This window comes from Esox lucius, chromosome 8, assembly GCF_011004845.1.
Source record: "Esox lucius isolate fEsoLuc1 chromosome 8, fEsoLuc1.pri, whole genome shotgun sequence".
Classification (NCBI taxonomy): domain Eukaryota; kingdom Metazoa; phylum Chordata; class Actinopteri; order Esociformes; family Esocidae; genus Esox; species Esox lucius.
In genome coordinates, this window is record NC_047576.1 from 2,182,986 (window position 1) to 2,759,701 (window position 576,716).

The 576,716-nt window shown below is 43.5% G+C and overlaps 8 protein-coding genes and 1 long non-coding RNA gene across 43 annotated transcripts; 3 read left to right on the forward strand and 6 right to left on the reverse strand.

The window, feature by feature from the left end:
- Positions 1-144,043: 144,043 nt before the first annotated feature.
- LOC109616033 lies at positions 144,044-146,676 on the reverse strand. Its single transcript, XR_002197067.3, has 3 exons — positions 145,233-146,676; positions 144,834-144,952; positions 144,044-144,329 (listed from the first exon to the last, which is right to left on the reverse strand). It is a non-coding gene; the product is annotated as an uncharacterized LOC109616033 (long non-coding RNA).
- A 47,009-nt stretch (positions 146,677-193,685) lies between these two features.
- On the forward strand, positions 193,686-431,523 carry ptprsa (protein tyrosine phosphatase receptor type Sa). Of its 23 annotated transcripts, none has more exons than XM_034293796.1 (39): positions 193,686-193,964; positions 232,154-232,234; positions 292,220-292,390; positions 310,004-310,149; positions 312,598-312,739; positions 329,872-330,060; positions 332,016-332,024; positions 337,953-337,970; positions 345,435-345,545; positions 347,943-347,954; positions 356,313-356,582; positions 356,942-357,523; positions 357,777-357,913; positions 358,731-358,875; positions 366,110-366,430; positions 367,386-367,579; positions 370,641-370,667; positions 372,172-372,289; positions 379,991-380,584; positions 381,568-381,662; positions 382,133-382,383; positions 382,827-382,914; positions 384,201-384,413; positions 384,948-385,114; positions 385,998-386,012; positions 386,320-386,435; positions 390,071-390,118; positions 393,964-394,061; positions 396,770-396,893; positions 401,862-402,037; positions 405,964-406,089; positions 411,443-411,597; positions 413,175-413,460; positions 418,851-419,029; positions 419,158-419,284; positions 420,073-420,198; positions 423,351-423,505; positions 426,623-426,758; positions 427,464-431,523. In XM_034293796.1, exons 3-39 carry the CDS (start codon positions 292,309-292,311, stop codon positions 427,530-427,532), a joined length of 5,847 nt encoding a protein of 1,948 aa, XP_034149687.1. In that variant the 5' UTR covers positions 193,686-193,964; positions 232,154-232,234; positions 292,220-292,308; the 3' UTR covers positions 427,533-431,523. The 23 variants fall into 23 exon arrangements, with proteins under 23 accessions (XP_034149687.1, XP_028977509.2, XP_028977510.2 ...); XM_029121676.2 differs by lacking the exon at positions 193,686-193,964 and adding an exon at positions 194,190-194,288; XM_029121677.2 differs by lacking the exon at positions 193,686-193,964 and having other exon boundaries at positions 232,144-232,234.
- A 45,448-nt stretch (positions 431,524-476,971) lies between these two features.
- Positions 476,972-487,941, forward strand: tbxa2r (thromboxane A2 receptor). Of its 3 annotated transcripts, XM_010897555.3 has the most exons (4): positions 476,972-477,128; positions 479,144-480,025; positions 486,207-486,340; positions 487,339-487,521. In XM_010897555.3, the coding sequence occupies exons 2-4, from the start codon at positions 479,237-479,239 to the stop codon at positions 487,430-487,432; spliced, it is 1,017 nt and encodes a 338-aa protein (XP_010895857.2). In that variant the 5' UTR covers positions 476,972-477,128; positions 479,144-479,236; the 3' UTR covers positions 487,433-487,521. The 3 variants fall into 3 exon arrangements, with proteins under 3 accessions (XP_010895857.2, XP_010895856.2, XP_010895858.2); XM_010897554.5 differs by lacking the exon at positions 486,207-486,340 and having other exon boundaries at positions 487,339-487,941; XM_010897556.5 differs by lacking the exon at positions 486,207-486,340 and having other exon boundaries at positions 479,144-479,890; positions 487,339-487,941.
- Positions 487,942-492,800: 4,859 nt separating this feature from the next.
- Positions 492,801-508,053, reverse strand: gipc3 (GIPC PDZ domain containing family, member 3). Its single transcript, XM_010897552.2, has 6 exons — positions 507,732-508,053; positions 505,317-505,502; positions 503,440-503,620; positions 496,884-496,993; positions 496,127-496,208; positions 492,801-492,957 (listed from the first exon to the last, which is right to left on the reverse strand). Exons 1-6 carry the CDS (start codon positions 508,038-508,040, stop codon positions 492,806-492,808), a joined length of 1,020 nt encoding a protein of 339 aa, XP_010895854.2. The 5' UTR covers positions 508,041-508,053; the 3' UTR covers positions 492,801-492,805.
- An 11,452-nt stretch (positions 508,054-519,505) lies between these two features.
- Positions 519,506-529,572, forward strand: si:zfos-943e10.1 (GRAM domain-containing protein 2B). Its single transcript, XM_010897551.4, has 12 exons — positions 519,506-519,687; positions 523,288-523,440; positions 523,705-523,765; positions 523,900-523,972; positions 524,294-524,397; positions 524,565-524,663; positions 524,793-524,933; positions 525,038-525,131; positions 525,720-525,794; positions 526,011-526,110; positions 527,091-527,198; positions 527,293-529,572. The coding sequence occupies exons 1-12, from the start codon at positions 519,617-519,619 to the stop codon at positions 527,312-527,314; spliced, it is 1,101 nt and encodes a 366-aa protein (XP_010895853.1). The 5' UTR covers positions 519,506-519,616; the 3' UTR covers positions 527,315-529,572.
- Positions 529,573-530,273: 701 nt separating this feature from the next.
- Positions 530,274-536,293, reverse strand: lim2.2 (lens intrinsic membrane protein 2.2). Of its 2 annotated transcripts, none has more exons than XM_010897550.4 (5): positions 536,185-536,293; positions 533,299-533,517; positions 532,672-532,812; positions 532,217-532,351; positions 530,274-530,374 (listed from the first exon to the last, which is right to left on the reverse strand). In XM_010897550.4, the coding sequence occupies exons 2-5, from the start codon at positions 533,474-533,476 to the stop codon at positions 530,304-530,306; spliced, it is 525 nt and encodes a 174-aa protein (XP_010895852.1). In that variant the 5' UTR covers positions 533,477-533,517; positions 536,185-536,293; the 3' UTR covers positions 530,274-530,303. The 2 variants fall into 2 exon arrangements, with proteins under 2 accessions (XP_010895852.1, XP_019904505.1); XM_020048946.2 differs by lacking the exon at positions 536,185-536,293 and adding an exon at positions 535,734-535,753.
- Positions 536,294-537,844: 1,551 nt separating this feature from the next.
- Positions 537,845-541,485, reverse strand: asb3 (ankyrin repeat and SOCS box containing 3). Of its 7 annotated transcripts, none has more exons than XM_034293588.1 (5): positions 541,382-541,485; positions 540,795-541,063; positions 540,405-540,575; positions 539,068-540,270; positions 537,845-538,407 (listed from the first exon to the last, which is right to left on the reverse strand). In XM_034293588.1, the coding sequence occupies exons 2-5, from the start codon at positions 540,991-540,993 to the stop codon at positions 538,190-538,192; spliced, it is 1,791 nt and encodes a 596-aa protein (XP_034149479.1). In that variant the 5' UTR covers positions 540,994-541,063; positions 541,382-541,485; the 3' UTR covers positions 537,845-538,189. The 7 variants fall into 7 exon arrangements, with proteins under 7 accessions (XP_034149479.1, XP_019904301.2, XP_034149480.1 ...); XM_020048742.3 differs by having other exon boundaries at positions 539,068-539,925; positions 540,025-540,270; positions 540,795-541,461; XM_034293592.1 differs by lacking the exon at positions 537,845-538,407 and adding exons at positions 538,675-538,746; positions 538,892-538,953 and having other exon boundaries at positions 540,795-541,463.
- Positions 541,486-541,966: 481 nt separating this feature from the next.
- ftsj3 (FtsJ RNA 2'-O-methyltransferase 3) lies at positions 541,967-552,361 on the reverse strand. The gene is made up of 21 exons (XM_010897547.4): positions 552,172-552,361; positions 551,555-551,660; positions 551,344-551,390; positions 550,972-551,051; positions 550,673-550,772; positions 549,607-549,801; positions 549,264-549,379; positions 549,064-549,168; positions 548,815-548,915; positions 548,591-548,677; positions 548,001-548,171; positions 546,620-546,755; positions 546,216-546,412; positions 545,796-545,922; positions 545,527-545,611; positions 545,014-545,155; positions 544,733-544,833; positions 544,457-544,559; positions 544,143-544,326; positions 543,536-543,630; positions 541,967-542,612 (listed from the first exon to the last, which is right to left on the reverse strand). The coding sequence occupies exons 1-21, from the start codon at positions 552,236-552,238 to the stop codon at positions 542,327-542,329; spliced, it is 2,631 nt and encodes an 876-aa protein (XP_010895849.2). The 5' UTR covers positions 552,239-552,361; the 3' UTR covers positions 541,967-542,326.
- Positions 552,362-552,649: 288 nt separating this feature from the next.
- plaat1 (phospholipase A and acyltransferase 1) lies at positions 552,650-567,552 on the reverse strand. Of its 4 annotated transcripts, none has more exons than XM_029121801.2 (5): positions 567,476-567,552; positions 555,793-555,842; positions 555,046-555,184; positions 553,357-553,625; positions 552,650-552,993 (listed from the first exon to the last, which is right to left on the reverse strand). In XM_029121801.2, exons 2-5 carry the CDS (start codon positions 555,817-555,819, stop codon positions 552,892-552,894), a joined length of 537 nt encoding a protein of 178 aa, XP_028977634.1. In that variant the 5' UTR covers positions 555,820-555,842; positions 567,476-567,552; the 3' UTR covers positions 552,650-552,891. The 4 variants fall into 4 exon arrangements, with proteins under 4 accessions (XP_028977634.1, XP_019904504.1, XP_010895848.1 ...); XM_020048945.2 differs by lacking the exon at positions 567,476-567,552 and adding an exon at positions 562,614-563,126; XM_010897546.3 differs by lacking the exon at positions 567,476-567,552 and adding an exon at positions 556,771-556,889 and having other exon boundaries at positions 555,046-555,136.
- Positions 567,553-576,716: the final 9,164 nt, after the last annotated feature.

Below are 576,716 nucleotides of genomic sequence, written 5' to 3' on the forward strand. Positions count from 1 at the left end.
GGATCTGCTTCTAAAGTCACACACACACACACAGTATCTCACAAAAGTGAGTACACCCCTCACATTTTTGCTAATATTTGCTAATATCTTTTCATGTGACAACACTGAAGAAATTACACTTTGCTACAATGTAAAGTAGTGAGTGTACAGCTTGTATAACAGTGTAAATATGCTGTCCGCTCAAAATAACTCGACACACAGCCATTAATGTCTAAACCGCTGGCAACATAAGTGAGTACACCCCTAAGTGAAAATGTCAAAATTGGGCCTATTTAGTCATTTTCCCTCCCCGGAGTCATGTGACTCGTTACAAGGTCTTAGGTGTGAATGGGGAGCAGGTGTGTTAAATTTAGTGTTATCACTCTCACACTCCCTCTTACTTGTCATTGGAAGTTCAACATTGCACATTTAATGGCAAAGAACTCCCTGAGGATCTGAAAAAAATTATTGTTGCTCTATATAACGTTGGCCTAGGCTATAAGAAGATTGCCAAGACCCTGAAACTGAGCTGAAGCACGGTGACCAAGACCATACAGCGGTTTAACAGGACAGGTTCCACTCAGAACAGGCATCACCATGGTCGACCAAAGAAGTTTAGTGCACGTACTCAGTGTCATATCCAGAGATTGTCTTTTGGAAATAGATGTATGAGTGCTGCCAGCATTGCTGCAGAGGTTGAAGGGGTGGGGGGTCAGCCTGTCAGTGCTCAGACCATACGCCACACACTGCATCTAATTGGTCTGCATGACTGTCGTCCCAGAAGGAACACTCTTCTAAAGATGATGCACAAGAAAGCCTGCAAACAGTTTCCTGAAGACAAGCAGACTAAGGACATGGATTACTGGAACCATGTCCTGCGGTCTGATGAGACCAAGATAAACTTATTTGGTTCAGATTGGTGTCAAGCGTGTGTGGCGACAACCAGGTGAGGAGTAAGTGTGTCTTGCCTACAGTCAAGCATGGTGGTGGGAGTGTCATGGTCTGGGGCTGCATGAGTGCAGCCGGCAATGGGGAGCTACAGTTCAGTGAGGGAACCATGTGACATACTGAAGCAGAGACTGGGCCGCAGGGCAGTATTCCAACATGATAACGTCCCCAAACACCCCTCCAAGACGACCACTGCCTTGCTAAATAAGCTGAGGGTAAAGGTGATGGACTGGCCACTAAGGTCTCTTCCTGTTTTAAACATAGGAGGGCATGAGGTCCTGGCCCACATCTGCAGAGTACATGACCCGTTGCTGTCCCTGTCCAGAGTCCTCCTGGTTGTGTTGCAGATCGAGACGATGCCTGACGATTTCAGCTGTCACTGTGCTGACACCTCCCCCTCCCCTGTGTTGTCCCTGTCCTTGTCCATCAGGTCATGCTTCCAACCTGGACTAGGTTTAAAGACTCTAGACTCAGCACACACGTATTTATTAATTATTGTAATTGTAATCTTAATATGTTCACCTGGCACAGCCAGAAGAGGACTGGTCACCCCTCTGAGCCTGGGTCATCTCTAGGTTTCTTCCTACATTTTGGCATTCTTAGGGAGTTTTTCCTAGCCACTGAAATTCAACACTACTGTTGTTTGCATGTGATTGATTGATATCTCCAGACCTAAACCCTATTGAGCATATGTGGGGTATCCTCAAACTGAGGGTGGAGGAGTGCAAGGTCTCTAACATCCATCAGCTCTGTGATGTCACCAGGTAGGTGTAGAAGAGGACTCCAGTGGCAACCTGTGAAGCTCTGGTGAACTCCATGCACAAGAGGGTTATGGCAGTGCTGGAAAATAATGGTGGCCACACAAAATATTGACACTTTGGGCCCAATTTGGACATTTTCACTTGGGGGTGTACTCACTTTTGTTGCCAGCGGTTTAGACATTAATGGCTGTGTGTTGTGTTATTTTGAGTGGACAGCAAATGTACACTGTTATACAAGCTGTACACTCACTACTTTACATTGTAGAAAAGTGTAATTTCTTCAGTGTCACATGATTAGATATAATCAAATGTGAGGGGTGTACTTACTTTTATGAGATACTGTATATTATACACACACACACACACAGCTCCGTTAACAATTAAGAGACCACTGCAAATTGAACGCTTCTGTTCCTCACTCAAAACTTTTTGGTGCAGTGGTCTCTTAGAGAGCTGTGGGAAAAATTCTCTCAATCTCTATCCAAACACACACTCACACCTCAAACATTTTTAAAAAACACATGACCATCACAGTATAACATCAAGTCAATGTAATGTCAGGGACATCAATCTGTCCAGTTAAGAGGCATAAGTGATTGTGAATCAAAATCACCTGTATTGGTGCAAATTAAAGTGGAGAGGCAATAACAAGTCAAACCCCAAAAATGTAATGGTTTTGCAGGTGGTGGCCACAGACAATTGCTCTCTCCTTATCCTTCCTGACTGATTATTTTAGTTTTGTGTTTTGCTAGTGTCCTTGTCACTACTGGTAGCATGAGGTGGTACCTACAGCCCATTCAGGTTGCACAGGCAGTCCAGCTCCTCCAGGATGGCAAATCCATACATGCCGTCACAAGAAGGTTTGCTGTGTCTCCCAGTTCAGTCTCAAGAGCATGGAAGAGATACCAGGAGACGGGCCGTTACACAAGGAGAGCTGGACAGGGCCATAGAAGGGCATCAACCCAGCATATATACAGTATAAGTCGAAAAGGAAGGTTATGAGTGAGGAACAGAAGGGTTAAAATTAAGAGACCACTGCAAATTGAACGCTTCTGTTCCTCACTCAACTTTTTTGGAAAGGAAAGAAAACAGTGCAGTGGTCTCTTAATTTTTTCCAGAGCTGTATATACTTACATATAGCAATGGCAAAGCAAATAACTTTTAATGTCAGGAACTGCATAGAAGTTCAACACAATCCAATGTTGTCATCTTCATTGAAGTGGATTATTTTTCATGAAAAAAACAGGTAACTGCCAAAGTAAAAGAAACACATGAGTTAATGAAAGATTCATAGTATCATGAAAAGCATTTGCTTCCACATAGGTGTGGATGTAGCATAAAACACTTGGCATTTTTTCAGACTACCATATCTATAAGGAACGGTCTCATTGACTTTGAAAGGTTAGGCATTGAATATTGCCTGGAAGAATATTTTGGAAGAATGGTGATGAATCAATTCAACAGACTTCTGGACACTCGTACAATCTATGCCAAAGCAAATCTAAAGCTGTTCTGGCAGCTTATGGTGGTTAAACACTCAATGAGCACACAAATGTAGGTACCTCCGTTAGTTTGTTAGATATCCATCTGTGCACAGTAGTCATTTAATATGAAGAATAGTCCTTTGCACTTAGCCCAAGAAACAACAACGCACAGTCACTGAAATATTCATGCTTCCAATGGGAACAATTCGGTGAGCACATTCTGCACACCAACGCCCGTCACAGGGCCTGGAATCATGAGTTGGAAACAACAAATTTGAAGACACGCTTCAAAAGATAAATAATGCAGGAATACCGGTCTGCGTTCAGTGGCCCGTTGATGCCTTGGGTACGGAAAGTCTGGAGTTAAAATCTTCCGCCTGGTTTCACGCGTGTGGGCGTTGTTTGTCAAGTGCGCACAGATACACACACAAGCGACCATCTGTGCGCCTGTTACTGCGATGACATCTTTCACAACACTGCAATATCCTCTATCCGGGAGACTGTGTTCAGGGCCGGTGTTCAGGACAGCCTTCAAAATAAAGCTTGTTGGGCAGCCTTTACCCTATTGTACAGTAGAAGTCGAGGGCGTCTTTAGAATAATATTACAACCTGGAAGACGTTTCCAATTGGTTATTTCTATCATCACGCATTCGAGAAATGGGCCTAATCATAGAGCAGTGTTGTCTATGGACTGACTGCCTTCATGAAAAACGCATGTTTCATTCTCAGGGCGTTGCCTCATTGTGGACGCTGTATTCACAGGGTTAAAGTATTGACCGTTTTCAACAAACATCCTTAACACAACTGAAACCTTGCCTCGTCTCTGCAGCCGAGACAACAGCCCTAACTAACGGTCAGCCCTCTAGATGTTATCATCACAGGAACTCCAGAGAGCCCCACAGATCCAGTCGATGACAACAGAGCGCGTAGATCTGCCTCGTTTTATTTATTTATTTAATGGTGGAAAAGGTGAGGCTGGTGCCCTGGCGTCAGTTACCATGGTGATTTACGCTGACGTGTTCCGGCTGTGTCCTCAACTCGCACAGACTACCCGTTGATGGCTGTAACTTTGCCACGGAAATTTCGAAAAATCAATTGGTTGGATTACGTCTCGCTCTATAGCTCCGGGACGATGGATAACACCAGACGTGTCAGTTTTATTGCCTGCAAATGTTATTAAATCTATTATTGCTAGATTCTGTACTCCAAAATTCTGATGAGACCTTGCCTGCTAACTTTTGCCCAGGCCCCTGCACTGGAGAGCACAGAGTAATTACTCCGTCTCAGATTCTCATATAACTAAGCAAGTTTGGTAATAAAACAGGTAATGCTTTTGTCATTTGAGGCTGACAGAGCAGCAGGTTTTTTATTTAGTGTAAATATTGTTCATTTTCCCCAGTTGGATGATGGATGGACGGTAGTGCGCGACCAGACACTGTAGCGTGTGGCGAGTTTTGGATATGGACCAGGATTTTTGATATCTCATGATTTAGTCTGTCACTTCATGCAACCCGAGGAGCATGACAGTGAAATGAATCCAACACGTCATGTATTTGAACGTCAATTGTCATATAGTTACACTTGCTCCGCTTCCCAAATCTACTGAATTCCCTCTGTAGTGGACAGGATAGGGGATAGGGTGGGGTTTGGGAAAACGTCTGTCTCTGGAGCCGGGGGCTCAATATACAGGAAACTTCATGTCATACAGCTACGTATCGTTTGGTTCAATGCCGACTGTAGCTACGTATCGTTTGGTTCAATGCCGACTGTGGCTACTAAAATAGCATTTTTGTAGCTAAGCAGAAGGTTTCATCAACGGTGACAATTCATTTCACCGTAGCACAACTATTTAATGTACCAATTTGTGTCATAAAAACACAAGCTCTCCTGAACACAAATTAGAATCTACTTCCTTTGTATTGGGCTGTCTGTAAAACCCCATGTTCCAGAATACACAGCAAACATAAATACCATCAGTTTAAAGAACCCACCAAGTGGAGAGGAAGGTGAGAGGTGAAACACTTTGACGAATTTTACATTTGTCAATATATTTACTTATCGGAACATCACTTAAAGGCATCCAATGGCCCTATCAATCAAGGACAACCACAACTACACTGCTCAAATTCTTTTACGGAAAACATAAATCACACATTAGTTCACGATGAACAAAATACATTAAAGATCAAAATCTTTACTGTACATGTGTAATTCGTTGAGAACAAAATTATGTAACAACGGCCAATGGAAAAGCTGGCCTCAAACTCACACCAAAAGTCAAAGTAAACAATTGAAATCACAGGCTGTTCCAACTTGCGTGAATTTCAACACGGCAACTCACAACGTGACTCAGCAGTGCATGGCCCTCATGTGCCTGTATGCACTCCTGACAACGTCTGAGATGCTCCTGATGAGACGGCAGATGGTGTCCAGGGGGATCTCCTCCCAGACCTGGATCAAGGCATCAGTGAGCTCCTGGACAGTCTGTGGCGCAACTTAACGGCGTCGGATGCACTGATACATATAACTGAAATAAAACGGTAAAAATACGTTGTTATGCCATGAAATGAAATTGCTTTGGCAGACTTGCTAGCAATTACTCAATTCCTGTGACTATTCCAGCAAGTTAGTAGATACTAGTAAAGCATATTACTGGCTAATAAGCTGTTAAAACGGCCAGTGACAAAAGCTAACATAGACACTATTTGTGGTGGAGGCAAACTTAGTAAGAAACGTTAGTTTAACCTGTTAAAACAGCCTGTGGCAAAATATATGTGTTCATAGACACAAGAGGCTATACTGACACCCGTTGAATTTAGATCTCTGTGGTATAGTGCTTAATGACACAGCCTTTCACGTGGGCGACCCGTGTTCGAATCTCAAGAGGGCAATACTTTCTATCGCGGGCCGGCTGAACTAGGCTTGCCTGGTTTTTTGAGCAGTGTACATTACTTGTAGCACAATCGGTACAGCATGGAGTCTCAGCAAAATGAAACAAAATGTGACTACATTAATTTGAGAATTCGCTAATAATCTACGCTCTTCTTGGCTAATTGTGTGAAACATATCACTGGCCTAGATGTCTTTCAGACATGATGCACACCAACTACAGACCAACCCAAAGTGAGGTGCCCCTTTAAGATACCTACAGACCAACCCAGAGTGAAGTGCCCCTTTAAGATACCTACAGGCCAACCCAGAGTGAAGTGCCCCTTTAAGATACCTACAGGCCAACCCAGAGTGAAGTGCCCCTTTAAGATACCTACAGGCCAACCCAGAGTGAAGTGCCCCTTTAAGATACCTACAGGCCAACCCAGAGTGAAGTGCCCCTTTAAGATACCTACAGGCCAACCCAGAGTGAAGTGCCCCTTTAAGATACCTACAGGCCAACCCAGAGTGAAGTGCCCTTTTAAGAAAATTAGGTCCACACTGCCTAGTCATATATTACATATCAAGTTATTTTCCTCAATAAAGTAGGTATTGGCATACTCATTGGTAGTAGAATAGTAGTTTTTTTTGCACCTAGCTGTTTGTCGTGGCTTGGATGATATGGTTTGACGTTGAGGATACTGGCTATCGCATAGCTTCAGTCCCAGACAGCTGTATTTCAAGCACCAGAACATTACTGTACAGAAAAGTGCTGCTCCTTTGAGATCTCAGTCTGCAGGGACAAACAGAACACCTAACAATTAAAAGTGTTATGTGAATTATGTCTTTGTACCTGGGAGACGGTCCAGCTTCTCCCTGAATGTGTGTTGGCAGCAGTCCATCGCTTTGATCCTGGTACATCTCGTTACAGAGACAGAGACTAGATACCTCAGAATCTGCGTTTGTTAAGGATGTGTCATTGCCGTAGGAATGTGAGCAGCATTACTGACGACGACGAGGCCCCTTTCCAAGACATTCCCCACTCCATCCCTCTCTTCCTCCCCAACACCAACTCTTTCTCTCCCCATCCATCTAATCTCTCACCGCTCGTCTCTCCTCACTCACCTCCTTTGCATTCTTCTCAAAATGTAAGTGAAACGGAGCACGGAGGCCTGTCTAAAGGCCGACCCCAGAGGAATACATTATCCCTGGTTCCCTCGTTGGAACCCCCGGGATTAGTGAGCGAAGTCGCCCTTCCTTCTCAAATCCAAAGCGTAAATAAACAGGCTGGAGGATGTTCATATTCTGCTTCAAAATGACAGCATTTTCCATACATAGTGTGCCGTGTTTTACCAGAACCAATAGGGCCACACAAACAGGGTGAAATCATGGAAAATGACGTGATATTTTGGTATGCCGCCCTTACATTGTCTCATTCACCTCCCCAGAGAGAGGAGTCATAAGACGTTATTTAGAGTTAACGTATGACTGTCTCCTAAAACCAGGTCCCTCGCCGCTTGATATAGGTCATGTGACAAAGAACAGTCTCTGACCCCATGGAAAGGGAAGGATAGAAAAGAAAAACTGTTTTATTTGCTACTTTAGGACTCAGGGGTGATTAAATACTTTTTTCTTCCCCTATAAGTCCATGAAATTTGAATAAACTGATAGATTTTACTGCCTGACTGAACCAACGAATCAGAGTTAACAAGGTAACACTCTCAGAGAGGAAATCACAACTTTGTTTGACATTCTAAAGGGTGTGTGGTCAGACTGGACAACACACCATGCTTGGAACCCAGAATAACACAATTTAATCTAGAGATTATAACAGCCCTGTTTCCAAAGGTCTGGACGCTGCGAGAAATAACTGAATATAATGATGTGCAAATCATTTATCCCTATATTAAATTGAAAAATAGTACAAAGACAACATATCAAATGTTGAAACTGAGAAATTGTCTTTTGATGCCAGCAACACATTTCAAAAAAGTTTGGACAGGGGAATGTTTACCACTGTGTTGCATCTCCTCTTCTTTTAACAATACTCTGTATGCATTTGGGAACTGAGGAGACCAATTGTTGCAGTTTTAAAAGTGAAATGTATTCCCATTCTTGCTTGATTTCAGCTGCTCAACAGTTTGAGGTCTCCTTTGTGGTATATTTCGTTTCATAATGGGCCAAATGTTTTCAATGTGTGACAGGTCTGGGCTGCAGGCAGGCCAGTTTAGCACTCTTTTACTACGGAGCCATGCTGTTGTAATATGTGCAGAATGTGGTTTGGCATTGTCTTGCTAAAAAAGCAAGGCCTTCGCTGAAAAAGACATTATGTGAATAGGTTGCTCCAAAAACCTGTATATATTGTTAGAGCGTGATTCAAATCTGGCGTTGAAGGATAAAGTATAACCCATAGAGACAAATGCTATTTTGTGAAGTCTTTAATAAGTATAATAAATGCAATCTTCATGTACATGGGTCCACTACACCACACAGGATCAGCAGAGAACTAGATATTGTTGACAAACATTTTCTTATATACATTCTGACAGTGGTAGTTCCTGCTCACTGCAGGCCTATCAGAATGGGGCTAAACGCGGTTATTTTCCACTGCTTGCAATATAGTTTCAGTTTAAGCACCAGCTAAAGTAAGGCATATGTTATGGGTACAATAGTACACTCAATAGTAAAAGGTACACCAACACTCAATAGTAAAAAGAATATTCCCAAAATATTGATCAGCATTAATTGTGCCTTCACAGATGTGAAAGTCACCCATGCCATGTGAATTAATGCACCCCCATACCATCATGGATGCTGGCTTTAGAACAGTGCGCTGATAAGCCAGATGGTCCCTGTCCTCTTTAGTTTGGTGGATGCATCATCCTCTATTGCCAAAAATAATTTCAAATGTTGATGTGTTAAACCTCGGGACAGTTTTCCACTTTGCCTCAATCCATTTTAAATGAGCTAGGGCCAAAAGAACACGGCTGCGGTTCTGGATCTTGTTTTTATCTGGTTTCTTCTTCGGACTGTAGAGTTTAAACTTGCATTTGTGGATGTAGCAACATATTGTGTTAAAAGACAATGGTTCTCGGACACCTCTACAGAATCGTGTCTGGTTGTAATGTAGGGCCCGAAGATCACGGCAATCCAATATTGGTTTTCGGCCATGTCCTTTGCATACAGATTTCTCTCCTGATTCTCTGAACCTTTTAATAATATTATTTACTCTAGATTGAGATCCCCAAACAATTTGCAATTTTACATTGAGAAACGTTATTCTCAAAGTGCTGCACTATTTCCCTGCGCAGTTTTCACAGAGTGGTGAACCCCTCCCCATCTTTACTTCTGACAGACCCATCATCTCTGGTATGCCCTTTTTATACCCTACCATGTTACTGACCTGTTGCCAATTGACCTAATTAGTTGTGTGATATTCCACCAGGTTCTCTTTTGTATAACACTAAAACTTCTCCAGTCCATATATGTCAAAGTTCACAGTATCAAATACCCAGGTTTTGCCAAGAGACCCAGCATGGAGGCATTTCTGTATTTCCAAAAACCACGTTTCATTAGTAATGTATTCCATATTGGAAACTGACATTTCCCCATCTGAAACAGCGGAGGGCCAAGATGATGTGAAATTAGTGCGTGGGTCAACATAGATGCATTGCTGGATGAATTAGTAGTGTAAATGCAAATCTACAAGTGTAATCAAAGAACTTTGAATGTACGCATTTGGAGCTCATTTGTGAGCACAGAAAACTCAGAGAAACACAATGACTCAAAACATTATTCATACTGAAAATTGGGAACATTATCATTTTTGTGAGTAGGTGCTAACGGCAGCAATACAATGGTCCAGCCTGGAGTTGCCACTGGTTGTATGCCAAGTCAGAGTTGACAATGAAAGAAAACGAAGTACATTAAACCAACTACGGCAAAAATTAAAGAGAAGAAAATTATTTGGGTATTAATAGTAGATTTTGATAGTATCGTTTTTTTACAGGCCGCTAGCAAGGGGATTTCCATGCATGCAATATCTGAAGTATCAGAACACTGTAGTGATTACTTCTCAAATAAGTCAATTACATGTTGTCTACTACTGACGAAAAGACCACCACAAATTTACAATGTGAGTCATGATAAGGACTATGAGAATGGTCTAATTATTCACACAGATTTACCAAACATGGCAACACAAAACAGGGCAATATTTAATACTTAAACCATCTTCTTTTTTCAGAACGGTAATCTAGGTGGTAGGCAGAGAACATTCACATGGCCTAAAATGCCCTAAACCCAAAGTCTAGGTAGAAAGACAGAGAGCAAGGGAGAGAGACAAAGAGAGGGAGAGAGACAAAGAGAGGGAGGGAGACAAAGAGAGGGAGGGAGACAAAGAGAGGGTGGGAGACAAAGAGGGAGGGAGACAAAGAGAGGGAGGGAGACAAAGAGAGGGAGAGAGACAAAGAGAGGGAGGGAGACAAAGAGAGGGAGGGAGACAAAGAGAGGGAGAGAGACAAAGAGAGGGAGGGAGACAAAGAGAGGGAGGGAGACAAAGAGAGGGAGGGAGACAAAGAGAGGGAGGGAGACAAAGAGAGGGAGAGAGACAAAGAGAGGGAGAGAGACAAAGAGAGGGAGAGAGACAAAGAGAGGGAGGGAGACAAAGAGAGGGAGGGAGACAAAGAGAGGGAGAGAAAGGGGAGAGAGAGGGAGAAGCCAAGAAAGTGAGTGAACTGTCCTGCTTTTACAGTACAACCAACTGATCTGGCAGAATTAAAACCTGGTTGTCTGATCAATCGTATGACGTTCCTAACAGATAATATACCTATGCCTGTGATGTCTCACAGCACTGCTTTTCAGGCGTGATTGAATTGGGGACAGACAGTTGCTGTGCCAACATAAAATAAATCTTTGGATACAGTGTTGATGAGTCACGGGGTTCACACCCCCCTCTGCAATACCAGTTCTGCCAGACACACACTAAAAAAAGAAACGGGTTAACAATATGTTTCGTGCCTCAGTCAATGACCACGTTGATTTCACCTGGCTAATGTTTCCAGTTCAAAGAAAAGGAGAGAATAATGCATTTTAAAGACACAGATCTGTAATTCATTATCAATAAAGAATTATCTGAAGGTGGCAATATTGGCCGTTACACAGGGAAGATTGTGCTAGTTAGCAGCACGGCTCTGTTCTGAAGGACCAAGTTTGAGTGCACTGTATTAAGTTTTGCTCCTCTTTTTGATACTTGCTTTGTTGAGAGGGGAATCCGCAAGTAAGCACTGTGTTCCAAAGGAAAAGTTGTCTATTTGACAAATTAATAAATGTCAACTATCAGGCTGTTTGGTCCAGTGGATCTAGCTGCTGACCAGGGCAAACTTAAGTCCATATGGGTACTGCCCACTGTAATACAGCTGACCAGGGCAAACTTAAGTCCATATGTGTACTGCCCACTGTAATACAGCTGACCAGGGCAAACTTATGTCCACATGGGTACTGCCCACTACCTCCTGCTGTCCTTGGAACTATCGTCTCCCCTCTTTCAGTATATTCAATAAACTTTATAAAAATCTAAAAACAAAACGTTAAAGTCTGAGAAAGTGCATGGGCCATTGCGGCAGGTTGTGATTTTCTCGTTCAGAAAGAGCAAGTGGAAAATCCTCATAGAAAGACACTTTGGTTCGGGGACCACTAAGTGCACCTTTCATGAAGCCAGTGTAGCCGGGAGCAAATTCCTTTTCATTACCCAGAGAGGTCAGGACTGCCTCCTCATTAGTGGGCTCAGCTGGCTCCCGATACACCGAGCACAATAAGACCCTATACAGTCAACATGTGAACTCCCCTTTCACATGTTCGCAGTAGGCGTGTTGAATTATGAGAAGCTTTAAAACGTCACGGAATGGCTCGCGTTATTAGCACTGTCACTTCCCCCTTTATGATCCACAGCAGCAATCAAACAATGGAGTCTGCCCACAGAACCAGAACAACCCAGAAGTTAAAAGCTCCTACCTCAGCTCAACATGTGTACCTAGAAAATGTATTTGATTGAAGAAAGCATTTGTTCTGATTAACCCGTATATTGAAAAGGTTTTTATGATCATCATTATCATATTATCAGGGCCTATTATCCAGGCAGGATGTGTTAACTAATTATTCAGCAAAAATATTCAGCTTTCCTTTATATCAGTAGAGAAGATGTTGGGTGCTACCCATTCCTGGAGTCCAAATTGTGTATTTATGGATTTTGCAGACCCACACCTTTTCCTTTTACTATAATGTCACTGAGAATGTTAAACCAATCTAAAAACTCACCTAAGCCGTATGTCGGCACGATGTAATTTGAAAGGGTTGCACATTAATATATGATTTGGAGCAGAAGCTCTGTGCAACTCCCTGTCTCACTGTACATTGCACATTTCACCGAACAGATTTAGATTAGAGGTCAATATCAGTTGACATATAATTACAAAGAGTCAGTCCTAGACCTTTCTAATGGGATTGAGTGACAGCGTTCTAGGAGTAGTGATTTCATCAGTCCTTTAACAAGTCAGTTGACATGTCTAATGTTTTAGAAATGGGTAAGCGAAGGTTTGTGACAGCTGGATAAATTAAAATGTGGACACATGATGATGTCCCATAACTAGAAAACTGCAGACATTCCGTGCCACTACTGATTTTAATGTTTGTACATTCAAGTTGTCTCTGTCAAACAGTCAGCCCCCCCCCCCCCCCAATTTCCATCTGTTCAAAGTGAAATATGTTTGGCAACAGGAGAACTGCCCTTAGCAACGGAAGACAATATATCTTCAACATATCAGCTGTCCAACACTCCTCATGTAATATTTATACCGCAGACGTGACACTGGCCATGTCGAGAACGGTTACTTCAATCAGGTTGACTACGGCAAAGCCCTGGCTGCCTTGTGATTGACAGTGCAAAAGCGTGTGCCAAATGGCACACTATTCCCTAAACAGTGCCCTACTTTCCCCTGGAGCTCCCCAGGAAAGCACTGCACTTTGTGTGGGAGGGTCCCTTTTCAGACACATCCGAGGTGTGCGGCCACCCCCTGAATGCAGTCTCTCATTTACATGTCGCTGTGCAATCACAGCTGACCCGGTCACATCTGGCTCGCCTGTTCAAGTGATTAATCATGTGTGGCGATGATGTCCACGCCGGCCAGGATACAAAGGCCCAGCTGCACCTCTCTGTGTACGTGGTAATTATTCAAGCATTTAGCCAATACCTGTGTCTTTATCTCCGGAGCTGTCGACAATAATGTGATAATAGTATTTGCTCTTTAGCAGATGCTTTCATTCGAAGTGACAGTTATTCCCATCAGGGACCGGTACAAAAAAGCACTAATGTATGCAGAGGATATCAAAAGTCTACAAACCCCTACTGAAAATGAAGCTTTGGTTGATGTAAAGTCTGAACTAAAGATGAATCAGGCACAATCTTTTTTCACCTTTCTTAAGATCGTGTAACCCACAACATGACTGAAAAACATACAGACGACCGCCACCCCCCGAAAAAAAAAATAAAGGTGAGTTTTTTCGTTTAAGATCATCATGCTGGCTCTACATGTTCTACCTGTTCAACATTTTCTACCTGCTTCAGTACTAAAGTCATAGACCTGGTAGCAGACTAGGGACATCATGAAAAACAATAACTCAATCCAGTTTAATCCAAAATGTAAAAAACAGATTCTAATCTCAATTTCTCACACTTCCAGTGAAACCGACTGTGCCGGAATATAACGGCACACGCCACAAACTTGTCATCCCTCTGCCAGAACAGAAAAGGTCACTGTCATCATCGCAAGCGCAGCACTTCAACAACCCCCTCAACAATCCATGCGAGTTCACAGACAAGAGGTGTGCAGTGTTTAAAAGATGACATTACTCAGTGGTCCTCTAGGGGAGATAAACAACCTGTCATTAGGCCAGCTAACATTTCATTCATAATTCAGACCAGTTTTCTTCCACAAATTGCAGGGTTAGGCCTTCGTTGCTAAAAAATTCCATGCTAGCGGCTAGCTGCTAATGCATCCCTTTACTTGTACATACTTTGAGGATAACTGTCTGTGTTAGAGAGTGAAATATTATACTGTAGCTCCCTTCCAACTCGGCTTTGCTCCTTTAGCGTAATTAGATGAGCGCCAGAGGGTAGAGTTGTTGCAAGGGGCAGGACACAGGCACTGGGAGGACAGAGGACTTTAACAACACACAGGGAAATTGATCAGGAACACGTGAGGGAGATGACAACAAACAGGTGTCCGCACTCCAAATGACAGAGAGTTGGATCTCACTGCCATGGCAGACCGAAATCTTCAGAATTCAATTGGCTTAACTTACCTTTAAAATAGGGTATTTTTTAGGTTTATTATCAATACAGGTTTCTGACCCAACTTGGGAGTTTTCCTTGCCACTGCGCATCAATATTAGTTGGAGTTTGCTTGCTGGAGTTTTAGGCTGGGCTATTAGCCTCACATCCTATGCATTGCGCACCACAAGGGGCTTTATTAAATAAAGTTTTGGTCATCATTTAATTTTAAGGAATAACAACACAGAGAGGCTCTAAATGGAGGCAGGACTTTGGTAGAAACTGCCAGTGTGTACTGGCAAAAAAAACTACCACCAAAGAAAGATGTATGCCCGAGTTCCCAGCTTCTAATTCAGCAGATTACATTATCTGAGCTGGGAAGCTGAGGTCCTAGTCGAGAAAAAAGAATGTATGTGCGTGTCTCTCGTCAAGAAAGTCATCCCAACAAGAAGCACTAACACCTTTAATGGCAAAATGTTGGACAGATACAATTATGCCAGGTCACTATACTGTAATGGTCTTCTCAAAACGGTCTGAGAAAACGTTAGCATGGTTACCTTGTAGCTGACTTCATGGGACACCCAGTCGTGTAGCAAAAGTACTTTGTTCTTAAGTATGATGAAGTCAACACAGATTATGAATGCACTACAGTAGCCTGTTGGCTGAATAGAGGGGTAGAACACATGAGTATGTAAGCATATAACTGCAACCATAGCAATATGCAGTGATGATTTTCTTGGGATAACACGGAGCACAATGTTGCTAATGCCTGATACTGGTAGACTGGATGCAGTATAGCCTAATGTTAGCTTGCTCACTATAAAAGGGCTGCTGGGTCAGCCACTGAATGAATTAGTCAATGTTAGCTTCGGTATCTGAAGACAACACCAACTTTTGTCTAAATCATTTTGATGACATGAAGGCAATGTTGCTTTCTACTTAATATTTTTGTACTTCAGTATTGTCATTGTATTTCCAAGCAGTAATGTCATTTAAACTGAACAGTAATTAAATCCCATTTAAAGTAATTAGCCCCATACATGCGACCAAGTGACAGCGGTGCTATCCATGAATGAGACAAGCTTTCTCAAGCAAAATCACAGGGTATCCTTTATTACTGTTACCGCGTGCAGATTTCATACTGGGGACAGAACAGCAGGAAAATCAGTCAATGCTTTGCTGGTTCCAGGCGGAAACCAGTTAACGTAACTATTTTTATGTGTGATGGCTAACAGTGGATGTCGCCTGTTCCGGGACTAATTTGCCTACTAAAACGCGCTGCGTATCAGCTATGGGTGTTTGGTTTTCCGCGGGGAGGGAAACCAACCAAAAACAAATATCTCACTCATGGACAAAATAAAAACACACGTTATAATGAGCACTATGCTCAGGGGCGTCAGACTGGGGGTAAAACCGATACTGATTACCAGGGCCCAAGGGGAGAGAGGGCCCTTGAAAAGTCTGGAATATATTTTATTTCACCTGAATATTTTCATTTCCTAATTACATTTCATAATGCATGTCAGATTAAATGTAAAGTGTGTTGGCTGAATAACTTGGTTGATTGACTGACTACATTTTGTATACAAGAAAGACTATATGTAGGGTCTCACCCACCCCTTGCTAATGCACCAAAATGGTTTAGTCCACCTTCACGCATTTTGTTTAGTTCAGTTGAGCATCTGCTGGAGACGTGGAGTGCAAACTTCTAGTATAGAAATGTCTTTCTCAAAGAAAGCCAAATCAGGCTGCCAGAAAAGAAAGGAAAGACAGGATAAGGAGAGAAAACTAAATGAGGGAAAGCAATTGCTGACTGACTTATTTTCAAAGAAAGGTGAGCACAAACTAGAAAAACAACATGGTGCTAAACTACTTGAATATTTCTGCGACCGTTGGTGCTAAAAACAGACTGAGAAAACCCATATGATGACATATACAAGCTGCAGCTACAGAGCATTTTTTTGACAAATCTGTATTGCACTGAGGATGTTCTGCACCCTACCTGTCACTGTTGCTGGTGGTGAACGGGCTTTAAGCAAACTGAAATTAGTTAAAAACTACTTGAGGTCATCAATGTGCCAGGATAGGCTCAACAGTCTTGCTCTATTCTCCATTGAAAGCCAATTGGCAAAAAAAAATTACTTTCAGGACCTCATCAATTACTTTGCCAGCAAAAAGCCACGCCAGTGGGCATTTACTGGGGAATAAACTTCAGTACAAGCTATACATTTGAGGAAGCCATAGCATGTACGCAATAGCATTTGTTTCGTTTTGCCTTTTTTCTTCAGATAAAAATGACTAGTGAGATGTTTTGTTTGTCTTTTATTATGAATGTAGCTTTTTCTTAATGTACAAAACTAAAATGGCATGTTTTAAGATTTCATTTATGCCTTGAAGTAATAAAGCATAATACAAATAATGTTCTCAAGTAAAAATAATTTAAGTAAAGTGACTGTAGACCAGAGTATGTTAAGAAAGTCTGAAATGATGACTTAAGCACATATGGCATTAATATTAGGCTACCTTCAGTGGCATTTACTGGAGGGAGAACTCCAAAGTCATGTATAAGCTCTGTTTCTTTTGTCTTGTTCATTCTGCAAATAAAATATGAATGAGTCAAGTATTGTTTGGTTATCTTTTATTATGCAGTAAGCAGTTTGTTCATGTAGGGATTAGAAAACTAAAATATAATAAATATAATAATATTGTAATATCATTTAGCTTAAATTTAGTAACCACAGTAAAGTAGATTAGAGAATGTTGGGAAAGGTTTGAAATGTGTGTAGAGAAATTATCAGACTACTCTAAGCAGTACAGTTAATAGTTATTACCCTATAAACATCTAGGCCGACAGATTCATGTGTACATAGGCCTGATTATTATTATTATTTAAAAAACATTGGGTGGGGGGCCCATCAGGACTGTCTATGCATAGGGCCCAGGATCTTGTGCTACGCCCCTGACTATGCTAGCAGGCAACGTATTTCTGTGGTGCTGCCATATAAAACAACTCTGCTAAATAAACACAGTGCTAACTAATAAAACTGACCTGAGACAACTACAATCTCTGGCTCCATCCTCCCAGCATTATTGCGCTTGTCCCCCGCTATAATTTGCTTTTCACATTGAGCAAAATTCTTTCACGTGCCGTCGCAGTACTACAACGGACAAACAAGGAAGACCGTCTCTTGTTCATGAAAGACTCTACTTCCATTGGATAAACGTCTCGCGTTAGCCGGAATCATTTGCATAATATTGACCGTTGCGCAGCTTCTTGACGCACCGGGATGCTTTGGGCAACCGTCAACAACGCCTTGACGCTATTATAGAAAATAATTGTATCCGTCCGAGGCAGCGGGCGCACCGGAACAGTGGACGTTCACCGTAACACGCTCACCTCAGCATATCAAATACTCTGAAGACCTGTGCATTGCAGCAGGTCTTCAGTGTATTTGGAGTAATTTGCAAAAATGCAGAAATAGACCATGTGTACAGTATAGTACTACTTTTTAAATATATGTAAGTTACAATCAGATTGCTATTTTATGTCATGAAACTTGAAAATAATGTTTGGTTTGATTATGTTTAAGCACTGAATTTTTTTTCCAAAGAATAAGTAAATTCGTAGAAAAAAAAGACAATAGACTTTTTTTGTTGTGATATCGAAACGGGTATCAAGAATCATGTAATTTCTTTGGTACTGTATTAAAGTAGAACATTCAGGTATTGTGACTTCCAGAATAGAAACAATACTGAAGGACACAAGCATGTTTACAAGTTGCCAAAACAACAACAGAACAACGTAAGATCACTTGAAGCAGAAACGTAATGGGACAAGCTGACTCCAAGCGTTCTGTACTGTACATATAATAAGTATATCGTCTCAGAGAGAGAATGCACACCAGACACACCCAGTACAAATGTCTACCAGGAGGTCAGGGAAAAGACAGACCATTGGCCAAAACCACATCACATTCTCTATTTTAAACAGTTGCACTGGACATTCGGTTTACCTCATCAGTTGAGGGTGATTTGCCCCTGAAACCAAAGCTGAATTGTGGTATCAGTCCGTGTACCTAGTTGTTCCAAGGCCAAACCATAATGCATAATGAGGCTAGTTGTGTCAGGTAGATTGGCTAAGACAGGGCCATCTCCTGGGCCCTGTCATGTGGTGAGCTGGCCAAACGGACCCCTCCAACCCACACCACCCCCCCGCCGCCGCCGCCACCACATGGACGCCCAGGCGCCCGTCTCAGCTCACAAAGCTTTTCAATTATTTCCTGTCTGGTGCTTGCAGCCGAGTCCATCGCCGTCCGTTCCTCCTCTTCTACTCCAACCATGTAGAGCCCCGCATGCAGCCCGCCAGAGGGGACCTCCTCAGGGAGGGTCTGTCACGAACCTGTCCCATTGACAGACATGTTAATCTGGCCCTGCAGACTCAGCGCCCGGGGGGGGGCATTGCGCCCTGGGATATGCGACTACTAGTGACAGAAGGTTCTCACTGGTTGATTGAGACCAGTTCAAGCATGGCTGCAACATACTGTATCCTAGATTATTATTGACTACAGTAACATTAGGTAAATATGATTAAACTAATATATATATGTAGGTTAGCACTGAGTAGATTCACATTACAGAGTAAAAATATATTAACATGATGCATAAATGGAAAGATTAATAGAAGAAAATAAATGTTCCCTCTATATAGGTGCCAACGCCACATCTTAATTTGATCACGTTGTTGTTGAAGGAATTCACCTTGTCGTGCATTCAGAGTTTATAACACCCTGTTTGTAGTTTAGTTTAAAAAAAAAAATCTGACCAGCGTGCAAAACAAATCACGTCTTCAATTTGATCGATGAATAACGAAGCTGTCATGACAATGATTTAATTTAAATAAAATGTACATAATTAGTAAATGCAATTTTGTTCTTTGACTTGCGATGAGAATGTTTAGCGCTCACAAAGCATACAGTAAAGGTACGCAGTTGTTGACTCGGGCCTATTAATTTTAGGCAAACACCGTTCATACATACATTTTCATTAGTCCAATGTGCGATTTGAAATTTCGGCACTTATTTAGTCAAGCGCCGTGGGTAAGTGAGTATTCGGCTATAATACACATATAACTTGATGATTAGTTAGTTTTTAACAGGGGTAATGTTAACTAAATTGTCATCAATTGAATAAATTAACAGCTCAACTGCTTATTGTACTGATTGGATTTGGATTTATATTATACTTGAAATTGCTACGATTATCAAGCTATAGCTGATGCTAGCTAGCTCAAATTTACTAACTACATTTTGCAACCAAAAGTAAATGACCCAGGGGAGATGACCAAGGGAGTCTTGAAGAAAATGCACGCCAAGCAATTTTCTTACTTATATGGCACACTGAGTATCTTCTGTGGCTTATACATCAGCTAATTTGATGCGCGCATAGACGTGGTTTCTAATTTTAAGCGCTATGACGCCGTTAAGGTTTTGACGCTCGCAGCCTGTCTGTACTCTTTCATTCGTTCCCATGTATTCTATCGGCAGTGTATACACACTAGTACACAAGTCGTCTGATTTGGACTTAACAGAACAAGTGACTATCTATAATCCTATGTATTCAAATCAGTTATAAGAATCTTGAATATGACCGATGTTTAATTGTTTTCAGGCTGGTTCAAAGCAACAGCTAATGTGAGCTATTCCATCTATAAGAAAACGTAATATTTTCAAATTGAAAGCTTATTTAACATGTCGAATAGTGTCATTGTAAAAATGTTGGCTGTCTTGGGAAGTAGCATGCTCACAACGTAGCGACAGCCAGTCCAAGCTAACATGAATTTCCCCACATTCTCCCGCCGCCAACTGCTTCAGTGTACTGTATGCAGCTGGGAAAACGCAGCTATTGTTGAGAAAACGGACAGGCCAGGTGATTGATATTTTTTCATTATTAGGAGGTGACATGCTTATGGTATATAAGGTATATTTACAGTAATATATTGAAAACAGAGGCAAAAGTAAGGCCTCTTCTCAGAGACAACAATCAGACATGTCAATTCAGGCCAGGAACGCAGGAACCTCAAGGCCCCACCCCATAGCAGACACAGATAAGCCTACACTTCACACAGTCACAGGTGCATCAGATATAAGAGAGGGAAACAAAGAGAGAACCAAATGGGAAAACAAGATACATAATGACTGAAATCTGATCCATTCAGATACAGTCTTATGGATGCTGCTGTCGAGCCAAAAAGCCTCACCTGAAATGGAGTGCTATGTTATGGATGCGCAAACTTTGCACCACATCATCAAAACCCCACACTTTCAAAATTCACAGCTGACTGAATAATGATAGTGATTTTATTTACACATACAAACAACACATTTGGTATTCAGGCCAAAATGGCAGTTCATTTTTTTTTTATTGTTGCTCACTAAAGTCCTGTGTGTTTATTTTTTCAACCATAAGTTGATGAAATACGGACTAAGAAATTGGCTGGTAGGACAAAGAATGAACACAGAAACATGTACAGTCATACATCCACTCTGCCATATTCAGCCCACTGAAAGACAGAGATGGAAGACCTATCTTTCACCTGAACAGATGGCAGGTAATATGAGGTCAGTCATCCTACATGCAAATTACCTAACTTTTATTAGTAATTCGCACTGCATTTTTAATTTGTCTGTTGAAAGGAGTATAAAATGCCCTCTGTGTTTTTTGTGCATCACTGAAAACCTGAACGTCAAGGGCAACAAAATAGACGATCACCAAACTATTAGAATTCCACTTGTATACTTTTGTATTATTCAATGGCAGAAGCACATGAGCTTAGTCAACAGGTCTCCAACTGTTTCTTAGAGCCCAAACACACATTTATTTCGATCTCGATATCAATGCTGAACGAGGCGGGCCTTTAAGGTCTCCGACGGTTCTGCTGGGACCATGACCATGTCCCTCCTCCGTGCCCGTGGGTCAAAGAGCACCCACACAATCCTGGCCCGTGCCTCTATTACCCATCAGCCACCAGCCGCTCCGCAGCAACAGCCAGGTATGATTCTTAAAGCTCCCTCTGACCCGAGGTGAGAAAATGTCTCTATTTGTCTGTGGCATATTACACACTGTAAAGAAGCATTTTGTTTGCTTTCCAACACATAATTCCCTCTATCTGTCCAACCCCCCCCCCCCCCCCCAATACACACACACTCCCCATCTTCCGTTTAGCCGTATTATAACTTAAACACCTATTCCATGTTATGTACTTGAGTCCACTAAGAACGTTAGAGATGATATCTCAAGTGCACCACCAAGCTCGCTTCTAAACACACGCCTGTCACTGCAACCTTTAAACCGTGATTTAATGGAAAGAGGAATGGCCGGGGAGTCCTTTGTTGCGGGGAGATTTGACTGCTTGTCACCACCTTTCTGCCTTTGACAGTTTTTTACTCTGATAAACAAAGATAAACAAGTCTTTTGAGCGAGATCTGTGCCTAATATGAAATAAATGTAGGCTATAATGTACATGTGTGAACATCTAAATTGTCGCCCGTAACATTCCACAGATAATGCCAACAACCTGCAGTTACTGAGGTCCAAACACAAAAGGGTCCATTATGAGAACTTTAGACGCCTAATCGGGGACATCAAGGTTCAGAGGACCTGGCAGTGCCACTATTCGACATGTTAAATGACATTTCAAATTGAAAAATGTTATGTTTTGTTATAGGTGGAATAGCAATTTGACGGTGGTCAAATTCAATATGCTTAGAAATGAACTGAATACTTAGGCTATTATTACAGTCACTTGCTGTTCTGTTAAGATGACATTTCTGTACATGAAAATAACTCCAAGTATGTAATTAACTGAACAAGGAATCTAGCCAGCTATCCATTTATTTTCTAGGCTTTGTTTGCGCTAAACCTTGTCATCGCAAGTTAAAGAACTGAATTGTATTTACGTACATTTTATTTAAATTAAATAGTTGTCATGACAACTACTTTGTTAATCGAGCAAATGGAAGAAGGGATATGATCTGTTTTGCACGCTGCTCGGACAGTAGTCTCACCTGTTGAACTCCCCTCTCCTTTACCTGGTTGTTACACCTTGACTAGAGTCGTTTAATGTGCAAGTGTTGCAGAATAAATCACACATTGCATGTTATCCAATAACATTGTATAAACCGGCGAAGGGTTGTATAAAACGCGAAGGGTTGATTGTGGTCGTATTTGAGACGCGCTGTACGTCCCAACTTTTCCCTCTACTCATAGGATTCACGAGCCCTCTCACCCTCGCGGATAACTGAAAGATCAACGAAATTACTGCAAGATGAGTTACAGAAAAAACGTATTCCTTAAATTATCTTTTTCATCTGTGCATTTGTGGTATTGCTGTATGTTCAAACATTTTACAAAGATCAAACAAGATCAAGTACAAAAAGCAAAACAACTCGATGTTTGTTGCCAGGCCGGATTAGTAAACAAAAATGTACCCGGTAAATATAAGTTGAAATCACAAGTGTGCTTTCAAATGAAAAGAGTTGGTTCAAATCGAATCAGGATAGTGTTGGGTGAATGCCATAAGCCAGGCCATGCATATGTTAGGTCAATGTATAAATCTATGCTCAGAAGAATGTCTCACAGGGACGTGTATAAATAACTGTGAGCTTAGCTGAACATGTTTATAGGCAACCTTGCATCTGCCCCTCCCTCGTTTCTCTATACCTCCATCTCCCTCCCTCTCTCGCTTCATTTCGCTCCCTCTCTTCTCTGGCTCTAAACTTCCCTCTTTCTTTCTCCTCTCCCTCTCTTTGTAGTCATCTAGAGCAGGAGATCAAAGGTAGGATCCGGGAAGCTCCCAGGCCTGAATTAGATTCATGCTTCCTTGAAAGAACAGACAAATTGGTAGGACAAAATCTGAAGGTCGAATTCGGCCCTTTGCCGTCTCCCTCCTTCTAAAAAATGGCAGACTCTGTTCTTCATATCAGATCTCTCTTTCTCCCCTCCACTTTCTTCCTGTACACTCTCATCTCCCTATCTCAGCTCCTCTCCATCAGTCAGAGTGGGTGAAGGTGAGAAATGCCAGGATGGATGCACGTTTGCTGCTTTGCTTGGTACAGCCCTTGGAGCTCGACGTGACGTGTAATCTGATGACAGTCACCACAGACGATGCTCACTTTCAGGAAATAAAAGTTATTTGAATTGAAGTATTCACGCCCTTCAGACTTACCATACATCATGAAGGTGGGCAACATGCTCTACAGAAGCAGCTAATGTGTGCGTACTGAACAAATGTAATTCAATCACTGATAACTCTTCCACAGACAACAGATTCCAATCGATTTTCTCATCCAATGGGGTCTTTAGTGTGTTTATCGTAAGTCAGCCCTGTGAATGTGCTGTAGCTGTATTTAGAATTTTGTGGACAGGATCAGCATATTAGTGATGAATGAAAAAAGAAAGGCATCTAGAAATGAATGTCTCTTTTTCAACCCCAGTCAGTGTTTAATGTGCTCGGCTCTTGAATAATATTTTGTGTTGGGAAAGTAGCAGAAAAAAGTTAAAGTCATTTGATTAATGCATCCATAAAATGCTTTGTGCTAATGAAATATGGGGTGTTTTGATAAATTTAGAAAATGGACACATTGTCATTGAACCCCAGTAATGTTTGTTGATTAGTGTAATTAGAATATGGATATGTCCATAATAATACCTGGTCTATTGACAATACCATCACATATTCTATCGTAAAGTTCAAACTGCTTGTTCTGTGCTCTGCTCCATGATGATGTAGTAAGCCTACATGCCTTTTATGCTTTAAAATATCCCCAGCATTAACTGCTCAGCCGAGACAGTGTTGCACAGGAAGCCGAGACAGTGTCCCACAGGAAGCCTAGACAGTGTCCCACAGGAAGCCGAGACAGTGTCGCACAGGAAGCCGAGACAGTGTCCCACAGGAAGCCGAGACAGTGTCCCACAGGAAGCCGAGACAGTGTCCCACAGGAAGCCGAGACAGTGTCGCACAGGAAGCCGAGACAGTGTCCCACAGGAAGCCGAGACAGTGTTGCACAGGAAGCCGAGACAGTGTCCCACAGGATGCCGAGACAGTGTCCCACAGGATGCCGAGACAGTGTCCCACAGGAAGCCGAGACAGTGTCCCACAGGATGCCGAGACAGTGTCCCACAGGAAGCCGAGACAGTGTCCCACAGGAAGGAAGTGAAGGTTACAAAAACAGTTAGTCAATTCAGGTACAGAATCGTAGTAGATGGAAAGTGTGTCCAGAATGGACCCTCTGTAGTTCATTATAGCACCATGTGGGGAAGAGGGTGTCATCTGGAATGCAGTACAGAGTACCATCGAGAGATGATCGGCTGGTGTGACAGCGGACCTACTGAGATCACAGAATGAATATGAGAGTGGACCATCAGATCTCAGGTTTTTTTTGATCATACTGAGTAAAGCTTACTGCTAAACCCCTCTGCCAGTTGCTATGAGGACCAGCGTCATCTCGTTCCAGGGAGGGGTTAGGGAGGTCACCATGTCCGCTGGGCATTGCACTGCGTTTCACTGAGTTCACGTCCATGTTACAGATGACTTGGCCCCTTAAACCAGGCCTAGAATGTCGGAGTTTTTGTTGCAAAAGGGTGTGAATGTTTTTGTCAGTAACGCCTCAAAACACGTTAACCCAATCAAATTCATTGCTTGGGAGGGGCTTATACAGGTGCTCATGAGAATAATGCCTTCAGTGCAACAGCAGGTAGCTAAGTGATGGCAGCAAAATATCTAAATGAAACCCCATCGAAATCTGTGGACGTATGTTGTGTTTGTGGTGAATTATATCAGTTTTTGAGAAACAAACATAACCGTTTCCTAGGTAAATTGGCATTATTGCGACCGGACTACACACGTGGGTTAGAAGATATCATAGGACCGGTAATGCTGAATGATGGGTTTTCTAAAGCGGTGTGTGGCTTCTGTCGCAATCTTCTGCTATAATTTAAAAGTGTGGACGAAATAATTAGTGCTTTTGTGAGGGGAAAAGTCTCCTTCTAAACTAAACGATAAGAGGTGGCGAGATTTTCACCTAACACATCCTCCGCCTCGTTTTGACCTGCGTGTGTTGTTGTGATTCTTTTTGCGTTCAGGACACAAACCTGATCCTCGACTACTGAAATCAGAGGAGTAACCACCAGTATCAGTGACCTGTCTGTTTTCAATTTCAGTAAATCGCAGACTGTCGGCCATGCTTGATAAATTAAACTTTCACTATAGCCTGTAGGAATGCACGTGAAAATATCTTTTTTCAGAACAGCATTTAAGCAGAGAAATTGTAATGGCTTAATTGACACGAACCTATGAATCCGGCAATTCTTCTGAAACTGAATTGTGTTTTCCCCCTATCTTTGTTTCTTTTTCTGATATGTTGCAACCTAGGTAGCAACTAAAAACTTTCAGGAAATGTGCTCCATCCAGTTTGAAGAAATAGTGAAACCATGCTATGCCCGCCTTCAACAACCCTGTGAGTGGAGGTTTATTTGAAAACTGACATTCAATAGAAATCTTGCCACTGTGATCAGCAGTTTCCAGACCTCAAGGAGGCCAGACAAGATTGGAGGTGTGGCCTCATGAGACTACAGATGACGGGGTTGGCTTGGAACACCAGTCCCACTAGTAGACGCTACTGGAGACCCCCACACCATACCAACACATACTGGTGACACACACACCATACCAACACATACTGGAGACACACACACCATACCAACACATACTGGAGACACACACACCATACCAACACATAGTGGAGACACACACACCATACCAACACATACTGGAGACACACACACCATACCAACACATAGTGGAGACACACACACCATACCAACACATACTGGAGACACACACACCATACCAACACATACTGGAGACACACACACCATACCAACACATACTGGAGACACACACACCATACCAACACATACTGGAGACACACACACCATACCAAAGCATACATTACACTCGGCCGCACATCAAATCAACGCACATTTAAAAAAATATATTAATTACATGTATTTGTATTTAAAAAAAATTTTGTGGGGGGGCTGGTGGCAGGTTAGACAAAAAGACCAACTCACACACCACAACAACGCACACACACACCCCGTCCTCACATCCTCAAGACGAAACCTGTCAGCTCCTCATTTAATCTGGTCGACAAACACAATTTAATAACTCTCTCAGCCCCTTAACTTTCCTATTGCCTTTGACTTAATGTTTTCCCATTAATGCAAATTGTTTGAAAGCAATTAAAAATTGGCTCCACACAATGAGTAGAAACCATTGGCACGGGTCACACCAAGTCCCCGCAATTACCGAGCGTTTTTGTACTGAGAGAAAAGAGGCACTAACTTTAGCGTCCAACCTGTGACCCCGGGAACCTGGGATCCACGGTGGTCGGCATTAAAGCCGTCCTTCTTCTGCGTTCCCGCGGAACTCACTGTGATCCATCTTTGTGTTATTGTAATTAACAGCTGGGGAGGTGCATGAAAATATGTGCGGTGGGGGCAGCCATTATGCATTTTTGACAGTTTCATTACACATCCTTTCTGTGGGCACGTTGAGATTCGTTATCGGTAAAGGGGGTTTGGGGGGAGGTGTGCTGGCTTTCGAGCGTCTAATGAAAGAAGCTGAGGTACCGCTTGTGTTTGGCTGAGGTCGCTGTTTTTGTTGACACACCGGTGGATTGCATTTGTGGAGATCATCCCATCTAGATGATGGATGAGGAATGGTCACTTGGTGGGTATAGGGTCCAGACGGACCACCCAGTCCATTGACGGTCGTGCTTAGTGAAGTGATCATTCCCGCTTCAACCTTCACACGAGCAGTCATTCACAACCTGTGGTTTCATACGTGCCTAAATTACTAAGCTGCTGGTGCTTTTTCCCTTTTGTCACATTGAGGACATTCTGGAGCCAAATCAGCACATGAATATGAAAAGGGGAAATTTGAAAGGTAATTCTCTGTGGAAGGAAAAGCCTGTGTTAATACATAGGTTGATTGTACTTTCATCCGAGATTACAAAACGTGTTCCTGATGGCTTTAATGAGACAGAGTTGACGGGGCAGAGATGAACCCTGGAGAGACCAGTTGTTATGGAAGTGTGTGCAGAGGTACACCGATCCATCATGACCACCTGCCTAATATTGTGTAGGTCTCCCTTTTGCCACCAAAACAGTCCTGACTCATCGAGGCATGGACTCCACTAGACCTCTGAAGGTGTGCTGTGGTATCTGACACCAAGACGTTAGCAGCAGATCATTTAGGTTCTGTAAGTTGCGAGGTGGGGCCTCCATTGATTGGACCTGTTTGTCCAGCACATCCCACAGATGCTTGATTGGATTGAGATCTGGGGAATTCGGAGACCAAGTCAACACCTTGAACTCGTTGTTGTGTTCCTTAAATAATTCCTGAACCCTTTTTGCTTTGTGGCAGGGCGCATTATCCTGCTGAAAGAGGCCAATGCCATCAGGGAATACCGTTGCCATGAAAGGGTGCACATGGTCTGCAACAATGCTTAGGTAGGTGGTACGTGTCAAAGTAACATCCACATGAATGGCAGGACCCAAGGGTTCCCAGCAGAACATTGCCCAAAGCATCACACTGCCTCTGTCGGCTTGCCTTCTTCCCATAGTGCATCCTGGTGCCATGTGTTCTCCATTTAAGTGATGCACACACACCCACCATCCATGTGATGTAAAAGGAAACGTGATTCATCAGACCAGGCCACCTTCTTCCATTGCTCCGTGGTCCAGTTCTGATGCCCACGTGCCCATTGTAGGCACTTTCGACAGGGGTCAGCATGGGCACCCTGACTGGTCTGCAGTTATGCAGCCCCATACGCAACAAACTGCAATGCACTGTGTGTTCTGACACCTTTCTGTCAGTACCAGCATTAACCTTTTCAGCAATTTGCGCTACAGTAGCTCGTCTGTTGGATCGGACCACCTGGGCCAGCCTTCACTCCCCACGTGCATCAATGAGCATTGGCCACCCATGACCCTGTCGCCAGTTTAGCACTTTTCCTTCCTTGGACCATTTTTGATAGGTACCGACCAATGCAGACCGGGAACACCCCACAAGAGATGCTCTGACCCAGTCGTCTAGCGATCACAATTTGGTCCTTGTCAAAGTCGTTCAGGTCCTTACACTTTCCCATTTTTACTGCTTCTAACATCAACTTTGAAGACAGAATGTTCACTTGCTGCCTATTACAGTGGGGAGAACAAGTATTTGATAGACTGCTGACTTTGCACATCTTCTTACTTACAAAGCATGTAGAGGTCTGTAATTTCTGTCATAGGTACATTTCAACTGGAATCTAATGATTTTTTAATTATTAATTTGCATTTTATTGCATGACATAAGTATTTGATCACCTACCAACCAGTAAGAATTCAATCTCTCACAGACCTGTTAGTTTTTCTTTAAGTATTAACTGCACCTGTTTGAACTCGTTACCTGTATAAAAGACACCTGTCCACATACTCAATCAAACAGACTCCAACCTCTCCACAATGGCCAAGACCAGAGAGCTGTGTAAGGACATCAGAGATAAAATTGTAGACCTGCACAAGGCTGGGATGGGCTACAGGACAATAGGCAAGCAGCTTGGTGAGAAGGCTACAGGAAGAAGTTCAAAATGACGGTTAATCTCCCTCGGTCTGGGGCTTCATGCAAGATCTCACATCAATGATCATGAGGAAGGTGAGGGATCAACCCAGAACTACACGTCAGGACCTGGTCAATGACCTGAATAGAGCTGGGACCACAGTCTCAAAGAAAACCATTAGTAACACACTACGCATTCATGGATTAAAATCTAAGCGAAACCTGAAGGATCTGGAGAAGGTCTGTATGGAGGAGTGGGCCAAAATTCCTGCTGCAGTGTGTGCAAACCTGGTCAAGAACTACAGGAAACGTATGATCTCTGTAATTGCAAACAAAGGTTTCTGTACCAAACATTAAGTTCTGCTTTTCTGAGGTATCAAATACTTATGTCATGCAATAAAATGCTAATTCATTACTTAAAAATCATACAATGTTATTTTCTGAATTTCTGTGTATCCCATCCACTGACAGGTGCCATGATAATGAGATTATCAGTTTTATGCACTTCTCCTGTCAGTGGTCATAATGTTATGGCTGACCGGTGTATATCACTACTGTTAGGAGGACCGGGGCAGTGTCACTGATCCCATACATGGATTCAAACAGTTCCATTGATTAAATACAGCTCTTGACAGAATGGATGCTGCTCTGTTTAAATCTGAAACACATTGTCCTCAGGCTACTCTACCGCAAGTCCACATTTACTAATGGCCAAAAATGATTTTGGAACTTTGGCATGAATGCCAAAGGTGTGTGTGTGTGTGAATTCCAGCAGAACCCCCCCCCCCCACACACACACACACACACACACACCCACACAATGAGACTGTAGTCCAATTGTTTCTCCAAGCTGCCAGTAGCTGATTGAAGGAGATCCAAATCGTAGAATTTTGGCTGATGAGACCTTATTATCCACGCTTGTTTTACAGAGGTCTTTACTACGCTCTCAGGAAGAAATATTGCAATGGGGTTATTTGTCGGACCCTGTGAGAGAACCCTTTTGAGTTCCATTTAGAACTGTGTTGGATTCCATGTAAAGTAATTCCATTTAGTTCAAGAAGGAAACCTGAGACCGAAATGGGGTTCTTCAAAGGGCTGTTTTGTCCCCCACAAGAATTGCCTAACAACCCTTTGAGAACCCTTTTTTCTGAGTGTGCATGTGGAGCCCTGGAGACGATATGTGACACACTGGAGTAAAAACTCAGATCCGCTCAGTGTGGCATTGTGCTAGCTGAGGTGACTGAGTTCACTCAGGTTTCATCTGCATTTACTGGGATCTTTTCACAGAACTCCTTTCAAACATATTAGTTTTAAACCGTGCAAAAGCATACATATATGCACTGATGGAACAAAACTAAAGTCATTCTCTTTTCCTTTCACTCAACCTGTGGGCGTAAGAAGCTAGAAAGTAAGAGCTTGAGTTCATGTTGGAGTGCTGGTTTGATTCTCTGTAAATTTCAGATCCATCTTCTCCTGTTTTCCAAGGGAAATTGAGTAGAAACATGCATTCTCTATGAGTATCTCATAACCTCTACTAACAGCAAATATTATAAATCTACCACATGCTGTACATCTGACTGACCCATACCACACAGACTCACAGAAATGTCAGTCTTCTAAACTGCAATATCATTAATTTGTTTGCTGAGAACGACAATAAAAACGTAAAGGAAATGCTGAATACTGTTTTAATACGAGCAATTGCAATTCTGTTTCTACATACAAGTCTAGGCCTTTGTGTCACACATCCATTACTCTGGTCACTGATGCTGACGCTGTGATAGAAACGTGATTGGTGGATTTCTAATTATGGTCAGATGATTACGTGAACCACCGCGTGTCGACATAAAGATCCCTCCCACCGCCTCTGTGTTCCGAGGCTTCTGCAGGTGCGAGAGTGATTAGATGAAACGTCACTGTGATTGGAGACAATTATCTCTGATTACCCCTCCCTGTACAGGCTTCATGACTAACACAAACTTTCTCCAAATTGCTAACAATTAGAATGATTGTCTGTCTGAGATAAATGGTTCATTATCCCCATCCTGTTGTTTGACGCTATTGGTCCAGCAGACGTAAACTATTAGGGTATAATGAAATGGGTAGTGTATTATGAACAGAGCAATGCCAGTCTTCTTTGATGCGAATTACCAATTCAATAACAATTCAATTACCAAGCACTGATATCTTTTGCTTAGATTCTCCCAAAAGGTACTAGGCCCATAAAGGTCCATACTGAGAATGGGAAGGTCCGAAAACACGGCGACCATTTTGGAGAAATGTACTTATTGTCGTGAACCAATGTAACGGTAACAAAGCGATTCATCACTGTCATTGCATCAGTTCAGCTATTATTTAAATATATATGGGTCATCATAATAAAGCCAGAGCCAAACTTTACATAATTAATCATTTCACAACATCTTCGTCCTTTGTATATTCTAAATTGTGGTTGATTCATTAGGCATATAAGTGAATTCCCATGGTGAATATATACAATAACTATATTTGAGTATGTTGTTTAAGAATCACATTTGAGGCTCCTGTGCACATTCTCCCTGATGCTAGAGCTGGATTGAGAAGAGCCAAACAGGGGAGAACACTTTCCTTTCACGGCATCGGCTGCCGTCATTCACACCAGACGGGGATATTTCTGCCCTTGCGGATGAAGCTGCTGGCGTGCCTGTTTTGCTGCGTTGTAAAAGACCTGCGTGAAAGGAGACGGTTGGGTATTGATCTCTCCTGGCCCCATCTCAGCATCACAGCAACACAGTATGGGGCCTCCCAGAACAGAGCTCTACTAGTCTCGCCTTGTAAACACACAGACATCCACAACAAAAACAACATGTAGCTGGATTTTCTCAATTGTTCCCCTTTTCCTTAAGGGAGCAACAATCACAAATGATTGATTTCTTTCTGCTTTACGCCTTAGTGGTTCATCTAGTCCCTTTTGAACCCAGGTAGAAGGCACAAGTGATGTTTATTAGGTGAATCTCTTATAGTGAAGCTCTTACATTAACAGCTGAATCGGTTTATAGCTCAGATTCTGCACCCAGATTTAGTCTTGGTCCGGGAACATCCATGGTAAATCTCCAGTGTTAGTGCTTGATGTTCCAGGACAATGTGTAACCAATCAATAATAATCAATAATCAATAATGATGAGATAAAATCCACCTCCCCGGTATGAGTTGTTTTATTGACAAAGTCGAAACAGAAACTACTTTTGTTCTTATAGTTTCATTGTTTTTCCAAAACCTACTTCCATGAGAATCTCTACATAGGGCTTCACACGTTAATGAGCATTGCAATAATTGCCTACAGGAATTAAAATATATGTGGAGTGTGGGTTCATCAGCTACTGACCTCCACCAGGTGGGGTTGCACTGTGCACGTAGATTCCTCCCCTTGGAGCACGCGCAAGGTGTGGTGTTCCAGACCAGAGGGAGAGTGAGCATGTTTAGCTGTGGAAAAGCCTGGCTTCACTCTCTACACACATTAAAACAGCTCACGCGTAGAGCTTCAATTGTCCGAGAGAAAATATTTGTCTAGACAACCGGATGAAGAACTTCAACCTCTGTGCTTATGACGTGAGTCCACAGAATAGGCCCTTAACTCTCTCTCGACCTTGAGAGAAAACTCCTCCCAAGACTCAGCGGTCTGTCATAAAGACGTTTTTTTTTCAGAACCACCTTCGGGAATTGTCTCGGATTCTATGGCAACAGCCAAAGAAAGTCACTGGTGATTTGATCTTAAAAATAACTACTCAAATGAATATGCCCGGGTAGAAACATCAGCTTGTAAAGCATTAATCATCAAATAGTGTTCAGTAACATGTGGTGTGTGCAGAGCATGACAAAAACAATGTTCAGTAACATGTAGTGTGTGCAGAGCATGACAAAAATAATGTGTTGTATTGCTTCTGTGTATTAATACGGTTGTCTAAGCCTTTAATGCACTGAATTCAGCAGTAGCACCAAACTCTTAAAATTTACATTTCACCTTTTTTTGTCTTTGTATCCATAAGGCATATCTGAAAAGGGTTATGTTTTGCCTTTTAGATCATAATGAATAGGATTTAAAAGGAGATCTTAAACCAGGAGTGTGATTATTTGTGGAAATAGTCTCTGATTTTAGAGCAGTGGTGGATATATTAGCACCCTAGTCCCTGCCGTCTCTACCCCACCATGCTGCCCTGCTGGCTCCTGGCCACGTCCATACCACTTAATGTCATTGCAAAGGAACGCCATAGTTTATGATCACCAGGACAGGGAACACTGGGGAAAAAAACATCAAATTAATCCACTAAAAGCCTTTTAGCTATATTGGCCTCCCACCGTGATCTGGTGCAGAGACTGCTTCCCATCATTTAATTCTAGCAGAAATGTAATTTAGTCCAAGAGCTATTCATTTTGTGAATGAATCATGTGCTACACCCCCCCCCCCAAACTCTCAGTGCACTGACTCCCATATCTGTACCCATTTCAACTTTTCTTCCCTTCTCATTCTGCACTAAAATATTTGGCACGGTATATGGCATGAAGTTGCCTGCTAAGCTTAGCCGTCGCCACCCTACCCGTGCATGAATTTTGTCGTTAGCCGTATTCTGCTGAGTCACTCTGCTATTTTGGCTAAGTGCATGGGCACTTCGCGGGGAGGACAGTCCCACCTTGTCTTTGAATTACCCAGCTTCAGCAGGGCATTACTCATGTCTCGTATGCAGATGAGAGGATGCAGGAAGAGGGACATAGGGATGTCCTCGCAGGCGAAGCGAAGTACGCGTTATTAATTATTCCGTATAGACGAAACTTTGCTGGCTAAAACCTCCAGTGAATACATTATAGTAAGCCTGAATTAAGACAATTTAAGTTATTGTGCGACTGTTTCTGGTGGATTTCCGAAAAACGCATCCATGCATGCGTTTTGGGTCAGGATAGACAAACACAATTGCTGGCTACAACATACAGTAGTTACGTTATAGTGAGCCTAAAATTGTAAACGGTTATATTGCGCATGTTTCTGGAATGGAAATGTTAATCTTCAGTCTCGCTAACAATGGCTCAATTCTTGTGATTATTCCTAAGAAGTTAGTAGATACCAGTAAGCCTATTACTGCCTAATAAGCTGTTCAAACGGCCAGTGGCAAAAGCTAACAGTTCATAGACGCTGTTTGTGGTGGAGGTAAACATAATAAGAAACTTTTGTCATTTTATCACAATGTGCAATAGTGTTTAGCGACTGGTGAAATGCATAATGCCGTGGCATTGTGGTAAAAGACAGTGCCTCTCATGTGGAAGACTCAAGTTCGAATCTATTGTGAACAACGACATTTATTTATTTTATTTCCACGATTCTCTCGTCGTTTCACTTGATCAAAAAGTTATTTATCATTGCCTTTATTGATAGTTATTGTATCAGTGTCATTCACGAATGAAAGAAAAAAGTATGTTGTTATGCCATGAAAGAAAAACATGTTCTTATGCCATGAAATGAAATAGCTTTGGCAGACTCGCTAGCAATTGCTCAATTCCTATGACTAATCCAATAAGTTAGTAGATACTGGTAAAGCATATTTCTGGCTAATAAGCTATTAAAACGGCCAATGGCAAAAGCTAACAGTTCATAGACACTATTTGTAGTGTAGGTAAACTTTGTAAGTTTAACTTTGTAAGTTTTAACTGAATCAGTATCATTCACGAATAGCCAATTAGCTGTGGCAAAAGAGGATTTGTTCAGGATAGACACGAGGCTATACTGTGTCTATCTTAAACTCTACCCTTTAAATGTAGAGTTCTGTGGTGTAGTGGTTACCCGGGTTCGAATCTCAAGAGGGTAATACTTTCTATTGCGGGCTGAACTAGGCTTGCCTGGTGTCTTGTTACATCAGCAGTTGTCACCAATTGCTTTTATAGATACCTGAAATAAAAAATGTAAATGCTGTTAAAGAGAGGACCATCAGGACAATGTAAGTGTCTTTAGCATTGGCAAAATAAGTGGAACATGTTCAACAATCATCAGTAGGCCTCCCACTCTCAAATATTCCACCACTTGGTCCTGTGCGTATACACTCTCACTCAAAAATGTCTTATTAAAAACTCTGAGACTTTGCAGAGAAATTATCCCACACATCGTTAACAGACAGTTTTGTGCGTACACACGTTTGATACATGAGCTATCCCACCAGTGACTTTGACTGCAGAAACAACTTCCACAGAGGTGTGAAACAACTTCCCTTGCCTCGTTGTTGCCGACTTTAAATCCAGACAGTGTTAGCCTGCATTCAAGAAAGGATAAATATATATATATATATATATATATATATATATTCCTTGTGAACATTACCTGTTAGTGCTAAAACTGACAGACAGTAGTTTGCATTATTTTAAGAGATTTGACCTTTCGCTGCCCTGCCCGGCAAGTAAATTTCCACTTCAAACGGTTCTCGTCGCTGCCTCAAGGAACCAAGCACTATTCCTGAGCCGTTGCCCACAACCCAAGCTCCAGCCCCGCTGATCAAAGCACCTCTTCAGCAGCCAGCCTCGGCAGGGGAGCCCCCTGCTTTGATTCTGGCCTATTCTCTCACAGCAAGGTGCTCGCCGCGCGCCATAAAAGATGCCGTTCCCACGCTAACCTCGGGCCACCTCAAAGCGTTTGGAGTGGCGTGACACAGTCTCTCAGGGCTGGCACAAGCCAATCAAAACCACCTTTTTACGATCTGAACATAACAACACCACCATACGTTTATTGACTCTCTTCAGTTCAGTCTATCAGAATAGTATTGTGACTCCGGTGTTAAAGAATCCAGTTTTTAACAAATATCTCATGTCAACAATTTTTTTTACCTACTTGGAAACTGACAAGTATACATGACTTCAAGGACCGTGGCCAGTCTTCTTCGGAGGACAACCGGGTTGATCTCTGGTGAGCCTTGATGAAACGTGATGGTGGGCCAGACAGAAGACACTACCAGTCAGAATGTGCAGTCCCCATGACTCTCCAGATGGGTTATGTAATACCAGATCTATTAATCCATGTATGTCAAGATGCTCAGAGAGCCTTTTACCCAGAGTGCCGATCGAGCCCAAAGAGCCACTCTAACTATGCCTGAAAATGCCCTAATGGCCACTGCTAATGTTAGTGTATAAACATGGCATATCTATATCGTGCTATTTGTGTAACAGAGTGAGGCTTGGCAATAACACCACATTACTTGTCATTTCCCAAACGCTCTTCAGCTCAAGAGGAAGCCCCCTTCTCTTTGATCCCACTCCCACATTTAGGTCTAACCTTTGTATTCCATGGGTGTTTCAATTTGCCGGCTTTACGTTGAGGCCAGACCCTCCTGTTGACGGCTGAAGCGAGAGAACAGCGAGCCAGATTACATCGGGACACGGGGAGGTTCTCCAGCCAGTTCACCTCTCAGGATTGCATTACAAACAGCAAGCCAGGAAATGCATTAAAGCCTTTTATATTTCATAGATACACACGTCTGTCTCTGTGGTAAGTGAGACCAGCCGAGGCGGTCGGCACTCCTCAGCCCAGACAAGAGGACTGGGTCTGGCACTCTTCCGGTTCATGGACAGCCAGCGGTGAAGGAGGGGCCGGCGTCCCCATGCGTATTGACCCATGGTGTCACGGTGCCACTGGAGCAGAGTGCCACGAGGCAGGAGGTGCCGTTAAGGCCTAGCAACCTGCTGTAAAACAGATGCCCTCTTAACAAATGATTCACGGGGGGATTTTGATGGCCCCTGTCATATCATCTGTTGTCATGAAATAATGTCACACACACACACAGATGTCTAAAATTGCCTCTTTTGTTAGTGAGGAGCGGTCATTTGTTGTGAGATTTCCTTGGTCCTCACAAGTATATGAGACACACGCGTGCACACACACACACACACACTCTGAGTAGTTTACAAGTGTTACAGACACCGGACTGACTTTAACAGCATGGAAACAAACAACAGCTCTACAAAGGTCATGTGTTGCTCATCTTAAGGAAGTGCAAGAAACCTTAAAGTTCTGGGCGTCGCTGAGAGAGAGAGAGTGTTTGTGTGTGTGTGGTGCTTATGGATTACGTGTTTGCATGTGTGTCGTGTGCGTGTGAAAATGTCTGGGTGACTTGGGCCCTGACCTAGCATGGTAAGCATAGACAGGTTGATCCTGGGATCGTGGCTTGTTTCTGTACATATTGCTTATTGATTTAGCTCGACGGCCACCAAGAGCCACTCTCTCCTTTCACACTCCTGCTGGCATTGTGAAGGTCACGCATTCGGCTCTCGCTGGCCCCTCACCCCCCCCCCACCTCCTCCTTGTTAGGAAGCCAGGCAGAGGTGCAATGGCTTCGGGCGACTTGGCCCCCATTTCCCTCCACGGTCTGTCACAGTGTGTTCCGGGCCGGGGTGAAAAAAGTGGCCACGTCACCAGCCTGCAGGCTCGTCGCTGTGACCACGGGAGTGCGTATGTGTGTTTCTGTGGGGAGGGGCGGTATGTAATGAAGTGCCCCTCATGACAGGGGTTAGTGAGGTGCGAGCTTTCAAAATGGCCGTCATCTTCCAGGGCGGTGGTGGTGGTGGTGGTGTTTGTGTCGTGGTCGTGTAGAAATTTGCACCTTGAGACCTGCAGTGTGCGAGCTGTCACTGCCAAGTGCAAAGTGGCCTGATGACATGGTGGCAGAGTTCAGCACAACACATACATGTGTGTTGTACAGTGAGAGTGTTTAGTAGATGCAGTCCCCTGCAAGCCACCTCCGTGGTTCTGAACGTTTCCTCGTGAATACATCCAAAGGCATTCTGATAAATAATCTCACTTGTCATACAAGAGTAAAGAAAATGGAGATTGTCCTCCCAGATGTTGGTGATTCCTCTGTCAGTGTCCCATCCTGCTATGCCCCCATCCAAACATACTTCTTTAATCATTAAGACAATGTAGTGGAATGCTACTCTGAGTCTAAATATAAACAAATTGTGTTTGGTGAGTATTTGTTCATCTTATTAATGCTCTCATCTATTTGAATATTCAAATTCTCCTCCAGTGTGTTTGTTTTAAAACAAAGGGTTTTTCTTCTTCAGAAAATTACTTTCGTTTTATATCAGAATAATGTATAATCATGTCTAGGTTCAGTCAAGTAATAAAAATGGTCTACCATCTAATTTTAAATAAGATTTACCATAGGCTTTTTAAATCGACACATTTTCCATTCTTTGATTGACAGTTCTTTTGAGACAAGTACAGTTTTTTCACAATGCTTTCAAACAGCTTTAAATACAAAATAATCATGTAAAAACAAACAACATTGTTCCATTGATCTGCAGTGCTTGTGTGGTGTAGTGCTTCTGCATGCTTTTTACATTCAAGCATTTTAAAGAAAATATATATTAATGTTTCTCCTGTGATTTGTTAATATGATTGCATATGATTGCATCGACACAGGTTCTTACCACCTGAAGATGAAGATTTTTACAACAATACCAACACCATTCCATCAGTTGGAATACTGGAGTTTTAAAAAAAGGCACAGTGTTTTGGTATGTGAGTAGATGAGCACTATAGAAATGCATAAAGCACTGAATTCTCCATCTCCCTCTCTCTTGGCCTGTCCTAGATTAGATCCAATTCCTTCAGACCAGTTAAAAGGCCTTCATCATGAGTACCTTGTCAAAGCTCATTTTTGTATGATTAAGACAGTGGGTGCGGGGCACCCTCCGTACCAGGTCTACAGTTCTATGCAGGCCTCACTCTATCGTCCAATTAATATTCATCAACTTACCTGAGACTCACATCCTCTTGCAGTGATTGACCGCTGCGCCCCGTCCCACTAACCATTAGGGAACCCAGTCAGTATCAGTGCAAGTAATCTTTCGTAAAATCCTGCCCAAAGGAACATGACTTTGCAAAGCCATGCTGGTCATGAAGCCCTTGGTTTGATAAAGCTTTTCCAAAGATAAAGAAAGAACAAGCTTATGTGAATCTTCTGCATTACCCAGTCACTGCTGCCCCTACTTAATTTGTATTGACACGGATTCAACAATACTTCAGCAGGGCAGTGTTGTATTACAGATGCAGCGGTGTGATAACAGCTTGAGGGTTTGTGTCTGGAGTATTGAAACAATTGCACTTAAATGTTCACTTCCCCTCAGAAACACGTCCTCTGGGGCAAGTCCTCGGAACAGGAAACTGATGATAAATGGCTTTAATCCACTGAATGTATAAACAACCAAACGTGCCATAAGCACCATTAGTTCTGATTTTGTGCACATACAGTGGGGAGAACAAGTATTTGATACACTGCCGATTTTGCAGGTTTTCCCACTTACAAAACATGTAGAGGTCTGTAATTTTTATCACAGATACACTTGAACTGTGAGAGACAGATTTTTTTAATAATTAATTAGCATTTTATTGCATGACATAAGTATTTGATCACCTACCAACCAGTAAGAATTCCGGCTCTCACAGACCTGTTAGTTTTTCTTTAAGAAGCCCTCCTGTTCTCCACTCATTACCTGTATTAACTGCACCTGTTTCAACTCGTTACCTGTATAAAAGACACCTGTCCACACACTCAATCAAACAGACTCCAACCCCTCCACAATGGCCAAGACCAGAGAGCTGTGTAAGGACATCAGGGATAACATTGTAGACCTGCACAACGCTGGGATGGGCTACAGGACAATAGGCAAGCAGCTTGGTGAGAAGGCAACAACTGTTGGTGCAATTATTAGAAAATGGAAGAAGTTCAAGATGACGGTCAATCTCCCTCGGTCTGGGGCTCCATGCAAGATCTCACCTCGTGGGGCATCAATGATCATGAGGAAGGTGAGGGATCAGCCCAGAACTACACAGCAGGACCTGGTCAATGACCTGAAGAGAACTGGGACCACAGTCTCAAAGAAAACCATTAGTAACACATTAGACCGTCATGGATTAAAATCCTGCAGTGCACGCAAGGTCCCCCTGCTCAAGCCAGCGCATGTCCAGGCCCATCTGAAGTTTGCCAATGACCATCTAGATGATCCAGAGGAGGAATGGGAGAAGGTCATGTGGTCTGATGAGACAAAAATAGAGCTTTTTGGTCTAAACTCCACTCGCCATGTTTGGAGGAAGAAGAAGGATGAGTACAACCCCAAGAACACCATCCCAACCGTGAAGCATGGAGGTGGAAACATCATTCTTTGGGGATGCTTTTCTGCAAAGGGGACAGGACGACTGCACCGTATTGAGGGGAGGATGGATGGGGCCATGTATCGCGTTGTGAGGCCTTTCCTCAGTAAGAGCATTGAAAATGGGTCGTTGTGATGGCAATTTTATTGATCAGAACTCTTTAATGAGGAAGTACAGAGAAGAAATTCTCTACAGTCATGGCTGGGTCTTCCAGCATGACAACGACCCAAAACACACAGCCAGGGCAACTAAGGAGTGGCTCTGTAAGAAGCATCTCAAGGTCCTGGAGTGGCCTAGCCAGTCTCCAAACCTGAACCCAACAGAAAATCTTTGGAGGGAGCTGAAAGTCCGTATTGCCCAGCGATAAAAATTACAGACTTCTACATGCTTTGTAAGTGGGAAAACCTGCAAAATCGGCAGTGTATAAAATACTTGTTCTCCCCACTGTATATAACACCATGGCCGCAATGCTTTGCTCCCGGTAGATCCCAGCGTTAAAAAAACCCAGCTGCATAAAAAGATAATAAGCTTCTCACTTCCTGTCATACCTCAGTCACCATGGAACTGACTTCCGTATCAACTGCTTCCCTGCCGGTTGGCTTTGGACGGCGGTCCGGAGAAGACAACGATGGAGGTGTTCCCTGCAGGTGATGTAATGGGTTCCTCTTTGGCATCTCTTAGCCTCCTGTGACAAGGTTAAACTAAAGAACATTCCCCCCCTGTATGTGGAAAATTCCTGCCTGTACGTCGCCCCTCGGCCAAATGAGAGATGACTGCCCTGCTCATGTCTCCGAAGAATTAGTGTGCAAAGCCTGTATGCCGTCTCAAAATCCATGAGTCATTTACTTTGCTTTTCTGCCCCGCGTTGTCTCCTCCATGCTTCCCTCTCTCTCTCCGTGTCCCTCCATCTCACTGCCCTTCTCTCTTTCTCCCCAACAGACTGAGAATCATTGCAGGAAAATAAAAACCTTGCAATAACCTGCTTGTCTCATGCTTTTACATCACAAGAACCTGGCATTTTAACAGGGGTGTGTAGACTTTTTATATCCACTGTAAATGTATCTCTTTGATTGCTGCCAGGTGAGGTTTTAATTGGTGATATGATGCGCACAAATATGGGCCACTTATGCCATTATTCCTCATCTGTCCATTTGATATGTTATGTTCTCTTATAGCCTATTTCTAATACAGAGGTGGTAATAAAGCAGGAAGGTGTCTGGGGGGTCCGGGGGGGGGGGGCTGAGTGTCCACCAGGTTGTCAAAGATCACACGTTGGGCTGTCATGACCATGGGGCTTTTCCGTGGTTGTGCTAAGAGCCATGTGCAAAAAAGTGGAGAAAAGCATAGCAGATGGAACGATGCTGAGCTTTGATCTAGCTTCTGAAGAAAAAAAAACTCCCAGAGTTTTCGAGTAGAGAGGCGCAGTCTGAGTGGCTGAAGGGACACGGGTTTCCTCTGTGCTGCCTGAGAGACTTGCTCATTTTAAAAAAAAAGATGAAAAAAAAGAAAAAAGAAAGACGGCCAAAAGAAAACTGTTCGGTTTCCAGGGATTTTGAAACTCATTGAAAGTCGCAGAGAAGTACAAAGCCGGAGAAAACTCAACAGGGAGGGATAGACCGGTGGAGGTTTCAAGACCTTGGAAGCTCTGCAGTCGGCGATGCACTGAAACCCTCAAGGTGATTTCCTGTTGTGAATCAGATACAAATGAATCCACATTGTTGAATAAATCCAACTGATCCCAGTCAGAGGCGTAGAAGCTGGAATGACATTGGAGGGGACAGCATTTGCTAGGGGGTGCAGTAACATGCTCCCCCCTTGCCATACCTCTGGGAACATGGCCTTTAAATGCTCACATCTATTGACTTCTAAGAAAAGGATACAGACATCTCATCTTGCAAACTGGCAAATTGACAAGGTTTAGGAGGCCTCCCAGGGAGGCACTTAGACTGTTACAATCCAAACAGTTTTTGGGCCTTGGTTAGTCCTATCTTGGATATCATAATTTGATCCAACCAATATGTTGATGATGCAGTTCACAAGGGCCTCCTATGTATTCACCAACACCTCGACAACCAAAAGATTTAAGCAAAATAAGGCTTTCAGTGGACTTGTAGCTCTCGCTGTTCAACACCAACATCCAACACAACCAGGCAACCTCAAAGTGTCCACTTCTGTCTGCCACTGACTTCCGGACCAGTGTCTGCTAGGTCAACTGGCTGAACGCCTGCGGTGGGCAAGGTAGCCCTCCCAGCTCCAGACTTTTAGTCCGGCCGACCATCATCTTCTAGAACTTCAGGTTGGAGTTGATCTCTGTGATCACCATGAAGGCTTACCAGCGAATGTAGCATTTTTGGAGAAAAAAATCCCCCCAAAAAATAACATTCTGTGATCCCTCTTTACACACCAAGTCCACCCTCACCTCAACCAGGATGGTTTGGTTTGGATCTGAGCTGCAGGGGGGGAACTGCAACACGTTGTTAGTCCCACAGACAGGGCCACTGGCTCCCACCTGCACTTCCACTGAGGTCTGGAATGACTTCAGGGGGCACAGGGAGGATCATCACCAATACCTTCCAGCGGGCACTGTGCGCAAATAAAGAAAAAAAGTCCTGCTACCCAAACAATAAATGTTCTTGTACTGTGGTCCTCAGCAACCGTCAGGTGTATGCTCACCACATCAAGCCGCCTCTGAAACGGGTAAACGATGTCCTTGCTTCTAGATTGACTATACTGACAGCGGGAATGTATACCTCAGCTGTAAATCCATGTGTCTAGTGAATTCACCACTTATTTGACATTATCTTATATGCTCACAAGCCAGTGTATTTAATTGCATGTTGGTCACATCTACATCTAGTGTTTTCAGTCCTCATACATTCTCTCCCACCAGCACCACCATTACACTGACGGTCCATGTAATCACAGTATTTTATTTCCCCATATTTCGTAAGTACGGTGAACTGGGTTGAAGCTGACAGGTTTATTCAGAACGTCTCATTAGATGGTATCAGAAGGCCTGCTGTTTCTGCCTCATGCCGCACACGAGGACTGAACACTGAACATGTTTTTCCCACATTCAATCTGGTGGCACTGACATGCAAATTCTATAATTACATGCAAATGCACAGTGGACCAGCTCCTTCTGCCGTAGACTTCAATCCCAAGGTAAACATTGCCCCAAGCACAGTCCACTAACCCCCCCGCCCCGCCCCAACCACCTCCTCCCAACAACGCTGTAGACGTCTCGAGAGTTGTGGTTCACTTGAGCTTTAAATTAGCTCATTAGACGCCTAATTGGACAAATTAAAGCTCCGATCAGTGAAGCGTCTGCTCACATAGGTTCTGTAGGTGTCTTTAAATCATCTGTCGCTTCAGACGCTAAAAGGAGGACACATTTGCTCAGCGAAGCGAATAATTGCTTCAATTGAGTATCAGGGAGCTGTGGTAAGGGGAACAAAAGGCCCACGCACCCTGCTAACAGAGTAGCAGTGAGTCCATCTCTGGCTGTCTGAGAGTCAAAGCGGCCCTGACCATTTCAGTTGAGCTCCAAGACCACAACGATTCTACTGACAACTACAAAAGGGGACTGTCTGGATCTTTTCAGACCACGCGGCCAGACTAACCCTATTTAAATTATAACCCACCCGTCACCGATGGTCCATCGAAAACGAGAACCAAGGGGGCCGTCCTCAGCTCTCGACCAATAAACATGCTCCCTAACCAACGGAAGAATCATAGCCCTGCTGCAGTAAGAAACCCAGATGGATGAGGAGGGTCCATTAAAGGGGATCTCAGGAGAGGGAATGATAGAGAGAGCGGGGAATTTAGGGGGTTGGCGATATGTGAATAATTAAAAGCCAATCAGGTGGTTATTGCCTATGTTGGCAGAGTCGCCGCTGACTCAGGCTGAGGGGGGATGTACCCGTCTCCAGTGACAGACAGCACAACTTCCCAGTTAGGTGAAGTAAGTCCATGGGATGTACCCGTCTCCAGTGACAGACAGCACAACTTCCCAGTTAGGTGAAGTAAGTCCATGGGATGTACCCGTCTCCAGTGACAGACAGCACAACTTCCCAGTTAGGTGAAGTAAGTCCATGGGATGTACCCGTCTCCAGTGACAGACAGCACAACTTCCCAGTTAGGTGAAGTAAGTCCATGGGATGTACTCGTCTCCAGTGACAGACAGCACAACTTCCCAGTTAGGTGAAGTAAGTCTATGGGATGTACCCGTCTCCAGTGACAGACAGCACAACTTCCCAGTTAGGTGAAGTAAGTCCATGGGATGTACTCGTCTCCAGTGACAGACAGCACAACCTCCCAGTTAGGTGAAGTAAGTCTATGGGATGTACCCGTCTCCAGTGACAGACAGCACAACTTCCCAGTTAGGTGAAGTAAGTCCATGGGATGTACCCGTCTCCAGTGAAAGACAGCACAACTTCCCAGTTAGGTGAAGTAAGTCCATGGGATGTACCCGTCTCCAGTGACAGACAGCACAACTTCCCAGTTAGGTGAAGTAAGTCCATGGGATGTACTCGTCTCCAGTGACAGACAGCACAGGACCTCACGCCACTTTAGAGAGTTAGCGTATCGATCCACAGACTAAAGTGCTTGGTTACCTGTGACACGACCCGTTACGCACATAATTGTGTGTCTTTGTTTGGCGCCCCGCATGCCCTCTTTTTCACTGCGCTGGTCAGAAAATGGATCCGTCATCTGGGTCTGGGACAAATGTGACACACCGGGCGTGTGTTTTCATTGTCTGCCTCTGAGACCGCAGGCTGCCATATGGGGAACACAGCCCAGTCTTCAGAACCAGCAGCTCATTTGTTTGGGGAATGAATGTTCTCGTCCCGAGGTTTGCACCCTCTCAGATGGAGAGCCCGGCCAACTCCGCCCTTTCCTTGGCAGTGAGTGGGGGTACCGCTAAGCTTTGTGTGAGTGATGTCACCCGGCGTGGCAACTGGTGCTGGGTATGTCCAGGTTTTCAGCCTGGTTCAGACCACTCAGACTGTCCACATGCTGGAGTTGCCCCCTGATGTAGACCCTGGGCTTGGCATCTGGTTGGCATTCTGCCCCTTCAGACAATCTGCCTAAGCTCTCCCTCTCAGTGACTCACACAAACACAAAGTTTGACTGTTTTTGTGAGGTGTTTGGGACCAAAATGTCATAAAGAGCGGGTACTGCAGTGGGTTCAGTGTTTTTCTGAACCCCTGGGTTACTAGAAACGCTGTGTGGGTCAATAGTCCCCTCTGTTGATTTCCCAAAATCTTGTCAACAAGTAACCAGAAAATGGAGCAGATATCATATACCAACCTGTCTTTAGAAACAAAATCCTTTATTTGTCTCAATTCACACACACACACACACACACACACACACACACACAGATATACTCAGACATTACCTACACACACCATCACAGACACACACACACACACACACATACATTCATTGTGACAACCTAGAGCAGGCAGATATGGACACAAAATCCATATTGAGATGAAATCGCCTGACTTAATGTGATAACGTTAAATTGAACAAGGCAGATAAGCAAACATATTTAGTTTCACCAGTATAGACTACATATCGTAATGAACAGCAAAATGCCTCCACACAACCCCTCCAGCTCGAACACACACATTTCTCCTATTTCTCATGTCTAACTTTATCTCTGTCTCCCCTCCTGTCCCACCACTCTGTCTGGTTCTGTGTGTCTCTCTGGTTCTGTATGCCTCTATGGTTCTGACTGTTTCTCTGGTTCTGTCTGTTTGTTTGGTTCTGTCTGTCTCGCTGGTTCTGACTGTTTCTCTGGTTCTGTCTGTTTGTTTGGTTCTGTCTGTCTGGCTGGTTCAGACTGCCTCTCTGGTTCTGTCTCTCTCTCTGGTTCTGTCTGTCTCTCTGGTTCAGACTGCCTCTGGTTCTGTCTGTCTCTCTGGTTCGGACTGCCTCTGGTTGTGTCTGTCCCTCTGGTTCTGTCTGTCTCTCTGTTTCAGACTGCCTCTGGTTGTGTCTGTCCCTCTGGTTCTGTCTGTCTCTCTGGTTCGGACTGCCTCTGGTTGTGTCTGTCCCTCTGGTTGTGTCTGTCTCTCTGGTTCTGTCTGTCTCTCTGGTTCTGTCTGTCTCTCTGGTTCAGACTGCCTCTGGTTGTGTCTGTCCCTCTGGTTCTGTCTGTCTCTCTGGTTCAGACTGCCTCTGGTTGTGTCTGTCCCTCTGGTTCTGTCTGTCTCTCTGGTTCTGTCTGTCTCTCTGGTTCAGACTGCCTCTGGTTGTGTCTGTCCCTCTGGTTCTGTCTGTCTCTCTGGTTCAGACTGCCTCTGGTTGTGTCTGTCTGTCTGTCTCCATCCGTTTCTATGCCTCTCCTTCTACTCCGTCTGGCTCTCATGGCTGGCAGATGGAACAGGGCAGCGTGACATCCCTGTCTCAAGTGGACGGACACCATTAATCCCTGAGACAGTGGAGACCCACTGCCAGAGGGAGATAAGGTATCGCCAGGCACACACAGCTCTACTTGACCTGTCGCCCCCCCCACTGGAACCCGAAACACACACCACACAATTCATGTGACCCCATGTCTAAGGTTGTATAAATAGGAGCGAAACCACGGTAGCCCACAGGATGTCTGACATTCAAATGAGAGGCCGTCGTTTTCATTTGAATATCTAGTGGATGTTACATCATGTTGTGTTAATTTGAACACAGAGGCCAGGCTTCATGACGCTGCACGTGTCACCTGGGCTCGAAGAACTGAACCTTTGTTTATTCAAATTGTTGGTCGAAGGATGATGTCTGTAGCAGTAACACGTTCTTTGCATTCTGTTTTACCCTTGTATCTTGAGAGGAAAATTGAGTTTGACAGTGCTGGAATATAAGAACGTGTGCAATGACAAACGTTGGTTCCAGCTTGCCTGTGAGGGTTATTGGCGAGGGTGCTGTTTTGTAAAACAACAACGTAATCCGGCGAAGAACTGATTCATATGAGCCACAATGGATCATAAGGACTATGACACTCCAGTATTACAGATTCTCCCTCAGTTGCCTGAGGCTCAGCCGCCACATCAGGAGGAGTTCAGGAGGAGCTGAATACAGGGTAAGAGTGTATTCAAGGGAGCTGAATACAGGGTAAGAGTGGATTCAAGGGAGCTGAATACAGGGTAAGAGTGGATTCAAGGGAGCTGAATACAGGGTAAGAGTGTATTCAAGGGAGCTGAATACAGGGTAAGAGTTTATTCAAGGGAGCTGAATACAGGGTAAGAGTGTATTCAAGGGAGCTGAATACAGGGTAAGAGTGGATTCAGGGGAGCTGAATACAGGGTAAGAGTGGATTCAAGGGAGCTGAATACAGGGTAAGAGTGTATTCAAGGGAGCTGAATACAGGGTAAGAGTGTATTCAGGGGAGCCAAGACCATGTGAGGACAGCAGCCCAGTCCATGTTGTGTGTTTGTATAAGTGTCTCTACACTACAGGGAGTCTATTTAGGACCCAAGTAATTTTTCCGATGTTGCAACAGCGCCACTTCAGTCATGTTATCACTCCCCAAATGACCCACTGGCCACTTCAAAACAACTCTCTCCTCTCTGTGACTCCTCGGCGGAGAGGTCATACGTGTTGGTTCTTTGGCTGTTTGAAGAAGGCTTTTGGTCTCGACTGTTGTGTTTTTCCTTGTAATTGCCTGTGCGGGTCTCTGTTAGTTTAGACAGTGAACTGTACAGTGATACCAGCAGTCGCCCATCTGGGACCCAGTCTACTGGCTATAAATCAGACCCTGTGTGCCACAGACAGGCTATCAAACACACACACACACACACACACACACACACACACACAGCATGTACACATACATCCACACATGTACATACACACTCACACAGACACACTCATGTACACACAAACACGTGTTTGTCATTGCTGGCTATAATGCAGTGTTATAAACAGTGTCAGCTACTCTAAAGCTTTATGAAACTACATCCATTTCAGTGTCTGTCATCTAATTTGAGTCATTATTGTACCAAATGTGTCAAATGAGGCGTCTATTGTGTGTTCTGTCTCTGTATGTTGTCTGCCACTAGCAGCATCTTCACGCCAAGAACAATTCTATGTTAATGCACTCAGCTTATGAAGGGCATTGCTGTTATCTCCCAACAGCAGTGGCGGACACTTATTAAATCCGTCATTGGATTGCGTCATGCGTATTGATCTGCCCAGGCTGGTGATCGTAAAGTATATCAGTGAAAGGGGACTGAAAGGGGAGGGGGGAAAGAGGCTGAGAGTGAAAGGGAGACACATCTGTCGGAAGAACCTTCTTTGTGTTAGAGACACTGGAGGGTGAGTCAGGAGAGAGTGTCAGTTCTTCTACGGCATTGGCTTTTGTCACAGACTCGCACAATGTTAAAGTATTTATATCTTAAAGGGGCATGTTGAGCACTAGTTTGAGCACTAGTTTGAGCACTAGGACCTGTGTCATCAAGTTCACTTCTCTTCTTCAACTCTGAGGTTTAGACAAAGGCCTGCTCTACCACATGACCAGCCTGTCCTCCAAATAAGGACTGTGGAACTAAACTTACCCACGTATTTTGGAAAACATAAAATCTGAGTCATATAATTATCACAACTGACTTGAAGTAGATAAGGAATAATTTGGTGTTGGTAAAAATAGGGAAACTGTCTCACAAGCTCCCGAAAGTCCCACAAAGACACATTCAGTTCTCAGACGTACAGAGCCAGCTGTATGTTCTACTGTATGTATGTGTGAAACGTGAACACTGAGTTCACTCAAAGGTTATTCATGTTTTCTCAGAAAATGAGAAGGCACCATGCAAAAAGGATGTGTGTGAAATATATTTAAAGGTAAAACAGGAAGTGTCTTTACCAAACATATATGACAAATATATTAAGAATTGTGATGGGTGCATTTCAAAAATGCATACAAAATGTTTGGCATACAATGTTTTGGCATTGCTTCCCCAGAAATATGGTTCACATGTATTTTTTTGTTTTTCCATGCAAGGTAGGTAGGTCTTGGCATGTCGGCGGCCCTGGCTGGTGGTGCTAATTGGTGCAATAGCAAATCATAAATTAGAGCCTTTTTCATGGAGTGCATTAGTCAGGCCAATCGACAGCTTTGGCCTTTCACACTGCAATCACACAACAGGCACAGCCAAGCCAAAAGAGTTCAGCTTCACTAGAGCTGTTGAAGAGGGCAGTGTAAAAGACTTCAACAGGACCACTCTGTATCTTGGTCCACTTCTTCGAACATGCATTTTTCTTGTTTACGCTAATCCTGTACGTAAATAGTTTCTATGTAAATGCTAAATAATGGGTAGAAATGTGAATGTCCCTGAATGCTCATAGGTCCTCTTTCAGTTGCTATTACAGCCGTTACCACATTGGATGTGGCTACATTAATCATAACAATTTTACAGCCAGTTTGCTAGACAATGCAAAGAATGCACATTAAATAAAGTGTCTGCCCCAAGCTTCAAACCAGATATTTATTTACATACAGTTGTGCTCAAAAGTTGGGTGCATACCATTGGAGAATTGGTAATATATGTACCATTTTTAAAGAAAACATGAGTGAGCAGGCAGAACGCATTTCTTTAATTTCTTATGGGATTCAAATTTAACTGTAGGTTGTAACAGAATGGCACTCTCATAAAAAAAACATGGCAACAAAGAAAACATTTAACTGACCCCTGTTCAAAAGTCTGCATACCCTTAGTTCTTAGACAGTGTGCAGTATTTTGTAATAGTTGTCTATGAGACCCTGAATTCTTGCAGGTGGTATAGCTGCCCATTCGTCTTGGCAAAATGCCTCCAGGTCATGCAAATTCTTTAGTTGTCTTGCATGTTTGAGATCTCCCCAGAGTGTCTCGATGATATTAAGGTCAGAACACTGTGATGGCCACTCCAGTAACCCTGACCCTAACCCTAACCTTTTTCTGCTGTAACAACTGGAGGGTCAACTTGGTCTTGTGCTTTCCATCAATTTTCACAAGATTCCCCATGCCTTTAGAGCTCACCCCCCCAAAACATCAGTGAGCCACCACCATGCTTCATAAGTGGACATGGTATTCTTTTCAAAATAGGCTTTTTTAACCCCTCTCCAAACATAGCGCTTATGGTTTTGACCATAAAACTCTATTTTGGTCTTGTCACTCCAAATTACAGTGTGCCAGAAGCTGTGAGGCGTGTCAAGGTGTTGTCGAGCATATTGTAACCAGGCTTTTTTGTGACATTGGCGCAGCTCGACTATGCAGCTCATTTTTGCTTAAGTATTGTCGTATTGTGCTCTTTGAAACAACCACACCGTCTTTTTCCAGAGCAGCCTGTATTTCTCCTGTGTTACCTGTGGGTTTTTCTTTGTATCCTGAACAATTCTTCAGGCAGTTTTGGCTAAAATCTTTCTTGGTCTACCTGATCTTGGCTTGGTATCAAGAGATCCCTGAATTTTCCATTTCTTGATAAGTGATTGAACAGTACTGACTGGCATTTGCAAGGCTTTGTATATCGTTTTATATCCTTTTCCATATTTATAAAGTTCCATTACCTTGTTAAGCAGGTCTTTTGACAGTTCATTTTTGCTTTCCATGGCTCAGTATCTAGCCTGCTCAGTGCATTCACGTGAGAGCTAACAAACTCATTGACTATTTATACACAGACACTAATTGCAATTTGAAAAGCCACATGTGCGGGAAATTCATGTTTAATTGCCATTTTAACCTGTGTGTGTCACCTTGTCTGTCTGTAACAAGGCCAAACATTCAAGGGGGTGTAAACATTTGGGTGATTTCTGTTATCATTATGATTTAAAAAGGAGCCACACAACTATGTGATAATAAATGGCTTCATATGATCACTATCCTCAAATAACATTATTTTTTAGCATTAGCAGTAATATTTTCAAAATCAATGCCAAAATTTCCCAATTTCTGCCAGGGTATGCAAACTTATGAGCACAACTGTAAAGGAAAGGCACAAAAACAAGACTAACTGGGCCCTTTAAATCTGCCACTTAACCCAAAACATTAAATAGTAACCGGAGAAACAGCATCGCCCAACGTTTTGCTAGCAACCTCTAACATTGTTAGCCAGCATGGAGAGCTGTCATTCTCATCATCACTTCCAACACCCCCCTCTTCTTCTTCTGCAAATTATAATTCTAGTCATTATAGAATTACAATGTACAAAGAGTTATGTGTTGTTGGTGAGTCGACCAGTCAAGGTACAACAATCGATGATGCTGCCCCACCCGAGGCACCAAATGTGGCAGCCTCCTCTGCCCTACAGAGCCTCGATTCAGTGTTTCATGCATCTCTACGTTTTATTACAAATTCAAAGTCCCTTACTCACCACTGCATTCTTTATGATTTGGTGGGTTGGACATCACTGACCATCCGCAGACAACAGCACTGGTATAGGTATATCTATAAAGCGATGTTAGGTGAACTTCCAGCATACCTCTGTACCCTTCTCTGTCACAGCTCTGGTAGATATCAGCTACGCTCTTCCAAGTGGTTGCTTTTTAATGTACCTCGGGTTCTCCCCAGATCTGGCGAGAGCTGCATTTTCCTACTACGTGCCTTAGGCATGGAATAATCTGCAAAAAGATCTAAAATTAGACATATTCATATCCATTGTTGAATTTAAGGGCATCATAAAGAATGTGGTGATGGAGGGATGTGGTTGTTTTTCTTGAAAGGCCACTGTGTTTGAATAGACGGTTTTTTTATTAATTTTGTATTGTGAATTTATATACACTCACCTAAAGGATTATTAGGAACACCATACTAATACTGTGTTTGACCCCCTTTCGCCTTCAGAACTGCCTTAATTCTACGTGGCATTGATTCAACAAGGTGCTCAAAGCATTCTTTAGAAATGTTGGCCCATATTGATAGGATAGCATCTTGCAGTTGATGGAGATTTGTGGGATGCACATCCAGGGCACGAAGCTCCCGTTCCACCACATCCCAAAGAGGCTCTATTGGGTTGAGATCTGGTGACTGTGGGGGCAATTTCAGTACAGTGAACTCATTGTCATGTTCAAGAAACCAATTTGAAATGATTCGAACTTTGTGACATGATGCATTATCCTGCTGGAAGTAGCCATCAGAGGATAGGTACATGGTGGTCATTAAGGGATGGACATGGTCAGAAACAATACTCAGGTAGGCTGTGGCATTTAAACGATGCCCAATTGGCACTAAGGGGCCTAAAGTGTGCCAAGAAAACATCCCCCACAACATTACACCACCACCACCAGCCTGCACATTGGTAACAAGGCATGATGGATCCATGTTCTCATTCTGTTTACGCCAAATTCTGACCCTACCATCTGAATGTCTCAACAGAAATCGAGACTCATCAGACCAGGCAACATTCTTCCAGTCTTCAACTGTCCAATTTTGGTGAGCTCGTGCAAATTGTAGCCTCTTTTTCCTATTTGTAGTGGAGATGAGTGGTACCCTCAAGGTTGTGCGTGTTGTAGCTTCACAAATGCTTTTCTGCATACCTCGGTTGTAATGAGTGGTTATTTCAGTCAAAGTTGCTCTTCTATCAGCTTGAAACAGTTGGCCCATTCTCCTCTGACCTCTAGCATCAACAAGACATTTTTGCCCACAGGACTGCCGCATACTGGATGTTTTTCCCTTTTCACACCATTCTTTGTAAACCCTAGAAATGGTTGTGCGTGAAAATCCCAGTAATTGAGCAGATTCTGAAATACTCAGACCGGCCCGTCTGGCACCAATAACCATGCCATGCTCAAAATTGCTTAAATCACCTTTCTTTCCCATTCTGACATTCAGTTTGGAGTTCAGGAGATTGTCTTGACCAGGACCACACCCCTAAATGCATTGAAGCAACTGCCATGTGATTGGTTGATTTGTTAATTGCATTAATGAGAAATTGAACAGGTGTTCCAAATAATCCTTTAGGTGAGTGTATATGGCTGCTACTTTGGCCAGGTCTCTCCTATAAAAGAGATTTTTGATCTCAAAGGGACTTCTTGGTAAAATAAAATATCTGATGATGCCTGCGACCAACAAATGTGGTGAGTGCTCTTTTTCAAAACCTTCGTTGGAGAAAAACAAACTTCGATTCATTTTGCAACAAAAGAGATTGAGCCAGCTTGCACTTATGTCAACCAAGAACGAAATTCTTCGTGATCTGAATTTTAAGGACATAATCAAAGATATTCGGGAAAGACCAGGAGAAAACACTTCTAAAAGTAAGACAATCTTAATTAAATTATTATAAATGTAGACACAACCTGCAATGCTAGCTAGCAAACCAGCGTACTAGATTTAGGTAGCCAACAGTCAGCTAACATAGCTAGCTATCTAATATTGACACCAGAATCACCATCTCGGACACTTATCTCCATGCTGCATATTTCTGTTTGTGTCTTTGTTGGAAAAAAGCATGCAATCACACAGCTGAGGGAATACCATCACTGCTACTAAAAGGTTATTTATTTTTTCAAAATTTTCATCTATCTTTTACAGTACAAAAGGACCACAAAAGCAGACAATGGAACTTCAATTGTGGAACTAAAGTTATCTGTCCTTTAATTGAACAGAGAGCATTCACAACTATTTACGCAGAATCCAGTGATTGGTCAGTCCCCAGTGATGGGAGTTTCCCTGGATTCAATATGAGGGAGTGGAAATAATGTACAGCTCGACATCTAGGGATTTCCTTGCTATTGCAGACACGTCAGTCAGCTAATCAAAATGAGTTTAGACATTAGTAGCTATAGCTAATAATGTTGTTAATGAACTAGGCCTATATTTATTTATATTATATATTATTTATTTAACTAATGTTACATTGATTAGCCAATTGTGCAAATATCTAGCAAAAGAAATTGGCATGCCAAATTAATTGCATTAAACAATTTAAGTGGGTATAGAATAGTACATTTTAGCCAAATATTTCTCTAAATTGATTGATAGGGCAACAGACTAAGCAACACTTGAAAATTACAATGTAACTAGGTCAGGTAATTTGTGCACATGTCCAATCAGTTGTTAAATTGACAATTATTAACAAATTGCATCTGTCAATATTTGTCAGTAGTTTTTGTTACTAGTAAATGTTTTTTGTAAAAGTTCAGTCTCACCTGCCCGAAGTAGCTAAAAAGATTCTATCAACCCCGGTGTTCTGTCACAGTGTTGTGGAGACAGACGCAGGAAATACGGTAAAGGTTTTTATTTCCCAACTCAAAGCACGTCAAAATAACTGCCTGGGCAAGTCCAAAGTAAATTGAGGTGTAAAGCCTAAAACAGAACACGCGGATGAAGCTGGAATGATAATACACACACACACACACACCTTGTACACACACACATCTTGTACACACACACATCTTGTACTCTCTGCATGATGACATGGAAATAATAGCCACCACTGGGGAAACAGGGCATTACATATAGGCATATAAATCAGTGAGAATGGGAAACAGGTGTGGGCGACAACATGGGGACAGTCCGGGGTGAAGGTGATTAGCCAGAACAGTGGTGCCTAGAAGGCTGGTGACGTAGACCTCCAGGCTGGTGCAACGGAGGAGCGCCTGTGTGGGGGGATTCATGACATATACCCTATTTAAATGTTGCTGTTGGTCCGTCTCTCAGTCCCCTTGACATTTTTTGGGTTAAATAAAATGTATATTTTATAATCACTTATCTACACGCAATGTCAAAGTTACTGGCCAGATTTCCATCACCCGATGTCTGTGAAATACAACCAACAATATGAGTTAAGTAGATTTCCTTTAAACAAGTTGTAGTAAGTATATAAAACGGTGGCCTTTCTTTGCAGGAATAGTGTAGGTGTACTCCGACAAAACAGTTTTGTGGGTGTAAACAAGCTTCCTCTGTGAGGTCATCTAACTCTGGATAGCCTTAGCAGCTAACGAGACACCAGCTATTATCTAGCTTTGACAGTCTAGCTGATGTTATACAATGTGTGGTTCAGAATACCCATTTGTATAGCCCTAACAATATATATATATACATATATATACAGCTCTGGAAAGAATTAAGAGACCACTGCACCTTTTTCTTTCCTTTCCAAAAAAGTTGAAATGGAAAATTTTGAGTGAGGAACTGAAGCGTGTGGTGGTCTCTTAATTTTAACCCTCCTGTTCCTCACTCAAAACCTTCCTTTTTTCGACTTTTTTGGAATGGAAAGAAAAATGTGCAGTGGTCCCTTAATTTTTTCCAGAGCTGTAAATAAATCAGGGTTTATGTTAGCTGGCAAATTCTGGCTTTTTGCCGGTATCAGGTATAGTTGTCTGGCAGATGAAAATATCGACAGCCAAAATGTCTGGTGGGAAATATGCCAAATGAATAAATAAATAGATGAATAGCATATTAAATAGCCTTATATTGTGTGACCTATATGATCTGTTGCCAAGAAAAGAGCAAGCATCCACTCGCTCTTACAGTAGACATTACAGAATCGTCCTTCATGTGACTAAGTGTGGCGCGAGATTCAAAAGCCGCACATTCTGACAGCAATTCCAGCATACGATTTTGAAATGTTGAAGCAGACATCCCCAGGCCGAGGATGTCTGTAAGGTACAGCGCAGTAAGACCACAGAGAAGCCTAGCAATTTGAAATCGCCTTCTGCAAAACGTCTTTAAATACACAAAACACGTTCAAACGTTTCATATGCAGTGGGACAACATATACATTGTTCATTTACGTCAATATGATTTCTACTCCCTGATTATGGCCTGCCCAAATGATAAAATTCAACGATAGCTTAAAAAATAACATACATTTAGTGGACTTTAATAGGGATGAATATTGATAGCCTATTGCTATGCCTCACACATGGAATTAACTTTAAAGTGATAGTTTAAAGTGATGCGCCTCAAGGACCCGAGTAGGTCCTCCAGGCACATAGTAATTTCTTAAAACAGTCCATTATTTAGCTCTGTTTCAGTCAGTAATTAGTATTATTATCATTGTACAAATTCATGAATGGAAACTGTACGTAGCCCTATCGCAAAGCTCCATTGCAAGCGGACACCTACCCATAAAACACTCCAAACTAAAGATAAGTGGTGTTATTTAAGAACATGATGATGTTGTATTCCTCTAAATAACCCTCTAAAAGAATTTCACAATATAATTCTCATTTCAAATACTTTTAAGTACTTCCTGTGTTTACCGGTCCGTTTTGTTCACAATTGTATTTGTCTACGCGTTCGTTCGGGAAGAGTAAGTGTATACACAGTAAATGAAAGTTAGCATTCCCTAGCTAGAAAGCAAGTTACCTATTTTGTCTTTGATATTCACCTCAGACAGTCAAACTGTATTTGCTTGAGAGAGAGAGGAAAATATATATATATATATATATATATATATATATATATATATATATATATATATATATATATATATATATATATATATATATATGTGTGTGTGTGTGTCTGACTCTCAGGAAGAAGATTTTTCAGGGGATATAGCCTTACTTGATCTAACCATAATACAGAGATGATGAATTGAACGAATAGAAGCTTTGAGAGTAGCAAAAGGAGGGCGATGGTGAACACGTTAATCTCCAACCCTTGCCCAGAATATCCAGAGGCAATGTGTTCTGTGTGTATGATAACATAGCAATCAGAAGTATTATTTAAAATCTGTCTTGTCTCTATGGGTTGATCTGGGTAACTTGATGGAATTGCATTCACCTTTAGTCCTCTTCTAAGTGAACGTGGGTCATGATCCACTTTATTAAAATGTTTCTCGCAAAAACTATATGTCTCGTTGGCGAAGTTGCTACATTGAAACTCCCACAATACAACTCGGGAGAGGTAGAGGTATTGTCCCAATTGAAGAGTGGGTAGAATTTAATTAACTCAAGATCCATGAGCAGCCAGAAGTCAACATTGATACTTACAAAGTAAACAAAGTAAAAAGGAAGGTTTTGAGTGAGGAACAGAAGGGTTAAAATTAAGAGAACACTACAAATTGAACGATTCTGTTCCTCACTCAAAACTTTCCTTTTCAACTTTGTTGGAAAGGAAAGAAAAATGTGCAGTGGTCTCTTAATTTTTTCTGGAGCTGTACATGTGTAAACTAGCAGCAATTTTAAAAAGCTTGGCGAAGCAACCTATCTTCACATAGCTTGTTGAGGTTAAAGTTCATGCTCAAATCGATGGCTATAGAAAATAGTTCACTAGTGCCCATTTGCATACAGTCAATTCCACCGGCTGTTTCGTCAGTGTACAGTTAAAAGAAATCGATGATACCGTGACTGATTACTTAATATAGTTTGAAATATTTTGGAATAGTAGTTTCTGCTTGCACTGCAACTTTGCAATTGCGGTACGAAAGGTTTCCATTCATGAATTTAGAATATGCTAATAACGATTATTACAGACTTGGACAGAGATGAATATTGGATTATTTTATTTTTTTAAATGACTATGGACCTTCTGGAATATCTATTTGTGAACTTTGAGAAAAATATGAATTTTGGATGAACTATCCCTTTCAGGTCATGCAATGGAGTAATGAATATCAAGAACATATCGAACCTCAAAGACCAGTGTGATTTTCAGATGCAATTTTTTTTATTTCAAAGCAGCTATTAACAATTCCATTGAATATGGTAGCATCATTAATTAGGCTTTGTTGTACCCATACTTCCAGTCACTATAAAGATTCATGTGCAAAACACCCAGAAACTTTGTGGATGAGGCCTGAAATCCTTTTTAAAAAGTTGAATGTATCAACATTTTAATTTTAACCTGAATTACAACATGAAAAGAAGCATTTTCCAAATAAGACATTTTCTTAAACAAACCGGAAAATGGGATTCAGTTTGCTGTAAACCAGAAACTGAAAGACAAATTCATCTTTCAGCATCACAATAACCTACAACACAAGGCCATATCTGCATGAGTTGCTTGTCAAGATCACAATGAATGTTGGCCTAGTTAGAGTTTGAATTGTTTTGACAATCATTTGCAAGAAAACAAACTTGAAGAATGTTTTTCTTGTATTTTCTCATAACAAAAATGAAAATTCAATACTATATAATTCCACTTTGTAATGCAACAGCATTTGCAAAAGTCAAGGGGGTTCAATGCTTTCCAAAGTCACAGTATGTAACTTGATGTAATGATTTATAAAACTTGAATATGGACTGTTTATGAATGTAAGACAAACCTCCTATTGACTTTCATTGACATTTACAGCTGAGCTCTGCAGAAAGAATCTTGATATATACTTTACATATATTTTTAGAAATCCTTATACATCCTGATACATATTTAAGCACCTAATTAAGAGCATACTGCATGTTACAGTGATAGTTCAAGAACCAATTTATTAGACTAGCAAACTGGAGTTTTCCATGTACCAGACACAGTACATCCCTTTTCTCTGTGAGGGGAATATTGCTGAGCACATTCCCAAATCAACTGTCTGGACACTCATTAGCTGTGTTCTCCTATTTCATAAAAAGCTGGGTTACAAAGAGGGAATCTATTTAAAGTGATGCAGTGAGGAGCCCATTGCCAGTGATAGTGTGCTTTACACCTTAATCTTTGAGCGACTCAAGAAACGGGCAAAACACTGAGTGATTACAGGCACTTCCTCCACAGAGTAACGAGTAGGGGAAAGATATGACTGGAGCACCAAACGGCAAGGGACCGGAGATAATCACCCATTCGCCCAACATGGATGCTCGTAGACAGACACAATTAATGGACTTAACTGCAATTAGTAATGAAGAATCGTGTGATTCTAGTCACCAAAGAGTTTCAGTTTTTTGCTTTAGGATGTGAATGAGACTACTCTCATGAATCCAGCGGGCCTGAATAACATTAAGATATTATTTAACACATAGTTTTTTGTTGAAATAGCTGTTAACTCATGAGTTGCTAAGAATCAGCTGGGAGTAACAGTGTCACTAACAATTGTTTAATGTCATGGTTAGAAAAAAAAAAAGTGAAAAATGACATCCTATCCAGAAGCTATGCAAGGCCTTGCCTGATGCCTGCTGAGGTTAGCATTCATAGATCTACTGTACAACAAGCCCTGTGTTTACAAAAGGTTTAGCACATGGAGAGTCAAAGTATGTACGCCAAGGCCTCATTCAAATGGAACACAAGTGAATCCGATACTGTATGGCAAATAAATATAAAATATCAGTATTCCTCTGAATCGTTATTGATTAACTTATGAACAAAAAAATTACTATAGGAACAAACCACTGAAGAAACAAAATGCTATGCCAAAAAAATATTGAAGATCACTTGCTGTGGCTACCTGGCTAAGTTGAGCCAGTTTAGTCAAGTTCTGATCTTTTTTTTTTTTTTACTAATCGCAATTTGACCAATCAGAAAAGCCTGTTTAAATGCAGCCCCTGTGGCTTAATGTGTTGTCCTTCCACCATTTCTCTCACTTTCTCTCTTATCTTTTAATCTTTCTTTCACTAATATTGTTCACTCTCTTTTGTTCCTTTTTTCACTACCTCTGTCCATCTCTGAAATCTCCCTTACCTGCAGTATCAAATTACACGCTGAGTGGTTGATATAATGGAACAGCCTGTCAGGATGGTGGATAAAGGTACCATATGAATCAGCCTGTCAGGTTGGTTGTTACAACCATCATATGAATCAGCCTGTCAGGTTGGTTGATATAGGCAAACATTTGATGGCCCACAAATGATCTTGTCCCAGTATTTACCTATCAAAACACAAAAGCTATTATATTCTGCCAAAAAATGGGTTAGTCATATTTGCCTTCTGTATCGAAGCGACTATGTCCATTTAAAATAGCGATGTACCTATAAACCCACTTTTCCCATGTGTCTTCAAACCACATCAAACAGTAATGAATAAAACATGCTGGAGCAACAAGCCCTCCACCATGTATCTCTGCACAGACACTGGAAATCCCTGAGACACCTTGACTCTGATTTAAAACACCAGCAGGCTGGGACCTCTGGTCTACTTCTTCTCTGGTTGCCCTCCATCGCCCTGTGGCCCCTTCCCACTCGCTACAGTGGCCAGTGGAGGCAACTGGAGGTCTGCCTGAGTAGTGCTTCTTGGTCTTGTTTTTTATTTTTTTACTTTCTTCTCAGTGCTCCATATGCTCAAAAGTCATGCGACCTCAGGGTACAGGCTCTCCGTCCCAGGTCTCTCCCGGATCCTCCGAGCCTGCAGCAAGCAGCCTAATGGAATCAGACAGCGCCGCTGAGGCCATTAAGTAGTGGCTTCTACAGTAAGTGCCTGCCCCTCTGCCTGTCCCTCACTCTTGCTCTTCTTTCATCATGCACATCCTTCTGTTCAACCTGAAACAAGGGATCAGGGTGGTCAAAGAATAAAAAAGGAATTCTAATGGCCCTGATGGACAGATTTCCATGCAACTGAGATGTGCTATTTGGGATTTTTTTCAGCCATGGACTTCAGTACCGTCCACCAGAGACAGTTCAGAGAGAGTGTTGGACCGGAAAATGTTTGTCTCTGCAGATTTGCTGAACATTTCCTGTGCAGCCATTATACTCAGCAGCATTCTCATAGCAAACATTCCCGGCCAGCTCTTAAGGCAGACATATGAGGTACCGTGTCACATCTGTAATGCATCCGTATTGTTCTCTTCTCTTGGATCAGGCTTGCTAACCGACATGAGCACAGCTCGGCTCTGGGAACTCGTCCCAATCCCTCGTCTCCAGCTTGTCATCCCAGCCCATCCCGTCCCATTCGTTCTCGACTGCTTCCTCCCTCATCCCTCAAGTGCAGTGCAGCCAGCATCACGGCTCAGTGGCGCCGGTGTTCCAACAGGGCTGACTGCAAAGGAACCCCATTGATCAAAGTGCCGTGCCTCTGCCCGGGTCCCTCTGCCCGGGTCCCTCTGCCTGTAGCCAGGCCGCCCTGTCTCGCGTAGCACAAGGACAGAAAAACAAACATCTCTGCTTGCACTCTGCCTTCATGCTGGATATTATTTTTAGATCACCTGGGCCTTTGAAGAGGAGGAGGAGACGGGGGCGAGAGAGAGTGTTAAAAGCCCCGACTCCACCGACTGATTGGCTTTGTTTATTTTGCTGCTAGCGGCTCTTATGCCGGGCCTGCGCCATGGCTGCCTGTCTCCTCTGACTTCATGGTATGTCTTCATCTCTTTCTTCCCTCCAACTGTAGTCTATCTTTCCCTGTCTCTTTCCTGTGCTGAAATCCCATTGTGAGATCATGATGGGTTCTGGGCCCCCTTCGAAGGATTTGAACACTTAAAGGAATGTATCAACCACTGTCACTCTGTCAAGCCTTTAGAATCCCCATGTTCACTCACTGTAACCCGTTTGGATGGAACAGAAAACAAACCTTTAGTTAGGCTAGCAATATACACTCACCTAAAGGATTATTAGAAACACCTGTTCAATTTCTCATTAATGCAATTATCTAATCAACCGATCACATGGCAGTTGCTTCAGTGCATTTAGGGGTGTGGTCCTGGTCAAGGCAATCTCCTGAACTCCAAACTGAATGTCAGAATGGGAAAGAAAGGTGATTTAAGCAATTTTGAGCGTGGCATGGTTGTTGGTCTCAGATGGGCCAGTCTGAGTATTTCACAATCTGCTCAATCACTGGGATTTTCACGCGCAACCATTTCTAGGGTTTACAAAGAATGGTGTGAAAAGGGACAAACATCCAGTATACGGCAGTCCTGTGGGCGAAAATGCCTTGTTGATGCTAGAGGTCAGAGGAGAATGGGCCGACTGATTCAAGCTGATAGAAGAGAAACTCGTTACAACCGAGGTATGCAGCAAAGCATTTGTGAAGCCACAACACGCACAACCTTGAGGGGGATGGGCTACAACAGCAGAAGACCCCACCGGGTACCACTCATCTCCACTACAAATAGGAAAAAGAGGCTACAATTTGCACAACCTCACCAAAATTTGACAGTTGAATACTGGAAGAATGTTGCCTGGTCTGATGAGTCTCGATTTCTGTTGAGACATTCAGATGGTAGAGTCAGAATTTGGCATAAACAGAATGAGAACATGGATCCATCATGCCTTGTTACCACTGTGCAGGCTGGTGGTGGTGGTGTAATGGTGTGGGGGATGTTTTCTTGGCACACTTTAGGCCCTTTAGTGCCAATTGGGCATCGTTTAAATGCCACGACCTACCTGAGCATTGTTTCTGACCATGTCCATCCCTTTATGACCACCATGTACCCATCCTCTGATGGCTACTTCCAGCAGGATAATGCACCATGTCACAAAGCTCGAATCATTTCAAATTGGTTTCTTGAACATGACAATGAGTTCACTGTACTGAAATGGCCCCCACAGTCACCAGATCTCAACCCAATAGAGCATCTTTGGGATGTGGTGGAACGGGAGTTTCGTGCCCTGGATGTGCATCCCACAAATCTCTATCAACTGCAAGATGCTATCATATCAATATGGGCCAACATTTCTAAATAATACTTTGAGCACCTTGTTGAATCAATGCCATGTAGAATTAAGGCAGTTCTGAAGGCTAAAGGGGGTCAAACACAGTACTAGTATGGTGTTCCTAATAATCCTTTAGGTGAGTGTACATGGCCCTATAATTTTCCGTAGTGCGGAAAGCATGGAAGGAATCATGGAATATGATAATAAAAATGGAATCAACTCATTTTTACAATACAGATGATTAGGCCGAGAGAAATAATACCATGTTTGGGGGGGGCCACTTACGTCGTCTAACAACGTGGCTGTCGGTTTGAGAAACATGTTGCAGAGGCGATCTAAGACAGCCATGTCATCATAAAAATAAATTTGACCCTAACCGCTGATGTGCCCAAAAAACATTTACATTTTCGAAGAACCTTTTTATTGTCATTTTATTTTATTTTTTATGTATTGTGATGTCACGAGGGCATGGCGATTGAGGGGCGCTACATTCCCTCCAGCTGGCTGAGGCCCTACAAGTCAATGGGTTCCGGTAAAAGGACCACAATCCCCAGATGCAGCCAGACAGTACTGGCACACCTGACATACACCGATCAGCCATAACATTATGACCACCTGCCTAATATTGTGTAGGTCCCCCTTTTGCCACCAAAACAGTCCTGACCCATCGAGGCATGGACTCCACTAGACCTCTGAAGGTGTGCTGTGGTATCTGGCACCAAGATGTTAGCAGCAGATCCTTTAAGTCCTATAAGTTGCGAGGTGGGGCCTCCATGGATCGGACCTGTTTGTCCAGCACATCCTACAGATCCCTGACTGGATTGAGATCTGGGGAATTTTGAGGCCAAGTCAACACCTTGAACTCGTTGTGTTCCTCAAACCATTCCTGAACCATTTTTGCTTTGTGGCAGGGTGCATTATCCTGCTGAAAGAGGCCAATGCCATCAGGGAACACCGTTGCCATGAAAGGGTGCACATGGTCTGCACCAAAGCTTAGGTAGGTGGTACGTATCAAAGAAACATCCACATGAATGGCAGGACCCAAGGTTTCCCAGCAGAACATTGCCCAAAGCATCACACTGCCTCCACCGGCTTGCCACCTTCCCATGGTGCATCCTGGTGCCATGTGTTCCCCATTTAAGTGATGCACACACACCCGGCCACGTGATGAAAAAGGAAACGTGATTCATCAGACCAGGCCACCTTCTTCCCTTGCTCCATGGTCCAGTTCTGATCCCCACGTGCCCATTGTAGGCACTTTCGGCAGTGGACAGGGGTCAGCATGGGAGCAATGGCTGCTATGCAGCCCCATACGCAACAAACTGTGATGCACTGTGTGTTCAGACACCTTTCTATCAGTACCAGCATTAACTTTTTCAGCAGTTTGCGCTACAGTAGCTCATCTGTTGGATCGGACCACACAGGTCAGCCTTCGTTCCCCACGTGCATCAAAAAGCCTTGGGCGTCCATGACCCTGTCACCATTTCATCGCTTTCCATTCCTTGGACCACCTTTGATCGGTACTGACCACTGCAGACCAGAACACCCCACAAGGGCTGCTGATCTGTAGATGCTCTGACCCAGTCATCTAGCCATCACAATTTGGCCCGTCAAATTCGTTCAGATCCTTATGCTTGCCCTTTTTTCCTGCTTCTAACTCATCAACTTTTAGGACAGAATGTTCACTTGCTGCCTAATATATCCCACCCACTGACAGGTGCCATAATAACGAAATGATCAGTGTTATTCACTTCACCTGTCAGTGTTCATAATGTTATGGCTGATGGGTGTATCAGTGTTATTGACTTCACCTGTCAGTGGTCATAATGTTATGGCTGATGGGTGTGTCAGTGGTCATAATGTTATGGCTGATGTGTGTGTCAGTGGTCATAATGTTATGACTGATGGGTGTGTCAGTGGTCATAATGTTATGGCTGATGGGTGTGTCAGTGGTCATAATGTTATGGCTGGTGGGTGTGTCAGTGGTCATAATGTTATGGCTGACTCGTGTAAATAGGCTTATTAGAGCATGTTGGACGGTGTGTTTTGTTAGGAAGGTGACATGTCGGATTTTGTTTAACTGTTGTTTTTGTAGGGAGAAGTAAGCCTTTGATTTGTGTTATGCTTTGAGTTATCCTCGTTTGGTTTTGTTGAAATAAATAAATTGACTTTTTATTTTCAAAACGTTCCCTTTTCTATTCCCTCACCAGATGACTTAACTATGGGCTACGGCCCGTAACGTCACAATGTGTTTAATTTCCATTTCGTACGCACTTTTTTTGCTGTAAATCATAGCTCAGGAGAGCAATAGAGGTCTTGGTCTCAGTTGATTACTATATAAATAAAGGTAAAGAAAATAAAACATTTAAACTTTTCACACACTGTCAACCAGCCCCCTGGTCTACCTAGAACCAAATCTAGAACCCCACCCAATGGCCCACCCAGAGCCCCACCCAAAGTACCACCCAATGGGCCACCCAGAGCCCCACCCAATGGCCCACTCAGTGAAATGTATCATCTGAAATGAGATAAGAGCAGTGCTAATCAAGTCAGGGAGGATTTAGAGATAGCCTGGTACTGCATTAGAGTCAAGTCTTATCCCGTTCTCAAAGCGACATTCATTTATCCTGGTTAATATAACGTGTTACGATTTATCGTCCGACATCGTAAAACAATGTAAAACCATTGATTTAATGGGAATCTTCTAGTCCCTTTTTCAGAGAAATTCCACATAAGACCATCCACTTTATTGGAGTCATCATAGCGTTTGACAGACAAATGGTATTGTGATCTATGAACACTGGCATGGAAGCTTTAATGATTCAGTCATACTGTATATTCAGATGTAGGAGGTAGAATTAAATGGGAATGTTCTCACTTAACGCTGGTTTCAGGACACCAGTCATTAGAAAATTGCCCCCTATGATTGAGGTGATACAAGTTTTTAAAGAGGTGGAAAAATAATGAAATGTTCGCTTAATTTATGGATCGTGTTTGATGGATTCTGTGCCATTTCTTTTGTTCAGGGCAAAGATGTCGCCTATGTGGTCTCCTGGAGCTCATTCTTTAGATCAAATTATAATTAGTAGTTGAATTATATTTTATGATTTACACGTGCTCTTATCTCCTAAATGAATAGTTGGTATAGGCTGCTGCATTTCCTCCTCCAGTTTCCTGAGAGGTTTTCAGAGACAATTATTGTCCAATTACCTATTATTTTTGTTTTTTACAAAAATGTATGCATATGTCAGCTGAATCACCCAGTTATATTAAGAAAACTTAAATGTCATCTGGCATTTCAAATAGCACTAATTGTACAAAGGCCCTAAATGGCTATATTGTTATATATTCATAATCTTCAGCCAATGACTACATTCTTAGACCCTTCAGGTTTAATTGAAACATCCACTTAGTACAGCTGAACTTGGAGATGGCAGACCTTTTATTTAATATCATGCTGGGCTAAAAGCATAATTCTGCCTTCATGGTTGATGCTAAATCAAGTTTAAGGTACTTTTTGCCAGTCACGATTGCATTCATGAACACAGTTCACCCTTGGCTGAGATATGATTTAAAGAAAAACATTTTTTAATAAGAAATAAATCATCAGAAATCTACCAAAACAACCTGAAGCTACTAAATGTTTCCTTGTATTTCTCTACATTGCTGGTACATCAAAGACCACTATGCCCATAGACCTATAACTGTTTTACAAATGTCTACAAAATATAACTTATAATTAATAACATTTTAGTAATTTAACAGACACTTGTATCCAGATGGACTTAGAGCAGGTGTGATTGTCTAAAGACAGCTAAGTGGGGCAATATAGTTTACACAATGAAGCAAAGTTGGTGCAAGAAGAAATAAACTGGTCTTTCTTCAAGAGGAGGTAGTTCCATAATGTTGAGCCATGACAGAGAAGATCTGTTACAGTCATTCTGGATACGTTGCAGAATGAATGTCGAGGGGTGTTAACTTCCATGACAGAGAAGATCTGTGACAGGGCTGACAGTCATTCTTGATATGTTGCAGAATGAACGTCAAAGAGTGTTAACTTCCATGACAGAGTCATTGCCTCAATGTGTATCTGTAAATAAGGACAGGTTGTCGTTCCGGATCGGGCCATGTTTCATTTGGTTTTTATTTCATCTTGTATTTTTGTAAAGTTATGACTCAAAAGAGCTGGACACAGTTGCAGGAAAGGTCATTTAATAACAATGACCGTTGACAAGGTTCACATAAGTGGCATGCCACCGACAGAGATCAACAATAACCCTCAACTAAAAGAAGGCACCACACAGTATATATAGTTGGTGCAATAAGGAAAACACATCAATCAATCAATCAATAAAATGTATTTATAGAGCCCTTTTTACAACAGCAGTTGTCACAAAGTGCTTTACAGAGACACCCGGCCTTAAACCCCAAGGAGCAAACAACAGTAGTGTTGAATTTCAGTGGCTAGGAAAAACTCCCTAAGAAGGCCGAATTTTAGGAAGAAACCTAGAGAGGACCCAGGCTCAGAGGGGTGACCAGTCCTCTTCTGGCTGTGCCGGGTGGAGGAGACTGAGAAAAGTTAGAAAGTGCATTCCTCATATCCCTCAGCACAATAATATAGCAGCGTAACACCTTGGAACTGAGACAGGGGGGTCCGGCGACACTGTGGCCCTACCCGGGGGAGGCCCCGGACAGGGCCCAACAGGCAGGAAATCAATCCACCCACATTGCCAGGCATCAACCAAAGGGGCACCCACCAACCGCAACATACCAGGTGTGGGTGATTAGGGGATGATGCCTTGATGTCCATTGGGAAATAGGTGGTTACGGGCGCAAAGGACTGGTGGCGGCTGGTAAGCAGGCCATGAGGATAACTGGGGAGTGTTACATTTTTTGTTATATGAAGAGAGCTTTCAGTACGCTAAAACTCTGGACAACCACCCTAATGTAGTTTATTAGAAAAAAAATGAAATGACTAACATTTGACTAAAAGTCCTTTATATTTTTTCTAATGAATGTACTGATTAATATTTAGGCCTGCCTCTCATCTCTTTCTTTAACATGAGCACAATCAGATAACTATGTCCAATTACAGCAGCACTTCTGTGCAGAGCTATAGTAAACTGATGTAACAAAAAACGATTGAAACTACCAAAATGCTGCCAAAATAAACGCTGATTTAATTGAACTCCACCCGGGTGGATGGACAGAATATTGGACAGGGCTCCTAGTGATGTTGCATTCTAGTGACTCCTTGTGGCAGGTCGGGGGCCTGCAAAGTTAAATCATGGTAGTTAAGCTAGGGAATGCATTACCCTTAAGTCTGTGTGTATCAGCGAAAACACTTATTTGTTTTCTTAGTTTTATTCTTTTTTTTTTAAATAATTCTATTGATAAAAATTGTCTATTTCAGCTCCTGAGAATGAATCCGCAACTCAGCAATTCGATATTTATTGAGTGCCGTTGTCAGTTGTGCTTGTGATTTTAGCTAAACTTCCTCAACAGCTATGTGTTCTACTGTATGATAGTAAGTTAAGTAGGACAAAATAATCCTATACTTTCACGAACGCTGCATAATCTCTATTGATTTGATGATTCGATTTTCACCAGATATTGTTGTAGGCAGAATTTGCAGAACCAAGGCTGCAGGGTGGTCAGCCCAGCCAGGTTCTCATTTGGACCACAGGATCCACCCCCAGCAAGCCACGGTCAAATTTAAGCCCTGGACGAAGGAGAGATCTGACGGTTTTTAGTGTTGAAGTGAATAGATCTAGGAGGATGAAAAGGGAGAGAGTCGGCTCAGGCAGTGAAAAGAGCCTCTGTGACACAGAGAGCAGCCTTGCTACTCAGCATGACATTTTCCTCAAATCTACATTAACCATTTCTTAAACAGTCTGTTTGAAACAGATGTTTCAGGTTTCTTTTGCAAGTTTAAGATGTGTTTTATACAAGTTTAAGGTTTGCAATATGAGTACAGAATGAGCAGTGCGAGTAGAAGATTAGCCACCATGTAATTATGGTATCCGTTAACAAAATGTTAACTTTGAAATTTGAGATTTTCACCGGACAGTTCCACACACATGTATCTATTGGTACAGAGAACAGTGAGATGTTAACATGTGGTGTGGCTGAAAGGCTCAAAGAGCAGGCTGCTGTTAAAATAGGACCTGTCCATCATCTTACTGCCTAATTGATGGATCAGCTCGCAATATCGGCTCCCAGGCCTGCATTATAGCATTCAAATGAACTATTCATTAAAGATTCCATCAGCTGAAACTACATAAATTATACATAATGAAATCCAATTAACATTTTAGTCCCACAATTAAGTATATTACGGAGCTAGGTCGGTCCAAAAAGGGAGAACGACTAGGGTGAGGGCATCGCCTGAGAAGGCTAGCCACCTTTGGCGTCGGCAGCCTTTGTGAATGTTTACCGAGCAATTAGTGGCCACGTACCGTCTTTCAATCAAGCCAAATGCCAGCGTTGCTGGAGAATATTAAGTAGGAGGATCGCACATACAGGACTTCAGTGGTAAATGATACATCTGTCTCAAGCGACACTCCCAACGCCACGCTCAGTAGTTTGGCTACCGATATCCATGAGACTTTGAAGGTAAACGTGCGCACACATATAAGTCATGAACTCGTCAACTAATGCACAACCTTACAGCCTGACGTAACCTGACGAAGCATTTTGGGAGACTCTTCTAAGAGAGGTTCCTCCAACTTTCCCGTTCAGATCTAACCAAAGCCAGCTGTCCCTCGCTTTCCTCCGGTCTTCTGCGCATACAACTATCCCCTCGGAATGGTGTTGACAGAGAGTGAGAGGGAAGATTGAAGTGGGAGAGGGGAATAGAGAGGCATAGTTCGGGAAATGCTGTAGTTTTATTTTCTCTTGGTGTGAAAGGGAGCCAGCAGCTGTCTGGCGAATGTTCCACCTTGCTAGATAGACCCGCCTTATCTCTCTCATCGGGTTAGCTACATCTCTCCTGATTACATCTGCTAAAAGGTACCAGTTTATTTAGTGTCTACATCCACGGAGCAGCGATGGGACCAGATATGGATGTCAGGAGGCTGCAGCTTATCTTCCTCAGCGGCAGCCAGGGAAGGGGAGGGGGTTGAGGGGTCATTCGGGTCTCCACATGCCCACTCATAGCAGAATTAGACTTCCAGCAAAAGAAAATCTTAATTGTAGAAAGAACGGTTCTATTACCAGATCATCGGATTAAGGGGGAAAAGATATTAATTAACATGAAATATGATGAATCTGAATTATTCTGTCCCCGTCCTCATTGTGAGGGGTGATTCAATTACGACTGAAGAAACCTTAACAGTGCCCATTGGCTTCTACCCATTCTATATTAGTAGTTGAGGTTTCAAATAGGAGAAAAACTCATCTCATCGCAATTTCAGCGGCGTGATTTAATGAGCCAGTCCCTATCTTTTATGCTCCTGTTTGGGAGTCTATATAAATCCCAGATATTTAGCGAGACGGATATAATGGAATGTCTTTATTTTGATCTAATCAGTGTGTCCTTTGACTAAATTATGTCTAAATCAGTTAAGGATGCTGTGCCGTGTCTGATTGCCACAATCAAATCCGCAGATTGCTACGTGTGTGTTTGAGTTGACTACCACTTTCAGGCTCATTTGATTACGCGGCATTGGGGAGTGTGAGAGTTTGCAAAAAAGGTTGCGACATAAACGATGTGTGTCAGCACTAAATGAAGGACTATTATGTATCTGCTATATCTGAAGTTGATATCCGAAACTCTGTGTTTTGTGTCATTAGGAATGTATGGTTATGTGTGGAGTCACGTGTCTGTAATAAAGTAACATTCTCAAATGTTTATTAGTGTAAGTTGTGTTTTCCATTGGATATTTCATATACTTTGAATTACAGACTTCAAATTACTTTATTGATAACTGTTTTCATTGTAATGCAGTGGGACATTGTCTTTTTTGTTTTACATGCACTTGCTTTTCCTGTGTCGTTGAGAGTCTTACTGTTCACAGTGACTGTCACACTAAACAATCTGCAAGTATAAAGCATTACGGGGGGGGGCATGATAAGCCTGCGTTACGCTGGCGGCTAGCCTCCGAAGAGAGGACGTGTGCTCATCTGCTCTATCTGCTTGTGTTGCCATTTTCTTTCAACAGAGATGCTATTGTACCCCTTTTATTCTTGTACTGATTATGATTTATTTTAATATTGTGAAAATATTAGTTTACAGAATGATGGTCAACATTGGTAGTTTATAAATAAAATAGACTTTTGACTTTTGCATTATTGCTTGTGTAAAGGACCTTTGTGTAGACATGTACAGTAAACACATAGAAACAGCCGTCTATCGCCATTGCTTACCATAATATTTTCCCGAACTAATGGCCATTTTCCACTGCATGGTATCGGCTCAACTCGTCTATAGCCTCAACTTTAATGCTTCATGGGGGACAGTTCTTTACTGTGTTTAAACACTGTGTCCGTAGATGGCGCTACAGTGAATGTGAATTGCACATGTGTAAGGCAAGACAATCGCCATTTGAATCCCACGCTGTACTACCGTAACTAGAAGGATAATTCATTTTAGCGACTTGGTTCTTTCGTCAACTCTTGTTCAAAGTGTGTAAGGTATAAGCTATATGCTCTGAATTGGACAATACCACATGTGGATTATGACATTGTTTTACTACAATTTGATGAACAAACGAAAAGATCAAGGATCTTTTGGACATCAGACTGAAAATTGTTGAACGCAGAGTCACCTACATATATGAGTTCTATTCTATTATAAATAACTTGTGTTAAGTGTTGTTAGGTTACTGAGTAAGAACGTAATGACTGTTTTGTATTAAACAATGACTGTTTGCAATATTCAATTAACATTCAAATTCTTTAGTCAGTTACTGGTAGCTGAACGCAAGTTTTAAACCATTGGCGGGAAAAAGAGTTAGAGAAACTGAGCTTGAAAAAAAACATCGTTGGCCTGAGATTAAATACCTACAGTAACCCTTGTTTCTTCGTGTGCCCACAAGTATGGTTGCTTACTTTTTTTTGTTTCATCGTTTATCCTCAAGTTCGGATGTGTTGTGCTTCTTCGCATATCAACAGTTGAACAGGTATGGTAACATCGTTAGCTAACATGTCTAAATCGTGTTTCTTAGGGTATCAACAAGTTAGAATGTTATAATATGTGTTTACTCCTTGTAATTTTTATCAACTGATACGTAACGTTAGCTAAATCGTGTTTCTTTGTGTAACGTGTAGCGTTATCCACATCATGTGGATAACGTTTCTCTTGGCAGTAAATTTAGACTATCTAAACCTGCACTTGTTACAATTCCGTTACTGAGGCGTCTTTGTGTATCCACATTGTTCTTAACTAGCCTGTGTGTGTGTTATGCTGCCGGTTTTTTAAACCTCTTTTCTAAACATTGCTTTCAGGTGATGACGTTTTCTGTAGTTTTGTTCCTGGAGGAGGATGACTGTGTGGCAGCAGTTCCATGCCTATGGCTCAAAGGGGGACTTTGCTACTGGCCACCACACAGCATCACCAGCAGGAAGTCCTTCAGCCACGACAAGTTTGCCAGAGCTTTTTCACCACCTGAAGACAGCTGGGAGGCTGTCCCTTATAAGCTCAGCAAGCATGCAGGTGAATTTGATAACATAATAAGAGAGGACCAGAGAGGTACTCCACGCCACCATGTAGAGGATGGCTACATAGGTAAGTGTGGGTTCATCCACTTAATTCAGATGCTTAAGTTGTTATTAAAGCATGTTGCTTCTAATTTTGTCAGTTTCAATTTATTTTTAAGGGCAAGAAGGCAGAGGTAGGGGGAAGTTTTAGCTCTACACATGAAGGTAAGATTGAACATTTTGGTGGAAACTGCAATTTAACCAGATATTTAGGACTGAATAATTAACTGTCTTTACTTTCAGAACATGTGGAGAAGATCAAGCTGTTGACTGAAGAGAAGGTCGAGCTGAGGGCACAGCTGGCTCTACAATCAGGTAGAAACTATAGTTAAAAACAAGACCATAGTTAAAAACAAGACTATAGTTGCGCTAGCATGTTGTCTTCATGAAACATTTCATTTATCTTGAATGTCATGCAATTCTCAAAATCTTGTCAGACCATTTAAGTACAATATCTGATTACTGTATTACAGGAGCCATAAGGAAGAATCCTTCCAACTGGGATACCACTGATGAGGCTGTCCAGAACCAGGTCCCCAGGTACCAGAAAGGAGCAGCTGACCGTGTAGATGGGATAAGACGTTGCGGCGGTACAAGGGGCCTGCCGTGAATATGAATGACATCTCCAGCACAACCAATATTGCTGCTAAGCTGCAGTACTGTATTTCTTTTTTTTTTTTTACTGCTGTTATGTACAGTGTTATATATATATATATATATATATATATATATATATATATCTATATATATATATGATTGCATTATCCTCTTAATATATTTATAGCTTTGTGTGAATGTTCTTAATTCTGACTGTAGTTGTAGTGTTATGCCACCATTCATAAGCTTATTGCACTGATGTATCTATGATATTCAATAACTATTGATTGCTGCTAGGTCATACTTATGTATATTACTGCCATTCTAGCCCTTGTTTATTTTGTATTGTATTATGTTTATTATTTACGTTCACATTCAAATACTGTAATTTTACTATATCGGTTGCTGGACATGTTTTCTTGCACCTTTGTAAAGATTTTATTTAAATTCATTTGCACGTTTATTTTGTTTGCTTGCTGTATAATGCCTGCTTTTTTGTATGCATCTAGCACTATTTGAAATAAATTGTTTAGATTTTATTCAGTTTAGATTTTATTCAGTTTAGATTTTGTTCAGTTTAGATTATATTCAGTTTAGATTATATTCAGTTTAGATTATATTCAGTTTAGATTTTATTCAGTTTAGATTTTATTCAGTTTAGATTATTATTAAGGCGTGATGCACCCGCTAGGTTTAGTGCATGAAAGCGGCTAGCCGCCGTCGGGCGCTTTGCATAAACGCTCGGCGGCAGCAGCGGCAAAAAGCTAGTGGGCGGCCGGGGGGCCACTGGCATGTTGCGTGGTGGGTCTAGGCCTAAATGTTTTACTTCAAATGGCTACTATTATCAAGCAAGCTGATGCAAGTGGTGTGATTTGGTGTTAACTCTGTGGGTTGTTAGGAACACAGAGGTCTTTTTTCATCCGATGCTCACAAGCTTCAGATGGGCAGTTTGATTTTCAAGTGAGGGATAAAATAAGGGGGGGGGGGGGGGGTGTGATGCATATAGTGGAGTTCACAATTTGATGAAAGACTGATACATTCTATAACATGCGAGGGCAAACGTATTGGCTCGGGGGCCATATCGAGATTTTTAAATTAAACAGAGGGCCACATTTGTTGTGTGATTTGTTAATCATAAATTATTAACAGGCCAGAAAAGGGCAATAATTAATGCATTCATACAGTAGGTCCATTATAATGTCTAAATCATTTAAATACAGATTACAGCTCTGTGGTGTAGTGGTTAATGACACAGCCTTTCACGTGGGCGACCCGGTTTCAAATCTCGAGAGGGCAACACTTTCTATTTCGGGCCGAATGAACTAGTCTTGCATTGTTTCTTTGTTGCCATGTTTTGCTTTATGAATGTAACCATTCTATTATGACCTACAGTTGAATGTGAATCCCATAAGAAATAAAATACATGTGTTTATTTAGTACATGGTATTGTAAAAAAAAAGGTATGCAAACTTTTGAGCACAACTCTGTTTCCTTCTCTGACAGTGAAGAGCATGTACTGTACTTTTTTTGCAGCAAAACACTTGTCTCTCTGAAACCTAAGCATTTTGTAAAAATATTCAAACAAATAAGTCTATAACCAACTAACCCATTCCATGATTAGTTTGTGGGGGAAAACACACCAATCTTTTTCAGTTGTCAACATTTTGCTTTGAGTATTTTAATATAATCTTTCAACTATTTATTGTAAAAAAATAACATGTAACCACCCGATTCTTGCCTCTGTATTAAATAGAATATTTGCATGCCAAGTGTGTTTGTGTCTAGCTACCGGCAGCTGATTGATAGATATATAGTATTACTATTCCATCCTTCAGAGAGCGCAGCCTCTCGCTGATAAGTAGACAGCACCAGTCAACTGTGGGAAAGACAATGTCTAGATCCACTTATTTAGAGGCGTATTCTTTATTCCTAGTCCCATAGGGCATGGGGGGGCATTTAGGACACAGACACAACACTGTTTTTACTTCCACACTCAGAGCTCTGCCTCAGAGAGTTGACATGTCATAGGGATGGAGGGTGAGTGCTTCAATAAATTCCATGTACGAGTTCGCATCGGTTATTTCCACACACAAAAAGAGGATATGGGCTGAATGAGACACGAAAGCACTCCTCTCTTGTTAAAGGCTGGGGTCATTATTATGGATGCATGTAATGGTGAAACCCAGTGTAAACATGCCTACAATTTTACAGCACTGCTCCCACTCTGACACGGTGGATGATCAGTGACCATTGATATTCAATGAGCCCTGATGATGAATATAGGAGACGTGGCAGGATATAAGCCCCACCTCGGCCCTGGTCTCTTGACACAGAGTGTAATTAGCCTGAGGAACGTGTTTCAGAGTCTACACATTTTTTAAAATAGACAACCGAATTCCACCCTACAGCCTTTCAGCACACACACATACACACACACATATACACACGAACAAATGCAAGCACATGCACATTTTTGAAATATACAGAGAAACGGAATCAGGCTAGCCAGCCAGCTCCATATTCTGGCGGTCAGTGAAAAGCCATAGCTCTGTAACCTCCTCTTATATTGCAGTCATTCAGTGGATTGACAGTGTGTAGTCACTGGAGTGTTCATTTTACACATGCAATGTAATTTAGCAGAACAGCTACTTACTGTAGTGAGTGCAAACGTTTTCATACCGGCCCCCCCAGTGGGAATCAAACCCACAAGGCGGGTATTGTAAGCACAATTCTCCACCAACTGAGCTACATGGGGGCCATGTTCCATGGGGAGTTGATATAACTGCGTTGGACAAACGTAGCCTACAGTGTAATTGCCTAGAGTGTAATTGCGTAAAGCTCACACAGAAGACCACATGAAGACAGTGACATGATTTGAATTTATAGTGAATGGGATTATGCTAAGTATGCTACTGTTTGTCGAGTTTGCAAATTGTTAAGACGTTAACACAGACTATTACAAGCAGTTTCTTCCCTCACGGCACCAAGTCGCATTTTGGTTTCAGAGAACTGGGAGTACACTGCCAGAAAATGTTTGTGTTCTGCCTGCTACACCGTTGTAACAGTCTTTGTTCCTTAATTGATCCACAATTACGTTTTACATTCAATATCAGAGATCAAGCCTTTTTCAAATGACATGGCAATCTGTTTTTTTGGTCTTATAGCAGGTCTGATACAAGGCCAGACCTGAATTGACCCAATTTGTCCATCTTTGATTTTAGCCTGTGTTTCTGGCACTCCGTGTGGATTCAAGTAACATTCTGACATAAAGCAAACTCAGCAATCTATTACTCTGAACACCTGCATCTCGTCTACCCTCTATGGCTGTCTACCACAGTATCTGTCCCCGGAGCTGTGCGGCTCTGTGATGAACGGAAGTCTGGCCACTGGCTTGTTCCTGGGCGGTCCTGTCAAGAGGTAAATGGGAGACCAGGCGCCTGCTTGGGCACCAGCAGGGGAACTGTCTGACAGGCACATGCCACATGGTAGGATTGGGCACACAGGCGTGGTGCGTCCGTTCTCAACAAGAGTGAGACGAGTTCAGCCAACGCCTTCTCCCGCTTTCCCATATTCACACGACAGCCGTCACCCCCTTGTTATTTCCTCTCAAATCACAAGACCGTCTGTGTTCTCATTCCATCCTTCTGCTGCCTTGTATCTTTCTGTCTCTTTCACTCTCTCTTCATTTCTGTCTCTCGACCGTTGCTCTGCGGTTTGGTTGGCCACCATTTGTGTTTTTTGTTTTCCTGTTTGTGTTCCCGCTAAACCTTTTCAGCAGTAGTTGTGGAGTAGCAAAAACACTTGTGTTTTTTGTTCCTGCCAGGTAGTTAATTGCACTCACTGGGTGCTTTTCACTGTCCAAGTCTGAATAAGTCCTTTATTAGATGAAGAGGATGAGAACCAGGAGCATTTTCTGTTCCAGTATCAGGTTGAGTAGCTATTGACTATTTAACAATTTTCAATGTTATGGTTTTGAGGTTTATCATAGCCTACGGTTTGAATAATAATTTCAGGCTACTGATGTTTTGTAAAAATGTGTGTAAACCAAGCTTATATTTCGTTTTCTGATGGGACACGACAGCTAATGTAAAGCTTTTGACAAATTCAGAAGACAGTATATTATTTTTCTAGAATCAACTGCAATCAACATCTCAGGGCCAAACTAGAATAGAGACGCAACGGACAGACAAGCAAACAGCTTCAAGATTTTCTATTTCTTTCATATGGATTCACATAATGAAATCATCACAATGAGCATGATTACCATATTGTTTCAGATTGTGTAGCCTACCAAATTAAAAGAGCATAGGAGAGAGCTTTACTGCTGTGGTTTGTATATGCCTAGAAAATTAAAAGTAGAAACCACATTTTTGCTGACGTTTCCTAGCTGTTCATCCTAGATGTTACACTCTCGCAACAGCTGTGGTCCTGACCTTGTCTCTATAGACTAGGCCTTGTACTGTAATTACCACCATCTCCAACATAATGTCTGTTGTGTTTCATCAAGACAATGTGCGTTGTGACATTCTAACCATAACTGTTGCGTCCAATCACCAGGCAGATCACTAGGGATGTGTCATCATCATCTAGATTACGGAAATCTGGGAGCTAAATTATCTTCATCCAAGTGTCAAACATCTGATAACATAATAATCTGTGTCTCTGGAGATGTACACACCAGTCACATTGCTTGGACTGTCCTCAGTAGGCCCACACTTCATGGAAAACAACGCACTTCCCAGTTAATGTTAACATTCCTACAAAATCCCTACAGTACAACTTTCCTGGATTGTTTAACATATTCCAATGCACATTTTTCCTCATAAAAGATAACACCTTAAATGTTATATGAACGAAAGATTGCTTTATGTCTGACATTATATCCTGACTTATACTAAATCCTGATATGGCATCCACACTATAAGACGGCAAACCAACCCGATTTCATTTTGAAGGTTATTTGACCTTGATGTCAGACTTTCCTTCCATTCCTCCTACTCATCTGCCCTCCCTCCCCCATCCTCCCCCATCCTCGCCCAGCCACGGATGGAACTGGAGGGAGCCTTCTTTGATAGATGGCAAAGGCACTGAAGTCCCACAGCAATTAACTCTTCTCCTACAGAAGCTGCCTGTCAGAGTGATGGAATCTCCCCTTGCCCGGTCTGCCACGCTGTCCAGGAGGCTTCTACACAAATGCCTCATCTGTGTGTTTGTGTTTGCCTTTGACTCGCAGCAGGGACTCGGAGCGCCCCTGAAGACGCCATAAAATGCTCCTCGGAATTACACCCCCTTCCAATCGGTGAAACCGGGGAAACGTTTGACACGTTGCCATAGGGACATGGGGGGGGGGGGGGTGAAGGTGCTCTGCCTCAGCTTTACCAGTAGGGGGAGATGCACTGAGATGCACCGTTCAGGGCGCGCTGCCTTTTCCTTGTGCGAGGAGCGCTTGCCCCATCTGAAGAGTGTGACCCTGCAGTTTGAAGAACAATCACTGAGGGCAGATGCCCCTGACCATCCATGTCACCAACTCCACCGCCCTCCCCCCACCACCACCACCACCACCACCACCACCTTCCCTCCCCCACCTCGCGACAGAAGCACCAGGGCGTTGGCCAACCTCCCCTCACGCAGGAGGCATGAGAACCATTCGCAATTCCCGCAGCTTCTTTGCCTCTTGTATTAGTCGGGGCCCAGAGGAGAGGTAAGCCACTTAACCTGTCATCTTGAATTCGTGTGCACGCTGCCAGACAGGTGCCTGGCTATCCGGGATCCAGGGGAGGGCAAGGCACTCAGGCGGCACGGTTCAGTCGATACACAGGCTCAGCGGGAAGCCGCCACTGAGAGGCCGCGGCTGCACGCTGATGTACAGGACGATGGATGAGAAAGGATGTGCACAGTGGTAGGTTTGCGGCACGTCCCAATTGTCAGAAAGTCTCTCGTGAAATGACAACATCCCCGGGTTTTCACCTCGGTTCCCCCCAGACCACACAGTGGAGCCACTTGGTTAAAGATGCACTCCAGGGTTTCTGTGTGATTTTAAACGCAGTGGCAGTGGTGCTCATGAGGTAAAACGAGTCCTTGTTTTTCGGTTTACTACCTCAGCTGAACATCTTTATAATGTTATGAATTGCCAAAAATAGTATACGTATCATGTGTTTCTATTCATCAATTAATATGATGGGGAACAAATCCAATCTATAACATATCATGCCAATTTCGTGTGCTTAACATCCCAGGATGCACTTTTTAGTTTAAGTGGTGAAAGGATTTAGTAAAAGTCATTAACATTTAATGACAGACTGGCACAGGTTTTTGCCCCTAATGTAACTGAAGGGACATTATCGGGCCAGCTATTTAAAAATAATTAATTGTGTACCATCTGCTGCAGAATGGTCTGGTCAGTGAAGAAAACGTCAGTCACCCAAATACTCCTTGAACCTTGTCCAAATAGACGAAGGGGTCAAAATCGGATTCTTTTAGAGTCATTGTTCTCGAATCCTACTATTGATCCAAAGCCTCTTTTCAAGTTGCCCCCTCCCTCATGTTTCTGTCAAGCAATTGTTGGCTGTTGGCTATTGATGAGACAGAAAGAAGTCTTACCCTTTACAGCTTCAGTGCTCTCAGCGCCTGGTCTTCATATCGCTTACTCCCATCTCTGAAGTAACTAGACAGAGATGCTTACCACTGGGGTTTCAGGCACATCTAATAGAATGCACTCACTAGAGGAGAAAAAAATATATATAGGTATTTTCTAAGCTCATTCCTCTGTTTGTCTTGTTTTAAACTCTGACCTCGTCTCCAGTTGAAATGGCCCAAGTATGAATTCAGCTGAAGCTGTGAGATTGACTCAGTGCATATGGAGGAAGTGCCAGTGTCCCTTCTTTATGTGTTCGGCTCTCTTTGTATTCCAACCCCCCCCCCTCTCTCGTGTAGAACTTAACTTGACATATCTATTTATCGATTAGGACCACAGGGCCCAGTGGTTTGTAGGGCTCGGCGACTAAGTATCGACTAGCCCTCTCTCCACTCTTCCCCACCTCCAGCCTCGATCGCAACTCTGCAGACCTTCCTCCCTCCCATCCGTTTCCCAGGTTTATCTGCACAGAAGAGGAAGACGAAGATAAGGGCCCATCTGCTGTCCGATCGCCTGGGTAAACAAGGGGCTGCAACACTCAGCGTCCTCGTCTGCGCAGTAAAATCAATAGGGCTCAACGCATTCCACCTCTAGGATTCGGGAAGTCAAATGGCAAAAAAAATAATGTATATCCATTCACACTTTGACAACATCGCTTGTGTAATAGTGTTGGTTATTTTTCCACTTGTCACTACAGAAATGTGTAATTACTGTTCCTTTGTTGTTATTGTCTGGTTTAAGTCAGATGCCAACCGGGCACATTGTCGTTGGCCCTGCCTACCGATAGGGGGAGATTGTGAACATCTGAGTCTTCCCAGTTTTCCCAAGCGATTGCTATCCTCATACATTAACAAATGTTGCCCTGCACATTCTGTTCTGATTTCAGTTTCTATTGTCAGAATAAATAACAGATCAACAGGGACCACTTGGCATTGTGTACCCAAATGTTAAAGTCTCTGTGGTGAACCATTAATTCAAAAGATATATTTGAATTGTGCAATTAAGATGCAATCACACTATTCATGCAGTTTTTTTGATTTTGGTTGGAATATATCTAGGTGGAATACTGTCCATCTGGCTTTGCAAAAAAAAACAGGATCTGAAGAATTTTGTGAATGTTTGGCCATAATACCACATGCTAGTAGCTACCACTAGGAGACAAGTGGGACAAGTTTAGTTAGCTTGCTTTTTTTGCTGAAATATTATAATGGTTTGTAGCCTAAGTTAATAGCTAGCTAACTAATCAACCTTAGTGCCATTAATTAGGCTCAAACTGAGAGAGGAGTTACTTTTCTTGTTGACAGATTTGTCCTCGAACTATACCTGTGTGTTGTAGCAAGTTATCGACTCGTTCTGCATCATGCTGCTACAGTATGAACAAACACACTGAATCAGCTTTCTTGCATGTTGTTGGGTGCATTCATGGATATTGGATACAGAGAAGAGATTTAAAAGATCCTATAACAATCTCCCCTTCAAAGCATCCAAGTGACTCCAAGTTTTGAAACTGTAGTCTTTATTTTTTTCATTTGTTTTCATGCCATACATGTTTTACATACTGCTATGTAAATTTACGTCAGTCTCCAGATTAAATAAAGTGTATTGAGGACAAGCTGCCATGTGTAGTTATTTGCTACATATTGTCACAAACCTGTCTGGTCATAAAATGTGCATGAAATTACATTTCATTTGGTTGAATCATTTGTTAGTTGTTAGTTAATGTTTTAAGTTCTGCCAACAACTTGCTACATGGCCCTGTTTTTAGAGGATTGTGGGTAATTCAACATCTGTAGATTTTAAAATGAATTTCCGAGCCTGACGCCAAAATATAGTTTTATATTGATATTGAAAACATTTTTGTTTCTGATCATTATTTACAGTATTTCATTGGTTTCTGTGTTCTTTTGCCTCCAAAACGTGAGCGCACACCTGCCTTGCCTCACTGGAAAACAGTCTATGGGTAGCCAATCAGAGAACAGCAATTCATCACGACGAGGGGGTGGTATCCAGGACATCCTGTCAGCTAATCAGGGCAGTGTGTGTCAAACAAAATAATCATTTGATTACAACCTCATTCAAATGATAAAATGGCCACCTTTCTTTTCTCCTTTGTGAACATCCCTCCCTCAAGGCATAACAGGTGCCGAGGTCCCAACCGATTCAGGTTGTGAAATAACATAAACCTTTCAAAATGTTGGAATGCTCTCGTTACCCTCAGGTTTTAGGCATCATTTCATAGCTACATACCAAAAAACCTGGAAGTTGGTTGGCTGTACTTAATGTGGTTTTAACTGGCACACACGTTTGTCTCTGGTCCAGTCTCCTCCTCATTATCTCTCTCTACAAACTGCCTCTAAAGTTTCAGTTAATTTGCTAAAAATATCTCTCTTCTTCCACCTAATGCAGGCGTTTTGTCTTTTTAAAGTGAGCGCTTTACGCCTGAGCATAAAACGTTGACTAATTACAAAATGTAATTACGTTGTAAGCCGCTTTTTTATCCACGCAGTTCAGGTGCTTATTATGAATTAAGCCTCAAATTTATTGAAATAAAAAAATATCAGCCGTTTTTAATTCCAGCCAAACCGTAATTTCCTGCACAAAAATATGACAAACGAACGGATTTGATGTTTATCATTATCGATATTCACATTCAGAAAAGTTTGAGGAACAAGCCTGCAATGCATTTGAACATGGTCATACGAGTGTAATTCATAATGAGAAGGCACTGTGACCCGATCTCAGGTTAATTCCCTCCTTGGCGGTCAGCCATTGTGTACACATTATTATGAGGCCTATCAAATGTGTAGCATCCATGGTACATTCCGCTTTGCAGTCTAATGCCTCTATGCCACTATGCCTAGCACATTGACCACTCCCACTTCTGCTTTGTGTAGCACTATGCCTAGCACATTGACCACTCCCACTTCTGCTTTGTGCAGCACTATGCCTAGCACATTGACCACTCCCACTTTTGCATTTTGTAGCACTAAACCTAGCACATTGACCACTCCCACTTTTGCATTTTGACCACTCCCACTTCTACTTTGTTCAGCACTTCAGTCAGGCTGTCCTGATACACTGAATGGCTACCAGGTGAGGGAGGTCAAGGCTTATTATTTCATTTATTCAACAATGAAGTAGGTTTGTGTAAACCTTAAGTGAAGAAAAACTAATAAGTTGGGAATGCTACAGAATGCATTTTAATATATCTAATTTCAGATGGATGTTCTATAGAAATCCCCAGGAGTTGAACACTAAAAGTGAATCAATCTTTCCAGATTTCACTCGAGCTGATTTGAATATACAGTATTTATGCTAAATGAATACCAAAGGGCATTTTGCCTCAGAGTTCATGTTGAATTGTTGGAGGCTTTGCTACATAGTTACATTTTTGTTTTGTCATGATGTATGGCCGATTACAACTATTTACCATACTGAGTGTGTGGGCATACCTGATTTCAGTCCATAATGTTCAGAAGAAAATCGGACAAATGCAAAGCATTCTTTGAAATGTGTAGTCTCTCCACTTGCCTTTCCTGTTAACGATCTTCTCCAACGTAACACCAGTGTAATTAGGTTGTTGTGGCAGTGGGTCTATAATTTGCCTCCATGGTAATTATTTCTGGGGTTGTGCCACTATAGGGTTTCCTGTAACCACACAAACAGTTCTGCACATCAGCGTAGGGGACACACACATCCGTTACACACTCACACACACACACACATTCACACAGAGACAGTCACATACAGACACAGACAGAGACACACAAACAAAAACTGACACAAATTGACAGAGACAGACACACAGACACTTTCAAGAGCACTCCCCACGGTGCGTTTCTCCCTCTTCAAACGGATAGATGTGTTGCCCCCGAGGGAACCCCTCTGTGCTGTCGGAGGTTCTGTCTCTACCTCAGAAAGAGGCATCAGTGCTAGAAGGGATGGAGGGAACCAGAGAGGGATAGAAAGTGATAGAGAGAGAGAGAAAGAAATGGAGAGATAGAGAGAGATGAGTGACACAAGAGAACAAAGAAGCCTGTGGCAAAAAGACCCATAAACGCTCTATGTTTTTGGCAGGGCCATTCGACAGTGAAAAAGAAAGAGAAAGAGAGAGATAGAAAAGGCGGGAGAGAGACAAATAAAGAAAGGAAGGGGAACGGAGAGAGAGAAACAGACAGGTGGAGGGGCAGCAAGAGAGAAAGCAGGGAGAGAGAGACAGGTTGAAAGAAAAAGAGAGGCCTGCGAGGGAAGAGTCCCTTTTCCTTTTCATCCTCTCTGTGCTCTGTGAGATCCATACATTGGCGGTAGATGAAAAGGTAGTCTGGCATAGTGGAGGTCTGCAAAAGCCCCTAATGGAGGCTTTCAACATGTCAAGGGGGACTTTTGTGGTAGAATCTTTCAGACCGTGGGAGATGCCGGACCAAGCACCCTTAAAAACAATGTCACAGTCACATACACTGTATCTGATCCTTCAAAAGGATGTTCAATGAATGTACATTTTCCATTAAAAAATTATGATTTATCGAATAACTGCCTGTGAGGTTTAAAACCATTTTTCTCCTTTTTAACAGTGTATGTATGTGAAGAAGTCCTGTAACGGTGTGCAGTGCAGTGATACTTCTCAACTGGATACTTAGCCCCACAATAGTGTTGGGATAAACATACTTATTAAGCACAATTACCCTTTCAGACCACTTTAAGCAAATATGTTTGTGATGTTTGATGTCTTTAACAGTATAATGTACATGCTTGTTACATCAATGTAACTTTTTTAGTATAACCCAGATCAGATTTCCTAATTACTACTAATCAATTTAGAAGTTGCTGAAAACTGGTGTGTAAACATACAGATAACCACATTTTCATATATTTTATGAGCTTTTCTTTATTAGTACTCGTTCTTTAAATTGAAGAGATTCATGTTTTTAATTATTCCAATTGGACTCTTAATATCTCACCCGGCACAGCCAGAAGAGGACTGGTCACCCCTCTGAGCCTGGGTCCTCTCTAGGTTTCTTCCTAAAATTCGTCCTTCTTAGGGAGTTTTTCCTAGCCACTGAAATTCAACACTACTGTTGTTTGCTCCTTGGTGTTTAAGGCCGGGTGTTTCTCTAAAAGCATTTTGTGACAACTGCTGTTGTAAAAAGGGCTTTATAAATACATTTGATTGATTGATTGATTGATTGATTGATGTTTTTATTTGTTCGTATATTACCATTTTACGTAAATGTTTAATATATTCGGTCATCAACTGAAAATATGTATATTTATCATCAATACCGTTTATTTAAAAATTGTTTAGTTAAATGCTTTGCTCAAAAAAGGAATTTAATTACAAACATGATTCATTAATTAATACAAATTAAAGGTGAAAATGTGCATCATCAGTGAAACATCAGTGAAAAGTCGAGTACAACTGAAATCGTCTGTAGTATATGCATGCTTTTTAAAAACTAACTCTGGAGATGGGCTTATTAGGGCACATTTGGTACCCATTAAGCCCAGTCCAGAATTTTTTTATTCTAAGAAATAGCTTTACCTGACATGAAACAAAAATCTAAATAAATTCATAAAACATGTGCTGTACCTATTATAATTTTAGTGCATTCTTACCAGCATCTTGGACAAACATCCTTTTTATGTTCAGCCAGTTACTGGTTTATCACGTGACAATCATCACATACCAAAGGTCTTTATACCTGGGAGTTTAAATGGCGAGTCGAGTGTTTAGTGCATAGATCTGCTGAGTCATTTAAGAGGGGGCAATCAGCAGATTTTGTTAGAGCCTCAAGCGGAACCCAATTTGATTGCTTTGGTGCATCAAAGAAATGCAGCATTAAAGATTTGCAGTTTATCTAGTATTAGTCGTTATTTCAAAAACACATTTTCCATTTGAAAATGTTGTGTCCTAATGGAAAAGATATTTGACATTTGAAAAGTCCTGAATATGCACTTTTTTTAAATGAAAAGATGTGTAGATTTATCATTAGATTCATGTAGGTTTACAACTCAATCAAATGTGGGCACAGTTATAAAACAATGAGCTTTTCTACTTCACTCGAGTCCACTGGCCCTGTAACTACACAGTAAATTGTCCCTAACAGGTTCTGACACTATACTATAGATTGGGTTATGATGCTGAAACTATACATTCAATGGGGTTAGGGTTCTGACCCTATAGTGCACTATGCTGTGCATTGTGTTATGGTTCTGACACTATGCTGTGCATTGTGTTATGGTTCTGACACAATGTTGTGCATTGTGTTATGGTTCTGACACAATGTTGTGCATTGTGTTATGGTCCTGACACTATGCTGTGCATTGTGTTATGGTCCTGACACTATGCTGTGCATTGTGTTATGGTCCTGACACTATGCTGTGCATTGTGTTATGGTCCTGACACTATACTGTAAATTAGGCCTGAAGTGTCCTGACACTATACTCTACACTCACCTAAAGGATTTCTCATTAATGCAATTATCTAATCGCCCAATCACATGGCAGTTGCTTCAATGCATTTAGGGGTTTGGTCCTGGTCAAGACAATCTCCTGGACTGAATTTCAGAATGGGAAAGAAAGGTGATTTAAGCAATTTTGAGCGTGGCATGGTTGTTGGTGCCAGGCGGGCCAGTCTGAGTATTTCACAATCTGCTCAATTACTGGGATTTTCAAACACAACCATTTCTAGGGTTTATAAAGAATGGTGTGAAAAGGGAAAAACATCCAGTATGCGGCAGTCCTGTGGGCGAAAATGCCTTGTTGATGCTAGAGGTCAGAGGAGAATGGGCCGACTGATTCAAGCTGATAGAAGAGCAACTTTGACTGAAATAACCACTCGTTACAACCGAGGTATGCAGCAAAGCATTTGTGAAGCCACAACACGCACAACCTTGAGGCGGATGGGCTACAACAGCAGAAGACCCCACCGGGTACCACTCATCTACAAATAGGAAAAAGAGGCTACAATTTGCACAAGCTCACCAAAATTGGACAGTTGAAGACTGGAAGAATGTTGCCTGGTCTAATGAGTCTCGATTTCTGTTGAGACATTCAGATGGTAGAGTCAGAATTTGGCGTAAACAGAATGAGAACATGGATCCATCATGCCTTGTTACCACTGTACAGGCTGGTGGTGGTGGTGTAATGGTGTGGGGGATGTTTTATTGCACACTTTAGGCCCCTTAATGCCAATTGGGCATCGTTTAAATGCCACGGCCTACCTGAGCATTGTTTCTGACCATGTCCATTCCTTTATGACCACCATGTACCCCTCCTCTGATGGCTACTTCCAGCAGGACAATGCACCATGTCACAAAGCTCGAATCATTTCAAATTGGTTTCTTGAACATGACAATGAGTTCACTGTACTGAAATGGCCCCCACAGTCACCAGATCTCAACCCAATAGAGCATCTTTGGGATGTGGTGGAACGGGAGCTTCGTGCCCTGGATGTGCATCCCACGAATCTCCATCAACTGCAGGATGCTATCCTATCAATATGGGCCAATATTTCTAAAGAATGCTTTCAGCACCTTGTTGAATCAATGCCACGTAGAATTAAGGCAGTTCTGAAGGCGAAAGGGGGTCAAACACAGTATTAGTATGGTGTTCCTAATAATCCTTTAGGTGAGTGTACATTGGGTTAAAGGTTAAGGGGTTAGGGTTAGCATCCTAAAAGCATACTGTACTTAAAGGTTAGGGGGTTAGGGTTTGCATCCTAAAAGTATACTGTACTTAAAGGTTAGGGGGTTAGGGTTATTATCCTAAAAGTATACTGTACTTAAAGGTTAGGGGGTTAGGGTTAGCATCCTAAAAGTATACTGTACTTAAAGGTTAGGGGTTAGGGGTTAGCATCCTAAAAGTATACTGTACTTAAAGGTTAGGGGTTAGGGTTAGCATCCTAAAAGTATACTGTACTTAAAGGTTAGGGGTTAGGGGTTAGGGTTAGAATCCTAACTGTGAACTGTAAATAGGGTAGGGGTGGGCAGGGCTTATTTTGTCATCAATAACCAACGGCCAATCAGGGTTGGTGATGGAAAATCATCCGGGGGAGTGGTTTTATTGATTATTTAAATGTGTAGGACTAGTCACATAAGCCAACACATTAACACAACTCTTAATGCCCTTCTACTGTATCTTTATCAAATTATCATGTGAGAATTAACTCAATAAATATACAGTACGAGCTTTAACTCAATTAGCAACTCAATTAGCAATGACTTTCAACTTGGTTTGTTCTACTTTTCTGGAAACAGGGTTTAACATGTGTGTTTAAGGGGATTTCTGTTAAGTGGGGCTGTTATTTATGTACTGTAGATGTATTTCATCATACATCTTCCAACAGCATTTTTGCTATAAACATATTACAATTCGTTTTAGAAAAATACCATAAAAACGCACGTCAAAACATGAGCACCAAGGAATAACCTCATATTGAGGACGTATATACAGTGGATATATACAGTGGATATAAAAAGTCTACACACCCCTGTTAAAATGCCCGGATCCAGTGAAAGAATAAAAAAAAAAAAGAATGAGAAAGAATGAGACAAAGATAAATCATGTCTGAACTTTTTCCACCTTTAATGTGACCTATAATTGGAACAATTCAATTGAAGAAAAAAAAAATGATTTAAAAGCACTATGGAGCACTAGCACTAGGAGTCTATTAACATGGCACATCTTGACATGGCAATATTTGCCCACTCTTCTTTGCAAAAGCGCTCCAAATCTGTCAGATTGTGAGGACATCTCCTGTGCAAAGCCCTCTTCTGATCACCCCATAGATGTTCAATTGGATTCAGGTCTGGGCTCTGGCTGGGCCATTCGAAAACATCAATCTTCTTCTGGTGAAGCCATGCTTTTCTGGATTTGGATGTGTGCTTTGGGTCGTTGTCATGCTGAAAGGTGAACTTCCTCTTTATCTTCAGCTTTCTAATGGACGCCTGAAGATTTTGTGCTAAAATTGCCTGGTATTTGGAACTGTTCATAATTCGAACCATACATCAGGACCATAATATCCTAACCATACATCAGGACCATAACATCTTACCCATACATCAGGACAATAACATCCTAACCATACATCAACACCATAACATCCTAAACATACATCAGAACCATAACATTCTAACCATACATCTCTTTGCATGGTAGGATTATGGGTAGTGCAGTGGATTTAAATATACACCAATCAGCCATAACGTTATGACCTCCTGCCTAATTGTGTAGGTCACCCTTTTGCCAGCAAAATAGCCCTGACCCACTGAGGCATGAACTCCACTAGACCTCTGAAGGTGTGCTGTGGTATCGGGCACTAAGACAGTTGCAGCACATCCTTTAAGTCCTGTAAGTTGCGAGCTGGGGACTCCATGGATCGGACCTGTTTGTCCAGCATATCCCACAGATGCTCGATTGGATTGAGATCTGGGGAATTTTGAGGCCAAGACAACACCTGGAACATGTTGTTGTGTTACTCAAACCATTACTGGATCATTTTTGCTTTGTGGCAGGTCACATTATCCTGCTGAAAGAGGCCAATGCCATCAGGGAATACAGTTGCCATGAAAGGTTGCACATGGTCTGCAACAATGCTTAGGTAGGTAGTACGTATCAAAGTAACATCCACATGCATGGCAGGACCCAAGGTTTCCCAGCAGAACATTGCCCAAAGCTTCACACTGCCTCCACCGGCTTGCATTCTTCCCATAGTGCGTTTGAGCACAGAATGTTCACTTGCTGCCTAATATGTCCCACCCACTAAGAGGTGCCTTGATAACGAGAATATCAGTGTTATTCACTTCACCTGTCAGTGGTCATAATGTTATGGCTGATGGGTGTATCAGTGGTCATAATGTTATGGCTGATGGGTGTGTCAGTGGTCATGATGTTATGGCTGATGGGTGTGTCAGTGGTCGTAATGTTATGGCTGATGGGTGTGTCAGTGGTCATAATGTTGTGGCTGATGGGTGTGTCAGTGGTCATAATGTTATGGCTGATGGGTGTGTCAGTGGTCATAATGTTATGGCTGATGGGTGTGTCAGTGGTCATAATGTTATGGCTGATGGGTGTGTCAGTGGTCATAATGTTGTGGCTGATGGGTGTGTCAGTGGTCATAATGTTATGGCTGATGGGTGTGTCAGTGGTCATAATGTTATGGCTGATGGGTGTATCAGTGTTAGTCACTTCACCTGTCAGTGGTCATAATGTTATGGCTGATGGGTGTGTCAGTGGTCATAATGTTATGGCTGATGGGTGTGTCAGTGGTCATAATGTTATGGCTGATGGGTGTGTCAGTGGTCATAATGTTATGGCTGATGGGTGTGTCAATGGTCATAATGTTATGGCTGATGGGTGTATGCTCTACTAGACATTGAAGTGTTGACTGCTTAGGCTGTTAAATGGGAATTCTCCCACTCTTTTACTGGTCTCCTAACACCTATTAAGTATAAGTGGCCTTTAAAAACCATTATTGACAGTATGTCAGTTTTGAAGACTAAACAAAATGGGTTTATTTTATTTACAAATAGCAACAGTGTTTATTTTGGCAGCTCCAACAGGCCGACACAGATTTATGATGGGCAGCTAAGACTGTACCTTGTCGGAGTACCGGGACTGAATGGATGAGATCAAGGGTTGGGTACTTTTAACAGGCTATCATAGTATTAACAGTGAATGGAACCACTGAAGCATGCTTGCGTGACATTTATATGTGTTTAGACACAAACTGTCTGACAAACACACAGATTGTAATTTCCAGACAAACACACTCAACCGCAGCTGCAAGGAAGCGAAGTAAGAACACAGGCCAACCGAATAACATTTATTTTATGCCAATTCAGAAAATGGATGTGATTCATTGAGCTTTGCTGCCAAAACATGGGAATAATCACACAGTATTTTAGCTTTTTATGTTGCTTTGTAATAAGCTTTTTATGTTGCTTTTTATGTTGCTTTTGAACCAGTGGATAAAAAAAGCCAACTTCACGCCAAATTGCCTACATATTGGTTCAGTTTGAAACTCTGAAATTGGCGGGCCATTTTGGGTTGTTATACTACCGCATCGAGTCCAATGACTCTCGTTTTACATTCAGCACATTACTGATAAACCATAGCAATTGTTCATTCTGTTAGAGAGTCCTTCAAATTCAAATGTCAAATTAGAATATTTTGACATGTATCTGATATGCTTCTTTAAAATTGGTTTAATCCGTGACTCTGGAGTTACTGCCTTAATTCCTCTACATTCTCCTGTCTGTACAGAAAAGGTCAGGAAGACTCGTTTTCCATTTGGATGTACACTTTCAAAATTTAGCAAATCTCATTTATTTGGGATGTTGAATAATTAGAAGTAAGTTTGAACAGTTATGACAAAATGTAGTCTACTTACTTTTTCATTAATCTTCCTTTAACCAGAGACAGAGAAAGACCGCGATATAGAGTCTGTGAGAGTGACAGAACAATAGCAGACCAGGATGGAAAGAAATGCAGGAGTTAATGATGGAGAGAGAACAGACCGTCATGGAAAGAAATACTGGTTCTCTCAGCTGCATAGACTGAAGCAGTACTGTGTCTAGATTTATACAAAGTATGAACATGCAAATGTGCCTTCACACGTGTATTTCCATGTGTGTGCGTGTTAGTGTGTCTCAATTGTTGTATGGCTGTGTGTTGTATCACCTAACAATGGTAAATGCACTTAGTGTCTCTGGATAACAATGTTAAAACAAATGCCTAAAACAAATATGTGTGTATCTGCTTCTGTGTGTGTGTGTGTGTGTGTGTGTGTGAGGGTTACCAGCGTTTGTGTTTTTGCCCACAGCGACAGTGGCTGGGGGCCAGCAGGGGGAGGAGGCAGCTTCACCACATCCAGTCTGGAGAATCTTCAAAGCAAATAGAGAACAAACCCACAGAGACATACTACACACCCAGAGACATACTATACACCCAGAGACATAGTACACACCCAGAGACATAATACACACCCAGAGACATAATACACACCCAGAGACATAGTATACACCCAGAGACATAATACACACCCAGAGACATAGTACACACCCAGAGAGACATAGTACACCCCCAGAGACATACTTCATACCCAGAGAGACATAGTACACACCCAGAGACATAGTATACACCCAGAGACATAGTACACACCCAGAGACATAGTACACCCCCAGAGACATACTTCATACCCAGAGAGACATAGTACACACCCAGAGACATAGTATACACCCAGAGACATAGTACACACCCAGAGACATAATACACACCCAGAGACATACTACACACCCAGAGACATAGTACACACCCAGAGAGACATAGTACACACCCAGAGACATAGTATACACCCAGAGACATAATACACACCCAGAGACATAGTACACACCCAGAGAGACATAGTATACACCCAGAGACATAGTATACACCCAGAGAGACATAGTACACACCCAGAGAGACATAATATACACCCAGAGACATAGTATACACCCAGAGAGACATAGTATACACCCAGAGACATAGTACACACCCAGAGACATCCTACACACCCAGAGACTGAAAGACAGTGAACATATCCAGTGAGATAGGGTACATACCTAAAGAGACAGGGTACATACCCAGAGAGACAGAGTGACAGGGTACATACCCAGAGAGACAGGGTACATACCCAGAGAGACAGGGTACATACCCAGAGAGACAGAGAGACAGGGTACATACCCAGAGAGACAGGGTACATACCCAGAGCGACAGGGTACATACCCAGAGAGACAGAGAGACAGGGTACATACCCAGAGAGACAGGGTACATACCCAGAGAGACAGGGTACATACACAAAGAAACAGAGATCATACCTTAGCCCGTTTAGCCATGCAATTCCAGGCCGTGCTGCCAGAAGTGGCTGACTTGTCTCCTCCTACTTTGGCAAGTCCTTGAGGTGGTCAGGCCCCGCAAGCACATTTGTGGAAAAGGTTCTCCTCCAAGCATGTAGTTTGGTTTCTGGTTGAGGGAGCAGGGCGTTAAGAAAAAGACGAAGCCCAAACTTTAACGGAGTGAGCCTTGTTTCCACTTTGTGCTGTTTAAGTTGATCACACTGAGATGGTTCAAGATGAGTTGGCCTAGAGGGAGGGAGTTTCTCAATAATCCTGACCAGCTTATTCTTTTGGGTCTTAAGCTTATTCTTGAAAACCTGGGGGGGTACCTGCCATTGTCTCCAAAGATTGTCGGAAATGTATCTTCAGCTTGGTGAGAGCTTTTAGTCTTATCTAAGGTAGTACAGTCTTTGACAGCAAGCGCTGTTTTCCTTATCGTTACATTAAAGCCAGGCTACAATCCATCTTAAATGAGCTTGGACCCAGAGAAGGTGAATGCATTTCTGGATCTTGTTTATGTATGGTTTCTTCTTTGCACTGTAGTTTTAACTTGCATTTGTGGATCCAGCTAAGTACTGTGTCCTCAGACAATGGTTTTCGGCATTTTTACTGAGCCCATGCAGTGATTTCCACCACAGAATCGTTTTTGTTTTTAATGCCTGAGGGCCCGAAGATCAAAACCATTCAATATTGGTTTTAGGGCTTGTCCCTTGCATACAGAGATTTCTCCAGATTCTTAAAGGAATCTTTTCATGATAGTATGTACCATAGATGACAAGATCCCCAAAGTCTTTGCAATTTTACGATGAGAAACGTTATTCTTGAATTGTTGCACTATTTGCCTGCACAGTCTTTCACAGAGTGGTGAACCCCTCCCCATCTTTACCTCTGAAAGACTCATCCTCTCGGGGATACTCTTTTTATACCCTATCATTTTACTGACCGGTGCATATATTTTCAAGAAACAATAACATTTCTCAGTTTCAACATTTGATATGTTGTCTGTACTATTTTCTATTGATTATAATTGTATTTGCATTCAGTTTTTTTACATTCTACACAGCGTCCCAACTTTCTCAGTAATGGGGTTGTGCACAACAATGCGTTACTGTAACATTCCAAACGGACTAATGTTCCAAACTTGCCAAAACAAATGATATGTTATGAATACGATTTAAGTTTAGGTATCAAAGTACTGAGGTTAAGGTAAGGGTTAAGTTTAGAAAAGTAAAAATAGTATAGGTTACAGTTTAGGTTAGGCATTACTGTACTGGGGTTAGTTAAAATTTGAAAACAAACCTAATTAACTCTACATGAATTCAAAATTGCAACTGCTGGAGTGAAGGTTAGTGCTGTTTCCACTCCCAATAACAATGCCCTAAGCCAGAGGTGTTAAAACGGTTCCACGGAGGGCCGTGTGCCTGGGGGTTTTCGCTCTCACCCTGTACTTAATTGATTAATTAGGTCACTAATTGGTTAGTTTCTACCCTCACCTGGTTGTATATGTCTGAACTGGGAACCAATTTATAGGAAAAAATAAAACCTGCAGACACTCAGCCTAAGCAAACACTCTATTTAACTTCAAATGCTCTTAACACTGCCCCTAGTTTAACCCTAGCGTAACACATCTTATGCATATGAATCCTATCTGAACATTCTTTTTGTTCATATTATTTTCCATGACCTCAAATTACACAAGTTTAACAAGTCTGTAAAAATGCTACTATAACGTTTGTTTTTGCCTTGTCTGTACCTACCCGTTTTGACCTCTGGGGCAAATTCACAGAGTGGAGAGTTTCCAATTAACACCGACAATTCTGTGGAGTTGTACATCTCTAATTGTCTCATAATGGCGAGTGCTTATGTCAAAGGACTTTGGACTGAAAAAAGTTGGTTCCTCCAATGAACAGTTGACAGTGACACCCAGTCTTTGCCATGTTGATAACAAAGGGCTGAATATAACTGAAGTGTGTGTGTGTGTGTGTGTGTGTGCACTCTCCATAGCCCAACTCATTAGTTCGCAACTCAATGCTATTTTTTTTCATTAACTCGAAGAACAATTGGTGATAACCACAAGTGTGAATTGCATGAAAAGTAGCAGCACTCAGCGAACCAACGCCATGCAAAGTGTTTTAATTATGACCATTATTAATTAGCAAATTACTCACTGGCAAATTGAAATCCCAGGCTGAGTCCCAAATAGTTCCTTATTCTCTACCTAGTACACTACCATTGAGCCCTGGTCCCTGTAAGGGCACTATGTACAATATGGTGATACGCTGTACATTTTGATTGTGAGCGGAAACAGTGGAAATGGTTTGCCTCCATGGCTACTGCCCAAGGAAAGGGTTTCTTAATTGTTCTGAATATAGACTCTCTGAGAATACAGCTGTTGTGTCTCCTGCAACGTTCATGTTTCTCACTGGGTGATGTTGTTCTTTACTCAACTGGAAGATGTGGATAATCAGGGCACTGCAACTGGCAATATCTAAGTTCTACAGTTTCCTGTGTGTGTGTGTCTGTGTGTTTGTGGCTGTGGGTGGGTGGGTGTGTTTGTGTGTGTTTGTGTGTGTTTACCTGCGTGTATGTGTGGGTGTGTTTGTGTTTACCTGTGTGTGTGGGTGTGTTTGTGTTTACCTGTGTTTGTGTGTGTGTGTGTGTGTGTTGTGTTTACCTGCGTGTGTGTGTGTGTGTGTGTGTGTGGGTGTGTGTGTGTTTACCTGCGTGTGTGTGTGTGTGTGGGGGTGTATTTGTGTTTACCTGCGTGTGTGTGTGTGTGTGTGTGTGTTTACCTGCGTGTGTGTGTGGGTGTATTTGTGTTTACCTTTGTGTGTGTGTGTGTGTGTGTGTGTGTGTGTGTGTGTGGGGGTGTATTTGTGTTTACCTGCGTGTGTGTGTGTGTGTGGGTGTGTGTGTGTTTACCTGCGTGTGTGTGTGGGTGTATTTGTGTTTACCTGTGTGTGTGTGTGTGTGTGTGTGTGTGTGTGTTTACCTGCGTGTGTGTGGGTGTATTTGTGTTTACCTTTGTGTGTGTGTGTGTGTGTGTGTGTGTGTGTGTGTGTGGGGGTGTATTTGTGTTTACCTGCGTGTGTGTGTGTGTGTGTGGGTGTGTGTGTGTTTACCTGCGTGTGTGTGTGGGTGTATTTGTGTTTACCTGTGTGTGTGTGTGTGTGTGTGTGTGTGTGTGTGTGTGTGTGTGTGTGTGTGTGTGTGTGTGTGTGGGTGTCTGCCTTATCGTTGATCTCTCCCTACATATATTTTCTGGAAAAATATCTGACTCACAGCACGAAGCCGTATTGGTCAATTAATCAACCCCTACCCTTTCACCCTCATCCCTTCACTCCCTCTCTCTCCCCCCTCCACCCTCCCTCACCCTCATCCCTTCACTCCCTCTCTCTCCCCCCTCCACCCTCCCTCACCCTCATCCCTTCACTCCCTCTCTCTCCCCCCTCCACCCTCTCTCACCCTCATCCCTTCACTCCCTCTCTCTCCCCCCTCCACCCTCTCTCACCCTCATCCATTCACTCCCTCTCTCTCCCCCCTCCACCCTCCCTCACCCTCATCCATTCACTCCCTCTCTCTCCCCCCTCCACCCTCTCTCAGTCTCATCCCTTCACTCCCTCTCTCTCCCCCCTTCACTCCCCCTCTCACCCTCATCCCTTTACTTTCTCCCTCTCCCCCCTCCACCCTCTCTCAGTCTCATCCCTTCACTCCCTCTCTCACCATCATCCCTTCACTCCCTCTCTCACCCCCTTCACTCCCCCTCTCACCCTCATCCCTTTACTTTCTCCCTCTCCCCCCCTTTCCCATCCTCCTTTTCCCTTCCTACCTACCTCCAACCACCCTCCCACCTTCTCCCCACTAGCCTTTCCTCACCCCATCCCCTCCAACCACCCTCCCACCTTCTCCCCACTAGCCTTTCCTCACCCCATCCCCTCCAACCACCCTCCCACCTTCTCCCCACTTGCCTTTCCTCACCCCATCCCCTCCTTTTCACCCTCCCAGCTAGCCTGGGGTGGTGTTGATGTTGGCACCAGAACACATTAACACATCAAACTTTAACTGTATTAATGTGTGTGGCCATGGTTTCCTGCCAACAGGCTCCTGATCTCCCAGCCCCAGCCCCAGCCCACCCACCAGGTGCTCCATAATCTGGAAGAGGCTTTGGCCTGAGTCTGGAAGATGAAGCATAGGGGTCCGTCCCAGAACAACAAGAACTACCTCCTAAACAGCAACGGCTCCTTTTAAACCAACAAGAAGAGTCACTCCAATGGAAAGGAACCGCGTCAATTTAGAAATCCCCAACAGATAACAGAGACAACAGAGACCCAGCCAGTCTACATATAGTATTATTTAAATAAAGAATTACCATATGTCATCTAATTAATGCACCCTAACATTTTTACACATCATTTAAATTATATGTACGGGCAAAGTAATATCAGGTTAGCCACGGCCTCTTGGCTGCTATTTGAGTATCACTGATCTCACGAATGTCATCCCCATTCCTCTAAATGCAATATCCCTGAATCATCTCTGTCAAAATACATCGACTTGAGTTTGTTAGCTCGGATGTTGATTTATGTGTTCTTCAATAGGTCTGACAAAGGATATTCACTTTGAATTACAGCTGACATTGAATTACAGTGGATCTGGTGAATGTGAGCCTCTTAGAACACTGAGATCTGACAGGACGTCCACAATGGTTTCGGATTTTGTAAAATCACAAAAAAATCGATTTGTCTGAATTAATTTAGGTTATCCGTAACATTTTAAAATAGGCAGGAATTAGCAGGAATACATTTTGTGCTATACAGGTGTATTGGTGATGAAATCAGGAATCAGCCTGCTAGTGGTGGGTAATCTCATGGTTAATGGCAGGGCTCTGAATGTATCTGTTATTCCACAGGGAAAAATACCCAAACAGTACTGCAAATGACCACAACGCCTAGGGCCAAACCATTCATTTTATTCCCATAAAACAACTTACGCCACAGATTTGTTTCCTTGTTTATTAACGAATTTTATGATGCTAAATTCATGATTATGGTCATGCCTCATCAAAGCAACTCCCTGTGGGCTCGAGAGAGTTGATCGGGGCATACTACACATTATAGCCCCCCTAAGCACATCTTGCCAAAGCGTTCTGCTTCTTATTACATCGCTTGCTCAACCAGGAAGTTTCACCCAAAACCTACACTATTGGATTGGAGCTACTTTCTGACAAGCAACCATAATTTTGCTGACATTCGAGACATTACTGCATGACAAGGAAAGCCAACCCTGTCCGACATCTCTGCCATACTCTGGATGGTGTGGAGGAAAGTCAGAGGGTGGTCAGTATACTGCAATCAAGATTCAAACAGACCAGCTGTACTGTGGGGTATTGACTTAGACCAGCTGTACTGTGGGTTGGTAATTTAGACCAGCTGTACTGTGGGGTATTGATTTAGACCAGCTGTACTGTGGGTTAGTGATTTAGACCAGCTGTACTGTGGGGTATGGATTTAGACCAGCTGTACTGTGGGGTATTGATTTAGACCAGCTGTACTGTAGGTTAGTGATTTAGACCAGCTGTACTATGGGTTAGTGATTTAGACCAGCTGTACTGTGTGGTATTGATTTAGACCAGCTGTACTGTAGGTTAGTTATTTAGACCAGCTGTACTGTAGGTTAGTGATTTAGACCAGCTGTACTGTGGGATATTGACTTAGACCAGCTGTACTGTAGGTTAGTGATTTAGACCAGCTGTACTATGGGTTAGTGATTTAGACCAGCTGTACTGTGTGGTATTGATTTAGACCAGCTGTACTGTAGGTTAGTTATTTAGACCAGCTGTACTGTGGGTTAATGATTTAGACCAGCTGTACTGTGGGTTAGTGATTTAGACCAGCTGTACTGTAGGTTAGTGATTTAGACCAGCTGTACTGTGGGATATTGATTTAGACCAGCTGTACTGTGGGTTGGTAATTTAGACCAGCTGTACTGTGGGGTATTGATTTAGACCAGCTGTACTGTAGGTTAGTGATTTAGACCAGCTGTACTGTGGGGTATTGACTTAGACCAGCTGTACTGTAGGTTAGTGATTTAGACCAGCTGTACTATGGGTTGGTAATTTAGACCAGCTGTACTGTGGGGTATTGATTTAGACCAGCTGTACTGTAGGTTAGTGATTTAGACCAGCTGTACTGTGGGGTATTGATTTAGACCAGCTCTACTGTGGGGTATTGATTTAGACCAGCTGTACTGTAGGTTAGTTATTTAGACCAGCTGTACTGTGGGTTAGTGATTTAGACCAGCTGTACTGTGGGTTAGTTATTTAGACCAGCTGTACTGTGGGGTATTGACTTAGACCAACTATACTGACTGGACCCCTTGTCGATCCAGGTGTGTTATCCCTTTGACAGGAAGGTGGCGTCGGGCGGGTTGAACTCCTCATGGACCCGTACCTCCATTTGACTGAACCAGCTGCCAACAGCGTTGGTCCCTATCGGCTTCTCTGGATAAATATTCCTCCTCTCTGTTTCATGTTGCCCCTGGGATAGCGATCCTCTGTAATCTGGATCGGCTTCTGGGTTCATATTCCCTGTTATTCCCTCCACTCACTCATACCTGTGATTTGGCTGAAATGGATTGGATTCAATTAGTAGGGTGACAAATCTGATTATCACCACTCCTGTCACTACGCCCCCACCAAAAGAAATGTCCTTCCTTTCCTCCGTATTGGTCTGTTGTCATGAAACACCTCCTGGAGTAAAAACATTTGGACTTTCCTTTATTCAGCAGTCTGGGTTTAGCACTGAAGAGGGCATTCATTTAGAGTTTCCCCAACATACAAGCCCCCTTTGGGTCGTGATTTGTACCTTGGAGCGTGATTTGGGGCGCCAATATTTTAGGTGCTATATACAGTAGGTGTTCACATAGCACAGTTTAATTTACCTGGATGCAAAAATAAATCAGCAGTTCTTCGGTACAAAATATGAGTACAAGCACCCAGTGTCATTATTTCAGCTGACTTCATATGTTTCCTCGAATGTGCAATGCCTGGATTTATCTCGGCACGGCTCTAAGCTCTGAGTGTTTATTTCAGCTTAATGCTTTAGGAAGCTTCCACACAGTCAGGAACGTAGGTGCTTTTGTTGATTATCACACAGATTCCCTCTCCAGTGGCAACACAACGCTGAACAATCAACAGCCTCGATTTATCTCCTACCTCACAGGTAGTCTGACGGATAATGTGGCATCTAGGAGCATTGTGATAAGAACCAAAAGGTTAATAGATTGAGCCAATAAGGTGAGAACAAATTTGTTGTCTACCAATGAGCAAGATATGAAACCCTAATTGCTCTCACCCTATATGGGAGCCCTACAATTTGGGGGAGATGGGTTCAAAGTGTAACCAACATTTCCCTATATAGTCTGATCCTTCATTTAAGGTTAGATCCCTGCAGTGAAGGAAACATTCAGGAGTGGAAAGTCTTGAGAGACCGTCACCCTGACATCTCTCCATCGTAATACTTGCAAGCTATCTTGATCTACTGTCGCTCTGTCCTCTCCACTGTTCACATCAGAACCCATGATCTACGGTCTCTTTTCCTCTCCACTGTTCACATCAGAACCCATGATCTACGGTCTCTTTTCCTCTCCACTGTTCACATCAGAACCCATGATCTACGGTCTCTTTTCCTCTGTACTGTTCACATCAGAACCCATGATCTACGGTCTCTTTTCCTCTGTACTGTTCTCCTTAGAACCCCTCAAGCTATTGTGACTGTTTATCGTCCCCTTTGTCCTCTGGAATTCTGTGACACATAATTCAATGCGTGTGCGTGTGTGTGTGTGTGCGTGTGTTTGTGTGTGTGTGTGAGTGTGTGTGTGTGTGTGTGTGAGTGTGTGTGTGAGTGACTATACTTGGCTGATGTTGATGGGGGAGTGTTATTATTACCATTTATGCTGTGCTTGTCAGAAGCCCAGTTTTGCCGACAACGCCCAACTATTCCCCGCCTCTCTCTGCCATCCAGCGGCCGTCACCTCTTCTGGGCCTCTGACACCTCTCACCTGCCCCATGCTCTGCCTCCTTACCAGCTCCTCAATAATTCACAGTTGCTCTGAGTCTTTGGGAAAATGTTTTATTCATGCTCCCAAGGAATGTCCAACCCCACATGCATGCACACACACACACACATTTCAGTAATTTCCCTTAGCTAAGTGTTCAACTATAGGCCCATTTCTGGTTGTGATTTGCAGTTTGGCCAGCATGTCTTCACAGCTACCACTCCTCTGAGGAGATGGCCCCAAAGTCCAGGGAGCTTCTCTGCTTGCGGCTCTTTGATCAGGGGACAGGTGAGGCCGCGACACATTCCAGTTGCGATGCAATTAAAGCCAGCCCTGTGGGCGTCTTTCACCCCTGTGCACACAGGCAGATATCAGGTCGGAGTTGAGCACACCCCCCTTACAGTGGAACTAATTAGAGATCCCGTAGGACTGCTCTGTTGTCAGGATTAGTATCCCCCAAATGAATCAGGATGAACCCCAGGAGGAGGGGATTCAGAACGGCTTTGTGGACGGATGGTATTCCATGAGTGTGTTCCAAATGTCACCACATTCCCTACATAGTGCCTTACTTTTTACTGGAGCCCGTTCGGATCCCCATAGAACCCTGGTCAGGAGTGCTCTGAACAGAGAATAGGGTCCATGTGGAAGTGAGCTCCTCCGTGTGTCTTTTATCCCGTTTCTTTTCCGTCACACTTGATTCTAACGGGTGGTTAACACGTTGTCTAGAAAACAATGTATCTGTAGACAATTGGAATGTGACAGGTACAAACCTGCCTTCAGACCTACTCTGTCTGGTTCCATTCTAGGAAGCTATCGGCTGGGAACAGCCTGGAGGTCCAGAGGGCGGCTGGTATCATCATCCCAGATGCTCCTGCTGTCGCACCATTGACCCCAAATATGCCCTGACCCTGTCTTCCAAACCTGGGTGTCTGAGAGTGTGTGTGCGTGTGTGCAGTTAAACCCGAAAAGAACGAAAAACAATTTTAACCGAAAGTGTGCCGTTTTTGTGTCCCTTAATAAGCTTATGCTCTTTTCCTTTTTAAATCATATTTGCCCATGTTTGATGGGAAGAGTCTCTCATTGCAACACATTGCTCACATTTCCCAACATGGCAGCCAGTGAGTTGCAAAAGTACCCTGTAATGTACCGCAAGATGCAGAGCAATGGACACACGAGCACGTGCCTTCAAACACCACAAATGCCTAGGAAATGCAACCCCTTAGTCATACTGTTGCTAAGGCACATTCATTACCAGTCAGCGACATAGATCTGATGAATGATTAGGCTCGTCTGCCATTAGAAACCTAACGTAGCTTAATGAGACACCCTCATGTGGATTCCCACCTCGCCCTTAAGAGACATCTGTCTCCATTAGGTTAACAAACCAAAAGACACCAAGTGATCGACGCGCATCGCCCCATACATTCCCTTATCAGCATTATGACACTGCTCACATTTGACGTACAGTCCAGTAAGACGCTTACTTGTAAATGCAAACTAGAAAAAGGAGATTTAATAATAAAAAATAAATTACAAATAAATATTTGTAGTATCTGCACTTATCCCTCTAAGTATCTCACTTTCAAACTTTCCAAGCAGAGATCTCTAGGAAGAAACATTACATTTCCTCAGGTTATCTGGTTTGGCAGCTCTTTCTGAGAACAATACAGGGTAGGCTCCCAAAAACACAGACACACACTGTTGTCTCCTTATCTGTAATTAGATGAAATTACTCTGCCAGCGATTGAAGATGAAACGGTCTTCCCAGATGAGGGATAGCCATTGAAATTGTACATTAAAAGAGGATCAGACCGAAGATTATGTTACACAGCACTGGATTTCATTCACAGGAGGGCTCAGCTCAAATGTTGTCATCTTTTTTTTTCCATCAAAGAAGCTAAAGGTAGTAAGTCAAAAGCATACTGGGTCAGTTTGCAAGATAACTGCTAATTCATTGTTGATATGTACTCATTATGGTACAAGGCTGTTCCTTCTCCTTCTATCATATTTTGTACCTGCTGCTTAATGTTGTAGTCCTGATGAACCTGCTATTTCTTGTTGTAGAATTGCAATGTTATTTCGTGGCCGGCCACTTAACATTCAGATTATCAGAGAGCAGAAACCTTGTTGGGCACCAATTTCACATCAAGTCGAACTCTTTACATCTTCACATCTAGCTAAAGCAGTTAAGAATTGCTAAAGCTATCTAAACAGTTAGCTATACCAGGCAGCTGCTACATAAAAAAAGGATCCACTTTAATTTAATGATATTGATGCTAGCTATACAACTAATTTAGTTTTGGCCTGGTTATTGCTGGTTGATATCAACAACGGCTGACTTGAAATTCAAGATGTGCATATCGCTCATGGACTTATCTACCGGCCTACTCATAGCAACCTCCTTTTGATGAGGTCCACTTCCACTTAAGGTGTTCATCATTTAGTAGATTTTCTTATCAAGACCTGATACACAGGAAGATTGGGTTTAAGTGCCTTTCTCAATGGCACATAATCAGACTTCATTTTCCCCTTGTTAGCTATGTTTTAAAACAGCATCTACTGGTTACCCGCCCAGGGCACCTGATGAAAACGTACCCCTCTACAGTACCGTAGCAACTGAGACTGGCACAGGTAAGTAAATATACTAAACCTCTTCTCTATATAGTGTTCTACCATTGACAAAGGTCAATAGAGGGTGTGATTTAGGGCTCAGACACCTGTGTTAGTCACCTTAGTATCGGGCCACAAACCACATTGCATCATCTCAAACGACAACAGAAAACCTCTCTCACCACTGCAGCATTGGTAACAACACATTGAGACGGTGGACAAACAAAAAAACAAACGTGTGGCATTTTTCCAGCTGCGACACTTTTATGTTTTTCGTAAAAAGGAAAGGGAGGTGCATCTGCAAACTCTCGTGACATTGATCCTGTACAAGCAGGAAACAGTTGGCTGACAGGAGAACTGGGAATCCAATCAGCAGGCTCCGACAAGAGCCGATGGGCCACACAGTGTGCCTAGCACTCACAACAAAGAGGATTACTGCCCAACAGAGCCAAATGGGTCTGATTAGGGCCAATGACAAAGTGGATCCCCTATAAGTAGTTTCTGTCAAAATTATTTTATTTCAACAATGCACTCCCTCAGAGAAATAGATTTTGATTCTGGTTTTAATTGTGACGTGCATGAATTTAGTATTTTCCGGCATTAAATTAAATAATTTGTGGTTCATGTGAATTACAAGATTTAGTTCTTAGTTTATTAGGTACAAATCAAACACACTTTATGGTAGTCTAGAATTCTCCAATAGCTGTGTTTTAGATTAGACATATATTGACCATATACCACAAATCACTGGAGTGTATTTTTGCTATTATAAACCAATTACCAATGCTATTAGCAAGAAAAAAAAATCATCTGTAATTAGTCATAATAGCCATGTTGTGTCACGTGTTTGCCATATAGCACACCCCCTTGAACCTTATTGGTTTGTTATCAAATGTGTTGTTTGGATTGTGGATGGTGATTGGTTTATATAATGGTATAATAGTTACATTTGATGAATGCACATCCACGTTTCCGCAGTGCAGCTAAGGCAGTCATATAGTTTGCACAAGACAAAAGCTTTTAGGAACTATTTCCCCATTTATTGTCCTATCAGTTGGTTTGGTACATCAGTGGTTAATTTAAGTCTATATTGGTTTGCCTATACAGTATGTCCTCAGAAACAATTAATTGCGAGTGAATCCTCAATATCGTGGATATTTGTAAGTAAATGTGTGCGAATAAAGCTAAAAACAAACAAAACAACATCAAGTGTACTGTCATTTTTTGTCATGACCATTAACAATAGTAGCCAAGAGAAATAAAAAAAAAACTGTAAACAAAAAGTTCATTCAGGCTCTTTTCTTCATTTTTACCTGGTTAATTAGAATCCTGTTGATGAATAATGTTAAAAGTAGCAGAAATTAAAGGTTAACTCCGATACTGTTGCAGCTTACTGTCATGCATTTCTGGAGCTGAATGTCCAATTTCCTACACATTAAGTTGAAATAAATCATGTCATCTTGTATTTAGTGATATGTCCAAGATGAAATATATCTCCCGAACATATCACACTTGTGTTAGCTAAATTTGTTTAGTGAAATGTGTACCTTAACTCTTCACACATTAACATTTAGGTCACTGTGGACTGAAATTGATTAGCTTGTTCTGCTATAATCAATAGTGTATGCTAATAGATCATTCACGTCAATATTGTTACAACTTCAGTGGAACTGGGATATTTCAATTAGTAGTCTTATGGAAGATAAACAAAGAACTCGGGTAACTTGACCTTTGAATGAGGTCAATATTGTAGAATGCAGTGTTTAGATTTTGCCTGACATGACCACATCCTTATTGGCCAAAAAGCTCCACGTTTGACTGATTTGTCCACAGAATGTTCTTCCTGTATGGAGTTTTGACGAATTTTGACAGTTGCTTTCAGGTGCAATTTGGCAAACTTTAGTTAGCTTCTGAACAGCACAGATCCTGTTATCTCTGGCGAAAACCCTGCGTTCCACAGTATTGACCCCTTATCAAAGGTCAGGATTAGTGATGGAAGTGCGATGTGTTGCTAATATTTCGGACCAGGAAGACTTGCCGTCATAAATTGTTCACTGTATTAGAGTATTCTAAAGGGGAATGTCACATTATCCACCGTGAATTGAATCTGAAGCAAACTCAGGTCATGGAGTAAGACAATAGTAGAAAGTCTAGATCAGAATGCCTGAAAAGCCAAACATTTAACATTTTTGAAAAGCCATGCCAGACCTGAACTTAATTGAGCTGTTGTGGCAAGACCTGAAACAAGCAGTTCATGATCCAAGACATACAAATGAGATGAAGCAGTTCTGCACGGGAGAGAGGGCCAGAATTATTTCAGGGCAACGAGACTGCCCAATAACAGTGTTTTGTTTCAGCCATTGAGTATAACCAATCATTGAGTGTAGGGGGACGGTTTTCACTGATCTTTGTTCTTTAAATAAATGAAGTTGTAGACAAATTTTGTTGCATTTTCTACTGCACTGTATATCAATCAGCAGTTGAGAACCCGTTGGAGCCACTGTAAAATTTACGGATGGCTGGCAATACAAATAAGGCAATACAACTGTTTTCTCACAGGTTAACCCTGGCAAATAACCTCATTTCATTGGAACAGTTTGACTCTGAAAAGATCTGTGTGTGGTATTGAGGCCAAAGATATACCCAATTTGTTTCTTGTCACATATGACAAAAACAGTTTCACAAAACCAAAGATGTCTGTTTTGGGCTATGTATTTTGTGTTTTTGTGATAAAAATGTTCAAAGATATAAATCTTTAAACTTTCGATCAAAACATTGCAGTAACATATAGTAGCAACCGCATAGAAATCTGAGTAGTATTAGTTAAGATGATTACGAATTAAGCACAGTAACAAAATATTACGAGTAAGACCTCAAGACAAACGTCGTAGCGATGTGGCTTGAAGTACCAGACCGACAGCACTTGTTAGTGTTTTACATGCCGTGTCTACAGCCTTAGCTTTCTGTTGTTCTGAATATTCATCTAACATCAGTTCAAATACCTTTTACGTAACATCCTCGCCAGGACAGCACTATCAACTTACACGACACTCGACACGCGCAGGCATGTGTTTCCTCTTGACATCAGCGTAACCACACAACCCCCCCATAGACACCTCTTGTCAATTGTGCCTCCCTAACAGCTTATTCCATATTGATAAAGGAGGTTGGAAAAGGCTTCTCATGCCGGAGTCAAAAGCCAGTTAGCGAAGGCGTCAACAACAAGCCATCCACCCCCTCCTTGTGAATCAATTGCTTCGTTGTCTACAGGGAGTCATCATGGGAAATTGTGAGATTGAGAGGTGGTAGACAACCAGGGACTGGTCCCCAAAGGAGCCCTATTTCCTTTCAAGCGCACTGATGACGACTCTGCCTGGTAGTGAATGACGTAGGGGATAGGTTTCTGTTTAGGACGCGTCCCTGATCCCTGCAGCCTGGCATCAGCCTTAACTGTAAACCCACACACCTCCCCCGGCCGGAACAGACCGCGTGGAGCGCACTACATTTGCGCCTTACGTAACGCCATCCGGACTACTGGGTTCCGTGTCCGCCTGTCGTACGTGAGGCTGATCTGATGATACACAAATGGATGGGATGGTTAAATCCACACGAGAGAAAGCCCCATGAATATTCTACTGCACCGGGTAGGAAAAGGCATATCCTGCCCCGAGGACAAATGTATGCAGTGGTGGTGAAGTAGGTACAGCGGAGTGTGGTGTCTGTGTGTGTGTGTGTGTCTGTCTGTCTGTGTGTGGGTGCGTGTGTCTGTGTGTATGCTTCAAACTATGCGTGTGCATGTGTCTGTGTGTCTGTGTCTGTCTGTGTGGTTCAAACTATGTGTCTGTGTGTCTGTGTCTGGGTGTGTGTGTGTGTGTGTGGTTCAAACTATGTGTGTGCCTGTGTGTGTGTGTGTGTGTGTGTGTATGTCTGTGTGTGTGGTTCAAACTATGTGTGTACCTGTGTGTGTGTGTCTGTGTGTCTGTGTCTGTGTGGTTCAAAGTATGTGTGTGCCTGTGTGTGTGTGTCTGTGTGTCTGTGTCTGTGTGGTTCAAAGTATGTGTGTGTCTGTGTGTGTGTGTCTGTGTTTGTGCTTCCAACCAAGTGTGTGCCTGTGTGTATGTGTGTGTGAGTATGTTTAATTTGCATGCGTGTGTTTTATTTACTCAAACACGTACCAGTGGCACCACTGCCCGGAAGGAAGGAATTCATTTATTGGTAGACTCAGTGGAGAGGGCGGGGCTTACATCCCAACTCTGAAGTCACTCATTAAAGTTTTCATTTAATAGTGTTAAGGTAAGAGTAAGTCTTGGAGTTAAATTTGGGAGGGTAAGGCTGGGGTTAAGTTTAGAGTAAGGCTAGGGGTTAAGTATAGAGTAAGGCAAGGGGTTAAGTTTAGAGTAAGGCTAGGGGTTAAGTTTAGAGTAAGGCTAGGGTTTAAGGTTAGAGTAAGGCTAGGGTTTAAGGTTAGAGTAAGGCAAGGGGTTAAGTTTAGAGTAAGGCGAGGGTTTAAGGTTAGAGTAAGCCTAGGGGTTAAGGTTAGAGTAAGGCTAGGGGTTAAGGTTAGAGTAAGGCTAGGGGTTAAGTTTAGAGTAAGGCTAGGGGTTAAGTTTAGAGTAAGGCTAGGGGTTAAGGTTAGAGTAAGGCTATGGGTTAAGTTTAGAGTAAGGCTAGGGGTTAAGTTTAGAGTAAGGCTAGGGGTTAAGGTTAGAGTAAGGCTATGGGTTAAGGTTAGAGTAAGGCTAGGGGTTAAGTTTAGAGTAAGGCTAGGGGTTAAGGTTAGAGTAAGGCTATGGGTTAAGGTTAGAGTAAGGCTAGGGGTTAAGTTTAGAGTAAGGCAAGGGGTTAAGGTGAGTTAGGGTTTAGGGATAGGACGAGCACTCAAATTGTCCTTTCAGAGCTTTGAGCCTGTATTAAATGCAAGCTCCACCCTCTCCACTGAGTCAACCAATCACACACATTTCTGCTTTTGTAGCGGGTCAGCCTTCAATACATGTTTGATTAAATTAAACTTCTACATGCATGCATTTGCCTGTGAGTGTGTAAACCATTGCATTTGGGGACCGGAAATCAGAACACAGTAATACATGACAAATCCATTGCCTACAGGTAAAATTGGATTTCTGTGCTTTATTTAATGGTGACCGACTGTCCATACAGAAAATAAATTTACTTTGGAAACATAGTTTTTTGTATTTTTCATAGGCTCATGTTAGCTAGAGTAGGTTTACTGCTTGACGAGGATCTAATTTGGAGCAATTTCACAGGTAAAAATGGTGTCAACAGCTGATTTAGTTAGGTAGCCTTTAGCTAACATTTTAGGAAATGACAAAATGGTACGATTTGTCTTTGCATGCCACCATTAGGGTTGGACCTAGGAGAGGGGGTTAGGTTTAGGAGATGGGGTTAGGGCTAGGAGAGGGGGTTAGGTTTAGGAGATGGGTTAGGTTTAGGAGATGGGTTAGGTTTAGGAGAGGGGATTAGGGTTTGGAGAGGGGGTTAGGTTTAGGAGAAGGGGTTAGGTTTAGGAGAAGGGGTTAGGTTTAGGAGATGGGATTAGGTTTAGGAGATGGGATTAGGTTTAGGGCTAGGATAGGGGGTTGGGTTTAGGAGAGGGGATTAGGGTTCGGAGAGGGGGTTAGGTAAAGGGCTAGGAGATGGGGTTAGGGTTAGGAGATGGGGTTGGGTTTCAGGTCCCCACAAGGATAGAAAGACAAAGGTGTGTGTCCTTGTTCTTGCTGAGTCTGCCTCCTGTTTAAAACAGTGGTGATGGTTAGAGGGTAAGGAAGGACAAGGAGTAACATGGAGGGAACAAGGAGCAACATGGAATGACAAGGAGGGAACAAAGAGGGAACGAGGAGGGTCAAGGAAGGAACGAGAGAACAAAGATGGAACAAGGAGGGAATGAGGGAACAAAGAGGGAACGAGGAGGGAACAAAGAGAGACATGGAAGGACAAGGAGGGAACAAAGAGAGACATGGAAGGACCAGGAGGGAACAAAGAGAGACATGGAAGGACCAGGAGGGAACAAGCTGGGGGATGCTCGGTGGAACAGAAGGGATATCCCCAGGGCAACACATACCTGTCCATCATACAGCATCCTCTCAGAGCAGCTGTGGACTGCAGCCATTTTGAACCACCATCACTGGACACAGAGCCAGGTTTACGATGATGTCATCGGGGAGAGAGAAGAAGTGAGTGAGTGAGAGAGGCAGTGTGCATTGGAGCAACATAGGGGGAAAAGAAAAGGAGGTGCTGTTTTCTGGCCTCTCAGTGCAAACAGTTTGACAGGATCTAATTTAATGAACCCATAGGGATCCCTGAGTGACACACAAGTGCCCTGATCTCTGACCTGCTGTTTGGGTCTCTGAGCTACTGACACCACGCTGCCATGTAAAGGTCTCAGCTAAAAAACAAAGAATAGTAATGGAGCTTGATCATACATCTCTGTTTAGCTACTGTAGTTTTAGGTATGTTTCCGTTGTCTTTGTGTGACAAACTCTGTGAGGCAAGACACCTCGGACCAGGCTACAAAAAGGTTAATTATTTTTCTACTGCTTTTGGCGGTAGCAAATTAGGAACCTAATAAATGACCATCATTCAAGTTTTTTTTGGAAGGCTTCATCCTCTATGTACCTACATTAAACACAGACATTAAACACAGACAACAGAATCAAGAAACATGTTTGCAATCGCTCTCTTATCTTAATGACTAACCTCTTAAGGTGTTTACCTTATCTGACCTCAGCCCAGATCCGACAGTTAGTCCTCACATTCACCTCACTGAGCCAGAGACTGTGTCCACCCTGGGCCCGGCAAGTTTTTGCTGTTGTTTTTCCCCACTCATCCAAAAGCCCATTTGCATATGAGAAGGAGAAGAAGAGAAGACAGAGGGAAGGAGATGAAAGTAATAAAGATGGAGGAGCAGGCTGGGCCAGCGTAAAGCCGAGCGGCTAGATGAATAAGGGATGAATCGGGGGCCAAGCCAGCAGTAGCACTGGCGTGTCTTCCTTTCCCCTCGTCATGCGGCTGCTCTGCTCTGCCAGTAAACTCATTTCAAATTAATATATTTACACCACAGGGGACATCGTCACTTTACATCTCCTCTACTTGGATGCTAAGCAGACAGCCACCTCAGCCCACTGCTGCCGACCAGTGGCTCTCCCCCCTGTTCCTCTTTCTCTCTGCTTTTGTCCCCTCTCCCCCTCTGTTCCGCTTTGTCTCTATTTCCCTCCCCTCTCCCCCTCTGTTCCTCTTTCTCTCTGCTTTCGTCCCCTCTCCCCCCTGTTCCTCTTTCCATCTGCTACCCTCCCTTCTCCCGCTTTTATTCCCACTGGGTTGTGCCTACATGGAATAAAGTCCGCTAACATTCAAGCCCACTCCATGTCGAAAGCAACCCAATTCACGTACTGCACATTCCACATGTCCACACAGCCGTGTCCAAGCATGACAAAGCAGCTCTGCGTGAACACACTCCACGCTCCCGATGTGTCCACAAGGATTCCCCCACCCACCATAAATCCAAATTACATTGACAAAAGCAGCTTGAGGCAGGCTGTTTGAAGCGTGCCGTTGGATATAATGGGACAGAAAGATCTGGCAAGAGACTAAACCCAAATGAGACTCGTTATGTGGATTCAGGCCTTCCCTCACAGTTGGGTGCATTCGCTCACTGTCTACCTGAAAGCATCTCCAGTCTCCAAATCCACAGATGACACAACATGGATTACCAGGTGAATGCTTAACTCACTTCTTAGGGAAGTGTAGTGTTTGTTTCTTACACGAGGAAGGAGGATGCAGGTTTTCCCCATGTCTGAGGTTTTTGTCAGCCGGCAGGTTTTGCTGTATAATGTCTTTCATTTTGCTTAAAATGCTGATAGACTAATAAGTGTTTAAATTGTAATCACAGTAATTACAATACAGTGGTATATATCAGTATATACAAAAATGTATATATCGGGATAATTCTTCCTAAGGCACAATGCAAGTGTGAGTGGTATCATGGGGGCTAATATGTATGAATTAAAGAACCTGTATGACAGAAAATAATGCTGATTAATGGGATTTGAGAGAAAAATTATTCCACATTTATCAGCACACTTCCCAACAAGGTATACAAAAAATACAGGTGTTGAATACATTTTGTCTGGTTAAATAGTAACTTTCTGCAGATTCTAAAATGTATGTCATGTTTGGGGCTTAACAGGCACTTTATTCCCCCATCAATGTAATCTAAACAAACATTGAGTGTACTGACAGCAACAAGCTGTTAGTGTTAATTATTCTACATTATGGTTGTCAAACATGACTGCTTTTTGGAATATACAAGTATTGTAATTGGAGGGCGGTCTCAAATTACACCAGAAAGCAGAGATTTAAGAGTTAGCATGCAGTGTAAATACTTAGAATACATTCAATTATGTTAGAAGAGCATGGTGTTTTAAGAGCATGGTTTTGGTAGAGCATGGGGTTTGTAGAGCATTGAGTTGGTAGAGCATTGTGATTGTAGAGCATGGTGTTGGTAGAGCATGGTGTTGGAATGGCATGGTGTTCATAGAGCATGGTGTTGGAATGGCATGGTGTTCATAGAGCATGGTGTTGGTAGAGCATGGTGTTGGTAGAGCATGGTGTTGGAATGGCATGGTGTTCATAGAGCATGGTGTTCATAGAGCATGGTGTTGGAATAGTATGGTGTTGGTAGAGCATGATGTTAGTAGAGCCTGATGCTAGTAGAGCATGGTGTTGGATTAGCATGGTGTTCATAGAGCATGGTGTTGGTAGAGCATGGTGTTGGAATAGTATGGTGTTGGTAGAGCATGATGTTAGTAGAGCCTGATGCTAGTAGAGCATGGTGTTGGATTAGCATGGTGTTGGTAGTGCATTGTGTTGATAGAGCATGGTGTTGGTAGAGCATAGTATTGGTCAAGCATGATGTTGATAGTGCATTGTGTTGGTACAGCATGATGTTGTTAGAGCATGGAGTTGGTAGAGCATGGTGTTCATAGAGCATGGTGTTTGTAGAACACTGTGTTGGTACAGCATGATGTTGGTAGAGCATGTAGTTGGTAGAGCATGATGTTGGTAGAGCATGGAGTTGGTAGAGTATGGTGTTGGTAGAGTATGATGTTGGTAGAGCATGGAGTTGGTAGAGTATGGTGTTGGTAGAGCATGATGTTGGTAGAGCATGGAGCTGGTAGAGCATGATGAGAAACATTTAAAGAATGTAACATCATATGTATAGACTCAATATTATAAGTCTGTGTTTCTGTTATATTCTGTTATCAATATATTTTCCCGTAGCTGGCAATATGTTTGTGTTTTGGACTTCATGTGTTACAGCATTTCACTCCTCCATCATTGTCACAGGCATAATACCGTACGTGTATCCAGGAAAATGGTCTAAGGAAAGAGAAGTCATTAAGATGTTTTCTGTTAACTCTCATCTTAGACGCTGCTTTCTAAATAGGCTGACAAATTAGATTTGGTTCTCTCCTCTTTTCTTCTCTCTTGCTTTTTCTGTGCCTCTTTCTCACCTTTTCTGTCTTTGTGACCTTTGTTCACAGTTAACCAAAGGGAACAGGCAGAAAGAACGAGAGAAAAATAATGAAGGCACACAGAATATATGAATAAATTAATACTTCTACAGTATATTAGAATTGATTACATTCTGCTGTTAATGTTTTGGATCCAAAGGGTAAGCAGTGCAATTGGTCTTAACCTTTTGAACCTGCTCTTAGAGATCAGCATGCCTAGAGAACCAGGAAACGAGTTGGGATAAAAAGGGATAATTAATGTATACTGACTGGTCTTAGATAGGTCGGAGGTCATTAGAGGGGAAACATTCTTTACAAATACTTATGAAGTTGTCTCCTGTTTTTGTAAGGTGATTTTGGTGATCACATATTATCCACAGAAAACATTTGTCATATAAACCACTGCCTCCAGAAAGAATTGGAGGAGCCTAACTGGAGCTGTTGATGGCTCGCTACCATGGCAACCTGTTCAGCTGTGGACTGTTGTAGACCCAAGGAAAAGAAGGCAGAGGCGGTCAGAGCCTCCCCCAGCCCACCAACAAACCACAGGGTAGTGTCTCTTTGGTATTGGCCGGCATTTTGGTATTTGTGCCTGACTTCTCATCTGTAGTTTTGTCCCACTCAGACATGACAGACAAGGGCCAACCATTGCGAGGTGGAAGCGGAAGTGGGCCTCGCCCTCCGGCAGATGGACACATAGGAGAAGGCCGTCAGTGCTGGGCCCCATGTTGTGGTGCTTTTCATTAGCAAATAATTGAAGGTGGCCGAAAGAGAAGACCGCGCCATTTACTGGGCCATACCCACCTGGGACCGAGCTACCCACCCGGGACAGAGCAACCCACCCAGGACAGAGCTACCCTGGGACAGAGCAACCCACCCAGGACAGAGCTACCCACCCAGGGCAGAGCTACCCACCCGGGACAGAGCTACCCACCCAGGGCAGAGCTACCCACCCGGGACAGAGCTACTACCCAGGGCAGAGCTACCCACCTGGGACAGAGCTACCCACCCAGGGCAGAGCTACCCACCTGGGACAGAGCTACTCACCCAGGACAGAGCTACCCACCTGGGACAGAGCAACCCACCCAGGACAGAGCTACCCACCCAGGACAGAGCTACCCACCCAGGACAGAGCTACCCACCCGGGACAGAGCTACCCACCCAGGACAGAGCTACCCTGGGACAGAACTACCACCCGGGACAGAGCTACCACCCAGGACAGAGCTACCCTGGGACAGCCCTCTGTGGATTGTTGGCCGGAGTGCAGTGCATCGATGCTGGCCAACGCACTACAACACCTCTTCAAGCCCTTTGTTATTTTAGTAGAAACAACTGTATTTTAATGAACATGAAAATGATGCTGTTGATTAACATATAGAATAATAAATGGAGTTCGGTTGACTGAATCGACTGGAACTGAAATGCCAATAAAAAAGGACACATTTCTGGAAACCTGTGCACTTTTCCTCATCACAGTGATCAAAGACAATCCACTACTGTGGGGAATAAATGTATGGCATGATTAAAAGGAGGTGCTAATTTTCTTACTGCACCATCAACACAAACCCCCACCCAACTCTAACCCGTTCCCTCTTGGTTAACCTAGTTGCATTTCAAACATGAAACAAATCCTTAATGAGTCCTTCTCAGGCTTTTTAGGGTTTTGTGGGTCAGTTTTGGGTGGAATACACAGGTCATTCAGTGTTGGAGAAGCACAACTGAACATTACACTAACTAGAAAGAGGAATGTGGAAATTAAGACATCAAGCTTGTTTAATAATGCACTTCTCAGTATCCCAAATAAATGAATAAACACATGATATATTGTACAGTTTGAGACATACATATAGAAATTATTAGATTGCCAACTTAATCTTACAGTTCCCTTGAAGAGAATATTTTAACAAACAAAATTGTCCAGTTGGTTTTGGTGGTTTTAGAGTCGTCTTGGTGGTGGTGAAGTTGTCTTGGTGTTCGAAGGGTTGTCTTGGTGGTGGCAGAGCTGTCTTGGTGGTGGTAGAGTTGTCTTGATGGTTGTAGATTTGTCTTAGTGGTGGCAGAGCTGTCTTGGTGGTGGTAGAGTTGTATTGGTGGTGGTAGAGTTGTCTTGATGGTTGTAGATTTGTCTTGGTGGTGGCAGAGCTGTCTTGGTGGTGGTAGAGTTGTATTGGTGGTGGTAGAGTTGTCTTGATGGTTGTAGAGTTGTCTTGGTGGTGGCAGAGCTGTCTTGGTGGTGGTAGAGTTGTATTGGTGGTGGTAGAGTTGTCTTGATGGTTGTAGATTTGTCTTGGTGGTGGCAGAGCTGTCTTGGTGGTGGTAGAGTTGTATTCGTGGTGGTAGAGTTGTCTTGGTGTTGGTTGAGGTGTCTTGGTGTTGGTTGAGGTGTCTTGGTGTTGGTTGAGGTGTCTTGGTGGTTGTATAGTTGTTTTGTTGTTGGAAGGTTTGTCTTGGTGTTGGTAGGGTTGTCTTGTTGGTTGTAGATTTGTCTTGGTGGTGGTAGAGTTGTGTTGGTGTTGGAAGGTTTGTCTTGGTGGTTGTATAGTTGTTTTGTTGTTGGAAGGTTTGTCTTGGTGGTGGTAGAGTTGTCTTGTTGTTGGTGTTTCTTTTGAACCATTTTCCAGTTTTGTGGGATATATGAAGTGGGGGCTGTGTAAACCATAGGAGAAGCCAGGTGTTTAGCATCCCTCCTTTTCTCCCTCCCTAGCTCTCGTTTCGGTCTGTCTCTCCACACACACTGATCCCCCTTACAGAGTACAACTCTGCTCCGTCACACCAAGGGACAAGCCACTAGCTGCATCTGACAAAGGAATACTGACCCTTTGGTCACTAGTCAAAAGTGGTGTACTACAGTACCAGTCAAATGTTTAGACACACTTACCCATTCACTTTAATGTGTGTACAAACGTTGACTGCTACTGTATGAATAGGGTCAAAAGTAGTGTACATCAATTAGAATTAGGGTGCCATTGTAGACTGTGACTGTTAGTCATATACTCTCTCTCATGTTCCTCTCCTGCTCTTTCTTTTTCAGTCTCAACCTCTTTGCCTGTGTCTCCCTCTCACTCACTTTTCCCCCCATTTTAAGTCTGAATCTGTCAGCAGGTGGTTATTTCTTTCATTCTCCTATTTCCTCACTCCCTGTTTTTTCACCTCACACTATATTCCTCTCCCTCCACAGGATATCTGCTTGTGTGACTGTATCAGGTTGTGTGTGCGTGTGTGTGTTCTTCAACTCGATGTGTAGTGGACATTTGCATGGACCCCTGACTTTCCTACCCTGGACTATGTCCAGACCTCCGTCTCCCTGACAAAGCTCTCTGCCAGGGATGGCCTCCTCCACCCAGCCTGTTCTTCTCTGTTTGCCTCAGATTCTGCTTTCTGTAGTCTAGTAGGCAGTTGCCACAACACAGATCACCCAGTAGAACACTAACAGATGTGTTAAGCAATTCACACAGAGCCCAGAAAAAGGAAGAACTTCTCATATTGAAATCTATCTACCGTCGTATAGGCTGCCTCTCACCAACGGAGCCTCCACGCCCCTCATCTCACCCCCTCCCAATCTCACACGCCATAATAAAACATCCATATTAGCATAACAGACGCAGAGACAAATATTCCCCTCCGCCTCTACAGCCCCTCCTCTACATCGGCTCTCCAGAATACAATCATTTCCATTACAGTCAGTTGGGTGAAAATATGCAGCGAGACACAAACACGACATAAATGTTAATGATCCGCCGCGGCTCCATTCAATTACATTCCATGAAATATTCAATGGATTCCGGCTCTGATTTAGGTTGGCTCGGAGGGGATAGCGCTCCGCACGGACGAGGCGGGCAGGGGCATGCACATTAGCTGCTTGCACAGCTTCTCTTTTTTTCTTGACTCTTGTGTCGTAAAGGAACGCATTTCAATTGTCTGCCAATCTTTTGCTCACTGGGCTTGTGGCAGTATATGCGACATGGAAATGGATTTACCAGAGATTCCCATTAAAGTCAATGTTTTTTGGATGGGTGAACCAGCCACCACATTCAGCTTACCCAGCACTGTTACCAGGGAATTGCTGGGGGTCGAAGTGACTTTTCCCTGACTAGTAATTATATTTGTCCGACGTGCACTCAGTCACGCGCAGTGGTCACTGTGTGTGATATAGGGAGTGGAGGCAAACCCATTTCACAGACCGATCCACTTAAAGTGCTGACTGGTGATCCTGTGAAGAAACCAGATGAGCACACCAGCTCTGCACCTCAGTTGAAATGTAGTGCAACTGAACGCCCGGTGTCGTGTGTACATGACTCCCGGTGTATCGCGTGTCAGTGCAGCGTTGTGTCCCAGGGCTGTTTTCACAGGATCCCAGTGGAACCACACGGATGTCAGCATGCTGAGTGTTATTCACAACAGCGGCTGGTGCTGTTAAGTCCGGAGGACCGGTGCGGCAAACAATGGTCGGACACTATAGGGGCGGTTTCCTGGCGCCGCACATTTTCACTGTGACTAAACTTGGAATGGGATCCAACACATAGTACGGGCTGCTCATTGACATGTACACAACAGACTGCATGCGTGTATTTCCTACATGTGTCCAGTGAGTGTCAGGTTCAGAAACCCCTCGTGGAAGAGATGACTCCCTGACAACAGGCCCCTTTCACGTCGGCATTCGTTAGTGTGGAGAAAATTGTAATTGAAAAGAATCTATTGATTGGTCGATGTGTGCTTTCAGTGCGTTGGTTCAGCTGATTCATGTCAATGCTGAGGAATGCTGGCACAAAGCCAATGAAGAAGGAATCAGTCCTTTTACACACGTGGAAAAACAACAGCTGTATTCTAGGAGTCGGCCCTCAACGGCGGCTTTCCATTTTTGAGGCAGAAAGAGACCCAGGAGAACTACTCAGTAAAAACGCACAGCTGTATTATTTATCGACCCACGGTGCCACAAACATTATGCAGACTCTCCACACACATGAGGAAAATCTTTAGTCCGGTGTTAGCTATTGACTTACATGTGCAGTGCCATAACTACCAGAATAGTGAACAATATGCTCATCTTTAGGCTCAACATTCAGAATGTTAAAATATTTAATCAAGAGGTCTGTGTCCTTTGACCCAGCCAGACAATGTGACAGTGATTGGCTGTGTATTTGGGGTGGTGACAAATGGTAACAGAATTTATCAACATATGAAAGCTATTACAAACCATTCTAACAATCCCTTGTCCAACATTGTTATAGAGGTTACCTTGCAAGTTAGCTCAGGAAAAAGATGCAGATGACACATAACAAGGTGACAGTATAATGAAAAAATATACAGACATTGACTATGGGAATGAGAACCAGGTGTGTGTGAGGGGCATGACGAAGAAAGGACAAGTTCAGGTGTGAACAATGAAGGGAATTGGGCAGTTGCAGCTTGTAGAATAGTAGACCAGTACAGTCGACTAGTACAGTAGACAGGCTGGTAGACTGGTAATGCTAGTAGATGGGTAAACTCTACTTGAAACAGGTGGCCAAACGGGAAACAAAGGAGTACAGTTCGTGCGTAAGAACTGCAATACAACAAAAGCACGTAAAGTAACTTAGCTCAGCTTTGCTAAAAGTCAGCTGTGCTCCTTTACACAGTATTCCCAATGTACACCACTTCCATTCCAGTAATCAGTACATTTGTACATGTATATTGCTTTCCTCTGTCCTCTTTAATTTGATGCTGCATCTTGTTAGATAAAGATGTGTAGTTGGACTTGTCCAATGACTTTTTTTTATAGCCCTGTGGTATCACCATGATGACCGAGAATGAGTCACTATGTGGCTTGCTCTTTACCGCCATCTTGACAATACCTGATACAAACAATTGCATTTAAGAATACACAGACAACTGGTTGTTTATTTTTTATGTGATGAAATCCCTAGTATCTCATTGATGTAGTGCGCCCCACAGCCAAATAATTTCCATGCAATCTGAGAGCTGGGTGCCTTTCCCAATTCCCAGATCAGCTGCTGACAAAGTCGTAGGCAACAATATATTATTACAATATATTTTTTCTTTACATTAAAGAGTAAACACATTAACCATACTTTTTTGAGAATATTTAACATAATCCATAATGTACAAAAATGCAGTCCACAGTATGTAAATGATTCTTTCTTCATCCAGTCACAATGCCCCAGTGGGAGGCATTAATTCCTCTGCTGCTGTCAATGAAGACAATTTGCAGTGGCAGTCATAAATGCACAAGCCATAACACCTCATCCACCATAACACCTCATCCACCATAACACCTCATCCACCATGTTTTCATACATGTGTGGAGAGGAAATGCATCTTAGGCAGTTCCCTACTTCCTGTTTTCTTTCTGCTGAAGTCTTTTCTGGATGTAGTGGTTTGTACAGTTAGTGTTTTAAAGGTTCAATCAATGTGACAAAATTGTATTTTCTGTATATCCAAAACACATCAGACTCTAATGCTTGAATTATTATTGTCATAAGCACATTAACCTATCACACTAAACCTAGTGAGGTAGCTAATCTCACGTCATTGGCCCATACATTATGAGCACAGCGTATGTGTCTTAAGTTGCCATAATGCAATTATGGAAATCATTGTCTAGACAACAAAACCTTGGCATGCTTATCAAAGTCTTCAATAGATTTAGCTCAAGAAATCTTAAGCTCAGCAATTCAGTTTGGTTACAATAACATAATTATAAAAGTGAGTACTTTTATCACAGACCTATGCCACATATTATAATAATTCGACTAAGTCGATATTCATTTATAACCTAAGTCATAACCTAAGGTTATCTCTATATTTCCTATATTATAATACCTTTATCTCTGTATTTCAATGTAATGCTATTTCATTAATTATTTTACAGTTAAGCAATAAAGTCACAATTTATCTAACAGATTAATTCCTATTTATCCAACCAAGAGAGGTGACTCCAACACTGCTTAAAATTTACATCACTTTACCTCGGCCAAAACAATGAAAACAAAACACAGGAAAACACAAACATATTCATGTACACATCAATACAATATCAGCAGCTATGATTTGGTCTGATGTACTCTGTCATCATCGGTCTCGCGACATTTCTACAACATTTCTACAACATGATAAATGAGCATAGTTTAGCCTGTACGGCACAGAAAAACTAATTGGAATAATCATTCCAAACACAACAGTGCAATCCACACAATAACGTTCATGTAATTAAATTCCAATCATACTTCACAACTCTATAGGCTCTTATCACTGCATGAGATGGAGGGTATTCATCTAGAGATTGTCCTCACCAGGTGTCCTGCTCTCAGAGGCGAATCTTCCGGCGTTGCCTTGGAATAGTGATTAACATCACAGTGTGCCTATTGGCAACAGGCTTTCTCCAGACATATCTTTACATTCTAGCCGTCTCAGAGTTTGGTTGCTTTAATCCCACTATACCAACACATCCAGGCATAACTCCTGAAGGGTGTTGCTGATTTGTCAGACGGTTGGTTTGCTTCACTATTCATCATTATGGTTTGTTGTCCAATTGGGTGTTTTAAATGGTCTTTCAGGGCTCACCAAGGTTTTCCTTTTAATTATGTTCCAATCAGTTTATTCAATTTGGTCACATTTTATTTGTATTACTCAAATTATTACCTTGACTTTTATTGACGAAAAACAGACTATAAAAGCAAACCCAAAGCTTAGTGTCAAGACAAGAAAATTACAACTCTCATTCCTACACAGTACTGTATGTGGTTAACTTGCTAGCCTGATCAGCATTTTCGCGCATTTTCACACAGAAACACCACCCTTTGAGAATACAAGATATGGCCAATTTTATGTCCAACTAAAAAATATAACTCCGTTATTGCCAGATTTTTTTATTGATAGCAGTAACTTTGTTTACCATTTCATTACCAGTAAAATGTATTAAACATACAGTGGGGAGAACAAGTATTTGATACACTGCCAATTTTGCAGGTTTTCCCAGTTACAAAAATCCAGAAATTCACATTGTATGATTTTTTAACAATTAATTTGCATTTTATTGCATGACATAAGTATTTGATCACCTACCAACCAGTAAGAATTCCGGCTCTCACAGACCTGTTAGTTTTTCTTTAAGAAGCCCTCCTGTTCTCCACTCATTACCTGTATTAACTGCACCTGTTTGAACTCGATACCTGTATAAAAGACACCTGTCCATACACTCAATCAAACAGACTCCAACCTCTCTACAATGGCCAAGATCAGAGAGCTGTGTAAGGACATCAGGGATAACATTGTAGACCTGCACAAGGCTGGGATGGGCTACAGGACAATAGACAAGCAGCTTGGTGAGAAGGCAACAACTGTTCGCAATTATAAAGAAATTAAAGAAGTTCAAGATGACGGTCAATCTCCCTCGGTCTGGGGCTAGATGCAAGATCTAACCTCGTGTGGCATCAGTGATCATGGGTAAGGTGAGGGATCAGCCCAGAACTACATGGCAGGACCTGGTCAATGACCTCAAGAGAGCTGGGACCACAGTCTCAAAGAAAACGATTAGTAACACACTACGCCGTCATGGATTAAAATTCTGCAGCGCACGCAATGTCCAGGCCCGTCTGAAGTTTGCCATTGACCATCTGGATGAACCAGAGGAGGAATGGGAGAAGGTTATGTGGTCTGATGAGACAAAAATAGAGCTTTTTGGTCTAAACTCCACTCGCCGTGTTTGGAAGAAGAAGAAGGATGAGTACAACCTCAAGAACCCCATCCCAACCGTGAAGCATGGAGGTGGAAACATCATTCTTTGGGGATGCTTTTCTGCAAAAGGGACAGGACGACTGCACCATAATGAGGGGAGGATGGATGGGGCCATGTATCACGAGATCTTGGCCAACAACCTCCTTCCCTCAGTAAGAGCATTGAAGATGGGTCGTGGCTGGGTCTTCCAGCATGACAACGACCCGAAACACACAGCCAGGGCAACTAAGGAGTGGCTCCGTAATAAGCATCTCAAGGTCCTAGAGTGGCCTAGCCAGTCTCCAGACCTGAACCCAATAGAAAATCTTGAAGGATCTGGAGAAGGTCATTCACAGTTGAAGAGTACTGATGATAAAAATTACAGACTTCTACATGCTTTGTAAGTAGGAAAACCTGCAAAATCAGCAGTGTATCAAATACTTGTTCTCCCCACTGTACCTTTCCTTTGTAAATGGAGAAATTTCCTTGGAGGGTCGCACAGACCTCCACTTGCTAGCCAACGATAACCTGACTGTTGTTAGGTACCGGGATGAAATCCTCAGACCCATCGCCAGACCTTATGCTGCTGCAGTAAGCTCTGGGTTCCTCCTGGTCCAGGACAATGCACTTCCAGACTCACAAAACAGCTTTTTCCCTCAGGCCATAAGGCTCCTCAACCAACAACACTGATCTATGACCATACTGATCACACATTCCAAACGCTCTGTTGTCTTTCCATGTACATTCACTTTACATTAGAATATTATTTTGCACCATTCATAGGCATATTTCACTCATATTATATTCATAATATTCAATTACTTCTACCCATATTGTTCATATTCCCCATTCTACACTCTTTAATATTGCTGTTAGTTTACATTGTTATGTATATTATTGCTATATTTCTGCTTTATATATTTCTTAATTCTTACTAGGTTGATGTCGTGTGCCAAGTCACAAGAATTTCACTGTGCAGAATGACGCCGTTTTATTCGGTGCATTTGATAAATACATTTTGAACTTGAACTTGAACAATGCCTGGCCTCATGTGGCCAACGCCTGTAGACAGTTCCTGGATGACAAAGACATTGATGCCATTGAGTCGCCCTCACATTCCCCAGATCTGAATCCAATTGAGAACCTCTGGGATGTTATGTATGTTAAGTAGGGCCACAGACTGTCCAGGAGTTCACAGATGCCCTGATCCAGGTCTGGGAGGAGATCCCCAGGACACCATCCGCCCTTTCATCAGGACCATGCCCAGACATTGTATGGAGTGCATACAGGCACATGGTGGCCATCCACTCTACTGAGTCACATTATGAGTTGCTGTGATGAAATTCACGCAAGTTGGAACAGCCTGTGATTTCAATTGTTAGATTTTTGGTGTGAGTATGCATCCAGCCCTTAATTGGTTGGTGATTTTGGTTTCCATTGTTGTTACGTAATTTTTTTTAAATCAGATTCCCCTTGGTACAGTAAAGATTTTCATTTTTTATATATTTAGTTCATCAAGATGTGTGATTTAAGTGTTCCCTTAATTTTCTTGAGCAGTGTACATCCTTTTCAATTTCAGGTTTGCCCGGAATGAAGACATTTAAACCCTGCTTTTTCTGTTTGAGTGACAGTTATTATGGAGAACAAAAGATGTAGTGTCACCAAGAGACATGCCACTGGGTCACATGAATGTACAGTCTCCACCTCCATGACAGTACAGTCTCCACCTCCATGACAGTACAGCCTCCACCTCCATGACTGCAAACCTCCCCCTCCATGACTGTACAGCCTCCACCTCCATGACAGTACAACCTCCACCTCCATGACAGTACAGACTCCACCTCCATGACAGTACAACCTCCACCTCCATGACAGTACATCCTCCACCTCCATGACAGTACAGCCTCCACCTCCATGACAGTACAACCTCCACCTCCATGACAGTAAATCCTCCACCTCCATGACAGTACAGCCTCCATATATATTACTCATTTACCAGATGCTCTTATCAAGAGGAACTTACAGTCAGTGCATTCCTCTTCAAAAAGCCAGGTGGGACAATCAGACAACTCAGTAGTGGTGGAAAATACACCTTAGTACATTAAGTAGCTACCAGCAAAGTCAGCATGAGGAGTAAACAAATAGTATGAATTGCCAGCATTAGTTGTCATCAGTAAATTAGCATTTAAAGTGACTTTATAGGAGCAGGTGTCTCTTATCAAGGTAAATCAGAGACTCTAGTGATGCCTATTGCATTTAACAATGTATTATGGTTTATTACAGGTGACTATTTCAGTTCTCATCAATGTATTATGGTTTATTACAGATGATTAGTACAGTTCTCATCAATGCATTATGGTTAATTACAAGTGATTAGTTCAGTACTCATCGATGCATTATGGTTTAATACAGGTGATTAGTTCAGTTCTTATCAGTGCATAATGGTTAATTACTAGTGATTAGTTCAGTACTCATCAATGCATTTTGGTTTATTACAGGTGATTAGTTCAGTTCTTATCAATGCATTATGGTTTATTACAGGTTATTAGTTCAGTACTCAGCAATGCATTATGGTTAATAATTTCACGCCGGAAACACATTTGCTCCCAGTCGAGACCTCTAACCAACTCTATGGTTGGATAGGAGGGGGAAAGGATGCATCTCTAAAACAGAACACAGATCAGCCATCCGTTGGGCCTGTTCATTGATCAGAGCCATAATGGGTTTAGTGTTTAGGGTACAGACTGCCACACACACACACACACACACACACACACACACACACGGTAAGGGTCTGCATCCAACCGGCTCATCGCCTTCCATTCCTGCCTTGGGCGGGTAATTAATATAGAACAACACTATCGATTCCTCATTCAGCACAATTGCAGTTGCTCTTTGGGATGTCCGTTACACCTCACCCCAGAATGGATATCTCTCTCTCCTGGAAAAATCTGTGAGCAGTTTGGAAGAGTCTGAAATGGCCCTGCTCTTCTCCATTGACCGGCAACGAGCTGATGTGTAATTAATGCCCATTCTGGAATGCACTTGTACACTGTTAAAACAAGCTAATTTCAAATGCCAAAACTAGTGGCGACCAAGCTGCAACCAGTTTAAAGGAGACAAAACATTTTACTTTTACGTTTCAGTTATTTGCTGTGAATCTGTCTCTAAGAAGGTAGGGTTTCAGAGGATTTTGGTAAATCGGGTAGGGACACTGTTGTCCGAGCTTCAAGGGGAAGGTTTCACCATTGGTACATCGGGACAGAGAAGGGCTTTGACTGAGCCAAGCGGTTACCGGAGGTGGCAGAACAACGTGTTTGGGTTGGGATGTGGAGTCTGAATTTGACTAAAGTTTGGAAGGGTTCTTTACCCTAGCTGCTCCAAAGGCAAACACCATGGTCTTGTAGTGGATGACAACTTCCAATAGAAGCCGGTGGAGTATGCAGAGACCTCTAACCAACTCTATGGTTGGATAGGAGGGGGAAAGGATGCATCTCTAAAACAGAACACAGATCAGCCATCCGTTGGGCCTGTTCATTGATCAGAGCCATAATGGGTTTAGTGTTTAGGGTACAGGCTGCCACACACACACACACGGTAAGGGCCTGCATCCAACCGGCTCATCGCCTTCCATTCCATTCGCCTTCCATTTTGGACATTTTCACTTAGGGATGTACTCACTTTTGTTGCCAGCGGTTTAGACATTAATGGCTGTTTGTTATTTTGAGGGGACAGCAAATGTACACTGTTATACAAGTTGTACACTCACTACTTTAAATTGTAACAAAGTGTCATTCCTTCAGTGTTGTCACATGAAAAGTTATAATCAAATATTTACAAAAATGTGAGGGGTGTACTCACTTTCGTGAGATACTGTACAAGCCAGACATCACCTGGGTAAAGACCAAAATTCCTGAAAAAATTTGCTCTCAACAGAGGAGTCAAAGGCCGCAATGCTAGGCACCATGTTCGGTGAAAACAGAAAACAAGTGGGCAAAAATTCCACTGAGTTAATGTAGGACACTTACTGTATAGAGAGTTACATGAAACACCTACATCAAGTTATTTCAGCTGCAGGGGGCAACAGCTTTAATTGAAAAATGTGGAATACTAATGCATTTCTGTTGATATAAATGCATTGCATTTCTGAAATGCAATACTAAAAGCCTTGCATCTCTGTTGATTTTTGATGAATAAATGTTGGCAAAGTATAATTTCTAAGTGTAATTTCTTTAATTAGGTGTAATGATCTAATCAGAGAGGGAGGTTGTTTGTTCCAGAAGTGGAGTGTCTTTAGTTCCCAAAAGGGGCACAACAAAGACAGAGTCACAAAGCAGGCAAAAGGTCCTAATTGGAGAGTGAAAAGGAATTGCAGAGGTACAAAATACGCAAGGCTAATCGGCGAAGTCAAGAAAGATACAAAAACGAAAGTAAAATACCAGAAGATCTAATACCAGGATATTAGTTGCAAAATACAGGCTCAGTATCTTGGCTAAGTCAAACAAGGCCTGACAAGGGACTACAAAACCGAACTGAACTGAGAACAGGTGAACCGAAAACACAGGTGAAACTCATACTAATACAAGAGAAAGGCTATGTTCAAAAACAACACTAAAAACACGGTTACACAACGGAATTCAAAACAGTAAGAAAACAAAGGATCTAAGCATATAAAATCCCCCCAAAAAAACCATAAGAATGATGAACACAAAAAACAAGGACAAACCCAGATGTCAAATAAAGTATTTTTCAGTAGTGTTGAAGTGAAGATTACATATCCATGTGTCCAAACATGTGAAGAAAGACAACTTCCAGGGGGTATACTTATTTTTTTCACGTGACTGCATGTAGCACATGTAATGGAAGCTAGTAATTGAATTCTGTGGAGCTTTTGAAACAGCACTCTCCAGAGCCTCCTTGATTAGTACCTACATCACTACAATTACACCTGATTGTGCTTGGTATAACAGATCTGCCAGTGGTTGACAACATATAGGTACAGAATACACAACGTATATGCAATGTTGACACAAAGTGCATTCCATAAATATTGGGACAGCAAACACCATTGTAAAATAAATAAAATTGTATTCTATTTTATTCTACTTAGAATGTGAAGTAATAAATATACTTTAACTGTGAAAATGATGTGTTACCATGGAGGTTGACTGTTATATTGAATGCCAGGTGAACTATTAGCGGAAGAATAAACACAATTGAATTCCCCCACCACTCAGCCCCACCCCTTTTATTGATTAAGGGGCAGTTCATCATGACCCATTACACATCAGAGCATACACACCAACATGGTATTAATAATGTAGAAGAATGCACAAAAACATTCACACAACGTTGTAAAATAATAAACATCTGACTATACTGAATTACCTGCAACCCTTTAAAAAGAGTGACTTAGCAAAATAGGATGTGTAAGGAGATTAAACTTCCGAAATGAGTTTACCACTGTACGACCATAAACCATATAATCATAATGAGAGAAACCCCTAATCCTTTTTATGTTTTGATGCTGGCTTTCATATGCATTGAAACCCCTGATGCTGTTTTCACAACACTCAATATCCTAGAAGGTCAGTTACATTCATTGCACTGTCATGTTGTTAGAGGCCACCCATTTTTATAGCCAATTATTGTGTTTTGAGTCTTCACATCATATAATGTAGACAATTATGGTGTTTTGAATCTTCACATTTTTACAATGTGGCCAATTGCAATTGAGAATTCAACAATGCTGCGGGATAATCAAGCAATTATGGGCTGTATCCAGGCACTTAGTGTAAGAACAGCTATTAGCCGTGATGTATTGGCTATGTACCATAAACCCCCAAGTTGCATTAGTTACATTATAAAGTGTTTACCAACAAAATTATAATCATATTTATTTGTAATTTTTTTTTTATAGCAGACTTCAGGGTTTTAACCATTTGGATTATATTGCTTTATAAATTGTATTAAAGAGAAAGAAAATAAACTTAAGAAATCTTTTTGATTTTGGGAGTTCACTTGCAGAGTTTTTCGAAAGACAAGAACACTGCATGAAACTACGACACCGTAAACTGTACCAGCTCTGTGAATGAACATCTGCTGTTTCAGACAAACTAGACAGGAAGTGGACTATTTTAAAAACAGGGAGCTCTTTTTTTCACAACAGCACACTCTAGTTCCACTTCACTACGGAGTACAATCATTCAGCAGGTAGTCATCAATTGACGAGCTGAAAATAAAGAGATTCCTGTCCTTTTCTTCTTTCCTCCACGGACGATGATCGTCCGACTCCTTGACCTGCCATAAATCACTGTCAACGCCACTGGCCATGGCGTATAGGAAGATCCATGGCAGATGCAGCAATGCCACGTCAGCTTCTCTCCGGTAGCATTGTCCTGTAGCATTCTGTTCACTTCAGGGACACAACAAACATCCCCTTCATGATTAGAGGTCATTTCCGGCTAAAAACAGACTTCCTACTAACTGGTTACAGTTATCGGTGGTGTTTATGTTGGCGTAAATTGCCCCAGAGAAGGACAATTCTATTTTTGACAGTTTTTTGACAGTTTATGTGGCACAAGGGTAAAGCTATGCCAGTCTTTGCAGTCACAGCACATCTCTCTAGCCACATACTAACAAGAATCATAGAAAACACCGCTATAAATCCACTATTTTGTAAGAAGTATTAACCACCTTTGGCCGTTTACACTTTTTATTGTTACAACATTTTATTATTTTTTTTTTTTACCTCTGATCAACACAAAGAAGCCTATAATGTCAGTAAAAAATTACATCTACAAATTTTCTGAAATTTCTTTAGTATTTTGCTGTATCCATTTTGCCCTCCATCTTCAGAAGCTATCCAAGGCCTGACACAGAGAAGTATCCCCAAAACAGGATGCTGCCACCACCTTCACCTTAGGGATGGTGTTCTCAGGATGATGTGCATTGTTAAGCTAGTACCAAGCATAGGAAAAAACTATATTTTTCACCGTATACTCTTCTTCCAATTGGTCTTACTTATGCCATCTGGCAAACTCTTGCTGAAGGCCACTTTTGTGAAGCATCTTGGACTATTGTTCTAGTATTCAAAGTGCCTCCCAGCTCAGCCAAGGAAGACTGTGAATCCTTATGAGTGGCCATAGGCCTCTTGGTGGCCTCCGTGACTAGTGCCCTTCTAGTCCAAATTATGTTTTTGCGGACAGACTGTTCACTGTGCAATATTCAATGCCTTGTAAATGTTCTTATATCTATTTGGTGCTTTTGAAGAACCTTATTTCGGATATGCTTCGAATGTTCCTTCGTTTTCATGGGGTTTTTGCTTGAAAATGTACTAACCAACTCTGGGACCACCCAGAGACAGGTATTAACACCTTAACTGCACAGAGGCTTTATTTAAATAATGATGGGACTTCTAAACACAATGGGACTTCTAAACACAATTACAGTTGTCATTATGTGTGTCAGTAACTGGACTGGTCACCCCTCTGAGCCTGGGTCCTCTCTAGGTTTCTTCCTAAAATTCGACCTTCTTAGGGAGTTTTTCCTAGCTACTGAAATTCAACACTACTGTTGTTTGCTCCTTGGGGTTTAAGGCCGGGTGTCTCTGTAAAGCACTTTGTGACAACTGCTGTTGTAAAAAGCGCTTTATAAATAAATTTTGATTGATTTGATTGATTGATTGATTAAAGCTGGTGAAAACTCTGCTAGGATTTATTTTTGTTTTGTATTTGCAACAAATTTAGAACAGTTTGCAGATTTAATTTTTCACTTTGACACTAATGACTTTTGTGATCAGTGGCAAAAACGCCTGATTAAATCCATTCTGATTTCATGTTAATTGTTAAAAGGAGGTTGAATACTTTTGAGAGACACTGAGATCCAGGCTGAAGCACAAGGCCTCTGTCACGTGTCCAGAGGCTAATCTGACACCCAATCCAATGTCAACGAGGAGGTAGGCCAGCAAGCCGGCGCCGCTCACTGATGGCTAACAGCTCCCTCTGCCCTGGCCAGGGGCAGCCGAGGTGTGGGGGCACAGCAGGTAGCCATGCCGGAGGGCACCGCCAAGGTCCTGGCGTCAGGTCATATCATATTTACCCAGGACCTGACAGCACTCGCCCAGAATCCTGTGCAGCCGAGCAGAGCTGTTTACTCACCAGGACTCTGTGTCAGCAGCGATGTGGGCGGTTGAAGCTAATACAGGGATTAAAATGTATGATTGTATGATTCCCACTAGCAGGAAGATACTGCCTGTTGTGGCCAACAACACATTCACACAGTGAGAACAGGGACGTGTGTAATGATGTCACAACAAAACTAATTGGTCTGCATACGAATAGCTAAATCTATCCTTCTATGTTTGTATTTTGTGCATGGACGTAGAAGTGTCGCTTTAGACCACCTTCTTCCCAAAAACCATCCAAACCAGTCTTGTCTTGTCAGTCCTCCTTCAGTGGACCCAAGCAGTCTCAAAAGCGTATTCTTGCCAAGTTGAAACCTAAGTCAGACGGCCATGGAGGAAAATATACTTCTTGCATAATGGACGATAAACACAAAGGAAATATTTATATCCTCATAGCCGACATTACAAATTTGTTCTCCACTCAACCTGAAGTTTCCCAGAGGATGTTTACAGTCGTCTGTGGGATAGAAGACGAGTATCATAGTAGACAGACTCCCCACAGAAACCACTCTATTTCCCTGTAACTTACTAAATACCAATATGTGTCTCCATCTGATGGCTAGTGCTACCATATACTACACAATCTAATCATGTTCTCGCAAATGCAGAGAGAAAGGACAGGATACCAGAAAGGCGTCTTGTAAAGAAGGGAAACACGAGAATGTACTTTTAGAATGAAAGATAGAGGGTAGAAGTAAGTTTTGCTAGAATTTTCTGTGACACACAGGAAATTGTAAAACTGAAATTTGGTAATTTGAATGATTGATCTCAGTTGACCTTTGGAAATATTGGCTGTTTGCAAATCAGACTACTCTCTTCAGATCAGGTTCTCCCGCAGGAAATAGGAATACATTGGGTGAAACGGAGACACAACAGTAATGTATGATCAGATACAGTGGGGTGAACAAGTATTTGATACACTGCAGATTTTGCAGGTTTTCCCACTTACAAAGCATGTAGAGGTCTGTAATTTTCATAGGTATTCTTCAACTGTGAGTGACGGAATCTAAAACAAAAATACAGAAAATCACATTGTATGATTTTTAAGTAATTCATTAGCATTTTATTGCATGACATAAGTATTTGATATATCAGAAAAACAGAACTTAATATTTGGTACAGTAACCTTTGTTTGCAATTACAGAGATCATACGTTTCCTGTAGTTCTTGACCAGGTTTGCACACACTGCAGCAGGGATTTTGGCCCACTCCTCCATACAGACCTTCTCCAGATCCTTCAGGTTTTGGGGCTGTCGCTGGGCAATACGGACTTTCAGCTCCCTCCAAAGATTTTCTATTGGGTTCAAGTCTGGAGACTGGCTAGGCCACTCCAGGACCTTGAGATGCTTCTTAGGGAGCCACTCCTTAGTTGCCCTGGCTGTGTGTTTCGGGTCGTTGTCATGCTGGAAGACCCAGCCACGACCCATCTTCATTGCTCTTACTGAGGGAAGGAGGTTGTTGGCCAAGATCTCGCGATACATGGCCCCATCCATCCTCCCCTCAATACGGTGCAGTCGTCCTGTCCCCTTTGTTTTAGATTCCGTCTCTCACAGTTGAAGTGTACCTATAATAAAAATGACAGACCTCTACATGCTTTGTAAGTAGGAAAACCTGCAAAATCGGCAGTGTATCAAATACTTGTTATACCCACTGTACATTTAAACATTTTAAACGATCTATTCTCTTTGGAAACATTTTAGAATGGCTGTTTCTTTAAAGATTATGTTGGGGTGATCCAGTTGTCCAAGCCACTGGCTCCATAGTGGACATGGCGCTTTGAATCCGGCACACTGCTATTTGGTTGCAATCTCTTCCCTCTCTTTATACCAATCCTGACAGTTTCATTTAATAAAAGAAAATGTAAATACAAGGTGAGACGTTTCTCATGAGGGATATTGACACACAGGGAACATCGGAGCCATAATCCCAGACTTTTATTAAATATATAGGCTAGATGGCCAGATGTATCCACATGAGTACTGTACACAGTTTAACACCCAGGTCCCAATCCGTTCCTCTCCGTCCATGTTATCCTCTACCCCTCCGTCCCTTCAATCAATCCATATACCCTTTCACTTCTATGAGCCTCAACTGTTCATCTATCAGATCGTCCATCCTCCAATTCAGAAATCCATCCGTTCACGTCTTAAACTCTGCCCTTCCTCTTCTTTCGTCCATCTACTGTCAATATACCCTTCTATTTCATTCGTCCACACTCTATTCCTAACAGATCCATTACAGTGGTGTGACCGGTGGCTGTCTGGGCAATCACAGGTGTTTCTGTGAGGTAGAGACAGACTCCGGTTCAAGCCCTGACAGACGCAGGTTGAGGGAGGAAGGAAAGCTGCTGAACTACAGTAGCACAGTGGCTCTAGTTGCTCCAGCAACTCTCTCTCTCTTCCTCCAACACCCTCTCATCACGTCCTCTTCTCTCTGATAACACTCAAGTGGGCTTCTCCTATGCAGCCTTTCAGCCGGCACACAGTGGGCGGGATCAGATGTTTGTTTGCCCTCACTGCCGATGATGAACGCCTCGTTTCCTACTCATATGAAAGCAAAGTTAGTTTAGAATCATCCCGCAACATAATCGGGGGGGGGGGGGGGGGGGGGGGGGGGGTTTGATCGCCTGCCTGTGCAGTTATATTAACTACGCCTAATTACGACTAATATGTGAGGCAAAAGAGGATGGCTTAGACAGGCTGGAAATGTTAATGACATTATGATGGTTTTCGTCGTGTAATTACTTCACCTATTCCAGAATATGCCCATATATCTACACCCAAGTCCGTCAATAAACAACAGTCAATCCATTCTTGACTGTCAATCTGGGTCTATAAAACACAGGGAATTAGTAAAGAACATGCTCGTTAAACACCTGGAAGGAGCATTGATGTAGAATTGTATTGGAGCGTGAGGACTGCCACCCTTACTCTATATGTTCCCTATTGGTCCTGAGTAACTTCATGGCCCAAATCCCATTATAGCATGCAGCCCAATCTGCATGTGGAAGCAAATTAAAGTGTCCTTTGATCTCACTTGATGTATGACCCCTAAACCACTGTCATTGCTGCTCCGAGTAAGCTGCTCTTTATGACCTTGATAATGCCTTTGATCGGTAAGGAGCGGCTGGTATCCACACCTTAGGGAACATATAGCCAATAGGAATGTCCTGCTTATATCAACTGACAGAAAACTATGACCACCCTAGAAATAACAGAAACATTTTGCAGATTAGAGACAATGTAGGAAAACACTGCTAGACCATATCTTAAAAATTTACGTAAAAATTGTTACGTAGTTCATTCCGTCAATTCACTTTACACCCACAGAATCTTTCAAGGTGAAAGGGCTTTGCATAACTGCTCAATCGATTCCAGGCCTTGGTTAATGCAATTCAAGATATTACATAGGCTACACCAATCAAAACCAAGCTAGATATCTCCCCTTCACACATTTTACAAGTACCCCTGCCATGTTTAAGAAACATCTCAACGGGTTACTTTTGAAAACAAGTGAACGTAGGTGAACATATCATATAAGTGCAGGGATTCAACCTTGATGAAGCTCTGTCTTTTAAGCCCCACATTCTCCTGCTAACTAAGGAGACTAAACTCAAGTTTTATATGTTCTTAGGGAACAAGTCCTGTTTTTCACTGGAAGCTAGAAAAGATCTTGTTGCAGCCTTTTTTCCACATTTGTTGGATTGTGTTATTCTGCATATAAACACCTCAGTCTTGCCCACACATACTAGACAAATTATATCAAGTTCCTGTTTTTATTAACAAACACAGGTGCCCTTACCCATCACTGTACCTTATATCAGTTAGCAGGAAGGCCATCTTTAACTATGAGGCGACAGACAAACTGGTGTATTTTATCTTTAGGGCTGTATTAGGACAGCTGCCACAATTTATTTAGGCACTTCACGTTACAGTCATGGGCATTACCATCAAACTGTATTTTATATATTGCCCCAAATTCAAGAGTCTTGTAAGAGCACTTTTAGCTTTACTGCATGTTGTCTTGGAACACATTGCAGAAGGAAGTGAAATTCAATATAAAAAAAATATTGTTGGTTTTAAAGCCCAGATTGCAGGTATGCTGTTCCCTATTATTAGTTCTTTGTTTATTGCGGTGAATATTTTCCCCCTTGAGGCACAAATATATTGAGGACCAAGGGGTCAAAATGAAATAATGAAATAAATAAATAATTACATTATTTTAGGTGGCACATTAATTAGATCTTGCCCCTTTTTCACATTAATTGATCTTTTAAATGCCCCTTTTTAAAATAGTGCTATGTTTTATAATAATATTTCCCAATCTTTTTTTCATCGTTACATGTATTTCATAAAATGATGGTCTTTTCCATAATATCATGACATATTTCATAATATCATGGTGGATTTCATCATAGAATTCACACTATTTGCGAAATTTAGCATAGCCAACGCTAGCATCGCCCAGAGTGCTTCGCCTGTAGCATACTTGTGGGTTTGTCTTTGGGGAAACTAGCATCAAAACAGCAGGTAAGCTGTGTATTAAGGTTTGAGAATAGCACATTTTTATAAAGGAACGTCTGATTATTACAATGGTTAAAATTGGAATAGAAATGTATTTTAATAAATTTTTACATTTTATATATATCTACGCAATGCTGGCTAGCAAACCAGCTTGCTAGAATTAGGTAGCCACCAGTCAGCTAAAGTATCTAATATTGACACCAGAAGCACCAATTATCTCCGCCACCTGTCTCCACACTGCATTATCTTTTGTTTGCATTGCTGCAGGCAAATAGTGTGCAATCTTACAGCGCGGGGAATCCCATCACTGCTACTAAAAGTCATCCATCTTTTTAAAAAGGTCGGCAAAAGTTTAATTCTGTTTAAGTTATTTTAGTTGGAGAGCATTTCACAACCACCCACGCAAAATGCCATGATTGGCCAGTCCCCAGCGATAAGCGCAGGTGATTTGCATGAAGGTGGAAAATCTGAATTTTTTCTTCGCCTCTCACGGATCCCACACATCGCCTCACAAGCCACTCGCTCGCCACACTTCTTTTCATTGTGGGCGAACTAGCATTATAACACAAGGTAAGCAGGTAAGAGTATTACGGTTTGAGAATAGCACATTTGTAAGAAGGAACGTCGGATTATTACAATGGTTAAAATTGGAGTAGAAATGTATTTTAATACTTTTTACATGTCTCTACTCAATTCATATGCTTCGTTGATGTAATTCTTACAACCTGCAATGCTAGCTAGCTAACCAGCTTGTTACAATTAGGTAGCCACCAGTCAGCTAACGTATCTAATATTGACACCAGAAGCACAAATCTCATCCACCTGTCTCCATGCTGCATTATTTTTGTTTGCGTCTCTGTAGGAAAATTGTGTAGAATTGTATAGCTCCCTGCTATAACTTAACTGCTACTAAAACTTTTCAATTGTTTCATCCATCTTTTAAAAATGACCGCAAAATTAGTTCTGTTTATTCTTTTAATTGCACGGAGAGCATTTCACAACCACCTATACAATCCCGTGATTGGTCAGTCCACAGTAATAGGCGCGGGTGATTTGCATTAAGTTGGAAAATCTGAACTTTTTCTTCGCCTCTCACGGATCCCCCTCGCTCGCCACGCTTCCCTTCATTAAAACGAATTGAGCCATCGCTCCCATCCCGAATAGTGTGAATGTACCGTAATGTCAGCATGAGCAAAAAACACAGACTCACCTAGATGGTTACCATCATTCTGCCCAGAGCCTTTGCAAATCCCATAATAATCAGAATGTTTCTTAGGGGAAAGAAATGTGATCCCCTCAACAAAAGAATTGCTCAGTTGATCATATGGGTCTTGTTTGATTTAGTTAATTTACCCTTTTATCTGATTTTTTTCCATGTAACACACCTACTATCTGTATAATGTCTGTTAACTGTGTGAAAATAAAAATACAAGATGTTTGAGACAATGTCAGTAAGATTGTTACCCTTTATGTTCAAGACACTGTTAGCAGAGTTGGGGAAGGAAAAGAGAAGCACTCTTTCAAAGTAAGAGGCCTGCCGTAACTATAGACGCTGTGGCTTGACTTACGTGGAGAAACAAAATGCTGGTATAGCACATCAGTGTCTAAGCTTTATATTGCCAGCCAAAAGTCTGGCAAAAGGGATTGCGCTGGGATTTCAGGTCCCTTGGCAGGCACTGCTGTCAAGTGGTAGCTAAAAGTGTTCAACTTCACTGCTTCAGTGTGAAAGACATGTCTATATGTTGGTATTACGTCGGTCTTGGGGGTGTTTTTGTCTAGCAGGGACAGCAGGACCCCATGGCTTTTCAGGCAGTCGCCGGGCTTCACTTATCCAGCCTTAAAATAAAAGCATTGGGAAATTGAGAGAAATGGAGAAAGACAACAAGCTATTTTCCTGGAAGATTAAATTGTGGCCTTTTCTCCCCTCAGCTCGTCTATGTTGGGTTTGAGACGCCTGGATGTCATTCATTTGCATTTCTGGTGGTTTCAGGGCAGAGGCAGAAGGCCATTGCAGCCGTTTTAGGGTTGCTTTCTCAGCCACTAGGCCTCTGACAATCAATATGTATTTGTGCCAGAGATTTGATCACACTGGAGTTCTTAGTTCTTTACGAGTCTACCTGTAACATAGTGTTCTAACACAGAAAATGAGATTTCAAGGGAACACAGACACTACGTATTGAAAACACAAAGCCTTGATCTGATTATGAAAACCAATTAGTCACGTGAAAAACAACATTTCCCATTTTCCAAAATAACTCCCAAATGCCACTCTTGAGTCCAGCTGTGTCCCTTTGTTTTCTTGCAGACAGGACTTTAACTTGATGAATGTTTTGTTGCCAGACAAATTCTTAACAGAGCACAGCATATCTGTACAACCAGTTCATTTTTAGGCACCACTTTGGTAACAACTGGCCCAGATTTGCATTTGTGAAAATGGCCAGAGAAATAGCTAGAACATTGGGTGAGAAAGAGGCAGAACATCTGCTGAGAAAGAGCTAGAACATCAAACACTGGAGGATCGATGACCGATGGAATAGTACTGGTTGCCATTGGAAACAGCCTTGCGGAGCTGGGAGTGTTAGGATATTGTCCCTCATTAATCCTAATCCTTCAGAGGAATGTTGTACCCCCTCTATCTTTAAACACTCGCCTCCCGTCGCTCCCCTTACACGCAACAATCTCCCTCTGCCCATGAACCCATGCGAACATGTACACTTACACCCATGCGAGAACACACACACACCAAACACTATATAATCACAAATAGCCCAGGATCTGAACAGACTCCCAGTATAAATCATCAGTGTTAGCGCCGGGAATTTCCCCTGGGCTTCTTTTCGCTCATCAACAGTAAATTCCTGACTGATTGGAAAAGCCCTCCCTCACGCCGTACAGTACATATGCCCCGATCTCTCCCGTTAACAAAGGCACTGCAGCGCCAGGCGTGACTGTACGAAACCCCGGCTGCACCACAACTCATCTTCACCCGGATTAACGTTTAGGTTCAAGTCTCCCCGGTCTGCCTGATCAATGGGAGTCTTTTAAAGCTATTGAAAAGCTACCGGGGGTCTGCATTCGGGCCGCGCTCAATCTCACTGACGGCACGGCGTCTCGACACGCCCTCCTCTACACTCGGACACGTAGTTCGCCCCTGAGGCCGATTGTGCCCAGTGTGGACACCCACAGATCACCGGAACAGACCTGCGACTGATGGATGGATGTAATCTTGTGACTCTGTGTATCAGGCATCAGAGACATTAATGGGAGGGTGGAGTGGGCTTAAGGGGAGGGAGGAGGGGTCACATGAGGGCATTTGAGAAGGAAGGGAGTGTTAAGTTAAAATGCGTGAAAAACCAGGACAACGGCCCAGAGACTAGAGAATAGGCTCAGCATGACTGATTACTTTCCTTGTCAAATACTCCATCTTCACCTCCCCCTCTCTGTCCGTCTTCTCCCTCCTCGCCTTGTCCGCTGGACGGACTGCACCTCACCGTACCCCAGCCTGGTGCCCAGCCTCCCGGGCCACACCCCATGGAAACAACCAAGCCACACCCCATGGAAACAACCAAGCCACACCCCATGGAAACAACCAAGCCACACCCCAGGGAATCGACAAAGCCACGCCACAGGGAATTGGCATAGCCACCATCAACTCCAATCATATTTGACTGACTTCACCTACAAGGATAGATGAGTTAATCTATAACTCACTGTCAACCTTAATTACATCCAAGACCAGATGAGCGATGCATTGTGTATTTGTTTTTTCTGGGAGAGAAGTTATTTTGAGTGCCTCTGCAGTAAATAATATATTTTCAAATATAAGTCAAATGTTGCTTATTTATACCTCTGTACCAAAATCAAAAACGTGGAAAAGAGGGAACAATTGGAAATTGTTCAACATCCCAATTCACCTGAATTTCCATGTTGGATACATGTTAGGAAGAGGAAAAACTATAACCCAGCACTGACCATTTCCCTGTGATGAAGAGAGAGGATGGACAAGGATGAAGGATAGGGATACACAGCTGGCCTCTGCCTGAGACAGAACAGTTCACATCTGGCAACATATCCCCACGGCTGCTCCAGAAATCCCAGAAGCCCACAGCAGAGGACCATGGGAGTGACATCAGCCACCACTGTCTGTCCACACCAATGTTCATTCCGGTCAAAAATGGCTGCCCTCCCTTGTCTTAAGTTCCTGACTCACCTGACTTTAATGGCCAAAGATCTAGACAGACTATTTCAGTAGATGACAGTGATAGGCGGGAAACCTATCTGGTTCGATGCCAACTGTTTGCTATGGGGGGAAAAAATCTGCTGTCAAAATGCCCTTCTTCCTGACAATATACCCGTCTCTCTTTCGCTTTCTTTCTTCCTCATGACAAGACCTGCACATATTTCACAACAGGGCTGCTCTATAAAGTGTTGCACAACATAGTGGATGTCTATTAGGTATGATTATATATGGGGGGCTATACATAAAGACTGCTTTTTGGGATGAAAACATTATTTGACTTTGATGAGTTATTTCAGGAAGCACATCTTTGTTAACACCACAAGTTCTTTTCATAATTGCTGGGTGGGTGAGGAGGGTTCAAATAAGGACGAATCTACAAGAGAGTAACTGATGACAATCTTGATAAGAGAAGAACAATGAATTAATGGCAAACAACAATTAACTGAGCAAGAGGTGACTTGTGAGGAAATGCAGCTAATGTGACTGCAGTTAAGCGTTGGTTCCTGAAGAGAAGTTGGAGTGTGGTTACTGTGATTTGACGTGTAGTTTTAACTTAACTTCTAATGAATGTTGCACGGCTAAGGCCCCTTGTGGCTCATTTGGAAAGAAGACGCGGCCAACAAAGCCACATTAGTGAGTTAAATTTATGCTGGGGCAAACTACACAAAATGTAGGCACTTGCTGTTGCAATTTGCTTTAGAAAAACGATATAAACAACCCAGGCTTATTTCGGAGCAGCCTTTTTAAGTGGTCTTTCATTTTACTGTCTAACTGACATGAAGTCTCCTGATCAATCTTGCCAGTCCTTGGTTCTCTGATTGTTCATTTTAAAACTGTGAACAGAATTTCACATGAGTGAATTTCAATACTCATTCTCCTGTTTGTGTCACTCTGTGGACCGCAATCAGGATGAAGAAAAGAAAGAAAACCAAAGAATGGTTTGAGAAGGTCACCAACAGATTGTAGCAAAGCACAGACATTCTCAAGGCTTCAGGTCCATCTGCAGAGACCTTGATGTTCCTGTTTCCATTGTATGTGATGTTATTGGGATGTTTAAGAAACATGCCACTACAGCCAAGCTCCATGCACGTGACCGCAAGAGAAAACCTAATGGAAGATTAAGTCAAAAGATTGTTTGAATGTTAAAGAAAGCACTGCGATCAAATGCCCCAGTGAATCAAGCTGACCTTCAGACACAAGGTAAGACAGTTACAGCTTGAACGGTCTGTCTCAAACCCAGTTGTATAGTAGGAGAGCTACTGCTCAGAATGAGGGAGACATGAGAAAGCCTGTAATTTGCCAACATTTCTTTCCAGTTTTACCATTCTGGCTGCCAGGTGGCGACACACCTTTCTGCATAAATGTCCGGTCTGTACGCTAAGATGTTGGCCTGCTGCCTCATGCTCAACTGTGGCTGCTTTTATCTTGGAGGAAGTCCTGTCCCCTCCCAGACCTCCCTGTCACGGTGCCCCCCACCTCTAAGGCCGTCCCTGGACAACACAATCTTATGGCATTCTAGCAGTTGAGCCCTGTGGTACAGCAGGAATACCCAATGAACTGAGCAGTATAAAAGAGCACGATGCGTACAAAAGTTATCCCCAGCAGTAAAATGCAACGCTGCGTGATTGCCTGAATCCATACTGATGCTGCTGCATGTATATATAACACCTGGCAATAATCAAGCACCAACATGAAAGTGGCCTGTAACATTTTGTTGCTATGCTGAGATGACGGTCCTCATTTGTTCGTATAAAAACAAAATTGGATCTTCAGCTTCTTCACTGACTCAGCAAATCAGGGACAGAACAACTGGGTATTTCACCAGCCCTGAGATTAGAACCAAAAAACCTTTGTTTGCTGTCCTAACCCCTTTAGACCACTAGGTTACCCTGCCAGGCCAAACTTTTGCTACCTGGCGTTAGCATGCTGCCATTGCATTGCCTCTGTAACTCCAGCCTTCTCGTGTCCAAGAGCATGTGCAATAATTAAGTGCTTCAGATATGATCTATAGATAGCCATAAATCTTAGTGGCATCAGCCTCCATTTTCTCATTCTCTGGCCATAGGTTCACGTTGGTGTTTGCATGGTATTGTACAGCTTCTTTGTTACTCTATGTAGTGTACATTTCTTAGCTGAATGCATAATATACAGTGAGGAGGACAAGTATTTGATACACTGCGGATTTTGAAGGTTTTCCCACTTACAAAGCATGTAGAAGTCTATCATTTTCATCATAGGTACTTTTCAACTGTGAGTGACGGAATCTAAAACAAAAATCCCGAAAATCACATGGTATGATTTTTCAGTAATTCATTTGCATTTTATTGCATGACATAAGTATTTGATACATCAGAAAAGCAGAACTTAATATTTGGTACAGAAACCTTTGTTTGCAATTACAGAGATTGTACGTTTCCTGTAGTTCTTGACCAGGTTTGCAAACACTGCGGCAGGGATTTTGGCCCACTCCTCCATACAGACCTTATACAGATCCTTCAGGTTTCCGGGCTGTCGCTGGGCAATACGGACTTTCGGCTCCCTCCAAAGATTTTCTATTGGGTTCAGATCTGGAGACTGGCTAGGCCACTCCAGGACCTTGAGAAGCTTCTTACGGAGCCACTCCTTAGTTGCCCTGGCTGTGTGTTTTGGGTTGTTTTCATGCTGGAAGACCCAGCCACGACCCATCTTCAATGCTCTCGTGATACATGGCCCCATCCATCCTCCCCTCAATACGGTGCAGTCGTCCTGTCCCCTTTGCAGAAAAGCATCCCCAAAGAATGATGTTTCCACCTCCATGCTTCACGGTTGGGATGGTGTTCTTGGGGTTGTACTCATCCTTCTTCCTCCAAACAAGACAAGTGGAGTTTAGACCAAAAAGCTCTATTTATGTCTCATCAGACCACATGACTTTCTCCCATTCCTCCTCTGGATCATCCAGATGGTCATTGGCAAACTTCAGACGGGCCTGGACATGCGCTGGCTTGAGCAGGGGGACCTTGCGTGCGCTGCAGGATTTTAATCCATGATGGCGTAGTGTGTTACTAATGGTTTTCTTTGAGTCTGTGGTCCCAGCTCTCTTCAGGTCATTGACCAGGTCCTGCCGTGTAGTTCTGGGATGATCCCTCACCTTCCTCATGATCATTGATGCCCCATGAGGTGAGATCTTGCATGGAGCCCCAGACCGAGGGAGACTGACCGTCATCTTGAACTTCTTCCATTTTCTAATAATTGTGCCACCAGTTGTTGCCTTCTCACCAAGCTGCTTGCCTATTGTCCTGTAGCCCATCCCAGCCTTGTGCAGGTCTACAATTTAATCCCTGATGTCCTTACACAGCTCTCTGGTCTTGGCCATTGTGGAGGGGTTGGAGTCTGTTTGATTGAGTATGTGGACAACTTTTATACAGGTAACGAGTTGAAACAGGTGCAGTTAATACAGGTAATGAGTGGAGAACAGGAGGGCTTCTTAAAGAAAAACTCACAGGTCTGTGAGAGCCGGAATTCTTACTGGTTGGTAGGTGATCAAATACTTATGTCATGCAATAAAATGCAAATTAATTACAAACCCGAATCCTAAAAAAGTTGGGACACTGTACAAATTGTGAGTAAAAAAGGAATGGAATAATTTATAAATCTCATAAACTTATATTTAATTCACAATAGATTATAGATAACATATCGAATGTTGAAAGTGAGACTTTTTGTAATGTCATGCCATATATTGGCTCATTTTGGATTTCATGAGAGCTACACATTCCAAAAAGGTTGGGACAGGTAGCAATAAGAGGCCGGAAAAGTTAAATGTACAGACAAGGAACAGCTGGAGGACCAATTTGCTACTTATTATGTCAATTGGCAACATGATTGGGTATAAAAAGAGCTTTTCAGAGTGGCAGTGTCTCTCAGAAGTCAAGATGGGCAGAGGATCACCAATTCCCCCAATGCTGCGGCGAAAAATAGTGGAGCAATATCAGAAAGGAGTTTCTCAAAGAAAAATTTCAAAGAGTTTGAAGTAATCATCATCTACAGTGCATAATATCATCCAAAGATTCAGAGAATCTGGAACAATCTCTGTGCGTAAGGGTCAAGGCCGGAAAACCATACTGGATGCCTGTGATCTTCGGGCCCTCAGACGGCACTGCATCACATACAGGAATGATACTGTAATGGAAATCACAACATGGGTTCCGGAATACTTCCAGAAAACATTGTCGGTGAACACAATCCACCGTGCCATTCGCCGTTGCCGGCTACAACTCTATAGGTCAAAAAAGAAGCCGTATCTAAACAGGATCCAGAAGCGCAGGCGTTTTCTCTGGGCCAAGGATCATTTTAAATGGACTGTGGCAAAGTGGAAAAGTGTTATGTGGTCAGACGAATCAACATTTTTAAGTTAATTTTGAAATACTGGGATGCCATGTCATCCGGACTAAAGATGACAAGGACAACCCAAGTTGTTATCAGCACTCAGTTCAGAAGCCTGCATCTCTGATGGTATGGGGTTGCATGAGTGTGTGTGGCATGGGCAGCCTACACATCTGGAAAGGCACCATCAATGCTGACAGTTATATCAGTTCTAGAACAAGTTCTAGAACAACATATGCTCCCATCCAGACGTTGTCTCTTTCAGAGAAGACCTTGCATTTTCCAACATGACAATGCCAGACCACATACTGCATCAATTACAATGTCATGTCTGCATAGAAGAAGGATCCAGGTACTGAAATGGCCAGCCTGCAGTCCAGATCTTTCACCCATAGAAAACATTTGGCGCATCATAAAGAGGAAGGTGCGACAAAGAAGACCTAAGACATTTGAGCAACTAGAAGCCTGTATTAGACAAGAATGGGACAACATTCCTATTCATAAACTTGAGCAACTTGTCTCTTCAGTCCCCGGACGTTTGCAGTCTGTTATAAAAAGAAGAGGGGATGCCACACAGTGGTAAACATGGCCTTGTCTCAACTTTTTTGAGATGTGTTGATGCCATGAAATTTAAAATCCACTTATTTTTCCCTTAAAGTTAAACATTTTCGCTGTTTAAACATTTGATATGTCATCTATGTTGTATTCTGAATAAAATATTGAAATTTGAAACTTCCACATCATTGCACTCTGTTTTTATTCACAATTGTACAGTGTCCCAACTTTTTCTGAATCGGGTTTGTATTTAAAAATCATACAATGTGAGTTTCTGGATTTTTGTTTTAGATTCCATCTCTCACAGTCGAAGTGTACCTATGATATTACAGACCTCTACATGCTTTGTAAGTAGGAAAACCTGCAAAATCGGCAGTGTATCAAATACTTGTTCTCACCACTGTATGTAATCTCATTGGTCTTTTCTGACATATCTTTGTGATTGTATTGTATCCCTTTTAGAATTACAAACACATACAGACAAGAGAATAAAGAACCTATACAGGAATAATCTGTGAATGTGTGTGCTTGTGGGATGTGTTGTGGTGACAAAGTCCTATTTATGGGCCTCCACATTATATTGTAACCAGACAGTGCTTTGGTGGGCATACCTAAGTTACCAGGTCTTCAGCCTAAGTCATAAGTGGATGAGGCCCTTCACAGCTAACCACTTAGATGACTCAGCTAGCCTTTTTCACAACTATCCAGGCACATTTGTTTGGTTTGATAATTGTTTCATGGCATTAAAGATGTTTTATATTTTGCCATTCCACTTCAATCAACCTTTCGTCCTTTTAGCAAAACTGTTCTTTATTCAATTGTGTTTTACAACTGTTATGGATACAAATAAATTAGTCACATTCTTATACTGTGGATATATCTATTAAAATAAATAAACATCTGTTTATGACATTAGCCAAGTGTTGGCGGATTTCCCCGGTGGTTTCGGTTGTCACAGAGTTTTGGCTGCTGTGCCAGCCAGGATGGAGAGGAAAGTGGAGGAATGTTTACTGGGCATGAGTTCCCACTGGGAGGCTCAGCACAGATGGACCGTCAGGCACACTGAACGGCACTCAATGTTAGATGCACTTTTCAAGGTAGTCCTCAGGGAATCTGAAGCCTTTGGCAGACACTTTTTTCCTGTAAATTAGGACAAAAATAATAATATAAACTGCAGCAAGCTATAAACGTGAACCCAATGTCAATTTATGGTAAACGTTTACAATAACCCCTGCTTGCGTCGGGTGTATACAGTAGTTGTCAACAATGTTCAACCATCAATGGATCACAGTTACAGTTTTCTTCTGAACAATACAGTCAATTTTCCAAACAGGACGGATACTGAACTCAATGGCATTTTTCAAAGCAAAAATGTATTTGCAAAATGAAATTAAGGGTTGAAATTAAGAGGCCACTGCAAATTGAACGCTGTCTGTCTTGTATTTAATGTTTTGACGGTTGGCATTTTGCAATGGAAATGTGCCATTTTGGCCAAGAGCATTTTTAGTTTGGACCTGCATGTGTTTGAAAACGTGAATTCTGTTTCAACAGAAGTGCTCAAGCAATCGAGAAAAACTACAGCAGTATCTCACAAGTGAGTAATCTTTGCAGACTCTTAGTCAAAAAAAAAACTCAGACATTTACCTCTGGCCACAGACTTTCGGCTCCATCACGCAGGGAACTTTCCCTGGCCTGGCAGTGTGTCAATTAACCCCTCCATCCATGGCAAGCCCCAGCACCTACAGTACATCCACACAAGCAGCCTGACACCCCAATGCCACATTAGCAGCACGCATCTAACATTTGTTATACATGAAAGACACTTTCAATATAATGCAATATCTTGTAAATATGTCAGGGATGTTTTAAGTACACTAACAATGTATTTTCAACTGTGTTTCATAAGTGTCCTTCTGTATAAAATAAGCATGCCCAAATGAGTTAACTGAAGTATACATATTGTTGTTTACATAGTACTTAAGTGTTATTTTAAAAGTCTTTAGTGTACTAATGTACAACATAAGTGGTTCCAGAATGACATACGTTGTAATGACTACTCAGAAGAGGAGGTAAGAGATCAAGTGCAGAGCGCAGCAGGCTGATGTCGTGGTCAGCAGGCTGATGTCGTGGTCAGCAGGCTGATGTCGTGGTCAGCAGGCTTTATTGGCAAACAATCCAGATGAGCAGGCTGATGTCGTGGTCAGCAGGCTGATGTCGTGGTCAGCGGGCTTTATTGGCAAACAATCCAGATGAGCAGGCTGATGTCGTGGTCAGCAGGCAGACACGGATATACAGGATGAACAGGCTAAGGCACAGGTCGGGTTAAGGCTATAAACTGGTCAGTACACAAGGCTAATAATTGAGAAGAGAAGATCTGAGCCAGCTTAGTAATGTTGACAAAAACAAACAATATCTTACAAAGGAGCACTGAACAGAACTAAATAGTGGAGCCAATGAGAAACAAATGAGTGAACTGGTGACTAGAATTCAGGTGATTGTGATCTGAGAAGTGAGGTACGTTCAGGGGATTTGGAGAGTGAGGTGCGTTCAGGTGATTGGGAGAGTGAGGTGTATTTATGGGTTTGGGAGAGTGAGGTGCGTTCAGGTGATTGGGAGAGTGAGGTGTAGTTATGGGATTGGGAGAGTGAGGTGCGTTCAGGTGATTGGGAGAGTGAGGTGTATTTATGGGATTGGGAGAGTGAGGTGCGTTCAGGTGATTGGTAGGGTGAGGTGTATTTATGGGTTTGGGAGAGTGAGGTGCGTTCAGGTGATTGGGAGAGTGAGGTGTATTTATGGGATTGGGAGAGTGAGGTGCGTTCAGGTGATTGGGAGAGTGAGGTGTATTTATGGGATTGGGAGAGTGAGGTGCGTTCAGGTGATTGGTAGGGTGAGGTGTATTTATAGGATTGGGAGAGTGAAGTGCGTTTAGGTGAATAGGAGAATGAGGTGCATCCATGGGATTGAGAACGTGAGGTGTGTTCATGGGATTAGGAGTTAGGTTGAGGACTGGAGCTGGAGGCAGACCTTACACACGTTAGCAGAATTATGTAAATAAACATTTTAGTATTTAAAAAAAAAAAACTTGGGTACCTTTTAAAAAAAATGTTTCCACACTATTTAGAAAAACTGTAACAAAAATCTGGCCTCCCACAATTGCAGTTTATTTTCCCATGACTTCAAAGCATTGCTCTATATAGCTCCCCTGTTTCTTGTCTTTGCTCTGCTACACTGATTCCCACTCTGTGGCGGTGGAGCCGCTTTCTCTCTCAGGTTTTCGCTTGGCTTAATGTGGGCTCCCGTCTCTCCATCCACCATAGCTGTGTTACCCTGCTCTGCTGTCTCTGCAGGATCAAGATCGCTTGATTGACCATGAAAACATGGAAGTTGGGCTCTGGAGCCAATTAGACCTCTTTCACATCCTTCAAGGAGAGCTGTGTAGTGAAGTCTAACAGCATAGGAGGAGGACGAGAGACTTAATGTGTGTGTGTGTGTGTGTGTGTGTGTGTTTGCGCATGTTTTTTCTGCCTCTCTCGCACACAGTAATTTCCCATTAAATATTTTCCTTTTTTTTTTAAATGTATTTTAACATGTTAATGAAAGGACAAGGTTGCAAAAGACAAATGGATAGTTTTGCCTACACTGTGTCCTGTAATCAATGTCACCCAACACTAAGTCAGTGTTCATTTTAGCCATTTACAAGGATCTGGCTGCACACACAGGCCCACATTGTTTATGTACACACACCACACACACACTGTCTATTTACATACACACACCACACACACACTGTCTATTTACATACACACACCATACACACATCACACACAATGTCTATGTAAGTACACTTATCACACACACCATGTCTATTTACACAAACACAGTCTATGTACGTACACTTATCACACACAGACACACGTTGTTTATGTACATACACACACTGTCTATTTACATACACAAACGTCACACACACTGTCTATATACGTACACACATCACACACACACTGTCTATGTACATAAACACATCACACACATACTGTCTATGTACATAAACACATCACACACATACTGTCTATGTAAATAAACAAATCACACACACACTGTCTATATACATAAACACATCACACACACAAATTGTCTATATACATAAACACATCACACACACAAACTGTCTATATACATAAACACATCACACACACACACACACACACACACACACACTGTCTATATACATAAACACATCACACACACAAACTGTCTATGTACATACACACATCACACACACAAACTATCTATATACATAAACACATCACACACACACTGTCTATGTACATACACACATCACACACACACACACTGTCTATTTATATAAACTTATCACACACAGGCACACATTGTTTATATACATACACACACACTGTCTATGTATATACACACACACACTATGTACATACACACATCACACACACACTGTCTATTAACATACACACACACACACACTGTCTATTTACATACACACGTCACACACACACTGTCTATGTACATACACACATCACACACACACTGTCTATGTACATACACACACACCAACAAGACCCCCCAGTATTAATTCACAAACCACCATTCCATGTGGTCTAGGATCAGCTCTTCTGTCCTGCCGACGTTGAGGGGCAGATTGTTTCTGTGGCCCCACACTGACCCTGACCCCTATGGTTGGTCCTTGACCCTTGTGGCTGACCCGTGACCCCTGCAACCTTCACGTCCTCATTGGGGATAGTCATTAGGCTCGGTAATGTTGTTGGAGTCGTGTTCCGCCACTTGTGGGAGTACAAGGAGCACAGGGGGGACTTAACACACCCCTGAGGGGCCACCTGTTTTGCAGGTGGGCCCGATGGCTGTGATGTCACACTGAACACCTGGTGGGGGGGGGGGGGCACGTCTGGAAATGTTCCCAATTGAGAGATGCTCCGTCTGAGGGTCCTGGGCTCAGTCTGGTCCCATGGCCTGACAAACGACAACCTATTGAAGGGCTTTACTTCAGCTACAGAGACACCACAAGGTGTAGGTGGCTCTGGATTTGATTGTCTGCTAAATGTAAAAATTTAGAGGTCATGCTAATCCGCTCCAAATCTACTTTCTCAAAAAAGCCCAAACCCAACATTTCTACAAGTGAAAAGCCTCTGTCACTCTGGACAATTCCCACTCAACTAGTACTAGGACAGCATTCTTTCACCTCTGTGATATCTCCACGCTCTCACAGTAATTGTCACATTCCAGCCCTGAAACCCTCATCTTTGCCTCCGTCACATCCTGATTGAGATTCTGTAACACCCTCCTCACCGACACAGCCTTCCCCAACCTGGCAGTACTGACCTTTCTGACCTTCTCCAGTCTGTACTCCCTCTGTATCCGCTCTCCCTCAGCTGATCTTGTCATTCATGACTGTGGTGAAGTTTGGGAAGCACCATCATTCCAAACATTTATTTTGTAAATCATCTTGTTGGCACCCAACAGAAGTCACAGAAAAAACATGATGGATTGTGGAACCAGTTCTTTTCAGAAAATGTCTTTTATCCTCCCAAAATAAAAGTGCTTAATGACTAAGATTCAATATCGAAAACAAATTTAGGGAGAAATATTTTTTGTAATAGGGCTCAGAGCTAAGTGGACGTGGGGCGCAGTCTCCACAATGGTAAGTAATACATTGCTTCCATTAGAGACTGACTAGGCTTTATAGCCATCAGACAAGTTTGTCATGAACATGGTTGATGTTCAGGTGAGAAGATGTAAAGGCATCTGTGCCGTATCAGTATAATTCTACGGTTCTCCTCTTAATTGACTGCTTTCAGCCGCGCCAACGAGCGTGGGCTTTATTTTAAATCATGATATTGTCAGGAAGCAGCCGCCAGCTGTGCAGGATGTCTACAACGCAATCAGCCGTTTTGTGGAGGCCTTCAAAATCCTTACTGCTTCTGACGTTGTTACTCAAGAAAGCTAATAATATCCCTCAGTTGATATGAGCACATTGTTTTGTCTCATTTGCTTTGACCAACCCTTTCTGTTCACGCCTTCATAGTGCCTCATCCTATTTCGCAGATTTCTGGGGATGAACCCTATACAAAATTACCAGATATTATCAATTTATACACTATTTCTTTTTAATAGTAATGAAATTCTAATAAATTAACTTGGGAGAATTCTGAAGAAATTCTGTAAAGTAATCTGTAAAGTTTTCTTTTAATCGTGCTGCTTTTTCACACATTCCAACCGTTAATTTAAGGAATCTGACACCGCTGAATCTGTGTTTTTTTTAAACAACCTTGATGCAGCTTCTAGCTGGCATGTTAAAATGGTAGAACAATGGCTTTAGTATTCAAAATGGCAGAACAATAGCTTTAGTATTCAAAATGGCATTTTTCCAGGATTTCTCCAGTGACACATTATTGCCACTGATGAGGAGGACTGTCTGGTGTCCCTGATCACTGATCTCTGTTTTGAAATGACCCTCTCAACAATCATTTTCAAGTCGGCGCCACTCCAGTGAGAGCCGCCAGGAACCTCTCAGTCCCCACTAGGGTGGCACTTTCAATGGCTGTGTTTGAGCCTCTTTAATTTCCATGTTTGTAATCCTCAACATTTTAATCGTCTGCCATGTCGAATGCAAAACCACCCTGCAGTATTTTTCCTATTTTCTGTCCCCATTTATTTGTGTTTTTTTTTGGCTGTCATTTTTTGTCATTATTACTCAGTTAATAAAACCCTAAAAGGAATTATAGCACGACACTTGAGTCCTGGAGAGAGATAATAATTGGTGCTGTAAATTATTTTTTTATGGCCAGACTGTCTGAGAGTCTTTATAATTGTTTTGACAATTATTATTCTTAAATGGCAGTGCATTAACACATCCATTATGGTGGCAGGTTGAGCGTCTCTGACAGAGTACAGAAATAAAAGAGAGATTCTGAAGAGACAGGTCATTAAAATGATCTGCATTAAAAGAGGAAATTCAGGGTAATTAGCAAATCTGCTAATGCAGGATTAATGCTGGAATACTGGGACAACAAAGCAACAAGACTAGCGTCTAAAGCAACCGTTGCCGATAGCTACATGGCGTTTGTTATATGCTTAACCGTTGTTTCGCTAAATCGCTAACACCTTCTGCCTACGTCCTAGACACTCCAGTGTTTATACTTCCACCCTGGTACCCCTATCTCTTACCCATCAGGCCCTTGTGTACCAGTCTCTTTTCATCATCCACCGGTTGATTTCCTCTCGTCTGTTATCGCTATTATCATTCCCTCCTTTCATCTTTCAACTAGTTGCGGGAAGCCGGTCGCCTTCATCTCTGATGCGCACATCTGTGCTATTGTTTGGCATGACGCTTTCTCTGAGCTCGCGTCCTCTTTTTCACAATTTCATAGTCAATGGAAACTGGTTTTCTGTGTGGAGGGGTTGGTGCGTTTTGGACGGGATGACTGCCTGTTTACACGGCGACAGACAGAGCAAACCAAATACAGTTTCATCATTCACAAAGTGTTCCTAATATCTGGAAGATGCAGACGGTTGTCAGAACATCAGTGGCATCTGTCATTTCCTTGCTGCAAAAAAATAGTTGAAGAATTAGATATTATTACTTAAAATCAGCTTTTTGCTTTTATTTTAAAAGCCATTGTATTTTAATCTTTAATGAAAATTTCAAAATTAAGACAACATAATAAGCTACACCAAGAAGCAAGTGCTACATACATTTTCAAGTTCAGGTGTAAAAAAAAAGATTTGCTAAAATATTTAACCTTAAAATAAGACATCTTAAAATCCCCCTCATCAAAGCTGACTGCCTGAAAACATGCTTATTAGGCATCTATACTCAGAGCGTGCCAAGTCGGTTTATCTTGAAATACAAATGATTTTCATTCCTAGTACAAGAAAACAGATTTTTTGCTGTATAAACCTGACACCTGAACCTAGGGCTTTTTAAAGTGCTTCATCCAAAGAGCACAGGCTTGACTATACAGTAATAATAGAAAAAAGCATAGATATTTTCTAGCTTTGTGTCACAAAGGCCTTCCCGGTGATAAGTGTGCGTGGTGAAAATGCGTAATCACTATCATTCTTTCAGTCATCACTATCATTCTTTCAGTCATCACTATCATTCTTTCAGTCATCACTATCATTCATTCAGTCATCACTATCATTCTTTCAGTCATCACTATCATTCTTTCAGTCATCACTATCATTCTTTCAGTCATCACTATCATTCTTTCAGTCATCACTATCATTCTTTCAGTCATCACTATCATTCTTTCAGTCATCACTATCATTCTTTCAGCCATCACTATCATTCTTTCAGTCATCACTATCATTCTTTCAGTCATCACTATCATTCTTTCAGTCATCACTATCATTCTTTCAGTCATCACTATCATTCTTTCAGTCATCTTTATCATTCATTCAGTCATCACTAACATTCTTACAATCAAGCAATCAAATGTATTTATGAAGCCCTTTTTACAACAGCAGTTGTCACAAAGTGCTTTTACAGAGACACCCGGCCTAAAACCCCAAGGAGCAAACAACAGTAGTGTTGAATTTCAGTGGCTAGGAAAAACTCCCTAAGAAGGCCGAATTTTTGGTCAGAAGTATGACCAGATGGACAAGGACAGGGACAGCAACAGGCCCCCCAAACCAGGTACTCTGCAGGTGTGGACCAGGACCTCATGTCATCCTCCAACAACGAGTTATAGTGGAGAAGGAGAACTGACCCAATCCCCCAGCACAATAGTATTGCAGCATAAGACCTAGGAACTTACAGCCATCACTATCATTCTTTCAGTCATCACTAACATTCTTTCAGCCGTCCTAGTCCCCAGTAATGCAGTGATTAATAACTTTAGCTTGCACATTCGCTTTTTGCTTTTAATTCTGTCAAATCAATCAATCAAAGGCAAGTAAATACAATTCCTGGGCTACTTATGAAATTAGTAGGGTGCACACAACTTCTGGACGATTAGTAAATAAGTCAGATCCTTTAAACACTGTTTACTTGACAGAAGCAAAGTAAACACCATTTCCTTTCCGTTCCTTTCCTGAGAGCGTAGGCATCTGTGGAGTGGGTTATAATTGAGTCTAGCAGTGCATGAACTTTCTTCAGCTGCAGTCTGTCCGCATAAAGTTATTTCCGACTTCTGCAGACCTGGCTTTTCTTGACTCACTCGCATAGCTATATATTCCCGAAATGTTGAGAAATCTTGATGAAAGCAAAGAGTAATTATTAGCTTAATGCAGCCGACTCTGGGGGTGGCAGGGGATCCTTACATGGTTCAACGAACAGCACGGCTCTGCGATCGAATGGAAAACACTTGATGGCTTTCAAGGGCAATTATCTCAACCCTCAATCACACCCCCTGCTTTGAATGTAAAATATGGAACCCATAGAACTATGTGACTTCGCAGCCATTTCACACCAAACACACAGTATTATCACTCATGCACCTCAAGATTCTCTATATAGATGCCTTATCTCCATTTAAACCAATTTGATACAAACATTTCATTATGCTCCTACAAGAGGAAATGTGAATTTCTATTTGGGTTTCACAAATATTTATTTTTGCGCCAGATCAAGGAGGATATTTCAAAGTGGAAAGCTAGCCTTTCCCATTTAAAAACCCAAAATCGAAAAACTAAATTACCAGACATACCCTACCTGTTTTCCAGAATGGATTTCTTCCCAACTACCTAAGAGATCATCCCCTCACAAGTGATGAATGCATGTTTGCTTTGCATGTTAGGGCTGGGGGTGTGGATGCTGGGTGAATGCTATGATCCATAATGTAAGGAGGAAAGCAAATGGAGGTGATGGGGGGAAGGAGATCTGCCTTAAGTCAGCAGATACAAGATGGTGAAACACATGACATTGAAAATGACTGACAGGCGGTGACAGGTATATGGGATGTGGACGCTCTCCAGAAATACCCTGAAACAAAGGAAAGTGGCGGGGGACCGATGTTCCATGGTTGATGAAATTGGAAGAATCAGCCATTTTGAATTGCCCTAGTGATGATCAACTGACACCGGTGATTGAAAAAGCTGTTTCACCTTGAGAGATGAATTCCTTCAGATTACACAATGTTTTATCGCCCTAGAGCGCGAGCTACATGATGACTTATGTAAGCATATACCAGCCAATGTGACAGCCAGTGGCCGCGCGATCTGGGCTTCACTCAGCCTTGGAGCCCAGTGTCACAACAACACAAACACTAAGAAAAACAATCACAACTGACAATAAAAAGATAATTCATAAGAAATAAAAAAAATCTTTACCAAAAAGAAGAACATTTTACTATATTTGAGGGAATATTTGATTGAAATTAGTGAATTAATCTGCTAATGAAACAAAACAAATTACTTGATATTCAATGCATATTTTCTAAAACCAAACAGTATTATCTAATGCAACTTTAGTTTGTTAACTTATTTTAAGGATGTTTTTTTTTTTTACCGAACAGAAGAAAAATATACTTGATTAGACTTGGTATTTACTTTTTTGCAGTGTAGGCACTAAAACTCCCTGCTCCACTACTCCCTTTGTACTACTCTGACACTGCCTTGCAAAGTCTGATAATGTAAGTACTCAGTTGTTACAGGTAAGTGACTACCCAGGGGACCTCACTGCTGCTATCCCTGCATTTCAGTTGCAAATGCAGCTTGCACATTCAATTTGCCTCTCTGCACATCTAGAAGTGCCAACGTGCTTGCATTTTTAGTTTTGTTACATACACATGTCTACCTTGGGGACCTGCTATCTCAGCATCCCGGTTGCACATGCTACATTAATCCTTCAATTTGTACACCTTGTACTTGTTCAATGACAATAAAGTTGAATGTAATCTGAAAACATATAACACTGAATGGTGTTTAATGAGTGTGAAGCAAAATATTCAAAAGCAGTTTTACCCAGTTCTGAATAGGCCCGCAGTATCTGCAGCACAATCCAGTCTTTAGAACGGGTTTGGTAAATGCTGTTCTTCCAATTAACTTTTCTCTGACTTTCTTTGTCTCACAGATTATTACATACAAACATGTTATTTGCGTTTAGTACCAACCTATGGTCCATAAGTGATTTGGAAATCAGGCTGCAGGTGTGCAAGAGAGGAAGCCTAATGTATAATACTGAGTCATCAGGATGAAAATGAAATGCACAATTTCTTAAAGAGTTACATATTTCATTAACATATACAGTAGAGTGAACAATATAGGACCCAAAATTGATCCCTGAGGAACTCCTTTGTGGACTACAAATAGATTTAATTCCATCTGCTACAATATCCTGTGTTCTGAAACCAGAGGCAAGTGTCCTTGGCCAGGCGCAATGAAGACAGCTTTTTCAGTACGATTGAGTGATCTGTATGGAATGCCTTCGACAGGTCAACAAACAGAGCAACACAGATTCATTTCTCAGTACAAGGCACTAGCGTTTACTTAATGATGGTTTAAAGTCATGAGTACTATGTACATAGTCCAACACTATCTGTTGAGACAGTGTAAAGGCAGGGTTTTTATTATTTTCCAGAGTTTGGAAGGACATCCATTACAGGTAGATAGCATAGTTACACAGTAGTCTATGTTTGGTTTTCTATTCAGTTTTATATATAGGATTTGAAATGTCTGCAAGTCCAAGCTAGTTTTTCTAGCATTTGTCCACCCCATATTTCTTTCATGAACAGCATCTGACATTTCAGAATTTAATCAAGGATCTGTTATTGACTCATATCCTCATATGAGGGACATGCTTAACTGTTGTAGAGATAAAAACACCAGTGAAATACTGTAATGCTTGTTTAGTCTCTGGAATGGCTGAAATACAGTTAAGATCTTGAAATATATTTTCCTGGGACATTTGTCAATATATAATCAAGCAATGTAGACTTTGTATGCCCCTTTAAATGTGTTAGCATATGGCAGTTTTGATAGATTTTAGGTTAACTTTTAAAATGGACATGCTTGTTTAACTGTGATTTGCAAGACAAAGTTAGCTTGCTATCATCTGAGGGCTGTCTTTGTTCTCATTAAGTGTTATGTTATTGTGTTGTGTTAAAATGTATTTTTAGGATCCACTTACATCTGACTACTGCAATTCCATCCATGTTTGCTATCAACAAGCAAGAAAAAAATCCTATTATATTTTTTGTGGACATGTTCAATGCAGATTTTTTATTATAAGATTTAAAAACAATCCATTGTGATTCTGTGGGATCCTATAAGATTTTTCAAAGACAGTGATGATCATCTGTGGTTGCATAGTAATGGAGCAATCAGCCCCTAGTCTAACTGGACACCAGTTGTGGAACGGGTCTACTTTGGCCCTGACCAGCTAAAATGAGAGAATTCCACTAGAACCAGCTCGAATTGCCCGATTTGGATCCATTTTGAAGTGCTTTTACACAGGGTTGGCAAACATCAATAGATAACAATTAACCTTAATGTATTTTAACATCACTACAATTCCTGCACCAAACACTTTCAAGACATTAAACAAAAAGTCGTTTTTTTTAAGCAACAATTTGACCCATATTCATTATTTACAATTATTTTATCGTATGTTTAATTCTTATCTTGGTGTTACATGTTGGTTTTTATGTTTGGTTAATCTATGCCTGAACTGATGCCTAGTAAATCTGTCAGTAGCTTGCTGAAAGCGTGAGTCAGCAGATTTCCCCATGGAGCTAGGCTTTCTCTGATTTTAGGCCAAGGAAACAGGTAGATTAAGGTAAGATTAATCTGAGCTGTATAAAGGTTTAGCGGCCACACTAATTGTTCCCAGCAATTCCGTGACTCTGAAAGGTTATAACGAACTCAACATCTTGTAGAATTAACGAGGGCTAAGAAAAGACTTCGAGACAGTTTGAGGGAGGGTGGCTGAGATGCAGATTCTGTCTGGTCATTCATTTCAGATATTATGTTTTAACTATAACATAATGCAATCAATCATGCTTTTATTTGGAGCAAATGCTGCTGCACTTTTGCCTGCAATATCACTGGGAGAAGGGTAATTTAGGTTGTTTCACTATCTCTTTGATGATCATTCTAACTGCCAATTATAAAACAACGATTAGATCTAGAGGCCATTCAGACTGAGGTAAAGGCATGAACGCCCACCCTTCGCTTTGGCACACACCAGCATCGCCAAATGAGAGGCCTTTGGTTCCGCTACGGACGTGGGCGGCAGGATTCACAGAGAGGCTTTAGAAATCCTCTGAATTGCAATAGAAGAAAGTATTAACGTTTGAAAAGGGTATTTTTAGAGTGTGAAATGGCGAGCGGAGCCTCACTTCAGTGTTCTGACTGAAATAGTAGGGTCTGTTCATAGATAGTCCTCACAGACATGTACAGAAGAGCAACATTGGACGATTCCACAGTGTCTGTGAGAGATGTACGCAATACATGTGAAAGGTGCAGAATGCTCAATACCCTCGTGTTTCCAGCCAGCTGAATCAGCCCCAGTGTACTGGATGATCTATTGAAAAATCTTCTGAATCTGGATTTTCAATCTGTTCTGAAGTTTTTAAGTGCTCCTCTTGACCTAATGGTTAATATTAGCAGTTAGTTGTTGACAGGTTCCAAGAAGAGTATCGGTCTCTGTTAGCATTGGAAAAACAGTATGTACAAGCACTTCCAACTAAAAATAACTGTAATCATTATAGATATGTCCTTGTTTCTTTGGTTACTCCATTAGTAAACCTGTGGCGTAAGAAACTGGCAAGTTTTACCCTTGAAAAGAAAGATACAGTAGAACAATGTCAATGATATTCCATCTGATTCGTGACAAGAAATAGCTTAAATCCTTGGCTGGGGCAATAATGGCAAAAACATAATAAACAGGTATTGTATGGTAACATCCATGAAGAGGAAAAGACATGTTTAATTAGGAGACTAGATGAGCATGTATGGCATGAGGAGCCGTGGGGAACCATTTTCTGAATCTCCCCCGTGTCTCTGGGGGGGCCTCTGGGAGACTGGGCATTCGACAGCCAGCGTTAACACTATGGGACAAATGGAGCAGGAAGCAGCACTTAATGTAGAGGAATGGATTAGAGGAGCTGATTATGCCTTGAAGGTGAGACAGAGTGCAAAACAAAGTAAGGGAGAGAGGGGGGAGAGTAGAGAGAGGAGATTAACAGAGGAGAGTGAGAGAGCGGCGGTAGACAGACTTACTTCCTACTCCCAAGCGTGACCTTTTTTGTTATCTAAAACTGAACAGGAGGATGTTCTTAAGAAGTTGTATTTTAGTAGTAGTAGTATGGTGGGGTTTAGTAGTAGTAGTAGTATGGTGGGGTTTAGTTGTAGTAGTATGGTGGGGTTTAATAGTAGTATGGTGGGGTTTAGTTGTAGTAGTATGGTGGGGTTTAGTAGTGGTAGTATGGTGGGGTTTAGTAGTGGTAGTATGGTGGGGTTTAGTAGTGGTAGTATGGTGGGGTTTAGTAGTAGTGTTTAGTAGTAGTATGGTGGTGGTTTAGTAGTAGTATGGTGGGGTTTAGTACTAGTATGGTAGTGGTTTAGTAGTAGTATGGTAGTGGTTTAGTAGTAGTATGGTAGTGGTTTAATAGTAGTATGGTAGTGGTTTAATAGTAGTATGGTATTGGTTTAATAGTAGTATGGTAGTGGTTTAATAGTAGTGGTATGGTGTTGTAGAAGTAGTATAGCACTGTACTATTATAATGTGAAGTTGGTACTAGGTGGTGGGTTGAGAGTAGGTTTGGCAGCTAATACAGGTACTACCTGCTGACAGTGTGATTGTAGTGTTCTGGCTAGGTTGGCAGTTTTCCTCTTCCCCCAACAAATGCTTTTTTAGTTTAATCAAATGCATGTCATTCAAAATGTAAGCTTTAGTTTGCGATGCTTGATCGTGCTTGTTCACAGTAAAATTCTATAATCTAGATGTCTTGCTTCAAGGAGCTTGTTTAGAAACCTCAACACAATCTTAATAGCCATCCACGCAGTGACCGCGTTGTCATATATCAATCTCATTTGCCATGGATTAGGTTTTCAGTGCCTGAGGATGTACAATGATGAATACATTATATAACGCTATATTCCTGCCCTTTGAGTGACTGTCTGTACCCCTCGGGGTGACTCTCCGTCCTGGGCATGACATGATCCAAGCACCACCAGGGGAGGTATAGAAAGGACCATAAAGCAATCTGTCATCTGCATTCACGCCAAATAATACTCGGCTAGAATGAATTAGCAGCAGATCCGCCATAGCATCTTGACAGCCAATGACATGGCTTAATGGTGCCCCACAGGCATGATCCCAATACGTGAACGACTCCTCATACAGCCGCTGATACGGTGGGCTTCTGTCTTCTGTACAATAATGCGTGGATTTACACACCAGAAACCATTACAGCCACATTAACTGTCACTGTGACCTAGCGCAGAGGGATTTCCTGAAACTACAAGGGAGCCTAAATGAACATGCAGCTCATGAGTGGCACTGGCATCTGAGACGCCGCTGCTATATTGGAAACCGGTGTTCATATTGGCACAGCGACCACACCCGGATTCCCACCAGTCCCACTAGGACTGTGGAAGGTGTTTCTTGAACATCCGGGTTTGGCTAGAGATGGGTGGATGCCTTGACAATTTTCGGCCCACTTCCTGTTTCCTGGAGCAAGCAGGTGGGAAAAGCCAAACTGCTTGGTGGAATGGGCTTCAGATGTCCCGGTCTTCTAATCATCTGAGCAAAGTTCCCTCTAATTTGTCAGGTTACAAAGCAAATATCTGGACTCCTGAGCAGAATCTTTAAAGTATGTCACACAATCATTGTAAACATGGAGGCTGTAACCACTTATAGTTACAGTTTCAGACCTCTAACAGTTCCCTGGAAACAAAACCAATGTAGCAAATCCTATTTAATTTAGAAAAACTTTTGATTTAAATGATACGAAGTGCCCATACAGGAGCCCTTATGTGGTATTCAATGTAGGTCTAAATTAAATTAAAATGTTTTACATTAGAGCCTAACAGTCAATATTTTCTGTAAAACAACAGCCTAACACCTAGAAAACAAACCAGTATAAGGCATTATAACAACCAAGTACATAAAATAAAGCTTTATTTATATACCTCATAACTTCAGCCGATTTTTTTTAAATAAGATATATTTGAATAAACATTCCATTACAAAGAAAGCTATTCTTAGCAGAATAGATTTGAATACTAACCAGATGTTCAAATAGCTAAAACAGATCTGAGCTAACAAGGAGGATAACATTTAGATGGGCTACTTTTTCTTCCTGTGTCTTTTTGTTGGCTATAGTCTAGATCAACAGAATGCATTTTGGTTGATTAGAAATCTATAGGTTATTTATATTGAACCTAATGTCATCCACAGGTAGCATATCTCGAGTTTCAAACAGTCAAGTACCTATTGTTTTATATGCATTGAGACAGGGTTTGTTGCTTGTTAAACAACAGTCAGCTTGAAGCATTTGAGTGTTTTTCTACTGTTCCCTAGTTAGATTTCAGCTAATTGCTCTGGATAGTTGAATTTATTTTTTACAAAATTAAATAGTGCAAGAAAACGTGTCCAGCAACCGATAGTAAAATTACAGTATTTGAATGTCAAGTACAAAATAAACATGATACAATACAAAATAAACAAGGGCTAGAATGGCAGTTATATACATAAGTATGACCTAGCAGCAATCAATAGTTATTGAATCATAGATACATCAGTGCAATAAGCTTATGAATGGTGGCATAACACTACAAATACAGTCAGAATTAAGAACATTCACACAGAGCTATAAAAATATTAAGAGGATAATGCAATCATATATATATATATATATATATATATATATATATATATATATATATATATATATATATATATATATATATATATATATATATATATATATATATATAACACTGTACATAAATAAAAAGAAATACAGTACTGCAGCTTAGCAGCAATATTGGTTGTACTGGAGATGTCATTCATATTCACAGGCAGGTCCCTTGTACCGCTGCGACATCTCCCACCTGCACGGTCAGCTGCCCCTTTCTGGTACCTGGGGACCTGGTTCTGGACAGCCTCATCAGTGCATCCCGGTTGGAAAGATTCTTCCTTATGGCTCCTGTAATACAGTAATCAGATATTGTACTTATATGGTCTGACATGATTTTGAGAATTGCATGACATTCAAGACAAATTAAATGTTTCATGAAGACAACATGCTAGCGCAACTATAGTCTTGTTTTTACCAGATTTTAGAGCCAGCTGTGCCCTCAGCTTGACCTTCTTTCCAGTCAGATGTTTATCAGAAGCTAAAAAGCACAACAAAATGTCAATAGCTTAATAGTGAAATAAACAAAACTGCCATATACATGTAATTTCAGAAAGACTGTACAGTATTGCATTTCAGTAAAGGGCTCATGTGCAGACAAATGCAGTTTCATTAAGACAAGATGCTAGCATAACTATAGTCTTGTTTTTACCTGATTGTAGAGCCAGCTGTGCCCTCAGCTCAACCTTCTTTTCAGTCAGCTACTTGATCTTCTCCAAATGTTCTGAAAGTAAAGACAGACAGTTAATGATTCAGTCCTAAATATCTGGTTATTTTACAATCAGAACTCAAATCGCAGTGTCCACCAAAATGTTCATTCTTACCTTATGCAGAGCTAAAACATCCTCCTACCTCTGCCTTCTTGCCCTTAAAAATACATTGAAATTGCAAATAAAATTGGAAGCAACATGCTTTAATAACAAGTTAAGCATCTGGGTTAAGTGAATGAACCCACACTTACCTATGTAGCCATCCTCTACATGGTGGCGTGGAATACCTCTCTGGTGCCTTGGAGTACTGTACTTGCTCCATCCTAAAAATAAAAATAAAAGCTGGTGAACACGTAAATATGGTGAAACCAAGTAAACATTGCAGCAATTACGAGATCAACATGTAATTCACATGCCTGGCGTGGAACTGCTGCCACACAGTCATCGTCCTTCGGGAACAAAACTATAGAAAACGTCAACACCTGAAAGCAATGTTTAGAAAATAAGTTTAAAAAAACAGCAGCATAAGACACACACAGGCTAGTTAAGAACAATGTGGATACACAGACACCTCAGTAACGGAATTGCAACAGGTCCAGGTTGAGCTAGTCTATCTAAATTTACTGCCAAGAGTAACATTTTCCACATGATGTGGATAATGTTACACAAAGAAACACGGTTAAGCCAACGTTACATATCAGTTGATAAAAGTTACAAACTTTTGAACTTGCGTTCAGCTACCAGTAACTTGACTAAAGAATTTGAATGTTAATATAATATTGCAAACATCATCATCATCATCTTCCGGTTATCCAGGGCCGGGTCGCGAGGGCAGTAGTCTAAGCAGCGATGCCCAGACTTCCCTCTCCCTAGACACTTCCTCCAGCTCTTCCAGGGGGACACCAAGGTGTTCCCAGGCCAGCCGGGAGACATAGTCCCTCCAGCGTGTCCTAGGTCTTCCCCCGGGGTCTCCTCCCGGTGAGACGGGACAGGAAGGCATTCCAGAGGCATCCGAAACAGATGCCCAAGCCACCTCAGCTGACCCCTCTCGATGTTGAGGAGCAGCGGCTCTACTCTGAGCTCCTCCCGGGTGACCGAGCTTTTCACTCTATCTCTAAAGGATCGCCCAGCCACCCTGCGGAGAAAGCTCATTTCGGCCGCCTGTATCCGGGATCTTGTCCTTTCGGTCATGACCCAAAGCTCATGACCATAGGTGAGAGTAGGGACGTAGATTGACCGGTACATCGAGAGCTTCGCCAGCTCTTTCTTCACCACGACAGACAGATACATCGACCGCATTACTGCAGAAGCTGCACCGATCCATCTGTCAATCTCCCGTTCCATCCTTCCCTCACTCGTGAACAAGACCCCTAGATACTTAAACTCCTCCACTTGAGGCAGGCACTCTCCACCAACCTGAAGTGGGCAAGCCACCCTTTTCCGATTGAGGACCATGGCCTCAGATTTGGAGGTACTGATTCGCATCCCCACTGCTTTACACTTGGCTGCATGCTGAAGGTCCTGGTTTGAAGGGGCCAACACGACAACATCATCCGCAAAGAGCAGAGACGAAATCGTGTGGTCCCCAAACCTGACACCCTCCGGCCCCTGGCTGCGCCTAGAAATTCTGTCCATAAAAATTACGAACAGAACAGGCGACAAAGGGCAGCCCTGCCGGAGTCCAACACGCACGGGAACAAGTCTGACTTACTGCCGGCAATGCGGACCAAGCTCCTGCTTCGGTCGTACAGGGACCTGACAGCCCTTAGCAAAGGTCCCAGGACCCCATATTCCCGAAGCACCCTCCACAGTATGCCGCGAGGGACACAGTCGAAGGCCTTCTCCAAATCCACAAAACACATGTGGATTGGTTGGGCAAACTCCCATGAACCCTCCAACACCCCGTAGAGGGTATAGAGCTGGTCCAGTGTTCAACGGCCCGGACAAAAACCACACTGTTCCTCCTGAATCTACTATCGCCCGTATTCTCCTCTCCAGAACCCTGGCATAGACTTTCCCGGGGAGGCTGAGAAGTGTGATCCCCCTATAGTTGGAACACACCCTCCGGTCCCCCTTCTTAAAAAGAGGGACCACCACCCTGGTCTACCATCCCAGAGGCACTGTCCCTGAACGCCACGCAATGTTGCACAGGCGTGTCAACCAAGACAGCCCCACAAACTCTCCAGAGACTTGCCACCGAGGAGTTTCTTGACTACCTCTGTGACTTCAGCCCGGGTGAAGGACGAGTCCACCTCTGAGCCCTCATCCTCTGCTTCCTCAATGGAAGACGTGACGGCGAGATTGAGGAGATTCTCGAAGTACTCCTTCCACCGCCCGACGACATCCCCAGTTGAGGTCAACTGCTGCCCACCTCTACTGTAAACAGCGTTGGTAGGGCACTGTTTCCCTCTCCTGAGGCGCCGGACGGTTTGCCAGAATCTCTTTGAGGCCAGCCGATAGTCCTTCTCCATGGCCTCACCGAACTCTTCCCAGGCGCAAGTTTTTGCCTCCACAACCACCCGGGCTGCAGTCCGCTTGGCCTGCCAGTACCCGTCAGCTGCCTCAGGAGTCCCACAAGCCAACCAGGCCTGATAGGACTCCTTCTTCAGCTTGACGGCATCCTTAACTTCCGGTGTCCACCACCGGGTTCGGGGATTGCCGCCTCGACAGGCACCGGAGACCTTACGGCCACAGCTCTGAGCGGCTGCTTCGACAATGGCGGTGGAGAACATGGTCCACTCGGACTCAATATCTCCAGCCTCCCTCGGGATACAGTCGAAGCTCTGCCGGAGGTGGGAGTTAAAGATCTCTCTGACAGGAGACTCGGCCAGACGTTCCCAGCAGACCCTTACAGTACGCTTGGGCCTGCCGAGTCTGTCCAGCTTCCTCCCCCGCCATCGGATCCAACTCACCACCAGGTGGTGATCAGTTGACAGCTTTGCCCCTCTCTTCACCCGAGTGTCCAAGACATACAGCCGCAGGTCAGATGAAACGACAACAACGTCGCCCTTATGCTTGAACGTGGTGTTCGTTATGGACAAACTGTGACTAGCACAGAAGTCCAATAACTGAACACCGCTCGGGTTCAGATCAGGGGGGCCGTTCCTCCCAATCACACCCCTCCAGGTGTCACTATCGTTGCCCACGTGGGCGTTGAAGTCCCCCAGTTGGAGCACTTTCCAGAACCCCTCCCAGAGACTCCAAGAAGGTCGGGTACTCTGCACTGCCGTTCGGTCCGTAGGCACAAACAACAGTGAGAGACCTATCCCCGACCCGGGGTAAACTCCAACACATGGCGGCAGAGCTGGGGGGCTATAAGCAAACCCACACCAGCCCGCCACCTCTCACCATGGGCAACTCCAGAGTGGTGAAGAGTCCATCTTCTCTCAAGGAGTGTGGTTCCAGAGCCCAAGCCGTGCGTAGAGGTGATCCCGACTACCTCTAGTCGGAACCTCTCAACCTCACGCACGATCTCAGGCTCCTTCCCCGCCAGCGAGGTGACGTTCCACGTCCCTAGAGCTAGTTTCCGTGTCCAGGGATCGGGTTGTCTAGGCCCCACGTCGCTCCTTCGGGCTGAGCCTGGCCGGGCCCCATGGGGAAAGGCCCGGCCACCAGGCGCTCGTGTACGAGTCCCAACCCCGGGCCTGGCTCCAGGGTGGGTTTTCGGTCTGATGTCCGAAAAAACCTTGATTTTCGTTTGTTTCGGGAGTTCATCAAATTGTAGTAAAACAATGTGATAATCCACATGTTGTATTGTCCAATTCAGAGAATATAGCTTATACCTTACACTTTGAACAAGAGTTGACGAGAGAACCATGTCGCTAAAATTAATGTTCCTTCCAGCGTGGGATCCAAATGGCGACTGTCTTGCCCATAGCCTAATGGTCTTGCCTTACACATGTGCAATTCGCTATAGCGCCCTCTACGGACATGGCGGTGTTTAAACACAGTAAAGAACTGTCCCCCATGAAGCATTAAAGTCGAGGCTACATACGAGTTGAGCCGATACCATGCAGTGGAAAATGGCCATTAGTTCGGGAAAATATTATGGTAAGCAATGGCGAGAGACGGCTGTTTCTATGTGTTTACTGTACATGTCTACACAAAGGTCCTTTACCCAAACAATAGTGCAATAGTCAAACTCTATTTAATTATAAACTACCGATGTTGACCAAAATTCTGTACACTAAGATGTTACAATATCAAAATAAATCAGAATCAGAATAAAAGGGGTACAATAGCATCTCTGCTGGAAAAAATGGCAACACAAGCAGATACAGCAGACTAAAGCGCATGCCCTCTTTTCGGCGGTTAGCCGCCAGTGTAACGCAGTCTGGCCGCTGGTGGAAAGCCGCCTGAGATGCAAATTAGCTTATGCAAATTGAGATCAGAAGAAAAGCGGCAAAAGCTGGTGGCCTGCTAGCTGTACGACATAAACGCCGGCGGCGTGCCAGCGATTGCTCACTGGGCTCTTGTCCATTACCTAAACCTTGTATGCCAGATCGCTGCACTCAGGCACTTATTCACTCCACTGCTAGGCAATTTTCTGATGCCTTCATAGCGTCTCCATTTACTAGCCTTACAGAGACAACCTCTTCCTCTCTGGGTACAGAACAGCTAGTTACTCTCTTTAATACCACCGTTACAGACATTCTTGATATTGTTGCCCCACTCAAACTCAAGCAACCCAATGTCAATGCTCAACCCTGGCTTAACATCGAGACTTGTGCCCTTAGACAAGAGTGTAGGAAAGCAGAGATGGAATGGAAAAAAGATAAACTGCAAGTGTCCTATGAAAAACTGAGAGATTGCCTAGCGTCCTACCAACGTCTTGTCAAAGCATCTAAAGCAAAGCATTTTTCAGATATTATAGTTAAAAATGCACACAGCCCCAAAACCTTGTTTAGTCCAATAAACACTGCACTAAACCATGTTACTATCCTCCCTGATGTTACTTTTGAGTTTTTTTATCAACAAGGTTGACATTATTAGATCTCGTATATCACCTACTGATCATGACTGTTCGGATTTAATCCTTTGCCCTGCTTCTCTCAATTGTTTGGAGACTGTGGCACTCTCAACATTGATGGATATAGTCTCACACATGAAGCACCCCTTTTCCTCTACAGAGTTCCCTCATGTCTTTTGAAGGAGGTGTTAGATACTGTTGGTACAAGTCTTTTGTCTGTAATAAATAGCTCTTATAACTGGCACTGTTCAATCTGTTTTAAACATGCTGTGGTTCAGCCTCTTATAAAAAAAATGTTTTAGACCTTACAGATTTTAACAATTTTCGGCCCATTTCCAAATTATCATTTATGTCAAAAATACTGGAAAAGGTCGTTCTTTCTCAGATCTCTTCTTTTTTAAGTGAAAATATTGTGTTTGACAACGTTCAATCAGGTTTTAGAGTACACCATAGCGCAGAATCAGCACTTCTTAAGGCACTGAATGATTTGTTGCTATTGGGTGATAGTGGAAATTGTGCTGTTTTACTCTTACTGGACCTTAGTACGGCGTTCAATACTGTTGATCAAGTCATCCTCCTGGGTCGCCTCCAGATAGAGGTTGGTATCCAGGCTGTTGCTCTACAGTGGTTCAACTCTTATTTGAAAGATAGAACCTTTTCAGTTAAAACTGGAAATATTTCCTCCTCTTCGGCAGCAATAACATGCGGAGTACCTCAAAGTTCAATCCTGGGACCAGTTTTATTCTTTTTGTATATGCTCCCTTTGGGATCCATTCTCCATTGAAATAATATACCATATCACTGTTATGCTGATGATGCACAGCTGTACACACCGCTAAAACCAGGTGATACCAATTTCTTGAAGTCCCTTTTTGTCTGCCTTAAAGATGTTAAGTGCTGGAAGGCTAAACACTTTCTACAACTTAATGTAAGACAGAAGTTATACTATTTGGCACACCCAAATCAATTCTACTATCTAAATGAAAACTTTCAAAAAATATGGGGCCCTTCTCTACAAATGTGCACCCTCTTGCAAGAAATGTAATGTAGGTGTTATCTTCAGTTTAAATATTTGACAAACAAATTAATTCTGTTGTCAAAGGTAGGACTATTGCAAAAATAAAATCCTTCCTCTTTCTTAAGGACTAGGAGATTGTTACACATGCACTTACACTGAACAAAATTATAAATGCAGTACTTTTGTTTTTGCCCCCATTTATCATGAGCTGAACTCAAAGATCTAAGACTTTCTCTATGTACACGAAAGTTCTATTTCTCTCAAATATTGTTCACAAATCTGTCTAAATCTGTGTTAGTGAGCACTTCTCCTTTGGCCATCCACCTCACGTTTGGCATATCAAGATGCTGATCAGATAGCATGATTATTGCACAGGTGTGCCTTTGGCTGGCCACAATAAAAGGCCACTCTAAAATGCGCAAAAGTATTGCGTTTATGAATTTGTTCTGTGTATATCATCTTGAATTTACTATTGAAATTCTTTGTACTCTGGAATTTGTCACTCACGCTTGCAGCTTGTCTAGAATGCGGCTGCTAGATTGTTGACTGGTACCAGGAAGAGGCAGCATATCTCCCTAATTTTGGTCTGTCTTCACTGGTTACCAGTCAAACATAGAATTGATTTTAAGGTGCTGTTACTTGTTTTTAAGGCATTACATTGTATATTTCAGATCTCCTTACGCTGTATCACTCTTCCAGGCCCCTTAGGTCATCAAATAAGTTCCTTTTAACCATTCCACAGTCTCGGATGAAAACAAAAGGTGATCGTGCCTTTTCGGTTGTGGCACCTAGACTGTGGAATAAACTGCCCATTATTATCAGATCATTCCCCACCGCCAAGATATTTAAGTCTCGTCTTAAAACTTATTTTTGTCCTTTGGCATTCAAGTCAGTTTAGGGACATTTGTGCTTAACTGTCTTGATTGTTTCTTGTTTCTATTTATGTTTGTATGTTTTAAAATATTGCATTACTTTATACAGCACTTTGTTCAGCATTGGTTATTTTTAAATGTGCTTTATAAATAAATTGACTTGACATTTGACTTGGGATTCTAAAGGTAAGATTTTTTACTGTAATATGGCAGCCACAACAGGCGAGATCAAGGGGCTGTTGGCCATGCTCTAAGGTTAAGTATGCGTGCCACTCCATTTGTTAATAGCAGGTCTTAACTGGGCTGAAATAGCCCCTTCCTTCGAGAGCCTACTCTCTTCCACATATACACCAACCCAGCATTAAACTCATCACCGTCTTCCAATCTTTTTTGTTGCCATAACCAAAATTGTCCTAGCATTAAGCTTGTTAGGGGGATAAAACAGAATTTATAATTACAGCATTCCGGTCACAAAGCTATAGGTGTGCCCCCTTGAATGGAACACCATTTGTTTATCAATCGTCCCTTTCTCCGGCTGATAATGACTGTGAAAGGTCATGCCCTTCTGAAGTTTAAAGGTTAGGTTTGTTCTACTTAGTTCCCTCCACTGTGTTTATTCCTCTGGCAGCCTATTCACCTTGTAGCCATGCATTTCAGACCTTGCGGAAGGATCAACTCAGAGTAACCCGCTTCTACGTGTTCATCTTGGAAATACTCATTGTGATTCGCACCTGAAGTTGAAAACCCCACCTCTTTCATCTATTTCAAGCATAACTTGCTGTCACAGTTTTAATAACCGCCGATACACGTTCGTTCATTTTTCATGTCACAGTTCCCCCCCCCGCTCACCCAGAGAAAGAGCAGGAGCCCAAATGACCCGAGGCGAGACGGAATGTAAGCACAGCATGAGTAATGAAATAATGACTGAAACGCAAAAGGAAACAGTCTCTCCTTGTACCGGCACTGACAGGCGTTTGCGGAGCGTGGCTACAGAATCCTTTAGGACCCTGTCAGAGGACGGCGTGGGGTAACAAAGGTGTTGTAATTACCCCGAGCCACGCAGGCCGGAGTCAGACTTCTCACTCGCTCACCGCTGAAGCAAATGCAAAATGGCATCCACCGGCGCACTCTCTCCCTTGCCGACAAACGCTGACTGCATTTAATTTGGTGCCTCGGTGAGAGAGTTAGGGGCCCCTGTTCACTGTCTTGTTCACTAGCACTGTACACCGTTTCTTTAGGGCTTCGTCAAAAGCTATAAAGATTGCTGGGCGTCATAACGTCCTTCATGAACCAATGAATGTTAACGTGTGACTACAAATAATCGTCTCTGTGGATCTAGTGTCACCTCTCCAGCACAGGTGTTTCACAGTGGTGGGATTGAATCAGTGTTGAAACTGACTTGTCGGGAGACAAGTTTTATTCGCTGGTGTGTCAGAGGAGATAAAATCGGTGTGAGGCTGCTGTTTGGTTTTGTTGATGGCACGCAGTTATGTACGGTTACTGCCGAAAAGCTTACTTCATTCAGTTTCAGATTAGCATCTTTCAGGCAACCGTCAATGGTCGACGATAACGGAGAGCAAATGTATTGCAATGTCATGTGTAAGTAAACTGTAAGGTCTTCTTGAGTTTATTCATCAAGTTAAGCGAGATTATTAACAGCTACCAACACTCAGGGGCGCCTTGTTTTTCTTACAGCTATTGTTATTCCAAGCGTTTCTTTCCCAGAGATCTCCTTTAGGCCATTTCCTAAGCAAATCATTTGTAATCCTTTACAACATGACATTAGTTACAAACTTAATTAACCATTCCCATGCAGTCACACCTAAACAGCGAAGGATTATCATTCTGTGAGTGTCGTTGGAGCATTTCACCCAGCTGTATATCTTCCTAAAACATCTGTTTGACACGTTACAATGCTAAATAAAAGAACAGAGACGGCAGGCACAGAAAGGTTTTGACTAATACGTTGTCTGAAACAATATGCTGTTTGTTTAGCTTTGATGGTTGTTCAGAAAGCCCCTCTCACAGCTGCACTGCAGAGCGGGATCTTCTGGTGATTGTTACTACCTGTCTAGGAGCTTTCTTAAGCATAAAAGCTAACTTGAACCTGGCCACTGATTTTGAGAAGCGTGCCTGGGTACACCTTAAAAACCGGCAGTAATGTGGCGTGGGCACAGGTTGTTATTGTACGCTAATGCCTGCCTGTGCGGTTGTATACCTGTGACATTCACGTTATCATGCTAGCCAATCCATCTCTTTAGGGCAGTGATTCACAACCTTTTTCGGTTACTGTAGCACACACTGAATTTATTTCTTCTCGTACTCCTAAAGTACCCCTCATTTGCATTTTACTGGTGTACCTATTATAAGCCCTCTCAAATACCCGCCTAGTACCCCTGCTTGGGAGCCGCTGCTTTAAAGTGTATTCACAATTTGAAGATCATGGCTATAGAAGCTGTACATTAAATTGCAGTCTTGTGAACTTGCGTGATAAAGTTGAGTCAATAGTTGAAACAAAACACCTGTTGTGCTCAGAACAATCTTATTAGTAATTATTTATTTTCCTTGCCCATGGAATATTCCAGGCAACATGTAAATGATGAAAGGAATGGTGACAATTAGCTTTTTATGGATTAAGTCAACATATCTGTGTTGTTGTTGAACCAATTTCTGTGAATGTGCTTCCTCTTCTGTCAACCTTTTCTGTGAGATGCTTCTGTACTATTGTGCACTATACTGTTCTATTATATAATATTATATTCTACACTATACCAGAATGCTCTATTGTATACTATTCTATTCTACACTATATCAGGATGCTCTATTGTATACTATTCTATTCTACACTATACCAGAATGGACTATTGTATTTTATTCTACACTATACCATAATGCACTATTGTATACTATTCTATTCTACACTATACCAGAATGCTCTGTTTTATTATATACTACACTATGCCATAATGCTCTATTGCATACTATTTTACTGTATAGCATGTTATTCTCCACAATAATATTATATTATATACTGTACTATTCCATACTAAGTGGTTTTACATTTAAAGGGGAGGAAGTGATTGTACAGGTGAATAGAAAAAGATAACGCCCATTTCTTTAAGATTCAAAGAGTGGTAAAAGGAGGGTTGGCAACACCAGGTTTACTGCATCTGAAAGGCCCGTAAGGTAATTGTATGAGTTCATCGAAAGCTAGTGAAGTGTTAAATAGAGAACAGTGATGACCCAAAAACACTCACAGCAACCTTGTGTCTCCACCTAAGCCTAAAATTATATTCATGGATTACAATGGAAACCCACATACACAGTGAATGTATACTTCAGAGAGTGACGGGCCAACTGGTTGCTTTGCATTACAACTGGAAGCCTTTTTCAGGCGCCCATTTAAATCCACCATTTTGTTTTCCCTCTTCAAAGCATGAATAGGTTGGTTGTGACATTGAAAACAACAGGGAAGACTTCCCCATTATCTTTAACAATACCAGGACGTGAGATTTGTAGGAGAAATAAACCTACAGTACTCACCAATAGAACGTTCTATTTAGTTTAGTTTCTTTTTTGTTGTAAAGTGTGTCTTTCAAGAGAACAATTTCAAGGTTTGTCCCTACAGTTTTTGTCCATCGGGGTCCTACTCTAAACACATTTGTAAAATTGGTTTCCTCCAAGCTACCGCCACAAAACCATGGATACTTTACCTCTGTCAACCTCCGACCCGTCCAATTTTGGATCCCATTCCTTTGAAAACACATTGCCACCTTGCTTCACCTGTGCTCTGCTGAATGAGAGCAGGATGCTAATACAAGCTAGCTATGATAAGAGGCTTCATTGCCGGCACTGATATCAGAAAAAGAGGCAGAGAAAATCTGCCGACGTGTCAGATATGTCCGATTTTCAAAGGGGAAAGTAAAAATGTTCCTTCCAGGATTTTTTTCCCACTGTTCTGAATCTAGTTCCTATGTGGCATCACCTTCTTGGACGCTTTTTTTAACTGCTTGCCTTCTCCATGCCCTCAACTTCCAGAGGTCATGTCACTTGGTTTGTGGCACTTTAAGTAGATCATTTCAAGTAAATTTTTTCCCCCTTAGGTTCATACAAACTCTCAAAAACAGTGCAGAGCTAATGTCTGTGTTTTAGACAACAAGCACAAAGATCCACACGTCCTTTACTTTTTAAGGAAGCTGGTGTCAGCTAAACCACCCATCCTCTGTCCATCCTTGTGGAACAAAACAAGTTAGGGGAGCTCCACAATCTCTGCAACTCCAGCCCACAGTCCAGAAATCTCTGGAGAACACAGTCTCTTGATGTTGAATGTCTGTGTGCGCACAGGTTGAACTTGCCTAATTACCCTCTCTCTCTCTCTCTCTCTCTCTCTCTCTCTCTCTCTCTCTCTGTCTGTCTCTGTCCGTCTCTCTCTCTCTCTCTCTCTGTCTGTCTCTGTCTGTCTCTCTCTCTCCCAACCTGCTGCTGAAAGTCAAATCCCATTTCTTGTGATCAGTCCCAGCTCCATCCTCACATGCGAAGCAGTTCTCTCCCCCCGCCATCGATTACCTGAAGCATCTCAACACCACAGGGCTAGACTCTTTCGCAGAGAAGGAAGCCGTTGTTCCCCCTTAATCCATTGATTTCCTGTTCTCTGCAAATTAACTGTAAATGTTCTATATGAGGAGTCGGGGGAACAAGGAGATGCCGGGGGGTGGGGAGGAATTTAATGCACAGCACTTTTTAAGTACTGCAGCCGATGAGGAAAAAAATGGCCACCTTTCAATTTTGGTCTCAGAGTAAGACGATCGAATTGACCGCATCTGGGGAGGTGATGGATTTCTCTTCTCTTTGCAGTCGGGCTAACGGGCTTCCCTTCATGCTTTGCGTCTACTGCTCACCCCTCTGGTGGCGTTGAATAAATGTTATCTTTGGGCAAACCTTGGGGTCACGTTGACATGTTCTCATCTCTGAGAGGAGAGAGTATATATATATATATATATATGGACAGAGTAGCTGCTTTCTGGATAAACCTTCTGGATGACGATCAAGCGTTTTATTTAAACTAATTGCTGAATCACATGTTATATCATAGTTTTGTACTCAGTGTTTCAAAATTGCATTGTTATTGTTGTGGAGATATCATCAGTTTCTGCTATGGATATATTCTGGCAGATTATATACTCTGTGATGGGTTAAATCCAGCCCCACCCACTATTTCTTAGTACTTTTACTAAGACAGTTTAGTCCTTATGATGCAAGGCACCAGTGGACCTCTGTCGTCTGGTCAAGCAGATCTAGCTCTCTTCTGACACACGCATGCTGACCTCCAAGCCAGACATGCTTACACAGCTTGCTCTCTCTCACTCACACACACACACACACACACCTAGACACACACATAGGCTGAACCAGCCACCAATCACCTCCCGTGATTAGGATTCCGTGGTAAGCTCCGCTGCCACTTTCAATTGGCACAAACATGGCCGCCGGGTAATAAGCCATGTCTGCTAGATGAGCCAGAGGGGGGCAGGCACAGATCAGCCAACGTCAATGTCAGCAGAGGCATCTTGGGGTCATTTTAGTGTTTACACTTTTTGTTGTTACACCTTGTTTTTCTGCCCCAAAACTTTGGGATATCCAATTTGTGATTCTGGGCCCTTCTTGTCAACACAACTTGCTGCAGCCTTTGGACAGTCGATGCGTGTCCCTCAGAGCACATCCATTGCTGTTCTGGTTCTTTTCATGACTCTTACGCAACAAACAAATCTTTGGGCACCTCGGTTGAGGTCACATGCACCCAAAACACCACAGGAAGTTGCTAGAATACGACTGCAGTATTGAGGGGTCCTTCTAGTTGCTTTATCAATTCCAACAGACTTAAGTCTGAACCCTTTGACCGTTCATGGATTGGTCAAGCGAGATTTTCACACCAAGACTATTGTCACACCCAGACTATTGTCACACCCAGACTATTGTCACACCCAGACTATTGTTACACCAAGACTTTTGTCACACCCAGACTATTGTCACACCAAGACTTTTGTCACACCCAGACTATTGTCACACCCAGACTATTGTCACACCAAGACTATTGTCACACCCAGACTATTGTCACACCCAGACTATTGTCACACCCAGACTATTGTCACACCCAGACTATTATCACACCCAGACTATTGTCACACCCAGCCTATTTGCAGACGAGAGGTGAAAGTCCCTGAGGGTTGAATAGCTATGCCGGAGCAAGGACTGGTCAAGTCATTATGTAAGTTGCCCATTTGTTTTCAATGCATGTAGATGCTATGAACATATTTTATGTGAATGTCATAAATAAACTGTATGTGGATATTATGAATATTCTTTATGTGGTGCCATGTGTTTACATGAGAGAAGCAATCCCTAGTTACAGTAATTAATTAATCTTGAGGCCTTTAGACTACGAATGACATGGAAACCTCTAGAGACTGAAGAAAACAGAGGAAGATGGAAAGTAAGAGAGGGGAAGTAGAAAGATAGCAAGCAAGTTTATTTATATAGCACAATTCATACATATAAGCAATTCAATGTGCTTTATGAAGAAAAAATATATATAAAAATTCAATAGAATAAAAAACTGTCTAATTGCTACAATTCACTAATCACCGTCCAGGGAGACTATCCACCCCTGTATCTCAATCCTTGCACTCCAGCGCTAGGATGAACCCGTCAGTCCCTTCGTGAGATAATCTCTGCATCGATGTTTAACCCGGCTGTCTCCAGGGTGACATTTATGCCATGTGTGTACATGCATTTAATATTCATCCTCAATGAATTACAGTTCCTAGAAATGTTTACTGAACCACCCCGGTATCTGAATCCTCGAGCTCCAGCGCTTAGATGAACTCGTCAGTCCTTTTGTGAGATAATACCCTACATCGATGTCTAAACAGCAGCACAAGAACTTGTATTATCCATCATCAGCAGAATGATACATTTACATTTACAGAGGTTATTCCTCTGATAACACCAGAACCTGAATTACAGAATTTTTTTTTCATAGAATAAGAAAATAGAAATAGAATAAAAACAAAAAACTGATTTAATTCAATGTGCTTTAAAAGAAAAGGAGAAATATTAAAATACAATAAAACATCACAATAATAAAACAAAATTGGAGTTAAGTTTTAAGTGATTAGTCATAGGCGTGTGAAAAGAGAAGTGTTTTTAACATGGATATAAAATTTGACACATTTGGGACACTTCTAAGATCTTCTGGTAGTTTATACCAGTTGTGTGCAGCATAGCTGCTAAACGCAACTTCACCATGTTTAGTTTGGACTCTGGGCTCTACTAGCTGACCTGTGTTCATGGATCTAAGAGCCCTGCTCGGTTTATACTCTTCAAACATTGCAGAAACTTAGCAGAAATATATATATTCGGGCCCTAAACCATTTAGTGATTTATAGACCAAAAGCACCAATTCAAAAACTATTCTGTAACTGACTGGAAGCCAGTCAGCCAAAGAGACAATGAGAAAATTAAGATTGAGAGAGAGAGGGCTCTGTTCACAAACAAAAACAAAACCCACAGAGCCCCGGGAGAGTTAGACCCAATCACATCATGAGAAAACAAAGAGCTATTTGACATGCTGGAAATAATCCTTGAAAAAACTTACAAAATTGGAACGCTATCTTTTGCAAAACTGTCAATACACAGTAGCAGAAAACCTGACCACTTGGAGTGACCTGATGTTATTTACTTTTATTTATTTATTTCACCGGATTGAGAAACAATCCTTACTTGCAGTATTTGATCACCTACCAACCAGTAAGAATTCCGGCTCTCACCGACCTGTCAGTTTTTCTTTAAGAAGCCCTCCTGTTCTCCAATCATTACCTGTATTAACTGCACCTGTTTGAACTCATTACCTGGGCTACAAGACAATAGGCAAGCAGCTTGTTGAGAAGGCAACAACTGTTGGCGCAATTATTAGAAAATGGAAGAAGTTCAAGATGACGTCAATCTCCCTCGGTCTGGGGCTCCATGCAAGATCTCACCTCGTGGGGCATCAATGATCATGATGAAGGTGAGGGATCAGCTCAGAACTACACAACAGGACCTAGTCAATGACCTGAAGAGAGCTGGGACCAGTCTCAAAGAAAACCATTAGTAACACATTAAGTCGTCATGGATTAAAATCCTGCAGGGCACGCAAGATCCCCCTGCTCAAGCCAACGCATGTCCAGGCCCGTCTGAAGTTAGCCAATGACCATCTGGATGATCCAGAGGAGGAATGGGAGAAGGTCATGTGGTCTGATGAGACAAAAATAGAGCTTTTTGGTCTAAACTCCAATTGCCGTGTTTGGAGGAAGAAGAAGGATGAGTACAACCCCAAGAACACCATCCCAATCATGAAGTATGGAGGTGGAAACATCATTCTTTGTGGATGCTTTTATGCATAGGGGACAGGACGACTGCACCGTATTGAGGGGAGGATGGATGGGGCCATGTATCACGAGATCTTGGCCAACAACCTCCTTCCCTCAGTAAGAGCATTGAAGATGGGTCGTGGCTGGGTCTTCCAGCATGACAACGACCCGAAACACACAGCCAGGGCAACTAAGGAGTGGCTCTGTAAGAAGCATCTCAAGGTCCTGGAGTGGCCTAGCCAGTCTCCAGACCTGAACCCAATAGAAAATCTTTGGAGGGAGCTGAAAGTCCATATTGCCCAGCGACAGCCCTGAAACCTGAAGGATCTGGAGAAGGTCTGTATGGAGGAGTGGGCCAAAATCCCTGCTGCAGTGTGTGCAAACCTGGTCAATAACTACAGGAAACGTATGATCTCTGCAATTGCAAACAAAGGTTTCTGTAACAAATATTAAGTTCTGCTTTTCTGATGTATCAGATACTTATGTCATGCAATAAAATGCAAATGAATTACTGAAAAATCATACAATGTGATTTTCTGGATTTTTGTTTTAGATTACGTCTTTCACAGTTGAAGAGTACCTATAATAAAAATGACAGACTTCTACATGCTTTGTAAGTGGGAAAACATGCAAAATCGGCAGTGTATCAAATGCTTGTTCTCCCCACTGTATACACAGGGTGATAAATTACACAAAGTGTGGTGATACACAAATACAGGAAGATAAATTACACCATGTGTGGTGATTCCTTCATACTGAGAGAATTATTACTAAATATGTGGCGTTACTTATATACACATACAGTTAAGGTAGGGGTTCACCATATGAGGTGAATATATATACACATACAGTCCAAAGTTTATTCAGTCCAACTTTTCAGTCACAGGTATTTCTTTAGTCTTACTATTTTCCAAATTGCAGAATAATAGTGGAGACATCAAAACTATGAAATAACACATATGGAATCACGTAGCAACCAAAAAATAATAATACAGGGAGAAGATTCTATACTTTGTAATTCACATTTAAAGTTTATCTTTCTTATTTTCCACTTCAAATGAAATTACAATTAAAAAGCAGTAGAATTAAGAATTAGATATGGAAGACCTAGGAAGAGACAGAGATAGAAGGACAAAGAGACAGAAAGAGATAAACATGCATACAAAACAGGAGGGAAGATGGTGAAAGAACCTCAGATTAAGCTTCACAAATAAACATGTTGCCAATGAGAAACAACACATCGATCCTCCGGGAACTACAGCTGTGTATGTTTGCTGGTGTGTCAGTGTGTTGGCGTGTCTATGCGTAAAGGTTTAGTGTGTGAAAAAGGGTTAGGGTATGCGTGAGTTAGCGTTCCACTCTACACTCCCTGGGCTGTAGAGCTAATGCCTCACCTCATGAGATTCACTAAACAAAACAACAGACATGCAATTTCCAATTACACATTGACATTTAATCGACATGTTCGTGAGTAGGTTGGAATGCATCCCGAATACTTCCTGCCTTGGAGTAAATACTCAAATGTCTCCAGATATTATCGTCAACAAAGTCCTGGAGAGACTCTGACTTATATCAGCATGCTGCAGTCTCACTTTCCTTCAAGCTTCTAGGCAAAACACATGTGCACACACACACAAACACGCACACACAAACACACACTCACACTGTAGCAGTAGTTGTCTTTTTTTGCCACTGCTCCTGTCAGTTATCATCTCACCTGAGCCCTAACCTTTTGGCACAAGACAAACTGGGAACAGCTGCTAGCTACATCGCTAACTGACCTGTCTCATTGTGAAGCTAGCACTAAGCCTGACAAATGCTCTCTTCTTTTGGACTGATGTATTTATTTTTTCTGTCATAACGTCTATTGTATATACGCAGTTCAATTGTAAATGGTTTTACATCAACTGGAAGTGACAATCATGCCCAGATATTCAGCTCTAACGGTTGAGATGTTCCTATAGGTCTCTGGCTGAGTAAAGGGCCATGAAGGATCCGTCGCATTCACCAATCAATCAGAAGACAGGGCTTTGACAGGTGGGACATTATATAAGAGAAGCAGCAAGGCCTCAGATGCTCAGAGAGGAGGACAAGCCATGACAGGTACACACACAGCTGGGGCACGCATTGGACATCAGAGCTTAACCAGGCGAAGCTCGTGCAAACTCTGACAACCCATGAAAAGGTGATTTGTGTTAGGCGTCGTGGGGCTGCGAATTAACAATTAACCAACTGTTTCAAGGTTTTGTTTCATAGCAACTAGGGCGCTTATTAAGAGGCTCATCATCAAGTTCTATATTTGGCTCACTGTCCTCTAGGCAAGTCAGCCCAGTTTTCAACCACTGATCGGAATTAAACAAATAAAGGCCAGAGAGATGGAGAGGTATTAAAGGATGAATATGGATGCCATGAAACACTGCTGTGGTAATTTACTGGGGAGAATATCATCAGACCAAATTATTGGTGATATGGTGACCTGGTAGGTGATGCTTTGATCTAGTGACAAGGCTGGCCTTCTGTTGGAGGTTCTGTACCACACCAAGGACACGGTCTGATAAGATCACACCACTTTGGTGGGAGGAGCGGACCTACCTGGGTGATGAAGGAGGAAACAGGGTAACTAAAGGCTGAGGTGAAACTGGTTGACGATGCAATTGTGTGTTTTTTCCTCTCCTTTTGCCATTTGCCTTCTGGCTTTGTCAACCCAGGTGCCATTACAAAATGCTCTACTGTTGTTGTTATTCACTCTCTTAGAAGGATGCATCCCAGGCCCAGAACCCCATGCGCAGGGGTCCATGTCACAGCCTTGCAGTGCTGCAGCTGCGTTGTTGCAGTCCACCAACGGTACCGGGCGTCTAGCCGAGGGAGGGGCACATTTGGTGTCTGGTGCCTGGCAGACAGGGCTACACCAACTCGTCGGATTCGGCATCTGCGAGGTAAAAACCAAACAGTGCCAAACCATGTTTCAGTCCACAGAGAATCACAATATGTGGGAGACTCAACTGACTGGGTTTAAGTACTGCGGCAGCAGTTATCCCAGTCCAGGTGAAAGAGTCTGACACTGAACAGCACAGGTGAATCTCACGCTGACTAATATGACAACTTCAAACAGTGCCAAACCTAATCAGAAATCCCGAAATGTTGCCCACAACAGCTTCCAGACAAATTAGCTGACACCCAAGGGAAAACTTTTCCCATTTCATAACACAATGAATTAGATTAGATTCAACTTTATTGTCACTGAACAGTACAACAAAATGCAGTTTGCGTCTAACCAGAAGTGCAAATAGAGGGCAGGAAATGTACAAGTATTAAGTATATTTATATACAAATGGGTTTAATAGTTGTTTGGGTACAGATGGCAATTCTAAATGACATTCTGAATTTGCAATCAAGGCAAATTGAAGGAGTAGGCGTGTGCAACTGAAATGCAGAGATAGCAGCAATGACGTTCCCAAGGTAGACAAGTGTATGTAACAATTGAAAATGCAAGGACAGTGACAGTTCTAAATATGCAATGAAGGCAGGTTTACAATAATATGCATGTGCAAATGAAATACAGGAATAACAGCAATGACACGTACCTGTGGACAACTGAAAACCTTATCAGACTAGTAAGGCAGTGACATAGTCCAGTAAAACCAAGGGTGGGTGTGGTTAGTGTTGGGTTGCAGTGTTCAGCAGGGTTACAGTAGATAGAAAGAAACTCTTCCAGATGGGCCTTCTTCAGCCTCCTGAAGAAGTACAGGCGCTGCCGTGCCTTTTTGACCAGAGCTGAGGTGTTGAGGGATCAGGAGAAGTCCTCAGATATGTGGACACCCAGGAATTTGAAGCTGGACTCACGTCAGTGCCATTGATGCATTTAAATGTATTTCTATTTACATGCTTTGCTTAATCCAAAAACCATTCAGGGTCTTGTGCCACAGGTATAGAGTTGATGAAAGTTAATTTCATTATATTTGGATTAAATGCACCGTTCTGCCTTGTTAACATTATCATGATGTAAGACAGTCATGACCGAAAATATTGGTATCTTCAAATAATTGACATTGTCTCTAAAGAGTTTAAATTTAACCAAATGATTTCATATATTACCATTCTTTATTACACTGTTGATATTACATTAACTTAATTTTTGATTCAGAACCTAATATATAATTTTTAATCTGAAAAAAACTGAAATAGCACTGAGAAATCATTTGATGTCCTTCGCTCAATATTTTGTAGCACCGCCTTTGGCACATCCATGGCTTTAGGAAACATTTGATGGCAATTGAACCCAAACACACTTTAAGAAGCATCCAGGTATAGTCTTGTCCTTCAAGATCCACAACCTTTAATAGAGACCCAGCTTTCTGACACTGGGTTTGACAGCAGTGCAACCCCAAAACATCACTGTACCTCTGACATGGTTGACTGTGAGGAAGGTGTTATATCTGAACCTCCTTCATGGTTGACTGTGAGGAAGGTCTTATTTACTGAACCTCCTTCATGGTTAACTGTGAGGAAGGAGTTATATCTGAATCTCCTTCATGGTTGACTGTGAGGAAGGTGTTATATCTGAACCTCCTTCATGATTGACTGTAAGGAAGGTCTTATTTACTGAACCTCCTTCATGATTGACTGTGAGGAAGGTGTTATATCTGAACCTCCTTCATGGTTGACTGTGAGGAAGGTGTTATATCTGAACCTCCTTCATGGTTGACTGTGAGGAAGGTGTTATATCTGAACCTCCTTCATGGTTGACTGTGAGGAAGGTCTTATTTACTGAACCTCCTTCATGATTGACTGTGAGGAAGGTGTTATATCTGAACCTCCTTCATGGTTAACTGTGAACAAGGTCTTATTTACTGAACCTCCTTCATGGTTAACTGTGAGGAAGGAGTTATATCTGAATCTCCTTCATGGTTGACTGTGAGGAAGGTGTTATATCTGAACCTCCTTCATGATTGACTGTAAGGAAGGTCTTATTTACTGAACCTCCTTCATGATTGACTGTGAGGAAGGTGTTATATCTGAACCTCCTTCATGGTTGACTGTGAGGAAGGTGTTATATCTGAACCTCCTTCATGGTTGACTGTGAGGAAGGTGTTATATCTGAACCTCCTTCATGGTTGACTGTGAGGAAGGTGTTATATCTGAACCTCCTTCATGGTTGACTGTGAGGAAGGTCTTATTTACTGAACCTCCTTCATGATTGACTGTGAGGAAGGTGTTATATCTGAACCTCCTTCATGGTTGACTGTGAGGAAGATGTTATATCTGAACCTCCTTCATGATTGACTGTAAGGAAGGTCTTATTTACTGAACCTCCTTCATGGTTAACTGTGAGGAAGGAGTTATATCTGAATCTCCTTCATGGTTGACTGTGAGGAAGGTGTTATATCTGAACCTCCTTCATGATTGACTGTGAAGAAGGTGTTATTTACTGAACCTCCTTCATGGTTGACTGTGAAGAAGGTGTTATTTACTGAACCTCCTTCATGGTTACTGTGAGGAAGGAGTTATATCTGAATCTCCTTCATGGTTGACTGTAAGGAAGGTGTTATTTACTGAACCTCCTTCATGGTTACTGTGAAGAAGGTGTTATTTACTGAACCTCCTTCATGGTTGACTGTGTGGAAGGTGTTATTTACTGAATATCATCTGTGTCTGACTGTCTGGGTGTTCTTTTCATTGAAAGCTACTTTATGTTTTCTGTAAATATAGAGATGTGTGTGCTTAACCAAAAAGCTCTAATTTGGTCCCATCTGTTCACAGGAGATTGTCCCTGTAGGATTGTGTCATCTTCAGGTGTGTTTTGGCAAATTGCAGTTGGCCTTTCTTAAGTCTCTTTCTCTGCAGTGGTTCTCCTACCATAAAACCTCCTTTAATTTTTTTCTGTAATAAGCAAAGATTTAGTAAATGATTTAGAATTTTAGTTTTCTTTAACGGGAAACCAAAGAAAATGAAATGAACCATCTGTATCTGGTAACTGTACCAAGTTGGAAGAATGGTCACTTGCCACACTCCCACTCAAGAATCCTAGGTTGATTATTTAAATAAATATATACAAACAAGTTGAATTGGATTTTGCCTTTCTGTAGTTTTGTCAATTATGTGTGGTTTACAGTATCTCACAAAACGGAGTAAACCCCTCACATTTTTGCAAATATTTGATTATGTCTTTTCATGTGACAACACTGAAGGATTGACACTTGCTACAATGTAAAGTAGTGAGTGTACAGCTTGTATAACAGTGTAAATTTGATGTCCCCTTAAAATAACTCAACACACAGCCAATAATGTCTAAACCGCTGGCAACAAAAGTGAGTTTGTCACTAAATGAAAATGTCCAAATTGGGACCAATTAGCCATTTTCCCTCCCTGGTTTCATGTGACTCGTTAGTGTTAGTCCCTCATACTGGTCACTGGAAGTTCAACATGGCACCTCATGGCAAAGAACTCTCTAAGGATCTGAAAAAAAAACATGTTGTTCTACATAAAGTAGGCCTAGGCTATAAGAAGATAGCCAAGACCCTGAAACTGAGCTGCAGCATGGTGGCCAAGACCATACAGCGGTTTAACAGGACAGGGTCCACTCAGAACAGGCCTCGTCATGGTCGACCAAAGATGTTGAGTGCACGTGCTCAGCGTCATATCCAGAGGTTGTCTTTGGGAAATAGACGTATGAGTGCTGCCAACATTTACTGTGACATACTGAAGCAAAGCATGATCCCCTCCCTTTGGAGATTGGGCCGCAGGGCAGTATTCCAACATGATAACGACCCCAAACACACCTCCAAGACGACCACTGCCTTGCTAAAGAAGCTGAGGGTAAAGGTGATAGACTGGCATAAGCATATCTTCAGACCTAAACCCTATTGAGCATGTGTGGGGCATACTCAAATGGAAGGTGGAGGAGCGCAAGGTCTCTAACATCCACCAGTTCTGTGATGTCGTCATGGAGGAGTGGACACCAGTGACAACCTGTGAAGCTCTGGTGAACTTCATGCCCAAGAGGGTTAAGGCAGAGCTGGAAAATAATGGTGGCCACACAAAATATTGACACTTTTGGCCCAATTTGGATATTTTCACTTTTTCACTGGTGTACTCACTTTTGTTGCCAGCGGTTTAGACATTAATGGCTGTTTGTTGAGTTATTTTGAGGGGACAGCAAACTTACCGTTATACAAGCTGTACACTCACTACTTTAAATTGTGGCAACATGTCATTCCTTCAGTGTTGTCACATAAAAAGATATACTCAAATATTTACAAAAATGTGAGGGGTGTACTCACTTTTGTGAGATACTGTATATAAGGCTATTCATTTCTCTCTTCCCTCTTGCTCACCTGGCCATGTCCTCTTTTGAATTCTGTACTTTCAGTGTCACTTGTCTATTCAAGCATAACAATATAGTCATCTTTAGCCCCTTGGAGAATGCTTGACACCTTGATAAGATCATTTCCTAAAAATGGCTCACCATTCATATTACCAACGTCTGCTTTTGATTTTATTCAACCTCTTTCTTTCTGCTCCTTTTCTCTGCTAACTTCCCCTTTTCCCAGTCCCCTCGCACTCCCAAGGCAGTTCACATCATCTTCACTGGATGCTGTCTGTCGACTAATCCCACTGCAACACTGCTACATACCTCTGGTCACCACGTGAGCTTTTTCTCCTCCGAACCAGACTGTCTTTGCCAACTTCTGCCCTTTCCTCAATCCTCCATCTGTAGACTTTCTCCCATTCCTCAGTTCCCTCCTTAACTTCTCTCTGACCATTCGTTGCACCCCCCCTTCCCCTTTGACTTCACGATGGCCAGAGCCGCTCCACTCTCAAAGAGAACAACACACTACACCCCTCTGATGTCAAAAGCAACAGGCTGGGATCATTTCTGTCTTTCCTTTGAGTGCGCTCCACTGTTATTTAGCTCAGAACTAACTGATTAACCGGAACCAATCAGGTCTTCAAGACAGATTTGACCAACCAACCATTATTTGTTCTTAGGCCCTCTTCTCTCTTTACACCAAGTCACATAGCTCTGTCATATCCTCACATGGCCTCTCCTATTTCTTCTCTAAAAATGCCCCCCCCCCCCCTGACTACCATATTTTGACAACCATTTTGTGTGCAAAAATCACTCAAACTGCTCAAAGGCGTCAGTCTGTGTCATTTTGGAGGAGCAATGACCAAAAATCGAGCTGTCATTTTAGAGACTTGGCAAGCCACTTAAACAGAGTAAAATATACATCCGCTTCCTTTGTGTTGAAAGGCTATTACCAGCCAGCTGTTCTGACCAAGGTCAAACTCTGTTGAGGGTTTTAATAATAGACTGACTAACCTTTTCCCGGTCTCTATTTGCTGTGCTACCATCCCCATTGGCATGCTAACATTCTGTCCCGTGCTCTTTTCTGTCCTCCGGTGTTCAAAATGTCATTTGTGTTACCCAGTTTCTCCGATGCCCTTATGTCTCCGCATTTTCTTTCACTTCTCTTTTTGTTGTTCCATATTTGCCTTCATTTGACTCAACCGGGGATCAGCATCAGGCAACTGTTTCCTTACGGTTGTTGACTGAGTAGATATCACACGGATGTGTCCAAAAGCTTTGGCAACGATGACGAGCTTAGGCATAGTACATTTATCCCGATACATTGGGTCTGCAGGTACTGGCCTCTTAACTATCCTAGCGCCAAGAACCAAGAGACTGGAGGGGCAGCCTTCAGTCTCTATGGCCTCAGCCTGCCAGAGAACTTTGGGGGGGGGGTTGAAGTACTGAGGACATTTTTATTTGAAATCTTAATAAACATATGTTAAGCTTTTCTTTAGGGCACTTTCAATCTATTTGTCATTCGGCTGTTTTAGTTCATAATGTTTTTATTGTATTAATTTATTTACTTGTAATGTGTATTGAATTGCATTCATCTCTGAAATTTAAAACATGCTGAATTTGATTCAATCAATCAAATGTATTTTATGAAGCCCTTTTCACATCAGCAGTTATCAGCAGTTATAACGAAGTGCTTTGTCACATACAAAGCTTGAATCTATTAATTGAAACCTTGAAGTAATTTCACCTAAATTGGTCACTGAAGAAAAAGTTATTTAGCGGTAATTTAGCGTATGCACAACTCAGGAATAAGGATTGTCTGATCTGAGCTGAAATACTGCTTTGGTTTAATCCAGTTACAGCCAAGCAGGCGGAAGCTCTTTCAGAAATCTATTTTTCTGAGGGACTTTTTAGCACCTTCGCCCAACTGAAAAGTCATGTCAGACTGTTGCTATAGATATCACCCTCACAGAACCAGATTGGGAGGTGGAGAGAAGAAATAGAATGGGAGAAAAAGAGTTAGAGAGAGAAGAGAGGGGGTGGATCAGAGAACAGATGGAGAGAAAAAAGAGATCAGAAAATGATTCATGTAATGGAATGATGTCAAAAGAGAATCTTCGTCTATCAGATAGGCAGAGGGAGAAGAAAAAATATGATTGAGAACAAGCCTCCACCTGCCAGCCTATCAGAAGTGTTGTCGTGTCATGGACCAATCATCTTGATGAACTCTTCAACTTAATGAGCCCGGTGATTCTGGGCTCTGCCAATACAGGCAACGCTTTACCTCAGTCTGCTATGGGTCATTGGTCGCCTGCAACTACTCCCACATTTACACATTCAACATTAGATACTGTAGCGTGCAATTTCTGAGAGAAACCTCAGTTTTTTTGGTCTTTGAATAATACTTCTACTAAGGGAAATATCTGCTTCCTGATTCATTTAATACATGCAACAATGCTTTTCAGCAGCCAATATCAGACTTCTTGGCGGTTGCTCAGGTCCCATGACCGCTATGAGGTGGGGGGGGGCCTGAAATCAAATATTTCTTAGTGCCCCCAAAAGGTTTGCACCCACTGGCATTGTTGCCTACAGCGTCTAGGTCAGAGCTTCCAGAATGACCAAATACCAGTTTAAAAACGATGTAACCGAATGCGGCCAGCTCATGCGTCTTTGAGGGCCCAATTGAACACACCGAGACTACATTTACCTACAACACTCTAAATTTGTTTTGTGATAACCAGAACGTGATCTAGACAGCATTCTGTGCGCGTCTGCCATATTGACTCAGCGGCTTGCTCATTAATCCACATCTAATTGTCCAGCACGAGCGTGCGTGGTGAAAGACCCAACGCTCGCTGTTCCCCTTTGAAAACGGTAAATGATGCTTAAACTGCTGGATACAAAAACAACCATTATCATCACAGTGCAGCTGTCACATCTAATGTGATCTATCTGTGATCTCAGACAAAGAGAGACTGTCTGTGAACGCTTTCATATAACCTACTCTAGATCATTTGGCTACTTCTGTTAACCCAGTTATAGAAGGATTTTAGAATATTAAACAATTAGCTGCTTCTTCTGGAAAAATGGAAGCTTTAAATATCTCAGAGTGTAGATCTGTATGTCCCATGTGTGTTTCTTCCCATGTGCGAATGCTTTGTAGTTTTCATGACCCGTTTTATGTCAAATCATCAAACATTGTGTTTTCATGGCAAAGCCTTGAGAATTATGCTATTTCTCTGGAATGTAGTTCAAAATATGTTGGGTGTCATTTCATATACTGTCATTCACAGTCATATTATTATACAGTAATGCATCGTTTTTTTTCAGCATGATTCAATGTATTATTTTGGATGGTGTAAAAGATTACATTGTAAAAGCAAATTCCTCTGAAGCTGGGCTAGTCTTGCTGATTCTAGGCTAATTCTTCTGAAGCTGGGCTAGTCTTGGTGATTCTAGGCTAATTCCTCTGAAGCTGGGCTAGTCTTGGTGAGTCTAGGCTAATTCCTCTGAAGCTGGGCTAGTCTTGGAGTCTAGGCAAATTCCTCTGAAGCTGGGCTAGTCTTGGTGATTCTAGGCTAATTCCTCTGAAGCTGGGCTAGTCTTGGTGATTCTAGGCTAATTCCTCTGAAGCTGGGCTAGTCTTGGTGAGTCTAGGCTAATTCCTCTGAAGCTGGGCTAGTCTTGGAGTCTAGGCTAATTCCTCTGAAGCTGTGCTAGTCTTGGTGAGTCTAGGCTAATTCCTCTGAAGCTGGGCTAGTCTTGGTGAGTCTAGGCTAATTCCTCTGAAGCTGGGCTAGTCTTGGAGTCTAGGCTAATTCCTCTGAAGCTGGGCTAGTCTTGGTGAGTCTAGGCTAATTCCTCTGAAGCTGGGCTAGTCTTGGTGAGTCTAGGCTAATTCCTCTGAAGCTGGGCTAGTCTTGGTGAGTCTAGGCTAATTCCTCTGAAGCTAGGCTAGTCTTGGTGAGTCTAGGCTAGTGCGGTCCAATGTCCAAACGTCTTTGTGCCACTGGGAAAGGTACTTTTTATTTAGTATATCTACATGAAAACAAAGTAACTGAGTCACTCAATGCCACACACTATATCAAGGAGTTCTTGTAGTTTTCCATAGTACAATGTTATGTTTGTAACTTGATTGGGTTAATAGGTATGACAGTGGCTTCTATAAGGTATAAATGTTCTCAACAAAGGATTATGAAGCATTTAATATAGTACAGGCCTTTGCAAATGCTTTTAAATCAGGCAGGTCTGCAAAATGCTTCTATATCAGGCAGTTCTACATAAATGCCTCTACATCAAGCAAAACAATATAAATACTTTTATATAAGGCGGGGCTACACAAATGCTTGTAAATTAGGCCTGTCTAATCATGGTGAACTCAACAGAGGATTTGAATGTGATGCACAAGACCACAGAAACCAAATAACACTGACACTACACAGTGATGCCAAACAAATACCACTGAATGCAAAAACCAAAAAAATGCTGTGCAAAAAGACTTTAAAAAGTCCACTGAAGATTTCATAAAAACATACTCAACAACGCCAGTGTAATGACTAGTAATAGAAGGAATGAGAAATTTCCCTCAATGTTTTTCACCTCACTATACGTCATTACCTCACTATACATGTCATTACCTCACTATACATGTCATTACCTCACTATACATGTCATTATCTCACTATACATGTCATTATCTCACTATACATGTCATTACCTCACTATACATGTCATTACCTCACTATACATGTCATTACCTCACTATACATGTCATTACCTCACTATACATGTCATTCTCATTCCAGGATGTGTCCTGAATAGGTGCACAAAAGTGGAAAAATACACAGTTAGCTCCACCTCCTTCAAGAAGGAAAACTCCACATAAATCATGACGTCTATGATGTCACAGAGTTAAACATACCTAAGCACAGTTAAGTACAACACAGTGAAGAACAGTACAGAAACGTATTGTGAAGTATCGCAAAATACAGTGCAGTTTGCTGTGCAGTACTATCAAGTAATCAGATGTATTCTAAAAAGACCTAGGCTAGGAAAAACACCCTAGTAGGGTCAGAACCTAGGAAGACACCTAGAGAGGAGCTTGGGTGACCAGTCCTCTTCTGGTTGAGTCGGGTGAAGATTATAAGACTACATGACCTTTTGGTGCACATCAATGTTTTTGCCTGTTCAGATAACCAGTGGGTCAGATGACCGGTGAGTCTTTTGGCAGAATCCAGATCAGCTGCACAACCAGGTGGACAAGGAGAGGAATGACCAGGTGGACAAGGACAGGGACGACCAGGTGGACAAGGACAGGGGACGACCAGGTGGGCTGTAGACAGGGACAGTGTCTTTGGGCAGAGTCGGCTAGGAGTTGTCAGGCCAGGTTGTCATGGACATAGGACTCAGGTCATTTTAAGATTCAACAGGACACCAGAGACATTAAAGGGGGCGTCTGTCAGACTGACCCCTAGTCCCCTGGCACATAAACTAGGGACTGACAGGGGAGGGGACTACAAGCATAATCCTATTCTTAACCCTAGACCCCACTTATCAGATGAGCCTTCTGTAGGTTGAGAATAAATCTGCGTCTTCTACATTAATAACCAGGCCATTCCACAATAAGGGAGATCTATGGGACACATCATTGGATTGACTTTGTCCATACATCACCAGTCCATCCCCAACCACCGAACTCAGTAACGAATCATGTGATGAGCTCCATGTTAACAGAAGCATGGTATTTCAAGCAAAAGCTCTTGAAGGCTAGACGACGATTAGCAACCGACGATCACTGCCTGCACAGCCTTCCTGCCGACCCATCATGCCTGATCGCCCGAGTAGCAGTGCTCCCTCATTCGCTGAGGTGTGACAGATCATTCCTCCTCTCCGCTAATTAAAGTTCTCATCTGGCAGTGGCCCCGCCTTATTGACACTTGCTATTTCACACACACTGCTGGAAGTGTGAAGTAGAGGGTTGGGAGAGAAAGCGGGGTCAGGGCAAGGTCAGACCCCAGCAACTGAACAAAAGCAGATGAGTGGGCAGAGCTTGATGGCTCTAGCGCTTGGAGAGAGCAACAGCTGTTTTAGGGCTTATTCACATGAAGTTAAATTTTTTGAGACGTATGGAAAAAGCCTTGAGACGGTAGATTATTTCGTTGTTTAAACTTGCAGATATCAATAGCAGGAGACGCCACCTTCTGAGGTTGCGTGCGCCACATTTTTGATTGAGCCCCCCGGAGGTTTGCAAGTGTGAAGACAACTGTGTCTGTATCGAATTCCTGAGCAGTGCACACACATATTGCTCAATTTTCCCTTGATTGGCGTGATCAATTCTATGTGGCGTGTCTCAAACATGCCGGTGTTAATTCAAACGCTATGGAAATTTTTAGGAGAACTAAGGTAAGTATACAGTGAATATAAAAAGTCTACACACCCCTGTGAAAATGCCAGGTTTTTGTGATGTAAAAGAATGAAACGAAGATAATCATGCCAGAACTTTTAATGTGACCTATAATGTCAACAATTCAATTGAAAAACAAACTGAAATCTTCGAGGGGGAAAATGAAAAATAAAAACCTTACAATAACCTGGTTGCATAAGTGTGCACACCCTCTTATAACTGGGGATGTGGCTGTGTTCAGAATTACAACAATCACATTCAAACTCATGTTAAATAGAAGTCATTACACACCTGCCATAATTTAAAGTGACTGATTAATTACAAATAAAGTTCAGCTGTTGTATTAGGATTTTCCTGACATTTTCTTAGTTGAATCTCAGAGCAAAAGCCATGGCCCGCAGAGAGCTTTCAAAGCATCAGAAGGATCTCATTCTTGAAAGATATCAGTCAGGAGAAGGGTACAAAAGTATTTCCAAAGCATTAGATATAGCATGGAACACAGTGAAAACACTCATCAAAGGTGGAGAAAATATGGCATAAGAGACCTTACCAAGAACTGGACGTCCCTCCAAATTGATGAAAAGACGAGAAGAAAACTGGTCAGGGAGGCTTCCAAGGGGCCTACAGCAATGTTAAAGGAACTGCAGGAATTTCTGGCAAGTAGTGGCTGTGTGCTACATGTGACAACAATCTCCCAAATTCTTCATATGAATGGGCTATGGGGTAGGATGGTCCAAAAGTATGTGGGAAAATGTGTTATGGTCTGATGAAACCAAGGTTGAACCTTTTGGCCATAATTCTAATAGGTACGTTTGGCTATCCAAGCCAACAACTAGGCTATTTTGGCACAAAACCTTAATCTAACGATGAACTTCATCGTTAGAAAGCTGAAGATGAAGTTCACCTTTCAACATGACAACGACCCAAAGCACACATCCAAATCCACAAAAGCATGGCTTCACCAGAAGATTAACATTTTGGAATGGCCTAGCCAGAGCCCAGACCTGAATTCAATTGAACATCTGTGGGGTGATCTGAAGAGGGCTGTGCACAGGAGATGTCCTCGCAATCTGTCAGATTTGAAGCACTTTTGCAAACAAGAGTGGGCAAATATTGCCACGTCAAGATGTGCCATGTTAATAGACTCCTACCCAAAAAGACTGAGTGCTGTAATAAAATCAAAGGGTGCTTCAACAAAGCATTAGTTTAAGGGTGTGCACACTTATGCAACCAGGTTATTGTGAGTTTTGTATTTTTCCCCCTTAAAGACTTCAATTTGTTTTTCAATTGAATTGTTCACGTTATAGGTCACGTTATTGGTGGAGAAGTTCTGACAGGACTGATCTTTGTCTCATTCTTTTACATCACTAGAACCTGGCATTTTAACAGGGGTGTGTAGACTTTTTATATCCACTGTATTTAGGGTTTTATTCCCCCTGTTGTAATGTAAATAAGTCCTTAGAGGAGGCTCTATAACTTCAGTCTCTGAATGGAGAGTTTTGACTAAAGCAATGTGGATGAAGGGATAGGCACAGGATTGACATAGTCAGACTCTGTATCAAAGTGCACATCTCCGTCAGTGTTTCCAACTGTGTTTGAACCCGAGGATCTCTCTCTCTCTCTCCTATCTCTCTTTAATTTCTCTCATTTCTTTCTGGCTCCTCCCTCCCATCTCTATTTTTCCTTTTGTGTTCCTCTTCTCTTCTTATTTTTCTCACTACAGGAGAATCAGAGCCTCGGGCCCATGATGACTCAGGATTACCTGGCCTGACAACTCCAAACTGTCCCTGTAAGAAGGTCCACCTAGATTCTGCCTGACAACTCCTGCTGTCAGGGCCCAAGCTGGCCACACTGCTATTTTTGTCTCAACCTCTTAACACTCGGCCAGTGAAGACACACTGACATTTACAATTTCTTTAAAGGATCTGATATTGTGCATCACCAATAACCAATCTGATTTTATTCAATGCCTGCTTATGAAAAGCCAAATTATATTTACTTCTGAGGTGTAGGTATTTTTGATCTACTGGCCACCTGAACATTTGAATGTCTTGATGAGTGATTTGGCCTTAAAAAGCCATACTATTATTACCTCTGTAGTAAGACCGTACATTTTCATATTTAATATCGCTTGTGCCCACAGCCAAGCTCTAACCAAGTGAGACCACACCAAAACAACTTTAAAACAAGATAGCACGTGCTGATCGTGGTCAGTTTAACTGAAGCAAAAGGTTACTATAATACTCACTCCACACAAGCACAACTCCAAACCTTCTATAATTAACACACAGTATTATGACTAACCTGTTACGACCATTAGGCAACGATCACTGTGGCTACACTTCTTCACTGCCACTAATTCTACTATTTCACAAGCATAAACAATTCAAAGACACAGATTTACTTGATTTAGCTGAATATGGTTATATTGATAATTACATTCAGGCTGCAAGTATGAAAAGCTTTCGCAAACGCGGCTTCCTGGTTGAGGCCCTGGAAGTTGGCCCACTGAAAACGTGGTGTGCCTGCACCAGTGCCTGCGGTCGGTCGTGCCCATGTTTGGCTTCTATCATAACCTTATTTTGTATTTGTATTTTATATTGTGTTTTTCTAAGCTGTTAACAAGTCAGATGTCAGCTAGTGGGTTAATGTACTGCAACGGCTTTAGATGCATATATACCGCTTCTTAAATGTTCATGGGGGGGGGGGGGGGGGGGGGGGGTACGCCTGATGTCCACCAGATACGTCAAACTCGTTGTGTTGCGCTGGAAGTCATTCAATGTCAATGAAACAATCCGAAAAGGTACATTTCCAATGCGATGCTGCACTGCGGTGCGTTTGATGTAACGCATGTGTTCAATATTTTCAACTCTTGCGTGGTTTTACAGTTGCGGTGATCGGACGGAAGTTCAAGTTCCCAATGAAAAGAGTACATGACAACGAGTGGCACGTAGCATGTCCATAGCCAACGAGTGGCACATAGCATGTCCATAGCCAACTAATATAAAAGTGGCAGGTTTATTAACTGTTAGATTATTTACAGCATCAAATATACATTGTTCAAGCTAAATTTGATAATCTGCCAAATATAATAATTCAAGTGGCTTCAGTAGCCTTCCTAACAAACTTGAAACGAAGTAAGTAGATAGCTGTTGTTGTTAGCTAGCATTGTATGAAACTATTGTACAATGCGAACCATTCTGCTAACTTCATTGAATCACCAGCACCTATTCTCCACAATTATAGTATCTCATTCAACTGCGCAGATATAACTGTTGTAGCAATCCTGCTCCAGGTAGCAATATGCACTTTTGTCATAGGTTCGTTAGAGACTGAAAAAATAATCTCCCCCATGATTCCAACCGTATTGCCTTGCGAAAGCACATGTGCGTCAAGTACGAAAAAATATGCACAGGGCAACCAACAAAAATAACGTACCCTACATTTTGACGTATCTTGTGGACATCAGGCTTTAGAGTCCACGTGAATAATGACGGCATTGCGCTGCGTCACCGTAAAAGTTGAGAGGGAGATGTGTGCCATTAGATAATAGTGAACTTTAGAGAATAGCTCTGGAGAGTTGGACAAAATTCATGGAAGTTAAAAAATATGAACGCTATACTCCCGCCCCGCTCAAACTGTTAAATTAAATTTATCCTACAAGGACTAAGCACTTCTCATTTAAGCCCCATTGGTTGCATGATCATGACGGGAGGAAGTCAACGATGTTCTCCAGCGCATTGGTCTGTTTCATGCCACCTTTTCTTCCATCTAATCCCGGGAAAAGGAGGCAGTGGATGCTACTGGACAGGGACGCGAGCGCGGGGTGGGCAACGCCATGACCTCATCACGTCAAGTGAATGGAAAGGAAAGGGGAGGGTGAGAAAGGAGCGCATGGGAGGGAGGGCGAAGGAGGAGGCAGTTGCGAGTAGAGGTGGACGAAAAGGAGAAGCAGGGGGGCGCTATGACATCACCCTCCAGCCTTCCATACGCGGACAGCTGTGGTTTCTCCAAGCGCGGCTAAGGGAACAGTCCTGCGATACCACACGCGCCCGAGCAACCTGCGCTATCCGGGGGATTTTTAAACATTACTCACCGCTCGAACCTGAACCGCTTCTCTGGATCTGCCGCAGGACGCTCGCACAGGATTATTGTTTTATTTGTTTATTTTAAGAAGATGTGAGGGTTTATTGTGTACGCTCAAGAAAGAGAGGAACTCCATCACTGATTAAGGTATGAACAGTTTTCTGTTTTTGAACGGAGTTCTATCTGCATGCTTTGAGTTGCTTCTTTAAACTAGAAAACGTGTATTTCAACTGGTTATCCACTGTGGAATGTGCGACGGGCACTCTGCGCCCGATACTGCATGTGTGCACAGTCGTCTTGTGAATTCAGCTCAATATGAGGTGGATGCAGGCTTTTCCAGTGGTATCCAAAGAGCAGCTATAAAAGATACCGCAAGAAGCGTACCAGCGCTGCCGCGGAACTCGGATGCTGTCTTTACGAACTGCCTACTTGACGCACGGCGGGGTTAGGACTGACGGGGAAACCGCAAAGGTTAGTTAGGAGATGATTGTAGACCTAAAATGTGCGCCCAATGCCGTCCTGCCTATTCCTGTACAGAACAACAACAGCATACTGGGCGTAAAAAGTCTCCAAAATAGGTTGCTAAAAAAGTGTAGGGTGTAATTGCACCCGCATTTGTACGGTATTTGAATGTGTTGATATGATTGTTGTTACACTTTTATACACGTTTTGTTTTTTAAACCACATAAATAGCCGTTTGCAGTATCTCCACTGTGCTTTATTTAGCGCAACCATTTGTTACAGTAGCCTAAAGCCTGTATGCTTCAGAGGTAACTAGTTTGAATAACGCATTTTTGAATCATCTTCAATGAGGGGGTGAGGAAGGATGCTCAATGTAGCTGGTTCGTTTCTTGGGGGTGTAGGCTACATTAACGAAGCCAACCGCGAGATGCGTAGGCTATGCGTTGCATTCTAGCCCAATGATATTAATGTAGTCTTTTCCCTGGACGATATCACTGACACTTATACAATCGCGTTGGTTATAAATGGCACACTACCAACCTGATCCGTTTCCAGTGTTGAATGGTGGCCTATAAAACTGCAACTTGATTCATTGGTGGCGTGGATAGATACAGATGTTTAACATTTACCAACAGTTTGGTAACTGCAATCTGATTCTACCAAGGTTGCGCTGTTTAGTGGCGTAGGTCTTTGATTTTAACGTTTTGTTTTTCAAGTTGGGCTCCCATATTTATTGAGATTCAGGTCCAAGGTGCAGATGAAATGCTTTTTAATGCCATTATTCTTTTGCAACCGCCTTGACAACTGGACGGCGTTTTGCCTGTGGATTGACAGGTTGCTCTTGTGTTTTTGCTTTAATATGTGTTGCCTTTTGTGTAGCTTGCAGGCATACTCAAAGTACTTTCCTTGCCTTTTCTGGCGTCTTGCTTTGGCTTGCTGCTGTCTACCTTAGTCCCTATGGAGAATGTACATTTCCCACTGAATAGTTTATTTTTCTATTACTATTAGCTATCGAACAAAACACTGCAATTGACTTTAACGTGCGTTGACGGTATGTTCACTTGGGGAGGTAAAACGTCTTTATAGACTGATTGGTTAATAATGCAGATACGCATCACAAATAATCTTGTAAAATGTGTTTTACTACTGCCTCCAAGTAAAAAAGCTAATAGAATTTTAAAAAATCACACCGTGATAAACTGCAATGAGAGTATTTCCCAAAATGAACGATTTAAATTTTGTTCTTGAAAATGGAGAAGAGGACAACGAAATCTCCAATAGGACCCCATTTTAAACGGATCAAATTTAATTTAAACGTTAATGATTCATCATTATTTGATGTTGTATATTTTATTAAGTTTCGTAAGGGTGTGTGTCATACATAAGCTCGGGAGGAAAATAATACATGCTGGTGAGGAACGGTGCGTTGCCACGGCCAATGCTGTTAAAAGGAAATGGGTTTATTCATTTTTCTTAGTACCAGAGTGGTAATGTAGTTATAGCTTTTTCATGATGCCCAGTGTAGATGTAGTGATTGTATAAGTTAGTGAACTGTTATAAGCTGTTGTAACCAATGTAGATGTATTGATTATATAAGTTAGTGAACTGTTATAAGCTGTTGTAACCAATGAAACAAAATATTAAATGTCTGTAATATGAACCGAAACTGAAGGAGCAAGTAGGAGAATAGGAAACCCTGTTTAAGCAGTTGCCGGGGAGAGAAAGATTTAGTATGTCTGTTTTGTGAGAAACAGGTCACAGGTCAGAGACACACACACATAGTCTGACAGGCCAGACAGATACCAGGAGGAGACAAGAAGATACTTGCAGTTATCCTATAAGGAATAAAACTGGGATTGGGCCAATGGCACACACTTTGTAAGTTAACGCCTCTATCTTTTTGGGCGTAGTAGAAGTATAAAAATGATGTTTTGAATGTTGATCCTTAGACATTGTGCGGCGACACGTGTCTCCAGAAGCTTCTGTAATAAATGGACATATAACTACGGTAATTGCCCTGACTCCCTGTGTTTTATTCTCCTTTCCAACAAACCAACTCGGGGAAGTGTTATACTTCAACACCAGGAAAAGGCATACGGGTTAGCGATGTAATGTAATCAAATTGATATGAGTTTGCTCTGTATTACAAATCTCAATTACGCATGATACATTTGCGCCGACTCCTCTCTCCTGAAGCATCCGAAACGAGCAGGTGGTAGCTCCGAAGATTTTCACAGAGCGCGTGATACCACGCCCCTTGCTCCCACTCAGCTGCTCTGAAAATTATTTGTCTCAGTGGCAGTGGTCTCGGAGAGAATTCATCTACATTTCTCCCCGTACAACAACAATTAAGGCATCTAGCGTTTCAGAACATCAACCCAAATTAATAATTGTGTATCAACTGTTGGTGACGCAAGGCATGATTACTGAAAACCACAAAGCATCAACCAGTGTCAAAGAAACACCTATTACTAGATCACCCACATACTAGCCTTGAAGATATGGAGAAAATAAACATTTACTGGGAGGTTTACTTCTACGCCGATAAACCTTTCCAGTAAATGTTAGCGGGCTGTGCGTTGTAAGCGTTTTTAAAGGGGAAGTCATGTTGCAGGATGCCCCTTTCCATTTCCCCTGAAAACCGTTCAGGTTCTGGGGGATCCCCCGGATGTTGCCCAGCATAATCAATAACATCTCGGATGTCGGCCACGTTATTATCTAAGATAATACTACAGTGTACTATTTAAATAAGGCCTTGTTTCCTTTGTTGTTTTTCCCACCAGCTCTACCATTGGTCTCTATTACTCCCCTCTAGGCAAGAGTTAACTGCCACATAAGTATGGTACTTATCCTCCTTCTTTCGAAATTGCCTCCCCATTTTGTTATTCAAATCAGTGACTGATTTGTTTTGATCAGGTTGCAGTGTTGCCTGTGAGCTTGAAACAGAATAGTCATCTACTCCATCTTGTTCACTTTTTATTCAGGCCTGTCAGAGGACATCCCTGTTAGGGGGGGGGGCTTCCCCCAGAGCAATGGGCCTGGATGTGGTTAATGAAGCATCCCCTGATCAAATATGTGTTGTTCACACACAATCAAATACCTGTGTTGCCGTGCAAAACTAGCAGATCAGTTTCCATGGTTCCCTGTTTGATTTGGGACCTGTCGATAGTGCCAACAGGTTGTTGCAGTAACATCTTTTTTATTTTGAAATGATCAGTTTGTGTAGGACTCTTCGTCTTTTTAAACATTTGGTTATTTCGACTTAATTGTAGGAATACCATTTTACAAAAGGTAAGAAAAATCTTTTGGCATCCAGTTTTGCTATAGAAGCTCTTTCACCCACAGATGTCCTGGATTTGTATGAGCATGCACGTATGTGTAACTTCCGGGGTGGCATGGTTTTGTAGATATCATGCAAGACCTTCAATACATTTGTGGCATCAATGGTCGGACCACACACACACACACACACACACACACACACACACACAGGCTCACTGGTTGCAGTCCTCGTCCTGGGATGAGTCACGTTCTGGAGTCTCATTACTCTACAAACATACAGTACAGTACCATGGGTGCTGCCTCGTTAATGCAGTCGAAATGCAAATGGATGCAGCTGGCAAGGTTTTTAAAGCACCCTAAAGGCGTGGTGCATAGCGAGAAATATATATATATATATATATATATATATATATATATATATATATATATATATATATATATATATATATATAAATTGAGTGTTATGGAGAGCTTTGCCACACACACACACACACATTGGCGGCTATCTAATTATCAGGCGAGAGCTTGTTAGTTGTCACCTCCAGATAAACAGACTATTTTTTTATGTTTTCCGGCTGCCGGTGGAATTAGAAATTCTAAGTAGGAAAATGTCAATGTCTAAATACCCCCCCCCCCCCCCCCAGCTGTGCACAAACACATTTGCCCGACTCATTTGTTTTTCAAGAAATGTAAATAGTGCCAGTGAAGGAAAGGTTGACGTCCACAGACTGCAGATCCTGAGCCTCCCGTAACTCGCCATGAATGAGTAATTTAGTCAGGGTCAGATGTCAGAGATGTGTGAGAGAAACCCACTACTGATGATTCCAGTGCTCTGCTGTGGCCAAATAGTGGTGCATACGTTCCTCAAAATGGGTTTAAAAATAATTATATGCCCATTCCGATAGAAGAACCCCATTTGGTTCAAGGCGGAAGCCTTTTTAGGGCTGCACAATATATCGTTTCATCATCGACCTTGCGATGTACGCATCTGCAATAGTCACATCGCAGAACGTGCGATTTAGTAAGGTAAACATATATCAGTCTACAATATATATTTTTTCAAATGGAAAACTAGCATTTTATCTGTCTGCTATAACGTAGTTTACTCCAATTTATGTGTTATTGGATACACAGTTAATTATAATTATAATAATTATTTTAAACACAGAGTTCGTTGCTGCAAGTGGTTGACATGCAGGCTCTGCTTGCGCGTGATGAAATGATGAGCGAGGAACCGGCAAAAAAGGCCGAAATTGAGAATTTGGTTGCAAAAAGAAATGCATTGTCAATTATCTGGAAATATTTCGGCTACAGACAGGATGATGTTGACCAAAAACTGGTACTTTGTCGAGAGTGCCTTGCAGTTGTTGCCTCAACACGAGGCAACACACAAATGTGTTTGATCATATAAGGCGGCACCACACATCTTCGTATGAGTGCAAAGCATCTCAATGCCGTCCAAAGCAAAAACACCATACAAGAAAGGTTCCAAACGGCAGAGAAAAATCCCAGATTCAATTAAATTTCACGTCGCCAAAGACATGGTACCAAATAACACGGTTACCAAATAGGGTTATAAATGATCCGGTATGTAATGCCATCACGCAACTATTTTTCTCAAATTGCCATCCCATAGCTGTACGAGAAATGCAAGACACAAGTTGAGCTGTCACAAGTGGAATATTATACAGCAACAACAGACTTGTGGTCCAGCCAGACAACGGAGCCCTACATAAGTCTGACCATAGACTTTATTAATGAGGACTTCCACCTGAAAAGTTGTGGTTTGCAAACTGCATTTTTCCCAGAGGATGATACAAGTGAGAACATTGCAATAGGGATGAGAGATGCTTTAACTGATTGGGGCCTAGATGAGAGTAATTTAGTCTGTATAACAACAGACAATGCCATGAACATGGTGAAGGCTGCTGCCCTGAACAAGTGGACCAGATTGCAGTGCTTTGGCCACAGACTGCATCTTGCAGTTGGTAAGTTATGCCCAATTGCGCATTCTATTTTACTACTGTTGCTATTGCTATATATTACTGTTACAAACCTAGCAAACTGTTCTGACAAATAACAATTTTCAAAAATGTTCATAAATAGAGGTTAGAGGATGGGCCTGGGGAAGAATGAAGGATAGCCAAAGCTCTTTCTGAAGACATCCTCTGTTTTTTCATATCGCAATATACATCGGAGAAAAACAAAATGTCGCGTTGACATTTATTTCCAATATCATACAACCCTAGATCCATGTCAAACCCTCTGTAGAAAAAGAGTTTTACATGGAGGTCAAAAGGGTTAAACCGGGACCCGAAAATTATTATTTAAATGGTTCTACTGGAGAAAGCTTTAACATTGTCGAAAGTTTACAACCATTCCTATCAGACAGAATATGGTCCAGAACTGAATGAAATTCTATCCTGAAAAAGTCAGGGATTAGTGGAAAACTCATACGAACCGTACAGATCTATTATTATACCCATAGAGATATCCATAGAATGGGCATCTCCATTCAAGTCAAGGATAGCTAAATGGGTGGGCTGATGGCGTAGCAACGAGACAGGAATTGGAAGCGGAAGGTTGCCAGGGGTCAAAGGTTTCAAGCCCGTCATCTTCATTCCACATTCAGTGGTCCGGCCTCGTCCCTGAACCCGTTCCCAGGACGTTTATAACACGTGGTTCGCTAGATTGAGAGCGGGGGTTACACAGTAACTACGCTAAAGTTTCACTCCATCACTTTGGGTCATTTCGCTCTTCTGTGATACGTGGCACTTTTTTGGGTTTGATGTGTATGTGCTCCCTGTACCAGCGGGGCTGTGTGTCTGGACAAAGGTAGATGAGGACTGGGGAGCACTGTAGGCAGAAAGCCAGGGACGTCTCATCGGATCCGGGGGAGTGAACTCACTCTCCTTTTCCCTGTGTCTGCTGAACGAAACCCTTCGGGGCATCTCCTGTGTATGACCGAACGGGAAGGGGAAGAGGCGGAATCATCCGGGTTCAACTCTGTCTCAGAGTTGTCCTTCTGCAAGAGGGAGAGCTCTAGATGGGAGGTGTTTCGACATCGGAACGGGCTGTGCGCTCTCATGATTTATTTCCTAGCTTCCTGTCGTTTCGCGTGAAGTTCACACACTGCGATTGGTCAGAGGTTTAACTTGGAGAGACAAATGGCTTGATGCGCCACGCGACCGAGGTCTACTGGCGCATTTAGGGAGAGATGAGGAGGATCAGGCATGCTGGAGGTGCTGCGGTGAAGACGGGAGGAATTGTCAAGGGCTGATTTCCTTATTTTCTGTGACTAGGGTTAGATTGGAGGTTAGAGTTTGCCTTGTTCACACATCCATCCAGTAACAGAAATGACTTATATTACCGGTTTAAACATTATAATTAGTTACGAAGATTTATATCTGTACTTTAGTTTATGTTTGAGTCAGCCTGCTTGCCACTGGCCAAAGACTGTGAAGCATTTATGTGCGTCCATCCAGTATTTATCACCACAACTGGTAATTTCCACCTTCCTCCTTGGTTGTGAAGGCAGCGTCGATTATGGGTGACTTGTACTGTGTCTACCTAGGTTTGTGTTTAAATTCTACATTGATATAACACAGGATTCAGGCATGCACGAACCGCACCAATCTTGCTTACTTTGTGCCTACTCCTGAAGTTAAATCGACTCACTGGTGTTAAGTGTTAATAAGTATCATTAAGTATATTTAAGCGTATACTCAATATAGGTAAATTCTCAAAATGTTGTCATAGTAACGTTTGTTGCCTTAATAAAACAGTGTAATAACCGGTAATAATTATAGATAATTATAGATTTATAAATGTAGCTAAGAGAGGAAAATGACACTGCATGTCAAACACGCCAGTAAATAAATTTTTGAAAAACTAATTTGGCTTAATTTCAGTGTCGGTGAGAAAGTCTCACATGCACATTAATATTCTGTTTGCTTATACTTGGAAAATAGGCAAGTTGAAGATGATTGAGGACAAGCTTTAAACAAAGGAATTTATAAAGGATTTCCGTTTGTATGACTGAAAAAAAAAAGTGTGGCTCTTCTCTTACAATGAGCCATCATGCTTATAGACAATTATATGAGAGAATAAATCCTGCTTGCCCAAGGGGGAATATCTCTTAGACGTTCCCTATTGGAAGCACTGCCAGTACTGAACGCAAGTGACAAGACTGTACGCGTAGAACATAACACATATAATTGGCTGAACAATTAACAACAGTCACAGGAAATGTCAAGACGCTGTGACGCGTTCTATAGGGGCGCGTTCAGCATGCCTGATGACGGATGACAGACTGTGACTGATCCCACATCCTCTCAGCACGGGCACGTTCCTGCCGTCTTCAATCAGCTGCGTACAGACTCTCCCTGGCAGCGCGCCTTCCTTCCTGGAACACGGACAATTAAGAGCACTCTCATTGGCCCAGGCGCAGAGGAAGGAGTCCCTCCCGGGGACAGGCTGTTAGCGAGGCTCGCTGCGTATGTCCGTGTGTGGGCCGTAAGCCTTGAAGGTCACCGCAACGTTTCATGTCCTCCTCAGCTCCTGGTAACCTGGTTGCCGCGGACGATGCCTGTTTTGATCATGGGGTCACATGAGAACGACGCATGGATTTGTTAGTTGTTTACTCTCCTTGGTTTGAGCAACTGCCATTTGTTCACTGTCATTATTTATTTACCTGGAAAAATATCTATGAATGATTCATATTTTTGTATTCATCACCTTTATATTTTATTCAGGGGGTGCTACATTGATCCCTGTGTGTGTGTGTTGTTGGACGGGCAACCGAGGAAGAACCGAGGCAAGGGCTGGAGAATTAAGATGGGGGGTATCTCTGGCCTTGTACATTCCATCTGCAGGTATAATGAAATCTTCATATCCCTTGCATTGATCTCTCCAAGTATAATCCATTTAGACTCTGCAGTGTGCGTGGCCATGTGGACCTCATAAATTATTTAGCGCAGAGTGCTGTGCAAGCTTCCGCTGGGCCCGGGGAACCTGGGAGTGAGGGACAGGAAGAGGGAGAGAGAGAGCGAGAGAACGGATGACCTGGTCTTTGTAAGAGGCCTCTGCGATTATTGATCAATGTGGATATACAGTGTCCCATTGTACCTGACTGAAACATGCTCGGCCTTAATCTTTCCCTCCTCCCTCTCTGCTGTCCCACTGCCCTCCCCAGTGGCGAGCTGGCTACAAGAGCATCCACGCTCAAACCCCTGTCTGCCGCCGCGGATTGTTCAGTGTTGGTGCCCTCTGTTGTCCCAGTCTGTATATTCTCCTGTTACTGGCTCAAAGAAATCCTCATGAATCTAAATGGTTTTGTCTGCCGGATTCCTGTGCCGTTTATTTGACCCTAATTGTCCTGTTTGGCATTGGTCCATGCATGCGAACGAATGCAAAACCTGGATCCAGGGGGGGGATTTTGAGTATTGGAATTTCAGTGAATGTTTAAATTTTAGTTTTTGTTTATCAATGAGGATGAATAGACTTGTTTCAAACTAATTGGCAAAGGATAGGCCCAATCAACACAACTAAAGCTTCAGTACACTCACCTCATGCTTGTTTTATCAGCCATTTTGTTTGTGAGTTTGAGGCTTTTTCTCCCAGCCTAGAAATATTTCACAACAACCCAATCAGATGGGCTAAATTGCACGCCAGAGTAGCTATTAGAGCATTAAAGCCTATCAGTAGGACTGCGTTTAATTACAATTGAACAGTTTCCCACTTGCCTCCCAGTATTTATTGTTTCTCTAGTTCCATTGATTACAAGATTATAGTAATTGTTTTGTCTGCGCTTGATTACCGCACTTTACCTGGGTTTTCTCGAGCCAACAAGTTCAATGGCTACATTAAGAGCTAACATTAGCCCGGGCCCTGTTGACTTCGCCATGAAGAGGAATATTGCGATAAAAGAGAAATCATGCATGGAGCTGTGTTTCACGTGTTAACACATTTTTAAAGTAGGGTTCATGAGGAGGAGATGGGCGTCAAGTGTGATTAGGTTTGTTAACAGTGTGGATAGTTGGGTAGTGGGCAAAATATCACTTTCCAATCAGAATGTTTCCCATTCAATCAGAATAGTGCATTGTACGTTTATTTTGCAACTTCTTGTGATCATACAGCAGTGAACAATTCAAAATAGCTGCCTCTGATCTACAAATATATCAGTGGACCACTTGAGTGGCCTCAGATGAAGAGAAACACACCACAGATGTAGTATCCTCATTCGAGCCAGATTCAAAATGCAGGGAAATAACCCTGCAGTGACAGGAAACTTGCGTCATTATTTGGATTTTGAATGAATGGACAGTCATGGGACTTGACGAAACAGGGCAAATGAAGTCTGCCATTTTTTAGGGGAAATTAATAACATTTTAAATGTAGAAATCACTTCAGGTTTAGCCAATCTAATTGAGATCTGGCATCAGTAGAAGCCCAGTGTAGACGTGTGTCTGTCTGTCATTGGCTGCTGATGGTTGAGCGTTTAAACTAGAATGCTGGGAATGTTTTTGCTTCCAGGGGAGGGAGGATGGAGGGATGGTGGATTCCCAGGCGCAGGTTACGGAGGAGGAGCGGGAGGAGAAATTATTGTAAGCCGAGGAGTAAGGAGTAGCCAGAGGTACCGACATGTTTTTTGAGGCACAGGGAGCACGGCATGTTTGAGTCCTGTGGTATCTCCAATGTCGTTTCTCCACGTCCAACCTCTTGCTTCCACCTCATGCCTCCGTGTTGAAATTGTACGTCCTTTTCAGTGTAATAGTTTGTTTTATTTTGGTTAATTTGGTTTTGTTGCTTGCTTGCTTGTTCCATCGTTTTCAGTCATTTGCTTGTTGGTGAGCAATTCCCATTTTTTGACCAAAACAGTGACAGGATGTAGGTGGGTCGAATGCTCGGTAGGGGAATGAGTGCTACTTAAAGGTAATATATTTTGTCTGTCGCCTCATCGGGGCAAGGGAGGAAGTGACAAAGTGGCGGTTGTTTATGACCCCCCCAGCTAAGAGCTGCCGGGCAGCTTTCCAGCAGGAAATGGCTGCCACGTCTCTGTTTAATTGATGTCCTTGGAGGTGTGTGTCGCAGCGAGGTATTCCTGTTACCAAAGAGAAGTCTCAGAAGGCTTAAGAAGACAGAGAAAAAACACCCGACCCATTCCCTCTCTATCGCTACTGGTTTGGCATGTTGCAGATAAAACCTGTCCAAAATGAATCACTGGGACCTTTGACAAAGTGAAACGGCCTGTCAGTTGGTCAGTGGTGTCCTGTTCATCGTTTTGATTCATCTCAACAAGATAGGCTAGGTAGATATTGGAAATATGTTAGGCTTTTGGCTCGCTTGGCCAATACTATACAGACCCAGAGCCCTGGGAAAACTTAGCAAGGCGGAATGTTTAAATGTTTAAGGAGGAAACCTTATGCCGGGGTCCAGCTGCGCCCCACTGATGACTCAGCAGGTCCACAGAAGAGATGGAGGGAGGGAGAGTCAGTGGGGGGGGGGGGGGTTCAGCTCCTTCCACTACTCCCCAACCTCTGTTCACTTCTGTGGAGTAAGTCAGTGACTTTTTAATTGACAGGAGAAGAAAGGTCTCATTCTCCGCTTGAGAGACGTGATTGCTTGGCCTGTTTCATGTCATTTCAAGAGAATTCTTTCCTCTGTTTCTCATTTTCCTCATTCCCTCTTTTTGGTTTTCTCTTTCACGTTCTCTCCCTCTCTCACTGTATCGGTCTCTCCTCAGCTGGACAACTACATTCTGTTTCCCGCAGGCGCCTCTGCTTTCTCCCCCTCTTCTCTCTGTTTGTCTCTTTCCCTTCATCTGTTTGCATTTCCCTCTTGAGCTCTCTCCTGGCTTACCTTTGTGCTTGTCATCTCCCCTGTTCAACTTCAAGTACTGTAGAGTTTCATTTTTAAATAGGAAAATTAAGACAGATAGGCACTGAAATCCATTCGGTAAAATACATCCAATTTGCCGGTACTTTTGTTTAGCAATTTATAGCTGATAAAATGAAAGTTGAGTTAATACGGTTGAAGCAAAGGGGCTAGGACAAACTGGCAAGTAGGGACGCACCTTAGGAAGAAACATGGAGAGGTGCCAGGCTCCTGAGGGTTGACCTTCCTCTTCTGGACGTGCCAGCTAGACTTGAGAAAACTATATTACCACGTTGTTATGTAAAGTGTGTTCTTCATGCCTGACCAAGTTTTCACTTTGAGTGCCCCAGCTAGTTCCATCCAGGCTTTGGTACATTCACCTACAGGTACGAAGCTTTAACTGCAATCTTTGTGTTCATCTTTTGTTCGGCAGTTATCAGCTTCTTGTTCAGTATTTGCCTTGATAAAATCTGCTTTCATTGCTTTCTCTGATAGTACATTTTTTTATAATTGATTCACTTCACAGATACTTCACAGTTACTCTTAGACAAGCATTTGTTAGCTGAATTCATTGGGAAGATTACATAATCTTTTTGCTTCACTCCGGATTGGCATAAAGTATATTAGCATACTGATTTGCATGTCAAACCACCATCTATAAAATGAGTGAAATGATGAGAGTCTGGGAAGACTGATGAGAGTTTCCTTTTTTGTCGACACAAAATCGAGTCACTTGGTTTTTACACAGATTGTCTCACCAAAAGTAATCAAAATCAAAGAAGATGACATGTAACCAAGTTATCCTCTAATTAAAAGGCTGAACCATCTTGTTTTGGTCCCTCTGTAATTTTTTCATATTTTATTGTCAATTTTTGCTATGCAGGAAGGAAACACCATTAACTGATACTCTGGATGAAAGAGAGGCCTACTATTACATACATAAACTAAGGCACCTTTAATTAAAGTAAAAACTACAGGTATGTAGGACTATGCACCAGCTCCTAAATATCTGTATCTGCCTGCTTACTGTGGGGAACAGCCCAGCTGGCCCCAACCCCTGCTGGACATGCCCACAGCTGGCCACGTCCACAGCTGTAATCTGACTATTAAATGGATTGTATATGGTGATACTGTCTTATTTGTGGCCTACCGTAGCTGTGAATTCATACTTATTTTGTCTACCCCCTTTTTTTCTTATGACAAACTAGCACTTTTTTACTATGGACCATGCTGTTGTAATATGTGCAGAATGTGGTTTGGCATTGTCTTTTTGAAATAAGCAAGGCCTTCCCCTGAAAGACATTGTTTGGATGGCAGCATATGTTGCTCCAAATCCTGTATATATTGTTCAGAATTTATGGTGCCTTCACAGATGTGCAAGTCACCCATGCCATGTACACTAATGCACCCCCATACCATCACAAATGTTGGCTTTTCAACTGTGCACTGATAACATGCTGGATGGTGCCTTTCCTTTTTAGCCCCGAGGATGTGGCATCATTGATTCCCAAAAATAATTTCAATTTTGATTTGTTAGACGACAGGACAGTTTTCCACTTTGCCTTAATCCATCTTAAATGAGGTTGGGCCCAGAGAATGCTTGGTTTTTCTGGATCTTGTTTATATTTGCATGGTAGAGTTTTAACTTGCATTTGTGGATGCAGCGATGTATTGTGTTCACAGACAATGGTTTTTGGAGGTGTTCCTGAGCCCATCCACTACTGTGTATATATTTTTCTAGGAACAATAACATTTTTGAGTTTCAACATTTGATATGTTGTCTTTGTACTATTTTCTATTTAATATAGGATTTAAATGATTTGCAAATCTTTGCATTCTGTTTTTATTTCCATTTCACACAGTGTCCAAACTTTTTTGGAAACAGGATTGTATTTTACAACTTGACCCAGGAAGTCTATGGGACAAGAAAAACTGTAGTCCATTCACATCCATGCGTTAAATATCCACCTTGTCAGCGGGGAGATATAACCCTGCGCAATTGAAATGAAGTATGCATCATGAAAATACTGGCTGTTGTTGCACAGTTGTTGTTTTTTTTGTATAATAGATAATGATGTGTGCAACATTCTGAAAATCTCATAGATGCAAGGCTGAAATATAGACTGAATTCAGTACAGAAGCTGGTGAATGCATGTATAGGACATCACCATAAACTTTCAGAGACATACATCTTGCTTGCACAATTTAATTTCTTTGCTGATGGGACAAACTTGATTTGGAATCTTAGGCTTCTTAGGCTTCTTCATCACCTTGGAAACTTAGGCTTCTTCACCAATTTAATAAAAACATTTTTAAATAAATATTTTGGGATTTTGGTTATCCAACCAAATCCCAAAATATCTGTAGGATGGAACACATTCCACAATAGAACTGTTCAGGTTATTAATTTTGGGGTCATCCAGAAGTAGATTTTGTGACCTAGAGAAGGTATTTTGTACCAACAAGCCATAAGTGAATTTTTTAATATTTCATAATAGTCTGTAGGTGTACAGCTTGTGCAAGAAAGGTGCATACAGTACTGTGTCATCAGCATAGACATGATCGTTTAACTTTTTAACAGTGTTAAGGATATAATTTATGTATGGAGTGAAAATCATTGGCCCCAACATTGAACCCTGTGGAACTTCTTTGTGACTAACAAGACATTTGGATTCCACCCAACCACTTACCATAGTCTGGGTTCAGTTATTGAGGTAATTTTGAAACCAGATGCAAATATCCTTGGTCATGCCCAATTTAGACAACTTTTCAGTAAGTTTGAGTGGTCAACTGTTTTGAAAGCTTTCAACAGGTCAGCAAACAGAGCAACACAGCTCAACTTCCCATCCCAGGTTTTAACAATATCTGTACCTCTCTCTCTGTCCCTCCCTCCCTGAACCTCTGTCCCTCCCTCCCTGAACCTCTGTCCCTCCCTGAACCTCTGTCTCCCTTTCTGTCCCTCCCTGAACCTCTGTCTCCCTTTCTGTCCCTCCCTGTACCTCTGTCTCCCTTTCTGTCCCTCCCTGTACCTCTGTCTCCCTTTCTGTCCCTCCCTGTACCTCTGTCTCCCTTTCTGTCCCTCCCTGTACCTCTGTCTCCCTCTCTGCCCCTCCCTGTACCTCTGTCTCCCTCTCTCTCCCTCCCTGTACCTCTGTCTCCCTCTCTGCCCCTCCCTGTACCTCTGTCTCCCTCTTTGTCCCTCCCTCTCTGCCCCTCCCTGTACCTCTGTCTCCCTCTCTGCCCCTCCCTGTACCTTTGTCTCCCTCTCTCTCCCTCCCTGTACCTCTGTCTCCCTCTCTGCCCCTCCCTGTACCTCTGTCTCCCTCTCTGTCCCTCCCTGTCTCTCCCTCTCTCTCCCTCCCTGTACCTCTGCCTCCCTCTCTGCCCCTCCTCCATCTGTTTTTGCCTAATGACTGTTAATATAGAGAGCATTTTGAGGAGAGCTCCCCTCTCCCTCATGTTCTAGCTCTCTCTCTCTCTCTCTCTCTCTCTCTCTCTCATACACAGTGTGTGCAGATGGCCCTTCAGAATATCAGGAATGACATTTATCTTTAAATGACTTTTGGTTCTTCCGAAGACTTTCAATCCATTAGAGAATTAGCGATGTCCTGAGACGTGAGATGACGAGTAAAAGAACAAAAGAGAGAGCGAGTGAAGGGAAGAGAGCGCGGTTGTTAGAGAAAAAAAACGGGTGTCAGGGATAAAACTGAGGGATGATCTGGATGATAACGGATGATGACCTAGTGCGGTAACAACGTCCACTTGGAGAGAGAGGAGAAAACGATCAGTCACCCTCTTCTGGGTAGCCTTTGTGGACAAACAATTCAGGTTACCTCAGCAACCCCCCCTCCCCCAACCCAAGGTCAACGGGGACCTGGCGTTGCCGAGCGACGCGCCAGCTCTGGCCCGTCCCCTACAGTGAGATCTAGTACGTCTGACATCATTACCCTTGTTGTGACAGGTTTCATTTGTGCCCTCTGTAACCATACATCAGCCTGACTGATGGACAGCCCACTAGTGTCCACAGAGAGGACTAGTGTCCTAACACAGCACTCACCGCCCCAGCTCGGTTAGGAGAAACATTTTAGTCCGCATAAAAACTGTCGTTGCGTCCTTCTTTTCTACCTTCTTTTCTTCCTTCCTTTCTTGACAACTTGGCCTCTTTGTGCGTTGATAGGGTGGGGTATATGGGTGGAAGTATTATTTAAACCTTTTCTGATTGTCTCAGGATTGTGATGACTTGGAGTAGGGGGAGAAATATGCATTTTTTAAAATATTTTCCAACGGATTTCTGCAGAGGATCGCACTACCTCCACAGATGTGCATTTTCTATGAGGAAGTCTGGTGATTATACAGCCCCATCGGTGACATTTTATACTAGCTGTGTTCACTCAACGATCTTAAATCTAGAGGCACACTGTGGCAATTGTTGACCTTGAAACCAGTTGGTCTTCTCTCCGATCGATAACTCACCTCAAGCCACCCACGGCTAGCACCTAACGCTTAGCGTTTTGTCTTGTTGAATCGCTAGTTGCAAGTTGCTGGACAGCAGACAGAAAACCAGAGAAGGAATCACTGGTAAAAGTCAAGGAGAGCGAGAGGAAGATGGCATTTCTTGCGTGTGCGCAAAACTGATCGTCTGAACAGGGTTCTCCGCTGAGGAATAGTCAGTATGAAAGCGACAATCGCTAATCCAAATGTGGTGCTAATTGCTTGTGTCGGAGGGTAAACCAAGGGCCTGTGATCAATTCAGGGGGATTCCCATCACACTGTATAGACATCTACGTTGATAAATGACCAAAGACCAATATTTCATGGACAGTCCCTCCACTCCACTATTCCTAACTGGGCCACCATAACGACACTGCATAAGTGATCATCACTAACCAATAACACAACAAAAGTGATCATCGTTAACGAGTAACAACACAAAAGTGATCATCGTTAACCGGCAACAACACAAAGTGATCATCATTAACTGATGATTTATCTGGTCATACGTTCACATATTGAAAGAATACACATAATCAATAACCTTCCATTGTGGTGTCTTATCAATGGACGACTGCCCTCGACTCCGACCTGAGCTCCGACTCGACACGCAACAGCCCTCGACTCCACCTCCGCCCTGACAGTGCCTCTTAGCCGCCCGCTATACACTCCGTATTGATCTGCAGTGGTAAGAGTGTGTGGCGTCTAAGAAAGGCCCCATTGACTTCCTTTGTGTTGGTACCCAAATGAATCGGCTTAAAGGAGCAGCCAGCTCTCATACGGTCAATAAAATCCAATATGGTTGGACTGGGTCCATTATCCGCTGTCCGGCGGCTCAACCTTCCAATCAGACTGATGGACCGAGACCTAGTCACATGACCCAGGGGTGCTGCATTCATTGGCTGTGTGCGTTTGTGTCATTAATTGAAGTACTGCGTATTGGAGCAAGGCCAGAGGTCTGCTGGACTCTAATGATCTTTAAGAAAGTGTACGTTTGGAAGGTGTGCTTACAAATCTACAATTAATATTCTAATTAACAGCACATGAGTCAGTTTACTGTGAAAGGCTTTAATTTGAAAAACAAGGTGGTTTCCACGCCCCAAACTGGTGTAGATGTTACACATATTACAACACTGAGGAGAAAATAGATAAAACGGTTATAGATCCTGCAAAACACTGATGAAAGTCTGATTTCCAGAGAACATTTCAATATGACTCCTTGTCAAGTACTGTACTAAAACATTTCCTAAAACACTTTATGGCTGTTATATTGCCGGTTCCGGTCACCCCACCTTCTTAGCAAGACTCTAGGGCATGCATTTCAAATAAACTAAAAACACCTTAATTCGGTCTGTTCCACCTGCTAAGCATCTCGTCTTTATAACTAGCACAAAGGGACAGCTGCTTGTGGAAAGAACAAGCCTTGTTAGTCCTTTCAAAAAACCATTAAATATAATAGACTGAAGCGCCTTAATTGTGGATTGGCTATCTACTCTATAATGTCCTGAATACATGATAAAATTAAGTCTGACAAAATATAGACCTTCGGTATATTAAGGAACACAGTTGGAAACGATGAGGGGCATTATTTATAAATGGCACATTATACATACATTATTATTTTTACAGTCTTGTATAGTTGTTTGCACAGCAGAATTTGCAGTGCTGCAGTGGTGTTTCCATGGCATAATTTACAGTGTTGTCGGTTGTTTCCACAGCAGAAATTGCAGTGTTGTACAGTTGTTTCCACAGCAGAATTTGCAGTGTTGTACAGTTGTTTCCATGGAAGTTGGCTTCATGGCTGAAATCTGAAATAAAGTGTTGCTGCTGTTGTCTTAATTCAATACCCTCCTTGTGTTGAGGTTAACCAGGGTTGAAGTTAAGCTGGGCCATTTGTCTGTGCCACAGTATAAGCCTACACAGTTGATAGCCTGTGGTGTGTGTGTGTGTGTGTGTGTTCGAAAGCGAGTCTGACCGGGCTACAGCAGGACATAAATCATTCTGCTTTTCCCTCCGCTTCATGTTGTGTAAGTTGAAGCCTGATAGATGGCTGCTCTGTGAATCCAAGAGACCAGACTCTACGACAGCCAAGCCCCAGGGGAATCCCTCCCACCACCAATCAACACAGCAAACCTCCAATGTAAAGTTCAGGCTTAGGCCCATAGGCCTGTGGGTCTTTTTGGTGGATGGTCTTGTCACGTTTTAAAGGTTGCTTCTTGAGGATAGTGCGTGTCCAGCCATTGAGTAGAGCCCCCCCACCAAACACATCCTTAATGGATGTGGGCCGTCTCACGTGGGCCGTCTCACTTGGAGTGATAAATGGGTTAAAGGGTCAGATGTAACATTCCAGACGTGCCAGTGCTGTGTTGGTGTATAACCTGCGACTGATCCGAGACAGAGGAAGGTGTGTTAGTAACCACTGAGTCTTTAAGTCAGCCAAGGTTTAAAAAACCAATTAGTTTACATTTGTCTCTCATCTCGTTCATCTCTTCCCTTCCTGGTCTGGTTCATGTTAAGATAATACATTGCCATTATGGTCCCTCCTTCATCAGGCAATACACCAGAACGATGCAGAAAAACAGGCATGTACACCCCAAATATTCAGACCTGCCCCTCAATTTCAATTTGAAAAAAAATCTAAATGTTCTTCCCTTCTAAAAAGGGTTCTAAAACCATATTTCCCACAATACGGAATAGGAAGCCAGCTGAACTCTCCAGAAGGGAAGGAAAACTAGAGGTTTTTCAAATTGGAATTTAACCGACACGTCTCTTCACAGAAGCGTAAAGCCCGTCTCTGGAGGTCACGGTCTGTGTGGCGAGGTTACTGAACCCCCACACGGCTACACGCTGAGCGGCACATGACATCACGGCGTGCTCTCGCCAGCCAGAATGCTGGACAGTGGATGGATGTTCTCCTGGGCCACAGGGGCTTCGGCTCACCAATCACAGCGGGCGATACTGTGGCACTCGGCCTATTGAGACTCTGGTCTCTCCCTTCGCGTCTGGATCAGGAGGAGTAGCCGCTGCTTGTGACAGTCATGGGGATCCTGCCTAAATCTCCCCCACTCTCTACATAACTCTGTCTCTCCTTGCACCTCTCCCTCCTTTCCTCTTTGCATATCTCTCTCTATATCACCCTCTCTGTACATCTCTCTCTGCATCTTTCCCTCCCTCTCTTTTTGTGTCTCTCGTTCTCCCTCTCTCCGTATTCTTCAATAGGCAGCTCGTATAAAGGGAGTCAAGCAAGGGAAGGTGCCAGGGTTTGGTTTCTGGCTACACTGAGGCCCCAATTTGACCTTCTGTCAGATAATTCCCATAGATTTCGACTCCTTGTTGTCTGCCGATTAATAATTCAGAGACAGCATTAGCTCTCCTCCTGTTCTCAGAAGAGAGAGCGAGAGAGAGTGAAGTGTTTTTGTCTGTGCATATGTGTGCATCTCTCTGTATGTGTGTGTGTGTGTGTGTGTGTGTGTCTGTCTGTGTGTGTGTGAGTGAGTCAGAGTAGCATAGAGAGAAACACTTCTAGAGTGAAGGCACCCCCCCCTTCTCACCCTACATCTAGCTAATACTTGTCATTCCAGTAACCTTGGTGGTAAATTGCAGAGTGTTTCTTTCGGTTGCTGGTTGTGGTTGGCATAGAAATGGAAGGACCTCTGTACATTCAGATGAAGATGCTGATGCTGAGGTGGGTGACACGGCAGATGTCTGATGAAGTGCTGCACTTATGACTTCTTCCTAAGGACATTTACATCTTAGTTATTTAGCCCACATGCTTATCAAGAGAGACGTACATGAGCCATTACTGTTAAGAGCCTTGCTTAAAAGCACAATGACTGATGTTTTTACCTTGTCTGCTTGGGTATTTAAACCAGAAAACTTTGAATTACGCACAGGAGCAATTATTGTTAAGAGCTTTTTCTGGCCTAACACTGACTCTTGTCCACTAGGCTATCTTATACTGGCCCAGTGCTGGCTCTTGTCCACTAGGCTATCTTATACTGGCCCAGTGCTGGCTCTTGACCACTAGGCTATCTGATACTGGCCCAGTGCTGGCTCTTGACCACTAGGCTATCTGATACTGGCCCAGTGCTGTCTCTTAACCACTAGGCTATGACACGACTCAAGAGTGGAGCATTGGATGTTCCCCTAGAGACCAGAGCTCTGTACGGGCTTTGTCGATAGAGGTCAGAGGTCACAGCCCTTAGGCTAGGTATTATGCTACCGTATTGACCCTGCCTGTAATTTACTATGTACTACGGAGTCGAGAGGATGTGCTCCCTTTTGTGGAGGTAAAGGGGACCGCCTTGCGCCAATGAAACAAACTGACATGTTGATGTCTGCTGCCTGGGTCCAGTGTGTCCTGAGACTGAGTACCAAGGGCCCAGGGCCCGGCCCGCGGATGATGCATGGGTTGTCCTCCTGTCTAGCAGGGGTGTCGTTAGGCTTGGGTGTTCGGGGCTGTAGCCACGGCTCTTTTGTGAATAGTCCTGGATGTCTTTTTACAAAAAAAAAAAATAATATACATTATGATGTCATTGATTAAAATGACATTAAAATGACATGGATCTTCTGTGTGTCGTTCAAGCAGCAGATCTACCGTGCACTATTTGGCACGTGCACATTTTGCCAAGAGAGAGAGTGAGTGCAATGGTTACAGGGCTTGTCATTTTTGGCATGTGATCTTGTGGCTGTGGATGTCATTATTCTAAGGGCAGTATAAGAAGTGCAGGTGAAGAGTTGTTATCTGAATGACAGTGTATACGTGTAGCTAGCAGTAATAAGTGTAGCTAGCAGTAATAAGTGTAGCTAGCAGCTAGCATGTACACTTACATTTTCGTCATGGGGGGGCTCAGCCCCGAATTTATTGTGATCCTAGCAACACCTCTGCTGTCTGGTCTTTGTGATTATGCTAACAGCAGGTCACAAACACAACCTAGACACCTGAAAGGGAACTGAATTAGTTTCGTCCTCCATTTTGTTTTTTTGGTACCAATTTGTGATCCTGCAGTGTGTTCAGCCATCAGAGTTTCTTTTGGAAAAATTGTGTCAGATCCCTCCCGATTTCTTTCTGTTTGACAAAAGGTTGTTTGGTGGAATAGGTGCACCCCAGGTCTGAGCAAGGTGAATTCAACTAACAAGACAATTTTGTTAGTTATTAGAGATGAGTTCTTTGAAGTTTTTTTTTTTTTTTTTAAAGGCTCTCTGGGTGTGAAATTGCCTGTACTTTTCATTGATCTTTCCAATGTGTTTCTGTAGCTTTAACCAGATCTCCGTTCTAATTTGACTGAAATTACAGAATGCATGTTGGAACGGGGGGTCAATGCAATCTGTGATTTAGCACTGGCCTCCCTCAGTGGGCTTCACAATAAGATCACAGAGCACATCCTGTCAGACATTAATGAGTGAGCTCAAAGCAAACGTTAAGTGCCCTGCAGGACCACTTGTTCACGTGGCGATTCGGGATCTAAATGGCCAGGTTCTGTGCAATTCAGCCAATGGGATGAGGAGCATGGGACGTGACTCGTAGCCTGGGGGTTTGTATGGAATGGGGAGCGTGGGACGTGACTTGTAGCCTGGTGGTTAGTATGGAATGGGGAGCGTGGGACGTGACTTGTAGCCTGGTGGTTAGTATGGGATGGTGAGCGTGGGATGTGACTTGTAGCCTGGTGGTTAGAATGGGATGGGGAGCGTGGGACGTGACTTGTAGCCTGGTGGTTAGTATGGGATGGCAGGCTTGGGATGTGACTTGTAGCCTGGTGGTTAGTATGGGATGGCAGGTTTGGGACGTGACTTGTAGCCTGGTGGTTAGTATGGGATGGCGGGCGTGGGATGTGACTTGTAGCCTGTTGGTTAGTATGGGATGGGGAGCGTGGGACATGACTTGTAGCCTGGTGGTTAGTATGGGATTGGGAGCGTGGGACGTGACTTGTAGCCTGGTGGTTAGTATGGGATGGCGGGCGTGGGATGTGACTTGTAGTCTGCTTGTTAGTATAGCCAGGAACACCTGGTCCAAGGTCACCTCGCCCATCGATGACGTGATTAAAACACAGCACCCACGGGGTCACTGAGCGAGGTCTAACGCCTGGCGAGCACCTTCAGTGACTGGCTGACAGGAGATGCGTGGCCTTGTACCTCGTTATTAGCATTTCTGCCTTTTAGCGGAAGACGGCGTGTGCAGAACCATCTTATTAATGATATTGAGACGAACGGCACCGGTGTCGGCGTGCTGATTAACCTGCTGCGGAGGATTCTTTCACTTTTTTTTTTTTTTATCCGTTGCAGCATTTGATATATGGCACGTTTTAAAAGCATGGTCGAATGCAATCACAGGCTCTTTCATTGCGCAGGGGGCTAAGACCACTCAAGATTGCCTGCAGCCCCAAGGGGGGCCATCCTTCAGAAAATATTGACTGTCGGACAGTGAGTGCTTGTGTGGATAAGTCTGTGGTGTGTGTGTGGGGCGTGTGTGTGGTGAGGTTGGGGGGTGGCAGGGAAGGGTGTGGGGGAGAATATATGAAAGAGTGAGAGGTTGCCTCTGTGATGTGATGTGTGTGTGTATGTGTGGGGGGGGCGGGTTTATCACTGCTCATGAAAGATGTCCTTTGACGTGTGTTGCCAGTACAATGAAATCAAGAGTCACCCAGGGGGCAAAGGTTGCAGCCTTGTAAATATGGCGTACAGTAATTTTTTTTCCTATTTTCACTATTCCTGTTTCTGTTCTTGCTCTCGGACAAGGAGTGGCTCCGGCGGTGACATCTCACCTGCCATCTCGCAGTTTTATTGGACGTGTCTCCGTCTGTTGTCTCGGTCTGTTGTCTCCGTCCGTCACCCCTGGCTTTCCCTTTCACGTGCTTTTATCATGAGCACTAAATCACAGTTTTACGGCCCGGGTCTTCGTAGCCTTCGTTCCGGACACCTATTCTCTATTACGCCTTAGCCCTCTTCTCCGTTTGAGTTGTGGGAAAGCAAACCGCCATTTCTTTTATGGGAAGTTTGCCTCGGAACCATTAGGGACTGAGATAGCGGCGCGGCCTGGCAGTAACGTGACGGTTCTGAAAGCTTCCCCTCTGCTGTGGATTGGAGTGGAACGGCCCGGGCAACTTATCTCTGGATGACTGCTGTTTTCCCCTGTTGAGTGGTCCCTCCGGCAGACCTCTTCATTGCCTGTTACCACTTCCCCGGTGGGGGGGGGGGGGTTCCTGACTCCCACCCCCACCACAGAAGACCTTTCTTTTACCTTGCTGCCAGAGCACAGCTGTTGATCCCTGTGTGTATGTGAGTGTCTGTGTGTGCGTCCGTATGTGTGAGTGTGCGTGTGCATGTACGCACACATGCACACGCACACACTTATGTACAAGACTCTGAAGGCTCATAACAGCTCCTAATTGGTTGGAAACAAAGCAAGTGCTCTGTCCCTCCTGCTCTGGGGAAGCGAACTATAAAACCCACTGTGCACTTAAGGCAGCTGACTGGATTTCTGAAATGCGGTTTGCACGAGACATTTCATTGTTGACCAGTTTTATTGGAAAACATCCATGTATCTCAAATTTTCAGGCATTTATTAAGTAGGAATATCCCCCCTTGGCATGCGAAAGAGGTTTGCCCACAGCTTCATCTGTAATAAAGGGGAACCCTAACAATCGTCTCAAGATTCCTCCCAGCCATCGCTGCCACATCCATTTTCCTCTTCCCTTTGGGTGGTTGGGGGATGTCAGGCACAAGAAGCCTGGTGGTGACTTACAGGGCAGTGTTAAAACACAGTCCGGGAGCTTGTGAGGCTGTGAGCAGCGTCGGGGTGTGAAAGCATGCTGGCCGCGACCCCTCAGCCTCCCCTGGCTTTCACACACCGTGTCAGCAGTCCACTGTCGTCTCTTACATGGTCCCCATGGAGGCTGAGGTCCTGCCCTTCTAAACACTGTCTCTCCCTGCTAGTTAATACCCCCGGGACAGATAATAATGGTTTAATCCTCTTATCTGGGCCCTGTCGCTGCCCTTCACAGCTCCCCCTCCCAGCTCAGCGACTCCTCCCCTAAGGGTCACTCACTCCTGCGAGAGGACGCCTCCAGGACTATTTCGGCCCACTCACCGGGGAGGGACAGTAGCACAGCTAGCTAATGTAGCTAACATGCTTTAGCAACACAGATATGCCTCTTCATGCACCGCGTCTGTTCTTTTAGCATAGCCTGTCTCTACCACTGTATACATATCCCACATCTGCAAAAACAACCACTTATTTAAACCAGTATAAACATACATGTACCTGCCAACATAGTAGATTACCTGTACATAATAGCAACGACCACCACACAGATTTTCTACATTTAGGCGAGTAGATCCTTGGCACACTGCTCTCTTGCTCTGTCTCTCTGACTGGTTGAAGGTAGACTAACCCCATGTGTGATGACTGGTTTTAGACAGACTAACCCCATGTGTGATGACTGGTTTTAGACAGACTAACCCCGGTGTGATGACTGGTTTTAGACAGACTAACCCCATGTGTGATGACTGGTTGAAGGCAGACTAACCCCATGTGTGATGACTGGTTTTAGACAGACTAACCCCATGTGTGATGACTGGTTTTAGACAGACTAACCCCATGTGTGATGACTGGTTTTAGACAGACTAACCCCATGTGTGATGACTGGTTTTAGACAGACTAACCCCAGTGTGATGACTGGTTTTAGACAGAATAAACCCCATGTGTGATGACTGGTTTTAGACAGACTAACCCCATGTGTGATGACTGGTTTTAGACAGACTAATCCCAGTGTGATGACCAGTTGAAGACAGACAAACCCCGGTGGGATGACTGATTTTAGACAGACTCATCTCAGTGTCATGACTGGTTGAAGAGAGACTAACCCCATTGTGATGACTGATTTTAGACAGACTAATCTCAGTGTCATGACCGTTTGAAGACAGACTAATCCCAGTGTGATGAGTTGAAACAAGGCCTCTGTGTCTGTCTCTCTCTCCGAGGGATTAGTTCTGTACACATATTACCTGTCTCAGCTCCCCATCCAACCACAGGTGATGACTCGTTCAGTGGCAGCTGGGGGAGGGGTGGACACAACAGTGGAATGCAGCCGCAAGACCTGGATTTCTCTTCCGCACTGAGGCCTCCCTCCCTCCCGCTCTTTGAGGAAATCACTGATCTAGCAGTAAGATTAGAGGGAGCGATAGTGTAGAAACCACGTGGTCACCTCAAGAAAGAGGGGATGCTTTCCAAAGGTACTCCAGCCATGGTCCTGCTCATCACACACAAGGACTCGTCCACAGCCATTCACACAACAAGTCTGGTTAATGTCCAGTTCAGCGCCATCTTATGTCTGCATCCGACACCCAGAAGGAGAGGGGTGATTGGCTATTGGAGAAGTGGGATGGAACTTATTTGTCAGTGTTATTGGGCGGCACAACAAAACGATGTAACGCACAGCTTGACAGAAAAGCCAGTAACATGTAGTGGAACTATTTATTTTTCTTGAGGAGCCAGTGACATCAGGGCTATTTATTCAAACTCATGTCAAGGAGGGATTTTAAAGACAATAACGGACTTGACAACTTCAGATATGTTTCTGGGAGAAAAACTGGCTGATCTCACACTATAACCTTCTTCTGCGTTTACTCCTCAAAGTGCTTCCTCTCCTTTCAGTTAAGTTACGTTTAAGTGCATTCAGATTGAAAGCTGAGAGATGCACATCTTTAAATAGAATAGTAGGCGAGAGCGTGGAGAAAAGACACAAAGAAAGGGAGGGAAAAAAAACAAGTTGATCTTTGATGTCGGCGCATTTTACTCACAAGCCCTTCAGGCGAAGCCTTGATAAGATTCCTGGATCGATAAATCGCAAGGGATTTAGATGAGCATTTCTCTCCAGGGTTTATTCCTGCTGTTTTTCCTCTGTCGTGTTCCATGCCCCTGGAGTGTATCTCTGTTTGCTCTTCGGTTTGTTATACTCTGGTTGCATTCTCATTGTGCCTAGCGGCTTGCTCTTAACAACATGATGATTACTCTTATAGAAAAGCACCTCTCGGGGGTGGGAAGAGTTAGGTTGCGGTTGGAAAATAATGGCCCCTACGGGATTAAGTGACGGTGGTGAGGCAGTATAGGATTCTCCCTGGCTCCATCAACAAATCAATTTAGGGATGGAAAGACAAAAAGAGAGAAAAGAATGATTGGAGTCTGCCCTCAAGCTGAACACTGTGGTAAAAAAATCTGCAGGTGAGTCCAAGATCACTATCCAATCAATGAGTGTGTTACTGGAACACAGGCCATTGATGATTTACTATTACTGGCCTGTGTGGTTGTATCGCCTGGCTATTTGAAGATGAGTGAACAAACTGTAAGTAACTCTGGATAAGAGTGTCTAGTAAATGACTTAAATGTAAATAAAAAACCTTCCCTTGCTGTTGGAAGCCAGACTGTTCTCTGAAACATCTGTATATTTCTTCTCTCGCCAAATTCAGATTCACACTTTTATTTCGATCCCCTTTAGCTTTTTCCAATGAATAGTGGCCCTGGGCTCCACAAACTGGAATTATGTTTATATACACTCACCTAAAGGATTATTAGGAACACTTGTTCAATTTCTCATTAATGCAATTATCTAATCAACCAATCACATGGCAGTTGCTTCAATGCATTTAGGGGTTTGGTCCTGGTCAAGACAATCTCCTGGACTGAATTTCAGAATGGGAAAGAAAGGTGATTTAAGCAATTTTGAGCGTGGCATGGTTGTTGGTGCCAGGCGGGCCAGTCTGAGTATTTCACAATCTGCTCAATTACTGGGATTTTCAAACACAACCATTTCTAGGGTTTATAAAGAATGGTGTGAAAAGGGAAAAACATCCAGTATGCGGCAGTCCTGTGGGCGAAAATGCCTTGTTGATGCTAGAGGTCAGAGGAGAATGGGCCAACTGATTCAAGCTGATAGAAGAGCAACTTTGACTGAAATAACCACTCGTTACAACCGAGGTATGCAGCAAAGCATTTGTGAAGCCACAACACGCACAACCTTGAGGCGGATGGGCTACAACAGCAGAAGACCCCACCGGGTACCACTCATCTCCACTACAAATAGGAAAAAGAGGCTACAATTTGCACAAGCTCACCAAAATTGGACAGTTGAAGACTGGAAGAATGTTGCCTGGTCTGATGAGTCTCGATTTCTGTTGAGACATTCAGATGGTAGAGTCAGAATTTGGCATAAACAGAATGAGAACATTGATCCATCATGCCTTTTTACCACTGTGCAGGCTGGTGGTGGTGGTGTAATGGTGTGGGGGATGTTTTCTTGGCACACTGTAGGCCCCTTAGTGCCAATTGGGCATCGTTTAAATGCCACGGCCTACCTGAGCATTGTTTCTGACCATGTCCATCCCTTTATGACCACCATGTTCCCATCCTCTGATGGCTACTTCCAGCAGGATAATGCACCATGTCACAAAGCTCGAATCATTTCAAATTGGTTTCTTGAACATGACAATGAGTTCACTGTACTGAAATCGCCCCCACAGTCACCAGATCTCAACCCAATAGAGCATCTTTGGGATGTAGTGGAACGGAAGCTCCGTGCCCTGGATGTGCATCCCACAAATCTCCATCAACTGCAAGATGCTATCCTATCAATATGGGCCAACATTTCTAAAGAATGCTTTGAGCACCTTGTTGAATCAATGCCACATATAATTAAGGCAGTTCTGAAGGCGAAAGGGGGTCAAACACAGTATTAGTATGGTGTTCCTAATAATCCTTTAGGTGAGTGTATATGTATTTATTTCCAATCTTATTTGCAGTGTTTAGATGAACACGTCACACTTTATACCTGACAGATGGAGAAGTAATTTCTTGAATGTTTTATTTGTGTGTTTATTTCACCACAGATTAAGGCTGTATATCTCCTTTTCTCCGACCCAAATGAAATATCCTCTCTCTCGTTCACCATCCCTGTAGGCCATGTGGTCCCAGGGTGGCTTAAAGAGAGAGTTCAGTGTTACTATGCCAGATTTCATCCTCTATTATATGTCATCATAGGGCACGACGAAAGCTAATTTCTGTGAGTTTCAGGGCAATCGGCTCATGGCGCCTTTAAATCCCCACTGAGAGGCTGGGATTGCCCTTAATGGTGGCTCACGCCCTGATGGCCAGTAATGTAAGAGCACGTCGGCCTGTCCGCGGAGTGCGTGGGATCGGGCCGCCGTAGGCCGATCCTGGCAGGGTGTCGTGCAGCGTAAGCTGGGTCAGGATGCAACACATCATCGGTGAGTTTGCTGGATACGGGCTACAGGGTTGGTGCTGTGTGTAGGGCCCGTGGCAATCGGACTGGTGCAGGGTAGCGTGGAGTAAGCAATGAAACAGTGTAGTGTAGACGGACTGTCTGGGTGTATTTTGGGCCTGTCCACTTCGATTGGGGTTGAGACGTTGACTGTCTTCCCACAGGGGGTCCTAACTAGCATGACCGTTCTATTTAGGAACGTCTAACTGGAACTGTCGTTCTGGCTCAATATCTTTGACAAATGGTTGTGGTTACCATAGCGTTTCATCATGCTCCCCGCTCAGTTCTTTTCAACTTCCAAAGCGTATTCCTCTGATAATAGCGCCCACATCACGTTCACACTGGCATTGATTTCTTTCGCACCTTATTTTGATTCATCAGTCTCACAAATGTACCCATCTATTGTTTGGCAGCTACGGTCAACTACTCCTTGATGGGTTGAACGGCAATTCAGTGTTTCTCTGCAGAAATCCCGTTCCGTCTGGGGCTCAAACTTGAGGTGAACGGGGAACAGGTATTTCCGAGAGCCTCTCAGGCTTTTGGTTGTTGAGGAAATCCGTAAGGTTATGGGAACCGCCTCCTTGCTCCACATCTTCAAGCTCCTCGCCTGCTGGAGTGAGTTTAAGAGGCCACCGGCACCGCCTCTGGTGTTTCAGGTCTGGTTAATCTTTTGATTAGGTTAATCCAGCCGATGCTTTGCTAGAGAGAAACCCTGAGGCCTGCCTCAGAAAACCCTGTACCAGAGGAGTTCCACTGCAGTCTCTACAATAGTGAGGCGGGGGTTGTCGCCCTTCACTTACACACCCAGTCCTTCTCCTGCCCACACCGAGAGAGATGCATTCTGGGTGTTCTACTCAGACGCCGTCACAACAGGGCCAGTTAAATCAAGCTCACGGACAATCCATGTGGTGATTTTCTTTTCATCCAGGGCAAGGCGTAACCTGTGATGATGTAACTCGTCACCAGAGTTGGGATTAATTCCATTTCAGTCCAGTCATTGAAGTTAATCGACCGAATTAAAACGAAATTGACCCAAACATTTTCTAATCACTGTTTCTATTCACATTTACATCAGTTTACTTGGGCTTGTTTGAGTTCCAGACTATTTAACGCCTTCTTTTTTTGTGACTGCGAGAGCTGTAAAAAGGCTATGTCGTTGAGGGAGTGTGGGCAAACGTAAGAGACAGTTCTTTACCGTCATTAGTGATCGCTAGCAAGCAGTTTGTATCCATAGAAGTTAGCCGGTCTGTGTATGTTGGTCTTCAGATACGCTGTATCAACATTTCTGGAGATCTGTCAGAGGAATAGCGTGGAACATGACTTTGTGGCTGGAGAGGCTAGTGACGACAACCACCACACCAAAAACAATGTGATTTTCAGCAGCTATTCCCTGCAGAACACGCAGTATTCCTCGATGACCAGAAAGAAATTATTATCCGTTGTTCCTGTTTGGTTTGTTCCACTTTCTGACTTTTCCGACAATGTTTGAACTTTACTTTAAGTGCTGTTATGCCCTACCATTTGCCTATTACTAGTACTTTTACCCATTAGCATATTGGCCATGGGGTAGCATTTTATGGGAAATGTGTATTGTGGAACTGTGTACTTTTGGGTAATTAAAGATGGCTTTTTATGTTAATTGTGGTTATGTTGAAAATTATAACTGCCACTTGTTTCCTTTTCTCACAAGCCATATGACCACAAGGTCCCTTGGTGATTTAAATAAAACAGATCAAAGTGATCAAAGAAAGACCAGAATCTTTGAATTCAGCTCTCTGACTGAAGCCTTTTGGCTAATTGTAATGTATTGTGTATATCTGTGTTTATTAACTGGGTGCTTCGATTCCAGAATAATGACTGACTTATAGCCAGGGTATATGCAACTATATACCACATAATTGTGTTGGTAACTTGTTCATAATGGCATTAAGGCCTCTTGTTATAATTTTCCATATACCATGGCCAGGCGCTGTCCAGGCACTCCGCGATTAGTCGTGCCTAAGAACAGCTCTTACCATGGTTTCTTGGTATATTCCATATACCGCAGCTTTCCAACAGTCAGCATCCCGAATTATAAACGTAATGTACACAGTATACTTGTAAATGCTGTAAATATGGGTATTTTAGAACACAACCTACTGTATTGCTTGCGATTCAACATAATTTTCAAACGTCATTGTTCTCTCAGAGGGAATGTTTTTAAAGCTCCTCTCTCCTCACATAAGACAGGAACAGTTGTGTCCGGAGCCCCGGCCAATGAGCCAGCATTTCCAGAACACAACGAGGCGGAAAGGAGGAAGGTTTTAAAAATAAATCTGGCACCGACATCAATTGCGTCTGGAGTGAACTGTGCTGCGTGTTCCTCTTGTGGCTCCCCCATGGGTTTCTGGGTAGCAGGCGAGTCGGGTGACCATGCGTTGTTACTCAGAGGGACAGCATGACATGGTACTGATGGAACATCGCACCTCCGTCTCCTTCCGACCACACTGCCTCAAGTTACGCCGGGCCATCTCACTAAATGGGTTTTCAATTTTTAATTTGCTGCTCAGGAACGGAGATCACATCTTTTGAGGATAGCACAGCTGTAATTTATCTTAACTCCCCTGTGAAGATGGAGTTGCGTTGGAGAAACCAGGAAGTTCAGTGAAAGGTGCTTGCATTGTTTTGTTGTGGATCACCCCAGGGCTTCATGGGTACATATTTAGGGCAGAGGAGTGGGCCCTTGGCAAGAACCGGAAGAAAAGAATCCCTCATGTAACATCAAAGAAGTATGTTATGATTCCATGTTTTGTCCAATACCCAAGAAGCATCTTGTGTTGACCTACATACATTGAAAGATGTACTGGGAGTCTTATAAAGTTTTTACAAAAGGATGCACACTTGAAGTGGGAAGTATGGGCATCAGAATCCAATTCGCACACAGCATACTTACAGCGAGCTGTCTCAACTGAACAAACCCACTCTAAATCCCAGCTGCCTTCCCATCCCTGTAATCTCCAGTGAATACAGTGAAGGTCGCACTACTTACTGATAAATTTCCCCTTGATCGACAAACGTCCCTCCACTGTCCCCACGCAAATGTGCTGTCACTCCAATCACTCCTGTCCCATTTAGCACTGACGTGTGTGGGGGCTTCATCCATGGAGCCAGTGGTGGCACACTTGCCACGATCTGTCCTCTTTTATTAAGTTCGCCATCAAAGCCGCCACTTATCCACAGCAGAGAGTCTGGTTGGAGGCTGGTTGGGAGCTGGCTGGAGGCTGGTTGGGGGCTGGCTGGAGGCTGGTTGGTGGCTGGTTGGGGCTGGTTGGGGGCTGGCTGGAGGCTGGTTGGAAGCTGGTTGGGGGCTGGCTGGAGGCTGGTTGGGGGCTGGCTGGAGGCTGGTTGGGGGCTGGCTGGAGGCTGGTTGGGGGCTGGCTAGAGGCTGGTTGGGGGCTGGTTGGAGGCTGGTTGGGGGCTGGTTAGGGGCTAGTTGGGGGCTGGCTGGAGGCTGGTTGGGGGCTGGTTAGGAGCTGGTTGGAGGCTAGTTGGGGGCTGGCTGGAGGCTGGTTGGGGGCTGGCTGGAGGCTGGCTGGAGGCTGGGGGTGGTGGTGTGCTATCATGCCGCTCATCCTTAATGAGGGTGGATTAGAGGGGATGATCCGGGCTTTGCAGACCCCCGGTTCAGGGCTGGGGAGGTCAAAGCTCTGGGAAGGTTCGGAATTCCATACCACACAAATCCGGCAGCAGTAGATAATAGTAATAATAAACAAAATGACTCGCACTGATTATTTTTCCTCCGCGATTTGTTTATATCGCTCAATTATCCGCAGAGTCGTCACATGTGAGGGAAGGACAAAGGATGTTTGGAAACCCAATTCTCCACCAATTTGTTGTTACTCTTTGGTCTTTCAAAGAGGATTGTCAGGAATACAACTGACTGTCACTATCTATGAGCGTGCATTAAATACGGGTGACTTAGGTCCCAGTTTCCACCACAGGCCGTTTTTAAAGGCTTGTTTTTCGGGCCCTCCATCCTATTTGATGGGTTCTATAGCGTTTGCCAAACAGCTAATCTGGAGATTTATGGGGCAATGTAAAGATGTAACTGTGATATCTTGGGGCACTGTCAGTCTGCACTGTCAGTAGGACATCCTGGGTCTGCTTCAAAATGGCCTCTCTGATACTGTAGGGAGGAATCAGGGGAATGGAGAGAGAGATGGAGTGAGAGAGAGATTGGAGGGAGGGAGATGGAGAGATAGATGATGAAAATAGAGATAAATGGAAATGGATGGAGAGAAAGCCAAAAGCTGGACACGACCGTCTGAGCAGTCAAACACGTGTGTGTGTGTGTGTGTGTGTGTGTGTGTGTGTGAGAGAGAGAGGGAGAGAAAGGGAGATGATTTATAGTAATTAATCCTCCACTGTGTCCAGTCCTCCTAGCCGAGGGACACATCTGTGACCAAATACTGCTTCCAATCCAATGTCACCAGCCTCCTACTGAAGGGCATCAACAGATATTCTAACCCTTGCTAGCAGTCATGCTGTGGGCCCTGAAAGACTAGCCCGTACATACACAAAGCAATGTCCTGTGGAAATGTGGCCCATTCTTTGCCTGCTGAAATCCATCAGGGTTTGGGGCGGTTCACTTAAACAGATTGAAGAACATTGCTTATAGTAAAACATAATAATTAGAAACGGACGACACTGAAGGTCACATGAAATACACATAACAATCAGCCGGTAAAAATGTAAGTCATCTTTAATATAGGTACAAGCAAGGGATGAATTAAAGGAAAAACCTTTGTAATGAGGAGTTTATGCACTGCAACCATTCTGCTATAATACTATAATATCCCTCTCAGTGTAGTTCTATAATATCCCTCTCTATGTAGTTCTACTATAATATCCCTCTCAGTGTAGTTCTATAATATCCCTCTCTATGTAGTTCTACTATAATAAACCCTCTCTGTGTAGTTCCACTATAATAAACCCTCTCTGTGTAGTTCTACTATAATAAACCCTCTCTGTGTAGTTCTACTATAATAAACCCTCTCTGTGTAGTTCTACTATAATAAACCCTCTCTGTGTAGTTCCACTATAATAAACCCTCTCTGTGTAGTTCTACTATAATATCCCTCTCTGTGTAGTTCTACTGTAATAAACCCTCTCTGTGTAGTTCTACTATAATATCTCTCCCTGTGTAGTTCTACTGTAATAAACCCTCTCTGTGTAGTTCTACTGTAACATCCCTCCCTGTCTAGTTCTACTATAATAAACCCTCTGTGTAGTTCTACTATAATAAACCCTCTGTCTAGTTCTACTATAATAAACCCTCTGTGTAGTTCTACTATAATATCCCTCCCTGTGTAGTTCTACTATAATATCCCTCTCTGTGTAGTTCTACTGTAACATCCCTCCCTGTCTAGTTCTACTATAATAAACCCTCTGTCTAGTTCTACTATAATAAACCCTCTGTCTAGTTCTACTATAATAAACCCTCTGTGTAGTTCTACTATAATATCCCTCTCTGTGTAGTTCTATAATATCCCTCCCTGTGTAGTTCTACTATAATATCCCTCTCAGTGTAGTTCTACTATAATATCCCTCTCAGTGTAGTTCTACTATAATATCTGTCTCTGTGTAGTTCTACTATAATATCCCTCTCTGTGTATTTATACTATAACATCCCTCTACTATAATGTCTGTGTAGTTCTACTATAATGTCTGTGTGTAGTTCTACTATAATGTCTCTGTGTAGTTCTACTATAATGTCTGTGTAGTTCTACTATAATGTCTCTGTGTAGTTCTACTATAATGTCTCTGTGTAGTTCTACTATAATATCTCTGTGTAGTTCTACTATATGTCTCTGTAGTTCTACTATAATGTCTCTGTGTAGTTCTACTATAATGTCTCTGTGTAGTTCTACTATAATGTCTGTGTAGTTCTACTATAATGTCTGTGTAGTTCTACTATAATGTCTCTGTGTAGTTCTACTATAATGTCTGTGTAGTTCTACTATAATGTCTCTGTGTAGTTCTATAATGTCTGTGTAGTTCTACTATACTGTCTCTGTGTAGTTCTACTATAATGTCTCTGTGTAGTTCTACTATAATGTCTTTGTAGTTCTACTATAATGTCTCTGTGTAGTTCTACTATAATGTCTGTGTAGTTCTACTATAATGTCTCTCTGTAGTTCTACTATAATGTCTCTCTTTATTTTCCTGTTCTTGATGATACAGTCTTATCGCTTCCTGCATTGACATTCTCAGTCACCTGGGAAAGAGTTGCTCCTCTATTGTTCATTACATATCGCAGTAATGAACATGCATCACGGTCATCAAATGTGAGCTTTCAACCACAATTTCCAACCATATATACTCATGTCTGTCACATAGATCTACATTCAGACTGTTCCCATTAAAACACTAACCATTGGAGCGTTCTTTGTGACTGAAGATCCTGCCATCTGTGCCCCAATAATTAGCCCTCTTTTAAAGTCACTTATATCCTTTCCTGTTGCCATCTTGATCCAAAATCAAGTGGGACTGCTCAGCATTTTATAAATGCCACATAGCACAATAGGATGTTAATTGTTATCATGCAGTACACCTGTATGGAGTCTTTTAGTTTGTCACCCCTCTGTATATGGGTATATGAAAGTAGCCCAAACGAATCAACAGAGTAGCCAGGGTTTAGTCTAAACACACCCAATACTATCCAGGCAGCAATATAAAAATGACCAAAGACTATCCAGAAAGATATCTAAACATCACTAGAAACTAGCCAGGGAGAAATATCAATACGACTCTAGACTATCCAAATATTGGAAAGTCATACCAAATACAAACCAGAGAGAAGTCTAAACATGACTACAGGCTAAACAGGTAGAAATCTAAACATGACTAGAGACTTAACCGGGTAGAAATCTAAACATGACTACAGATTAACCAGGTAGAAGTTTAATCATGACTTGAGGCTAACCAGGAAAGAAATCTAGTCATGACTAAAAACTAACCATGCATTTGAATGGAGATGCATTCACTCACTGCTGTGATATGTTCTGGAGTCACTGCTAAATTACTTAAATGTAAATCAGGAAACAGGAAGAGAGACTGATCAGCGATGCAACAAGGCAACAGAAAAAAAAAAAGTATTAATATCAAACAAATACTGTCTACCTACGGTCTGTTTGGCCATTGAGATTTAATGAACAAAGAGTGGCAGGTGGCTGATGAGATTGCTGTATAACATTGGCATTAATTGTCCCATCATTAACATGAACATGTACATTCCTGTGTGTGAAGCTGTAGTGTAGTGAAGGGGAGGCTTTATAGAGGCAGGTGTTCAAATTGAAGCCCCCCCCCCCCCCCAAGAAGGAGTAATTATTATTCAGGTGTCAGCTAATATAATGGCCACTGTTGCACTTATTGGCAAAAAACAGGCCCCCTAATGAAACTTCAGTCAGAGTGGCTTCAGCTGAGTGGCTCGTCTGTCTGTGGGAGACATCAACCAGACCTTATTTGTGTGTGTGTGTCTGTGTGTGTTGTGTCTGTCTGTGTTGTGTGTGTCTGTGTGTCTGTAGTGGTGGTGGTCAGAGGATCTAGCTGGACGTGGTAAAGGCTGGGACAGAGGGTCTGACTAACAAACAACTTTGAAAACACTCCTATCTGATTAAAAAGTCCCAAATAAACATTTTGAAAACGTTTCACTTGGGCCCGGCTTAAATTTTACAGGATAATAAAGTGACTTCCTGTCAGCCAAAATATAGTATATAATTTCCCAGCCAAAGGGCCTGGGCAGATTCCTCAGCACTCCAAACACTCCATGCACCCGTTACCATTGAATTATCATCCACAATCGGAAGGAAACGTTGTTATTTCCCGTCTCGTTCTACCAAACACGATTATACCCAAGCCAAGTGACATTACTTTTTGTATTCATATGGTGCTCTTCCTATTTATTTTTCCGATAACGTCATTTCACCCAAATAGAGACTGAGATGGGATGTGTGAGTGAATTAGCTTCTGCCTAACCGGTAGACAGTGGAGCACTGCCAAGACCACAGATCCTCTGCCAGTCTGATATATTAGAGCCCCCCCACACATACCCATGACCCCGCCCCTACCCCCTAATACTCCTCAGCTTCCCCTCCCGCCTTCCTCACATACCCTTAACCCTCCCGGAAGTTGGTCAGAGGCGCGGTCTTCAGAGGCGCTGCGCGTCGCGTTCAAGGCGGATCGCGGAAAAACACGCTTGTGTAAAAGGCTCCGTGTGGCGGACCAAGAAATGCGATTTAATGACGTCGAAACAGGAGTGTTGTGTGTTAACAAAACCGTAAACATGTAAAAAATGTCATAGTCCTTGTTAGGAAAATGACCCAGACCCATTCTTTGTATAATGTACAATGCTGTCACAGGGCTGGATAAAGAATATGAGAACAGCCCGAGATGGAGGCTCATCCGCGTTCCATCACCTCCCAGTTCACCGTGCGCCATGATGCTCAGCCATCTGTCTGAACAGTGACTAAACTTCATGCCAATATGTTGCAGGGTCATAAAAAAAAAAAAACAGAGAGCACTTTCCACATGAGCAGAGACGTGTCCTCGCCCTCGCTTGATTCCAAAACATGTAAGCTGCCCTCAGTGCTAGCCGTTTCCACGCTGCTACGACGCGAGGATACAGCACGGCCTAATGTTTAGTTGTGGTGTTAGCCTGTGACTACGCTACGCTAATGCAATGCTAGATTCAGTGTGATTGATGAAGTGTTCAGCTGAGGGAGCGTTTTCTGCATGGGTGGGGGGGCTGTTTTGGGGGGGGGGGGCAGGCGGTAGTGCAACAGCATGTGTGTGGAGAATAAATGGCGTACATGAAACAAATTCCCTGTGCGCTACTCTTGGCAGTCGAGTGGCTGCGAAAGGGGGGGGGGAGCGCAGTGCAGCCCAGAATGCCATACCTCCGCCCCCCCGTCCCCCACACAAACACACACGTGTACACACACAGACACACAGGGAGAGATACTCTCTCACACACATAGCTCGCCCCCGACCTCCTCTTCTGTGCCCCGGCCTAAGCTCTCTATCGGGGTTTAGCCACAACCCCACTCAGCTGTTATGATTGGCCGGTCTGAAATTCAGCCGGCCCGTCAGGATGAGGAATCGTGTCGGGCCTGCCGGCTGGTTGTCGTGGTAACTGGGGGACCTGTCTGCGAGCTGAGAACACTGAGCAATGGAGAGGGAGGGGGGAGTTAAAGGGATGTTAAAGACAAATCAGGGATGAGAAGTCCTTCCTACAGACTGTTGCTAATAAAGCAACAGGAAAACATATCAAATGGTCTTCTAGAGGCATAATAATGCTCTTCTAGAGGCTGCCCCGGAACGCAAAGTTACCAGGCCGGTGTGTTGTCACCGTGACGTCTCGTAACAGCGATCACATGTCCTCTTAACGGTGAGGCACTCTGTCCTTTTATGAAGACAACCCTTGTCACGCTCACCAGCCGTGGCGCACAGAGCTAAAACACAGCCTTCCTAAGTAGTGTGCTGGTTGTTGAAGGAGTATTGAGTGGTCTGTCTGTGTGAGGCAGAAAACAGAGGCCATCTAGCTAAGCACACATGCAGATACACACTCAGATTCACAGTATATGCAGCTGTGTGCACACAGACACACACACACACACACACACACACACTTATACAAAAACACTCCAGCCAGGCCTCATTATGGATGTGGAAGTATGAAAGAAAAATCATTTTTAAGAAAGCCAAGTGGGATTTAATGCAGCTTCACCCTTCAGTAACATTCTCTTCCAATCAGCCGTACCTGGTCTCTAGACCTGCGATATGCAGCACGGTCACCAAAAGGCAGGAGAAGGGAGGAAATCATCTAGGCGCTAGGTTTCACCACTCAACGAGTCCGTTCATTTGGCAGTCCCTTTCATTAAAAATTCTCTTTCATTTCACCCTCTCTGCTTAAAGGTACACTCCAGACGGAAGAACACAAAGCTGCTAAAACAACTGAAGATATGAAACTAAAGGGCTTTTGAAGACAAGGAAACGGTAAGTTACTAAACTTTACACGGTCCCTGCTATCAACATCTTATTGGATAGAGGGAAGAAAGCCAGTACCCTAATTGTGTTTTAGCAAGAAGTGCTCTGGGACCCATACCAATCAGATGCATCGCACCTACAATTTTTGGGGAAAAGATTCTTCACTGCTAACATTGTTACAAAACCTCAGCTATTACGTTTATACATTCTGCTTAATACTGATACTGTTACTGCATGTGGTAGTCATTCTTGCAGTTGTTGAGTAGAAATATTACAAGTATTACTACGATAATATTAATGCCAGTAGTGTTAGTTGTATTCAGTAGTGTTGTAGTACAAGGACTAGCTTCGTCAGTGGCAACATTAACACAAATGGCAGCATTAGTGCTAGCACTCACTAACACTACTGGTGGCGTTAACACTAGTATAGACAATAGCACTAGTAGCAGCTTCAGGACTAGCATTAGTGGCATTAGTAGTAGCGTTCGCCCTGGTAGTAGCTTTAGCAGCTTTCGCGCTAGCAGTAGCATTAGTGGCATTAACGCTAGTAGCAGCTTTAGCACAAATAGTAGCTTTAGCAGCCTTAACGCTGGTAGCAGCTTTAGCACATGCAGTACAATAGCATTAGCAGCTTTCACACCAGTAGTAGCATTAGCACTTGTAGGAGCAGCATCTCCGCTAACCAACCTTCAACCCAGTTGCCTCCACACTAGCAGATGTGTGTGCTAGCAGTAAGACTTTACAGGGTCTCGCCACTTCTCCCCCGTCTGCTCCATCTGTATTGACAGCAGTGGCCAACAGAGGGAAAGCCATCATCTACCTGTCCGAGCATGTTAATGCTGACAAGCATTGTTTGCCCCGTGTAGCTCACTGCTCCCTGTTTTCATCTGCCTCGGTTGGAGGGCTACTAGTACAGGCGTTGTATCTTAATTTGCAGGAAACACTGACTCGTAGGAAATGCCGACTCGCAGTTAAGTCAAGATTTAGAGGCATTTGCCTCATTAGGACTGGACGTCTGGGACTATGGCCTCGGGACTTTTATGAACAGCCCCGGATCGCAAATTATTTTAATTAAATTTTTTACAAAAAAGTAATAATACAAAAAATGCCCCTGATCTGTTCATCTGTAATTCCGATCATGCATTAGATTCCCCAAAAAATATGATATAGTTGATTAAAAAACAAGTGTTTTGGGTTCTCTGTGTGCCATTCAAGCAGCAGATCAACTGTGGACTATTAGGAACGTGGGCATTTTGTGTTGGAACATCGAGAGCAAGGGTGTCCAAACCATTCCACGGAGGGCCGTGTGTCTGCAAGTTTTTGGTTTTTCCTATAAATTGGTTCCCAGTTCACACCTACACAACCAGGTGAGGGTAGAAACTAACCATTTAGTAACCTAATTAGTCAATCAAGTACAAGGAGAGAGCGAAAACCTGCAGACACACGGCCCTCCGTGGAATAGTTTGGACACCCCTGGTCGAGAGCATCGGTTACAGGCCGAGTCACTGTTGCCATCTGATTCCGGCGGTTATGGATGTTCGATAATTATTTTGAATCATCACTCTAAGAGCAGTATAAGAAGTGCACCTGAAGAGCAGGGCTGCACGATTAATCAAAATCATTTTCAAAATCGCTATTTGAACATGTGCAATTTCTAAACCGCAGAAAGCTGTGATTTTGGCTTTTTATCTTATTTTAACACTCAGTCAAAATATTTATTTTTACTGGTGTGCCATCTTGGCTATTATCATATTCATATTTGTATACAATTTATTAGGAGTTGATTTTAGAATCCATTTGCCTACTTATAAATAATACTTCATATTATCAGTCTAAATGTTGGAGTGTGGCAACTGAAGGGGCGGATCGTGCCAGTCAACACATATCTACAAGTGCTCTTACAACACATCTTCCCGTGCCTATTGCTATTATTAGACGATGAGGAATCAAACAATACAATACATTGTTCTGATCACGCCTCTCATTCATCCCATTTTATGGGACAGTGAGTTAAAGTGAGTATTCTTAAAATATCCCAATTCCGTGATGGCTCCATAACTAAACGGAAGTAATAGCCAGAACCCAATATAGTAACAACACACACGGGTCGGGGGAAACGATTTTAGCTGTGCGGGCACTCTGAACAGCGAATTCTAACCAATCAGAAACATTGAAGATGTGGCGTGGAGCGCACGGTGAAAGAACAGTGCGGAGTAGGGCTTGCTGTTAGGGAGAGGAAGAGGATCGATGAAGAAAATTAACCCAGTGGACAATGAGATAGAGACTAGGGATGATTTGGTGTGGAAAAATAATGAATCTGTTTTGGAATATTTTGGGTTGCAGAGAGATGTTACAAACCAATCTAGGCCGAACATTAGAAACCCGTAAGATGGTGGCTACGAATACGACTGCACGCAGCATCACAACAAGCTTCTTTTAGGGATTTCCATGAAATACACATGGCACAGAAATCTCACCTCAGCGGGTTTCTAATGTATTGTGATTCTAGCAACGCCTCTGTTTAGAGGGCCATCTGAAGTTTACAATTTTTACTTCAAAATGTCAGATTTGATTTTACCTAACAATAAATGTGTGAATATATGCCAAAAAAAATACTATTAATTGTAATATCCAAATAATTATAATTCTCTGTTGCCACATGCTACTTCTCTGTTGTCACAAGATTCGACATCTGGACATTAGTCAGCTATCTGTGTTTTTTAATTCAGACTCAGTGGCTTCGACTCCACTTCACCTGACTACTGCACATTAATAGTTTTTTACGCTGATAATAGTAATCCCAGTGTCACACTGACCACGTTCAAGGCTACAGGCGGATGTGTTAACAGGTTACAGAAGCGCCAGGGGAAAAAAAAGACCACCGAAAATGGATGTCCGTCCCCGTAAGCAAGTGTCATCACCAGTGCTTGTGTAGGGAGCCTTGAGCCAGACAGAAGGCTTCACGGCGCACGCTAAGCGGACCCTTCTCTGCAGGGCTGCCTTGAGGGGCACAAGCAGCAATATTAACAGCTGCATTCGGCATATTGAGGAATGTGGTACCAAGGTCCTCAATGACCCGCTTCATTTATCTGTGAAAGTGGAGAGCCGAGGAGTGCCACATCTGGCCCCTTGCGGAGCAGCAGGACCCCTCTGGTGGAGAGACGGGGATGGAGGGGTGTGTGTGTGTGTGTGTGTGTATATATATGTGTATATATGTATCTATATATATATACATACAGAGCTGGTAGTATGGGTTTGGGGGGTTTAACTGCTTAGTGCTTAGACCAGGCTTGGATGGGCAGTTCCTTAAGGTCTATTCACCCGAACAAGCTAGTACTACTATCTACCATTGGGTGGGCTGGACTATTGATATACACTACCTGTGTGGAGCAACAGTGCTTGTAAGGGCTCTGGCATGTTAGGAGCATAATTAAACAGCCCTATAATTCTTTACAGCTAGAAGCCCAGTGGTCGGCGGCACTGTCTTCCAGTGGGTGTTTGGCACTGTCTTCCAGTGGGTGTTGGGCACAGTCTTCCAGTGGGTGTTTGGCACTGTCTTCCAGTGGGTGTTGGGCACAGTCTTCCTGTGGGTGTTTGGCACTGTCTTCCAGTGGGTGTTGGGCACAGTCTTCCTGTGGGTGTTTGGCACTGTCTTCCAGTGGGTGTTGGGCACAGTCTTCCTGTGGGTGTTGGGCACAGTCTTCCTGTGGGTGTTGGGCACAGTCTTCCTGTGGGTGTTGGGCATTGTCTTCCAGTGGGTGTTGGGCACAGTCTTCCTGTGGGTGTTGGGCACAGTCTTCCTGTGGGTGTTGGGCACAGTCTTCCTGTGGGTGTTTGGCACTGTCTTCCTGTGGGTGTTGGGCACAGTCTTCCTGTGGGTGTTGGGCACAGTCTTCCAGTGGGTGTTTGGCACTGTCTTCCAGTGGGTGTTGGGCACAGTCTTCCTGTGGGTGTTGGGCACAGTCTTCCAGTGGGTGTTGGGCACAGTCTTCCAGTGGGTGTTGGGCACTGTCTTCCAGTGGGTGTTGGGCACAGTCTTCCTGTGGGTGTTGGGCACAGTCTTCCAGTGGGTGTTGGGCACAGTCTTCCTGTGGGTGTTGGGCACTGTCTTCCAGTGGGTGTTTGGCACTGTCTTCCAGTGGGTGTTGGGCACTGTCTTCCTGTGGGTGTTGGGCACAGTCTTCCTGTGGGTGTTGTGCACAGTCTTCCAGTGGGTGTTTGGCACTGTCTTCCAGTGGGTGTTGGGCACTGTCTTCCAGTGGGTGTTTGCATTGCGGCCATGTTGTGTCAGTCTGTTCAAGGGGCCCTCTGGCCACCCCGTGCGCTCTCGGCCGTGCACTCAGCTACCGTGTGCACGTTACTCCCCATGTACCTCGTAATGCATGTCATGGAAAAAATATTGAATCAGGCAATAAATTACCATTATTCAATTATGAATGCTCCAATTATTTACAGCTGTATTTAAAGAAATGCAAATTAACCTTGAGTCTCGAGGTAATGAATTTGATTACGCCGGCGTATATAATTTCACGGTATTTGGGAATCAAAAGGCGACTTTTCTTTTCAGATGTTTACCCCACTGGTAATGAAGACCCTGCCTAAGTAGTGTGGCGCATTTTAAAAAGAGGATCATTTCTGTTGTTCGGGAATATTTGTAATCATTACAAGGCAGAAGTTTGTTAGTTTGTCTGTTTTTAATGGCTTTGTGTGCCATTCTGGAAATCAGACAGTATTTACAACGGTTATTCTATTCTATCCAACCATTCATTTTGCTAATGAAAACCTTTTCAGGCAGCTGCCTATCTCACGTAAACACGTGTGAGCCGTAGATTTCACACCACCAAGCCACATTCTCAGGCCATACCAGGGTAGTTTCACACGTCTTTTCCCGACATTGACACAAGAGATCCGGTCGCCGTGATGGGGAGCCTGTTAGAGGTAGTTTTGAGATGCTATCGTCCAGCGATTTATTAATACAGCGGGACTAGCTATGCGCTGCCCCGGGGCCCAGCCTGCTAATCCAGGGACAGGCACAGTGAATGGCCTGTAGGCTTGGCCTTGCCAGCCTCACTTAGCCCTGGTTGAGAGCACAGTGCTGTGTGGGCTGAATCCATTCTCTCCCCGGCCCGAGCCGCGGTCTTAACCAGGCTCACTTGGAAGTTTGCTCTCTCAGGCGACCATTTTGTTTTCACGGAGGCCTTTCCGTTGGGTTGTCACTCGATGACCCAGACGCCAGTTCATAAACCTGGCCCATTGCTGAGATTTCCCTATCCCCAAAAAACATTGTTATGCCTTAACCCTAACTTTAACCCTAACTTTAACCCTAACTTTAACCCTAACTTTAAATTCAGTCGGAAAAAAAGAAAATTTTGCTTCCATATTTTTTTCATATCAATTCCATACCAACTTGTCTGTTTTCTCTATTTGAAACCCTTACGTAGGTTTTGCCACCCGTAATCAACTGCCTGTCCAGACAGGATACGACTGAATGAGGTTGCCCTGGAGCTAGGCGTTGGAGAGAGTCCTTATTAGAATGTGGATATCAGCATGTATGACAATGCTTGTATGTACACGCTTGAACCGTGAACACATTTACATTCAAACATGCCTCCTTCTCACATAGACTTGAGCCGGCACCCAAAAAGGTATGCACAGCCTTTGTCCACTTTAGTCGGCCAGTGGAAGTGTGACAGTAGAGTTCCCCAGAATGCCTCAGTCAGTGTCCACGGCGGGCAGCGCTATGTTTGCTCTGCTGAGGCAACAGACTGTATTTGCTGACCCTGTGACCCCCATGTGTAAACAGAGTGCTACAGCTCCTTGATACAACGTCTACACTGCACCAAATAAGGAAGACGCAGCCAGAGCCAGCCAGCTAAGGATCCAGTCAGAGCCAGCCAGCCAGAGCCAGCCAGCTAAGGAACCAGTCAGAGCCAGCCAGAGCCACCCAGCTAAGGATCCAGTCAGAGCCAGCCAGCTAAGGAACCAGTCAGAGCCAGCCAGAGCCACCCAGCTAAGGATCCAGTCAGAGCCAGCCAGCTAAGGATCCAGTCAGAGCCAGCCAGCTAAGGAGCTAGTCAGAGCCAGCCAGCTAAGGATCCAGTCAGAGCCAGCCAGCTAAGGAGCCAGTCAGAGCCAGCCAGCTAAGGATCCAGTCAGAGCCAGCCAGCTAAGGAGCCAGTCAGAGCCAGCCAGCTAAGGAGCCAGTCAGAACCCAGTCAGCTAAGGAGCCAGTCAGAACCCGCCAGCTAAGGAGCCAGTCAGAACCCAGTCAGCTAAGGAGCCAGTCAGAACCCAGTCAGCTAAGGAGCCAGTCAGAACCCGCCAGCTAAGGAGCAGGCAGAACCCAGCCAGCCAAGGAACCAGTCAGTCATCTCTCATGACACAGTTGTCCTCTCACAGAGGTGTGGGAAAGCTGACTATTCACGTTCTCTCTCTCTGTCTCGATCTCTCACTCCCTCTCTCTTTTTCTCCATCGTTCACTCCACCTCTGGATTTCTCTGTGGTATTCACACACTGGCAAGTGTCAGTTAGGTTCAACTGGAAAAGTGTGGAAGGGAGAGGTAGGGGAAGAGGGAGAGAGAGAGAGAGAGGGTGAGTCATTGAGACAGAAAAACAGAGCGGAATTGCTTATGGAAATGCACGAGGCTAATAGCTTCCTGTAATCTAGTAATGTGTCTTTTGTTTATTATCAAACAGTAATAATCCCTATATTCTTTCTTTATTCTATCTAGTATTGTGTCTGTTGTTTATTGTCAACCAATTATAATCCCTGGAGGGAAGGTCCCATTTCCTCCACAGACCAAAGCTCTTACTAGTTGTGGTGGGTTCTTTGAAGCCCCAGATCATGTATAATAGTACACCCATCTATCATGTACTCTCAATGCGGATCAATTACAGTGTGTGGGGTCGCCCTTGCTAACATGAAGGGGTCTGGGGTTCTAGACATCCGTCAGTCATACTATCTACATCGACATGGTGTGCCTGGCTTTAGACCCACGCTCAATATGACTCCTCAGTATTACTAACAAAGCTGCCTCAAATGAACATCTCCCCTCAGACACACATACATACACAAACACAACACGTGCAAACCCATCCGTTGCTTTTGTATCAAAGTAATGAATTCATAATCTCCAGCCAAGGCCTTCGTAGATCTATATCGCAGTGGAGATAAGTGAAGCATCGTTCCTCTCTAATAGCTATAAGTCTGTCTCTCTTCCTGCTAGTCTCCCTCTCTTTTTCACCTCTTCCTCTGTCGTTAATGCGTTTGTCTTTCTCTCGCTCTTTACCTATTCTCTTTTCCTCTCTCTCTTTGTAAACCAAATAGGGCTTGTGTTTGTGTGTGTGTGCGTGTGTGTGTGTGTGTGTGTGTGTGTGTGTGCGTGCGTGCAAGCAAGCACATGCTGCTTTATATTATGACAGAGAGCCAGACAGTTCTCAGCTTTCTGTGTTTGCGTCCATCTGCTGAGATGAAAGACGTGAATTTCTGTCAGAAAGATGAGAATATATTTGAGTGGTAAGTGTCGAGGAGAGGTTACCCTTAGGGGACGTCTGGCTGGAAATAAATGTGCTTTGTACAGGAGACCTTCTTCTCCCTGACCTACCTGACAATCACTCCATCAGAGTGGGAGGAAATAGCGTTCGAGGAGGAACTGAAAAGTTAACTAAATTTGCCAGTCGCCGCTGTTGCTCCCTCTGAACAGCTGTGTGTATTTGTTTTTAATTGTATTTTTTAAGGGAAAGGAGACTGTCTGCTGTTTCCTGCCATTTTGGTAAGTGCCTGTCCCTCCAGGGTAACTTGTGACTGATGGGGTATTTCTGTCAGAGGTGTTGGCGTTGGGGTGGTGGTGTGGGACCTGAGAAACTACAGTGTGCTGACTATTTGACATTTTGAAACACGACCTCATCTGATGTTGGAAAGCATATCCTGGATAGTTCCATAGTATAATCAATATAGTGCCAACTGCCCAGACCCAGATGTCTGCTGACTTTCCATCGAAAATGCACTTTAGTTCAGGACCAGGTTCCACACAGGAACCTGTTTAAAATGATAGTTATTGTGATATCATCTTCCCAGGTTGTGTGGAAGAAAGCCCCCGTCCGATGATTTAGTGCTGAGAAACAAACAGTTAAGTCATCCTCACTCTTAAACCACATGTCTTCCTTTTTCGTTAACGACTCCAGTGGCATGTCTCGCATGCAGTTACACGGCTTTTGTGAACGTTCAACAAAAACAATGGAGGGGGGGGGTGGGGATGGAAAGATAGAGGGTGAGAGAGAGATAAGAGAACCCAGTGTAGTAGTTTCATTACTCTGTTATGGATTGCACATGTCAAAGCTGTAAGTGCCCCTTTATCCTTCCGCGCACTAACCTGCATTTCCCTAGCCCCAGTTAAATGTACCATGTTAAACCCCACGCCACCAGTGGAAAAGCGGTGTGCGGCTCTCAAAGATTTATTGGCCTGATTAAATTAGGCAACGGTGAATAAAGAGGCCTGGGAGGGTGAAATCTACATAACATCACACCAAATGTTTGTTTTTTTCCCTCATAGGGTCCAAATTGATTAGACCGCCCTTTTCTTTTCCCCTCTGAGGGTATGTACACATCACACTGCGTTCAAAACAAAGGGCGGCGATTTGAGCAGTGGGGGAGGGGCATAAGGCTGCTCGTATTGGGTGTTTGTCATGGAGGGTAACATAGTAAAGGGTCATCAGGGGCCTGTCTTAAACCATTATGATCAGTGGCCCTTTAAAACCCCATCACAGAAATACACACTCAAATTGAAAGGGCCCCTTTTTGGTGCTCCTCCCAAACTGGCGTCCTAAACCAATCCATATTGTATTCTCTTGTCTAATCTATTGTTGGCAACAGCCTAAAGACTTATCAACAGTGGTGTAATATAATTAGATTTGAAGGTGTTTAACTGTAATATACTTGGACGGAGCCGAAATCTGTGTAAGGCCGCCAAAAGAAACGTGTGGCGAGGCTGCATTTGCCTCAGCACTTTTGAACCCTGTCTGATTTAGCCTGCAGTTAAATAAAACGTTTTTAGAATGATTTCGATTAATGTCACGATTAACAAACTTACGCCCAATTTCTCCATCTCTTCTCCTTAGAATGCTTCTGCAGGCGATGTGGCAACTGAATCTGTCAATGAGATTCACAGATTTGGCACTTTGCCACACAACAAACAAAAGGTTGCGTTTACGAGGTGGAGGCTATGTGAACACACCTGGCCTGCAAAACAAGGCTGATCAATGAATTCTGAAAGTATCCACCCGGACCTGGTGGATTTTTTAAGTATGCGCCCGTGCATGCTTTTTGGGGTAATATAGACCACAATCCCTTGCTAGTGTTACTGTTAAAATGTGGCAAAAGCCATACAGTTCATAGATGCTATTTGTGGTGGAAGTATAACAGCTTTAAAATGATCACAAGAACGGTGAGCAAAAATGCCAGAACCACACGGGGGGACATAGTGAATGACCTGCAGAGAGGTGGGACCAAAGTAACAAAGGCTACCATCAGTGACACACTACGACGCCAGGGACTCCAATCCTGCAGTGCCAGACGTGTCCCCCTGCTTAAGCCAATACATGTCCAGGTCCGTCTGAGGTTTGCTAGAGAGCTTTTGGATGGTCCAGAAGAGGATTGGGAGAATGTCATATGGTTAGATGAAACCAAAATATAACTTTTTGGTAAAAATTCGTCGTGTTTGGAGGAGAAAGAATGCTGAGTTGCATCCAAAGAACACCCAACCTACTGTGAAGCATGGGGTAGAAACATCATGCTTTGGGGCTGTTTTTCTGCAAAGGGACCAGGACGACTGATCGTGTAAAGGAAAGAATGAATGGGGCCATGTATCATGAGATTTTGAGTGAAAACCTCCTTCCATCAGCAAGGGCATTGAAGATGAAACGTGGGTCTCCAGAGTGGGTCTTTCAGCATGACAATGATCCCAAACACACCGCCCGGACAACAAAGGAGTAGCTTCGTAAGAAGCATTTCAAGGTCCTGGAGTGGCCAACCAGTCACCAGATCTCAACCCCATAGAAAATCTTTAGAGGGAGTTGAAAGTCTGTGTTGCCCAGTGACAGCCCCAAAACATCACTGCTCTAGAAGAGATCTGCATGGAGCAATGGGCCAAAATACCAGCAACTGTGTGTGAAAACCTTGTGAAGACTTACAGAAAACGTTTGACCTCTATCATTGCCAACAAAGGGTATATAACAAAGTATTGAGATTAACTTTTGTTATTGACCAGATACTTATTTTCCAGCATAATTGACCAATAAATTCATTGAAACTCCTACAATGAGATTTTCTGGGGGTTTTTCTCTTAATTTTGTCTCTCATAGTTGAAGTGTACCTATCATGAAAATTTCAGGCCTCTGTCATCTTTTTAAGTGGGAGAACTTGCGCAATTGGTGGGTGACAAAATATTTTTTGCCACACTGTATATAGTCAAACTTGTTGTAATGTTAATGGGCAACAAAATAATCTAATGTTGTCACATTTATGACGAGGTAGTATTTCCCAATCAATCCCATTACTGGCGTACTAGCTTACAATGTACTACACAGTACGTACTTCACCATCACCCACGAAATATGTACCTGTAGTACGCAGTATGTAGCATGCGATTTGAGATTCAGCCAACGTCTTGCCATGGAAAATGTAGCGATTGTAGGTGACATAGTTATACAGCTGTGTCATTGACTGTGAAACAGTGAGTAACTCACTGTAAAACACCAGTGATCTTGACACTCACACCAATAATACGGTCACTCCAATGACCATTACATTAGCTGATTCGCGTGTCACTATAACATCCAGGTGATGGCCAGTATTCCTTTACCCACCAAAATACCCATAACCTTATTTTATATATTATTTTTCTTAATTACAATCTGGCTCTAGTTAACGGGCTATGCAGCATGACTAGCTAATTTACTGGCTAGTTTGGTTACAGGGTGGGAGTGAGTTTGTGATGTCCTTTTAAAATCTGCTGCATCCCCAGGCTCCACTTTGCTCCGGCAGTCTTATTTCGTTCAGAAAGCACGATGACACATCTCTCCCGACAGTCACAAGCAAAAACTCTTACATGAATGTATCAGATCTCCAAACATTAGGCTACTGATTTGACAGCATGTATTACATGCAAGAGAGAAGATTCATATAGGCCATAGTGTCTTAGTGTTGGTCACATTGGGACTTTGTTGTTAAACCTACAGAACACTCAGTAGATTCTGTCAGATTTTGGTTTGTCTTCCTATTTTTGCTATCCACCCGAAATGATACAGAGGTTTTTCCATCAATTTGGAAATTGTATTCCTCCAGGGGGCCCCAACACAATATTAATAATGACAATGGTAACGGTAGCAAGGCCCCAAACAAAATTATCTCATGGTCCCAAAAAAATTATGAATTGTGTAAGCTAAACTATGAAAAATGCTAGTCTGTCATATTATGTCCCTCTGGCCAGGGTAATGAAAGTGTTAACATACATTTATGGTCCATTTTTTGTGAAAAAATATCAATGGGATCAGATTTGGCTTGTAGTGTTCAGGTTTACTACTGAAAAGTGACTTTTCAGGTTTACTTTTCCAATCATGTCGTTTTCTTTGAACAAGGAGATTTACACAGTTGCTGGAGTTTGATAAGGTATTCATACTATCCTTCCCAAGTTGTTGTTCTGTGACCTGATTTGAAAAAAATCCCATGGTAGCATATAAAATGTTTTTACAACAGATGAATCCAGGGAAAGTCCCTCGTTTTAACTAATTATGTTACCAGATCAGGAAAAACTACAGGCCCCACTGGTAAAAAAAATAAAAATAAAAAGGTTTAACTGTGTTTTATGTACTGACCGATTTGAATTACACTATTAAATCATCACATTTCATCAAAGCCTTTTAGGAAGCTGTCATTTATTTATAGGCTTTTTAAACATTATAGCCTTTGCATTTAAAATGGGTCTGATGGAGGACATTTGCACTTGGGAAATATATATATATATCTGACAGACATACACAAATATATATATATTTGACAATATAAAATAAATGAAACATTTTACACCAAGCAACATATGAACATATATAGCCTACACAAATCCGGCAATGCTAATAACAATTTTGCCAACATTTTTTTAATATTATGATTTTGAGAAACGCACTGTAGTTTCTGTAATGTTTCATTAAATGAATGGTTAAACAGTTGATGTTTTTAAAATTGAGAACAAAACCGCTGTTTTAGAATGGACAGACGTTACAGACGGCAGCCTACTGTCTTAGCTTATCGTAGCGTGAAAGAACACAGTTGGGTCTTTGAGAACAAAGGTAAGGACATTTGCTAATTTAAGCTCACCGTTTCTACGTTACACGGGTAACCCACCCTCCCCCCATTTCTCCGTTGGGTCGACCCGCTGGGTTTCAAATAACGTGCGACCCCAGCCTCCTCATCTGTTTCTACTCTGTAGCCCACTGTCATTCACAAGCGAGCGGTCACGTGAGCGCTGAGAGGAGGCAGTACTTCGTCTTTTTGTGTGTGTTGTGTGTGCGTGCGTGTGTGTGTGTTTGTGCGCGCGGGAGGGGGGTAAAACTCGACTAGGGGGGCACTCGGCAGTTGGCACCCGCTTTGCACCCCTAGTCAAAGAGGTGGATTTAGGAAGAAAATAATCCAAACCTGGGACGTGGAGATAAACCACAGCAACAAAAAGATAGGCATACGCATTTGAAAAATCACGGTTCGCGTTCAAACTTTTGTTCTTTTATGGCGATCGACAGCATGCGAATGATTTGAAAACGGAATATCGACTTGCAAAAACAAGAATGCAGCAGTGGTTTGCTCAGTGAAGTGACTACGTTTTTACCCAAATAACATTTCGGATTATTCTACACTTTTATTGCATGGATGCAACATAAGCCTCTTTGGAAGGGAAACAGCATTTTAAGGTGCCCCCACGTCTGCCCCCCATAAACTTATTTCTCGGAGGGGGGCAGTTTAAAAAAAGACATCTCACACCACCAAAGTAAGTGCCTTATGTTTAATTATTGACATTCAAGCGTTTTGCCGAAATTAGAACACATTCCAAAGTATTTCTTCGACACAACTATAAAATACATACGCTTGAAAAAATTTTCCCACGTAGGTTACCGTTACTTGCATATGCCTTTGTCTAACTTGACGAAACGAAAACGTTTTGCATGCCTATATCGCAAAATTAGAAAAAGGTTTATTATAACCGAAGTCTATTATTTTCAGCCAAAGTTTAAGGTATTCCTTTTTTAACGAAGCAATTACTTTCTCAGCCCTTTAATTCTCAAAGCAGTCAATTTGATACAGATAAAGGTAGACTGTTGCATTATGTTGCCAAGCCTATATAACGAGATAGAATTTGTAGAATGAAGTCGAATTCTTAAATCTACTATTTTTGGTCCAGAGCTTCTGTGTATGCTAGTTAGATGCGCTCTTTTTGTTGACCGTATCGAAACGCTTTTGCCCTAGGGATATGTGCTTTTCCACTGGTTTTTAAGGAGATTTATTTGCAATCACTGTTATAGTAGTAACTATTGATTCATGATTTGAGGAGATATCATTGGTCTTGAGAGATCTAGGGATATTTCATATCAGTAAATAGCTCGAAGAAATACTGAAGCTATGCCGTAGCTCTTGTTTTCGTTATTATATAACATCAGTTCAATAAAGCAGTGAGTAGGCGGTGAACTTCTGATGATGCATTCTGTGCTGGAAAGTTTTGGACACGGTTCAGTTGCCCACAGGCAGCGCTGAGTGATCCTGTTTTATGTAGGATGAATCGAATTTGAATCACAATTGGTTTTGATTTTGCATCTAAGCACCTTTAAAATCTTACCTGAGGCAACGTTATCTTCCTTTTGAATAAATTCGCAGTTAATTTACACCGGAATAGGGAAGACAATAATTCTGTGTGATGTAGGCCCGTAGGAATATAACGAAATATAATCTATCAATAGCCTAGCCCATGTTGAACAACAGCCCTACGTTAAAAACTGTATGCTTGGAATATATTGCCATAGAATACACTCTGTCACCTACCGTTTAGTCTAAGGCTCGAGATAATTGGTTCACGAAATACGTGTAGTGAGGTCTATCTTAACTGAAAACAACATGGCTTTGACTATTATTGTTTTCTCTCTTGTCAATAATCACTATATTGTATCAGATACTAAATATTACATCTTGGAGTTAAATAAACGCGTTGGTAATGATGAATTCCCCGCGTTTGTCAGGGGTCAGAAGAAACGTGTCCTTTGGAGGAATTTGGACAACACCGCCGTATACCAACGGGCTCACGTCAGCTATGTCCAGCATTCTTAATATAACTTTAATTGAACAATTTATCACCACTAATCACTGTCAGATGCTCGAAAAGCAAGCAAAGGAAATACAAGAGGAATGCTGCCAGCCCAGCAGGCTGAGGCCGTTAACTGTGAATGGAGGATGTCATTGGCTTTATGTCTGCCTTCAGATAAAACCACAAATCAATGCATTTATGACTGACAGCCTGTGAGGAGCTATAATGGAAATAAGTTAGTCAGTGATGAACACATTTAATCCTAAAACTCTTTTTAAGCTCTGTTTATAAAGTTTGATTTCCCTGAAGCAATTGAGTTTTTATTTCTCACTTGGAAGAATTTTTTTTTAATTGAAATGTGTCCGGATATGATTTTAGTACAACGGTCTTTGTAGGTGTCCTCCCAAGGGGTTTGAAATCCATTTCCTCACAATTATTGCTTTTCAAGCTGTTTTCTTATTTCCTTTCTTTTATCAGTATGGTGTATTTTTCTACTTTTTTGAAAATGATCAAAGCAGGCGATTCTTCGCTCAAGTCTTCAGAGTAAATAGTACATTATTTCACTTAAGGGGCTAGCATTTACTTAACATTTTTCACTTTCTGCTTCACAGTTTGAAGCATGTTTAGTTTGTTTAGTATGCCACTCCACTCAGTTGAATGAAGTTGAAAATTATTTTACTGACAATTTCATGTAGTACTAAGCCTAAGTGCTTTTCTATTTTGGTAAGTCATACCAGACAGTTTCACACTGATTGCATTTGAAACCAAATTAAATCTGTTTAGGTAATATCAGGGGTTATCCAATTAGCCGTGCAACTCAGACACCATGGTAACAGGCAACCTTAGCCAGAAGAATATTGTGTTATCAGAGAGGAGACAGAAAAGGATGGAGAGATGTTATCAGAGAGGAGAGAGGAAAGGATGGAGAGATGTTATCAGAGAGGAGAGAGGAAAGGATGGAGAGATGTTATCAGAGAGGAGAGAGGAATAGAGAAACAATTTTTTAGAGGTAGAGAGGTATTAAGAGATATTTTTAGAGACAAAGATATAGGCATTGAGATATGTTTTAGATAGAAAGAGAGGGATGGAGATGTTTTTAGATTAAGAGAGGGATAAAGTGAAGTTTATAAGAGAGAAAGAGAGGGATGGAGATGTTTTGGAGAGAAAGAGAGAGGGATGGAGAGATTAGTAGGCAGCAGCATCCGGCTTTCATCCACTAATTGTGCTCATTCGTCTTAATCTGTCCGCAGTGCTACATCGGTTTGCTCTTCACCTGCTGTTGAGTTTAGTTTGTTTGGGATGAAAGGAGGAGGGTTTCAACTGTGCCTTCTTTCTTTTGGTTCCTGGACTAATTGTAACTGTAGTCCCCCCGTTTCAAGAGCAAAGGGTGCCCCAAAACTTGCAGCACCCGCTTTAAGGGGTTTGGGGCCCGATACAAGGTAATCGGTAACAGTGACAGGCTTGATCCGTCTCGTTTGACGTTGTCGTCCATCTCACACTTGGCTGCACGCCTGAGTTCAGCCTGGAGGCTCAAGTCTCATGCCTCTCTCTGTTGTTTTCTTGTGACCCCGTTAGTGGACAGATGTAGCTGAAGCTCAGTCCCCGCTGTGAGTGCCCCTACTTTCTGGTGTCTTCCTGGTGTCTATAAATCCTTCCGCTGCCCCAGAAACGTGGGTTCGGGTTGAGACCTGGGTTTGCACCACTAATTTTCTCTCTTCATTTGGATGATGATGATGATGACACGATGATGATGCTTCGATGATTCCTAATTCACTTTGGGGAGGAGGCGAGGGGCATGACCTTGTTTGAAGCCCATTCTGACTAATCCCCACACAGCCCCCTGTCCTCCGTCTTTATGGTTATAGAGTTAATGTGAACTGGTGTTTCATGGAGAGGTTGTAATTAACACTCCGTCTGGGATAAGCCAGGCTGTTGGGCTTTTCTCTCTCGCTCATGTCCCTCTGATTCTGCCACTGGGCCTTTCTCCAGCTTGTTAAGTGTGATTACCAGCTGGCGTCCCCAGATTGATGGAGCCTTTCCCTTGGGGTGTCCTAAAAAAAAACAGGTTCTGTAGAAAAATGACACCCTATCCAGAATTATGACCCCTTGGAGGTTGTGGATAGCCACCAATGCCTCATTCATATAGCCATTTATTGTCCAGCGAGGGCCCACAGCGCATTCACTGACATGTCTCTCTGGGCCATTGGCTTGGAAGTCAAAGTTCTCCATTAGAAGTGCTTGGATGAATGTATACATGAAACGTGTAGATGATGTGAGATTTCCTTAGATATCTCAGTTACAACATGGGTTAATGTTGTATGGGACGGTATAACATTATTTATCCCTGTTTATTCTTAACCTGTGTTTTTTATACGACCTACAACTTAATGCAGCGGAATTCATGGAAAGAAGATTGTTTTTTGGAAACAGTGAAGAACTCTCTGCAGAATTTGGGTTTAATGGAAATCAGACATAGCCTAAATATGTGTTATTTAATATCATCTCTGGACGACTGTGTACTGTTATGTGCAAATGGTAATAGTTATAGGTACCCTAAATATTATTTATATTTAAAAGAAGAAGAAAGTTAATATGACAGACCTGTATGACAGTCATTTAGGTCACTTTTTAAATGTATTAAATAATAAAACTACTTTATTAATTGACTATTTAGGCTACCTCTAAGTTCTGTGATTGCACAAAGCCAAGCTCTGTTGCAGCAGCACTGTTGTCTAAAGATTGAGTAAATTGATAACTAAAAAGACTGAAATAACTGCACCATGTCTAACTTTAAATAAACACTGGCACAATGTCTAACTTTAAATACACCATAGCAATGTTTGAGGTTTCCTAGAATGCAGACAAGTGACCATACTTTGCATATAAATTACATACCATTCAGAGTAAATAGTGTTTAGCCCTTAGCATTTCAGAGCTATAAAAACTGTTAATGTTTGTGTGTGTACATTTGCTGGTAAGCACCAGTCAGGCATTCTTCAGAAGTGTCAGATGCCAAAAGGGCTTCAGGCTTAGGAGGGGAGCTTGCTAGCACTCTAGACAGAAGAGATTTAGGCATGAGAGTGAGGCTAGCTAGCGCTGTAGACATTAGCTAGCCTCACCAGTGCTCCTTAACAACTAGCAGGTCATAGTTAAATGAACAAGAGAATAACTGGTTCATTGTACATGTGCAAAATTAAAGTGACGGGCTCCATCATTTCCTGTCAACACATTCACAACAGAGAATTTGAAGCTAATACCTTCATCCTATCTCAGTGCACTGCAGAGCTGATCAGCTGTTAAGTTATAATGACCCAAAAAGTTTGCTGTACATTTTCAGGCATTCTGGCATGATCACATTTTCATGACATCCTGAACGCTGTAATGTCTTCAAGTAGAAGACATTAAATGTCTGTGACATGGCTTGGAGTGTCGCTTGCTAGGTACAAAGTGAGTCAAGTGTGCTATTTTTGTGGTCGCTATTTTGGTCTTTTGTGTCACCTACACCTATATATTGTGGATGGCCACAATTGCTGTATGTGTATGTGTGTGTGCGTGTGTTTGTGTGTGTGTGTCTATGCAGTCATCATCTACAGGGGATAAAATTACCTTTTTGGAAAGAAATTACCAGCCTCTTGGATTTTTACCAGCCAACATTTCCCACTAAAAATGACTGCATAAATTACAGAAAATGCATGAGCCTGCTTACGCACAGAACATTTGCATATTTTCAGAGGAATTCTTTCACAGTAAAAATGTTAATAATGAAAACCTGCCAACTGTCATTATACCTAGTGCCGTTAGAGTTCTTTTTGCCCCGATCCCAACACCTGTTGCTATGTTTGATCCGTTCTGTGCATGTGCTAAACAAAAACATCTGGTTAGATAGCACTCCTCTGCTCATTATAACAGATGGAGTTTAACTTTACACTGTTATGGGCTACTGCTGACAACCTTGTATTTGCTGATATCATTGGGCAGGAAATGAGAAAACACAAAAAACTTTTTAGCCTTCCTGTATCAAACACCAGCCTACCTACTGTGTCTCACATGCACATTCTTTATCACACACACACACACACACACACACACACTACTCTGTCTCTCTCCAGCACTGTCTCCCTTTCTCCCTCTCAGACACACACCCACAATCATTCTTCTATCAGACAATTTGAAAATAGCCTATGTACTCTTGTAAAGCATGCGTCTTTCAACTATGCAATGTTATGTACCCAAAACAAGCATGGTCTCGGGATGAGATTAGTCTGTCAAAATACAAGTCATTCATTGACATTGTGGTGTTTGTGTATGTTAATAGATTTAGCAAGATTCTTTTTTTTTTTCTACAATAAAAAAAGTTCCTGTATGCTCGTTGGCTACCCGCCAAAGTGTCTGGAAAAGTCCAATTTACCCGTTAGCAAAATGAACCCACATTTGGTGGGTGTTGAGTGTTAATTTCACTCCCTGTCGCTGATGTATCATACAGAGATGCTGTGTTTACCTGTGGTGAAAAGAGGTCCTTAATTTTGGTTTGCCAATGTAAATGGGTGGTGGGAGTTGTCTGTTGTGCGGTAAACTTGATCACTGTTCATTTGTGAGTGAAAATGGCATTTGAGTATAGCCAGCCATTGACCTCACCGCACATCACAGAGGGGATGTTTCATTTTGTGTCCATAGGAGCTGAACAAGCCCAGAGGGGAGAAGTGGCTGTGAGGAGAAACGGAGGGAGATGAGGGTTTTCATGTGCTAAAAGCTGTTAATCCTCTGGCTTTTGTGTCCGAACAGAAAGCCTGGGGTAAGATGGGTAGGCCCCGGCCCATTCTTTTGTCGTCGCTCTGCCCCAAACCGGCAGACATCTGTTAGAGGAAGCGGAGAATGGGGCTGGGGGGACTCTCAGCTGGTTGGGGGGGTGGGGGGGAGCGTTGTCACAGCAAAAAAGGGGGAGCGACCGATGGGAGTCGGCAGATAATTGATGGATACAAGTAATTGTGTGTAGTGCAAAAATGGAAACACGGGCCTCTGGGAAAGGGGTGGCTGAGGGTAAAAGATAGTGAGCGAGAGAGACAGAGAGAGAGAGACAGAGAGAGAGAGACAGAGAGAGAGAGAGAGAGAGAGAGAGAGAGAGACAGAAAGCGTAGGAAGTGGAGGGGCTACACTATCCCGGCTGTTGTGTTGCATCACTCAAGTCTCGTCAGGGTTAACCTGGACTAAGTACCTTCCTGTCAAGTCATTTGTTCATCTCAGTGCACTGGGCTTCTGGGGATATGTTTCTGGTTATGACAGATAGCATGGCTGTCCAGGAACCCCCTGGTGGGCCACTAACCCTCTGGTGGGCCACTAACAAGTCCAAATGGTGGTACCAGAAGGCACGCTGTCCTTCTGGTGTCTTCTCTGGCTTGAGTCCATACACATACAGATGACTTTCCATCACTTTAACGGCCAGCTCCGTGCCAAACCATTTATTTTGATCATTCCATATTCGCAACAAATCTCCAGTCGCAACAATGTATTTACGACGTGGTCAAACAATGACGTTTTTTGGCGTGAAAATCTGTGTGCATCTTCGGTTTCTCGAAAGGCTCGGTCTGGAGGCCCAAATTACATTGGACCAGAGGCATGTTTAAACGAGGGAGAGCGATCGAGGCAAGATGCATTTGGTATGCCTCTGCTTTCATTGCGCATTTGACGTGTCACGTGCATCACTCTAGAAAACAGGTACATCTTGCAAGGCAGGTCGAAGACAAAACCTCTGTTAAATTTTTTACAAGGATATCTTTTTTTTCCCCACACACACATATGTTGTGGAGTAAGCTTGGTTGTTTGGAGGTGACCTTTAGCATCGCAGGAGAGATGAAGGCAAAGGTGAATCTGATGCTACCTGTGTGTGCGCAGACACACACACAAATACACACAGACACAACCTATTCCTCTCTGGTCTCATCTCCCTTTCTCCTCACCCCTGAATGTTCAGCACTTGCACATATCCGCTGCTGTGGCTAGACGTAATTGGGGCGGGTAGAATGACAGGGCTAACAGATGAATCAACTCTTGTGTGTCGGTTAAGATAATCCTGATTAAAAAGTGATAGCCTCCGAAGTACGACAACCTAGCAATCAGAAAGTAACTGCGCTCTGGAGATTATTGGGACCAGAAGGAGGGGTTGATATATAGGCTTTGTATTATTCTTATTTTATTTATTATGTGACAAACATTAGGGCTTTTTTTTCTCTCATTCTCTCTGGCTTTATTTTTTTGTAATAGGGAGATTGTCTCCGACTGTAAACCGCTTTACACACAAAAAATAAAAATAAATACGAGGATTTGTGGCAGCTGAGTAGCTGATTGAGGCCCCCAGTCGTACTCCCTCTCCTTCCCAGTGTCAAGATTAGAGAAAACGACTAATGACACCTCCTCGTAATCCCTGGAATTCGTCGGCTTTTGAAGTTTCTGGAGCACCACCCGGGCGTTGTCTCAGCGCTGTCTGCGACCTTGTCTTTAGTCACCATTAAGCGACGGCTCGTTGAGGAAAGGAGGCCACTGGTTTTGTCTGCAGGGATGTGCCTCGCAGTGAACAGGGAGGAAACGTTTACAAGAAAACCGATGGGGCCGTTATCTCGTGCTGTCTATTTGCCGGCTGATTTGAGGTGATAGAGTCAACAAATAAAGGCCTCGCGCAGGGGGCACGGGTGGATTAGGGCCTGTGGGTGTGTCAGGAGAGGTAGAGGCCCTGCCGTACATGAAGGAGTACATAAGATAGTTTGTGAGGCAGGAAATGGAGTTTTAGACGTTCCATTAAACACGAACACAGCACAAGGGGTTGGAGACGTGACGTTTGGGTGGGACGTTCTATTAAACACGAACACAGCACAGGGGTTGGAGATGTGACGTTTGGGTGGGACACCCCTTTGCTACTGATGTTACCCATTCTGACTGAGCGACTGCCCCGGGGTCTCCCCGGGCCTCCCTTGCAGGGATGTGGGGAGGAAATGTGTCCCACCCGTGACATTAGTCACTGCAAACCCCTCAGTCTGAAGTTGCAACGGGGCAGAGAGAAAGACGTGGGACAGAAGGGGAAACAAAAGCAGGCCTGAATGGGGCAACAGCCGGATTATGGGACCTGCCCCGGGGAGATGAAGGACAGCAGGATGAAGACAGAGAGACAGAGAGAGTGACAGATAGCCAGCCAGACAGAGAGCCTGAAGGACGAGCAGACGGAAGGGACAGACGAGTGGCTAGCTGTCGTTAGCATTGAGATAAAGAGGTGGGCTAATGAATTTGAACCCTGTCTCTTTCTCCTCGGGTGCTCCATTAAACAACAAAGGGAGAGATGTAGATGGAGGGGAACCGTTTGGCTCCAGCTCCGCCAACCAAAGCCAAGCTCTCTGCTGACACGTCAGGGTGCTGCTAATCCCATTCTGCCCAAGATGGCCGCCCGCCGGTTCACTCATCACCAGCCATGGCTGAGCCCCTGCCAGGGGACATACTGGAGGGGCACTGCCAAACAACCCTCTGCCAATCAGATTATTAATCTGTCAGTCTGTTTGGTGGGTTGTGACCTGCGTGTCAAGGGGCGTGGTTTGTCAGGAAGAGAGGGCGGACATACTTAAACAAATATTCCTGTGATTTCCCACCGCCGCCGTCACTATTCTCCTTTGGCTGTGCATTAATGGAGATCTGCAGTCGTCAGTCGCTTTGTTTTGGTTTGCTATGCTGCCGTATAGCGAGTTAGCATGCTAGGTTTTTGTAGTGTGTCTCGGCCTGCTGTTTGTGCCCTGGCTATGTGGCCCTCAGGTAATTCGACCCGGTAACTAATAAAGCATGTCACAGCAGAGCATTGTTGGACCTTAAGTGATTGTCTTTGATTTTGTCAACAAGGCCCTTTATGCACTGCTACTGTGTCCGGAATAAAAACATGAGGGTTCATGAGCCAGTGCTAACTAGTGTTAGCATAATGACTGGGCATAAAAACTAAAATACAGATCGCTGGCCTTTACCTCTGCTCATTATCTGAGCATGTACGTGCTGTCTGGAGTTAAAACAGGGAAAGATCTTGAGCTAAGGTGTGTATTAAAGAGATTTATCCATCGTCTGAAAAATACGTACATACAGTTTGGGACTGGTTTGATTTTCACCTACAGTCCGAGAGATTATGAGATTATTTTTGACCTATTTAAGCTCTAGATGAATCATGAGCCATTAATACAGTTTGCACTTAGAAATAATTGTCAGCGATAGGTTCATTGTAGCTGTCCATCCATCCATCCATCTTCTCCCGCTTATCCGGGGCCGGGTCGCGGGGGCAGCAGTCTAAGCAGGGATGCCCAGACTTCCCTCTCCCCAGACACTTCCTCTAGCTCTTCCGGGGGGACACCGAGGCGTTCCCAGGCCAGCCGGGAGACATAGTCCCTCCAGCGTGTCCTAGGTCTTCCCCGGGGTCTCTTCCCGGTGGGACGGGACCGGAACACCTTCCCAGGAAGGCATTCCGGAGGCATCCGAAAAAGATGCCCAAGCCACCTCAGCTGACCCCTCTCGATGTGGAGGAGCAGCGGCTCTACTCTGAGCTCCTCCCGGGTGACCGAGCTTCTCACCCTATCTCTAAGGGATCGCCCGGCCACCCTGCGGAGAAAGCTCATTTCGGCCGCCTGTATCCGGGATCTTGTCCTTTCGGTCATGACCCAAAGCTCATGACCATAGGTGAGAGTAGGAACGTAGATTGACTGGTAAATCGAGAGCTTCGCCTTGCGGCTCAGCTCTTTCTTCACCACGACAGACCGATACATCGACTGCATTACTGCAGAAGCTGCACCGATCCGTCTGTCAATCTCCCGTTCCATCCTTCCCTCACTCGTGAACAAGACCCCTAGATACTTAAACTCCTCCACTTGAGGCAGGCACTCTCCACCAACCTGAAGTGGGCAAGCCACCCTTTTCCGACTGAGGACCATGGCCTCAGATTTGGAGGTACTGATTTTCATCCCCACCGCTTCACACTCGGCTGCAAACCGTCCCAGTGCATGCTGAAGGTCCTGGTTAGAAGGGGCCAACACGACAACATCATCTGCAAAGAGCAGAGACGAAATTGTGTGGTCCCCAAACCTGACACCCTCCGGCCCCTGGCTGCGCCTAGAAATTCTGTCCATAAAAATTACGAACAGAACCGGTGACAAAGGGCAGCCCTGCCGGAGTCCAACATGCACTGGGAACAAGTCTGACTTACTGCCGGCAATGCGGCAATTGTAGCTGTCACAAATGTAAACATTCTTTCATAATTAACATTTGCTGTGACTGTGACAATTTCCAAAATCGCCTCCTCGGTACGGCAAGATGAGCGTTGCCGAGTTTGCCACCATCCGTGTCTTTAACCAGATACAAACTGGAAGGATCCTTCAGGAAACCTACGGCCTCTTTTGAAGTCAGCTATTTTCTTCACTTCTAAGTGCGTCACTGACTTCAAAGAGGGAATTTCATGCAAAACCTATTGATTTTCTTGTTCTCCAGCATCCACAATCTGCAGCACATACATTCCAGACAGCACTCCTTCTAAAGACTTGGTATACTGTAGCTGCACTGGATTTGAGGGTAACTCAAGGTGGTGGGTGTGTGTGTGTGTTGTTTAGATGAAAAATGTAACTGAAGATGTGTGTTATCTTAGTGCAATCAGGCACACGTGGCAGTGAGCTGATATGCATGAGGACGGTCGGAATTCTGGCACGTACTGTAGCAGTTCACGAGGAGTCGGCTGGATTTGACCCCTGTGGTTCATGGGTAAGGTGGGGATTGGAGCGTGGCCTGTGTTCTAGTCCCACGGGCTTCTATAACAGTAAGTAGACAACATGGCACTGGAGAGCCGTGCCAAACACGCGTCCTGTCTTCTCACCAGATCCAACGGACATCAAATGCACTTGGTCAGGCCATATTTAGGCTGGAGGGAGAACTGTGCTGTAATGAACCTTAGAACCATGAATAGAAGCAATGTCAACACGATTAAGAATTGAAGAAGAAAATAGTCTTTGTAAAATATAAGTTTACTACCTGCTTACTCGTGTCCTGTGTGGTAAGATTAGAGCGATGAGAGAAGCACCTAGATTATAGCCTGGTTTTAAACATGCCCTGATGTTACGTGTTTGATTAGATTATAGCCTGGTTTTAAACATGCCCTGATGTGTTGTGTAGGAGTTTTCATAAATACGGGTATGCTGGCATGAAATATGTGTTTTGTCCTTTCAGTCCAACATTCCTCTGCCACCGCGTGTCTGTCTGTCTGCCCGTCTGCCTGCCTGCCTGTCTGTCTGCCCGTCTGGCTGCCTGCTCATCTGTCTGTCTTCACCCATACCTTTTCTTGCCTCCTCCACCCCACAGAGCATATTTTGTGCACCCAGCACATCTCTAGTTCCTTCTTTCCGTGTTTGGGCTACCCGCCCCCTTCGGCACATGACAAGGCTGACTGCGGGGTCACCGTGAGGGCAGCGTGAGGGCACCGTGGGGTCACCGTGAGGGCAGCGTGAGGGCACCGTGAGGGCAGCGTGAGGGCAGCGTGAGGGCACCGTGAGGGCACCGTGGGGTCAACGTGAGGGCAGCAGTAAGGTCCCCCTCACGGATTGATAGCAGGAGACCAGTGGTGTTAATGTATTTGACCTGAAGGGACGGGCTCCGTAGCTCTGAGCCTTACCCATCTGCATTGACACACTGTTTTGTGCATAGTCAGTCACATGCATCCTGCACCAGGACGTCACAGCACCGCTGAATGGACGTTTCACCGGCTCGCCACAAAAACCACAACACCTCTCTTTAGTGGAACCAGTCTGTTCTTTTTCCCTGTATCGTTGCCGGAGATTGTGAGGTATAATTACCTGGAGGGTATGATCTCACTCTCGTTTGGTGGCGGTCGTTAGCTGAAGTGATCACCTGCGCTTGACCTGTTCTTGCCTGGTCTACACTGAGCTGCCAGACGAGAAGGAGGGATAATGGAGGACGGAGAGAAGGAACTAGAGATGTGCTGTGCGCCGTTTTCGTTGGTCTCTCGCTTGGAGCAAAGGTTGGAGGGAGAGGAGGAGGGAGAGGAGGTGGTGGAGGAACCACAGAGAGTGCCAGCTTTGTCAAGGAGTAACGGATCCGGGGAAGAAGAAACAAAAAGAGCCCATTAGAACTAGAGAGATCAGTGGAGTGATTTCAAGGAGAGAGAGAGACAGAGGGAGAGAGCGAGAGCGAGAGAGAGAGAGACAGAGGGAGAGAGGGAGAGAGAGAGAGATAGAGGGAGAGAGGGAGAGAGAGAGAGACAAAGGGAGAGAATAGGTGGTGACAAATGGAGCGATTTAAAGAGAGCAGAGGGAGAGGGGGAGGGAGCGATACGGGAGGGAGAGAGGGGTGAGATAGAAGCGGAGTGAGGAGGAGAGTCAGACTGTGGAGGCCGACCTTGTCTTTGATGTGGTCCTATCAGATTGTAATTATGCTGCTCTTCGCTGGTGGGCCACAGTGCAAACAGCACCAGGATTACTAGCTGTCTTACATCACAGGGACACCTGAAGATCCCCCACGCAGGAACACCAAGGACCCGTTTCCTCCTTTTGGCCAGAACCATTTGAGCAACGAAAGCAATGTAATGTAAACCAGGGAGCCGGTAATCTCCTCCCGCAATGAATGACAAAGTCCACTATTTTACTCTCTTCTCAGATGTTATGCGTTCCGACTGCCTGCTGTGTGTTTCCGTGTGCGTGTGTGTGTCTGTGTGTGTGTGCGTGTGTGTGTCTGCATGTGAGACCGAGAGAGAGAGAGCGCATCTGTGTTGCTCTCCTACGCCTCTCATGGCACCTCGATTGCCTCTGCTTCTGCCTTTTGCGTTGGCGTGACCCCTATTCAACGGCCTCACCGATGGGATTTACTGCGAGTGTTCGGATAAGAATGACAGGTGCTCCACAGGGTCCTCTATGGGAAGGGTTATGTGGTGGGGGTGTGCTTCTCCTGTCTATTTTTGGTGTTGTATATTCCTTAGTGTGTCCAAATGAATGGCATCAGCATCCATTGATATTTAGGGATGTTCATAGATAATGGTGAATGCTGCCCTACTTTCTGAAGGGCTCCTTATTCAGAGATTCTTCTAGAACATCTACTGTTTTGGATTTTCACAAACTTCAATCTATAGGAGTGTCTTTTGGAAGAAGCACAATTAAAGTGTTGGCCTTAACTGGACAATTCCATAACTATGGCAACTTCAGTTAATCGAAATTTTCTTTAAAATACAGATGTCAAATGTAGGTCAACAACCCTTCCATGAAAGGACACTTCTATGGATTCATCCAACTGATTAACCGCCCATCCTCTCTCTTCAGTTGACAAAATGCCACACGTCAAACCTTTCAACGGGGAGAAGTTGGATGATGCTTCCACAGAGCCCACCTCTCTTGCTGTCAGACTGGTCCAATCACAGAGTGGTGGAGCACATGGGGCAGTCTAGTTTATCAGTCGAAACCCGAAACATCCCGTTACATGGCCACCAACTGTGACCATACCCTATCAGCTTTGTCCTTCATACGGCAACATACATTTCACACAAGACCAAGGTACTGGCAACCTGGGACACTCAGCTGACAGCTGTCAAAGAAAGCCAGGTCCTTTGGGGAAAAATATTTAATTTAGGTCAGCTCACATCAGGACAGTATATTGGATGTATGTTTCTCAGGGAAGTTAGTGTCTTTTTGTATGGCAAAAAACCGAAAGACGATGGCATGCTGGCAGTTTTCAGGAGCTGACCTTGTTAGGGTGTTTAGTGCATTTATTCTTCACCATCATCCTTCGCTCCACTTCGAGTGGCCGCTTGTCGAACTCCTGCAGTGTTCCACAGCATTCTATGTCGAGGTCATACGGAAACAGGGCCAGCTGGGGTTGCAAGTGTCTTGTGTGTGCTGGGGAATATGAGTACCACCACAGACAGGCGGTAAATCAATGAATCAGTGATGCTTCAACAACTTTCTGAAGGTTTTAGTGGTGCAGCGCTCGAGAGAACAACGTCAAGGTGCAGATGTTATTTACTTGTTCTGCCACAGCCCAGTAGAAACAGATTCATTGAGATTTAGGTTCCCTGTGATACATTTCTTTTTTAGGTTTTATTTTTAAGTGAATAGTAGCTTGTTTTTGTATTGAATAACTAGAACTGGGTTAGTTACTCCTGTCCACCTGACGAAGAGTCACTAGAACTGGGTTAGTTACTCCTGTCCACCCGACGAAAAGTCACTAGAACTGGGTTAGTTACTCCTGTCCACCCGACGAAGAGTCACTAGAACTGGGTTAGTTACTCCTGTCCACCTGACGAAGAGTCACTAGAACTGGGTTAGTTACTCCTATCCACCTGACCAAGAGTCACTAGAACTGGGTTAGTTACTCCTATCCACCTGACGAAGAGTCACTAGAACTGCCAAGGAGAAAGGAAATGAGTCTCCAGGCTTCTGATCGCTTGGGGTCAGGAGGTGGTATAAGACAGTTTGTCGTGTTTTTTTCCCCGCCACTCGTGTCCTCTAATGTGTCCAGAGGATGCATGCAGTGGGCGTGACGGCGTCGAATTTCAGATGGATTGTTTGGAGTTTTTGTCACCCGGAGTCATACTGTTTTTAATTTGCCTCCGCCCTGGAGCGCAAGCTTGCAAGAGCGAGCTGCGAATTTCCATGGCTGCTGCTGCGTAAACAAAATACATTTAGCATAATTGCACCTTTCGTGTAAGCCTCTCTTCAAGGGAAGGTATTGATTTCCTCTCTCCCTTCTTTGTCCTTTTGTTTTTCTTCATTTCAGCTCTTTATTTTCCTTCTGCATTCCAACACAGAGCTGTTCCTGCTGTTCCTCAGTTTCCTCCTGGACTGTTGGATGTCGCTCAAGTGGAAAATAGTAACATGAGAGAAATTCAATTACTGTAACCAAAATAACACTCACCTTAACAACATGAAACCGGCCCCCATCAATGGGTTTTCTTGTTCCCCTGAAAGTTAAAGTGTTTAAGAACTGCCTTTCACCTTTCAGAGGTGAGCAGTGTGTGCAGAGATCACAAAGCTGGGAAATGTATTTATGTACTGATATCTTAAGGCCTTGATTTCTTGATGTGGATTCCAACCCCTTCCTGTGTTCACAGAAATATGAGTACACATGCATCCTATAAAGAAAAACCACACACACACACACAAAATCAATCTCACATTCTCATCTGAAGCTTTCACATTCAGTAATTCATGGTCCACAACATCCTGTAAAATTGTTCAGGGCCTGGCTCACTCTATATCTATCATTCATTATGAATTATCCAACACCTAGTCTCTTTAATTAACAGCAGTCAAACAGTCCGGAACATTATCTGTGATTTTGATTAACGGCAGTCAAACAGTCCGGAACATTATCTGTGAATTTGTACAAACGAATGGAAACAGGCTCCACAGCCATTACACTCAAAATCTCATCAAATACTCTCTTGTTGCTCTCTTGTTTGATAATTCTGGCTCATTCTGCCTTGAATTTTTGTCCTTGTTATCTCATCGATGAATAATGGCGATAGCTGCCATTTTGCCCACTCCAAGTTGATTAACGATAACTAAATGGTTGAGGACGCCGGCATGGCTAAATTAAATCACTCTCCACTGTGGGGACATTTGGTCATTGGAATAACGAAGGTCGCGGAACCAGGGCACTCAGAAAACGTAGTAGTTCGTTAAGATTTGGCCATTATATTCAAACTCTGCACCAATGAGGTTCGAGCAAAGCAAATGAGGGCCGACTTCTAAGGTCGGTCAGTCAATCTGAGGCGTCCAGGGTCACGTTGGCTGGTTCTAATGACAGAAATATGATGGAATGCAATCATCTTCACCCCTGGGGGCGTGGCCGGTTCGAGTGGAGTGTCTCTGTGCTCGTCTGCTTTTTGATGTGGCTGCTCTCTCCTCACCTCAGATGTAAAGTGAGGTGGAACGGCTGTGGTTTCATGTAAATTGCCAGCTAGCCCTCATGCATTTTTCATCCAGCGAGAGAGAGAGGAAGAGAAAGGAAGAGAGAGAGAGAGAAGAAGAAAGAGAGATGGTGGAGGGAAAGAGGGGTTAAGGAGGGCTGGGCTACCGAACTGTATTGGTTTCATTTGAATGAATAACTGATATATGAGCAGTATACAACTATGCAAATTCATTAACAAAGTCTATTAAATTGTATCTAACGTGATTAACAGGAAGACAGGTGTGACGCAAGCCAGCTATTTGAATTATGGCACGAATTGAATCAAATGCAAATAGATTCCCTTCACATTCATGTAAAAGTGAATAATTGCGTTCAACAAGGCATATGGCTCACATTACAAGATAGTTCCAACATTACAAAGCGTCATTCTAGGCCTGATAAAAGACGGTGTGAGACAAAGAATGCGTGGCCCACCAGTCCCAGGGGAGAGACTGAGGCAGAAGGAGAGGGAAGTGAATGAAGAGAGAGATAGATATTATCTCGCCACAGCAAGAAGCAGGACAGGGACGTGATAGAACATAAAAGAAAATAGAACCAAGGAAAGAGAGGGAGACAGGCCCCGAGGAACCTTTTTGTTGTTTATTCGGTGTGGATGTGTTCACTCTTCTTCATCGTTTTTCAAACCCGGGTCAGTGGCCCAGCAGCTGTAACGCCTGAAAATCAGTTCAAAAGATATCTCAATAAATACAACACACAGCCTTGTTGCTAATCTCCAATCTCTATTTAAAGGTTTTACAAGACGTTCAGGAGGCTTTCTATTTTGTATCTACAAAATATCTTTAAAACGGTTTGAGCTGTTCGCTATATTGCCTTTATATTGAAGACGGGATCAGGATAACATTTTGCCAATTTTTTAATAATTCCTCCCCCACGACATCCACAGGCTATGTTGAACCGGTCAAAAGAGTCGCAGTTCATTGAAAACATTTCATACATATTATTTGAGTTATTCCTTGATGATCTCACCTGCATTGTTTTGCGTGTCTTTCACTACGAATCATATGCCTCAATCAATCTGACTGAAATGTAACCTGATTAGATTTTTTTATTGCATTTATTGACATTAGTAGCCTAAGGCCACATATTAAAATGCTATTTCATTACCTTTTTATTGCTAATACCCCCAGGTGTCCTAAAATATAGAATGAAATTGCTAGCTGCACCGTGTTAATACTGTTTTATTACACCACCCATTACTCTACTAGTGGTACCGTCATCTCAGAACACCACCCATTACTCCAGAACTGGTACCACCATTTCCAAACTACACCCATTACTTCAGAGGTGGTACCACCATCTCAGAACACCACCCATTACTCCAGAACTAGTACCACCATCTCAGAACACCACCCATTACTCCAGAACTAGTACCACCATCTCAGAACACCACCCATTACTCCAGAACTGGTACCACCATCTCAGAAAACACCCATTTCAACAGTAGTGCTTCAACCCTTCCAGTAGGTATACATGTTCATACCATTGAGGTATGTCCTGTATGTTTGTACCACCAAGCTAGCGATATAGCACCTCAGCCAACTATATCCTCCCCCACTCTATAAATAAAGCTAAACCAATAATAAACACACGCTCGTTGTTTGGCCTAGTGCTTGCTTTCCACTCTAGCGCGCGCGTGTGTGTGTGTGTGTGTGTGTGTGCGCGTGCATTGCTGTGTGTGTGTGTCAGTGAGCCAGACAGGAAGTACTTCAGGCCCTCTCGCCGTGTGGAGGAATGTGACGGGGGATGGGTTTGGGGAGCGAGAGTTAGTCTTCAGTCTTTTGACTTCCAAGGCTAATATAATAAAATTATAAAATATGGTACTTAATAGCTGTACTATATATGTATATGCACATAGTATTAATTAACTATACAATATAATTATATATGTATAGAATGTATTAACTATACAATATAATAATATATGTATACTATTTATTAACTATACAATATAATAATTTAACTACTGGACCACTTGTTTATGGAGCTAGATAAAACGTATACTTGTTTGGTTTCTCACATGTTTCACTTTTTTTCCCCTCTTTTTGTATATACGCACAGAAACCCTTTTTTCACACATTTTTCTTTCTTCTCCACCTCAGGTGCTTTATTTGGAGTCCTTAGTTTACTACATGAACCGGCAGGACATTTCCCATCGAAATCCATTCCCCTTAGGCACAGACATGTAACTACCACTGGGTAACCACTTGAAAAATTCCTAACATTTCAGGGAAGGTTCTAAGGCTATCCAGAGTGCATGTCTGATTAATTTATCCAAGATGTCACATAACTTTGTCTTTCATTGAGAAAACTCTTGAAAAAAATTGTTACCAGGGCTTTATTGATCCTGTACATTTTCTGGGCCTCCCTTGTATCAACTCAAGGCCTTTTGTAACAATCCTGTCCTCTAAAACTCAGTGCTGTGGTCTGGATTGTGTTTTCCGAGGCTTGTTGCTTTTCTATTTTAAGGGCCAAGCCTCGGGTGACAACAGTAAGGGAACACTAGTAGGAACAGGAGGAATTTGGGTTTTTCAAAACGCCTTAATTTATGTTTTTTTTGGTCAGGCACCCCTCAGTCTGCCTATTGTTTGGTCGTACACCCCTCTTTACTGCCTTGTTCCCGAAATAACCCCTAGGATAACTGAAGAGAAACAACACAGTCCCCTTTTCCAAGATGGCTGCCGGTCCTGCTTGAGGACCCGCAACCACCGCCTCGCTGTTCAGCTTCCCGCACAACGAGTGGTTCCCGGCAGCAATACGACCCGCCGACATCAAGAGCTCGGCATCAGTTGTGCTTAAAGGAGCAGAGGGTGCAAACACATAGCCGGCGTTAAACGAACGCCTATTGAACCGAGCCCGAGGTCCTCGGGTTTGTCACATTTTCTCCTGGGCCCACCTATGTCCGTTACATGTAACAGGTTGTAAGCTGGCCACAGTTTGCAGGTATTCATTTAGCTTTTTATCAATCAGCGGTGCCGCAAGCCACCAGGGAGATGCTATCTGCACTGGGCTGTCTCCGCTGAATGTGAAGTGGGCCACTTGAATTGCAAATGCATGTTAATGGCGCGGGGAGTGGTATCGCACACAAAGAGCCTATCGGGAGGCCAATACATACAGGGAAGTTCTCTTTTGAGTGGGGCTGTGTGTGTGTGTGTGTGTGTGTGTGTTCATGTGCGTGTTCATGTGCATGTCTGACTTGGGCAGATGTTTCGGTTGAGAGTGCATGCGTGTTGCATACGTGTGTGCGACATGATTACATTTACTCTACTCATGGGGGTGTACAGTCTGTTTTAATTCACTCTGTACATGGCGATGCACAGTCTGTTTTACTCTACCCTATACATGGGGGTGCAAAATCTTTTGTAGTTTGTCTTCGCGTGTGGTCCCCGACATCCGTGCCCCCCTTTCTCCGAAGATATACACTGATTACTGGGGCAGGCCCCTTTCAAGTGAGTAATAGCATAATGACTGGAGTTGGGGCCGTGGGCACTGCACCCATAGCAGTAAAGCAGGAAGTAAAAGCAGGATGTGTACGCATTGACGCGTGTAGTACTTTGATGGATCTAATACTGTATGCAATACTTTCCATCGAATGAGCCACCTTTAAACGTGAATGTTTTACATTACCATGGGAATCATTGCCACAACCAGTATCACGTAGTCTTAGTGAGTGATATTTTTACCAGTGGAATTATCACCATCAAGGTTTAGAGCCCGGTCTATTTATGTCTATGGCTCGCTCACCACTGCGGCCTAAGGTCATAGTTCATTCACATCAGTCCTTTTGGCCAAAAAAAAACTGGAAATGTCCCCAAAAAATCTCCCACAGTGCAGTGTCACTGAAACCCTACACAGGCTGTTAGGCTACGCTTTTGCGATCAAAAATGTCATCCAAATGGCAAATGTAATTGTCATCAAGGATGCCGCTGGTCAAAATACATAATAAAAATGTGTTTAGTTAAAACATGTCCTTTGCTCTGGGTATATATTTAGATTGACCAGGCCCTAGTCCAGGGGGCCAGGAACCTACGTGTCTTCACAGCTACACATATGCCGAGATGTTGCATGAAAAAAAAAACAACTGTAAAATTAAAATGGCAAATATTAAATGTTAATTACAATTGCTTGACTTGCCATGTTTATAATTTTTTATTATTTTGTATGTTTTTTTTCCTAATTATTTTCACCAGTTAAAATAAAATTGTAGAACATGATTGAAATTACATTTCAAGCATGATTGCAACTACAAAGTTGTAGTTCCCAGGAGCTTTTATGATTCTGCTGCATCTGTTTCCGCTCGACCTGCCTCTTCTTTCCCTGCTAAGTTCAAAACTAAACTGTGTTGACTAGCTCTCACATTGCTAACAGCTGGCAAATTTTCATTCATCATTTTATTTACGTTCCGTGCCAAAATGGCATCAGCACAGAAACAAATATCTCAACTTGAACAAAATAATATATGTTTATTTTAATAAAGGACTGGGTCTGTTTGTCTTCTTTGGTGTGAAACGGATGTTTATGAGGCTGTGTAGAGAAATGCACTGCATCACTATGAAACAAGACATGAGGAAAAAAACTCTGCTAATGAGGCAGACAGAGCTGAAAAAATCCACAGAACTGGCTCCAGGTACGGAAAACAAAGCAGTGTGTTCAAAAGTCAAGCTAGAGAGGGGAGCTACCACGCTGCATTGATGAACCTGGAAGACCATTTACCAACAGGGAATGCATCGATGAGGCGTCCCTCTGTAGTTTGGTGGTTTAATGGACTGTCTAAAACACAGTCATCTCAAAGATTTGAATGCCATTGCAGGTCTAGCAGTTATGGCAGGAAAATAACAACTTACTAAATACAATTGATCAGAAGAATATTGTCCACAAATCAAACCAACATTAAGTATCTTTATGAGACAAAATAAATGTTTTCGTAAGGTATCAAAGTAACACGTGCATCAAATACTTTTTGTCCAATCTACACCCCTGAAATACACAATGCTTGAAATAGTGAAGTAGCCTGCAAGAGAAGAAGACAAAAAAACTGTTATTGCCTGCTAAAGCCCTTGTCAGTTACCAGGTAATGTATATTGTCAGCGAGTTTATGCACTTTCCAGGTCAGTGGAAACGCAGCATGTGTATGTTTTACACCCTCTGGTGTACCTCTGAATGTTTTACACCCTCTGGTGTACCTCTGACACCACCAGAATTTCTCTCATTTACAGTTACATTTTAACTAATTTTGTACCACAATAATTCTTGGAGTCTCTATATGCTCTGTACTTTGCTGATGTCCTGGGTAGGGGGGGTCTGAAGAGGGCTTTGCCATCAGGTGAATGAAGGGTTTGAGGAACACACACACACATATACACCCTCTCATTTCAGAAGAGGTTAATTGAGGGTTATAAATTTGCTTGTAAAAAAGGAGACAAGAATCCGTATGTGTGTGTGTGTGTGTGTGTTTGTGACTCCTCAGTGCTCCTCCTACTCCGCGCACGTCATCGCCCCTCCTTGTTGACTCCAGGTACCAAGGAGATTGGGAGGACACAGGGAATGTGCTGCCTTGCCAATACAGACGCTGTGTAATTAATTCAACCGCCAATGCAGTAAAGGCCCCTCCCCCCATGTTAACCCCAAGTCCTCGGAAAGGTTAACGCAAATGCCTTCGCCAAGGTTAAGTAGCCTTCGCTAACCGTGGGGGATGTCGTTCCACGATGTCATGACGTATAGTCAGAACAAGCGAGTGGCTGTGTGTGGATGTCTGTGTGATTTAGTAGCCTTCTCTCTGCTGCAACCTCAGCCATGTTATTTCTATTTCCTGGTTAGAATTTAGATGTTGCCTGGGTAACTAACTAGCCTGACTTAACCAGTCAGCATGGTGATTCTGGGTAGTGTAGTTATGAGGTTCTTTGTTGTTAGCTATTGTCAGTGGCACCACTGGAATATCCCTCGACCGCAGGCTGCTTAACAGGGATTTGCTGTGTGTGTGTGAACTGTGTGTGTGTGTGTGAACTGTGTGTGTGTGTGTGAACTGTGTGTGTGTGTGTGAACTGTGTGTGTGGACCTGTTATGCCCCACCCTTCGACCTTTAAACACCACCCCAAAGAGGGTTGTTTATTCTGGCTAAGGAATGTGGAGGGAGGGACGTCCAGTCAGGGAAAAATGGAGGATAAATTAGGGCTTTTAAGTTAATATAATGGGTTGTATGTTTTTGCTGTGTTTGTAGCTGTGTGTGTGTGTGTGTGTGTGTGTGTGTGTGTGTGCAGCAATTATACACTTATAATTAAGATGTGATTTCCTGGGAAACAGAAAGCTTTCCCCTGGTGTCATGTTCCTCAGCGGGCCTGTTGCCTCTCCCACCTAACTTCCACCCTGCCTCTATTTCGGACGTGTGATATAATGCAAACATAATTCATTTGGGATTTAGTTAATATTACTTGGAAACGTCATACTGACATTGGCTCTTGACATTCTTGCAATGAGGCCAATGTGAACCGATGTCCCCGCGGTGCAGTGGAAGCTGCCGGAAGTCTCAGGTGGCAGTTGGTTTCTGCACGTGTCCGTTTTAAGTTACTTTGGGGGTGTGTTTTTTAGCCAGGTAGAGTTGATGTGTGAAATTTAGCTCTTTCGCTGCGCTCTGCTTGTCTACTCCTCCTGACAGAAAAGAGGAAGGAGGGAGGAATGGAGGAGAGGGATTAGTGACTGGGGAGGTAGGGTCAAGGGGGAGGTAGGGTCAATGGGGGAGGTAGGGTCAATGGGGGAGATAGAGAGAAAGCAGGGCTGTAGGAATGAGTGGGAGGGAGTGAGAGAAAGACAAAGGAGTGAAAGAGACCAGGGACGAGGAATGGGCCTGAGAGGGAGAATGTCAGAGGTCAGGGCCGGGTACACTGAGAGGGATCAGAGGGTACAGGGCCGGGTACACAGAGGGATCAGAGGGAGTCAGGGCCGGGTACACTGAGAGGGATCAGAGGGTACAGGGCCGGGTACACTGAGAGGGATCAGAGGGTACAGGGCCGGGTACACTGAGAGGGATCAGAGGGGACAGGGCCGGGTACACTGAGAGGGATCAGAGTCTACAGGGCCGGGTACACAGAGGGATCAGAGGGTACAGGGCTGGGTACACTGAGAGGGATCAGAGGGGACAGGGCTGGGTACACTGAGAGGGATCAGAGGGGACAGGGCCGGGTACACTGAGAGGGATCAGAGGGGACAGGGCCGGGTACACAGAGGGATCAGAGGGGACAGGGCCGGGTACACTGAGAGGGATCAGAGGGGACAGGGCCGGGTACACTGAGAGGGATCAGAGGGGACAGGGCCGGGTACACTGAGAGGGATCAGAGGGGACAGGGCCGGGTACACTGAGAGGGATCAGAGGGGACAGGGCTGGGTACAAAGGCTCTGTTATCTGTTGGAGCACATCAAGCCCCAGAATGGCACAGCTGGTTTACATTTCCACGGAAGAGAGACGGGAGCCAGCTGCACTCCAACCTCACACACACACACACACATACAAATACACACATACATACGCACACGCACACACACACATACAAATACACACATACATACGCGCACACACACACACACACACACACACACACATTGAAATACACATACATATGCACACACACACACGTACAAATACACACATACATATGCACACACACACACACACACACACACGCACACACACACAAACACACAAATACACACACACATACGCACACAGATACGCACACACATACACACACATATACATGCAAATACATACACACACAAGCACACAAATACACACATACATACGCGCACACACATACACAAACAAATATACACACACATACACACACACACACACATTCGCACACACACACACACATCATGCTCTTTCACCAAATCCCTCTTGCATAGCTCTGTTTTAACACACTTATGCACATTCACACACTCAAACCAAACCTAGAACACCAAAAATTCCTGAGCTTCGCATATCTCTTCATTGCACAATAGTCGCGCACAACACACACAGGCACACACACACAGATGGACTCAGACACGAAGGCGACCACACACACTAACACAGATGCAAGCACACACACACACACACACACACACACACACACACAACGCTGCCTATAATATCAGTGGATGGCTTCATATTTCAGCTGGTTGTTTTTGTTATTGTTTTGTCATTCATCCATAAGAACTGGCAACGACCCATGATGCAATACCCAGGTGCTTTGGCTAGCCTCACAGGACATTGTTAGCATACATACACTCCAGTTCTTCTCCTGCTCAAACATTATCCTGCCATACAGTTTTAGTAAATGCCTTTTATGACATCATTAAAAATCAATTGTGTTGCCATTTTAGGCTTAATAATTACAACAGACCTGAAAGCTAAATCAACCAAATGGCTAGCCCAATTTAGCCCCCTGTAGATATCGATTTATTCTCAACAAATGAATTAATTTAAATGTATTGTATGTAATGTAAAAAATAAAATGAGCTACACGAAGTTAATACTATTTCATTTCAGTCAATCCATAGTTTTCAGTCACGCGGTTGCTCTGACAGCCTTGCAGGCCAAACGTTGTTGAGGCATAGCGGATAACACTGGGAATTCTATGGAGCTACTACACAAGCCGGTCAAATGTTCTACCTTTACAGGCCATGAGTGTTTAGGTCACCTCACAAGACATGAAAAACCAAGGTATACAAACACACTGCAAGTCTTAGGCGCATATACAGCACCTGCTGCGTTGTTGACATCGTTAAAAACAGCGACATCCCTGCCATCCCTTTACACTGCTATCAAAACAAAAGTGCACACAAGTACAGACAGCTATTTGTATATTCGATCAGGGTGTGCTAATTTACCTAAAACGCTGATGAATATTAAAAGCTGTCCAGTTGTCGATGGAGGGCAATGGAAGGAGACTTGGTGTTGCCCGCAAAGTGGGCGTTCCCAAATGCCGTGACGACCCGCGAAAACTATCAATTAAATGATTTTGCAATGCAGTGACTTCTATATGGATGTTACTTAAAATGTGCTCTCCTGCTAATGGGTGTTAGCACAAATTATGCTGTATTCTGAGTTAATTGTGATATTCAACTGTTCAACATTTAACATTGACATACTGGATTACTAGTACTACCTAATCTGAGATGTGAAGTTAAACGTATAATATTATATTTCCCTGGACATAATTATTAGAATATTTTTTTGAATGAGTGTTTTCATTCATTGGAATCATTTCAAATTACATGTATCTAATAATATTGTGTTTAAAATTGTTACCTTATTAAATTATATCCCACACCTAATTTTCTACTGTGTAGCTGTTAGCATTGAGGGATCCAATTTCCTGTTGTTGTCATCTTCCTCGCATCTCTCTCTCACTCGTTTTCACAAACGCACGCCCACACGAACAAGCACACCCACACACCCACACACCCACACACACACACACACACAGACATGTGCAGAGGAAGTTCTGTGAGTGGTGGTAGACAATGCCTGAGGGAGAAACCTCCAAGATTAGGTTTAGGAGGCTAGCCTCTGAGTTGCTAGGTGAAGGCCAACCCAGTTTTCCACAAAAGCCTGTATTTTGTTGATGTTGCATCCCTCACCTTGTCTTAATATAGATTCAGTACCTTTCAAAAGTATTCACCCCCTGGGGACTATTTCCTATTTTATTGTGACAACATGACATCAAACAGGATTTAATGAGCAGTCTTTGCCTCTGATCAACACAAAAAAGACCATAACCTCATAGTGTAAATTATTTTTCTAAATTAATTACTTATAAAAACAGAAAATATTGATTGCGTAAGTATTCACCCCTTTTAGTCAATATTTTCCCCTCTGGCAGCCATTACAGCCATGACTCTCTTTGAATAAATCTCTACCAGTTTTGCACATCTGGAAACAGCATTTTTTGTACATTCTTCTCCTCCAGCTCCATCAAGTTGGAGGGGAACCTTTGATGAACTGCAATTCTCATTGTCTTAGTTGTGCTTTTGGTTGTTCAACCCTGTTTCCAAAAATGTTGGGACGCTGTCTAAAATAGAAATAGAAACAGAATGCGATTGTGTGTAAATCTTTAACCCTGTATTTAATAAAAAAAGAAAATTGTAGAAAGACAGCATATTACATTTTTAAACTGGGAATTGGTATTTTTTCTTGAAAAATAAATGGCCACTTTGAATTTGATGCCGGAAACATATTTAAAAAAATACTGGGACAGGGACAGAGATGGAAAAGTTGTTGCTAAAAACACCTGGTGGAATGTCTCACAACTAATTAAGTTCATTGGCAACTGGTCAGTAACATGGGTATTAAAAGTCTTTCAGAAGTAAAGATGGGGAGGGGTTCACCACTCTGTGAAGACTGCACAGGCAAATAGTGCAATAATTTAAGAATAACGTTTCTCAACATAAAATTGCAATGAGTTTGGGGGTCTCATCATCTACGGTACATAATATCATTAAAGATTCAGAGAATCCAGGGAAATCTGTGTATGCAAAGGACATGGCAGAAAACTAATATTGGCAGTCATCTTCGGGCCCTCAGGCAGCACTGTATAAAAAAACAGGCACAATTCTGCAGTGGAAATCACTGCGCAGGCTCAGAAACATGTCTGCAAAACATTGTCTGTTAACACAGTACGTTGCTTCATCCACAAATGCAAGCTAAAACTCTACCATGCAAAGAAGAAACCAAATAAACAAGATGCAGAAACACCTCTGTCTTCTCTGGGTCCGAGATAATTGAAGATGGACTGAGGCGAAGTGGAAAACTGTGGTCTGAATAATCAACTATTTCAATTATTTTTGTGAATCATGGACACCGCGTCCTCTGGACTAAAGAGACACACCACCCGGCTTGTTATCAGTGCATAGTTGAAAAGCCAGCATCCATGATGGTATGGGGGTGCATTAGTGCACATGGCATGGGGGACTTGTACGTCTGTGAAGGCACCATTAATGCTGAACAATAAATACAGGTTTTGGAGCAACATATGCTGCCATCCAGACAATGTTGTTTTCAGGGAAGGCCTTGCTTATTTCAGCAAGTCAATGCCAAACTACATTCTGCACGTATTACAACAGCATGGCTCTCTAGTAAAAGAGTCTGGGTGCTAAACTGGCCTGCCTGCAGTCCAGACCTGTCACCCGTTGAAAACATTTGGTGCTTTATGAAACGGAAAATAGAACAATGGAGACCCTGAAATATTGAGCATCTGAAATCCTATATCAGGCAAGAATGGGAATACATTTCACTTTTTAAAACTACAGCAGTTGGTCTCCTCAGTTCCCAATCTTGTATAAAGTATTGTTAAAGAGGTGATGCAATACAGGGGTAAAAATGTCCCAGTCCCAACTTTTTTGAAATGTGTTGCTGACATCAAATTCCAAACGGCATGTATTTTTCCAAAAACAATAACATTTCTCAGTTTCAACATTTGATATGTGGTGTTTGTACTATCTTCTGGAATAAGTGATTTGCACTTCTTAAAAAATAAAATATGCATTTTACACAGCGTCCCAACTATTTTGGAAACTGGGTTGTAGTATTTTCACCCTAGTCTGACGTCCTGTGCACTCTAGATCAAGTTTTCTTCAAGGACCTCTCTGTATTTTGCTCTGTTCATCCTTTCCTATATCCTGACGTCCCGCGTCCTGGCTGAAGAGAAGTATCTCTATAACATAATGCTGCTACCCCCATTGGTCAAGATAGGGTTGGTGTTCTCAGGATCATATGAGATGTTGGGCCTGTGTCTAACATGGCGCTTAGCATTGATGTCAAAAAACTCTATTTTAGTCTCATCAGATGCATCAGACAGTAAATCTTCCACAAACTCTAGCCAAGTCTTTTCTTTCCAACAGCGGCATTATTTTTGTCCCTCTCCCAAGGAGGCCACTTTTGTGAAGCTCCCAGGCTATTCTTGCAGTATAAACAATGTCTCCCAGCTCAGCTCTCGAAGACATCAACTCCTTTAAAGTTGCCGTACGCAGCTGTATGGCTAGCTGGCTTGGAGGCTAGCTTTCTATTTGGTTGGCTGGATGGCTGGGAGGCTGGAAGTGTGGCTGGCTGGTTGACTGTCTGGGAGGCTGGATGTGTGTCTGGCTGGTTGACTGTCTGGGAGGCTGGAAGTGTGGCTGGCTGGTTGACTGTCTGGGAGGCTGGATGTGTGGCTGGCTGGGTGGCTGTCTGGTTGACTGTCTGGGAGGCTGGATGTGTGGCTGGCTGGTTGACTGTCTGGGAGGCTGGATGTGTGGCTGGCTGGGTGGCTGTCTGGGAGGCTGGATGTGTGGCTGGCTGGGTGGCTGTCTGGGAGGCTGGATGTGTGGCTGGCTGGGTGGTTGTCTGGGAGGCTGGATGTGTGGCTGGCTGTGTGGCTGTGCCCTTTGCTCTAGAAATAGGTCTGTAATATTGCCGAGCGCCTTTTTTGGCAGGGTTCCTTTGACTTTGGCAACAGCCTCTTTTATTTCTCATCGCGGTGGACAGAAGCTGAAGAGGAAGCACCCCTTGATCCTGTTGAGGGAAACGCTGTGGAAAAGAGCTTCCGCTCTGTGACTCGAAATGTAAATGTGAAGTATAAAGGGCCCCGGTTAACGACGGCCTTCTGACTCTACCTGCAGGCCTCTGGCATCTGCCGGGAGGTGTGTGTGCATTTTTGGTTTTTGCTGTGCGTGTGCGCACTCCCAGGGTACATGAACGCACACAGGCGTAACACACGGACACACAGCTATAACAAGTAATACACACTCACGCTAGACAACGAAATCACACAGAGTGAATGTGTCTCCGGAGATGGCAGGGCTTGTCAAGGCCATATGGAACTGCCTGCGATGCGCCCAGCGAACCTGACGACAGCTGAACAGCTTGAGGTGCACCGGAGAGGCAGACTGCACTCATTTAACCACACGCGGGTATGCGCGTGCACGCACAGAGTTCTAAGTCGGTTTCATTCCTCAAACAAAGTGGATGGGGAAGAATCGACATTGAATGACGAAGCTATCAATCAGCACAATTTATTGTCGAGTTAAGCTAAGCTGTCTTTTAAACAGTCTGTCTTAAGCTCAGGCTTCTCTCTCACCCACCCCCCTTCTGCCTTTCCCTTTCTTAAGTTTTTCTGTCTCTCGCTGTCTCTTCCCCTCTAACATACACTTGCTAGAAGGTGTATGTGTTCAGGCCCATAAACAATGACAAGGCCTTAGAGTCTGCCCTTCACCAGGCCTTAGAGTCTGCCCTTCACCAGGCCTTAGAGTCTGCCCTTCACCATGCCTTAGAGTCTGCCCTTCATGTGTTTCAGGCCCTGGGGGTTGGGCAAGCGTGTTTTCCCATTTTCTTTAGTAAAACTGACAATGGGTTGCAACCACTCTGTATCACCAAAACATAATCACCTCAAGCGCAACCTTATTTGCTTTTATGCCCCCTTGAATGCAAGCCAACAGGCTTTCTCCCTCGTGCCAAAAACACACCACCATTTAAGCTTTAACTAATTTTCTTTACCGCCCCTTCCAGCATTGATGCTCCCTGATGGATTTCCAGTCCAGTGAGCACCTTGAGTAAATCCCTTTACCAATACTACTGCAGGTGGTCCTACTCAGCTACAGGAGAAGTCCTTTACTAAGTGGTCCTATGTAGCAACTGGCAATACATATTAAAAAATATCCCAATGTGTGCATTTTAATTGAAGTTCTTTAAGTGGCCTGTGTGATTTAAGTTGTTGTGGTAGGGGCAGGGCAGGTGTCATTCGTCTCTGTGGAGCAGACATTTCCAGATGTGGAAAGGCTCTTTCTGTTTTTCTACTGGACAGACCAGGAGGTTTCTGATGCATTGTCAGGTACCTTTTCCACATAAAACGCTGTGCGGACTTGGTCTGTGCTTTGGAGCTACATTCCCAAAGAGATGTGTTTGCTTCTTGTTATTGAGCTTTGGAGCTGCTTCTTTATTACTACAACATACCCATAAAGGTGATGTCTGAAAATTGTAGCCCTTGAGTTAGTTCTTCATTATACTCACTGGCATATAAAACATAGGCATCGGTATGGTCACAATGAGTAACTTTGGTTCAGGTAGATACTGAGGCGATGCTAAGTCACAATGAGTAACTTTGGTTTGGGTAGATACTGAGGCGATGCTAAGTCACAATGAGTAACTTTGGTTCGGGTAGATACTGAGGCGATGCTAAGTCACAATGAGTAACTTTGGTTCGGGTAGATACTGAGGCGATGCTAAGTCACAATGAGTAACTTTGGTTCGGGTAGATACTGAGGCGATGCTAAGTCATAATGAGTAACTTTGGTTCGGGTAGATACTGAGGCGATGCTAAGTCACGATGAGTAACTTTGGTTCGGGTAGATACTGAGGCGATGCTAAGTCACGATGAGTAACTTTGGTTCGGGTAGATACTGAGGCGATGCTAAGTCACAATGAGTAACTTTGGTTCGGGTAGATACTGAGGCGATGCTAAGTCACAATGAGTAACTTTGGTTCGGGTAGATACTGAGGCGATGCTAAGTCACAATGAGTAACTTTGGTTCGGGTAGATACTGAGGCGATGCTAAGTCACAATGAGTAACTTTGGTTCGATGTATTATTGTCTGTAGCCGATGGCAACTGGCATTCAGGCCTTGGACAGTCAGGCCAATGATAACAGTAATGAAATATTGATCGGTCTTGTAATAAGTCTAGCATGTACCCCCCAGCGAGTGTGTGTGTGTGTGTGTGTCATTGATCGGTCTGATTGACCTGGTTGTGGTTACACTGAGTGGCAGGGGGCAGAGGACAGATGTGGGTGACACCCTGCACCCTGTCCAACTCTCCCAGAGAGCGACAGAGAGAGGAGCACTACAGCCCTCCTAAATGTATCTCCTTTTCCCTATCTCAGTTCACACTCTCTATGAATCTCCTTTTCCCTATCTCAGTTCACACTCTCTATGTATCTCCTTTTCCCTATCTCAGTTCACACTCTCTATGTATCTCCTATTCCCTATCTCAGTTCACACTCTCTATGTATCTCCTTTTCCCTATCTCAGTTCACACTCTCTATGTATCTCCTTTTCCCTATCTCAGTTCACACTCTCTATGTATCTCCTATTCCCTATCTCAGTTCACACTCTCTATGTATCTCCTTTTCCCTATCTCAGTTCACACTCTCTATGTATCTCCTTTTCCCTATCTCAGTTCACACTCTCTATGTATCTCCTTTTCCCTATCTCAGTTCACACTCTCTATGTATCTCCTTTTCCCTATCTCAGTTCACACTCTCTATGTATCTCCTTTTCCCTATCTCAGTTCACACTCTCTATGTATCTCCTTTTCCCTATCTCAGTTCACACTCTCTATGTATCTCCTTTTCCCTATCTCAGTTCACACTCTCTATGTATCTCCTTTTCCCTATCTCAGTTCACACTCTCTATGTATCTCCTATTCCCTATCTCAGTTCACACTCTCTATGTATCTCCTTTTCCCTATCTCAGTTCACACTCTCTATGTATCTCCTTTTCCCTATCTCAGTTCACACTGAAAGCTCTTTCTTTCCATTGGATTCATAAACACTTAATTATACAAAGTCAGTGGACAGCAAACACCACAAACTCGCCCTCTTCCTCTCTGTCCCTCCTTCTTCACCCGCTCAGTGTTCTCCAGATCTTTCCAGGACTGAGATTGACATGGGGCCAGTTGAACCACACTGTATGTGTCTGCATGTTCATGGCTTGACATGTATTCCTCACCTGTATGTAAATTTGATGCACACATGATGAAGTTGCATTAGATACAAGATATACATATGTAATTATCATTATTATTTTTAATATAACCATTTTATTATTATTATATTTAAAAGATGACTGGCTGCTTCAATGTAAAATGATGTCACGTTCACATATGTCTCTCAAATGATGTACTATTTGTAATTAATTTGTATTCTTGCTTAGCCTCACCAAGCCATAGTGGCAATCTCCCACTCCCAGCAAAAAGGCTGGCTTAACACAGCAGCTGAAGAGCAGCAACACCAAAGAGGTGATTTATGGGAATATCATGGGTCAGTTAATCCCTTTTTAAAAAGCAATATGCCTTTATAACTGAACAAAAACAAAATCTACAGAAAAAAAATATTTTTTTCTTATTATTTCTTCCTTTGCGAATAAATATTCAGAAATCCAAACAGGCTTGTGATTTTCATTCCCAAGGCTCTGGCCTAAATGAGACAGGAATAGATAAGGTTGGCTCATGCTGTGAAGGAATGCTGTGTAGTATAAAAAATAGTCATTTAAGATCTTTACCAGCTGCTTAACCCCTCAACTCTGACCCCTCACCGAAACTGCTCAGTTGGCAACAGAGAAACCAAGTATATTTTTTTGGTCATCAGTTGGGGGGAGTTTGGGGCAGTGTGGAGGAGGGAATTTGGGGCAGTGTTGTGGGGGAGTTTGGGGCAGTGTGGAGGAGGGAGTTTGGGGCAGTGTTGTGGGGGAGTTTGGGGCAGTGTTGTGGGGGAGTTTGGGGCAGTGTGGAGGAGGGAGTTTGGGGCAGTGTTGTGGGGGAAGGGATGGTTGGAAACTCTGGCGGGGGGTAAAGGAGATCTATCTCAGTTGAAAGGACAATGAACTGTGGCTCGCAGCAGTGTGTATATCTACACTACTTGGTGGGCGTGTGTGTGTGTATGTGCTTTACAGTTTGTGAGTTGGAACTTCGGGGAACAGTGGGGTTCTTCATGTCTTTAACCCACAGCCCAGGCTCCAACAATAACCTTGTGTCTGCCTCTCCAGGATCCCTGGACAACACGGCCAGTGTCCCCACGTCTCCCTCGCTGGTTATCCAGGAATACATTAACATTAAGTGTGTCACCCCCCACCACCAGGCCAACCCCGCCGGTCTTTTCCTGGCATCGCCACAAGTCAAGTCATACTTGGGTCATGCGACTTTCTGTGTCACTCTCCCTACCCCACCCCAACCCCCCACCCACACACACACCCAAACACACACACAACCTCAGGGCTCTCGAGAAACGCTGCCTCCTTTGTCTATTTCTGACTCCATGCGGCGGCCATCTTAGATGTGTATCAACAAGTCAGCAGTGTGAGAGAACCAGGAATGTAGTGCGAGGTTGGGGGGGGGGGGGGCTGGCAACCTGACCATCTGTCTCTGGCCTGTTCTAGAGCCTTCCTGGAGGCCTGAGGCCTGGGGAACACCGTCCCCCATGACAACCCTTCAGCCTGTGCCTCAAATCGGACGGTGACCTCAAACCGTGCCCTGTTGGTGAAATAGTGCACTGCATTTCCGGGGTGGGGTGGTGGCATTGGTGGGGGGGGTGGGTGGGTGGGGGGGGTCGTGCACAATTATTGGAAATAGGGTGTCCTCTGGGACATGGCTTGAATCCCACTGTAAACACTGTTGGGGGCCTTTACAAGTAGCGGCTGTTCCAGTCTTTCTCCACCAGTACGGAGAACTGCACCATTTGGACATTGGTTCCCAGGTGTCCAGGCTTGAGGCTTGTTCCCAGGTGTCAAAGAAAGAATTGTTTGTTCAGTTTTGATTATCTCCACCAAATGTCATGCATGCAATGGAATTTTGTGGGTATTGCCTTGGGGCTATTGAGCATTGCCATCATATTGATGGTGTAGAATCCTGTGAAATGGAATAGAATAGAAAATACAGCAGACTGGAGTAGAATAGACATAAGTCATACAAAGGGAGTAACACAACATTATTGTCTGTACAGACCTTGGATTTAATTCACGTGAGTGTAATTTCATGCAGTAACACACTGACTGTGTTACTCTGACATGACTTTCTGTTGTGTTAAGGATCACCTTTTATATCTTAAGATGTGAGTGAAATGATCTCCATTCAATTCTTTCTATTTCAGTTTTAAATGTCCTTTATGAACCTCTTGTCTGTGGGGTTTTACTGATTCACTGATCTTCTTTTTCAAATAGGATGATATGAAATATTTACTGTTCAATTGAGCTTTTATAGCTTATACAGATAGTTTGGGATTTTGGCATCAAATAACTTTATCTAGTACCCCTGAGTCAGAATAACTCCTGGGGAATGGTTTTATGTCTCAGGGTCCAGCATGAAGACAATGGTTTCTAGCAAATTGTGTTTTCATTTGAATATGTTATTGTATTTTTCTTATTCTTTGTATTGCTTCGATGTACGAATTGTGCTATATAAATAAACTTGCTTGCTTGCATATCATCTGGTCGGGATCAAATGTCCGAACATTTAAAAACTAGGAAAGAGGGTTATCCTATATATTAAACTTTTTTTAATGCCCCAGTACATTGTTTGTAAGGATGTACCCTATATTTTCCCTGGTAGCACAATTCTCTATGTATTTGGTTTTACTCCGTTCTGCTTGTAAATGGATGTGGACAGCCTTGACACCCGGACCAACCACGCGGCTCGCTGCGTCCTCCCGCGGCCCGGGCATGGCCGACACGCTGACATCCCTAGAGCCGGTTACACCTAGCGGTGAATAAACAGGAACGGCCCTGGGCGGAATGCTAATGAACTAGGAAATATGCTGCTCTGTCTGGCTGTCAGTTATGGTGACTGAAAGTGGAATTGTGTCCCTGTGATGGGAGCAGTCTTACATACTAGCACCGTTGCGTGTTAATGAACATGTATGCACCCATACGCCAAAAGTGTCTGTAACATTTGGAGACACGCTTGTCTGTCCGTCTTGGTGAGTGGCCAGAGTTTATTGTCTGCCCTCTTGTCAATGGCTGAAGTGTCCGTATCCGTGTCCTGCTGTGTCTTTGTTATGTATCTGCTGTGTTTCTACGGTGTGTCTGCTGTGTATCTGCTGTGTTTCAACTGTGTGTCTGCTGTGTATCTGCTGTGTTTCTACTGTGTGTCTGCTGTGTATCTGTTGTGTTTCTACTGTGTGACTGCTGTGTATCTGCTGTGTGTCTGATGTGTATCTGCTGTGTTTCTACTATGTGTCTGCTGTGTATCTGCTGTGTATCTGCTGTGTTTCTGCGGTGTGTCTGATGTGTATCTGCTGTGTTTTTACGGTGTGTCTGCTGTGTATCTGCTGTGTTTCTACTGTGTGACTGCTGTGTATCTGCTGTGTTTCTTCTGTGTGTCTGCTGTGTTTCTGCGGTGTGTCTGCTGTGTATCTGCTGTGTTTCTACTGTGAGAGAGGGGGACCAGAGCCAGGGTCAGGGAGAGAGGGGGACCAGAGCCAAGGTCAGGGAGAGAGGGGGACCAGAGCCAGGGTCAGGGAGAGAGGGGGACCAGAGCCAGGGTCAGGGAGAGAGGCCCTGACAGGGTCTGTGCCCCAAGACGTTCTGCTTTAATAATGTTTAGGGGTCAGCTCTGCCCAATCGCACGTTGTCATTCTCAGGTGCCGAACCTCTCCCAGGATACGTTTGGATGCTGGAGAAAACTGTTCTACATCTTTAATCAGGAACTGACTGAGAAAACAGGTCTAAATCTTTATTCAGTAATGGACTGGGAAAACAGTTCTACGTCTTTATTCAGAAATTGACTGGGAAAGCAATTCTACATCTTTATTCAGGAATTGACTGGGATAATAGTTCAAAATCTTTATTCAGGAGTGTTTTTTTTCTTGTTCTTTTAGCCTGCATGACCAAAATGAGATTACCAGATATCCACCTACCTTTTATCAAAATGCAATTTTAAACATTTGAACCTCTAGTTTATCGCAAGAAAACTGCGACTGTGACAACACAAGCAACTATCAGCCATTTTGCGTTCTGCTCATTCACTCGCCTCAATAACAGTGAACCTCTTTGGTCTGAAGGTGCTGGAAGGCATGTCGGGACATAAACTCCCCAAAGTCCCGATGAAAGCCCAGGGGCCCCAGGGATCGCTTGGAGGTTGGCTCAGGGAGTGACACCGAGTTCTCTACCCGCCACTTGAACATCGTTTATTTAGATTTTTTTGGATCTGACTCAGAGCAAAGGCTCATGGGAAACCTCCTGTGGGAAAGAGTTGTTTTAATTCCAGTGTATTAAGGTGTCTTAATATGGTCACTGGACTCAGTTGGTAGCCCTGATCCTACATTTCTCCATCAAGGGCTTCAACCGGGGATGTCAAATCTAGTCACTGGTTATTCTGTGGGGGGCGGATCCCACGTCGGTGTCTTCGGCTGCTGACCAAAACCAATACATCTCTTTAAAAGTGGTGTCGCCACTGCTCTCCCAGACACCAAGACGGGTCGGGACACTGGGCTCAGAGGAGACAATTCTGTACTAAGTATTATGTGGTTTTCAGCCAATCCGTCGTGGTAGATTTGGTCACCACACTAGGTGGTGTGCGGGGAGGTGACAGGTGAAACAATGAGAAAAGGCCTTGTACACAGTGTTGGAGGGAGGAGGAAAGGAAATGACGGTGGGACAGAAAGGCATTGACATGATGGTCCATGCGATACCCAACTTAAAATCCGCAATGCGTTCCCTCTTTTAAAGTATGCGTACAGGAAGTATGAGTCTGGCATTATTTTTAGCCGACGCACACACGCTCACGGTGAGGACCAGCAATTAAGCTTAACCCCAGGTCAAATAAAACTTCTTGTCATAGTGAGGACTGGTCAAATGTCCTCACCTCACATGATTTTCCTTGTTTTCCATCGTAGTGAGGACATTCGGTTAGAACAGGGGGAAAACTAATCAGTCAGTGATTAGATTACAGCAGAGTCATGACAGGGAAAAAAACTAGTCAGTCAGTGATTATACTAGAGCAGAGTCAAGACAGGGATAAAAACTAGTCAGTCAGTGATTATACTAGAACAGATTCATGACAGGGGAAAAAACTAGTCAGTGATTATACTAGAGCAGAGTCATGACAGGGAAAAAACACAGTCAGTCAGTGATTATACTAGAGCAGAGTCATGACAGGGAAAAACACAGTCAGTCAGTGATTATACTAGAGCAGAGTCATGACAGGGAAAAACACAGTCAGTCAGTGATTATACTAGAACAGATTCATGACGGGAAAAAACTAGTCAGTGATTATACTAGAGCAGAGTTATGACAGGGATAAAAACTAGTCAGTCAGTGATTATACTAGAACAGATTCATGACAGGGGAAAAACTAGTCAGTGATTATACTAGAGCAGAGTTATGACAGGGATAAAAACTAGTCAGTCAGTGATTATACTAGAGCAGAGTCATGACAGGGATAAAAACTAGTCAGTGATTATACTAGAGCAGAGTCATGACAGGGAAAAAACACAGTCAGTCAGTGATTATACTAGAGCAGAGTCATGACAGGGAAAAACACAGTCAGTCAGTGATTATACTAGAGCAGAGTCATGACAGGGAAAAACACAGTCAGTCAGTGATTATACTAGAACAGATTCATGACGGGAAAAAACTAGTCAGTGATTATACTAGAGCAGAGTTATGACAGGGATAAAAACTAGTCAGTCAGTGATTATACTAGAGCAGAGTCATGACAGGGATAAAAACTAGTCAGTCAGTGATTATACTAGAGCAGAGTCAAGACAGGGAAAAACACAGTCAGTCAGTGATTATACTAGAACAGATTCATGACAGGGAAAAACAGTCAGTCAGTGATTATACTAGAGCAGAGTCATGACAGGGAAAAACACAGTCAGTCAGTGATTATACTAGAGCAGAGTCATGACAGGGAAAAACACAGTCAGTCAGTGATTATACTAGAGCAGAGTTATGACAGGGATAAAAACTAGTCAGTCAGTGATTATACTAGAGCAGAGTCAAGTCAGGGAAAACACAGTCAGTCAGTGATTATACTAGAACAGATTCATGACGGGAAAAAACTAGTCAGTGATTATACTAGAGCAGAGTTATGACAGGGATAAAAACTAGTCAGTCAGTGATTATACTAGAGCAGAGTCAAGACAGGGAAAAACACAGTCAGTCAGTGATTATACTAGAACAGATTCATGACAGGGAAAAACAGTCAGTCAGTGATTATACTAGAGCAGAGTCATGACAGGGAAAAACACAGTCAGTCAGTGATTATACTAGAGCAGAGTCATGACAGGGAAAAACACAGTCAGTCAGTGATTATACTAGAGCAGAGTTATGACAGGGAAAAACACAGTCAGTCAGTGATTATACTAGAGCAGAGTCATGACCGGGAAAAACACAGTCAGTCAGTGATTATACTAGAGCAGAGTTATGACAGGGAAAAACACAGTCAGTCAGTGATTATACTAGAGCAGAGTCATGACAGGGAAAAACACAGTCGGTCAGTGATTATACTAGAGCAGAGTTATGACAGGGAAAAACACAGTCAGTCAGTGATTATACTAGAGCAGAGTCATGACAGGGAAAAAAAACTAGTCAGTCAGTGATTATACTACAGCAGAGTCATGACAGGGAAAAACACAGTCAGTCAGTGATTATACTACAGCAGAGTCATGACAGGTAAAGAGAGAGCAAAGGGTAGAGTAGAGCTTTGACCCCGGAATCAATAAGGGTTGTGTTTCCTGACTCCAAAACAGATGTCTATCTAAGACAGTCACTAGTTACAGCTAAAGACAATCTGTGATATGGCCTGTCAGAGACACACACACTGAAATCTGTCTTGTTTTACCATTTATGAGAGGATTTTCAGTCCCCAAATGATAAGTCAAACATGAATACAACCACACACACATCCACCAAACACACACACACTCATGTCCACCAAACACACACACACACACACACACATACAGACACACATTTAGGTAATTTTACCTAAACAGCTATTGGTTGAGTTTTAAAAACTGCTCTGCAATCTTTGATATGCTTCCTGAATACACTGCTTGTATATTGCTTATACATGCCTCAGGTGCTGTCAAGGTAAAACAGACACATTAGCTGTCCATTCTGAACGTGTGTCGAGTCCTGCATGCCTACACCAAAGATGTGGCATAATTGCCCTGTGCAATCTGAGGACAGCCGAGTATCAAGTCGGCAAATGAAATACATGCACATGATCAGACATGACGAGAAAGTGTGAACCCGCAGGAGAACATGAACGACCTGATCACACGGACCCGACGTCAGCTTTCTGTTCACACGCCAGGTGTGTGAAAACGCACAGATCAAGGTCTTAACAGGTGACATTTACATCACCATGTATTCCTCCCCTTTCAGATGGACCAAAGGTGGAATGACAGCGCAGACGATGCCGACTGGTGGGAATTTGTTCTTTGTGCAAAAGGGGCTGAACAGCTGATATTGGTGTTGCTATGAATAAGCTGTGTGTCCTTGGTAATATGCACCGCACCGAACCGATAAGGGCTCCCGGGACTTTAGGTAAAAAAAAACTGGCGTTTGTATCCAGGCTTCTTTTAGGGTGTGGGTGTGCCCACGTAGGCCTGCAGGCCAGATGGAATGGTAGGACAAAACCTTTGGAGTGAAGCCATTTCGTATACATCTGAATTAAAGTGATTTAGGCATTATAATGGACCTACTGTATATATTTTAATTAGTGCCCTTTTCTGGCCCAGAAAGTAATTTATGATTAACAAATTACAAAACAAATGTGGCCCTCCATTTAATTTCAATAACCTGATGTGGCCCTCGAGCCAAAGTGTTTGCCCTCCCCTGTTCTGTCATCAAGTAGATATTACTGGTGTGCTGATCAGCCACACCCACTTCCTGCGCATGCTGATCAGTATTTCCCTTGTGCTGAGTTCGGGATGGTACTTGGATGGACTAGCCTGTAGCTCTTGCTATTGTCCTTTTAAATAGCCCTATCACACATCACCTCCAATTTGGAGCCAAAAACAGCGTCTTCAGCCTTGCCGCATTGAGCTCTTTTTTCACTGCTTCAGTTGTCAGTTATACTGTATATACCACTAGCGAGACAGCGCCAGGTGTTCATTTACGCTCCCCGCGACGAGTTGAAGCCATGTGGTTGGACAGTGGAAGCCTACGGGCTGAGATGGGACTTTTTCGCATTGATGAAACATCAAATTCTCAGAAGTAGAATTAGTCGCGAACAGAGCGGACTGTGTTTTTTTTAGAGTTTAACCTTGGACAAGGTTTCTGTTGTTCAGAAGGAGCTCAGGGAAGGTGTGAGTGTTTACGCATTACTTCACTGGGGAGATATTTCCTAACTATCATCTAGTCAGCTCGGCCCCCCTCCATTCCCAGGGTCGGCCTCTTCGGCCCCACTAGCTTTCCATTTGAAAACGTCCGCTTCTGGGCAATTTAGATTTGGCAATTAAAATCTTTGCGATACTGTCTAATAGTTTCTCTGGTTTACCGTGGGGATTCGTTTTTTTACACACGACGAGTGGCGTTCGTTAGGGAGCCCTGAGTTTTTCCCAATAGAGTGAGGTAACGAGAGAGTATTGGAGAAAGGAGACAAACCTGCAGTTCTTCAGGGCTGAGTGATTTATCAGCGGAGTGAGTTGAAACACAATGGATTGCGTCTCCAGTTTTGTCTTTAGACCTGTGGCACTCAAGCACAGCAGATATTTATCAGTCAGAAGAGCCATTTAGCACCAGTGTCAGGATGTCAGGTCCTCAGCATCTCAGCCTGTAGCTAAGTGGTGTCTCTTGCCACCATTTCCTATGTTGTTGGATGCTATTGAGCCAGTGCAGTTGTTTTCTTCCAAATACTAAATTCTGGCTTAAGCACCTTGCCGTGAATTTCTTTTTAATATAGCAAATTTCTCAAGCAATGCTTTTGCTCACACTTGTTAAGAGTGAAAGGTTGCACTGTAAAGTAGCAGATATTGGCAGAGCGGCCTGGAACTGTCTGACTTACTTTGAGCTTATCTACCACGTGGTGATGTCACAGACTGACATTTCATTTTTCCCCCCGGTGTGACTTCTCAAACCGCGCTCACACCTAAAGGGTATCATTTACGCCTACAACATTACGGAATCCTTACCACCAAAAAGTGTAGAAATATACAGAAAACTAGAAAAAGCGCACTGAGCCAGTTAAAGACCCTTTCCTGTTTTTTGTTTTGTTTTGATGACCAGTTTTCAGTGACACTTTATTTTGCTCAGACCCCCAGACAGACATCCCATATCATGAATCGTACTCACCTCACAACACCCCCACGCCATCTCCAATGTGTTTGCACTACTCCCTGGAGGAGGATCAACAGCCTCTTTGCTGTTTCATAATTATGTGACGGTGGCGAAGCGAAGCCCTTTGAACTAGCTCTGCTAGGGTAGCGTGTTGTGCAGCAGGGGAGACGTGTCTAGATGTGGACGCTACACTGGAACAAGTGGAGCTTAACTTGCACCAACGCTGAAGTTTAAGAAATTTGTTTTTAAAAGCCGTGTACATCAAAAGGGGTCGTTTGATCTTCCTTGGAGTTGGTTTATCGATGGTTGCAGTGGTCTGTGTGTGTGTGTGAGAGTGTGTGTGTGTGTCTGTGAGTTTGTGTGTGTGTGTGTGTGTGTGTTGGGCCATGTGTGGACCAAAAATCCCTGCAAAATAAATGTTCCTGATTTAGATGAGTAGAAGGCCTGTTCTAGGCCGAGGGTTTGGTTTTAGAGTAGAACAGTTAACACGGGGTTATAATGATTGTTGTAGTAAAGTGTTAGGTGTTAGGGTTTGGGTTTAAGTGTTAGGTGTTAGGGTTTGGGTTTAAGTGTTAGGTGTTAAGGGTTTGGGTTTAAGAGTTAGGTGTTAGGGTTTGGGTTTAAGTGTTAGGTGTTAGGGTTTGGGTTTAAGAGTTAGGTGTTAGGGTTTGGATTTAAGTGTTAGGTGTTAAGGGTTTGGGTTTAAGAGTTAGGTGTTAGGGTTTGGGTTTAAGTGTTAGGTGTTAGGGTTTGGGTTTAAGTGTTAGGTGTTAAGGGTTTGGGTTTAAGAGTTAGGTGTTAGGGTTTGGGTTTAAGAGTTAGGTGTTAGGGTTTGGGTTTAAGAGTTAGGTGTTAGGGTTTGGGTTTAAGTGTTAGGTGTTAGGGTTTGGGTTTAAGAGTTAGGTGTTAGGGTTTGGGTTTAAGAGTTAGGTGTTAGGGTTTGGGTTTAAGAGTTAGGTGTTAGGGTTTGGGTTTAAGAGTTAGGTGTTAAGGGTTGTTAGATTGAATACAGAGCCAGAATGATAGGAAAACAAAGGTCCCTGAGCAAAGCAGTTAACCATGATTGCTCCCAGGTTGTTAATGTAAATGAAAATGTGTTCTCAGTCACCCTACCTAGTAAAATGTGGGTAAGAAAATACAATCAATAAATAAAACCTGTGTGGGCTCTCAGGTTGAGATTATTTTTTTCTTCTCATTAATTTTACTTCACATGTTCCCTTTCTGTGTGTGTTTCTGTGTGTGTGTGTGTGTGTGTGTGTGTGTGTGGGTGCCTATGTGTGTGTGTGTGTGTGTTTGTGTGTCTTTCCACAGAGTGCCTTGACTACTCTCTCTCTCTCTCTCTCTCTCTCTCTCTCTCTGCAACCTTGTATCTAACCTCCTTCTTTTTACCCATAATTCTGTCCTCCAGGCCCAGAGTCCAACATGTTTGCATCAATAATGCATGGTAACGTGCTGAATTAGGATGCCTGGCGTGTCAGAGAGCAGCTATGATTTCCACCAACTGTGAGAGAAACACCAAAACACAGCAGCCATCTCAAATCCCAAAGTGAGGGGGACCAAAAGTCCACAGAAAATTGTCAAGACAACGTTCAGAGCATTTAGCTTGTCCTCACGAGAAACAATTCTATCTCAGGCTACAGCCTATCCAAGGACAAGGGGACTGCTGTGTGTTAGACTTGAGCATTCATGTTGTCGGTCGCGCCTGTCAGTCCCTTTAATAGTCCAAATTGGTTGAACATGCTAGCAATTATTACTTCCATCCCGATACAACAGTCTGCAAGGACGAGCTTCTGTTGTCAGACACTACACACTTTTAAGAGCCTGGAACCCTTATCTGAGCTACTCAAGTACACAAAGATGAGGCGAATCTACATAAATAACATGAGGGTACCAATTAAGGGGTTTCCTGCCAACTGTGGCCGATGAAGCACTCGGAGGTTAACTAGTCGATAGGCCTAGATGTGACCGCCCTCTGACCCTGAAGCCCCACCTGTCTGTCACTATCAGGGGTGAGGCTCCACTATGCTCTGGCCAGGTGTTAATGGCCAGAGTTGCGTTGATTCAGCCGAGCAACCTCAGCTGTGTGAGGCGTCACTATGGACATATAGTTAGTCGTACTGGAATTGTGGAGTATTGATTTGTAGGTTTAGTCTTGGTAGAGTTCCCGACATATAATCGCTCCATTATCCGTCTTAAAGGATTCCAATTGGAGTGTGTGTGTGTGTGTGTGTGTCTCTGTGTGTGTGTGTGTCTCTGTGTGTGTGTGTGTGTGTCTCTGTGTGTGTGTGCATGTGGTTGTGCCTATGTAGGTAATCAGGTCACTCAGGTGCTTTCCCACAACAATAGGCCGTTTTACAATGGAACCTTGATCGTAGCGGCAGAGAGCCAACTCGGGATTCGGGGTGGGGTGGTTTGATACATCACTAACCCACACAACATGCGCTTCCCGTGGGCTTTAGATCACAGTGGCCTGGCCTTCCGCTAGAAGAGATCCAGAAACACTGTGCTACGGCTCCCGCAGCCCTCAAACCTAGAACAGTGAGACTGTCACCGCAGAGCGACCCCACGACCCTTCCTCAGTCCCCCTTTCCCTCACCCTCTCCCTCGTCCCTTTGTCCCCATTACATGACCCGCCCACCTTACCGCCCCAAGAAAAGAAGAGAAGAGTGTTCGTTTCTATACACATGTGAATGACAAGAGGGAGGGAGTGTGTCCTGTGTGAGTCTCCCGTGTGAGTCTCCCGTGTGAGTGTCCCTGTGTGAGTCTCCCGTGTGAGTGTCCCTGTGTGAGTCTCCCGTGTGAGTCTCCCGTGTGAGTCTCCCTGTGTGAGTGTCCCGTGTGAGTGTCCCGTGTGAGTCTCCCGTGTGAGTGTCCCGTGTGAGTCTCCCGTGTGAGTCTCCCGTGTGAGTCTCCCGTGTGAGTCTCCTGTGTGAGTGTCCTGTGTGAGTCTCCTGTGTGATGGTCCTGTGTGAGTCTCCCGTGTGATGGTCCTGTGTGAGTGTCCTGTGTGAGTGTCCTGTGTGATGGTCCTGTGTGAGTCTCCCGTGTGAGTCTCCCATGTGAGTGTCCCTGTGTGAGTCTCCCGTGTGAGTCTCCCGTGTGAGTCTCCCGTGTGAGTGTCCTGTGTGAGTGTCCTGTGTGATGGTCCTGTGTGATGGTCCTGTGTGATGGTCCTGTGTGAGTCACCCGTGTGAGTGTCCCTGTGTGATGGTCCTGTGTGATGGTCCTGTGTGAGTGTCCTGTGTGATGGTCCTGTGTGAGTGTCCTGTGTGATGGTCCTGTGTGATGGTCCTGTGTGAGTGTCTTGTGTGATGGTCCTGTGTGAGTGTCCTGTGTGATGGTCCTGTGTGAGTGTCCCTGTGTGAGTCTCCCGTGTGAGTCTCCCGTGTGAGTGTCCTGTGTGAGTGTCCTGTGTGAGTCTCCTGTGTGATGGTCCTGTGTGAGTCTCCCGTGTGATGGTCCTGTGTGAGTGTCCTGTGTGAGTGTCCTGTGTGATGGTCCTGTGTGAGTCTCCCGTGTGAGTCTCCCGTGTGAGTGTCCCTGTGTGAGTCTCCCGTGTGAGTCTCCCGTGTGAGTCTCCCGTGTGAGTGTCCTGTGTGAGTGTCCTGTGTGATGGTCCTGTGTGATGGTCCTGTGTGATGGTCCTGTGTGAGTCACCCGTGTGAGTGTCCCTGTGTGATGGTCCTGTGTGATGGTCCTGTGTGAGTGTCCTGTGTGATGGTCCTGTGTGAGTGTCCTGTGTGATGGTCCTGTGTGATGGTCCTGTGTGAGTGTCCTGTGTGATGGTCCTGTGTGAGTGTCCTGTGTGATGGTCCTGTGTGAGTGTCACGTGTGTCCTGTTGTGTTGAGAGATGAGCCCTGGTTTGGACGTCAGTCAGCACAGCCCACAGAAGACCCACTGTTGTAGTTAAGGAGCACCAGCGACTCTTCCCCAGAGAGTATTTGTGTCTGAATGTGTGTGCATGCATTGTTGCTCACTACTGTGTGTGTGTGTGTCTGTGTGTGTGTCAGTGTGTGTGTCTGTGTGTGTGTCAGTGTATGTGTCTGTGTGTGTGTCAGTGTATGTGTGTGTGTCTGTGTGTGTGTCAGTGTGTGTGTCTGTGTGTGTGTCAGTGTGTGTGTCAGTGTATGTGTCTGTGTATGTGTGTGTGTCTGTGTGTGTGTCAGTGTGTGTGTCTGTGTGTGTGTCAGTGTATGTGTCTGTGTGTGTGTGTGTGTCTGTGTGTGTGTGTGTGTCTGTGTGTGTGTCAGTGTATGTGTCTGTGTGTGTGTATGTGTCTGTGTGTGTGTGTGTGTCTGTGACGGATGGGCGTTTGCCAGCAGGTGGGTGGAGACTTGGCAGGCTGCGTGGCGTGCTGTCGCCGGGTGCTTGGTTACGGCGCGTGTCTGCGTCCCGGCCATCCTGAGTGGTGTGTTACAAAACAATTGTTGGGAATAAAACACTCCTTATAAGGAAACACTTAGAAGTCCTCGAAGCGCAAACTACTTGTAAAACATATTTAGACATTTATGTTCACAGAAATTAAATACTGTCAAATGCTGTGCCAGTGATCTCAAACAATGCTCCCAATGACACTTTCAGATCTTAATTTTCGGTTTGTAAGCAGCACTCATATCTTCATGTGTTGTTGTGCAATACTACACACAACACAATACTACATACCATCCAGAATACACACGATACTATATTACACACACCGTGCAATACTACATTGCCACAGTACAATAGCACACACACATTACAATACTACACCCACACACACACGCAATACAATACGACACAGACACACACGCACACAGTACAATACCACACACACAGCACAATACTACACACACACACATGCAATACAATACGACACCGACACACACGCACACAGTACAATACCACACACACAGCACAATACTACACACACACACACACACGCAATACAATACGACACCGACACACACGCACACAGTACAATACCACACACACAGCACAATGCTACACTCAAAGGTGTGTATTCAGCCTGCTCTATATTCCTGTCATACCTCCTCTAATTAAAGTGTGTGGAACTGTCCTCAGATGGTGGCTGTAACAGACGTATCAATGAGCATCACTCTCTGCTGTACACACGCTGTGGCCGCGTCCCAAACTGCCCCCTGCACAGTGCACACTATCCCTGAACCGCAGTGCACTTCGCAGGGTGTAGTTTTCCATTTGGAACTCTGTGGGATTAATAGCAATTTGACTAAAACAAAGAGACGCTGCCTGAAATATCGCAGGCTACTCCCATAATTACACGATGTTCCGATAAGCAAATAATGACAAGATCGAGAGATAGAAGTCTCAGCTAATTACGAGACGCGAGCAGCGGTTGATTAGGATGGAGGGGGGGGGGTGAGCCGTCCCAGCGGTTCCCCTTGGCGACCGATCGTCCTCTCCATCTAATAGGACGGTGTTTTGGAGAGACGTGCGTCTCGGCCTCGACCATGTCCCTCCACGGTGGCAGTGGTGCGGGTCGTGTGTGACTCACAGGAACTGAGTGTTAACGTCCCCTCGGCTGTGTGACCTTACAGCCAGACTGGTTGTGGGGCGTCCTGGCCCTGACCCTTGTTGTGAGGTGGATCGTGTGTTTTACCACAAGTCTGAATTCTGAATGCCTATCTTCTGCCCCCCCCCCCCCTCTCCCCCCCGCAGAGTGCCAAGACGTCCCGTGCGAAGACCCCTGCCTCCTTCTCGTGGGGCCTCGGCTCTCCAGCCAGGTCAAAGGTCGTCCCCGGAGCAAGATGGCTGCCGAGGGTCCACCTTGCCTCTCTCTGCCCTCCCTGCTCCTGCTCAGTCTGCTGCTGACATGCTGCCATGCCTTATGTGAGTACCACTTCTGTGTGTGTGTTCGTAAGTGTTCGTGTTCGTGCATGTTTGTGGTTGTGTGTGTAAGTGTGAGTTTGTGTGTGTGTGTTATGCTCCAAAAGAGAAACAAAACAGTTATACTATATGTGTGGGTTCTATTTTATAAGTGACATGGAAATCAGCTGGCCCGTCCCGGGAGGAGAGATGGGATGGTCAGGCCAGGAGGCGGGGTGGCTAGGCCAGGAGGCTGGGTGCCCAGGCCAGGAGGCGGGGTGGTCAGGCCAGGGGGCGGGGTGGCCAGGCCAGGAGGCGGGGTGGTCAGGCCAGGGGGCGGGTGGCCAGGCCGGTGGGGTGTGTGGCCAGGGGGCGGGATGTGTGGCCAGGGGGCGGGATGTGTGGCCAGCTGTAGAAGAGACAGAGAGGGCTATGGGAGGCTGTGTAGAAAAGAGTGTTGTGTTGGACTGAATCAGTATTCATTGGCTTTACATTTTTATATTTAATGTGGCATTTAATTTTGATGTATGACTTGGCATTTTATTTCTATATATAATTTGGCATTTCATTTTTGTATATAATTTGCTTTAGAAATATTTGCTGGTACTTTAGAACCCCTTCTGTTATTCCTGTAATTAGTACCCTAGTCACTACATATGACCCTACTGTTAACCAGAGCCCTATCTGCCCTGATCAAATGTAGTGCAAGTAGGGGATAGGGTGCAATTTGGGTTGTACGCCATCTCTCCGTTGATTGCGAACATCGCCGGCTCTTATAGCGACGCTCCCAGTTGGGATTTGTTCTGCACCATTTCTCCCCTAAGATGGATTTAGAGACGCATTAGGAAAACCAAACAAAGGGAGCGGCAAGATGAATAAAAGGGAGAGATGGGGGAAGATATGGTGGAAGAAACGGAGAGAGAGGCAAGCAGGCGATGGAGGGAGTGAAGCTTCTCAGCGATTCACAGAGCGTTTAAATCCAGTGGAGTCAGAAACAGCTGAGAGGGTCTGACAATGAAACACACTCTGCTCCTCTCTTCCCTCTCCTCGTTTCTCCTCGTTTCTCCTTTCTTCCTCCCTCTATCCTCTTGTTTCATCTTCCCTCAACCCTCCTCCCCACTCCTCAGTTTATTCTCTCTACATGCACACACACACACACACACACACATATTATGGTGTGGAGACTTTACGTTGTAGATTAAATTATGGGTTTGTGTCAGTCAGTCAATTCAGAAAAAAATAACTCAAATTTTTTTATAATTTCTGCATGAGGTGGCGAAGAGACCACATCAGCGTCTGTATTTGACGTTTGTCCAAGGGAGATTAAAGGGGAATAATGGTAAAGATTTTTCTAAATTCATATATCTTTTGAAGTAATTTTTGGACTGTCTCTTTATGCACAGAACTCTCTCACTCAAGTTGAGCAGGGACAAACTAAAGCAAGTGCTACCTCGTCTGATAGTATTGTTAGTGATTTATGAATGTAGACAAATCTTAGATATTTTGCGTTATTTCCTTTTGTCTATTGGTTTGGTGAAAGAAAAGTCATAGTATGTAGAGTGAGATAAACGTTTAAGGGTGAAGTTAAATCAAGTGAAGGAATAAACAATACTGGGAAGATTAGCATTGGCCTGTTCCCGGGATAGTTATGAGATGTACATGGATGATTTGCGTGGCCTGTACCCGGGATAGAAATAAACTAAACATGGATGATTAGCATGACCTGTACCCGGGATAGATATAAGCTATACAGGGATGATTAGCATGGCCTGTACCCGGGATAGTTATAAGCTAAACATGGATGATTAGCATGGCTTGTACCCGGGATAGTTATAAGCTATACAGGGATGATTAGCATGGCCTGTACCGGGATAGTTATAAGCTATACAGGGATGATTAACATGGCCTGTACCCGGGATAGTCATAAGCTATACAGGGATGATTAGCATGGCCTGTACCCGGATAGTTATAAGCTAAACATGGATGATTAGCATGGCTTGTACCCGGGATAGTTATAAGCTATACAGGGATGATTAGCATGGCCTGTACCCGGGATAGTTATAAGCTACACATGGATGATTAGCATGGCTTGTACCCGGGATAGTTATAAGCTACACAGGGATGATTAGCATGGCCTGTACCCGGGATAGTTATAAGCTACACAGGGATGATTAGCATGGCCTGTACCCGGGATAGTTATAAGCTACACAGGGATGATTAGCATGGCCTGTACCCGGGATAGTTATAAGCTATACAGGGATGATTAGCATGGCCTGTACCCGGGATAGTTATAAGCTACACATGGATGATTAGCATGTCTTGTACCCGGGATAGTTATAAGCTACACAGGGATGATTAGCATGGCCTGTACCCGGGATAGTTATAAGCTACACAGGGATGATTAGCATGGCCTGTACCCAGGATAGTTATAAGCTACACAGGGATGATTAGCATGGCCTGTACCCGGGATAGTTATAAGCTATACAGGGATGATTAGCATGGCCTGTACCCGGGATAGTTATAAGCTATACAGGGATGATTAGCATGGCCTGTACCCGGGATAGTTATAAGCTACACAGGGATGATTAGCATGGCCTGTACCCGGGATAGTTATAAGCTACACAGGGATGATTAGCATGGTTCAGGCATAGGGATGACTCGTGTTAGGGTCAAGATTAAGGGTTAAGGTCAAGGTTCAATGTTAAGGTTAAGTATTAATGTTTAGGGTACAGTTTAACGGTTTGGGAAAGTCTCAGCCAAAAAATAAAAAGTTGTAGATTTGCATCTTAACAACCTATTCCTGTTCACATCTCTCTGGCAACCACCTGTCTGTTTGAACAGCTCAAGCAGTGTATATACATTTTTCCCACCCCGGACAAGCATCTAATTTTACACCATTATCTGCTGTGACACACACGCACACACTTATGCATGTATACACACACGCACACACACACACTTCCTCCCACAACCACCAACTTCTAATCATTGTTCCCACCAACCCTCTAGCCAAAGGTTTTGGCAGTCCAGCCTGTTCTCCACACACACAACCACACACACATATACACACACACACATCCCCCTGTACCATATAAACAAGAACACACACAAACACACACAACCCCACACACAGACACACAAACATGCATACACATTCATTCAGACACTATCCGACAATCTCTCTCCCCTTCAGTAGTTAGTGGTTGAGATTGGATCCAGCCACCTCCCTCCCTCCCTCCTTCCTTCCTTCCTTCCTTCCTTCCTTCCTTCCTTCCTTCCTTCCTTCCTTCCTTCCTTCCTTCCTTCCTTCCTTCCTTCCTCCCTTCCTTCCTTCCTTCCTTCCTTCCTCCCTTCCTTCCTTCCTTCCTTCCTTCCTCCCTCCCTCACTTCCTTCCTTCCTCCCTTCCTTCCTTCCTTCCTTCCTTCCTTCCTCTCTGACTGATTGATTAGTTTTGTCTCATTCTTGTTTTTCTCCCCCCTGCCTCATTTAAAACCTGTCTGTTACTCACCTCCGTCTCCCTCTCTCCCTCCATCTCTCTCCATCTCTATCTCAATCTTTCTATCCCTCATCACTCTCTCTCCATCCATCTCTATCTCCCCACCTCCCTCTGTCTTCATCTCTCTCTCCCTCCATCAATCTCGCTCCATCTCTGTCTCCATCTACCTCCCTCTCCCTTTCCTTGAGAATCCTTCCTTAAATCCTTTCTCTTCCTGTCTTTCCTGTCCATCCTCTCTTGTTCTCTCTCTTTTTCTGTCAACGCCTGCCTGTCACTTTATCTCTCTATCCCTTTATCTGCCATACACACCCACACACACACACACACACTCACAGACACACACACACACACACACACTCACACACACACTCACACAGACACACACAGACACCCACACACACACACCCACACACACACCTACCCACACATACAGACATACACACACGCACACACACACACAGACTCACACAAAGACACACACACAGATACGTGCTTATAGCAAGTGGATGCCCTCTCATAAGAGACAGTCTGTACTAAAAGCATGATGTCATCCTTCGCCCCCCTCCCCTCTCACCCCCCCCCGTCTCAGTCTCTCTCTCCCCATTCTCTCCCCCTTCTCTCTCCCATTCTTTCTCCTCCATTCATTCTCATAAATCACAAAGGGGAGTAGACGTTTTTAATCAAAAAGGCAAAAAAGGGTGTAGAATAAATCTAGCTACTGTGTGGTAATAGAGTGTTGGTTTGTATCGGTGTGTGTGTGGGTGTGTGTGCATGTGTCCGTGTGTGTGTGTTGGTTCATGCGTGACTGCCTTTAACCCCCCTGCTGACAACCTGGTTTTGGAAGGAGCAAGGCACTCTTACTTCTCCAAATTGCCTATGTACTGGAGGAGATTGGCAGGATTCGAGGATCACCTAGTAAAACATGAGGTCACTCCTGTCAGGTTGACAAATCGAAAGCTTTTTGCCCTCCAAAATAAGAGGAATTATTTATTTTGACGCATGTAAGCAGTGGTTTTCTTTGTCGGATGTTTCTTTTTTTGTGTGCGCTCGTGTGTATGTGTGTAGTGCATGTGTAGTGTGTATGTGTGTGTGTGTAGTGTGTGTGTAGTATGTGTGTAGTGTGTGTGTAATGTGTGTTTGTGTAGTGTGTCCATAGCGTGTGTTGTGGTGTGTAGCGTGTGTGTGTAGTGTGTGTGTGTAGTGTGTGTGTGTGTAGTATGGGTGTAGTGTGTGTGTAGTGTGTGTGTTTCCTCAGATCTGATTCCTGCTGAGTGAAAGGGTCCCTATGGGATAACGGTTACTCAGTCCCCACGGGGGGGGCTCCCATTTCCTTTCTAAAAGGGGCCAAATGGTCCGACACACACGTGTGCAGACACACACACACACACAACGCACTCAAATAGACACACAGAAACTACGAACACACTATACAATCACACACACGTAGCGTTTAGAGGCCCTGTCCCTGCATCCCTCTGTCCAGTCAGGGTGTGTCCGTCTGGCCACAGTATCCAGGGCCTCTATTATCCCCGTGTCTGCCTCTCACGGAAATGACACGCCCGGCAGACACCACTGGCGTCGTGGCACAGAAATAGCCACGCCGAGATGACCGCCTGCCAGTCGCATTTGTGCTCCGGCGGTCGTTGACTCTGCCTCCCGATGCCCCGGCCGGCTCATCAATTCCCGATGCCCGTATGTGAGGTGCCCTGTACCCCGTCTATGTTTTCTTGGTTGCAGTGTGAATGTTAAGCCCGGGGTTTGTTAAGCCCAGGGTTTGTTAAGCCCAGGGTTTGTTAAGCCCAGGGTTTGTTAAGCCCAGTGTATATAAAGCCCAGTGTATGTTAAACCTGGTTTAGGTTATACTCTGTGTGTTTTGAGCCCAAGGTTTGTTAAACCCAGTGTATGTTAAACCCAGTGTATGTTCAACTCAGTGTATGTTAAACTCAGTGTATGTTAAGCCCTGTTTAGGTTAAGCTCTGTGTGTTTTAAGCCCAGGGTTTGTTAAGCCCAAGGTTTGTTAAGCCCAGGGTTTGTTAAGCCCAGTGTATGTTAAGCTCAGTGTTTGTTAAACTCAGTGTATGTTAAGCCCAGTGTATGTTAAACCCAGTGTATGTTAAACCCAGTGTATTTTAAGCCCAGGGTTTGTTAAGCCCAGGGTTTGTTAAGTCCAGTGTATGTTAAGCCCAGTGTATGTTAAGCCCAGTGTCACAGCATCACGAACCCAAACCAAGACGGCGAGAGGCAGGTTTTTCTAGCCAGCAGAACTGTTCTTCTGGGAGAGTGCAAGGCCCATTTATTTGTGCAACAGGCAAGGACAATTGAACACTGCAATGTTTATTTGTAACCGTTATTTATGCCGCCTGTCCTCTGTGCAATCTCCCTAAGAGTGCCCGGCTACGCCAACTAATTGTAATTGACTTGAGCCCAAAGTGATTTATGGGAAGGTAGTTGTGTGTGTTTGTGTGAGTGCGTGTGCGTGTGTGTATGTGGGGGGGGGGGGGGGGGGGGGGGCATTTCTGTACTTGACAATTTGCCCTTTGATTCCGTCAAGTAAATAATTTCAGGAAACGTAGACGTTTTTTACAATACATTCTAAGAAAGACTTGAGCCAGCAGACTATTTTGGACTTTAGTGAATTGGAGTTTTGTTGACTTTCAGACTTTAAAGCCCTAATAACTAGACATTCAGGGGAACATCCTAACACCAAGGTTTTGTTTGATACCATTTAAACCAGATAATTTGAGCCCTAGATGCTGACTGGCTGAATGCTGTAGTATATCAGACATTATGAACAATGTGGTTTGAACCCTGAAACGATGATTGGCTGAAGGCTGTGGTATATGAGGCCATATTTGTTTTTAAAGTTGAGTTATTCCAAAAAATCCACTTATTGTTTACTGATTTATTATTGTTATCAACTGGTTTATATGGGTAATAATTGTGTTATTAACAAGTTTATTAGGGTTATTATCATGTTATTTACGGTTTACAAGAGTTATCTTTTGTTATTAACGGGTTTAAAAGGGTAATTATTGTGTTATTTATGGTTTATAAGGGTTATTATTGTGTTATTAACAAGTTTGGAAGAGTAATAATTCACCTTAGAGGTTTCTGGTTCATTGTCTAGTTGTGTTGTGCCCATGAACAGCTCTGAACCTACGACATACGGATCAAGGATTGGCCATAATGTGTATATATATACACAATATATATACACAATATTATTTATAATTTTAAATCACTAGTTCACTATCCTAATCATGTCAGGAACCACTTGCAGTTTAGCAGGGAGGCCCTGCATTTAAGAGTTGTGTATTGGCTAGGAACAGCCCTTAGTCATGTTGCATCACCCAAATGACAAACCACCTCGTGCCTGATTGGCCATGTAGCCTGCGTGCTGTGTGGGGTAGCACACCATTGGCTGGTCTGGAACGCTCCATCTGAATTCAACAAACAGCTTTCAAATTGTGTTTCTTATTACTGTTACCAATTTCAAACGATATTGTGAGGAAGAAAATTGGCCAAGATGAATATGGACTCAATCTCTGAGCCTACCACAGGCGTGGGTTCTTGGTAAGCGTCCATCGTTCTGTGAGAGGACTTTTAATGTCGTTATGTGGTTGGTGTGTCGCAGAACAAATGAGCGTCTGTCAACATGAGGGCTGAAGTACATTCCGGTTCTTTTGCCTTATGAGCACAGAAGTATATTCTGTCCTTTTCCTAGTTATTTTGGGTTTGTTTAGTCCACTGTTTTGGTCCACGAGTTGGAGCAATGTTGCATTATTCAAGTTTGACAGAACAATGTCGATGATTGAATTGCATGAAAGACACAAACCCCTTTAAAATATTTCACCTACCCACGGCAAAGCGTTTTTTGAAATTGAAATGTGTCCAATGCTTTGATGAATACTTTCCTTAACAGTACAGGTTTTTAGAAATGGAAGAATAAAAATAAAATGTTATGGTTGACCTCCATGCCATTTAGATAAGAGCAGAATATGTTGGATATACACTGATGAGCCAAAATAAATTACCACCTGCCTAATATGCTGTTGGTCCTCTGCGTGCCACCAAAACCGTGCAGACGGTATCTGGCACCAAGACGTTAGCAGCAGATCCTTTAAGTCCTGTTAGTTGCGAGGTGGAACCACCACCACGGTCATCATGGGCACTCTGATTGGTCTACGGCTACACCGCCCAATACGCAGCCGGGTGCAATGCACTGTGTGTATTGACACATTCCTCTTGTAACCATCATTAACATTTTCAGTGACTTGTGCCACGGTGGACCATCTATCAGTTCGGACCAGAAGGGATAGCCTTCGTTGCCCTCGCGCATCAATGAGCCTTAGGCGCCAGCGCCATGTCGCCGGGTTTGTGGTTTATACTTCTTTGGAACCCTGTCTGCAGGTACTTATCACTGCTGAGCAGGAGAACCCCGCAAGCCTTGCCGTTTCCGAGATGCTCTGACCCAGTCGGAGATGATCTACGTTATTCGCTCCACCTGTGAGTGGTCATCATGTTATGGTTCATCAGTGTAGATGCAGTTGTATTATTCCGATATGTAATGGTGAAAATGTTTATTTTGCTTTCATCTTTTCACTTCAACAGTTGTAATGGACTGACTTTAGGGTTTCAGGTTGATTTTGAGTAAGCCTAGTCAAGATCAAGACCTTGTGATTGTTTTCATGCCAACCAAGCCAAGACAGTGATGTTTTTCATTAACACCAAAATGTTTCCAATTACCCAGTGTCATGAACAGAAGGCTTTGTTTTGTCCATTTCTTTTTCCCGCTGTAGTTATTCTCAGTGAGGAGATAGAGTGGCTTTATCTCTTACTCCCTTCGGGCGAGACCATTTTGTGGGCCTCCTGTTACAAGCTTTGACCGAAGATGTGTCCCTGAACTGTCTTTGGTTCACGTGCACGTGTTCTTTTCATTCATTGAGAGTCAAAAGGTGTCAATTGCCTAAAGAGACTCTAAATGACAGAATTGTTCCCATTATGCTTTACTCCTCCGATCACATGTCTGTAATGAAATCGAATGCTTTTTCTAGAAAATCCCACATCCTAAAGACCTTTTTTGTTGACCAGCCTTCTGTGCGCTATGCAACCTATAGTGCAGTGTAGACCAATGTTAAAATCACAACATATCCAGGTGTATTCATCACATTTTATTAACAGAGCCAGATTTTGAAATAATCAGTGGCCCTTTGACAAAATAAATAATATGAATAGAAAATTGAAAAAGAATATAACCATATGATGCTCATGGGGGGAAGAGATTAAGTGGAAACATTTAATTATTATCTTGCCTGAGAAAATGTGCTCAGTTTGGTGCTCCTGAGTTTCCATAGCTCCCTCCTCGTGGCCCGGCCTGAAGAGTAGAACATGGTTGTCTCTGATGTTTGGTCTGACCATCCAATCAGGTATTGTGAATTACTGCAGCCAGGAAGACTACCTCCACTGCCTAACCCAAAGAACAAATCCCAATTAACCTGTCTTCCGCTACCAATCCCTCTTCCTGAAAAGCAATTGTTTCATTGAGTTGTTAAAGGAAGGATTATTCACCCTCAGAAACTCCACAGCCTGCTGCAGGATTAGCATGACCGAAAATTGTTTATCGATGAGAGTCCTTGGAAGTTATTTTCTGTTCAGAGTAAAGATCTAACATACAACCTATAACAGTCAGTGGCTGACAGGGCGGGGCAATTTGCCCAGGGTCCAGAAACATACGTCTTCCGGCATCTCCACAGCCAGCATGGTGGATTCGGGAGAAGAATCAGATAGCCATGTTAGTGGTTTGGCGTGACAGTTTGTACCGCCAGTGTAGCTTTGCTGTAGGGAATTTCAAAACCAATCACACCCCCCCCATACACACACACACATACACACACACACACACACACACACAAAACCCAGAGGCCAACTAACCACCTCCATTTCCCATGCATCCATGCTCCTCCACTTGGAACAAAATGTTTTCTCTTGCATTCTTCCTCTTGCTGAAGTCTTCACAGGTGCGCACTAGCTCTCGCCAGGAGCATGACTGAGAGACTACAGACCCTAAACTCGATGGAACAGAAACTGAGCAGATACAGAGACCAGTTTCCATAGTGATGGTTTTTACCTGGGCAGCCTGTGAGAATTTATTTTAGGGCTAGGCATGTTGAATCAGTTCAAGATAGTGGCTCGGCGTGTTGTGTCAGTTCTAGACAGGGGCTAGAAGTGTTCAAGTCAGTACTAAATAGCGGTTAAGAGCATTCAGTCGGTTCTTGATGGATGCTAGGCGTGTTGAGTCGGTTCTAGATAGAAGCTAGGAGTGTTCAGGCAGTTTTAGATAGGCGTCTGGAGTGTTCAGTCGGTTCTAAATAGGGGTAGGAATGTTAAGGTGATTGTAGGTGGTTGGGGTGTTGAAGCTGAATGGCATCCGTGTCAAGTTGCTAGCATGCTGAGGTGAGTGGATCGGACTTCCCTTCTGAGCTTCGGTTCTCTGTGTTACAGTGGGGATGTGGTAGCAGCTTCTACTACCAAAAAATACAAATATTACAAGACCTCTCAATGACTGACTACGTGTATTACTTGTGGCTATGAGAAATGACTGTATCCACTCAGAACATGCGTCCAGACACAATGGCGTTATACCTTTAGGTGCACGGTAGTCAGTATGATTTGTATGTTTGGTGTGGTGCATCAATGGAAGTAACACAGCACTTTCCATTGTTCTCTAAACCAGCAGCTTTTATAATATATTTTACACAGAAAAGAAGCTTTAAAAGGTACGTAAAATTAGCTTGTGAATAGCACCTCTTATGTCCAATTTTGCCTTTCTCCAGCAAATAAGCCTGTAAAAGGTGATATCGGCTGTGAAATGTGCCTATTTTCATTGAGATGGAAGACACGTGGTTTTCCCTCCCATAACCCCTCTTTTACAAATCATTCAATTGGCAGATGATGAGGTACAATTTTGTCCTCCACTTTCCTAATCCACATCATAATGGACCCTATTTATTCTCCAAAAGCTTCTCATCGATTATAGCGTTGGTCAAATAACCAAACCCTACCATTGTCTGATTTACCTTCTAAATGGCAACGTGAAAGCACTGCAAAGTGAACACGTGCCGATATGCAGCGAAAGGCTATTTGAAAAGAAGACAGTGTCACTTCTCTTATCTAGGCGAACAGAGGCTACCAGCCAACGGGAGAATGATACATTAGCTTAACACGATGGTTTCCTTGCCCAGTATGGGTTAGCTGTTCCCGCTAGCATCAGCGGCTGGCTCCGTAAAACGTGCATATAATGTCCCTGTGATGATAGCCGATTCCCCCTCATCTCAGGCTACTCCTGCCTGGATGTCGTCCCCTGCTTGGCGGATAAACCGGGTCCTGTTCGCCTTATCATCGTAAAGCTGCATAAAGTGTTTGTCTGACTGAAAGAGGCCTTGGACGGTGAGAGATACCGGGGAACGGCATGTCCTCTAGATAACATCACATCCGAGGTGGAATGAGGAACTGGTGGAACAGCGGTCGCAGTGGGACCTGAACGCCGTAACCTACTGGACATCGATATGTCTAGACTTCAGTGGTCTTTTTAATTCGTGATAGCACAATTCAGTTTTGTAGTTGCGTGTTGCTGGTTACAAACAGAAACAAGTTTCTAGTCTTGCGATGCGTTTCTTTTATGAAATGTTGTTAAACGGTTTGTGCAAAATAAACAAACTGGGTAAGCCCTAAACCCCCCCCCCCCCCCCCACTCCAACCAACCGCCCCCCCACCCCCCAAAAAAGGTGGATAAACTCTCTTTAGAATTTTCTGTATCGTTTGTCTAGTTTTTGAGGCGATGTTGCTTATCGTGGTGGAATGAGAAAGCAATTTATTTTCAATAGCCAATTTCTATCACGCAATTACTGTCTGCATGGCGGTCGTGAAGAGATGCTGAATAAAGGGTGGAATTCAACAATAACCAGCAGCGTTCGGCCCGAGGCCTGAGGCAAATGGAAATGTTTAAAGGTTAATTATGCTGATCTTGGTTTTCATGCATACACACACACAAACATATTAACACCAACACAATGTATTCAGCACTTGCTCAAGCGCACACACACACATGCACCTCTACCTGCTTTGGGGTTCTCCTAATGGACACCTCTGAGTCAGATTCTGTTTTCAGCTCTATATTAATCTGGACCCTTGGTGAAGGAGTAACGTCTGTATGTTAACGTTTGCTCCAGACGTTTGCTCCAGACGTTTGCTCCAGACGTTTGCTCCAGACGTTTGCTCCAGACGTTTGCTCCAGACGTTTGCTCCAGACGTTTGCTCCAGACGTTTGCTCCAGACGTTTGCTCCAGACTCTAAAGTCGTTGCTGTTTTTTCTACAATCTCCTGTTTGGATTTCTACCTCATTCCAATTGCTCTCTTCAATTTGTGTCTCTCCTCTGTCTTCTCTCCTCCATTTGGTCTGGTCGGTATACAGTGGGGAGAACAAGTATTTGATACACTGCCGATTTTGCAGGTTTTCCTACTAACAAAGCATGTAGAGGTCTGTCATTTTTATCATACACACACTTCAAATGTGAGAGACAGAAACTAAAACAAAAATCCAGAAAATCACATTGTATGATTTTTAAATAATTAATTAGCATTTTGTTGCATGACAAAAGTATTTGATCACCTACCAACCAGTAAGTATTCCGGCTCTCACAAACCTGTTAGTTTTTAAGAAGCCCTCCTTTTCTCCACTCATTACCTGTATTAACTGCAACAGTTTGAACTCGTTACCTGTATAAAAGACACCTGTCCACACACTCAATCAAACAGACTCCAACCTCTCCACAATGGCCAAGACCAGAGAGCCATGTAAGGACATCAGGGATAAAATTGTATACCTGCACAAGGCTGGGATGGGCTACAGGACAATAGGCAAGCAGCTTGGTGAGAAGGCAACAACTGTTGGCGCAATAATTGGAAAATGGAAGTAGTTCAAGATGACGGTCAATCTCCCTCCGTCTGGTGCTCCATGCAAGATCTCGCCTTGTGGGGCATCAATGATCATGAGGAAGGTGAAGGATCATTCCAGAACTACACGGCAGGACCTGGTTAATGACCTGAAGAGAGCTAGGACCACAGTCTCAAAGAAAACCATTAGTAACACACTACGCCGTCATGGATTAAAATCCTGCAGCACACACATGGGGCCATGTATCCCGAGATCTTGGCCAACAACCTCCTTCTCTCAGTAAGAGCATTGAAGATGGGTCGTGGCTGGGTCTTCCAGCACGACAACGGCCCGAAATACACAGCCAGGGCAAGGAGTGGCTCCGTAAGAAGCATCTCAAGGTCCTGGAGTGGCCTAGCCAGTCTCCAGACCTGAACCCAATAGAAAATCTTTGGAGGGAACTGAAAGTCTGAATTGCCCAGCGACAGCCCCGAAACCTGAAGGATCTGGTGAAGGTCTGTATGGAGGAGTGGGCCAAAATCCCTGCTGCAATGTGTGCAAACCTGGTCAAGAACTACAGGAAACGTATGATCTCTGTAATTGCAAACAACGGTTTCTGTACCAAACATTAAGTTCTGCTTTTCTGATGTATGAAATACTTGTGTCATGCAATAAAATGCAAATACATTTCTTAAAAATCATACAATGTGATTTTCTGGATTACAATGTGATACCTATGATAAAAATTACAGACCTCTACATGCTTTGTAAGTGGGGAAACCTGCAAGATCGGCAGTGTATCAAATTCATGTTCTCCCCACTTTACATCTCTCCTGTCCGTGTTCACCTTCTGTATTTAGCGTAGTTAACCCTTTGCTGCTGTACATATTCTAGCAGTGGTGTTCAAGGTGGAGGTCGCAGGAGTATCTACAGAGGTAAAAACTGTGAAATAAAAATACAAATGATTAATGTATTAGATCTGAGATCATATGAAGAATCACATTTTGCTTGCATGTGTTTAATGGTCTGATCTAGGTTTATATTTTTTCGAGACAAACTCATCTTGCAGGCGTTTTGGTTGGCCGCCCACGTTTTCGGATATACGGAGCAGAAGTGCAGCTCATAGGGTTGTACCGTGTTTCCTCTGCCATGGGTCACCAGCCATCTGTCTTGGTGGCAGGATTTCTTTGCAGTGTATTGACATGTATTGACATGTTTTGACAAGCTGTATTGACATGGAGATGCCATGGAGGCCAGCCTCCTGCTGCTGAATATGACTCTGAAACATGGCCTCGTTCCCTACTTAGTGCACTACTTTCAATGGCCTCGTTCCCTACTTAGTGCACTACGTTCAATGGCCTCGTTCCCTACTTAGTGCACTACTTTCAATGGCCTTGTTCCCTACTTAGTGCACTACTTTCAATGGCCCTGTTCCCTACTTCGTGCACTACTTTCAATGGCCTCGTTCCCTACTTAGTGCACTACTTTCAATGGCCCTGTTCCCTACTTAGTGCACTACTTTCAATGGCCCTGTTCCCTACTTAGTGCACTACTTTCAATGGCCTCGTTCCCTACTTGGTGCACTACTTTCAATGGCCCTGTTCCCTATCTAGTGCTCTGCTTTCAACCCAAGGGCCAGGCAATGGTAAAAGTGGTCAAATGTAGTTCAGTAGAGGAAAACGGGTGATTTTACAGATATGCGTAATATCCCACTCCCCCAGCTATCTGCGTCTTAGAAGATCAAAGACATTGGTGGATTTTTCCTGCTTATGGTGAACGTCTCACTTTGTGTGTATCTACGTGTGTGTGTGCGTGCATGTGCGTGTGTGTGTGTGCGTGTGTGTGTGTGTGTGTGCCTGTGTATGTGAAAGGAATGAGAGAGAAACTTTTTGGGTATATGTTGAACTGTCATGCTACACTTTTGCTATCCACAGCCTCCTACCTCCCTACCACTCCCTCTACCACACCTTCTACCACTCCCTCTACCACTCTACCACACCTTCTACCACTCCCTCTACCACACCTTCTACCACTCCATCTACCACCCTACCACACCTTCTACCACTCCATCTACCACCCTACCACCCTACCACACCTACTACCACTCCCTCTACCACACCTTCTACCACTCCCTCTACCACACCTTCTACCACTCCATCTACCACACCTTCTACCACACCTTCTATCACTCCATCTACCACCCTACCACACCTTCTACCACTCCCTCTACCACACCTTCTACCACTCCATCTACCACCCTACCACACCTTCTACCACTCCATCTACCACCCTACCACACCTACTACCACTCCCTCTACCACAACTTCTACCACTCCCTCTACCACACCTTCTACCACTCCATCTACCACTCTACCACACCTTCTACCACTCCCTCTACCACACCTTCTACCACTCCATCTACCACCCTACCACACCTTCTACCACTCCATCTACCACCCTACCACACCTTCTACCACTCCCTCTACCACACCTTCTACCACTCCACCTATCACTCTACCACACCTTCTAACACTCCCTCTACCACACCTTCTAACACTCCCTCTACCACCCTACCACACCTTCTACCACTCCATCTACCACCCTACCACACCTTCTACCACTCCATCTACCACCCTACCACACCTTCTACCACTCCATCTACCACACCTTCTACCACTCCCTCTACCACACCTTCTACCACTCCCTCTACCACTCTACCACACCTTCTACCACTCCCTCTACCACACCTTCTACCACTCCCTCTACCACCCTACCACACCTTCTACCACTCCATCTACCACCCTACCACACCTTCTACCTCCCTACCACTCCCTCTACCACTCTACCACTCCCTCTACCACTCTACCATTCCCTCTAGCACTCTACCACACCTTCTACCACTCCCTCTACCTCCCTACCACACCTTCTACCACTCCGTCTACCTCCCTACCACTCCCTTTGTCTCTCTACCACTTCCTCTACCTCCATACCACTCCCTCTACCTCTCTTTCACACTAACTACCTTTCTTCCAATCCCTCTCCACCCCTTCCATTTTACCTGCCCTCCCTCCCCCCACTCTCTCCCCACCTGTATTTCTCTTCCCCCATCCAGCCTTCCACTAATCCAGTTTTTCTCACCCCCCCCCCCTCCCCTCTCTCATATTCCTCCTCTCCCTCCTCTCCTTTGCAACTTGTGGTACATCACTACTTCATGTGTGTTTATGGGGGATTGGAGGAGGGGGGTGGATGGAGTTGTGCCCGCCTACAGCCTGTTCATTATTAATGCACTGATGCACGCTCTGCCCGTTTGATCATCCCCACATATCCCTACACCCCTGAGTTAACAAGTTCCCCCAGAGAGTTCCCTCTGCCCGGCTTGTCGTTTTGAGAGCTGACCCCCAGCCCACCAGAAGACGAGCTGAGAAACTCAAAAGTGGAGCCAACCTCCTAAGGCTGGTAATATTCGAGAATATTAACAAATTTAGTTGATATTCTGAGAGCATTTGTCGGTCAAGAAAAGGATATTAGGTAAAAAAATATATATAAAAAAACTTCAAAAAGCTTCAGAAAATTTTTCAGTTTGGTTGTAATGCAGAACAAATGAGTTTTCTGACTTCTTGTATCTTGCCTGGAGCCTCGGCAGTCATTTGGAATGCCCGACACGCGCCGACACGCGCCGACACGGAACGCACGCGTCCGCCCTGGCATGAATGTTCGTCATCGTCTTATCTGGCCATCTCCTTCTATTCTCCAGCAGTGGTTGGCGTTTGCGTGTGCGTCTGGCTCAGCCAGTGAGGAACGTGTTTGGGTTTCAGATATGCTCTCTGTTAGTGGGGGACGGGGCGATGTATGCGCGCACACTCACATAAAATCAAGGCAGAAGCTCCTCGATGGAGCTTTATTATTCATTGCTCCATTAAATTATTCTTGGCAGCGTCAGCTTGTCATGGTGTGCATTGTCTGTAGTGTAATTACTCCTGTGTTGGTACACGGCCGCTCACCCCCCATCCCTCCACAGGCTCCTGAAACATACGAGCCCCATGTTTCCCCCCGTCCCTCCACAGTCTCCTGAAACATAAGGCCCCAAGTTTCCCCCCGTCCCTCCACAGGCTCCTGAAATATTCGAGCCCCAAGTTTCCCCACGTCCCTCCACAGTCTCCTGAAACATACGAGCCCCATGTTTCCCCCCGTCCCTCCACAGTCTCCTGAAACATAAGGCCCCAAGTTTCCCCCCGTCCCTCCACAGGCTCCTGAAATATTCGAGCCCCAAGTTTCCCCTAGTCCCTCCACAGGCTCCTGAAATATTCGAGCCCCAAGTTTCCCCCCGTCCCTCCACAGGCTCCTGAAAAGTTTCCCCACATTTCTCCAGGCTGCAACCCTCCCAGGCCAACCCACTCTCTTCCTTTTGTGTCCATATAACACGGGTTCACACTTCACAATGTCGTGCTATGCATACGCCAAAGTCCTTTTTTGCATGCAGTTGAGGCGCGATCTCCCATGAATAATTATGGTGAATGAAATCGTTTCATTGACACGCACCAACTTAAACCTATTTGACGTCACCATCATCGAGGCTCGGATTTCCCAAAGATTGACGAATCGTTTAAAAGCCGAAGATTAACTTTTTTCTTGAAAGAACGTCAAAGGGTAAAGGTAGTACTTACATTTCGAATTTATTCACCATAATTATTAATGGGAGGAGATCGCGTCTCAACTGCACGCAAAAAAGGTCTTTGGCTTATGCATAGCACGACATTGTGAAGTGTGAACCCGTGTTATATGTACGCAAAAGGAAGAGAGTGGATTGGCCAGGCACCCTGTGCGGCAGTGGGCGTGTCTATTCGTGACATCATACAGAGGAAGAATGACGAATTCTAAAAGCCCACATTGTCTGCTCATACAATGAAAGTTTGTGTTTTGTTTGGTGTGTGTGTCCATGTGTGTACGTGTGTGCGTGTGTGTGCGCTTGCTTTTCGGAATTGAATTACCTTTATTTGCTGCTATAACGGTCCATGTAATGAATTGGGTTATCTGGCGCCTGCTGTTCCATCACTTTGGTCTCAGTCTGTTTTAACGCTTTCTCTTTCTTTCCCACTCTCTATATTTTCTCTTCTTCTCTCTCATCATCTCTCAACGTCCATCTTTCTCTTGCTTATTCTCTGTCCCTTCTATCTCTCCCTCTTCTTCTCTCTCTCTTTTTGTCTCCAGCGCCTCCAAGGTTTACTAAAGTTCCCGTTGACCAGATCGGCGTATCCGGGGGTGTGGTCTCATTCGTGTGCCAGGCGACAGGAGATCCTAAGCCCCGGGTAGGCTGGAACAAAAAGGGGAAAAAAGTTAACTCCCAGCGCATTGAGGTGAGACACTGCCCCCTACTGCCGTGGAGGAACCATGACTTCTTCTGTAATAACCTACTGTACATAATATATACCATTTAACAGAAACTGTTATAAAGGCTACAGTACACTGATTGCATACACTGTTGTGTACATAACCCTAGCGAGGATTGAAACCCAGGACCCTGGCATTGCCAGTCCTCCTACCAACTGAGCCAAATATCTCCCTGCTCATGTCCGACATTTTACCAGACTCGTTCTCACATTTACTACTGAAAGCACATACCCTCTTTCTTTAAATCAGCTCACAGACTACCTTTGCCATTAGTTTCCCTGACAAACAATGGTATTTATTCAATTGGGCGTGCATGCAGTAGGAACCCGTTGCGTTCAGAGATGCGGGACTTTGCAAGAGCAGCAACGCGCTCGGCTTGTCCTTTTGCACATGACAGGTGACAGGGATGTTCCACGAGACATTCACCGCTAATGGTGGCGCTTGTCACGTGGGCACATCCCCTCCTTGGGTTATTCATGATGTTTGTTGTCTGTCTGTGCGCGGGACCAGATGGCGGCTCTAACGTTGTGATTGATGCGCAGTGTTCCCTTAATTAAAACTCAAACCTCGAGCTGACGATGCACACATGCAGACACGCATGCGCTTACACACACACACACACATGCACACACGCATGCACTTACACACACGCACGCACATGCAGACACGCATGCGCTTACACACACACACACACATGCAGACACGCATGCGCTTACACACACACACACACATGCAGACACGCATGCGCTTACACACACACACACACACACACACACACATGCAGACACGCATGCGCTTACACACACACACACACACATGCAGACACGCATGCGCTTACACACACACACACACACACATGCAGACACGCATGCGCTTACACACACACACACACATGCAGACACGCATGCGCTTACACACACACACACACACATGCACACACTCACGCTAACAATGCAGTCAGCACACTTGGAGGAGCAGATAAACAAAGGCTGGCATGAAGAAGACCTGAAATCAGTTAGCAAACAGAATGAGAGAAATTATATCTTTATTGGGGGGATTCAAAAGTGACATATTAAATCTTTGTAACGGATCTATGGACCATTATATCACCTCATTTAATGGCTATGAACATGAAAAATGATCAATTATTTAATGGTTTGTTATGGATATTTGTCTACAGATGTGCCGTGGTCTTACTGACCATTACATCACCAGTACAAATAATCTCATGAAAAGGATTTCTAAAAACAATGAAGGAGTGAGCCACATTCAGCTGGATATCCTGACCTGTGTACTACATCAGAATCTGGATATCCTGACCTGGATACTACATCAGTATCTGGATATCCTGACCTGTGTACTACATCAGTATTTGGATATCCTGACCTGTGTACTACATCAGTATTTGGATATCCTGACCTGGATACTTAATCATAATCTGGAACATAAAAAGAACATAAAAAAAGAACATAAAATTATCGGTGTCCTTGATAAACCACCAAAGGCAAACTCCATGTTTAAATTTAGCAAAAAGTTTGAGTTTGAACTTTTTTTTTATCCTGAAGTCGGCCTTAAACATCTCTGTGAGCACATGGAGGTTAAAACCCACACATGCAGAAATCTCTAGAAGAAAAACCACATGACGGAGGACAAATGCAGTCCAAATCCAAACCGGTTCTGCGCAGAGCAAAGACCCCTGAGTATTCAGCCAGTAGTTAAACTCGGGTTCAATTTGTCGTTATTTCCTTGTTTTTTAAACAGTAATTTAGCAAATCAGATAGAAGGTCCATGCATTTGCCCCCCGATCAGCTGTTTGCTTTGATATTGATCTGGATGAGTCTCTGTGCTGTTCCCTCATTAGCGCTGCAGCCTTGAGATTCATCATGACTTGCTATTGAATTGTTCACTTGTATCCATCCACACGCCTCCCTTAAATAATGATGAAATCACATGTAAAAATAGTTTTCTTTTCAGATTTGTGTTTATTATTATATGGTGTCGGGTGTGAAAGTGGGGTGAAGATAGAGGAGAGACTGAAATAGCAATGTACTGGATTCATACCTTTCACTTAATTCTTATTGTGACAAATCTTTTCCTATAGCACAATATATTTGTACAATATAAGCACTCTGAGATGGTATGAATGTTAAACATTAAGGAAATTCTGCAATGTTCTGCTTCAGCATATGTATAGTATCATAATTTTATGGTAAAGGTATGGCTTTGATCATTTTAAATATATTCTATGCCAAAAAGCAAACCTTAGCTTACCCAGCAGATTAAAGTTATATGTGACAGATTTCCCCAGAAGCTTGTTCTAGTCGAGGGGCTAAATGTTGCTCCAACGTTCTCCTTCCTGTCTGAGAGACTAGAGAGTTAAATGTTGCTCCAACGTTCTCCTTCCTTTCTAACAGACTATAGAGTTTGATGAGGGAGCCGGGGCTGTGCTTCGGATCCAGCCTCTACGAGCGCCACGGGACGAGAACATATACGAGTGCGTGGCGGAGAACAGTGAGGGTGAGGTCAATGTCAACGCCAAGCTGTCTATCATCAGAGGTGAGTCACTCGATGGCTTCTAATGGCACGATCGCTGACCAATCGAATACGCTGACCGACAGTCTTTGATTATATCACCCTGTTGCCGTATGTCTTGATACACTCACTGACCAACAGACCAATAAAGTCCACTGACCAACAGACCAATGAAGTCCACTGACCAACAGACCAATGAAGTCCTCTGAACACGAGTCTTCTAGAATTCTGTTGCTGTTATGTTTTGATGGACCCCTGCAACAGGTTTCCCAGATGGTTTCTTGAATTGATAGTGCCAGAACATACTACCAGGTCCTGCATATTCCTTCATGGTGGTTGGTGATTGGTTAACAAAACTGGAACCACTGCTACTGAAGCTGAAAGGATGTTTCTTGGATCTGTGATAAAATATGTGCTTGCCGACAACTCTAATCACATAATAATCATGTTGCAGTCAGTGAAACAAGTGGGTGTTATGTAAATCTATCGGAGGCAGCAATGGACAGGTCAGATACTTGATTGGAGATAGTGCCCTAATCAATCTAGTTCCCATCATGCTTTGCTGCCTATATCTGCTAGCCCCCATGTTGTCCTGTTGGGGCAGTTAATCTACTGGCTTCACGTCACAACTGGACAGGAACATTTATCTGCCCTGGCGTTGGCTGGTGCTGAGCTGTGGTTCAGGCTGCAGGAGCTCTTGGGGGTGAAGTCTGAAGGCTCCAGTCCTGTTCTGGCTGGGCAGGCCGGGCTCGGGCCCAGGATCTGGGGGTGAAAATCCAGACTTTTGGGGCAACAATGTCCCCTCGCACACCACAGGCCCACAGGCAAGGTGGGGAGAGAAGACCCCCCCCCCCCCCCGGGTCTGCGTCAAGGCTCATCCTGGTACAGGCTAATCAGCCTAGCTGGCAGAGGATTAGAGGGGACAGAGGGGGAGGTTTTAGGAGGGTGGGGGAGAGAGAAGACCATAGGGGGTTTGGATAAAAGACGAGGGAGAATTGACAAAGGATAAAGTACAGCAGATAGAGGCTGTGAGGAAACAAATAACACTGAATAGCAGAACAGGAAAGATGGGAGTGGGGACAACATACAGGATATAGGGGAGAAGATATAGAAGTTAGACAACAGATCTGTTCTTCGGTCAATGTACGTACCTTATAAGGTATGTCATTAAGTCTGTATACTGTCCATATAACCCCTGACCCTAGGGTGGTCCTCGTAGTAGAGAGAGAGAGAAAGAGACAGGGTCACGGTTTAAGTCAACTCTTTGGTTGTTTTGTTCCTCTCCCTTTTCACTGTTCTCTTTCTCCCATCTGGATTCACTTTCTGTCTCTTTCCCATCTCTGTCTTACTGTCTTTCTGTTTCCCTTTCCCTCCCACATTCTGTCTCTCTGTGACCCTCCGAGCTGACAGAGCTCGTTAGTGAGGAAAGAGCTGTGTCGGGCGATGGGCGGAGCTTCCAGGCTTGTTTGATCAGCCAGCCTTACTGGAGGACTAGGAAGGAATGTTTGTTTTACAACTCGTGCCCATTTAATTGGATCCTGCCAACACCAAGCTGGGCACAGTCTATCAGCTACACTCACGCCAATCTTCTTGGCTGGCTAATGAAAGACAGCTTCTTCTCCCTCACTTTGTGGTTAATACAAAAGTGTTCCGAGAACTGCTCTACCCTGTATACTGCTTTTACCAGAACCCCCCACCATACCTACTTCCTCACTGATATGACATAGGATGCCCTCCATCACTGCCCACCATCACTGCCCACCATCACTGCCCTCCATCACTGCCCACCATCACTGCCCTCCATCACTGCCCACCATCACTGCCCTCCATCACTGCCCACCATCACTGCCCTCCATCACTGCCCATCATCACTACCCACCATCACTGCCCTCCATCACTGCCCTCCATCACTGCCCTCCATCAATGCCCTCCATCACTGCCCACCATCACTGCCCTCCATCACTGCCCTCCATTACTGCCCTCCATCACTGCCCATCATCACTGCCCTCCATCAATGCCCTCCATCACTGCCCACCATCACTGCCCTCCATCACTGCCCAACATCACTGCCCTCCATCACTGCCCAACATCACTGGTAGTTTGCCCTGAGCGAGTTAGGTTACTTTGGGCCAAAGAGGACCAAATCAACCCCCCAGTTAGCTGTTGCCACCAATCTCAGATTAAAGATGCACAAAAATAAAATAATAATTCCCAAAAATAGGGAAGGACACTTTTGTCTTCATCTCATCTTCTCTGTCATTCATTATTTTCCTCTCTCATGTTCTTTGTCTCTCTGAATTTCTTTTCTTCCCAATCTCTTTTCTGCTCTCTTCTCCCTGACATTCATCTTTTTCTTTCTCTCTCACTTTTTCTCTTCCATCCTTCTCTCTTTTCATTTTTCTCTCTTCTCTCACCCCTCACTCTCTCTCTTTCCCACATCTCTTTCCCTCATTCTGTCTTCCGTCTGTCCATCTTTCTCTTCAGTGTCTTTCTCCCTGTTTTCTTCTTTTTTTCTTCCATCTATCTCCCTCTGTCTCCCTCTCACTCTCTCCATTCTGGTCCAGGCGGTTTGGTGCGTTAACTGCAGTGCTTGTTGCCCAGCCCCAGGGTTGGCAGGGTATTAGTGAGCGATGTGTTCTTAAAGCCGTGCCGTGAATGATTTGGCGTAACGGAGCGTGGCTGATGATCATTCCTGCTGTATTCCTCTAGAATGCCAGAGAGAAGCGCAAAAGAAAAAGTGCATTATCATCAGAGAGCCAAGGGGGCTTCACTGCACAGCCTGGGAAGCGGTGTATGTGTGTGTGCATGTGTGGGATGTGTGTATGTGTGTGTACTGGTGTGTTTGAGATCTCCTTTCTGTGCACAGTTCTCCCACTCCTCCTCCATGTCCATTGATTCTATATTCCGGGCATCCATAACTGTATTTATTACTGTGTTTGTGTGTGTTTGTGTCTGTGGGTTTGTGGGTGTTTGTGTTTTGTGTGTACATGCAAATGTGTGGCACCTGGTACAGTATCCGTGCATGTTACTTTGTGTGTCTGTGTTTCTGATGTTTATAATTGGGTCAAAAATGTCCCCAAACTGTTAAAATCTGTCAGACAACTGTCAAATGGGAAACCTTTTCTGGTACCCAATTTGAATTAAGCATTTATTTTTATTGCCTTAAGTGTTAGGTTTGTGACAAAAATTAAGTTTGGGATTAGGGTTAGACCGAGGGTTAGGTTTAGGCATTGTGTGCTCATTTAGATAACAAAATCAATGTGTGTGTGTGTGTGTGTGTGTGTGTACATTATGTGTTCATGCATGATTCATCTCAGCATTCTCTTGGCTTTTCCCGGAATCCTTGGCTGCTTTGTGACTCCATCTTGCCTCCGTGGCTCATGGGTAATTGTGTCGTGCTGGGCTGGGCAGAGGTCACCACACCCCAACAACAGACTAAATCACAAGCCTAATTGGCCAGTTAAATAGGGCTACAGTGGAAAAAAATGAACTGATTGGCTGGGGCAGATTTAACAATGACAGGGGTTTACAGTTGACCTCCCCTGACAGGAGAGACAGAGGACCAGAGGCTAGTGAAGTGAGGGAGGAACCCAACTAAAAAGAATAATAACCAGTCATGATAACATCATTCTTCATGAAGATTACGGTTCCTAGTTGTTATGATGTGGACTAGAAGTTAGGTGATTGCGTTAAAGGCTTATTGCCTCAGTATTCACAGTCATGCTTGTTAACACCTGAAAATGGAATGTGATGGAGGAGCTGTAGGAGTGGGAGGGAGGACCGGAGGAGGGTGGGTGGGTGGTTGTTAGAGGGGGAGGTTGGGTGGTTGTTAGAGGGGGAGGTTGGGGAACTGATTTAGATGCTGTAGAACGAGAGAAAGGAGATTTGAAGAGAGGAATAGAAGGAGGTTGTTAAATGAGATGTGTATTTTGTGTGTGTGTTTGTGGACTTGGTGGGTTTTGGGTCGTAAGAGACAGACAAATAAGGAGCCTCAGTATCAGGAGCAGATCTTCCCTCTCGTCCTCTTCCTCGTCCTCTTTTCCTTCCTGCTCTGATCCACCTGCTGATCTCCTCTAAGCCCTCTGAACAGGCAGAGACACTGATGAAGGGAGTGGGGGAGAGAACTCAAGATAAATAGACAGAAAGGTATTGAGTAGAATAGAGAGAATTGGCAGAGGGAGTGATAAAGCCAGATTATCCATAAAGGGTAGATGGGAGAGCAGTGAATCCAGCTAACAATACAAAGAAACCAAGTAACGATTCCAGGTAACGACGCCTGGGAAACCAGGTAACCACACCTGAGAAAGCAGATAACGACACCAGAGAAACCAGGTTACAACATCAGAGAAACCAGGTTACAACACCAGAGAAACCAGGTTACAACACCAGAGAAACCAGCTAATGACAACAGAGAAACCAGCTAACGTTAACAGAGAAAGACACCAAGCAATGGGATCGAGAGAAAAAGGGGAAAATAAAGAAGTATAACTGAGGAAGAGATCTGTGAGGCAGATAGAGGCAGATAGAGGCAGGTAGAGAGAAGACCAAGAGAATGAGAGACAAAGGAAGAAAAGGAATGAGAAAGACAGGTCTTCTCAATGCCAGCAGCCTCTGCCAACCTCATTTGATTAAGTCTACAGTCAACACCCACCCAGCTGTATTTGCCCACCACAACTCCAAGTCTTGCCCCTTATAAACAAGCCAATTCCCAACACCCTCCCCCCTTTCCCTCAGTCCCTCTCTTTCTTTCCCCCTCCCTTTCTCCCCCTCGCCCTCACTCCCCCCCTCCCCTCTCTCCTTCCTCCCTCTCTCTCCCTGTCTCTCTTCTCCCCCTCTCTCCCCCCGCTCTCTCTCTACCTGTCTCCGTCTCTCCCTCTCTCTCAGTGGCTCCACTCTTGTGAAATGCGTTTGTTCAGCATTGTTACGTCCAGCACAGTGTTACATCCAGCACAGTGTTACGTCCAGCACAGTGTTACATCCAGCACAGTGTTACGTCCAGCACAGTGTTACGTCCAGCACAGTGTTACATCCAGCACAGTGTTACGTCCAGCACAGTGTTACGTCCAGCACATTGGTACGTCCAGCACAGTGTTACGTCCAGCACAGTGTTACGTCCAACACAGTGTTACATCCAGCACAGTGTTACGTCCAGCACAGTGTTACATCCAGCACATTGGTACTTCCAGCACAGTGTTACGTCCAGCACAGTGTTACGTCCAGCACAGTGCGTGTTACTCTGACTCTCATGACTGTGTCTGCACACATGACGCTTTTTACCGAAAATGTTATCCAGATAGGAAACAGTGTTTCCCTACGCTTGTTTGTGCTGGGACAGTGTTTATCATTATTGGTAGAGATTTTGTCGTTTGCATGCATTAGATGTATTTTCTTGTATTCAGGTGACAGTATGACTAAACTCTCTTTAGTTTTAATGTTGTGTTGGTGTATGAGGTTATCCTTGGTGTTTTGTGTTTTGTTGTTTCCATTTTGGGCTGCTGTCACTTCCTGAAAAAAATTCCTCCATCACCCCCCATCCTCCCCCCTCTCCCCCAGCCTCTGGTCCCCCCTCTCTCCCAATCCTCTCCTTCTCAGATCCCCATCCTCTCCTTCTCAGACCCCCATCCTCTCCTTCTCAGACCCCCATCCTCTCCTTCTCAGACCCCCATCCTGTCCTTCTCAGACCTCCATCCTCTCCTTCTCAGACCCCCATCCTCTCCTTCTCAGACCTCCATCCTGTCCTTCTTAACCGCCCATCTTTCCCCTCTCAACCCCCATCCTGCCTCCTCTCATGCTCCCTGAGTGGCTGGTCTGAATCTGTAAACCACCGACACTCTGCAACCCCCCCCCCCCCCCCCCCCCCCCCCCCCCTCTGAAAGTGCCGTCTGGAGGATATATTCACTGAGAAGAGGAGTTTATTGCCTCCCGATTCTTCGATCCTGGTAACCTGGAGAGCGGTAATCAGCTGTGATTGGGGGATAGGAGAGCCGTAATCAGCTGTGATTGGTGGATAGGAGAGCGATAATCAGCTGTGATTGGTGGATAGGAGAGCACAGCGAGGAAGGTAGCTGGGATGAGGGAGGCTAAGTGGCTGAATTTCTGAGTCTAGCTCAGCTTCCAAACTTTCACCATCAATTTGGGGTTCTGTCTACTCAGCTAGGACGACCTTGCCTATGCATGAAAGAGAGAGACAGAGAGAAAGAGAAGGCTTTGGCAAGACATTGGGGGGAACTGTTCTTTTTTTACTCTCTCAAATGTTTGGCTAAATGAAGCGCGTGTCGGCTGCGACTCACCGGTCCAGATCAGTGTCTTTGGGATGGTTTTACAGGACTGAGTCGAGACCATTCCAAAGAAATACGTGTGAACGGAATTGTAATATCAGACCTTCTGTTATCTTTTATCTCAACCAATTCTGTGAAGTTTTCTAAACCCCTTTCTCAGCAGTTTGTTCTAAACCTTTTCTAATACTGAGAATCTTCCTCGTATTGTCCGCCAATACGAGGAAGTGACAATGGTGATGGACAACGTGCTGTTAGACCGAACCGTTTCTGACACCAAGAGGGAAGCGGGCTGACAAGGGTGGTTTCCGTGACAGCTCCTCCGAATGCCCGGCTCATGAATAAACAGGAGCTGTGGGAGGCGGCCTGGGCTGCCATTTTCATAAATAAAAATGAGGCCACAACCCAGGTGACTGAAGCAGTACAACACAGATATCACACCAAGTGCCTGCATTCTGGCACAACTGATAGGCCTTCCATTCCCAACCCGGCTATAGAGCCCCTGCACGTAATGTGAGGAGGGGGCAAGAGACTGGTTTCCATTTCTCCATAATAATCTGCATATGGGCTCACATAACATCTCCATTACAGCACAACAAGCCACAGGTATTGGCCAGTCCTACCTGCTTTGCCATTAAATGACCTATGTCATCCGTCTCAGACACGACATGCCAGGATGGAACGTGGAGTGAAAGATCAAACGAAAGACACCAGTGAGACAGAGTGTGTTGGAGAGAGAGAGGGAGAGAGGGGGGAAGAGGGAGCGAAGGAAAGTGAAGGGAAAGAAGATGCTATCTGGACAGCTTTTCCTTGATTACAGAGTGTCTGTTCTGGAGGGCTGCCTCACCCTGACTGGATCCGGAGGAGCAGCTGTTAATATTTAAAGAAGCCTCGCTATCTTCTGCCTAAAGGGCAACGCCGCACGCCACTCGCCGTTGCTCAGGCCCGCTCCCCCCGCCATCAGCACTGGACGCCGCTAACCGAACATCTGTTCCCGGCGCGCGCTGTTTGCCTTCTCCTCTCAGCTCCTGCTGTCCCCTTCGTCAGCGTTACACCGAAACGCTTCTATTTTTCACGCTAACCAACGCACGTCTGTGTCGGGAGATGGGCGGAACGGGAGCCTCTGGAGGCTGAATGTTTGTGTGTTCAGTGTTCTTCAGAAACTGTTTTTTTTTTGTTCTTAACTAAATGGCCCCAAAACAAGTCATTCAGGGTCACTTCAGTTTGGGAGCGGAGAGAGGGTATGTTTTTGGGGCCTCAGGGCCCAAGTTATTTCATTGTTGTTCCTGGCATATGCACTGTTGACTAAGTGAAAGGTGAAACCACTGCGACCGTTTTCGCTGGGAATTGTTCAGAAATTTTTGCCTGACTTCTATGCTTTAAAAAGGAACAGGCAGCCATGTGGCTATCCTCCTTCTCCACCCTGTCTGTTTTACTCTTTGGCCCTGTCCTCCCGTGTCCTGTCAACGGCCTTGATTTCTCCATTGTCATTCCGGGCATATCCTCTCATGTTTTCCCTGTTTTCAAGTTAATCGTTTATTCAACTGTTCCAACTGTCCCTTGTCAGGGTCCCCTCCTCCTGAGTCCCCCCCCCCCCACACACACACACACACACACACATACAATACCCCCTTCATTGTTTGCCTGTTGCCTACACAGCTATTAGCAGCACTAACCCATTACCCAAACCAGCAGCCATTTGTCCCATTTACCGCAACAACATATTTTCATAATTGTTCCCTCCCACTCGGTCATTAGAGGGTTAACTGCGCCAAGCTAATGACCCCGGGGCCTAGAGTACAATATGGGCAATGTCCCCCTCCCACCATTCCCTCATAATTACAATGTCTCTCATTTTAGTCGTCTATAATTGTATGTTTAGATATAGGCTTGTTTAGGCTGCCTTTTATTTTAGCTGCAGCGGTTCGGTATGTATGTTCAGCATGTTCTATAATGAATAATATAAGGCGTGTATCATCTGCATGTGTCTAATCACAGACCCAGCAATAACTCCAGGGCAAAAATAGTAATATAATATAGCCACATCTCTGCTTTACCAGAATGTCGACCTTGAGTTTGGTCAGTTTGTACAGCCATTACACATTTAACCCCTAGCTACTCTCGAATCAAAATCAAATCAGCTTTTATTGGTCCCACACACAGTTTTGCGAAATGCTCTAAGCTCACCTTGAGGTTGTTTCAGCTCCAGCTGCGGAACAGGCTTAAAGAAATCTCTGGAAATACCCCTCTGTTGCAGGTGATTTAAGTTTTCTCACGCAACCTCACTGGCTACGTGGCTCCATACGGTGAAGGAACTGGCACAATTCCTTTTGTGTATTTGTGTTATTCCTTTTTAATCATTTCTTGTTTAAATACAAGCTCAGTGTATTTGGAATTATGATTGGCGAAGTTCTGTAATTGACAAAACTGTATCATTCTGGTGTGCAAGTGGCCAAAAGCCCCCAGCCATGAGGTGCCCCCTGCCGAATGCGCCCTGACTGGTCGACGTTGTCTCTCTCAGGATAGGCACTTTCTCTAATAGCCCAGCCTCATCTCCTGTCTCCCCTGGAGTTGGCCTGTCTACCCCCGGGCAACTCAGGAACCCAGGCGAGCTTGCTCGCTTAGGGTAACTTTGCTTCTTTACTGGCTGAAATAGATAAACATAGTTGAGTTTATTTTTTATTTTACCAAATAAAATGTTTCTCCTCTTAGGCAGGAGATGGGTTGGAGCAGTCCCGGGCAATTACCTCTGTCTTGCCTGTGCCTCTGTCTTTGGAGGAAAACCTGTGCAGACAGTGTTCTGCACTGTGTGTGGTAGATCCAGCCAGTTCTCCCTGCCAGCCGGCTCCTATATTAGTAAGGAGAGGACGTTACCCCGTGTTGAACTCGGCCGCAAAATGCAGACGCTTTGGAAAGAGCGCCTGAACAGCTGCTGAACATACGTGGTAGAGACTACACTGGAGGAGGCAACCTCTGGTCCAGCGAGGAGGCGAGTCGTCGACATTTAGCCTGCTGGCTGTCATTGATCGCTGTCTGGCCGTGTGTTCAGTGCACTTCAAATTAGCCTGGTAGTCATGTTAGTTTCCCATTGATTGAATCTGGGGAATGTTTGAACAATGACGCTGTGTAACTGTGTAACACTGTGTAACTATCTAATGCTGTGCAACCATGTAAGACTATGTAACTGTGTAACACTGTGTAACCATGTAACTATGTGTAACTAAGTAACACTGTATGACAATACAACTATCTAATGCTGTGCAACCATGTAAGACTGTGTAACTATGTAATGCTGTGTAACCATGTAATGCAGTGTAACTAAGTAACACTGTATGACAATACAACGCTGCTTAACTATGTAACACTGTAAGTAAGTAACGCTGTGTAACGTTGCTAAACTTCTTCATCAGCTGCATTACACCTTGAAGCCCACTGATATTGCCTGGGTCTGAAACTAAACAGGATCAGTTCCCGTCGGAGGCTGGAGGTTTTTGGCATAGGAAATAGAGGGCCAGTGGGGGGGCAGTTTTCCCTCAGGTTGTAAGTTCGAATCCCAGGGCCCCAGGGTAATGATATAAGCTGTCACCCTCTGTAATGTGCTCGATCAGGAGAAAAATGTTCCAACGTTTTTTTCTCAGTTTAGAGATTTCAAAATATATATTTTGCTCCTTGGTCCTTTGGTAACCATGATGAATACCAGTAGGTGTTGGTTGTCTCTCGGAGCACAACACCTGTGACAGTGCTGTCCGTGTGCGAGGGGGAGGTTGGGAACACACCTTTTAATACCCAGTTTCTGTCTGAGATTGGAGTTCGAAGGTGAGCACTACGAAGGCTAAGAAGCCGTGATTAGTTTTCCTACACCTCATGACTCCGGACTGCATCTGCCTGCCTGTCTATCTTTCTCCTTCTCTCATTCACTTGTTTTTCTGTCACACTGTCTCACGTCTCTTTCAGTCGCACATTCTCTCTTTTTCGCTCTCATTCACACTCTCTTCCTGTCTGTGTCTTTCCAACCGACCTGTCGATTATGTGAATTTGAGCAGCCTGGACTTGCAGGGCAGCAAATGATTCTGACCAGATTTCCAGAGTCCAAACAGCTGGGGCAGCAGATTAGTTAAACGTCTATTTGTTCAAAGCCTATGGTAATGCTGAGGCATCTATCTCTCTCTTCACTACCTTCCTGTCTCTCAACCCCCCCCCCCCCCGTTCACTCTCTCTCTCCCTTTTCCTCTCTATTTCTCTCCCTCCATTCAGAGTTGCCGCATAATATTAATTCAGTCCTTCCTAAAGCCCCATCGGTAGCTGTGGCCAGGGCTAATCAGTTAACCTGATTATGCCACTGATTAAATTAAATAATTTCAGTAAGTGAAAATAATAATATGAGTAATATGATGTGGGGGAAAGAGGTTAAGCATGGCATCTGCTGTGGTCCTTGGCAGCGATGGGTGATGAGGTGCATTCATAATAGGTTTCACCGTTTGGTTAAAGATGTACTCTGTCAAAAAGAGCTTTGACGTCAATTAGAAAAGGGTGACAACATTCCATGGCACACCTGACCTAAGATGTGCCTCCCTCTCTACAGTGACCACTCTATCAAGTTGCGTTTTACACACGACCACTCTTACGATCCACAAGTCCCAGAGAGAAAAAAGCGGAATTATTTAATAGTGTTAATAACGGGATTCATTTGAGGGTAAAAATGACTGATCTCAAGTGTGCAAGGGGAAATGACGAGAGGAGAAATGACAGCGCCCACGGCTGGATGCTGCGGACTGAGTGTCATCACACGGCCTCTAAGCTAACTGATCAGATTAAAGGCTTTGCACCTGTCGCTTGCGTAATGACATTAAAGACCGCAGCGCAATTAAAGACAATTACAGATAACGAATCCCAGCCAGAGGCAAAGCCAAAGTGGGTGAAAAAAAAGGAAATAAAATGACTCAGAATGAAAGGTCAAACACTGAAGATGGATATGGCGCTGGATGGCGGAGTTTTTAGCCAGCTGCACTATGGCCTTAATATTGTATATAAGCCGTCATCATCATCAACATAATGGCAACATGTTCAGACGTGGGGGCTCTTTGGTGGGGCCGAGTCAAACAGAGCTGTGCCCAGAAGCTGATTCCTCTGAAAGAGCGCCAACGCGTAATTGCACGGCACCTCTAATTTCAAGCATTGATGGGACCCGCCATTAGAAATATATATATATATATATATATATTTTTTTTTATGAAAGCATCAGGAAACAAAAGCCCTCAACAAATATGGGGGCGACATCTGGTTCACACGCTGAGATAAGTGGGCTTTCAGCCCCCCCACCCACCCCTGCAATGCCAAAGCCAATCTATCCTCTGACTGATTCGAGACATGTTTTGTCAAATGGATAGTTTGAAATCCCAATTAAGGATGTTTGTGAGGGTCGGTGCATTAGCCATAGCTCGGAAAACAAAAACGACGTAACCGGATGGTGGATCAGACTCAGACGGGGGGGAACGTGGATAAGCACAGTCACAGCGTGAACGATGAACGCCCTGGTGTCATCATAATGAGTGGACAGTGTAGGGAGGCCCTTCTGGCTACAAGGAACAAGGCTTTGTGACTGACCGATCAGGTCGCAGCAGGCCCAACACAATTTCCTCTGAAGATTTGTCATTGTGAAGAACACCAGAGTGCATTGTACCCAAATATAATCACCAGCCATCCAAGGCTGCCCTCAGGAAACTCTGGGCACAATCAACCCATTGGCTGCCATCCTTCACCCTCGCTCCTTTTGTCCCTCTTTTCTTCTCTCTTTCATTTTACCATCTCCCTCTCTCTTTGGTTCTCCTTTCTTTCTCTGTCTTTCTCTCGCCCTTTCTCTCCCTCTTTCGCAGTCCTGTTCATATTCTGTCCACTTTCACCATCCCTCTCTCCTGCTCTCTTTTTATCTTACAGGCTGGCTGACCCTTAACTATATTTACAGTATCTTACAAAAGTGAGTACACCCCTCACATTTATGTAAATATTTGAGTATACCTTTTCATGTAACAACAGTGAAGAAATGACACTTTGCTACAGTGTAAAGTAGTGAGTGTACAGCTTGTATAACAGTGTACATTTTCTGTCCCCTCAAAAAACTCAGCCATTAATGTCTAAACCGCTGGCAACAAAAGTGAGTACACAAAAGTGAGATTGCCAAGACCCTAAAACGGAGCTGCAGCACGGTGGCCAAGACCATACAGCGGTTTAACAGCACAGGTTCCACTCAGAACAGGTCTCGCCATGGTCGACCAAAGAAGTTGAGTGCACGTGCTCAGCGTCATATCCAGAGGTTGTCTTTGGGAAATAGACGTATGAGTGCTACCAGTATTGCTGGGTGGTCAGCCTGTCAGTGCTCAGACCATACGCCACACACTGCATCAAATTGGTCTGCATGGCTGTCGTCCCAGAAGGAAGACTCTTCTAAAGATGATGCACATGAAAGCCCACAAACAGTTTGCTGAAGACAAGCAGACTAAGGACATGGATTACTGGAACCATGTCCTTTGATCTGATAAGACCAAGATAAACGTATTTGGTTCTGATGGTGTCAAGTGTGTGTGGTGGCAACCAGGTGAGGAGTACAAAGAGAAGTATGTCTTGCCTACAGTCAAGCATGGAGGTGGGAGTGTCATGGGGCTGCAATGAGTGCTGCCGGCACTGGGGAGCTACAGTTCATTGAGGGAACCATGAATGCCAACATGTACTGTGACATACTGAACCAGAGACTGGGCCGCAGGGCAGTATTCCAACATGATAATGACCCCAAACACACCTCCAAGACGACCATTGGCTTGCTATAGAAGCTGACGGTAAAGGTGATGGACTGGCCAAGCATGTCTCCAGACCTAAGCCCTATTGAGCATCTGTGGGGCATCCTCAAACGGAAGGTGGAGGAGCGCAAGGTCTCTAACATCCACCAGCTCCGTGATGTCGTCATGGAGGAGTGGAAGAGGACTCCAGTGGCAACCTGTGAAGCTCTTGTGAACTCCATGCCCAAGAGGGCAGTGCTGTGTTGGAAAATGATGGTGGCCCCACAAAATATTGACACTTTTGGCCCAAATTGGATATTTTCACTTAGGGGTGTACTCACTTTTGTTGCCAGCGGTTTAGACATTAATGGCTGTGTGTTGTGTTATTTTGAGGGGACAGCAAATTTACAAGCTGTACACTCACTACTTTCCCTTGTAGCAAAGTGTCATTTATTTTTGTAAATACTCAAATATTTACAAAAATGTGAGGGATGTACTCACTTTTGTGCATTTTATTTATATAGCGCTTCTCAAGGACCCAAAGATGCTTCAGAAAATGGAACATATAACAGGAACAAACAAAAAATACAGCGGAAAAACAAAGAAAACAGAGAGAGTGGGATTGGGCATGGCCCTAAAGAATGCCCTGTCACCAACCCTGCAGAATGTCCTGTCACCAAACCTAGAGAATGTCCTGTCACCAACCCTGGAGAATGTCCTGTCACCAAACCTAGAGAATGTCCTGTCACCAACCCGGGAGAATGTCCTGTCACCAACCCTGGAGAATGTCCTGTCACCAACCCTGGAGAATGTCCTGTCACCAACCCTGGAGAATGTCCTGTCACCAACCCTGGAGAATGCCCTGTCACCAACCCTGGAGAATGTCCTGTCACCAAACCTAGAGAATGTCCTGTCACCAACCCGGGAGAATGTCCTGTCACCAACCCTGGAGAATGTCCTGTCACCAACCCTGGAGAATGTCCTGCCACCAAACCTAGAGAATGTCCTGTCACCAAACCTGGAGAATGTCCTGTCACCAACCCTGGAGAATGTCCTGTCACCAACCCTAGAGAATGTCCTGTCACCAACCCTGGAGAATGTCCTGTCACCAAACCTAGAGAATGTCCTGTCACCAACCGTAGAGAATGTCCTGTCACCAAACCTGGAGAATGTCCTGTCACCAACCCTGGAGAATGTCCTGTCACCAAACCAAGAGAATGTCCTGTCACCAACCCTGGAGAATGTCCTGTCACCAACCCTGGAGAATGTCCTGTCACCAAACCAAGAGAATGTCCTGTCACCAACCGTAGAGAATGTCCTGTCACCAACCCTGGAGAATGTCCTGTCACCAACCCTGGAGAATGTCCTGTCACCAACCCTGGAGAATGTCCTGTCACCAACCCTGGAGAATGTCCTGTCACCAAACCTAGAGAATGTCCTGTCACCAACCGTAGAGAATGTCCTGTCACCAACCCTGGAGAATGTCCTGTCACCAACCCTGGAGAATGTCCTGTCACCAACCCTGGAGAATGTCCTGTCACCAACCCTGGATAATGTCCTGTCACCAAAGCCTTTGGGCTGGGACTTGGGGATTTTGAGGTGGCCTGAAGTACTGGAAGTGAGCGTGTAGGTTGATATGGAAGAAGAAGGTCAGAGAGGTAGGCAGGGCGATGTTGTTTAGGGCTTTATATGTCAGCAGGAGGATATTTTAATTGATGCGTTGGGAGATAGGAAGCCAGTGTAACTCACAGAGGATGGGATGATATGCTGCCAAGACTAGGTGAGAGTGAGTTGTCTGGCTGTAGTCTTGCTTTTGAACTTATGGAGGGTTTTTATTTAAAAATGTTCCCCCTCGAAGATTTCAGCTTGTTTTTCTATTTAATTCTTCACATTATAGGTCACATTAAAAGTGGAAAAAGTTATGACATGATTAATCTTTGTCTCATTCTTTTTCATCACAAAAACCTGGCATTTTAACAGGGGTGTGTAGACTTTTTATATCCACTGTATATATATATATATATATAGTGATTTGTTTATTCGTGCATGCAGGTTCTATCAACTGTCCTTCCCAAGCTGCAGGGAGGTTGAATCCGACACCATTCCTAGCTAGCTAATTGCTTTCACTCGGAGTAGGAGTTTTTTTTTTTGGGTTGCTGTCTCCGATCGGGAAGCAGCGGATAATGATAGTGTAATTGCTCCTTGATTCTTCCACCCCTGCACTTCTTGTTCTCCAACTGCTCGTTCGTTCGACCACCCTACGCTACTCCAGGCTCCTCTCAGCATCTCTTCACTGATCCCTCAGTCGTTCGCCCAAATTAATTAAGCTCAAATCAAATTACTCATTGCATTTTCTTGCGGCTTCATTTGCTACTGGATGTGGTTTGAGGAGTTGCTCTCCCACTTCCAGGCAGTTGACGCAAACTTAATGTGATGTGAAGCTTGGAAGGACGCACAGCATTGTGTGTCTCTCAGGGCCTCCCGGATATGTGCTACAGACTCGGCTGCCCCCCGTGAGGAAAAAGCAGGTCTGTTCTGTCGGTATAACTGGAGGGGACAAAGGACTACTACAACTCATAACGCGTCTAAAACATACAGCGCTACACTGATGTCACTGTGTGACTAGTGGTGTGAGAGAGAAAGAGAGAGACTCGCTGCTCGGTTCCATCTTTAAGTGTGGGCTGAGATACATGCTGGCTGCAGCTTGCTAGCCCTGGGGGAACCGCAGTACAAAGAGATTATACATCAGCATTCGTTAATAATCGATGGAGAGGATTCGGCATGGAGCCTAAAACAGCACAAATGCCTCTCATTCTTTTGAACCAAACGCTGAAATATTTATTCCATTCTGCTGGTGTCAGCCCCCATGCTTGGATGCCTATTAGGGGGCCATACTTTTAGAGACTCTGGCTCGTGCCCTCTCATTCGTGCCCCCTCTCTCTCTCTCTCTCTCTCTCTCTCTCTCTCTCTCTCTCTCTCTCTCTCTCTCTCTCTGTGTGTGTGTTTCTCTCTTTTCTTCCCTCTCTTTCTGTCTAACCTGTTCTGTTCTGTCTCTCTCTCTCTCTCATTCTCCCTGGCTGGCTGCACACCTCTGCTTGTGCTACCCTTTCCGTTGACTCTGAACCGGCTGGCCATATTTCCTCAGTCCTCCAGGCATTGGCTGGCCCGCATGAAGTCTGATGTAGTTCGTGTCAGGTCATTGTCCGTACCCTGACGCTATGGGAAATGTGTTCTTTGCTGTGTGTTTGGTGCTCTCTACTTACTAAGCTCGCTCGGTGGCCAAAGGCAGGCCAACTGGATGGAAGCCCCAGGATCTTAGCACCCACAGCTACCTGAGTAGACATCAGGCAACAAAGATACATAAACATTCCCACAGTTCCCTGGTTTTCCAGAAATGTATTTAGAAAGATTCCCAGAAAAGAGCAAAAAATACGTAATCCCTTGCCCTGGATTTTGAGATAACTATGTTCAAGACAAAAGACTAACAAAGCACTAGTTAATTACGTTATAATTTTGCTAGCGTTGTATGTGTGCCCTCATTGGCCCGCGTTCATAACTAATGTTTGCTAATGGAAGGGCCGGTTGGGATGGATCAGGCACTTATCTGATTATTGGTTGGTGCCACATAACAGCCACAACTTGTTTGTTTGGATTTGTTTGGATGCTTACCGGCAGAGACTTGGATGTTCTTTGAAAGCTCCAGTGGTTTTGGTTAGGTTGCCCTTATGTTTAAAGCCTGATTCTCAGAATGGAACCAATCCATTTGGAACCAGTTGGAGGCATATGTTTCTGGGACAGCATTTGTCCACCCAAGTCATTGTCTCCAGCCATGCTGGTGTGTACGACCAAAGGATCGTAACAAAGGATCGCGAACAAACTAACGCCTAACCCCTAACTCAGTACACTACTGTTTTTTCAGAATGGGTCTGTCTTTCTGTTTATTTTCAAACCACTTTCATGCAGATTTTCTTTCCCTATATTAGCAGAGGTACCTGGATTCAACTCTGGTGCTCTTTAAGGTTCTATGAGGAGATGCTAATGCAGAAGCAATATAGCTAGTGAATTTAACAATGCATTGTAAATAACACCTTTTTGCTTGTCTCCTCTACAGAGGACCTCCTCCCGGCAGGATTCCCCAACATAGACATGGGTCCCCAGCTCAAGGTGGTAGAGCGCACCCGTACCGCCACCATGCTGTGTGCTGCCAGCGGCAACCCCGACCCAGAAATCACCTGGTTCAAGGACTTCCTTCCCATAGACCCCAACTCAAGTAACGGGCGAATCAAACAGCTGCGCTCAGGTGAGGAAGTGAAGCGTTCTCGCAGTTCAGTTGGCTCTGCTCAGCCTTTGGAAGTACAGTCTGGTGCTTAGCTGTACCTTCATCTGCCTGGTTGCTATTTCAATGCCCCCGATCCTCCATGCCCACAAGGAAAATGTATACCTCAAATTTCAGTTGATGGGTGTGCATGACTATCCCTGAAAGGTTATAAATTATTCTCTGTGACTAAAAAGACGATTTCGGATTGTTAGTGTTCATCATAATGGATTCACTGTGTCCCATGTGTCATTGAGAGAAAAAGATCACAGTCAAGATATGGCTTCTAACGTACGAGTAGATGTTGTCTCGTAGCCATTGATTAAACCTCATAGAGAAACAGAGCAAACCAAAGTCTAATTATGTACCTAATTAAACGCCGGCCCTAAAGGGCCTCAGGCAACAGGGGGTTGATATTTTGGGTCGATGATTTGTCACTATCAGAACAAATTCAATGTGTCCTATTTGATTGCCAGCTGCCTAATATAAATTAGGATGGACTGCAGTAAAATAAAAGGCTCTTGCAACTGAGTTCCGGCCCTAATTGTTTGTGGTCTGCATATAGAAACAGTGATTTCTTATACAGTTTGAAGCCAGGCTAGGCATAGCTGAACTCTGATCCTTGGCACCTAAATATTTGGAAAATGAAAACAACAACTTCCTCTCATCTAGGACCTTGGGCTTGTAAGTTAGCGAATTGCAGATATATATATATATCTATCTACTTGAACCATCCGGCCCCCTGAGAAATCCCATGGCGTCAAGAAATAGAATTGCTCACTGAGATGATGTTGTACAACTATCTAAGTGTTCAGAACCGTGGTGTTAGTGGACATGGGGTTTCCCTGTGGGGGTATCAGGGGTTTGTAGAGTGCTGTGTGCAAAATGCTCTTGACTGCCCTATCTGGGGAAAACAGACCCCCCTTAAGGCATTCCTATGGAGGCGAGTGCTGAGTTTTTCGTCCAGGGTCTTCAGCTCATTTCAGTGCACAGTCAGCTACTTCCTGTGCTCTCACAATTGAGGGCAGACTCATTGGGCCACATTTATGCAGTACATGAACAAACAAAAACACGACTGAGCTTGACACTCTCTGAGATGTTCCTGTATTTGCCTGATGTCGTACGTAAGTGAGACTCAGAGAGTTCCTCCTGCCGAGGTGTCGGATATTGTACCCGTCTACCCCCGTTTTTGTCTTTCACCTGTCTCTCTGTTTCACAGTGTCTCCACTGTTCTCTGTGCGTCTGCTTTTGGCACGTTGGATTGCCTCGCTGTATCCGTCTGTTATGTCTGTGGTATCTGTTACGTCTGTGGTATCTGTTATGTCTGTTATGTCTGTCTGTCAAAATGCTGATGTGTCAATCTGAATACACATCACACACAATTCAGAAAGCTCCCTTTGCCTTTCAGCAGACCCCCCAACAAAGTTGTCGTCAGTAAACAGTAACAATAACTAAACCGATTTAAGCCAAATAACAAGTGATGTGATCTGAGGTCAAACACTATTATATTAGTTAAAGTGTATATACCAGTTCTGTAAGCATTTATGATTCATCATTTGGGTAATTATTTGTTCCTGAGAGGTATAGTTGTTTATTTTGTGCACTGGCATTTAGCAATAAACACCAAATTTAGCTATTTAAAAAAGCTAAAAAAATTATAATAAAAGTTATAAAACCAAAATAATGAAATATGTAATTTAAACATTAATATTGGTTAAAATGCCAGTTCTACACAGCAGTTAAGAAGTGGTACATTTACACAGTTCTAACCTCATAACTGCCTATTTGTGTGAATAATGTAATATTCAGCTTCTTGGGTAATAAAAGTCCCAGTGTCATTTCAGGTGGTTTCTCCCTGAAATAAAACCAAGCCCTAAAATGAATTGTTCTGTTTTCCTTCTTTCTGTATTTTTCTTTTCTTTTTCCCTTATAATTTTCAGAAGCCTTTGGTAAGTGTTCTACCGAGGCCACAAGCCTCATCATTGCCCCAGAAACACCTGGCATTTTAACCACTTTTAAAATGCATGCCCCCAACCCCCCACCCACACCACCTCTCTCCACCCACCTCTAATAATCCCGTCCTCTCTTTGCCTTTGAATTTGGTTTGTTTTTTTGTTTTCTCTTTTCCCTGCTTCGGCTCCCAGAACCAAGTAGAAAGGTGAAACTAGGACAGGAAGATGGGGTGGGGTCTGGGCCTGTGTCTATGTTCCATTGCTGTCCAATAAAGTGTCAACATCTGAGTCACATGGGTCAAGTTTCAAGTGCTGTGTTTTAGAAGACAAGCCTGTTAACGAGCTGGAGAACACTGTATTAGTGTACTAGAACTATTATAATCTAAAGGCTACCTAGAAATCGAATGCCTTAGCATCAGACAAATATTACCTTTGCCCCACTAACACACACACACACACACACACACACACGCACACACACACACACACACACACGCACACTAAAGCCCTGATGGCCACACATCAGAAGACATGCAGTCTACAGTGTCAGAGGCCCTGAGGATTTGCACAACAAGGTGTCTTTCCATTGATGCTTGGAGAGTGTAGTTCTGACCAGAAGGTGTTAAGAGGGTGATTTCTTTTTTGTGTGGGTGTCTGGACAGAGGGGGCTGTGGTCTAACCCTCCAGCCTCTCGCTGAGGCTGTGGTCTAACCCTCCAGCCTCTCGCTGAGGCCTGCTCTACCCTGGCCACATATTTTGTCATGAAATACAAAAGTCTAACCAAAGCAGGGTAGATTTATATTATCACATTTCCATACCTTCTCCTTAAATTTACGACAGCTTTTTAAGCCGTGGCTTTATTTAATAATGCATTTACATTTGTACAGCTTTAATTCTCTGTGAGAGGTAGAATAGTCTTAATTTACTCTTAAAATATGTGAAGGTTTATTCTAGTTTGTGTCAGCTGTGTGGCCTGCCTATGGAAGACAGTGTGGTTCTGTTACTGCAAACCCCTGTCCACCAACAGGCTGGATTTATGCTGATGAGAAAAAGGCCTGCTAACTAAACCCCCTCAGCAGCCATCACTTCCAGTTGAGCATCTGAACACTTCTATTTAATGTCCCCTTTCCAATAGGCAGAGAGCCGACGCATTTCAAATGTAAAAGACATACTTCGATATTGTTTGTCTCTTGAGATTTGGATCCTGCTTTTCTTCAGTTCGGCTGTTGGTATTTATTTTTTCCTAGCTGAGTACATCGTACTTCCCTCCCATACGTTTTCATTACCAGATAACCTTCCATTTGTGATATATGGAAATATCCCCGGATGCACGTACAAAATTCCAGACACTTCCGGCCAGGCCCTTGGAGACACCTGCGGAGTACCTGGTTTGGGGGGGCCCGTTGCTGTCCCTGTCCTTGTCCACCTGGTCATACATTTGACCTAGTCTAGAATCAAATAGACTCTGGATTTAGCCCAGAGAAATGTATTTATTATTCTAATTGGACTCTTAATATCTCACCCGGCACAGCCAGAAGAGGACTGGTCACCCCTCTGAGCCTGGGTCCTCTCTAGGTTTCTTCCTAAAATTCAGCCTTCTTAGGGAGTTTTTCCTAGCCACTGAAATCCAACACTACTGTTGTTTGCTCCTTGGGGTTTAAGGCCGGGTGTCTCTGTAAAGCTCTTTGTGACAACTGCTGTTGTAAAAAGAGCTTTATAAATACATTTGATTGATTGATTGATTGAGACACTCAGTTTTAAACACACAGGGAAAAGGATGGAAAAGGTTCCATGGTGGTCAAACTTCCCGAATTGAATAAGCGCTGTCTTTTTTTAGCCCCTGCATGATCTGGTAGCTGGTTGGCCGTTGCTGCTGGCCGAGTAGACCCAGTGGGTCACCCAGGGACGGATGGGTCCCTGGCATGGAGGTGTTGCACTGAGGGTTCAGCAGTGTACTTCCCCTCCAGAACAGTATCACACACACATGCCGGTGTGACTGCCATGTACACGCCACATCTTAGCAGGACACACTCAGGAAGCACACGCGTCCCGTCGCTTGGAAGCGAGCCGTGCTGAGCCCCTGGAGACCCTGCTGGCGCCGGCTGGACCGGGTCCACAGGGCTGTGGTATTTGCGTGCAGTGTCCCTCTGGTGGTATCCTCCGGAGGTGGGGAGGAGGCCTGACATTTCTCCCCTGTCCCTGTGGCTCCTAACCCCAGGCCCTGGCTGGCCTTGCCCTGTCAGGCTGAGCAGATTAACCAGAGAGGAGAAAGGAACAGAAATGATGGTGAGGGAGAGAGAGTGAGAGAGAGCGAGAGAGAGAGATGTTGATAGAGTGAGAGAGTGATGTGGCAGCTATACCTATTTATAAAGCATCACGTCAGCCTCGGTCCTGCAGACCTTTGGCATGGCGACACAAATCTTGCCAGAAAAATACTGCTTTCGTACATGTGCACACACACACGCACACACACGCACACACAGGATCAAAAACACATAAGACATGTATATGGTGGGTGAGCAGAGATCCATGGAACGTCACAGCCTCTCACACACACACAACAGACTGAGAAGGGGATTATTCAGACGCACAGATGTGGTGGCGAACAGGTGGTCGAACATCCCGGGTGCCAGGAGACCAGAGCGGTATCCATAGAGACGAGAAGGTCACCCAGACCCCTGGCACTTAGCCACATCCACCCCGGTTCCATCCCATGACGGCTTTCCAGATGGACACAGTCTCGATCCAGAGTGGCTTAGCCTCTGGACAGCTCACCAGATCCACAACCAGACTGGACAGCTCACCACATCCACAACCAGACTGGACAGCTGGCCACATCTACAACCAAACTCTGGACAGCTGGCCACATCTACAACCAGACTCTGGACATCTCGCCACATCTACAACCAGACTCTGGACATCTCGCCACATCTACAACCAGACTCTGGATAGCTGGCCACATCTACAACCAAACTCTGGACAGCTCGCCACATCTACAACCAAACTCTGGACAGCTCGCCACATCTACAACCAGACTCTGGACAGCTGGCCACATCTACAACCAGACTCTGGACAGCTGGTCACATCTACAACCAGACTCTGGACAGCTCACCACATCTACAACCAAACTCTGGACAGCTGGCCACATCTACAACCAGACTCTGGACAGCTGGCCACATCTACAACCAAACTCTGGACAGCTCGCCACATCTACAACCAAACTCTGGACAGCTCGCCACATCTACAACCAAACTCTGGACAGCTCGCCACATCTACAACCAAACTCTGGACAGCTGGCCACATCTACAACCAGACTCTGGACAGCTCGCCACATCTACAAACAGCCTCTTTGTTTCTTCACTTATTTAAGGATTGTAAGTGTGGTTGGAGGCGTTGCGCCGTCAATGGCACCACTTCTAGCTATGTTGCATACTGTTTCCTGGGTATAATTGACAAGGCTTAGGCTCTAAGAGATTGATAGGTCAAATAGTTAGTATCTGGGAGTCCTTTTGCTTTCCATGTTCCTGTTTTTCTCCCTCTTCCTTCCTTCATGTTTTAATGAGTTTGCCGTTGCAGGTTTTCATGCTTTATTTCAGGATTTGAAAATTTCTTATTGTTTTTTATGGAACCAATAACTTTGAACTTTACTATTCTTAATGTTGTTCCTATCCTATCTTTCTTACTCGGGATCCACAGTTGGCAAACCTCGTTTATACAATCCTGCTTTATTAACCTAACCTTAACCAAACCTAACCTTAACCTAACCTTAACCTAACCCTATCTAACCCAACCTTAACTAGTTACCCCTTACTCCTAAGTGAAGTCCTGACTTCACTGGAGAACGAAAAAATCCACAAGCTTTTCTGCTGCCCTTAAACTCTAACTCTAACAATTTAACAATCCCTCTTCCCCTTTTTGCTGTTGGGTATTTTGAACCAAAAAAGTAATGTTTTGCCTGATTTTCGAGGAAACTGCCATTTAGGTACCATGCCCATATTTCTGTGGCTGTGATATCCACAGAGAATCGAAAACCAGGCAAAAAAGTCAAGCTCAAGACGGAGACCTTCCCACTGCTGACAGAACTAAGAAGTGCTCTGTACCCAGAGCAGGAACAATATCTCTCACACGGAAGCTGTTAAAAATAACGTTTGATCAACATGACGGTGGCTTTGGTACATTATTGTGTTGTCACTAGCTTTTACAACCATAAAACTGTTACTCACAGTCAGATTCCACAGCCACAGAGTCTGATTCCACAGCCACACAGCCAGATTCCACAGCCACAGAGTCAGATTCAACAGCCACAGAGTCTGATTCCACAGCCACACAGCCAGATTCCACAGCCACAGAGTCAGATTCAACAGCCACAGAGTCAGATTCAACAGCCACACAGTCAGATTCAACAGCTACAGAGTCAGATTCCACAGCCACAGAGTCAGATTCCACAGCCACACAGTCAGATTCCACAGCCACAGAGTCAGATTCCACAGCCACAGAGTCTGATTCGACAGCCACACAGCCAAATTCCACAGCCACAGAGTCTGATTCCATAGCCACACAGCCAAATTCCACAGCCACAGAGTCAGATTCAACAGCCACAGAGTCAGATTCAACAGCCACACAGCCAGATTCCACAGCCACAGAGTCAGATTCAACAGCCACAGAGTCAGATTCAACAGCCACAGAGTCAGATTCCACAGCCACACAGCCAGATTCCACAGCCACAGAGTCAGATTCCACAGCCACAGAGTCAGATTCCACAGCCACGGAGTCAGATTCCACAGAAAATCCAGGTTAGTGTAATGTTAACATTGTGATGTAAGGGTTACCTTTAGGTTTCACCTTTAATTTTAAGAGGACAGGAGGTCGAGAATACCTGGGATTTATTAGTTTGTGTCTGAAGATGCAAGTAACAGCCACAATGGTTTTGTCTCAGACTTGCCTGCTCTGTCGGTTTTTGGGATCAATTTTGTGCCCATGATTCCAACTCCCCATAGTCACTTTAGCACACAGGCCGGGGCTTTAGAGTCAGCCACAACAGGCTGCTGTGACCTTTTACCCCGTCGCTAAGTAGGGCACCTCCACTGGGCTGGCGCCGCCCTGGTGGCATTCCCAGGGGACAGCCCGGGGCAGAGCACTATGAGTCTGCTGTTCTGACTCATCCGGACGCGGGAGGGAGGAATGTAGAAATGTAGAGAGGAGAAATACAGGAGAAAGAAGGAGGTACATTGGAAAGAAGGATAATCGATGAGATAGGGAAGTGTGATGGTGTGAAACAAACAAGAGGTAATGGAGACAACAGCAGGGACTGAAACAGAATATTAACTAAACAGGGAGGACATCAAGGTGACGAGGGAGCCAGGCTGAGTCACACAGCTCCATAGGGGACATAGGTCGAGGAGCAGGCAGTTCAGGTCTCTGGTAGAGCCACCCAATTAGGCGCCATCCGTACACCCATTACGTAGCCTCTGCCCAGCCCCCTTTCTCCGGAGCCCTGGTAGTCTGGTATTAGCAGCCGTAGCTGTCAGTGGGTTGACTCGCCGATCACAAGGTCTCTTGGCTGTGAAAGGTTTTTCTGGGGGACGTTAGCGGGCCCGTAGACGTACGGCAAGTCCCATGTCTGCTCCCCCTACCTCTGGGGATCGGGGAGGTGATAAAACACACGGCGAGACCGAGCCTCTCTCCAGAATGAGAAGCCAGGATGTCCACTCTAGTATGGGGAAGGAAAAGAGAGTAAGAGGTGAAGGGAGATGGGAAGAATTTACATGCCACACCAGTTTTTGTTCCTTTGTAAGAGCAGCAGTGGGAGGTCAATGAGCACGTTTCAATGATAAACACTTAAACCCTTGATACTGACGGAACTGATTGACTGACCTAACAATATAACTCTTGGTTACTTCTAACGTTGTGTATCTCTTCTTCCAGAGGGTACCCCCATCCGAGGTAAGATGCTAACTAACAACCAAACTGAACCTTAACCTGTAATCTAACATGACTAAACCACCCCTGTTCAAATGAGGTTACTAAACTCAGTAAGCTCCTCCTTCAAAACAAATCAGGCCCTTTCAATTTCCAGCTAACATTCATATTTTGTCCTCAGTGTTCTTGTCCATGTTTATTTGTCTGTTTCTCCCTTTTTGTGTTTCATTTCATCCTTGGCGTGTTTTGTGTACTCGTATATGTGTGTACTCGTGTACGTGTGTGTGTGTATATATATGTATGTGTGCGTTCCGTGTTTGTTTATTCCCTCAGAGTTAGGGTTAGCAATCAGCGACAATCTGATGAAAGAATCTGGTTTTTGGGGTGGTTTTGTTTGCTCTTGCCTTTTGAGATTTCAAAATGTTTGGAGATGGCGGGTGGGTTTCAGGGTGTGTGTGTGGATCTTAGCAGGCTAATAGGAGCTGGGAATAAACTGATCACCCCCCCCCCCCCCAACCATCCGCCCTGTCAGCCTTGATATCCTCTCCTGTCGCAGAGGCGGCCAACGCAGTGGTCACATAATGTATGTTAATGTTCCGCTTCGCTCTCGCCTCCTTATGAGTCCAGGCAGGAGATGCTCCCGGAATGTCGGAGAAACTTGCATAAATTACATCTGATTCCCGTCCTCCCCCCACTCCGTTGCTGTGGTGTGGCACGACTCAGTGATGGCTTTGGCCAGGGCATTGAACAGCATACCATGGTGGGCTGTAAGGGAGAAGATGTCACGGCTGAATGTAAAAAGGGGGAAATCATGGGGTATTTTCGCTACCGCGGATGTGGTAAATGATGTGCACAGTTAAAGTAAGCAAACGTTTGTTCCCTCGCACTCTGTTTTCGAATTTCTCACTGTGGCACATTTGAAGCAATTTCTTACTAAGGTTTATATTTTTACTGTTTTGTTTTAAAGTAGAACTCTGTGTTTGTAATCAGATGGCTTTCTTCACAGGTAGAAGCAGGTAGGTAAACCCATCTCTGTCCGTTTTTAGTATTTTGCCAGTAGTGGCAGGCAGGGATGAGTGGTTAGGATGTTACTGTAAATAACAAGTTTGTATTTTTTGTTTGTTTCTATTTCTTTTAGCTTTATTACTCTGAGAGGTGATAGCCTGCTAGTTAAAGAGCTTCACCGACCGTATCTTTTCATTTCCATTCATGAGAGCCCATAGACATTAAAACACAATCCTACTACACTACCATCCCCTTGACATGAAGGAGAAATCCTCAAACCACACAAACCAGCCAAGGACCATACTCATAATATCTCCCATAAAAGGTCCCCATAAATCAAATTGCTGCGAAGAAAAGTGAGTGTGACTTCTGAACTTTGCATAATGAGATTGGCGATCCATGTCTGAGATTTTCCCCCGACTGGAAGCTTCACCACAGTCATTCCCAGAGTGCAGAACCCAGTTGTGGGAGTCAGAGGGCCATGGGTGGGTGTCTGTCTCCTCTATCACGGGTGAATTATGAGGACACGTGGTTTGCGGGGACATAAAAGCTAAAAGGTTGGTGGAAGCATGGAAAAATGCTCTTGAGGCGCTCTGAGATTCTATGAGAATCGATAAATTATTAACTAGTGTCCCTTAAAGCCACATCAAATGGTGTAGTGCATGGTTTTTCTGGATCCCTGTTATTTACCTCCTGCGTGTATTAAAGGGGTTAGCAAGTGAACAAATCCCAGAGAAACTTTGACCAAACTATCGGCTTCACTCCTGCCATGCAAGGGTGACTTAGAGCTGGACTGGAGGAAGGCAGCGGTGTTCCTCCACGTGGTTCTTTGCAAGTTGCAGAAGAGCCCTACGAGCAGCCAGGTGGCAATTGAAATCTACGGCATCATGTCTCAGCGCCCCCTGCTGGTGCACTCACGTCTAACGACCTTGGTTTGTTGGTGGAGCATTGTCATGGCATGAATACGATAAAGAAGGCACCAGGTTTCTACCGGGCTGTCACCTTTCCTTGCCAGTGTATTTCTCCAATGGCTGTTCCCTTCATCTCCTCTCTGTCTTTGTCCTTATTCTATCTGTTTACCCCCCCCCGGACCCTTTCATTTGGGAAAGTGCACTTGACAGTTATTCCAACACAGTTGGGAGCCGGTGTTTCTCCCGGACTGTGGATTGATTGTTCTGTTCTCTAAGGCGTGGCTATAACTAATCACGGAAAGGACTTCAGAATGTGATCAAATTAGAGAAGAGGAGCAGAGTGATGGAGTCAGAAGGAGAATTGACAGGATGATTTGGAACATAAAACAAGCTTGTACAGAGAAAAAACAATTTTAAGATATTCAGTCCGTGTTAAAGAAGCTCTGCAGTCAGTGTTAAAGGGACAGTTAACCAAATTTTACAGTACTTAAAAAAATCTGTTATTTCACTACTTTGATAGATCCTTTTGATCCATAAACCTTCATTGCTATTTTGAGAAATGTTGCTCCAAGCATTTCTCCCCTTGTTGCACCAAGGATGTCTCAGACTTTCTAAGCAGGATCAAAACGTACTTATATACGTAGATTGTTTTTGCTAAACAATTAAATTGTTTTGCTCATTAAATTCTCCTGCTAAGGAATATAATCTCCTTGTGCTACATGCCGCAAATTCATTTGACACCAATCTTACCAGCTTTGTCATGTTTGTCATGTCATCTTTATTCAGCTTCCCAAAAAACATAGGAGTCTGGTAGAAATGGATTACATTTATAGAGAGCTGTGTCAAGCATGCAAAAAAACATTTCAGTAAAGAGCCGGGTGTGAAGCGACCATTTCGTTCCCAACAGTATTACAGAGTTCCACCGGATAGCCAATAGGACGAGCCAGATTGACCCTAGTTATTTGAGCCGTTTTGTCTCTCTATTTACCTCAGCAACAGGACGGCAGCCTGATTGCAAATGTAAGTAGTTCATGCTAATCTCAAATCCAGTTCAGTATATTTCTAATTAACTAACTAATTACTAATGTTTGGCATCAGCTGAAGAGGCATTAAAGCTACCAAAAATAATGCCTTTTCCTTCAGTTATTGGCCAATATCAGGGTTCATAACCTGCTGGTGGATTGAGATGATAATTAATATGTTACCCGAAAATGACGAAGATTTGATGTCAAGTGTAGAGGCCCTTTAAAACCGCACCCAGCCATCTCGTTGAGGTCCAAAACAAGCCGGTCGCGTCCTGCCAACCCACGCTAATTGAATTGCACAAGTGGGAGGAGGTACATACAGACAAGCTTGCGCAGTGCACTTTCTGGAATTAATCGTTAGTCTGTGCCAGCCCCCTTCCCTGTCTCTCACTCTTTTCTCCCCTCCTCTTTTCTCCCCTCCTCCCTTCTCTCCTCCTCCCTTCTCTCCTCCTCTTTTCTCCCCTCCTCCCTTCTCTCCTCCTCCCTTCTCTCCTCCTCCCTTCTCTCCTCCTCTTTTCTCTCCTCCTCCCTTCTCTCCTCCTCTCTGTCGCCATTGCGGCTCCATCCTAATAGCCCCCCAGGTGTCTGTGAGGAATGTGCCTGAGACAGCCTCTCGTTATCACACCTGGCCTCCTTTATCCTACCAAGCAAAAGAGCGCAACTAACTGCAAAATTGGTCTGAAATAAGTAACTTACATTTCTGATGCATTAAATGTGTACTTCATCATGTGGACAAATATCCTGCCTTGGCTGGTTTGTATTATGGAGCAGAGGGAGGAATCGTGTTTGCAAAAAACGGCAAAATCTTACTGTGAAACTGGGGGAAAACCCATCAACCATGAGAACCACGGCTTTTTGCATTTGTATTACGGGGAGCGCAGTTTCAGCAGTTCCCCTCGGTATGACTGACCGCTCTTTCATGCAAGTGGCAAACTGACTGGAACCAACAGCCACATAAAAGTACGAAAATAAGTAATAAAAAGGATTTATTGGATGGAAACAATGGATGTACCGTTTGAAAAGGTCATGGCCACGATCAAAGGTCAGGGTAAAAGTGATTGGCCTCTGATCTGAAATCATTATTCTCAGGTCGCTCTATGTGGTGATGCTGCTCTGCCTGCTCGGTAGGGCAGTGGAAGTACCTAGAGGGGAACTAGTTTCATAGCTGACTTTGACTCCTGAGACCCCCCTCAACGTCAACATTTCCTCTGGTGACGAGGCTGTGCGGAGGCTGTCCGAAGGGAGTCGGGAGTTATTTGGGGATTTGAGGTTATTTGGGGATATTCGCGAATGAGAGACTCCATCTTGTCTCCATAGCTCCTGTGGTGCTGTGGAGGTGCTAAATCCACCACATTGCTCCTCAGACGCGCGTTGCGGCAAGCAGTCCTTTTCCGCCGAGGAGATGAAAGGAACCAGACACCCGCCCGGAAGTCTTTATTAATGTGCCCATTGTTGTGCCTGTGATAAGGCTTTCACAGCTGGAGAAGGAGGGAGAACTTTGGTTACGTGTTTGGAGGGGCATTGTGCCAGCGTCACTGTAAAATTGCTGTTTATCTTAAAGATACACTTTCGGGTTGTATCTCCAATCCCCCATTGTGTGTCCGTGTGGAGCTTTGTGCATACCGCCACTTGCTGGCGCCAGATAATTTGTTGCTTTTATTATTTATTCGTGTAATTTTTTCGCGTCTTGAAAACATCAAGCAACGCCACTGGCCGAGCACGCTCAGCAAAGCTACAGGCACCTTGGGTTCTGCCGGAGTACTCTGAGTGCAATTATGCAAAATACACGGAAAACAGTCATTAAAAAACGATCATACAAAAGGGGGGAGTTGGTAGGGGGGATTTGCAGAAGGCGGTGGGTTGAGCGTCGCAAAAAACGGTACATCAAACCCATTTTTGTCTGGATTCCAGCATGTTAAAATAGCTTCAGGGCCTGTTGTCTTTTAAGACGCTATTCTCTGTTGGCCAGGACTGCATGGTCAAAGGATGGAATTAGCAATGTTTTAGATGGAGAAATGGTAGGGGGGCATTGAGGGAGAGCGTGCTGAGCACAGTGAATTAATGCAAAAAGCTTTTGAATATAAATTATCGCCATTGTAATACAACGACATTCGTTGCCACTGGCAGACACAATTTGAGATGACTTGCACAAGAGTTGGAGAAACATTTCAAAATATATACGAGCTATAGCACAATGCAACAGCAAAGAAAAGCATCAATTATTTTGCCGAGATATTTCAGGCTCTGTTCCGGCAAGCGATTTGATGATAAAGAGACTGACAGATGAGGGAGAAAGTGACTTGAAATAGAATAGAGTAGTGATTTTGCCAGCTTTTCCAACATTAAAGAATCTCTGTACTACTTATATCTACTTTGAAATGTTGGCTGCAAATATGTAATGAAGTCAGTGGGTGCCTGCTTCATGGCAAGGAGTCTTACCTAAAAGAGTGAAGCACAGATAACGAAATAATCCAGCGTCGCTCATCAACTCAAAAAGCTAAATCCACGGGATCCTCTCGCTGATTTTAATTAGTGTATAATTCACTTGGTTCAGCTGTTTGTGTAGTCATCTTGTGATTTTCTCACTTGGACACAGGAAGGTTTTACACAAACAATCAATAACATTAATGGCATTGATGGTTGGTGGGTGCTGGAAAATGGTTAAGAAATAGATGCAGATGGCACGAATGGGTATTAGTTAAGAAACGCTTACTGGTCTTTAAGATGGCTCCTTTGGCCGCCACACTGCTTATAATTGATCTGTTTGTTTTTTAATCTTTTATTGCTCATGTATCAAAATGCGACAGATAGAAAACGCTTATCATACCAATCATTTTTTACGCAGCCTTTCAGAGACATAGACCGCTAAGTATTTTCAGTCTGTTTCTACCTTTCTTTGAGAGTTCCTGTGCAAATTTTTTTATAGAAAATGTTTCATATGGGGACAAAATAGATCAATGGAAAAAGCAGATGAGTGACAGCCATTGTTTTGGCCAGAGGGCCTGTCCAAGGATCTGTAGTCACAGAGGAGGAGGCAGAGCTCCCTGGCTAAGGTTTATCTTTCCCCAGTGCTTTATGGAGGCATTAAAAAAATCTCCCCCTGGTCTTCAATTAACTGAGCGATTTCAGAGCTCAACTCGGCCACAGAGAGTGCTGATCCACTCCCGGCAGAAGGTTCTGGAAGTGTCTGTTCTCATGTTGGGCTTCGCATGGTTGTTAATAGCCGAACCCCCTGCTGTCCAAACGAGGAGGCCTCTGAGCACGCTCCAGCCCACCTGCCGCGATTCTGGCGCTCAATGCCCTGAGCTCACATCAAACAGAAAATCAGGTCGGACGCACATATCGAAAAAACCCACCACCTGCTCTCCTCTGGGTAGACAATGTTAGTTTCATGTAAGCACAAGGTCAGATAAGCCCCCCCCCCCCAATTGTAGAGTGGAGTGTCTGATTTTGTGAGTGTTCGAGGATACTAGAGATCCCATTGTACAATGAAGCAGGCTTTTAGGCCAGAATCATTAACCATATAACATAGTCTTTATAGGAACCAATTTCCACCTGAGCGCTAGGGGGCGCTTTAACGCGTTCGCGATGTTGCGCGTATCTGTGTCAGTGTTTGATGGCGCCCGTGAGCCTGGCGATCCAGTGCAGTAAAGGAGGTACTCCTGATGTGCCTCGGCTAAATGCAATTGAAGGCTGACGCTCTGTTTGTCAGGGAGGATGGAGATCTGAGCGTGAAACACCAGGCAGAGGCCCTGATGATATCATGAGCAGACGCTGTCGCTGCGCGTTAACCAGGAATTATCTGACATCCAGTATTCCGTGTCCACCTTCTACTGGCGTCCGTGTCCACCTTTTTACTGTTACTGTTCAACCTGAACCCATCTTACTATTTCACTTTCAACTTTCAACTTTTCTTCTTCTACCAGGGAGGTGCTCAGGTTGAAGAGGGTGTAGTTGTAGTCACTCTGGGCACTGCTGTTGTACTGAGACCTGCGTACACAATTAGTTATCTCACCCTTAGCAATTATGTACGCTTTGGGGCTTCGGCAGGCAGTGGAAACGCTGCGCTAAGCAGAGCACTTCAGAGTTGCTTGTATTGGACAGGAACTGATGAACCACGTGTCTGTAGATCTTCCCATGACCTCCCACACTCCCCTGGTGAGTGCTGAGTGAAGGGCAATCTGTCTATTTCCATTCAGTCTCAACCTCTCAGTCAGTGTCTGTATGCTGTCTATCACAACACACCGCCACCCGGGGCACCCACTATCGTGGGTGATTGATTTAAAAAAATAGATACATTATATTCCCCATTAAATGACACGTTTTCAAGTAGACATTCAGTTTACCAGTTTAATTGTGTTGAGTTTTAGCAAGGCTAGAGTTTTGCAGCAGCATGAACAAGTGTTAAGGACCTTTTTTAGGGATAGTTCACTTTCAGACTTTGCTGCCATTAAAGGATTACTAACAATATACATTCCTCCCTCTTCTTTCTCTCTCCTTCTCTGTCTCTCTTTTTTTTGTCTTTTTCGGGATGTTGTCTTTCCCAGGTGCCCTGCAGATCGAGAACAGCGAGGAGACAGACCAGGGGAAGTACGAGTGCGTGGCTTCTAACGTGGAAGGAGTGCGCTACTCGTCCCCCGCCAATCTATATGTGCGAGGTAGGGCGCAACAAAGACGGAGGCCAGAAAACATTCTACTCCTTCTACCAAAATGGCTGCCACAGGGTAGCGCTGTCTAAGTGTCCTTGGAAGTCCTGCTGAATATGGGTGAACGTGGGGTCAAGACAGTTCCTCTGAATAAAACATTGTTAACCTATTTTCACATCTGAATGATTGATATAATCGTTGTGGGAGCAATTATAGTATCTTGTCCCCTTAAGTGGTAATTTAACTTTATCCCGCCAGCTAACCTTTCACCTGTTATATTGTTCAATTCCGTCTGGTTTCTTTTAATCTTGGTGTTTTTTCAACCTAACCTAAACAGCTGAAATGGAAATTCATGCTTTTACGACCTCAACGTTTGTGGTCAGTAATTAGTATAGCAAGTGGCCGATAGTGAAGGGTTTTAAAACGTGTTTGCTATAAAACACCCATGTCATTATTCTAAGTAATGGTCATGAAATCAGTCTCCAAGGAATTGTTTTTCATGGGATTTTCAGGCACAGAGATGTGACGGTAAGTCTGATTTTGATTGGGTGGCAAAGCCTGGTGCAAGCCAATCAAAATGCCAACCCCCAGTCTTCCTTTCAGATTAAGAGAAATGGTTTATTCGGCATTAAACATAGGCAATGCCTACATCAAGGAGGGGTCCAACTCACTCCACAGAGGGAATTCTGTCTGCTTGTTTTGGCTTTCTCCATTCAATTGGTGTCCAGTTAAGACCTAGGCCACCTCAGACAACCAGGTGTGGGGAGCCTTAAACTATTTGGTGTTCTTAGTTCACCAGTCAAGTACAGAGAAGGAGAGCACCTGCAGACACGGGCCTCTGTTGAATGTGTTTGAAACCTGCGGCCTACAGAATCGCTAGTGGAAACAAGTAAACACACTGTACTTGTTCTTTACTTCTGCTCTTTTTTCATCCAATGCTAGTATTCCCACATTGCTGTTACTTTGTTATTTTATCTTAAAGTACGTAATTCAGGGTCTTTTGTCTGAAATTGTGAAGATATGATGAACAATCGATCTGAGTAAACACTTAATTTCCTTACTAAACTAATGAGGAGAAAGATTAGTCTTTACCGCAAATGCCAAAAGACAATAAATCCCTCGTGAGGCAGCTTTAATGTAGTGGGAGATGCATTTTTAGTCATGTATTATTTATTTTGTGCATATTAAAAAAGATGCCTTACATATCAGCTCAGTTTGTACCCGCAGTGTACCAAAAAACTTTGTTCCCACTAAATAATTCACAGCTCTCACATTATAAAATGGGTCAGGGAGGCCATTCTATTATTGCTATTTTGCTGGCCTTCAGAAGAAGATGCCTAGCAGGGACTTAGAAGTCCTAATACAGTATCACCAGTCCTCAGTGTCAGTCAGGTGTGATAAAAGGCCCACATACCCTCAACTAAGTGAAGAGCTCCGAATGAAGTCACAAACAGATATTTATTGGGAACATTTTGGAATGCTTAGAATGTGAACACAAAGAGTTCACTATTCAAGTAGCTCTGCAAAGACTTAGTGTAGATGCAGTAACTGTTGCCATCTCCACAAGCAACAGCACCGTTCACTTTCCTGAAGTACCAGGATGGTTTCAAAAGAAGATCCAGTGGCACATGTGATCTGTGATTGTGTCAACTGTGTTTTGGGTTTTAATTTGTCAATCAATTCTAATATTCAATGTTGACTAGTATGTTTTCTTCACAAATTAAATTGCACTTGAAATTAGCAGCTACAGTTGCCCTCGTAGTGTAACTGAACATTACCCTACAGTACTTCTGACCTTACTATCTCATGAAACTGAGGCTATTGGCCATTCCAAAATCAAGCCGTTGTTTCCAAAACATCGTTTTTGGCTTGCTCCTATTCACCTGGTTGAAGTAAATATTTCAATACTGCAGCTGCTAATTTTCGCACAAACTGTCCTTCTTTAGTTTTTTTATTTGTTTGTTATTTATTTCTTGGTTTGTTTCATTATTTTTCTTTATTTTCTCTTTATTTTCTCTTTATTTAGTTTTCTTCTCTAATGAAAGCAAATTCGGCCACTATTGGAACACCATGGGTGGCTATGTAGCTTGTGAATTTTGATAATGCTGATACGCTTGATTTGGCTCCAGTGGCGTCCCGCTTTTCCTAACAGACGGCCACTGGGGTGAATCTGATTGTTTTGGGTCAAGCTTATTGAAGGGGCCAGGCGAGTGTCTTAAAGACGGTCGTCACTGGGTTGTCACTGACACGGGAGACAGGGATCAGGAAAAAAGAAGAATAAAAAACCAAGAGAAATGTAGCTGCAGCTAAACACCTTGAGGTGGCCTTTTTTACTCTCTCTGTGTTTCCCCTATTTTTCTCTTCTCCTCATGTCATTGTGTTCTGCATCAACCCCTTAACATCCCTCAGAGCTTCGAGAAGGTTGGTGTGTTTTTTCTTTTTTACTTTTTTTACCCACATAAAAAACATGTTTGAAATTTTACCTATCTATTGCAAAGCTCGATTCATTATTAATTTGAAGAAATCCTAAACAAATTATATCAAAACTGCTAAATAATTATGAAGGACAATTTTCTTTATTCTTTATATTCTTAAAAAAAAAAGAACAGATTTAAGCAAACCCTCTTACTTTGGGTTTTGCTTCCTTATTTTTAAGTTTGCATTGCGGGGCCTTTTCTCGTTTGCATCCTTTGGTATTGCTTTTGCTCTGAATAGCTTTCGTGCACTTGTTGTCATGGAAACCCAGCACTAGGAAAACAGGGCCTGATGCATGATGGGAGAATGTAACTGCGCTTTGCATGCCTGAACAGAATTCCTTTGGGCGTTGTGATTTCTTTATGCATTCTTTCTAGTGTTTTTTTTCCTGCTCTCTCCTTCTTCTGTTATTCCCACCCACTGTTTATCTAATTAAGACCTAAAATGGCTACTCCTTTTAGTTTCTCCTTTTGTATGGTTGTGTTGGTGTCGTGTGTGCTCCTTTGTTTTGTTGCGTTTTTGAACTTCCTGTTTCTTTAGGAAAACAATGTGTTACTTGTGATCCTTTTGTTTGTGATTGTTTGTTATTTCTTCAGCAAAGCTGTTGCTTCTCGAGTCGCTACATTAATTTTAATGCTAGATGAAATAATGTGTGAATGCAGCCTGTGTTCCTGTCATTTCTGTTATAACCATATATTCCCAAACACCCGATTTGACTCGATTCCAGTGGGGATTTTGCATCGCTATTAGAGGAGCCTTTTACAGTATCACCAAGATCAATAGCATTTATAATGAATTCTACATGGGCACAGAGGTGTTCTCTATTTTCCAACCACAGCAATCAACCGCGATTGGTTTGTTGCCTGACTGCCTGTCCTTCAGTCGGGAGGCTCAATCAAAAACGGCCTCATTATTCATTCTGTTGCCTTTTCCGCTTGCCTGTCTGAGTAGATTTTCAAATTGATGCAAGGAAGGTAATGAAGGTTCTCAAATTGGACAAAAACAAATACGGAGCATTTTTTGTTGTTGTTTATGTTTACCTCATAATCCCTCTCTCCGCGGCACGGAGAGGGTGCCAAATGACTTGCGGACCAATGCAGGTTGCGTTGAGTCGGCGTGGCGAAACCGAGTTCCTTGACTCTAGCTTTTTGTCTTTTTGGCCTGTGAGGCTTTTTCTGCTAGTTTAGAGCATGAATTAAGATGAATCAGAGCCAGATCTGTATTAAATCTCTGGCCACCCAAAGAACTGAACCCATCTGGAAAATGGTACCTCTAAATTGAGCTTATTAATACATTACATGGATTTTGGACAAGGTCAGAGTGTCTTTGGGCGACAGACTTACATGAGCTTCAGTAGGTTTGTTTGATCAGGCGTATCGCTCCTTTCATTCAGGCAGAAGCGGTAGCAGACATGCTCAGAGACTTTTTCTTCCAGGACTGCTTTAGTTTTTTCGTTTTGTCTGCATGTAGCTATCTGTCTACGGTTCTCCTCTGTATTAGTCCCCGTTCTACTGTTTTCCTCGGCATTAGTCCGGTACTACGGGTTCTTCTTAGGTTTAGGCCCAGAACTGTCCTGAACTGGGTTACGTTCCAACTGCAACAAAATAGTCTACTTTAATTATTGAGGAAGATTGGAGAGCTGTGCCCGTGGTGGAGATCGCCCACGTAGGCCGACCAAGTGGGCGTCCTACGAGAGACGGGGTCACCCCCCTGCGTGTGTGCTCGCCAACACAGAAGGAGAAGAATAAATAATGAAACACATCGCCTCTGCATGTCTCCCAGGACTTGGTATTTATTGGCTTTAGTTTGAAGTTTCCTAGATGTATTCGCCTGCGTTTTTGCCCTTTAGTGTTTCCAGAGTCTCCTCTGTTGTTGAGAAGGCTGGGGGGCTCCCGGCTTCACACCGTGGACATGTTTTCAGAGGTCGTTGCCATTGAGGTCGTTGCCAGGCATTTACCAGGCTCTCAAAGCCATTGACCAATAGAAATCCACGGAACTGTAAACAGTGCCATGCTGTTATGGATGGATACATGGGATGCTCAGTCGCACCTACATGGCATCTATTCTTAAATCCTCTCTAAATATTTGTCTCTGGTACCCAGTGTTTCAGCGCTGGCATATCCCTCCCCTCCGACTGCTTCGACAGGCTGAGGTTTGGCGCTGACCCACAATCCCCTACAATGCTCCCCTGCAATGCTCTCGGCATGTGCGGTCTTCTTTCTCTCCAGTCTCAGCTGAAAGCCCCGACTCCCTTTGAAATTCTCTTTCTTAGTGGCCGTTCGGCGAGACAGTTCATTAGGCGAGAGTACATAATCATCTCTTTTCTTTCTTTTTTTTTCTGCTCTTGTTCATTTCAGACGCAAATGAGTGGTTTGTCGGTTCTCACTGTACCTTGCACCAATTAGTGATGAAAAGACACTGTTAGAAATTGAACAAATTGAAGTCTTGAATAATACAGGGTCGATAGTTTCTCATTGTTGTCTTCTTACAATCCTCAGACCATAACTTGATCCCACTGAGTCAAAAAAAAAGTCTAAAAGATTTCTGCCATGTTTCAATTTCGTTAGCCTCACTGCAGACCCAGACTGATGTGTATATTGATATATATCTTAATGTGGTTTGTCTGTAGTAGACATTTTGTAGAAACGTGAAATAGATTGTCAGGAACACTGTGCTGCATGCATTGCATGGGAGTGTTTGCATGTTTACTGTGACGCCTGCCTGGTATTTGATGTGCTTGCATGCACTGCTGTGCATTTATCTGTAATTTGGGAAAGAAAGCTAGATTACACCTTATATTCATAGAACGCTAGATTACACCTTATATTCTTAGAATGCTAGATTACACCTCATATTTGTGCTGGCCAAAGCACACGTCTGTCATTGCCCGCTAGACTTTTGTTCAGAGGACTCCTAAAGATGATAGCTCTCTACTTAATCCCTTATGTCTGTTTCGTTTGGAGGCCTGTAAAAATTAAGAAATTCATATTTGTTTGTCTCAAAAAACAGGGATACTTTTAACTTTCAATTTTATTTCCAATCTGGCTACTTCTATTCACCAGCATGCTGAGACATTAATGTCTTCTACACGTGAGATAATAGAAAAAGTGAGGCACTATGAAATCACCCGAACCTACTGTTTCCTCTTATCAGAATTCAGCCAGGATTCCTGTCAGTATCCCGTATATTATAATTTCCATTTTGATGAGCCACCCATAGTGACTATTTAGCATTGACGCATCCAAGGTGGTTTAATACAGGACCCCAACCCCCCCACCAGTGGTTTCAATGCAAATGTGCTCGGCCTCGCTCCTCAAGTGTAAATAAAGGATCTCCATATCGTGCCTGTGTCCTCAGGTGACAAGGGGGTGTAATCTCAGCTTCAAGGTGACACTAAAGGCTGCACATTATTTTGGCTTACCCCTTCATTTTGGGGCAGTGCAGACTGCCCTCACCAAAATGGCCAATAATGTCCACCTTCTTCCGACCTCCATTCTGGCGCTGAACTCCTTCCACCTGGAGTTAGGGGCGGTACTCTGGCGTTCTCTCTCTCACTGCTTCATCACCAGCGCTCACTGTGAGACCTCTTGTGTTGTCTTTCTCTCCACGCTGGGGCTTGAAATGGGATTACGAATTTGTTACCAAATGAGTGGTCTGTTGCCATCGCTGCGTCTTACTGGCCCGGTTGGGTTACTGGTCTTAGTGAATGAGGAGATGTGTCAATGCAATTGGGATTCAATTTGTGTTAATTGCTGGTTTGCTTTTAAATTGTAGCGGTTCATACACCAACTGTGTCGTCTGCTTGGGGGAGCTCGCAGAACCAGGTGCTGCATGATAAAAACTCCACCCAAACACTCAGTTATTTTGTATAAAGTACCACACCAGGGTGACAGTAGTGAGCTGGGGCATTCACTCGAAAAACAGCCACCTGAACAGCACATCCCCCGTAATTAGAAGCCTGCCCTGTCAGATGTATACGATATAACCACCCTGCCCTGTCAGATGTATACGATATAACCACCCTGCCCTTTATCCTCGACCCAACGATGCTCTGTTCTAACCAAATTGTCTGGAGACATTCTGAGGGCAGAACTGATCACAGGCCATGCAAATGCAGAGGGTTAGAAGAGATATGGTAGTTACTTTCACGAGCGCCTTAAAGACTTGACCTGCGTTTGCTTTACACTTGCTTATCCCTCAGGAGGGGGACTTACACAACATGTCACAGTAAGTTATTAGGAGTGCAGGTGATGAATGGTGAAAGGTTATTTCATCTTCCTCTGTAAAAACCTCATTCACTCCAACACCAATGCTCCCGGTCATTGGCCGAGCATCGCCCCAGGAGGAGAGAACGTCCAAACAGTTCAACCGGATTGGACTTTAAATTGTCTTATTTGATATTCAAGTGGAATTGAATTGCTGAAAGTGAAATGCATACATGAAGGTAATTGAAGTGGCCATGAGTCCCATTTGCCTCGAAGCCCTCCAATAAAAAAGGAGAAATAAAGTTGAGAAACATCTTGACAAGGAGCCTTGAGCAGCGCACTCCCAGATGCAGTTGTTGTCTATGCCTTTCATTCTGATAGCTGTTCTACGGATTTTAAGTTGGATTTCCTTTCTTTGGTTTTGTGTGTATGTGTCCGGCACCACGCAAGATTGGGAATGGCATGCCTGGATGGATGGATGGGCTTTGGTGACGTCTGTGGACTGTACCGGTTCTGGTTGTCAGGCTTGTGGGTGGATGGACGGAAGGTTGCCTGCCTGACTGATGTTTTGTCACCCATCCCATGGCCACACTCATGCATGTCTGTGTGAGGAATGGGACGACCTTTTCACCTTGGTTCTTCAATAAGGCCTTTTTGGGGGGAGGGGCTCCAGTATGGTTTCGGGGCAATACTCTTGTAGTACACTACAAAATGGCTGTCGTAGAGTTGACCAGCTGTCATGAGTGTCATGCCGACCATAACAGGACAGGACAGAGGATCAGGAGAAACGATCTATAGTCAGGTCAACAGATATGACTTTGTTTCCGATAGGTCAAATATTGAAACCACACAGGTCAATACCTCTTCCACTTCCTGACAAAGTTGTATCCATGGCTATGAGTGGAAGGTTGCTTGTGATTCAGTCGTGACCTGTTATGAAAGGTGTTAGCAGTAGCTAACCTTTTTTTTTGGCATTGTGTTTGCCTTTTCTTGTGCCCACTTTCATTGAATTTTTTATGAAATATGAGCCAATTTTCGAAATAGATTTGTATGTTTAAAATGTAGTGTTTGGTGTTAAGCTTTTTTTGGTGTCTTGTTTTGACATGCATTTGAGTTGCCATTTACTACAGCTGAACACAAGTCATTTACAAAGTGTTATCATTAAGGGAAAAGCATAGTATCCCACCTGCTAATATTGACCCTTTTGCGACTAGAGCACTTGGACCTCAAGGTCGGTTGGTGACCCACTGAGGTATTGAATTATATTAACATTCTCAGTGAAATGGAGGTGATTTCTGAAGCACTCTGGGAGAGTGTTGGTGTGGGTGTGCATAGCATAGGGACCGCACTCAAACAAATCTGAAAACCGGTGTGAATAAACGCCTAATTAATCATTTTCCACATACTGTAAAAGGCAACATAATGCCAGGATTCTATGACCAATCAATGGCTCCTGTAGTTCTGATTCTGGAGTGGTAGAGATTAACATGTCTTGGATGTCTCCTAGGGCACAAGTTTGGTTTATGTATTATTGATTACATCCCAGAGTTACTTTATTGACATGCACACTCGGTAGAGTACACAAGCAGGTACATCCTTCTCAAGAGGAGTACGCTGAGAGCTGAGCGGTGCTCTCCCAGGAAAACAGTCAGGGTTATCTGATACCACGATCGAATGAATCCCATTTGGATCGACACAGTATGTTTGTAATGTTTCCTCTACACACTCTCTCCCCCCTGGAGGAGGTGGGGTTGAGTCTCTGGTTTGAAGCCCCAGTGTGTGAGACCTCGAACCCACTTTGAGCAATTTCTTTGTAAACTTTGGTCAGAAACACAGTCTCCTTACTCCTTAGGCCCCACCCACTTCCTTCCCACTCTCCCCAGACCTTTTCCTACCATCTCACCTCCTGCCTCCCAACCACAGACCTCTCTCCACACACTTCCCTCCTACCTCCCCTTAACCTCTTCCTCCCATCTCCCCCTAACCTCTCCCCTCCCACCTCCCCATAACCTCTCCCCTCCCACATCCCCCTAACTTCTCCCCTCCCACCTCCCCCTAACCTCTCCCCTCCCACCTCCCCGTAACCTCTCCCCTCCCACCTCCCCCTAACCTCTCCCTCTCACCGACCACCCCTCCCCTATCCTGACCCCACCCGTGTACAATACATGCTGGTGCTCATCACTGTCTCATCTCTCCGTCTGTACCTTCAGTCTGCTGTCTTGCTGCTTGGGTCTGTTCTGTTCTGCCTCGTGTCCGGTCTCCCCGCCTGTCAAGTCTGTCTGTCTGTCTCCCCGCCTGTCAGTCTGTCTGTCTGTCCGTCTGTCTCCCAGTCTGTCTGTCCGTCTGTTTCCCAGTCAGTCTGTCTGTCCGTCTGTTTCCGAGTCTTAGCCCTAACATGTTCTGTGTTTGTTTTTCTAATGTTTTTTTTTTTTTTAATGTTTCACTTATCTTTTTCCTTCTGGACCTATCTTGCATGATCTCCATAGCCTCATGCACAGTGTGTGTGTGTGTGTGTGTGTGTGTGTCACTCTCACTCACACACACACACACGCCATTACATCACACATATCATTGCAAATCACAAGTCTGTCGATACAGTGTGCTGTGCATTGTCCACATGAAGCCAACGTACTGCCTAACCAACCCTCTCCCCTCCCCATCCCATGATCAACTTTCTCGGACCATTCAAACCATTGCCAATTCTCTCGTCCTATTCATCCATTGTCTTGTACCTTTTCTCCAGCTCTTCCTTTTCCTCCTGTTGGTCTGTTTCTTGACTATTTTGAAATATTTGTCATAGTTCCTCTAGCTATACCTACTACAGCATCTCTCTCTGTCCTCTTAGAAACACACTACTTGTGTTGCAATATCCCGGGGACATTCAAAACTGTTTTTCCCGAAATCCAACATTGGAAGATTCCTAGAACTGGGAGAGAATATGCAGGAAATCTGGAATCCTCCAACCAGAATTTCGGGAAAACCAGGATATTTATTGAAAGTTCCCAGAAGTTTGCAACTCTACACTCTACCTGTTTGTTTCTGTACTTACTTTGTGTAACTTCTGCCAGGACTGAGATGTGACAATGTACTAACTGTCACATTAGGTCACATTGGCTAGAGAGAAAAGCTTACACAGCATAGAAGTGGGTTTCCCACCTCCACCCACCCACCTCCACCCCTCCCTTCTCTCTCTCTGTCTCTCTTTTCCTTGCGCGCTAGCCTTTATCTGATTCTTCTCTTCTCCCCTCCGATCGTCTTTGTCTGGGCATGCTAGCGACCCTTAAGTTATATTCCTCAATGCATTTTATCTCAATTTATATCTGGTTTTGTTATTTATTATTTACTCCTTGATTTACCTTGATCTATTATGCATGCTGTCTGTGGAAACGATAGCTGCATCTATCAATGGAACCGCTGATTTTAAAAAGGCTTTGTCCAGTGGATCTTACCTAAACCACAAAAATCTGATTAAAGTTTCTCATCTTTAGCTAGCAGGTACCATTAGGGTTAAGAGCATGAGCCTGTTTATCAATCAGGTGCATGAGGACCTAGCCTACAGTACTACGTGACAAATGTCCTAGTCTTCCTGTGGACGTGGGAAGGGCCTATAAGGGGCTACTTCCTGGTCTACTGTGAGTGGCTGAGAGGATGGAACCTTCCAGTTTACTGTATGGCATCGATCATACAGTACTCACTCAAATATTTTATACTGTTTTCGTGGGTGTCAACGGCACATTGTGGATTCATATTCCGTGAGTAGGTCAGTTTTCAAAGATGAGAAACTCATAATAGATTTTTGTGTCTTTAATTGTGCTGTGATGGGTCAAATTTTGGTCAATGGAACCTTGTTGCTATGAATCGTTGCTTTAACGTCAATCTATATTGTTGTTGATGCAGTACTTGTTAGTTAAATTCTTTCCCATTATTTAAACCTTTTTATTTGACAAATGACGCCCTGGAACAACGTCCTAGATGTGGTTTCAGTTGGTTGCCGTCAAAAGGGTCCATTTTCATCTGCTTGTCTTGTTACCTCTTTTTCTTTCTCTTTTTTTTTACTCCTTCCCTCCCCCCTCCTCTCCCCCTCCTCCCCCACTCCCAGTGCGGCGCGTGCCCCCTCGCTTCTCCATCCCGCCCACCAGTCATGAGATCATGCCGGGCGGCAGCGTGAACATTACCTGCGTGGCCGTGGGCTCGCCCATGCCCTACGTCAAGTGGATGATCAACTCTGAGGACCTGACGCCGGAGGACGAGATGCCCGTGGGCCGGAACGTTCTGGAGCTCAACAGCGTGCGGGAGTCAGCCAACTACACTTGCGTGGCCATGAGCAGTCTGGGCATCATCGAGGCTGTGGCACAGATCACCGTCAAATGTAAGGGGGGTTACTGGGGGGGCAGATCACCGTCAAGTTCCAGGGGGGTTACTGGGGGGGCAGATCACCGTCAAGTTCCAGGGGGGTTACTGGGGGGGCAGATCACCGTCACGTTCCAGGGGGGTTACTGGGGGGGCAGATCACCGTCACGTTCCAGGGGGGTTACTGGGGGGGCAGATCACCGTCACGTTCCAGGGGGGTTACTGGGGGGGGCAGATCACTGTCAAGTATAAGGGCTTTGTTTGGCTTTGTTTTCAGCCACCGCTGCTCAGGCACAACCAACACAGTATAGACTAATATGTTTTGCCATGGAGTGAATCTAAAAGTCACTCTCCTTACCCAAACCCCTCCCTCCGCAGCTCTGCCCAAGCCCCCGGGGGCCCCCTTGGTGACAGAGACCACTGCCACCAGCGTCACCATCACCTGGGACTCTGGCAACCCGGACCCGGTTTCCCACTACATTATCCAGTACCGGGCCAAGTCTCCTGACAGCAAGTTCGAGACGGTGGATGGGATCACCACCACACGGTACAGCATCGGGGGCCTCTACCCCAACACTGAGTACGAGATCCGCGTCTCGGCCTTCAACACCATCGGCCAGGGCCCCCCCAGTGACCCGGTAGAGGCCCGGACGGGGGAACAGGCCCCGGCCAGCCCGCCCCGAAACGTCCAGGTCAGGATCATCTCCCAGACCACCATGATGGTGCGTTGGGACGAGCCGGAGGAGCCCAACGGGCAGATCAGAGGGTACCGGGTGTACTACACCATGGACCCATCCCAGCCCATGAACATGTGGCAGATCTCCAACGTCCAGGACAGCATCATCACCACCATCAAGAGTCTGGTGGCGTCTGAGACCTACTCCGTCCGTGTCCTGGCCTTCACCTCAGTGGGCGACGGGCCCTTTTCTGACCCCGTCCACGTCAAAGTTCTGCAAGGAGGTTAGGGTTTTTTTCTGGGTTCGTTGTTGTCCGTAGCCTCGCTCTAGGTAGCCTGTGTCGACGGGTAGGTTTCACCGAGTACCTGCCGGCGCCTGACATGAAAAGGGTGGCGGAGCTGTAACTAGGGAGGAATGTGGGTGGCACATGGAATCCGTTAACGTCCCGTACTGGTTTTGAAATGCCCTAGCCAGAGGTTTGAGGGTTCCGTGTAATGAGGGTTCGCTGTTGCTCATTCCCTTTCTCTTTGTCACAGTCCCTGGGCAGCCTACTAAGTTCCAGGTTGGTGCTGTGTCTGACACAAGCATCGAGTTGACTTGGGAGCCGGCCTACGATAAGGAGGGGATCGTCAGTTATGAGCTCCGGTACAAAGAGGGCAACTCGGGCAGCCAGGTAAAATATCGTTGTCCATTCTTCAAAGTGACCTTAAAAAAACATGTGTCCAAGACTTTGCCTTTAAGAAGAAGACATCATTGTACAGTGTGTTAAAATCTTGTGAAACGCTGACCTTATTCTTACTCTTTTGTCTCAGAATGTCCGTAGGTTGATTATCAGCCTTCTACCCGTGTTAGTTTTTTCTTGGAAATAATAATGGAGATTGACCTAGCATTTCATAACGGCTAAGAAACACATTGCTGTTAATTGGAAGGCTGATTATCCTCCCACAATGTCGTAATGGCTGGCAGAAATGTCAAGCTATTTACCACTGGATTTGATTTATTGCACGATTAAGGGAACGACGGGCGACTTACATGAGATCTGGATGTGTTCAATATTGTAAGAAAAGAAAACAAAATTGAAATCAATATTATAAAATTGAAGTTATGGAGGATGTTTAACCTGTCCCTCTGAAAAACCTTACATTGTCTGAGAATTTTCCACTTGTCACTTGTTTCCTTTCCACTGATCTAACTAATAAATAAGTAATATTTGCTTTTAAATTGTTACCAGTCAGTTACAGTGATTAAATGTTAAAGGGGCTTTTCCTGTGAGAAGGATTCAACTACTGAGAATTCAACACTACTGTTGTCTGCTCCTTGGGGTTTTAGGCCGGGTGTTTTGTACAAGCACTTTGTGACATCTGCTGATGTAAAAAGGGCTCTATAAATAATTTTGATTGAATTTGATTGAACTAGTTGAAGTAGACTGCAGTGATATTTTAACGTATATCAAAAAGCCTTCCTCAGTCCCTCTGTTCCCCGTCCAACAGGTAACAAAAACATTCAACCCCACTTCCGCGTATGTGGTCGAGGGTCTGCGGGCAAACACGGAATACCACTTCAGTCTGGCCGCCATTTCCAACAAAGGCATAGGAGCCTTCACCAACGACATATCTCAGAAAACATTGCAAGCCAGTACGTAGCTCATTTTGTCTCTTCTCTGTGTTCTCTGGCAAGGTGTAGGTGGGCTGGGCGGATTATCTTGTGCCGGGGTAATAATGTGTTTGTGTTTTCTGGGGGGATCATGCTGGATGTTTCGTGAGGATGTGATCTCTTTTTCCTCACGCAAAGTTCAGAAGCGTGGAATTGAAGGGAATCTCTCTGTTATTGCCTTGATTTCAAAGTTCTTGTCACCTCTGAACTGCGAAATGTGTTTTCTGAGAACAAACTCGGTGTTCACAGCTAATTCTGTTTTGTAATAACTTTCTTGATTCATAACCAGGCAGATCGTCTTTTAAAAACGTATGATCAAATGCTTTGTCAATTATTGCCGATGAGTGATTTCTTCCAAAGACTTCCACATGACAATGATAACTTAACTTTTGCCTCATGAACGTGAAATTACTTCTGTACAATATTGTCATCCCCCGGAGGATAGGGATTGTAGAAAAGACAAAATGGTGTGAGTACTGTATCCATATTGGTTTATAGCTTTTAACAAATTTCTACCTTCGTATTTTATTATTTTCTAACCTAGGTTAATACAGGTTGTGATGGTACGAAGTATGAGGCAGTTTATCCTCTGTCAAACAGTTTTTTTTGCAGTTTCTTTCTTTTCCTTTTCAAATTTGTTCATAATTTGGTTTCCTATTGTCAACAGCAAGTGCACTTTAACCCAGGGGAACAAGACACAAAACATTTCCCAACTCCCTAGTAACTGCCATGGCTTTCGGCTGAACCTTTGGTAGATGGTGGTGGTAGTGGTGTCGGGGGGGGGGGGGTCTGACTAAAGACAGGCAGCAAAACCATCCAGTCAGAAGCCCAAACTCTTAAATGAATTCCAGCGGATCAACACAGGAATGGCCTGTACGTTTCTCCCTCCCGGATGCCTGGAACACATCTAAATAATTCAAACGCTGCTCGCTAAATATAGCTCCCACACTAGTGATGACATCTCACACAGTAGGTGCAGGGGAGGGCTTAGCTAATCGAATATTCAGCGATGGTAGAGGAATGTGAAGCTGTTTGGATATTACTGGTTGGACTCCTGTAAGTCTGCAGAATTCCTCAGGGGTTACATACTGTATGCAAAGATTTGACTTGTGTGTTGAGGTTTAGGGCTTCAGACAGCGTATCTGGATCTGTTTGGATTATGGATGGATCAAGGGGCAGCCTTTGTGCACTTTGTACATGATAATAAAGCTAAACTGTCCAGATCAATGAGCACTACTCAAATCAGTGTATTCCTTATCGGAGGTCCTGTAACTGTGTTTGTCTCTGAACCTGACATCTGTGTGATGACAGCCCACAAAATCTCACCCCCTTATTGGTAATGCAGGTTGATGCTGAAATTGAGAATATTTTGGAGCTGTTAGTCACCTTCGCGTGGGGTAGATATTTTGAAATATATTATTACGGATTGGCCATGGGAAAGCCATGGTAGTGAGGGGAGAACTCTTTTAACACATTTTCTGTTCCTATCGGTGCACCTTGTTGGCCCTATGCCCTCCTTGTTCTGGGGCGTAGGGCTTTGAGATGACCACTTCACATTTATGTTGGTAGCGATGGAGGCAGCTGTCTAGACACCAAGTGCATGCAGTACTCCCTCCCATCCCCCGGGGGTGCTGTGGAATTGATGTCACTTCATCCTTGATCAGTGGCTACACCAGGCATGACCCTATCTATTAATATACATCCCCATTCCTCTGTCTCTCCCAAGTATGCTTGTGTGTGTCTGTGCAGTACTCCCTCCCAACCCCTGGGAGTGCTGTGGCAATCTCCGCCTGTCTATGTGTGTCTGTGTGAGTCCCTTGCAATGTTTTCTGGAATGGTAAGCTGCAAGCGGATTGGATACTGTCTCTTTGTCTCTCTCGCTCACTCTCTCTCTCTCTCTGCCTCTTTATCTGTTTGTCTGTCCCGTCATTGCTGTCTCTGTCACCTGATTCCTTTGTCTGATTTGGAACAAAATCTCTCCTTGGAATGGCTTGAATCACCTTGCTTACTTTGTTTCCTTCCTCCTGTTTCGTTAAGTGAATTTGAGAACCTTTGAGTTTGATTTTCTTTTTTTTTATTATATTTTTTGAGTTTTTGAAAAGCATACATTGCATCAGAAAACAGCTTGCCACAGTTGTGCTGGCAGTTGGGTTCTAATGTCAACCCAAATCCACCAGAACATCAGCATATACAGCCCAGCACTAGCACTTTGAAACCTTATCCATTTAACTAGCGGAAGTACCTCCTGGGGGTCAATTTCAAGTCTGTGCCGAGGTTCTCCTCTATTCAACCTCTCGTCGTTAGGGACGGGTTACTAAACCAACGGCTGGTTCTGTGCAGCCAAGCCATTCATCTCACAAGTCCGTTCTGAAGTAGGTGTCAGGAAAAGCCAACAGCCTCACATCAAAGAGAGCAGAGAGGTTACGAACTCAGGCAGGACAAAATTGTGTTTTGCACCACAACACAAAACAACAAAACAAAACATGATCTTGTGGACGGCTTCCAGGTAAGTGTTTGTTTGGCACAGGTGGTTCAGTCTGCCATAGCCCGTATCAACAATGCGTCCACTGAACACTTATCCCCGTGACCTGCAATTCAGCCCTCGGTAACCTAGATGTCTGCTTCAATTACACTCAGTAGACGAGACAAGAACGTGTTAGTAGGCTCTGTACCTCGCTCGAATCCTTAAATATTGATACAACATGTCTGTGATTTTCTTTCATACGTGTCAGCAGCCGAGGGTCGTTATTCAGACAGCTCGCCCGGTGTCTGCTGCTGCTGGAGACTCGTGTAACTCAGGGTTACAGTGAGGGAGTTTTTTTTGAAACCTTCCTGCCAAGAGACATTGAGGATGGCTGCAATGTTTAGAGAGTGACGAGTAGCACAAGCACACATGGGTTCATGGCTTGTCCTTTCTCTGTCCCCAGAGATCTAGCCTTTTTCTGTTTCAGATGGAACCTTTCCTGGAAAAGGTTCCATGTGCAATCAAAAGATTTACACCTGTAACCAAAAAGGTGAATTAAACGGGACAACCAAATAACCCTATATGGTTCTAGTTGTTTTTTTTCTAAAAGTAGGACAAAGCTGGTCTACTTTGACAAAATGCAAAGCCAATCATCAAATACTGCAGTTCCATCTACTAAACAAACCAAGGGAGGCTGCTTTGAGGCACATGACCGTGTCCCTAGAACACTGGCCCTCATATCTCCGTCTTTCTCCCCTGCTAAGAATCCAATTACCTTAGTTCGGCGCTGCCAGACACCATCATTATAAACACACACCTCATTGGAGCAGCTTGAGATTGCCTGCTACACACATGCACACACACACACACACACACACACACACACACAGACAGACTTGTGCTCCAGTATAATGAGGAAACCATGTTTACCAGTGGTTCCACTGAGCCAGCTGCTCATACCCTCAGATATGTTTACACAATAATGACTGAGAGGGAAAGACCGGTAAAATAAAATAGCACCCGAGAACAGTTTCACCCCCCGAGTCTATGTCTGAAAGTTAGCATTGCGTTACCCGGCAGATTGGACCTCTTTGCCAACCAAATGAAGTGAAAAGTAAGACCATTTTCTATTCTGTCCCTTCCTGCGAGTACAGTACAGATTTCCTCAGAGCGTTGAGTCGGACTTCTGTCAGTGTGGTGTGACCAGGGCCCATTGTCATGGGGACCATTCTGTCACTAAGGACCAGGGAAAACACCTCACCTTAACGTAACACTAGTTTGATCTTGGATCTGCAAAATCTAAGTCAGAGCAGATCACTAGAAGTGTAAAGAGGTTAAATGTTCCTGTACTGGTCCTGTGGGTAGCAATGGCCCCCAGTCAGACGCAAGGCCCCCTGGGATACGCCGCTCCAGTCAGACGAGGTTGCGACTCCTATGAGACTACTCTTCAGAAGCGGCCGCGGAGGGTCCACACATGCAGGCCCAGGAGCTCCCCCGATGTCCGTCGGTTTACCCAGCCGAGAGGCACGGTGCCGGGTGTCCACCGGACCCAGGGATGGGTGTCGCGGGAGGGTTGCTGAGGGCACACTGAAGGACCCTACGATGGCAGATAAGAATCCCATTTCATAGCGTCCGAATTAATTTTACGCTACGCCCGTGAGCTGAAGGGAGACCTCGGGATTGTCAGGCTTTGTTACATGTTTAGATTATACCTTAAAGCCGTGTGGAGTCAGTGGACTGTTATCGCTCAAATTAAAGTGGCAGATTCTAAATCCCTGTATTTAGCCAAACAAGCAGTTTAGCCCCCCCCCCACTTACCATAATTGCTGAAGGTTTTCAGATATATTGGAATATTTACACGAGCGTGGCCATTTGGCACTAAGTCAGATTAATTCCGTAATGATGACAAATACGGCCCGGACATTTGACATTGAGGATCATAATGAATCCCACGTTGTGTACTTACAGCCCCTGTCTGGATGCAGCCGCAGTTTGGTCTGCTCTGGTCAATGTGGAGTGGTCGGCTAACCACAGACTACTCCTTGCAGTAACATACAAAGGCTCCACCAGCTCTGAATCAGGCTTCCGTTCAAGCTTCTGGACTTAAATTCTGGTGCCAATATCTGACATGACAAATGATACGTCACATCGTACAGCATTCATACAGACTTTCATAAGACACTTGAAAAGAGCTAGCATTGCCAGAGCTTTTTTTGCTGTCACAGTTCTAGTGTCTATAATCCCCCCCCCCCACTTCCCCCCCACTGTCCTTTGTAGGAGCCAGGGCTTACCCGATGGCAGTGTCCCTTTGCCTGCTTTAAGTTTATTTGGTTGGAGGGGTGGGTGTGGCATGATAGCGCCAACCCTGTCAGATTCCAAAGCTTCTCTCTTCACATAGATTGAGCACTGAGCAATTGCTCCTGACAGTGAGAGTTTGCGAAATGCAATCTGTTGCGAGGAAGAAAGTGATAAAGGCGGAAAGGCTCAAATCCGGTTAAACCTTAAGAAAATAAGCACATTGGACACAGAATAGGTTCCAGACTATGTCTGGCTGTACTTTCTCTTTCGCAGTGTGTCCGATTTTTAGTTGTTATATTGTTTTTTACAGACCAACGTTTAACCCCCACAATTTGTGAATTCCAGCTAGTGGTTACGACCATGGCTGAAACTCAACAGGCTTGGGAGAGTTGAATATAGGGATATGGGTCCCCATTTAACCCAGACACTGTTCTGTTTATCCACTCTGCTGGCTAAAACAGATAGCTCATCAGGGCTTATGTTAGTCAATGTCTGTATCATGACAGGTGAAGGAATTACATTTCGGTCTTCACCTCCCTTGCCAATATCCTGCCGTTATACATTGTACATTCGAGCCACCCGGTCACAACAGCTTGTGACCCGCCTGGGTCCTGAACTCAGGTTGTAGTGGAGCCCTCGTTGCAATGACATTGCTCTCACGTCCGCTGTGAGACTTTCTGAGCACTTTTCGTTCCTACGCTCCTCTGTTAGCGGGAGTTGTGGCAGCACTTGGCACCGAGGGGTTGACCGTGGGGTTGACAGTGGGGTTGACCGTGGGGTTGACCGTGGGGTTGACCGTGGGGTTGACCGTAGTGACGTCCGCAGCACCGGTCATCCGGGCCAATCAGGGAGCCGTTGGTGTTCCTTTTGTTATCGTTTGGATAGACGGCGACCGTCTGCCGGCAGAAGCTATGAAATGGGATTCTCCGGGCGAACGGTTACAGTTTAAACGTGAACTGTATCCTTCCTCCACGTTGAAATGCAGGAATACAGAAAAAGGTGGATGTAGGTGTCCCAGATGAGCTCCTCTCCCTCAGGCTTGTGGACCCTCCCTCCGGCGCCAAGTTAAACTACAGTATAATGCAGTCCTGGTAACAGCACAGAGCCAACACTCTCCCTCTTAGCAAGCCAAAAGAGCACAAAATGGCCTCAACGGACCAGTTTGACAGCATACAATTACAGCAGTTTGCTGGCTTTGGATTTGATAAGACGTGTCTGTATTTCTGGCAGACTAATGTGGAGGGAGTGTGTTGAAGTTCACTGGCTCAGGGTGACCTCGCTCTGTAGTCAGGTGCTGTTGGTAAGAAAGTCTTAAAAAGTTTGTAGTAAGGAAGCCAGGTACGTATAATGGAGACAGTTCTTGTGTTTTGATGTTTTAATGTTCTTATTTTCAGTTTCCTGGTCAGTAGTTTTATTCATGTTTCCTATGATTTGACATTTAGGACCCTAATGTTTTTCCATGGTTACAGATTCATTTTCCAATACTTGTTTCAATTTGTGTTTTGCTTTCTCCAGCTCTTGTTTTGGTATGAAATAGTACTGCCTTTGGGTTTATTGTATATTTTTGTCTCTGATTTATGCCCCTTTCTATCAATTATTAGTTTAAATTTCAGCGTATACAAGCACTGTCACACATGAATTACTTTAATAATAATTAATGAACAGGGCTTGTTACCAGTGACTCAGTGAATAATATTATAATATTGTATTCACACTGAGGACCTTGACTTGAAAAGAAACAGTCTCATCTTTGTCTTCTTCTCCTTCTATTGCCAAACGCGTGGTGAGACGTTAAACGTTTTATCACTCCTCGCACACTCACTCAGCGAGCACAAGCAGTAAGAGCTCCGTGCAGATTAGAATGCTGAGGCGTTCATTTCAATTTAGAAGTTTACAGATGTGTAGTTTTTAATATGTTTTGGAAGAGTGCTCCAAACTAAAAACCCAGCCACTGTGTTGAATGGCTTTTATATAATAAAAAAAAAAGCCCCATCCTGCCCCTCCTCCCATTAACCCAATACTGGGAGTATAGTTTAAGTAGGAGTTTAATGCTGCCAAATGGAGGGCCATAGTGACAGTGTTGAGAGTCCATGGGAGCCCTCGGCCAGCGAACACCAGATAGCTCCGGTGGAGCCAACAGGGCTGATGACTGACAAGTCTTGGTAAATAGCTTTCAAAAAGAACTCATGAAGGGCAGCCATGTTTTTTGTATTTTTTATTCTTACTTGTTGTCCAGTTCCCCTCCATCCTCTTATGTTTACATTTGCCACACAAGTCTGTATTTGCGTTAGCCCCATTTTGTGTTTGTAAAATGACTTTTTTACTTTTACGTTTTTTGGTTTGTTTTGTTATCATTTTCTTTATCTCTCCCATCTTTTTGTTTTTTGTTTTTTCACCCCTGTCCCCCTTCCCTCCTCCTCCTCCCCCTTCCTCCCTATCCTTCCAACTGATCAGAGCCCTCAGCCCCCCCTCAAGACATTAAGTGCAGCAGTTCCAGCTCAACCGCCCTGCTGGTAAGTTGGAGCCCCCCACCTGTGGAGAGCCAGAATGGCGCCCTGGCGGGGTACCTGGTGCGCTACCAGGTGGTGGGAGCCTCCGTCGAGGGCGGTGGCGTTGGGGAGCCTATGGAGGAGCCGGCCGTGCCACCCAGCGAGGGGCGGCTGCTGCTGCAGAAGCTGGAAAAGTGGACCCAGTACCGCATCACCCTGGCCGCCTTCACCGAGATCGGGCCGGGCCCGGAGAGTGAGCCCCTGCTCTGCCGCACCGACGAGGACGGTACTTGAGCTTCTTCTTCCTGCATTGCCGACAATCTGTCGACGTGACCGGTGTGGAGATAGGGTTTGTAGTGACGGCCAGTCCTAAAGTGAACTATGTAAACTGTGCTGGTTGTTGGACTTATTCAATAACTCTTCCTTACCCGTAAAAATAAATTCATACTTTCAACAGCATAGTTGAGTGGCTCAAGTCAAGAACTCCACCCCCTGAAGGTCCAATGGACTTTTTAAGGAGGCGATGATTCAAATGGACTTTACATTTCTATTAGATAATCATAGAGACGTTCTTAAACCCTTTCTGAACCCTGAAACCCCCAGACAGAGTTTATGATTTAGCCGCCCCTGCATGTCGTCCACCAGAATGTTGTTCAGCCTCTAATGGTTATCAGCCTTACCCAACCCTCTGGCCCCATGATACAGCCTATTTCCGCAGACAGGAAAAGTGACATCTTGCCATCCCCCTGCAATACGACCATGGGCCCCGCCTTCACTGAGGGTGCGTGGGAGCCAATTCAGAGCAGCGCTAACGTGTGTCCGCCAAGGCCTCACATAAAGACCTTCCATTATGTTTGAGAGATGGGGGTTTAACCGGAGACCGGCATTACTGGCTCAACACGCGTTGGGAGGTCAGGTCGTGAGGGATTGGATGATTTGTTGTTGCCAGCGAGTGTTGTGAGATTAGGCTGCCTCTTCGGTGTGTCGGTTGCGGCATATCTGCCCCATCGGTTTCAAATCTTTTGCCAGATGAGAAGCTGAATCAGGTTAGTCAAAAATGGGCCTTTGTGAGAACCCTTCAGGAAGGACCTCTGTTAGACAGCGCTCGCTTGAGGTGTCCAAACGGGCTGTGAAGGCAATCTCTTGTCAGCTTTTGGTGTGCGAATGCTTGGCCTGTTCATGCTGTTTGAGCTCACAATGCTGTTGCGGTCTTTTAACGTCTGGCATTTTTTTACCCACAGTTCCCGGGGCCCCTCCACGGCGGGTCGAGGTGGAGGTGCTCAACTCCACGGCGATCAAGGTCATGTGGCGCTCTCTGTTGCCGGGGCGACAACACGGCCAGATCCGTGGTTACCAGGTGCACTATGTGCGTGTGGAGAACGGGGAGTCCCGTGGCCTGCCCCTCATCAAGGATGTGATGCTGGCCGATGCCCAGGTAGATACCTACCCTCCATTGGTCCACCAATTAATTAATTAAGCAACTGGACTCACTTGCGTGCGACATGAGCCAATGTAGAGATTAGTTCAAAACATATAACTTTCTTGGTAAATAGAAAAGAAAATATCAAGTAATAAACCTCAAACAAAAGAACCTGAAGGCTTGAGTTGTGTTTTGATGTTTTTCTTAGTATTTCTATAGTAATCCTCTCCTCTGTCCACAACAAAAATCCAACATTCCTTTGTTCACTTCCCTACCTTTTACCAAGTGAAAAACTCCCCCTAAAGAGAACTTGAGTGATCCAATCCTTTTAGAGTGTAATTTCATATCTCGTATCGAGCACAGCAACTTGGAGCGAAATGGCTGATTATAGTATTCTGAGGCTGGAAAAACAAAATTGGCATGACAACATATCGGAGAAAAACGGCGGTTGCTGTGAGGTAGGAATTCAAATGGATGCAGCCACAATGGTTGGTTTTTCTCAAAGTCTCTGTCAACAGAACAGTGGCGGGAATACACACGGTGGTTTCAATGTACTGTGTCACCATACAGTAAATTACAGCTTTGCACCACTGGGACAAACAAAACAAAAGTACACAAACACACTGAATATGTACAGTGGATATAAAAAGTCTACACACTCCTGTTAAAATGCCAGGTTTTTGTGATGTAAAAGTATGACACCACTTTTAATGTGACCAATAATGTGAACAATTAAATTGAAAAACAAACTGAAATCTTCGTTTGAAAACCTTACAATAACCTGGTTGCATAAGTGTGCACGCCCTCTTATAAATTGGGGTGTGGCTGTGTCCAGAGTTAACCAATCACATTCAAACTCATGTTAAATAGAAGTCATTACATACTTCCCTGACATTTTCTTAGTTACATCTCCAAGGTCCCCAGAGAGCTTTCAAAGCATCAGAGGGATCTCATTGTTGAAAGATATCAGTCAGGAGAAGGGTACAAAATAATTCCAAAGCATTAGATATATCATGGAACCCAGTGAAGACAGTCATCATCAAGTGGAGAAAATATGGCACAACAGAGACATTACCAAGAACTGGATGTCCCTCCAAAATGTATGAAAATATGAGAAGAAAACTGGTCAGGGAGGCTTCCAAGAGGCCTACAGCAACATTAAAGGAATTTCTGGCAAGTAATGGCTGTGTTCTACATGTGACAACAATCTCCCGTATTCTTTATATGAATGGCCTATGGGGAGGGTGGCAGGACGAAAGCCTTTTCTTACAAAGAAAAACATCCAAGCCCGGCTGAAGTTTGCAGAAACATACATCAAGTCCCCCAAATGCACGTGGGAAAATGTGTTATGGTCTGATGAAACCAAGGTTGAACTTTTTGACTATAATTCCAAAAGGTATGATTGGCGCAAAACCAACATTGCACATCACCTAAAGAACACCATAACCACAGTGAAGCATGGTGGTGGCAGCATTATTCAAGGTGGAGGGAATTATGAACAGTTCCAAATACTAGGTAATTTTGGCACAAAACCTTCAGGCGTCCATTAGAAAGATGAAGATGAAGAGGAAGCTCACCTTTCAGCATGACAACGCACCAAAGCACACATCCAAATCCACAAAAGCATGGCTTCATCAGAAGAAGATTAACGTTTTGGAATTGCCCAGCCAGAGCCCAGACCTGAATCCAATTGAACATCTGTGGGGTGATCTGAAGAGGGCTTTGTACAGGAGATGTCCTCGCAATCTGACAGATTTGGAGCGCTTTTGCAAAGAAGAGTGGGCAAATATTGCTAAGTCAAGATGTGCAATGCTAATAGACTCCTACCCAAAAAGACTGAATGCTGTAATAAAATCAAAAGGTGCTTCAACAAAGTATTAGTTTAAGGGTGTACAGACTTATGCAACCAGGTTATTGTGTGTTTAAAAATGTTGCCCCTCAAAGATTTCAGTTTTTCAATTGAATTGTTCACGTTATAGGTGGAATAATTTCTGACATGATTTATCATTGTCTAATTCTTTTACATCACAGGAACCTGGCATTTTAACAGGGGTGTGTATACTTTTTATATCCGCTGTATGCCTAACTATCTATTGATATATCTACTCTGAAACGTTTCCAAGCATCATTTACAATGACCTGTTTGTGAGTGGCCTGTTTCAGGAGCATTAACTAAGAGATTGTCTCTGTAAAAATAGGATTCTATAATAATTAAAAAACCCTGAATAGTATAGGTTTGAAGAGTGTCAGCCATTTTGATATTTTATTACTTGTTTGACAAGAATTGCAGTATTTAAAACACCGTATAGATGAAGACAAAGAGAACTGGGTTATGTCTATAACTACATAAGTCGGCAAGGTCTCTCTCGTAAAATAGATGTTATTTCATTCAGATTTACAACAAGTTGTCGACAAATGTTTCCGCCAATGTTTGCATGTTTTAGTAAGCGGATACGTAGTCCAACTTGGTAAAGCATTGCTATAACAGTACCAGTAACAGCCTCGATATATCCACTTTAAACAGAAAACCCCAATTAGGGAGTTTCAAAATCTGTTTAAAACCAGAATGTAAAATGGAAGCAGGGGGTCTGTCAGTCCCGAGTTCCATGCACCAAACTCATATATACATGTATGTTTTTTGTTGTCTTGTAGTGCGCTTACTTCAATGTCGCCACTGTAACTGCAAATGTGTGTGCTTCCGTTTTGCCAAGAGTCCACATCAGAGACTAATCTAGTTTAACTGTGATGTATGGAAAATAATTCCACATAATAAAATAGACTTCAGTTCAAAGCTTTTTTTTCCCCAACCCTCATCCGCTCTGCGTAACGCGGCTGAACCTTCCTCTGTGCCGACCACCATTACCTACCTCTGACCTGTCTGTGAGCTCCTCGTCTCAGGACGGTCTCTCCTCGACCCTGTGCTCCTCCCCTCTGCCCCCCTTCCTCTGCCCCCCCCCCCTCTCAGAGCACTCTCTGCCCTTGAGTTCCTCTCACACTTCTGTTTTTCTCCCCCCTCTGTTCTGTCTTTATAAAACATCGCTCTCTCTCCCGCACTCTCCTCTATACGGGGGCTTAGTGGGAAACGGACGACACAGCTGAATACGTGAGTACATGCAGAGTTGCTAGAGTGCTACGCTGTATTGGGGTGGGGGGGGTTTGGAGGGAGCACTGGATATTGCATCACCTCGACCGTGTTCACAGACAAGAGATATGGGGCTTATGTCATCCTGCTGGACTGAACTTTGACATTAGGTTGGTTCATTGGGAACACCCAGACACCCCCAGGTGGGCGGGACTAATGGTTGGTTCATTGGTCACGCCCAGACACCCCCAGGTGGGCGGGACTAATGTCTACACTGACGATGACAGCGGCTGATGCAATATCTGCTTCTCCCTGTGCCTGGCCTGCTTGACAACGCTGCTGTTGTGTCGTGCCGTGGTGTGATGTGATGGTGTTGTGATTCTATTGTGTATTTTTGTTGTGAGTACGTCTGTATTGGCTGGTGCCCGGGCATCAGCTAGTCTTTGAGTTTCAAGAGATGTCGGTGCCCCATCTGGGGGTTAACCTTCAATGATGTTATCTTAAAGTAAATGTTAACCTGAGTGACATATCAGCAACATGCTTACCCAACCCCATGAGTCCAGGAAACTAAAATGGCTGCTTCATCACCATAGCTCTTCATACTCACCTATGTGTTTAGAAACCATTTGTTTGACGTTTCAGATTTGACGTTTGGGCCCTCGTTTCCATGTTCCATAAGCATTTGCATGTTGTATATGTCTATATCATAAGGAATGTCATCTTTGGTGTGAAACCTGGATGTCGTCTCCATCTCTTAGCTGACCTCTCCATCTCTTAGCTGACATCTCCATCTCCCAGCTGACCTCTCCGTCTCTCAGCCGAGCAGTCTAGAAAAGCTACATTTATTTAGCTCCTAGCCAGGTCCCTCTACTGAAAGATTAATCAGCATTGATCGAAGACTTCTCTCTCAAGGGACCTAGAGAAAATAATGTCTGACTAGAAAGGGACCTAGAGAAAATAATCTCTGACTAGAAAGGGACCTAGAGAAAATAATGTTTGACTAAAAAGGGACCTAGAGAAAATTATGTCGGATTAAAAACTGACCTAGAGAAAATAATGTCTGACTAAAAAGGGACCTAGAAAAAAGAATGTCTGACTGAAAAGGGACCTAGAGAAAATAATGTCTGACTAAAAAGAATACTAGAAAAAAGAATGTCTGACTAAAAAGGGACCTAGAGAAAATAATGTCTGACTAAAAAGTGTGTGCGCCTCCATGAGCAGCTAGCTGTCCCAGGTGCATGGTTACATTGATTATTCTGTCAGGTGGTTTTGTGAGCGTAGTTTGCTAATGCCTCAGATAATGTATATATCCCTCCTCTTTTATAAGTGTCTTGAAGATATCTATTTAGTTTCAGAAATCAGCCTGAAAACTAGAGGACAGCAGGGCATCCCATCCATCCTAGATATTAAACCTTAAATCCAGACGTCACTTTAAGGCAGGAGGGGAATGTTGTTGGCTGCGGAAGTGATGATAGTCACATGTTGTGATACGTGTTCTTATAAATTGCTTGTCTGTTTCCTACAGGAAATGGTCATAGGAGGGCTCCAGCCTGACACCACCTACTCCATCACAGTGGCTGCCTACACCACCAAGGGAGACGGAGCTCGAAGCAAACCCAAACTGGTGGTGACCAAAGGAGCAGGTCAGTTTTTTATACAGTCTACATTAACAGGTCATTCTTTCATACAATCTACATGATCAGGTCAATTTTCATACAGTCTACATTAACAGGTCAGTCTTTCATACAGGCTACATTATCAGGTCGGTCTTTCATAAAGTTTACATTATCAGGTCAGTCTTTTATGAAGGCTATATTATCAGGTTAGTCTTTCAAACAGTCTACATTATCAGGTCATTCTTTCATACAGTCTAAATTATCTAGTGATTCTTTCTTAGTGTATATTTTCAGGTCATTCTTTCATACAGTCTACATTATCTGGTCATTCTTTCATACAGTCTACATTATCAGGTCATTCATTCATACAGTCTACATTATCTGGTTATCCTTTCATACAGTCTACATTATCAAGTCATTCGTTCATACAGTCGACATTTCATCCAGTCTACATTGTCTTCACACTCTTCAGGGACCCCAACAATAAGGCTCCTGCTTGCACACTTCCATGCAGAGGAGCACCTTCCCTGACCGGTGTTTTCCCCTTTCCGCTTGTTAAGACAGGAATCTTACTTCCACTATGTTGGCTTAACCTTTTTTTTGTGAGTTTCATAATCACTCTTATTACAATGATTTATGGCAAATATTAAAATGCATTAGTGCTGCTTCCTAATGCATGCAGGTTTTAGGTAGGCTACCTTTCCTACCTTGAAACGAAAGGACCATGGTTTTATCAAGGGGTAAAAAATTTTTTAAAGAGAGTGAACAAGATTGTTTTTTTTCTTGCCACTAGAGGGGCCAAAACAAGCAACAAATATTCTGCTGGAGGACGGCAGGAGATATTAGGAAACATTATTTTGGGCAGATTTTGCTCTTCCATTACCTTGAAGGCCCTAGATTTGTGGATTCATACTCGAGACCTTAGCCTACTCTGTCTTCAGACTCTATAATGTCTTTCTCGCTCTAACTCTAGACTCAGACTTTAACTTCTTGCTTTTTCCTTGTTAGGACTTGTTTACAATATGAGAGAGAGAATAAAACGCTACATTGACTTATCTTGGTTTGCATAATCCTTTCCATAGTGTTTGAATTGACATCGGCATGTTCGAAACATTCCACGCAGGATTATGGCCATGAATCGATGGAAAATCAAGCAACATGTATGCACATGACACAGAAACTTGATCCAATTTTGCCAGAATTGTTCTCACACTTGCTAACCAATGGAAGGGTTCAATCGAAGATGTGGGGCACACAACCCTGGAGGGTGGCGCCTGGAGAAATCGAAATCTGCAAGTTTACATGACAAAATAATATTGCATGTCGACCCTCCTTTAGTCTCTCTCTCTCCTTTAGTCTCTCTCTCCTTTAGTCTCTCTCTCCTTTAGTCTCTCTCTCGCTCCTTTAGTCTCTCTCTCGCTCCTTTAGTCTCTCTCCTTTAGTCTCTCTCTTCTTTAGTCTCTCTCTCCTTTAGTCTCTCTCTCCCTCATTTAATCTTCTTCTCTCTCCTTTAGCCTTCTTCTCCCTCTTTTAGTCTCTGTTTCAGTCTTTTATTTATTTTTCTTCCTCTCTCTTTTGCTTTCATTGTTTGTTTCTCTTTCCTTCTTGCCATACCTACATTTCTTTTTCAAGGCCATATATGTATTTATACTTCTGTATCAAGGCCAGTTTAACTAAGGCACATGAGTCTTTACAACCTGAAGGCTTAGGTCTCGTGCACATGGCTTTAAACTGCAGACCAAAGAGACACATTGCTGTAATATACTTTTTCATATCTGAATTCAAGCCAATTCGCTTTGGATCCCTCGAAGCCCTTGTATAAACACAGTCAAAACCAGACAAACACACACACTTGCTGTGAAAGGTGTTGATCTTGACAGGTGTGCCCATCGTAGATGTCAGGCAGCGTGATGCTGATGTTGTCACTTCTGGCCCCGTGCTGACTGCTACGTCTGTCTCTTTCCCCCTCCACCCCTCCACCCATCCACCCCTCCACCCCTGCCTCAAAGCCACCCCCCCTTTCCTTTTTTATAACTGAAGCGTGGAGAAAGGGCTTACGCAGACATAAATAAATAAATAAGCGCGAGGCAGACAAAAAGAGAAGTCTCAGCCCTGTCGGAGGTAAAAGAGGCTTCCTGCTCCTCTTTCATCTGACAGTAGGGCTTCCATTCTGGCCATGGGGCTCAGTCAAATCATGGCCTGGACAGTTTTCATGGTTCTCCCAGGTTCATTTCAGGGAGACATTGAGCTGTCAGACAAGTTAAGCCCCTGCCACGCACTATTGATAAGGCCGAAGTGCAGACAGGAGGGGGACAAATACACACACGCACATATACACCTACACACACACACATACATCTACACATATACACCTACACACACATATACACCTACACACACACACACACACAAACATACAGGACCCAAGGAAGAATAGTTGCTGCTCTGGCAAAACCTCACAGGGATTTAAACCAACTCCCAACACTCTCAGACACACACTTACATTCACATACACACACAGACACAGGGCAGGGTTTGGGATCTCACCAGCCATTTGGAAGAAGTTACAAATTCCTCCTCCTTTGTTCATTCATAGGATTTTTGAGCGCAGTAACTGAAACTATCTATTTCAAAAACCGTGAAAGTGACTTACTCAGAGTGCGCTTGATCTGATGGCTTAAACACGCGTTTGACCGTGTTTCGGTGCTAACTGAGAGTGCGCTTGATCTGATGGCTTTAAGACGCGTTTGACCGTGTTTCGATGCTTAAGCCGGGGGTGGCTAGTGTCGCCTACGACTGTGATCAGGGATTTCTATTTGAGAATCAAATAGGTCATATACTTACACTGAATCGTGTAGCTGTGGAAACTCTGGTGTCATGAGTTCTGTAGTTATTTCCCATCATCATCAATAAAACGTTGTGATAATCGAGCATCGAATTAATGATTACACCCATAGTCAAAGTCCCTTGAGTCATGCTGTGTAACGGCAAATACTGATGTTCAGTACTGTAGGACACACCCATTCAGGTGTCAAAGCTTAAACCAATCTATAACAACACAATCTATTGTGTGTAACAAAATGAAACAGAAATAATGCATTCATTTAACCCACCCTTCCCGGGAGCTTCCCACAGACCTTCACTCTCTCGCATTTGTTGGATATCGTCTCTCTGAGTTAAGGCCAAAGCTATAACTGCATATAAGAAAGTAGGTAAAAAATGAATCAATATGTTAACACATTAACAATATATAATAAACGTCCATTCTACACTTCATAAAACAAACACAGAAGGATATTTGTCTGTTTCATTAATCCCATTAACATTCCGGGTCACCAAAGGTCACATCTCTCTTACGCTCTGATAGTCAGAAAGGCTCATTAGTCCTCCATCTTTCCTCTATCCTTTCTCCCCTCAACTTCATCCTTCCATCCATATTCTTCCGGGAGGTGAGCAGATTGTGTGTTGGCGCTATGTCTTTTTTTTACTCTTCCCGGGATGCCTGGACAGGCCCCGGAATAGACTGTGAAGAAACCGTCTGGTCTCCACAATCCCCCACAGACCCCCTGGCTATTCCCTATCCTAATTGGCTACTTAGCACTGGGGGGTGGCAAGGCCCAGTAACTCGAGTGCTGATTGCATCAAAGCACATTTATGACTTTCCTTCAGCTATCCTCATTTCCTGTCTCTACTCCATCCTAAAAAAAAGATGGCGTTAATGTAATGAAGATGTCACATTACCATAATGATTTTCACCGTCTCCAGTGGGTCACTGATAGTGACAAACCCACTCAATGCTGCATTCTGGGTAGCTAATGGGTTGGTGAAATTCGAACAGATGTTTGACCGGAGCCTTGTACTTTTTGGGCGTAAGTTTCAAGCGTGACTATAAAGAAATAAATAAAGAAACACGAAGAAGGATTACGGAAGACCTTTGCTGTCAATATAGCTGTGCATCTTTCAGTGTGGCCGAGGCAGTTTTTCATCAGCGTAGCTAAATTAGGTGTATATGGGCAGGCATTTTCAATTATCTTTGCCCTCCACTGCTGGCCTGCTCGTGCCCCCTTTGCGGTTTTGATATCAATTGCATGCTAAAACGCAGCCAAGGGCTTTCGGAGTGCTTCAGCTTCTCCCTGCAGGACACACCAGAGTGGGGAGGAGCCACAGGATTGTAAGACACACCAGAGTGGGGAGGAGCCACAGGACTGTAGGACACACCAGATTGGGGAGGAGCCACAGGATTGTTGGACACACCAGAGTGGGGAGGAGCTAAAGGATTTTAGGAAACACCATAGTGGGGAGGAGCCACAGGATTGTAGGTTACACCATATTGGGGAGGAGCCACAAAATAAGTTTGTTAGCTACAACTAGTAACAAAGACAGTTGAAGGTTATAGACACGCAAACACCCTTATACACAAACGCAATTATACACACACTCTTACACACACACAGACTACATTCAGTAGAGTGTTGAGATTGTTTACAGAGGGGCAATAATGTATTATATTAAATTATTTTGTGTTTGTCACTGTGTGTATACGTGTGGCTGTGTGTGTGTGCGTGTGTGTGCGTGTGGGTGGGTGGGTGTGTGTTACAGATAGAGAACACAACATTAGCAAGAAACCCAATCCTCCTGTCAGTCATGACAACTGTGTGTCAACAGTGGCTATTAAATCTGGGCATGATGGGAAACGTGCTTCCAGCTCCCCTGAGGGGCCTCCTGGGAGGCGGACTGTGGGGAGGCGGACTGTGGGGAGGCGGACTGTGGGGAGGTGGAGTGATGAGGGGAGAAGTAGAGAGAGATGGGGGGGGGGCATTCAAAGTGTTCACGACCCCTCCACCTTCCTGCTTGTCCCCTCTTTCTGGCAGATTGCTCAGCTCGGCTTTAATCTTCATTATGGGGACTTCTCACTGCTCCACACACCTCCTTCACCTCCTCCTCCATCTTAGACAGGGTTAGTATACATATTTGTCTAGTCGCAGGGCTGAGCTGTAGTTTATTAGGGAGTGTAATATACATGTCTAGTTGCAGGCTGAGCTAGGGAGGGTTATAGTAAAATACACATTTGTCCCACTGATGTTTGAAGGCTGCTTCCTTGTCCATTACCGCTCAATTTCCTCTACCAGAATAAGCCCATTAAATTGAACAAGGACATAACGGATAGGACAAGGCTGAATACAGGCTGGTTGGACTAGAGGAGGGGACTTCTAATTGGTGCAGGGGCTGCCTGTGATCCACATCTGACATGGTAACAGAAGTATCCAACAAAGATAGCATATTGGTCCCAAAATATTTTAGCTCTCCCAACAAAGAAGATAAACTAAATGTCCATCTTAGTGGTTGGGTTTTGGTTAAGGCTTAGGGGTTAGGTTTTATGTAAAACTTACAGTTAGTGAATTTGGTTTACCATTTTTTTTCTCTGAACAATTGGATTACTTAGCCTAACAGCCTTCCTACTGACATATCGAAAATCTGTTTACAAGTCTAACTTGATCACATCAATGTTTTCAAAAGGACAAGAAATAAGATATTCTTATGTTGCTCAATAGATGCTCAGTTGAGATGATTCAACAAAGTTTCCTAGATGAACAAGAATAGTGGCAACCAAATTAAATTTCCCGTCATTTGGTGGTTTGATGGAGTATTACAGTGTGACATTCACTGCAAGAACACACACTAGAACAAACACAAATGAAACACTAAACCAACACTAAAATGCACCAAAACCAGTGGTTCTCAAACTATTGTGTTGGTATGCGGCGCTCCCTGTGGTGGATATCTATTCAGTGAAATATCTTCTGAGGTGGTACGTGTTGTAAAAAGTTTGAGAACCACTGACCTAAATACATGCCAGCCATTTGAGGTAGAACGATGGCCTCAGTTTTTATCTTCGCTTAACCAAGCCGCCACCCGGCCCCGTGTTCAGGGGGTGATGCTGGGGGAAGGACTCCTCGGCTGGGCTTCACTGTTTTAGTAGAGGGACTTTTGGAGCACTTTTGCAAGTCAGCTCTGTAGAGTGAAATATCTCATCTAGACAACAGAAGATGGCTGCTCCGGTGGGATCGCTGTGTTGAAACAGAACTGTTTCTCATAATCTGTTACCAGGCACCTCTCACATCTGAGGTAAAACCTCTGTCTGCTCTGGTCCCTGTAATGGGGCCAGCAATCCACAAACCTCAAATCTGGGTCGCTCAGAAGTATCCAAACTAGACTGCTGCAAAACATTCTAAATGGCACTACATTCCCTTTTAAGTGTTCTCCTATGTCCTGGAGCCATATGGAACCTAAATGAGGATACTCGCTGGGATTATATCTATGGCTGATACAGTCGGAAGCCTTTAGGTAGTTTAGCACAGTATTCACCCAGTCTGATGTCTTTATCTGGTTTATACCACTGTATTCACCTAGTCTGAATTATTTAGCTGGTTTATACCACAGTATTCACCTAGTCTGAAGTATTTAGCTGGTTTATACCACAGTATTCACCTAGTCTGAAGTATGTAACTGGTTTATACTATAGTATTCACCTTGTTGGCTGTATTTAGCTGGTTTATACCACAGTATTCACCTAGTCTGAAGTATGTAACTGGTTTATATTATAGTATTCAACTTGTCTGGTGTATTTAGCTGGTTTATACTACAGTATTCACCTTGTCGGCTGTATTTAGCTGGTTTATACCAGTGTATTCACAGTCTGAAGTATTTACCTGGTTAATACCACGGTATTCATCCAGTCTGAAGTTTTTAGCTGGTTTATACCACAGTATTCACCTAGTATTCACCTTTAGCTAGGGTATACCTGAATGTATTTTCAGTAGAACTTTTGTAGTTTGTCTCATCTGTAGTAATTTCCCAATCATAGAGACTTGCTCTGTTTCTCTTTTCTCCCATGCTTTTGTCAGAGGCACATCACAGTTGGTTTGGGGTCAGTCCCATTTCTACTCACCAGTCAGTCAATGACAAAATTAGATTTGACATTTTAGTCATTTAGCAGATGCCCTTCTCCAGAACAACCTAAATGAATTTAAATTCACTAATGAGAAAAGTTCTGCTAGTTCATGCTGAGAGAACCTATGAAGCTGCAATAGAATTGTACAAAATTATCAGAATTGACTTGACAGACACCAGTCCAGATGAAGCTGGCCCAACCTAATATTGTTAAAGCTGCAAACCAGCTATCAAAAGAAATGGTTTTAGCTGTCTCTGTTTGTATTGACTCTGTCCTTTCCTAACCCTTCGAGACCTGCTGAAATATGTTTTTCACCTCACTAAAAGGTATATTTCCAAAAAATCTGTTTTCCATAAACAAAACATCTGCCTCTGTCCCACAAAGTAGCCTTCATGTTTTCCAACATGGAGGAGCGATCGTTACCTATTGACCTTCATACATACAGCTCCGAAAAATTAAGAGACCACTGCAACTTTTTCTTTCCTCTCCAAAAAAGCCAAAAAGGAAAGTTTTTATTGAGGAACAGATGCGTTCAATTTGCCGTGGTCTCAACATTTTAACCCTTCTGTTCCTCACTCAAAACCTTCCTTTTTGTCTTTTTTGGAAAGGAAAGTAAAAGGTGCAGCTGTCTCTTAATTTTTTCCGGAGCTCTAGTTGTACAAACCACTAACCACTTTCTGTTTCTGTCCCCTTTTCTCTTTTCAAAAGCACACCTTGTTTGACCTCCTGGATTAAATGTAGACTAGTAAATACGCTTTCCGTGTGTTTTTTCCCAGTCCCCGGACCTCCCTATCTGTCGGTGGCTCAGGACTCGGAGACATCAGCCATGGTGCGCTGGGACCCCCCCGATGTCCTGATCCAAGGTGTGGGCCTACAGGGGTACCGGCTCCAGTTTGGTCGTAAGGACATATCCCCGCTGGCGACCCTGGAGTTCACCCCTCAGGAGAGGCAGTATACGGTGGCCAACGTCCACAGGGGCGCCACCTACCTCTTCAAAGTCCAGGCCAAGAGTCGGGGTGGCTTTGGGGAGGAGGCCACAGCCGAGCTGCAGGTGCCTGAGCACACCCCACAGGGGTACCCCCAAATCAGCGAGAGCTCCAACGTGACCTGCTGCTCCGTGGAACTGGCGTGGTCGCCCCCGGTGCTGGCGGAGCGTAACGGGGACATTACGGAGTACACGCTGGCGTACCAGGAAGCGGGCACGACGGGTGCGCCCCGGGAACTCAGCCTGCCCGCCAGCCAGTCCAGCTATGTGCTCAGCAGCCTCAAGCCCAATTCGGCGTATGACGTGAAAATACGCGCTCACACCAGTGTAGGTCCAGGGCCCTTCAGCCCGCCGGTCCAGTATCGTACAGTGGCGTATGACACAGGTAGGGTTCACCTGTTTCTCTCCCAGCCCGGGGGGGGAAAGTTCATTAATAACAACAGCAAAACAACAACATCAACAAGCAACAATACCAAAAACAACTTCCCCCCCCTCCAACCACCTTCACTTCTCCACGACCAAAAACAACAAACCTAGAGTCTAAAAAAGTTTGCGGGGGACACTCACGTCACTAACCCAAAGGTAAAACCAGTCAGTAAGTTACAGCCAGTCAGTCAGTTTGAAAAGGGGGAGGAGCCACTGCGTTCAAGGTAAGTGCCGGTTGGTCAGACACCTTGTCAGTCTCCTTGCTGCCCCTTGTGGCCAAGAACACTTACACAACCAATGCAGCCTGAGACACACACACACACACACCCCAACATTGTGAAAAAGAAAAAGTAAAGGTAGGGCCTCAGTGGTTCTAGTAGTTTAGGATTAGCAACAGTAAGATTTTGGTTTCTTATTTCTTTTGGTTTTCAGTTTGTTTTGAGTACCACCCCCCCCCACCCCCCCACCCTGTCCCCCATTCCTCCCCCCTCTACGGGGCGGTCTGTGGCATGGCATCCCCTGATGCACTGCTAACCACTCTCGGCATGCTGTGTTTGTGCCCGCCGGGCAGCACCGTTGCGGGCAGTGCCAGCCCAGGCTCGGTTCTAACTGGGTCGGGAGCAGGCAAACGGGTGTAGCGGCCTGTAGGAAGATGTGGTGGGCAGAGAGTGGGCTGGCACTGTTGCGACTGAGCCGGCGGGGGGCCTGTGTGTGTCTGTGAGTCTCCCATGCTCTGTCTCTAACCAATAGCATTGCCCCCTTCACAGCCTATCACAGCACAGCTCACCGTCCACTCACTACTTCAACCCGGAGGAAGGAAAACGCCAGAAACCACCTCCTCTTTTTCTCTCTCTCCCTCTCTCCCTTTCTATCTCCTTCTCTCCACTAACTCCATGCACCCTGTTTTGTTTTCTTCCGGTGTTTTGCCGTCCCGCTCAACAGATGTTCCGAAGAACTTCACGGTGAAGTGGGTCACCAAGACGACAGTGTTGCTAACGTGGAAGTTTGCAGAGAGGCGCTTCCCATTCCGGTGCACGGTGAGAGAACGCTACCGACAGACGAGTTGACGCACTCAGAGTCACACACACACACACACACACACACACAGACACACACACAGACATACACACACACACACACAGACATACACACACACACACACACACACAGGCACACACACAAGCATGCAGAGAAACACACTGATACACGCATACACATCTACAAGGCTTCTGTTCTACGAATAAATGTTTTACTAATTGTGACACTGACTTAATTCAAAGTTTGAACAATGTATTCAAACAGAGGCTGAATTATAGATTTAACCTTTACAAAGTGAGTCTATTGAAGCCCAGGCATGTACATGTCATCTTAAACCCACTATTCCCAAAGACCAATTCTCTTTTACGTGCTTTCAGACTTTTTTCCTCACGCGACCTGATTTCCTCGCGCATATTTATTGTGCGTCCTTTTTGTGTTTGTCCGCCTGTCCGCCCCCCTCCGGTTCCAGATCGAGTATAATCGTCAGAAGATGGATGTGGACGCCCGACTGACCAAGGCACTAGTCACCGGCCTGCGGCCAAACACCACCTATGAATTCAGGATCAGTTGTCAGGACAACACAGAGGGTGCACCTCGCCACCGTGTGGTCGCCAGGACCGCCCCGCCCATTTTGGTGAAGAAGCCCAGGCTGGACCTCTACTCTGAGCCGGACAACATCCTGACCATGGGCTTCGCTCCGGTCGACGGCAAGGACATTAAGTGAGAGAAATGGAGATACGTGTTTCTGTCAGTCTGTCTGTGTACTCTCTGTCATTTCTGTGTGTCCCCTTTCTCTCCAGCCGTTTGTGTCCTCGTCTCTCCAACTCCCACACTCTTTCACATAGCACATCACACACTTTACAACACACCTTTCTTTATCGCCCTCTCTACTGACAACCTTCTGTTGTTTTACATTCACAGTATTTTTCTTCCCGACATGCTATGTCTATCACACACACACACACACACACACACATATATACACACACTTTCACAGTTACCCAACTCTAGCCTATATATCTTTGTCTCTGCTGTAAGTTCTGGTTCTCCGAGGTGTTGTGTGTGTTTGTGTGTGTGTGTGTGTGCGTGTGCATGCGTGTGCGTATGTGCGTGTGTGTGTTTGTGCGTGTGTGTGTGTTGATGCTAGTGATTGTGTCCTGCAGGATCTTCTATGTGGTGGTGGTTCCAATAAAGAAGGGCTCAGGGACTGTGCGACATCTGAAGAACCCGGACGAGATGGACTTGGAAGAGGTGAGAAGCAAACGCCTCCCTTTCAAGCGTAGCCCTCGATATACTTGCGTCCTGTACACAGACACTGCCGATAGGTTCCAAATGGTTGTCCATAGGTGGCTCCAGACCTTTTCATAACCAAAGGAATTGTCAGGGCAACTGTACTTAAGGTTATTGGTGTTAACAGACAGGTAGACAGACAGAAAGATATACAGATGAACAGAGACGTGTACTGATATGTAGCACAATAGACAGACAGAAAGATTAATCTACTGCAGAGACTGTTGAGGGATAGAGCCTAGTTAAAAAATATACAGATTAAAGGTTGCATATTAGATGTTGGTTGGTATTTTTTGCCCTGATTTAGATGAACTCATGGTAACTATTTGTATGCCTGCTTGGAGTGTGGAGAAGCATCAGTAGCTTAGCATAATCGCTGGAGTTCCAGTACAGTAACCTCCTCTAGAAAACTGGTGGACCAAATCTTCCCCTTGATGACCGTGAAGGAGAACGTGTCAGTTCTTCTCATGTCAGTCCTTCAATCTTCTCAGCCTGGTGGTGAAATATAACCTGCCAGGACATGAGAGGTTGCTGCTTCTAATCCCTGAGCTTAGTAAAAATAAAGACCTGTCCTTCGTGTCGTTGAACGTTTACCCTTGGCGTCCTTGAGCGTTTACCCTTGGCGTCCTTGAGCGTTTACCCTTGGCATCCTTGAGCGTTTACGCTTGGCGTCCTTGAGCGTTTACTCTTTGCGTCCTTGAGCGTTTACCCTTGGCGTCCTTGAGCGTTTACGCTTGGCATCCTTGAGCGTTTACCCTTGGCGTCCTTGAGCATTTAGTCTTCGCGTCCTTGAGCGTTTACCCTTGGCGTCCTTGAGCGTTTACGCTTGGCATCCTTGAGCGTTTACCCTTGGCGTCCTTGAGCGTTTACGCTTGGCATCCTTGAGCGTTTACCCTTGGCATCCTTGAGCGTTTACCCTTGGCGTCCTTGAGCGTTTTCCCTTCGCGTCCTTGAGCGTTGTACCCTAATTGCTCTGGATAATACTGTCTGTTGAATGACTACTACCCCACCTCCTTAACCCCTCTACCCCTTCTCCTCACCTCCCTCTACCCCTCCTTAACCCCTCTACCCCACCTCCTCCCCTCCTTAACCCCGCTACCCCACCTCCTCCCCTCCCTAACCCCCGCTACCACTCCTTCTCACCTCTCTACCCCTCCTTAACCTCCAATACCCCTCCTCCTCACCTCCCTGTTCCACTCCTTAACTCCCTGTACCCCTCCTCACCTCTGTCTGTCCCTCCGTTACAGCTCCTCAGGGACGTGACCCCTAAGCGTCGAACTCGGCGCCAGCTCGGCCCGGCGGACAGCAGGAAGCCCTACATAACCGCCTGCTTCAAGCAGCTCCCCGCCTCCTTCACCCTCGGGACGGACCACCGCCAGAGCAGCTGTGAGAACAAGCCTCTGGAGCCGGGCCAGGAGTACGTCTTCTTCCTGCTGGCCGAGCTCAACACCACCGCCGGGGTGAGTTCCGGAGATAAGGGCGCGCCCTGTGTCCACACACGCACCCCGAAACCACACGTTGACCGGAGGTTCATGTGCGTTATCTAGGTAACGCTCGTCATATCGGCCTGAACCCACAAAGCGTCTGTGTGCTAGATGATCATATTCATTAGGATTTAAAAGCTGGCAGTATACCACAAAACCCCAAGATTCCCTTTTGCTATTATAAACCGGTTACCAACGCAATCCGAGCAGGACAAAGTAATGTCATGCCCTTGGCACACAGTCTCGTATAGAACAGCTATCAGCCAATCAGCATTCAGGATTCCAACCACCTGGTGTACAATGTATGTTATCTCTATCTTTTTGTGTGCAGCTACATGATATGAATGAGACCTACTCAGTTCTTTTGTATTTATATATCTATTTGTCTCTCTTTCTGTCTGTTTCTCTCTCTGTCTGTCTCTGTCTGACTGGCTGTTTCTCTCTCTCTCTGGCTGGCTGTTTCTCTCTCTCTCTGGCTGGCTGTTTTGTTCTCTCTCTGTCGGTCTGTAGAAGACGTTTGCCGCCAGCCCGTACACAGACTCAGTAGTGACCCCCGAGACAGAGGGGGACCCGACGCCGGCGGATAACGGCGGGGACGGCCTCATCTGGGTGGTGGGGCCTGTGCTGGCCGTGGTCTTCATCATCTGCATTGTCATCGCCATCCTCCTCTACAAGAAGTGAGTTACGTTGTGGGGGTTTCTGGGAAATGGGACAGTGAGAACAGTGGGGGGAATTACGTTAGAGAGTTCATGTTTAACCAGGAAGTGTCGGCTTGGATGATGAAATTAGTGAAGAAGCCCGGGCTTACTGTAACTGGGAGATATTTATGGCCTGGTTTTAACTCTTATAAGTCAGAACATCACTTTAATCTAAAGTCCATCTCTGTTTGTAATAGTCAGTTGCGATTGTTGTGGGGGTGGGGCAAAGTGAAGAAACTCTTGGCCGGATCCTGCTGGTTGTCTGTTCTGCTCCCAGGTCTAAATGACTTCCTAATTATAGTTTGGAATAGAACCGGCCTGGGGGTCCAGAGTTGAGTTTGAGGGTTCTACCATGTTGTAGGCCACGCGTTATCTCTCTGATAAAATAGTTTCTGCGCGGGGACAGGCTAAGGCCTAGCTGTCAGACCTTTAACCTCTGCATGCTGTTGGTTAGGGAGAGTAACGTCTCTCCTTGGATCTCTCTCCTCCTCTCTCCTCTCCTGTCTCTCTCCTCTCCTGTCTCTCTCCCTGGTGGCTAGTGTTCCCATCTGCCCTTAACCCTGCTACACCCTCCCCCACAGCTTAATAGACACAGATCCACAAACTGTCATGAACGATCACACACACACACACACGCACACACACACACACTAGCTGTCACACACAAGACACACATGGGTCCCACCGGCTCCGCCTCCAAAATGCTGATTATCTTTATCTAGCTAGCGCTGTGAGGTGGAGCCAACCCCTGTGAATGTTAAAATGCTGTCTATTGATTTCTTTCTTTTCCTGTCCTTCTCCTTGTGTCGTGTTTTTCCCCTCTTTATATATTTATTTGAAACTCCATTGCTTTCTCTGGAAGCAGCAAACCTGACAGGTAAGGCTTAGCCACACTTCACTGCCACACTTCACTGCTGTGCATATTCTTCCGTCGAGAAAATAACCTGGGCTCTGCATAAAATATGTTTTTAATTAGTGAGGAGTGAAAAATGGTGGAGGAAGAGAAGCTGTCTCGCTAGATATGCCCCTCTGTTGTTTCTGTTTAGTCTCGTCAAGGGTTATTTTCACTTTTGAGGCAACGTTGTTTTTGTTGAGGTCTTGTTTGTGTGTGGGCCGTGGACGGCGGCCATTTTGTGTTGTTGGCACTTGACACTGTACATCTCTGTTCCTACCACCTCCCAAAGCCGCAAACGAAAAGAGTCAGAGCCCAGAACCAAATGTCTGTTAAACAACGCGGAGATCGCCCCCCCTCACCCAACAGACCCTGTGGAGATGAGACGCATCAACTTCCAGACCCCAGGTAGGTTTTTGGGGACACCTTCTCAACCCTAACCCTTGACCTATGAACTGTCCGCACTTCTCATTAGTTGCTAAATATCTCGGTCAGGTTTCTGGTTATGGGATGGTTTTAGTTTTTCAACAGTCAGGCTCATTGAAACAATATATATTAAAGATTTTGAAAAAATAGACCAATGCTGTTTTTGTACAAATACTGTATTTGCGTTCCCCATCCACTAACCTCTCCCAGTTACAGAAGACTCCATGTCTCTGAAAGAAATCCAGGACTGTCAAGTTTCAATGTTTGTATTTCAACAACTTTCTCAAAAGCTTGTCTGGTCCTTTCTGTGCTACAGTTGACTTTGCTGTCCATAAATTACTGTTGTCCCTCATCTTGGTTGGTAAAGACTCTCCACTCTCCACTCAAAGATGACGCTTGATTCTGCCTCCGTTTTCTTTGGCTTCCTGGCCTAAATACTCTTCCGACATATCAGTGTCGTGTCTTAGTCCATGTCCAGTGACCTTGTCACACACTCCCATCCTCACTTCCTTGGTTCCTCTCTGCATCACCCTCTCCTTGTCTATCATGCATCAGTCTTCCGTCTCCAATCTCCAGTCCATCAAAAGGCTCACATTTCAAAGGGCTGAATCTTCCGGTGTTGCCCGATGATCCTGTGATTTGGTGGAACCAGCCTACACCTAGAAACCCCACCCACTTTGTATGTCGGAGTACAGGGCAAAGTCTCATTAGGCTTCCGACACACATACACACACAGACATGTGCACAAACACAGACACACACAAACATACACACTCAGTAACCAGTAACAGAACTCTTCTCTTTTTAGAACCTACTTATTACAAGGATCAAGGCCTTAGTACCATAATCCCAGGAAATCGGAAAACATGATGGCCTTTTCCTTCCAGTACATTCTGTCCTCCTCCATCTCTCCCCTCTGTTTCTCTCTCTTCGTCTCTCCTCCCCTTATTCTCATCTCTCGTCTGTCCCTCTTCTAAATCCCTCTCCCTTTTCTCCTCTTCTTCCTCTCTTATCTCCTCTTCATCCTCTTTCACTATCTCTCTGCCACATGCACCCAAAAAAATCCCTCTCACACGTGGGCACGTCCATCGTTCTTTTGCCTTGTCGTTGTTTAACTGAATTTATGTCATTAGCTCTCCACTCTGAGAACTTCATTTAAACAGACATTTTAGCCCAATTAAGCGGGGCAGCGAACATTTGCAAAAATCCCCATTAGCTAATAGTGCCCATAGTTCCAAGAAGCACACTCCACTGCATTATGAGGGCCCTCCAGACCAACCCCGCGGAGCAGATTTCATCCCTGCACAGTGACTCTGATCATGGAAATATGTTTATGATTATATTTTACATGCTGTGTGTGTGTATGTGTGTGTGTGTGTGTGTGTGTGTATGTGTGTGCGTGTGTGTGTGAGCTTGCAGAGGGTCTCATGGCATCCAATGAACCCACCATGGTTGAACTGGCCCCATCCCATTAGTATCTTTAGGCTGGTGCTCTGGGTCTGTGGACAGTCAAGCCTGCTTAATGGAGCACAGCCAAATAAATATCTGCAGTCCCAAGCTCACTCCCACCCACCCCACAATTCCTCCCTCCCACCCACCCCACACTCCCTCCCTCCCACCCACCCCACACTCCCTCCCACCCACCACACACTCCCACCCACCCCACACTCCCTCCAACCCACCCACCCCACACTCCCTCCAAACCCTGGCCTCACATTCCCTCCAACCCCACACTCCCTCCCACCCACCGCACACTCCCTCCAACCCACCGACCCCACACTCCCTCCAAACCCTGGCCTCACATTCCCTCCAACCCCACATTCCCTCCAACCCCACACTCCCTCCCACCCACCGCACACTCCCTCCAACCCACCGACCCCACACTCCCTCCAAACCCTGGCCTCACATTCCCTCCAACCCCACACTCCCTCCAACCCACCGACCCCACACTCCCTCCAAACCCTGGCCTCACATTCCCTCCAACCCCACACGACCCTCACACTCCCCCCCCACACCCCATCCGGTCTCGTAACCAAGCCCCCTGATAGAAGGACGACTTCCACTCTTATGCCTTCAGAATAAATATATGCTCTGATTGTTAATATATCCAAACACTCACACAAACAGACACATACACACACACACATACTGACACACACATCCATACACACAGACACACACAGTTCCCCCCCAGGTGGGATGAATAACCATCCCCTTCTACATTTAATTAGTTATTGTCACATTGAAATGAGTGCGTGGCCATCCTTCATCCCTCTCCTCTATGGACCCGTCTTCTGGTTCCCAGAAACGCTTCTTATCCTTCTTTCATTGCACCCAGACTCGCTTCGTGTCAGCTGTTAATTGAGTCAGAGGAGCCTGACTGGACAGTTTCTGGGATGAAACAGAAGGATGAATCTTAGGAGTTAGCCCTTCGGGTAGACCCACCCACCGACTCAAGTTGGGTAAAGGGTTTTTCAAGGTTGTACTTTGAGGACTTCCAGTGAGATGACTTACCGCGTTTTGTCCGTCACCTAGTGCACCTCCGGGCTCCTCTGCTCCTCCCCTCTTTTACACAAAAGCAGCGCTGATTTACATTTCGTTGTTGTCTGAAAAAAAACACACAAAAAACACGCAGTTTTGCTGCTTTTATGTTCATCGGTGTCCATTTAACTCAAGCTGCTCTCCTTTCCATTGCAGAAGAACAGGCAGCTGCCGTACTGAGCTTCTTTGACCTTTCCTCGTGCCTTGACCAAGCAGACGTGTGTCAGGGCCGTGGCTGCAGATGGCCCCCTTTCAGCCAGTGCAGAAACACTTCTGAGGGTGTGACTTTGCTTCCATGGATCTTTACGGATTGTCTCAACAGACTGCAAACTGTCACAACATGCCTCCCTGTGCACCAGCTTGTCAAACCAGACTATACAAATGTCTGAGAAATATGCAGATGCTTTTCCTACACCTTTCATTAGCATTGCCTCTCAAAGACTTGTTAACAAAAGGGCCTTTTGGCATTCATTTTCCAAAGGAAACACAAAGTGTTTCTGCGTCTTCCAATCTTTCCTTCTTTCGTCTTTCGTTTGTGATGTCAACCTTGTTACCTCTGATTATCTAAGAGAAATGAAATACGTGTCTGACTCCCCCTCCCGGTTATGCCCGCTGAGGCCGGGGGGGTGGGCTTGATGGACGACTGGAATGATGAAGGCCGGTGGCAAACGAACAGCTTGCGTTGCCACCGCGGAACTGATTGTGATTTGCCAGTGGGGGGGTGGAGGGTCAGCATGTGACACTGAGGTATGCGGCCTACTTCTTCCTGCCGACCACCTGACACACCGGATTCACGTCCAGCAGTCAGGACCCCCACCTTAGAAGGACCTCGGTAATTTCGGACCGGGGGGGGCCACCGAATAGCCTGTGCAATAGGAGAAATAACAGTGTGAAGGAATAACATTGGAGAAAAACTCGTGAATAAGTAATGAAGTACGATACTTCGCCTCTGTACATGTTTCTTTGCCGTTTATCATTTTGTCAGTTTTTAGGACCTTTAAGTTACATTTACATTTCAGTTTTTTTTTTTTTAAACAAGTTTTTTCTTTCTTTTTTATGTTTGCTATTCTTCACAGATTCTGGTCTAAGCAGTCCTCTAAGTGAAGCAGATTTTGACTATGAAAGTTAGTGCCTATGCATTTAGCGCTTGTGTTTGTCCTCACACAATGTTTAAATTTTCTTGCATTTACAATGTTTGTTTTCCACACATTACAGTTTCTGCACTAATTTCTTTTTTTGATATTGTAACCTGGCTGTTTGAACTTTGGTTGTATTTTCAGTTGCGATATTCACAAAGAGCTGTTTGGCTGTGCATTAATCCACTCTACGTAACCTCTGCAATCACTTCTTCTGATTTAGATAGATGGGGTTTATACAGGAGTTTTGTCTTCTCTGCTCTCACTCCCTTACACCCCCCCCCGCCCCCCCATCACAGCTCCCATTCCAATCTGAACCGACTGGGTCTTTCTGCAGTCTACCAGATAACAAGCAGAATTAATTCAAGACCCTGGTAAACAATGGTTTGCATTTGACCGCCTCCCTCTCGCAGAAAAAAAAAGCGTTCCGAAAAAGACAAAAAAAGGCACGCTTTTCCCCCCTCTTTTCCCCCCTCTTTTCCCCCCTCCCACCCAGAGAGACGTTGTGATTGTTTTAATATGTAATACAGAGTGGTTGAGGCTATCAAAAGGAACCATTACATCTCAGATCGGAGACTGGAAATATGTAATTATTAATTCCATTTGACACAAGTTGTGTTTGTCTGTTCCCGTTGATCTCAGTCAGTGATTGCTGGGGGAAAACTGAGGAACCTCCATGTTGGAGGGAAAAACTCCGGGAGATGGCCACTGGTGTGGGGACTTAACAACAACAACTTGTCCTTGAGAGACTTTGCATCTGATTGGCTCGTTCCAAAGCCCCACTTTAGAAATAGAATATGCTCTACGAAAACACACGCACACATGCAGTGTAAGCTACGGATGTTTCTATACCCGGATGTGGATAAAAAAACAAACCCGGTGTGTTTGGCTCGTTTCTCTTTGGCCCTAAAACAATGCTTACTGTTCCATACACAGGAGGGGAGAGAAAAGCACACTGTGCTGGGTACGTACTAATGCCATGCAGTAAAAAATTAGTGAGGAGAAACTGTTCTTTCCTGAAATGGCAGCCTATTCCCTACATAGTGTCCAGGTTTTGACCCAAGGTCCCAGGGCCCCGGTTTTGACCCAAGGGCCCCGGTGAAAAATAGTGCCCTCCATAGTATATAGCAGTGTTTCCCAATCCTGGTCCTCAGGACCAAAAGGGTTTTGCCCTAGCACTCACACACCTGATTCAAAAGAAAGACATGATGATAGGTTGATTACATCAATCAAGTGTGTAAGTGGTAGGGCAACATTTGAATCAGGTGTGTGAGTGTTTGGGCAGGACCAGGATTGGGAAACACTTGTATATAGTGTATAATTGCAGACGCACTCTGTCTCTGCGATGATTTCATACAGGGAATTTCTGTCGAGTCACAACAAAAGCAGACTGCAAGGAACTGCTATAATAATAACAGATTACAATGATAACAGTCTACCATACGAACAGACTACGATCATAACAGTCTGCCATCATAACAGATTACCACGGAAACAGACTGCCAGGCAAGCAGACCTACCCTGCAAACAGATTACAATGCATCCAAATTCAGTCAAAATTGTGCCAGAGATATGGTCTGGCTTAACGAGATGTCTCTCAGCATGTGTGCCAAAAGTCATCACTCTCAGACAAACAGATCAAAAGATATAAACATGACCGTTGATGGTTCAGTAACCTAAAAAGATTGTGATGAAGCCCTGCATTAACACTGCTCGTTTGGTCATTCGCTAAAAGGGTGGTGTGCCTCAACCTCCATTAGGTTCATTTTCTCCTACAAAATATTAGTACAATCTCTGTTAATCTCTCTAGTCATTTTTGCCCTAACATTGTCCCCCTCATCTTTTTTAACTGCCATCACTAATTGGGAGTTACTCTGGAGAGTGTCTAGTGTCCACTCCCCCGGGCAGAAACAAAACATTTGTGATCCCCTCGACATTCGAGAGGACGCTCGGCGGTGAGGGAACAGGACAAATCGGGGATGCTTAATCTGATTTTGCTGATTTTGCACACCCAATTAAACCCCTGACAACTTTCTTTCTTTCCCAAAGGACGGTGTCAGTATTCAGCCGACTTTTGACCTCCATCAGCAAAAGGCAACAAAGTGGGCTTAAGCCCGCTCTAAAAATATGACTCGCGCTGAGTAGTGTGACGGGTTTGTGTCCTGGGACACACCAACAATGTGACTTCATAGTATTCCATTACAGGTCAGCATTATGCTCCTAAATGGATTAACTCCAGTGCACATACACTGCTCTGCCTGATAGTGTTACAGCAACCGTCTCGGTGCATTTGGCGCCTGGCTACAGAGAAAACGTCAGTAAATCTTGTTCCCGAGTAGCCTGGTTCACTAGCGGGGTGGCCTAGTGGCCAATGAGTGTAAACCTGAAGGTCCTGGGTTAAAATCCCTGAACTGCCATAGTGAAAAATCTTGTATTTCTCTCCCTGAGCAAGAACATTAACCCGAATTGCAAATATTCCAGAAGGCATCTTTAAAACGGCCAAGCTGTTTTGGGCGGTGACATTTTGGGCGGTGACAGGACTGGGGAGGGGTGTCCACTGTAATGGCTGTTTGTGTTGGAAGGCCAGAAACACACAACATTAAAGGGCTTCTGTGACTGATCGTAGCGTCATGCTTGCTTGGCCTTGGCAGACCGGAGTGGAGCCCTTCAATGTGTCACCCACCACCACACACACACACGCACACACACAAACATGCACACACACACACTCACACAGCCAGACACACAAACACACACCCACCCACCCACCAACTACCCGTCATCCATCTCATCCCGTCTACATCCCAGGCCAGGGCTCGTCAACTGCCCCCTGACCTTTTCCGCTGGAGTCACTAACCCTGTCCAGTGGGTTGGCAGAACTCCGTTCAGGAAACACTGCAGCAAAGATTTTAGTAGATTTCCTGTAAGTGTTGTTGATAAGGATGCTAGGATTTATGAACGTCGGATGAACGTCAGATGACTTCAATTGACTGGGACCTTGTTCTTAAAGACAAATCGGAAATGAGACTAAGCTGTTTTTATGTGTGAAATGACACTTTACAATAAGGCGGTGTTATTTCAGATTTGACTTAACTACCATATTAAATATTCGCACTGAATATTTTTCAGGCAATAATATGCTGTTGCTAATAGCAGTTCCTTGTCACAGTGACTTGGTTGAGGGAAAGCAATTTTTTTCCCTTACATAAAACCTTTTTGTTTTTGTGCACTGAGGAGCGAGGGACAATTTATGTCAACATTGCAATGTATTTGTTCAAAATGCTATACCCGAGAGGTGGGGAGAAAAAGCCTGTCGCCCTGTCTCTGTTGCCAAGCTATTAAACGCAGCGTCCCTCTGTAGACGGCCGAGTCATAATTGGTTGGGGGGTTCTTTCTCACCATAGCAATCACCCATTGGTCGTCCTTCATGTGTGGCCGCACCTCCTGCGTCCACTAAAGGGAATAGTAGTGAGTGAGTAGTAAGTGAGTAGTGAGTGAGCAGAATGAGAATGGCCGGGTCTCTGCGGTTTTCCCCCACATCGCCTGTCGAGTCCACGGAGGTTGTGTGTTTCAAATCCAGAATGTTCCCCACTATCCACCCCTCCCTTTGTCACTAAAGGCTTTCTCACAAACTCTGAACCTCTGTCTTCACTGCAGCTAGTGGGACCGCATTACCCACAACCCCTTGTTTCCCACAACACTCACTCCTGTCATTATCTAACTTTGGATTCTATCCTGTGAATTCCAATGCCAGGACAACCACATTGACGTGTCTTCTATGCATCCCTCTTTCCCTCCCCTTCCCCGACTCCATTTGTCTGTTCGACAAACAGGTATGATGAATCATCCGCCCATTCCCATCGCGGAGCTTCCTGAACACACAGATCTCCTCAAAGCCAATGACAACCTGAAGCTTTCCCAAGAGTACGAGGTGAGTGAGCTGGGGGCAGCATACAGACAGTTCCCAGTTTCTGCAGAATATTTGGCTTAAACATAGTCTCTGCTCCGCACCAGGTTAAATGGGTGCAATTTGGACAAGGTGGCCTTGTCTAATCACGCTCTGGCAACTCAATGTGGTAGATCGGGCGCTTGCAAACTTATTTGTGGCTGTTGGCTGGGGAACTTGCTCTCCTCCGCTATGTGTGTGTGTGCCTACATTAACTTCTTTGGGCGGTGTAATAAGAAGCAGAACCACATGGCAACATATTTCACCACTGGGGACAAATGACTTGATCTTCAGCTCTCCCGAAATTAGATGTGTATTAGATGTGTTCGTTTTTTGCTGAAGGAACCGGTAGGTTTGATTCAAACCAACTCTGCAACAGTACATGTGCACAGAGGTAGAGGCCACTGAACAACCCTATGCCTCCCATGTAGGCTTTACTGTACACACCTCCCCTCTGAAGGTTAAGATTCGGGAGGGGAGACTTACCCAAAATCTCTACATGGGGTGACCATATAGCTGCAGAATGGGATTTCTGAGGGACATGGCATCCTAGGGAGTTTCTCCTGTTGTCCAGTGGCTAACAACTGAGCAAGGCACAGTAACGGCATGCAATGAATTCTAAGCATTGTGAAATGTAATCGAAGTTCCACAACGTCTTCTTTGAAAGGGCCCAATAAAATGTGAGACCAATATACACTACACTTCAAACCACCCAGCCTCTGCAGTCCTAATGCAATTTCATAATCACTCCAAAAATCACTGAGCACTTATTCCAGCCAGTCTCACACCAGTCAACAAATGGTCTGTCAAACACCCTTAAGTCTCTAAGCTGCAGCATAGTGGATGTACACGCACACATACACACACTCACACACACCCACACAATCACACACACACACACACACACTCCCTAGAGCTGTCAGGGACTTAGAGTGCAGCCAGGGATGTTATAAATGAATCCTCTGCTGATTACCAATCAGGATCGCTGAATCAGCCCTGGTTTTGCATACAGCAATATCGTCTCCCTGTCGCCCCTAAATCACACGTGCCATTCCACCCGATTGTGTCGGAGCCGCACCAGGGGTAGTTGTGGGTACCGTAGTCCTGGCAGAGGGAACTACAACTGTGAGCCTAGCTGCATGGAGGCGGATGGCGGCTGAAGCCTGTGGCCTTACAGGACATCTGCTTGTCTGTTCTGTGTGAATATGGGTCGGGCTGTGGGCCTGGTTGAATTCCCATCACCGTGGCAATGGGTTATTGAGTCGTCGGAGAGGGTATGCGGAAAGAGATTCCCTGCCAGCGTTGACACTTCGGGAACACTCCGGTACAATGCAAAGTTCTTAATTACTTGGCTCGAGAAGGAACGTTACTTACAGCACACTCCCCTCTCTCCCCCAGCCGCCTCGTTCGCCGTCTCCCCTGTGCTCCCCCAGAAAAAAAAATGAATGACCAAATTAAATGGAGAAGTGTAATTTAAATTTTGTTATTTTCTTGATGAATGGCTGCTCTCATCTGGGCGCCTTGGCTTGCCAAGACCGCACTGTTCAGGGCTCTGAGTGATTGGTTTTCCGACCGGGGTGGGATGGCGGAGGAGAGGAGGAGAGACCGAAGGAGTGGAAGGAGCTGCAGCTCGGTGAGCGATCACGATTGCGGTGCTTGAAACTGTGAGGAGTCCAACAGAGTACCGGAGGAGACGCGGGCAAAAACAGGGGAGGGAGGAGACTTGTTCCCAGGTTTAGCATCGTCATTACCAACACGCCCCCTGCCCAGAACACCCCACCCCCTGTTGACGGGGGCTGTCACTCGTCCCCTTGGCAACAACTTATTGTCAGGCCAGGGGCAGAAGTTGACACACACCTACAAGACAGCGGTTCCACGTGTACAGGAATCCCAGTCAGCCTCAGGGGAGATGAGACAAAGGAAAAGAGAGAGAAATGACAGGAGGAGAGAGACCGACAGGAACAAGGCCGGCAGCGACTCCCTCTTTGCAGGGCTGGCTGGCCGTTATTTCACTGTAATGATTGCGGGTAAACCGTTACATGAAGCTCCTATTTGGACTTTATTTAGCCCCAATCTCTTTCTCCGGCACCCGGCCCTAACCGAAAACATCCTTCAGACCAGCGCCGAATCATAATGGAACACTAAATTACCCTGACAAGGGAATAGAATATTTATCCGGAATACTCACACGGGCGCAGGCAGCATTTGTCTTGCCAGTGGCGTCTAGTCCCAGGAACCTGCTTCACTCCTATCTCTCTCTCTGTCTGTGTCTGTCTGTCTCTATCTCTGTCGGTGTCTGTCTGTCTCTATCTCTGTCTGTGTCTGTCTCTCTCTCTCTCTGTCTGTCTGTCTCTATCTCTGTCTGTGTCTGTCTGTCTGTCTCTCTCTCTGTCTGTCTCTATCTCTGTCTGTTTCCGTCTGTCTCTATCTCTCTCTCTCTGTGTCTGTCTGTCTCTATCTCTCTCTGTCTTTTTCTGTCTGTCTCTCTCAGGGAAGAGCCGCCAACCTTTATCAGTATTTGTATTGCCGTAATTCACAGTCCACGTGAATGATCTTGATGAAGCACACTGATTCACTGGCGTTCATATTTCAAGTGGGCACCAAGGAGCTGCTGATGAATATGTTACTCCCCCTGTTCTTTCTCTCTGCCTCACTTCCTGTCTAATTGTGTGTGTGTTCTATCACTCCGCTAGTCCATCGATCCCGGCCAACAGTTCACCTGGGAGCACTCCAACCTGGAAGTGAACAAGCCCAAGAACCGCTACGCTAACGTGATCGCCTATGACCACTCTCGTGTCATCCTCACACCCATCGAAGGTAAGACCAGAAACGTTTTACTGCACTACCCAGTAGCAACGTCAGAGCTTCATTCCGGTCAACACCAGGTTTTCCTAACTCGTCTGGGGGCGCCAAAGTTTTATGAATGGTTGCACAACATTTTTTTTTAAATATATTGTTATAGTGATCTATAAAAATGCATTACAGTCGATTGCATAGGTATTCAAACACCTTGGACTTCTTCCCATTTGGTTGCTTTGTGATGTGGTATTGAAATTGTTTGAAGTTAAACTATCAATAGGGCTCTTCTTTCAAGTACTGTGTTTCAAGCACAGATTCAACCACAAAGGCCTACAAAAACATTCTGAAGGAGGGCACTGATTGGTAGATATCATTCGGCATAGCAATTCAGATATTAAGTATCTGGTCATGGTCACGTTGCTATTTAAAGAAACGTTTCGGTGTATCACTGTGTAACTGGCTCCTTATGTTCAAACATGGTGGCTGCATCAACGCTTGACAAAGAGAATTTTTCAGACAGACGTAAGCACAGGCTAAATCCAAGAGAGAACCTGCCTCAGTCTGCTTTATTCCAGACACTAATTCACATTTCGGCAGGACAATAACTAATCTAGTTGCTTACAAAGAACACAGAGAATGTTCCTGCCTTTGGTTATGACTTGGCAGGACTCGCTTTCTAGCCATGATTACCTAAACAACGTCAGAGCTTGAAGAATTATGGAGTTGTGTAAATATTTAACATTGCCAGGGCACAAAGCTTTTAGACTAAGAGATAAAGGGCCGATTTCACAGGCACATATTAAGCCTAGTCTAGGACTAATAAAAAAACATGGCTTTCAGCTGCTCAACAGTTCAGGGGCTCCTTTGTCTTATTTTTAATTTCATAATGCGCCAAATGTTTTCGGTGGTTGACAGGTCTGGACTGCAGGCAGGCCAGTTCAGCACCCAGACTCTTTTACTACGGAGCCATGCTGTTGTAATACGTGCAGAATGTAGTTTGGCGTTGTCTTGCTGAAATAAGCAAGGCCTTCCTTGGAAAAGACATCATCTGGATAGCAGCGTATGTTGCTCCAAAACCTGTGTCTGCTGTTACAGCGCCATCTCTTAAGATCTGTGTTCCACATGAATGCAGATGCATACTGCCCACACGTTAATGTGTGAATGTCTAAGTCAATACATTTTTGAGGCTGCTAGCATGGATGTGGATGGGCGCTGCTAGCATGGATGTGGATGGGCGCTGCTAGCATGGATGTGGATGGGCGCTGCTAGCATGGATGTGGATGGGCGCTGCTGGCGTGGATGTGGATGGGCGCTGCTGGCGTGGATGTGGATGGGCGCTGCTGGCGTGGACCTGAGCGAGACCCTTGATCCCAGCTTTTTGCACATTTTCTCTTGAACCCAACCAAAACAATTTCACCCTCTTGTTTATGTTGTGTTTGTGTATGAAGAATAGAACTTCTGTATTAAGATTACTAAAGCAGCGTACATCTACTGTGTTCTAAGTCTAAATTCATCCTCACTAAGATATGTTTCAAGAATCACAAAGAAAATATTGTGCTTTTTAATAAATGTGAATAAATAATAATAAATGAATGTGTTAAATAGCGTCATAGGCCTATATAATCAAGTGGACAAATTCCTATTTTATTCAGAATAACTACTAAAAGGTCCGGCAAGCAGAATTAAATGTATTGATTTGGGTGTTGGATGTACGGATTAATTCCTAGTTGCGTCAGGATAACTACGAAAAGGTCCGGCAAGCAGAACTAAATGTATTGACTTGGGCGTTGGATAACTGACACATTACCCACATGCCATTGCGTCACAAAACGACATAACTCTATGAGATCGTATAGGCTGATAACAAACCAGATGGTCCCTCTCCACTTTAGTCCGGAGGACATGGTGTCCATAATTCCCAAAAATAATTTCAAATTTTTATTTGTCAGACCATAGGACAGTTTTCCACTTCACCTCCATCTTAAATGAGCTCGGGCCCAGAGAAGGCACCAGTGTTTCTGGATCTTGTTTATGTTTGGTTTCTTCTTTGGATGGTATAGTTTTAACTTGCATTAGTGGATGCAGTGATTAGTGTTCACAGAAAATGGTTTTTGGAAGTGTTCCTGAGCCCATGCAGTGACATCCACCATAGAAAAAGCAAGCATATATTTTTCAAGAAACAATAAGATTTTTCAATGTCAACATTTGATATGTTGTCTTTGTACTATTTTCTATTAAATATTGCATTTAAATGATTTGCACATGTTTGCATTCTATTTTTATGTCCATTTTTCACAGTGTCACAACCTTTTTGGAAACGGGGTTGTAACAATCCACCATAAATCTGCAATTTTTAAGCTATAGAAGCCATAAAACAAAGAGGAATAACCGACTGGTTGAGTTAAAAATATAAGACTTGGGGTCAAAAATATAAGACTTGGTTTGTGAATAATTTCATATGATGTGTGAATATTTCTTATCAAATTATCTCATCACCTTCTGTACAAGAGTAAATCTATTATACATTTTGTGTAGTGGGTGGTGATGCAGGAAATTAACTTCAAAACCAAATTGCAAAGTCCCTAAAATTAAACAGAATCATGATCGTGGTCAAGGGTGGTATAATGGCCCCTGGTTGAAACTGGCCTGCTGTCCAAGACTTAAGACAGACTTGCTTCCGAATGGCATTGTGTCTTTAGCTGAATCATTCTTTTTAAATGACTAATGCTACGCAATCCTGCCTTTTTTTGTTGAGAAACACCTAATCCATTAGGATTTGAGTTTGACAGTTCAGATCAGCTCATCGTTCAACTGTTAATGTCTTCTGAGATTTACCAGTCAACTCTTCACCTTCACCCCTGACAAGCATCTCGTTCAGCCTCTCTCAACCTTTTTTTCTGTTGTTTTTCGACGACTCCAATCCAACTTGATTTTTACAGTTCGCAATAGGCCTAATTTGAGAGTGCGACATCACGCATAACAAAACCGTCCCAGGCGAAGCGTCCATAAATACATAAATTAATCAAGGCTGAAATTTTCATTTTACAGTGCAGTGATTTTGCCATTAGTCGCAGCAATAGAGGAGTTCATGCACGCAACCAGTCTCTGCTCACTTAGCTATGACTAACCCCAAAGCGCCACAATCGCATGGTGCAACGTGGCATCCTTTATAATAACGTCGCCCACCCACCCACCACCCAACTCGTTTGTAGCTGCGCGGTGCCGTGGCTCGCCACTCTGAAATCAGCCCATCGGATAGGGTTTCATTGTTTGTCGCTTGAGTGATGAAATGGCGCTGAGACAGCCTGGGCACGTTTGACTCATACGTTCTCAGTCCACGGGAGACATGTGACACCACTGCACTCAAGCAGGTGAAGGTAAAGAACAAGAGCCAGTACAGTCGGTGGACTAATTGATGTTGGGTACAGTTTGCCTGGCCGAGGATGTATAAGGGCTACATAAGAGAGCGCAGCGAAATACCAACGGCCGTCCCAGAGGTTCCAGGCATTATGCAGTCATCATACAGGCATCATACAGGCATCATAACCTCTTGACGTGGAAGAGGCTCCTGAACGGTTTGTTGTTCTGTATCTGGTGTCAAAGGCTTTGTGCGTTCAGCTGACCGGGCCTAGAAACCATTGACACTGTGGCGTTGTTTGACTGACAGGTGGGATGAGCTACATCTGACTGTCACAAACACACGCACGTGCGCGTACCCAAAGATGGACCTATTACTAACGCGCACAGCCACGCCCACAGAGGGGCTTATTCTGACACAAACACTGTCGGCAGTTTCCCGCAGGAGGGCTACTTCAGCTGAGATTGAGGTGTGGCCAGTGTGCCTGACAGGAGGGCTACTTCAGCTGAGATTGAGGTGGGGCCAGTGTGCCTGACAGGAGGGCTACTTCAGCTGAGATTGAGGTGGGGCCAGTGTGCCTGACAGGAGGGCTACTTCAGCTGAGATTGAGGTGTGGCCAGTGTGCCTGACAGGAGGGCTACTTCAGCTGAGATTGAGGTGGGGCCAGTGTGCCTGACAGGAGGGCTACTTCAGCTGAGATTGAGGTGGGGCCAGTGTGCCTGACAGGAGGGCTACTTCAGCTGAGATTGAGGTGTGGCCAGTGTGCCTGACAGGAGGGCTACTTCAGCTGAGATTGAGGTGGGGCCAGTGTGCCTGACAGGAGGGCTACTTCAGCTGAGATTGAGGTGTGGCCAGTGTGCCTGACAGGAGGGCTACTTCAGCTGAGATTGAGGTGGGGCCAGTGTGCCTGACAGGAGGGCTACTTCAGCTGAGATTGAGGTGGGGCCAGTGTGCCTGACAGGAGGGCTACTTCAGCTGAGATTGAGGTGTGGCCAGTGTGCCTGACAGGAGGGCTACTTCAGCTGAGATTGAGGTGTGGCCAGTGTGCCTGACAGGAGGGCTACTTCAGCTGAGATTGAGGTGTGGCCAGTGTGCCTGACAGGAGGGCTACTTCAGCTGAGATTGAGGTGGGGCCAGTGTGCCTGACAGGAGGGCTACTTCAGCTGAGATTGAGGTGTGGCCAGTGTGCCTGTCAGGAGGGCTACTTCAGCTGAGATTGAGGTGTGGCCAGTGTGCCTGACAGGAGGGCTACTTCAGCTGAGATTGAGTGTGGCCAGTGTGCCTGACAGGCTGTTGCCACGGAGGCAGAAGAGCGATGGTGGAGAGATGGCTGCTCTCGGCTCTGAGCACTGATTTACTCCTTAGGCCTCGGGCTCCTCCATCTTACCCCGCATGCCGGCATCGACACTAAATCACAGCCACAACATGCCCAGGCGGAGGGGGAAGGAAAGGAAAGCAGGGAGGGGGAGGTGGGAGGGAGGCGCAGGGGACACACAGTGACTAAATAACACTGCATGAACAGGCAAATTCACTCTTAAATTATAAGAAAGTGCCACTCTTCCTGTTAACAAACCACCCCCCCAGAGATTCTTCCTTTCAGCTAAATTACCATTGTCTCTACGTTTCAGGTATCACAGGCAGTGATTACATCAACGCCAACTACATAGACGGCTACAGGAAGCAGAATGCCTACATTGCCACGCAGGGACCACTGCCCGAGACGTTCGGGGACTTCTGGCGGATGGTGTGGGAGCAGAGAGCAGCCACGGTGGTCATGATGACCCGGCTGGAGGAGAAATCCCGGGTAAAGAAATATTCAATTTCATCTGGTGTTCCTCCTGGATTGATGTTGGATCCGCTTGTTTTCTGACATTTATATAAAAATTAAGAGACCACTGCACCTTTTTCTTTCCTTTCCAAAAAAGTAGAAAAGGAAGGTTTTGAGTGAGGAACAGAAGGGTTAATATTAAGAGGCCACTGCAAATTGAACGCTTCTGTTCCTCACTCAAAGCTTTCCTTTTAAAACATTTTGGAAAGGAAAGAGAAACGTGCAGTGGCCTCTTAATTTTTTCCGGAGCTGTATATTTATATATATTCTCCACAGTTTTACTCCCCTTTCTCCCCTATTTCCCATCTGAGGTATTTGGCAGTGCATGATGTAAACCTTGCCCGATGAAATATCCCCCAAACCCAAGTCACACTCAGAAATACAGTAAAATCCTGACCTTAATCCTTTTGATAGTCATATTTGGATTTGTTCATAATCAATTAAATACGAACAGCAGTGACCAAATGCTTTTTTTCAGACAATGCAGACAATACAAAACTAAATGGAAGGTTTCCCTGGTTCAAAATGTGGACTGCATGTGTGTTTGGGTGTAGGCGAATGTGTGTTATTGTGTGATGTGAGAGGGTGCATGTGATTTGTTGTGTGTGTGTGTTAGAGAGACATTGTGTTTCCGCGGAGAGTGATTGTGATTGAGGATGTGCTAGTTTGCATGCACTATGCAGTAAGTTCAACATTCTGAAGGCCTGAGGGTCTCTAGTTAGTTAAACATTCTGAAGGCCTGAGGGTCTCTAGTTAGTTCAACATTCTGATGACCTGAGGGTCTCTAGTTAGTTCAACATTCTGAAGGCCTGAGGGTGTCTAGTTAGTTCAACATTCTGAAGGCCTGAGGGTGTCTAGTTAGTTCAACATTCTGAAGGCCTGAGGGTCTCTAGTTAGTTCAACATTCTGAAGGCCTGAGGGTCTCTAGTTAGTTCAACATTCTGATGGCCTGAGGGTCTCTAGTTAGTTCAACATTCTGAAGGCCTGAGGGTGTCTAGTTAGTTCAACATTCTGATGGCCTGAGGGTCTCTAGTTAGTTCAACATTCTGATGGCCTGAGGGTCTCTAGTTAGTTCAACATTCTGAAGGCCTGAGGGTGTCTAGTTAGTTCAACATTCTGATGGCCTGAGGGTCTCTAGTTAGTTCAACATTCTGATGGCCTGAGGGTGTCTATGTTTACTGATGTGCAACACCCCATGGCATTCCCGGTCACGCGTCATTGAGCGGTGCGGTCACACCTCTAACTTGGGCTACGGCAGGTCCTTAGAGCTCTGATGCAGGCCCACACTGGCAGTGCATTTATGTCTCTAAGGGAAGAGGGACAGGGACTCCTTTTTTAGCATGGGGTGTTATTTTCCACCTATATTCGAGCACAAATCTCTTGAGTCATTGTGAATCACTCCACTGCAACGCAAAGGCCCCAGCTACTAACATTAACCACCCCAAACCTATTTCTTTTTTTATTTGCCTCAGATGTCTAACCACGTCCTCTGTTATCTTCTCGGTCCCTGCCCTCTCGGTCCATATACCTATATTTCGGTCGGTTTTTGTGTGCTCCAGTCCGGTCTAATACGGTCAGGCCTGGCAGGCAGCTATAGTTGAATGAGATGGCAAGGAGAACTTTGGAGCAACATGTCTCCTGCCCCGGCTGTCACATCGCATCAGGGGAGGCCGGCGCATCTCGCTCCATATCCCATGAATCTTCATTAGGTTGGATAGGGTTGGTGACTGAGTGGTGGGTTCGAGGAGGGGGGGGCGCCGGTTTGGGGTGGTCGTCTCAACCGTTGGTGATTGATCGGCGGTTGTGGATAGGGGTGGAAGATTGGTTGGAGGGGTGGGGGGGGGGGGTTGATGATTGAAGCTGAAGCCTTTGGGGAAGCCTTTCTTTTCGCCTCCTCCGTTCTCCCTGGTTATTTACGTGACGTGTGGATGATGTGAAATGGAGAGAGAGCGGGGCGACAGCGTTGAGTTTCTGTGAGCCTGCAAGCTGTTTTCTTTATTATGACAGCTGGTTAAGAAACGTGCTACAACATGTAATAGGGGCCTGGGAATGTTTTCGGAATGTTTTCGGACCCTTTCATTTTCTCCACATTCAGTTTTGTTATTGACTCATTTAAACCTCAATAAAAACTAATGTTTCCATCAATCTACAGACAATACCCAATAATGACAAAGCCATAACATGTTTTCAGAAATTTGTGCCAATTTATTGAAAATGTTAAACTGTAATATCTCATATACGTATATGTTTAGACCCTTTGTCCTGACACTCAGAGCTATGTCGAGGCTTTGCACAGTGGGCTCTGTCTTTGTAAAATGGATGAGGTTCGGAGACATATTGACTCATTGTAGTCTGGCCACCCGGCCGAACCTAGTGACCTGGCCAGACGAACTGTCACATTTCTTGGAAATAACAGGTGTGGAAACAAACGCGGTAACCCAAAACAATAGTTGTGTTCTATTTTTGCAAAAGACAGATTGAGGCCAGAAAACTCTCAAAACGCGTCTAGCGTACAAAACCAAGAATACAGAGCCTGTCACTGCGCTGGTAGCAAACAGTGACACTGTGACAATGAACGACGAACACCGGACAAACAAAGACAGGAGAAATACATTTAGTGATCAGGAGACAATGAGCCGCAGCTCTGCATAACAGGAGGAGTGCGTTGGTTGGATGACATCTAGGATTGCGGTGGCGCCAGGATGCAGGAGAGGGTGGAGAAGGTAGGGGGCGGTTGTTCCAAGAGCCTTGGTCAGGGAGGTGAAGAGGAACCTAATGGACACTTCAGAAGAGCTTAAGAGGTTCCATCCAGTGGTAGGAGAACCTGCCAGAAGGACAACAATCTCTGGGAAACTGTCTTCCCTTGAAAAGGAGTTGGAAACTCATCCATTGTAAAACAAACTCTTAGGACGGGCCAGTCCCAGTGGCATCACGGCACATTCTGCTGTTATTTATGTTTAAACTGCTTTTGAACACACACACTGAATGGCATTCAGAATGAACTTAAGCTAAACGTTTTAATGCCTAAAAGGCAATTGAAATGTCTGATAAATAAACGTCATTGTTAATTGTGATTGGGTTTTTTAACATTTCTTTTTTGTTTAAGTATCAGTGTGGTAATACAGGCCTCAGCTATGAAAGAAAATCGTCTCAGTTGATTTCTCTGTATAAAAGGGTTAAGAAATAAATAAAATCTTCAGGCACTGGGAGACTGGTCAGGACTGAGGGAAGGATGAACATAATACCACGGGTCCTTGAAGAAAACCTGATCCACGGGACCTCAGACTGGGATGGAGATTTATTTTTCAGCATGACAATGACCTGAAGCACATAGCCAAGAAAATGCTGGAGTGGCTTCAGGACAAGTCTGCGAACGTCCTTAAGTGGCCAACCCAAAGCCCAGACTTGAACCCCATTGAACATCTGTGGGGAGACTTGAAGATTGCAGTTCACTGACACTCCCCATCTAATCTGGCAGAGCTTAAGTGGATCTGCAAGGAAGAAGGGAAAAAGTGCCCAAATCCAGGTGTGCAAATCCGGTTGAGACCCAAAGCTGTGATCGCTGCCAAAGGCACTTCTTCAAAGTACTGATTAAATGGTCTGAATATGTATGTACACAAGATATTGCAGTTTGTTATTTTCAATAAATTGTCATACATTAAAAAAAGAGATTTTTTTTGCTTCGTCATCATGCACAATGTGTGTAGATCGACATCCAAACACTGAAATCTAAGAAATTTTAAATAAAGTCTGTAAAGCAAATGTGTGGAAGGCAAAGTCGGTCTGAACACTGTTCAACATCAATGCGTGTGCACGTGTGCAGTGCCATTGTGTGCATGCACGTGAATTGATGAATAAAATAATGTCTGTATGTGTAACCCGGTTGTGTCTTCTGTGGGCAGATCAAGTGTGACCAGTACTGGCCCAGTCGAGGCACCGAGACCTATGGCATGACCCAGGTGACGCTCCTGGACACCATTGAGCTGGCCACCTTCTGCGTTCGCACCTTCTCACTGCACAAGGTACGAGTGAGTATCCGACTTCGCCTCAGCTGCACTGTGTAGTGACATTCGTACTGTGTTGGCCAGGCTAGGCATTAATTCCCCTTTCAGTTAATTTAAAATTCAATGTAATCCAGTAAAATTTCCTAATTGAACAGCTTTCGTGAGAACAGGATTTGGAATTTAAGTATACAGTACCATTGAATAGAGTTTACCCCAACCTGAGCTCTAATTTACACTGCGGTCTGCACACAGGCTAAATCTTTCATAATCACTTCATGGCAATCTACTGTATGACGGTCCATTCCAACTATCTACTGTATGACGGTCCATTCCAACTATCTTCTGTATGATGGTCATTCCAACTATCTACTGTATGACGGTTCATTCCAACTATCTACTGTATTGTGGTCATTCCAACTATCTACTGTATGACGGTCCATTCCAACTATCTACTGTATTGTGGTCATTCCAACTATCTACTGTATTGTGGTCATTCCAACTATCTACTGTATGACGGTCCATTCCAACTATCTTCTTTACTCTCCTTGGTAGAATACTGCCCATATCGCTTTGTCTCCTTAGTTGAATAATCTCTGTGTCTCCTTGGTGGAATACTCTCTGTCTCCTTGGTGGAATACTCTCTGTCTCCATGGTGGAATACTCTCTGTCTCCTTGGTGGAATACTCTCTGTGTCTCCTTGGTGGAATACTCTCTGTGTCTCCTTAGTTTAATACTCTCTGTGTCTCCTTAGTTGAATACTCTCTGTGTCTCCTTGGTAGAATACTCTCTGTGTCTCCTTGGTGGAATACTCTCTGTGTCTCCTTAGTTGAATACTCTCTGTGTCTCCTTAGTTGAATACTCTCTGTGTCTCCTTGGTGGAATACTCTCTGTGTCTCCTTGGTGGTATACTCTCTGTGTCTCCTTGGTGGTATACTCTCTGTGTCTCCTTGGTGGAATACTCTCTGTGTCTCCTTGGTGGAATACTCTCTGTGTCTCCTTGGTAGAATACTCTCTGTGTCTCCTTAGTTGAATACTCTCTGTGTCTCCTTGGTGGAATACTCTCTGTGTCTCCTTGGTAGAATACTCTCTGTGTCTCCTTGGTGGAATACTCTCTGTGTCTCCTTGGTAGAATACTCTCTGTGTCTCCTTGGTGGAATACTCTCTGTGTCTCCTTGGTAGAATACTCTCTGTGTCTCCTTAGTTGAATACTCTCTGTGTCTCCTTGGTGGAATACTCTCTGTGTCTCCTTGGTGGTATACTCTCTGTGTCTCCTTGGTGGTATACTCTCTGTGTCTCCTTGGTGGAATACTCTCTGTGTCTCCTTGGTGGAATACTCTCTGTGTCTCCTTGGTAGAATACTCTCTGTGTCTCCTTGGTGGAATACTCTCTGTGTCTCCTTGGTAGAATACTCTCTGTGTCTCCTTGGTGGAATACTCTCTGTGTCTCCTTGGTAGAATACTCTCTGTGTCTCCTTAGTTGAATACTCTCTGTGTCTCCTTGGTGGAATACTCTCTGTGTCTCCTTGGTGGTATACTCTCTGTGTCTCCTTGGTGGTATACTCTCTGTGTCTCCTTGGTGGAATACTCTCTGTGTCTCCTTGGTGGAATACTCTCTGTGTCTCCTTGGTAGAATACTCTCTGTGTCTCCTTGGTGGAATACTCTCTGTGTCTCCTTGGTGGAATACTCCCTGTGTCTCCTTGGTAGAATACTCTCTGTGTCTCCTTGGTGGAATACTCTCTGTGTCTCCTTGGTGGAATACTCCCTGTGTCTCCTTGGTAGAATACTCTCTGTGTCTCCTTGGTGGAATACTCTCTGTGTCTCCTTGGTGGAATACTCCCTGTGTCTCCTTGGTAGAATACTCCCTGTGTCTCCTTGGTGGAATACTCTCTGTCTCCTTGGTGGAATACTCCCTGTGTCTCCTTGGTGGAATACTCTCTGTCTCCTTGGTGGAATACTCTCTGTGTCTCCTTGGTAGAATACTCTCTGTGTCTCCTTGGTGGAATACTCTCTGTGTCTCCTTGGTGGAATACTCCCTGTGTCTCCTTGGTAGAATACTCTCTGTGTCTCCTTGGTGGAATACTCTCTGTGTCTCCTTGGTGGAATACTCCCTGTGTCTCCTTGGTAGAATACTCTCTGTGTCTCCTTGGTGGAATACTCCCTGTGTCTCCTTGGTGGAATACTCTCTGTCTCCTTGGTGGAATACTCTCTGTCTCCTTGGTGGAATACTCTCTGTGTCTCCTTGGTGGAATACTCCCTGTGTCTCCTTGGTGGAATACTCTCTGTCTCCTTGGTGGAATACTCCCTGTCTCCCGACGTTTCAGCACAGGCTTTGTTTGTATGTTCTGTGAGGCCGTCTGAAGACAAGCCTGTGTAGAACCAATATGAGGAGAAGGAGAACTGAGCCTTAATATGCCAGCGGTGTGCTGTCTTGCCGGGTGGGCCCTAGGGAGGGCAAGCTCTTCAGGAGCCTCCCTTCCTGTCTCTCTGCCTCCTCGTATTGCACCGGCTCCCCCAGTTGAACTCACAAACAACACAACATCCTCCTCCAGCAGCCACTGAGGAAATAAACAACGGAACGTGGGGACGAGGTGAATGGAAGGGAGAGGAACGTTGTTTATTCCTGTCCCCCTCTCTCTTTCTCCCTGCCCGTCCTCTCTCAAACATGCGTTTCTCTCCCTCCACCACTTCTCCTCTCTCTCCTCTTCCTCTATTGTTTAAGCATCTCTGCGTTTTCCCTCCTATCTCCTCTTCCTCAATCGCTTAAGCGTCCCTCGCTCTCCTGCTCTGGCCCACACTTTAAACTATTTACTTCCTTTCGTTTCTTCCTCTGTCCCTCTTGCTCTCCCGTTTCTCCGTCCATCATATTTTAATGTCCGTCTGACAAAGAGAAGCACTTAGCTAAGTGGGCGGAAAGAAAACGGTGCGTGCATAATTGGCAGGCCACTCATATCCCGAACGACCCAGACACTCAGCGGTCAAGCGTAAACGAGTGTAGTGAGATCGGGAAAGGGGGTGGGGGGGGGGGGATTGGTGAGGGTCAGCCGTACCTGAGGACATTTTCCTTTAAAATATGTGTTTTTGCGTTTAGCGAGCTCGTTTAGACATGTGTGTTTTGGTTCTGCTGGACAAAGCTCAGTGGCGACATCTGGTAGTGCGCGGCGTTGTGTGCTCAAGAGGGGGATCTGAGGGGCGGACGGAGCTGGGCGAGAGCCTTTCACATGCTCAGAATTGCATGCTTTTGGGGTTTGCTGTCGTACATCTGGATAACCAGGTAGGTGTGCTAAGGACACATTCCTATTTGCAACAACAACCTGGGAGCAATTAGGGTTAACTGTCGTGCTCAGGGACAGAATGATAGGGTTTTCCACCTTGTCGAGCTTGGGGATTTGAACTGGTGACCTTTCATTTACTGGACTGAAGCTCTACCTCCAGACCCATCTCTATCTACCTCCAGACCCATCTCTATCTACCTCCAGACCCATCTCTATCTACCTCCAGACCCATCTCTATCTACCTCCAGACCCATCTCTATCTACCTCCAGACCCATCTCTATCTACCTCCAGACCCATCTCTATCTACCTCCAGACCTGGCTCTTTGTCTCTTTTTCTTACTTTTCCTCTAACACAACACCATCTCTCCCTCTCCCAGTCTTCTCTGTACCTCTTCTTATTCCTGCTTTGGTGTGGAGTCTCTGTTCTTTTCACCAGCAAAGGAAACCGATTTAGTCTGATTTCTCTGATCTTAGGAGGCAGTAGTTGACGTGATGATAATCTGTACCACACACACACACACACACGCACATAGACATCAGTATGTATGCATATACTGCAGTCACACATAACCATCCGAGAGTGATATATTCTTACAATTCATCTGGGTGACAGCTAGCTAGTTATCCAGCCCTGTAAAGGAACACATCGACTGTAGAAAACATAAAACCCATGGAATGGCCCGGGAACAAAAAATGGGGGGAATAGAAAAATCCCTGCAAACTAGGCCAGTTTGCTTTTAATTACTGTGTTTATTTATTCATTTATTCAGCAGAAAAGTCTGTAAGGAGAAGCAGAAAATGCTGCATTGAAATTCAGAAGCTTCCTTTGCAGAGCTTCCAGGAAGAGTGGAAGGCGAGACTAGAGGGCAGGCCAATGTGAGGTGTTTCATTTTTGTGTGGTTTTTTTTTTTGGTTGTTGTTGTTGTTGTTGTTGTTGTTGTTGGTTTTTTTTGCAACCTCAAGGAGAATGCAGCAAGCAGCATTTCAGAGTGTTGTTGTCATTGCTGCGACTATGTCTCTGTCTGCAGATGGCAGATTACACACCCGATATGAGGTTAGATAAATGAATATGCTACCTGAGTCCAAGATAGAATCTATAGTATGTATGTATGGTGACCTGCTGGGGTAAATCTTCCTGTCAGAACGGGAGGCAGGTGCTTACTTTTACCAATATTAACTCATCAAAACATCTAAAGACTTAGATGAAAACTTCAGCTTACAATCAGAGCTGTTTCCCGCATGTACGGTACACACACACACAGTCCTTCTCCCTCACACACACACAGTCCTTCTCCCTCACACACACACAGTCCTTCTCCCTCACACACACACAGTCCTTCTCTCACACACACACAGTCCTTCTCCCTCACACACACACACAGTCCTTCTCCCTCACACACACACAGTCCTTCTCCCTCACACACACACACACACAGTCCTTCTCACACACACACACACACACAGTCCTTCTCCCTCCCACACACAGACAGTCAGTCCTTCTCCCTCACACACACACACACACACACACACAGTCCTTCTCCCTCACACACACACACACAGTCCTTCTCCCACACACACACACAGTCCTTCTCCCTCCCACACACACACAGTCCTTCTCTCACACACAGTCCTTCTCCCTCTCAGACACACACACACACACAGTCCTTCTCCGTCCCACACACACACCCACACACAGCCCTTCTCCCACACACAGTCCTTCTCCGTCCCACACACACACCCACACACAGCCCTTCTCCCACACACAGTCCTTCTCCCTCCCACACACACACACACACACACACACACACACAGTCCTTCTCCCACACACAGTCATTCTCCCTCCCTCCCACACACACACAGTCCTTCTCCCTCCCACACACACACAGTCCTTCCCCACACACACACACAGTCCTTCTCCCTCACACACACACACACACACACACACACAGTCATTTCCCACACACACACACACCATCAGTCCTTCTCCCACACACACACACAGTCCCTGTCCCTCCCACACACACAGTCCTTCTCCCGCCCTCACACACACACACACACACACACACACACTGTGTGATTGTAACCTCCCAGATCTCTCTTCCAGAATGGTTCCAGTGAGAAGCGTGAGGTCCGTCAGTTTCAGTTCACGGCCTGGCCAGACCACGGGGTCCCAGAGTACCCCACCCCCTTCCTGGCTTTCCTTCGCCGGGTCAAGACCTGTAACCCTCCTGACGCGGGTCCTATCATTGCCCACTGCAGGTTGGTGCACACACACATTCATACACACACGTACACAGACAATCACACATTCACACACATAAACCCATATACCCACGGGCACATACACCACTGGGACAGTAGAAGTATATACATATATATATATATATATATATATAAGGATAAATAGAAGGATGTATATAAGGATAGATACAGAAGGATAAATAGTATTTGAAAAGAATGCCTCTATTGTTTAGACTTTATTTTCCTCAGTTGTTTTGGGGAGCCAGTCTCAAGATGTCTCTTGATTACTATTAACCTCCGAAATTACAGATTACAAATAATTAAAAACACAGTTTCATATTCTCTTAGATTGCGTATAGGCCAAACATTTTTTCACTAAATATTGTTTTATGAGTCCTTACCATAAATATTCAAAAATCCTCAATAAATATCCCAAAGTCCTTGTCATGAATATGCAGTTGCCATTAATGCATGGTTGATGCAAACAGTTGACTGGGGATTGAATCCCTACACATGGTTTCTATGTTCACTGAACAAAGACGCAGGTCAACTTTCTATCTTTATTGGATAGATCTCCAAAATGCAGTGGAGGGTCCCAGTGCAATTCACTAGGTTGTTTGCTGCCATGGCAACAAACATTGGCTCAACTTGGTGGACTGTCGTTGGTATCACGCTATCAGGCCTAAAACCATGAAACCAGAACGGTTTCTTCCAATTACTCAGTTTCTTGGTCAACGTGTTTTGTGGAGTTCGAACCTTTTAGGTTCCATTCATGAGGTCGTTGTTTAGGGTAACGGTGGCCTCTGACACCATGAACAGCCCTCCTCGTCTTTACAGCACACAGCCACAGAAGGTGTACGAATGGGTTGCCAGAACCAGGCAGGCGGTGTGCTGGTGGAATGGTCACATAGGTGTGTGTGAAGTGAATGTCACAGCTCGACTGCAGGGCTCTGAGTCACACATACAGACATGCTCCCTCTCTCCCTCGCTGTTTTTCCCTCTTGCTCCCAGAACACATGTTCTCATGCAAACGTGCGTTCAAATACGGTACACCACTATCCAAGCAACCTCTCTCACCAGTCCCGCCTTTAATATAAATATGAATTAGTAAACAAATGAATTTATGAACTGAAAACTGAATTTAAGTTCTGAAATGTGAACCGTGATTAAACTGTACTTGCGTCCATTTAATGTGACCTTGATTGCAATTCCTAATGTTCTCTCCAACACCTCCCTCTCTCTCAACCACCCCACAACCACCACCTCCACTAACACCACCACCACCAACACCCCCAACACCAACAACACCACCCAACAACTTCACTAACACCACCACCCACCAACACCACCCACCAACACCACCCACCCACCCACCAACACCACCCACCAACACCACCCACCCACCCACCAACACCACCCACCCACCAACACCACCCACCTCCACTAACACCACCACCCACCACCCACCAACACCATCCTCCCATCACCAACACCACCCCCCACCAACACCACCCACCAACACCACCCACCACCACCACCAACACCACCCACCAACACCACCCACCAACACCACCCACCTCCACCAACACCACCAGTGCGGGTGTTGGAAGGACAGGCTGCTTCATCGTCATTGACGCCATGTTGGAGCGAATCAAGCATGAGAAGACGGTGGACATCTATGGTCACGTGACCCTGATGAGGTCACAGCGGAACTACATGGTGCAAACGGAGGACCAATACAGCTTCATCCATGATGCACTGCTGGAGGCCGTGGCATGCGGAAACACAGAGGTGGCGGCCAGGAGCCTCTACTCCTACATCCAGAAGCTGGCCCAGGTGGAGACGGGCGAACACGTCACTGGGATGGAGCTGGAGTTCAAGGTAGGCGTGGGCAGGGCGTGTGTAAACTGGGGCTGGGGGAGGCATACAATGGCGTCCAGCTGGAGGTTTTGATGGAGGGTACATGTAGAACGCAGGGGATGTTTTGACACAAAATGGAGGGTGTTGGTTTGTTAAGAGTTTTAGGTGTGACCATGAGAGTAGTTGAGAAAGACATAAAACAGGGGTTTGTGTGCTTGATGGAGCCTGATGTGTGAAATGAAAAAGACGTGACACAACATTGGTTTTACCACCAGTGGTGCCTCTATGGTGCAAATTCAATTGGCCTTGTCAATATTAGCCCACATCAAAAATACATATTGACTTCTATGTGTTTAATACCTTTACATGAATATGGCATTTCAAAACCAGTTGATGCCGGTTCACATTCTAATATCCAGCTTTACGGCATTCAAGTGAGACTTCAGTTCAAATATTGAGCCCTTGTTTGCTCACGCAACTCAATACCATTGTCTTTGAAGGAGCTAGAAATTGAATATATAGTTAAGCTGTCTGCTCTTTGTCTTTTACTTCAAATCCATTTCTAAAGGATTTCCAATAATACGCTTCCGACTGAAATTGCTTTGTGATCAGTGCATAGCCTCCAAATGAAGTATCTTTCAGAAAAAGCATTAACTGATCAGGTTTGAACTTAACAGTTTGATGAGAAGTAGGCACAGAAGTCAGTTCAATGTCTAGTTTTAAATTAAATTTGGTTGTGTTCACAACTAACGTGAATTTGACTTAAAATCTGGAGTGCCAGGTTACCTAGCGGCAGAGTTGGGGAGTAACGGATTACATGTAACAGATTACAAAACAACAAACCGGGCAAGCCTAGTTGTGCCGAACCGCAATAGAAAGTATTGCCCTCTTGGGATTCAAACCCATGTCGTCCACACGAAAGGCTGTGTTGCTAACCACTACACCATGAAGCTCTACCTTCCACGCGTGTCAGTATTGCCTCTAACCTGAAAACAAATCTTTGTTTGCCGCTGGCCATTTGAACATCCTATTAGCCAGTAATAGGATGTACCAGTATCTACTAACTTACTGGAATAGTCATAGGAATTGAGCAATTGCTAGCAAGTCTGCCAAAGCTATTTAATTTCAGGGCATAAGAATGTATTTTTTTCTTTCATGGCATAACAACATACTTTTTTCTTTCATTCGTGAATGACATTGATACAATAACTACCAAGAAAGTTGACGATAACTAAGTCATAGGAATTGAGCAATTGCTAGCAAGTCTGCCAAAGCTATTTAATTTCAGGGCATAAGAACGTATTTTTTTCTTTCATGGCATAACAACATACTTTTTTCTTTCATTCGTGAATGACATTGATTAAATAACTATCAAGAAAGTTGACGATAACTAACTTTTTCATCAAGTGAAACGACGAGAGAATCGTTGAAATAAAAAAAATAAAAATATGTTGTTGTTCACAACAGATTTGAACTTGAGCCTTCCACGTGAGAGATACTGTCTTTTACCATAACACCAAGGCATAACGAATTTGACTAGTCGCTAAACACTATTGAGAATTGTGTTAAATTGACTAACGAGTTAGTCTGTCAGTCAGGCACTCAGTCAGTCAGTAAGTAAGAGATATTCGCTCTTAGCTGGCTCCGGTAACGCGGTCCGGCAAAAACAGTAACTATAATCCCTTACATAACAAACTAAAATATTGTAATCGGATTACAGATACTTTTGGGGAAAAATATGATTACTTTTGGATTACTTTAATTGAAAAAGAATAGATGTGGGAAATAATTATGACAGGCTGCATGCCTGTTTTTTATTTATTGAATGTTTTAAAAACATTAAACCAAAATAAAATAACAATTGAGTGCCTCAGTTGTTGTGTGTGTGATCATGCGCGAAAAACATTGACGCGCATAAGCAGTTTAGTGACTGATGAAGCGCTAGTTTAATTGGTAAAAACAGTTTGTATCTATATTAGCCGACTCATTTAAGGGGATTTAGTTATACTCGAGACTCGACACATCATTTGTCAAATGCACCGAACAACACAGCCGAGAAGAGTTGAAAATCTCAGACAGGAAATGTTTTTGAAGATTAGGCAACTATGGGTTAGATAGCTGTAACATGGGCTGCCTTCAAGATAAAACATTATATAGAATTAATCACGATATTTAAGGAGAAAATGTGTTGGGAAGCATTTGACGCAACCACCCATACAGGTAGGCCATGTGATTCTGCTTGCTTTCCATCTCAGAATATTGCATCCACTGGATATCATTGGCTGCTGACGACATTGACTTTAAACTAAGAGTGCAGGTGTATAATCACACTTTATTTCTATAATTTGCGATTTGAAAATCAATTGCTGGTGGCCCTAATAATCATGTTACGTTCGCGCGGGTAAAACGTATTTGTGTGTGGGTGTTCACGATTGCAAACGTGCGTTCGCGTGCATGGGGTTTCTGCACTGTTTTGACAATGTTGGTGGTTGTGGAGCAAAACATCCGACTACTGTAATAATATACAGGTGGAAAGCTACAGATATCTTGATTTTTATATACAACAATGTCAATACCTTTTTTGAGAAATTGCCATTTATTTTTCAACAATGTTTTGAAGCAATTAGAAACATGAATAAAACAAATAACACAAAAGGTTAACACATCCTTCAATTTTGGATGATGTTGAGATAAACAGCCAGATTCTGGAAGATCGAGGGTTATTAGTTGGAATGACTGAATATCTGACAGTCATCTAGAGATGTAGTCCAATCATATTGAAGTAGAAAACAATGGTTTAGAAACCCTTTCAAGGGGTGCTGTACAAAACCCATAAGTTAAAATGCTAATTCTGTCTTTGGCCAACTATGTAAACTCTATCACTGACTGATCCCGCAAAGGGTGTTCAACTGGTTATAGGCTATTCCTATTTGTTTACTAATTCCTCTTAATATGAAAGTAATCCAAATGCATTTCGAAGTAATCAGATTACATTACTGATTTTGAGTAATCTAAAAGTTATGTCACTGATTACAAAGGTGGACAGGTAACTTGTAACTGTAACGGATTAAATTTGAAAAGTAACCTACCCAACCCTGCCTAGCGGTTAGGGCATCTGAGGTAACCACAACATTTCCCTGACTGGGCCAGGTGAAAACATCTGTCATTCTATCCCTGAGCCATGCGGTTTAACTTCTTACTCAGGTCAATACTGTATATCAGTGATGTCAGTTGACTTACCTGGTTAAATAATGGTGAATAAATACATTGGGATTTAGGTTAGAAGTTGGGTGGTAAAATGTTTTAACAAATAACTTTAGTTCAGATCACTTTTTACTTTTGAATCACCTTGAATTATGTTGTCAAAATTATATGTGATCAATGTTGATTCAGCAGCATTTTTTACCAAAGGCAAACCAATCAAAAACAACAGCGGTCTAAGCACTTAGCAAGAGACAGACTTTCCCACTAAACAGCAACACTCCGGAACTTTAATTACACGTGTACATGTCCCTAAATCATTTGTAATATGCCACACTCTATTTATCATCTGTCCCTGTGAAAAAAAAACGCTGTTTCATCTAAGGAAAACATTAGCAATCGTAAACCATGATAGAATCTTTAATAGCTACAGCCCCATCTGTAATCGCGATTCTGGTACAGAAAGGAATGCAGTCGCGTCCGATTAATAAAGGCGAGTGGCGGCTGACGTGATGTGAGAGTGTGATTAATGGTTGATGATGACAAATGGTATGGCTACCCAGGAATGTCCTGCCACTAATGAACAGAACGCAGAGACGCTACCGTTTCTTAGAAAGGGGTCACAGGAATCTTTGGCCGGTACTCTCGTCCATACTGATGTTGTCTTTTGTTTTCCAGCTACTGCCTTCACACACCTGTCTTTTCACTTTTAAAAAGATTTAGATGTACTCCTGGCCTTCACGGGCACCGGTGGAACAGCCCCAAAAACATGTAATCCCACCATACTTATTCTAAGGTAGTTGGAGGCATCTTGACATATTTTATAAGCACAGTATCCTCCTGAACTCCCTGTGGGAAGGTGCTGGAGAGTGGAAATAAGAGGTTGTTTCCCTGAGTAGATGTGTGTTGGGTTTGTCTTTCCCTTTAAAGGGAAGGAGAATAGGATCAGTTGCCAGATTGGGTTGTTTGCAAGCCAAAACCATCCCACTGGTGTTAGGTGGAGGAGCAGCTCTGGGCGTCTTTTGCCTCGCCAGCCTGTCTCATGCCCTTCCAGGTGCCTCTGAAAGGGTGATGAAACAAAGGGCAGGAGAGAGGGAAAAGAGGAAGGGAGGAAGGCAGGGGAGAAGGAAGAGAGAGGGAGAGGAGAGGAGAAGAGAGAGGGGATGGGGATGGGGACAGGACGGTTGGCCCAAAACCAATGGCAAAGAGCGAGAGAGAAATGCGGGGGGTGAGAGCGACAGACAGACAGTCTGACAGAGAAAGGACATAGAGGACAGAGAATATGATGTGTACAGGGAGTGGTAGACAAAGAAAGATTGGAGAGATAGGGATAGAGTGAGACCAGGGACAAAGAGAGGAAGAATAGTGAGAGAGGTAGAGGGGAGGAGGAGGTGGAGGAGGAGGAGGTGGAGGAGGAGGTGGAGGAGGAGGAGGAGGTGGAGGAGGAGGAGGAGGAGGTGGAGGAGGAGGTGGTAGAGGAGGAGGTAGAGGAGGAGGTAGAGGATGAGGTAGAGGAGGAGGTAGAGAGATAAAAGATGAGGGATAGATAGAGATGGATTGAGGAAGGGAGGGAGGGTATGGAGTTAAGAGAAGCAGGGATGGCTGGTTCTGGACGAGGTGTGTGTGTGAATGGGTCTGTGTGTCTGTCTGTTCGGGCCATCTACTGTACCAGACTCCCTTTATCAAAGACCTGACTGACCCACTTTCTGCAGAGAGGAAGCTCTGGGGTTTACTGCCATACAGAAACCCTGCTCCAAAGTTACTGTAAGATGCTGGCTTGTAACTGTAGTTAAGAGTAGCGATTCAAGTTAAAGCACCTCACATAAAACACACTGGAAATTACTCTGGGAAATGAAAAGAAAATGGGGAGCAGAATAAAGGGTTGTTTTTTGATAGCTCCATCCAGCCATAGATTATGAATGCATTCATCAAATAGACATTTGCATCACTACGGAGATTTAGTGATGGTCGACAGCTCTGCCTTTCTCAGATGGGGATAGATATCACAGTTTTTTATTGCCCTGCAGTCTCTCCATCTCACCTTTCTTTCCCACTGTCTCCATTTTCTCCCCGGTGTCTCTCTTGTCTCTCCATCTCCTCCTCTCCTTCTCTCCTTTCACCCACTCCCTTTTCTCCATGTCCCTCCTCCCCTCAACCCTCCCCTTGTCCCTGCAACTCCACTGTCCGTCCATCCATCTTTCCCCGGACAGCGTCTGGCCAACTCCAAAGCCCACACATCTAGGTTCATCAGTGCCAACCTGCCCTGCAACAAGTTCAAGAACCGCCTGGTGAACATCATGCCCTATGAGACCACCCGCGTCTGTCTGCAGCCAATCAGGGGCCTTGAGGGCTCAGACTACATCAACGCCAGCTTCATCGACGGATACAGGTAGTTTGGGTCGGCCGGGTGGGTGAGGGGCAGAGGGTGTTGTGGTCTTTGCGTGTGTGTCCGAGTTGTCTGTGACCACTACTGACATGAGTGTGTTTGTGTGTGTGTGTGTGTTTGTGTGTTGCCAGGCAACAGAAGGCCTACATCGCCACACAGGGTCCGTTGGCAGAGACCACTGAGGACTTCTGGCGGATGCTTTGGGAGAACAACTCCACCATCATAGTGATGCTCACCAAACTCCGAGAGATGGGGCGGGTAGGGGACTCTGCTTCTTTTCAGAGAGATGGGATGGGTAGGGGACTCTGCTTATTTTCAGAGAGATAACATGGGTAAGGGACTCTGCTTCTTTTCAGAGAGATAAGATGGGTAGGGGACTCTGCTTCTTTTCAGAGAGATGGGATGGGTAGACTCTGCTTCTCTTCCTCTGTCATGCTGTTCTATTCCTCTCTCTCTTTATCTCCTACTCTGTTATTTCTCTCTTTTGCTCTTTCTGTTCTCTCTTCCTTTCCCCTCTCTGTCTTTTCTCACTGTCTTTCATGTATTTTATTGTCTTTCTGTCTTTTTCTATTTTTCTCCCCTTCCTTGCTTCTCTCTCTCTCTCTCTCTCTCTTTCACTCACTCACACACATACACCCTACACACCTTTAGGCATTCTTCACTCCCTGACCACAGTTCATGGTTATCCTCTGTAGTTCAGTCCTTGGTACGACCCCAGAGACAAATGGATGAACACATGCCTAACCTGCTCTGTCTCTCCGTAAATAGTTAAAACAATTTATTAAAGTGTCACTCCACGATCATACAAGAATTGGCTGGGTTTCCACTGACAGACAAATTCTGAGCATTTTTCCCACTAATTGGTCTTTTGACCAATCACATCAGGCTTTTTCACATCAGCTATTTTACAAAGTTGATGTAATTGGTCAAAATACCAATTAGTTGGGGGGGGGGGGGGGGGTTTGTACTGGACAGCAAAGCATGGTAGACCACTGTAATAGAGTTATGAAACACAACTGTGTGTATGTGTCTTTGTCCCCCAACAGGAGAAGTGTCATCAGTACTGGCCCGCGGAGCGTTCGGCCAGGTACCAGTACTTTGTGGTGGACCCCATGGCTGAGTACAACATGCCCCAATACATCCTCAGAGAGTTCAAAGTCACTGACGCCCGGGTGAGTGTGTTTGTGTGCGTGTGTATTTGTGTGTGTGATTGAGTGAGTGCCTGTTTGCCACAATACATGTGTGTGACCATTGTCCTTTACCAAGAGAGGACTCAGTCCATTTCCGTTCATGTCTATCCTCTGACACAGCACCGACCAGTACAGACAGCTGCCCTCTACTGCCCCACACTGGCCAAACACTGTAACTACAACAAACACCCCTTTCTGACCGTTCATGGTGTACTGTACTGTATTCTGATTCACTGGTAGGATCTTGTGTCGGGGTAAAGGAATACCACATCAGATAATACAGCCAGACAATATAACATATTTTTAAATTACCAAATTTGTTGTTAATTAGTTTTGTGTTTAATACCTGATAAATGTTAGTTACATGTCTGTTGCATGTCCTGTTCAATCTTTCACCTGGATCGGCAGTAAGGGTGGAAAAGGCTAGCTGATTAAGCTGAGTGAGGTTTTCCTTGGTCACTTGACCCTGGTGGCCTGGTTGTCTTGTGTGTGATCTTACAGTGTGTGTCACTGCCTGTTACAGCCCATTTAAAGGGGTCAGCCTGTTGTTCAAATAGCAACAATGCATGCACCCCACTGTTTTGGTAAACATCTGAGGGACAGAGAAAATCTCAGATTGCTCATTTAATAAAAATGTGTTGATCCATGTTAATAGAAAAAAGACCTAATACTGAAACCCATGTTCTCTATCCCCTGGCCCCAAACTGAACCATACCCTCGACGTAACCATACAAATTGTATGTTTTACCCTAAACCTAACCTGCCCTAAAATCTTATGGGGAACAGTTTTTCGGGTTTTACTATCTTTGTGATCTGAAACACACACCCAATGCCCTGCCCTCAAACAGAAACGGTCTCACACACACAGTCCCTGGGAAGGTGAACCGCGCTGGTTCCAGACTGTCTTAATTGTGATTGAATCATCAAATGATTCATCAAATGATTCATCAAATGATTGATTACCTACTCAGGTAATCAGGTTTGGCTGTACGCATAACATCTCCTGAGGAAAAGAAAGGGACCTCTAATCAGAGGTGACTGTAGGAACAGAGCGATGGAGGACAGGGAGAAAGGAATAGAGATGTGGATGGATGGATGGATGGATGGGGAGGAGGGGAAAAAGAAAGAGAGGTTTGGGGAAAGAGAAAAGGAACAGAGAGGGAGAAAAGAGGAGAGAGAGTGAAAAGGAGAGCGAATAAAGAAAGGGAATTTTGTGGTCGGTGGAAAAGAAAGGAGACGAGATATGAAAGGAGATTGGGGGAGTAAGAGGTGGTTGGTATCGCTGAGTGGATCGGAAGGTGTGTGTGTGTGTGGGGGGGGGGGTGTATGTGTGTGTGTGCGTGGGGTTGTGTGTGTGTGTGTGTGTGCGTGCGTGCACTAGCAGACATCACACTTCAGCTCTCTACGCTAGTCAGGCACGTATTTAATCAGACAATTTGACACAGTGCATTAAACCCCCAGGTTAGGTGTTGAATTATTTCTTTATATTTGCCTCTACGCACTCAGCTAATTGTGTGTTGTTGTTTTTTCATCTCTTTCGCTTTTATCCATGTGGAGAGATGCAGAATGCTTTCAAATTAGTTTTAAAGGACAAAACAAAGCTAAAGAAAGGGTGTCAGAATGCTAAAAAAGAAATGAGACCAAAGGGTTGGTCTGTCAAATAAAGGAAACTGTTGAACAATTATTTGGGCAAAATATGTACAACGTGTCCCAAAGGATCGAGTTCAAAGGTATAAATGAATGCAGTTGATTATTATAAGTTGAAGTATACAGAACTAGGGACCAGGTCATGTTTTTAGCCTTTTGCTTTGGGATTATATGTACTGTTATGTGTGTTTCTATTCCAATGGACCTGGAGCTCCAGGTTGTTAAAAGGAAAGGCTTGAGGACTGTGGTTCTCCACCAGGTCTTCCGCCTCAATTTTCTAATTCAGAGATTGTTTTCTTTCCTGCCCAGTCAACTTCTAAAATTGAGACCCTGCAATAATCGACTATCCTTCAGCAGAGATTCAAATGAAGATATTTTCTTGTAGCATCAGTCCACTCCAGTAGCGCTGCCCTTCTCCCTCTGGGGGGTTCCGTGGCGTTTCCAGCCCCTTTCCTCCTCCCTCATTCGACTCATCCATCAGGCCCCTCCATCGATCAGGCCTCGGTTCAGGATTACCCCGTTTAACATGTTGTCCAGAAGAAGACGCGTGTCACGCTGGACGCCCTATGGATTTTCTCTAACCAGGACTTATTCCACCGACAAGCGAAAATGGATGGCGAGCGAGGGATAGGAGAAAGAGCCAGGGGTAGGAGAGAGAGAGAGAATGAGGGAAAGGAGAGAAAAAGTGAGGGAAAGAAGAGAAAGAGTGAGGAATAGGAGAGAGAAAGAGTGAGGAATAGGAGAGAGAAAGAGTGAGGAATAGGAGAGAGAGAAAGAGGGATAGAAGCAGGCTTGGAGTTTCGTCATTTTAGGAGCAAGGCCATTTGGCCATCGGTATCACAAAACTTTTTAGGGCAAAAAGGTCACTGAGTGAAATAAGAAGATTTGGAGCTTACAAATGAACAACTTGAATTGTTGATAAGAAAAAAACATGCATGACATAAAAACATATAGATTATTCACTTTTTAATATCATATTTTGAATAATAACCCATTATAACTGATGTTTTTTCCACTGAATTTTTTTTATTCTAATGTTTTAATCCTTGAAATTACATCTACTCCTCCCTCAAAAGTTTAATTTCAGAAGTTTTAGTTGGAAACGTTCACATGACGACAACAAATAAGGCAACGGAATTGATAGTTAATTAACGTTAAGGCTAGCTAGCCAAAGTTACCAAAAGTAAACCGCTAAGTGTCCTTTAACATCACAATCAGGACTTAGAACTGCAAAGCTAAAGTTAGTATTACAGGCGCAAAACCTGGACAAACAAGGACAAACAACTGGTTCGTGTTTAGTAATCAGAATATGGATTAGCTTAATGCAGATATGACGTGTGAGGCAACTTCAGAGATATGAACTGCCCACAGAAAGGGATGCAAAGGCCTCCATTTCTCCCACGCTTCTCTCTCCCTGGATCTCTGTCTTTCTCCTTCACACCATTCCTCTCTACCACTCACGTATTCATCTTCCCCTCCTCTCTCAGGATGGCCAGTCGAGGACGGTGAGGCAGTTCCAATTCACAGATTGGCCGGAGCAGGGCGTGCCCAAGTCAGGAGAGGGCTTCATCGACTTCATAGGCCAGGTGCACAAAACCAAGGAGCAGTTTGGCCAGGACGGTCCCATCTCTGTCCACTGCAGGTGAGGGCCGTGGATGTGTGTGTGTGTTCGGGGGTAGGGGGTAGGGGGCGCAGGACACTACCGTTGGTGTTCTCTACTGGTGCATCTTAATAATTCAGACTGACAGGCTTAAAACGCACCTAACAATGTCAACACGCATATAATCCATTATCCTGACGCTAACGCTTCAGGTTGCATGAGTAGAAGTGTAGGTGTGTCTGATAACTCCCACACTGAACCCTTGTGATGGTAAGGGGATTACAACCAGCCGCGTGTGGTGCTCATCAACAAGGCCTCCTCACGCTTGACGCCTGCCCTCTTTTCTTTTCTCGTGTTCCCTTGTTCTCCCTATCTCTCCATCTTCCTCTTCCTCTCACCTGTCTTCTCTCTCTTCCCCATGTTTCTCTTCCTCTCTCACTCTTTTTTTCCTCTCGTGCTAGCTTTTCGTCTCTCTCTTTCCCTCTCAAGCTCGTCCTCTCTCTTCTCGCTGCTAATGCTCAACGCCACAGGCTCCTCTCATTCGTAATCACTCACTTGGCTGCCTGGCATTAAATAATTTGGCCATTTTTTTTTTTTCAATTTTTGTCCTAAATTTGTCACTGCGTGTTTTTTTTTTCAGCTTTCTCCAAGGTGACCCTTGTTGTTGCTTTGGTTGAGCCATATTCAGCAAAGATATTTGTGTGACTGCCACAGAAATAGGACTGTAATTTCAGAGTAACGCTGGCACTAGAGTACTATGAAAATGTTTTACCTGGTTTGTTTTACCAGGGCTGTGTCTAAGAAACATGTAATAAAGCTGGTAGCGTCAAGCGTTTCAGACATTTCTTTCACTTCGGTTATGGCATACAGCTGCAGTGGTCTCTTACTTTTTTCCAGAGTTGTAGTTGTATATCTATTGTAAGTGTATACTACAGATATACTTAAAGGCCAACACAAACCTTCTCTATTTCGAAGCACCACTGAACTGAGACTTAAGTCTGAAGCAGGACTTAAGTCATCAAATATTCTAAAGCTGCTTTCACCATCCATAAAACAGTACTTTATGGTTTATTAGTGAAACATTTCGCAAGATGTTTCATTGAAATAAAACACCCATTGCTACCCTACCATAAAAAAAGTATTACAAAATGTATTTAACAAGTAGTACACCAATCCGCTACTTTTACACTTCTCAGGGAAGAAATACTGAACATTGATAGAGCTCAATGCTCTTCGTTGAACAGTTCTGATGCTTCAGTTTTTAGTAGTCTAAAAGTTCATCAGGTACTGCTATCAGTGTGTTACTGTAGCAGTGTCCTACATCTGAAGAGTTTGGGAAAGCCGTAATAAAGCCGTTACCTTTAAGAGAGACGTCTGTGTCCAAGAAATACATAATAAAGCAGTTTCCCTCTGTGAAGGGATTTAGTCCAGCTGGCTTATTGACTAGGCACAGCTAATGCAAGAGGATCAGTGAGAAAGGAGGAAAACAATGTATTTTTGAAAAACTTGTCAGAGTTCTAATTGGCATCACACATTCTATGTAGTGCACTACTTTTAGTGGGGGCCCATTTGGCTCTGGTGAAAAGTAGTGAACAAGACTCAGCATTGGGTGTCGTTTGGAACTGACCAGGAGTGTTATTTGGCAGATACAATAATAATAATATGGGAAAACCATCTCAGTTGGCTAGAAATGCATGATGGAGATTTAGGAAAATGTCTGGGATGCTCCCTCTCTCCGTTGCTTTTCCCCAAAAAAAACTTTTCCCCCCAAAAAAACATAATCTGATACTGAAATGTAGGCTTGGCGATGGTCTTTTTATCTGCCTGTCCGGAGTGAGTATATGTCTGTCTGTACTGTGCAGGTTCCCTCTTGTCATCTTTCTATACCTACCTTCCAGCTCAGGGCGCTTCTGTCTCGTTCCACCTGCTCACAGTGTGTGGTTGAGAGAGACTGTGCATTCTTTTATTCTGTCACTTTCTCTTGCTTTAATTTCCATCCCACTTTTTCCATCTCTCTCTCTTTGTGTATTTTCTCAATCCCTTCACTCTTTCTCGCCTTCTCTGTTTCCATCCTCTCTGCCTCCTATCTTATAGAGCCACACGGTTTTTGTCGTTAATTGCCTGATTACTTCCCGTGAATGGGAGTGTAAATCCCCTCATTCAGCGTTTCCTTCCACGGCTGTCAGATGTGGAGGTCTATCTATTTAAAAGGGTTTGATGGAGTTTAAGAGCCATGTGACAAGCTGTGACCAGCTACCAGTGAAGAGTGGTGTGGAGGGGATGGAGGGACAGAGGACAGGCAGATGGGTGGGGCGGAGTAAAGGGTTGTTGAGAGGACAACAAGGGGGGACAGATGGTGGTGACACAGAATGGTAAGAACTCAGTGGCTGCGCTTACGTCTTTGTCCTTCGTCTCGGAAATCCATCTGTTTTGGTTCTTGTTGGATTTTAAACTGAACAAAATTGTGTGTGCAATGTTTAAAAATGTCCTTTACATCCATATCACTGAGCATTTCTCTGTTGCTTATAAAAAACTGTAACTAATTTAGTTCTTAGAAAATGTTGCAAGTTGCGTTTATATTTTTGTTCAGTGTAGTTTTTGAGGCAGTCTGAAGTCACATTTGACAAAACAAGTTGTGACCTTTTAACTCCAGTCCGCTTCGGTCTTCTCCACCGTCTCCGTCAGAGATTGTCATTGGTGACGGGTGGGGAAGAGAGAAAAATAAATCTGATGTCATATCAATTATTGTTTCATTGGTGAAGTGGAAGTTATTTCACACCAAAGCAGCTTATGGAGACATCCCTCAAGTATTTCAGGATCAGACTTAAGACTGGCCCTATTTCTGAGGACTTTTGCGGGTTTGCAATAGAGGCGATGTGCGTGTGTGTGACTGTACATTTGTGTGTTCATGACTGCGTACGTACGGGGCTTCATGCATGCAGTTGCGTGTCTGACATTGTGTTCGTGCGTATGTGTGTCATGTTGTGCTGTTGCGTGGGCAGGGCTCAAAGTGGATTGTGTCGATTCCTCACATCAAGATTACGTCTCATGTCATCTCCTCAAACCCTGGCATTAATCTGCCTAGCAACAGCTGCTGGTTTTTAAAAATCTTGTTAATATAGGACTTCTCCTTGATACTGTGTGTGTATGTGTTTCCAGCGCGGGGGTTGGCCGGACCGGCGTATTCATCACGCTCAGCATTGTGCTGGAGAGGATGCGCTACGAGGGTGTGGTAGACATCTTCCAGACGGTGAAGATGCTGCGAACACAGAGGCCGGCCATGGTGCAAACAGAGGTGAGAGGTCAAACTGGACTCACAGGTTCTTGTAGATGTAGCAGTCTCCACATTGACCTCTGAGATGGTTAGAGAACCTGATTGGGTGAAAACACGTTATGGTGTGGACATTGCAGTTGAAGGCCTTGAAGGCCATGTTATTGTTGTCAACTGGTGGTGCCTTACGGAGTTCCTTGGCTGATCCCCCCTGATGACGCGGGTGGTCATGTGATCACAACATCAATCGAGAAGTCAGGAGGATTCAACAAGTGAATAATTCAGAAATTGACTTCAACATGGAGATGTCCTCATTCTCGATGAGCAGAAAGATTCTGCATTAGAGCTTCATCTCTACGGTGAAACTTTATTTGCTCTGCTATCTCAATGCTCATAGTGATTATGTTGTCACAAGTCTTCTCTGTTTTGTGTTTTTGCCTGCTCCGTGTTTGTTTGGTTTTTTTGGGTCACGCCAGACAGGAGGTTCCCTCAAGGGACAATAAACATATTCTAATCCAAAACTGCAGTTTAGCCATGGGGGCTAAGAATTACAATTAGCATTGTGTTAGCATTGTATTAGCAATGTGTTAGCATTGGCACGCGCTGTAAGTCTTGGAGCGGCTGCTATGTATAGCTTGAAGGACAACTGTATTATTTTCCTGTTTGCTTGTGAACAATGCATTACCAATGTTTAATACTTTGTCTTCTGTCTTTGTTTTGTCCATGCAGGATGAATATCAGTTCTGCTACCAGGCGGGTCTGGAGTACCTAGGAAGCTTTGATCACTATGCAACGTAAAAAGCCATCTCGTCTCCCAAATCCTGTGTCCCCCTCAACAGTCTCCTGAGCCATAGAAACTTGCTTGAAATTTGAAATGACGACAACAACAACAATCAGAAAACAAAATTCAGCCAACAGGAAAGCAAAACTAGTTCTAGATTTTATTTTGTAAGAAATAAATTGAAATCACCAACTATTCCAATTGGACCCAATGGATTTAGATGCCAGTGAGGAAAGTATAATGGATTCAATCAGAAAAACAAACTGACATTCTCACTGGGAAGAAATAAACCAAAAGAGTTGGCTCAAGCTGTGAGGTTGAAATAATCAAAATGTCAGACTGCTAACCTTACCTCAAGTGTTCAGATGTGGAGGTGGACATTGTAAACATGTTGTGGACATCTATTTCAAAAAATAACTACATACAAACTATAAAGTTCCCAGTGGGTAAAGGAAAAGTGACTAGGTGAAAATGTCAGAGGTAAAAAAGCAAAGGGGTTGAGAAAATTGTAAACAGGATGTATCATTGATGGTTCAACCGTTCTCCCTTTTTAACATGTAAGTGCAGAGCTTAAGAGTTACTAGTTGTTTCTTCACGCTTCTGATGGTAAAACTGTATGCAGAGGACTGTCCCCAAAATACCAAGAAACATGAAGAGACAAACACAGCATGTCAACGACACTGGCAAGAGGAGTCAACTCACATTCAGTAGCCATTGCCACTCTCCTCCTCTGGACAGATAACTGTTACTGCCCTTTGTTCTGGTGTGATCTTTCAAACTCTTCAAATGTCCGTCATACCAACAGAAAAAATACCGGTATTCCCTAAACTATATGGGCAAAGACGGGCCTCTGCAGTAGTCTGGGGAAAAATAAGGACAGTTGTTTTAAAGGGACGGCCAACAGTAGATTTCGTCAAATGCCAATTCAATCAACTTACTGTATTCCTTCAGCACTTGAAGTGCAGTATTTTTTAGTTTTTTTGCTCGAGGACAAACTCCAACCCACTCTTAGCCTCAGTCACCATGGAAACAAATGACCGCTCTTTTAAGACCAGAGATAGGACAACCTTCTCCAGTGACTTCACGATCGCTCTTCGTCCGGGACCACTGGTACAGTAATTTGCTCTTCGTTCAGGACTAGTTGTACCATTATTTACGGGTGCAGTGTCTGTCCACTATTGTGAACGGGGAGCCTGCGTTTGCTTTAGGCTAAAGGACGATTGGGTACGCCACGTGACGTCAGGTTCACGGTTATTGTTTAATGTGGGGCCTCTGCTCTTTCTTCAAACTTGTACAGTGACCAACAACCCATTGTAATCATTTGATACTTTTGTCTTACAATTTTACTTGTATTTCTGGGGGGGGTCCTGTCAATACCAACATGCTGCTTATTCTCCTGTATGCTGTAGGTGTGACTTCTTTTGGTATGACAATGGGGGTGCCTGGCCGGGTGCGTACTTGGCGTTCTGGCGGCTGTGAATGAAAGTGCATCCACGTCATTGTTCCCCACCCATCCAGTCTCAGACTCCTCTGTGCCCGCCGTCTTACTAGACTTTAATGTCCCAACCTTGACTAAAAGAGAGTGACCTGTCCTCTTGCAGTTGTGGCGCAAACCATGGAAGGAAAGGGGTTTAAAGTGGTGAGGAATTGAGTTGATAATCCTGAGAAAGATCCCTGTCTCTTCCTCCTCCACCTGTTGGTCAAAAGGCCTCTTTGGATAATTGGAGAAACAGTGGCCATGTTGGATTCATGAGTTCTGATGTGAAAATTACAAATGACTTGCAAGTCACCAAACTTGAACCAATACCAGGGCAGATTCTAGTACACTCTAGTACAGATTCTAGACACTTCATACACAATATGTGTCAAGTAAAAACAGGTCCTCAAAGACCCCCATTTTAGTTTTTTTCTCAGAAGTGTGTGCTTTGGTGTATCCAGGAGTATGGATTTTGTAAAGTGTACTAAATTGGTATGCACACTAACAGAGATGAAAGAAGCTGTGTGTAGTTTTTCTTATTTCCAAAAAAGCCTTATTGTTACTGAAACATTATGGAAACCTTAATGTTGTATTATGATGACTTTTGTTATTTTACTTTACATAGCTGATTTTTTATTTTATTTTTTGTTTAGTTTTTTAACAGAGATATTGTATCACATTTTTTTTATTAGCAAGAAAAATAAATGCTTATTTGTTCATATTATGTTAGGAGACAATTCTATTTTTTCACTGTAGAAATGTTAAGTATAACATGTGTTTGTGTGAATGTGTGCATATATGTATGTAGGTATATATATCGCACATTCACAAATACATATATATTTAAATGCAGAATATAAAGATATATCCAAACTCTTAGTATAAATTTAGTACTTTTTTTCTCTTCCTTTTTTTTTTACCCATAAACTTCAAACTGCTCATGTGATATTATGATGGATACCTTTTTGTTATTATTTTGTATTATTACTCCTGAAACAAAGAAGGTTTCTGGTAAAGCACCTGTCTTACAACCCCTTTTCATTCCTACCACTTGGTAGACCTGTGCCGACAACAATATGGCATTTTTAATTGTCGTTCTTTAACATTAGTTATTAGATTATATTCTGTATTATTTTCATTATTTGTAGATTATATGGTCTACAAATCATTAACATTGAATCAGTACATTTTTACCCATTTTCATTCATTTGTTCTGATCATGTACAGGCTAATCTTCCTCTTTCTTAGTAGTTGATTCATCCCCTGCCTTTAATTTTTGTCTTTTTCACACACAAGATCATCCATTTGTTATATATCTACCATTACCCAGAATATAATACCTGTAAATAAACAAATATATATATTATATGTATTTGTATAATTTGCCCTTCAATGCTCTCTTATGTCAAATCAAATACTGAACTGCAACAAAAAGGTTCATTGCAACGTTCCTGGTGTTTGTAAATCGTACTTTCTCCTTTTGTAAAAACGTTACTTCTTTCTGCTCCCCTCTTGAAACCCCCCTTTTTTTGTCTAATCTGCCATATTAGTAATTTTCCCGGCTACCCACACACAGCTAGCTTTGTCATGAGACTGGTCTCAGCCTCTGCTACAATTTCTTGAAAACAAAATGGAACCTGTTCTGAAAGTGAACACCGCTTCCTCATGCAGGTGTGGACAACTAAGGCAACAAAAGTAATCTTCCTTTCTGAAACAAAAGCTCTATCCTCCCATCCCCCAAACAAGGAGAATTGTTAGTTTGCCCAACTGCCTAAAATACCAAAATGCGGATGCTCCATTGACAGGCAGGGATTTGCTTAGCAACTGGCCAAAGTGCAATGACATAGCCATTACTGACTAAGTACCACCAACCCATAATCATTATGTGTGGTATATCCTTGCCCTCAAACATTACAGGACTTGTATAGACCATAGATTTATGTTTTTTCCTTCTTTCTTCATTTTGGCCTCATTTTGTTACGGGATGCAGAATTAATCTGGACTAAACAAGAAGGAGCTATGCGACGCAAAGACCAGGAGAAAGGAATACGACACAAAGAGTCGCTGTGATTTATTCATTTCCAGCGTATCCTTTATGAACAGTGGGAACCTAGAACCATTTCATATGAACTCAATCTTGAAATGAGGACTTTTTGTGACTGAATTCAAAGACCGGTTAAGGGCCGAATGCCAAAAACCAAGACCGTGGATGTCTTTGGATGCTTGTGTGACACGTAACTTTGACTTCATGTAAAGATGCCAGACGTTTGACAACAGCAGCCAAATTACCGGAATACTCCGCTGATGGGGAAAATTTAACAAAAGAGAAAAATCTTCACAAAAGAATAGGATGTATACAGCCAACAAAAAGATAAAGAACCCAAACTCAAGCAAAATAGTTTTTCTTTGTATGAGGGCCAAGTGCTATCGCTTTCAAACTGTTACTTCTAACTGAAACAATAATTGGTTTAAAACCACTGTGTATGTAGATATGTTGACTTTGTATTAAAGAAATGTTGTCTGAAAACATGCTCCAATGTCATTTTTTTATTCTGTGCCAAAATATTGACCAACTTTCTGACTTTCTGAAGTGTGAGAACAGTGAATTAGGTGATCTAAATATGGTAATAGTATACACAAATTATTATTATACTAGCTAATACTTAATATGTAATGTTTGAAAGGAAGGACCCAATCAGATGACTACAGATACTTAGATGCTACATAAAACAGAATGGAATCCTGTTACCTTTTTAGAGCACTATTCTTAACCTTTTTTTGATTGCCTCAGATACCCCTTTTAGTTTAGACTAGTAATCCTGTGGTCCACATAAAACAACACATGACAGAGTGCAGAACAGTTATAGACCAGACAGCGTGCTGTTAATTTTTTATGTAAAATTACATGAATGTATGAAAATTATAGTAAGTAAATTATAAACACACCCCAGGTTCTTGTGATGTAAAAGAATGAGACAAAGATAAATCATGTCAGAACCTTTTTCACCTTTAATGTGACCTATAACGCAAACAATTAAATTGAAATACAATCTGAAATCTTTGAGGGGAAAAGATTTAAATAAAAACTCACAATAACCTGGTTGCATAAGTGCACACCCTTAAACTAATACATTGTTGAAGCACCTTTTGATTTTATTATAGCGCCCAGTCTTTTTTGGGTAGGAGTCTATTAGCCTGGCAAATCTTGACGTGGCAATATTTGCCCACTCTTCTTTGCAAAGGTGCTCCAAATCTGTCAGAGTGCGAGGACATCTCCTGTGCCCAGCCCTCTTCAGATCACCCCACAGATGTTCAATTGGATTCAGGTCTGGGATCTGGCTGGGCCATTCCAAAACGTTAATCTTCTTCTGGTGAAGCCATGCTTTTGTGAATTTAGATGTGTGCTTTCCGTGTTGCCACCCTACCCCATTGCCCATTCATATGAAGAATACGGGAGATTGTTGTCACATGTAGCACACAGCCACTACTTGCCAGAAATTCCTGCAGTTCCTTTAATGTTGCTGTAGGCCTCTTGGAAGCCTCCCTGACCAGTTTTCTTCTCGTCTTTTCATAAATTTTGGAGGGACGTCCAGTTCTTGGTAATGTCTCTGTTGTGCCATATTTTCTCCACTTGATGATGACTGTCTTCACTGGGTTCCATGGTATATCTAATGCTTTGGAAATTATTTTGTACCCTTCTCCTGACTGATATCGTTCAACAATGAGATCCCTCTGATGCTTTAGAAGCTCTCTGCGGACCATAGTTTTTGAGATGAGATGCAACTAAGAAAATGTCAGGAAAATCTTAGTAGAACAGTTGTGATTGTGATTAGTCACTTTAAATGATGGCAGGTGTGTAATGACTTTTATTTAACATGAGTTTGAATGTGATTAGTTAATTCTGAACACAGCCACATCCCCAGTTATAAGAGGGTGTGCGCACTTATGCAACCAGGTTATTGTAAGGTTTTTATTTTAAATTTTTCCCCCTCAAGGATTTCAGTTTGTTTTTCAATTGAATTGTTTACATTATAGGTCATATTAAAAGTGGAAAAAGTTCTGACCTGATTTATCTTTGTCTCATTCTTTTACATCACAAAAACCTGGGATTTTCACAGATGTGTGTAGATTTTTATATCCACTGTATACACTACTTTGCATAAGTCTTAGGCACCTGAAAGTTGAACTGAGGCCATTTATTTGGGTAGTAAGTGATTTAATAAAACATATATATATATAAATGCATGAATATAATTGTACTGTATTACTTAACTTTATTCTTTCAGGTGCCTAAGACTTTTAGCACTGTACTTTCCATTCATATTCTTACAATTCAGATTATTTTTAATTAGAAAAAGGAGACACTAAGGTTTATTCCTTCCCACACCTGATGCAAGTCATAGCTTTGTCCCTAATGGCAGTGCATGACAAAATCAAATAAAAGAAATTGCACATTTAGGAACATTTCAAATTTAACAACAGCATAATTCATCTGCAGAAATCTAGACATAATTTATTTCTGTAAAATGTACTTACATACCGGTTTCATAACAGGACCAAAAAAACTGAACAATTAATCTGTGTTCTGGGCATATCATTTTTCTGTTAGTGTGATTGGTTGATCAAACCACCAGGGGGCGAATTTTAACACATTTACTGCAGCCAGTAGATACTGCACTCAACAAGAAATAGTAAGAAATGCTATTTTGTAGACATTTTATGCAGCGTTGTGGATGAAATGATGACACACTTCTCATCTCCCTCTGTAACAGGCTCTCTCCCTTCAATTCATCCACTCCACATTCCCTTTTTTTAAACTTTAAGATACTTTCTGTGATTTTTGGCCACATGTTGTAGAAGTGGCACAGTCGCTCCAAAAAGGTGTAAAAAGGGTACGAAAATAGTGTATGTCATGTATTTGCCGGTTTGTGTCCCACATCACCACAACCACTCGCTTTATAACCTGAAGTTCCAGGACTGAGGTGTCATGGTGTTTCTATTTGCAGATCATGCAAATTTAAACAACATATCAAACATGAATCCCAGACAACATCTTGAATTGTGTGACTTGCTTGCCCTTTACATACAGTGCTGTGGAAAAAAGGATCCACCCCGTTTCTGATTTTCTCTGTGACAAAATGATGCATAACATCATTTTATTTATATGTTTAATTTTATTTATTTATTAAATGAACATAGTTATGAAACAATTCAATTCAGAGTGTCAGTGGGACCACAACGCATCAGCTACTGGCTTACAGGGAAAGAGATTGAATTCTAGATTAATATACAGGGTATCTGCATGTTTCCGCAAATTCAATTTAACACTTTCTGAATGCCCCTTCGAAGTTCAATTTAAGAACAATTTCACAACAACAGCCCACGCATTCAATACATAAGGACACCAATTTGAGTACCTAGTAGCCCTAGTGCAAACAATAATGTTACTGTCTGTACTTCACATCTGTGGAACGACCAAACAGAACTGAGAAATGCGTTTGTTTGTTGCAGCGGTTTTGTTGTGTTTGTGTTTCTCACGCTTCATATGGGATTCCACAGACGTAATTCCCATAGGGACAAATTTGAAAGACTTCGTGCAAAAAATATTGTGGACTTCATTTACTTTCCCTTCAACAGATTTCAACCAGAAAATAAAGTTGCAGTTGTCCAACAATTTCTGATTGAATTTGTCCTTTCCCACGGTACCTGTAGGACGTTTAACAGCCAATCTCTAATATGTAGCGAGCAAAATTACCTAGCTTGGAACTAGCTATCTGCCTCACGAATAACGGGGTTGGGAGAAAAGCAGCCAACCATCAGAAGTGACAACTGACGTTGTTCCTCTCTATCTACTTTATGGCCATAGTTATCTGGATGTTTGCTTGTGTATTTGTGCGTATCGTAAAATTAACACTACGCACAAGCCAAGCTACTCAACAGCTCAAACCTGCTGCCGCTGTGCTTCGATTTTAAGCTGGATTTCGAACCAGTGTTACCAGTGACAACAGTTAATGAAGAGACCTGTACAGCATGCATATTAGGAACTTTATCATTCCTCCCCAGAAACTCCGTCCTTCCTCCTGCATGTATTTGTTCATTCACTGTGAAGCATCAGTAATAGTTTTCAAACCACCCAGAAACTCTACACTTCACTGGAGCTGTAGTCACTCCTTCAAACAGCAATGTCTTAGCAAGGTGTTGCATCAGTTGTATAAAAATATGTCACTATATTATAGCAAGTTGTTTGCAGTCTATGGTTGTTTGTAACAGCAGAGTCCTACTTTTGAATGAATAGGTGTATCCAAACTTTTGACAAAACTGTTTCTTCCAAAAAGTTTGGAGTTTGCCCGAAAGAATGAGTGTCGATGTAGGTTAGATGAGACCAAGATAGAGCTTTCTGGACAAAACTGAAAGCAAAGACGTGTGACACAAACCTAACACTGACAAACCATCCCCTCAGTGACGGATGGTGGCGGCAGCATCATGCTGTCAGCATCATGCTGTCAGCATCAGCAGGGATTTGGCATCTTATCCAAATTGCTGGAAGAATGGATTCTGGGAAATCTGGGAAATACTGCCACAGAAGCAGCTTCCATCCACAAAAACACTTTAGTTTGGGAGGAAATGCCGCTTTCAGCAGGACAAAGATTACAAGGAAAAGGCCAAATCAACATTAGTGTCTCGAGAAAAAAACTGTGAATATCATACATTGGCCCAGTCATATTCCTGATTTCCCACTGACAATGTGTGGCACTATTTAAAATAGATTTATACCATATTTAAAAATGGTGGTCCACAAGCTTGTCTTAACAACCTAAATAACCTGGAGCAAATGTGCCTACAAGAATGGGACAAAATAACTACAAGACTGTGTGCAAAGCTGGTACTTACTTACCACAAGACATAAAGCTGATATTATAATGAAAGGTGGCTCTACCTTATATTAATGTGTTGGGGGTCGAATAATTATGCAAGCAACATAATTCTGTTTTAATTTTCTCTAAAATATCTCTCAACATTAAACCAATTTCACCATACATTGATGGAGTTTCAGTTTCATTTATTTAAAAATATATATTTTACAAAATGAACTTTCAATGTACCATTATTAAATCCGTAACTTGAAGAATTGGTCAGGTGAAAAACCTTTGTGTTCCATTCCAATTAGCATTTTTTTCCAGGGTGAGGGAGACCAAACAATGACTTCATCCATAGAGCTAAACCTTGTGAGTTTCTCAAATGCCTGGATTTTATTTATTTTGCGGTAGACATGGCCTTGTTGTTGTAGTTCATTATAAGCAGTTCAAAACAAATATTGTGTCAGTTGTACTGTGACTGGAAATAACTTCTAAGAGATCGGTGACTGTGGGTTCTGGCCATGTCGGGTGTTTTTCGTGCAGTGTGGAAATTAAATGGTCAGTGGCCGCTCCCTACGCATACCTGCAGAACAATGGACTTGCATCTTTCTACCAATTCCTTCGTGTCACCAGCTCCTGCGACCTGAACATCCGCTATTTCCCCTTTGACATTCAGAAATGCAATTTCACCTTGGTCTCAGTCCTACATTTTGGTAAATGAAAACCCACCAGTGATTGTGTAAATCATGGCATCATTTGATAATATCAGTTATTTGATAGTGAATACATCTATGTTGAGAATTTGATACCAAACCTTGTGATGTAACTGGATGTTGATATACCTGATGAGTAATTTGTGGTGAATCTTTTTGTTTCCAGCAAACGACCTTAGGTTCCACGGAAAGTAAAAAACTCAAAAACTGCCATTGGTACCAGGGAATGGGACCTGGTGGAAATACTGTCCTTTCAGAATAACTTTACCTCGGACCCGTTGTGTAAACAATATGACCAAGAAGTGAGTACTTTTTTGTGAGGCAATTTGTCAGAACATGCTATACATCATTGTTAATTTCAATTACACTTTTAACAAAATGGGGGGATCCCACCATCTTAGACAATGAAAATACCATTCAATACGATCACTGTCTATTTTCTATCTTCTTACAATTCATTACATTTTCTAAATACGTCTGTTCCAGCGTTCAAATCATGTTAAACATTTATTTTCTCCATCATGCTTTCTGTCCTTTAGCTTAAGTTAAAGCGAGATCCCAAACGTTACCTGGTAAACCTGGTTGTCCCCAGCTGTTTCCTCATTACTGTGAACCTCTTCAGTTTCCTGTTGCCTCTCCGTGACCATTCTGCCTTCAAGATTACCCTAATTTTGGGCTACACTGTAAACAGCGTTGGTAGGGCACTGTTTCCCTCTCCTGAGGCGCTGGACGGTTTGCCAGAATCTCTTCGAGGCCAGCCGATAGTCCTTCTCCATGGCCTCACCGAACTCCTCCCAGGCCTGAGTTTTTGCCTCCACAACCACCCGGGCTGCAGTCCGCTTGGCCTGCCGGTACCCGTCAGCTGCCTCAGGAGTCCCACGAGCCAACCAGGCCTGATAGGACTCCTTCTTCAGCTTGACGGCATCCCTTACTTCCGGTGTCCACCACCGGGTATGGGGATTGCCGCCTCGACAGGCACCAGCGACCTACGGCCTAGGGTGTCCTGGTGCCACGTGCACTGATGGACACCCTTATGCTTGAACATGGGACTAGCACAGAAGTCCAATAACTGAACACCGCTCGGGTTTAGATCAGGGGGGCGTTCCTCCCAATCACGGCCCTCCAGGTGTCACTGTCGTTGCCCACGTGGGCGATGAAGTCCCCCAGTAGAACAATGGAGACCCCAGTCGGAGCACTTTCCAGCACCCCTCCCAGAGACTCCAAGAAGGTCGGGTACTCTGCACTGCCGTTCGGCCCGTAGGCACAAACAACAGTGAGAGACCTATCCCCGACCCGTAGGCGCAGGGAAACGACCCTCTCGTTCACCGGGGTAAACTCCAACACATGGCGGCAGAGCTGGGGGCCTATAAGCAAACCCACACCAGCCCGCCGCCTCTCACCATGGGCAACTCCAGAGTGTTGAAGAGTCCATCCTCTCTCAAGGAGTGTGGTTCCAGAGCCCAAGCCGTGCGTAGAGGTGATCCCGACTATCTCTAGTCAGAACCTCTCAACCTCACGCACGATCTCAGGCTCCTTCCCCGCCAGCGAGGTGACGTTCCATGTCCCTAGAACTAGTTTCCGTGTCCAGGGATCGGGTTGTCGAGGCCCCCGCCTTCGACTGCCACCCGGTCCTCTACGCACCGACCCCTTATGGTCCCTCCTGCAGGGGGTGAGCCCACGGGAAGGCAGCCCCACGTCGCTCCTTCGGGCTGAGCCCGGCCGGACCCCATGGGGAAAGGCCCGGCCTCCAGGCGCTCGCATACGAGCCCCAACCCCGGGCCTGGCTCCAGGGTGGGGCCCCGGCTGCGCCATACCCTATACATATATTCCCCAATATTTAAAAAAAAGAATGATTAAATATCTTCACCTTGTCTAGTGTTAATTTTATCAGTTGTGCAACCCTGTTTCCAAAAAAGTTGGGATGCAGTTTAAAACTGCAGACATTTTATTGTTCCTTGAAAAATATATGCCCAGGTTTGTTAGGTTCTGTTTTTGTTCAGTTTAGATTTTGCTTTTGTTTTGAATGTGGCCTGATCTGTTTGGTTTCTGTCCTTTGATTTTGAACCCAGCTTGTACTTTTGAATACAGCTTGTCATCTTTAGGGGCAACAAAAATGCTGGGACAGGGTCAATAAAAGACTGGAAAAGTGTAATGCTGGAAAACTGGTCTGACAATAAAAATGTGAAATTATTTTTGTGAATCATGGACACCGCGTCCTCCAGGCTAAAGAGAAGAGGGACATTCTGGATTATTATTTGCACACAGTTCAAAAGCAGGCATCCATAATGGTATGGGGGTGCATTAGTGCACATGGCTTGGGTGGTTTGCACATCTGTGAAGGCACCATTAATGCTGAACAATATATACAGATTTTGGAGCAACATATGCTGCCATCCAGATTTTTTTTTTCAGGGAAAGTCTTGCTTATTTCAGCAAGACAATTCCAAACCACATTCTGCACGTGTTACAACAGCATGGCTCCGTAGTGATAGAGTCCAGGGGCTAAACTGGCCTGCCTGCAGTCTTGACCTGTCACCCATTGACAACATTTGGCACATTATGAAACGAAAAATACAACAAAGGACTGTAGAGCAGCTGAAATCCTATATCAAGCAAGAATGGGAAAACATTTCACTTTCAAAACTATAGCATTTGGTCTCCTCAGTTCCCAAATGCTTACAGAGCATTGTTGAAAGAAGAGGTGATGCAACACAGTGGTAAACATGCCCCTGTACCTTTTTGAAATGTGTTGCTGGCATCAAATTCGATATGGGCCTGAATTACTCCAAACACAATAACATTTCTCAATTTCAACATTTGATATGTTGTCTTTGTACCATTTTCAATTAAATATAGGGATAAATGATTTGCACATAATTGCATTCTGTTTTCATTCACATTTAACGCAGTGTCCCAACTTTTTTGGAAACAGGGTTGTACAATATGATACAAAAAATATCTTTAATTTTTACTGCACTACTTTTGATGCTTACATGAACAAAATACGGCTGCATTATTTACAACATCAAAGTATTAGTTAACTTTGTTTTTTCATTATTTGTTTGAAAAGATTCAAGGATACTAATGAAATATCACAACTTATTTTCTTGATGGAAATTCATGCATGAAACGATGTATGTATCTATTTCCATCTAGATGTGTTCTTCTCCCTTACCCTGGCTCTAATGGTGGCCAGTCTGCTGGAGACGGTTTTCATCATCAACATCCAGCGTTGTTCCACTCACTACCCGGCCATGCCTCACTGGCTCAGGCTCATCGTACTGGACTACTTGGCCTGCCTTGTTTGTCTTCCTAAGCTTTACAAGCCTGAGAAAGATACAGTTGATCCACAACCAGACCACCCCATTTTCTTCACTGGACAAGGTATATCAGCCCCTCATTCAATTGCATACTGTTTACATGCTCCTTTAATATTTAATACTACATTGCTAAATATAAAAGTGGAACATGTAATCATCACAGTATAACACCAAGTTAGTTAAACTTCAGGAATATCAATATGTCCAGTTAGGAAGCATAAGCGATTGTGAATCAATGTCACCTGTTTTGGTGCAAATGAAAGTGACAACAGGTGCCCTGGAGAGGCAACAGCAAGAAAACCCCCAAACAGGAAATGGTTTTGCAGGTGGTGGCCACAGATAATTGCTCTCTTATTCCTGACTGATTCTTCTCTAGTTTTGCATTATGCTAGTGTCCTTCTCACTACTGGTAGCATGTGGTGGTACCTGCAGCCCATTCAGGTTGCTCAATTAGTCCAACTCCTTCAGGATGGTGCATCCATACAGTGAAGGAAAAAAGTCACCAGACATGAATCCATTTGAGAATCTCTTGGATGTTATGTATCGGTGCATCCAACGCCGCCAAGTAGCGACACAGACTGTCCAGGAGCTCACTGATGCCCTGATCCAGGTCTGGGAGGAGATCCCCCAGGACACCATCCGCCGTCTCATCAGGAGCATGCCCAGATGTTGTGGGGAGTGCATTCAGGCATGTTGGGGCCATAGTACTGAGTCACATTATGAGTTGCCATGATAAAATTCACACAAGTTGGAACAGCCTGTGATTTCAAAAGTTTACTTGTATTTTCAGTGTGAGTTTGAATCCAGCCCTCATTTGGTTGGTGACTTTGGTTCTCATTGACCATTGTTATGTCATTTTGTTCTCAACAAATTACACAATGCCCAGTAAAGATTTTGATCTTAAATATATTTCCTTCATCGAGACCCGATGTGTGATTCAAGTGTTTTTTTGAGCAATTTCATTGTTTGATTGTTATGGGAATATTTTGTTTTTCAGCATGTTAGATGTTATTTTCCTCTTTCTTTTAGTGCTGAAGTATCATCCAGACAGTTGTTGTCATTAAAGTTCAGTTTCTGAGATTTGTTGGCTTTGTAGTCTGAAGTCATATACTGCAGTGGATGGACTTAAGAAAATAAATGCTTCCAAATATCCCCACAATAAACTACACATGTATTTAATATATTTGAGGTCTATAAAGGCATGTCAGTGCAAAAACATGTTGCTAATTGGACTATTATTAACATAAATATGTAACACTCAAATTGTGTTTACTTCTTACTTTGTTTTTGTCCTGGAACTAATTTCCCAATCTGCACATTGCTAGTCTTGCAATGTTTCACAGAGCCTGGTTTTCAAGGCTACCACAGTGTTTGATGCAAGTTTCTAGAGCTTAACAGTTGAAAATCACGTCTGAGTCGGGAGTGCTACGATCCAGAATAAGATGCAGTTTCCAGAACCATATTTACTATACATTAGTCATTACCTCAATGAGTGGAACAACACTGGCAACGTAGCATGGCTGAAGTATCTAGTCTTTAATACTAGTTACTGTACCTAGTGATGACATAGAACTGTATCTGAAGACAATTTAGAACACCTTTTGTGGTGAGTCACAGAAAATATCAGAAATTGAACGGTGACCAAAACAATGGATGACAATTCCTTCTTTCTCCCATTGCTTTATATGAGTTCATTAATTCAGAGCCAATTTTATTTTTATGTATGATTACTTCAGATCACCTCAGGCTCTGTAAATAACCTGGAACATGTGGGGAAATGTTAATTAGCCAATGTTTCATCTAGATGGTACAAAATCCTACAGTACATACCACAGTACATACTGCAGTACATACTGCCGTACATACTACAGTACATACTGCATTCTAGGAACTGTATAAACAATTTTGTCCCTGTAGCAATCAAATGTTTCTTCTTTCATGTTTTTCATATGTAACTAGAGATTGATGTGGAGGGAACACCCAGTTCATTTGATCTGATGGCAGCTCAGAACCACTTCACATTAGGCCCCCAAACTACAGGACCCATACCCAAACCAGAGCCAGCCCTGGTGGAGCCAGCCCTGGTGGAGCCAGCCCTGGTGGAGCTCAGGAAGTTGTCTGGAGAACTGAAGGCCATCCGTATCCAGGTGGACAAACACAGCAAGCAAATGAAGAATTCCAGTGAGTGGATCCTGATCTGAATGTGAAGTACAGGCTGCTGTTTATTTTCTATGTTTTCTTCCACCATCATCTGTGTCTGGAGCTTCTGGTACCAAATCTAAGCAGGAGTTTAATCAACTGGATAAGATTTCATTCTCAATGTTATTAAGATTTAAAAGTAGTCATCCTCCCAAATCCACACATTTCAATGATGTTAATTGTTTTTTGTATATAACCAAAAAATGTGTACATTTTCAATTATGTTAGCAAGCAACATGTGAAATGTGTTGAATAAATGTATTCAGACTCTAGTCAACTACAAGGCGCACAATGCAATGCTTTCTCTCAACAGGCTGGCTGTGTACGTGAAATCCTCATTGGCTAGATATCTCTAATAGAACATATCCACACAATTATACTAAAGTCAATATCAGCATGTGCAGTTGTGTGAAGGATCTGAAAGATGTACCATGTTCAATTTGTCTAAAGTCAAATTTCTAGCTCAAATCTGAGACCACCCCAAACATAGTGGACACAGCAACCCTGAAGCAGGAGACAATGGTGGAAGTGTAATCTGCTTTGCTTCATTCCAAGTGTCAAATTGATATAGGTTTCCTAATTAGTGTATTTTGGGGTGAATTTGATATTTTTATCTGTGCTTTTAATTACGGGGTCGAAACTTGATATTTTAATGATTTCATCCCATTTATTTTTGTTTCTTTTTTATGCATTTGTCTCTCATGTCTATTGAGTTTAATAATCATACAATTAAGCACTTTTTTAAAATTTGTTTCCATTCAAAATATGTTTTTAAATAGGTGGGAGGATACCAGTAAAGTACCAAATCACTCAAGTGGAAATACACAAATGAATATAAAATGTAGGAATGTGTTGCATTATTAAGATTTATTTTCATAATGTCACTGCCACAATATAATAATTTACCCATAGTTGCTGAGACTGCAGAAAATGAAATAAACCCTTGTGGTTAAGGTTTGAACCTTACTGAGGAGGAAATGTAGAAAAGAGAATCTAACCTTAATGATAATTTATCTCTAATCTGACTCTGAATTGTTTGTAAATATATGTGATCGTAAGGGATCACAACATTCAGCAGAGTTCAAGATTCTTAGAATCTATGCCAAGGCACATTAAAGCTGTTCTGGTGGCTTGTGATGGCACAAAACCTTACTGAGACACATTTTCCTTTAATTTGTCACCCATCTGTGAGGCCCCAATTCCTCCATCAAAGTGAAATTGTAGATGTTTGAGGAATGCTGTCGTAATCCATATTTCAAAGTAAAACCATTTATTGTAATCTAGTAAGAAAGTTATGATACATATGAGGTTATTTACTAGCAATATTCAATGTCCTCATCAATTGTCTAAAAGTCTACAATACAAAGTACATAATACGTATCTTAAACAAACTATAGTAGGAAACATTTGCTAGGAGTATCTGTTATACTCCAAGGAGTAAGTAAATACTATACTATATTTCTTGGTTAGCCAATGACGGGTAAGATCCCAACTGTGATATTGGGACAACCTAAGACACGCAGAGTCGTTCTTCTGGCCACAATCCACAATATACATACCCAAGGTATATGTGTACGTAACCCAGAAACAGGATCTGTGCTGAACAAATAGCACAAAGACTACAGCAAGAACATGTGGTGCTTTCCAGGTCCGGGGAGGTTGTCGAGAGTCAGTCAGACAAACGCACCAGGTTCCCAACTGCACACATTGTTACAGTCTCACTGGAGACTGGGTCGCCAACCCACGTGCCAAATGTTTTTTTGTGGTTTTCCTGGAGTGTGGGCCCTTGTATGGAGTTAGATGTGTCTCAATATTCGTAAATATATCTAGAAAATCTGTGTGTTTATTCATCACAACTCACAAATAAAAATTGGATTTGTAAATGTGAACAAATATTTTTTGAATAAAAACATCTGTAAATATGTAAACGTTTCACAAATAGAAATACAATTTGTGAATATGTAAAAACATAGCTAGCCAACCAGATGTAGGCTGACATAACTAACTGTGCTTAAGTCAGTTGCCTGAAGCCGAAAAACACGCTCTGTGTTGTATTACCCCTTGGTGATGGAGTCAAATATTGTTATACAAATAAACGTTATACTCACATTTCAGGAAAAACGTGTCCTAGCTACCTATAGACTCCAATCTACCAGGATCCAGTCCGGATATTCCATAAGTCCCACCAAGTGAGCCCTCTGACTGAAACCACGCACACAAGCACTTGTCGATCAAAGGAAATGTGTAAATATACAATTCTGATCCGTAAATATACTTAAGATTTGTAAATGTAAGTCAACACTTGTAAATGTTAAGCAACAGTTGTAAATGTTTTACAGATTTGTGTTATATTTGTGAAATATGTTTTTACATATTCACATATTGTATTTACATTTGTGAAACATGTTTACATATTTACAGATAATATTTGTATTTACAAAATATATTTTCACATTTACAAATACAAATTTTATTTGTGAGTTGTGATGAATATATGCACAGATTTTCTAAATATATTTACAAATATTGAGACACATCATACCCTCAAATCTCCCGGATATAAAAGGGACGATGCACCACTTACATAGTATTGTGTTTGTCTGTCTGAATTTTGTGTTTTGTTTGTGTAATTTTCTTTTTAGTTTGTGTGATTGAGTGTGAAATTATGCATTACATAAAGGGGGAAAAAGAGGGGGTGCAGAAATGATGCTAATAATGACAGTATTCACCATTGACTTGGTTGACATTAATAATGACAGTATTCACCATTGACTTGGTTGACATTAATAATGACAGTATTCACCATTGACTTGGTTGACATTAATAATGACAATATTCACCATTGACTTGGTTGACATTAATAATGACAGTATTCACCATTGACTTGGTTGACATTAATAATGACAATATTCACCATTGACTTGGTTGACATTAATAATGACAGTATTCACCATTGACTTGGTTGACATTAATAATGACAGTATTCACCATTGACTTGGTTGACATTAATAATGACAATATTCACCATTGACTTGGTTGACATTAATAATGACAGTTTTCACCATTGACTTGGTTGACATTAATAATGACAGTATTCACCATTGACTTGGTTGACATTAATAATGACAATATTCACCATTGACTTGGTTGACATTAATAATGACATTATTCACTATTGACTTGGTTGACATTAATAATGACAGTATTCACCATTGACTTGGTTGACATTAATGACTGATCTTATAATACTATAATACTATACTTCCCTGCTGGGTCTACAATAGGATCAACTCTCCTCGGATAAAACAATGGAAACAAAGAAACTGGAATTCATACATTTACGTGTATGCAATTAGCACCATCTAAAGTTGGATATTTGGTCTCCCTGAATTCTTCATCAAGCAAACATTTATCTGTAGTAAATGATACAAAACAGGTGCAGCCCGTAAGCATTTAGGAGAATCCTCCCCTTTAAAAGACCAAACAACAGTGTAATAAATCTGCCGAATGTCATTTTACTGCTTTGTTGCTTGGTCCGTCTTCACTGCTGGTTCGTCTGAGTGGGAAGGGCTACTTCGATCCCCAACTCGTATGTCCGCTACTCTGAGGATGCAAATGGGCTCACCAGAAACATGGCACCTTCACAGACATTCCAAAACACACATTTCTTTACTCTACACCCTTGGCCCACAAAACATAATATCATTGATAACTAGAATGAATACATCTACATTCCAAATCGTGGGGCAAAGACACTTGGCGGCCAAAAAAACCCAAAAACTGTAACAAAACTGTCAAGGTTTTCTATGCTACATTTCTATATCACTTGGGTTTAAATGGTTCTCGGTAGTCAAAAATTCCCCAAAAAAGAACGAGTTCAGATGCCATGTCTACCTTGGCTGTCGTCATCAGTCCGGATGTTCTCAATTGGCTGTTGAGGCACTTTGTGTAGCTATTGCCTCTTTACAGTGTTGTCATGGCAAAGCAATAATTGAATCCTGTCAACTCTGCACTACTCAGACCCCGTGGCGGTCCAGTATCCTGGTAGGGAAACATATAACATAAACGATTCGTAGGGGAAAGTTACATCAGTTAAATTCGTAAATAGTGATGCTTCGGAGGGTATTGAGCTTATAAAGATGGAGGCCTTTGTTTTGCTAGGCAACCATTCTCACCGGTGTGCCACAGTAGCAAGTCCCTTTTTGATCAGTTGAAAGGCCTCTTATATTCCTGTAGATTGGATTATTGTTTAGTTCCAGTTGGCAGGCCTTCACAACGCCCGTCTAATGCAAATCTAATGCAAGGAACTCAAAGGCAAGTGAAGCCTGCTAAAACTAATTTTACCTCTATCTGCCTTTCTCTCTCAAGCATATGAATGTATCAATTTCAGTACACACCTGGGCGTGTGTGTGTGTGTGTGTGCATGTTTGCACAGGAGTGATTGCGAGAGATGGACAGAAAAGAGGGTTAATGCTATACCACTTCTCAAGTGTCATGGACCTGCACTGGATTTGCTTGAACAATTTGATTCAGATGTGTATATGAAAATGCATTTTTAAAGTAATTTGAATTATTTTCTCCAGCCAGCACGTCATATGCCTTTTAGGTATGGCTTCCGTTTAGCCATTCTACTATAAAGGCCTGATTGATGGAGTGCTGCAGAGGTGGTTGTTGTAGGTTCCCCATCTTTGCAGAGAAACTGAAGCTCTATTACAGTAGCCACTGAGTTCATGGTCACCTCCTTGACCAGGGCCTTTCTTGCCAGGGAATTTATTTTGGCCAAATAGCAGTGGAAACATTCTCTGGAGTGATGAATCACACTTCACTATCTGACAGTTTGATGGATGAATCTGGGTGTGGCAGATGCCAGGAGAACACTACCTACCGGAATGTGTAGTGCCTCCTGTAAAGTTTGTTGGAGGAGGGACAATGGTCTGGGGCTGTGTTTCAGGGTTTGGGCTAGGTCCCTTAATTACAGTGAAGGGTCATCTTAATGCTTCAGGATACAAATACATTTTTTAACAATTGGGCACATCCAACTTAGTGGCAACAATTTGTTTCAGCATGTCAGTGCCCCTGTACACTGAACACCTTTGGGGTGAATTGGAACGGTGATTGCAAACCAGGCCTTCTCATCTAACATCAGTGCCTGACCTCATAAATGCTCTTTTGGCTGAATGGGCACACAGAGTTCCCACAGAGATACTCCAAAATCATGAGGAAAGCCTTCCCAGAACAGTGATGCAAAAGGGGGGCCAACTCCATATTAATGCCCATGGTTTTGGAATGGGATGTCCAACAAGCTCACATAGATGTGATGGTTGGGTGTCCACATACTTTTGACCATACAGTGTATGTTTTGACAATGCAGTGCATTTTGTGTTTTAGTGCATTTAGGACCAGCACATTCGTAGTTTCCATTCTAAAATTTGACATTTTGCTCCAACTAAATGCCCCTCCATTCCCCCTGGCGCTACAGCACTTCACCATTTCTGTATTGGTCTCCACCACTCCAATGATATACTATTCAATTGGACTGTTGAGTGTTAATATCATGTTTGAGTTGGATAGACATGTGACATATATTTGTTTAGAATGTGTATCAGGAGTTTGTTTTCTTTTAGTGGTTGGCAAACTAGGATATTTGTTGTTTTCCTTTAAGGGGAACATATGACTGGCATACTTACACGGTGCAGGCAATATAGTTTCATTGCAGTTGGCCACATTTCAGCTTAACCATTTAATTTTTAAGGGTTTTACCTAGAGCACTGGTGTTGATTAGAACAATGTGCTTTTAACTCTTTGTGCTAAGTCGGTGTGGGACTCCTGTTTCAACCTTAGCGGATATTAATGACGGGGTCTTTTTTAAAACACCTTACTAGTGGCTTTGCCAGCCTTTCTGTTCTTTTCACCAAGGTGATTTGGTTCCCAAAATTCACCAAATTCACATTTTAGAAATAATAAGGTGTACCCTGGAGTCTCTCAAAATGAACAAATTAAAACTAATCCTGACCAGACATTCACGGCATGACGTCAAACCAGGGAGTTTTTTGTGTGTGTGTGTGTGTGTGTGTGTGAGTGTGTGTGTGTGTATGTGTGTGTGTGTGTGTGTGTGTGTGTGTGTGTGTGTGTAGGAAGGTAAGAGGATGGGGAGGTGTAATGTAATCAAAAATCTTTCCAGTTAAGAACGAAAACCTACCAGTATAAACGACAGCCAGAACAACATTTCATTTTCCTCAATGGAAGGAAAATAAATGAATTGATTTAAATAATGCTTGATTTAGTGTACAGTGCATATTTATAAAGTATGAATAAAATGAAATGTACTGATATATTTTAGTAGCTTGGTTCCCTGGAAAAACATTCATCTTCTTCCGCTTCATCCGGGGCCGGGTCGCGGGGGCAGCAGTCTAAGCAGAGATGCCAAGACTTCCCTCTCCCCAGACACTTCCTCCAGCTCTTCCGGGGGGACACCGAGGCGTTCCCAGGCCAGCCGGGAGACATAGAAAAACCCTGGAAAAACATACAATTCTAATATAGTTTGCAAGTTGTTCAAGAACTCCTACTGTATTTGTGACATTGATATTGCGTCAACAGTTATGATGTCTCATGTGCTGTATTTGTGACATTGATATTGGGTCAACAATTATGATGTCTCATGCCAAGTTTCCTGTAAGACAAAGTCAAATGCAAAGCAGTCGGTGATCCCAAAACAACATCCTTGTTTGATTTGATTGTAGATTAAGTAGGTTTTGTTGCACTTTTCTTTCATTCAGTACTTCTCTGGAATTTTGACCTCCCACATGAATGTTTGCCTATTTTACATAACATTATTAACATTATCTTTCCATTGGCACTGTTAAAGTGCAAACTAGACAGAGGTGGTGCAACTATTTTTCCATGTTTGTTCAAGTCAGAAGCATCACTATTGTTTTGTGTGACAGCGCCTTAAAACAAAAGTGTCCAAAATCTCTTAGCAAGTTGTTGGGTCATGTCAGTGTCTCAGCAGGGTGTTGGGTTGTGTCAATGTCTTAGCAGGGTGTTGGGTCATGTCAGTGTCTCAGCATGGTGTTGGGTCATGTCAGTGTCTTAGCAGGGTGTTGGGTCGTGTCAGTGTCTCAGCAAGGTGTTGGGTCATGTCAGTGTCTTAGCAGGGTGTTGGGTCATGTCAGTGTCTTAGCAGGGTGTTGGGTCATGTCAGTGTCTCAGCATGGTGTTGGGTCATGTCAGTGTCTTAGCAGGGTGTTGGGTCATGTCAGTGTCTCAGCAGGGTATTGGGTCATGTCAGTGTCTCAGCATGGTGTTGGGTCCTGTCAGTGTCTTAGCAGGGTGTTGGGTCGTGTCAGTGTCTCAGCAGGGTGTTGGGTCATGTCAGTGTCTTAGCAGGGTGTTGGGTCATGTCAGTGTCTTAGCAGGGTGTTGGGTCGTGTCAGTGTCTCAGCAGGGTGTTGGGTCATGTCAGTGTCTCAGCATGGTGTTGGGTCATGTCAGTGTCTTAGCAGGGTGTTGGGTCGTGTCAGTGTCTCAGCAAGGTGTTGGGTCCTGTCAGTGTCTTAGCAGGGTGTTGGGTCATGTCAGTGTCTTAGCAGGGTGTTGGGTCATGTCAGTGTTCTTAGCAGGGTGTTGGGTCATGTCAGTGTCTCAGCAGGGTGTTGGGTCCTGTCAGTGTCTTAGCAGGGTGTTGGGTCGTGTCAGTGTCTTAGTAGGGTGTTGGGTCATGTCAGTGTCTCAGCAGGGTGTTGGGTCCTGTCAGTGTCTTAGCAGGGTGTTGGGTCATGACAGTGTCTCAGCAGGGTGTTGGGTCGTGTCAGTGTCTTAGCAGGGTGTTGGGTCATGTCAGTGTCTTAGCAGGGTGTTGGGTCATGTCAGTGTCTTAGCAGGGTGTTGGGTCATGTCAGTGTCTTGGTTTTGAGGACGACCTGTTCTGGACAGATTCACAGTTGTGTCATATTCTCTCCATTTCTAATGAATGGACTTTACTGTCCTCCAGGGGAAATGTCCTTACATCCTACTCTATTTCAGATTTGCTTTGAATTGTTCCTTTATTGCCATGAAGTAGTTTTTGGGGTGAATTGTAATAACCAGCTGTGGGACTTCACAGAGACATGTGGATTAACAACAGTTTCCTGTTTTTATCTTTCACTTTGACATTATGGATTATTATTTTTTTGGATCAGTGGCAAACACTCCTCATTAAATCAATTTTGATTTCATGTTGTCTAGACAATAAAATGTGTAAAAGACCAAGGGGGTGAATACTTTTGAGAGCCACTGTGGTAGTCAAGTTTAAACAAAGATATTTGTAATCTCCTTTTAGTCAAATCAAAAACAAAAAAATGTTTTAGTTCTAGTTGTCTGGGTGTACTTAGTTATATTCTACTGCTTGTCAATTGCTACTGAAAATAGGTGTTTCTTTTTTAGTCACAGTTGTTGTTAAGTTTTTTATTAATTTACACTCCTTTAAGTGAGTACATATCAGAAGAATATTTAAAATAATTACCAGAAAGGTGAGTTCTTTTAAAAAACTAATTATTTTTGTATCATTAAAAAAATATAATTTTGGGGTATGTGTCAGATTGACATCATTCACACAGAAAGGAATGTAATGGACCTCCCATGTGACCCATGTAACTTCCTGGTTGAATGAGCAATATGAAGAAAATGCATAATGGCTGGGCCCAGGTGAGGAGAACAGGCCCGGCACCAGGACGAAGTAACTGAGGGAGCTGTTAAAAATGGCAATTTTTCAATACTGTACAGGTTTTAAAACTTAAACTCGGGGGGCAGAAAATACAACTGTTGCCCCCTCTTGCGCCGGGTCTTAACTAGAAGGAAAGATTGTCTTGATCTTCAACCCCCAAATCCATTGGCATTTGTTGCAATAACACAGGATACAACAAAATCGGCCCATGGTGAAATGGGGAATTAAAAGGGGGGCTAAATCAATTAAAATGTTTAGATACAACTGAAACAGTTTTTATATACTATATGTCTTTAAGTTCCTGCAGGTGTTGGTTAGGTTGCTTTTGAAAAAATGATACATACATTAACAACATCGTAATCTAATAGGCCTGTCATATGAAAGGTCAGTCTGTAGCATCACAGTGTATGTAAAGCCAATATTATTGTTACATTATTCAGTTAAGGGAATTATCCATGAAAAGAGCATAAAATAGTTATGACATACCACTTTGAGTATTATGTTATTAATTGTCTACTTCAATAGAAGTGTCTGCTGAAGTCAATGACAAGCCCAGAGACTGCCGAGCTAGGTAATTATGTAGTGGTTCAAATGGAAGCTCGTTAGGATCCAGCTAAGCAAGCGATCAAAGAATCGATGTGACACTGAACCCAAAAGCCAAAGAAATGTGTAATAAATGGCGAAGCAATAAATTGGATTATCTACGGCCCCATGGACGAGCTCTCTTTTGCAAATGACAAATCAATCCAATCAGGCCGGGGGAGAGTAATATCTGGAAAATGACTTTCCGTGCCATTATTTGGAGGTTATCTGTTTTGCAAAGGCTTTTAGAATGTTGCATTATGGGTTTTTCTGCGTAGCGTGATACTATGTTGCCTGATACTACGTTTTAGTTTAGTTTTTTAAATCAATGACATGGCATTAGATGTTTATGCAAGACCACTGCCACTGACAGAGTAAAATATCTTCTTACAAGGCCACAGTGTCACTGGTGCTCATATTGGACCTTAATAACAAATCCTCAACTCACATCCATAAAGTGGTGGTAGTCACGGCGGAAAGTGGAAAATCCATTGCTGGAGCGTGTCGGGGGGGTGTTACCAGAGAGTGGTAAACAGTTCTACGGAAGGTGGGACCTGTCTTGTGTTTGATTATAGTGTAAAGATGACATCAATTGGACTGTGGCGTCCGACCTGCAGTGATATAAGAAGCCCGGTTCTGTAGGACAATCCGGTTCCATAAACAGAATTAAAAAGAAAAAAGAAATTCTACTTAAATTAGCTCACATTGGCATGGAAACCAATCTGCTATGACCCTCAACTGCACGTGTTGCGTTTAGGTGTCATGTTAGTTGCCATGTCAACAACACTGTCTGTGAGTTTATACGCCTTCCGTGTGAGTGGGGTGTTTCACCTCACGGAGGACGGAGTTTCCCATTGCTACTATAAATCCTAAAATTGCATTCACATAATGTGGTTCTCCTATTAAAAATGAAATAGTTTTCCTTGTTTTCACAATTGATTTAGTCTAAACAGGCTCACTGTGTGACAGCCGTGACGCTGGCCTTGATGTCTACACTTTTTGTCAACTGCGCACATACAAGATGCACATTGAACCCTCAGAGGTATTCAGGCAGATCTAATCACAATCAGTTAACAATCTGTCTACAAATGTGGGCACATTCAGGATAAGGACAAGATTAGAACATCAGGGGCATATTAGAACCAGGTGTAAACACACGCTAAATGTAATCTCACACATATCACCGCCAATCACAGTGAAAATTGGGTTGTTTGTTGGGGGGCGGGGGGGGGGCGGCACTGCTCTGTTTGTTTCAAATCAGATGTCACACCAATTATTTGTTCCTAAGGTGGGACCTTTCGGCTGAGGGATTTCCGGACGGTGGAAATTGTAGTAACATGATCATCTGAGAGTAGTCAGTGGTCAGTTCAGGGCTAGTCCACACGTACACTGGCATTTCTTTTATATGAGGGTTTTCTTTACATTTTGGCCTTTCGTCAACCCGCAAACTGCGTTTTAGAGAAAAATACCTGTGTATGTGTGGACTAAGCCTAAGAAGGAAGACATCAGCTATAGCTCGCAGTAGACCTCTCGTTCCTCACGAATCAGTAATGTCCGCGAGCCAGACTCAACAGTGTGATTTAAATGGGCAATCCGCCTTTAAAACAATTAAATAGCAGAGTCCCAGACCATTTGGTAAACGGAATGGGCCTTGAGCAGAATAACCACGCCCAAATACATGGACCGAGGTGTGGATACAAGGAATGATAATTTACTACAACAAAATACAATTCTTTTTTTTTTTATGGATGGTGTTTTCATGAACTTTTTTTTGCAAGGATTGGAGAAAATTAGTAAAACTTTGTCTCTTTCTTGCATTCTGATTGGGTACAACAAGTTCACGAGGCATGTATTTACCATTTGATTGCTGATTGACCCTTTAACATGAGAGCTTTCTCACACAACCACATGGCAAGTCTGCCATCTCCTGGATACACCGAAAAATTACAGACTTCATCATTCTGAGACTGACCAAAGTGTCCTTTCCATTCAATTAAATCATTGATGAACATTCATGATGTTAAAATAAACGTGTTCTGTATTCCTGCGCTACTATTACATTTCCATTGATACTGGCATCATGTATTACTGAACACATTATCAATTGCATTTAGTCAGTCTGCTACTCTAAAGTGTTCTTCCATGTATTACATGCCCATAGAAGGAGATGTTAGGATAGACCACTAAATAATTACATATGACATGAGTAGGCCTAGTCATCTGTAAAAAGAGTCCATTAAGAAGTATGGCAACATAATGTAAAGTATTCTCCATTCTGTCACTTACGTTATAAAAAAGGGCAGGTGCACTGAAATCACAGGGTCTTATGAGACCTTTCCACTGAACAAGTGCCCTCTTGGTCGAAGTTTAGTAATTGTACTTTAGTAACCGTTTAAGAGACAATCCAGATCTCTTCAATGGTTACGTAGATTAATAATCCAACAGCTTGTCATATTGATATTTTTTTGCATCGTTTTAATTATAAATGCACCTTTAAAACAACACTTACAACTACGAATAGAACAATCCATACAAATTAACTGTCGTTTTGCCACCTTCACGCTATAAATTCGTCTGCAGTACCCTTAAACGAGCAAGTATTGCAAATCATTAACATTAGTTAACGTTGCCTCATTGTCACGCAGGACAACTTACGAATATTAAATGTCTGAAGAAAGTAGCAAAGCCTAATGATTGCCAGTTTGTTTAGTTTTTCAGCATCATTTTCGAACTCCCTTGCTGGCAATGGCATGCTGGTAATTCTTTCCAACTAAGCGCTGAAGTCGGCAAGTAATAATGTAGCCTGCTTAGAAGTGTAGAATTATTTGGCAAATATTGATAATTTAGCATTTTGGTTGGCAAATAAGATGATGTATCAACACAAATGGTCGCGTGCGTGTGGATGTAAAACTGCGTCGTTTCTTTTGCTAAGATTGACGCTCGAAAACACGTTGTATATCCCATTGCAGCACATGGAGACGTTTTCTCTCTTTCTTCTGTTTCCCATCCAACTACATTGGATGTATTTGTAAAACTCTGGTAAACTTTTTTTCTGTATCCATTTAACCTGACAGGTCACGTTGAGATTGTCATTAAAAAAGGTGCGTTACTGGGAGTGTATGTTTATGTATTTCACAGGGTAGGGCAATGCATTTTTCCTGCTACATTCGACATTTCCAAAGATTTACTATTACATGTATTCTTCGTATGGCTTAAAACGTAAATTATCTAAATCGTTATATTATAAACACGCCAATGTGCACACTGCAGTAGAGACGAATATTCCCGAAAGTCGCCTGCTGAAAAAAAATAAACCTTGTCAATGTGGTCAGCACGTGCGCCCATGTGACAGCATCATAGTTTGCATAATCATCTCTTAAGCGTTTTACACCGGCATGTTCAAGGCGTACCACACAGGACTGCGTTCGTCAATCGCACAGAAATTTGATCACACAGAAGTGTGATCCGATTCTAGACCAATAAAACAGAAAGCTGGTCATTCCCCTCCCAAAATGACCTGCTGCACACCCATACCTCATTTTGATGGGGAGTGTGATTGGTGGTGATCTATCTGAGACAGATGTGCTATTAAAAGATCTTGGCAATTTTAATGGTATGAACATGTGATCAGATTGCCCCTTACATTTTTATTTAATTCCTAGCTACATGTTAATTCCTAGGATGGACTCAACTATCTGCATTATAAACATCAGACAGCATGAATCCTCTAACTCAGATGCAGCCTTTAATGTGAGTAGAGATTTTAATCAACCAAACTTAAACCAAAATATGGGCATGTAATATATTTCAATATGATTTAAATTTATCTGGACCATTATAAACTAAGATATAAGTAATGCCTTACAAAGCCATCCCCAGCTCATCAATGACTGCAATATGCACACTCAGGGCTGTCTATGAGCCCTGGAATGAAAGTATAAAAGCTTATATAAATATTGTTTTCCCATTTCATTAGCAACTTCGCAGCAATGGTAATTTCTGCAAACTATCACCTTACATTTGATGGTATTTGGACAGTTGGTTTCCCAGCAGTTTCTTATTAAGCAGCTGTGTTTGCATTGTCATTTCTCCCTCAAGAGAGCTGTCAATACTCTTGTTTCCAGGTGTTCAAAATTCATTTGGACGCAGTTGCTGGTGTCTGACAAAATGAGGACCAATTTTAATGGAAGCCAAGCTGGTTACTATGTGGCATGTAGATGTACATCCTATACATGTTATACACTTCATCCTCCATGTTTCACAGATGAGGTGGCGTAGTTTTGGATTATTTGCAGTTCTCTATTTTCTCCACATTTTCCATTTCTCGCCACACTTACGCAGTTTAATCTTAGTGGCATCTTTCCATAAGACTTCGTTCCAGAACAACTTTAGCCTGGGTGTTCTGTTGATGAGGATTATTAGTGGAGTAACATTTGAAATTCTGTTGGCGTAATCGCTTGCATATGTTTATCTTATCATGTCTATGCGTACCTTCTGGAGAGTTCCAGATCTGTTTGACAATAACTTTTTTTTTGGTTCATCATGGTGAGCAATCTTTGGTCTGCCACTGGCTGAGGTCTTCCTAGGTCTGGCCAGTTGTTTGCCATTACTGAGATGACAACTGTTTTCTTTTGTCTTCATAATTAGTACGCCAAACTGTTGATTTTGGCATGCCTAATATTTTCTGTCTCAGATATTTTCTGATTAGTCTCCCTAACGACGGCCTTCTTCACCATCCAGAAAATGTTCACAGGCTTTCATGAACAAGTTCAGTTTGTTATCTTTTGGATGGCGAACAGAAACAACATGCATTTATCTCTTTTCACCCCAGGATGTGACACAGCGGCTGGGACCACCACATTGTCGCTACTGAAGTGATGTCTATTGTATTTAGCTTATGGGCTTGACCAAAAAGTTCAGTGGAGAATCGACACCAAATAACAACCGATAACTTTGGATAACTGCAAAGTTATCCAGTAGATGTCTTCTGGATAGAAGGATCTGTCGCCTTTGCTGTTTGTCTATGTTCAACTCCCATTGAGAGGGTTTTGTAAATCACAGATAAGTGTGAATGTAATCAACCTGTGTGAAGATGGCCCCCCACTCAATGCAAAACAGCAGCTCCAACAAAGGACAAATGAGTGAGCCTATTCTGAGTCAGTTTGGAGCATGTTGGGGGCTAGTGACATCATCACCTAAAATTAAATGTCTGATATATAAAAGACAGCAGCTGCTCAAATGAAACTTTTAACGGCACAAACGGAGCACAAAGAAGATTATTTTGGGTGACTATGGGGGGCTTAGTGAACTCTGAATGACCTATACAATATTATTTAATATCTAAAAAATTACAGCAGCACAAACTAAAATGTAATGGCACAAACAGGTACAAACAGAGCACAAACGTGTTAGCCTATTTTGCCAAAGTTTTGTGCTGGGTGGGGGGCCAACTTCACGTAGGTATAAATCCATTGTGATATTTTGGCCTAGCACCCAGCATCCCACTACTGGTTGAGCTCTGAAGTCAGTGCTGGTGGGTCCCTGGATGGGAGAACAGATGCTCCTGGAGGTGTTGTTGGAGGGCCAGTAGGGGGCACGCTACCCTCTGGTTTAAATATAAAATCCCAAGATGGTGAAGGGGACATTGCTCTTTATATGTTGCAGACTTTCAAAGGAGATGTTAACTTGGGGTCAGTTATTTAAATAATTTTTTTTTTGATTGAATAAGTCACGTTTAATGTCTTTGAAAAACTATCTGAAAGCATCAACAATGTATGTAATCATCTATATATATATATATATATATATATATATATATATATATATATATATATATATATATATATACACACATATACATCTGCTTACATTTATTAGGATTGAAGTGCCTGAGTTTGACCAATATGATTTTCTGACACTCAAACATGACCTTTTTCTAATGGCAACTAGTAAACATTTTAAATATGGAAATACATTAGCAAGAACTGTTTCACCACATAGTATGAATGACTCAAAGGAAGTTGTTGACTGATGGTTTATACAGTGCTGAGATCCACAGAGGCTACATCACAATGACACAATCGTTTTCAAATGAAATGTCTGTTTATCTTTTTACTCTTTTTAGCGTTTATTTATCAATTTCTATTTTTGTGGTTGTGTTGATTGTTGCTTATAGAGTTTCTGCTGCAGGATCTAATGCTCCCCAGAAAATGTTAAACAAAACATTACAAATACTGATAGATTGATGGACCAGCCTATTCCCACAAATTTTAACTAAACAATTAACTAAAAAAGAAACTTGATGTGGCCATGTGAGAGATTCCTTACTAGCTATGTCAAATTCCCATCGCCACCTCGTCTTTCTAGTGGAAACTCCGCTGCAGTGTTGAATGGTTGATCTTAGAAAATGAAAACATTTTGTAGTGTATATGAAAGCCATTGTGTATATGAAACACCTCTGTCCTGTACATTACCTTGGACACCTCGTCTCTTCAACGTCCCGCAGCTCGTCATCCATTGCTTCCAAGTTAATGTACGCACATTTTGTATTCAGTGCGTAATATAATAGTACCTTTGCTACAAGGACCAAATTCATTGTTCTTGGGTTTTATAATAATTTCCTCTTTGTAAAAGTTGCATTGTTCTATTGGTGATGCCTTTAGTCAGATTTTCTTTATAAACACTATGAATGTAAACACTTCTTAATAAAACACTTCCCTGTAGTGTTGCTTTATTTTCTTTATTTTATCAGGGATCTGCTTGTTAGATCAGATTAAAACAATTATGAGAAGCCTAAAACTAAGCAAATGATACACATCCCTATTCGAATAGGCGTTTTCACAGGATGTAATGCGTGAGAGCTGGGCTACTTGGCCACAGTCTGGTGACAGACTGGCACCGGTACATGTCAATGGAAACAGAACATAGTCTGGACTTTGGGGTAAAACACCAGTGTTTAGCACCAGTGGAAACAGAACATAGTCTGCATTTTGGGGTAAAACACCAGTGTTTGGTACCAGTGGAAACAGAACATAGTCTGGACTTTGGGGTAAAACACCAGTGTTTGGCACCAGTGGAAACAGAACATAGTCTGCATTTTGGGGTAAAACACCAGTGTTTGGCACCAGTGGAAACAGAACATAGTCTGGACTTTGGGGTAAAACACCAGCGTTTGGCACCAGTGGAAACAGAACATAGTCTGGACTTTGGGGTAAAACACCAGTGTTTGGCACCAGTGGAAACGAGACATTTGTGTCTGTGGAACAGAAGTCCGGCTGTTGAGGGCCACAGCACAGGAAAAAGAAACTTATTCGGGCTGCATTTTTGGCTGGGATGTTCTTGGGAAGCGGGAAGTATGGTGGGGGATGGGTTGAGTAGTGTCTTGGAATGGACTGGGGGTCGAGAGTGGATTAGGGACTGTGACGGGAAAGTGTCATGGGGGAGGGGTAGTGATCCGATGATTTAGGGCCTTTGTCAAATGTGCAAAAGGGTTTGATTCGTTTGACAACAACAATGGACAGCTTAGGTTTGTAGTTTATAGTTTTATGTTCCACCTTTCCGGACAGAAGTGAAGTCGCGATTAGAATATTGGTTCTCCAGCACCTCCAGATTTTAGCTCTTTGTTGAAACCCAGATTTCCTCCAAAGACTTGGATGTGGAGTACACCATCAGTGTTGTGATGCCTGTTGTCGATGTTGTATCTGACTATGTCCCTGTCTGTGGTCTCAACACCGTTTTGCTCCCTCAAGGCCTTATAAGGGAATTGGTGTACACAGGCATGAGTTGGATAATCACATGGTCAACGTTTCCCAGGGGAGCTTAGTGGCAGTGTGGTGCGTCCCTTTAACATTTCACCTGACACAGAATATACTGTTTAAGGCTTGTTACAATCCCCAACCTGGTTAGCAGTTTAGACTTTGGGTACTTTGAACGACAGTGATCTGACGGGATTGATGTAAACTCCAGTCAAAATGACTGAGAAGAATCTGCAGGGTTATGAGTTTGGTTTACAGTGAATTAAAGTAGATTCCAGGTCAGAAGGGCAAGATTTAGAATGTCTAATGATGTTCTTGCACATTTATTTTCATAAAAACACGCTCTGACCTTTGTTTTCCACACAGCATTTGGGACTATAAATTCTGTGAGGTCGAATGCAGAGGTGAAAGAGAAAAGTTACATTTGTTCTTCATCAGGAGTTCTAGCTCCTCCACTGTGTTTGCAAATTAAGATAAATTTCAAACAAGATGTACAAAGACCTTGCTTGACTTCTTTCCCTTCTAACCACAGCTTGAGAAATGAAGCTTGCTGGCAAAGTCCTTTGGAGTCCTTCATTGTGTGTTTTCAGGTGACAAGATGAATCAATGAAGGCATTTATTATTTTATTTTATTTATTATGGACATGATTTTTTTTTTTTTTTTTTTTAATCTGACATAAAAACAGTGCCTCACAATGCTTTTGAAGAAATGTTGAAACAAAAAATACAGTGGCTGGTATAACAGTGGTCAAGGCCATAGCCAGCTCTCTGAAGGAATTGTAACCTACCCTGAAAAACATCTGGCTTGAATGGCAATCAGCAATGCAATGAGAGAACAGATTCATGTAGTTGATGATGGCTTTACTCTGGGTGTTTCCATGCATGTCTTCTGTCACCCCTTTGATCTCCTTAGGAGTGCTTTCGCACTGAATTACATTTCACAGCAATGGCTTTCGGATTAATGTTGGAGGCTTCATTTGCTGTGCAAGTACAGAACAAAGAACGGACTGGTAGACAGAAAACCCTGAAAAACTGCCTCGGCGACTCCAACAGGGTTGCTACCATCCCCGTGTGCAATGAAATAATGGGAAGAATTAGTCAGTTGTCAGGTAGAAGGACTGAAATTCCTTCTACGTTTGTGTTCAATAAAATGGTAGGTGATGTTGAATTGTTGAAAAGAGACAAACAACACACAAAGTCTGTTTCTTTACACAGCCTGTTTCTTCACACAGTCTGTTTCTTTAAGTATGCACAAATGTACTTAGCGGAGGCTCTTCTGAATACAGACCATAAAATAAATTTGCATTGCTATTTTATAAGCACAGGCTGAACAGTCTGAAGACACCACAGAACATCTACATTCACAAAAACAGTGAACATGATAATGACAAGCTACCTACAGTACATGCAAAGGACATTCACTCAGCTAGCAAGCTAGTCAAACATTTGAGGGGAATAATGACCTAATAAAAAAATCTTAATTAAATGAGAAAATATCAAGAGATCTAACCAGAAGCTAGGTTAGGCCTCTTATGCTAAAATGCAGCATTCACCAATTCTTTTAAGGACGCACATTTTTTCTATGTCACTCCTACATGATAATACAGTATGTGTTTCTGTATTGTTATTGTGTGTGGGACGTCAAAGATCAGAAATGAAGGATTCCTTTCACCCTAGCCATGCTCTGTTCACTCACCTGCCAGTCAGAGGGAGGTTGACAGTTTCTACCTGAAACGCATCAGACTGCTGAACATCTGACCATGTACACCAACTCTGCACAAATGGGCCCCCACCCACAACCACCCAGTGTTGTATGAGATAGGTTGGTGTCCACAGAAGGAATTTTGATTATTCCTCGATACAAAAACTATCCGGATCCTTCAGTGTCCTTGGTCCTCATTTGTGGACTCTCATCTTTAGCTCACCCCACAGCCTTTCAATGGGATTTCGGTCAACGGACTTGCGATGGACATTGCAAAAGCATGATCCTATGGTCAGTGAACTGTTTCTTGGGGATTTGGAAGGATGTTTTTGTTTTGTTACGGCCTTCTCTCTCTCCACCTGCCTCATCCTGTGTCTTTCCTTGTTTTCTGCTGAGCACATAAACATGGATATGAATCTGTGTGGATACTGTAACTGGAACCCTGTAAAGATTTTGGGAAATTTAACCCAATTGTAAAAACAGCATTGTTTTTTGGCTGATTTATTTCAGGTCCAGACACATTTTGTCACTGTCCATAAGTGCAGGTGCATTTGAACACAACAGACTCTCGAACATTCATTCTGGATAGAAAATGAATCCCATTTCATACAAACGCAGAAACATCACATAGAGCTCTGGAAGAAATTAAGAGACCACTGCACATTTTTCTTTCCTTTCCAAAAAAGTCGAAAAGGAAGGTTTTTAGTGAGGAACCGAAGGGTTAAAATTAAGAGACCACTGCAAATTGAAGGCTTCTGTTTCTCAATCTAAACTTTCCTTTTCAACTTTTTTGTATTAACACAAAAGTCTGAAGTAGGCCTATTAATGACATCCTCTAATTTCTGCAGATTGGAAAGCTTCATTATGTATTAGTCATGCACGGAGCCTAAATATTCACATTTAAACATTTTAGAAAAGGTGCCATTCCGCTGGATTTATCATTATCATCTTTGGCTGGCTCTTCCTTCCGGTCGGAATGTAAATGTCTGTGACTAGAAATCATTCCTGGAGCAAATTCCTGGAGCAAGTGTGGCCGAGGAGGGAAGAGCCTGGTGGATTACATCCTTGTGTTTGTGTGGTCAGTATTCATTCCCTCCACCACACAGTTGGAGCTAATTACTTTTCCAATGAAGCTTTCATATAATCTCCCTTGACATGATTCATTTCTGGATGAATACCAAGATCAAACAGATTGTAGTGGTTTATTTAAAGAACATATTACTGGTATTTAAGAACGATGACAAATACAGGGTTCCCAGAACATATCTGGATTCTCTTAAATGGGATCCCAGAAAGGGAGAATTTTGTTCCAGAATGGCTGCTTCTCATTAAAACATTGAGCTAAGCAAAGCACAAATTGGTTAATCTGACAATTTTTGCATGCACGCAACATTTAAAGAGGTCTTAATATCAATGAAATGCAATGGACATCATGGAGTCAAAAGACAGAGCACAATATTTAGAACAAAGAATTACTGTTACCGCCTACAAGGGATGTAGACAATCATTTCTACAATTGTGATATACTATAGGCTACTACAATTTATCAATATCAATATTTATCAAGCCCTACATTTCTAATCCAGCTTTCTGGGATTCCTTTCAGGGAGCTCATTTATCAAAATTGGGTAGAAACTATCCAATAAGGGTTAAACTATCCAACACAGTATAGAAACAAACACACCGGTAAGAGATCTCTAATAATAATAATAATAAATATGTGTGATTTAGGCTTCCCAGTGCGAACACGTTGGACCAAAGGTTGTATCGTTATTCTGCTCATGCAAAAAAATTGACGTGGCCCAAAAGGTTGTGTACTCTTTTAACCCTTACTCAGCACAGCTAGAGTCTGGGTCTTCTCCAGGTTTCTTCATAAAAGAAATCCCCAATTAATAATTTTGGTACAAACACGACCCTGCCTGTCGCAAAGGAAAAGGCTTTTAGGTTCCGGAACCTTCCGGGGGCATCCAGCAGGGCCCTCCCATTCCCCTATGCAGATGCTTTCCATCATACCTCATCAGGGGACATATTTAAGGGTTCTGATAGATATTGGGCATGAAAAGTAACTGAATTAAGCTTGACACAATGTATGAGAGTAATAACTAGCTTTATACGAAGGACACTGGGTAGGAAATGTGATGCCCCATTGCCGATGGGTCCCAAACACACCCTGTCCATACCTCCTGATAGGAGTTTTCCATGTGACTGTCATAGACTCCATGAATAGACCCATGGACCGTAGGTTGGCACATACCATTGTGAGGAAACCTGTCTTTACCTGATGATATGCATGTATTTTAGTTATATTATTTTGTCAGAGTAGGGGTTCGTTATCTTGTGCTATATGAGGTACCGTATCGCAAGCAGTTGGTACCCACTATTGAGGAGCCCCATACAACCTGATAAGCTGTGGAGCCAGGAAACTCAAGAGGGGACTCTACCAGGCCATGTAAGGTTAGGATATAGAATACATGTATGTGATTGGAAGACAGACAGATATTGGAGGGGATGTGCTGGAGGATAAAAAACTGTGTTAACCTTGTAATTACTGGAGAACATGTAAGAACTATGGAAGGTCAACATCATAGACTCATGCTGAATAAAGATGGCTCTCCCCTGACTTCCAGTTGCATTAATCTTGTTCATGGACCAAAAATGGACAGAATCTAACAGCATGGTGCCGTGACCCGGGTAGATGGATTTGCACTCTGATTGGTGAGTCAAACCACTCTAAAAGGACAAGTCAGTTTAAAGAGCATAAGTATCCAGATTAACACATCTGGAACAAGAAGTCCTAGAATTTTGTTTTTTAGGCAATGGAAACCTGTGTTGAGGACACGCAGAACTTATGTAGACACTGAAAGATGTGTTCTTAGTCTTAGTCCAGAGACTCCACAGAAGATGCAAAATCTTCCCTTTTGTGATGGGAAGTACTTATTACACTGAATGGTAAGTGACACGTGTAAAGTCCTAATATAGGCCACTCTTTAGTGCAAAGCTTCTGTATTCATCTAGAAGTCCTTGTTATTTGGATAGCAAGTTGACACGTGTGTAGTAAAAAGTAAGGGGAAGTAAAGAAAATGACGTCTTTAAGTTAAAAACAATGTGGTACACATTAGGACTGCGGCCTCACACGTTGTAATGGAGAAAATAGCTGATGACCAAAAATAGCTTGAAAACAGATGACTGATGCCAAGAGTTTTTTTGATATACAGAAAATATGGGAAGAAATTCATAGAATGCCTGATGAATTACAAAAAACATGTTGGTTATTGATTGTGTTATTAGAAATACAAAAATGGAATGATTAATTCCTCAAAGATGGTATTTAAAGAACATTGAAGGAGAAAGAAACAAGTCGGCTGAACAAATGGCTGAACTGGACAAGTTGAAAAAAAGACTTGAAAAGTTGAAAAAGGAACAAGAAACATTGAAAGCAGGAACAACATCTAAAGACACTCAAAGCCCATAGAAATAGATACCAGGATCATGTCACTATTGTGGAATGCCTGGACATTGGCAGGATGAGTGTCACAAGAAGAAACGAAGGAAAAAAACTGGATGCACAGACAGTTGTAACATGAGACATTCTGCCCACATGCCGAGCAGCAGCAAGGAAAGATCTCCCATGTATGGAATTCAGGAATCAAAGACAGAGGATTTCCTGGTGATACCGGGAACTGACGTGAGCTTATAATCATTGATTAAGAGTTTTAAATCTGTTTCCAAAAATGTATAGAAGAGCTGAAACTTAAAGGAAATCTGATAACTTCCCTTGAAAATGACTATGCTTATTCAAAGTCTTTGATGGTATATATCATGTCTTAATAGACATAGAAATTGTCTGTTTTGTTCTGTCATGCTTAAACGTGTTTTAATAGGTATTCAACACTTCTGTTGTTTGCTCCTTGGGGTTTAAGGCCAGGTGTTTTGTAAAAGCACTTTGTGACATCTGCTGATGTAAAAAGGGCTTTATAAATACATTTGACTAATTGATTGTTGTGCTTTGTCATGTTCACCATGTAATTTTAATCATACGTATTTATTGTGTTGATGATAATGTTTAAAACCGTAAGGCCTCAAGGAGGGTCTCACTACAATGTGGGTAGGCTTTAACAGGCCCACCACTAGCACACGTGAGTACATCTAACCCTAGTGACAAATTAGAAATTGGTACAATGATGATTTTCTAATCTGGTAAAATAGTCTCATGGTTTTCTTACAAAAGGTTGAAATATTGTGTTTTCTCTCACCTTATATATTGTGTAAGTGGTAAAATGAAGAATCTTTTAACGTTAAGGAGACACGCTGTGTCCCATGAGGACTGAAAATTAATCCAATATAGCCATAGGCCTTTACAAAGGGGTTTCCACCAAGTTGAAATGCGTGTTCTCTCTCTCTCTCTCTCTCTCTGCCTCGTCACAAGACAACTGGTGAGAGGGAAATAATACACAGAGGGTAATTACTTTTTGAAGTTAAGTAAAACACATGGCTTCCCATGTGCACTGAATTTGATTCTAGTATATGTTATACACTGAGCAGAATTATAAACACAACACTTTTGTTTTTGCCCCCATTTATCATGAGCTGAACTCAAAGATCTAAGACTTTCTCTATGTACAGAAAAGGCCTATTTCTCTCAAATATTGTTCACAAATCTGTCTAAATCTGTGTTAGTGAGCACTTCTCCTTTGCCGAGATAATCCATCCACCTCACAGGTGTGGCATATCAAGATGGTGATTTGACAACATGATTATTGCACAGGTGTGCAGCTTATCCCCAAGTGGGCAAACCAATTTAGTTAGGCATGTGCCAAGAAACCTCAGGAGATTATAAAGACATGATAGCCAATTTCATAGACCTGTGGGAAGGTACTGAAGTGACATCAATTTTAAGAGCTGTTTAGCTCTGTAAGACAAATGTGTCAATAGGTGATATGGTTTATAATTCCTTTGCACAAGCTACCACACACTACCAGGCCATGTCAGGTTAGGAAATAGAATATATGTATGTGACTGTAAGACAGACAGACAGACAGACAAACATGTAAGAACTATGGAAGGTCAACATCAAAGATGGCTCTCCCCTGTCGTCCGGCTGCATACATTTTATTCATGGATCAAAAAAGGGCAGAATCTAACAGCTCCCTAGGAGCAGCTTGAGGCACAACCCAAAATAGCTGTAAGATATGCGAAAGAACATGTAGTGGGAAAAGCTCATGCAGCTAAAGAGGACTAAGCAGCAGCTATAGGGGCCAAAAAGTGGGCAATCTGAAGTTACACCCTCAAGGGCCCTGAATAAGAGTCCTGTGCCTGTTCTCTGGGTCTCTTCATTATTCCATATATGGTCAAAAGCATTCCAACAATGCATCCAACAAATCAAAGAGAACTATTTTTAGGAGATTGAAATATAGGAAGTGATGTAGTGTCACATACTGAGTCCATTACAAAACTATTTATTTTGCATGCTTCATCGCTCTCCTCACCAGTAACAATAAAACCGCTGCTAAAGAGAGAACAATTAGGGCAATTCAAGTGTCTTTAGCGCTCAAACATAATGCTGTTCTGCAGAGGAGTATATTCAATCACTGATAGACTTTCCATCCTCAAAGTCTCACTTGTCTTGCCTGAGTACAAATATAACATTATAACATTGTTGTGGTTCTGCAGAATGAGCAAGTCATGCATTCCACCTGCCTAACCATTTCCCCCCACATTCAGCAGCATCTTTTAAACACCACATAACACCTGCAAACGAAGAGATTGGAAGGCTGTTTGTTCACCTACAAATCTTGAGACAACGCTTTTATGTCGATCTGGGTGCCATTTGTTCTCTGATCGGTTTTGGGAACCCATAAATGTCAAATAAATGAATAAACACCTCTTAACTCCATCCTGTTGAGTGATGGTGTGTGGAAAGTGTATAAGGCCGTTTGTTTTGCATGCATTCATCAGTAGGCTCGTCTTGGGTTAGTTGCCAGACTTTCAAGGTCCTATGAAAAGTTCCTGTTGATATATGGCATGTTGATTTGCACTGGAATGGCATTGACAATCTTAGCTTTCCTCTCTACAATCTTTTTATGCAGGGTGGGGGGGTTAACACCAAAAAGATCTGCTAAGATACTCTGAATTGTCTGCCAAAAATCTATTTGTCTCGTAAGATGGTTACTTGTGGCTATAATAATTGTTTCAACAATGTAAATCACACGTTTTAATTTAAAATACATTTACCCAATGCTAAATTGGACAAACAATTCCCTCTACAATATGGCACTGTGTGAACACATTATCATGACAGTGTGATAGCATTATCATGACAGTGTGAACACATTATCATGACAGTGTGATAGCATTATCATGACAGTGTGATAGCATTATCATGACAGTGTGATAGCATTATCATGACTGTGTGATAGCATTATCATGACTGTGTGAACACATAATCATGACTGGGTGTACATTTATCCACTTTCTCAGTGAGGTTCTACTGTATTCTAGGCTCGTACTGAAATGGGTAGTAGTGACAGTGTGGAAAATTATGTCTCACGCATATTTCCTTTTACTGGTTCTGTTTGAACAATTCTGCTACCGTAGACTGTTTGAAGAAAACTCACAGGCATTTTTTTAGAAGGGATGTGTAGTTCACATTACACTCTCAATTTATAATTTTCGATTGTTTCCTTGCTGTTAATCTGCACAGTGAAATGAATAATAAATATAGAATAAATTGTTAAATAACAGGCTGTGTGAATACTGTCCAATTGTTTTGACAAGAAATCTACAGCAAATCCTGGTTTGTGGAAGTGGGTTGTGATAAGCAATGTGCTGCTATGCTTAGGGCTTGGTCTCGTCAAATAAATACATTTGTTTTGTCTCTGTAGGTAATGATGACAGACAAGCCCTCAGGGGTGACCAAAACATTAAGGGTTCACTTGGAGTCAGTGAACTCCCCTCTCATTGGGGGCACAAGCTACTGTTTCTGCACAAAAATGGCTGAAGCTCCTTGTGACTGAGGGTTGTTTTCAGTGGAATGCATCCCCCCCTCATGACAATGAATTAAAATTTGATTGTTCTTTCATGTGTGTGTGTGTGTGTGTGTGTACAAGTGTGAGCATTCTTTCTTGTTTATGTCTGCGCGTGTTGTAATTGCTCGTTTGTGCGCGCATGTATAACTGTGCTATATAAATGCCCAGTTACAACCCATTATCCCTCCACTCATGTCTGGACTAATGTCCCTGGCGTAGCATGGTGATGCTGGGTCAGGGTGATGCTGTATATACGCGTGTGACGCCACGGCGACCAGTCCTCTTCTGACTGTGCTGGGGGAAGATTATAAGGGTACATGACCTTCTGGGCAACATCAATGTTTTCACAAGATCAGGTAACAAGCAGGTCAAGAAATGTATCTGTGCTGTGTCCGGAGACTTTAAGCAGAATCCAAGGATACCTGAGCATACATTTCAGACTGACCCTTGACCCCAGTCCCATAAACAAATGCAACGTAAACAATTGGGACTTAAGACGGGACAGACTGACCCCAGTCCCCCCGGTACCATTATATAGCACTGTAAATCTAGGGGCCAAGACGGGGGTCCAGATACTCTGTGGTCCCAAAACACAGGAAGTAAATCCATCCACATTGCCAAGCATCAGACCAAAAGGTATACCAACAAACCACAACCACCCTGAAAAACCTTTAACCACTCACTAAATCATCACTCTACCAACAAACCACTTTCCTAACCCCCTAAATGAACTGTGTATCCTGTCATTTCCCTGATTGTATAATTTATTGTAAAGCAAGTTCTGGTAAAAGATTAAGCATTTAGGAAATTCATTCATTTAAACAATTGATGGGTCTAAAATAATAACCCTCCTTTAGGATCGCTCTCCAGACTAGCTAGAGTAGCAAAGAAAGATACATATATCAGACTTGCCAATAAAAAGAAAAGATGAATATGGGCGGAAGAATACAGACAATGGACAGAAGAAGAACTCTGCCTAGAAGGCCAGCATCCTGGAGTCGCCTCTTCACTGTTGACATTGAGACTGGTGTATTGTGGGTACTATTTAATCAAGCTGCCAGTTGAGGATCTGTGAGACGCCTGTTTCTCAAACTAGACACTCTAACGTACACTGCCCCAAAATCAAGGGAACACTTAAATCACACATCGAGTCTCAGTGAACTAAATATATTAAAGATCTAAATCTTTTCACTGGAAACAAAATTCACCAACCGATTGAGGGCTGGATCAAACTCACACCGAAAATCAACTGAAATCACAGGCTGTTCCAACTTGTCCGAATTTCATCACGGCAACTCATAATGTGACTTAGTATTGTGTATGGCCCCCGCATGCCTGTATGCACTCCCGACAATATCTGGGCATGCACCTGATGAGACGGCAGATTCCAGTTTCCTGGACGGACGGTCTGTGGTGTTACTTGATGGTGTTGGATGCGCTGAGACACAACGTCCCAGATGTTCTCAATTGGATTCATGTCTGGGAAACATGAGGGCCACTCCATGCTCTTGAGAATGTTCTGGGAGACACAGCAAACCTTCTTGCGACGGCAAGTATGGATGTGCCAACCTGGAGGAGCTGTACTAACTGTGCAACCTGAATGGGCTGCAGGTAACGCCTCATGCTACAACTAGTGACAAGAACACTAGCAAAACTCAAAACTAGAGAAGAATCAGTCAGGAAGGATGAGGAGAAAGCAATTGTCTGTGGCCACCACTGGAAAAACCATTCCTATTTTGCTGGTTGTCTTGCTGTTGCCTCTCCAGTGCACCTGTTGTCACTTTCATTTGCACCGAAACACTTGTTAGAAATTGGCCATTTCGAATAGTGGTTGTAATTATTAGCATACCCATTTGTCAAGGGAGAGAGAAAGTATATTATTTATTGCAGCATTAGAAAGTCTTGTTCATGAGGTTACGGACCTGGTCTTCCATACACAACCTCAATCTCTTCTCAGTCAATCTCTTCTCACTGTAATGTTGGTTACCAGCTAGCCTATACATTAAGGGCGTTTCTAACTTTTTAGAAGTCAACCCCCATGCCATATGGCCATCGTAAACATTCCTGTCATTAGAGCGCTACCTACTGAGAGATAATCTAAACAGAGAGGTTTCTGTTGTTCTCATTATCTAGGCACATTCACTTCCAATGAAACGTACATTCATATTGTAATTGTTAATGCTCAGATTCTACACACTGATTCACAAAGCTCATGCTTCCTAACTGGACAGATTGATAACCCTGATCTGTATTTGACTTGGTGTTATACTGTGATGATTACGTGTTCCCTTAATGTTTTTGAGCAGGGTATGTGGTGCTACATATGCTGGTAAACTCTGTGTACATGAAACCAGCAGACCCCAGACATGTTGGTCTGCCTGCGGATGGCTACCTTTAATGAGATATGTGAACATCCTGTATCTCAAGTCTTCGCTAACTTGAGTATAAACAGAGTATTTTTAGAGGCCTGCCTACCTTTACTCGCTGGACATTGCTTTTAGCTGTGGCTAACCGGTTCTCATCCTCGTTTTGAGCACGACCGTTTAAATGCTTGATGTATTCATGACAGCTATGGACTCATCCAAAATGGACAGCTACCTTGGCAGATTCACTTAGCCATATCAGCTTTTCAACTACGTTACCCACAACCCCCTACCTGGAGAGCGTTCCAATGGGATGCTCAAAACAAGCTGTGAGTTTCTGTGCGTTGCCCCCTTGTGTTGCTGTGGTTTCAACGCATTGGTGCTCACCCTCGTCTGTGGCAATTTGCCATTTACAGGTGTGAAGAGATCCAGAGAAATGTGGCATAATGCTCAGAGCTGTTATATCTTAGCGCTTATCGTTGGGTATGCTCTGTGGTGGCATCAGGCAGAGTTCAGTGCAGACTGAGGACATGTGAGCAGAGGCTGCGGGCAAATTCTGATGTGGATCTAGATAGCTACATGCGACATCAGTCACAGACAGGAACCCAAACTTTTATTGACTTGGTGTTATACTGTGATGATTGTGTTTTCCGTAATATTTTTGAGCAGTTTATTTGTGCTCTTGCACAGTTGTGCACCAGGGCCTTCCACTCCTTTTAATTGTGGTTAGACACAGTTTGCGCTGTGAAGGGTAGGGATTTACTTTAGTTTCAATAAGAACAAACAAAAGTATTCTTACTGAAACCAAAGTAGCTCCATAGAATGGAGTACTACATATTGTTTTACAAGATCTTCAGTTTCTTGGCAACTTCTCGCATGGAATAGCCTTCATTTCCAAGAACCAGAATAGACTGACAAGCGAATGCCCCGTTCATTGTGCAAACAGGATTAACCCACCAGGTGGAAGCTGTATGGGTTGTCCAGGCCATCTTGTACTGGTTCCATACAGGTTAAATCCTGCATTGTGAATAACAATGTTAAATGACCAGGACAGCGATCATGGTTGGAGCCCCCAGTTTTCAAGGCATAACGTTACGTGCTCTTATCTAAAGTATTCAGCAGGTAATTCAGTACAATGTGAGCACATTTGTAGCTACGTCCTTTTAAATGTACATTAACTCTTAGTTGAATTAGCTGATGCTCTTATCCAGAGCAACTCACAGGATCAGCAATTTTATACATTTAGCACCTACAGTATTTAATAATTTATTCTGGGAAGGAAAAGAGTGATATATTGAGACGCTGGAAAGCGGTTATTGGAAGTAGGCAGGCGGATTACAGCTATATCGGTATCTGTTCTTCTTCAAGGGAATGAACCCATAAATTATGCATGTCTCTCCCTTTGAAGATGCTAGTTATAAAACCTTATTGGACTCAATCTCTTTCAGGGTACATATCTGGAAAGCCAGTTGTTTTGGGTGTCTGTTGTTCAACCACATCAAGGTGACATGAGTTTGATCAAGTCATTTCATTTATTTCCCATTAAAGTTCACAGAGGTGTCTCCAATAGCTGTAGATTTTAAGAATTATTTAGCAGTGCACATATAACCTCCTTTTGGAAACCCAGCTGGTACCCGATAAAAACATTTTAGGTTCCATGAAGTACCTGTTTCATAAAGGATTCTACAAATACCCAGAAAAGAGTTCTAACGGGAACCAAAAAGGGTTATCCTGTCAGGACAGCCCAAAAAACATTTTGGGTTGAAGCTAGCATCTTGTTTTTACCGGTATCCGAAAAGTGTGGCACTATGGGAATTAAGAACCGTGTTTTCATCATGTGCTGTATTGGTACAGTTGTTGACCCTGGAGGATGACATAACAAAAACGCAGTTTGTCATCTTCTAAGGAAACCTGGGAAAGTACAGAACAGTGGATAGGTTACATATGGCCTTCAAAATATCTTCCAGCTGTAACATTTCAACTGGAAACAGAAGTTCAAATGCCTGTTAATTAACAAGATTACGGTTGGCTGTTACCTCAGGCCATGAAAAGTCTCCTCTCATCATGAGTCTTTCAGTTCACTGACAGTCAAAACACATGGATGGTGCTCAGAATAAATGAATCCGTGGCAAGAGGATATGCTCATGGCTGCATTTATTCTGAGCACCATCCATGTGTGTTGACTCTAATGGCCAAACGAGGCTTCATTTGCGTTATTTTAGCAGCAGGATATTATGCTGGCAGCACTCAAATTGTCTTTTTCAAAATAAAATCATTGAACTTTACAAGGCAATGTAATCTAGTCTGTAAAAAATGACAGACAAGAACAACATTGGAACGGACATTAAACATAAAATGTACCGACTAGATGGTTAACTATATTGCCTAAGATATTTCAATGATGGCTTTTATTTTGAAAAAGAAAATCTGAGTTAGCGCTGCAAGCATAATATCCTGCTGCTAGACGAACGGTAATGAAGCCTCGAATGGCCATCACTACTAAACACTCAATCAATGAAAATCTATTTCATGGATAAGTGCTGAATGCTGTCACGTTCTAGCCCGGCTGCAGTGAGTCCAATGCCCTCTCTCTCCCTCACTTCATCACAGCACCTGTTTTCCCTCATCACGGACCCTATTTAAGTTCCTGCTGCTCCATCGTATCCTGTCGGCCTTTGTGTTGTTTTCCCCATATGTTATGGCGTTCTGTTTGTTATTTTGGTTTGGTCTTGTTTTGTTTTTATTGTTAAAATGTCCTCTGTTCTCCCTGCACTTTTTGTCCTGCTTCCATCCTTCAGCGTTACAAGTGCGAGTTTATTTGAGCATTCCTGTAACTGTTTGCATTACAATGTCTTGCATTTTCTTCAGACTAACTGGCCTCCTGTCGATTACCAAAATAGTTTAACCATCATTATCACTTCTCCTTTCATGGGGGGGTCTTCATTAATATTTCACACCTAGGCTTAGTACACGGTCATCATTGCCTGTGTGCGTGCTGTTGATTTTGTTTGTGTGGCCTCTAAAGGGATTTATTGTCGAAAGTAATGAATTATTTTGGAAATATAAAACAACAATGCTGACGTGTGTCATCAGCCCTTATTCTGTGTTCACGTGCTAACTGCTACGGCTCAGCACAACACCAACTCCATCATCGAGTTTGAAGACGACACTACAGCTACAGGCAAAGCCTGGCCCAGGATTCCTGCCACCGGCCCTGGCTATAGGCCCTGATAGGCCTGCCAACAGGTGTCACGTTTGAAGGACAACAACCACTCCCTCAACGTCAACAACACTGAGGAGAGAGGGCTGTTGACTTTGGAAAGTGACAAGGAGAATACTGCCCCTTCAGGGCTGAAGCAGACTCAGCAGTCGTAAGATCCTTGACATCTACGTAACTGAGGACTTGTCATGGACCAACAATGCGACCAGCACCTTCCAGAGGGCACAAGATTGACTGAACGGTGAATAAAGACATTTGACAAACCTCCCTTGATCCAGCTCTAAATACATCCACACCCAGGGTTGTCGATTTGGGGGGATGGGGAATCATGACCCACCCCAAATAATATACACCAATCAATTTGACACCCCCGCCCCCCCACCCATTGGCCCTCTACGTCACAGCCAGGAATGGGAACGGATCCACACACGACTGCGGGACCCTGCAGACGTACCAGAGCGTCACCTATCCAGGACATCTATTTGGACCTATCATTACCAAGGACCCTCACTACAGGCCATTCATTCTGGGACTCATCCAAGGACCCTCACTACAGGCCATTAACTCTGGGACTCATCCAATGACCCTCACTACAGGCCATTCACTCTGGGACTCATCCAAGGACCCTCACTACAGGCCATTCACTCTGGGACTCATCCAAGGACCCTCACTACAGGCCATTCACTCTGGGACTCATCCAAGGACCCTCACTACAGGCCATTCACTCTGGGACTCATCCAAGGACCCTCACTACAGGCCATTCACTCTGGGACTCATCCAAGGACCCTCACTACAGGCCATTCACTCTGGGACTCATCCAAGGACCCTCACTACAGGCCATTAACTCTGGGACTCATCCAAGGACCCTCACTACAAGCCATTCACTCTGGGACTCATCCAAGGACCCTCACTACAGGCCATTCACTCTGGGACTCATACGAAGACGCCCACAGACAGTGTCCATCCGCAAGTCTTCAAAGTGTCGAACACCTGACTAGTCACCTGACGGAGCACATCATCGGTTGCCATCTGTCCTCTACCACACACGATGCCTGAAGAAAGCAAGAAACATCATCAAAGACTACAGCCACCCAGGCTATGGTCCATTCACACTGCTGCCATCTGGTAGATGTTACCGGAGCATCTGGACTTCCAGATTCACAAACAGTTTTTTCCCCTCAACCAGCAATATTGATCTATAATCTTTATTAATTATTATACAGTTTATTAATTATTTGCAAATAAGAGAGACGCGTCAACCGCTTACCAACATAATTGTCAGAGGAGTCTCTAACTCAATACATGCACAATCCGTATATATTACATAGAAAAAGGGGTGTGGTAAGTTGTTGCCCATCTGTCCCATGTCAATAAAACACATTCCCTTTGTTCTATCACATGTCCTGGGCTTGACACAAGGGACATGTTGTCTTCCCCCCATTTTCTTAACCCTTAAGGGGAACTTAAAGCATCTGGACTACCTACAGATAGGTATATGATTAACCCTATAATCTACTGTGACCAATCAAGAATGCCCCCTAAGAGATATACCAGATCCCCTCTCCCACACTCATCTATTTATCTAAACAAGGGGACTCAGTCCTTTAATCATTAAGAATGCATCAGGTTTCAGAATTTCCACAACAGTAGGAATTTCTATGATTCTCTCGTCTTTTCACTTGATGACAAAGTCAGTTATTGTCACCTATATTGATAACTATTGTATCAATGTCATTCACGAATGAAAGAAAAACAAAAGTTTGTGTGACATGAAATAGCTTCGTCTGTGTTAGGTTTAAGTAGTAAGTTAGATACTAGTAAGCCTATTATTGGCTAATAAGCTGTTAAAACGGTCAGTGGAAAAAGCCATACAGTTCATAGACGCTATTTGTGGTGGAGGAAAACTAAATAAGAAACGTTAGTCAGTTTAACACAATGCTTAATGGTGTTTAGTGAAATATTCATACTTGGCGTGATGTTAATGCGTGACAAAATAATCTGATGTCGAGATGCTGTACCGACATTGGGCAAATGTATATCACTGTGGTGTATTGATTAAAGACTCAGCCACTCACGTGAGTGACCTGGGTTTGAATCCAGTGAGGGCAACAACATTTATTACTTTTAATTTAGTTTCTATTTAAAAAGATGTTACTTTATATTTTACCTATTGCTTACTGCGTAGATGTCGCGTGCCATGTCATAAGAATGTCACTGCTCAGAACAACACTATATTATTTTGTGCATTTGACAATAAGAAAGACTTGACGTTGACTAGTCTGACCACTTACAGTGAATCCACTTACCTACACCATTTTTTTTTTAATAATCAATTTGAACTACAAACACAGAAACATTTTAAAGTTTCAAAGTTACGTTATAGTGTGTTTTGTTAAATTGTGTTATTAATTAATATGGTTGGATTTTTTTTCTCAAATATCCATGTTTCAAAACATGTAATTGCTTTCTCAGGAGACAGAAGCTGAGACGACAGACAGTAATCCACTGGTATTCATCGATACTTCATCAACATTTAAAAAATAAATTTACCAATATGAGTCTGAATACTTGATTTCATTCTGGATTTTTCAACCCTCCCTGGGAGATGTGTGTGTAAAGGGAGAATGCAGGGTTGGCCATATAGGAATATGCAACATAGGCGGTCGCTAAGGAGCCCAAGCCTCTAGGAGGGCCCAGTCTGCCAGTGACAAATAGGGAAGAGGGGGCCCTCACATTAACTTTTGCTCAGGGCCCCCAAAAGGCTAAGACCGGCCCTGTGCGAATGGAAGGGTGAGCAGATTTGCACCAATCAGGCCAAAGTGGTCGTGAAACCCTGGAGGGCCAAGCTCTAAAACCAATTAGTATAAAAAGAAAAACACTTTTGTAACTTCATTGTAATGAGACAGTATTTATGCCAGACCTTTATATGCTATTTCAGCTGTGCAGTATATTCTTGGCATTGTACCTTTTCAAATATGAAGTGGCTGATTCTAATCATTTGTTGACATACCTGGTATGTTGCTACAATGGTTATATGAAACCTGACTCGATGACTATTTAGATGAACAAGATTGGCGATTTTAGCCATATAATTTCAATTTTGAAAGCGAATTGTTTCGATGATTGGGCAAAAATCGTCACATACAAGACATACTATATAATGTTTGGGGAACATTCTTCGCTTGACAATGATTCTTAAGTCCTGGTTGGGGTGACCAGAAAAAACGAACCCAGCATTTTTATTGTGGGAAGGTGTTAAGTTTCCCGTAAGCCATTGACCTGAGCGAGATTCAAGCTGAAAGTAAGCTAGTTCCCTCCATGGTCGCCAGTAATAAATAAATCAATAAAGATGAATGGTCAGATGAGAAATACATTAGTACATTTGTAGTCTAGCGTCAGTGACTTACATTTGTAGTCTAGAGACAGATGTTTGCTCTGATCACATTCGTGTGTTCTCCAAAAGCCCATCCCATTTCTTCCAGGAACGAGGGGTGGCCCTTTTATTGCGTGTTGCATACCAACTATCAATTCAGAGGACCTTCACCGCAGAAGCCTACTGTGGTTCTAACATCATACTAAACTCCAGTCCCGGTCGTGCGAACATCTAAAACCTCTAAACAGATAAAGACTAGATACATCGCACAGTAACATGCCAGATGTTTGAATGAGTTGGACAACTGACATAGTTTTTTTTAACAAGGTAGGCTATGCTGTTATTATTATATTTTGTAATACCGAAAAAGAGAAAAATACCGAAACAGAGCGTTGTACGGTCTGATAGGCTAACTTATATTAAAAGATAACATTTCCTGTATTTTTGTTGTTATTTCTCTTGCCTGGTTCACTGAAAAAAAATTTTGTCATGATTCTCGATAGCACGCGATGAAACCTGGTCTCATTTAAACATTTGGAAAGCTTGAAATAAATAAAATGTAAATATAAATTCACATGCTCAAAAAAACACGTGGGAGTTTTCCGTATTTTGTAGTATATGATAGATGCATTTCATCTGTCAGAGAAAAAGATCTAATTTCTTACTCAAAATGCGACAATCAAACCATTATTTCTACTATGACAATTACCATGAATGGTTAGGGAATGTAAGACTGGTTGCATAAGACGGGATGGAGCCGCGTATGTCCTCATCACGAAAACGCACTAGGAGAAATAGACGTTGGCTAGAGACCAACTTTTGCTGGAGGAAGACTCGCACTGGACTTGGGCATGAAATAAAAACAGCGCAATTCATACCCTGAGTCACGAGCGCTGTTGATATAGAAGTTCTTGTTGCCTTCCGTTCCAGTTTCAGTAACATGTAGTGTCAGTTTAAGTCTCAGTTATATGAAGACATCCGATTGTTGTCGTAACAAAAGGAAATCCATCAGACACTGATGTAAGTGCATATATCTGTGGTAAATTGTGATCCCACTGGGATATGCTAACGTAATGGTCTAACCGAAAGGCCCTCACTAGCTGAGTTCTGGATTCAGGGACTTTGCTTCAAGCATAGGCCCGGTTTATGCTGTTGGGCCCAGAACATTCACTGTTCTGTTTACATTTGAAACAGGTTTTGAAATCAGTAAGGAACCAAATGGGTCTTTGGTATGTGGTATATGTCATGGCTGAGAGTCCAGGCATGGAATGATGCACAGCCTTAATTTCTTATTTAGTTGTGACTGTGTAACATCATGACGGGAGACGGGGAAGACCTGACTGAACGTCTTCCTCAACCCCGGGGGTGAGTTGGGATTTAGGAATTGGGGGAGCCCTACTTTCTCCTTTCCAGTTGTATCTAAAATGCTGGAAGTGTGGGAGCTCAGCTTCCCTTAGTTCTCATTTTGACCGTATGTATGGGAGCTCAGCTCCTGCTGGCTTCTGCCCAGTTTAATCCTTACTTATAGTAGGCTACATGTCATTCCTTAAAGTAATGGAGGCAACATTTTACAAGGCTGATAATGAAACAGTGTCGGGTGTCAGGAATGCTGCAGTTCCATCCATCACTGGAAAGGAAAGGGTTTTGTCTCTTACATTAAACACAATCAATACCTACATTAGCAACCACAAGTAACTAACTGATCCTTCGGTCAATCACTCTTCCACTGTCCCATCCATCTTTCCCATTGTTTCTCCTTAGCTCTTTCTATCTCTGTTTGTTTCTCGTTGATTACAAATTTTATACCAATTTCTTACTGTGGTGATTCTATGATATGCTAGATGAGTGATTTGGATTTATTCCTTCATTGCATTTAGCACATTCCTTTGTGACCTTTACTCTAGCTAAGTGTCTCTTATCTTTTATTTTATTAATGACGATCGTTCAGTTGCAGTCAATTGTCCTGCTTTCGTCTTAACCACCTTCATACACTATTAAATCCATGTGGTCGAAGTCTAGAGTCAAAGAGGCTTTTTGTTCAGTTTGGTCTGATTAAGTCAGGTAGATTGGCTGGATCATGTCTCTTATCTGTCAACGTTTAACGATTAGTAAGGTGGAACCAAACAGATCACTGCGTTCAATAGAATGGGAAACAAAATCTATGAGTCGTTTAATGAATCAACCAACATTTCAGCAACAACATATCACAGTGACCACTGCTGAATGGAAGTGTTCAACGTTTATGATTCAGAGTAGAGCCAAAAAGTATTTAAAAGCCCTTTTGAGACTTTTTTTTTGAGACTTTTCTGTATTCTAATGGAGAGTTCTATGTGATTTTTCAGGGTGAAGAAATAAGACAGTGGGAATCTGCCAAATGGACTAGTTTCTCCTTTTCTGCAGTTTACTTGGAGTAGCTGAACCTCCTCCCTACAGCCATGATGAACCTCTCCAACGAGACAACCCCCATTTGCTTCTCCATCAACAGTCCCCCCTTCAAGTTCAACCAGAGCATTGGTTCTGTCTACTATTCGGCCACGTTCAGCTCCCTGGGCCTCACCTTCAACCTCATTGCCTTCGTGGTCCTCCTCAAGACCTTCCAGCGCACGCACAGCCGCTCGCGCTCCTCATTCCTCATCTTCCTGTGTGGTCTGGTGGTCACCGACTTCATGGGCCTGCTGGTCACCGGCTGCATCGTGGTCACCTTCCACATAACCCGCTTCAACTGGCGCGAGCTGGACCCCGACTGCGTGTTCTGCAACTTCATGGGCATGTCCATGGTTTTCTACGGCCTCTGCCCGTTGCTGCTGGGCGCCACCATGGCCGTGGAGCGCTTCGTGGGCATCAACCGGCCGTTCTCACACTCGACCAGAATGACCAAGTCACGGGCCATGTATGTGGTTCTGCTGGTGTGGGTGGTGGCTGGCGGCGTCTCACTCCTGCCCCAGGTGGGGGTCGGGAGCTACCACATGCAGATACCGGGCTCCTGGTGTTTCTTCAACATCAGCTCGGAGACCAGCGACATGGCCCTGTGCTTGATCTTCTCGCTGGTGGGCCTGCTGTCCATCGCCACGTCCTTCCTTCTCAACACGGTGAGCGTGGTGACCCTGGTGAAGGTGTGCTGCGGCCAGGATGCCTCACAGCGCCGCCGTGACTACGAGGTGGAGATGATGGTGCAGCTCATCTTGATCATGTTGATTGCCTCTATCTGCTGGTGCCCCCTATTGGTCAGTCATGTTACAGCGCCCTGTTAGCACACACAAATACACACACAGATGTTACTGCAGTATGTCACTTTTTGTCGCACAAACTGGGTTGGGTCTTTACCATCAACAGTTCAACCTTTAACAGTATTAAGTGTGTTGGTTTGTAATGTGGTAGCTGTGTCGTTTCCTATTTCCTGTTTTCTTCTAGTTAGAGCACTCACTACCACTTGTTGCCTTGCGATTGGCTGACTGCAGAGTGTATGGTGACAACAATGCAGTTATTGTCCACAATGCTGAAATCAGGGAGGGGACTATAGATCGTTTTTGACTGAACTGTGTATTTACATACTGTATGTCACGTGCAATCTCAGACATCGGTCAACTGATGACTTATCCCTTATTGACACAAACTGAAACTGAAAGTTTTGTGCTGACATAGAAATCCTCATGTCTTCAAAATGTTACTGATTGGCTGGTTGATGGTATCATATAAAAAACATTAATGTCGATGACACCATTCGAACTGAAATAGGTTGTTCATATCTCTTGGCTGAGATTGATGCTATTTGGCACACATGCTCAGGGACATACATCTCTGTAATCTACACAGTATCTCAGACCTCAAAAACATGGGCTAATAATGCATCTTGTCATACTGGTATTTAAAAAATGACACTGATTAAGCCAGCAGGGCTGGTGCATTGTTCATGGGGGACGACATGTTTACTGCTGCCATGTACAATTTTAAATTTGAATCCACAAGTATTCTCAAAGGACAGTATTGGAATGTATACAGGGCTCCAGACTTAAAGGTTTCACTGGTGTCACAGCGTCTTTCAGTTTGTGGCACCAGCACGTTTTGATGGCGCCTCCTAAAATATCTTCTAAAATACTTAGAGTAAACATTTCTTTTGACATATTTATTTAGTAATTTCATTAGATTTTATGTTTAGACTACTGTCCCATCAATGACTATTAACAATGGGACATTTTTTGGACTAGAATGGAAATATGCCTACACCTAATAGAGCACATTTATACCAGGAAAGTACATTAATTTAGCTGCAAATAGCTAGCTACTGTAACAGTCCCAGCCTGATAGGACCGTTCCACTTCGTGTTTTCTGTTTGTCCTTGACTTGTCTTGTCCTTGTATGGTCTTTCCTGTTGTTGTTTCAGTTTATTATATTCCTTTCACCTGCGTTTAGCCCCCACCTGTTTCTGTTCTCCTGGTTAGCCTGTGTATTTAGTTCAGCCATGTTCTCCCAGTCCTTGTCGGTCATTGTCACCTGTCCACGTTAGTAATTGTATGTGGTGAGTGGGCCGCGTTTGTGTTATACCTTTTGTTTCGTATGTTTTTTTGGTGCTCGGTATTCTTTTCAATTAAATATCACATCATCGACCGCCACACTGCCTGCACCTGGTTAATTCCTCTCCACCCCTACGCCAACCTGTGACAGCTACCTAACTGCTTTCAGAGTCAAAAGCAAACATTTTATTGTATGCTAATGCAACCTGATACCAGTACTTCTGTCGCAGAACTAGATAATGGGTATTCAACTCTTACCCTACAAGGTCTGGAGTCTGTTTATCTGTTCTACCTCGTCATCCATTGCACCCTTTTGGTGATACCAGGTCTAAATAAGTCCCTGAAGAAAAGGTTGCAATGAAATAATTGAGTGGGACTGGCTTCAATATCCAGAGTTTGAAAGGACCTGGATCAACATGTTTTGTACGCAACGGTTTTGTCTAAATAAATGAGATACAGATGTAGCAGAAATCTGCTAGCTAGCAGTGCGTTTGAAGTGTTCACTGGGTTGCCACATCCAAAATGTTTGTTAGACTACCAACAGGGTTTTCCCCTTCTGCCCTGCCAAGAAAACGGCACAGACTGGAGGTTGTAGATGCATTCTCTGGCAACTCATGGTTGTATTTACACCGCAATATTTATTAACGCAAATAGGGGGTGGGTTGATTTACATCTGTATTATTTTTCTTTCCACCGTTAACTTTTTGTCTGCCGTTTGGGAGAATCCCAGGTCTCTGAAATGGCACCTTTGTGTCTGCCTCTTGTATTCCCCACATAATCAACCTCTGGGTCTCTCTTTCCCCTAGGGGCACTTGTTCAACATGTATTTACATGTGTCAGAGGCTTTATTTCTCTGTGATTGTCCACTAATCAGCTCTCCTACAGTCACCACTGAAACCTTTTTGCTTATATTGATCACCCAGACCTGATGCAGCATTTATAGAACGTACAGACAGGTGAAAAACTAAACTCTCTGGAAAAAAAATTACTTCCTTACTTGGTCATATGGATATGTAATCTTCACTTAAACACTACTGACAGATAAAGGTAACCTAATTTAACAAATGACACTGAAATACTATACTTTGCAGTCATTTGTTTATTGAAAATCAACAGAAATGCATTTTCTTTGTGCAGACAAAATAAGTTCTCCCCTAGCTTCAGTAGCTGGTGTTGCCTCCTGTTGGCTGAAATAACTTCATGTAGCTGTTTCTTGTAACTGTCTACTACATCCATTGGGAGAAATGTTTAAGGGCTTTCTGGCACATCCCGTTTCAGGTCCACTCACAGCATTTTGATAGGATTGAGATCTTGGCTTGGACTCTGCCATTCCAAAACCCTAAATTTCTTATTTTTGAGCCATCCTGTTGCAGCTTGTCTTGTCTGTTTCTGATCATTGTCAGTGTTTAACAGTGATCGATAACAGACAAGCGAAGAGAGAATTCTCTGGTACAATATTGAATCCATGGTAGTCACATTATCATAGTGATCATTTGATCTGTCGGACAGTGGAATATGCTTCACGTTGCTTGGAGATGGCTTTGGAACCTCTACCAGACTCTTCTTGGAGCCTTGATCTTGGTATGAGGTGTTACCACACACCCATATGGTTAAGAACAAATCTTATCAAGGTTATTTTATCTTAATTAACAAAGCAAGTACACCAAACTAAGAAAACAAGTAGTGCAAATTAACAGAAAAAGTACTGCAAACTAAGAAGATAATGATTCTCTCCTTTTTGATGCCTGCACCAACACGTGTCACCAACCTCTGGCTTGTCTCTGAGACTACACAGGCCCATTCCTGGCTAATCCCTAACCATGCTGATGGGACATTAATAGACACTTTTTCTTGTGTTGTAAAGAGATCTCAATGACCCAGGGCTGGGAAAGGGAGCTTGCCCTGCTTAGGACATTACCTTTCATAAAAGGAGAGTTAATATCTCCTAGTTATCATAGGAGTGCTAACTCATATCCTGCCCCTTCTTATCATTCTCCCAGGGCACTAACACTGTACTGGTATAATAAACGCCGATCAATGCCTGAGCAGCATTATGTGAAATATTGGGCTTCAGGGTCAGCACTTTTCATTGTGCCCAGCCCAGTTCATGTTCAGGAAGTTGAATAGACCCTATATAAGGGAGTGTGACAGTATGCCGGTTGATGATAAGCCCTGCAGGAGAAGGCCATTTCCGGGGGATGTCCGGGCCCCAGCAGACCCCTCTCACTGAGAGATCTTTTCCACTAAATATTCAGTTGGTACGAGTGTTAACATGTGACAGATATAGTATAGTTATTTACCAGCTATGTTGTCACTTTCACACTTAGTATGCTCACATCTCCTTACCTAATTTATCCTCCTGTCACACTGTAGCAGCCTCCTGTAATTGACTTGGCTTCTTATCTGAACATCAACCAAAATCGAAGGATGTGTTAACCTTTTGTGTTATTAGTTTTATTCATGTTTCCAATTGCTTCAAAACATTGTTGAAATATAAATGGCAATTTCTCTGTCATATTGACATTGTTGACATACAAATCAAGAGATCAGTAGCTTTATCAGTAGCGCATACATTATTACAGTAGTCTGATGTTTTGCTCCCCAGGCACGCGAACGCACGTTTGCAGTCGTGAACACCCGCACACAAATACGTTTTACCCGCGCGAACGTAACATGATTATTAGGGCCACCAGCAATTGATTTTCAAATCGCAAATTATAGAAATAAAGTGTGATTATACACAAGCACTCTTAGTTTAAAGTCAATGTCATCAGCAGCCAATGATATCCAGTGGATGCAATATTCTGAGATGGAAAGCAAGCAGAATCACATGGCCTACCTGAATGGGTGGTTGCGTCAAATGCTTCCCAACACATTTTCTCCTTAAATATCGTGATTAATACGATATAATGTTTTATCTTGAAGGCAGCCCATGTTACAGCTATCTAACCCATAGTTGCCTAATCGTCTGAGTTTTTCTCGGCTGTGTTGTTCGGTGCATTTGACAAATAAACCTTGAAACCTGAACTATATAATATATAACACTTGAACTAATATATAACACAAGGTATGCCTATCGCCTATCATTGTTCTGAGAAAGATGCGTAGAGTATAACTAAATCACCTTTAAATAATATAGATAAACACTGTTTTTACCAATTAAACTAGCGCTTCATCAGTCAATTAACTGCTTATGCGCGTCCACGTTTTCGCGCATGATGATCATACACTCAACAACTATTTTGGTTAAAATAAAACAATTTAAAACATTAAATAAGAAAACCAAGCATGCAGCCTGTCATAATCATTTCGGGCACCTATTCTTTCATAATTTGTTTCAAAAGTATCTGTAATTTCGATTAAAAAAATGTATATGCAACGGATTACTTGTAATCAGTTACACCCCAACTCTGCCCAGTGATGAGTTAGTTAGCTAATAAATTCAAATGGACCCTAATTATTTGAGGCCATTTGTATTTGACATTGTGGCTCAATCTCAAATCGCACACTTGCATACTATATAGTATGTCAGATTAGTATACAATGTCTCAAACCAGAATGCACTGAAAATGGTACGCCAAAAGTTCCCTGTGTGGTCTACTATTTCTGGTGGATTTTTTAAGTACCCCTTGTGCAGTAAAACAGGAGGGGAAACCAAAATTCTCTCGTCTTTTTACTTGAAAGAAAGTCAGTTATCGTCACCTACATAGATAGTTATTGTATTAATCATTCACGAATGAAAGACAAACAAACGTTGTTGTGCCATGAAATTAAATAGCTTTTGTCAGTGTAAAGTTTGTCTTCAGTCTCGCTTGCAATTGCTCGATTCTTATGACTATTCCAAGTAGTAAGTTAGTAGATACTAGTTGGCCAATTACTGGCTAATAAGCTGTTAAAACGGCCAGTGGCAAAAGCCATACAGTTCATGGATGCTATTTTTGGTGGAAGTAAGCTTTATAAGAAACGTTAGACAGTTCAACACAATGCTTAATAGCTAAATATTCAAACTTGATGTGATGTTAATGCGTGACCAAATGATCTTATGTTGAGACACAATTTTATGACAAGGTAGTATAGAAAATAATGATTGATTGGGGGTGTTTCAGACAATTATTCACCATGTGAGTATTTTGGAGATTCTGTGCCTGGGAAGTTGAGTCTGACATCTGACCAAAAAATCTATATAGTGGTATTTTGTCGCAACTATTGTGATCATCGTGTTCCACCGATTGGTCGATCCCACTCGTGGTGTGTAGATCTGGTTTTCCTTGTTCAGTAGAGACCCTGGATTTTCCAATGATGGTATCAGCCACAGCATTCCAGGATTGCCAGGTTGACCTATTTTCCCTTGCTTTGTAAAGCCTTACACCCTCAAAGGTAGAAGGCAACAATTTGCACATATGCATTTTCTCAATTGCTTCCTCTTCTTGGCTCTTTCTGAAATCCCATTGGAAGGAAAGGTCAGGCGGGTGGGATCTCTGCTTTTCATCCAAGGTTTTCTAAGGAGACATGGATAGAGAACTAACTCATCATCATCAGAATGTGCCTAGTAGTACCTTACCCAGCTTCCTATTGTTTTCTGTAACACTTTATTTTGTGATGTTAAATAGATTACAACAGCTATAACCATACATAGCATATACCATCAAGAATGTTTAATGTCAGATTATTTGTCACCAAATACACGCTGAAGGGTTTTTTAACCAACATTTAAATTTCTACCGCTAAAGTACAATTGAAGATTATTTCACAACTGGCTGGAAAGCGAAAGCGATTTACAGAAACAAAGTTACGTATACGTTGCTATGGTAAGCACCATCCTATGTTCTTCAGATCAACAAGAGCCTTTTTTCACTGAGTCTAACCCCCCCGTGCGCTTGACTGTCCTGCACAGATCTGTAGTCTGAATGGCGCTTTGTTCAGCCACCCAATCGACCCTGACATCATGTTACTCGGCCTGCGGATGGCCACCTGCAATCAGATATGTGACCCCTGGGTTTACATCCTGTGTCAAGAGTCCAGACTGAGGCGAGTAAAAACAGTGTCAACAGCACCCCCTATCTTTACCCACTGCAAATACAGTCGCTTTTATCCGCGGCCACCCGGATCTAATCCGAAGCCTGTCCATCTGAATGCTTTGTTGTCACAGTGCTTTGGAAAGCTGTCTTGGCACGTTCACTGCCCTTAACCATTTCTGAACTACATAACCCCTAACTGGAGCAGGCCCAGTCCAAGGGATGACCTCTGCAAGATGCTATGCCATCACACCCTATGTTATGTCTGTTTCATTCCATACCAGGCAGCTGGTAAACCAATCAGACTGATTGCAACAAACAGTGATCATACAACACTAGCACTGCTTTATACAGGAAGTCATGTTCTGCGTGATAGAGTATAACCTATGCACGTGTTTAATATTGTAAATGCCTCCACTTTATCACCTGTTTTCATATTTGACTAATCTGGAAAGCCAAATGTCCTTACCTACATATTGGAGCATGTTAGCTGGGATCATAGCAGAGGGCTTCCATCAGTCAGGCTGGAGGCTAGCATTCCAACAACGTGACTATGACAGAAGGTTTACTTGATGGTTTTATGAGACATGAGCCAGTAACCTCAGAGGCATGGACCGAACTGGGTGGAATGAGTCAGACATCTGTGTGTGTGTGTGTGTGTGTGTGCGTGCATGCGTGCATATGTACATGTACTTGTGTGTACTGTATTTGTTTGAGAAGGCATGGGCCTAAGCAGTGTGCTCAAACTATTATTTCCAACTCTTGTTCTCTATCTATCCCTCTCCCATTGTACTCTTCTTTTCCCCTTGATTTTTGTCTTCATCTCTGTACCTGTTAACACCCTCCATTATCGTTATGTATTCCTATCTGCGTCTCCTCAGTTGTGTTTTTAAAATTGTAACTTATTCTAATATGTATTGTGTGCATGTGGTGCTCCATTCTAAAAGAGGCCATCGGTCTCAGCGGATCTCTGGTGAAATAAAAGGCTAACCTTCTGTCCTGTGTCCCTAGGTGTTTATTGCACAGACTGTGTTGTCAGGGAAAGGACTCCAAATCAGAAGTCTGCTGCTCTTCATCCGCTTCGCCACCTGGAACCAGATCTTAGACCCCTGTGTCTACATCCTGTTTCGCCGCGCCGTCCTCAAACGCCTCTTCCCGCGCTGGGACTGGTCCCAGGGCTCCATCCGGACCCTGTACCCAGCCTCCTTCGTTGGCACCATGCGTCGGCTGACCCGCACTTCGCTGGCCGACCACGAGGGGGCACTGTCAAAAGGGAAATACAGGGAGCGCTCGTTTAATGTGAAGGTTCCCACTTTATCGCTTTGACTCTTGCCTGTGTGTGTATGGAGACGCTAACACTGCCCTATCTAGCTTCTTAGTATGTTCGGTAATGCTTTATTTTAAAACGTTAAAAACATTTGAGCAACTATAACCCTACACAGTATATATATATGGAGTGCTACATTTTAATCAACATTGTCAATTCTAAAGAATTAAAGAGAAATTCTGTCAAGAAAGAGGAAAGGGCAGTGAGATGTACATACACAAAAAAAAATTAAGGGAACACTTAAATCACACATTGGGTCTCGATGAAGGAAATATATTGAAGATCAAAATCTTTACTGTATGTTGTGTAATTCGTTGACAACAAAATGACAATGGTCAATGGAAACCAAAATCACCAACTGATTGGGGGCTGGATTCAAACTCACACCGAAATCAAAGTAAACATTGGAAAACACAGGCTGTTCCAACTTGCGTGAATTTCATCACAGCAACTCATAATGTGACTCAGTAGTGTGTATGGCCTCCACATGCCTGTATTCACTCCCAGACCTGGATCAGGGCATCAGTGAGCTCCTGGACAGTCTGTGGCACTACTTGGCGGCGTCAGATGCACCGATACATAACATCCCAGAGGTTCTCAAATGGATTCAAGTCTAGGGAAAGTGAGGGCCAGTCAATGACATCAATGCCTTCGTCATCCAGGAACTGCCCTACACACTCTGGCCACATGAGGCTGGGCATTGTCCTGCACCAGGAGGAACTCAGGGCCCACTGCACCAGCGTAAGGTCTGACGATGGGTCTGAGGATTTAATCCTGGCACCTAACAGCAGTCAGGGTACCATTGGCTAGCACGTTTTTATCTCTGCAACCCTCCAAGGATATGCCTCCCCAGACCATCACAGACCTACCAACAAACTGTTCATGCTGGATGATGTTGAAGGCAGCATAATGTTCACCACGGCGTCTCCAGACTCTTCCACGTTTATCACATGTGCTCAGTGTGAATCTGCTCTCATCTGTGAAGAGAACAGGCCACCAATGGCGGACCTGCCAATTCTGGTGTTCTCTGGTGAATGCCAATCAAGCGACATGGTGTTGGGCTGTGAGCACAGTTCCCGTTAGAGGACGTCGGGCCCTGATGCCACCCTCATGGAGTTTCTGACAGTTTGGTCAAAAACATGCACACCAGTAGCCCGCTGGAGGTCATTTTGTAGGGCTCTGGCTGTTCTCCTCCTGTTCCTCCTCGCACAAAGGAGCAGATACCGGTCCTGCTGCTGGGTTGATGCCCTAATATGGCCTGTCCAGCTCTCCTCCTGTAATGGCCCGTCTCCTGTTATCTCCTCCATGTTCTTGAGACTGTACTGGGAGACACAGCAAAACTTTTTGTGACGGCAAGTATGGATGTGCCACCCTGGAGGAGCTGGACTACCTGTGCAACCTGAATGGGGTGCAGATACTGCCTCATGCTACCAGTATTGACAAGGACACTAGCAAAACACAAAACTAGGGAAGATTCATTCAGGAAGGATAAGAAGAGAGCTATTGTCTGTGGCCACCATCTGCAAAACCATTCCCTTTTTTGGGGTTGTCTTGCTGTTGCCTCTCCAGTGCACCTGCTGTCACTTTAATTTGCCCCAAAACAGGTGACATTGATGCACAATCTCTTATGCTTCCTAACTGGACAGATTGATAACCCTGATCTGTATTTGACTTGGTGTTATACTGTGATGATTACGTGTTCCCTTAATGTTTTTGAGCAGGGTATGTGCTGCTACATATGCTGGTAAACTCTGTGTACATGAAACCAGCAGACCCCAGACATGCCTGCGGATGGCTACCTTTAATGAGATATGTGAACATCCTGTATCTCAAGTCTTCGCTAACTTGAGTATAAACAGAGTATTTTTAGAGGCCCGCCTACTTTTACTCGCTGGACATTGCTTTTTGCTGTGGCTAACCGGTTCTCATCCTCGTTTTGAGCACGACCGTTTAAATGGACAGCTACCTTGGCAGATTCACTTAGCCATATCAGCTTTTCAACGACGTTACCCACAACCCCCTACCTGGAGAGCGTTCCAATGGGATGCTCAAAACAAGCTGTGAGTTTCTGTGCGTTGCCCCCTTGTGTTGCTGTGGTTTCAACGCATTGGTGCTCACCTGTGGTCTGTGGCAATTTGCCATTTCCAGGCGTGAAGAGATCCAGAGAAATGTGGCATAATGCTCAGAGCTGTTATATCTTAGCGCTTATCGTTGGGTATGCTCTGTGGTGGCATCAGGCAGAGTTCAGTGCAGACTGAGGACATGTGAGCAGAGGCTGAGGGCAACATCTGATGTGGATCTAGATGGCTACATGCGACATCAGTCACAGACAGGAACCCAAACCAGAAAAAGCCCTGTCAGCTTCCGTGCCGCAGGCCTCAAAGCTGGGGCTTATGCATGCATGTGTGTGTGTGTGATTATGTACAAGACTTAATGCATGCGAGAGTGTGCGTGTGACTATGGTCGAACGTACAAGGGCATGTACAATTTTACATTTAAGTCTCATGGCAGAAACTATTCTTGTTATGCTTTGTAAATTGCTCCACCTGGCAAATAATTTGCCCCAGTATTAAACTGTTTTTATTCTACATAGAGGACAACATTCAGCCAGCTGGTCTCCACTAGCATGTGGCCTCCGGTGCTTAGTTGACTGCTCTTCAGTCACCCAGGCATCTCACCCGGGTACATTACACATTTTTATTGGTTTTGTTTTTCCTGGGGCCAGTTTTGCGGACACAGATTACGTTTTGTCCTGGACCCACATACTTTACAAGCTATCTTATTTCTGCCCTGATGTTCAACTCAGCTTGAATTCTATACAATCATGTCCAAATGGTCCAGAGATCAGGTGTTATTTTGGGGGAAGGTTGTGGCTATTATTGGTTAGCCAACTCTCCAACGATACGGAAATGGATGCATATATGTTTATCCAGTTCTTAATCAGAATGTACTTTCATATGCTCCTTGTTCATTAAGTGTTACTGTTCTGTTCAGGGTTGAAATGCAGGAATCAATGCCAAGGCCAGTCCAAACCAGTGTTAAAGACAGGAGAGATCAGTATATAATGCGTATTACGCTGTTTACTGTGTGTTTGTAGTAAATCTTCTAGTCTTATTTTTTGTAAGGAATGCCAGTTGGACATTGATGTTTGATTGTGTGTGTGTGTGTGTGTGTGTTGAGGAGTTGGATATAAAGTGTGCTAATGCAAATCTAGTGTCTGATAATGTGCAATGCGGATGTGTAGTGTCTGAGAATGTGCAATGCGGATGTGTGTACAGTTGTTAGAAGTTGGAATGCATTTTTTCCTGTAGAAAATACGGAATAAAATTGTTAAACTGAAAGTGACAGTTCTGGTTGGCTTTTTGTTTGTGTTGCACTCTGACTTCTCCAAACACTTACAGTAAATAAATCTGTGTTTATGGACTTGAAGTTTATAGTAATAATAGTTATCATTTATTTATTTAGTGTTGAAATTCATCACTGACAAAATGAGAATACATGAGAATAAATTGTTTATTCCTAATTACAATGACGTGAATGATACAACAATATACATCAGACATTTAAACAAACTTTATTTTAATCCTAAAAACACCAAACTGGTTTACTGGTGTTTTGCTCATCTATATGATTAATTGGTGATTGAAAAGTATTTTAATATTTCAGACACATAGTTCAAATAACATATTTACATTTTGTTCCTAAAATAACTGAATTATTATATAAAATGAATTTTTTGATGGAGATGATCCCATATGATGAATACTTGAAATTGAAGGTCTATGATGCCCACCGAACCCAGATAACATATATACCACAGATAACAACATACATACCACAGATAACAACATACATACCACAGATAACAACATACATACCACAGATAACAACATACATACCACAGATAACAACATACATACCACAGATAACAACATACATACCACAGATGATAACATACATACCACAGAGAACAACATACATACCACAGATAACATACAAACAACATGGCTAATAACAAGATACTGTAAAGGAAATAATGTCTCAAACAGGTTTTTTTGTTCACATTGATTGAACTTCAAATAATGAATTACAGTGATTCACCTTCAAATGATGTTGTTTTCCCCATTTGTACAGTGACGCATGCACAGTGAATGGAAAAATAAAAAATACACTTTTTGATGAACGTATGTTTCCAGTTTTACTGTTTGACAAGTACAGTGAATGAAGATGTTGGAAGGCTTTGAGTACCTGTACATTTTGTATATAACAGTATAACATGAAAGTACATTTTATTCAATTTATAGCTTTTGTAGTGGGTAATCTCTGCTAATGAAACATACACTTTACACCTTCTTGGGAGAAAAGATCAGGTTGGTGGTGGACATTCTCCCCTTCGTGCTCTTACACCACTTCGGTTATTTAAGATGACCAGGCAAATGCATATTGTTTGAGGGCACTTCTTAAATTCTGGAGGTACTGGAGTTGTAGTTCAGAATGAGCCGACTTATTTGGTGGATATAAACTGTCTGCCCACAAATTTTGCCAGACATTTATTCACATTTAAAGATACTTTGTAACAAACATTATTAAAGTGGAAAACCAATCAGTTGTCAGAAAAACATGAGAAGGGGAATCTTTACAATGGGGTTTACCACTGTGTTAATATGCAGACACTAAAGCATGTGCTAAGGTAATTTCATTACATCAGTTGGATAGATTCTGATTAAATAAATAAAATCAGCTTTTGCCGCCGGGTTTCCTTCAAGGTTTATTTTTTGCATTCTGTAGAGATAGCAATGGTCCACAAAGAGCCAAAAACTGCTAACATGGCAAGAAGAAAGCTCATCAGTGAGGCTTCCTTGACAGTCCCCGCAACAAGCAAAAGCAAGGAACCTCTTGTAGATCAAACAGCTCCAACATATTCAACATATTCCGCTATTCAGGCATCATGCAAATCTGATCTAAACCCTTAACACATTCAATTACAACTTGATCCTAAAAGAAAAATAAATTGAATTTTAGAATTGTTTGTAAATTGAAGAATGACTGATTAGCATTATGAAGTTAAATACCTAATACAGACACTACAATGACTATAATGTTTTCATGGAAATTTTTGAGGACATTACATACAATGACTCCCTGGTAACTCTACATTCTCCCATTCTTCACATCTCCGATGGCGCCCCACACATCAAACAGGAACACATCTGGGAAGGCGAAATCCCCCAGCACGGAGTCCAAAGCCTCTGCAAAGTCGTCTGGGTTCTTCTTGTCTCTGCCAGCCTCTACGATGGTGGTTGCTGAAACAGAGAGTTTCTAACAGTCTACGACGCCTGAGCTCAGGTGGCTTCACAACCAAGTTTTATTCTCCCTCACAGAATTTTGTATATTTCAGAATTTCTGTGAGAAAGCTTGAAATAGGGATTTGATACACACTGGTCTTAATTATAGGCTTTCATATTCCCTGGGCAGGTTACTTGGTGGGGGAAATATTTTAGCCCCTTGGTAACACTCAGAACATGAAATGGTCTCTATGGCACTGGTGAAGCCTTTTTAGATCTGTTGATGTCTCAAGTTATGTTATTGCAACAGTTGCCAAAAGTCATTTGTCTGTGCTCACTAGTCGCTGTTCTCTGTAAAACTGTACTGGAAATCTGGCTCCAGTTAAAAGTCAGTTTATGTTAAGATACAAATAGTTAAACTGTTCTGACTGTCAAAAAAATCAAATAAATCCATGGAAGTTACAAAAGTAGTATGGTAAACACATGGTGTTTCTCATTTAAAGATGGAATCTGAAGTTGTTAGTACTATAATACTATATATAATGCTATAAGTCTATCATAATGACATAGTCCAAAATTATGAGAACTTCAGAATTAACAAAAAGGCAGTGAAATAATGTCATTGTTATTCATCAGCTTGATCTTAAACTCAGAAATCACAGGAATCTAACTATACAAAACTTCCTTTCATTCAAAAACATTCATGCCACAATCATTGGGAGCACATAGAAAATCAAATTAATGTACAACCCCATTTCCAAAAAAGTTGTGACACTGCGTAAAATGCAAATAAAAACAAATGCAATGATGTGCAAATCATGTATCCCTCTATTTAATTGAAAATATTACAAACACAACATATCAAATGTTGAAACTGAGAAATTTTACAGTTTTTGGAAAAATGCGTGCCCATTTTGAATTTGTTCAATCAAGCAATCAAATGTATTTATAAAGCCCTTTTTACAACAACAGTTGTCACAAAGTGCTTTACAGAGACACCCGGCCTTAACCTTTTCACGCGTGAGTTTCAAATATTCTCTACCGACCCCCCAACGTGAGTTTTTTTGTACGTGACTTCAGTACTCTCTCCAGCATTTGAACTCACGCCAGCATTTGAAGTCACCTTGCTAGGTAAGGAACACTACATGCATTGCATTGCATTGCATTGCAAGCTTCTCTCGTTAACTCGAATTCTAAGAGCTGCAAAAGTTGGTTGATTTATAACTGTAGCTAGCTAGAAAACGTCAGCTAACCACTAGCAAACGTCAGCTGCCCGCTAGCTAACAAATCGTGACCAGTAATTCAGTACAGTGAAAATGAATAAACTATATAAAAAGCATACAACGGTAACGTAACTTCTAGAAGGTTTTTACAATAGTTTTGATCGGTAGTAGTCGCTAATATAATTTGTTTTTGTGTATTAGTGTTGGCTGTCTGTTAATAAGTAAGTAACACTTCTTGTCCCGATTTGAATGCTTTCTACCTGGTTAATATCATAGTGTGGTCTTGAAACAATTACAATCAAGAAATAAAGTTATAAACACTGTTTGAGCTAAATGTGAGTAAATAATAGCGTGGTTTTACCAGCCATTGTTACGTTACTTGTAGCTGGACATGCTAATGGTGCGTTCTAAACAAGACGTTCTAATCACACCAGTGTGATCGTACGCTTCAGGGACCACTCTAGATTGATCACACAGGTGTGACCGCACGCCCAAGGAGCAAACAACAGTAGTGTTGAATTTCAGTGGCTAGGAAAAACTCCCTAAGAAGGCTGAATTTTAGGAAGAAACCTAGAGAGGACCCAGGCTCAGAGGGGTGACCAGTCCTCTTCTGGCTGTGCCGCGTGAGGTATTAAGAGTCCAAATGGAATAATTAATACATTTCTCTGGGCTAAATCCAGAGGCTATTTGATTTTAGACTAGGTCAGAAGTATGACCAGGTGAACAAGGACAGGGACAGCAACGGGCCCCCCAAACCAGGTAATCACTCATGCTAGTCACTCATGCTGTGTGTAGGGTTTCTTCTTTGCATGGTAGAATTTTAACTTGCATTTGTAGATGCAGCAACGTACTGTGTTCACAGACAGTGGTTTTCGGAAGTGTTCCTGAGCCCATGCAGTGATGTCCACTACAGAATCATGTCTGTTTTTAATACAGTGCTGTCTGAGGGCCCAAAGATCACTGCCATCCAATATTGATTTTCCACCTTGTCCCTTGCATACAGACATGTCTCTGGATTCTCTGAATCTTTTAATGACATCATGTACCATAGATGAAGAGATCCTCAAACTCATTGCAATTTCACGTTGAGAAACTTTATTCTTAAATTGTTGCACTATTTGCCTGCGCAGTCTTTCACAGAGAGGTGAACCCTTTCCCATCTTTACATCAGAAAGACTCATTCTCTCTGGGATGCTCTTTTTGTATCCAACCAGGTTACTTACCTGTTTCCAATTAACCTAATTACTTGGGAGTTGTTCCACCAGCTTCTTTTTTTAATATTACACAACGTTGACCTTCACAAACCAACCATTAGCTATAAAAAGACACAGAGCTACACGCCTGAAGATTCCCAACTAAAACGGCAATAATTCAGAAATGTAGAACAATTGGAACTGTGACAAATCTGCCTGGAAGATGACGTGTTTTCTGCCCACACACACAGTGAGAAGGATGACTCAAGTCGCACAAAAAATCTCCAAGTATCACAATTGAAGAATTGCAGAGGTTGGTTACATCTTTGGGTTACATCAATGATTAAACGCAATTTCAAAAGTTATTTGGATGAGTTGCCAGAAGAACTATCAATCATTATGACTCATAGTTGTTACCTTGGCAAAGGAAAGCTGCACAAAGTATTAAATGAAGGGGTGCCAATAATTGTGGGGACACATATAAAAATAAAATGATTTTTGAGTTGAAGATCGAGCCGATAAACAACAATGATATTTTTTCACAGCCTTTGTTTCATCTTTATCTTGGGTGCCAATAATTCTGGAAGTCACAGTATGTACCCATTGATTCTAGAAGAACATAAAGTATCAATGCTTCATCAGCAAAGTTGAAGTGTTGTTTGTTTTACTTTAATGTTCATAAATAAAATAATATACAAACATATTGCCAAAAAACTGGTAAAGTCTTATGCGATAGCCAATTCTCGCTAAGACAGGGAACAGCCATCTCACCTAACTCAGGATCTCGGATTCCCATGTAGCTTTCCAGTAGATCATCCACCTTCCTGGTGATCATCTCCTCAAACTCATTCGGCTGTTGGGACCAAGGAAAACAAGTAAATAGGTAAGTGAAGCTGACATGGCCTATCCAGAACGGTCCATAGGTCAAGAGGCTATCTCCTGTCTCTGTAGTATGACACAGAACGATCCAGTGAGATAGGAACACATTGGGAGTTGCCGTCGGAAGCCGTAATTATGACATCAAAAAGTTAGTAGGGTAGGAAAACATGGTGAGACCTATAAGTAAGGAAAGAAGGCCGAGCAGATGTGGGATTTGGGTGCATTAAGACATAATATACCTAAACTGTCTGCCAGTCAGGATTCATGACTTGAAACACCCAGTTCTTTTCACTGATAAAACATGCCATTGCTGAGTACAGTAAACACCAGCTGATGAAGAGTCAGTAGGCTGAGCTTGTCTTAACTGGTCTGGACCGGTGAGAGACGAGCGCCAGGCCACGGCGATGGGAAAAGCCTAAGGCCAGGGCCCTGAGTGAATCCGAGTGAAGTAAGTTTAATAGAGGATGTCGAGGTCGGGGCCCTGTGAATGTGTTTTCCCGAAAATAACGGGATGTCGTCGACAGGATGAGGACAAAGGCCGTGTTTGTGTGTACGTGTGAGAATGCAGAGTGTGTGTCTGTGTACGCCACTCCATGGGTCTTGGGTGGCCAGTAGTCCATTCAGCATTAGCTTGGGAAATGTAACTCACCACTTCCTGGACTGTGGCTGACCCCTTAGAACGCAGACGCAGGGTCTCTCTCCCATTCACCATCTTGCCCTCGCTCGACTTTGGTGCCCTCGTCCTCATGCCGATCATATCTGGTCCACAAACAAACACACACACAAACACACACACACACACAGAGGAAGAAAACAGCCATTCCTGTGAGCACAAACAAAATAGCCACAGTTAACATATTAAAGAGAAATGGCAACAGTCACACTTACTGGCAAAGCCGTTGAGAATTCTGAAGCACTGAATTTTTATGACAACATTTTTCCTGAAAACTATGATAGTAACCACTTTCAGGCATATGAATTAAGGTGGAAATCAATAAAATACCTTGAGGGCAGACAAACGGAGTCAGAACTGCAGAATTGCTGCTGGTCAGCAAAAGAAGGAGCAGACAATGACTTTGGTGCAGTTAAAAGTTGGTGTTATTAGATCGACTTACTGTATATGAAGGACGATGAAGAAATATTGGAAAGGAGAGTTTTGGCCACTGAGTGTCAGCCATAAGAAAGCAATGTAACATACTGTTCACAACTCAGCTAATGTGCTTTATTGATCTGACAAAACCCTTTAAAACGTCAGGCCACAAGGGCTAACCAGAGCATCCATGTGTTTTTTCAACATCAACCGACAAAAGACCACATAAAGAAGTTCAGACGGAAAACCATACTGGAGATTGTTCCAGTATGTGATGCAGGGCCTTCAGATGGCACTGCATCACATACAGGAATGATACTGTGATGGAAATCACAACATGGGCTCAGGAATATTTCCAGAAAACATTGTCGGTGAACACAATCCACCGTGCCATTCGCCGTTGCCGGCTAAAACTCTATAGGTCAAAAAAGAAGCCGTATCTGAACAGGATCCAGAAGCGCAGGCGTTTTCTCTGGGCCAAGGATCATTTTAATTGGACTGTGGCAAAGTGGAAAAGTGTTCTGTGGTCAGACAAATAAAAATTTTAAGTTCATTTTGGAAAACTTGCCATATCATCCGGACTAAAGAGGATAAGGACAGCCTTGTATTAGACAAGAATGGGACAACATTCCTATTCATAAACTTGAGCAACTTGTCTCTTCAGTCCCCGGACGTTTGCAGTCTGTTATAAAAAGAAGAGGGGATGTCACACAGTGGTAAACATGGCCTTGTCCCAACTTTTTTGAGATGTGTTGATGCCATGAAATTTAAAATCAACTTATTTTTTCCTTTAAAGTGATACATTTTCGCAGTTTAATCATTTGATATGTCATCTATGATGTATTCTGAATAAAATATTGAAATTTGAAACTTCCACATCATTGCATTCTGTTTTTATTCACAATTGTACAGTGTCCCAACTTTTTTGGAATCGGGTTTGTAGTTTTAAAGCTTGGAGTTGTCATGATGGTATACATCAAACCCAGGAGGGGCCTTGGCCCTTTGTTGAGTCAACGACTGACACATGCACATGAATGCTATGCTGTTATCCAAAAGAATAGAAACAAATGAACACATTTCTTTGTCGTATAATCAACTCCTTCCCAAGCCTCTGACAAATGTGCCCCAAACTATAATCAAAATTCATAATCTGACGAAATAATGGGCTACTTGACCTGACCAGCAGATTTACATGACTACCAATTTGTAATATTAAGAAGATCTGTGTGGAAACGTATGCTTTCAACATGCATGTTGAATTTGTCATTTAAATGTGTGTTTTATGTTATGCTAGGGATAGAGTTGGCAGGACTCACAAACATGGAGCACTGTTCCAAAGCAATGGACACAAATTAATAGACGCCTCGCCCAATTCATGTTCCCCTTATGGGAATTTCATAGTAGCCCACGTCATTTCTATGACATTAGATGATGGCTTCTGGGAGTATTTTCATTCTGTTGGAACAGGGAATGAAACAAGGAGAGAATAATGTACCACAATCAGTGCTCGAATCTGTTCTAGAACTCATCACATTTACTGAAAAGGGGTGGGATTTTCCCCAGTGAGTAAGATTAAACAATGTGCCTTTCCTTCCTCTGTCCATGTGATTGGACAAGATAGCATAGCTATGGACACATTTACCGGTTAATGTTGTTTTTCTAAAGTCTCATCGGTGCATAGTTTTACGACCACATTGACACAGGCGTTGGGGGTCCTATGTTTTTAGAGGTTTTGCTTTTTCCAATTTCCATTTAATCATATTCACTACAAACCAGAAGACTGAACAACATTACCCTCTCTGAAAGGTTTTAACCACCTGGGCCCGGATGTAGAGCTGAGAAGATTTGTAGTTCTCTTCTCTGACCAGAAGAGGGTGCTGCTGGGTGTGTTTGGCTTAACTGGGCTGTACAGACTGCTCTTTTTCTCATCTCTCAGCTTTAATTCAGAGAGGTTTAATTCAGGTAAGCGCTAAATAAGTCTTGCTTGCCTGCATTTAGTCTGTTGTTCTCAGTTGCGAACTACAAATAAACGTATGAACAAACTGCTGACCGTGAGATTTTGACTGTAGCAGAGGCACGAAGGCCATGGTGGCCGTAGGACGTACAATGATACAAGGACATCAGGGATAAAATTGTAGACCTGCACAAGGCTGGGATGGGCTACAGGACAATAGGCAAGCAGCTTGGTGAGAAGGCAACAACTGTTAGAAAATGGAAGAAGTTCAATATGACGGTCAATCTCCCTCGGTCTGGGGCTCCATGCAAGATCTCACCTTGTGGGGCATCAATGATCATGAGGAAGGTGAGGGATCAGCCCAGAACTACATGGCAGGACCTGGTCAATGACCTGAAGAGAGCTGGGACCACAGTTTAAAAGAAAACTATTAGTAACACACTACGCCATCATGGATTAAAATCCTGCAGCGCACACAAGGTCCACCTGCTCAAGCCAGCGCATGTCCAGGCCCGTCTGAAGTTTGCCAATGACCATCTGGATGATCCAGAGGAGGAATGGGAGAAGGTCATGTGGTCTGATGAGACAAAAATTTTGCTTTTAGGTCTAAACTCCACTCGCCATGTTTGGAGGAAGAAGAAGGATGAGTACAACCCGAAAAACACCATCCCAACCGTGAAGCATGGAGGTGGAAATAACATTCCTTAGGGATGCTTTTCTGCAAAGGGGACAGGATGACTGCACCGTATTGAGGGGAGGATAGATGGGGCCATGTATCGTGAGATCTTTGCCAACAACCTCCTTCCCTCAGTAAGAGCATTGAAGATGGGTCATGGCTGGGTCTTCCAGCATGACAACGACCTGAAACACACAGCCAGGACAACTAAGGAGTGGCTCCGTGAGAAGCATCTCAAGGTCCTGGAGTGTCCTAGGCAGTCTCCAGACCTGAACCCAATAGAAAATCTTTGGAGGGAGCTGAAAGTCCGTATTGCCCAGCGACAGTCCCGAAACCTGAAGGATCTGTATGGAGGAGTGGGCCAAAATCCCTGCTGCAGTGTGTGCAAACCTGGTCAAGAACTGCAGGAAATGTATGATCTCTGTAATTGCAAACAAAGGTTTCTGTACCAAATATTAAGTTCTGCTTTTCTGATGTATCAAATACTTATGTCATTCAATAAAATGCAAATTAATTACTTAAAAATCATACAATGTGATTTTCTGGATAATAGATTTTTAGATTTTAGATTCCGTCACTCACAGTTGAAGTGTACCTATGATAAAAATTACAGACCTCTACATGTTAAGTGGGGAAAACCTGCAAAATCGGCAGTGTATCAAATACTTGTTCTCCCCACTGTATGTCACTGAATGCCTGGGGATATAAATGCTCTGGTCATTGTCATGTTTCAGCTCATACTGGGGCCTTTCATGACAGGCTTCCATGACTACCAAACCTAGACACAGGTTCTGTGATGTTTCGTGGTCACCTAATCTGTATCTTTAATGGAGAACTGTGTAGGATCGTGCCTCGAACATTTACCAGACGGAATTTTAAACAATGACACAAGTTGTCTCCTTCTCCCCTTCATCTACTAAACGACCCCAGAGTAGTATTAGCTATTCGGGGGGGGGGGGGGGGGGGGGGTAGTACTGCAGTGAAGTGAGTATGAGGAGATTATAGGTCATGTAAACAAATAGGTGGGCAGGTGAGAAAGTATAAATTGGGAATATCTAGGGCACTCTGAGCAATTTTGCAGACAAAGATATTTGGTACTTAGGCAATTGTGCCACGCTCCTGGATATCACACTAAGACATTTGTATCATGCAGCTTGCCATGGTTGTTGTTTTGTGGGCACTCTCCCCATGAAACCTGTGACGTGTCATACTCTCTCAACTCATCAGTGTTGGGTCCGGTGTAGGTAGAGTCATACAGACACATTTCTCTCCTCGTCATGGATGAAAATATATTACCAATGACTCCGGACAACTAATTCAGAATCGAGTCTGAAAATAACCACACTTTTTATCTGTTGGCAGTGTGATCGTGACACATGACACAAACACACTGCCAATTGATAAAGTGTGGTTATTTCTCTCTCAGCCTGGAGAAATAACATTCTAATCTTAATCCCATTAAATATAGCCCAGTTTGTTTATTGAGATGAACTAAGTGTCATTTTGAACTTAGATTAATGTAATTCCAACTCTCAATAATAGAGACCCTCAGCTTGGCCTCTGTAACCTCAACGCTGCTATCCCTGCATTTCAGTGTCACATGCACCTTGCACATTCAATTTGCTTCTTTGCACATTTAGAATTGCCATCATGCTTGCATTTTTACAGTTGTTACATACGCGTGTCTACCTATGGGACCTCATTGCTGCTATCTCTGCATCCCAGGTGCACAATTGCCATCTGTACCTGTCAGGGTTTTGGACATATCTCTGGCCACTAGGGGCCCCATTGTATCTCTTTTTGGTTTTCAGTCTCTGTCATTATGTCCTATTGTTGTCACCTGTGCCTTGTTGCATGTTTGTCTATGTAAGTCACCCTTCTCCTGAGTAATTTGCTCAGTGTTTCCAGTGCCATGACCAAGTCTAGGTCTATCCTTTGCTGTGCCTCATCTGGATTCTATAGCTACCTTGTGAAACTGGTATGGTTCTTTTTGTTTTTTTCTTGACTTTGAGCTTTGACATTTCTTAGAGTTTACATTTTGGATATTTCCAATGACAGTTTGGACATTCCTTTTCATCCAATAAAATATTTGCAGACATTGCACAGAACTGTCATCTGGTTTTCTGCATTTGGGTTCACCATTTTGATCTGTTCCAGTTCTCACACTGGTTCTAACCCTGTGTTTCTGACAGTACCTGCACAACTATGATCCCACTAGTAACATACACTATACTTCATACATTTTCTGCCCTCCACTATTTGCCTTAATTACACATTTAGTATTGCCATTTGTACTGCTCTTCTTTTCTAGATGCTAACGACATTTCGTTGTACTCTACTTTTACTTGTTCAATGACAAAGTTGAACCTAAACTAACGTTGATTATACTTTTGAGCAATGGGGAGAGCATTGGACAAACCCCGTAGGGATCTGCATACCAGCAGTCTTTGCCTCCTTTGATTTGCTGAGGGAAAAATAAAAACAAATACATTTTTTAAATGATGTATGTTAGAAAACCTCTTCCTGCATTTGCAAATGTACTAGTATCTCTGTTTGAAGGATCTTAAGTGCCAGACCTCGGTTTGATTGGACTAAAACATGCCCCTCTTCAATTTAATTGGTTTATCTTTTAGATAGGAATTGTGGTGCTGTTGTGGGATTCTTTCAGATACAAATGTGGTGATGTTTATATGGTCACCGTTTGTAAATGTTCTCCAATGTTTTTATACAAGCCTTGCGATAGACCGGACTTCTGAGAGGTGCCATTGGTCTTTTTAGTGACATCATCCAGCTGGGCTCATAGTATTGGCTGACACTGGCTTGGTATGTATAACTACACCGTTTGTTATTGGCTATTAACTTAACTAGCTAGGCAGTGTTCGCCAGTCCACACACACTATATGTTGAGCCTCGCTGGACAGGTTTGCAAGGCGCATATTACTGCAGGTTTCTGCCAAAGATGCTTTTTGGAAGCCGACACAAGTAACAACCTGGTCATGCAGCTTTCCAGAAATGGCAATAAGCAAAGCAAGTGTGCTCCCACTCATCTCTGTGAAACCTTGTGATTGGGTCACACCGCCAAATTTCTCCTCCACTCTCGTCGAAATGGCGACGTTCCGGCTTGGTCTGAAAGGGATGTTGTATTCCCTTTTCATCCTTTCACACTACCTTCTACATATGTCACCTACACAAGGCAGAAACAGGAAATAAGCACTGAAATCCACGCAGAAAACTGTGGGGATGGCTTGGAATGCATTCATACCTGTTCAATCAACACCAGACATCTGGCATGATTTTAATTACCATTCCTCTACTGCCCTCATTTTGCCGTGTTTAATAAAAAATATTCTGAACAAAAATGAAAGGTCTCCTCCAAAACATTTCCACTAGTCTGGAGCTCGGGAAGAATCCCCAGGGCCCCGGGCAGCAGTTACAGGGGATCCTAAGGGAACAAGATGTTTACACTCCGTCCAAAAGTCACTCACCAAAGGCTCTCTTGGGCCCGACCAACCGCAGTGTGAAAGGAGCGCCTCTCGGTTGTTCTTTAAGCATCTTGGCCACCTCATAGTGTCGACTGCCAACTATGCTCTGGTCGTTAATGGCCTCGATGTGGTCGCCCACGCACACAGACTTCAGCCGGTCGATGGTGCTGCCCTCCTTTATCCTCTGTGGAAGAAGAAAAAGATGGCGTTTAAGTAAATGGTACATCATGCGCTATAATTCCTATTCTGTTCCCCACTGATATGTGTTAATACTCTTTTCCTCTGACCTTTATCTACAGACTAACCCTCTGGGTTTTATGTCTGTATAGGACATTCTCTCTTGTGAAGAGAATATACTGCAATTTCCTCTACTGCTGTATAAAACATATTTAAAGCAAACTCACACACAGCTGAATGCCTAATACAATTGAATGTTGAATCAACCACTATTTTTCCATGCAAAGTGTTTTTATTTCCATTTGAAATCCAGCCAGGTTGAGGATAACCCAAAATGTGAATATTTAATCAGTAGCCTCAAACTACAGTGAGAACCGCAGCTGGAGTAAGGATTAGATGAGATTGATTATGACACTAAATATTTTTAACTGGAAGAGCTATCTCAGGAAGAGATGCAACAACAACAAACCGAAACCGATTGGATTAGTTCCCAGACATAAGAGAGTATTAATTAGTTATTACACAGAACCATTGTTTGGAGGAACTATTAGCAGAGTTGTTGGAATTGTGTAGTTATTAATGTGTAGGAACCTTATAGTAATTGTGTGGAATTGTTGATGCATGTTGATTAGGTAATGTGTAGGTAATCCATTACTTCAGATACGTAAGTAGAATGTTACAGTGTTTTGCATGAAAATAGCAAAATAGTTTACCAATTGATGTTAGTAGTAAATAAGTCAAATCCTACAGCTTACTACAGCTATTCAGTAGTGGTCAGTGGAGTTTTGAAGCTCATGGCAGCTCTTCCTGTTACTATTTGAGTTGTTAATATGAAGTGTTATAAATATTTATTATTATTATTCACCTGACCCCACACAGTGTTTGTTATGAGATCAGCCAGCTGTAAAAGGATTGTGGGCACGGGTGTAGCTATGGGGGGGGGGCGTGGTGGGTGGAGGGCCCGTGGTGGGTGGAGGGCCCGTGGTGGGTGGAGGGCCCGTGGTGGGTGGAGGGCCCAGGTTGGGTGTAGGGCCCGTGGTGGGTGGAGGGCCCGTGGTGGGTGGAGGGGCCGTGGTGGGTGCAGGGCCCAGGTTGGGTGGAGGGCCCGTGGTGGGTGGAGGGGCCGTGGTGGGTGGAGGGGCCGTGGTGGGTGCAGGGCCCGTGGTGGGTGCAGGGCCCAGGTTGGGTGGAGGGCCCGTGGTGGGTGGAGGGCCCGTGGTGGGTGCAGGGCCCGTGGTGGGTGCAGGGCCCGTGGTGGGTGGAGGGCCCGTGGTGGGTGGAGGGCCCGTGGTGGGTGCAGGGCCCGTGGTGGGTGCAGGGCCCGTGGTGGGTGGAGGGCCCGTGGTGGGTGCAGGGCCCGTGGTGGGTGCAGGGCCCGTGGTGGGTGGAGGGCCCGTGGTGGGTGGAGGGCCCGTGGTGGGTGCAGGGCCCGTGGTGGGTGGAGGGCCCGTGGTGGGTGCAGGGCCCGTGGTGGGTGGAGGGGCCGTGGTGGGTGCAGGGCCCGTGGTGGGTGGAGGGCCCGTGGTGGGTGGAGGGCCCGTGGTGGGTGCAGGGCCCGTGGTGGGTGCAGGGCCCGTGGTGGGTGCAGGGCCCATGTTCTGCCTCCGTCATTAGTTATTGTTTGTATTTTCACTTTTATAATGTGTTTCAGTAGGACGATTTATTACAGTTTACTTTAAGTTGCTCTGGATGACACTGTCTACCTTGATGAAGGCGTATCCTGCTCCATTGTCCGTTATAGTCAGCCCAAGGGCGTCTTCTGTCTTGGTGACCTCCACCTCTTTGGCCTCCCCCCTGACATGGGCAAAGATGAAGTCTTCCAGACCAATCTGACCGCCCAATAGCTTCTGCATGTCTACCTTGTGGGAGTTCAGGGTGCAGAAAAGGATCTAAATGCACAGAAACAGAGAGAGATGACCTTGTATCAGCAGAAAATACAGGTGGGTTGTACTAATAATGACCTATTGTTATTCCTTCGAAAGCATCCATTATTCAAACATTTATCTTTTTAAGGCACCAGCCACCTCCATAGCTGTAGTCAAATAATTAAATTGACCCAATTCCTCTAATTTAAATACATTTCAGAAATGGACTAGAGAAATGTCTTGAAATCAAACATTTTAATCTGTGTAGAATTACAGCAGGGTTGTTGGTATCCCAGGAGACAGAATCATGTTCATGGTAGGTAGAAAAGGTTTAAGACAAAGTGAATCTTAACTTGTCGAATAACTGCAAACATTTTTGTTCTCAGGTCAAACGGTGAATCATTTAAATGTGTTTACAATTTAGTTAAATTTTTTTTTACATAATCAGGTGTCACTTTTAATTACAGCGACATGGTCAATTTTAACAATTGCTTACTGTATATTAGCTTATTCAAATTGTAAATTAAGATAAATACTTCTGAGGGTTTTTTGCAACAACAGGGGCTAAAACTCTATAAACTATATAATGTTAGTACAACATTTCAACAGCAGAGGGCAGTGTTGTGACACAGAATCACCCAGGAATCTTATCATGTGGCCATTTTGTGACCTTGTCTGGACTAGACAATCTTGTTCCTGAAGAGTAGCAGTGTGTGAAGGCTTCCATGGCTAAAAGCTGTTCTAAGGTCAGATTTGCCAATAGAGCCGTGCTATAATGGCAATACACTACAACCCCCTGGGGATGCCTTATTGCTATTATGAACTAGTTACCAACAATATTAGAACAGAAAATCCATACTGTTTTGTAATACCTGTGGTATGCTGTCTGAAATGCCAGCATTCAGGGTTTGAACCATCTGGCATATAAAGGCTGATTAGAAAGGCTGATAAACAAAAGCTTCTTCCCTCCTTTTCTCCTGATTTATCACCTGATTTACATAACGTAGTGCAAGGTGGGGGTGGTTAGCCTTTTGGCCTTTCTATAGTTCCCCAAGAACGGGGGAGACCAACTAGATGATTACCTTACAGTCCCTCTCAAGACTTCACCCCCCTTTGGCTTTTCAGATTTTATTGTGTTAGGACATTAAGTCCAAATTGATTTAGTTTGGGGGTTTTGCCACTGATGTCAAAATGTGAAAAACAATGTGCAAATTGTTCTAAATGTATTGCAAATATAAAATAGAAGGGAACAAATGTTATCAAGATGTGCAAAAGGAATAGTGGGAGTCTGTTGGTAAAGAAGTACAGATACAGCTCTACCATCTCCACCTTAAACTATCACATATCATTCACCTGACCTACCTTTGATAATCCCTATCTTTCTGTCAACTGTGAAGGCATTGAAGCAGCAAGAAGTTGCAGTTCGGACAACCGTGACCCACTGGGTTTATTGTTCCAGATCAGTAGATATCTCTCAAGGACAATATGTGAGTTTGTCCAGCTTTTATGACAGCATAGAAGGTCATCCTCACACAGTTGTTAAATATTAAAGACATGAAACACTAGTTAGTAGCCTCACACTCATTAGCCAACTCTGGAATGGGATGTTCTAGACAAATTTAATGGAAATTATTTTCAAAATACACTATGTATATTATCTCTAAGCAAATCATTGTGTAGTATATAAGAAAGTGTAATTTCAGACTAACACACCAAGTTCATGTTCAGTCTACAATTCTGTAGAGCTTCAGCATAAACAACAAAAGGAGACGCATTAAGATATTTATACATTCATGTCACTTGATCACATCATGATCTGATCTTATGGTGCAGTGGTATTCAAATCTGGACCTTGAAGCCAGTTCCACCCCATTTTTCCAAAGCAAACCTTGGGACACCATGTGGGTGCAATTAATGATAAGGTAGAAAACCAGCAGGCTGTGGACCTCGTAGGTTAAGATTTAAATACGCCTGTTATAGTGTGTGCTATACTAGTCTTAGCTAACTTGTCGCGCCACACCTCCCCAAATAACTCTAGACTCAAAATAATGTGACATGTATGTTTTTAATTGTAGTGCATTCTGTCTGACGTTTTTAATGGGTTTTGATTTGTGTGCAGCTATACAGGCCAGATTGCTTTAAAATTAAATATGTTATTTTATCAATATGACAATAACAAGAATTATAAAAACAAAAGATTGAATTAAACTCTTATATAACCAACATAAACTATCAAAGCTCAGTCTACTGTACCTCAGAGGGGGAGATATGAAACACCTCAGCAATCTTGGCGTACAGCTCTTTGACGTTGGTGAAACCATGGATCCGGCCTGTGGGGCTGCCGTGGGCCAGCTGGGTGTGGAAGACAAGCCTGGGCCTCGGGTAGTCAGGTGGGCCAGGTGGAGGTGGGTCTGAGGGGGGCAGCGGCGGAGCTGAAGGCTCCACGCCCCCTTGGGCCTGGCTCCTGTCCTCCTCCTCGGCTCCTGGCCCTCCGGCCTTGTGGCTGTCCTGCGCTTGAGGACTCATCTCCTCTCCTTTCTGCATCGGCTCAAGCTCTGGCATGGTCCTCCGTGAGTCGTGGAGCACCCTGCCCTGGCTCACCAGAGATCCTTCTCCCCCTAAGCTGGGGCCCTGGGTTCTGCTGAATTAGTAATGAGAGTAACCAGGTAACGGCAGCGCCAGAAGCTGCCAGGTGGAAACCCGACGCCCCAAATCGGGGGTCAAATGTGTAACACTGTCACCGGAGACCAGGGCAGACGGCAAACAAAACACATCACATCTGTTCAGCCGTCTTCACTGAGAACGTCTTATGCAACAAAATCTCTAATGTCTGCTTGGGAAGTCAAAAGGACTATTCGAACCGGACGGCACATTTCCAGTCATGTCACAAAACTCCAACCAAGTCCATGAAATGTCGTCCAAACAGTGACACCTGGAGGCGGTAGATAGACACTGACCTGGTGTTGGCGGGTATGAAGACACTGACCTGGTGTTGGCGGGAAGAAGACACTGACCTGGTGTTGGCGGGTATGAAGACACTGACCTGGTGTTGGCGGGAATGAAGACACTGACTTGGTGTTGGCGGTGTGAAGACACTGACCTGGTGTTGGCGGTGTGAAGAGACTGACCTAGTGTTTGCGGAATGAAGACACTGACCTGGGGTTGGCGATATGAAAACACTGATCTGGTGTTGGCGGTAGACAAACACTGACCTGGTGTTGGCGGTAGACAGACACTGACCTGGTGTTGGTGATAGACAGACACTGACCTGGTGTTCACGGTAAGAAAACACTGACCTGGTGTTGGCGGTAGACAGACACTGACCTGGTGTTGGCGGTAGACAGACACTGACCTGGTGTTGGTCATAGACAGACACTGACCTGGTGTTCACGGTAAGAAAACACTGACCTGGTGTTGGCGGTAGACAGACACTGACCTGGTGTTGGCGGTAGACAGACACTGACCTGGTGTTGGTCATAGACAGACACTGACCTGGTGTTCACGGTAAGAAAACACTGACCTGGTGTTGGCGGTAGACAGACACTGACCTGGTGTTGGCGGTAGACAGACACTGACCTGGTGTTGGTCATAGACAGACACTGACCTGGTGTTCACGGTAAGAAAACACTGACCTGGTGTTGGCGGTAGACAGACACTGACCTGGTGTTGGCGGTATGAAGACACTGACCTGGTGTTGGTGGAAAAGAAGACACTAGAGCCCAGAAATCCCTCTCAGTCCTCATTAATTAAAATAATATTAAAGTCAGGTTGACCTCTATGACCCCACAGAGAGCCGTGGATACACAATAAATCTTCTGTTTCATATCACATTGCTTTTTATGACAGCTGATATAAAACGTAATGTCATCATTGATAAATCATTGTTTATACTATATCTGAAATTAGCAGTGCATGTGTTCGATGATGTTACCACGTCATTCTTTTGCATTAGATTAATATAAATGATTAATATATAAATTGGGAATATTCCCAGCGTGTCCCGTGGTTCCGTACACGTTGGGCCTTTTCTCAACAACTCCTAGGAGGAAGACACAAAGGTCTTCTATGTCTTTCTTGAATCTGGAAATGCCAGCAATGGCTCTGACCTTTGTATATACTGTAACCATTCATCTGTTTATTTCCACTCACAAAACATTTGAAGCTAACCAAAAAAACTTCTGAGCTAACAAAAAACATCTAGTGCTAAGCAAAAAACATTCAGAGCTAACCAAAAAACATCTGGGGTCTTGTTGCTCCAAATAACAGTGTGCCAGAAGCTGAGGCGTGTCAAGGTGTTGTCGGACATATTGTAAAAGGGCCTTTTTGTGGCATTGGGTGCAGTAAAGTCTTCTTTCTGGCAAATCAACCATGCAGCTCATTTTTGTTCAAGTATTGTCATATTGTGCTCCTGGAAACAACCACTCTTTTTCCAGAGCAGCCTGTATTTCTCCTGAGGTTACCTGTGGGTTTTTCTTTGTATCCCAATCAATTCTTCTGGCAGTTTTGGGTGAAATCTTTCTTGGTCTACCTGACCTTGGCTTGGTATCAAGAGATCCCAGAATTTTCCACTTCTTAATAAGTGATTGAACAGTACTGACTAGCATTTGCAAGGCTTTGGATATTTTTTTATGTATCCTTTTCCATCTTTATAAAGTTCCATTACCTTGTTACCCAGGTTTTTTTACAGTTCATTTCTGCTCCCCATGGCTCAGTATCTAGCCTGCTCAGTGCATCCATGTGAGAGCTAACAAACTTATTGATTATTTATACACAGACACTAATTGCAATTAAAAAGCCACAGATATGGGAAATTCACCTTTAATTTAAATGTTCACCTGTGTGTGTCACCTTGTGTGTCTGTAACAAGGCCAAACATTCAAGGGTATGTAAACTTTTGATCAGGGCCATTTGGGTGATTTCTGTTATCATTATGATTTTCAAAGTAGCCAAACAACTATGTGATAATAAATGGCTTCATATGATCACTATGCTTAAAATAAAAGACAGTTGTTTTGCATGATCATATCATATTTTCCAAACCGATGCCAAAGTTTCACTATTTCTGCCAGAGTATGCAAACTTATGAACACAACTGTACCTAAAACCCCTGGGGATCTTTATTGTTGTTGTAGATCAGTTTCCAACATTGTTAGAACTGTAAAATGGAACATTTCCTCATACCTGTGATATACAGTCATATTCCGTTGCTTTCAGAGGATCAGCATTTAGAGTTATATTTATCCAGTTCACAATGGATTGACAAAAGGTTTTGTAGAAACTTTTGTAGACATGCTTAACCTTGCATTTCTGCAGATGCTGTGGCTACACTTGGCCTTTTCTGGGTCACAGAGTCTTTTATCCCAAGGTTACTGTTACTAGGCAAAGAGATGTATTTACTCTTTGGGTGTTCTAAGTCATGACCAATGTAATTTCCTTTTTACAGTGTCTGATATAATCTTCTCTAAGGACATTTATACAGGGCACGTCGCAGTTGAAAGAACCATGGTCTGAACGGAAGTACAGTATAAGTTAACTGACAGACAAAACTGTAAGACCGTCTGTAAAATGTATCCATGGGCTGTCTTCTTAATTTCTCATCATGTGTAAAATATATCCATGGGCTGTCTTCTTAAGTTCTCATCATGTGTAAAATATATCCATGGGCTGTCTTTTAAAGTTCTCATCATGTGTAAAATTTATCCGTGGGCTGTCTTTTAAAGTTCTCATCATGTGTAAAATGTATCCATGGGCTGTCTTCTTAAGTTCTCATCACCTGCGATAAAAACACAATAGATTGCATAAGTATTCTTCCCACACAATTGTTTATGGTTTTTCTTGCATTTCAATTTTGAACATTACATTTATTTAACTGGGACTTTTTTTCACTGTCCAATAGGGTATTAAATAAAGTTTGTGTTGGAAAGAAAATGCTGTGTTTTTTAACAACCACAAATAAAATAAATGTCCTGAATGCATGAGCATTTGTGTGAAACACTTAAAGAAGTGGGGGTGTAGCCAACTGCCCTCAGAAATCTGATGATAAGTCCACCTGTGTGAAATGAAAGTGTCACGTGATCTGAGATGAAATGTACCTATTTCCAGAAGGCTCTGGAGTATGATTAGATTAGATTAAACTTTACTGTCATTGAACAGCACAAGTACAGTACAACGAAATGCAGTTAGCATCTAGCCAGAAGTGCAAATAGGGGAGAAAATGTACAAGTATTTAATATAATATGTGTTGCAAGTGGGATGTATAGATGTGCAATGAAGGCAAATGCAAGTACAAATGGCAGTTCTAAATATGCAAAGAAGGCAAATGGCAGAGAGAATATCCCAACAAAACACATCTTGAAGACCAAGGAGCTTTCACCACAAGTTGAGAAAGTTTCTGGAGAAGCTGACCCATAAATCTTGAGAGAACTTGAGCAATTTTGCAAAGAAGAATGGGCCCTGCTGTAACCAGATGTTCAAAGACATGCAACTGTAGTTGCTGTCAAACGTGGTTCTACCAGGTATCGGCCATCCAACAGACAGTGGTTTTAATTCAAATTCCCCTTCTTTACATTTGAGTTCCCTTTTTGTTGTGTTAATGGAAGTGAAATAATCCCAATAGAATATTTTCGATTCCACATTGTACCAAAACAGCATGTGAAAAGTACTTATGCAATCCAACGTAAAGACACATTTTAAATAATTCCTTCCAGTAAACTCTCTGACTTCTCAGGAGTGCCCGTCATATGTTATTATTATTTACATTGGCCAGTGTTTGCTATGCTATAGGTCAATAAAACCATGAAAGCAAATATATTTCTATGATTCATATGCTCAATATCTTTGTTAAACTCAGCATTTGTGAAGTGACTAAAAGCCAAACAGGATATTCTTAGAACCAATTTTTTTACTTACAGGCTGCTAATGTAGGGACTTTTGAAACCATAAAATGTAGGCTCTGAGTCTAGTGTTGCTTAGTACCCGACACGTGTTGCAACCTTTCACAGGTTTTAACCATTGGCTTTTTTGGTCAGAGCAGACAAGAGAGCATAAGGGTAATCTAGTCAGCTAGTAACAAAAGCATGGATTAATTTCTGTGAGAAAAGGCATCATGGCAATGTTCCTCAGAAAAGCTCTAAGGGATATATTACTAATGATTGGTTCAAAATGTAGCTCTGAATCTAAAAGGAAATGTTTTTCAGCTGTTTTTTGTCTTCCATGCCTGAGTAATAAAATGTGATTCCTTCTCGTCAAGTGTCTGATTATCACATTCAAGGCCTCTATGTTGGTAAATGTATACCTACTTAGCAGGCTTCATTTTAGTTCCCTGTTGAATATTCTTGTTTTTACTTTCTTTTTGACTCCTTGAGAAGCCATCTTTGATGTAAAAGTGATTACATGGATCTGTATAAATGATCAATTAGGAGGCTACGTTTTTTTTTTTACTCTTGTGGCTCTTGATCGATATATATGACCAATATATCAAAGGTCACATGCAGCCAAATAAGATATCCTTATGATCTGTGGAGTCTTGGCTTTCAGTGAGCATTAAAGTTTTTCATGATTGATATTGTTTGCTTTGCAAAGCCAGCCAACATGCAGGCAGTAGACACCTGAAATTGAAATCATCGGCTCAGCTACCACAGATATGGGGTACTAAGAGGTAAAAAAGTAAACATTTTATTTTAGTGAATTTATTGAATAACCACACTTTATTTCACTAAAAACTCAACAAATCTTGCATCAAAATAGCAACGCTTGCACTGTGCTTTCGAATTATTGTCATTGTTTTCCATATTTTGGTACTAAGAAAAAATACCCACTCTCCCGATAGTTAACAGAGGACACGGCACTGAAAATGTGTCTGTAAATGAATGTACATCATACAGTATATTCCCCTCTCATATTCCATTGACTTATAACGCACCATCCATTGGATAGATGTGGGTCTACTATGTGTGTGTAGGCTTGTGCATTCTGTACCTTCCTGTTCACTACTAGCAGCACCTTCCATCAAGGATAATTCTCAGTGTCTTTAAAATTACTCAGTGATTAGAACTGCTTGGTTTCCTAATACTCTCCATACGACTACATTGTTTTCTTGAACAGCCGGTCTTGGGGTTTTATCAGAGGCTGGACATCCTGATTTCTCAAGGGTGGCATGTTTGCTTGGTTATCATGTGGCATCACAATGCTTCCTCTGTTCTGATGTGTAGAGGCGGATCGGAAATATAGCTGGACTACTGAAAAAACCTTTTTGAATGCCTGAAATTCCCTCAGAATAGTATCACTTTCTGTGTTTTATTCTCAAGTATTCATTTGAAAATGATGATGAGAAATTAAATAAATGGCAAGTAATGTGTCATGGTAAATTACAAAAGGACAGAGTGAGGGGAAAGTGTTAGGGTGTGTCATATTGACCATTTGGTGCTGCAGTTGTTGTATGACAAGATGTGGGGGAAGGGAGAGTGACAGCCAGTGGGTAGTGGTCCAACCCAGTGTGTCCGGAAAATGGCCTGTGGTCGAATGACAAAAGTCACCAACAGACTTATTGACTGCTTCTGCAGTAGTGTTAATCACTAGTCTTTAGTCCATTCACTACCCCTGTAGTCATTATCGTAAATTCATGAGCAATTCGGGTGCAGTGCAGCTGATAGCCTGTTTTAGCCACTGTCTTTTTTTGTGGCATCACATGTAATTGCTTTTGGAGGCAGAGTTTTAGAGGGCATTGTCTTCATACTGCTAGATGACCGAAATGTAATCACAGGCTGTGTGAATATACCATACATTGAATTCCAAATGTATGAACAGGGAACAGTGGCTCTGAATTCCTGCACTGTAGATTTGAAATTATACAATATCTATGGAGTTGAAATGTGGAATTTTAGCTTAGATTTAAGGGTATTTTCATCCACCTTGATTGAACCATTCAGATATTACAGCATGTGTTGGACCTGGTACCCCCATTAGGTTGCCTTAAAATATAAATGTTTGGTGAAGCACATATACAAATGTCCCTCTAAGCAATTCAGGACCATGTTGGTTAAGAACATTCACTATACACTATGGATTAATAATATTATTAGTATTGTCTTGTCACACTCTCTAAATGTATAATAAATAATTTTGTATCTCTCAACAAATTGCCATGTTACAGAAGATACAGTATTAAATCACTGAATTATTATACATTAAATGAAGAAAAACAGTAGGAGTATGTTCAACTGCTCTCAAACTGGCTCAAATGTGAAACACGTGCTACAGACAACAAACCATAGGTGTGGTTTTCTAGGATGCATGTTGTCAACATAGTCATATGTTTAAGAATAATTCTGGAAGCGATCTCGACCGTTCAATCTCAGGGTCATCCTCTCATTTTGATGCCACAAGAAAGAGGGTGTGGTTATCCCTAAAAGGCAATGGGCGGAGAAAGACTGTGAAGTATCTCGTTTTGATTGGAGGATTTACCTGACATGACTATTTTTTCTAACTTGCCTTGTCTTCTCATTGGCCGTTATGCTTGGTCCGATTTAAGATCATTTCCCTAATCATCATAGATGGAGTCAGAGAAAAAAGGAGAAGCTGAACAAATCCTTAGAGTTGGCGTGTAACATCTCCGGTGGAGCGGAGCTGCGAGTGAGACCCGAACACCGGTTGGAGGAAGAATGCTTGAAAACAAGAGAGATAGATTGAAAACCTTCTTAAGGAAGATTGATGAAAAGGCAATCGTCAGAATCAAGCACTTTATGAAAGAAAGGTAAAGATAACTGTCCTGAAAAACCTCTAGAGCACATACCAACTGATGATGTGCTAACCAGATAGCTAGCTTGTTTCTTATAAAGAGAGAAATATCATCGTTTTGAATTCATTAGTGTTGACAATTGTATGTGACTAGTATTGTTGCAGTAAACGTCTTTATCGTATTACTTTTTTATGTTGTACTTTCGTGGCACGAAATGTTTAGGTTATTCAATTAGTTGCTGGTGTTGCTAACGCTAACAGCCCAATGAAGGTACTTTTGCTTTTGCTGGGCTAACATAACACGCTGGCATTTAATTAGTTCGTCAGCTGCTGTTTTGCTTGGCGAAGTCTCGCCAGCGAAGTTAATTATTGAACACTTTTTTTTTTTTTTTTTTTAAAGCTAAGCATTTTTTACAGTTTCTCATGATGGTTGGAATCACGAAAAAATAACCACTGTCTTTGCAACTACGAACAGCATAACTTAATTTGAGGTAATGAATTTGGCAAAATGTATTTTGACGCATTGAACTTCCAGATAAAATTAACCGGCATCATGAATTCATATTTAGCTTTTATAATTACTTGTGTTCCTAATATTACTCAGATGATGCTTGGTTTCGCGGTGATACAACATAACAAGATGGTTGTTTCACAGGGGAAATTGGCAACATGAATTGCTGAACTTGAACTGTCGTTACAATGTACAGTTAACACCCAAACATTGTACAGACGTTATATTATGCTTGCACTCGAGGTGCGTCAATAACTAGGCCTACAGTCAAAGAAAGAAAAAAGATCGTTTACTTTTAAAACAAGCCCATATGTGGCATTACATCACCATGTAAGCTAAAAAGAATGGGTCTTTGTTGAGCTTAATGCAAACGGACTGGGTACATCGGTCTGTTATTACACGTCCCAATTAGCAGGTTCTTCTGGACAGTTCGTAATCTCTTCATCGCCTCTAGCAGAGGAACTCATTACCTCATATGTGGGTCAGAATTACACTATTTATTTCTCTTGATGGCGGGCGTGATCCTGCTCTAAGAATTTCCATAGACTTGATGATGGACCGGGTTTGCGCACATACATGGGAGCATATGGCTTACATCCCGGATAAGAATATGGCATCTTCATTTAAATCAGCTCTGTAAGGTCACAGTTTAAGCCCAGTCCACACCCCCCCCCCCCCCCCCCCCACTTGTTTACATTATGCAACTGACACAGTCCTACACGTCTGTGTACATTCAAACACTATGGAAACGACAATGCTAGGTCTTATTTAAGAGAGAAATTCGAACTATATGCGTGAAACACTTGATACAGTTCTAGTAAAATTGTCTTCACACTTGGGTGGGAGGGGCCCTCGTAAATATGGCGCACGCTACCTGGAAATGTCAAGCCATCGATATCTTGAGTCTTTGATAGGTCTAGCGTAATGCAAAGGAGCCCTTAGTCCCCAATAAGACAAGCCCTTATTGGCCCTGGCCTACTATCTGTAAGTCTGTAAACGAGCGAGCTAAGGTTTGTGAAAGTGACATTGGGGCAGGGGTCACCCATCTGTAGACGACTTGTAATGATAGTGAAGCCGGGAGGGGCTGCAGTCCAGGTGTCCATTTTGGCCCCTTAAAGGACTGTCCCTGGCTGCTTATTATACGTTACCAACCGTTAAGCATCCAAAAGGAAGTAAGCCTGACTCCGTTAAATGGGTGAAAACCACATCTGCAGCCTGGGTTATAGTTAACAGCATGTGGGTGTCGACTCTCAACTTTGTGCTAATGAGTGCTGCGAGGCTTCGTCACAGTCAAAGTGTATTTGCTATTTTCTTTTTCACTGTAGTCCCTCTGTCAGCCAGTCACATCAGGCTGGTGACATGCACATACCTGTCTCTCCAAACAATCCCCATGTCTTTACACGCTTCTGAACAGTACTGTTTGGATTTTGTTCAGACAACCTTGTGCTGGTGTCAGTTCCTGTGAAACCTTCAGATATAGCCGATCCCCCTGCAGTGAGCGAACAGATCTCGATTTAATTACTGTGTTGCGAGTGTCGGGTGGGAATATCCTGTCTGGTGGTGTGACTTCTCTTGAATTGTCTTTTGAATAAGAAGAATGCCCTTCTGTTTCCCGGCAGCTGCCCACAGGGGAAGTGGCGAAAGCCCCGAACGCAGTGGCGGCATGACGCTCACAAACGCACTGTGTGCCCTGGCGTTGCGCCGCTGGCTTCAGGCGCCCCGTCCTGTTGTTGTCCTGGTGCCGAGCCAGGATTCTTCCCTGAGCCCTCGCTGTCCACATCACTTGGGAGTTGCTGTGTTTCTGATTTTGCCCATCAGTGGGGTTCGAGGTTGTTTCGTTGTTGAATAGCTTGTGGCACAATCCGCTTGGTGTTGCTATATAGAAGGAGTAGTCTAGTTGATTCCCATTCTGATAGACCAGATTTGATATGGACTTGGGAGTTACCCTGACAAACTATTTGCTAGCAGTACCGCAATGTGGGAGAAGCTCTATCCCGCTTCCCCTTTTGTGTGTTTGAGAACTGGGTCTTTTAGGAAGTATGGAAAAGACCAGATGTCGACTGATCTTTTGGTTTCACTGCCATGCGATTGGATGATGGTAGATCTGGACTGTAGAACTGTTGCTGTTGGCCACTTGATGGCACTATGCTGTTCTTTTCCTGGCAACATTTCCTAGATGAACTGCTGTATTTCACAGCCCCTGTCATTTAGACAAAGGAAGTTTTTTTTATTTTTTATAAATACATTTTTGTAATTTAGCATACACTCTTATCCCAAACTACTTGTTGCTTATAGCTTTTTAAAATAATTTTGTTGTAGGTCTTTTCTCCTTGAAGAGAAATTCCGTGGCGGCGGTTGCAAAGGCCATGTTGTGAACATGAGCTCCCCAGTGTCTCTCCAGCTGAGCCCTCCCTCTGGTCAACTCACATTAGCACTGTTTAGCTTATTCACAGCAGTCCCTTTCACGCCTTGAGATGATATGGTGCTCCATCTCATTGTGGCTACAGAATACTCCCAGCTTCGAAGCGAAGTCTAATCTAGGTGCCAGGGTTGTGGTGGTGATGGGAGTGTGTGTGAGTTTACTGCATAAACTCTTATCAGTCATTCTATTGTTGCCAAAGCAAACCTTTCGCCATTCAAGTGAAGTCATTTACATTTCAAATGTTCCTGATAATGGGCAAGAGGGCCTGATAGTGAAGGAATTCATCAACTGATAGGCCAGTTGATGTATTTGTTTGCAGCCACAAACATTTGACGGCTCCTTTTATTATGCTAAATTAACCCAAGCAACGTGAACCACATACAGGAAGCACCTTTTTTGCATTTGTCCGTCTGGCAGCCTTTCCCATGAGCTCTTGTTACGGGAGGCTTACCAAACCTCTGAGTGACCAGGAGTAGTCACGTGTTCTTCCCATGGATCAAACTGGGGGAAGGAGAAGACCAGTCACAGGGCTTATTTCCATTACAAGAGAGAGAATAAAACACTAGGTAGACTTGTCTTAGTGGTCATAATTGTTTCCACAGGGTTTCAGTTTTACACCGACATGTTTAAGACATACCATGCAGGATTGTAGCTGTCAGTAGACAACTGAGCGATATGCGTCACAGACAGTCAATTCAGTTGGGATTGTTTTCACACTTGCAAAACTCTGGGGGGGCTCTATTGAAAATGTGGCGCTCACTACCTGGGAAAGTGGCGTCGTGAGCTATCGGTATATATGCAGCACAAAAAAATTGTCTGGCGTCTCTTTCGATACGTCTCGGAAAACGTAGCTCAATGCAAAACAAGACCTTAGCCTGAGCCTACTCCAGCGTGGTTGCCTACCTGTGAATCCGTGTGAAACAATTGCAATAATACTATTTTTCTCTAACATTATAGGCGCTGACGTGTCGTGACTCTGGTCACTGATGCGTTGCGTCCCTTTTAGCAGGCGCCATTGTTCACGTGTGTTCTGGGTCTCTTTAGGACGGCGTCAGGTGACAAAGCCTACCATTAACATGCTCATTGTACTGTTGGCTTTCTGTCAAAGTCCCCTTGAGTCATTCTAGATGACCATCGTCCGCTGAAGCCCAGTGTCATTGAAAACCGAGGTGGTTCCAAGGTAACAGCTGACGACACATTCTCAGAAGGAGGGACTGTTATGTGTGTTTATTTATGAGCACGTACAGCACTCAATACTGTGTTGGTGCCTCTGCCTTCCCAACACTTGACTTTTGCAACATAGCCATAAACGAGAGACCTTTACACCAGCATGACTGCCTGTCATAGGGTCCAGACCGGAGGGCAAAAACCGTGCACACTCTGAGTTTGTCTCACAACCTGCCGTGTGTTCAGACCGCCGTGCTCCCTCTAGCACCTCACGGGAAACACTTTGGGATCGTCCTGGTGGCCATGCTGAGAGGGAAGGGCCCCTGGCACAGCCTGGACGCGGCAGACCCCCCTGGTGAAGAGGACGGGGACAGGTAGGGCCGTCGCCGAGCTCCTGTCGTCCTCTGTTTGCTCCATGTCATCTAGCCCAGGTCTGGCTGAATGTTGGTATGCCCCCTCAACACATCGTCCTCTAATTTCCGTGTAGTTGCGTACTCGCCCCGTCACAATGATCGCCTCCACCCGGTCGTTGTCCACATCCTGTTCTTCCTGTGTCTGTCACCGTAGGGATGTGTTTTTGGAGACTTTGGAGGCAACGTGGTTTCAGCATTGAGGCTTCGAAATAATTTTGCCACCATGTTGGCTTCATACTAAAAATGCATGGGGGGGGTGGGGGTATTGAGACATTGGGAGCATTCAAAACTCTCCAACTCTAAATATGTGATTGAATTTGCAATAATGATAATCATCTTTTTGTTTTGTCAGACTTTTCAGGTTTGTCAGTGGATGTGGTGCTTAGGTTTTCTTTTGAATTTGTTTAGTTGAGTCAGGTGGAGTGAAACAGAATTGGTTTCCCAGCAAAGAGGAAGTGGGTTAAAGTTCTTGGCCTCTGCTGTGCCTAGCAGATGTAGGAGATAAATTGGACCTGACTTCCTTGTTTGTGCTTTGTGTGGGCGGGGACTCTGCAGCAGACACCAAGGGACCAATCATTTACATTTGTGCCATTCCATAGATTTGTTTAAGGAAGTTCTGACTTTGGGTCTTTCAATGAGGGAATGTTCACCGTAGAGAGACTTTCATGCTTAAAGTGAATGTGCTTTCTATATATTTGCCTTCCATGCAAATTGTTATGGAACTGGTGACCTTTTTACTGCATTGCTTCCATCTGTTTGGGTGACTGTCATGTGCTATTTGCTGCATTAGGAAGTACTCGTTGAGGCTTCTCTCCTGATTGATCCAAAGTGTCAACCTGGCAGTCAGAGAGAACAACTTTATTTTGGAAGAAAGTCCTGCACAGACCGCAGTGTAGGCTAACAGTTGTGTATGATTGGATGCTAGCCAGTTAAAAATCTGTGCGCACATCTCAGTCAGGGCTTACGTGGCCAGTGAGTTCAGCCGCGTGTCCCATCTTCCATAACACTCAGAGCAGACCTGTTTTGTCAGTTTCCCTCATTGTTTCTATTACATTACTGAAAAGCACAGTTTGAAGAAGTCTGACGTCAGTGAAATGCATGGCGCCCAATGACACCCAGGCCAGAGAGTTTAGTGTAGCCAACATCACCTGACTTTGCTACACTCTCTGAAGTGTCGGCTTTCAACTGTTGACAGAAGGTTTAACAAATTAGTCTTCAGGTAAGTTGGTGAAACTTTTCACTTGGATACCTGTGCGTAGCAGTTCCAGTAGTAAGACACCAGGCAGCCTGAAGGGGAAACCGCAGAGCATTTTTGTCTGTTTCTGAAGCCATGTGTGTCCTTTTACTGGCTGTTTGCCAACAACAGTGATGAAGCTTGTGAAATTACAGGTGCAAAGCTTGAGTGACGTGGTTTTCCAGTCAACCGTTTCAGTTTCTCAATCATCCCTGATTAATGTTTTATGGGCTGCAGTGTAATAGCTGTATGGACGTGTCCTCTGACTGCCTGGGCCTGGAGTTTTGTTTTTATAGCCCTGTCTGTGTGTCCGTGTCTGTGTGCATGTTTTGGAATACATTGGAAAGGAATTACTGACAGACCCAGTAAGTAGGAAACGGCGTGTTGAAGATGCCACCAGTCCGTGTGTCAACAGACATGACTGACTTGGCAGGTTGGGGTCTCTCTGAAGCTTGGGGGGGCAGGAAAAAAAATGTGTACTGGAAATTAGCCTAATGGTATTTCCAACAGTTATCCATATGATGATTTTTGCACACCACCCTGTTGGACAATTTACTGGAAGTATGTGGAGCTTGAGCTGATCGTAACCAACCTTTAGTTACCACACTGATGCCTGGTCCAATCTCTAGGGAAATGGCCTGCGCTTTATCACCAGGGGAAATTATTACTGGCATCTTTTGAAGAATGCCGTGTTCACCATTGTCCTCACTGGAACGGTGGATTATCGGGGGGGAAACATGCACTGCTGTTTTCACTGCTGTTTTTTTATTTATTTATTTTTTAATTTTTTTTGTGAGCATGACTGAACCAGATCTCTAACTCTCCTGGAAATGCTTTGGTTTAGCACGTTAATGTTACATGTCGTAAACTGTTTAACACTGTCGGCCCATAGTGGCTAGCATCGCTGGTTGACACGGCGCACGCTCGCTGCCGGGGGGGGGGGAGAGACTCAACGAGCCGGTCGGTGGAGCCCTCTGGCGTAGCCACACCCCCGAACACGCCTTTGTTTCTCAGGCGTTCCCCGCACGGTGACTCTTCAAGCTGAACTAAATCCATGCATGAAGGGATTTGTTTTTCCTGTAATTCCTATCCAGCTCACCTACTCAGAGCTGGTGGATGCTCTTTAAAGTCTGGGGTTGTGTTTCGCTTCCCAGCGCACTGCTCCTCTGGCTGTGTAAGGGCAGAAGGCGTGGCCTTTTGTGCCTACGTTGGCTGCTACGATGTATCACACCATTTCAAAACAAAGCCACTTCCTTCAGGTAATTGAACAACAGCGTTCACTGGTTTGATGGGATTAGAAGTCACTCAACACTCTTCTGTCGTGAACTAGTTTTTGTTTTGCCTTTGAATGCCAACTATGGATTAATGTCAGTGGTGCTACAGGGTAAATTAAATACTGGAGATGAATAGATACATGGGTTTCCGTTCCTCAAGGAAGCAACACCAGAATGGGTAAGACTTTATGGCAGTTTTTGTGGATTTGGAGAATGTGTTCTTGTTATTTTCAGGATATTTTTTATTGTTTTGTTTACTGAATTTCAAGTCTTTTTAACTCTGCTTTGTTGGAAAAAGCATTGCACCTTTTTCTGCTTTTTTTCAAGCGAAATCTCATTTGACATGACCCCTCTGTGTAGAGGGTTATTCTCTTAAGGCTTCATGTAATTATGTTGAATGTAGATGTTTACCTAAATCATTAATAAAACCATGGGTTTAAAGGAAGCAGGTCTCTAAATTCCACCAGAATTTTACCAGAAATGATGGCCCTTACTAATGGTTTAATGCTTTGGCACTCATCATAAAAAACCACTAACTTTGGATTTTTATGATGAGACTATGGGAAGAAAAGTCAAGTTTGTCACAAGTAATAAAGATATGGCTTTGGCCTTCAACTGTTAACTATCATTTCTGGGTCAAGGGGAATGTCACTGTTTATATAAAGTCCAAATATTTGTTCTTAAATTTACTCTTTTAAACAAGGGGGGAAAAGTTTACTGAATTATCTTACTTTTTCCCCCTCTCTTGTCAGTCAGAGAGAGAGAGAATGTGTTTTCACACCTTTCACAATTTGTTGCAGCAGTTAAAATGTAATGGTGACTTTAAACCAGATTTGTGCATTTCCAGAAGCCCTGTGAAGGCCTTAGGATAAACGGCGTGTTTGAAAAGAAGTGATTCATTACCCAACATTCATATTCAATGTGTGGTTTCATAATAGTGCAGCCAATGAAAGCCAACACTGTGCCAAGGTGTTGTGTGTCTCTGGGTGTTTTCAGTTGACCCCCCCCCCCCCCCCCCCCCCGTCACTGAACACCACCTGGTTTCTCTTCCAGCTACCCGGCAGAGAGTGGGGGACTGACAGTGTCAGTGAAGAAGGGGAGCAAGACCAAGAAACTGGAGAAGACCAGGAAAGCCATTAGTCTGGAGGAGGCCCAGCTGGAGCTCCAACAGCCAAGCAGAACCATGAGCCGCCAAGCCTCAATCAGGTAACCGCATGGTCACTTTGCCGTGGGCTGCACAGGTAGCCCAGGTGTGATCTCTGTTTGGCAAAAAGATCCGTTTGTTAAAGCCATGGGAACTGTGCTGCCTGTGAGACACTCAACCTGCCACAGATGCAGAACCCCTTGTTGTGGTTTTGTCAGTCGGTTGCAACTCATTGTGAAACTAAGGCTTTTGTTTTTCACTGTTAGTGTTTGTCAGGAAGCCACTGAGCCCCAAAATCTCATATTGATCAATTCTGTCTTCCTCAGGTCACAGATGTTTGATGTGGACAAAGGATTTGAGAGGACTGAAAGTGGTGGTTCACAAAGTGTATGTTAACTCATGACGTTTTTACACCATTCAAAGTTTGAATAGCTAGACTCTGCTGTTTTATCAATTGTTCAACGAGCTCTCTGCTATCTTGGTCAGTTTAGTCATGCTTTTCCACACCTTCTGTTCCGCAGAGTTTTATAAAGCACAACAAAACATTCCACAAGCTGTTTCCTGACATTCCAGAGAGTGAAGACTTGCTCCATGGTAATTGAAATGTTTAATATTATCGCAGGCCTAAGATGGCTTTCCAGTCAAACTGACACGTGTCAAATGCTAACATCATGAAAGCTGGAATGAATGCACAGTCATGAAAATATAATTGTTTTTAGACCAGTGACTAAAACTAGAATATGGGTGTGCAACGCTGCAGGATGATTTGCAACCAAACACTGCAACTCACCATGGTGTGTTTGCTTGGCGGCCATTTTCTCAGTAAGCTTCCAACCAACAGACAGTGAGTGTTGTGACCTCACACTGTCAGGCCTTGTGTAACCCACACACTTCCCTTCTTTCAACCCACCCCAGCGTACATCTGTGCTCTGCAGAAGGAGGTGCTCTATCACGGCCGACTCTACATCACCAAGCACCACGCTTGTTTCCACTCCTCTGTGCTGCTCAAGGACACCAAGGTAAGCGGCCTTGGGCGGGCGCGACCTCTTGAACCTTGACCGTTCGTCTCCTTTCCTGGAGCGGTACGTGCTGTGCTGAACGAGGAGTCGGCTTTTCGGTTCTCAGGAACGTCATGCTGTGTCAGCTGAATGTCTGAGCTGGTTTCTCTCTGCTGTGTTTCTCCCAGCTTGTGATCCCTGTGACCAGCGTTCGCATCGTGAAGAAGCAGAACACCGCCCTCCTGGTGCCCAATGCCTTATCTATCCGCACCACAGAGGGAGAAAAGGTCAGGGTTCACTGTTAGCTTTGTCCCCGTCCCCCCCCTCATCAGACAGATGACGGATATTGTGTCATTTACCTGATAACTGCAAGGTCAGTGGCAGCCTGATAAACCTTCCCCCTCTCTTGGTTACAGTACCTGTTTGTGTCTTTGCGGAACCGTGAGGGGTGCTACAAGCTGCTGACCTCCGTCTGTCCTCAACTGGAGGACCGAAGTGCCAACAGCAGCCCACTGTTCTCCTCTGCAGAGAATAGCTTTGATCAGGGCAAACTGGTGGTGAGTTAAAATCGCCACCATTTATTGTCCTCTGGAAGTTTTATAAGAATAATTAATATTTCTTATAGCTGGTTTTAACAACTGGGTTGCTCTTGTTTCTCCAGCACTCCAGTCAGTCCAGTCTGGAGGACAGTTTTGACCTGGATGGATCAGAACCAAAACTCTTCCTCGACTCGCCTCCGCTCAGACCCCAGAGAGGTGAGTGTTTATACTCTATGCAACTAACATGCAATGTCTGCGGTCTCCGTTCCAGCCCCATACACAGAAATAGCACCGAGATGGCTGTAGTTGTAATGCTTTTTCAGAGGGTTTGGGAACTTACCCTTGAGACACTCATAACACTGCCTCCCGTCAGCCCAGTTTACTGTGGTCAACCAAAATAAAACTCCCCTGGACGTCCCTTGGTCTCAGGCCACTGTAGCCCTATTGAACGGCTGTCTCAGTATTTGGTTTTTCATTTCAAAATAAGCGCCACCATATCCTGTTTATCTGAGTGATAGCAGGGATGTGCTTAAAGTAATGAATAACTATATATAATAACTCTACCATGTGTAGTACAGACATGGCGTCTGAGTGGAACGCTAACGATACGGACGCTAGCTCTGAAAGCCGCTATATCATGCTTAGTCGAGTCATCGTCTAATGTTCACACCCTGTGCGTGTTAAAACTTGTTTTACTGAGAAGACGATTCCCAAACCTGATCTTGGTTTGCTGAAGCACGAAAGTCCACCTGAACTCCAAGGTAATGTTAGATTAACTAATGTATTTATTTTTTTTCCCCTCAGACCTACTGCCAAATGGAAAACACTCCTCTAGTACACACTCCCTACAGACCGACAGTTCATCTGATGACCTCTCAGGTAAACACCCACGCACAGACAATGTATGTGTTCATGCTATTTTTAAAAAACAAATTTTAAGCAAATTTCTGTGACTGATTTATACACAAGCTACAAACAGCCAAGTTATTTCTGTCGCGTGTCTTCGTGGGCAGATATCTTTTTTTTTTTTAAATGCATAAATGCCACCTTGGCGGAGGCTAATGTAGCGGTGTGGTTCCGTCTGCTTGCGGTTAGGTGGCTGGTGGGTGTGGAGCATGACTGAGAACGCCCGCTCGCTCCTGGTCCAGAGAGAAGCCTGCAACCTCAACACACTCCTGTTCGTCTACCTAATACTGTGAGGATCCCTCTGTTCATCTGCTGTTAGAAATCAGCCGTTTCGTGTAGTGTTTGAAATCCTGAATCGCGTACCCAGTGGTCAAGGGAGAGTCATTGAATAGTCTTGTTCATGAGGTTACGGAGCCGGTCTTCCTTACACAACCTCAATCTCATCTCACTCAATCTCCAAGAAACTTCCAGTTGTCCTCAGCTTTATAGACATCCCAACTGAATACACATTGGCCTATTGGCTACTTACTGTTGCGCTTTGAATAAACGTGACTTCCTGTGTACAGATCAGCAGATGGTCTTTTGCGATCTAAACACAACAAGCATACACGTCAACACTACCGAACACTAAGGATCTCCGGCCGGTCTGACCTATGAAGGACTGCTAACGTTTTAACACTTGGTAGTGTATTGTTTCAATCTGGGCGGTGTTTATGCAGCCAGGACAGTTTTTTTCCAGTGTGCTGGCGTGGTAACTGATATGTTTCTAACATTGGTGTTGACACTGAAGTGAGAGAAGGAAATGCTAGACACGTTTTTGTTTTATTTTCCAGTTAGCAGACACTTCCAAAGCGATTGTTTAGTTTTTTGGGTGGTCCTGGGAATCGATCCCAGTGTTTTGACATAAGTGGCAGGCTCTGCCTATTACACTGCAGAGGACCATATTGCCATCAAAATTCAAAATATCTAGTTCTACCTGCTTTGCGAGTTTGTGCTTTATCAACATTTTTGTCTGTTACTGCATTTGGAATGTGCCCTTTTGAAAGGTTTTTGAGGAATGTCGACTTTGACTTTGACATGACCTTTGACTCCTAAAAAATGAGGTGTGCTGACTCAGATTTTATAAGAATGTTTTATGTCGTGGCAGTTTAAGCCACTTCCCCTGGCACTTAAGTTCCCGTCTTGTCCCGGTTTTGCCAACATCTCCACAAAAGAGAGCCTGACTTTAAAAAGGAGCAACACAAGTGAACGTTCCTGTGTTTGTTTTAGGGTGGTACTGCTGCTGTTGTCGTCGGGGTACATCGGCCTCCGGATCGTGGCTCTGGAGGAACAACTGACCTCTTTGGGAGCCCTCCCTGAGTTCTCCTTACAGAGCGGGTAAGATGACCGCGCCGCCCTCGTTACGGCCTCCATGTAACACGCTTTCAGGCTTGTAGATGTCTGCATATTCACACATGGTTTTTTCCTCTAGGTACAAGGATACATCCCCGTGATTGGCCAGAAGAGCAGTAGGACATCCCGTGATTGGAGGACATGACAATATGGCGTCAGCTGACGATCTACCAATGAAAAAAGAGGAACCAGAGTTTGTGATGAAGATTCTGTCCTCTCCCTGGAATAAGAGTCTGGAGCAATTTTGAGTGTTCCAGAGATGGACTGTCACTCGCTTGTGTATAAGGACCGACTCCCTGTGCAATTAAAAGTCCAGCCGGGTAAACTGGAAGGGCTATGTTTAAGACATCTTGACGCGGGCCAACTCAACTCGCAGTGGGTGGGGCCTAGCAGACACGCGCGCACACACACATTTGCTGCTTCTGTGACTGACTTGAAAGGCGACTGACGCGCACACACAGAACACGGTCACCTCTTCGGCTCACATGTCACAATGACAAGATGTGATTTCCGCTCCACATAGTCTCTTCACGAGCGTGCAATCGGTACCGACTACCAGAATCAGGTGTCGTCGGATGTTAGTTTTAATAGCTCCCAGCATGGGGGAAGGACAGTGCCTAGCCAAAGACACAGAAGTGTGCACATCTTATGGGTACAGGTTGATTCTTAATCTTAGGGCTTCTTCAAGTTAATCTGTATTTAATCTTTCACTACTGAAACAGTCGGGGGGGGGGGTGCTCAAAAGATTTTCCTGCTGATCATACCAACTGTCAACAATGAATATCTTCCACAGCACCTCCAGCAGAGCAGCCATTTTGAGTTCCTGTCCGGACAGTGTCCTCCTCGTTGCTCTGCGGTCAGCAGTGTTAGTCCTGGCATGGGCATGATTTAAATCGGTTTAATGATCAGTGCTTTGGAGACCCCAGGCTTGTATGTGTACATAATCGCACAAAACTAGCATAATCAGATTCTGCGTTGCCGCTTTTGTAGCTGTACATTTTCTAACTTTTCAAAAAGAACAACATGTTGTTTTTTTTTTTTTTCTTCTATTACTTTGATTGTCAAAGTAGATTTTTATAATACCAAATGAAAAATATAGTCTTGCTCAGATGAACATATCTGTTGAGGACTTCTGCAGTGTATGCAAGAAGTGACATTGTTGTTAAAAGCAAAGCAAACCCGCCTACTCCGTGACCAGCCCGTTGAGAGCAAAGGTTTGTTTCTCGGGGCTCAAGTGTTTCCGGACTGTTCGATGGAAATTTCAATGATATCATGTGACAACGTCTGTCATGTTTCTGCGTGGGCACATTGGGTACGTGACTGATAAATGATGTTCCCATTTGGGTCACCCTCTGGGAGAACAGCCTCCAGTAGCAACTCTCATACAGTGCTGCTGAAGTCACTGTCAACCAAGGAATAATAGGTGGTCCAGAAAATAAATTTCAATATGCAAAGGCTTATGCATGTACAGAAAAATGTGCAACTTTTTTGTTTGTTTAAACGAGGGGAGAAAAGGCTGCAGAGCGACTGCACTTTAAGATGTACCTGTCAGTCCAAAGACATCACATTTGATTGAGATGGTGGGGAAGCCGTTGATTTGTAATCTAGTGTTTGATGGTGCTAAGACCTTTTTTTTGTTGATCTCAGGGCTGGGTGAAAACTGCCACAGTTTCAGGTTCACTGCATTTCTTCCGCCATTTCAGGTCTTATGCTTTTGAGGTAGTCTGTTTTGTCTTGTCCACTGGAGAGATGTCTCTGTTTATGGGCCTTGTAACACCACTATCTGTCTGACCTGTGAGCTGTTACCCAGTGACATCAAATGTTTTCCAATGTTTTTACAGACAAATGTAAGCTCTTCAACAACTTCTGTTGATGGGACAGGAGTGTGGAAGTGGCGACATGTTTTCTCTTGTGATTGAGTAGTTGTCAGGTTTTCAAGCTGTAAGTAGTTTGCCGCCATGCCATAAAGCAGTACTGTTCATTTCTGGACGTTCCCAGCAGGGGGCAGCACACACACAATGTGTTTGAGAGGATCAGTGTTGTTACTGACCGGCTGATCTATAAAACAATACATTATTTACAACGCACGGTACTTTTGTGGATCAGTCGGTTTGCAGTCACAAGCAGTCGTTTTGATTCTCTCGACCACACCCAGTCCCTTCAAATGTATGCAATGCAAGAATTTCAGAGTCTTGTTTGTGGTTTTGCACTATTGTAGTGTTGTTCATTTTTCTATCAATTGTTAAGGCTTTAATTCTATGGTCAATATGTATTTATTTGTACTCTATGTAATTCAAAGTAATGGTCTCTGTGAGATTTTGCTTTGTTATTGTTTGAAAATAAATCAGATGTTGCAAGGCATATTGTTCTTTTTTTTGTTGTGCAACATGTAGATCAAAATCCTGTTGTGGCCTTGTGGTTATGCCTCTTGTTCATAATGACGCTCAGCATTGGCTCTACAGCACCACCCAGTGGAGAGTGGAGGAAAATTACCTTTTTTATTTCTGTTGAAATGGGAATAAGCAGTTGTAAAATAAACAGCCCCAGCTGCCCCTATTTCTGTAAAAACTTAAGGGATGGGGCTGAGCATTGTAATGCCACTGAAATAGCTAGAGCACAGTGTGGCTGTAGGCACTGAACACTGTAAAGTGTACTGGGGCTCTAAAGTTTTGTTTGCTTTTTGCCTTGTAAAAAAAGGGGGTCTGCTTGGATGCAAGTTACACCAAAGCTTAAAATCGAATGTGAGTTATCATTTAGAGAAAGATATGAGACATAGGATGACAGTTGATAAATATTGATGTATAGGTCTGAGAAGAAATGTGTAGGAACTCCCAGCTTACTTATTCTTCTGTTTTACCACAATGTTTATGAAGAACACAGCTCTACAATGCTCTGGGCTTGATGGCATGACCTGAAACAGGGTTAAACATCCTGTGTGCGGTCTGTTTCCAAGCAGGAATACTGATTAACCTGCTCATGTATGTTATTAGAGAAGCAAAGAGACCAGGCCAGAGTCAATATAATCTTTAATCTTTTCAGCAGATTTCTGCCAAAGGCTTATTTTTTTTAGTGGGGAGAAATATTTTCCATTTAGCTTTCTTGGATGTTGGGAGGAGGCTGTTCTGCAATGTTCGTCTGGTAGGCACAGAGTTGAAACACACCTGGAACATGATGCCACAGTGAAATGGATGAGTCATCACTGATTATGCTAAAACACTGGCTTCAGAGGTACTTCAGTGTGATTTAAAGTAACATTTTAACAGAATGCTATTTAAAATTTACAGAATTGGTCAAGGGTCTGAATACTTTGGCAAGGCACTGTACAGTAGATTTCATGCCTTTAGTAAGTATTCAGACACATTTGCGTTCTCCAGATTGTTGTTTTATAGACTTAATTCATAACTGAATAATATTTATTTTGCCACCAATCTACACACAATACCCAATAATGGAATTATGTTTTTAATTTCATGTTAATGGTATGTTTTTCATTTTCCGTAAATAAAAAAAAAAAAATCTTTGTCATTATGGGGAATGTTATTGAGATTGCTGGCCAATTTTTTTTTTTATCAATTCCAAATTATGTATATAACAAAAAATACTGAGTATGTGAAGGGGTCTGAATACTTCCTGGGTACTGTGTGTGTGAACACAAACACACACATATGTATACATATGTATATATGTGTATACACTCACCTAAAGGATTATTAGGAACACCATAACGCTGTGTTTGACCCCCTTCTGCCTTCAGAACTGCCTTAATTCTATGTGGCATTGATTCAACAAGGTGCTGAAAGCATTCTTTAGAAATGTTGGCCCATATTGATAGGATAGCATCTTGCAGTTGATGGAGATTTGTGGGATGCACATCCAGGCCACGAAGCTCCCGTTCCACCACATCCCAAAGATGCTCTATTGGGTTGAGATCTGGTGACTGTGGGGGCCATTTCAGTACAGTGAACTCATTGTCATGTTCAAGAAACCAATTTGAAATGATTCGAGCTTTGTGACATGGTGCATTATCCTGCTGGAAGTAGCCATCAGAGGATGGGTACATGGTGGTCATAAAGGGATGGACATGGTCAGAAACAGTGCTCAGGTAGGCCGTGGCATTTAAACGATGCCCAATTGGCACTAAGGGACCTAAAGTATGCCAAGAAAACATCCCCCACACCATTACACCACCACCACCAGCCTGCACAGTGGTAACAAGGCATGATGGATCCATGTTCTCATTCTGTTTACGCCAAATTCTGACTCCATCTCCACTACCATCTAAATGTTTCAACAGAAATCGAGACTCATCAGACCAGGCAACATTCTTCCAGTCTTCAACTGTCCAATTTTGGTGAGCTCGTGCAAATTGTAGCCTCTTTTTCCTATTTGTAGTGGAGATGAGTGGTACCCGGTGGGGTCTTCTGCTGTTGTAGCCCATCTGCCTCAAGGTTGTGCGTGTTGTGGCTTCACAAATGCTTTGCTGCATACCTCGGTTGTAACAAGTGGTTATTTCAGTCAAAGTTGCTCTTCTATCAGCTTGAATTAGTCGGCCCATTCTCCTCTGACCTCTAGCATCAACAAGGCATTTTCGCCCACAGGACTGCCGCATACTGGATGTTTTTCCCTTTTCACACCATTCTTTGTAGACCCTAGAAATGGTTGTGTGTGAAAATCCCAGTAACTGAGCAGATTGTGAAATACTCAGACCGGCCCGGTCTGGCACCAACAACCATGCCACGCTCAAAATTGCTTAAATCACCTTTCTTTCCCATTCTGACATTCAGTTTGGAGTTCAGGAGATTGTCTTGACTAGGACCACACCCCTAAATGCATTGAAGCAACTGCCATGTGATTGGTTGATTAGATAATTGCATTAATGAGAAATTGAACAGGTGTTCCTAATAATCCTTTAGGTGAGTGTATGTGTATATGTGTGTATGTGTGTGTGTATATATATATATATATGAACTATCCACACAGAAGGGTGTATTAAAGGAGTTTACCAGCAGAAAAAGATAAGATGATGGCCACCCAACCTATTATATAGGACCAGGAGAATCGCCAATCAAGGAAGCGCTTGCCAAAGAAGTTAACGGTCACACCAGTGTAGATGGCCAGTGCTAACAGAGCAAGGAAACCTGAGGAATGAAAGAGAAGAATGTGGTGAAGAAAAGCATTCATTAATTATTAAAATCCTGTACTCCTATCTTCACCTGGCACAGCCAGAGTCTGGTTCCTCTCTAGGTCTCTTCTTCAGTTTTGACCTATCAATTCTGCTGTTGCATGCTCTTGGGGGTTTCAGGTTGGGCATATGTAAACGCTGTGACCAAAATGGCTTTACAAAATACATTTGATTGATTGATGAGAACCAAGGCAGGACAGCTCTTTTAACGGTGGTAATGTGTGTTCAAGTCTTCACCAATCATGTATATGCTTTATGCGGTCCCTGGGGGTTCACCTGACAGCAGCAGAGCGATGCCCCCTGTCCGGACCCTCTTGCCCTTGGTTCCGTTGACGAAGGCGCTCAGACCCAGCACCACACCAGCGAAACAGCTCAGTACAGACAACAGCATGAAGGCCCTTGTGGCATCCCAGAAGGCTGTGGGAGGAGGAACAGCATCATACAATTATTTGCGTTTGGTAATGAATCTCCTTCCTTTGTGCACTAAAAGTGTTACCCAGGATTCTCTGTCGTTAACGTAGTGCTTCATGTATAATCAAGTTAGTGGTTTATGAAATAAAAAAATGTTGTACTAGAATTGAATAAAGTTTGTTTTTCTACATGTTATTTGTAACATTTTGTCTTTGAAATCACTATGGTTCAGGGTCCTAAAATGCAGTGTGCTTATGGGATACCAGGAGTCAACAAAACAGTAAAATGCTCCCTTAAAGGGGCCGTTTTTTTGGTTTGTTTTTTACCTTTCTTTACCTTAAAAGGCCCAAGACTAACTGTAATTCACACATTGGTACAAATAACCATAAACACCCTTTGCATTAAACATATTAGCATTGACAGCAGCAGCAAAAACACACTGAGAATCAGTAGACCACAGGTTGCATGGCTCCTGTACACTCCACTACTCACCCACAGTGATGGTGTGGGCGTGGCACTTGTGATTGATGCAGAACCTCCAGAGGCCCTGGTTGGCCATGGCACCTGAGTAGCGGTACTGCATCCAGAAGTCAGTCGCCGTAGAAACAATGAGGAGCACGAGGGCGGCCACACCACAGAGTGTGCCCCCTCCTGCTAGAGTGTACAGCATCGAGGGGAAGTCTGGGATAGCACAGTCCTCCTAAAACTCAACTGTTTAAAGCGTGACAAGGAGGAGAAATGACGGAATTAGAACTGGAGCTTGGATATCCCATCCCGAAGCAGAGGAAACATCTAAGTTATTCGTTTTGTATTTTTTGTTCTCTTTTTGTGGTGTGATATATCAGGAAAACCCATGCTTTGTGCTGATGGCATACATTAAATATAAGAGACTTGCTAAGGAATTCATTCCTTTGTTCCTCTGAAAAAAACAAGCAACACAGTGGTCAAGTGTGAACGTTTCATGAATACACTAATAAAATTTTTTAAACCTATTTCAGCCATACAGAGGCATTGCAATACATGAAGCGACAATGAAACACAAAACAGATTAAAAAAATAATAACAGTTATATTCCAAACAGCAAGCGTTTAATCTAAATATGAGGAAAGTTCCTCTTAAAATATGCCGTGAGCTCTTTGTGGTTCCTATTTTGGAGACTGTTCTGAGGGTTCTCTTAGGGAATGGTGGTTGTACTGAATGGGAACTGTCCACACAGCACAGCTCAAATCAGCACATTGTCCTCACAGAGAGCCCATTTAGACAAAATCAATTGTCTGGACAGCAATTTCATTTAAATAACATTTACACAATATGTAAATGAATGTCCTATTCACAGTAGCAATGAGAAACTCCCTGTGCCAAAGGTACGCCCAGGACCAATACATGGACCACTTATTGCATTCACCAGACCACTGACTTGGAAGGCAGATGGACTCACTGACAAGGTTGTTTACCTGTTAACTGTTTCTTAACAAAGAAATGTATAAATGTTTCTGATTCTGTCCGTACAATGACTTCCTATGACACTGTTCATTCCATTCTAGTTATAAGTTGAGTAAAACATCCTCTTTATGCCCAACTTCCACCAAATGTGTACGCATTTTGCCGTATACTGTTTTTGGTGGATTTCTGGTCTGGTCTTTTCGGTTATTATCACACATATCCTTAACAAGGCTACAGAGTAGATGGCAGCACAGAGAAGAGTGTTTTAGCTATCGCTGGGTTCCCTGATCTGTGAGTGCTAGTGGGAAAGCTGTGCTAGGATAGGATTATCTACCTGGTCAGTTGAATGCCAAATAAGTAGATAAAAAGTGAACGCTATAGATGCTGGCAATTTCTTAATTCGTTTTAATTTTTTTGTTACTTGACATATTGTGCAAATAATCATATATATATATATATCTATCTCGCTAACTCAATAGGGAATGTGGTTTTCAGCTAGTCATCTGTAGTCCATTTGTGTCGGCCAAAAAAAGCGCAGGAGTTGGAGAAGCCGAGGAGATGCATCCAGAATGCAATGCAGAGTCCGATGTGAAATTCCCAGCGTAAGGGGTTAATGCATCTGGTGGGAACCAGGCATGACCTCCGTAGCCACAGGGAGTTTCTGTCGGGAAAATGTCCCACGTTACCTCGAAAGATGACATGCAACAAATTATATCTTCACCATTTACAAATGTTTTGAAACCATAGACTGGTAAAATAAACGAGAGAATTAACTACTTCAAGGCCCTGTGGGTTGAGCAAAATTCTGTTGATAATACAATAACAGAAAAGGTTGTGAATCACCCAGGCCATTCACCAGCCCTTTGATTTACCCTCTCCAGGTGCTGGACACGTTGGGGTGGACATTTCTACCGTCTGGCACTGCCAACTGTTTCAGCCTTGAGCTCCAAGAAATCAAAGTCAGTCTGACATATTCTCAAAGATGAAAGCAATTTAGTATTATCTGTGATCAGCCTTGAATAAACCACTTAATAAAGGCCGTAAAGTTTTGTTGATTACTTGCTGTTTGGCACAAAGGCTTTTTTGACAAGGATCACAGTCCAACATGACTTGTGATCCAGACCATCTGTTTTCACATCAGTTTTACAGGTTAACCGAAAATCAATGGCCTTCTCACCACTGTTCTTCTCGCCAACAAATTTCCACAAAACAAAACATTGTAACATTTTGTCTTTGAATGCACATTTTCATCTTTCTTATTAGGCACAGCCAAATACAAATGCGAACAGGTGCCAGTTTGCCAATCCAAACAAAGCACTTAACCAAAACGGGCGCATGTCAATGAGAGTGCTGAACTGGCTGATTCGCGCCATTGTTTCCGACTAATTCCCCCTGCTTATCACAACTAATCTTCCAATGCTGAGCAATAGATCTGTCAGCACGTTGCTGTGTGACCAGTGCGATAGGCTGTCATTTATCAGTACCTTCTTCACTACTAAACCGAAACCAATCCGAGCTTAACGGTACTAAGCAAGCCTGGCCATGCATCCTCCGGAGTTGAGAAACCGTGTTGGGAACCGTGAAATCGTACGATGGGAAGAAATCTTCAGTGCTGCCCAAAAAAGTTTGGGCCAGCAAAATAACAGAGAACTTGGTACAATACTCCTTAAAAGCCGTTTCAATTCATTAAAAGATCTAAAAAATAAATGTTAACCAGCCTTTGTATACTCCCCAAAAAATGTTATTTTAAATTACATTATTTTCTTTTAATGTTTATGTAAGAGTTGAATAGCAGATATGGGTCTCACATCCAAAATCCATTGTCTTTAAAGATACGTTCCTTCCTCAACATTCTTTTTGCTATAATACATAGGATTTTTTTTGTTGGTATAAACTCCATTTATCTGCATAAAAAATAGGAACATTTGCCGGTACCTCTGTTGGTTGCTGTCTCTGTCCAGGCTGGTTTGGTGTCTGCGTGCATCCATCCTTTTTAAACACTCAACCCACGGCCTTCATTGTCTGCCTGTACAATAGAGGGAATGATCGAGCGCAACATGTGAACGATAGTAATCCCTCTCCCTCGTTCTCTTGTTCTGTCCCTCGTCATCTTTCCACCTCACACAATTTCCCCCATGCCTCTGCCTTCCCTCTCTCGTCCTCTAACCCTTATGTTAGCGCATACTTTCTATCCAAATATCCGTCTTACGCCTTCAGTCACAGTTCGCCGTTCTCATGGATGTCACCTTCTCAGAAAGTAGCTGTGGAGAACCTTGCAGGACTGGGTTCTCCATGTTCATTACCGCCATTGGGAGGTAAAATGGGGTTCTTTACCGCTGTAACGTGGTTCTCATCCATGGTCAAAGGACCAAACAGCACATGAACCCTAATTAGTCCAGAGTTCTCCTGGATCTAGTCCAGGGTTCAGCGCTATAAAGTAATGGCTAATTGCAGTCCAGAAATACAACCTTAAGTTATATTGTATAATTCTGCACACACTTTCATCCAAAGCAATTTACAGTAATTTGTGGATACACTCCCTCTTTTTGACACCATGGTTTACTGGCTATATACCACTGCCCTTTGGCCTTATTCCTCTCTTGAATGGCCTACCATAGTGTTCTGCTGTGGTGTTGAACTGCCAGGATGCGGATCATTTCAGATAATTGGAGATGGAAATGTAAGGCACCAAATGGACCTGCTCACCTATTTCTATGATCAGACTACAGCTAGATTGAAATGTGTCTCTCAATAGTCTGCACCTTTGCAAAAAATTTGCCCACAATCAGAACATGGACAAGATCAGGACAAAGATTGCTTGACCTGTCCAGAACCAGATATATTAGACCACTGTTTCTCAATTCTGTTCCTGGGGACCCCAAGGGGTGAACGTTTTTGTTTTTGCCCTGGCACTCGCACACATTAAAGACTTGATGACAGGTTGATTGCATCAATCAGGTGTGTGAGTGCCAGGGTAAAAGCATGCACCCTTTGGGGTCCCCAGGACCAGGATTGGGAAACACTGAATTTGTCCAAACAAGCTCAGGGTCTAGTTCACCATGGCTGAAAGATGACAAAATAATTGAAGAAAATATAATAATAATGAATTAACATTTAAATAAATATTTAGCTTTGCATTGGTCTTTAATATGAACTAAGGAAACATAAAATGTGTTCCTTTAGTTTTTTAACAAGATCCCCAAACTTACAAAAAACGTAATAATTTGCAACCACTTCTGTTGTAATTATAAGTGAATCTCTGCCCTCCAGGGATGGTTTAGCGCCTTTACCTGGCTCAAGCAGCAGTGTAAATGGTATGTTATAGGACCAGCAGTGGTACGGATAGTTCTGACTCCCTGCATTTTGGTCCTACCAGTTACACTTTTCCAGACTGGTGGTATACCATCAGTCTATCAGTGTGATAGTGTCTTGTAAAGTAATGCAAACAAATAAAATAAAATAGTTCAACAATTGCAGGCGGCTTCTGGTGCACATGTACTACTGTAGCATGTGTTCAGCTCCATCCCATAGTTCTCCCAGCAAAACAACCCACTTTCCAGTCAAATAAATAAATAAAGCATTAAAAGGTGACACACTTGGTTGCTCTCTTGGTTTATTTAAATTATTGTGAAACTTACCCAAAATGTAATGTCAACACATTATACAAGGATGTCTTTTCTTTTTTCAATTCAAATGCCAGAATGACCTAATAAAGTGTGAACACACACATATTTTGGGATTCAGTTGAAGGCACATTAAATTAAATTAGGTATAAAAATGAAGCAGTGTATTGTGGCAATAACAAGTTAGTTAATTTCTTTGTTTCCTTCCAGTGTTAGAAAGGAGCTTGACACCTTGTTGTCTGTTTAGAGTCTGAGAGAAAACTGACACCAAAGTCTGGTGCCTGTTTCAGGAAATGAAGCATCTATGATGGGACCCTCTACAGCGCGTCTGGACGTCCGTGTCCTCGTCGGGATGTGTGTGTGCAGGTAGCCATGGTTACACAGGTCGGTGGCGGGATGTTCTTGAATTGGAGGTACATCTGCAGTTCTCTGGGAACATCAAGCTGCCGGACCACATCCGTCTGCATCAGAACCACAGAACCCAACTGCTCCCTGACCCGCAGCCTGCAGAGGTGAGTGAGAGAGGGCACACCCTCTGCGTGCAAACGCGCACACGGTTAATATTTCACTTTTGACAGCTATCTGTGTCTGTTTGCTGTATGCAGTGGTTGAACGAGCCAAAATATGCTGTTAGTTGTAGCCACAGATTTGCCTGAGGTGTGACAGCTAGCAGAACCACGGCAGAGCCATGGGCCCAGGCTTCTAGTCAGGACAACTGGCTCCTATGCTGGACATTGTGGTGAGATTTCTGGAGCCCACTGCGTCCCTCACAGACTGAGGCTGTTTCCCAGATCAAGACCATCAGTGGACAACATCATCCTCTTACACGTCTTATCCACTCGAACCTCGGCCCATATGGAGTGGATGCAGGGGCCTTGATAGGAAACGGTCTATTTAATCAGTAAGGCAAAGTAGTTTGCACACAAATCTACCAGACCTAATGGCTGTTCTTTAGTACAATGCCTGGAAACAAAACTAAGCTGTGGTGGATAAAACCCATTATGCATCACTGCTTTTACCTTTCCAGCCATTCCCGTTGCATATGGTCACAAATTCCACAGCTTCTAGCCAATCAGGGTTCCTACCATATAAGGCTTGTTCATTGCTCTTAAAGTGCTGTGAGATTCTATCAAAAGCACTACAGAAGTCGGATAACATATCATTCATATTATATTATTACAGGGGCGTGTCTTACCAAGGTTTATGAGTGGTCCCCATGTGATCAACTCCTTCTGCCGATCCAGAATGTCCTTGAGAGGAGGGGACAGAGTCGACCAATTGACAAATTCAAGGAAGTAATTCACCCCCTCGCTGTCCATATCCTCCAGCACGTTGGGTTCCGCCAGCAGCAGGGAGGGCTCCAGTCCTGCCCCCAGTAACGAGGGCAGCCAGTAGGAGGCGTGGCACACCATATCGAACACCTTACACATCAGGCCACTCAACTCTTCTGGACTGAGTCTCCTGCTCCACTGCTCTGGGCTGAGGTGGTGTGACATGACTCCACTCGGCCGCTCTGGTCCGGGGAAACTCCTGTGTCGGAGGACGTACTGCAACACGTCCGAATCGCATGCCGCCAAAATCCACGCCCATGCCTCCCCGGTCAAAGTTGCCCCGGCGGCTATCAACAGGCGTGCCGAGTCGCTGAAGGTCCAGGTGGGGTCGCCGTTTCCGGTGGCGAGGGTGCAGCAGAGCGGCGATGTGCAGGCCGAGCCGAAGTACGAGCTGCAGTCCTGGCCGTCCGGGCTGAAGCCGGCACTCAGCAGCAGGGCCACGCAGCAGCCATGGTCGTTCTTCGCCGCCGAGTACAGCGGGCTGACCCGCCCCTCGCCTCGGTCACATGACCGGTCCGTCAGCGCTGCCAGCCGGGCAAGGATGGCCTCGTGGCCGAACTCAGCTGCCGCGTGGACGGGAAGCTGTGGCCAGCTGTCAGAACAGGACAGGTTCGGGTCGGCGCCGTGGTCCAGCAGAAGCTCCACACAGCCCCGGTGGCCCTCCTGTGCGGCAATCAGCAGCGGCGTGGCCAGGTCAGCAGCCTGGGCGTTCACACTGGCACCTACAACCGACGGGACAAACACATCTTCTGAGCACCACGGCCTTAGAGTGAACTCACAAAACACTTTCAGAATGCACGCGCACACACACACGCACGCACCCGCGTCAGCAAGGACCTGGAGACAGTGCCGACGTCCGTACTGCGCGGCCACAAACAGCGGTGTGATCCGGTGGTCGTCGTACACCTCCAGACGACACACGCCCACCAGGATACGCACAATGTCACCGTGGCCTTTGTAGGCGGCCTGATGAAGGCAGGTCCAACTGGAGGCGGTGTGTGTTCCGTTGACCTCCGCCCCTTTACGGACAAACAACTCCACAAGTTCTGTGTACCCACCATCTACGGCTAAAAACACACACACACAGACACACACACAGACAGACACAGACACAGACACACACACACTTAATGCTTTTCCCCAGAACGAGGTCCAGATGTGTCTGTGTTCTTGTTTGGGTTTGTGTGTGTGTGTCTTTTACCTGCATACAGAGGACTGGACAGGTCATTGGTTTGCTGGTTGACATCAGCGTGTGCTTTAAGGAGGAGCTTCACCACGACCAGGTGTCCACGCCGGGCGGCCAGGTACAAGGCAGACTCACCCTCATGGGTCAGAGAGAGCACGTAGGCACGGCAACCCTGAGAGGAACCTGCTGCAGAACCAATAGCGGGAGGCGCTAACAAAGTCATTTAAGCATCCACTTTAGAGTTTACACCCTAATCCCATAACCTCTCCTAACCAACAATGATTGGAAACAACTTGACAATAACGTTTTTTCCACCTAGTTCATTCTTTTAGATAAACACAATGAGGGAGAGAATACTGAAAGCAATCTAACAAGACAGCGCTCTTCTTTCAAATCAAACTTCACCTGCAGCCTTCAGCAGATCGCGCGCGCACACCGCGTGGCCGGCGGCGGCAGCCTCGTGGAGGGCGTTCCAACCGCGGTTGTCCCTGCTGTCCACGTCGCAGCCTCGCCGGATCAGCGAGCGCAGAAGCCTGACATTCCTGTCGCGAGCCGCCACTGCGAGGCTGGACACCGTATCGCCGTAACACTCGGTGAAGTCCATCCTCCTTGCTTTAACGATCAAATCTCACCAAAGCCGATATGTGATAAGAGACTGAACCCGGGACGGGGTACTGGAGGCGAAAATATACTGTAGTTTTTGCCAACAAAATGAATGTACTTGTCGAGGTAATTGTGACAATTAAAGTGACGTGGCTGCATGATAGCACAGATGGGCACTAGCCTAATCAAAATAATTGAATGTATCTTTACTTTATAGCTAATTCTCTCTAACTAGAAGCCAAAATAAATCCGTCAATCGTACGTCTTTAATCTAGAAAGAACAGTGCATTTTATGGACACAAGTGTGGTTGGCACACTAAATTACTAATCGCATGCTTGTACACGCTTAATAACAAATACTAAAAAGCCGATTCAAGCTGTTTAGCTACCTTCTTCCATTCTTCGACAAACACCATTTATATTAACAACTTATTGACAAAAACTTCCGCTCTCTTTCCCTTCTTCTTCTGTACTTGGATTCGGCGAATGGCATCCAACAACTGGTGCATTACCGCCAACTACAGTACGGGCTGTCAATAACCAATATCGTGTAATAAGCGAGTTATTTGAAAAACACTAAATCAGGAAATAAACAGATTGGCTTTAAAAACTCCTGATTAGACTCTCCGCCGCCGATAAATATTAACGATCCACTGCTATGAACTCAAAGCCCCAGATACCGTTCTGCCTCAGCCACTATTATTGCCACATTTTTCAACTTTTGTTCACATCAGCGGTGTAGTTCATAACGGTTTATTCATCGCATTTGAAGGGACACTAAAAAGAACATTTCACCCAGGGGGCCTTAGGTGGTTTATGAATGTATATATGTACATAAATACTTTTAAATGAATGCTTTTTAGGACAGGAATGTGGTGAAAAATTGGTGTGCAGTGACTTTGTTCAAAAGCAGGTAATTAGAACATAAACATTAAAAACAGTGGATTTGTATGAAGAAACTGATGCACGTTGGCTTGTTTCATTAAAACATTTATTGCAAAATCAGTATTTACAAGATTTGTCAGAACATCAGTGGAAAGCACGTTATATATCTTCTCATACATTGGCTGAAGACGCATTTTGCCGTCGATGTGAAATCTTGATCAAAAGCGATTTCGGCAGGTACACTGAAGTCTCTGAGGAAGACTATCAGGAGGTCAGGAGGACACCTCAGTTTCATGCGTGTAGATCGCCTCAGAAACAGAACTGGCAGAGTGTTCGGCCGTCTTAGCTTGCCCACATGACAATGTGTCTGCTGACCAACAATGTGGAGGGGGTAAAGTTCATTTAACCCACCCAGAAACCAAAGACGGGCCAAAGACACAGGCGTTAATTCATTTTCGTCCAGGACGTCCTTTCCCGCCCCTCATCCCTCCCTTGCCACCTTTGAACCCTCCACCTTTGCCCTTTCCTTTGCCCTTGCCCCCTTTCTTGCCCCCCCTGTCACGCTGCTCCTTCCTCTGCATACCCCGCATGTCCTTCTTCATGCGGCCATCCACCACTTTGAACTGACCCTTGACCCCGGCCGGACGTCGCACCCTCTTGGTACCGGAGCCCTTTTTGGCCACAACGTAAGTGACCTCCCTCTTCTCCTTGCCCACGCCCGCCTTCTTATAGATACTGGAAAAGTGAGGAAGAGGAATGAGAGAGAGGAAATACTTTATTTACAAAAGGGAAATTGTAGTAGTCAATGTCACAGAGATGCAGACGTGTTTGATATAGCTAACAGATCTAGTAGAATAAACTGGCAGTGTATTCACATAACCACAGAGATGCAGACGTGTTTGATATAGCTAACAGATCTAGTAGAATAAACTGGCAGTGTATTCACATAACCACAGAGATGCAGACGTGTTTGATATAGCTAACAGATCTAGTAGAATAAACTGGCAGTGTATTCACATAACCACAGAGATGCAGACGTGTTTGATATAGCTAACAGATCTAGTAGAATAAACTGGCAGTGTATTCACATAACCACAGAGATGCAGACGTGTTTGATATAGCTAACAGATCTAGTAGAATAAACTGGCAGTGTATTCACATAACCACAGAGATGCAGACGTGTTTGATATAGCTAACAGATCTAGTAGAATAAACTGGCAGTGTATTCACATAACCACAGAGATGCAGACGTGTTTGATATAGCTAACAGATCTAGTAGAATAAACTGGCAGTGTATTCACATAACCACAGAGATGCAGACGTGTTTGATATAGCTAACAGATCTAGTAGAATAAACTGGCAGTGTATTCACATAACCACAGAGATGCAGACGTGTTTGATATAGCTAACAGATCTAGTAGAATAAACTGGCAGTGTATTCACATAACCACAGAGATGCAGACGTGTTTGATATAGCTAACAGATCTAGTAGAATAAACTGGCAGTGTATTCACATAACCAGAGATGCAGACGTGTTTGATATAGCTAACAGATCTAGTAGAATAAACTGGCAGTGTATTCACATAACCACAGGTGTCGTGTAATTTTCTTATGATATGTAATTTCAGCGGTTTTAATGGGGCAACATGGCGGTATACCTCTTAAGCTGGGCCATCTTCTCCTTTTCACTGATGTCCACAGTGTTGACCACACTCTCTGCCTTCTTCTTGGCAGACTCCATCTTCTTCAGCATCTGCCAAATCCCAGACACACATACATGGCTGTAATTCTCCATCTACGACTCAACCAAAGCATATTCAGCTATCACCCCCCCCCCCCCCCCCCCCCCCCCACGTTTTCCTCCCACTCGTTAATTTCGCCATCCCATGCTTCCGACTCTTTCCAAACTTTCGGTCTCCACTACGGGGCAGCAGGTAGCCTAGTGTTTTAAGCATCGGACCAGCAACCAATTGGTTCCTAGGTCAACTCTTGTGCCAACAAGGCAAGAAATCTGTTGTTCAGTCCTTGATCAGGAAAGGTAGACCTAATAGTTTCCTTGGCGCTCACTGTACCTCTCTAATTAAGATTGTTCAGTTTGAAAAATTACCTTTTCCATATACAGTCCACACCCATGTCTTTCCTCTCCTTCTCCCCACCCACGCTCTCCCTTTCCAGGCAGCCTCTACATGTCACGTTCCCTGTCTGCTTTCGACATCCACAGCCTCGTGACATCACGGTCCCCTCCTTCCCACAACCCCTCCTCACCCTCTTCTTCTTCCTGGCCTTAGCCTCAGCCACTCGTTTGATGGGCCTGGCGTTGATCTCCTTCCATTTGGCCTTGTACTCCTCCACCATCTCCTTGGTTACAGGGATGGGCTTCATCCGGTGTTTCATCTCATCCTCGATAAACCACTCGGGCACCTCACATTGGTCCTCCGAGCTTGCAAACCTGGAAACACAGCGTTTATAAAAAAATATTTAGAAACAAACAGAAACAATACATGGATTTGCTGATTAGAAATTGTGTTATTCTATCATATATTGTGCATGTACACATTGTTAATAAAAACTATTTGTACCTGTGGAAGGAGCCATCCAACAGGTCCCTTGCTCTCTTCTTGGAAGTGGCGATCTGACAGCCCAGGGCTAAGCCCTCTGCATTCAGGATGCGAGCCCGCTTGCCTGGAGAACACACATGAAACCCTCAGACTCCCTTAAGTGTGGCCACTGATGTAAACCGCTCTAAAGAAATCAATGTATAGATGAACTTCAGAACAATTAAGGTCCTCTCATTGGTTTAAACCGCTATCAGTCACTCATGTTCAAGCCCTCCCCTAGCTATGCTCTGTTCTTACTGGTGCTCTCCACTGGGACCACCTGGAAGTCCTCGTCCACACCGCCGGCATCTCCTTGGATACTGCCGGAATGCTTGCCCTTCTTCATCCGCGCAATGCTCCTGGAGACAAAACGGATCTGTAACTGGTAATGCCTTCAAGCATTATTCCTTTACGTTACCCGATCATGTGATTTTTAAATCAATGACAATTCTAAATCATTTAAATGGCATTGTTCTTAGTAATTTGACAATTTCTACATGAAGGTGCGAGTCAATAAGTCATGTGACAGGAACCCTGACCTCTCATCATCCTCGTCGCTACTGTCGTCGTCAGAGTCGCTATCGCCCTCTGCCAGGGCATCCTGTAAAGGCCCCGCCTCTTCCTTCTCTGGCAGAGTCATTTCGGGCTCCTGGACCTTCCGCTTCTTTCCCTTTCCCTTTGCTGCTGGTCATACAGAACAGGAGTTCGATTTCGGTCAGTCAGCTGACGACCTCATCCACAGCAACTTATAGATTAACTTTTGCCAACACTGTTCGCTCACTTTCACATTCACTCCATAAATGAATACAGATTCCTTTCATTCAACAACACGGTTACAGGGTCGAGAGCAATATGATGGATTCTTATTTACTCATCTATTTCATACTGTTACACAAGTGAGAAGGGAGGAGGAAGCCACTCCAGTGTATTGAGATGTCTGCTGTCTTCTTCCTGTACCCGAAGGGTCCCTGCTCTGTAGTGTCCACTCCCCGAGGGGTCCCCGCTCTGTACAATCTATACCCGAAGGGTCCCTGCTCTTTAGTATCGGTTACCTGAGGGCCCCCTGCTCTGTAGTATCTGGGTCTGGCGCAGCTCGCTCTCTGCATCTGCGTCCAAGTCCAGTTCTGTGAAGATGTCCTGCAGGGGTCAGACAGGGACAGTCAGTCACATTGTAAGGTCAGAGGTCACCGAACAATGAGAAAATGGTGGGTGTCCCAGTATGTGGGTGTCTGTGTGCTGGTGTCAGTGTCTACATCGATGTTCTCACAGCATGTTTGTGTCAGTGAGCATGTCAGTAATCTTGTGTGGGCGTACTACAGACCTTGCTGAACCACATGCTAGTCTTTTGGTCTCTCTTCTCCTCCTTTCCCTCCAGGTCCACTATCAGTCCACTGCCTTCTTCCTCCTCCTCCTCCTCCTCCTCCTCTTTCTCCACACTGAAAGACACCCTGCCAGGCACAAAAGACCAAATTCAGAACCATGTATTGGATACAAGACAACAGTGGGAGAACGCTCTCCATGAGACCCATACTGTATAAAAACAGCATCACCGGTTTCTGTGGTTTTAGCTCCACAGAGATGTGAACCAGGCCACAGGCCGTGAAGAAAAAACACTACAGTGAACCTGTTTTGTTTGGCAACAAAAATCTCCTGACACCAGCTCATTCCTTTGCCAGTCCTGCAACAGTGAGTTATTTATTTGGAAAGCTCACAATACTGTGTGACAGATGCTCAGGTTTACTTTTTCTTGGCGGCCTTGTCCTTCTCCTTGGCCATCTCCTTCTGTTTCTCCATGATCTCGTCCAGGTCATCGTCATCCAGGTCAGAGGCCAGGGAGACCTCGTCATCGTCTCCGTCATCAGAGAAGTAAAGGTCCTCCTCTCCCTCCACCATGGCATCAGCCAACTTCATGTCCCCCTTGGTGATCTCAGATAGAGCCTAGGAGAAAAATGTAAACAGAACAGGGACGAAGAGGAAGTGTGAAACAGGGATCTCTTTCATTAGATGGGCTACATCATTTATTGTTATTGGGCCAACATCCATCAGAACCCGTGTGATGAATCCAGCTTTAGCTAAGCAGTAATGTATGCATGTCCGTCTACGTGTATGTGTTCTGGTACTGCACGGTCCAGGTGGGCGTGTCACCTTGGCCTTGTTGATGGTTACTAGGGAGAACATGGAGGAGTCGTTGCCGTCAGCGATGGACACTCCTGGCAGGTCCATCTTCAGCGCCACCCGCTCCCTCTGCTTCCTTCTCTCCTTCAGGATTTTCTTCTTCTTTCTGGTCGGCACAAAAGTGATGTCAATGACAACACCACACAGTGGGAAATACAGCACCTCAGTGATTATAATGTCCTCTTATTTTGTTTCACCGTTATTAAAGCAGGCAAGTGTGCCACCACACATTCTCATTTACAGCAACAACCTGGGAGCAGTTAGGTTACAGGCGTCGGTCTATACCTCCCAGTTCCCACCAGGTTACAGGCGTCGGTCTATACCTCCCAGTTCCCACCAGGTTACAGGCGTCGGTCTATACCTCCCAGTTCCCACCAGGTTACAGGCGTCGGTCTATACCTCCCAGTTCCCACCAGGTTACAGGCGTCGGGTCTATACCTCCCAGTTCCCACCAGGTTACAGGCGTCGGGTCTATACCTCCCAGTTCCCACCAGGTTACAGGCGTCGGGTCTATACCTCCCAGTTCCCACCAGGTTACAGGCGTCGGGTCTATACCTCCCAGTTCCCACCAGGTTACAGGCGTCGGGTCTATACCTCCCAGTTCCCACCAGGTTACAGGCGTCGGGTCTATACCTCCCAGTTCCCACCAGGTTACAGGCGTCGGGTCTATACCTCCCAGTTCCCACCAGGTTACAGGCGTCGGGTCTATACCTCCCAGTTCCCACCAGGTTACAGGCGTCGGGTCTATACCTCCCAGTTCCCACCAGGTTACAGGCGTCGGGTCTATACCTCCCAGTTCCCACCAGGTTACAGGCGTCGGGTCTATACCTCCCAGTTCCCACCAGGTTACAGGCGTCGGGTCTATACCTCCCAGTTCCCACCAGGTTACAGGCGTCGGGTCTATACCTCCCAGTTCCCACCAGGTTACAGGCGTCGGGTCTATACCTCCCAGTTCCCACCAGGTTACAGGCGTCGGTCTATACCTCCCAGTTCCCACCAGGTTACAGGCGTCGGGTCTATACCTCCCAGTTCCCACCAGGTTACAGGCGTCAGTCTTTACCTCGCAAAGACCAACAGAATGCTTACCATGTTTCATTGAGAGTATTTTATATTTGCTCGTTCCCTTAGCAAACTGGAACGTCCTTTAACTTCCAGAACTGACCAACCTCAGTTGGACTGACCCCAACCCTGTTGCTACAGTCAGTAAGGGTTTTAACTGAACCGGTATTTGAGGCGTGAACTGTGCATAGTGCTCTCATTTACATATTGTCTTCTCGTAAGGCCACACCCCAAAACAATGACTCTGCGCTCGTTATTGAAACAATAGTTGATATATGCATTGCAGTTATACCTTCTCAGTTCTGCCACCTCCTCTGCTTTCAGCTCGGCCAATTTCTGCTCCATCTCCTCCTCCTCTAACTCCGCCTCCTCTTCCTTCTTTTCAGACACAGTCATTTTCTTTTTCTCCTTCTTCTCCTCTTTTTTCTCCTCTGCGTCACTCGCCTCCTCACCAGAACTCAGCCTGCAGAAAAGCACCAAACATCAATGTTGTTGAAGCCTTCTGACTCCTCTTCATACTGGGCATAAAAATATATTAAATTAGGAACTGGGAAATAACCATTGTCCACCAGAATCAACCATAACCAATTGACTGGCATTTAATCATACACTTTTAACATATATTTTCTTTTAACTGAATGGGTAAACTAGGGTTACTCAAAAAATTATTCTGGGCCTCATATTTTTGTTCTACACAGCAGATTCAAATCGACTCATCATAGTGAATTATCTGTGTAGAGCTAGGCTAAAAACTATAATGTTCACCCACGCCCCAAGACCATTTGCTTTACCCCTGCAAGTATCTGACTTCCCAGGGGCCTCGGAGGGTTGGAGTCGGGGAGTTTCATCAGAACTTCGAACTGTAGATGTGAAGATACTTACTGGATGTCTTGTTCCAACTGCTTGGCTGCATCTTTTAGTTTTTTGGCCAGGTACCTTCTCATCTTCGACCTCCAATTCAGCAGGAGCCTGGACACAGGCAAAGGACAAATGTCAAACAAGAAGCCAGGAGAAGGGCAGAAGACTATCTGGTTGGTCTGTACGTATTTGGGCCAAGAAATGACAACTTAATGTTAATAACATAGTACAGTGACAGGACGGCTTACCGTAGCTCCTTGCGGCCTAGGACCTTGATGTCACGGCAACATTGTTTGACCTCGTCGGAGGTGGCCTCATGAGACTCTAACTCGGGGTTGTCGAAGGTGATCTGGACAGACAGCCAAAGAAGAAAATATTCAAATGTCTGTTCCCTTCAGTTCAGAGACAGACATTTCGTCAGGTACCAAACTAAGATATTACAAACTTGCCCTTAATATTTACTACCACAACACAGCTATGCTCGCTATGTTTCTCACCTCATTGGCTTTGCTCAGGAAATCCACAGGGTTGTCAGCCTTGAGAAAAGCAGTCGTAGAGAATGTGTGGTATAGGGTCAGATCACCATCTGTGTATCCCTCAGCCTGAAACACAAATGAAGCCAGCGATGCATCGGTTTCAGTAATTCAGGAAACGCCATGGTGAACAATTACACAAAGCGGCCAGTCCATGAACAAACCTTAGGTTTCTTCACAGGCACCAAGTCTTTAATGGCCTTGGCTTGGATTTCCACCTCCTTGAAAGCATGCTTGGGGTCGAAGAACTTGTTATCAATTTTGTCTGGGGCCAGGTAGCCTGAAATGGAAAGATGTCCCACCCTCAATCATCTCAACAAGACAGGGCCCGTAAACCACAATAAAACCTAGGTATATATTTCTTAACTAGATAACTGATGACAAGAAATGGGGTCTAGCATTTCTATGTCCAGTCAGAATTAAATAGTCACCAGAAAAAATGCTATTTAAATTCCTCAGTGGCACATTCTAGATGTTCTACTACAGAGTGAAGGTGAATAAACTCACCCTGGCAGATGACGAAGATCTCAGCAGACTCGTTTCTGGAGGCTTGGGGCTTGGTGGCCTGCACCTTCTTGAAAAACTGCTGGAAGATCCACATGAGCGGCTGATAGTCTTTGGAGCGGAATACCTTGGTGACAAATGTGCCCCCTTTGGCCAAGAAGTCACAGGCCAGCTTCAGAGCCATCAAAGTCAGGTGAGCTATAAAGCAGACAGAAGGTTTAAGACATTTCCCCTTTGATCGTATTTGGATCGTGTACATGAAAATCAGATGTAGTAACCATCAATGCTATACATTTACTGTTATCCAAATAGTTCTACTGTAAATATCATAGAGTGCTAGGGTACAGACACCACTAACTATCAAATATTGTTTCAGTGCATGAAGCCTGGTGTGCCCTCGCCGTTTTGGCAACCAACACTATGCCCTCGCCGTTTTGGCAACCAACACTAGGCCCTCGCCGTTTTGGCAACCAACACTAGGCCCTCGCCGTTTTGGCAACCAACACTAGGCCCTCGCCGTTTTGGCAACCAACACTAGGCCCTCGCCGTTTTGGCAACCAACACTAGGCCCTCGCCGTTTTGGCAACCAATCAGAATTGAGACAAACCCTGAATGATAGAGGCCTCTTGTGGCCAGAAGGCTGTTTCTACAGGCAACTCTACTGAGGGTTTCCACCATTTTAATGTAGCCCACTGGGTAGTATTCCAACTTGACTGGCTTTTCCCTCCAGATGACCGTTTGTCTCTTGTCCAACCGAATCAAAGAAGGACCAGTCAATTGTGAGGAAGCAAATTGTACTGGCTTATGCCCTAATGGTAACCATTTAAGGATGCTTTTTCTATCATTCTCCCCAGAACATGATTCATGTTGTAGAAACGCTAACCTGCAAAACATGCCATAGAGCTATGATTGTTCGCGGTTTGCTAACAGTAGCTTTCTCAGTTCTGTTACCCACACTGAGAGAAAGCATCATGCACCATTTAGGCAACCAAGCTAGACTTCCATAGAGATTGATAGAGACCTCTAGTGGCCAGAAAGCTGTATTATCACAGGTAACTATATTACCCACCCTGAGAGAAAGCATCGTGCTGCCAGTTGGCTCCAACGTTTGGGGCTCCATCGTTCAGGACCACGTCCACCTTCCACGTCTGGAGTTCCTTCCTCAGTGCCTGTCAAGGACAACAGTCACATGAACACTGCGCTTTTTTTTTAATGCAACATGTAAAAGAAAGGCCACATATGACAGTGTATCAAAGATTTAACACTGTTTAATACATTCAATACAGTTAATGTATGTCCATGCTGTGACGTGACAAACTGTTATTAAGTCATTACTGATATGGTTAACATATTTGAGCAAGTACCTACCTGTCTGCATTTCTCTGTGGTGATGTCCTCGGTCAGAGTGACCACATTGGGGATAGTCCTGATTGGGACTAAATCAACACCTGAGGAGAAACAGGAACGTCACGAAACCATCAAAGTACTACAACAGAGCCATTTAACCAGGAGACTTTAGAAAGACATCTCTGTATTTAGTCATGTCGACCATCAGGTTTACCAGCTGATATGGTAGTCCTGTTGGTCTGTCAAGATGCTAACATTTTGATTGGATACATCTATGTGGGGAATGTTGGTGCTTAGTAAAAAATAGCATACTCTCGCATAATATGCAATGATTGATTGATTTTGTATGGAATTATGCGATCGCAGAATCCTCAAAGGACTGGTTTGGCTCACCAATAATAAGGCTGGAGATGGGCATAAACTTGGACGCCACCTGTAACCTAAGTAATAACAGAGAAAGAATGTAAACATGATGAATTTTTCAAAACAACAACCAACATCAATGGTTCATGAGAACAATAGGTCTATATTCAACAGACTAAATAACTGAAGTGTGACAATATACTGAGATAATGTGTGGCAGAAAATGCTGTAAACTACTCACCAACCACCTGGAGCAGCACACAAGTCCACCAGAGCTCTGGCTTTCTGCAGGAACTGGAACTTTCTGTTTATCTGAATAAGTTTGAAGGAAGAACGTGAACGATACCCTGAGGAAGAGGAGATAGAGTATTAAACACATACGAATTTATTTCTAAATGATTTATTCTATGTTTTATTATAATTATGTTTTTGATGTTTTAATTTGAGTATTTGGTTTTATGCTATTGTATTTTAATATTTTCTTTGTAAAGCACACCGATTTGCTTCTATGTATGAATTGTGCTATATTTAAACTTGCTTGCAAGTCAGCGGTTTTAAAGCGACGTTTAACAGCTAACGGTAATATCACTAAAATAACTACGATTTAGCTTAGCTAGCTACTTCTAACTAGCTAGCACGACAGCTAGCTTTTGACTGTCGCTGTAGGTATCGAATGTATCAAAATCACACAGCGATGGCAAAATTACGTGGATTATCTTATTGCTCCTACAACTCAAAAACGCAGTGTACAGCAGGAGTAGCCGACGTTACTTTACCAATCTCACAATAATCAGCTTGATAGCTAGACCATTTAAATGGGGCACAATGTGTCTGGGAATAGTCGACAGCTCGTCTTACCGGTTTCCTTCGCTAAGTGGTAAAATTTATCTTTTCGGGTCTTTCCAACTTTGAGCTTCTTCCCCATGTTTACTGGTGTTGTTAATAATTTAATGTGAAGTCTGCGTTTCCTTTGGAATAATACAACTACAGATTACAAACAAGGGACACCAACCACCTCCACGAAAACATAACACGTGTGGGTTCTATGCGCATTAAATCTACGTCACAAATCATTTTGAAGCCATGAAACTTTATTCAACCTGGAACTAAAAACATTGAAGCGTGAACAATGTGACATTTTTCAAAGAAAAAGTGCATGACAATAACAGGTCATTCGTATTATGAATCAATTCGTTATTTTAGTTTATTTATTATATGTTTTAATGATATTAAAAGCTGTCTGTGCTTGACTAAATTCAGTTGTATCAAGAAAAGAAACCCAAAATAGTAATTAATGAAAAGAGCATACGGCCATTTGTCAGTTTTCTTTATTAATCATTCCTTTTTTATGTTTAATTTTAATTTAATTTACATTCAAACTAATAATTTCTACATCTCCAGTCGTATTGCCTTAATTTTGACATATACGTGATACTGTCCATTGTCTTCTTGCTTTGCCTTCAATCCGTGTTTTGTGGGTAAAGGTGAGTATCCTGTTATCGCCACAACCGAAACACAGGGAGGATGCTGGGTTGTGTTACAGGTAGCACCAGACAAAGTTGCCATTGTTGAGGATCCTCAGAAGGGCCTGTTCCTGGACCGCGTGTTGATCAGTCCGAGCACAGAGAAGGCACTTGCTGCCGCTGTCATCAAACTGATGGCTCCAATGGCACGAGTGGCCTGTGTTCACAAGAGAAAAACACAGTTGTATCTAGTGAATAGAATAACGTTGAATCTAGCAAGAGTTCTAGAAAAACCTTCTAGAATGGAACATGTGTGTGTCGATTTAAGAGGATTGTATTCTCCCTCTAAGAAGTTTTAATGGGCTATTCTAATGCAGAGAATATTTGTTCCTTTCATTTCAGTTTGTATTTGAACTGTTTGGGAGGAGGGAATAACACACCTATGTAGTTTTATAATATCTCTTGCACTTTTCTTTACCCCTGCGTGTTCATCAAACTATTTGAAATGAGAACACACACTGAGTGCACAGAAGAAGACAGAGACCGGAAGATTGCAATAAAAATATATGGCTTGACGGACCTGCTCAGACACCCCCTCCCCGTAGCGTAGCAAGGTGACAAAGTGCTCGCAGTTGCTGCCCAACAGGTCGTAAGACACCTCCTGGCCAATGAGCACTTGAGATCGCTGAATGATGTCATCAACGGGCAAGGGAGTGTGGTCATCGTCGTATTTGTTGTTGACCCGGTATGAGTCATCTCCAACCACTTCCTTGAGGAGCTGCATTCGGACTACTGCCTTCCGACTGAACACAGACTTCACGCTGGAGATGGCTGCAGCCTGACACTCATCTATATTCAGGGGTGTGAAAAAGAAGCAGGATTGTCCACCACCCATACAATACTCACATAACACCACCCGTAAAACAACCATAAAACACAAACCATACAACAACCATATAACACCCCCCAAACAACAACCATAAAACACAACCCATACAACAACCATATAACACCCCCCATACAACAACCATAAAACACAACCCATACAACAACCATATAACACAAACCATACAACAACCATATAACACCACCCATACAACAACCATATAACACAAACCATACAACAACCATATAACACAAACCATACAACAACCATATAACACAAACCATACAACAACCATAAACCCCCCCCCAAACAACAACCATATAACACAAACCATACAACAACCATATAACACAAGCCATACAACAACCATATAACACCACCCATACAACAACCATAAAACACCCCCCATACAACAACCATATAACACAAACCATACAACAACCATATAACACCACCCATACAACAACCATAAAACACCCCCCATACAACAACCATAAACCCCCCCCATACAACAACCATATAACACAAACTATACAACAACCATATAACACCACCCATACAACAACCATAAACCCCCCCCATACAACAACCATATAACACAAACTATACAAAAACCATAAAACACCCCCCATACAACAACCATAAAACACAAACAATACAACAACCATATAACACAAACCATACAACAACCATATAACACAAACCATACAACAACCATATAACACAAGCCATACAACAACCATAAAACACCCCCCATACAACAACCATATAACACAAACCATACAACAACCATATAACACCACCCACACAACAACCATATAACACCACCCATACAACAACCATATAACACCACCCACACAACAACCATATAACACCACCCATACAACAACCATATAACACCACCCACACAACAACCATATAACACCACCCATACAACAACCACATAACACTCATACAATGTTACTTATATGAAACCTATCGAACATGTATACGACCCACTTACAACACAACTTAAATTGTCCATGCATCACCCAAACCATCCTTATACAACACCCATATAACACTCATACAACCCTCATACAACACTAATACAAAACTCATACAACACCAATGATACAACCCTCATATAACACACAGACACTACCCAAACAACACATACACTCCACAAACAACACTCATCTGTCACTTACAATACACATGCAATACTAACCAAACACACACAATACCCATACACCCTCAAATCATACCCACACAACACTTCAAAACATATGACAACCATACAAATCCATGCATACAAAGATCATACAACACCAATACAAACCCCAGGTAACACCCATATGACATACCCAAACTGACACTTTGCCTAATCAACACAACACTGACCAACAGGTGTCAAGTTGATGATGTAACCATCTCCCAGGTACAGAGCCCAGTGTTGATAGGCTGGTCTGAAGATCTCAATAAGGTCACCAGGCTGGGGGGTACCGGGGGGGTCAAGAAGGTCAGAGTCATTAGAGGCCATCTGTAGGGGGAGAAAGTAGTGTCAGGCAGTTTAACCCATTGGTAATCGATATCCTATCATTTATTTATAACTGCTCATGGTTTACAAATCAGTAACTCACTCTACAGGTAAAAAGGGTCTAAGGTCATGACTAATTTCACCATCAAACTCTGCTCTGTCACTTCTTATATGGCATCACTGAGAAAGAGGGAACCCTTCCTCATTAAATACACAATCATCATACTCTAAGCTCACAAAGACACACGTGTATTGACAAAAGTGAAGCATGAAACACATCATTGTCTGGGACTGCTGGTCACAGTTTCAATTAGGTTCAAAATTATAATTAAAATTACATTTAATCAATGCACATTCAACTGTCATTTTGTTTTGGCCAACCCGTCTATTTAAAAAAAAAGAAGTAATTCCTCAAGTAATTTCAAATAAAATAAACAAATAGTTAAACATGCCCCCACTGAGCTGAGCTTTTCCTAGGTCAATAGGCTCATAAGGGACGGAGTAGACACACCCCAGATAAAGAATTGGACTGCATATTATTCACACCTCACAAATAAAAAGACAACAATGAAGAGAAATTAAGAAATGTTCACACACCAAACAATACTCACCATAGAGGTTGCGTTTCGTCTATCCATCCCACATCATGCTTCCACAAATTCTGAAAGAAGAAACATTGTTGAAACCAATTCAATCCCTCCCCCAGTCCCCCTCTGTTTCAAAGTAGAACCTATTTAGTTATCTTTGTGCCACTGACTGTAGGTATGCTATGAATAACCAGGCTGTGTACTAAAGACATATCGGTAAAACACATTCTCTGACAGATTATTTGGTGAACAGGAAGAGAGCGATTAAAAATATACTTGGATATTGATGTATTTTTTGTGACAATATTCTACTGTCAGGATATAGGTGAGCACATTTCACAGAGAGAGTGCTGGAGAACAGAGTACAATGTGGAGGTCACACACACACACACACACACACACACACATACAATACACATAGAGTGCACACATATACAATCAACACACACATACAATACACACACACATACAATACACACAAGCCCTTTTTGCCACATGTCACAATAGCAGTTACATAATAGAGAAACTGCCAGAAAAATTGTCACAGCTGAACATAATCCCACTTTCTAATTTAAAAAAATAAAATGTCTATAATATTTAAGAAGTATTTATAATCAGTATGAAAGTTATATAGTTCAAGATCATAATTGTGAGTCCATTGGAAAACTAGGTAGAACAGAGTGTAATTCAAAAAACATGAAAAGGAAAGATGACAAAATGTAGTTGTAAATTCATTTGCATTCTGACACAGAGAGAATATCTCAAGAGAAACCCAGACGTGTGTTGAAATCTATATCATCAGGGGTGACCTGCGTGAGTTCATTTTATCATTAATTCATAAGTCTTGAAGCATGTGCTGGAACATTAAACCATACAGGTTATTTAATAAATTACCAAACATTAATATTTTAGTGATGGAAACTAAATTCTGATTGACATATATTCCATACATCACAGAAGTTTTAATTACTATTCAATTAAATAAACATTCAGGCTACTTACTCGAACACCAATACCATTTTCTTCCTTTCCATTTTAGTGCTCCATGATTTAAATCCGCACCTTTTGAAATTCAGACGAAAAAAAAACAACCCAAGTCCTTCAGGTGTCCGTTTGTTTAGGAAAAAAATAAAATTGATTTGGATTAGAGTGCGCCTGATAGCTTTACAAATACTGAAGGGCTGCTTGAGGTCCAGCAAGTGGGTAGTGTTTCATAGGCATACGTTGTGCTACTGCATGGTATCGACATGGACAGATGAGGGGAACTGCCATCCAAAGGTCACTGATGCTAGAAGGTGGTCCCTTCCATGGCACCAATAACAGCAGTCATTCACGTCGTATCAAATTGTAATGAATGAACTGACTGTGCATTAGAAGTGTTGCAACCAACTGTCACTGCGGTAATGAAAGTTATACATACATTCTTCAACAGAAGGAAACATGTCTGTGTATTTTTTTATTATAAATGAAAAGCTGTTATTTGAGACTTAGACAACTGGACGAACCTTAAAGAAAATTTAACTTTAATCTAAACTTCGCATTTTGGGTTGGTTGAAATGTGCATAATCTATAAGTACAACCCTGAAAATACCTAATTTGGTCAGGAAATTATAAAAACAAAATTTACAACCAGTGACCAAAAGTATACAGCCAAATCTCGCTTTCAAAATCTCTAAATAAATATTTTCCTCTAATATAATACAGTCCATTTTAATATGATAAACCAACAATATTCAACTAAAAATGATATTAATTAAATAACCAAAACTCCTAGTACCTCTGCATTAGTGTGCATACCCCTCAACTAAGACTTAAATGAAATACCTTGCGTTTGTTTTAAACTATGTCTCAAAAACCGCCTTGCTGTGGACATCTCACAGAAAACATCTGATTTGTTTGTTTACTAATAATTCATAAACAAACTGACATGGATGATTTAGAACGGAGAGCTGGGTACAAATTATGTAATCAACAATGTATGCAAGTTACTCTGGATAAGATCACCAGCAAAAAACAATGTAAAAAATGTTTGTCCTCGGGACAGGCCAATTATTGACTTCTATAATAATATCCCGCTGGAGCCAGCATATTTTACAACATTTTGGAATGGTCCTTTTGTCATATAACACGGGCAGGGTCATACCTTGTGTTTGATAAAAACTCTTACCTTTTTTATTACATTAATAATATACTCTAAAATGGATTTAACCTGTGGAATGACTTGTTAGAAAGACACACAAATCTGAAAATGATATTTTCCGTAGAAAGCACAATTGTTTCAAAAGGGACACGATATATGGTGGGCAGCTCCTATAATATTTGGTGTCCCCTATGTGTTCGGTAAAGTCGCTATATATTGGGTGCAATAGCAACTCTCTTGGTAGCTCTGTGGGTAAATTAAGGTGCTTTTAGTGCCACAAGTTGTGGGTTTGAATCCCACTAGACCCAGTCTCTTTCACTTAACTTTGGAATAATCATTTTTGGACTTAGACTTCTTGATTAACCTTATGGCACTGCCCGCCATATTGTGTCCCTGTCAATCAAGTCAACAGTGGGTTTTTTTTTTCAGACACTTTCAACAGGTTAACCTCATTTTAGAGTAGATTCTTTTTTATTTTTTTATTAAGAAAATACTCAGTAAAACAATATATACAAATAAGGAATTGAGCAAAGATCAAGACTACAATACACACACAAAATCAAACCATAATTCGAAACAAGATCAACGAACAGTGCAACATACAGTCTCAAAAATTAAACAAAAGTCCTCTACTTGGCATAATGGATATTAGTCCACTTCCATTAACAAAATATTCCTCAAAGTCCAAATCAACCCATTTACCTACAAGAGATACATCACGCTTCACTACTGTTACAAAAATCGACCAAACATCCTTTATTTTTCCTTCAAAATGGGCCGCAAAATGGGCTGCATATCTTGCACGTAGTTTATCAAGTTTACATCAAGTTTATTTGTTTTACCTACACCAAACAACATAATTTCTTCCCAATTGTTATACCCCAGAACATCAACCTCCCAATTATTTTTTATTAGACTTTTTTACTTATCATAAAAAGAGAAGAGACACCTGCAACACAAATACACATGAAGGAATAATCGCGACACATATAATCGCGACACATCCCTATTAATCTGATGCAATATTACATTTGTGTATATCCTATTGTGCCGTATCTGAAAATGATTATGGTCACATTCAATACTATTGTACTTGACATTCAGTGTAGCCCAAATCTTTTTTGCGTCCAGGTTTGGAAAAACTGCCCCCCAAACTCTCTCAGAAGCTGGTCTTTTAACAACCTTTGACAAGAAGATCTTATAAAAGAGTTTCACAGTGCACCCAGAAAAATTTATCCTTTTGCCACTTTCCCCAATAAACAAATTAGGAAAAACAAATAAATCCTCTCTGTCACCTCCCTTGTTAATTAACTCCGCCCAGACATTTGGTATGCTCTTCTTGACTTCATCAAAAAAAAGTATGTATTGCACCTGTGCTAACGTCTTCATCATACTCACAAATAATTTCCACTATAGCCTGTAAGGGCAAAAACCCCAGAATGATCTCAGGCCAAATCCTTTATTTGTCTCAAACCAGCAACGCACAAGGAGATCGCTATATAAGTCTCCCAGTACTCAGAATATTGTGATTCAAAAAGACAGGTTGATTCATAACTAAATCAATGTGATTACAATCATATGAGATGTGGGGCAAGAAGTCGACCCACGCCTCAAAGACCTCCCTAGAAAACTCTGGAACGTCCTCAAACATACACTTCCTCATGCTCATCAATAAGCTATTATCCTCACATTCTCCACTATGATGCAAAAAATCTCTCATAAAATGTTTCCACCCCTGGTCATCAATACAATATAGATATTCTTTTACAATATTGACTCTCATCGCCTTCTTTTTTAACAGCAGATCCACCAACTTCAAACCCCCATCCACCCGATCAGCTATTAAGGTATTCTGTGAGATTCTCACCCCCCCCACCCCCCCCACCATTCCATATGAAATGAGTCACAATCTTTGTAACCTCCTGCAAAACCCAATTAGGCATATCCAACACACCCAATTTATACATAAACTTGTAGAAAAGTAACGCATTCACCACAGTCACCCTGCCATTTAGTTTCAACATCCGATTCTTATACCATCGTAGTGTCAGCCTCACCCTATTCAGTACTGCCGTCCAGGTTAAATCTCTAGCCACACACCCACGTGAGCTTATATACACCCCTAGCACCATCCATCCATCCATCATCTTCCGCTTATCCGGGGACGGGTCGCGGGGGCAGCAGTCTAAGCAGGGATGCCCAGACTTCCCTCTCCCCAGACACTTCCTCTAGCTCTTCCGGGGGGACACCGAGGCGTTCCCAGGCCAGCCGGGAGACATAGTCCCTCCAGCGTGTCCTAGGTCTTCCCCGGGGTCTCCTCCCGGTGGGACGGGACCGGAACACCTTACCCAGGAAGGCATTCCGGAGGCATCCGAAACAGATGCCCTAGCCACCTCAGCTGACCCCTCTCGATGAGGAGGAGCAGCGGCTCTACTCTGAGCTCCTCCCGGGTGACCGAGCTTCTCACCCTATCTCTAAGGGATCGCCCAGCCACCCTGCGGAGAAAGCTCATTTCGGCCGCCTGTATCTGGGATCTTGTCCTTTCGGTCATGACCCAAAGCTCATGACCATAGGTGAGAGTAGGAACGTAGATTGACCGGTAAATCGAGAGCTTCGCCTTGCGGCTCAGCTCTTTCTTCACCACGACAGACCGATACATCGACTGCATTACTGCAGAAGCTGCACCAATCCATCTGTCAATCTCCCGTTCCATCCTTCCCTCACTCGTGAACAAGACCCCTGGATACTTAAACTCCTCCGCTTGAGGCAGGCACTCTCCACCAACCTGAAGGGGGCAAGCCACCCTTTTCCGACTGAGGACCATGGCCTCGGATTTGGAGGTAATGATTTTCATCCCCACCACTTCACACTCGGCTGCAAACCGTCCCAGTGCATGCTGAAGGTCCTGGTTAGAAGGGGCCAACACGACAACATCATCCGCAAAGAGCAGAGACGAAATTGTGTGGTCCCCAAACCTGACACCCTCCGGCCCCTGGCTGCTCCTAGAAATTCTGTCCATAAAAATTATGAACAGAACCGGCGACAAAGGGCAGCCCTGCCGGAGTCCAACATGCACTGGGAACAAGTCTGACTTACTGCCAGCAATGCGGACCAAGCTCCTGCTTCGGTCCTACAGGGACCTGACAGCCCTTAGCAAAGGACCCAGGACCCCATATTCCCAAAGCACTCTCCACAGGATGCCGCGAGGGACACAGTCGAATGCCTTCTCCAAATCCACAAAACACATATGGATTCGTTGGGCAAACTCCCATGAACCCTCCAACACCCCGTAGAGGGTATAGAGCTGGTCCAGTGTTCCACGGCCCGGACGAAAACCACACTGTTCCTCCTGAATCCGAGGTTCTACTATCGGCCGTATTCTCCTCTCCAGAACCCTGGCATAGACTTTCCCAGGGAGGCTGAGCAGTGTGATCCCCCTATAGTTGGAACACACCCTCCGGTCCCCCTTCTTAAAAAGAGGGACCACCACCCCGGTCTGCCATCCCAGAGGCACTGTCCCTGACTGCCATGCGATGTTGCACAGGCGTGTCAACCAAGACAGCCCCACAACATCCAGAGACTTGAGGTACTCAGGGCGGATCTCATCCACCCCCAGTGCCTTGCCACAGAGGAGTTTCTTGACCACCTCTGTGACTTCAGCCCGGGTGATGGACGTCTTCAATGGAAGACGTGACAGCGGGATTGAGGAGATCCTCAAAGTACTCCTTCCACCGCCCGACGACATCCCCAGTTGAGGTCAACAGCTGCCCACCTCTACTGTAAACAGCGTTGGTAGGGCACTGTTTCCCTCTCCTGAGGCGCCGGATGGTTTGCCAGAATCTCTTCGAGGCCAGCCGATAGTCCTTCTCCATGGACTCACCGAACTCCTCCCAGGCCCGAGTTTTTGCCTCCACAACCACCCGGGCTGCAGTCCGCTTGGCCTGTCGGTACCCGTCAGCTGCCTCAGGAGTGCCACAAGCCAACCAGGCCTGATAGGACTCCTTCTTCATCTTGACGGCATCCCTTACTTCCGGTGTCCACCACCGGGTTCGGGGATTGCCGCCTCGACAGGCACCGGAGACCTTACGGCCACAGCTCCGAGCGGCCGCTTCGACAATGGCGGTGGAGAACATGGTCCACTCGGACTCAATATCTCCAGCCTCCATCGGGATCCAGTCGAAGCTCTGCCGGAGGTGTGGTATAACAATTCCCCTAGCACCGTAATATAACAATTCGCAACCTTAAACGGCAATTCGCAGCCAATACCCGCCACCTTCCCCATGAACATCATTTCAGACTTCTGCACATTAACCCTAACCCCTGAAGCTAGCCCAGACATCTCCACACAGTCCATTATATTCTCAACACCCTTTTCTTCCCTCACTGTGCATGTAGTATCGTCAGCATATTGATGAATCAAACTAACATCTCCACCTGGGATCACCACCCCCTGTATTGCCCCAGCACCATTGACTAAAGCAGCAAACGGCTCTGCCACAATGTTTTTTAAAGCAGCAGACAGGGGGCATCCTTGCCTCACCCATTGCACTTAACACAACTTTTTGCCTCTCCATACAATAAAGTGGTCCAAGCCACCAGTCTAAACCCAAAACCCACCTTCTCTAAAGTGTGCAATAAAAAGCTATGCTCCACTCTATCAAATGCTTTATTAAAACCCCTTCGCATTCAGTGAAGCAATACATACCATTAAGCAGAAAAGTGGGACCGTTAAGTAGACCGTCATCTAGGCACAGTTCTCCTTTTCATCATCCACCCCGCAGCCTTCTTCCTGCCTTTCCTCTTCCCGCCACTGACTATACTGGAACCTGTTCCTCCAATCGCCTTAGCCCCTTCCTCAACCGTTCATCTCCGCTTCTTCGAAATCATCATCATCAGAATTCACGTGCTGGGTCTCCAAAACCTCTTCTCCCTCGTCCGTGCTTGGCGCCGCTGCGTCACCCTCCCAAGCCGGTTGCTCTATCCGTCCATCGTCACGCACAATCGCCGAATCAAGACTCGCCCCAATCTGCTCTCCGCCATGGATCATGGTATCACCAAACCAGTACCTCCCTCCGCTCCTTCGCCCGTTCTAAGCCGATCCGTCCGTCTGTGGTCCCGAAACCTCTGATTCATCCAGTGCTGGGGGTTATTCTGCCTCTTCAACCGGGCATGCACAACGAGATATGCGCTCTTCGCATTTTTTGCACCGCTGCTCTGTGCAATAGTCACACTCATTTGCGTACTGTCCTTGCACTCCACACCGATGACATTTAAAATCAGGACATTCCCGCACCACATGCCCTGGCTGTAAGCAAATCCTAGACACCTTAATCTGTCTATCGTGTAACACTCTGAAGCAGACAGCTCCCTCCAGGGTTTCAAATTTCACGGAGTAAGGAAGCGATCTGACCGTCTCCGAGAGTTTCACCTTACAGCGTCTCGTTCCATTCGCTACATCTGTACCTGGCCAGTGGTTCCTCATTATAGGAGAGACAGCAGTTACCCCCCCCCATTTCCATAGCTGGTACAATATATCATCATCTGAAAGATACACCGGCAGATTCATGAACAACACCATCAATTCATCCCTCGAGAGATATTTTGCCATCACTCGACAGCCTTTAGTATTTGAAGCCATCCATTCGTTTCTCCTTCCCCTTTGGATGCGACCTGGTTACTTCATACTTCTTTCCCCCTCGACTTCGACAGCCATTAACTTGTCCACACACATCTCTGATGGCGCGCAGCAGCTCAATCAACTCCACTTTCTCTTCTCCAATTATCTCGAACGCCACAGTAAGACACTTATCGTACGTCTTCGATTGCTGCCCAGTAATCCCTGCCACACTGCCTGTCGGTAGTCGGCCAACTCGAGGTTCAACTCCAATGCGATCCGCCATTTCCAGCACACTGGCGTGTACCGGGACAAGAAGTAAGTACCCCAACCGGCGCAAGCCGCTGGAAAAAAAACCAAAAGAGGAAAAAAAAAGTCAAAAAGTGAAAAGCCAACAATGCCTTACTCAAAAGCCAGCACCGAAAACAGCTATGTCCCAGCACACAGCACAACCACCTGACCTACCCAAGCACAAGTAAGTTAACTTGACATTTCTGGCCCCTTTATGGATTACATAGGGGACACGAAATATGGCAGGCGCTGCTCGCCATATTTTGTGTCCCTGTCAATCAAGGTTTTACTATATGAACACTCCTAGAATAAATGCTCCAAAGCCTCATTATTGTAAATCACAGAAACCACATTCACTTTTTACATTAATTATATACTTAGAGATGACATAATTACAGGGACAACATCTGTGAAGAATCTTGTATGACTTTATTAGTCATCAAGAATTTGTGTAGATTAATCCAAATACAGATGCCCATTGGAATGTTTACATACTGTACTATACTCTATTGGCAGACAACCTTACTATGCCCTGTACTTCCCTCTGGTGGCTGAGAAGTGTAATACAGCCTGCACTGCTCTCTGGTGGCTGACAAGTGTAATACACCCTGCGCTGCTCTCTGTTGGCTGACAACATTACTACACCATGTACTGCCCTCTGTTGCCTAAGTTTCTACACCATGTACTGCCTTCTATTGGCTGGCAACAGTAATACACACCCGCACTCCCTTCTGTTGGCTGACAATATTACTACACCATGTATGGCCCTCTTTTGGCTGACAACATTACTAAACCCAGAAGTATGCTATATTGCCTGACAACATTATTATACACTGTACTATGTTCTATTGGCAGACAGCATTAATACACCCTGCACTGCCTTCTCTTGGTTGACAAGAATAATAGACCCTGCACTATGCTGTTTTGGCTGACAAATGTCTACATCATGTACTCTCCTCCGTTGGCTGACCAGAGTAGTCCAACCTTGCACTGCCATCTGTTGCCTGACAACATTACTACACCATGTACTGCCCTCTGTGGGCAGACAACATTATTACACACTGCACTGCCCACTGTTGGCTGACAAAATTTTACTGCACACTGCACTATGCTATTTTGCCTGACAACATTATTACACACTGTACTATGCTCTACTGGCAGGCAACATTACTAGGCCCTGCACTGCTCTCAGTTGGCTGAGAACATTACCACACCCCTGCACAGTTATCTTTTGGCAGACAGCATTACTACGCCCTGAAGTATGCTATATTGCCTGACAATATTATTAGACACTGTAGTATGGTCTACTGGCAGACAACATTACTACGCCCTGCACTGCCCTCTGTTGGCTGACAAGAGTAGTGCAACCCTGCACTGCCCTCTGTTGGCTGACAAGAGAAATACACCCTGACAACCCTCAGTTGACTGACAACATTACTAAATCTTGCACTGCCCTCTTTTGGTTGAGAAGAGTAACACAACACTGCACTGCCCTTTGTTGGAAGACAACATTACTACACCCTGAAGCTTTTGCTCCCAGGGGTTGGTGGTTGGATTGCCACTGAAGCCTCTATTAGTTTAGATATATTTGGAGAATCTCTTTCCATGAATATGTGGGCAAAGTCCTTCCCTGTGTCTGACAGAAATACTTTTAAAAACATTTATTACAGTTTACACTGAAATGAGGTTAACCTGTTGAAAGTGTTGGTGAGGAAGTGACAGGACACATCTGAAGACATTATCTGGACAAAACACTGTTGATTGACAGGGACACGAAATATGGCGGGCAACGCCATAATGGCGCCAAATATTTCTGAATTAGGACTGTGTGCTTGTGTAGGTCTGGTGGTTGAGCTGAGAGCTTTTACTCCCAGGGGTTGGTGGTTCGATTCCCACTGGTACCTCTATTAATTTAACGAACTATGCCTGCCATATTTTGTGTCCCTTCTTTAATCCATAAAGGCACCAAAAGGTTCTACACAGAGATACTTCCTGAGGAGCTGTGCGGGTTGAGACGTGCATTTAGTTACAGATGTATGTGGTTCAAATCCTGCTGGAGCCAGTACAAATGTTCCATTAATGTGGCCAAAGACATTTCCTGTGTTTGACATACTATTCTATAGTATGTTTCTGGCTACATATAGACCTGCAACTGAGAAGATGTGGGTGAAGATGTTTCCATGGCTGAACATGGCACATTTGTAGGGTAATTTACATTTACCTGGAAATAAATTGGAGCGCGAAAATAATGATTTCAAGTTATGACACAATACAATATACACTAAAATAGTGCTACATAACCTTAAACGTAATATAACAAGAGAATTTGATGTTTGTGGATGTGTACCTTAAACATTAATGCATATGTTTGTTGAATGTGATGAATTAAAGGGGTATTACTGTAAAGTAAAAGACATAAGAATTGGAAGAGAGAGTGGTTAAGCAAATATGTGTGGGCGAAACGGGGAAAGTGGCTGGGTGAATGTTTATCTGTTAAATCAGATGTGTTGTTTTACCGAAGATTAATTATACATCTGAGCATGTATTGAGTTCGATCAAAACAATGTCTTTACTGTACATATTGTAAATTAAGTAATTTTTGAAAATAAAAAAGTAGGTAAAGTTGTGGGATGTTGTGGGTTTGAATACAGTAGGTAGTGTTGTGTGCTTTCTATGCGAGAGGTTGAGGGTTCAAATTCTGCTGCAGCCAGTTTAATTTTCTTAATTTTTGAATAATCATTTTGCGATATTAGATGGGTAGAGTCATACCTTGAGTTATTAGAAATACTGTCCTTTTTCATTACATTAATAATCTACTCTAATATGGCTTTAACCTGTGGAATGTCTTGTTGGGAAAATCTGAAAACAACATTTTCTGTACTAAACACAATTGTTTCAAAAGGGACACGTAATACAGCAGGCAGCGCATGTATTCCGTATAGTTGCCATATATTGACAACTAACTGAAATCACTTGGTAGCACAGTAGTTATAGTTGTGTGCTTTTAGTGCCAGAGATTGCAGTTGTTTCAATCAATCAATCAATCAAATTTATTTATAAAGCCCTTTTTACAACAGCAGTTGTCACAAAGTGCTTTACAGAGACACTCGGCCTTAAACCCCAAGGAGCAAACAACAGTAGTGTTGGATTTCAGTGGCTAGGAAAAACTCCCTAAGAAGGCCAAATTTTAGGAAGAAACCTAGAGAGGACCCAGGCTCAGAGGGGTGACCAGTCCTCTTCTGGCTGTGCCGGGTGAGATATTAAGATTCCAATTGGAATAATGAATACATTTCTCTGGGCTAAATCCAGAGTCTATTTGATTCTAGACTAGGTCAAAAGTATGACCAGGTGGACAAGGACAGGGACAGCAACGGGCCCCCCAAACCAGGTATTCCGCAGGTGTGGACCAGGACCTAATCTCCTCCTAAAATTAAAAACTGAGAAAAGTTAGAAGGGCATTCCTCATATCCCCCAGCACCATAATATAGCAGCGTAACACTTTGGAACTGAGAGGGGGAGGCCCCGGACTGGGCCCCACAGGCAGGAAATCAATCCACCCACATTGCCAGGCATCAACCAAACCAACCGCAACCCCCCTGAAAAAATCAACCCACCAACCGCAACCCCCCTGAAAGCCACCAAATACGACGGGCAGAGCTTACCTTATTTGGTGTCCCCTATGTATTCCTTATAGTCGCCATATATTGACAGCCATCACAACTCTTTCAGTAGCACAGACAAATAGACCTGAGAGGCAAAGTGTCAGAAGAAATTGTCATCAACTGTAAATAGCAGATATGGGTGCAGAGTAGCAGTAATGAAAGACAACTGAATGAGAAGAAGATGTGGCAGGGAATGAGAGAGGGGGGGAGTGTTATAGAAGATGTGGCAGGGAATGAGAGAGAGGGGGAGTGTTATAGAAGATGTGGCAGGGAATGAGAGAGAGGGGGAGTGTTATAGAAGATGTGGCAGGGAATGAGAGAGGGGGGGAGTGTTATAAAATGAGAGGAAGTGTGTGTGTTTGAGGGAGAATGTAATGACCCAGTGGCACATCTAGGGTATGATGTGGGAGTCCCAACATAAAACACACCAAATGTTCAAAACAGCCAATGGATAGATACAGGGACCAAATAAAGAAGAGTGCAAAATTGTGCTTTTTATTTTAGCTTTAGCAAATGAAGGTTTCCCCCAACCAACACTCAAGGGGAGAATGAACGCATATTGTGCCAAAAGAAAGAAATAAACAAAAATTCCCTACCTAAATAATAAGGGAGCTAACTAACTCAAATTACATAGGGTGGCACTCGCTGCTAACCTGGTGTGTTTTACAGATAGTTGCCTTCGGGTTAAATGTAGAACCCAGGGCGTGTTACCTGCCCCCCCCACCCCCCCCCCCCCCCCCTTTAAGGATTCCTAACGCTTGAATAATAACAACAACACAAGACAGACATGGGAGAACTAGATACAAATGGTTACAATAGGACACACAACATCTAGTGGGTGGAGTGAGAGACATCTGAAGACTGGACATCATCCAAACATAACGAGACAATCATGAATGTAGATAAAGGAAAAGCTACTGCAGAAGAATCAAATCCATGAGTTACTTGAATAACACAAAAGCAGACTCAAGAAACAGACACTGACACAAAAACACCCTACAATTATGTGCACTTTTATGAACATTACATTTTGGAAGCGTGTGTCTTCTATGGCTGATGCAGCTGATTACCTAGCACACAGCCAGGAACTCCTTTCATCATTTAGTTGTGCTATCCCTTTAAGCCACACAATCAAAATCCGCCTTTTGTCAGAGGTGCCTCCAGCGAAGACAATAATGATCTATCAAAGAGTGTTCTGCAAGCCAGATTAATCCATGCAGTTGAAGACTAAGAGCCCTGGGCAGGGTGTTTTGCTGAGTGGGTATGTTTGTAAACTGGGTGATGTTTCTTATCAGTTTATTCTCGATAACGCAACCATCAAATTCATATATGGGAAGGTACAGCACCTGGCTGTTGTTAATAAAAGCACGGTTAGTAACTTTCTAAATTTAACCAAATAATCACAGACAGGTTCCATTGGTCACCTTTTCTAAACCATTTCTATTAATTTTGTCTTTGCGGTTTATTAAAATAGGTTTTTTAAAATAGGTCTACTCATTTTTGACATTATAATGGAACTACTTTATGACTGTTTTAATTATTGCCCTTTTCTGGCCAGCAAATCATTTATGATTAACAAATAACAAACGTGGCCCTTCATTTAATGTTTAGTGCGTTTTTCCTGAATCTGTTTAGTCCCAAATACTTAAACTGTTTAGTGCTATGTACTGTATTGTACTGTATTGTACTGTATTGTACTTTATTGTACTGTATTGTGCTGTATTGTACTGTATTGTACCATGTCTCTGATAAACAGATACAGTATATAGCATTTCTACTGCTATATACTGTATCTGTTTATCAGAGTCATGGTCATGCTCTTCTGTCTATTGCACCACAGGGGGCCGACACGCCCACATGCAAGCATGCAGTTGCTGAATACAGTGGGTTTACAGACACAGATGGACATGTGAGCACACTCCCTGTCTTTCCATCACCCCCTCTCACTCACACACACACACACACACACACAGACCCAGGCTTGCACACACACCCGTGTACACACACAGTGAGTTTGGTTATCTGGTCTGTTGCAGAGACAGGGAGAAAGGGATTGGTGTAGAAGAAGAAAGGACCAGAGGCAGAAAAGCCGATTGCAGCACAAATGACCAGAACACTGAATGGAACTACAGTAGTGGAGAATACTGAGCATATGTGTCTACTTTCAGATGTGTTAGAATCTAGTTGAAAATGGTACATTGAGCACTGTCAGAGTACTATTAGATCTGTGTGACAATTCTAACACGGGCACAGGTGAAGGTGCTGGCCAGCTAATTCTGCAACCAACTGAGTTGTTGGCTTCACTCTGTCTCCACTGAAACAAAATAATAGCTTTTTCAGTGTCTTTTCAAGGTGTTGTAGTAATAGTAGAAGGGTTGGCAAGACTAGGGGACAATGAAACTAATACTGGTGAAGGGTTGATGTTTGGAGCAGCCTTTCAGTCATCCTCAATAAGAGTTGCTTAATTAAACAGGAGTAAAGGCCTGACATTGAGCCGTTCACACCTGCATACAAAACACAACCAGTTTGGTTGAAATTGAAATCTAGGCGAACACGCTGCCGCAGAGGTGGAGACAGACGCATTAACGTGATCACCTCAGGATCCCAAGGTGCCCTTGAGAGGGAATCCACCTCAGGATCCCAAGGAGCCCTTGAGAGGGAATCCACCTCAGGATCCCAAGGTGCCCTTGAGAGGGAATCCACCTCAGGATCCCAAGGTGCCCTTGAGAGGGAATCCACCTCAGGATCCCAAGGTGCCCTTGAGAGGGAATCCACCTCAGGATCCCAAGGAGCCCTTGAGAGGGAATCCACCTCAGGATCCCAAGGAGCCCTTGAGAGGGAATCCACCTCATGATCCCAAGGTGCCCTTGAGAGGGAATCCACCTCAGGATCCCAAGGTGCCCTTGAGAGGGAATCCACCTCATGATCCCTCCGCACTGAGGCTCTCAACATCGCAGTCACCCATTTTGCCCAGCCCTGCTATTGAAGTCACACGGCACGTTAAGGTCAACACAATTAAATGTGAAAGGAGGTGCACTGTTGATTAATTGTTGTTAACGTCCAACTGTAGTTTCTTGCTGTTCGGCTGCCTGTTGGACAGTCACTCCCAGAGGACTCTTAGCGGAAGGGGTGTCGTTTGGAGGGCAAACCTGTACAGCGTTAATGGCACCACAGTAACAGCAAACTGACATGCAAAGTTTAATGAGGACTGAAGAAGCTGAGATACCGATTGGACTAGATAAGGGCTTACCAGTAGAGACCCACTGAGGGGACATGACACACATCTAATGACTGCTGAACTCTGGGTTGTGACAGGAAATATAATCCCTGTTAAGAAACCAGCCCTAAAACCTGGGGCACCTGGATCTGGGAGGGAGAATAGCAAATTAACGGGTAAGGTGGAATCACTACTATAAGTATTTCTGACCACCCAAAGTGTCTAGTCCTTGAGGGCTTTGGAGTTTCTGGGCATGGCCATGGTTTAATTCACTGACGTAAAGGGCTAAAATAACCTTTTATTTAGGAGGTTAAGACTCACAGAACATACACACCCACACAGAAAACATTCGGGAGACAGGACTTATGAATGGCATTCACAGTACAAGGAGAAAATAGCTGGATTGAGTGGGCTAAAGTGTGGTACCTGTCAGGGATGCCCTTTCTCACCCAAGGCCTTGTGCTACGCATGATTAAAGCTGACATCCACTCTTCAACTGCCTTCTCCACTGAGTGAAGAATCTAGGATAGGAGTTGTGATCATCTCCAACCTATGCCAGCAGGCAGAAAGACACACTAATGCTCTGAGACTAAATGTGATGAAGTCTGAGGTAGAACGGCAAAATGGATCGCTTAAACCTAAAGACAACAGACAATTAATGCGAAACTGTGCTAATTCTAAGCCCTGGTGAAACAGAATGAATGAAAGGATTTTAGGTTTTAAATCTGAAATCACTTTCTTTGCTGGTAGGTGGGTCAAATCAGTAAGGATAGAAATAATTGCATGTCAAATGCAGTGGGGAGAACAAGTATTTGATACACTGCCGATTTTGCAGGTTTTCCCAGTTACAAAGCATGTAGAAGTCTGTAATTTTTATCATAGGTACACTTCAACTGTGAGTGATGGAATCTAAAACAAAAATCCAGAAATCACACTGTATGATTTTTAAGTAATTCATTTGCATTTTGTTGCATGACATAAGTATTTGATACATCAGAAAAACAGAAACCTTTGTTTGTAATTACAGAGATCATACGTTTCCTGTAGTTCTTGACCAGGTTTGCACACACTGCAGCAGGGATTTTGGCCCACTCCTCCATACAGACCTTCTCCAGATCCTTCAGGTTTCGGGGCTGTCACTGGGCAATATGGACTTTTAGCTCCCTCCAAAGATTTTCTATTGGGTTCAGGTCTGGAGACTGGCTAGGCCACTCCAGGACCTTGAGATGCTTCTTAGGGAGCCACTCCTTAGTTGCCCTGGCTGTGTGTTTTGGGTCATTGTCATGCTAGAAGACCCAGCCACGACCCATCTTCAATGCTCTTACTGATGGAAGGAGGTTGTTGGCAAAGATCTCACGATACGTGGCCCCATCCATCCTCCCCTCAATACGGTGCAGTCATCCTGACCGTCATCTTGAACTTCTTTCATTTTCTAATAATTGCGCCAACAGTTGTTGCCTTCTCACCAAGCTGCTTGCCTATTGTCCTGTAGCCCATCCCAGCCTTGTGCAGGTCTACAATTTTATCCCTGATGTCCTTACACAACTCTCTGGTCTTTTGTGGAGAGGTTGGAGTCTGTTTGATTGAGTGTGTGGACAGGTGTCTTTTATACAGGAAACGAGTTCAAACAGGTGCAGTTAATACAGGTAATGAGTGGAGAACAGGAGGGCTTCTTAAAGAAAAACAAACAGGTCTGTGAGAACCGGAATTCTTACTGGTTGGTAGGTGATCAAATACTTATGTCATGCAATAGAATGCTAATTAATTATTTAAAAATCATACAATGTGATTTTCTGGATTTTTGTTTTAGTTTCCGTCTCTCACAGTTGAAGTGTGTCTATGATAAAAATGACAGACCTCTACTTGCTTTGTAAGTAGGAAAACCTGCAAAATCGGCAGTGTATCAAATACTTGTTCTCCCCACTGTATGTCTATCATGGTTGCTTGTTAGGGACAGATAAGACAGGCAGGGAGAAAGAATACAGAATTCATATATTTCACTGTTTGATTAAAGCATACAATTTAGTGTACAAATCTTTTCATCTTTTGCTCAGCTGAATTGCAGTACTCCTGTGGGCATTGAGATACTCCCGCACAAGAAAACAACGAAAGGTAAAGTAATGAAGAAAATAATAGACGAGGACAAAAAAGACTACCCCACAGAATCTCCAAAACAATTGAATTATAATTGCCAGGGAAAACATTTGCTCACACTCTAGTTGTTGTTGTTCTGTTTGTTCAGTCATTAATAATGGGGTCACAGTGTTTTTAAAATAGCTGTTTACATTCCTTTGCTTCCATTGCTCACAATTTTTTCACTGAATGGCAGAGAGGAAGAACATGCAACCAGAAATGGTTCCTCTTTGTTCAAGAGGAAATATTTTGTAACAAACGTGCTTCTTCCAGACTTTACAGTCTACCAGAAATGCATGCAATACGAAATCTACAGACTATAGAAACATTTTCACTCACTATTTACTAAACCTAACCTTGACCCTCAGCCTAAACTTAAGCTTAACCATCACCCTAACCCTTAAGGACCCACCCACCCACCACTTTTCTATCCCTATCGCTCCCTTACCGACCCCTCTAACCTACCCAACAACCGCCCTCCATCTCTTTTACCCATGCACCCCTTGTCTATCCCTAACACACCCCTCACCTGCCCACCTCTCTCTCTCTCTCTCTCTCCCTCTCTGTCGTTCTCTCTCTCTCACTCACCCAGGTAACCACCCACCCACCCACCACCTATCTATCTATTTCTCTTTAACCCCCATCTATCCCTAACCCATCTTTCTTTTACTCACCCCTAACACCCACCCACCCTTCTCTGTCTTTCTTTTACTCACCCCTCTCACCCACCCACCCTTCTCTGTCTTTCTTTTACTCACCTCTCTCTTAACAATCCACCAACCTCTCTCACTTTTACCCCCCCTTTCCTCACCCACCCACCCTCCCCCCCTGTCTCTTGCCATACCTCTCTTTACCTCCCATCCCTCTTTATCTAAATTTCACACACTCACCCACTTCTTCCTCACCCACCCACCCAGCCCCCTGTTCCACCCACCCTCTCTCTTTCTCTCTCTTTCTCTCTCTCTCTCTCTCTCTCTCTCTCTCTCTCACTCACACAAACACACACGCACACATACACACCTCATTAAAGTGATAAATTGCTTCACACTCTGCAGAGCCCCTGTCGCCATAGCAACACAATCGCCTGTGCTGTGCTCGCATCCAGGAAATAATTAAATAAGGGAATAACATGATAATATGAGGTCCTGGCGGCCGTCTCTGCCCCTAGTGGATCTGGTGAGCCTGTATTCAAGTGTGTGTGTTTATGTGTCTTTGTATTTATGCGTCTTTGTATTTATGCCCAGGTGTGTTGGTGGGGTGTTGAGACTGGACCTGATGTACAGTGGCGAAGCAGGTGAAAGAAGTGCAGGGTCTGTGTCTGGTTGCTGAAAGAGATACAAAAACATCTCCTTAACACAAGGCTGATGTAACTAACCTGGTTTTCGTCCTCAGGCTTAAGTTGCTAGCTCCTACTGTACATGCTGTATTCCCCGCCACAGTGTTCGGTTTGGCTACTTGGATTCAATTTAACTGCACCATGTGTATTCCACAGCTGGGTAACCACAATGGCATTTATTTAATACTTTGCATTATTTATTCATTATTTTAATAGCATCTGTCTATCTTTTAATTAGATGGCCCAGAAAACCTCTGAATAAGATATTGCTTCACACAATCTTTAGAGATAACGTTTTTTTTAATCATCATCAGATGATCTTAAAAATGTGAAGTACTGAGGAAATGACTTATATTTGACCATAGGCATGCTTAAAGAAATATCTCAATCAGGAAGAAGCGCGCTAATGCCAGTGTGTGTTTGGGTTCCGTTTTGGTCTACAGAAAATGTACTTGGCACTGATACAAATGAAAGGTCTTGCTGCCAAGGGATGATGCTGACACCAGATCTACTGTATGTTAATGGGGAATGTTGCTGATTTGCAGTTGACTGGGTTTAGGCCCTTCACCTATGTGTGTGTAAGATGGATGAAGGGAGGTGGTGTTGGTGGGGGGATGGGGGTTCCCTACACTGGGCTCTCATCTCCGACATCAAGCATCAAGCCTGTTGCCGTGGTAACTGCATAATGAAGCCCCAGGTGTGGGACACAAGGTGCTGTGCGTATTGTCATGGATACCATCAGGCATGGACTTTGTGCAAGCATCCAATTGGGCAGCTTTTTGGTCGAAATCATGCGTTATTCATAATTCCTTGGTGACAAAGAAAACTCACAATAAGCAAGAAAAAGGTTAACTGCCATCCTCGATCAGTAAGCGTGCATTATTTAAGGGGCACTGTGGGTTGAAATAACTGCTTTTGCTTTGTTAGTTTGTGTTAAAGTAACAGTCCAGTGTTTCAACATATAATGACTTACAATATGAGAAAAACTGTTTTCCTCATCACATCATTTACTCAAGTAAATAACTGTGTTGGAGTGTTGTGGGGATTCGCCGACAACAGGATTGTCTCTGAGCGTATAACAGAGACAACATGCAGCTCCGGAAAGAATTAAGAGACCACTGCACCTTTTACTTTCCTTTCCAAATAAGTTGAAAAGGAAGGTTTTGAGTGAGGAACAGAAGGGTTAAAATTAAGAGACAACTGCAAATTGAACGCCTCTGTTCTTCACTCTAAACTTTCCTCTTCAACTTTTTTGGAAAGGAAAGAAAAAGGTGCTGTGGTCCCTTAATTTTTTCCAGAGCTGTATGTTCATAAGAGCACCCAGATCATTGGCAGTCAATAAACTAACTTGACTTCATAAACAATGTGAAAATAGCCAGACGTTTTTAAATGGACTCATTTAGTGTTTTTAGTGGTTATGCTGTGTTATGCTTTGACCACGAATATGAGTACGGGACAAAACTATACCACTGATCATGTATGAGTGAACCGGTAATCAAATCAACATGTAAAAGTATGATTTTCAGTGGATAGTTGCTGTAAATGGGCATGTCTTTTTAAATCTCTGGTTGGATTACAGATTTGGAAACAACGTTCAGTTTTCTTATAACTACCCTGGAGACTATTTTTCTGCAGTTCATGATTGGTGAAAGTATTTTCATATCACTGACTCCCTTTAATCTCCATTTAATTCGGTAGTTTAGCCACTCACCTCATGAGGCATGCAGATCTCTTTTTCGTATACTTCAATGTAAGAGCATTGTTTGAATTGCTCAAGAGAATAAGGTAATACTAAAAGTGCAGGATTAGTAAAAAAAAAAAAGAAGAAGCTAAACTGAGTGTAAATAACAATAATAAATAAATGCAAAGCTTTGTTTTGTAATGAACCCCATGGTTAATGCCGTGAGTATGACAGCACTGTATGCATAGCTAGACATGTCTACCTGTGCCTGTGTGCGCACGTGCATGCGCACAAGCATACATGCATGCCTGTCTGTTTAGCATATTTCTCAGCAATAAATCATAGTCAGTGAATGCCTTCAGGTCTTTTTGGTGCTCGTTTTAGACCCCCGGTGATTGTGGACACCATCTACAGCAATCTGCTCACTGCCTGGGGCTTCCCTCTCTCTCTCTCTCTCTCACACACTCTCCCTCGACACCAGCAAGATTGTCTCGCTACTCAACCCCAAATTGCACGATAACCCTGCAAACCAGCTCCTCTATGAGGCGCGGTTGCTCAGCAGCTGTTGTTTAGTCTGTTGTTTGTTGTTTGTGTGTGTTTAGAATAAACATCTGTAATCAAACAAGCGGAGGAAAACTCGTGGGGGGGGGGGGGGGGGCTACCATGTGCCTTTTTCCAGGTGGGTTCATCACAGCTCTAGTTGTTTTAAACATCTAAATTATTGTTTAGCTCGTGTGTCAACTTATATTTATACCACAGTGAAACAGGACGTCGTGGATGACCGCTTAAAATTTCCCCCAAACTCTTCAATCAATCAATCAAATGTATTTATAAAGCCCTTTTTACATCAGCAGTTGTCACAAAGTGCATTTAC

Coding starts and splice junctions, on each gene's coding strand:
- ptprsa (XM_034293796.1), top strand. CDS start 292,309: ATGGCTGCCGAGGGTCCACCTTGCCTCTCTCTGCCCTCCCTGCTCCTG. Junction 382,915..384,200: donor ACGAGATGGACTTGGAAGAG/GTGAGAAGCAAA, acceptor CCTCCGTTACAG/CTCCTCAGGGACGTGACCCC. Junction 396,894..401,861: donor CATCCTCACACCCATCGAAG/GTAAGACCAGAA, acceptor TCTACGTTTCAG/GTATCACAGGCAGTGATTAC.
- tbxa2r (XM_010897554.5), top strand. CDS start 479,237: ATGATGAACCTCTCCAACGAGACAACCCCCATTTGCTTCTCCATCAAC. Junction 480,026..487,338: donor TCTGCTGGTGCCCCCTATTG/GTCAGTCATGTT, acceptor CTGTGTCCCTAG/GTGTTTATTGCACAGACTGT.
- gipc3 (XM_010897552.2), bottom strand. CDS start 508,040: ATGCCAGAGCTTGAGCCGATGCAGAAAGGAGAGGAGATGAGTCCTCAA. Junction 503,621..505,316: donor CAGGATACGCCTTCATCAAG/GTAGACAGTGTC, acceptor CTTCTTCCACAG/AGGATAAAGGAGGGCAGCAC. Junction 496,994..503,439: donor CGGGCCCAAGAGAGCCTTTG/GTGAGTGACTTT, acceptor TTTGTGGACCAG/ATATGATCGGCATGAGGACG.
- si:zfos-943e10.1 (XM_010897551.4), top strand. CDS start 519,617: ATGCTGAGAGGGAAGGGCCCCTGGCACAGCCTGGACGCGGCAGACCCC. Junction 519,688..523,287: donor GGTGAAGAGGACGGGGACAG/GTAGGGCCGTCG, acceptor TTTCTCTTCCAG/CTACCCGGCAGAGAGTGGGG. Junction 524,398..524,564: donor TGCTGCTCAAGGACACCAAG/GTAAGCGGCCTT, acceptor TGTTTCTCCCAG/CTTGTGATCCCTGTGACCAG.
- lim2.2 (XM_010897550.4), bottom strand. CDS start 533,476: ATGCTGTACACTCTAGCAGGAGGGGGCACACTCTGTGGTGTGGCCGCC. Junction 532,352..532,671: donor CATCGCTCTGCTGCTGTCAG/GTGAACCCCCAG, acceptor TTCATTCCTCAG/GTTTCCTTGCTCTGTTAGCA. Junction 530,375..532,216: donor CATCTTATCTTTTTCTGCTG/GTAAACTCCTTT, acceptor ATCATGTTCCAG/GTGTGTTTCAACTCTGTGCC.
- asb3 (XM_034293588.1), bottom strand. CDS start 540,993: ATGGACTTCACCGAGTGTTACGGCGATACGGTGTCCAGCCTCGCAGTG. Junction 540,576..540,794: donor CGATCTGCTGAAGGCTGCAG/GTGAAGTTTGAT, acceptor TTGGTTCTGCAG/CAGGTTCCTCTCAGGGTTGC. Junction 538,408..539,067: donor GGGACCACTCATAAACCTTG/GTAAGACACGCC, acceptor GTTTGCACGCAG/AGGGTGTGCCCTCTCTCACT.
- ftsj3 (XM_010897547.4), bottom strand. CDS start 552,238: ATGGGGAAGAAGCTCAAAGTTGGAAAGACCCGAAAAGATAAATTTTAC. Junction 549,169..549,263: donor TGCCTGTGAAGAAACCTAAG/GTTTGTTCATGG, acceptor TTTGTGTTTCAG/GCTGAGGGATACACAGATGG. Junction 546,756..548,000: donor GAGGTGGCAGAACTGAGAAG/GTATAACTGCAA, acceptor TGTGCCGACCAG/AAAGAAGAAGAAAATCCTGA.
- plaat1 (XM_029121801.2), bottom strand. CDS start 555,819: ATGGATAGACGAAACGCAACCTCTATG. Junction 553,626..555,045: donor CATCAACTTGACACCTGTTG/GTCAGTGTTGTG, acceptor CCCTGAATATAG/ATGAGTGTCAGGCTGCAGCC. Junction 552,994..553,356: donor GGGAGGGGGTGTCTGAGCAG/GTCCGTCAAGCC, acceptor TTGTGAACACAG/GCCACTCGTGCCATTGGAGC.